A 478,968-nucleotide genomic window follows, 5' to 3' on the forward strand; every position below is an offset into this window, starting at 1 on the left:
GAAAAATGCCACTGGTATTTGGGATTGCACTGAATCTGTAGATTGCTTTGGGTAGTAGAGTCACTTTCACAATGTTGATTCTTCCAATCCAAGAACATGGTATATCTCTCCATCTATTTGTATCATCTTTAATTTCTTTCATCAGTGTCTTATAATTTTCTGCATACAGGTCTTCTGTCTCCTTAGGTAGGTTTATTCCTAGATATTTTATTCTTTTTGTTGCAATGGTAAATGGGAGTGTTTTCTTGATTTCATTTTCAGATTTTTCATCATTAGTGTATAGGAATGCCAGAGATTTCTGTGCATTAATTTTGTATCCTGCTACTTTACCAAATTCTTTGATTAGCTCTGGTAGTTTTCTGGTAGCATCTTTAGGATTCTTTATGTATAGTATCATGTCATGTGCAAACAGTGACAGCTTTACTTCTTCTTTTCCGATTTGGATTCCTTTTATTTCCCTTTCTTCTCTGATTGCTGTGGCTAAAACTGCCAAAACTATGTTGAATAAGAGTGGTGAGAATGGGCAACCTTGTCTTGTTCCTGATCTCAGTGGAAATGCTTTCAGTTTTTCACCATTGAGGATGATGTTGGCTGTGGGTTTGTCATATATGGCCTTTATTATGTTGAGGAAAGTTCCCTCTGTGCCTACGTTCTGCAGGGTTTTTATCACAAATGGGTGTTGAATTTTGTCGAAAGCTTTCTCTGTATCTATTGAGATAATCATATGGTTTTTCTCCTTCAGTTTGTTAATATGGTGTATCACGTTGATTGATTTGCGTATATTGAAGAATCCTTGCATTCCTGTAAGGCCAGAAACTATCAAACTCTTAGAGTAAAACATAGGCAGAACACTCTATAACATAAATCACAGCAAGATCCTTTTTGACCCACCTCCTAGAGAAATGGAAATAAAAACAAAAATAAACAAATGGGACCTAATGAAACCTCAAAGCTTTTGCACAGCAAAGGAAACCATAAACAAGACCAAAAGACAACCCTCAGAATGGGAGAAAATATTTGCAAATGAAGCAACTGACAAAGGATTAATCTCCAAAATTTATAAGCAGCTCATGCAGCTCAATAACAAAAAAACAAACAACCCAATCCAAAAACGGGCAGAAGACCTAAATAGACATTTCTCCAAAGAAGATATACAGACTGCCAACAAACACATGAAAGAACGCTCAACATCATTAATCATGAGAGAAATGCAAATCAAAACTACAATGAGATATCATCTCACACCAGTCAGAACGGCCATCATCAAAAAATCTAGAAACGATAAATGCTGGAGAGGGTGTGGAGAAAAGGGAACCCTCTTGCACTGCTGGTGGGAGTGTGAATTGGTACAGCCACTATGGAGAACAGTACGGAGGTTCCTTAAAAAACTACAAATAGAACTACCATATGACCCAGCAATCCCACTACTGGGCATATACCCTGAGAAAACCATAATTCAAAAAGACTCATGTACCAAAATGTTCATTGCAGCTCTATTTACAATAGCCCGGAGATGGAAACAACCTAAGTGTCCATCATCGGATGAATGGATAAAGAAGATGTGGCACATATATACAGTGGAATATTACTCAGCCATAAAAAGAAACGAAATTGAGCTATTTGTAATGAGGTGGATGGACCTAGAGTCTGTCATACAGAGTGAAGTAAGTCAGAAAGAGAAAGACAAATACCGTATGCTAACACATATATATGGAATGTAAAAAAAAAAAAAAATGGTTCTGAAGATCCTAGGGGTAAGATAGCAATAAAGACACAGACCTACTAGAGAATGGACTTGAGGATATGGGGAGGAGGAAGGGTGAGCTGTGACAAAGCGAGAGAGAGGCATGGACATATATACACTACAAAACGTAAGGTAGATAGCTAGTGGGAAGCAGCCGCATAGCACAGGGAGATCAGCTCGGTGCTTTGTGACCACCTAGAAGGGTGGGATAGGGAGGGTGGGAGGGAGGGAGATGCAAGAGGGAAGAGATATGGGGATATATGTATATGTATGACTGATTCACTTTGTTATAAAGCAGAAACTAACACACCATTGTAAAGTAATTATACTCCAATAAAGAATTTAAAAAAAAAAAAAAAAGAAAGAAAGAAGCTTTGGGTCTTAGGTCTGCCTCAAGTCATGTTCTGGCTGAAAAGTAAGGTCCAGAGCTTAAGCAAAAATGTGTCCTATGTCAAAGGATCTGAAAATAGGCTCTTCAAGGAAAGGTTAAAAGGATTGAACCCTTTAACTTAAAGGAAGAAAAGATTAAGTGGCTACTTAATTACTACAGTCAAATCCATGAAGATTCTCTTAAAGAGAGTATTCAGTGGTTTTCTGCTTTCTATATAAGATAGAAAGGGTGAAATGCAATCCACTTAAAACAATGGAAAGATTAAGGAGTTTCTCAGCCCTCAGATTTGTACAACATAGAACAGTCTGCAGGGAAAGATTATAGAATTCCCAGCCCCAGTGATCTTTGAAGAGAAATAAATAGCCCTCCAGAATGCAGGGGCCATGAACTACTGGAAACCAGCACAACCTCTGGGCCAGGCAGACCTGGGCTAGAATTCCAGCTCTGCACAACCTCCTAAAGATTACCAACCTCTTTACTCTTAGCTTCCTCATCTGTAAAATGGGCATAGTGACAACTGTGACACAGATTTCTGTTGGATTAAATCAAATGACAACCTATATAAATCTCCCAGCCCAGTACCTGGTATATAGCAGGTACCCAATAAAGGTTAGTTTCCTTCCCCTTTCAACTGTCTTTTGATGAGCAGTTAATCTTGTACATCCTTTGACCACTAAAGAGAACCCTACCTCAATTCCATTCACTAAATATTTACTGAGCACCTCCTTTATATAAGGCACTAGCGTCGACCCTAGGCCTCCCAGCACCCACTCACCTACCTTTGGTAAGCCTCCAAGTTTTGGGTGTGACCCCACCCACTCACCCTCTCAGTCGGTATGGTTTGGCTGGAGCTTACTGGGTGACATGTGACCCAGGCATTGCCAATCAGAACATCTGATCGTTCTGTCAAGAGGAATTGGTTCAGGAAGGGGAATGTGACCCAGTCAGAGACAGTGACACCCAAGGGGCTTTGCTTGAGCTTGCTGGACAGCAGACACTCACTTCTCCCAAAGCCCGGGAAGCCCGGGAGGCTGAAGCAAGTACACCCATCTAATCTCCTCAAGAGCCTGAGAATCACAGTACACAGAGGAGAGCAGAGCTGCGTTTAGAAACAGGGAGAAGCCAGCCCAATCCCCGGACTTTTCAGTTACGTGACCCAATAAATTCCACTTTTTGTTGAAGCCAGTTGAGTTGGGGTTTTATGTTGCCAAATGCATCCACACTGATATAGGCTGTGTAGAACATACAAAAATAAATAAGACCGAAAAGCTTATAAATAAGATGTTTACAAAAGTAATAATAGTACAAGCAAAGTATTTATTATATACCATTTATCTAGGGCTTACTACAGGCCAGACATCATGCTAGTGCTAAATGTTTTGCACACATTGTTGTATTTAATCCTCATGACAGCTACTTTTACGGAACGAGCAGCATTTGACTTTGAACTTGAGAGATGGGTAGAAACTGGACAGGTGTGAGAGGAGAGTAAAAAGGGTAAGTGGGGCTTCCCTGCTGGCGCAGTGGTTGAGAGTCCGCCTGCCGATGCAGGGCACGCGGGTTCGTGCCCCGGTCCGGGAAGATCCCACATGCCGCGGAGGGGCTGGGCCCGTGAGCCATGGCCGCTGAACCTGCGTGTCCGGAGCCTGTGCTCCGCAGCGGGAGAGGCCACAACAGTGAGAGGCCCGCGTACCACAAAAAAAAAAAAAAAGAGGGTAAGTGGAAGAGGGAACAAATGGCGACAGGAAAACGCAGAGACAGTTTGGGAAACAACCGGCAATCCTATTCACTGGGACTTGGAGGGCACAAAGGACAGTAATGGGAAATAGAAGTGAAAAGGCAGACTGAGGTCAATTCATTGGGAATTCAGGAACACCAAGGCAAGGAATCTGTGTTATTAACATGAGGTTTTTCAAGCAAAGAAGGAAGAGGCCCCAGATTTACTCTCACATAACTTAGATTTTATCTGGGGAAAATATTCTTATGAAGGAAATAAAGATTGTCTCCAAGGTGAGTACAGAAGAGAGGAAATAATTGATGTGTAAGTATTCACAACTTTTGCCCGATCCCTAATTTTGATAGAGACTGACTCTTCCTTTTGGGTCAGCAGTCAGGTGTTCTCAACTGTGCAGAGTCTAGGTAACGAGGAAAACACAGCAAAGACTTTCAAAATCTGAGAGGGTAGGTTGGTCTGTAGAAAGAAGGGTTTAGGTGATGGGCAAGGGAGAGGGATTGGCAAGCCTGAGTTGGAGCTTGCAGGATTGGAACTTGAGGAGGAAAAAACGAGAGATTCTTAGGGAGCTGTTGCCATCCACGTGAAGGAAACTGAGAGAGATGGGAAAGAGGGTTTTAGAATGTGGTGCTGTGAGGTTTCTTGAGAGAAAAAGCAAAGATCTGAGGCACGTCCTCGGAATTACTTTCTCACGCCCAGGCTGCAGATGCTGCATTTGTTATCATAGGGAAGAAGAGCTAGTTTTGACCCTTATTGAAGAGTATGACTGGCTGACGATGGGGAAGAGGAAAAGCATTCTGTGCTCAGCTTGAGGAAAGACACTGGATGGATCTGCCCAGGGAATGTGCTGGGAAGCAGCCTACCTTGAGAAAGAGGCACCAAAAAACAAAAGTGAGAATGTGCGAGTATGTCAAACCTATGTGAGGGGCTCCTCCCAAAGGTAAACCAAGAATTGCCATATGATCCAGCAATTCCACTTCTGGGTAGAGACCCAAGAGCATTGAAAGCAGGGGCTCTAACACGCACCTGCACACCGGCGTTCACAGTAGCACTATTCACTGAAGGCGAAAAGTGGAAACAATCCAAGTGTCCGTCAACGGATAAACGGATCAACAAAACGTGGTATATACAGTGGAATAGTACTCAGCCACAACAAGGAAGGAAATTCTGCTACATGCTGCAACATGAATGAACCTGAAAAACACTATGCTAAGTGAAATAAGCCAGATACAAAAGGACAAATAGTGTAAGATGCCACTTATATGAGGTACCTAATATAGGCAAATTCATAGAAAGTAGAGTAGAGGTGACCAGAGCCTGGTGAGGCGGGAGGTGAGGAGTTAGTGTTTGATGGGTACAGAGTTTCTGTTTGAGATGATGAAACGTTCTGAAAATGGAATAGTGGTGATGGTTGCACAATACTGTGAATATACTTAATACGGCTGAATTGTACACTTAAAAAAATGTTAAAATGGTAACGTGTGTTATGTATGTTTTATCACAGTTTATTTTTTAACATCTTTACTGGGGTATAATTGCTTTACAGTGGTGTGTTAGTTTCTGCTGTATAACAAAGTGCATCAGCTGTACATATACATATATCCCCATATCTCCTCCCTATTGCGTCTCCCTCCCACCCTCCCTATCCCACCCCTCTAGGTGGACACAAAGCACCGAGCTGATCTCCCTGTGCTATGCAGCTGCTTCCCATTAGCTATCTATTTTACATTTTACCACAGTTCTTTTAAAGCCACATGTGATGTAAAGTTATCGATGCTAGACTAGGACCTGGGGGTTGTCTACTCTCCCCAGACACAAGTCTCGATCAGAAGGGAGAGCTGTCAAAAGTTGTTCTAAGAAAATGAATCAATAGCCATGAGGGAGAGAAGCTTGGACCAACGCCAACCACTGGCCCAAGGTGTGAACTTTCAAACCAATGAGGACATGGTAATTCTAAGAGCCAGACAAAGGGAGAATTGAAGGGATTTTTAATTGCTGGATGGGGAGAGAGGCATTGGGGAAGCCAGGCAGTTTTCATGGTTTAAGCATGTTTTTTTTCCTCACAAAATATTTGCTACAGTGGTTGATTTCCATTTTTTAACAAACCAAGTATTTCCTTCTGAATATTACCTAACTTTACCTTTCTCAACTGCTGCCATAAATAGAACTCATCAACCACAAAGTCTCTAGAAAATTGTCAACCTCAGCCAATAAATAGCACTCAACCATATGGAAAAAAGTGGACAGTCATGACTCAGGCAAAGTGACTCTGCTTTTCTGAATGGAAAAAACATTCCACGTTTTGATCTTGACCAAGAATGTTACTGAATGCAGCTCTGAGGTCTGTAAATAAACCTTTTTTTTTTTTCTTTTTCTTTTCGGTACTGCAATGTTTCTTATTGCGTAACCATATGCTTTGACAAAGAGACAAATGTCACATTCTCATCTGACCAACATAAAAGCCATATCACAACCTATTTTTCAGGATCTCCTCTTTTACTTATGTTTTTATCACCTTACTATTCCTATAATATATCTGAAATCTTTACACAGAATCCAAAGCAAAGTACACACTGAAGTAAAAACCTGAATTCCTAACGGTTCAAAAACGGTGTGTTGCCCCCTTAGATACAGCTTAGATTTGTTCTATTATCAAAGGGGCCCTGGAGTCTCTTAACCACAAATGAAGTAAAAGCAGTTAATCTGTTTAGCCCACTTACCACCCATCGTCACACAGTAGCAGAGCAGAGTCTTCAGAGACTGGGAAAGGGGGAAATATGTTTTGATAATGAGGAGAAAGGTTTGACACTGAACCAGGTCAGTGCTAAAGAGACGGGCCAGACTGAGGGCCACAGTGAGAGGCTCTGGGCAGCTCACAGAAGCAGAAAGACAGAGAGAAGAGAGGATGAGAGTGCTTGCAGCTGATAGGATACCTTTGCCTCCTTCAGCCCACGTGTTACACGCAAAAGGAAACTAGCTGGGCTATACCAAACTAGATCACTTCGACAGCTGGACATGGGTGATATTCTTCTCCAAGGTATCTATTGGCATCCACTGATCATTGTGGAACTTTGGGGGCCTTATAGGAAAAATACCTGAACCACGTCCACTTCAGGAAGGTGCAGATATATTCACTCCACAAATATTTACTGAGTTCTTCCTACTAAGCCGGACACTGTGCAAAGTCCTGAGGATAAAGCTGTGAACACAAGAGCCCTGTCCTTCAAGAGCTTACAATCTTAGTGGAGGAGAGCACAATAAATAAGATAATAAATGAACAAGATAAGTAATGACCATGAGAACTACAATGAAGGGAAAGAACAAGAGTGAGAAAGTAAACAGAAACTGCAGAAGGCCACCTGAGGTAGGATGTTCAGGAATGTCCTTAGAAATGTGTAACATCTCAGCTTGATCATCAAGGATGAGAAGGAACCAGCCAGCCTCCCCATGGGGAAACTTCTCAGAGCAACGCAAGTGCCGGGCCTGAGAACACGTGATCGAGAGAGAGAACGGAAGCTGGAGTGGCTGTGACTATGATATAAGATGGTTTGCAGAACTGGCAGAAGCCAGATCTTGAGGACCTTGTAGACCACGTAGGGGTGGTCAGAAGCCACTGAAGAGTTTTAAGCAGGAGACTAACATGATTTTATTTACATTTTTAGATGATCACTCAGACTGCTGTAAGGAAATGGAGGTAAAAGTGGAAGTGGATTACTCAGGAAGCGACAATGATAATCCAGGTAAGTGATGATGGCAGCTTAGACTAGGGAAGTGGTTCTCAAAGTGGGGTCCCTGGACCAGCAGCAGCAGCAGCACCTGACAACTTGTCAGCAATGCAAATTCTTAGGCCCTACCCTCGCCCCACTGAATCAGAGACTCTGGGGTGGGACCCAGCCATACATGTATTAACAACTCCTCCAGGTGATTCTAATGCACACTGAAATTTGAGAACCTCTAGATTAGGGGTATGGAAATAGAGAAGGTGTTATGGGTCGAGTTTTTGTGTCTCCCTGAAGTTCATATGTTGAAGTTCTAACCCCCACACTGTGGTTGTATTTGGAGATGGGGCCCCTAAGGAAGTAATTTTAAGGTGAAGCAAGGTTATAAGGATGGGGTGCTGATCCAATAGGATTAGTGGCATTATAATCACAGACCTTTCTCTCTCTCTCTCTCCCCCTTTCTTTCTCTTTCTCTCTCTCTCCCCCCAATCTCTCCCTTTCTCTCTTTCTACATGCATGCACAAGGAAGAGGTCATGTGATCACAGAGGGAGACAGCAGCTGCCTACAAGCCCAGAGAAGAGGCCTCAGAATGAAACCTATCTTGCCAACACTTTGATCTTGGACTTCTCAGCCTCTAGAACTGTGAGAAAATAAATTTCTGTTGTTTAAGTCACCCAGTCTGTGGTATTTTGTTGTGGCAGCCAGAGCAGACTAGACAGAAGAGAAGAAGTGAACTGCAGTGGGAATAAATTTTGAAAGCAGAACTTGGCAATGCATTGAATGTAAAGAGTGAGCTCACAGGGTTGCTATAAAAGGCATAGCTGTGAAATCTTTCTTAACCAGGAGAGGAAGGAGTTAATTCAGAGTAACAGTGAGTACATCCCCCCCATACTGAGACTCTTCGAAATATGAGGAAGAAGCATGATTTGGCAGCCCAGCATCTGAACCCCCTTCCTAATTCAGAATATCACCTTGTATGTGGGTCCTAGTGGAAGACACAGCCCTGTATCCCCCTATAGACATTGAAGGAGGAGTGGTTTCCCTCTCATAACTCATTGTCATCCAGGGCTTGGGAACATGACCTAGGCTCAGACAACCAGAAGCCCTCTAGGGACTTGCCTCTGGAAGGAGCATATTCATGGCTTTGGCAGTGGAGTCAAGGTTCATTGGAAAGGATGGTGAGGATCCAGTGACAGCATCCCAACCCATGACATGACCTTGGCCAAATTATTTCCCCAGATGGTTTTCCCACCCTTCCCATCTATTTATGAGCAGTAAGATGCTTCCAATAAACTCTTTTTCTGCCTAAGTTAACTAGAGTTTTCAGCCAAGTTCCCTGACTGGCCAAGAGAGGAACTCTATAAAGACTGGTCTTCTTATGTGTACATGGGGGCTGAGAGCCCTTAATATCTGGTTACTAATTTAATTATTTGTACTCACAGGCTGCAGCCAGAGACATCTGGGTTACAGGGAGCCAAAGGCAATAGCTTCAGTCAGTGGCTGCCCCAAACTGTGTCTCTTCATCTAAGTGCACAATCAACAGGTAACTGAGACTTTAAATAAAAGAATTTCCATTTTTTTTCTAATATCTGACCCCATGCCTCACCTTCGAGCCAACTGCCCCCATCTCGCTGACGACTTTGTAAGGGCCTCCCGATTATCCCTGGCCTCTGGCCTTCTCCACTGCAGTGGGTCATCCCAGAGCACTGCCGTGACCATGCCATGCCCACTCAAACATCATTAATAAACTGTTCAGAATAAACTCCAGACTATTAGGTTGATATTCGAGGTCCCACACAATTTTGTTTCTCCCTATTTTTCTAACTTACCTTCTAGTACTTTCCAATATATACCTTATACTTAAAAAAGGTTGGCCTATTTATTGTGCCCTGGGCATGCATCATGTATTCCCATCCTGGCCTCCTCTGCCCCAATCTAGAATGCCTCTCCTCTCCACCTTCTCTCCAAATCTTTCTCACCCTTCCAGACCCACTTCTGTTCCTCTTGGGAAATCCTCCTTGAACTTCCTTACCCACAATGATCTCTCCCTTCTCTAAAATTTTAAACTCCTACTGTCCGTGTCAGTCATCTGTTGCTCTTCACACACTGCCTGGTATGATTTGTTTCCTTTTCGTGAGCTTGTGCCTTACTGCATCAGATTATACTGCACCAGATTATAACCCCATTTAGAGCAAACGCCACTTTCTACACAGTGATTCACTGCTATGATTACGTGACCTCACGTCTCCTAGACTAGATCATGGAGCATGATGGAGAACATGATGGAAACATAGATAAGCAAGGATATAATAAACAGGTCCCATTGTCTGCCCAATCCATAGCCCCTTCTAGAGAATCTTCTGCATCCCTCTATACTGCATGACCCTCCTCCAACCCATTGTAAGAAAAGCACGATATGGCCTGATAAGGCACCTCCAGATGAGGATTTGCCTGAAGAGACACAGAGACTGTTGTCAGCTGGTGGTTGTTACTGGAGCTTGGAGAGCGTGATGGAGAGCTGGACTGGCAGCTGTGTTGGATGAAGTAAGCAAGATGATTATGCAGAGGAAGCTGCCTTAGATGAGAGGTCAAAAGAGGAGATTTTCAGAGACAGGATTGTGCAGCTCCTGGAAATGGAGAGAAGGGCTCAGCTCCTGGTGGCCTCCTGGTTCTTAGGTCCCATCTTTCACTCAGCAGGGTCTGGCTGTATTTCCTATCCATGAGATCCCCCTTTAACACTTCAGGAGACTGGAGCTAGGTGGAGCAGGTTTCTGGTTTTTGCTTTCAAAGGAACTTTGGCTAGAAAAGAGGCAGCACAGGCTGATAATAATTCTTACCCTCCACCGTTTTTTTTTTTGCAGTACGCGGGCCTCTCACTGCTGTGGCCTCTCCCGTTGTGGAGCACAGGCTCCGGACGCGTAGGCTCAGTGGCCATGGCTCACGGGCCCAGCCGCTCCGTGGCATGTGGGATCTTTCTGGACCGGGGCACGAACCCACGTCCCCTGCATCGGCAGGCGGACTCTCAACCACTGCGCCACCAGGGAAGCCCACCCTCCACTCTTGATATTACTCCCAGGCAGGGGTCCTTGGGTCCTGCCCCTTCCCTTCTCCTAGGACTGTCACAGCAAAGCGTGACTACTAAATTCCTAGCATGGAAAACCAAGAGGCAATTGCTCAAATGCTGTCAAAAGTGACATTCAGGTTTGAGTGACAATGATGGCTTTGGTCCTGTCCCCATCCACTTCCCTATTTTTAGTTCTGCCCCTGCTCTCTGCAATTACAATGCCTAGTGCTGAAGCAGTTGCCAGGAGTTATTTAACAAGTACCTTGCCCTTCTTTGAAGATGGTGCTTTGATCCTGAGCTTACATTCTCCTCTCGGTGACAGAGACTTCAAAATGTGCCGTTTCACGAAACACCGAGCCTCTTCTGGTATTTTCTTTGAATGATGGGCTTGAGCCCATGGATTGATCATAGAAATCGGAGCTTATCATAAAGAAATTTCCCCAAATCCCAGTGTCTTCAGCAAGTCACTCTCCATCTCTAAAATGGGACTAACATCCCCAAGCTTTCTCTAAGATGCCAGGAAATAAATCAATATAACAGATGGAAAGTGCTTTGTAAATTAACCCAAATAGTTTTATTATTCTAATTAGCAGTGCCCATTCATCTTCAGGTAGATCATTCAAAGTGTAAATGTCATGTACAAAGAACTACGCGACACTCAGAGCTGTGTTGGGATGCAGGGGGCTACTTGGGCTCTCCTACTAAATGATGCTGATGGGCATGCCAGTGGACATGCTGTAGTGGCAACTCACACGTATTTCTCTAATATTTGAATTTTTTACATTAAACACAAATGACTTGTCCCATGGGAAGACCCTATGAGTGAATTAGGATCAATCAAGGGTAGGAAAATTGGGGACGGAAGGGATTAGGGAAAGAGTTTATGCAAATAAGAAAAATGTCACCCTGATCCGAAGAATGACAGTTTGTCTGATTCTTACTCCAACGTGGATCTCCATCCTTCAGCATCAAGAATACATCACCAAGAGTTACAGATCAGGTCCCCCAGAAACCTACTGGAATGCAGCAAGTTTACTGGGGAGTCCTTTGGGGAACCATACCTGTGGGAGAGTGAAGCAAGCTGTACTTGGGCTTCATTCTGTCACAACAAAAGCCTCATTGGACCCCCAGGACACTCTTAAGCTGGGATGACCCTGTAGACTTGTCCAAAACGAAGCCAAGAGGCAGGACTCTGTCCCCACCCTGTCAGTCACCAGGTGCAGACTGCCCCCAGGAAGCGTTAAGATGGCTCTCTTCATCTGAGGGCAATTTCTGGGAGGTCTTACTAAGCCATGAGCTGGGGAATGGGCTTGAAGCAGGGGCTGAAGCAGGGGCTGCAAGGATCTGGGCACAATGCAGCGTCCATCACAATGGGCCAGAGCCACCCTTGTGTTTCATGTGTCAATGAAATAAGCAACTAATAAGGAATTCCCTGAAGAAAAGGTGGTCTTCACAACAGTATTCTTGTCCTTCCAAGGACACACTGTAGGGGATGGAACATATCTCAGACTAACTGGTATCTGGCCCACAGGGCTAACAGGAGAATCTGTGGCAGAGACGCAGAAAGCTCCAGGCACTACCCTGTGCCTACACCCCAGACAACAACACACACACACCGCTGTCTCTTTAACCCATGGACTTGCCTCTCTCGTCACTGTTATTTCACTCTGAGTGAGGTCTTGGACTTAGCCCAGCTGAAAGGATTATTTTTCCTTTTCAAGTTTGCTAGTTCCTTTAGTACATACACCTAAGAGCTGACAGTATTATTATTTCAAAAAGACTTATGGCTATTAGCCTCAAATTAAAAGGTTATTATCAGAAACAGCTTGGAGAATTAGAAGATCAAAAATAACACCTGAAACCCTTGCAATTCCCCCATTAAATGATAGGACGTGCTAAAGCTTACCTACACATCACTCTGCAGGAGGAAATCCTTCCAGGCTTTCTGAAACTTTTACACATGTTTATTCCTTGCAACATGTTTATAAAACGCACTGGAATACATTGCAAAGAAAAACACCCTTGATTTTTATCAAAACTATATTTTTTCTTTAATTTCTGAGGAAGGGCATTCTCTCTCACCTAATGAAATTCTAAAGTGGAAGCTCTAATGGCATCTTTGTCCCGTCTTGCTGATTACCTTAGCACAGAAATTTATCAGTTCAAGAAGATGCATTAACTTCCGGGTTAATTCAAAAATTGTATTCTATGATTTTCGTTCACCTATAATGGACAATGTGTCTGGTTATGATCTGCTAAGAGGATCACCATTTAAGCCTTTCCTGGATGCTCAATTCTTCTTTGTACATCTGCTAGGATTTTTATCTTCAGCCAGGAAAAAATGTATGTTGTCCCTACATGAATGGTTTCGCAGATTATACACAACCATTGTTCCTTTCTCTTTTTGATGGTCTTCAGATTTTTTTAAGTGACTTTAACAAGCTTTTTGGGTCTCCCCGGTCCTTTCCAACTTATCACAATCAGATTGTTGATGTACCTCATTGATAGACGAATAACCATTTATCTTTTCTGCCTGAGTATGAAACCAGTCCCTGCCTGCACTTGTTGGTATGAGCGGGTTCTCACCAGTGTGTGAAGCTATATAAATGACAGATACCAGTCATACCCAGCACATCTGAGTACTGGACCAGTGAGGCTTCCGGCAGTTCCTGTGTGAGGAGAGACTGCAGCCTCTGACATCAAAATTCACACCTTTGTGCAACCTATATATACCTGAACCCAGTTAGTTAATCTGGTATAGGAAGAAAGAGAAATCCACTTACTTTGGTATTTTCCCAGCTTTCCTAAATTAAACTTGATTCTATATTTATCTACCCATTCATTCATTCATTCATTCGTCCATTCATTCATTTAACAGGCTCATAGCATTCACTAAGGGCAGGGCACTGCTCTAAGTACTTTAGGGATTAAGGCATTTAGTCCTTACGATACCGTATCAATGGTGCAGCTCCGCGCACGCACGCACACACACACACACACACACACAGACACACACACACAGACAAACACACACACAAAACGTCCCTTGCCCCTGATGTGTGTCTACTTCTTTGTCTATGCCTTGTATGTGATCACGAGTTATACATTTATTTATGTGTTTGTATCATCCCAAGCTGGATTATTGGCTCCTAACAGGCAAGAACTCTCTGCAGACATTTATCCAAATGCTGTGACTTGCAGGGACTTCAACAGTTATATTCCCTGCCTGGCAAACTGTTGAAAAGGGTGCGACTTGCTGATGCTGGAGCTTCCTGACAATAAACTAGCTGGCTCCCCCTTCCTCTTTTCCGGGGTGTCTGTCTAAACAATCAGCACTGCCGCATGTACTGTTGCTTCTACACAACACACACCTGCCCCCACTCAGATAACCCAGCATGGCTGGGGATACCTGGAAAGACAGCATTTTTCCTGCCAAATTGCAGGACTGTGGATGAAGGCTAGAGCCACAGAATTTGCTCCTGTGCCTGGGCCTGGCTCCATCATAGCCGGCTCTACCACAGCAGGGAAACTCTGTGGAGTTCTTAGTGCAACACTCTGGAAATTAGGGGCTTGACAAATGGTTTTTCATGATGCTGAAGCTGAGGATCAGGGAACAAAATATTCCCTGGAACAAAGGGGCACATTGTGAGTGAATTCACCTTTTATTACAGGCTGTCTGGCCATCAGATCCCTCTGTGCCCAGCACGTAGGGAAACGAGACCACAAACACGAACACAGGACTGGACACGTACAGACTGGGACCACGGCACCAGGCGCTTCAACACCAAAATGTCTCTACCGCGCAAAAAAAGGTCCTTAATTTAATAACCAAGTTGGGGAACTATGAACAGACACAAAGGATTAGGAACTCACAAACCAGCCTGAGCAAAAAACCCCGACAGATTCGAAGCTCAATAGCAAGTGTTTATTCAAAAACACTAATTAGCAGGCAAAATGTGGGTTCATGAAACAGTACTCTTCAGAAAGTGAGGAAGGATGGAGAAGGTAGGGGGGAAATAGTAAGACAATTTCCCTAGTGAGAATGATGAGAGAATTTCTTGCTCAAGGGCAAGTTTTATAGAAAATCATGATCCAGTGCTAACAGAGGAGAAAACTTTCCAAGGAGTTAATGGAGCAGTTAGAGAAATTCAGGTTCAGTAAATCATGAGGACTGGTAGTATTGATCCAAACATTCTGGTGGATAAAAATATGGAGCTGAGCTGCTGACCAAACTATATAATAGAACAGCTCTTCCAGAGAGGCTGGGGATTTCAGTTGCTGAGTCGATGCTGGAGTCTTGCCCACCCAGCTCTCCCTCCCAAGCCGGTTCCCTTAAGAAATACTTCCCTCTCTATCCTGGAAGTTACTCGACGAACCTCCCACTCACATAACTGCCCTTCTCATCTCTGATGATTCCCAAATCCACAGCCTCCAGCTCAACCTCTCGTCTCATCTCCAGGGGGATATTTTCAAGTATCTCAACGAATCGGGCAACTCACTATCACAGCTAATTAGACGCTCATCCTGCCCAGTGGTCTCACCACCGTCACCAATGAGAAAACAAAACAAAGCAAGCGAACAAACAATAAATCCATCCCAATTGTGTCCCCTGTCTGCCAGCCTCAAAAACATGGATTTACCTGTGATCCCTCCCACTTTTTCAGCTCCTCTACCCAAGTTGCCAATAATATCAGCATTTAACCTTGGCCAGTTATTCCAGTTATTTCTCTAATTCTGTTACATCATCTGGAGAGTGCGAATAATAAGAGATTGCGGTGAGGACTGACCAAGGCCATGTGTGTGGGGCACTCAGAACGATACCTGGAGTTTCATTATACACACAAGCCATCATTTTGACCAGCACTGGCATTGCATGAAAATATTTCTTCGCTTCTCTCCCCTATACACTCCACCAGCATCATATCAATGACTCCATCGCCTGAACCATTAGAGTTTGAGACATCAATGTCCCAAACCTTTAGAGCCAGGAGACTCCTAAGAGAAATCAAGACCAGTCCTTGCTGCGTGCCACAATCTGCTGAGAGCTTTAAAAAAAAAAAAATACAGGGCTTCCCTGGTGATGCAGTGGTTGAGAGTCCGCCTGCCGATGCAGGGTCATGTGTTCGTGCCCCGGTCCGGGAAGATCCCACATGCCACAGAGCGGCTGGGCCCGTGAGCCATGGCCGCTGAGCCTGTGCGTCCAGAGTGTGTGCTCCGCAACGGGAGAGGCCACAATGGTGAGAGGCCGCGTACCGCAAAAAAAAAAAAAAAAATACAGGGGACTTCCCTGGTGATGCAGTGGTTAAGAATCAGCCTGACAATGCACAGGACACAGGTTCAATCCCTGGTCCAGGAAGATCCCACGTGCCATGGAGCAACTAAGCCCGTGCGCCACAACTACTGAGCCTGTGCTCTAGAGCCCATGAGCCACAACTACTGAGCCCACGTGCCACAACTACTGAAGTCCACTCGCCTAGAGCCCGTGCTCCACAACAAGAGAAGCCACCACAGTGAGAAGCCCTCGCACCGCAACAAAGAGTAGCCCCTGCTCGCTGCAACTAGAGAAAGCCCGCATGCAGCAACGAAGACCCAACACAGCCAAAAAATAAATAAATAAAAATAAAATAATAAAATAAAATAAAATTTTAAAAAATAATTAAAAAAATACAGATCCCAAGTCCCACCCCCAGACTTCCTGAAACTTGGAGGAAGATGTACTTAGAAGCAGGGTTTTTTTTTTTCCCAACAGCTTCTCTGTGTCTTCTGCTGCAAAGTCACGTGTGGGAATCACTATCTAAGATAATCCTCTTGAATGCTCTCATTCTATAGATGAGGAAACTGAAGCAGAGAGAGATTTAGAGACTGGATCAAGGACACAGAGCTGGGAAGTAGCAGAGCCAGGAGGAGCACAGATCCCGTGATTCTCAATCCAAGTACTTTCAGGTCAACCACCATGGCTGCTTTTAGCCTTGTGGATGCCATAGCTCTCTCCCTGCTCTTCTCCACCTCCAGTGTCTCCCCTTCTAAATACTTGGTCTACCTCAGCCTCGGTTCAAGAACCTATAGTTGTTCCCCAGGGCAGGGCTACTACCCCTGGGGAGTGTGAGCTGTAGGCAAATATATCTTGCAGGGTCATGTATATATAAATGTTTTGTTAGAAAATTAACCCATGTAAGGCATAGTGATTTACTGGTGAAGATTTAGAACAATGGGTACTTATTTATTGCTCAACGTGAAAATTCTCATCTTCTTCATCTCTTGTGAATGACAGTTACCCCAAATCAGCAAGTCAGCACCATTCTACCCGTCCAATGTCATGCAATCTTGCAAAAGAAATAACTTGCTAGTCAGTGTTAGTGGGAACCTATGCTGACGAAGCTGATCTCCTGAGTTAGGCCTGACCTTTGCTCTAGGATCCCATAGATATGAATGTTAGAGCTCCTCTGGATATCTGGTCAACCTTACAGGCTGGCTAAAGAGTAGGATAGTGCCCTGAAGGGGAGAAATAGGTTCTGGCTTGGACACCCTGTCCAAATAGCCCTGCAGGCTGGGGACTTCCTTCATGGAAAGCCATCCAAGTCGTGGGGATCTCTGAGATGTGGGGACCCAAGATGGGGGTCCTGCCCATGGGTAAGAGCAGTACTGTCTCATCAGCTGGTTAACAGATGGAGATCTATGGAAGAGTACTTCAGAGACACTTTTCATAGCTTTATATAGATGTCTGGCCAATTGCATTATATGTTAAAAAAGTAGGGACTTGGAGGCATTAAAAATTAATAGAAAATTGTATGAATAATGAATCTGTGGCGATGTATAAAATGATCATACATTACCTCCAGGTTAGACAATGCATCCTTGAAATGGTATGAGCTATGTGACCTTATAGTATTCTCACTGGTGGCCAGAGGAGAAGAGGAACAAAGGAGAAAGTAAATAAAATCTGGGCTGGGTGAAGGACAACGTTCAGCTGCACAAGTTACTTATTCCTTGAAGCAATGTGCCTAAGGGTCTCTCCACACCCCCTCCCTGTGAGAGACATGCCCCACAGCCTTGAGCCTCTGAGCCCAAACTGCAGATGATGAGGCTGATCTCAGCCTCCTAGGATAGAGAGACCCCTTAGGATACAAGCAGAGCAGGTTAGGTCAGCCATCTTGCAGCCATGTCAGCCAGGGATGTGGTATGAGGAATTGCATGGATCTGGTCTGGCCCACAGAGGATCAGGCAGGGGGAGAACCAAATTTAAGGCCATGTTCACCAAACTCCCACCTCCACCCCTTGCTCCTCCCCTCCCCAAGCCTGCTTTGGGGTTTCCCAAGAAAAGTACCATGTCTGTCTCCAGCCACCCGAGGTCATTTTCCAAAGGTTTGGTAGTCTCCCATGCTTCTTTCTCATCCTGCCAGGATCCAATTACTTGGTCATCACACACACAGTGCTGGAACATTTTGGCTTAGAGAGTTTTGGATAATATGTTGGCTCAACAAGAAACAAAAAATAACAAAACAAAACAAAACAAAACAAGGAGCACTTCCTGGCAAATTAGAGACAGGCAGAGCCTGGTAACGCAGGTGATGGGGTGAACATTTACAAAGTCTGCCTCCCAACACTGTTTCTTTGATGCAATTCTTTTTTGCCCTAAAGGAATTTCATGGTAATGAAATCTGTACTCAAAAATCAAGCCTTCCTAACTAGAGATACCTTGGGACTGTTTGCTCTGTGCTGTGTAGCTGTGTGTGGCATGACCCTGTTTCTGAGTACGTGTTGGGGGGATGGGGGATGTTGCTATCAATGTATGATCTAAGGCTGCTTTGACAGCTGATCCCAAGGGGTAAAATAAGATAGGGATCTAATTTGATGAGACATTAGAATCTTCTGACCTGTCTTATCTAACAGAATTCTGGTGCTTGTTTTTCATTAGAAAGATCTGGGGTAATAATTTTATTAAGTGCTTTCATTCCCCCCCTCCCCCCGGATTTCTAGCGGAAAGTCAAAGACCCTGATTTACAAACAGAGGTTTCTTAAGTACTATTTTTAGAACAATGCTGTACCAGATTTGTAAGGGTCTTGGGGGGAGAAACTACAGTCACTTTCGAGCAAAGTAGCATTTCACTGCATAATAATGAAGTACTAATTGCTCTTTGTCATCACTTTTTATGCAAATTGCCCTGGAGCATTTGCCCAATATGCATTTTACATTTCAACAAAGAAAGTGGAGTCTTGACAAACAAGAATCGTATACCCAAGCAAAAATAAAAATATCAGCTATAAAATAAAACTGCTTAAGGTGCATTCTCTATGGATATAAATTTTTCTATTATATCATCCCCATTATTAGATCTATTTGACCAGTAAGATTCCTTTGAATCTAAAATAATGGTTTACGTGTCAGGCAGAAAATAAGTTTGTGTGCAAAACCTGCATATTTTGCTCATCGTACAATTTGCAATGGAAGTTTGATGTGAAAATTATGTTCCCAGCAGAATTTAAATAGACCAAGTCAAATCAAAATCTAGATTGTCAAAGGAATCAAATTGTATCAAAGCGCTTGTTACAGGCACAAATCTCACTATTTTAGAGGTTTCAGTTATTCTAATGGTTCCCATTTTCATAGAGACAGTCATCAGGGTTATCAAAAAAGAAACATGATTTTGCATGTCACAAATAGGTAGAGAGTTGAAAACATATCTCAAGGATGTGTGTATTCAAATTCCAGTCTGGAGATGGTTACTAGTCACTATCACGGTGACACCAGACAATAGAGGAAGAAAAAGAGAAATGTGATTTATAAGTTTTCTGGGACCTTCAGAGAAATCTAAAATTCAAACCTGGCCTTCTAGGTCATTATGAAGATATATTTATCAAGGTAAGAGGATAGAACATATTTTATTTAACAGTCTGTTAGTTTGATCTATACCATTTAAATATTTCAACATATGGCACGTGGGCCTCCATGTGCACTGTTGCCCCAAGCCCCACAAATGCTAGAGGCAGCCCTACTTCTTAGAACCACTCCTCCACTTCCAATTCCCCAGCTTCCATCAAATCTGTACATGCTTATTCTAAAAATAGAATACAATTGACTTTAAAGGCAGCTGACTTCAAGGGCCATCACCTATGCTATTCAGTAAATCCACACTTTGCAAATCGAAAAATACATTACGTGACCAGGTACTGTTTACAAAGCAAAAGAGGATTTCTTCCCAGATGTACAGAAATGAACAGTTGCCTTATTAAATGACCATTGTAGAGTCTAATTTCCAAAGTAGGATAATTCCCAGAATAATAATTAATAACAGAAAGCCTGCTTAATTCCACACTTCTAAGCCATTTACAGCCCTAAAGTCATTAATCCACAGTCACTTCTTCTGAGCTGGATCCACAAGTTATCCACTCACTTTTACAAGCGCCCAACCCCAGGCTCAGAAAAGTATTGCCTAAAGTCACTGAAAGAGTCAGGGGACAAGTGAAGCACGGAGCCACTCATGGGCCCAGACACCCTCCATTAGGCAACCTGATTATGAGATGAAACGCTAGTAAACATAAGCTTCTGTACGCAGGAAATGCACTGTGAAGGGCATAATGAATTTCTTATACTGTGTAGTTTATGTATAAATCATATTAAAGCATGCTGAATAGTACATTATCATACTTCTACTTTGCATTACAAAAGTAACTAATGTAAGCTGCAAAGTGTACTTTTAATCCATTATTCATTTCTAAAAGTAGTCAGACCAGTATTCAAATACCATAAAAGACTACCAGGATAAGCAAATCTGCTTTTCAATGGATGAAGATGAAACAGCAAGATTTAAAAATCAATTTTAAATTAGTCAAGCTGTATTTATCAAAATGTACATCAAATCTATGCATTCCTAGTTCAGTTGGAGGAATTATGACAAACCATAACTTCTTCCCCCCAAAAGATTATATTTCTCCAGTCTAGAATCAATATAATTACTTTCATTATGTGTGATTCTCTGATATTGTCTGTTTTACCTCATTTTTAATGTTAACATTGGGTCAAAACATATTTTTAGTTTCCTTGCTCATTTGCGTTCAGCTCTGTACATTCTCGTTTTCCACAGGGACTGCCTCAAGTACTTAGCACTTTTACAAATGTTTCCCCAGCACACAAGCAAGGAGTTGGGGTGTCTCTATCAAGCCCTGAGCACCCCATCTAAAGTACCCCTCAAAGGTATTTCTAGTCAGAGTTCAAAATCCAGAAGTCATAAAAGAAAAGATTGAGGGCTTCCGTGGTGGCGCAGTGGTTGAGAGTCTGCCTGCCGATGCAGGGGACACGGGTTCGAGCCCCAGTCTGGGAAGATCCCACATGCTGCGGAGCAACTGGGCCCGTGAGCCACAACTACTGAGCCTGCGCGTCTGGAGCCTGTGCTCCGCAACAAGAGGCCGCAACAGTGAGAGGCCCACGTACCGCGATGAAGAGTGGCCCCCGCTCGCCACAACTGGAGAAAGCCCTCGCACAGAAACGAAGACCCAACACAGCCAAAAATAAATAAATAGATAAATAAATTTATTTTAAAAAAAAGAAAAGATTGATACAAATTGATACAAAAGCAACATAAGCACAAAACACAAGTGACAGACTAAGAAAATGTTTGCAACCTAAATCACAAAAGGCCAAGCCCCTTAATGTTTAGTGAGTCTTAGAAATTGAGAAAAGTCCAACAGTCCAACTGAACAAAGAACATGAGCAAAAAATGTACAGAGGGAGAAATATAAATGGTCCTTAAACATGGGAAAAGATGTGCAACTTCACTCATAAAGTGCAATTCCAATTAAAGCTCCATATCAATTCAACGGTATTGAAATGATACCATTTCAAAATGGCAAAAATTTCCCAAAGTTTGATAATATAACTGTTGACAGGGCTGTAGTGAAACAAACACATATGCTGGTGGGACTGCAAATCAGAGTAAACCTAGGGGATGGCAATAGGGCAATCGCTAACAAAGTTACTTGCTTTGACCCAGGAATCCCTCTTCTGGAATTTATCCTACATATAGATTCACCTGCACACTTATGAAACGCTATATATGCAAGGTTATTCATTACAGTATTGTCTGTAGTAGCAAAACTCGGTCCATTAATAGATGTGATGGTTAATTTTATATGTCAGCTTGACTGGGCCACAGGGTGCAGATACTTGGCCAAATGTTATTCTGGGTATATCTGTGATGGAGTTTCTGATTTTTGTGGGTTTTTTTATGTGCTCATTTATTTATTTTTTTTGTTCTTTTGGGTTTTTTTTTTTTTTTTTGCGGTATGTGGGCCTCTCACTGCTGTGGCCTCTCCCGCTGCGGAGCACAGGCTCCGGACGCGCAGGCCCAGCAGCCATGGCTCATGGGCCCAGCTGCTCCGCGGCACGTGGGATCCTCCCAGACCGGGTCACGAACCCCTGTCCCCTGCATCGGCAGGCGGACTCTCAACCACTGTGCCACCAGGGAAGCTCTATTTATTTAAAAAAAATTTTTATTGCAGTATAGTTGATTTCCAATGCTGTGTTAGTTTCTGCTGTACAGCAAAGTGAATCAGTTATACATATATCCACTCTTTTTTAGATTCTATTCCCATATAGGTCATTAAAGAGTATTGAATAGAGTTTCCTGTGCTATACAGTAGGCCCTTATTAATTATCTATTTTATATATAGTGGTGTGTATATGTCAATCCCAATCTCCCAATTTATCCCGCCCCCACCCACACTTTCCCCCCTAGTAACCTTAAGTTTGTTTTCTATATCTGTGACTCTATTTCTGTTTTGTAAATAAGTCCATAAAAAAGAACAAAGTAATGCTATTTGCAGCAAAATGGATGGACCTAGAGATTGTCATACTGAGTGAAGTCAGTCAGACAGAGAAAGACAAATATCATATGACATCACTTTTATGTGGAATCAAAAAATGGCACCTGTGAGCGTGTTTTTGGATGAGACTAACATTTAAATCTGAATAAAGCAGATTGCCCTCCCTAAATGCTGTAGAGCGGCTTGGTATAAAAAACTCTCTTCCCTTTGTTCCCTTCTCTAATAAGAGGTCCTCACCACCAGCTTAGACAGTATCTAATGGAAGTTGTTTCCTAACTACCTGTCTTGTCTAGGAGTGGCTGACCAGCAGCTAGTTCCATTTCCCTTACTCTCCTATCATGATCACCATGCATCACCATCAACACAAAGGAAGCTGAAAAAGAAATCAAATAGAACCTAGAACATTTTCATCCACTTGGGAGATTACAACCACATGGCCATGATTTCCAATCACAGATTGGTAATTTTCACAGTTTTCCAGGAGATGAAATACTTTCCATCCCAAACTTAAGTTTTTATCCTTTGAATCTAGAGAGTCTATAATTCTCATTGTAAAACAATGGTTCCCATGGGAACAAAGTATCAGTTTCTCTTAGCAACCACTGCAGCTTCTATAGCATCCATAAACTTGGTATCAACATGAAACTACTTTTACTAAGTGCTTATTATTACTGTAAAATCAAGATTACCATAGTATAACTGAAAAAAAAAATCTAAGCAGGATACAAAATTACATATAAATTGTGGTAAGTATGTACAAAATAACATGTATAAAACGCAAAAAGGCCTCAAAGAAATAAACTAAAATATTAACTTTCTTTCTTCGTGTCCATGTTTTCTAAATTTTTGTTTTGCGCACAAAATAACTATCACGCCAAAAAAAGAGATAACTCTAAACACAATACAATTGAATTTTAACTTAGAGATGGAGGATGTAAGTATCGTATAAGCTCTACGCTGTGTGTCACAGCATTTTCTTCTCTCTCTGGCTTCATGACTATATCGCTGGATGTCAGTGCCAATCACTTAACCACTGGCCTGCAGATTCTTTCCATGAAAATTGATATCTAAGTTTCTTTTGAACTCTAAAAGTCAAGGACTTCATAATTTTACTTTTCCACAATAATTTAATGTAGGGGATTGCCCCAATTTTGGAGCAGGTTTTGGAGGGTATAAAAATCACCAGGAGAATAAGAAATAAAAAGTGCTGACGAGGATGTAGAGAGAAGGGAACCCTTGTACACTTACGGTGGAAATGTAAATTGGTGCAGCCACTATGGAAAACAGTATGGAGGTTCCTCAAAAAATTAAAAATAAAACTACCATACAATCCAGCAATTCCACTTCTGGGTATACATCTGAAAGAAACAAAATCACTATCTGGAAGAGATACCTGCACTCTACTGTTCATTGCAACATTATTTACAATAGCCAAGACATGGAAACCACCTAGGACCAACCAATGTTAACATGGATAGACCTGAAGGCCTCATGTTAAGTGAAACAAGTCAGACAGGGAAAGACAAATGCTGTATGATCTCACATGTGGAATCTAGGAAGACTGAACTCATAGATACAGAAAACAGATTGGTGGTTACAAGAAGTGGGGAGTGACAGGTGGGCAAAATGAGTAAACGTGGTCCAAAGGTAGACTTACAGTTATAAAATAAATAAGTTCTGGGGATGTAATATACAACATGGTGACTATAGTTAACAATACTATTTTGTATATTTGAAAGTTGCTAAGAGAGTAGATCTTAAAAGTTCTCATCAAAAGAAAAAAATGTATAACTATGTGAGGTAAGAGATTTTAACCAAACTTATTGAGGCAATCATTTTTCAATATATACCTATATAAATCATTATGTTGCACACCTTAAACTAATACCATATTATATGTCAATTATATCTCAATAAAACTGGGAAATATAAAATAAAATAAAGTAAAATAAATAAAAAATAAAATCACCAGGGGAGCTTCTTATAAACTGGTGGCTGGGCTGCAACCTCATAGATTCCCCATGAGTAGGTTAGACTAGGGGCCAAGCATCTGCATTTTTATCATGGCTTCCAGGAGATTCTAATGTAGACCACATTTGGACACTAATCTACATTCTACGCACAAGTCTTGAGACATAAACATTATCTAAGAAAAGAAACCATTTGGCACAAGAGAATGAGTCTTCCTTGAGATCATCCAAAACTAAGTGGTACAATTGGAACTTGGGCAGTTTTTGTCCTAAAATATTTAACTCAGACTCATCTATTCTCCCCTGTCACCTTGTTATATTAATCCTTGATCTCGGCTCCATCAGTATTTTTTTCACCTTTTGAAGCATCACTCTGCACCACCTGCAACATCCTCTGTGACTCATCACTGAAACATAACAGACTCCCTTCACATGTGGGGCCTGGCACTTGGAAACGCGCGTGTTCTTCCCTCTGCAAGGAGGCCTGCCTCACGTTCTCGAATAGAAACGATGCTTGCTTTGTCAAATGAGACAGCAGCAGACCTGCCACTGGTGGCCACTGGTGGAAAGCTAACAATAAATGATGGAGACAATGTAAAACAGATTGTGTGTTATATATAATCCTCCGTATTCAGAAGATGTTGACAAACTAAACCACAGAACCAGCAGGCTTTTACCGGGAACTTTTCTTGTCCCGGGAATGTGAAACTAGGACCCACCTGTGAGCAGAAAGGAAAAGTCCTCCTTAAAGGGGTTGCTTCTTAAAGATAAGCAAATTTTTAGAATTCACAACAGAAATGTCTGTTCTAGATGTTTATTGTAGAAAGACAGTTTTTAATTTAATAACCAGGAGAAAACACTCTAAGGACTACACGGTGTTGCATTCTGATGTGAGGCTGGGAAAGGTGTTCATGTCTTGTTGCTTGTTATTGTTCTACATAAGTTCTATTTACTTAAAAAAATTTTTTTGCCCACTCCTAAGTTTTTTTACCAAATTACATAACCATCAGTCATAGATGAATGTCCCCGGGGCTGCACATCACTGCCCGTCTCTGATGATGTTGAAGTTTTAAAGTACGTGCCAAACATTGGATGGGAAAACATTGTTGCTTCTCTCTGTCTTTACATGATTACTAATAAAGTTGATCAGCTTTCTCAAGTCACAGGTCACTTGTTGCCTCTTTTGTGAAATGCCATTTAATTGCTTTGCTTATCTTTCTACTGGATGTTTTCTGATTTTATTTGCATGTAGACGTGCTTTGTATACTCTGATGTTGGTGCTTGGCCATAGGTTCTCTTTAAACACATCATGGGTTTAACAAAACACAAGGTGTGAAAATTGGTGCATAAAACACGGTGGGACATAATGAAACACATTTCAAATGCATCCTTACCTTTACAAAAAGATTATTTACATATGCTTTGAAATAAGAATATTCCCTTCAGCATTTAAAATATCATTAGTTTGCCTGGTAATATTTTATTTCTCTATCTGGGTGCTGGTTATATGTATGGGTGGTTCACTTTTTGAAAATTTGTGGAGCTGTAAACGCATGGTTCATGCCCTTTACAATAAGTATACTTTAGTAACAAGTTTACCTAAAAATTCATTAGATTTATATTCTAATGTGCATATAACTTTTTATGGATGGAAGTCTGCTATACCCTTTGAGGATGGCATGTTAGAAAACTCAGCGAGGGAGGGAAAAGGGAACTAGATAGAATGAGTTCTATGAGTTCCAGTGAGGCCACAGGAGGTAAGAAGGGAGATGCAAGACAAGGTAAAGTGTAACCCAATGTCAACAGGATGGCATGGCCATCTAATATGGCCTTTTTTAGGGTAAAGTCAAATGTCAGAGCTGACCATTTTTATTAGTCTCTCTCATTAAAGAAAACTAATAAATCAAGATACAAATTGGGCCCACAAAGGTAAAATTAAGTCTTGCCAAATGACTGGAACTCCATTCCCAAGCGATGCAGTGTGAAATCACAGAAGATGGGATTTGAATATGGAACTGGCCACCCCTGCCCGTCTGAGCCCTCGTTTACTCATCTGTAAAAGGGAGATAATAGAAACGACTGTGGGGTTGTTGTGAAGATTAAGAAAAGAACACATATGAAGTACTGGTCTGGGGTCTGCCTCAAATAAGAGTAATTGTTATTGCTCCTGTCCCAAGATGTGAAAATTTTGAGGAAAAAATTGTACTTCTGTTTGGAATTACTTAAATTTTTTTAAAGGCAAAATTGAATTTTCTTTTTCCATGGAGAACTAAAAATACTTTCAGGACCAATATATTATTTCTATGTGATGAAAGAATGTGATGTGGTGTTTTTCTCTTCCATTTCTTGAGGAAGTTGTGGAACATGCAGGCTTCTAAGTAGGTACTGACTATTGGTGCTTAAGCTCTTAGCAGTTAATATAAGCCCTGGATTTACATGGCTTTCAATTTCCCTTACAACAGTTGCCTGAGTCGGGTTTATCACCCTTGTCCCGGTGCACCTGGGAGAACAGACAAGGTGAACAAAACAATCAAGCTGGTGAGACTGTCTTAATGTGAAAATGTTGGAGCAAAGCACGAGCTTTAATTTTTCCGCCCAAATCAAAATCTGATGAAGCTGTGTTTAGACAGGGCTTGGTTCTAGACCTCAAATTTACTCGTGTATACTCATCTAAGTACCTAAGGATTCAGGTGGGGTGGGTTTTTTTTCCTATAAATTACTTTTATAGTAATCATATGCTGCTTGGCTAGCATCAGATAGATCTCTATCTACAAAAAGCTTTCTTAATATAAGCAGGAATCTGTGACCATAAAAACCCTTGAAAATAATACTGGAGCCCAGATTAAACCCACAAATGCAAGAAGGTCCTGGGGTCGAGGGACAGCCTCTCCTCCTCTGCCCTGCTTGCTGTGATTATTGAGACTTGGTGAACTGGAACAAAATTGACAAGGGGCAAGCTTGTCATTTCAAGTCTCCCAGATTAAATTGACATCTTGTTTTTAATTTCATTTCCTTTTTTATTTAAAAAAAGAACTTGTTATTCACGTCTTGAAATTACGCTAAAGTGTAACTTAACTGTCCTAGCACTGCCTCTCTGCCTGGTTGCTCACTGGACAAAACACAAATGTATTATCAAAAATAGCCTCTCAGCCATAAAACAAGAATGAAATAATGCTATTTGCAGTAACGTGGGTGGACCTAGAGATTATCATACTAAGTGAAGTAAGTCAGACAGAGAAAGACAAGTATCGTATAATATCACTTATACGTGGAAACTAAAAAAAAATGATACAGATGAGCTTGTTACAAAACAGAAATAGACTCACAGACACAGAAAGCAAACTTATGGTTACCAAAAGGGAAAAGATGGGGGTAAGGAACAAATTAGCAGTTTGGGATTAACACATACATACTGCTATACATAAAACAGATAAACAACAAGGTCCTACTGTATAGCACAGGGAACTATATTCAGTATCTTGTAATAACCTATAATGGAAACGAATCTGAATATATATAACTGAATCATTTTGCTGTACACCTGAAACTAACACAACATTGTAAATCAACTATACTTTAATTTTTTAAAAGAAGTTAAAAATAAAAAATAGTCTCAATGCAGGCAGCCCAACACAAACATAAGCGTCGGCTGAGGAGTGGCCTAAGGAACGAAGTAACCATCATCTGGGAATCCCCTGCCCAGTGCTATACAAAATATCACCAAGATCTTTACACTCAAGTCCACTGCAGGTATTGGAAAACAAAGGCAGGAATTTAGTCTATATTTTAAGAGGAAATTATTGGGGAAATGGAATTAGTCTTTGATATCAGCAAAGATTCCATGCTAACAGTTCTCTGGTTGCTAAACCTTGACTCTATCATTTAGTCTTTGTCATTCACGGCAAGACTTTGTGACTCAATCTTACTGTCTATGACACAGGAATAACACAAGCATCTTCTGCAATTGTTGTATGCTTGAAAACTGTGTGAATTGAATGGTGGAAAATAAAATTACAATCTCTGATTATATTAGGAGGAAAAAAATCAATATTTTAGGAAACCTCAAGATGAATCCTTTTGTTAAGTGAAGAATCCTTTTATACCTTATCTTAAAAAATAATTTCCATGTTTAGTATTATATTCTTTAAAACTGGAACGTATTTTAAAAGGGAAAGTATGATGATTTTTATGGGCTTTATGCTATCGGTCAGACCCGGGTTCCCTACCCCTTGGCCTCTAGGGACTGCAGCGACTTCATGCTGCAGCGCTGGAGTGAGAATGGGGGTGGCCACGGAGGGATCTGTTGTGGAAGATGATACTTTAGGGAATAAAAAATAACTCTGTGCTCCTGGGAGGATTAAAGGAATGGGAAGTAGAAGCGGAAGCTGGAGAGAAGGGATGAAAAAGAAGAGGTAGGGCTAGGGCTGGTGAAGGAGTTTAGAGCAGAACTGGTAGACAGCTTGACATGTTGGGAAACCTAAAGATGACAGTGATTAAAAGGTGGTGAAGGAAGGGGACAAGGACAGAAAGTTGGAGAGAGAGGCAAGGACCCAGTTTTGCAAAGTCTTGTGTACCGTAATATGATGCTTGGATTCTATTCTAACCTCAGTGGGAAGCCATTAAGGGCTCAAAGCCCTAAGGGTGACATGCCACAGCTGATTGGAGGCAGGCAAGAGTGGAAGCAAAGAGACCATTTAGAAGCGACTCAACCTGCAGTGGTCCAGGCAGGAGAGTCTTCACTAAGGGAAGGGAGTGGCAAAGGATGGAAGTGGACAGACGCAGGATAAAATCTGAAGACAGAATTGTCAGGTGTGACTGAAAGACTGAATATAGGACATGAGGGGATGGAGGAATCAAGGATGACTCCCAGGTTTCTGGAATGAGGGACTGAGTGCTATTTGCTTTCCCCGTATTTCTCTGTAGTTTTTGGACACAATCGCGTGATTCCCATTATTTCAGCTCTAACTATATTCAGGATTCTCTCTCTCCTGCCCCAACCCCTCTCCTGAATTCCAGATCCATACTGCCAACTGCCTGCTGTACATCGAATGCCAATCCTCTTCCTCTTTTTCCTCAATTCCAAAACTTGAGAACTTAGGTTGTTTTAAAAATTTTACTTCCTTCTCTGTTGCTCCCCAACATCAAGTCAGTTTCCAAGAACTGAGAGACTTTGCCTCTGAAAGAGCCATCCGTTCTACCCCTGCTCTTTTCCTCCCACCCCTTCTTCAACCAGGCCTCCTCTGCTCCTGGCCAGAGTCCTGTGCGAGCCTCCTTCCTGCCTCCTCACTGCCTCTCCTGCTCTCTCAATCCATCCTGCACTCCGCTTCCAGACTGAGCTCCCTAAAGTGAGAAATTCAGTCATTTCGTGCCCAGGCTCAAACGTCATAAATGGATTGCTATTGATGGAGGAATTAGGTGCAAACACCTTTGTCTGGCGTCCAAGACCCTCTGCCATATAAACACCAGCACATTTTAAGGGTATTGTCCACAGAGGTGGCACGACAATGTGAAAACATTGGGAGAGGACAGACAGAAGGGGTGGGTATTGGGGGGTGGATGAGAGAAATTGAATATGAGGTTGTGCCTGGACTGTCCATACAAACTGAGTCGCCCCTCTTCAAGAAGGCCTTTCACAAAAACTTAGTTCATGTCAGAATTAGACCGACCCCGGCTGAAAATAAGCGCTTCAAGGAAACTGCGGTTCACAGGGGCTACTTTTGTCTACCTGGCACCTCTTTCTCTTTCAAGATGGGACCGTGCCAGTCATGGTTTTTATTTCCCTTTCTAAAATGATGGGCCCATGGCATGGGCACGTGACCCAGTAGGGCCGATCAGAAACTTGATATACGGACCCCGGAAGAGAAGGTGTTGTCGCCCCTGCCCAGAGATGTTGAGCAGGGAGGTCCACGTGATCTTGGAGCTGCTGGGGACTACCTTTTCCGTGGTTTCACATAGCAAGCACTCGCCGGAGTGCGAGACCAACAAAGAGGAGAAACGGAGCTGAGGGAGAACTGGAGACCATGTGACTGTGTCCTGGACTTCCCAGTTACACGAGCCACACAGATGTTATAAGAATGGTGACAGAAGAGGGGAATGTAAAACATTCCAACCCCCTGTCCTTATCATAGTGAGTCAAGGTTTCATTTCACTTAAACCTGTCCTTTGCCCTTGGGGTGCTCCTTGTCTAATGCCATCCATCTCAGCCCTGTGTCTCTACTCAAGCCAGGGAGGGCCCGCCCTGGTTTCCCTTTACCTCCCACCTTGCGGGGGACATCTGTGCAGGCAACACTCCTGGTTCCTCTCCGCCCAGCCCAAGCATCCCTGCTGCACTGGAGCTCTGGGAAGTGCACGTGGTGAGTTTGCTGGCTCTATTCTCTGTCATCAAACTGCCGCCCACCCACTGTTCCTCAGTGGAGTATCCCAACCCTAAATAGAATGGTCTCTACAATATATGGAGCCTTGTTCAAGGTAAAGTATGGTACTATTCCACCAGAGCTGGCTACAAAATGTAACCTCAGTTATTTGAGACTAAAAGCAGGAGCGTTGTGTGACATGTCCACACATACAAACATCACTCCACAAAACTTTTGAGTTAGTAAGGTTTGGATTATCCGAGATTTTCACAATGGAATCACAGTATGTGTCTATTTCAGGTGAAGACCAGCAATCGCTTTGAGTTACTCGTGGTTTTAAATAAACTAATAATAGATTGGAGCAATTTTATTGCATTCCATTATACACTTGGGCCAGGTTGTCTCTGTATCTTCCTCTTTAGGTGAACAAAGCATGAAGCATGCTATTCCATCACGACTGACTCTTTCATAAGCCACGACAGTTACTGTTGTGGAATACTAAACGTGACCCTAGTGGCCCGGTGGCATTAGTGCGTCTTCCAAAAGTGCCCAGTTTTCTCCTGGGAAGTAATTTCATCAGTGATAGGCTACAACTGAGGAATTTCTGATAAGCAATGAGCACATATCAAATCCAGGCATATCATTCAAGGTTTTACGCTGTTAGCAGAGCTATAGCAGGGGCTGCCTGCTAAAAAGCATCTGTGAAAAGCAGATTATGGAAGCAGGAGGCTATATTCAAGTGGAGGCAGCTCAGCCTTTAAATAAATGTGTTTTTAATCATAAACTGTCACTGTTCTACAGGCCTGTTTTTCCTATTAGCGTGTTGGAGATAATGTTAATGAGATTTAGTGTTTTAAGGGCAGTTAAAGTCTTATTATGAAAGGCAGCATAAAAGGACACAGCAGGGTTCTTCTGAAGCTGTGAATCATTATTAATCTGTGTGAAATCTGACGGCACTTAAATCTATATACGAATCATCTAAGCAACAAAAACTCAGGCTTAGGTGACGACACAAGATGTGTCCCCAAACACTTCTCCTCTTTGTTACTTTTCATACTCCTGAGAAGAAAAACAAAAACACCAAGGTTGGAAGTTTGAATATCAGGGGGAAGGCGTCACAAGTCAGTATTTCAGAAGACAGCTCACTTTTGTCGTATGAATGTAACTGAGGTATTGATTACTGCGTTTATCCACCAGTAGCCCCCCTAAAAAGAGAATGAACTACACACAGGGGCAGCTGAAGGGGAAGGATTGGATGACCTTGTTCCCTGTGACACCCTTCCCCTCTCCCCAGCCCCCTGTCCAATTTGGTAATGGCTGATTGTATCAGAGGTGGGCTTCTAACCCACCCAAGGCAGCCAGTCTGGCCATCTGATGTCTGGCCGTCAACCAGACCGATCAGATTTCTTCTCTCACAATGTTGAAATAAGAAAGACCTAGTAAATAAGATAACATGCGACAGGAGTTTAAGCTGAAAAGATGTACGTAAAGGTGTCGAAAGAAGAGTCAGGGCCTTAAAAGGGAACAAATTTCATTTGTTCCTGACATTTTTAGGAAACAGAAATTATGGGCATAAGCGGGTGTCTTGGTTGGGCCCCTCTCTGAGACTCAGCTCGGCTTGGAGGTGAGAGGGCAGATCTCATCTCTCCCACAGATCCTCTGCACTCAGCTGCATTGCCTAGTTTTCCTGGGGTTGCACATACCCGTGTCTGACAAGACAGAGGAGAAGAGAGGAGAGTAACAGAGGCTACATCACAGGGAGCAACCTCAGAACCCCTGAGAGGAAAACAAAACAAAACCTCCTGAGCAATGAAGAAATCCATTGGGCTAGAAGGGTGGGCTGGGTGACGCTACGAGGGCTGGGTATCAGGAGAGAATTGTGGTTTGGGTACAGTCTGAGGGTCTACCTGAAAGCTACAAGCTCTCCTTCCTAATCTCCCCTCCCTCCTCCAGCCCCTCCCAGGAGGGTGTGTGTGTAGGCATCTCCCCAGGACAGAGAAGCACATGAGTGAATGAGCAGAAGCCCTGGCGTGTATTAGAGGGCAGGGCTGGTCCATGCCACCATGGGGCAGCGTGGACTGTGCTGGCAGGAAACCTCAGTGAGGGCTAGACTGGCAGCCAGCACAGCAGAGGGCAGAGCCCCAGAAGCTGTGATGCCTAATTTTAAGTGTCAACTTGATTGGGCTAAAAGATGCCCAGGTAACCTGTAAAACATTATTTCTGGGTGTGCCTGTAAGAGGTTAGCATTTGAATCAGTAAACTGAGTAAAGAAGACCATCCTCCCCAATGTGTGTGGGCACCATCCAATCCATTGAAGGTCTGAATAGAACAAAAAGGCAGAGGAAGGGTGAATTTGCTCCTTCTCCTAGAGCTGGGATGCCCATCTTCTGCCCTTGGACGTCAGAGCTCCTGGTTCTTGGGTCTTTAGACTCCAACTCAATTATTCCACCGGCTTTCCTGCTTTACCAGCTTGCAGATGGCAGATTGTGGGACTTCTCAGCTTCCACAGCCGCATGAGTCGATTCCTATAATAAATCTCTCCTAACTCTCTACCTATCTATCTATCTATCATCTATCATCTATCTATCTATCATTTATCATCTATCTATCATCTATCTATCATTTGTCATATATTATCTTCTATCATCTATCTATCTACTATGATCTATTATCTATCTATCTTATCCATCTATCATCTATCTATCCACTATGATCTATTATCTATCTATCTTATCCATCTATCATCTATCTATCCATCTATCATCTTTCTATCATCTATCTATCATTTATCATCTATCTATCATCTATCATTTATCATCTATTTATCTATCATCTATCATCTATCATCTATCACTATCATCTATCATCTATCACTTATCAACTATCATTTATCATCTATCTATCTTCTATCTATCATCTATCTATCTAAAATTATCTATCATCTATCATCTATCTATCATCTATCACTATTATCTATCTATCAAGTATCAATCATCTATCATCTATCTGTCTTATATGTATCTATCTATCATCTATCATTTGTCATCTATCTATCTATCTATCATCTATCTATCACTATCATCTATCTCTCTATCATCTATCACTTATCATCTATCATTTATCATCTATCTATCTTCTATCTTCTATCTATCACCTGTCTATCTACAATTATCTATCATCTATCATCTATCTATGTATCTATCATCTATCACTATCATCTATCAACTATCAATCATCTATCTATCTATCTGTCTTCTATCTATCTATCATTTATCATCTATCTATCATCTATCTATCTATCACTATCATCTATCTCTCTATCATCTATCTATCATCATTTATCATCTATCTTCTACCTATCTATTATATATCTATCATTTATCATCTATCTATCTACAATCTATCTATCATCTATCATCTATCACCATCATCTATCTATCAACTATCAATCATCTATCATCTATCTATCTGTCTTCTATGTATCTATCTATCATCTATCTATCATTTATCATCTATCATCTATCTGTCTTCTATGTACCTATCTATCTATCTATCATTTATCATCTATCTATCATCTATCTATCACTATCATCTCTCTATCATCTATCACTTATCATCTATCATTTATCATCTATCTATCTTCCATCTATCTATCATCTATCATCTTTCTATCTATCTATCATCTATCTAACTATCCTCTATCTACCTAACTAGCTATCTTGTTCTTTCTGTTCCTCTCATGAATCCTGACTAATACAGAAGCTAAATGAGCTGCCTCCCTACGCACACTCTGAGCCGGAGCAGAGCTAATGTTTTGCCACCTGGCGAAAGAAGACTAGGACTAAGGCAGCAGCTGAGTGGGTGATGTTCCACAGAGACGACAGAGGAAGTAGAGGAGATGAAAGCCCGTCACAGAGAACTGGAATCTCACCTTGCTCCTCCCTGCCTTAAAGTGACTCCCCCCACCCCCCCGACAATGCAGGTCTGGTCCCCATGTTCACTCTCACCGAAGTAAAAGGCACAACCAAAAGCAGAATAAACCAAATCTGAGAGCCAGGGAGTCTAGAAAGCAATCTTTGGCATTTTCTCAGCAATAAAGTATGAGTCTCCGTTTTTAATTTTGGGAAATTTCATATTGCACAATTTACTATTTTTCCTAGAGCTGCCAGTACTATTTGCCATCCATTTGGCATCTGGACCAAACCCAAGCATTTACTTGCAGAGGCTACTTCCACTGGTTTGGGCAGCATTGTGTATTGGTTAGGAGAACAAGCTCTGGAGCTAGACTTCACGAGTTCAAATCCTACCTCGGACACTTTTTTTTTTTTAAGTTTTCTAAGACAGTTTATTGTAAAATTTTCATCCTAATTTGATTTTTTTAAACATCTTTATTGGAGTATAATTGCTTTACAATGGTGTGTTCGTTTCTGCTGTATAACAAAGTGAATCAGCTATACGTATACATATGTTCCCATATCTCTTCCCTCTTGCGTCTCCCTCCCTCCCACCCTCCTTATCCCACGCCTCTAGGTGGTCACAGAGCACCAAGCTGATCTCCCTGTGCTATGCAGCTGCTTCCCACTAGCTATCTATTTTACATTTGGTCATTTGGTAGTATGTATATGTCCATGTCACTCTCTCACTTCATCCCAGCTTACCCTTCCCCTCCCCGTGTCCTCAAATCCATTCTCTAGTAGGTCAGTGTCTTTATTGCCGTCTTGCCCCTAGGTTCTTCATGAGCTTTTTTTTTTTTTTTTTTTTAGATTCCATATATATGTGTTAACATGCGGTATTTGTCTTTCTCTTTCTGACTTACTTCACTCTGTATGACAGACTCTAGGTCCATCTACCTCACTACAATAACTCAATTTCGTTTCTTTTTATCTGCCTCGGATACCTGATGGGGGTTTAGGAAAGCACTCCACTCCTCTGTGACAAGATTCCTGCTTCCCCAGGTGGTGGTGAAGATAAAACAAAGTGACCAGCCCTCCTGGTCTGCCCTGGACGGAAGGGCTTTCCAGGATGCTGGACTTTCATTGCAAAAACTGGGAAAGTCCTGGGAAAACTAGGATGTGTCGGTCACCCAAGGATAAAATAAGCTATTGCAGGTAAAGCACTAAGAACAATGGGTGCTCAAGAAATGTTAGCCATTGATATTAGTGAACCCACTGCAAATGTGACTATTGCAATGGTCATTGCTTCCCCTGAACTTGGAGGTCTGGGACGAGTGTCCTGGTCTTTTCTAAAGGGGAAGATGTTTCTCCAGAGCCCTGGAATCGCTGGAAACAGGGTAAAGACGAGGGTGGTGTGCCTGCGCTGAAAGCAAAGTCTGAGCACAGAGGGAGGGGGAGCCAGACTCTAGCCTCCGCTTCTGGCCTGAGATAATGCTGGAAGTGCCCTTCACGCTCCCCTAATGCCCTCCCCACTTGGCGATGGGTCCACCTGAGCCATGCTGGCTGTCTGGCTGGTCTGCACTGGAGATCTACAGACAGAGCTTGATCTACTGAGTGAAGGCTTCTAGTCTGTAGAGTCAGATTTCTCCTCAGGGCACCCCGAGTCTCCCCAGGAGTTCCTAGTGAATTTCTGAAAAATGAAAGGGCCTCCTGCGACGTTCCATTTCTCCCAGACCCTTCATACGTTTTATCCTTGAGGGGCTTGTAAGTTTCCTCACTGTCTGGTCTCAAATATAGGGGAGAATGGTGTACATTGGGGGGCACTTTAGTGCAGGGCTTAGGTACTTAGGGATTCTAGGCTGCCTGGGAGTGACCACGGGCAGCTTTTCCTCTTTAAACCTCGGCTCCCATATTTACCAAGTTGAGATAATAATTGCTAAGATTTACGAAGCACTTACTATGTGCTGAGAAATTGACATACAATATCTTAATTAATCCTCAGGACAAATCAAGGGGTGTGCAATTTAGGAATCCCATATTATTAAAATCTGAGGCACAAAGAGATGAAGTAACTTGTACAAGAGCACACAGTTTGCGAGTGCAAGAACCAGGTTCAAATTCGGGAAGTCTGGCTCCAGAACACTAGCTTTCAACAAGGTATATTCTGACTCTATGCCCACCTCACTGGGTTGTTGTGAGAAATGAAGTAAAACGTACAAAGATGCTTAGCAACTGACAAAGGATTAATCTCCAAAATATACAAGCAGCTCAGTATCCAAAAAACAAAAAACCCAATCCAAAAAATGGGCAGAAGACCTACACATTTCTCCAAAGAAGACACACAGATGGCCAACAAACACATGAAAAGATGCTCAACATCACTATTAGAGAAATGCAAATCAAAACTACAGCAAGGTATCACCTCACACCGGTCAGAAGAGGGTGTGGAGAAAAGGGAACCCTCTTTCACTGCTGGTGGGAATGTAAATTGATACAGCCACTATGGAGAACAGTACGGAGGTTCCCTAAAAAACTAAAAATAGAATTACCATATGACCCAGCAATCCCACTACTGGGCATATACCTGAGAAAACCATAATTCAAAAAGAGTCATGTACCACAATGTTCATTGCAGCTCTATTTACAATAGCCAGGACATGGAAGCAACCTAAATGCCCATCAAGAGAGGAACGGATAAAGAAGATGTGGTACATATATACAATTGAATATTACTCAGCCATAAAAAGGAACAAAATTGGATCATTTGTAGAGACGCAGATGGACGTAGAGACTGTTGTACAGAGTGAGGTAAGTCAGAAAGCGAAAAGCAAATATTGTATATTAATGCATATATATGAAGTCTGAAAAAACTGGTATGGATAATCTTATTTACAAAGCAGAAATAGAGACACAGATGTAGAGAACAAACATATGGATACCAAGGGGGAAAAGGGGAGGGTGGGATGAATTGGGATTGACATATATACACTATTGATACTATGTATAAAATAGATAACTAATGAGAACCTACTGTATAGCACAGGGAACTCTATTCAGTGCTCTATGGTGACCTAAATGAGAAGGAAATCCAAAAAAGAGGGGATATATGTATACGTATAGCTGATTCACTTTTCTGTACAGCATAAACTAACACAATATTGTAAAGCAACTATACTCCAATTAAAAAAAAATAATAAAAGAATTTATCAAATTAAAAAAAATACAAAGATGCTTAGCATATAGTAAGCACTGAATAAATATTGGTTTTATTTATTTTTTAAGGGTGGAGGACTGAAAAGATAGTCAAGATAAATGGTTCAGCATCAGCACAATCTTCATTCACACACAATAATAGACAGTGAGTCTACTAAGCCAGCCTGACAGTGTTAGAAAAATTTAACCAGTATTTATTGATCATGAATTCAGTGACTATCACTATACAAAGAACTAGGGGTGGAGCTGTGAGTGAAACCAGACACTGTTTCTACACTCCTGAAGTTTACAGCCTAAAGAAAGAGATTAAAATTGAACAAATCATTCCACTCTGAAAAGAGGAAACAAACAAACAATCCAAAAACTAAGTTAAGAAAACAATTCCATTTACAATAGCATCAAAAGAATAAAGTACTTAGGAATAACTTAACCAAAAATGCAAAGACTTGTACCCTTGAAAACTGCAAAATGTGGCTGAAAGAAATTTTAAAAGACATAAATGAATGGAAAAGCATCCCATGTTCATGGATTGGAAGACTCAATACTGTTAAGATGTCAATAAAGTGATCTACAGATTTAATGCAATTCCTATTAAAATCTCAATGGCGTTTTTTGCAAAAAATAGAAAAATCCATTCTAAAATTCATATGAAATCTCAAAAGACCCTGAAGAGACACAAGAATCTTGAAAAAGAAGAAGAAAGTTGGAGGTGTCACATTTCCTGATTTCAAAACTTACCACTGAGTTGGCCAAAAAGTTTCCAAAGATGTTACAGAAAAGCCCGAACAAACTTTTTGGCCAACCCAATACAAAGCTACAGTAATCAAAGCAACGCTGTACTGTCATAAAGACAGACACAGAGACCAATCGAATAAAATAGAGTATTCAGAAATAAACCCTTGCATACATGGGCAAATGATTTTTGACAAGGGTACCAACATCATTCAATGGGGAAAAGATAGCCTTTTTAACAGATAGCATTAGGAAAACTGGATATCTATATGCAAAAGAATGAAGTTGAATCCTTAACTTACACAATATACAAAAATTAATCCAAAATGGATCAAATACCTAAACATAAGAGCTAAAACTCTAAAAACTCTTAGAAGAAAACATAGGGGAAAACTCCTTGACATTGGATTTGGCAATAATTTCTTGGATATGACACCAGAAGCACAGGCAACATAATTGAAAATAGATAAATTGAACTACATGAATTAAAAACTTATGTTCATCAAAGGACACAATCAACAGAGTGAAAAAGCAACCTAGAGAATGGGAGAAAATATTTGCAATTTATATATCTGATAAAGAATAAATACCCTGAACATATAAAGAACTCCTACATCTCAACAACAAGGAAACAAATAACCTGATCAAAAAATTGGCAGAGAACTTGAAAAGACATTTCCCCAAAAAAGATATACAAATGGCCAACAAGCACATGAAAAAGTGCTCAAGGTCACTAATCATAAGGGAAATGCAAATCAAAACCGCAGTGAGATACCACCTCACACTCATCAGGTGGCAGCTATCAAAACACAAAAACAAAAACAACAAGTGTTGGCAAGGATGTGGATAAACTGGTACCTAGAGTAGTCAAATTCATAGAGAAAAAAGGGAGAAGAGAGGGTGCAAAGGGCTGAGAGGAGGGAAGAAAAGGGAGTTGATTCTGGATACAGAGTTTCCATTTTGCAAGATGCAAAGAGTTCTGGAGCTGGATGACGGTGATGGTTGCACAACAATGGGAATGTACCCAACATTACTAAACACTACACTTAAAAATATTTAAGATGGTAAATGTTATGTGCATTTTACCACAATTTAAAAAATACATTTAAAAAGAGGAGTGGAATATAAATGTAATGAATGCTGCAAAGGATTGGGTCCAAGGTACACGTAAAGCAGCTCTGACCTGGGGGGGTGGGGAAAAGTTTCACTAAGTGCAGAGCGGGATGAATAGGAGTTTGCTGGAGAAGAAAAGAGGCAAAGAGAACAGCATATGCAAAGTCCTTGTGAGGTGAGGGATCTTCATTCACTTGGGATGCTTTATTAATTATCCATGAAGTACAAACATTTGTTTTCACCTGGTTATTTCTCCCTTTTTTAAAAAAAAACTGAGTCATAACTTACAAAGATTGCACAAATCTTAAATGAACAGCTCAATAAATTTAGTACCAACACTTTGAATCAAATAACAGTCAAAAGGAGTATTGTCACGCTTCCTTTCCCCCCTCCTGGCCCTTTCCCTGGAGGCAGTGGTGGGGCAGGGGCTGAGGAGACATCACCAGGGAGCTGGTCCAGATGGAAGGAGAACAAAGAAATGCGGCAACTAAATGCAACCAGGGATCCTGAATTGGATCTTGGACCAGAAAGGGAAAAGACGTTGTTGGGACAGCTGGTGAAATTTGAATAGGATCTCTGGATTGGCTGGCAGCAATGCTGACTTCCTGACTTGGATGTTGCATTGTGTGTAGGACAGAGTTGTTACCTTTTGAAAATACCCTCTGGTGTATTTAGGGGTTGATGGGCATCATGCTGAAACTTGCTTTCAAATATTCAGAAAAAGAATAATAATAATGGGTGTGTATGTGGATATCTATAGATAGAAGGGGTGGGGGAGAAAGAGAGCGAGAACACACAAGTGTGTCAAAATATGAACAACCGGGATATCTTGGGGGAGGTGATATGGGAGTTCTGTGTATTAATCTTACACGCTTCCCAAAAGTTTGAAATTATTTCCAAATAAGCTATTTTTCAAAGACATTCTCTATGATTGAAAGGAACCCACAGGTGAGGCTGAGGTCAAAAAGGAAGAGAAACATGCTGTCTATCACTGAATTTGAAACAGGAAAGTTTGAGAGAAAAGAATTTTTAGTGTTTCGTTTCTGCTCTCTCCAGAGTGAACTAGGCTATCCTGAAAATAACCCACTGGAGATTATAATACACTAATAAGCAAACATTCTGATTCAGTATCTGCTCTGGATCGCACGAATCGGTCATCAGATCTGGGAATCTGGGTCCCCTTCTCTGGATCACGGCCCAGCAGGATCCCGAGACACTCCTAGACCAACCTTCACACCGCCCTTTCCAGCCTCAGAAAATGAAGGATGGAGGAAACTCACCAACAGGATTTGGCTGGCGATGACAGACCTGGGCAAAGCCGTAAATCCAGAGGGTGCTGAAGTGAAACTGGAACAAACACAGGGCCTCAGCGTTTTCATCCATCTGCAAAATCACGCAACACCCCATTTAAGCCTGGGCACGAGTCACCGGGTTTCCACACACACCTACCCTCTGAAGTGCAGTGAGGTGAGCCTGGGTGTGCGGTGCTGAAGGAGACTGCTTGTAGGAAGCATCTCCGGAAAATGGAGAGACAGACGAGGCCCAGAGTTCGGTCATCCACACAGGTACCGTGCCTGACGCGTCCATGTGGGCGCAGGACAGCAGTGCTGACCAGCTCTCCGCTGTCACCAGCGTTCAGGTTGGATGCCCTTGTGTAGTTATATCACATAAACAGGTTTGTTTTTAAAAACACATTAGAAACTATAAGTATAGTCATATATTTTTTGGGGAAACTGCTATAGAATTAGCGAACTCAGCTCTGTGCCCCTCAAAAACTCAGAAGCTGGATTGAGGAAAAAAATTTCAAGTTCGAGTACATTTGTATTAGAATAAAATCATCAAGGCTTTCTTTTCATAGTCATCCAAAAATAGTCAGATTACTTCTGTCTACAGCCAGACTTTTTCAAGGTTCTTAAGCAAAGATGTAATGATTGGTGAAAATAATCAGTTTATTGACCACAAACATCTTTTTGAGGTGGGCAAAATGAAGAGATGGATATTTAAATTTTATTTACTCATTTATCTATTTAAGAAAAAGCTAGGCATCACAACAAGCTCTGAGGGGGGAAAAGAGAACATTGTTAGAATTACGTTTTTTAGAAAGGGGAAAGGAAAGCAATAGTATTATTATTACTCTGATTATTACTATATTTTGCTTATTTGAGTGTTGAACTCATCACCTCCTTCCCTGTTTCCCAGGTGAAAAAATAATCCAGCTCTCAACCTCAGTTTTCTTACTTCTTATCCCCAGCTCTCATCCTGAAGCTTCAAAATCTTACCATTGTCTTTTCTTTGGTGACAATCGAGTTAGGTTTCAGGTTCCACTTTTCAGAGTAGATATCTGATAACCCTCCTTCTGTCCCCAAATTATGTTTAATGCTCAAAATGAGCACAAGTGTCTGCCTTTCTCCTGTCCACCCACAGCCACTCCTCCCTGCCTGGAGTTCTGGATTCTCGCCGTGTTTCCTCCTTCATATCCAGTGCTTCTGCCTTTATCTGCTCCATCCTTTCCAGCCTCTGAGAACAGCTGTGTTGGGGATGGGTGTGGGCAGGACAGGAATGGAGCAATCAGGAGGGGAGTTGGTCCAGAGACTGGACCGCCCAGCCTCTTTCTTCACACAGGTTCCTACCTCCCTGTCTCTCCAGGGACCCACTTTTCCCACTCATTCTCCCCTCCCCCTGAAGTGGGTCTAGAACCTCCCTGCTGTCTCCCTGGACCTTTCCTTGTCATGGGATGCTGTTCTCAGACCCCTTCTTGAAGAGTCCTCCTTGCTTTCCTTGATGTGGCAGTCTCTGGACCATCTCCCCTCCTAATCGCTCCATTCCTGTCCTGCCCACACCCATCCTCAACACAGCTGTTCTCAGAGTTCCAGCCCTGGCCCTCCTTCCTTTTCACTCCACCACTTTCCAGAGTGATTTTTCCCTCTCCATACATCCCAGGATTGGTTCTTCCCTCTGGTCATTCCTCTCTCTGCCTCAAGTCCCTCATGCAAATGACCCCTACGTCTTGAATATCTTTCAATCCACCCCCTCCTCCTGGACTCAGCCCCACTCGCTGCCTTGGTTTGGGCTCCCATCATCATCCCATCCCATCTCCCTGGATTTCTGCTATTGTCTCCACCTCCTCAGGCCCCTTCATGCTGCCAGTGCTGTGTTCTTTCTAAAACCCAAACTGATTATGCCTCTTTGACAGCTGGAAACTGGTCATTGAAAGCCATCCAGCCAGACTTTCCAGTAACTCTGAAGGCACAAGATAAACTCAGAGGATTTTCCTGCAGTGCATTAATTTTTTTTAAAACATCTTTATTGGAGTATAATTGCTTTACAATGGTGTGTTAGTTTCTGCTTTATAACAAAGTGCATCAGTTATACATATACATATGTCCCCATATCTCTTCCCTCTTGTGTAATTTTAATCAAAGATTTTGAGTGTTGGAGAAGAATTTTTAAAATTTATTTATTTTATTTATTCTTGGCTGCATTGGGTCTTTGTTGCTGTGCACGGGCTTTCTCTAGTTGCCGTGAGCGGGGGCAACTCTTCATTGCGGTGGGCGGGCTTCTCATTGCGGTGACTTCTCTTCCTGAGGAGCACAGGCTTCAGTAGTTGTGGCTCACGGGCTTAGTTGCTCCGTGGCATGTGGGATCTTCCCAGACCAGGGCTCAAACCCGTGTCCCCTGCATTGGCAGGCGGATTCTTAACCACTGCACCACCAGGGAAGTCCCTGGGAGAGGAATTTTTAATCCTGATGGTCACAAATTACTTTAAAAAGAGTTTATAGTAGAATCAACTCATATTCACCATAGAGAACAACAGAAGTTCAGTTTAATTTTTAACATATAACAGGAGACGTCAAAGACACTTTGCGCTTGGAGAAGGCCATTTGGGGCCATGTTCCGGGATCCCTAGCTATTAGCATCCTATTTCCTCTGTCATTACAAGCATTTCCCTGGAAAAGTTGAAGAGGCATTATGCCCTATGGATAAAATCAAATCTTCATGCTTCTGGTCCACGTCTACCTCTCTAGTCTCATACTCTGCTACTGACTATTATCAATACTTCTCACATTCTACAATTCCTGGACTTTCATTACTCCAATTTTCCTACCAGGAATGACCTTCCAACCTCTGTGTCTGACAAAATCTCCTTGTCCTTCAGAATCAAGGAATCAAGGAATGTCTGCAAGAAGTGAAGGCAGGCAGGTAAGTGATTGCTTGCTAACAGATACAAGGCTTTGGCCAATGAGAGGGGAAAGGAAGGAAAAAACCTGTGTCTTGAAAAACTTGTCACCACAACAATGGCCCTTCCTCACTGCAGTACCTGAGGGCTCCTTGCTGGCTGTCACAGCAGGCAGTTTCTCCCATAACTTTCTTTTTTTTTTTTTTTTTTTGGTGGTACGCGGGCCTCTCACTGTTGTGGCCTCTCCCGTTGCGGAGCACAGGTTCCGGACGTGCAGGCTCAGCGGCCATGGCTCACGGGCCCAGCCACTCCGCGGCATGTGGGATCTTCCCAGACGGGGGCACGAATCCGTGTCCCCTGCATCGGCAGGCGGACTCTCAACCACTGCGCCACCAGGGAAGCCCTCCCATAACTTTCTGATCTCCTTTCTTGACGTCATAACGTCTCACTCCTTCCTAACACTCCAATACATGGAAGCTTTGGTCAGACCAAAGTCCAGCCTCTGGGGATCCTTTTGTGTTGAATGTCCAGCCACTTTCCCTCCTCTCTGAATCCTTCCCAGCCTTGACGCTCAACTCAAAATTCCACCTTCTAGGTGAAAACCTTCCTCGCTGTTTCAGCCCTCATAAATTTTTTTCCTCTTAACACCTACAACACTTAAGTTCTTATTAGAATTTAATTACACACATCTTGAATTTTATAACTTTTATTGGCTTTCTTTATTACAGAAGTAATACATTTATATTAGAGAAAAAATTAAAAACCAGTTAAGCAAAAAGAAAAACCACTCCTAAGCTCTTCATCTTGAGGGAACTACTTTAGCACTGTCTGTATATCCTTCCACACTTTTTTCTATGGCTGCTTAGACAATTTTTCCACTTTGGGGATAATACTGCTTTGCAATTAAAAAAAATGTACTAATAAAGCTTTGAAATACCAGTATACGTACTTCTTCAACATCATTTTTGATGAATCCATGATATTCAATTTTATATATGAGCCACCACTTATTCAGCTAATTCTCTGCTGTAAGGCATTTAGATTTTTCTATTTTCTTTTTGCTTTTATACCAAAAAAATCTTTCTGAATAGTCAATATTTTCAATAGTATAAATTCCAATAAATACAATTTCTGTGAATAATTTTAAATATTAATTATGAGCAATAGATGAAATAATTAATAAAAGTAATTAACTATAAAATCACTGCATTTGTTAATTGTTTAACTTATGTTAGCTTTGACTCCCCACCTAAATTTAAGTTCCTTAAGGATAAGATCCAGGGTTTTCTAATTTTTCTCTCATCGGCATAAGAGATATTCAATTGTGCATAAAGAAGAATTAGTCTATTTCACTTAAATTTCATGTGGCATCAATTCTTCATTGCAGTAGAAGATCTTGGGCTATGTTACCATAGATAATGATGTAAGAACATTTTTTCTTCTTAAGGACTATTTCCAAAGTCCTTCTTAGGAACTGAGGTGATTTTGGGGAAGATAAAGATGGGATAAATAAGAAGGATGTGTCATTAAAAAGCAAAAAGGGGGCTTTCCTGGTGGTGCAGTGGTTAAGAATCCACCTGCCAATGCAGGGGACACTGGTTCGAGCCCTGGTCCAGGAAGATCCCACATGCCGCGGAGCAACTAAGCCCATGCACCACAACTACAGAGCCTGCGCTCTAGAGCCCGCGAGTCACAACTACTGAGCCCACGTGCTGGAACTACTGAAGCCCACGTGCCTAGAGCCCGTGCTCCACAACAAGAGAAGCCACCACAATGAGAAGCCTGCGCACCGCAACGAAGAGCAGCCCCTGCTCTCTGCAACTAGAGAAAGGCTACGCAGCAACGAAGACCCAAGGCAGCCAAAAAAAAGGCTGCCAGCCAAATTTAACAATAGCTAGAAGTAAAATTTCTGCATGATCCTAGTTACTCCGGAAAATTACAGTGCTCTGTAGTCTGGAATACACTGATTATTTTTCAAAACTTGTATGAGATTTTATACAATGAGAAATAACTCTTCCTGGCAGTGGCATGTCCACAAAGACTCTAGCAGCAACCCTCAAACTTTGTCTGTGCTGCCCAGCAGTCCTGCTACCTCGCCCTGCACTGGTCCACTTTTTCTCTTCCTCCAACTCCAGCACCCATCCCTCCTCCACCATCAGCTGATCTCCTCGCTTCTGAGTCCCCTAAGAAAACAGAATCATTCAGACAAGGACTCTCAGCATCTCCTACCACCCCATACAAGCATCCCCGAGCATCCCCACCTGAGCTGCCTTCCCTCCTCTTGTGGGGATGAACTGGCCCCACCTGACTCAAGTACGTCACTCCAAAAGTTAACCCCTCTCTCTTGGCTTCAACAGTTTCCCCTCTTGACTGGATTATTCCCACCAACAAGCTCTAATTTCTCTCATCGCCCTCTAACCATGCCCCCATTTTGTCTTTCACAGCAAAGCTCCTCTAGAGAGTGGTCCGTATCCATTGCCTCTACTTCCTCTCCTCCCAGTCTCTCTCAAATCCACTCCAGCCAGGGTGAGTCCCTACCACTCCCCTCCATCAAAGACACCAATGCCCTCAGATCATTAAAAATCAATGGCATGTTCTCATCAGCAACACCCACCAGCAGCACTGACACAGCGGATTACCCCCTGCTTTTCGAAACATCCTACGTTACTTGGCTTCTAGCATGCTACACTCCCCTCTCCCCTTCTCTCTCACTGGTGCTGTTTCTCAGCTACTTTGGCCAGATCTTCATTTTCTTCATCTTCTGACCTATAAATGTTGGCATGCCCCAGGTCTCGTCCTCAGACCTCTTCTTTTCTTCACCCATGTTAACAGGTTCTCTATGTTGATGACACACAGATATCCATCTCTAGTCTGGACCTCTCTCTTGAAGTCTCAATTCCCACGCTTAATTGTCTGCTCGACGTTTTCACTTAGATGTCGACAGGCATCTGAAGTTTACTTTATCCAGATGCAAACACTTCAACTTCCCCCCATACCTGCTCCTCCTGTAGCCTTCCCCATCTCATGAAATGGAATCTCTGTTAATCAGCTATTTAGGCCAGTCTAGGGTTTCCTTTGACTCTGCTTTCTCTCACATCCCACAGTCTAATTGTCAATAAATCTTGTCTAGTTTACTTTGAATATATATCTAGATTCCATTTATAGCTATCATTACAGTCCAAATTACCATCCCCTCCCTCTTGGTCTATCTCAATAGCCTCCTAAGTGGTCTCTGTGCTCCCTCTCTTGTCCTCCCCTCGACTTAGCAAACGAAATGATCTTTTAGGAGTTGAGGCCAGGTCATGTTCTCTCTCTGCAGAAACCCCTGTAAATTTCCCCTGAACTAGAACCTACTGGCTAGCCCTCTGGCATCATCCCCTGCTACGCTCCTTCTTGCTCTTCTGCATCAGGCACTGTGGCCCCTTTGGTGTCCCTGGAGCATGCCAAGTCCACTCTACCTCAGTCCACTCTACCTCTGCACCTGATCTTCTCCGTATCTGAAAAGCTTTTCCCTAGGATAGCTGCAGAGCTCATCCCCTCACTTCATTCGTATCTCTGCTCAAATGCCCCCTCATCAGGGACAACTTCTCTGACCCAATCACCCTATATAAGCGTGGCCCCACCCCTGGCACTCCTGAGCTCCTATTTTATTTGATTTCATAGCACACTCTTGACCTCCAGATATTACAACATACAACTTGACATATATATACATATATATACATATATATATAGTCAGTTCATTTTCTGTCTCCCTCCCCCATCCCATCTCATCACTAGAATGAGAATTCTGCATGCCAGCTTGTAGAACAGTGCCTGCCACATATAGGTGGCTCAATAATTTTTGAACAAAACACCACTCAAAGCTCTCCAGATTTCACCAGTTTCCCCAGGTGTCACCTGTGCAGTACTGAGCTGGGGTATTATGGTTTAGATACCCTTGAAAACATCTGGTTTTGAAATCATAATCCTCAGTCATAATTCTGAGGAATTTGCCCAATGAGTAGAACTCAGTTTCTTCTTAACAGAACTTCCTTCAGTGCACTGGCTCCTCCTGACTTTGGTACCCTCCCTCTAAACATCTCACTCCATTCTCTCTCATCTGATGTTAACTCTGTCCTGCTGTGTCTCGTTTATGCTTTGTCCTGCTACCTCGTTGAAGGTACCACATTTCAAATTCTGCCTAAGAAAACCCATTATATCTTCTCAACATCCTCAAATCCTATAAGAGGGTGCTGGAGAGCAAAAACATCAAAGACTTGGGAACTGCTCACTTCTTTCTTCTGTCTTCCTTTGCTCATCTTTTTGTTTCCGGCATATTTTAATCTTTCCTATCTTATTTGATAAAATCAAGGAGATTTATAGGGATAAAGTTTACTGACTTCAATGTTATGGTACAAATTATTGTCCCTGGAAATCATATCCTGCCTTAGAAATGCATCACAGATGAAGCCCGTATTCTGGATCAGCACACACATCTCATTATGTAGGAAAAAAAAAGTCTATCAGGAAATGTTGAATGTTGCAAGCACGGGAAATAAATTGACCTCTACACAAGTTACCGCCATGAATATACAGAGGGAAGGACCTGCATCTGTTTCACATTGTAAAAGCCTGAAGTGCCCAGAGAAGCACTGCAAACCCAGGGAATGGCTGGCAAATGTTCACGACGAGAGTGCTAAGGCCATCCACAGCCTAACCTCTGCAGCGGTTCTGGTAAAAGAGTGTCCAGTTCTTGATTTCCCATCCAAATGTCATGTAATTCTGAATATGCTTTGGAGGCTGTAATTCAAATTACCCACTTCTAACTTTGAAAATGCAATAATTAACTCCCTACCAGACTTCAGCTCCTCAAAGGCAGAGATTTTTTCTTACTGACAGCCACAGAGGCACATGACTGCACTACTGGACGTGACCTCAGAGATCAGCCTGGCCTAGTTCAACCTCCTTGAATGACTAAATAATACAACCTATCATAGTTGCATTTGTTTTTTTCACCTCTAATTGCTATCCCATTCCATACTTGAGAACTTCAAACTAAGAAAGCTCCAGTCTGAGTCTTTGGCAAATAGACTAACTGAAATGACCTAATAGCCTTTGTTGTATCCATCTGGGACCAGAAGCAAGGTGGCAAAATGGCCTTGTGGTACCCGCTTCCACCCCCTCTCCACACCCCATGCTGATGCACCCAACTCCATTCACAGCTGGGCGGCCACGGCCAGTTTGAAGAGAAATGAATTTACTGGACCCTCATAGGGATCTTCTCAAGCCTGGATCTTGTGAGAAAAACATTTCTTGGCCCTACAAAAACGCAAAAGTTAACGCACTGACACTCACATGCTTACAAGAATGAGGAATGCAGAAACATCACTGTTCATAAGACTATAAGAAATGGTCCCGTCAAGGCAGATCGGGGGTCATCAGGATCCTCTGCCCTTGCCCTGAGGCCAGGCAGGGACCTCACAAGCAGGGCGATTTGTCAAAGGGGGCACCAGACCCACAGTCAGGAGACTGAGGACCCCTCCTACCTCAGAGACCTCTGTTCATCTGAAAACTGGAGATGCTAGCAAAGGAAAACTCCCAGTGTGGGTCTCGACCTACCCACTGAATCTCTGCAATGCTGTTAGAAAAATTACCTTGGCCTCTTCCGCTTCCTTTCCGCCATTGCTTAGCTTTCCACGCAGACGTTCAAAGTGGGGCCTTTTAAAACTCTGCCCTCAAACGAAGGTGGTTCAGAGCAACACTTTGGCTGATATCACGAGACTCCCAGGGCAGCGCTTCACTGCTTCCTCAGCATAGGCCAGTGCCCATCTTATAGGGAGGGGAGGGGAATTTATGATCCTTCTCTCAGTTGAGCGAGCCAAAGTTTTATAATATTCATTAAAGATCAGCACCACATGTAAGAATACGGTACTGCCTGTACACAAGGGGCCCAAGTTATAGGTGTTCAGGGAACGTGGCCTCGACAGGCGTAAAGTGGCAGGCACCAGCACTACGCTAACACAACCTTCTTTTATTGCAAATGTTCGTTCAGTCGAAGTCCTAATTACTTTCTGTAAAACCCTTACTACCATCAAGTTTTCTTCCGACAGGGCAGCCACACAATGGCCTTAAAGTGCAGCAGCAACACCCTGGCGACCTCCCGAGTGGGCGGCAGGCGGGAGGTTGGAACCCGTCAGGAGCTGAGGATTTGCAGCTGGGAGGTAGGCTTTTTAGTGAGCTTCGCGATTGCTCGCGCCCCTTCTAAAACCCTGGCGTGGGGACTTAGAGGCTCCCTCGGTGGGACAGGCCGAGGCCCTCCTGGAAAGGATTCAAACGTCAATATCAGTGTTAGGTCAGAAGCTGCTCTTCCTCGCCCCACTCCCTCCCAAGAGGGGGACCGGTCAGCTTCGAGGGGCCCGTGGAGCATCTTTTCCTGCCCCTCCTGGGAAACACTAGACAACCCCGGAATCCCAGGTCTCGAGGTCTGGCTCCCGTTCCTGGGTCTAGTGCCCTGGGCTCTGCCGCCCCTCCCCAGGTGCCACACCAGCCCTCACCTCTCCTCCCACCCCACTAGCCCCCAGCCCTGACCTTTCAAGGCTCCTGCGAGTCGCGGGCAAGGCCGGACCGAGCCAGGCGGCCGGCGGGCCCTGAGCAAGGGGCTCTCCAGGCCGCGCGGCCGCACAAAGCGGGGAGTGCGGCGGCGGCAGCGTGAGGCGCGCCCCCTCCCGCGAGCGGGCCGAGCGCGCGCCCGCCCCCTGTCCCCCGCCCCAGCCGCCGGAGCGCCATTCGCGGAGCGGTTTACGCTAGTCGCCGGGCGTACGGCGCCCCAGCGGCCGGGGAGGTGCGCTGCCCGGCTCCCGTAAAGTTATTGTGAATGGGGAGCGGGTGACGTCAGCGCCGAATGTCAACAATGTAGCGATTGAGAGTGTGGGCGTTCCGGGGAGAGCGGGAGCCGAGCGGCCCGGAGCAAACAGCGCCGAGCAGCCGCCGCCTCAGCAGCAGCAGCAGCAGCAGCAGCGGCAGCAGCGGCAGCAGCGACCGTGCACGCCCGGGCTGCGGTCGCAGCAGCGCTAACGCGAGCGCCCGCCGCCGCCCTAGCCACCCCGCCTGCCCACTCCCGCTGCCGCCGGGCTCTCGCTTTCTCCCCGGCCTCCCCTCGACCCTTCCCCTCCCCCTTCCCGGCACACTCGGGGGACTGGGAACGTGCTGCCATGTGATGCGCGTCCTCTCCGCGAGCTTTCGGTGACCCCCCTCCCAGGCTGCGGACCGGGAGGACGCGGGGAAGAGGAGGCGGAAAAGGACGCAAAGTTCTCTGGCGAGGTGAGTCCCCGGCCGCGGGTCCCGGGCCCCGGCGGCGGGCGGGGCGGCGGCGGGGCAAGTTGGCGGGGGGAGCGGGCGCGCGGGGCAGGAGGGGAAGCGTGGGGAAGCGACGCGGGAAGGGAGCCGCGGCCGCCGGGCGCGCAGCCGCCCGCCGAGCGCCCTGCCCGCTTTTATGGCATTTTCTAGGAACGGTAAGGGGGTGGAAGCCGAGACGGCGGACGCGCTGCGAAGACTGTGCGCTCTCTCGCCTGGCTGTTTACGGCGGGCGAGGCGGCATTGTATTTTGCTCGCGTCGACGGGTGTTTTGGAACAGCAGGGGGAGGAGGAGCAGAGGGTAATAAGTCAGGCGTGGGGAGGGCGGGCTGGAGGGAGGCGCGCGTCCGCGCGAGCTGAAGCAGCTGTCAGACCCACGGCTCGCTCCCGGCCCCGCGAGGCCCGGGCGCCCCGGCCCCCAGCGCGCGACCGCGGTGCCAGGCCGGGCGGCCTCCTCCCTGCCCGCGGCGTCCGCGCCCGCGGCTGCTCCGCGAAGCTTTGCGCTCGGCTGTCAGTCGCCGCCGGGTAGCTGGGACCACAGCGACTGGCGGGGCATCAAAGCCCAAGTTTAGGGTCCCGGGAAGAGGCAGGCTGCTGGCTCGCAGCGCAGACCTTGGACTGCGCGCTGGGTGGAATCACTACTACCAATGACCGGGTTATTGAAATGCGTCCCAGGGAGCTCAAGCCGAGGGGCTTGTGCCTTCAGAGAGGGAAATCTTGCACCTTCCTCCTCCAAGATTCTGCATGAAATCAAAGTGCAACACACACCCTCCTCTCCCTGCCCACACTTCAGTCAGCAAGCCCCAGAAGCTCCTTCTAGGAGAGGAGTTTATCCAGGGGACACCTCTCCACCTACCCCACGCCGAGGTGCCCTGTGGGGTCTCGCACTTTTCCTCCTCTCACTGGGTGGGTGTTCAGGAGCCGAGCGCCGATGGAGAGGGAGGCGGGCGGCGCTCCTGGGCTACCCCAGCTGCGAGAGGGGACTCGAGTGAGCATCTCAGCGACCTCGGTTTGGCCCCTCTTGCAGGAACTCGGACCGTGAGAGGAAGCCTGCAGGGCCGGGTGTACGCGTGTGAAAGGGGTCGCGCACCCCTGGCTTCGGGGGTCGTGGGCGCTCAGGGTATCCCCAGCATCCTCTCGCGTGTAGGGGAGTTTGATAACTTGGGGGAAGTTCCTGCACAACCGCTGTCCGATGGTTTTGTCTGTGGCCCGAGAAGGAGCGTCTCGCAATTTGCCTGTCCGGTCACCGTCGTCGCCGCAACCCTTGGGCCCTAGGAAACGAGGGACGAGGGCGCCTCACCCCCGACTGAGCGGCACACTCCCGGCTGTCGGGCGGGCGACGGGACGCGGCGTTCCTCGGTTTTCACCTTCACTGTCTAGTGCTGCAGTCTCTGACTCCCTGTGTAAATTTCATCTGTTGAGTGTGTTTAACTAAAAAGGGTAATTACTTTAGATAAAAATCCTTTCCTGCCTAGTGCGAACCTTGGCGGAGATGATGCCTAATGAGATATTTTGCTTTTGTCTGTTTAGAGTAAAATTAGAGTTGTTAACTCTGATAACGGTTTTCTCAGATCATTTAAATGTAACATGTAGGAAAGTCATGTCGAGCTGCGAAGGCTCCGGCTGACATGAAAGAAGCTGAGCGGGAAGGGCTGCCCCTCCCTCGGTGGAGAGGCTCTTTTGGTAAGGCGGCGGCGTCTTGTTTAAAATGTGCGATTGCCTCCACCCTGGTGCTCCGGCAGCTCGCAGCTCGCGAGTAAACGGCGTTTTTCCTTCTTCCAGGTAATAGTAAACATGAGTCAAAATGACATCTTGTTAGAATTAGTCTTTAGCCTGTAAGAGAGATTGCTAAATAAGTGTTGCACTCAAACTGCTCCCGTGAAAGGTCTGTCAGCATTTCCATTATAAATTCAGGTTTTCAGGAGTTTATCATTTCACCCCAAAACTTTGAGTGGCTGAAATGTTTCTCCCTCCTAGTGTTCTGCCTTAAAACATGCATTGATTGTCCACTTCCATCCTATTTGCTATTCCTGAAACTTGAATATCATTCAAATGGGGGTCCCAGAAATGGAAAACACAACCATGGAATAAAGTACTTTTGTTAGAACATACTTTATTTGTGCTGAATAATATTTTCATTTTGCATTTTGGAAGACATTACGTTTGCCACTTGGTAATCATAAATGTGTTCATTCTTCTGGTGTCCGTCAGTTCTGCAGGTGGATTGAAATGTCAGTTCGTGTTGTATATGCCAGGATTACGTGGAAGAACATTCTCCTCATATATGTGTGTGTCTGAGCTCATAGCTAAATTATATGCATGCCTGTTAGCTACCTGTCAGTTCTTTGTATGTTGCATGTGAGGATCTTCCATAGAGGAGAAGAGGTAAGGCAGAAAGGGAGGGAGGGAGTCAGGGACACCCGCACCCCGCAAGTCACTTTTCAGTATTATCAGTGCCTGGAAGAGAGCCATTCTTTTGAGTTATGCCTTTGACTCAGTGCCCTCAGGCAGGTCCCTTCCAGTCACTCACCTCTGGCTGCAGTGTGAGGGGCTTAATTATTTGCAAACTACTCTGACATCCCTGGATGAAAGGCGCTGCATAAATGCAAAGTATTGTTCTGATATGGAATTTAATGATCCATTACAGTTCATCAGGAAAATGCACTTTGCAGTGGTAGTCAGAAACGTTTCCACCTGATGGAGGGTAATGGTAACTGCCTAAAAGTAGGTTCAGATTACAGATGAGACAATTAACTCTAGCCATGTGCTCTTCAATTTGTTGCAATTCATTTTGTGATCAAAGTGAGTCGCAGAGAGCCAGATGGTCAGGTTCACGTTCACATCTCTCCTAGGCCAGCGCTTCACTTCTGAGCCCACTGTCTGCACAGCCAATGGGGACTTACTCATTAGCGCTTGTGAGCTGTTCCTCAGAATTTGTGATCGAGGCTCCTGTGATGCCAACAAAAGGGCTCAGGCCAATCTGTATTGTTGGGAGCGGTTTAATTTTACTTGGATTAACTCATGCCTAGTGTCTCTGGTATGGATCCAGCCTTAACAAGGGAGGAGAGAGATCCTAGTGGCTGTCTAGCTCAGCAGGGCTGGGCTCCACCGCTCTACTTTTTGTATACCTCAGATTTCAGGGGGTACGTTGTCTGGCTTCTTGTAAATGTTGGCTTATACTCAGTTAAATAAATACCCTCCCTGTCTGGCTGAGCAGCAGGGCCAGTTTCGTGGGCATGTGACCTGCACTGTTGCACAGGGCCCCTTCCCCCTCTCAGAAGGACCTCACACGTGGTTAATCTTCTGCTGTTGTCTTCTTGAGAGCCTTAATAATCCTTGAACATGGGGCCCTTCATTTTCATTTCTCGCTGGTCTCCCTGAGGAGGGGGCACAACGCGGAGTGGCAGGCAACCACTGCTGTGTCTCAGTTCCTTGTCGTCGACTGTTGCCAGGCAGGAATGGGTGGGAATACCGGCTTTGTGTTGCCACATCTTCTGATTTTTCCGAGGGAAGCTGGATATCAGGGTGTTTAATGTGGAATCCCCTAATTTTTAAATAGTCACTCAAACATTTTCTAAACACTGGGTGGGAACACTGAAAGCTCCAGAGCTGGCCTGCAGGCTCCCTGGCTCCCACTGCTGAGTGAGCTAAAACATCTTATTGTTTAATATTTCTGTATTTGGCGATTTTCTAAAGGCCTGGCACGTAGGAAGACGGTTTGTGAATCTCCACCAAGTGAATGGTTAACAGCGTCAGGAAAATTGAAAAATGCAAGAAAAACAGAACTCTAAATCAAATGAAATCAACACCGAGTCCCACTCAGGGATCGATAGCTTTCTTTTTAACAGAGGATACAACGTGAAAGTCCAAATAATTAATATCGAGGGCACCGTATAATCCTCTGCAGGTAAATAATCCATTGCTTTTGGGTCTCCTGCCGTCTGTGTAGTTGTTATTGACCACATGGTGTAACATGCCTGTTTAACGCCTAAGGACTCCTCCATGAGAATTTGACATTTGCGAACACCAACTAAAACAATAGCTGTGATTTCTTGAATGTTCACCACGTGCCAGAAACAGTGCTAACTGCTTTCCCTGCACATAATCTTGATAACTCTTCAAGGCAACCCTATGAAGCAGGCATTGTGCCCATTCTACAGAAGAGGAGGGTTCTCGTTGGAAAGAATTTCATCAGAATGCAGTGTGTGTTGTCCTGACCGTCTAAAGGTTATTTCCCTGTCCTATATACACAATCCAGCCCTGAGTCAATGACTGGGCGTGGGGTAGGGGTCATAGCATACAGAGAACCCAGTTCTTACCCTCACGTACAAGGAACAGGGAACGATGCAATATGCAACGTATCTGTCAAAACCTGCGATTCAGACGGCAAACGCTGCATCTGCTCCCCTGTCTCCTCCTTTCCTTTTCGGGATGTTGAAGAGGCTCCAGTGACATATGACCCTATCAGAGGCACTAGCAGTTCAGAAGTCAGGGCTGCTTGCAAAAACTGGCATTACTCTGGAAAAGAAAATAAGAAGCTTCTGGCAGAGCTGAAGCCGAGTTAGGGAAAGCAGCACGAAGGCCTTGGGAGTGACAGAAAATCACTCCTGTATTGTTGATGACAGCGTATAACCCATGCCTATTCCATTTTTAAATTTTATGTAAATATTTACAAATTGCTCAAGTCCAAACTGAAACCTGCTGTGAATTAAACATTTTGTAAACTCAGATTGCCCAGAATGTTACTCATCTTTTTTGGTCTGGGATGATATTTAATAGAAAAGTGGTTCTTTCTTTGTCAATTCCAGGTTTTTACTTTTTTCCCCCTTTTTTTTCTTTTCGTTAATTTCAAATGTCAGTTTCCCTAAAACTGAAACTTACTCTTACCATCAGTATGCTACTCAGCTTCCCTAAAGGTCTCCTTAAAACCACCGGGATGTCCTTTTCAAGGACCCTTTCTTTTCTAAAGAATATGGAAATTGAACCTTGTCCTACTAATGGCACTACTTCAAAAATCAGGCAGGAATGTTGCCTTTGTTTTTCCTTGAGCTATTTTTTTCCAAAATAATAAGTCTCCCCAATCTGAAAGCATTTCACGTGCTTGTTCATTCTGGTCATTGGAATTACAGCCAAAATGTCTCTCAGTCTTCCCCAGTGACCTCATAATCACCACTTCTCCAGCATATTCCCCTGGTTAACTTCTCTTTTGTTCCTCAGCCTGATAATAAATTGGCCTTTGGTTCTGAGATGTGTCATTTGCTTCCCTGACCTCTTCGTTCCTCTCCTGGTGGCAGTAGGACACGGCGCTGATGCCCCTGCAGGCGGCTGCCTGGTTGCCGGTTCCCTCTCCTGCTTGTGTCAGCTTTTATCTTCTCCTTTCCCAAGCGTTTAAATCCTCCCCTTTCCAGTCCTCCCATACTTCCCGTGATTATCTCCATTTGTTTCTGAGCCTGCAGCTGGCATGTGGACAAACTCCAGGTTAGTCGCAGAGGAAAACTTTTTGAGTTTCCAAGTCTGTTGTCAAGGTTAGTCTTGCGCCATCCTTTTGTCTCTCCCCTGCGATTGCTTCAGGAGTTTCCTCCGGACTCTTCACAAGTCTACTCCATAGAAGGCTTAGCTTGGACTTTCACTTTGGAGTTTAAAGCTGGGAGAGCCCAGCGTGTTTACTCCCGTTCTTTTAAGTAGAGAAACAAAGTGAAGGTGCTGCTCAGGAAGTTTGCTTCGTCTCCTAGTACCAACAGATTATCGGCAGGTTTTATTTTCCTGTATTCTCCTGAGCGACAGGAGCTCATGGATGCCATAAAATGGGCCGAGTGTCCAGAAATGCCATCCTTTAGAGGCAAGTGCCTCATTCATTCACTAAACAAACGTATACTGAGTATCTCTTAACGTGGCAAGCGCAGTGCTAGGTGATCATGGTGCTAGCGGAGAGCAAAGTCAGTCCTGGCCCTGCCCCCATGAAGCACCCCATCTGGTAGGAGGGATGGCATTTATCAGACAGCCACAGATAACTTCTTGCAAGTTCTGTGAAGGAAAGCCATTTTATGCACTGGAGGATGTACTGGGGAATGTGACCTGGTTGGGAGGTTGGAGCTGTCCTCCTCGAGGAATTGTGGAGTGAGCTACCATTAGGGCCTGTCTGAAACTGGAGGCTAGCTCTCCCCAACCTATTAATTTACTCCTGTCTGTGGCCCTTTGGAGTATTGCGTAAACCATGCTATAACCCGTGGAGTCATTTTGGCAAATAACTGTTCCTGTATACAGAGTCCAGAATTGATTTATTTACCTGTGTCTTTAGAACCTGATAAAAACAGAACTGTTAATTGCCAAGCATACTGTTCGCTTCTATACTTGGAAAAAAATGCAAGTTAGCATTCTTATTTTGGACATATTGAGGGTCGTTTTGACAATATTTCAATGATTAGAAGCTACACAGCCATGCCCTCCCAGTTGGCTGATGTGTGTGGGCCCCGGGCGAGGGTCTCTAGTGAAAATGTGAGTCCAGCTTATCGGAAGCCCCTGCCCACCCGAGAGTGGGAGGGTCTCCAGCCTCTGCAGACCGAGGATGATTATATAGACCATTCTTAGCACAATTTAGGAGTGCGGACAGTGTCTATGTAAAACAAATTGACTTTAGTGTATGCTAAAACTCCTCTATTTCTTTTTCTCTGATGGTAGCTAACCTGTGTTGGGAGCCTCCTATGTGTGTTACTGATATTAACTCATTTAATCCATATAACCACCTAGAGGCAGGTGTGACCATTAGAAGGTGAGGCACAGATGTCATCCAGCTAATGAGTAGCTGAGCTGGGATTGGACACTAGGTGTCTGATGCTAGAACTTGTTCTCTTAACCACTGTGCTATTCTGCACGCCCTTTTCCTTTTTGCTCTCTACCAGGTCTCAGAAGTGGAAATATAGGCCATCTCACTCTGAAATCCTGGATATTTTATTGACATCTATCTGAAAGATAAAATTGAAAAATAATTTCTCAGTGAACCTGAGTGAATGTATCTGTTGTCTTTCATCTGACTCACTTTCTAAGAATTGCATTCCTCACTTCTAAGTGTCCATCTGGGGATCAGAGCATGGAAGTGATGACGTGTAAAGACAAAGGAAGAACTAGACACAAAACATGAATCCCATGACTCTGGTCCCAGGGTTTTCCTGTAACCCATGCTCCTACCCTCTTGTTATGTGAATAATTTGTTTATAGCTTTCTTCCTTCCTTCCTTCCTTCCTTCCTCCCTCCCTCCCTCCCTCCCTCCCTCCCTTCCTTCCTTCCTTTCTTTTTGGATGAGAAAGGAAAAGGTGTAGGAAACCATTCCTATAATAGGTAGATTATTCTACTGAGGAGGAAGAATTTCATTCAGAACCAATTCCATTAGAGTTCCTAATTAGAAATATTAGCTGCTAGTAACAGATAAAAGCAGGTAACCTTTGCTCTCATTCTAGTCAATTTCAGGAAGAGATTATCTTGCCAGATTAGCATGTTGCAACCTTCAACAGGAGATTTGAATGGTTTTAAAGGACTCCGCTAGGCAGCTGGTTTGGCAGTGACCCTGATTACCCCGGGTTTGCAGGGTCACTGTTTAGAACGCTGACTCAGCTCTGTCCTGGGCTGGACGTCCAAGTTGTCATCTTTAGTCAAGCGGCATTATCCTTGGAGCTGCTGGAACATGAAGCAGGCGCTTGAAGCTTAATTTGGGAAATGATCAAGCGTATGAATGTACTGTGCTTATTTTTCAGTATTTAGTTCAAATTTTGGAGATGGCTAAATGGGGAGATGCTTAGTGTGTCACTGTTGGAGGTTTTAAGTGATTAAAAAAATCAAGCAGATGAGTGCATAAAGATTTCTATGCAAACAATGATGAGCTTAAATTAAAGCTGCTGATTTAGTATGAGAATTACTTGCATTGATTTGTAGAACATCTATATAGGTTCAAGCTTCTACATTATGCAAATGAATGAGCCCTGAAGAGTCAAACTGTGAAAAAAAAATGAAATTAACTATAAAAGACATTATTACCCATTCAGCAAGAGGAAAATGTAGACATACTTAGCATTAACCCTTACTTTTCACATATCTCCTTGGGAAGATCTGCATCAGGGTGACGGTCCTTGCTGCAATCGTAAAGAAACCAGCAAGGCTCCCTCTCAGTTCTCCCAGTGGCCGCTTTCTGCCCTGACTTCTTCTGTGCTTTGCTGCCTTTAGGCCATCCAATGTCCTTAACCAGTCCCCTCCTTCCCTTGCAAAACCAATCTCAGAAAAGGATTTTTATGAAAACCATATTACTGGGGTATAAATAACTGAGCATACCTAGTGCATTAATTCTTTCTGAAGCATCAGCTTATTAATAGGAGACAAAGCCAAAGAAGTAAAACCCTAGAGATGGGACTAGTAGAATTTCATACAGTGGTAGGTACCCTAGTGATGGGAGGGAATTTCTGAGTGAAGACCGGGCTCTTTATAAACCCAACCCTGGAGACAGAGACTATAGACAAGCAGATTAGAGCATATAAACCACTGTAATATTGAAAATACGAAGGGCAAACCTAAGTGTCCATTGACAGATGAATGGATAAAGAAGATGTGGCACATATATACAATGGAATCTTAATCAGCCATAAGCAGAAACGAAATTGAGTTATTTGTAGTGAGGTGGATGGACCTAGAGTCTGTCATACAGAGTGAAGTAAGTCAGAAAGAGAAAAACAAATACCGTATGCTAACACACACACACACACACACATATATATTGAATCTAAAAATAAAAAATAAAAAAAAAAAGGTTTTGAAGAACATAGGGGCCTGTCAGGAATAAAGACACAGACATAGAGAATGGACTTGAGGACACGGGGAGGAGGAAGGGTAAGCTAGGATGAAGTGAGAGAGTGGCATGGGCATATACCCACTACCAAATGTAAAATAGATAGCTAGTGGGAAGCAGCTGCATTGCACAGGGAGATCAGCTCGGTGCTCTGTGACCACCTAGAGGGGTGGGATAGGGAGGGTGGGAGGGAGACGCAAGAGGGAGGAGATGTGGGGATATATGTATACATATAGCTGATTCACTTTGTTATGCAGCAGAAACTAACACACCACTGTAAAGCAATTATACTCCAAAAGATGTTAAAAAATATAGAAGGGCAGATAATTTTTAATGTGATAATATGTTTGTCAGCGAGCATCACCTTTCTCTTGCCAGATACTTGATCTGATCGCATAAACCCGGGTAATGAGATGGTATGTTATTTGACATTTAAACGGAGCTTCAGGGGAAAACCACTTGGTCTATGATTAGGAATTTTTGTCAGTTAGTCAGTAGCAGCGAACCCGAAATAGTCTATTATCCTTAAATGTTGAATTTTAAAAGAAAAAAAAAAGCAGGGGATTTCACTCATCTGCCTCCCCAGCCCACAGTTTTATTATAAAAATTGAGTTAAGTCTATTTCAAAATTGGCATGCCCCGTGCGTTTATTAGCACGGTTGGTGGTGACATCTGGACATTTGGAGAAATTGATTGATTAATGAAGCCATGCTTCTTTTAGCCAGAAGTGTTTCAGGTTGAATACCCAGCTGTGAAGAGTCTGAACTGCCCTCCATTCTACCCCTCCCCGACGCAGACGCCTCCAGCAACCATGCTATGTTGAGTTGATGGCGCCATCTAGCGCCAGTCTGTGGAAATGTCCTGCTGGACTCTCACCTTTCATTCTTCCTTTGAGGTCGGATCTCTGAGCAGCTGGGTGACGAGTTCCGCCCCTTCTCTCGGAGTACACTGTCTAGTGGAGCGCCTCTCCCTAATTCCTACTTTTCCTCTGCCTTCTGTTTAGTTATGCCTCTGTGCCTTCCTCTCTCCCTGACTCCATTGCTTTCTGTTCTCCTCTCCCTGGTATCCCCTCTTTGTAGCCCTTCTTCCTTTCTTTTTTTTTTCTTCCAACTCTTGATCAACTTTTTGGAGCATACAAAACAAACAGTACTCACAACTGTAAAGGTTTTTCTAATGGTCTGTTATGCCAAAGTAAGAGAACGTCATGCATTTTAAAGTGAAATTAACCATGTAAATCATGCTTAGAGAACCAGGGTGAAACTAAACAGAGTCCAAAAGTCTCATCTAGAAGACTGTCCGCCATCTTCCTCTAATTAGACGTTTCCTCACACAGTCAATCAAGAATTTTTAATTGGCTTTGGAAGAACTACTGTTATAGTATTATTTTCTCTTTTTAAACTATAAATGTAACCTCTCACTCATATTTTAAATTTGAGACAGCCTTCATGGAATATTCTGAACATAGCGTTGTTTCTGTGGGAAAATGTGTCCCGAGTTCCAGACAACCCATTTTCCTCTTAGATTTTTGGCTCTGGTATTAAGTGAGAGAAGGGAGATGAAAGATGTATAGGACTCAGTCTGAGATGTGATTACACCAGAACGTTTGTGGGATCTGAGTTTGTGTTCAGGTTTAAGCTCCCACATCAAACAATAAATTTTAAGTTTCCACTTATGTTAAGCATCTCGATATTGTGGGTTTGAAAGTAAGTCCCCTCTGAAAAACAGGAACTGTGCTTGTCTGTTACCAGTTTTTGTGGTCGACAGGGTAACTATTTTGATTTTTTTCAGAAGGGAGGAAAAGCAGTTAAATCCAGTTAAAATTAAAACCGGTTAAAATTAACTGGCTCGTGAGATTTGAACGCAGCTGTTCCACACATCACAACACGGAGAGTGAGTTGTTTATTACCAGTCTTCATTATTATTAGTTGTGACTACTATTTTTGAGTGGCGGCATAGATTGTGTCTATTTGGGGTTTAACCTTGGAAAATAGGAACTGCGAGGGAAGAGAGGTTCCTGTTGGCCGATTTGCATGTACCTTGTTTTTGTTTTGGCCGGGTAGGTGTGTGCACCTTCTGCCTGCGCGAGTCATTCAGCATGTCAGCAGTTTCCTACGAGCAGCGAGTGCTGACTCACGCAGCTGTTACAGCCCTCAGCTGGCCCCTCTGTAATCTGCCCACAGCACCAGCGCTGCCTTGGAGAGCACCTCAGCCATTTAGCTGCTGGGAGGCTATTTTCAGATCTGTGGTCACTGCCGACCTCGGTTCCCAGGTAGAAAACTGGGCATATTTCTGCCTTGGCCGAGACTGCATAAGCATCGCAGCATTTCTGGGAAGCCCCCAAGAAAACCGATTTTTACTTCCTTTTAATTTTTCTGGGACTCTTCTGGGGCCAGGGGAAGGGGGATGAGAGTAAAGGGAAGGGACTATACTGTTATTTCCTCCGAAGCACCAGAAGGAACCTTCCTGAACCATTAACTTAGGCTTTCCTGGTGTAACCTGGACCTGACCCACTTCTCCCTGCACGAGTAAGGAACGTGTGCCCGGAGCAGGGCAGCGGGCAGGGGGGTGCTCAGCGGCCAGCCCCACTTTGTTTTGTGTGGTTCAAGTCCTTAAGTAATGACAGATTTTGTTTATATCTGTTGCATGTTATTAAGGTTAAAAAAAACAAAACCCCAAACCCCAAACCTGACCTTGGGTCATTTTAAAGCTGGCATGTGTTTTCAGAAATGGTTTCGTTGTTTGTTTTTGGAGTTCAGTTCTGCTTATTTTCATCGGAAAGTGAAAATGTTACTTTTTTGAGGTTTATAAATAAACTTCCTTTTGCAGATACAAGTTGATCAGAGCATCCTAAGCTATCTTGAGAAGAATGATTAAAGTGAGATCAGCTGGGGAAAGGAACGCTTTGCACTCCCTTGTGGAGTTCGCCTCCTTTTTTTTTTTTTTTTTTTTTGGGCTTCAGTAAGCATGCTGAAGCTGGTTTGACCAGTAATAAAGAAAAAGCTAAGCCACAGTGACTGTGTGTAACATGATGTTGATGGAAGTTCTTGGTTTCCGCCGATACAAATGACTCATCAGTATCAATAGAATTGTGACTTCTAATAATAACACAGTGCAAGACCTTCAAAACATGTGGTTTTAGCCCTAGGTGTTAGTGAAAGGTTGGAAAATATTAGTTTGAGCTTTTTTTTCCTGATCTCTTGATTTCACCCAAGTATAAAGTTGTTTTTTGTAGGTGTGATGATCACACTATTGTTTTTTCATCTTACTGTTTTTAGTTTCGTTATGACCAAGTCGCCAAACTCAGATCATTTCATCGTTTAGAAATCTGTGCAGTAAGCATCTCCTGTCGGGGCTGTGTTTTGAGGGAAATGTGGCTGAAAAGCAAATCCTCCCTGAACAGAGAAAGGAAAAAACTGGTCCAGACTCTGGTCCGCCAAGCTGCCCGCCTCCTACACAGCGTCTATTGTGGTGGGCTGTGGGACCGCTGACTAGACTATTGCCATGTGAGTCATTGTCAGAGGATTCCAAGAGGAAGGGTCACAGAAAATGCGAGTCAGAGGAAACAGCCGAGTGGAGAAGGAACAGTTATCACAGGAAGGAGCGTGCTACCCTGTTTCCACGGCTGCAGGGCTGCCCAGAGACCCTTGCGCATCACAGGGAATTTAGGTGTGTGCTTGTATGTTGCAGCCTATCTATCTACTCGCATCTCTGTGTGGGAGCATTCTTGTTTTGTTGTTTTGTTTTGGTTTGTTTTGCCTGCAGTTTGGTCAGACCAACAGCGATCACTGTCTTAGCTCTGTACTGCAGAGGTCTTACCCAAGAGCCTTTCCTTTTTACATGCTGTAGTGAAAGCAACTGAATTTCCAGACTATGAGGCCAGCATCTGCATTTATATTTATAGTTATTTTCATTCTAAACACTTCATCTTTAGAAATGTTCCATCCCTTGTCTCCTAGCTACTGGAGCCAGTGGCCTTTGTGCCTTGCTTGCTACATCAGCCTTGATCTGGGATATAAATGCTTTATAAAGAGAAGTGCAAAATGAGAACGTTATTCGTTGAAATTTTGTGTCGGTCTTGCCTCTTTCACACTTCCTTTCAGATGGATCTTTTTGTTGTTGCTTCCTGCCATCTTCTCAGCATTTTTGATTTTTAATACTTATACTTCCCTGTTACTCTTTTTACCCTGGTGTCTTGCTACCTGGTAGAGTTTCCTTTCTGGGCCTCTAGTTCTTTCTCTCTCTTGGCAAGTTTTGCATTTCTTTCTCTGTGTGAACACTCCCCTCTTCTCATTTGCTCTCGTAGATTCTTTTTGCTCCTGCCTACATGCCCACACCCTTTCTCACATCGTTCTTGGACAGACCCAGGCATGTTGCACACATATGCACGCACTCTGTATACATATATGTAACACCCATGTGAACACACGTGCACCGACATGGTTCCCCTCCCTGACCCTGGCCTCTTGCTCATGGAGGCCCTGCAGTGGCCTCGGGTCCTCCTGTTGCCATCCCTGCCTGCAGCTGGTTTCTGAGAGGGGTCTTTCAGGTGAGAAGAAAATTGGAAGGGGAGCCTGAACTGGCTTCCCACCTGTGTCTAAGAATGCATCCTGGGAAGGAGGCTGGATTCTGAGGAAGCAGGAAAAAACCCAAGGGAGGGCCCAGCTTCGGAAGCCAGGGAGGAAGTAGGCCTGGACTCAGGGAAATCTGCAAAGGAGGACAAGACGTTGAGATGGCTCTGCCACCAGCCTGGAGTTGGAGAATCCCCACGGGGTCAGAAATGCATCAGGATGGGGTGGGGTGACTGGGGAGACTTAGGGTGGGTAGGACGCTCAGAACTCAGGGTGTGAAAGAGGATAGGGATCTTCGAATTGCCTTCTTGCTGTTAAAATGCTCTTACAGCCTGGTAGGTCTGGGGGAATGGGAAGGAGATCCCGGGGGACACACAGTCTTCCCTTGTGGCCTTGAGCTGTCTCCTGCCCCCATCAGAGAGGCCTTCCCTGACCCTGTGGAGTCGGGGGAACCATCCTCCTTCCCAGGCACCCCAAGCCCACTCCTCTCCTTCCTTTTCTCCATAGCTTTTATCACCCTCTGGCCTACTGTATGTATTGCTTGCTTGTCCATCTGTCTCCCTCCCTATGAAATCAGCTCCGGGACTCAGGGACCCTTGTCTCCTTTGGTCACTGTGGAAGTCCAAGGGCCTGGAAAAGTGTCTGGCCCTAAGGGGCTGCTCATTAAACACGTATTTGTTGAATGAATGAATGGACTTACTGACTGTCCCTGAAAAATCACCTGTGGCTTCTTGCCCACTGAACACGTCCAAAGTCCTCAGCAGAGCCTTATAACCTTTTCCCATGCTACCATTTCAGATATATTTTTCATCAATGTTTTCTTCTCACTCAACTCGTGTTAAATATCTTTCGAACTGATTTATGTTTTTATTTTGTACAGTTTCCTGATATGTTGGCTCTGAAGTTCTCTTAATTTGTCCTAAACTTGCTTCTTGCACAAGTCAAGAATTACTTATCGAGGGGCTTGCTCTTTGCAGCGAAGCGAACTCTGTGAGACCCAGGATGTGGTGTGTGAAATACAGTCCCAGTCTGTAGGGAAGTTATGTTTCATCTTGGAGGTGACATATATAAGCATGAAGCATTTGAAGTACAGTGCACGGCAGGATGTGATCAAGGGCCAGGATGAATAGTAGAGGTAAGTGTGGTAGGTGTTGGGGAGAAAAGAGAAGATTGGACGACAGGAAAGCCTTCAAAGGAGGAGTTGGATCTGTATATGTCCTCAAAATCTTGTGGGATTTGCTGAAATGATCCAGATTCCCAAGTTGATATCCTTCGAGATTTTATAGATGTCAGGTTCATCAGCTCTATTGTTCCATATCAGTCATTGTCAGTATACTGTCCTTTTCTTGACCACTCCCCAATTAGACTTTCTTAAGATATAATTAATGAAGAGCTATGAAGGATTCTAAGTGCAGCCCTAGGAAATTCTTCTATAATAGTACAAAAAGTTTAAAATGTGTGAGGAGGCCTTCACTTCTGTTGTTTGAAAAAATTGTGAATAGAACTTCCGTTCATTAAACCATGAAGAGTGAGAAAACAAGCCCAAAGTGATTGATTGATATTTGTGGGACATTTATGGTACTGGTCCAACATATGTAAAGAACACATGAATCAATAAGAAAAAGCCAGACAACCCAATAGAAAAATGATGCTGTACATTCATATGCTTAAATAAGCATGTCACAAAAAAAACCCAGACAGCTAGTTTAATAATCAAACATATACAAGTTAAAATCGTAGTAATATACCATACCCTCTGGATTGGCAGACATTTACATATCTGACATACCATGTGTTGGTAAGGATGTGGAGGAATGGGAGTTCTTATAGATAGTTGGTAGAAGTATAACTTGATACAATTACATTGGAAAACAGTTTCTTACCTAACCAGGTTCAACCTGTTACTAACTTACAATCTAGCAATCTTACTCCTAGATATACATTTAGGAAGATGTCTGAACTCATGTGCTTCAAGAAACACTGACAAGAATGTTCAAAGAAACATTGCTTATAAGAGCAAAAATTGGAAACAACCCAAATACTCATCAACATCATATTGAATCAACTGGGGTTGCTGTACTTAGGCACTGGGATACTATTTGGCCATGAAAAAAAAGAGCCAATAACACCACATACAGGAGGGTGTGGAGATGTGCTGAAGAGCAAGGATTCTGCCTGGGTTCAGAATCCAGGTCTGCCACTTATTTTGTGACCTTGGGCAAGTTTCTTAACCTCACAGCAAGTCAGTTTCCTCATCTGTATGCTGGGGAAAATGATAGTGTCTACCTGATAGTGTTGTTAGGAAGATTAAATGAGTTAATATTTTTGACATGCTTAGGAGAATGACTGGCATGTAGCAAGTTCTCTGTAAGTGTCTGTTAAACAAAAATGCATGAACCAACATGGATGAATCTTAAAAACATAATGTCCAATGAAAGAAGCAAGACACAGAAGAATATGTACAGAATGATTCCGTTTATGTAAAGTTCAGAAGCATGCAAAACTAAGTAGATTGTTTAGGGATGTATATATAGATGTTAAAACTATAAAGAAAATTAAGGGAATGATTGCCACCCAAAAAGATCAGTGTAGTGGTTACCTCTAGAGGTTATGGAGTGGGATAGGGTGGGGAAGGAACTCTTTGGGGGCTTCCAAGTTCCTCAAAATGTTTCATTTTCCAGCCTGAAAAGTGGTCCCAATGATGTGCTTTTTTATAATAATTTTTTTAACAGTGTGTGGGTTTTTTGCATATGTGTATACGTATTACATATTAGGTAATAAATTTGAAATGGATTTTGTGAGTTGTTATTTTCTGAAAATATTTCTCATTTGATTTGTTATTTTTAAATTACCTCAGAAAATGCCAAGCCCAAAGTAGCAAGATGACATTTAACAGGAATAAATGTAAATTCCTACATTTGGGTTAAAAAAAAAAATAACCTATTCAAGAACAGAATTTGCACACCTGCTTGGTACCAGTTTCTCTACAAGATTGTGAGCTGCCAGTGCAGTGTGGTCTTTGGTGCTGACAGAAGGTGAGACTTGCATAGAGTCAGGTTAGGTGAACCGTGGCATTTAGATGGGGCCATGCAGGGGTCCTGCTCAACTGTTCCCAGGCCTGGCTGTCCCATGTAGGGAATACTGTGCCCCGTCCCAAGGGACTATTTTAAGGCAGATGTTGACCATGGAGGGAGCATCCTCTGTGATCAGGATGTTTTAGGGATCTGGAAACTGATCACTTCTAAGAGTAGCCAAGGAAGTGGGGAAGTTTACCTTGCAAAAAAGGAGATGCAGGGAGAGAAAGGGTGTCTCTCTTCCATCATTAGAAGAGGAAGCCAACTTTCTTTGTGGCTCCACAAGTCAGATCCCTGCAGTGTCTACTGGTGTAGGCAGTTTTCAGGTCCTGGTGGCTGGAGATGCGCAAGCAAAAGCTGTGGGGTCTCCTTTAGGCTTGACTGGAGCCTCGGTACCCGACGTGTGGTTCCTGGACCAGCATCATCGGCGTCACCCAGAGCTTGTTAGAATGCAGAATCTCAGGCCCCCTCCACATCTATGGACTCACAGTCAGCATCTTATCAGAATCTCTCTGGGGACTCACTTACACATTAAAGTTTGAGAGGCACTGGGCTCATTGTTTCTAAGGTCCTTCTTCATAATTCTTAAGATTAAGTGATTTTATTTAGTAAACTGTAAACTCAACTGAAAATTACCAGTTCCTAGGTGACATTATCAATTTAAAACGCCTGACTATAGTTAATAATACCGTATTCTATATTTGAAAGTTACTAAGAGAGTAGATTTTAAAACTACTCGTCGTAAGAAAAAGTAAATTTGTAATTATGTGTGGTGAAGGATGTTAACTGGACTTACTTGGGTGATCGTTTCACAAAATATTGTCACTGTGTTGTAGACCTGAAACAAATGTAATGTTATGTGTCAATTATATCTCAATTTTTAAAAAGTAAAAAAAAAAAATCTTAGTGTGTTATGTATACATAAAGCAAAACAAATTTTTGTTGCTGAATTCGTTTGAAACTGATTTGTCCATTTTTCCCCTAAAGTAAAAGTTAGCTTGCTTATGTACTGGGGCAGCTTATAGCAATTAAAACGTAATATAATAGTGATTTTTTTCTTTTTAATATATAGGATGAGATTCTTATTTTAAAATTATGTTAATTTCTTCAATTTTTTTTTTCTTCTGTATTCTTTAAAATTTCCAGAGTGGATTAAGGTTTTGAGTACCTGTTAAGAATACTCAAAAGAGACATTTAAATAATAAAAGCATCTCATAATAGATTGATTTTATATTTAGCCTTTTCTTTTTTTTTGCTTGTACATATTCCATATTTTGACCTTATAGGAACCTTTGAAGTCTGAGTATTTTACAGTGATTCTCCACAGTGCCCCTTATCTTTTAGATTCTAGATCTGATATCAGGCAAGTAAAATAGTTTTACCTTTTCCCCCTCAAAAGACCATGACTAATTTAAGCTCATCTCTTTTTTTCCTTAAAGATTTTGCTACTCATCCTTTTAACTGATGAAGTTCAGGTGGAACCCATGATTCATTTCATCCTTTTCCCTTTATGTAATTAGTCATTTATTCTTTTGATGTCCATAGTAAAACTAATACTTAACATGATAGTCATAAGATTCCAAAATAAAGAAGTCAATGTAAATGACTTACAATCAGATATAAAGTATGCTTCACTGTATGGCAAAAATGAATAGGGAAAACTTTTCATGAATAAAAGATGTTTTTAAGGCCGTGTAACCATGAGTTACGTGGTTTATGCACATATTTCCAGATCTATTTTCTTTTGGCATATAGGATAAAGAGACTGCACTTTGATGGTTGGCTCAGATAATATGTGGTGTATATATGTCATCTAGATGAGATAATGTATGACAGATGGCTTTATAAAACGTAAAGTACTATAGACATTTTAATGACTTTAGTGCATTATGATTCTGTTTGAATTTTAATTTAGCGGGGTTTCCCCTCCGTTTATAGGATTGACTTAACATCTAAATTCCATCTTAGTGAGATTCTTCAAGTTTTGATTTCTTTATCTATAAATGACTGTGAATAAATGTCACCACACGTTATCATATTAGTAATTGTGAGGTGGAAAGCTAGACTTTTTGCTACCAGCTTGCTTGCTTGTTTTGTTCGTTCTTTCATTCATTCATTCATCATGAATATATACTGAGCACTTCCTGTGTTCAAAGCTCTGGGAAGACATAAAATGAATAAGACAGTCCCAGGTCCAAACTTTTTTATAATTTATAAATTTATTTTTATTAATTTTAGCAACTTACTGAATTTTAGATTGATCACCATTTTAAATACTGAGTAGATAACGAGATTGTTGTCGAACTTAATAGCTGTTAAAAATACAATTGCATTTCTCTAATGATTAGTGATGTTGAGCATCCTTTCATGTGTTTGTTGGCAGTCTGTATACCTTTTGTGGAGAAATGTCCTTAGGTCTTCTGCCCATTTTTGGATTGGGTTGTTTGTTTTTTTGACATTGAGCTGCATGAGCTGCTTGTATATTTTGGAGATTAATCCTTTATCAGTTGCTTCATTTGCAAATATTTTCACACTGGTCAGAATGGCCATCATCAAAAAATCTACCAACAATAAATGCTGGAGAGAGTGTGGAGAAAAGGGAACCCTCTTGCACTGTTAGTGGGAATGTAAATTGATACAGCCACTATGGAGAACAGTATGGAGGTTCCTTTAAAAACTAAAAATAAAACTACCATATGACCCAGCAATCCCACTACTGGGCATATACCCTGAGAAAACCATAACTCAAAAAGAGTCATGTACCACAATGTTCATTGCAGCTCTATTTACAATAGCCCAGAGATGGAAACGACCTAGGTGTCCATCAACAGATGAATGGATAAAGAAGATGTGGCACATATATACAATGGAATAGTACTCAGCCATAAAAAGAAATGAAATTGAGTTATTTGTAGTGAGGTGGATGGACCTAGAGACTGTCATACAGAGTGAAGTAAGTCAGAAAGAAAAACAAATACTGTATGCTAACACATATATATGGAATCTAAAAAAAAAAACAGTGGTTCTGATGAACCTAGGGGCTGGACAGGAATAAAGACACAGACTTAGAGCATGGACTTGAGAACATGGGGAGGGGTAAGGGTAAGCTGGGATGAAGTGAGAGAGTGGCATGGACATATATACACTACCAAATGTAAAATAGATAGGTAGTGGGAAGCAGCTGCATAGCACAGGGAGATCAGCTCAGTGCTTTGTGACCCCCTAGAGGGGTAGGATAGGGAGGGTGGCAGGGAGATGCAAGAGGGAGGGGATATGGGGATGTATGTATATGTATAGCTGATTCACTTTGTTATACAGCAGAAACTAACACACCATTGTAAAGCAATTATACTTCAATAAGGATGTTAAAAAATAAATACAATTGCCTGAAGTATACTCTTCAATTTTTAAGAGCAAGGTTTAGGAAGATTACTGTATATTTCTATAAGGTTTACCTGATCTTAGATTTTTTTCAGAATGCTTTGAAATCACGTATTCCAGTCTAGCCTGTGCTGTTCAGTTTGGTAGCCACTAGCTACTTGTGGCTTTTGAGCACTTGAATTGTGGCTAGTCCAAATCGAGGTGTGCCGTGAGTATAAAATATACACTGGATCTCAAAGATTTAGTATACCCAAAAGGATAAAATGTCTCTTTAATAATTTTTTATGCTGTTTCCATGTTGAAATGATAATATATAAGTTTAAGTAAAAAATGTTTTAAATTTTACCTGTTTGTTTTTACTTCTTTTTTTAATGCAGGCTACTAGAAAATTTTAAATTACATACATGGCTCACATTATATTTCTATTTGAAAGTGCTAGTCTGCATTCCAAAGTGTAGCGTGATTGAGAGCTCTCAGAGCAAAGAATATCAGAGCTTAACACAGAGAGTTGTAGAGATGAGATGCCACCGACTGAATCCACTTACTCGAAGAAGAAACCCCAGACTGTGCCTTTATCCTACTTTCAGAGATGCCTGCTTTCCTGAACACACCAAAAGAGCATCGGTATAGCAAGCATTTATTTAGTGTCTGCAACATACAGAGCATTGAGGGCGATTAAAATAAATATCACACAGGTTCCTGCCTTTAGGGGAAAATACAGCCTAGGGAGACCAGATATGAGCATATGACTTGTTATGTAAATACTAGGGAGACCAGATATGAGCATATGACTTGTTAGATGATGATATGGGAGATAAATAGCTAATGATGATAATGGGAGATAAATAGCTATTCAACGCTCTGATCCAAGAACTGTTGCTAACACTTGGTAGAGGCACTCAATCAAAAAAGAAAGTTCACCATGGCCTGGAGGGGTGCCCCACAGAAGGAGTGCCTTGACCAGGCACTCAAGAGTGGGTGGGATTCCACCAGGCAGAGGGAAGAGGGCATGGCGGGGTAGGAAGGGAGTAGCGTGGGAACAAGAGAGAAAAGATGGGAAGGCACGAGGCAGTTGAGAGGTCAGCTGAGTCTGAGGATGAAGGAGTGTAAGGTCTAAGTAGTATAAATGTTGCATATCTTTAATTGTTAGGAAGTCCTTTAAATAACAAAATTTGTAATACTGTATTTCCAGTTACACTTATACTAACATTAGTATACAACCTTATAACTTAAAGAATTCTCGGTAAGTACAATATCATTTAATATTTCAGGCAACAGTGATAAGCATTTGCATATCTTTTTCTTTTTTTTTTTTTTGCTAAAAGTATACTGTTATGTCATTCAGTCTTGCTGTTGGTTCTATTTTATAGAAGTAGAAGGCAGAGAAGCCAAGATTGCATGATGAATGATAAAATCTTGAATTTGAATCCAGCTCTTCAGCTCAATTTTGCTATGCTGAGCCACTCGAATTTTCACACCTGTTACTCTATTTGCTTTGCCTGTTTTTGAACTTTATATACATGGAATCATGTAGCGTGTACTGTTTTGTGTCTGGCTTCTTTTCATTCAGTGTTTGTGAAATCCATTCATGCATCTAATGGTCGAGTTTTTATGCTTGGTGCTATATAGTATTCCATTGTGTGAATATACCACTGTTGTCTCTGTGTGTAGTTTTCAGTCTTCTGGCCATTATGAATAGCACTGAGGTTGAACATTCTAGTATGTATCTTTGGGTGAACACACAATGCATTTCTGTTGGGCATATATGTAGAAGTAGAATTACAAAGGCAGCTTAGTTATTAAATTATCTTGGGGATGAGGCTGAAACTTGGCTTTGTGAAGCCAAAACTGCAGTTAAAAACTGCAAACTTTTTAAAAATGGAAATACAGTTGATTTACAATGTTGTGTTAGTTTCTGGTATCCAGCAAAGCGATTCATACATGTATTCTTTTCCATGATGGTTTATTATAAGATACTGAATATAGATACCTGTGCTATACAGTAGGACCTTGTTGTTTATATATAGTATTAGTATTTTACTATTTTATATATAGTAAAAAACTGCAGACTTTTGTTACCTCAAATACTATATCAAAATAAATATTAAGGCAGCCTTTACAAAAGGATCTAAGGTGGAAGAATTTTTCTACCTTAACACATTTTCTGAAGGAAGAATGAAAATAGCAAACTCTTTCATCTAGATAGAGTTTGAAAGGGGTAAGATATTAAAAGGCTGAATTTGTATTACTAAGGTTTCTCTTACAGTTACACTTTTCTTTCTCCAAGAGAAGTTCTGGCACATGAATAGTGGATAATTAAGATGAGATGGTTACCAGGATGGCATTATCCTAGGGTATAATGAGGAATGAGTACCTGGGGTTATGTTTATTGGGGGATGAGGAATTAGAGGTGGGGATAAATGGTAGGAAATTAAATCTCCAAATCTATAATGAAAGCTACAGTTCCCAAAACTTTATTGAACTTTCCCCCAATCCTCCCTCTTTTTATTAGGGGACTCTGCAGGCAATCGCATTTGCATTCTTGCAAAGAAGGCAATTACAAATTCCCTAACCTGTTTTTAGAAAAAAAAAAAAATATGAAGGCAGACATTTATCCATAGGCATCCTGTGTGAAGGAAGGGTAGTTCTAGGATTTGCCAACACAGAAGACTTCAGTGTCTTCCTTTGCAGGTTCTTAACGTTAATGCTGATCATTTAAAGATGAGTATTTTATATTTAGACTGACAAGAGTTGCCAACCGTAAGCAGACTGGGCAGAGGAAGAAATCCTCCTTTTTCCTCTGTACTCTGACTCAGGGTGGCCCTAGGCAAGTTACATGGCAAATGGAAATGTGGCCCAGTGGACACAGACCGTTGTTGCTATTATCGGTGGTTTTAGAGTGGAGAATAGGACATGAACTTATGACATAGTGCTTAGGGACTGAAAATTTCATACCTGTATTGCTGTGATGGACATCTCTTGCGTTTTCTAGAAAGTCCCTCCTTGTTACTGTGATGTCAGTGAAGTGTGTATTTTGGATTATGGGTATATGTTTAAAAGTCACATTTTTCTCTAATGTCCACTGATGATTTCTTTAGGGATTACATGTCAGGATTAGGGTCAGAATTTGAGCTTATTCAAATTTTCCTCTCGCTTTCCAAATTAAATATCAAATGAGAGCATGATGGGGGAATCAAGTTGTTTTCAAGTCGTATTGGAAGAGCAGGTGTGTTCTCTCCTGATTTACAGTGCAGGTGCATTTTAATTTAACTCCTTAAAATGGTGATTAAAGAATTATTCAAGTGGAACAGAGCAAAGTTTTAAAAATGACTTGTGAACAGTTGCTCTTACTTTTTCCCTGTTTTCTCTCCACTTGACTTATATGACGTGAATTTCTGAAGCGACCCCCTCCAAGAATACTGCTCCAAACGGGTGAATTACTCTCCTTCACTAAGATCCAGCCCTTTCATTGGTAGGACAATGTGGAGGTCACAGGGCCCTGGGTCTTTTCTTTGTCAAGCCTGATTGTAAGGCAGGGAACAGTCCTCCCTCCTTTTGAACCCAGTGACATATTTCCATTGGTCCTTGAACACCAGGGGGAGCAGAGCTACAGACCCCAAAGTACCCCCCCCCCACACACACACCGTGGGCTCCCACCGTCCACTAGAGGATTTGCTGCTTTGGTCTTTTAAGTGCCCCGAATATTTGATGGTGAGATCGTGCTCTCGGGTAGCCAGTTATCAGGCTTGTGTGGGTGTGTGTAGAGGGGTCTCCCCTTAAGCTTAGCATTAGGTCTTGGTGACAGAATCTAAATAACACAGGTTACTCATCACGAGTTGAAGATTTTCCCCGTTTCACAGTGATGCTGCTGATATAATTTTGTACGTTGGCTGGTGATGTGTGCGTACTTTGTGGCTGCCGAGATGCAGCTGGAAAGTGTATGGGGGTTGTCTGCTTCCTCTGAGGCTGCTCGGGGTGGTCAGGTGGGGGGCGGCCGTGAAGATGGTACAGCACCACTTCCGGCAGCGTGTCTTGTGAGCGCTGTAACCCACTCCCTGAACCCAGGTCCCACTTCAACCCTGGTTCTCCCCTGCGTACTTTATCTTTCGCTGCTTCTGATTTGCCTGTTGTGGGTTTATGACTAAGGTTGTGGTTCAAAATTCCCTGTTTAGCTATGAAAAATCTTTCAGGTTACTTTGTGTTGCCGTTTCTCTTTCTTCTTTTGCCGTGGACTTTCTGGATTTTGTCAAAATGAGTCCTACAAAAAGGTCTTAATATCATATAAGAGTTAGGTAAAGGTGAGGTGGATCATATAATCCCTCGTTAGAGCAAACATAAGATCAGCGTATGTTCTTGGCATATTGAGTATGTGAAAATGCGTTTTATGTTGGAAGTTGTCAGTTATTTAGCACAGTTATGGAAAAGCCCATTTCGGAATATTGACAGAGAATCTCTAGGCTTGGAAGGGGTTCGGTTATATCGGTCTTCCCTTCACCTACGGGTCTTTTGAATTTCTGCATCGTACTGTCCTTTGGAGCTGGGAGAAACGTGAGCTGCCCTTGAGGGGTTTACAGTCTCACTGGCAGGGAACCAGTGTTTATTAATATGCCTGACAAAGTATGATCTTATTTCTTTACATGATCTTATTGTCTTTGAGAAAACTTTATCAGTGAGGTAATAGTACAACTTTTTCAGAGAAAGAAGCTGAGGGGCAGAGACCTTGAGAACTCAGGGGAACTCGTAGCAAAGAGTCAGGCCTCTGGCTCTAGAACAAATGCTCTCTGCAGTGTGTGGGCTGCCTCTCACACTTGGTCATTTAAAGAACAACTTGATTTAGGGACATCCAGAAAGTATTATGGGAGTTCAGGGACAGGAGCCACAGGTGCAGCTGGAGTAATTGGAGAAGAGCCACCGGCTGGGTGGGAATTATCCCTGAGCCTTGACGATCGGTGGAATTTGTATCAAGCAGCCGGGAGGAGAAAGGGTCTCCCGCCCAGTATAAGCTGGATGGGGGCAGGGATGACAACAGAGAGAGAAGAACACACCGGATAGGCCAGTCTAGCTGGGAGCCATCAGAGGTTAGCACCGAACCCGTGCTCACTGCGCAAGGCACTATTCCAAGTTCTTTACGTCTATTAACTAATCCTATCTTCGCAGCAGCCTTCTCAGGAAGATATTATCAACTTTGTTTAAGGGTTTAGGAGACGGAGGGCAATGAAGTGGTGGCACTGGGATTCAAAGCCCGGCTGTCAGGCTCCAGAGCCTGAGCTCTGGGCAACTGCGCTCTACTTACCCCTCATTACTAGGCGATGCAGGTGATGGGGAGGGTTCTTGAATCGCTGGGGACAGTGATGGAAAGATCAAAATGACAGGGGTGGTGATTGGAAGATCAAAATGACAGCAGCGAGTTGGCCAATTTGGGAAGAAGAGGAGAAGCTCAGAAGTTACTCTGAGCTGAACGGGGTCTGGTCAGTACCAGTGGGTAGCAAGAGACAGAGGTGAGATTTAACGAATCAGCAGGCCTTGGATGATGGGAATTGAAGATGTAAAGAAGGCTCTATGATTAGGGGACTGGGTGGCATTTCTGCTGTTGAAGAAGTGAGTGAGTCACAAGAGAGGCTCTTTTGTATGAGGCAATCACACAAGGGGAAGAAATGAAGGCTTTCGAATGGGTTCAACATGCAGTAGAGGCACCACGTGCTAGAAAAATGGTTCACTGGAGAGCGGAAAATAAGGGAGGGGAGTCCAAGGCAGGGGATAGGGGTGGTTTGGGGATTATCTGTGAGGAGAGAATTGATGCCCTGCAAACAGATGATTTATCAGCGCGAGAAACCCAGGGCCTTGGGAAGCACCCGCGGTCAAGCAGAGGAAGGAAAGAGAGGAGCAGTAGCCAGGGAGGAAACAGCAGAGGCAGCTAAGCCGGGGGAGAGAGGATAATTGAAAGAGAAAATAAAAAGCCGCGGAGCAGTGTCAGCTGTCACAAAGAGGTCAGGGGGACAAAGGGTGGAAAGGGGGCATAAGGTTTGACAGAGGGGACAGCCATGTGTACCCTGCTCAGTAGGCTTGGTGGGAATCCAGGGGAGGTGAAATCCAGCTGGACTAAGGATTTTGGAGTTCTTCCTCAGCGGACCATTTCTAAGCGCTAAATTTACAGGTAATTCAGCATCACTGCAGACTGAGAGCTTCATAAATACCACGCGGAGGCCTGAGACTGCATTTTGTTAACACTGATCTGTCTGTCTGGCCTAACATACTTTGTCTTTCAGTTGCATTCATTCACATAGCTCCCGGGTGCTGACAGAGGAGGTGTTTAACTGATCACTGCCCACTGAAGACATCATTTGGGGGCCAATGTGATGTGCCCTTGAAGCAGAGCAGGTGGGGCAGAAGACTGTCTCTTGGGAACCACGCTTTAAAAGGTCACCCAGCTGCCCACCACCTGCCCCACTTCCCAGGGCCATAGACTCATTTATTTCTCAGCCTCTTTTGAATACAGTGTTTGTTACAAGGACTCCATATAGTATCATAGCACCGCCATACCCAGGGCTTCTTTTCATTTTAGGGTGCCCTTGTCATATAAAGTCCAACTGATAGGAAAATAACCCGATTTTTTCTAACTTCTCAGAAATCCTCAAAATACCAAACTGTGTCATAGATCTTCCAATGCCTGTGTCCCCTTTGGTGAGAATCCAGGATTTCCCTATTTCAGCGCTACAGCTGTGAATTGTAAAGCATTTCATCCACCACCGTGGCATTCACAGTTATTTTTATTTAAGCTGCCAGATTTGGAAGTGCACCTCACTTTAGCATTAGTTTAAAAATTTTAGGGAGGAGAGAAGAAATTTGCATTTACAAATGATCATGGTTTTTATTTTAGCTTTTGGCTGGGAGCCTATTTGGTTCTTTCTTCTTCCAGCCAGTTTTTCTTGGTAACGATAACTTGGTACATTCTGATTTTAGAAAATATGTCTCGGTGTGGAAAACTCACAAGACTTAGGAGGATGTAAACGCTTTCTCTCCCATCCCCTCCCCACCTCCAGTGTAGATTACTGGTAAGTGAAACTTAAAAGAGAGTCAACTCAGGAAAGTCAGACCCCGCCTCCCACCCCTTCGGGCCCCTGGCTTCTCTTTCTTACTGCCTTTCTCTGTCATCATTAGCATCTTGACTCAGAAGTATGAGAGGGGAGAAAAATGAAAGTCAGGTCAACTTTGTTTCATATCCACAGTTTTGGCAAAAGTTTAATTGTCTTTGGTTGAACTCTTGGTAGTTGGTTTTTGGAGTTATCTGGGGTTTCATTTATTCTCCAGTTCTCTTAGTTTTCATGTATAAATATAATCTAGAGTTCATTGTTCTTAATGAGAGAAACTGCTTAATCATTTACTTAGGTTAGAAATCTGTTCTGATTACCCGAAAGTTTTCTTCTCATCTATTTGGTATCTTTTCATAAGAGTTTGATTATATTAGCATAGTCCTAATATGTTTACTAAGATTTAATCTTTCATTATTAAAGTTCCTAAATATATTACTATGTTTTATCATTATGAACATCAACTCTCACTGTTTAGAACTGTGCTCCATTAACCGTTTTGTTTGAGTCGTGGACTGATAATTTTATAAAATACAATAAAAATGAATTACTAGAAAAATGAAATTAAAAAGACATAAAAACATAAGCCTGATTAAGATTTTTTTTTAATTGTTACATTCAACAGACATGAAATTACTCCGGCAAACTGCTATAAAGTCTCTGAACTCTACTCCCAGTTTCTGGGTCTGGGGGTGGTCTGCAGGTCCCACTTTGAGTCCCACTGTCTGGATGGAATACAGACAGTTAGGAAGGCTGAAGATGAATCCCTCAACTTCAGGACATACCCTCACAGTAGGTTTTGGTGGGATCGTCATCTCCATATTTCTTGGATTTATATTTATCACTCATAAAAGTCAAGTTCAGGAAAAAAAATCCTGTTTATTTAGAGCTTTTCTACTTAAAAAACAGTCACAGGACAACACATGATTGTTAAAATGTTTCAAAAACATAAAGGTGAATATTGAAAAGTTCATTGTCCTTCTCCCCACTTCTCAGATTATTTTTTTTCCTTTCTCTAACTGCAATACATACACCAACATATATATGTATGTATACATATATAAGATAATTTTTCTCTCTCTCTAAAAATGAAATCATAAATAGTACTCTGCAACTTATTTTTTTTACTTAATATTATGTCACAGCACTTTTCCTTATCGACAATCTTAAATCTAATGCGTCTTTTTAATATACATTGAATGTCTCTTATGTTATAGCTGTACCATAGTTTCTTTAAATATTCCTCAGTTGATGGGCATTCAGGAACATCCTAGGTTTTTACCATTCCCCAAAACACCACAGTTAAAATTCTTGTACATAGATTCTTACTTCCTCACTTTGATATTTGAAGGATAGATTCCTAAGAGCTGAGTCAAAGATAATGCCATTCCAAAGATGGCATTCCAAAAAAGTTGCATCAATGGAGTCTCCCCAGCAAAATGTGAAGTACCTGGTTACCTCACCACAGCTACAGAATTGGAATCTTTTACAGTTTTCCCACTCTGATGGATGGAAAGTGATTCCCTGGTTGTTTTTGTTTGAATATCCCCGATCACCAGCAAGATTGTGCCTCTTTTCATATGTTTAAGGGCCTGTTGGATCTTTCTAGTTAATTTGGGGGATAACCTACAACAGATTTCATTTCATTGGGTCTTTTAAGTACCAGTTTTTCTGTGTGTGGTATACTCAGTGATTGGACTTTATGTTTGGTTTAGTGGGGTAGAGGAGATAGAAAGATGAAAAACATATAGTGTTGAGTCTTGTTTTGTTGAGCCGGCTTAGGTCTCATTTTCTTTCTCTAACATTTTTTTTTCTACAAGATCAGCTTACTTACAGGAAATCCGTCCCTGTCTATTTGTGTGTAATGTAAAAAGAGCCCAGGGTGGGGCATCTTTATGGCTTGGCATACTGTACGTCGTTATTCAAGACTGCCCAGGGAGTGTGCATTCACATGTGTGCATTCTTTTATTGAAGTAAATTTACATAACATGAAATTAACCCTCTTAAAGTACACAATTTAGTGTGCCGTCGTCACCTCTATTTAGTTCCAAAACATTTTCATCACCCCCAAGGAATCCCCATACCTATTAAGAAATCACTCCCGTTCCCCTCATTTTTCATCCCCTGGAGACCATTAATCTGCTTTCTGCTTCAATGGATTTACCTCTTCTGGGTGCTTCGTATCAATGGGATCATATAATATGTGACTTCTGGGGTCTGGCCTCTTTCACTTAGCGTAATGTTTTTGAGGTTCATCCACATTGTAGCATGTATCAGATATTTCAGTCCTGCTTATGACTGGATAATATTCCATTGTATGCCACAAATATACCACAATTTGTTTACCCATTCATCAGTTGATAGACATTTGGGTAGTTTCCACCTTCAGCTATTGTGAATAATTACACATGTAAATCTAGACCCCAAGTTAGTCATACAGAGGGAGGCATGAGGGACAAGCAGGCAGGCAGCTGAAAAGAGCCTTCCAGTGGGTCTTCTAGCGCTTTCCCGTCTCTCGGTGATGGGTCACTTACAGGACCTTGAGAAGGCTGAGTCAGTCTTGATGTCAGATTGGCAATTGGTGTACATTCAGCTTTAAACTCTGGGTTAAACCGGAACACAAGGACTCCCAGTAGATCACATCCTCTGGATTTAAAGAGAAACTTGCTTTCCCCGCTAGGGCATGGTTGCGTATTTCCCCCCCTTCCAGGCGCCGGGTTTCTGTAGCCTTAGTGGATGACCAGAAGGTGATATTTGTAGTAGTCCCCTCCATGGCCATTACCTCTGCCCCCAGCTTGGAGCTTGTGGCGTAGGGTGGCCAGAGGGAGGAGTGGTGCCCATGATACATAAGGGGGTTCAGTCCCCAGCTCAGCAATCTTGGTTGAGTTATTTACCTCCCCGTTTTCTCCTCTGCAAAATGGGGTTACCGTTACTTAACGTCCTAGGGTTGTAGAGAAGAGTTAAGTGGGATAACGTATAAAGAGCACTGTTAACAGTGCCACGTGGTAGTGCTTGCTGCATGTTCATTTCCCCTTCTCAGAGCTTCCTTGTTCTCTCCTGTCCAGCGCCTCTAACGTTACCTCCCAGTGTGTACTGAGAACAAAATGAGCTCATCGTATGCATGGCATGGTTCCTAGCACCGTGCCTGCCACATAAGTAAACAAACACTCAGTGTAGATAGGTCAAAGGATACCTTACCTTGCAATCTGTATTTCTTATTGAGAAAACACCATCTAGTTGATTACAAGCCATCTAAACTGCTTTAGGTGGTAAAGATTTCATCCGGGTTTATTGAGTTCTTCTTCTGAAGCTTTGTATTTATTACCCCAGACGTATCAGGCTAATGACAAGACAACGGTGTTCAGGAGAGATAGACTGTAGCCAAGATCCTGGTGTGTGAGTTAGAAATGTAGCATCCTATTAGCACAGACACATTAAAGAAAGTTATGTTTATATCAACTTGTTACATCCCGAAGAACATATCATGTGGACAGAGTCAAATCATCTCTCTGAAGCTGACACTTCTGTCTGGCGTTTGAAAACAGTCGTTTAGGGCCCTGTTTTGAGTACAGTTTGGGTGCCTTCATTTAGAAATCCTGTCTTAGGGCAAACGGATAGTGATTTAAAAAAAAATAGTTGCAAGGAGAAGAAACTGTCTTCTGCCACCTTCCCTCTCAACAAGCATGCTCTGTAAGGATGAAGTCGACCACCCCAACATGCCTGCTGAAAGGAAATGTTTAAAAGGTCCTCTTGGGACTTCCCTGGTGGTCCAGTGGTTAGGACTCCATGCTTTCACTGCCGAGGGCTCGGGTTTGATCCCTGATAGGGGAACTAAGATCCCGCAAGCCATGCAGTGTGGCCAGAAAAAATGTCTTCTTGTCATCGGTGCCAGTGTAACTGAAGGAGAAAGAGAATTCGCGTTTTGTCAGAAATGAAGCAAACCTTTAGTTCCAGTCTTCTGTTTCTCTGACCAGATCTGTACTGATTAGAATAGCAAATCACTTGCGTAAGATTTGCACATAAATATCTGAAGAAGCATTTTAGACTCAGCTGAAATTTTGAAAGCATTTAAGAATATTTATAACACTTATATTTTAAAATTAAGAGGTCTAACACGCAGCTGTTTATTTGGCAAATTCATCCCATGTGTGTGCTTTGAATCTAACCCCCAAACCCTTACTGAACTTCCGGACATTTCCCAGGAGCTACGGGTAGATGCTGGAGAGAGGGCAAGTAATCAGGAGCTCACTGGGAGGTAGAGACCAGGAGACCCCTAGGCCCCAGCTTTCTGGGGACTTCTGGAGGGAAGTGCCTAGACTGTGGATGTGTTCATCCAGCCCTCCACCTTCATCCCAGACTCCAGCCTCAGCTGCCTCCAGGACGTGCAAACTGAATCAAGGTTGTGCCTCTTGCAAGACAATCAAAGGTGTCTTTTGTTGGTCCTGACATCTCTTTAGTACAAGATGCCCCAAATTTTAGCTTTGTGATACCAAAAAAAAATGCATTTATGATATGAAAAGCTCGCACTCATTAAGTAGAGTAATTCTTTTAAACTTTATTCCTCTGTTTTGAAAAAGTCAAACTAGAGGAAAGATGGAAGAATATAAGGAACACTTCTATACCCTAACTTTACACTCAGTGATTATTAACATTTGTTACTGTCTCTCTCTATGTATACTTTTGTGTATCTGTATTGGGGAAAGGGGCTTTTTTTTTTAGAATCATTTGAAAGTACGTTGCAGACCCCATGACGTGTTACCCCTAAACGCTTCAGCATCATCTCTGAAGAATAAGAACACTTCCCTCCATAACCACAACAGTATTGTAGAGTAACTCTTAGTTGAAAACTTCAGACAAAGGGCAAAGAATATAAAGGGCAGAGATGGAACAGTACCGAGATTGAACTTGAAAAGTATAAGGAGAAGAAAGAGAGGGAAATCATTCAAATTCCTATTTGGTTTGTAAAGGATAAATGTTGTACGTACCAATGAACCACCCAATTGATACAGATTTTCCCTGAGTATTTCTTTAGTTTAAGGAGTTTCTCCCGGTGCTCTGAAGCGTTTAAGCTCTTCAGCCTGCAAATGCATTTCTTTAGCATCATTAGTCTAAAACCTGAGAGGTCACATCTACTTAGACTTAGGTGGTTATGAGCAAACTTCCAAGGGGATTTGCTGGTGCCATTGCATTGAGAACATGGGACCTTCAGTCATTACAGTCAGAGATGGTTATTAATGGGCCAGAGGAGTAAACGTGGAAGTCCTTTCCTGACGTTTCATTTAGGTGTGTCTAAAAGCTGATACACTAGCACACTATTTTGAGAAATAATTTTACTGGCCTGGCAAAAATGTTAAGCTTGATGTCATCCCAGACTTTTTGCAGATTTAAGCCTCAGGTTTCAGTTCCAGGAAAACAACTACTCTTTTAAAGCTAACAGCAGGGACTGAGTCAAGTGGATGGTGTATATAAGCATCACTGATTTGTGTATTCTGTAACGAAGATACACATCTTCTTGATACCATTAGCTCATAGAACATTAAATAAATTAAAAGCTTTCTTTGGACTGTGTCCCTGAAAGCATCCGTCTTTGGCAGGATTTAATATTTTACGAGAACTATGTTTGGGATTTATTTTTTAAAAAAGCTATTTTAAAAAAGCTTTTTAAATTTTAAAAAATTTTAAAATTTTAAAAAAGCTATTCTGACTAAGCTTTGGGATGGGAACCATATTAAGCTGTATCTCTGGATAAGCACATCGTGCATCATCATGTCAGGTATGAGAAAAAGTGTGTTTCCTTTAACAGCAGATATGTCATAGAGATGTTTGACCCCTGATTTTTCATAAAAAGTTCCATTTTCCATAAACCCTTGTGTTTACCCGGTACATTGAATGTGATAACTGGCCTCCCACCGATCAGGCAGAAGGGTCGATGCATCCCAGAGAGTTTGAAACTGTATATTTTATCTTTCATTTCCTTTTTCTTTTTACTCTTTTAGTATTCAGTGGCCATGGAGATTTCTAATTTTAAATTCCTATTTACATATTAAATTTACAAGCTATGACTTTTAGGATAATTTTTGTACTACATTCTGTGAGCACACTACAACAGTGTTTAATGTAAAATGCATATGTAGTTCCTTGTGTTTCAGAGCCACACTTTTCTTTGCCGAGTTTAACCGTCTCCTGTTTCCAATTTGTGTTAGAAAGTCCCGTGTGAAACGTGAACCCTGGTTTATACAGTTACTGAGGATGAATGCACGTCCCTTGGGATAATAGCCCTTGAGCTATCTTTACGGTGATCTTATGTAGAATATTTGAATCTTTCTCCTCTGATGCCAAGTGCTCACTTTTCACATGTAAATTGAAGATAGCACTACTTGAACTTGGCCATCAGCCCGTGCCTGTAATGTTGATCAGCGTCATCATGGTTTTTGGCCGCTCTGAGAATTTTGTTTTTAAGAGGCAAGTTTTATCAGGACGAACTCAAGAGGGAGGACTGGATTTATTCATCATTCATTCTTTCCATCAGTAAACATTCAGTAAGTGCCTACTTTGTGTCAATGCTGTTCAGAAAGGAACAGGATAAAACTGCTGTCCTGGAATCATGTGGCGGGTGCTGTGAACTGGTACTAGCTGTACAAGGGCCACTTGAATGGTCTGGGATGGGGGTGTAGAGATGGGAAGGGGCCCCACAGAAGGGTGAGTTAGTGAGTAAAGACATCTCTGAACAAAAGAATCCCACGCTGAATGTTGAAAGAATTTGTAATAAGTTCTCTCAGTGGGACAAGGGTAGTGGAAGGAGCATTCAAGGCAAAAGGAGTGTACAAAGCTGTGGAAGCACAGAACACATCCCACACTGTGTGAATTTCAGTTAGTTCAGTATGATTAGAGCTTGGGAATGTGGAGGAAGATAGGCTGAAACATAAACAGGAGCCTGAGCATGAAGGATCTTCCATACTATTCTAAGGAGATTGGCCTTTGTCCTGTAGGCAGTGAGGAACCACTTCTGGAATTTCAATGAAGAATTTTCACGATCCAGTTTGTGCTTTAGAACTATTGTCTTACAGCCATGTAAAGATGTGACTAAGGGAATGGAATCAGGGGATCAGTTCCTATGCTCCTACAGCAGTCCACGGGCAAAGCGACGGGGCAATGGCAGTAGGGTTGGCGTTGAGGAGCTGATGGTGCTGAGAGCCAGTTTAGAAATAGAATCCTCAGCACTTGGTGACTGATTGGATATAGGTGTTGAGAGGGAAGAATGAACTGCGGACAACTCCCAGGTTTCAGGTTTGGGTGACTGCGTGGGTGATGTCATTGGTGTATGGTGTTCAATTAAGTCATGACGCTGGTGCTGGGGGTGGGTGAGATTAATGTGAGAGATGGAGAACAGAGAGAACCAAGAGTAGAAGCCCTGGGAAGTGGACATTTCAGGAGGAGGCCAATAAAAAGAAGCCTTAGAAGGAATGATCTACAGGAGGAGGAAAACCTAAGGATAGGGTGTCCCAGGACTCAAAGCAGGAGTTTCCAGAAGGAAGGAGTGGTCAAGAATGCTAAACATTTCAGAGAGGTTGGCACAGGTTCCAGGATATGTCAACTTGTAGGTTTGTGTAATCCTAATGAGAGCACTTGGTGAGCAATAAAACATAAGAAATGAGACAGTCCACTCACACTGCTCTTGCAAAAAGCTGAGATGGGAAGGGAAGGAAGGAAAGAGGGTCCATGAACATTTTTAAATCTTAACTTTTAATAGCCAAGACATAGAAGCAACCTGTGTCCATTGACAGATGAATGGATAAAGAAGATGTGGTGTGTATATATACAATAGAATACTATTCAGCCATAAAAAAGAATGAAATAATGCCATTTACAGCAACATGGATGGACCTAGAGATTATCATAGTAAGTGAAGTAAGTCAGAAAGAGAAATACAAACGTCATATGATATCACTTATATGTGGAATCCAAAAAAATGATACAAGTGAACTTATTTACAAAACAGAAACAGACTCACAGACATAACTAACTTATGGTTACCAAAAGGGAAAGGGGCGGGAGGGGTAAATTTGGAATTTGGGATTAACAGATATACACTTTATATATAAAACAGATGAGGAGCAAGGTCCTACTATATAGCACAGGGAACTGTATTCAATATCTTGTAATAACCTGTAATGGAAAAGAATCTAAAAAAGAATAGATGTATATACATAGCTGAATCACTTTGCTGTACACCTGAAACATTGTAAATCAACTATACTTCAGTAAAAAAATTTTTTAGTTTTTACGTTTGAAAATCTCGAGCATGTTTGCATACTAGAGGATAGATAGGATCCAGAAGAGAGGAAGAGGAAGGAGACGATTAATGGAATGATGTCTCTAAGAAGATCTGAGGACCTATTAGCTGGAATACATGGAGAGATTAGCTTTGGACTAGAGAAAGAATAACTCTTCTTAAAAGACAGGAGCAAAGGAGGAAAGGGTAAGTGTGCATTTGGGTCAATGGAAGGAGGAAAGGGAAGGTAGGACTTGAAATTTGAAAGTTTGAGGAGTGCGGTATCCATGACAATGAGCTGCTCACATCTGCAGCTGGAGCGTAGTTGACTGATGGCCCAGTTGGTGCCCCTCTGGAGCTACCTCTGCATTGATACTAAGACCACGCTGAGCCCCTGGGCTCCTCCCCATGAGTGAAATGCGGGTTCCCATTGCAGCCTCATTTCTGTGGGATGCAGGATTTTCCTAGTGGGCCATGTTGGCTTGAGAACTCCCACTGGCTTGACCAGAACTTTCTTGGAACTGTGTTGCAGTCTGAGATTTCCTGTTCACTCTCCTCCCTTCCCTTTCTCTGTCCACATTGTAGTCTGATGGACCTCTCATCTTCCCAGTCAATCATTTGTATTTCTAATCCTGTCTTGGTGCCTACTTCTCAGTAGACCCAAGCTAATGCAAAGAACATTGTCAGAATTTGTGTATTATAAAGATAATGTTAGCTGCTTGTAAAGATAACCCCTCAAGTCTCAAGGTCCAAAATGGGTGTTAATGAACAATAAGTGACATTCCTCCTGGTTGTCCTTCAGAAATCCAGATTACTTCCATTTTGTAGTTTCTCCATTTCCAATGCATGGCTTCCACAGCTACTGGGCTTTTTGCATCACATCAAGAGAGGAGGAAAGAACATGGAGGATCACACTTGGAAGGTTTTTACGGACCAGGCCTGGAAATTAGCGTAATCCCTTTTGTTCACATTTCATTGGTAGAACTCAGTCACACATCACAAACTAACTGCAAGGGAGGCCGGGAAATGTGATATAACCTAGCTATGTGCTAGGAGAGGAGGCTGTAAGTCTGATGAAGTAGCCCCTCTAGGAAACAGGAGGACCAGCTGAGTCAGGGGACCTAATGCTGTGCAGCCTGGATGTACCAAATCCCACAATTAGATGATTTTTTTTTCCAAGCAGCTTCAGTGTTCAGTGACCTGTGAAGGAACAGAGAAAGCAGGTGGCTGGGTTAATTCAGAGTTTAGAGGTTCTCCTCTTATTTCAAAACCAAACAGTTTTAAAAGGAAGAATAAGGCAAGTTTCGACTGGTAACTGTCTTTTCGGAGTCTCAGTACCTTTTGGATTGATGGAAGAAAGTCTTAGTCACAAGACATGTCGCTCTGTGGCTTCCTGGGTTTAGTCTGGGACCTGGACATCTGGCCAGGATTTGCCTCTTCTTTCTTGCTTCCTGCTGGGCCCTTCTGAGGCTGAGCACTCAGTCAGAGAGTATAACTTACAGAGAGAGGAGGACGATTTTTCAGACCCTGTGAGTCCAGCGTGGATGCGTGAACCCTGCTTCTCGCTAGCACCCTCCCTTACCTGGTCTTCTGGTGCACCCAATACTTCTTGCCATTTTTGCTTTTGCAGATTCTGCTCATTGTGTTTTCTCTGCTTGAAGTCTTCTCTCTTCTCCTTCCCTTTAATCTTTGCCAAGCAAATTCCATGACATCCTGTCTTCTCAGGGCCAATTCACGTGACACCTCCTCCACTATCTCTCCCCATTTACCTCTTTTCTCTTTGGCTACCCTTGGGTCTTGGTTTCATCATTCAGGTGCCATTGGGATGCCTTGGAGAGTAGACACTTGTGTATGAGTCTTTCATCCACTAGATTGAAAACTCACTGATGATGGGACTGTGAATTTCTAGTACCACCTGCCCCAGCACTTTGTCTTGCACAGAGTAAAAGTTTAATAATTAATTGTTGAATGGAAATGAATAAATCTGGCTGATGGTGGAGAGGCAATAGCAGACACATAATGAGGTTCAGTTGGGAAAATCAGTCTTGTGTGGCCACAAATCAGTTGAAGAATATAAAGTATTTTAAAAAGGAAAACTCCAAACACCTCAGATAATGTGTTTGAAGAGAGGGGATGGTCTATATTGACTTCTTACATCTCCAAGGATGATAGAGATGTTGTTTGTATTATTTATAGGCGCTACACAAGGGAATATATTATCGTTCTGAAATCTGTGAAGGCTATTTCCACCCATCTGTTGTTGAAAAAGTCAGTCGATTGGGAACCCACTATTTTTAACAATCTTGACTTACTTCGGAGGGTTCATGGAGGCAAATTGAGATTTTGCCTGGCTGTAGGGAGTCTAAGGTATATGAACCCTCGGGATGATAGTTTTGAGTTTGAAACATTACAATAGCTCCTTCAGGCCTTTTAAAATGTAGTAAAATTCTTGTAAGTGGAAGATAATGAGTTGACAGGAGACCTCTTTATACAGCCAGAAAATATTAAGCTCTTGTTCCTTTGCTATAAATCCCCTAGCACATTAGTTTTTGTTGGTACTGGTTTTTATTGCTTTTGCAGTTGTAGTTGGTTTATTGTAGGATAAAAGTCCAAGAAAAAAATAGTTTTTAAATATAAGATACATACTTTAAATATAAGATACAGACACTCAGTATACGTTAATATACCTTTTTTTGGCTGTAGGTCCTTTTTTTTTTTTTTCTTAAAGCGGAACATATTGTGAATTCAAAGTGGTGGAGAGCAAGCAATTAAAAACTGCCCTGAAATCTCCCTTCGTCAACTAAGTTTGCAGGGCGTTACACCATTGGGTGATTCAGGCCTTATACACAGCAGGTTGTTTTATCACCACTTCCTTAGAGCAACAGGTCCGGCTGCTTCATTTTATTAGCATGATTTAATATATCAGTTTTCTTTATGTTTGGTAAATATTGTCAAGAAGTTTTGAAAAGATCTAGGAAGACACACACACACACAGTTATTTTTTTACGAATCAGTTATGCTCTATACCTAACTGAGCCATTCTGTAGGGAGCATTCATTTCTATTCACCAAGTATTTGCCAAACTCTGTGCTCAATATTGAGATTATAGTCTATTGATTGGCTTCTCCCTATATATTTTTCTAATATGTCTTATCTTTTGGGTTTTATTTCTGGCCCTAGAGTCTTTTACTCAAGTGCTTTTAGCTGGTTGTGATTTGTTGCTAAAGTACCTGCATTTAAATTTTTATAAATGGATGTAGATACTTTGAAAACTATTTTTTTAGGATTCCAAAGAGTAAGACAAAAATAAATATGTATTGCACTACTGTGTACAAATGGTCTTTCTGAATAAGAATTATTTGTATGTTGAAAGCAACTTGTGCAATGATAGCTTTTAAAGAATAGTTCAGCAGTGATGTTTTCATTTATTTCTATGTACATATTCTGTTTGACCACAGAAGTTCTTTATGATGACTAAGGCTTCTGTGTGGCCAATTTTCGGTCAAATATGAAATATATGGTGTAGCTACTGCTGTGTTTTCTCTTTCTAATGCACTTGGACTTGTCTGTGAGATGTATTAAAAATCGTTATTTCAGTTTGGGTTGCCCTTCCATTCACTAGCTTGGCTAGAAAAGAAGAACTCTGCAATCCATGATGAAGAAAATCTGTTGGTACAGCCCCAGGCCAATTCTTGGTGTTTGATTCATGAAGAGTGTGGCACTTTCCCCCGTGTAATTACCAGTTGTGTGAGTGGGCAGGGCATTAAACATCTTCAAGTTCAATACCATCTGATGCAGATGCCTCCTCTAGGGATCCTAGTTTCGTTTTTTTAAATTGAAATGTAGTTGATTTACAATGTTGTGCCCAACTTTGCTGTACAGCAAAGTGACTCAGTTTTACACATACATACATTCTTTTTTTAATATTCTTTTTCATTATGGTTTATCCCAGGAGATTGGATATAGTTCCCTGTGCTATACAGTAGGACCTTGTTGTTTATCCATTCTAAACGTAATAGTTTGCATCTACCAACCCCAAATTCCCAGGAAGGGATCCTAATTTCTGTGTAGCAAATAAATCTAACAATTCTCACAGCAGATCCTCAGTTATTTGAATAAAGACAGCACCACGGTCTCTGTAAGTCGTCTCTTTCCAAGCTGTTTATGCTAGATTCCCTTTAGTATTCCTCAAGTGGAGTTCCTCATCCTGGTCCTTCCTCCTCTTTAGAGTCTCCAGTTTATGAGAAGGTGCCTTAAAATGTAGTGGGCAGGGGCTTCCCTGGTGGCGCAGTGGTTGGGAGTCCGCCTGCCGATGCAGGGGACACGGGTTCGTGCCCCGGTCCGGGAGGATCCCACATGCCATGGAGTGGCTGGGCCCATGAGCCATGGCCGCTGAGCCTGCGAGTCCGGAACCTGTGCTCTGCAACGGGAAAGGCCGCAACAATGAGAGGCCCAAGTACCAAAAAAAAAAAAAAAAAAAAATGTAGTGGGCAAAATTTAAAGCCATTCTCCATGAGTAGTTTGACTGGAGCCAAGTATGGTGGGGCTTGGACTTCTCTGGTCTGAGAACAGTGTCTTTATTCATGCAGCCAAAAGGGCATTTTGGCAGCCCTGTCACACTGCCTCTGTTGAATCAGGAAGCTGCTACCTCTATGGACCAACTGGGCAGAACTTCACGTTGGAGCCTCATCAACTCGACCGTATTCATTTGAGGGCCCATTTCTAACCTTGCAGGAACTTTTGAAATTCTGTTTCTGGCATCCCTAGTGTTCCATTTTCATACCAGTAGGTCTTCTGTATCTTTGTGATTCATCAGTCTTTGGTGAAATGAGCCAAACTGGTGACAACGAGTCATTCTCTGTCCAGGATGATATATCCATTGACTTTTGCTTTGGTTAGAATCTTACTGTCAATCATCTGTGCCCGGGGAAGTTGAATGATAAAGCTGGAAGAAGGCATGCTTTTTAATCATTCCAAATTTTACTCTTTTATTATAGTATTTATTTATTAAATTTTTTTTTTAATTTTATTTTTGGCTGCATCAGGTCTTAGTTGCAGCATGCAAGATCTCTCGTTGTGGTGCATGGGCTTCTCTCTAGTTGTGGCGCTTGGGCTCCAGAGTGCGTGGGCTCAGTAGTTGCAATGCACAGCCTCTCTAGTTGTGGCATGCAGGCTCAGTAGTTGCGGTGCGTGGGCTTAGTTGCCCTGCAGCATGTGGGATCTTAGTTCCCCGACCAGGGATCAAACACGTGTCCCCGGCATTGGAAGGCGGATTCTTAACCACTGGACCACCAGGGAAGTCCCCAAATTTTACTCTTAAGGAAAGAGATTTTTTAAAATATTAAGCTAAGTAGAAAATTTAGATTTTATTAGCATGGTCTCGTACATCTTAGGAGACCTAAAACTGTCAGAGGAAACAAAATGGTTTACACCAAAGCCTGGTTTTGACTTTCCCCTTGAGGGCCCATAGGTGTGGGATGTGGGATACTGGTGGTTTGCCCAGGACTGTCCCAGTTCACACCTGTGTTCTGGATTAATTAACAACATCCCCTTTCACTCTTGAAAATGTCCCTTTTAGACAATACATTATGTATTCACCCTAAAGCTCTGCCTCCGCTGAATTTTTTTTTTTTTTTTAACACGTGATGTTTTTTAACTACCTCTCTTTGGTTTGGGCCAGAGACCTTCTCATGTTCCAAGGAATTTTGATTATGGAAGGTGATGTTATAAAGTCTTCAACCAGTTCGGCTGGAGGGAGAAAGCTGTCTGGCACCAAGTTGTGTTAATCTTTGTGTTATTAAAGAAGGATAACTGTCAATCTGAAAACCAGTGCCTCACATTATTTGGGCTTTAAAATACTGTGGTGTAGATGTTTGTCTAGGCCGGCTACTCCTGTTTCATTACAACATACTGTTGCTTACACCATAGTGGGAAATTTGACGCTAAGCACTAAGTATTTGAACAGAGTAGAGTCTAAATAAATTATTTCCTTTCTTTCTTCCTTCCCCCTTTCTTTCTTCTTTCTGTCCTGAAATCTATGGATCGTACTTTCCCACCCCTGGAAAAACAGGTCAGAGAGTGCATCTCCTGTCACTACTGTTGTCTTCCTATATTAGTAGATTTACACTGTGTGTCCTCAGATCAACCTGAATAACGTCTATAAATTGTAGAACAAAATTACTTTCCATTAAGATCCTAACAATTGTTATAAAGGCTACTGCCTGGAGAGGTTTTTCTCACATGCTGTGAGGTGTGTTGCGCCGAGGGGAAAGTTGCATCTTCATTAGTTACCCATGACTTACTCCAGGTGTCACCTCCTAAGTTAGGAAGAGAGGGGGCAACCTCACACAAAGTGCCCGGGTGACACATTTGGTTTTTAAGGGAGAAAAATTCTGAAACCGAAAGAGTTTTCTTTTTTTATATGACTAGCAAAATCATTGCAAGACAAGTCAAGCAGGTGCTGGGTATGTGCTAAACTATTGAATGGTTTTCAGAGTACTGAAGGGCTATTTTTAAGTGTTTCTATATTATTCTCAGCCAAGCTGCTGGATGAAAAGTACAAAGGGCTAAAAATATTTACAGTTTCAGTACTGTCTGTTTTAAAAGAAACCATCCCGTGTGATTTCTTTTTCCATTGGTAGGAAAAGCGTATTATGGCTTAGAGAGAAATGGTCACAAGCAGTTTGTCCAACACTTAGCTTTTTAGGCAAAATAACCATCAAAAGGGCAGTAAGTTGGGCTGTAAATCGTTAAGAATTTAAAAAGCAAATTGAAGAATGAAAACAGAGGTGATTACAGCTACTTTTACTATTATAGTACTGTTACTACTCTTTTCCTACTGTTAACTGTAGTTCCAATTGAAAATAGTATTGCTTATTTTCAAAACTTTGTGTATGTAAGGAAACATTTTAACTTGTTAGGAGACAAGTTGGGCTTGCATCTCAACTCCATCCCTTGGATATGTGATCTTGGGTAAGTTGCTTTTCCCCTCTGTGTCTCAGTGTACCCATCTGTAAAATGGGGATAATAGCAGTGCTTGCCTCCTAAGGTTATTGTGAGGATTAAGTGAGAGGACACTCTGCTGAGGGTAGAACCTAGTATGTAGTAAGTGCGCAGTAAATATTGGCTACGTGTATATTTGACCTTTTTAGAATTTATTTTAGTTTTTTCATTGTGGTAAGAAGAAACACATAATATCAAGTGTACCCTCTTAACCATTTTTTAAGTGTATAGTTCAGTGGTGTTAACTATGTTTACATTGGTGTGTAAAAGCTCTCTAGAACTTTTTCATCTTGTAAAACTGAAATGTTTATTATTTTTTAAAAGCTCATTTTCCTTCACAATCAATTCTATAGGTCTGTGGGCATAACATGAGAATTCAGGCTCCACTGGGGTAGGCGTTTAGGCTGTTCTGTTCACTTCTGTATCCCAAGTGCTATATCCCAGTGCCTGGCCCAGAGCAGGGGCTCAATTAATATTTGCCAAATAAATGAATAGATGAATGGATGGATGGATGGATGGGCATGGAACAGTGCCCTGGGAACAGGGAACAGGGCAGGGAACACATCATTCAACGTACTAGGTGTGTTTTTGAAAAATTATCTCTTAAACAGTAAACCCATTATTATAAGTGATCTTCAATACACATGGAAAACTGACTCCTTAGGAAATGATTTTTAAAACAAATAACTATTTCTAAATTGTTTATAAATTCTGATTTGGGTAGGTCAGCTTTTCTTAAACTGGAAAAAAAAAACACAGTGTACTGAATGGTGACATGGTAAAAGAGAAAAGGATATGTTAAATGATTTGTCTAAAATTTGAGAAGGATTCACTTTAAGTGCAAGCCTTTTTTTTTTTTTTTTTTTTTTTTTTTTAAGTGCAAGCCTTTTTTACTTTCATTCACATCTGGCCGCCAGACCTGCTTTTTCCTTAAGGCATATGTGAATCATCTTGTTCTTTCTTTTAGAAAGCAAAACTTCAGGTCTCAATCAGTATTTACCAAAACTGGTGGAACACTACCTTTCCACTGAGAGTGTGCATCACCTCTTTTGGCATCTTTTGAAAGAATGTCAGCTGAACATCCTCTAGAAATGGCCCAAACTCTGTGGGTGGGAAGAAAGGAAGGGAGAACATGTCTGTCACTTAGAACCTACCACCCATGGAATAAATTGTAGTCTCCTTCTGTGAAGTTTGTACTTAAGTTATCTACTCTGCTGGGAAAAAAGTTAATTTTTGATAGAGTTTATTTCCTCCTGGGTAAAACAGTGTTACTTTTTATTGCCCAACCTTAGATTTTGTTTTTATAACACATTAAAATGTTCCAATGAACATTTTATTTTGTATCTAAGGATTACTCTTAGGTATTAGGCACAAAATGTGGCTTACACAGAGGTTCACTACCGTCTCCCAGGGAGAGGGGACCCGCATTGCCACAGACTTTGCAGTCCTGGGAGGAAGATGATGGGAAGCTGTGTCACCTGCCCAGATTTTGGGGGGGGGTACCGTCTCAACACAGCGCCTGGCTGTACCCAGGAGCAAAAGTACATCTCTCCTTTCAGCTGACGGTTGGCAAACCCTCACCCTGTTCCCGTGGCAGAGACTGTCTTCCAAAAGGTGCCATCTTGAGTCATTTCCATTATGATTCTGACCTGTTTTCTGAAAAGTGACACAGGAAAATGATCTTACCTAGTCACTCTTTCCCAGCCCACAAGGCAGAGCTTGCCTCTGAATCAGAGACTGTAAGTAAACCTTCTGAAAGTTCTCCATTATTTCTCTGAGTTGTTAATATTTTTGTGTTTGAATTCTCTGATAGCAGGAAAGTGTATAAAATCTTGCCCGTTTTTTCAGTTCCCTTTTGATTCCATACCTAAAGAGGAACAGAAACCAAATCAAAGGCAGTTCCATGGTCTGGACTCTGAGGACAGGATAATAGTGAAGCAGTCAGCTCATCCTACCCCTCATCTGCCCTCCCACGGCTTCCTACTGCCCAGAGAATCCAGCCTCCTCCCCTACGCAGTTCTGCTGACCTGGCCCCAGCCAGGCACTCCAGTCATCAAGCCGTTTTCCCTTCATTGACCTCTCATCAGCCACTCCGACCAGGGGCCAAGCTCTTCCTTGAGGCTGCTGATTCTCCTGAAAATACCCACCCACCCCCCACTTTTCATTTTTCGAACTCTTGCTCATCCTTCAATCTCATCTTAATATCACTTCCTCCGAGAAGCCTTCCCTGATTTCTACCAACCTTAATGAGCACCCCCCTCTCAGTTGTTCATACTTTCCCTCCTTCTATCTTTCTTAGCCCTTATTAGAATTTTAATTACATATTTACCTCTGGGTTTGTTTATTTGATGGCTTTCTCTCCCATTTGACAAAAAGCGCCATCGGGGATCGTGGCCGTTTGTCTGCTCTTTGTAACATCCAGTTAGCCCCCTTTGAAGCATAAGGTAGGAGACAGTGACTAGGAAAATCTCAGAATGAAAAAGTAGGTAGAAGCTATACTTTAGAGGAATGAAAAATTCCTCTAAGATCAGAAAAAGGATAATTTTAATTACCTTAATGCACTGATGATGTCAACATTGCTGTTTGAGAGCCCTTAATAAATTAGTACTTGCCCACATACATGTCTGATGTGCTGTAGAAGTCCTCTATAAATGAGACTAAAAAAAGAGTCTCTTACTTTTTAAACTGTATCCATGTTCTTGTTATAGTAGTAGCATGCAGGCTAACCATTTGTACGTGGTCTTTAGTCTTTTATCATAAAAATAAAAACGGTAAAAACATTTTTATAGTAACTGACATTTGAAGTCCTTTTCCCATTTGTAATATCAAAAACTTGACTCTCAAACGGGTATCCTAAATTGAAAAATACACTTTTCATGTGTATTGAAAGGACATTTTCATACAACTTTAATGTTACGTTTCTTTTGAATACTTCCACGTGCTATACCTAACAATATCAGTGTAAATCCTCGTTTTCCTCATCAAATTCAGTTTAACTACCACACTGGTGTTTGAGCAGAGATACCCTGGAGTATCTGTGTTCTCAGAAAGTTTGTTATGAAGTATGATTTTCTGAATCAGATTGTACTGTAATCGACTTGGCCATTAAATATAAATCCATTTATATCATCTAGTTTATCTTTCCTAAATCTGAATTTTAATAAGTACCCATTTTTCTTGAATTGGGGTTAACCCTGCAAAGAATAAACCAAGTAAATGATTTTTTTTTTCAATCTGTATTTTTTTTCAATCTGTATTTTTTAAGAGAATGTGTTATTTTGTTTCAGTGAGCATACGTTAGTTAATTCACTTCCCTGCATCCTACAGCCAATAGGGAGGGGTCGGGGGAGACAGAGGGAGCTCAACACCAACATAACTGATTTTCTCTTTTGCCTGGAAACCTGTTGGAACCTGTCTTAAAGAATTCTGAACAGACGTTGAAGGATGAACATGAGGTTTTCACTTTAGCTGGAGAAAATTGGTTTTAGTGGATAACAATAATAATAAAAGTGGGACAATTATATTTCAAGTAGATATTTTATAACTTTTGGAAATTGATCGTTTCCACTGTACACAATACACTTATAAAAGCACAGTAATTTCCTTTAATTTTTACCTACTTTGTGCCGATTATTTAAACGGCAAGAGAGTATAGTAGAGGCACCCTAGGTTTACGTACGTTTAAGATTAATTGTAAGCTAGTGGTTCCTAGCTTTCACCTTTCTAGTTCAGGTAAAGGACCCTCTGTTCATTCTGTTCCAGCAATAATCACTCAGACTCAACCTACCAATTTATCACTCCAGCTTAACTTCTGTCACTTCTTTCCCACTCCTCTTCCCTTGATAGCTTCTTGAGCTGTCACGCTTTCTACTTCCTTGTGCCTTGTTATTCTGTCACTGCCAGTCTCCTGTCATGGAATGAGGATCTAGTCCTGAAGACCTTTGAAACAGATTCCTGGAGAGCAAGGCTTTGGAGATTTTCGTCAACTCTATTTCCGCCTCCTTAAAAAAAGTTTTTTAATCTAAAATACTAAAAATTTTTTAAACTCAGACTTCTCTTATTTCAAATTCAGATTATTTCTAGTCCCCTCATAGCTAAGGCTGAAGTTCACCTGTGTAGGAATGGAGCTAACTAAACTAGTGAATGTAAATGAACGTGTAAAGATGTACTTACCTACTTAAGAGAACAAATTACTTTCAGCCACGTAGAAATGTCTACTTATTTTTCCAAATGGATTATATGTAAAGGAAGAGTTTGCAGTGCTTAAACGATTGTTTTTACCAGTTTATTAAAAAGTCACTAGAATCTGTTTTCAAAGCAAAATTTTTATTAGCATTGTTTATCCTTCATGGTTCTTGCTGGGTTATAATTTCAGCAGATTAAGGAAGATTAGCTGCAGCTGGAAGGACCTGTGAGCGTAGGTGAGGGCCCAAGGGAGGTAGGAACAGCTTCTGTGGAGGAGTCAAGTCCAGAGGGTGAGCATGCCATGTGTCCGATATGCTACCAGACCATGGTCCCTAGAGCATGGCAGCATCTCTGAGGCACAGTCCAGAGAACACACAAGGGCAGGTTTATGTGTTTGTATGCACCTGAGTGTGGGGTGAGAGGAGGGTCCTACTAGGTGGGCAGTAGACACACATGGAGACCTCAGAAGCCATTGATATTGCTCTGTCCAAGTAGGCAGCAGTATTCACAAGAATTTTGAATCTAGCCATCATCCAGGGGCTCTGGGGCAGAGCTGCAAGTCCTAAGAGGGAGGCTGGAGAGATCACAGAGCCACTGCTTGACTTTCCTGACCTTCAATTCCTGATTCCGTAAAATGGAGATGATAATAGTAATTATCTCATGGGGTTATTTTGAAGGCAAATTGAAAGAATATATGTGAAGACCCTAGAGTAGCATCTGGTGCACAGTAAGTATTTAAATGTTCGTTATTATTATATTTACATGAAAATAATAAAACTGTATTTCTTTTTAAATGTCCCATAACTGAGCTTTATTATTCCTCAATTCGGTTATTGCAGTCAATGAAATTTTACTACATTATATGTAGGTGATTTCTAGAGGTATTGGGGAGGCAGTAGGGTAGGGAACTGTTTCAGTAGTAAATCTGTGCATGACAAAGGAAAGTATTTAAATGCTGAGAAAAGAAATTTTCATTTTTTGGACAAATCCTTATTTTTGCTAAGTTCATATAGTTGGTACCCAGTGGTACCAAACAGTGGTACCAAAGTTCATGGAAAGAAGGTGCAAAATTTACTTTATAATGTTAGGGTAGGTGTAGAAATAAGGGATAAACATTATGTAAAGACCATAACACTAGTCAGAAGGTGTCTCCAATGAGAAGATGTTTTCTTCTGTTAGCAGGACAAAACTTTCATGACCTAAAAGCAGAACAGTAACAAAAACAACAACTCAACAGTTCAAGTGGTTTTCACTATCTTGATCATTAAACATGTTCCCCAGAGTCTAAACTACAGTTTGTTAAGGGTTCATTGAAATTATACCAAAACAAATTAGTTTAAAAGTCAAATGGAATTATTGACATCACAGAAATCATAATTTCCCTCTTAAGAATTGCATAAGCTGGGCTTCCCTGGTGGTGCAGTGGTTGAGAGTCTGCCTGCTGTTGCAGGGGACACGGGTTCGTGCCCCGGTCTGGGAAGATCCCACATGCCGCGGAGCGGCTGGGCCCGTGAGCCATGGCCGCTGAGCCTGCGCGTCCGGAGCCTGTGCTCCGCAACGGGAGAGGCCACAACAGTGAGAGGCCCGTGTACCGCAAAAAAAAAAAAAAAAAAAGCACAAGCTTTCATAACTATAAGGGATTTAAAAGATGATCTTCACGACTAGTTACATTTTTTGAGGCTGTAGAAGTCAGGTATTTGCCCAGAGTCATCCGTCAGGATTCCTGAATTTTTCAGTCTTATAAGTTTGGTCATACTCTGAAAGTTAACTGTCCTTCACTTAGATAGATCACAGATAATGTACTAGGAGGTTTCCTAGTCACACTGTATAGATAGATAAGATGCACTTTGGTAGATGGAGTTTTCAGTATTACAGAAGATAGATTGATGCGGCCACTCTGGAAGACAGTTTGGCAGTTTCTTACAAAGCTCATCATAGGCTTATCGTATAATTCAGCAATTGTGATTATAGACATTTGCCCAAATGAGTGGAAAACTTATGTCTACACAAAACCCGCACAGGAATATTTATAGCAGCCTTATTCATAATTGCCCCAAACTAGAGGCTACCAAGGTATCCTTCAATAGATGAATGGATGAATTGTGATACATCCATACAGTGGAATATTATTCAGCACTAAAAAGAAATGAGCTATCCAGACATGGAGGAACCTTAAATGCATATTGTCAATGAAAACAGCCAATCTGAAAAGGCCATGTACTATATGATTCCAGCTACAGGAAAGGCCAAACTACAGAGACAGTAAAAAGAGCAGTGGTTGTCAGAGCCTTGCGGAGAGTAGAGGCAGGCTGAATGGGTGAAGCACAGTGGATTTTTAAAGCAGTGACACTATTCTGTATGATATTGTAATGGTGATAGATGACACTGAGCATGTGTCAAACCCATAGAGCAATGTAACACAAAGAGTGAAACCTAATGTAAAACTGGGGATTTGGGTTGGTAATAATATATCAATATTGATGCACTAATTGTAACAATGGCACCATACTAAAGTAAGATGTTACTAACAGGAGACACTGGGAGGAGGGAGACCTTTTTGCTCTATAATTTTTCTATAAACCTAAATCTGCTCTTAAAAATAAAGTCTACTAATAAAAATACCTTAAAAGTAACTTTTAAAAAATAGACCATAGTCAACTACCACAGACTAATATCCCAACAGAAAACAAACCAACCAACCCTGGATATAACTTCTGTTATATAATTTGCCCCTACCTTGTATCTCTGGTCCCTTTTTAAAATTTCTTTTCATTTAGCTCGCATTGTATCTCATTAACCTTTAGCTAGTAACGAATGGGCAGTTGAAAAAGTAAAAGGTAGTTTTATTGTTTATTTATAGCTCCCCGTGGCAAACACGTCAGGTTGTAGGGGGCAGGTCGGGGCAGGAGAGCTGCCGCCAACGTGGCTCACATCCCACCCCTGTTTCCTCTCTTTAGCTGGGTCCCACCTGACTGTTGGCTGCAGACAGGAGCTAAGGGTGAAAATGGGGTAGTAGTTATTGTGCTTTTAGCATTGTGCTACTGTGTTTCATTTTTACAGTATCTCCTTTAAACCTCACATCTTGTAGTTGAGGAAATGAGACCACTGGCGGAGGGAAGGTCCATATGCACGCAGTCTAACTGCGTAACTGCCAGGCGAACGTGAATGTGTGTGACTCTGTCCCAACCTGCCCCCCCAACTGCCGTGGGAGTAGGTGAGAAAGGGAGCCATTTGGAGAAGCTGGTCCCGGCCCAGGTGCCGTTGAAGTGATCAGATAGCAGGACAAGGTTGGTTCTAGCCGGGGTGGGTACCACCACCCTACATACCAGCAGCTGCCATTGAGAAGTCTTACCTCAGCACTTTTAATCCATGATTAAGTGATACGTGATTATCACTTATACGTATGTATTATTATGTAGTATGAGAACCGTATGTGCATTTAGTCAATTCTTAATCTCTAGTCTCATAGAAGAGAGCGATAGAGTTCAGATGTTGTGTCTGTTTGACTCTGGAAATGGCAATATATTATTTTGGTGGGAGTTAGCAGCTTTAACTTCTTAAGTTTGTTTGGCTGGAGGTGATACTAACATTTGGGTGTCTTTTGCAGCCTGCGCACGTTTATGATGCGGAAAGAGGGACTTGATCCCTAGCAAGGTAGAGCTAAATGTGGTAATCAGTATGTACCCCCAGCTAATCCACAGAGCTGGTAATCTACATGCTGAGGATTAGTAGCTGATTTTATGGAAACCATGGTTTTGAAAGTCAGTTTGCTTTCTCATTTTGTGATGAATATTTAAGAATTTGGAACCGTGTCTCCGCTTATTTAATTTAAGAATTTTGAACTATATCCCCTCTTACTTAATTTGGGATTCTTGTAAGGTTCCATTATAGTGGGGGATGGGAAATAACGCTTTTTCTTGTGTTCTTTTTTCTTAACATAAGAATTTTGTAAAGCAGACAGTCGCAGAGTATTTTACAAATCACGACTAAATATTATGGATTTGATCCTTGACCAAAGCACAATATTTTCAAAATGTTTGAAAAATTCGTCATCACATAAATAATATTTTAAAATAGTATCATTTAAATTAAAATTTTTGAATACAGTTTTCCTCCTTGAAACAAAACATTCCTCATTGATCTTAGAATTACTTTGCAACCTACTTTACATTTTTTATGAGGCAAAATAAACTTTCCAACTTTTTAATAATTAATAAAAATTATACATTAAAACATAGCATTTTTTATTTACTCTAAAATGTTTCAAATTAGGGACTTCCCTGGTGGCGCAGCAGTTAAGAATCTGCCTGCCAATACAGGGGACATGGGTTCAAGCCCTGGTCTGGGAAGATCCCACATGCCGCGGAGCAACTAAGCCCGTGAGCCACACCTGCTGAGCCCATGCGCCACAACTACTGAGGCCTGCGCGCCTAGAGCCCATGCTCCGCAGTAAGAGAAGCCACCGCAATGAGAAGCCCGTGCACCGCAACGAAGAGTAGCCCCTGCTCGCCGCATCTAGAGAAAGCCCACATGCAGCAATGAAGACCCAACGCAGCCAAAAATAAATAAATAAATAATTTTATTTTTAAAAAATATATTATTTAAAACATAAACAAATAAAATGTTTCTCATTAATCTTTTTTTAACTAGTACATAACTAGTGCAAATAGAACTTTTTAAGGTTACAACATACCTGTGACCTATAAGATTAATTTCTATGTCTTTATTTTACTTAGCAAGTCTTCAGTGGTAGTAGAGGTTTGTTCTGGGGTTGCTCCATGTATTTGTTTTTCTAATCATCCCACTAATTGAGCCTTATATGGTGTTTTTTTTTTAATTTTTAGAAATAGTCAGAATATACTGTATAATATATGTATGTGCTTATATATTTATGATAGAAAAACAAACATGACCTTTGATCCTACTGGAGATAGCCATCATCTCTCAGTCATACAGAAGATAAGGTCCATCTCTTAGTTATATAGGTAAGATTTACATCTTAGTCATATGTAGGTACAGATATAAATATGTGCTTATTGCCAGAGATTATTGAAATATGTACATCCACGCATATAGACTTTTGGAAGCAAAAAGAGAATCATAATGTTTTATAGAGTGGCTGTATCTCTTTAATGTCTCTCCAGGATCTTGCTGTAATTCTAGAGGCAGCACCTGGTTCAGGTTCACCCATGACATTTTCAGTTGATCTTTCTCTTGTTTTCTTTTCTACTTGACCTTCAAACAGAAAGTTCATAGCCTCTTCTCAGCTGTTAATGTGATTTACTTCTTCTGTCTGGAAGTCAGGATTGTTGCTGAATTCATTGTTTGAAGGGGATTGAGGTTCTTGGCTTAAAGCCAGACTGTTCCCTGCCAGCAGAAAACTCAATCCACCAACCCTAATTTCAAAGATTCCTGGGTGTGTGGCCCGTGGACATCTTAGACCCTGGGTCCAGCGATTGTTAGGCTGTTCCTGGCACACCTCATCTGTCCTGGGTTGTCTACTGATTATAATCCAAGTATCATTATAGTGCTGATCAGTGAACACCCCAGTCAGTGGCTTTCAGTCGGAAAAATTTAGTGCAGCAACTAACATGCTGTTCCTTATGCTTTAAAGATAGTATTTGAGTTAGTCCTTGTTTAACTTTGCAATTTTGATCTTTGCATTAAGATGTGTAATTTTCCTTAATTTTCAAAATAAGGAGTGCCAGTGTGGGTTTTGTAGAGCCCTAAGGCCACAGGAAGTACACTATTAAACGTAAGTGAAAAGGAGACATCTGATGAGCCCCACATCTGGCAATGTTACAACTCTTACGCCATCAGGGAGGAAATAGGTCATTGTTTCTCACGTTGTGAGAGAGAGCTGTCTTGCCATGGAAAACGGAGATTAAGTATTAGTTTAATTAAAAGCAATTTGCCTGACCCCCAGATGTAGAGAAAAAACTAGTGTTTGCAGTGGGGAGGGGGAATGTGGTGGAGGGCAAGAGAAGGCAGGGGATTAAGAGGTACAAACTACTGTGAGGAAAATAAATAAGCTACAAGGATATTTCTTAAAAAGCAGTTTACCAGAGTTGTTGTCTAATGAGTTGACCTGGAGAACATTAGCACCAATGGTTTGAAAGCCATCAGGAGCCTCCCCCCAGCAAGACCACACTGGTTTCCTTAGATTCCTGTCTTTGTGCCTTTACCACTCTCACTTCAGTATGAAACAGTGGGAAGGCAGAGAAAGACTTTTTAGAATCAGCTTATTAAGAATGCATTTTTCTTTATAGATATTAGTAGCCTAGAAGGAGAACTACTTTAAATAATCTTTAAAACATATAATTTCAGGTGGATGCCAGCAGTTGTGCTGTTGAATGGCTATGCAAATACTCTAAGAAATTTAATATTTTATCAAAAGGCACAACTGCAAAACTGAAACCCACCGACTTGTTTCTATGGTAACCACTGTTGAAATGTCTGTAGCCAGTATGTGTCTTTCCATAATTTTTCTCTGAGACTTTCAGGGAGTTCATTCATTTTACTTTCCTAACACTGACCAGATCGATAGATACAGAGATACAAATATGCATATGTTTTTCAATGGGGATGTGAGACTATTACAAAATTCCCTTAGATTCATATAGAATATGACTTCATCCTAATGCATAAATATTTTTGGCTGAAAGATAAGTCCACTGTTTTATAAATTTAATTAAACTAATGATGAAACCAGGTAAGTACTGATTTCTAAAAGACAGATGGTTCCGGCTTCCTAAATGTTCTCTGGTATTTATAGGTGGAACTGTGGGCTTCAGCACGTGTCCCTTAAAAGTAAAATTCATTTGGGTGTCTCTACAAGACCCACCAGGCCATCAGGCTCCACTGGATGGAGTTTTGGCTCAGATCTAATTAACCCTCATTGTGGCCCTTCTTCCTTGTCAGAGGTTGTATGTGGTAAATACAACGGAAGTCACAACTTATTTCTGCAGCGATCTCAATATTTCCCAACAGGGTCATTCAGAAAAGCTGACTACGACGTAACCAAGGGATTCCATTGAACTTTATACTTAAGATAAAATGTACTACTGACTTGTTTTGAGAACTTCCCCACCTTTCTCTCAAAGCCTGAGTGTCACAAAACAAACAGATGCGGCCAGGTATTCTTGTGATGTGAAATGTATGCTCACTGAGAGTGTTAACATTACAGCAGGGCTCATGGCATTTATCTAGTCAAGTGGCAAGAAAGAGATACTGAGGAAATGAAACTACACTGGGCCCCATAGTAGGGGAATCTCACTTAGTTCGCAAGGATGATGGAGAAGCCAGGGTGTTTCCGAGCCTGTTAGACATGGTTGCTCATGGTAATATTTAATTGCTTGCTGAGGAGGAATGAGTATTTAACTTAAGGCCCTCTGTCTATATTTTCAAGTTCCCCCAGGCTCCTCAAATAAGGGCATTGCCGCTCCTGGGTCATGGGGAATGGCTTTGCAGTTTCACAGATCCCATTGCTGTAGCATAAACACACGTAGTCTTCAGTTTTCTTTTAATTGAAGTATAGTTGATCTACAGTGTTTTGTTCGTTTCTTGTGTACAGCAAAATGATTCCGTTTATATATATTCTTTTTTAGATTCTTTTCCATTATAGATTATTACAAGATGTTGAATGTAGTTCTCTGTGCTATATAGTAAGTCCTTGTTTATCTATTTTATATATAGTAGTGTGTATCTGTTAATCCCAAACTCCTAATTTATCCTTCCCTTTCCCCTTTGGTAACCATAAGCTTCTTTTCTATGTCTGTGAGTCTATTTCTGTTTTGTAAATAAGTTCATTTGTATCATTTTTTAGATCTCACATATGTGATATCATATGATATTTGTCTTTCTCTGACTTACTTCACTTAGTATGATAATCTCTAGGTCCATCCGTGTTGCTGCAATGGCGTTATATCATTCTTTTTTATGGCTGAGTAATATTCCATCGTATATATGTTCCACATCTTCTTCATTCATTCATCTGTCGATGGACATTTAGGTTGCTTCCATGTCCTGGCTATTGTAAATAGTGCTGCAGTGAACATTGGGGTGCATGTACATTTTCAGGTTAGAGTTTTCTATGGATATATGCCCAGGAGTGGGATTGCTGGATCATATGGTAGCTCTATTTTTAGTTTTTTGAGGAATCTGTATACTGTTTTCCATAGGGGCTGTACCAATTTATATTCCCACCAACAGCGTAGGAGGGTTCCCTTTTCTCCACACCCCCTCCAGGATTTACTGTTTTAGGCTTTTTGATGATGGCCATTCTGACCGGTGTGAGATGATACCTTGTTGTAGTTTTGACTTGCATTTCTCTAATAATTAGCAGCAGCATCTTTTCATGTACCTTCTTGAAGTAGCCGAACAGTGACAGGTCCACAGTGTCCAGTGAGCTGAAGAAGCATAGCTTCACAGAATCCAGTTCTCCCGTTTTCTGGAATCCCAGAGTCTTCCTTTTTTGCTTCATCCTTTATTCCCCCTGTATTCAGGCTTTACCACTTCTTTTCTGGGTAAACACAGTAACCTCTTTACTTTACTCCTCCCGGTTTCCACATATGCCCCCTTCATTTATCTTCCATACTGCCAGTCAGAATGATCTTTCTAAAGGCAAAACCGAGTCTTGTGGTGACTTTCTTACAGTCTTCCTTAGCTTAGCTGAGCACATTTCCTTCCCAGGGGACCTAACATCCCAGAGTGTCTAAGACCTACATACCTTTCCTGTCAGCATCCTTTTCCCCCTCCGCCCCTTCTGTGCTCTGGACAAACCTTTGCTTTCCCAAAAGTTTTGTGCTGAATGCCTGAATTCTGCAGGCCTGAGCTCTCCTCTGGCCTCAGGTATACTTCTGTCCTAGCACTCTGTTTTCTAGTGGACTTACTTTCCTCACTAGACTCTAAGCACCTTGCTTGTGTTTTATCCAGCACCTAGCCCAGCACCTGACACATAGTGCTCAATATACGTTTATTATATGAATGAATGAGTGAGCGATTAGATCACACACAAAGCAGAGAGGAAGGAGAAGCTGTATTTAATTAGTATATGAAATAGGCTTGAGTTGCAGTTAATACAGATTTCAACAAGAATGAGGCTGGCTGGTTGATTCGGGTGGTCACCCTAAGGACACAGCCCTGGGGGATAGCCACAGGACCAAAATCAGTTTTATTAGTTCTAGAGAGATGTGACTTGCAAGAATTGACTTATGATTAAATTGATGACAGATTAATTCATAACTGAGATCTTTTGACAGTGAGAAAGAGAGAGCTCAGGCAGCACAATTGATGGGGGTCATTTGCTCAGACCATATCCTCTTGGTCAGTAAATTCTCAGGGGACCAAATATTAGAGCTGGCTAAGTTCTAATATGAGGAATTGAATTCTTTCTAATTGTCCTTCAAGGATTTTCCATCAAGCTGGATTATCTGGAAGAATGATTCTTTTCTTTTTTAATTTTTATTGGAGTATAGTTGATCCACAATGTTGTGTCAGTTTCTGCTGTACGGCAAAGTAAGTCAGCCACACACATACATATAGCCACTGTTTTTTTCTTTGTTTGTTTGTTTTTTTGCTGTACGCGGGCCTCTCACTGTTGTGGCCTCTCCTGTTGCAGAGCACAGGCTCCGGACGCGCAGGCTCAGCGGCCATGGCTCACGGGCCCAGCCGCTCCGCGGCATGTGGGATCTTCCCAGACCGGGGCACGAACCCGTGTCCCCTGCATCGGCAGGCGGACTCTCAACCACTGCGCCACCAGGGAAGCCCTTCACTGTTTTTTAGATTCTCTTCCCATATAGGTCATCACAGAGTATTGAGTAGAGTTCTCTGAGAATGATTCTTTTCTTATGGAAGATAAGCAAGTCTAGATCAGTGACTTTCACACAGTTCAGAGCTGCTCTTTCTTTGTAATCATGATAGCTAATATTTATGGAATGTTTACTGCTGCATGTCAGGCACCGTTCTAAAGGCTTTATCTACGTTGGCTCAATTCTCAAAACCCTATGATGAAGTTTCTGTTATTAGCTCCATTTTTACAGACTGGGAAACTGAGACGGAGATGTTAAGTGATTTATCTAAAGTTACCTTGTGATGGGAGCTGGGATTTGAACCCATGCAGTCAGACTCCAGCACCTGTGCTGACCAACCTTTGGAAAAATGCAGCCAGCCTGTCTTGTGGTTGCTTTATAGTACTTCATTTAATTCTCATAGCAACTCTTGCAAATGAGGTGTGTTAACCAAGACCTTTTTGGTTGCGAGTAGCAGACTAACTTGAGTGAAAAAGATTTAACTGTATTTTGTAACTAAGCTGTCTTTGTGTCATGTGACCAGCTGTGACACTGGGTATCCCAGTGGGTATGGAGAGGCAGTTCTTCACAGAGGAAGACGAGCCCGTGATGGACAAACAAAAACCACACTAGGAATCGGAAGTTGAGGGAGGTTAAGTAGCTTGGCCAGGGTCACTCAGCTAGGGAGCGGCAAACGCAGAATTTGGAACTAGGCTCCCGCCTCCAGAGCCAGTCTGTGTTTGCTCTGATTTGTATGAACCCTGTGCATTCCACACATCCTTCTTCCGTCATCGTCTTCCGTCTCCAGCAGGTTATGGTATCATTGGCCAAGATATCTTTTTCTCTGCTTCATTTTAGTTCTAAGGACACATTGTGGTCACCTCCGGTGAGCCTGGCTGTTTCCCAAATGTAGTGTGCATTGCTTTATTTAATCCTGAACTGTCTTTTAGGATAGTTATGTAAACAGTTAAGTTCATCTAATCATTTTACTACTTTCCACTTCAGAGAGTGAATTTTTTCTGACCAGGCCCCAAATTCTAGAGAACTCTTTACTGAAGCCCTGTGACCAGACCAGAGCTTTTTCAGGCGAAGGTTTATGCAAAACATTGGCCTTCATGGAAACTTGGTTCTTGCTCACTTGGGTCTCAGTTCATGAGAAGGTTCATCAACTCAAGCAGCAGGTCACGGATACACGTACAGGTGTGGAAGCTTAGCTTGTGTTCTTCCTGTCGCCTCACAGCCCTACTGTACAGATTTTTAGCAGGGAGCGTGCTCTTTGGAAGATGCTCTGTACTTTGCACTTCTGAATCTGTTTCTGAGAACATGACAGTATTTTTCAGTGTTTGCACCGCCTCTGACTGACGCTCTGATCCTTGATGTGTTTAGTTTTTTACGTGTGCTCATCTCTACATCAAAAACAGAGGAAGCCACAGGAAGTTGCTGCCTGTATTTCCAGGAAATGTAACTACCTCCCCTGCTCCCCGATCCGCACAGCCCAGAAGACCCCACTGTGGGCACTGGCATCGCTGATGAAGGTGGTGATTAGGAGCTGGGGAGTGTTCTCATTCTGCTGCTCTGCCACCAAAAGCCCCAAGAAGACAGGTCTTCAGGCTCCTGGGTTAACGCTAAATCTGGTTCTCTAAACACTCCTCTGACCAGGTAAATGCAGGCATGAAGTGAGGTATAATTCCAGACCAGAGGGCTGGTGGGCCTCACTCTTGCTGCTCAGGTGTGGCACCTCCTGCCTGGTCCACAGGGCTGGGGCTGGCGCTCTCGCTGATCACACAGAAATGAAATAATCCTGGGAGAGAGCCTGTTGATGGACTCGGGAGATCTGAAGAGCATGAGGTGATGGACTCAGAGGGCGTTATGCTAAGTGAAATAAGTCAGAGAAAGACAAATACTGTATGATATCACTTATATGTGGAATCTGAAAAAGACAACAAACTCCTGAATATAACAAGAAAGAAGCAGACTCACTGATACAGAGAACAAACTAGTGGTTACCCGTGGGGAGAGGGAAGGGGGGAGGGGCAATAGAGGGTTAGGGAAATAAGAGGTACAAACTGCTATGTATAAAATAAATTAGCTACAAAGATATATTGTACAACACGGGAAATATAGCCAATATTTTATAATGACTATGAATGGAGTATAACCTTTAAAAATTGTGAATCGCTATATTGTACACCTGTAACTTATATAATATTATACATCGACTATACGTCAATAAAAAAACCAGAAAGACCAAGAGGTTACACTGAACACCAGCCATTCTTTAAAGAATTATGATAATATATACACACTACTATATATAAAATAGATAACTAATAAGAACCTACTGTATAGCACAGGGAACTCTATTTGATACTCTGTAATGACCTATATGGGAATAGAATCTTAAAAAGAGTGGATATATGTATGTATAACTGGTTCACTTTGCTGTACAGCAGAAACTAACACAACATTGTAAATCAACTGTACTCCAATAAAAATTTTGAAAAAAGAATGATGATAATGGTAATGATAATAGCTAATATTTATTGAGTGTTGACTGTGGTATGCCAGACATGTAACTTAGGACCTATGTGTGTTATTTAATTCAATCCTCACATAAATCCCTCCAGGGACTTTCTATATTATCCCAACTTTCAGATGAGGCACCTGAGACTCAAGAGAGCGTTTAATATCTTGTCCAAGATCACGCAGCCAGTAAATTCAAACCCAGACGTCTGTAATGCCACGCCAGCACTGTAAATAGTTGAGTAGATATTACTGGGAGCACAGCTGGGCTGGCAGTCTGTATGCACAGGCAGATGGGAGCAGACAGGGTCCATCCAGGCAGGCTGAAGGCTTGTACCAAGGGCAGGCTTTGCTGTAGATCTGCCGTAGTGACACTCACATGGAAGAAAGGAGGGGCCGGTAGTCCAAGAAATCCTTTACCCCAGGGAATTTGTGTGTCTTCTGGGTGCCGGCTAACGTCCTGAGTGCAAGCAACCGAATACAAAAGGGTGACCTCTCACTGCATCATGGTCCCAGCTTCTTAGCATAGCTCTCTTCTCTATTTTAGCTTATAAATTTATATTGTGATTAAAACAAGTATGAGAAATTGATGTTGTTTCAGCTTCTCCATGAGCTGAAACAAATTTTCATTTAAGCATGAAATCTGCCATCTCACGGATCAAAAAGAGGCTCTGGAAGAGAAACATCCATAAATATTTGAGGCTTAATGAAGGCTATCTAGTTAATAATACCCCACATTATTACAAAAAGGTAACATTTGACTCCAAAGATACACCCCGTTAAAGCCGGTAACAAAAAGTTGGAAAATGAGGCTAGGAATTAATAAAAGGTATCAGGAAGCCCATTTGTGGACTTGCTAGAGACAGGCCGTAAGTGTGGTTTTGAACTTTCTGGCAGCTGTCATGAAGATGGAGAGACGTGTAGTAGACATTGATTTTCAAAACTTAAAAGGGGAAAAGGTCTCTTAGAATTTTAGCAGAAAAAGAGTTTGCACCTCTACACAGGTGGTGGTTAGTGTTGGTTTAAAGCTGTTAGCATGCAGCCCCCTGTACACCTCTCTGCATTCCGCTTATTTTTTGGATTGAAAGCCCATGTAGTGTGATTTGTCACATGTCTACTTCTGGAGTATTTCAAGAGTGATAATCTGGTTTGTGTATCATCCACGTCTTCCTTTCTCTTTCTTTCTGGGCCTGTTGTTCATCTCCTGGACATTTCTTTTCTCATTAGCATTTCTGCTAAATGATAAGCAGAGAAAATAAAACTAAACACACAACTCTAGCAATCAACTTTGCTATTTACAGAGGTGGTTTTAATGCTTTTTTAGCAAATGGGAATTTCAAGAGAGATCTTTCCCGATTGTCTTAGAGCTCAGCCCGCCCCTGTGTGTGCTTGGTGAACCCCACCTGAGCTCCAGGTGGAGGGCAGGCAGGGAGAGAGACCTACAGGGGGAAGTTTGACCCCATCATACTCGAGATAAAGCCACTCTTGGTGAATTGACATTGAGCAGAAGAGGTGGAAACTTGTGTTCGTTTGCTAGGGCTGCCATAACAAAGTACCAGAGACTGCGTGGCTTAAACAATAGAATTTTCTATTTCTGTTTCTAGGCTGGAAGTCCTAGATCATGATGTCAGCAGGGTGCATTTCTTCTCAGGGCTTCTCTCTTTGGCTTGTAGATGGCCAAAGATCACATGATCTTCCCTCTGCCTGTGTCTGTGTCCTAATCTCCTTTTCTTATAAGAACACCAGTCAGATTGGATTAGGGTTCCCCCTGGTAACCTCATTTAACCTTAAATACCTCTTTAAAGGCTCTGTCTCCAAATACAGTCACATTCTGACTTAACTGGGGGTTAGGATTTCAAAAATTCAGCCCAAAACAAAACTGCTGATTAAAACAAGATGTTGCATTACCTAGATTTCAAGAACGCGAATTTCTCTCTTCTCCAGTTATAAAGAATTGAAGGTCTTGCAGGGCACCCTTGTTGTAGATTTGTGCCCTTGAAAGGCTTGGATCACAGTCAGGGTTTTTGTATGTGTGTGTTTTTTCTTTTGGATCAAATATACTGTGTCTATTGAAAGTTTGAAGATCAGTGCATTTCCTCCTGTTCAGAAAATAATAATGCCAGGCTTTCACCAGAGTTCTTTTCATCTCCAAGGCTCTCTTAAATATTGACTAATTAAGTAAAAATGGAGGAAGTCTGGCTAAATAGCCTCTCTTTGAGGACCAGTCCAGTGGACTTAGAATACACAGTGATTTGCTGTATCTTTGAAAACAGAAGCAACTAGAAATCTTTTATTATTGGCTGTAATAGCAAATGGCATCTCTTATTATGTTTAGCAGCTGACATATCCAATTGCATTTTAGTTGGTTGTTACACATGAAATAGTAGGATATAAGTAGACTGAAAATGAGAATTTACAGCCCTGGGACATGGGATATCTGACATCTAGGTGTTGCCATGACAACTCATCAGGATGTTGCTTTGTAATCTTTTAGATTAGGTTCCAGCCCAGGGTCACTGGATTGGAATTGGAGGGGGGATTGGTAAGTGGACGTGAATGTTGTACTTTTACTAAGTGGTATTTGAATTTGCAGTTTGGTCATCTTGCTAAGATCAAGTAGAAATGACATTGAGGGAATATTTAAATTCTTCAGGACCGAGACAAGGTCACATTTGTCAGCAAGAATATTTGGATGGAGTGGTCTGAGACTCAGCAGCTGGAAGACAGGATTTCCTGTCCTTGGTCAGTGGATAAAAACTATGCAAGCATCCCTTAATATATGTACACCCCTGAACAGTTCTGTGTAAATGAAACACTGGGAAATTTAATCTTTTTTATAATTGTCTTATGTTATAAAATTGGAACTGAACATCTCCGAGAAAGCAATTTGGCCGCAAAGCAAAGCACGGCTGCTTTCTAGTGTCCCATATCCTCCATCTCAACCGGAAATGGCCTGGAGGGCGTGGAATTTGGATCAGGCAAGGGAACTGGGCAGAGTGAGGAAGGAAGCGGTTGGAAAACAGGGCACCACATTCCTCACCCCTCACGTTGGCCTTGACCACGGGTACCACATCTCCCCTCTGACAGGGGGCCGGCCAGACATGCTCGTCACCTGGGAGGGTCAGTGCAAGGGCTCTGGGCTGAAGTCAGATCCCAGTTCTGCCACGAGCAGTGTGATCTTGGACAAAACACGTTTCCACTCTGGGTTCCCCCTAGGAAATGAGGAGATTGCGTTTCCTCTGGCTGTCAAGTTCTGCAGCTCCTCATCATGTGGGGAGGGGCAGGTCGCCACATTTCTCTTCTTTGCCGTTAAACCCACATTTCCATCATCTCTTTGCAGCAGAATTAGCCCTCCCCGGTTAGTGGACCTCTGGATAATTAAGAGAGAGCAGAAAGGTACCTCCCCCTCCCCCCCTCCAATCCTCATATATTTTAGGTTTTATTTCCGAAGCAAAGGCTGCCATGCAGTGAGGAGAAGATGAAATCCCAAACAGAAGACAGCCAGTTCCAGTAAGTTTTTCCACTACCGCTGTTGTCAGCATCAGCTTCAGCTTAGCCAGTATTTACTGAGCACTTCTATATATAGGAGACGGTGCTAAGCAGTTTATATACATATGCCATTTAATCGCATGACAAATACACGTGTGTGTCTGTATGTGAAAATGTAAAATCCAGCATTTGCTGTGTAGCAGGTATTACGTCGAATCCTCACAACAATCCAGTGGGGGAGATCAGTTAAGCCTCACAACAGAGGTGGTGTCATCAATTAGCTCTGTTTTTACAGTTAGGGAAGCTGAACCAAAGCTAGCAACTGGTGGAGCAGGGATTTGAATGCAAGTGGTATGGCCTCAGAGCCCTTTCTCATAATCTCTCTGCTGTGGTTCTCCACACTCACGTGACACAGCCGTTGCCTGGGGAGCTTTTGAAATCTGTGGATCCCCGGACCCCATTCCAGACCAGTCAGAATGTGTGGGGTTGCCGCCTGCACCTGCGTATGCTGGTAAGCAGCCCAGGCTGAGAACCACTGCCCCAGATGGACCACTAGGGTCACAGGACGGGGAGGTGGTGGGCAGCCCCACATCTAACAGATGACTGGCCGAGGGCTTGCATCCAGGCTGCTAACTCTAAAGCCGGGTCCCTCGATGGTACAGTGGGCAGCATTCCAATTATTATTGTTGCTCTTAGGACCTGTACCTACCATCATGCCTGGTTTCCCTTTCCTAGTCTAAATCTCAAGGCCTCAAGTTCATTTAGGGCCTTTTAAAAACTGTGTAATTGGAACTTCTCGGGCGATCCAGTGGTTGGGACTCTGCGCTTCCACTGTAGGGGGCACAGGTTCGAGGTCTGGTCGGGGCACTAAGACCCTGCAGGCTGCACGGCACGGCCAAAAAATAAGTAAATATAAATAAAAATTTGTATTAGGCCCCATTATGATAATCAAAGAAGATGAACCACAGGAGTGATTTCCCACTTAACAGTGTCGGCTAACCTGGACTGATCAGCGTCACCATCTTTAACGTCAGTTGTTGTGCTCTATGGGTAGCGTCTGCGACAATGGTTCCAAAACCTTGATGCACATTGGAATCACCTGGGGATCTTTAAATACCACAGATGCCCAGCTCCCACCCCAGACATTTGATTTTATTAGTGTGGAATGTCACCTGCACGATGGGCTTTTTAAAAGCCCTCCAAAGTGATTCTGATGAGCAGCAGTTTGAACCAGTGGTTTAAGAACTTGGTCTGTAAGTTCACAGGGGTGCTGACTATGGCATCACCTTGAGGCCTGAACTCACTTTTTACCTCTGACAGTGTCTCACCACCGTCCTCCTTTGCATTTTAGCCAGCATGATTAATTTGCATTTAATTCCGCTCAGTTCACTACCTGACTTCCAATTCTACCTCGCTGTCAAATGATGGTTTCTCCCCAAAGGTGATCCTTATGCTTAGGCTCCTGGAGTAATACCGGTGACATGTCTGTGGGGTATCTTTGTAAGGTTCTCTCTTATTTTCACTATGAGATGTATTTCTTTTGAAATTGTTTTACCATTTTAAAACATTTTTGTGATTTTTATACACATTGCTTTTTCCTTCCAAGAGTAAAATAAACAACTTTTCTGCATAATGCTTTATAATAATAAACCACTTACAAGTCTTTTCCCAAAATAGTTGACCATCAGATTCACTCATGGGAGATGGCTGCCATGCCCGCAGTGCTTAACAGTTGATAAAATCTTACAGATAGAAATATGGTGCAAAGTTTCTCCTTCGGAAGTTTAGAAAAGTCCGATTAACTTATCCACTGGCAAATAGAGTGGGATTATAAAGACGTATTAAAGCAGAAGCGTACATTTGTTGACAAGTTTGCAAATGTACTGGCTTGATCTGGAAATTCATTTCTCAGTAAGTACTAAGTCTCAAACTGAGATTTTTTTAAGGCAACAGAGGTGGTGTTTGGTGGGTAAGAGGAGACAGGTATTGATAATTTGCAAGTGGAACAGCTATTGGCAAAGGCTGGCAGATGGAGAATTGAGCTAGGCTGGTGGGAAAGGTATAAACTGGGTGTGATGAGGAAGGACTGCTGAGATGGGGCTGGCTGTTGTATGAGATTTCATAGCAAGAATACTTGGGAAGAGCTAAAAAATACATGGTATCGCGGTAGGAGTTTCCGTTTTCCTTTGTGTGGTGGTTGAAGTCCAGTTGGTCTGTAATCGTGTTGGTGTTCTGGATCACTGAACAAAAAGGCTGGTAGTTTGGGTTGGTTATTATGCTTTTCTTGAGGGTAAAGCTTTTGAAATGAACTCTGCTTCTTTAGGTTGAAAATTCCTCATTCTGGTGTCTTGTCTACGTCTTGCTGCTGTAATCCCTGAGAAGAGAAGAGGGGTTTAGGACGCCTCTCTTTTGAAATGAGCAGGGTCAGAGCAGGCAGGGGGGCTATCACGGTTGTTTCTCTTTGTTCCAGACTTAGAACATGTGAGCAAGTGGTTCCACCCCTCACTTTGTGAGCTGTTTTCCTCCGATATTTCCTAATTTTTCCCATGACGTTCCAGCCTGTTTCTTCACCAGATTGTAAGGCCTGAAAGACCCCATTGTTCTACAGGAGTCTGAGCTGGTGCACATTTGCTGAGCTGACCGGGTGGGGTCTGCGTGTGGGTGGGACGTGGCTGGGGGATAATGCAGATTAGAGGATGTGCGGAGTGTATTCTTGACAGTGGCAAACACTTTCTGCTTAGCAGGCATTTAGAGAGGGGCTTTTTCTTCATAGAAGGTGCTGTACTTTTAAAATATTTTTCACAAACTATGTCCTTCACTGTGCTGATTGAGAGAAATGGGGACATTCCATTAAGCTAAGGAAAGTTTCTTAATGGTAAATCAAATGAATGAAAGCCTTATCCAAACTTCACTTCATCTTCAGATAGATGCAAACTTTTGTTCTTGTAACACACACACACGCGCAGACACCCTCCACACACACTCCTGATGGCCTGCCCAAGATTTCTGTGAGCCCTTGATCCATTTTCACTTTCTCACCCACCCTGAACATCTATTTAGAATTGCAGCCTTCTCTTCCACCCCACTCCCAATTCCTCTGAGCTCATTTTTTTTTATTGCACCTATCACCTTATAACAAAAGTAATTTATTATGTTTCTTATTTGTGTTTATTATCTGTCTCCCCCCATTAGACTCTAGATCCCACTAAGGTAGGGGATTTTGTCTGTTTTCTTCACGGATTATCCCAACTCCCAGAACAGTGCCTGACACGTAGTAGGTGCTCAGTAAAAATTGTTGAGTGAATTAGTGAATGAACAGCGTTAAGAAGTGAATGATGTGTCTCAGATTTGGGTCCTAGTCTTTTTAATTCTAATTTACTAGTGGATCTTAAAACATTTTCTGTGGCTTTGTTTTCCAGCTTCCCTACTTTTTAGGATAATGAAGGATGGTATCTTCTCCCAGCTTAAGTTTGGGAATGACTTGATGATCATTAAGTAGTAGAGGCAGCAGAGTATTGCTCTTAGATTTACATTTTGACCTCAAAGGCCCTACACTAACCATCTTCAAACTCTGGTCTGCAGAAGTTCCCTGGAGATATTTAAGGGGCTGTGCAAGCATTTAATTTGCATTTTATTTTTAATATATTTAGAGCAATTTTTTATAATCATGCACTTAAATGTGTTACATACCAAATTTTCACACATTGGGACCACCGACGCATTGAATTGGACTGTCAAATTAACCTTGAAATTAAGTGTTTTCTGCTGTTTTGGCTTCTATATTTGAACGTGTTATAAATGAGTTGTCGATAAGGAAGTCTGTACCAGTATTTTTCAGATTCCAGCCCGATTACAAATTGAACAAGTGAATGGCTCCTGTTAGATAAATACAGCATGCTCAGTTACATGCCGGGCAGGGCTAGGGAGCCTCCGCGGGGTGTACGCTTCCGTGTGGGTGAATGGCCGGTTGCACAAGAAGTGAACATTCTGTTTTACGGTCCTGTATCCCCAGTGTACATTTTGGATTCTCCTTGATTGATTATTAAAGAAATCAAGTAATTGTCGGGTCATCGTTAGTAATTAAAATTTGAAATTAAAAAAGTCTTTTATTTTCCTTTTTAAATTTTTTTTTTATTGGAGTATAGTTGCTTTACAATGTTGCGTTAGTTTATATTGTACAGCAAATGAATCAGCTGTACGTATACATATATCCCCTCTTTTTTGGATTTCCTTCCCATTTAGGTCACCACAGAGCATTGAGTAAAGTTCCCTGTAATATACAGTAGGTCTCATTAGTTATCTATTTCATACATAGTATCAATAGTGTATATATGTCAATCCCAATCTCCCAGTTCATCCCACCCCACCCCTTTCCCCCTTGGTATACATACATTTGTTCTGTACGTCTGTGTCTCTATTTCTGCTTTGTAAATAAGATCGTCTATACCAGTTTTTTCAGATTCCACATATATGCATTAACATACAATATTTGTTTTTCTCTTTCTGACTTACTTCACTCTGTATGACAGTCTCTAGGTCCATCCACATCTCTACAAATGACCCAATTTCATTCCTTTTTATGGCTGAGTAATATTCCATTGTATATATATACCACATCTTCTTTATCCATTCCTCTGTTGATGGACATTTAGGTTGCTTCCATGTCTTGGTTATTGTAAATAGTGCTGCTGTGAACATGGGGTGCACTCATCTTTGCAAATTAGAGTTCTCTCTGGGAAATGGGGTTAATGTCTGCATTTTTTCAAGGTTTTGGGTTCGTTTGAGGCATATCACGAGATTACAAAGCGAATTGCTAAAGAACTGTTATGATTTCCAATTTAACTGTTCCTTGCTGTTCCAATCCACTCATTTCCAAAATTTGGATATGGAAATTTCCCAGAGTGAGTTCTAGTGGCAAAGGATACAATGTTATTCATGTCAATTTCGTTTCCCAGTTTCAAATGGTACGCAATAAGAATAGCAGATAGCAAGAGATTCACCTGAAAACTTGTCTGAATCTGTTTGGTCTCTGAGTTTAGAGAGCAGGATTCAGACAGGGACTCATACCTGTAGTGACCTGGGAATATCAGGATTCTCTTAATACAGTGCAACCAGATACAAACACAGCAGTAAAACATATGCTGCATCAGTTTTAAAAGTCAGTTCAGGGCTTCCCTGGTGGCGCAGTGGTTGAGAGTCCGCCTGCCGATGCAGGGGACACGGGTTCGTGCCCTGGTCCGGGAGGATCCCACATGCCGCGGAACGGCTGCGCCCGTGAGCCTGGCCGCTGAGCCTGCGCGTCCGGAGCCTGTGCTCCGCAACGGGAGAGGCCGCGGCAATGAGAGGCCTGAGTACCGCAAACAAACAAACAAACAAAAGTCAGTTCATAAGGCAACTACTATCTGAAAGCTCCACTCCCTGCCATCTCAAAAGTGCCACTGAATACATTATGGGAAATAGTTATGTTGTATTTTATGGAACATTTTAGAGACCTCCTTTCGCAGCCTTCAATTGGGTTGGCCAAAAAGTTTGTTCGGCTTTTTCCGTAAGATGGTCAGTGCAATATTAATGCACTCAACACTGTTGTCATTTGCTGTTCTGTCTCCCACACTGTACTTGAGCCCCTTGAAAGGAAGAATTGTGTCTCCTTCCTGTCAGTGCCTGGCATTGCCTACCACGTGGGGAGTCCTTCGTACCTGTTCATTAAACGGCATTGGATTCGACCGCAGAGGGAAGTGAGCTTGGAAGGAGCAGTACAGCCTCGTACTAAATACACAGTCAGTAACTTTTCACACGAAGCACAAATTTTAGCATTAAAAACATATCGGGGGGCTTCCCTGGTGGCACAGTGGTTGAGAGTCCGCCTGCCCATGCAGGGGACACGGGTTCGTCCCCCGGTCCGGGAAGATCCCACGTGCCGCAGAGCGGCTGGGTCCGTGAGCCATGGCCGCTGAGTCTGCGCGTCCGGAGCCTATGCTCCGCAACGGGAGAGTCCACAACAGTGAGAGGCCCGCGTACCACCAAAAAAAAAAAAAAAAAAAAACCCATATTGGATGCTTCCATGGTTCCTTCACCGTCATCCCTCATAGACAGTTATTTACAGTTTTCTGAATTCTTTCATGAGATGTCTTTTGACTCGGACCCTTCCATGCCATCCCACTGCCACGCCAGGTCGGCTGTCCTGATTCCAAGCCTTATCCTTCTCTTCTTCCCTGACCTGGACTAGAAGCAGCCTCGCCAGCTTCTCCCAGACCCAGTGCTCCCTCTGGTTCTCCACATTGTTGCCGCATTTGCCTCCTCATAAGACACATCCCAGCAAGTCCATTAGCCTACACTGCCTGCAGGATCAGATGCAAACCCGAGCCGTCCAGGACAGTGTCCACGGGCCACACGTGGCTCTTGAGCCCTTAAAATGTGGCCAGTCCACACTGAGATGTGTTACAGGTATAAAACCCATGCCCTATTCTAAAAAAACTTAGTATGTGGCTGGAAACTAGAGATGATCATACTAAGTGAAGTAAGTCAGAAAGAGAAAGACAGCTACCACATGATAGCACTTATGTGTGGAATCTAAAATATAACACAAACGAACTTATCTATGAAACAGAAACAGACTCACAGACATAGAGAACAGACTTGTGGTTGCCTACCAAGGGAGAGGGGAGGTGGGGGAGGGATGGATTGGGAGTTTGGGATTAGCAGATGCAAACTATTACATATAGGATGGATAAACAACGAGGTCCTACTGTAGAGCACAGGGAACTATCATCAATATCCTGTGATAAACCAGAATGGAAAAGAATATAAGAAAAAAAGAATGTTTATATATAATATGTATAACCGAATCACTTTGCTGTACAGCAGAAATTAACACAACACTGTAAATCAACTATACTTCAATAAAAAATAAATTTAAAAAGATAAAACTAAAGAGTATAAAAAATGTAATATATCTCATTAATAATTTTCATATTGATTACATGTCAAAATGGTAATATTTTAGATCTGTTGGGTTAAATACATATCATTAAAATTAATTCCTCCTGTTTCTTTTTACTTTTTTAATGTGACTACTAGAAAATTTGAAGTTATGTGTGTGGTTCACCTTAGGTTTCTGTTGCTCAGTGCTGATCTAAGCTGTATCATGACATTTAAAGTTTCTTACAACTTGGCCTCAGTTCCCTTTTCAGCCTCAAATCCCAGCCCTTCCTGCTCTCCTCAGAATTTCTCATAACCCCCAGAACTCACCAAACCTATTTATACTTATGGGTTGTTGCTGTTGGTTTTTTATTTTTTTTTCCCCACATTCTGTTCCTTCATTCTGAGCTGTCATTCCCTTTCTTTGTTAGCTGTAAAATTCCTACTCAGATTTTTAGGACCTGACTTAACTGTGCCATGCTGCTGCTGAAGTTATGCCCCATCTCCCCACAGCAAGCTCTTGGTTGGTACCTCCATTGTTGTGCTGGCCTTGCTGTGCTGCCATTAGGTGTCTTCTTAACTAGGCTTCTCCAGGGAAAAGGCTGCAATTTATTCCTCCAGTGACCCCTGAGGGTGTGTACTAGACATTTAATTGACATTTATTAAATTAATGTATGAATTAATTTCATCCTACTGCACAAACTGCTATTATCGCATGCATCCACCCTTGATCGTCTGAACCATTAGCCATGCAAAAAATTGGATGCTGAGGCCGACAGCACTGGGCCTCTCAGCCATAACCCCAATTTCAGACTTTTGTGTTCAGTAAAATGGCCTCTTTGTTCTCACTGGTTGACTTATGGCAATTTAAAATATTATACATTTGAATTTATGAAATCTATAGATATTGTATAGACTGAGAACATAAAATGACATAAACATGACCACTTTTACTCTTTTGTTTATAGGGATTTCATATAAGATTTCATTTGATTGAAGATTTCACTTCTAAACAAGTTTGAAAGCCACTGTTCTAATCTTAAATTTCATTTACATTTCCATTCCAGAGGTTTCTTTCTGGTTTTGATGATGTGGTTTCTAGTATCACAGAAGTTTACACAGAGCAAGACTTTTCAACTCTGGCTGCCCAATAGCTACAGCTGGGAAGCTGTCAAAAATTCTGATGCCCAGGGTCCCCGCACCCCCAGGGATCCTGGTAGAATGGGGCCGAGGGCACCGGTAATTATGTAATAAATTGATTCCTGGCTCCGAAGAGCCAGGTAAACTATGAAAATGTTGAAGCTGTGAATTGATCATTTTTCTTTATTTTTATTAGTGATATTGTAATCATGGTAATTCATCTTAATTTGTACTATGATTTGGGGGTTAAAACAGCATTTAATGGAACACATCTTCTGTAGACAATTTAAGCCTTCTGAAATTGAAAGTTTTTTTCTGTCATTCTCTAAAACCTATATACAGCAGAACTTTAATGTCCCTTATTCGTAGAAATAGCAAACAAAAGACCTATCTCAGATTATGAAACTAGGGCTGACAAAGACAGTGGGTGTAAGACGTCCGCCCAGGCAGTGGCCTCCTGGCACCCTTGTTACCCTGAATAAACGGTGCTGCCCTGACAGAACCTCTGTAGCTCTGCCACGTTGATAAAATCTGACATTCTGCTTAATCACCTTTTAGTGATATTCTTCCTTTTGTTCTTGGTATGTGAGAAATCAGCTTTTTTTTTTTTTTTTTTTAAGGTGTGGGAAGGAATTATCTTTAAGTTCCTAATTCAGTAAAATGGGCTGGTAATGCACATATAATTCTTGTAGGGACGGGAAACTGATCTAATTTCTGTTTATGAAATGTCTCTTCTTAAATTTTTAAAAACTTATAAAGTACCTGAAATCACGTGAAGGAGAAAATCTGGGATAAATACTTTGGAGGCCTTGCCAGAAAAGCATCTGAATTCCAGTAGTCTGTTCCATGTCATGACTGTATACTATTAAAATGCCAATGTAAATAAGCCTAAGTTTTGCAAATTATCAGTTTGTTGAAAAAGGCTGTGTGCTCTTATTCTTCTGAAGCATCATCTCTTTCAGTTTGGGCTCTGGAGGGAAAGAAGAAAGAAAGAAAAATACACACTTGGGATCGAATCCTTTAGGGCAGAGAAAGGAACAGAATCCTTTCGTTGACTTGGTTATTTGCAGCCGGTATGTCATCTGGGTGAGACTGATGTAATGCGGATTGAATGTTGAGGCAAATTTAGGGATGTGTGTGTGTGTGTGTGTGTGTGTGTGTGTGTGTGTGTGCGCGCGCATGTGTGTGTGTGTGTGTGTGTGTGTGTTTTAAAGCCCCACTCCCAGAATTTGGAGTGAGTGTGAAGGGCACCACAACAACCCCTGGATCTGTCAAGAATGTACCTATTTTTAACATCCTGGATCAAGTGTCAGCTCTCAGTAGGAGATGTGGAAGGGGGTAGGGACCGCGTTCGACGGGTGCGGATGGGAACCGGCCCTCTGGCGTGTTTACAATACAGCTGTGCATTCTTAATGGCTCTGCCGCTGCCGCCAGGTAAAGTTTTCTTTGCACGTGATGAATGGCAGAGAATTCTTTAGCCGAGGGAACCGAAGGAGCTGGGAGGCGGAAAGGGGAAGGGCAGAACGGAAAAGAGAGAAAAAGAAACACACGGCTCCAGAGGGAGATGGTCTGTGCTTTGCAGTTGCTTGTGTGGATAGAAACCAGATGGTGAGCTGGAACCGCACTTGCTAGGCTAGCTGGGGAGCCAAACATATGGTTAATGGTCGGGAGAAACAGCTCCCGGAGCCAGGGCTTTGCTGACTGCTTCATATTACAGATTGTTACAGTGTGTCATTACATTGCCAACCTAAGTGCTTAATACCCACTGCGGGTGGGCGGGCGCTGGGCATCCACTCACAAGAAAGATTTGAGCTCTTTGCTGGCTCCGAATGCAAAAGTGACATCATAGGGAGGCTTAGAAATGTCTGGTGTTGGGAGGTAGGGAGAAGGGTAATTTTGTAGTGGAAACAACATTTTTTTCTTCCTTTTTATCCTTAATGAGCCAAGCCTCCACTCCACTAAATTCTAGTGTGTTTACGAGGACCTTTTTATATGAGTATCTCTCTCTGTCTCTCCGTCTCTGTCTCTCTCATACATAACACACACACATGCGCACATGCACACAAAGTCCTCAGGCAGAATTCTAAGCCCCAGGCCCTGTCCCACCCCCTCCACTTTCACTTGGACGCCCCATCCCTGCCCTCCCAAGCCCCGCATTTGAAGTTTCTGTTTGGGGAGCTTTGGGGCCACAGCAGGCCCATGTTATCTAAGGAACTGCTGAGCCCATTCATCTGCTTTTCACGGCCCGCTTCCTTTTATTTTTAGCCAAATCCGTCAGGCCTGACAGGCGGGTAATTCGAGCCAGAGAAAGGGCAATGCTCCAGGTCCTTTCCACAAAGCAATTCTTCTCCTCCCTCCTGGGAGGGCTCCAGACTTGGCCTGCTTCAGGCAGATGGATTTGTTGAGTCATGTGAGATCATTTACACAAAAACACAGTGAGGCAGTGGAAATTGGGAAAAAAAAAAAAAAAAAGGAGGGTGGGGACAGAGGAAAGAGGAGGGGAAGGCAGAGGAGTGTGCAGGGAAGCAGCTAGACTGAGGAATGCGGAGATTCATTTGTGTATAAGGTAATGTCTAGCTTACACGGCGGGGTAGAGCCAGGCTGCAGAGGTGCCGGAGCCACTGCCTGTATTTAAACGAGGAAGGAGGTATGGGGGGACTTCCTTTTTTTTTTTTTTTTTTTTCTTAATTTTTCAAGCAACACCCACCAAACAAAGACCACACTGTTGACAGCCTTGGGTTCCAGTAGTGGTAAACTACCACCAAGATGGTTTACAGATAAAAGAGTTGGCTCTGTGATGTAATACAAGTTGGCTTTGTCCCGACTCCAGCATGACTGAGGCAGCAGGGCAGGGAGGAGAGGAAAACTGCAACAGGACTCTTGGTTAATGGTTTCCAGAGATGATGTAGCAGGGCTGGAGTGGAGGAAGGAAAGTGGGATATGGGGGAGAATGACTCCGAAGTGGCCCATAGTTGCGGTAGGTAAAATAAAGTCATTACGGTGGCTTCCCTTGTCCAAGAGGCATTGAGCAATGGTTCTGAAATGCCAAGGAAGGTATCATTTTTCCCTACCAAGGTATTGACTTTCCTCTTGCTTCTGGAACATGGGGGGAAGAAAAAAAAGCCCAGCTCTTACATCATGGTAAACAGTATAAACATTTAGTGAATCCGTTTTGTTTATTGTTTATACCACAAGCCTTTAAAACATTCCATTAAAAAACTGTCTCCTGCTCATTCATGAAATTCTTTTCCTCCTGCTTCTTCAGATTTGCTTACATGCATGCACCGTGCTTGGATGGGGATTTTTTCCTTCTTTTGCGGGAATAAAAGAGTTCATGAGAGAATGATGAGTGGATTATTGAAATATACATTCTTACATCAGATATGATGAAAGTATGCTATGTAGAGAAAGGGAATATTTTGAAACAGGTACAGAAAATTAGAAATGGGAGAATTCCAAAATACGCACCATGATGGTTTTCATTACGGTACCTTTCTGCGATTCTGCATTTATTTAGTGTCCCACTATGCAGCTGTTTTTTGAACCTCCCCAGAATGTAGGTCAACATCACCACGGTTCCTCATATATGTTGGTATTTTGAGAGTTGAGATATCTTGCCATTTTCTTCCCCAGACCTAGGTCTACTCAGGTTACATGTATGGTTTTAGTAATCGTGGAACTGAGCTCATGAATTCTTTCTGTTAGCACTCACCCCGGAATTATGACGGTAAGCGCGCAGATCACACCTTTACCTGGAATAAACAGAGCGCTCGTGACGGTGCTGGTCATATGGTCTAAAACTGAAGCTGCCCCACTGTTTTCTAGGCAGCCCTAATGATCTGACTGCGTAGTTACAAGGCAGTTTTCATTTATTTTACTCGAAGAGAGAACTGGTAAGTTTTTGTGGTGGTGAATTGTACACATTTTGACTGCGTGATATCCACATTATCGTAATGAGGTTAAGAGTTGTCATTATTTTAAACCTACACACATCCTTGAGTGTTCCTTCTACAACAGAATTTCTCAGTTTCAGCACTGTTGACATTTTAGAGCAGATAATTCTTATTGTGGGGGCCGTTTTGTGCCTGGTGGGATATTTAGCAACATCCCTGGCCTCTACCCACTAGATGCCGGTAGCACCCTCCTCCAGTCGTGACAACCAAAAATGTCTCCATGCACTGCAGGTGTCCCCTGGTGGGTAGAATCACCCCGACTCAGAACCACCTGTCTGTTCGTATTTTGGTTTGGAGGTTCACCCTCTGCCTCCTAGTCTAGGTGCTCAGTTACGTCTGAGATGGACTTAAAGGGTATAAAATAACATTTTTCCTCCTGCCATTTATTCTAAAAGTGGGAACCCCAAGTTAGGTAAAGTTTTCGAAGGCTCAAGCAAGGGTATTTTAGGGAAGAAATTTTCCCACAGGACAACCTGGCGTTTTGTTGCACAGGACAGCCTCTCTCTTGGGCTTCTGGCCTTAGCAGGTGGAACCCTTCAAGGCTGCGCTTTCCCAGGGCTATTCAAGAGCAGATGACTCCACTGGCTGCGCCTGGGGGTGTTGACCTGCGGAGAAGGGGGACTTCTCTTCCCGGACCGAGCAGAGCCCCAGGCCACCAGTTCAGTGGCTCTCGCCAGGCTCACCTCCTTCCTCTCCAGCCCCAGAAAGAGGGGAAGAGGCAGGACCACAGTTCTTTCTTTGGAGCAAAGCAGACATCCTCCCCAATCCCAGTGGCTGTGGTCTCCGAAGCTGGAACTCTCGTTAAGCAAGGAATGTGGAGCTCTCCACAGGCTAAGGCAGCCATAAATTTCCTCTGTTTGTTTTGTGAGGACTAGTGTCGACTGCAGTAATGAGATCAGAGGATCCCCTGGGGACCAGGCCTCCAGGTCAGCGGCTGGAGCCGTTTTCTGTGGCTGTTCTCTTGGCTGCTGTGGGAGGATGAGGCCCCTCTCCAGACCACGGGTGTGATGTGGGGATGTGGTTGCATCCTAGTCTTACTTCTCATCCTCTTTGCCTCTCTCGTGCTACCAAAACGTCAGTGTGCGGTCATCCAGCTCTAGATCGTTGAAGAGTTGACGTCAGGCACATTCCTTTCCTCAGAACCCAGGACAGACTTAGCTAGCTGGGTACAGAGAGTGCAGGGCGGTGACGGCTTCCTTGGGGTAACTTCCTGCGCAGCTGATGCTGGCTGAGGGCACATGTCTCAATGCCTGGCCTGACCCTTAAGCGCTTCTTCACCCAGCATCACTCTGCTAGGAGGAAAAGTCAGGGTGTGAGTCACGACAATACGGCGTATGCTACAAAGAACATATTTCTAGCTCTTGCCTGAATTACAGCCAAATGGCCACAGAGGGGACGGCTGGATATGCCAGAATTGCGTTTAGGGAACCCCCAAACTGGAATTTGTGACAGAACAGTATCCTGAGCTGGTGCAGCCTGGCCCCCGTCCAACCCCCAGCCCCACTCCACCCACCCCCAAAATCCTTAGGTATGTTGGATGAAATAGAAAATAATAAGTGCATCGTGAGCTCGAAGGCAGGAAAGGGAGATAGCAGGTGCCAGAAGACGCTGATGCCACAGACCGGGCCATAGGTTCTAGGGGCTGTGGTGTTTATACTCCCACAGGAGCTGTTGGCCCACAGCAGCAAGATGAATTCCCTGCAGAGTCTCTCTGTGGGGTTCTGAGTGTGAGTGTTTGGGGCACAGGGCTGGGGAGATGGGCATCCGGTGTTCCGTTGTTTGAATGGCTGTGGGCTCCCTAGTTACACTACCTGCAAGGTGTGGGAACTTCAGTTATTTTGACGCTAAACTCATTTGAGAGCACTGAGAGCCCCAGCGCCCTGGCAGAAGCAAACTTTAGGACACAGGGTGCCCTCACAAAGAACAAGCCACACTGTGGAGAAGCTGGTGTTGGAAAGGACGAATGTGAGCCTCAGGGAAGCAGAGGTCAACAGAGAATCCCTGAGATTGCTTTCGACAGGGGCCCATCGTGGCAAATTGAGCTGGAGAATCAATGAATGTTTCTTCCCAGAGGAACAAGGCATCACACCCAGTCTGACTTGCTAAACACATGAGTTTCGCTGTAAGCACTCTGCTCCCAATAAGGCGATTGCCTCTCACTACGACCTATCTATCCTCAAGGTATTATTGAGAATATTTAAATTCCTTAATTAGAAACCTTTTATTGGAGAGATAGCTGGTCCCCTTGAGCTTCTGGAAAGAGATAGCTTCATAGTGATTTCCATCGTCTTCCTTTTCAGTGGGTCATTCTGAAGTCCCCCGCTGACTAGGCTGTCTGTTGAGTTATTTTAGCTTCTCACCAAATCACAGGAAATGTGTTTGCCTGAATTGTTCAGCAAACCCCCCAAGGGAGAAGGAAGCTGAGATTGTTTGAAGGTCTCTGGGATTCTTTCAGCATAACATCAAAGAAACCTGGGCAAGTCAGTCATGGTTAGTAAACCTTTGTCCTAGAGGAATACAAGTCAGCCGTCTCAATCCAAAGTGGACAAATGGACTGGGGATTTGCCTCCACCTGTGGCCAGACACCAGGTACACTGCTGGCAGTGACATGCACTGTTGGCAAACGTGAGTTGAGGATGCTAAAATTAAGGCATGATTCTTTATTTATTAGTAGGGTGATGAAATTGCTTACGTTTAATTTTTTTCTTCTGAAGCATGCAAAGAGTGCCCAAATAGTACCCTGTTGACCTAAAAGTGATGCCACACTTCTTAAGAGAAAACTCCTCAGTATTTTATTCTTAATTTGAACCTGTTTTTTCATTTAGTCTCAAAATATTCTGGCCAAGTGAGGAGTAGATATAGATATTGTCATTAAAGCATCAGAAGAACATAAAATGAGAAGAAAAGGCTCAGTTGGTGCCCGATTTAAGGAAGATCTTCCTAAATGTTTGTCACCAGCAATTTAGCCTGCTATAACAGAATACCATAGACTGGGAAGCTAAACAGCAGTTTATTTGTCACAGTTCTGGAGGCTGGTAAGTCCAAGATCAAGGTGCCAGCCCATTTGGTTCCTAGTGAGGGCTCTCTTCCAGACAGCTGACTTCCTAATATATCCTCACATGGCGAGGAGAGGGAGAAAGAGAGAGAGAGACAGAGAGAGAGAGAGAATGCATGCACACACGTGAGCTCGCTGGCATCTCTTCTTATAATGGCACTAATCCCATAATGGGGGCTCCACCCTCGTGACCTCATCCAAACCTAATTACCTCCCAGAAGCCCTGCCTCTAAATATCATCACACTGGGAATTAGGCAACATATGAATTTTGGGGGGACACAAACATTCAGTCCATAACAACATTATAATTAAATTTTGCATATATTGAGTGCCTACTGCATGTAAGGCAGTGGGATAAGTGCTGGTTATTTGGGCATAAAACAGACAAAATCTCTTCCCTTGAAATACTTATAATCCAGTAGGGTAATTGAGAGGTGAACACCTACGTACAATTACAAGCAGAATGAGGTGGTGCTGAATGGTGATGGGAAACAGGAAGAGGAGAAGAGCCTCATCTTTTTTAACATCATGCATACAGTACTTTCTTCATGTTTTCATTTAATCCTCAAAATAATCTTAGGAGGTATAAAGAATTTCCCCAGATTTTACAGATGAAGGAATAGAGACTCGGAGAAGGTTAGTGCCAAGAGGCAGCGTTGACATTCACACTGGTGTGGTTCCAGGGAAGCCACAGCAGTACAACCCTAGAGGGTCAGGAGACAGGCTGGGAGCCACCAGCCCTGGAGATTTAAAGGGACAGAGAATCCCCCGACCGACATGAAAGGTGTACAAATAACAGATACAACCTGACCGACCAAATCCAACCCGTACGGGATTTCCAAAGTATTAACCTCAATTGCCAACATTGAAAAAGCATGTGATTTTACGTAATCTCTCAACATTTTTGTCTTTCTTGAATGTCAGCTCTGGGGCCGCGTACCTTGTTCTTACTTTCTTGGAGCTACACCTGAGTGGCAGACTCTCCAGTCTCCCTACCCCGCATTGTCTTCTCTGGCCTATTCCCTCATGTCATTCTTTCTTGACCCCTTAGGCATCTGAATTTGTGTCCTCTGGTTTAAATTGCCACCCAGGCAAGAGAAGTAGGCTGAACCAGGCCCCCTCTTGGGAGCTCTTCTGTACTGTGCCTTTAATTAAGATACTCCTAAATCACTGAAATTGATCTTTCATAGCGTGATAGCGCTAAACTTAGATATCCTGACTTAGGATTTGACTACGTACGGGGAACCCCCAGCATGCATGCCAGAAGCGGTCATCTGAACGCAGCTGACACTCTACCCCTTGGCACTGTGCTGCTGACACTCTGCTACTCCCCGTCTGGCTCTCAAGGCAATTTTTGTGTGTTAACCAGGAGTGTCTCTCTCCTTTGTAATCCTTTCATTTCCTCTTCCTTATCACAGTTTCCTGTTGAAATATAGCTCATAGGCTAGTTAGTATTTCAGAATATTAATTTTCAAATTGCCAGGAAGAAGACTTCTGATGATGCTCGGTGGCCAGATGCTCTCACCCTTCTGGCTAGGGTCATGTGTTTTCTGTGACACGCCGTGAAGGCAGGGTGGCCAGCGTTGTCCTGTCTCTTGGGGCAGAACCATGGTATGGCATGTTTGCTGCCTAAAGCTGGGGGTGACAAGGGCACAGAGGTCCTGAAGAACCAGAGCCACGTGTCTGCTGGAACCCTGAGGATGGAGAAGGACTTCAAGAAGTTCCTCAGGGAGCATTGCTCTGGTCCCTCTGCTCCTTATTCAGGAAGAGTGGAAGGAGACAGCCACTTGGGATGTGTGTGCACATTCAGGGTAGGGGACAGGGGTCTGTTTGCTATTTCACCTTTGGATCCTTTAATCCCCGCACCACACCCCTTATTGTGGAAGGGAGGGATTGGACTGTCTGTAATTAAATGGTCTTACATTTTCCAGTTTTGCACGAGGAGATTCCACTTGAAGGTGGTCAGGACTTGGCTTCAGAGACGTGTGAACTACTGCAGCCCATGAAATTTACTCCCCCGAGGTGGAAGGTATTAGGGCTCTTCCTCTCATCTGTTCATGCGGTTTCCCAAGCTCCTAAGTCCTAGATTTTGAGAATTTCTTCTAGACTCTTATCATCTTGCCTGCTCTCCCTTTCTTTCCAAAATCTGTTCATCTTTTTATTCCCTTATTCCTTCCCCACAAGCTCTTGGGTCCTCATGCTGCAGCCCTAAGTTTAGGATGCTGGATTCAGTGGTGGGAGGGAAGGGACTGGAGGCCATTCCACAGGCTGACCTCAGGGTGTGTTATATGTAAAAGCCAGAAGGAACTTGGACACTGTGAGGTATAAACGGCTGGTTCCTGTTGATGTGTTCCCATAGAAGTGCCTGAGCTACCCGGCTTTGAGTTGTATCACAAAAGGCTTCTAGAATGAGCATCTTGGTAGGGGGTGCGGGTGTTGGAGTGGGGAAAAAAGCCCAGTTCATCATATTCCATTGATGGGTAGTAAGTATTAGTTGTATTTTCAAGGGCCAAGAAATAGCGCAGTACACACACACACACACACACACACACACACACACACACAGCCCTTTGACATGTTTAAGCTTCTCTTTAGAGTAAGGAGAAGAGAATAAAGTTGGCTTATGCTGTTCTCACCATATACCTCTCTACTCCATTATCAGTGATCCAGGCGACATACGCTTTTCTCTGTGGTAGGTGGAGACTGGTGGTAAATAAATAGTGGTGAAACAGGTAGGCCCAGGCTTAACTTTACTCCAACTCCCACTTGCTGACACTCGGGCCCTGAGAGTGTATAATCCCAGAGAAGCCATAGGATGCGGCATTGTCATCAGAAGCCTGAGTCTCTGGGTCCCTTCCGCAGTGAGGACCAGCTGGCGAGGGGCACTCGGCCACATCGCTGAATCTGTCTCCAGGGCTCTGTTGGTTCGCCTGCCCTTTGCTTTTCTCCTTTCTTTGTAGCCTTCACCTTTTCTTTTCATTCTCTCTTTGCTCTCTTCTTCTTACACGTCCCCAGTCACCACCTCCCTGCTTACCCACACTTCTTTACCCGCCTGGAAAGACGAATTGCATTTCATTAACCTTTTAGATGCCTCAGCTTGACCTTGGGCTTTATTGAACCAACCCTGTTAGGAGCAACTGAGTGGAAGAAGTCACGCCTTGGTCTCTGGGATGGGCTTTCTCCAGCCACCCTTGAAAGGCATCTGTGCTTTCCTTTCGCTTAGTATCAGGAGAATCCAGCTTCATGAACCATTAAAAAAAAAAACACTGAGGGCTTCCCTGGTGGCGCAGTGGTTGAGAGTCCGCCTGCCGATGCAGGGGACGCGGGTTCGTGCCCCGGTCCGGGAGGATCCCACATGCCGCGGAGCGGCTGGGCCCGTGAGCCATGGCCGCTGAGCCTGCGTGTCCAGAGCCTGTGCTCCGCAACGGGAGAGGCCACAACGGTGAGGGGCCCGCGTACCGCAAAAAAAAAAAAAAAAAAAGAAAAGAAAAAAACACCGAAAAATAGAATAAAGAAGAAAACTCCCTTGATTCCACTATGGTAACTCTGGTATCTTTTCCTCCAAGGCTTTATACATAAGAGGCAGCCTCATTGTTTAAGCTGTGGATTTTTCTAAGCTTCTTCATAAGCTGAATTGGCTATAAAACAACGAGGTTCTCTGTGTTTCAAAGGAGATCAAAAGAACTTCATGGAATAAGGTCGGTCTTCTCTGTTGCTGTCCAGAAGCAAACTGACCCAATTTCTAATTCTGTCGTCCATTTGCTGAGGTGTTTTGTGTTAATGGTGGTCTTTGAGTGTGTGTATGTGTGTTTTATTGGGGGAGGTTTTTTTTTTGCGGTACGCGGGCCTCTCACTGCTGTGGTCTCTCCCGTTACGGAGCACAGGCTCCGGCCGCGCAGGCTCAGCGGCCATGGCTCACGGGCCCAGCCGCTCCGCGGCATGTGGGATCTTCCCGGACCGGGGCACAAACCCGCGTCCCCTGCATCGGCAGGCGGATTCTCAACCACTGCGCCACCAGGGAAGCCCTGGGGGAGGTTTTTTATTGGTGGTCTTTGAACATATTTTAATTCTGTAGTATCTTTAAGGGAAGTCACTTCCAGCCCAGGGTCTACTGCCTACTATAGCATGACTAAGAAGAATTCTTTTTCCTCTCTGCATCTGGTGTCCTAATTAGGAAAACTACCACTCAGATTGATCTCAGTACTAAATAAGAGTATTAATATAAAAGTGCATTGTACAGTTTCGTGCGCTGCATAGCTGTATTCAGTTTTTTTTTAAGATCTATGATCCTGGACATGAAAAGATTTTCCTCTTTTTAAGAAAACCCTGAAGTCAATTTGCAACAATTATCAACATTGTTTTTAAGGTCCTGCATTAAGAGTCATGACATCATCCTAGGCTTTATGAGTGAGAGCAAAGAAAAAAAATCTATTCATAATATTTATTAAGAACTTTCTAGGTGACTAATATTTCCTTTGAAGAGTTTTTATTCTGACTTTGTTATAGAACCAACATACATGAAAATGAGACAGGAACACTTGGTGAGGGTGGGGAACATGAGAGGATCCAAAATTAGTTGAGTGCAAACTATATATAAGCAAGTTCTGAGGGAGTGGGGATGGTGGAATGATTGGAGCTGGGTGGGATTCCCTTGGGGAAATTATGTTCAAGAATCCTTGTCTGTTTGTTATTATTTCCTTGTGCCCACCTTTCCTGTGTTGATACCACTGTGTCCATTTGAATGGAATTGTGACATCAGGCATCTCTGCCAGGCTTTTGGACAAACTTCCCAGTTAAGTGTTGGGCTGTAGTTTTTAAACAGATCAGATACATATGTCAAAAAAAGGAATTAACATGTATAGAATTCTACTTTAAAACCCAGAAATTCACTAGCATCTGTTTCTGGAAATTCGAAGGTAAAAGTTACATGGAGAATTTTCTTTCAGTCGCTTTAAGGTTGGTTAGAATTAGATGTTGGATTTTCTTGGCTTTGAAACAGTGATTACTCAGGCCTCATGTACAGATGAGGGGGTTTGGATGTAGTTTAGGCTACAGAATCAGAATTCCAGGGTCTCTCCATGTGGTACATCATTGTTAAAATACATCATTGCTATGACTGAATGTGGTATTTTCTTTGGAATCTGTGTCTCAAATAGCCAGGGAGTGATCTTCCGTTTCCTCTCCCTATCTTCTGATTTATAATAATAGTGTATTCAAAGAATAGTAATGTGTGCGAAGTAGGAGTTTATCTTTCGAAAATGTATATTGCAAAATCACTTTCTTAATGGTGCAAGTTGTTAATATGGAGAATACAGCCTTGGACTTCTGTGCCCTCGACTCAGTTAGCAGACATGCGTCTTGTTCTCCGACAGACCAAGGCTGGCTGCTAAGAGCCAGAGGTGATGGTAGGCTAGTGGGATTCTGAGTACTTCTTCCTTTTTCTATTGAACATTTTCTAGATTGTTAATATAGTTAAAAACAATATATTTTTTAAAGCACTGCGGTTCCGCTTAAACCTCAAATTCCAGTCTTTATGGAAAGGTTCAGATATATAAATCCTTCCTAGATGCAACCTGAAAAAAATAATACAGAAATAAGGTGATTATAAGGCACCTTACATGTTTTGTTCTCCTCTCAAATCCACCCAGAAACATCTTTCAAAGGAAAAGGCTACAAATCCAATTATGTGGTTGAAGATATTTTCTTTCTGTATTTTTTCGTAATATCTGACAAATTAGGAATCCTGGAAGTGAACAATGACTGTTCAATTCTAAAATGTAATTCAAATGAATCAAAAAACCTACCTAAAGAACCAATAGTGTGGATAAAAACGTGGACCCTTATTTCCTTAAGGGTCCTTTCCTTATTGAGGAGACGTTGGGTCATCTGCTTCATTAGGCCCACAGTACAGAACTCCTGAATTCTTTTATGGTACACTTCCTCCCAAAAAGCTCTGTGAAAGCTTCTAGCTCGTAAGCCCTGACAGTGGTACAATCAGGCTCTAGCAAATGCTGGTCTGTTCCTTTTTTTTTTTGGCCATGCCATGAGGCATGCAAGGTCTTAGGTCCCTGACCAGGGATCGAACCCGTGCCCCCTGCAGTGGAAGCATGGAGACCTAACCATTGGACCACCAGGGAAGTCCCAGCTGGTCTGTTCCTTTATTCCTGTGGGCAGCACGGAAGGCATTTAGGTTTGGCATACATGCTACTCACATGCTAGATCCTTTCCCTTCCTCAGGAGGCCAAAGCCTGCACTAGAAACCCTTACATAACTGACCTCTCTGGCTTACTGGTCACTATATCCTCAGTACTCAGCACCTAGTAAGTACTCAAAAAATAGTTATCGAATGAATGAGTGTTCTTGTCCCTGTGTATCTGCAGTCACTCTGAGCATATAATATCCAGCTTTTCCTCGGACACTGGCGTGCCCAGTGTCTGTGGCCTCAAGACTCTTGATTGGACTCTTCTAGACCTGCACTGTCCAGTACAGTAGCCACTAACCGTTACATGTGGCTATTTACATTGAACTTTAATTAAAATTACATAAAATTTAAAATTCAGCCCTCAGTTGCACTAGCCACATTGCAAGCGCTCAGTAGCCACATGTGGCTAGTGGCTGCCATATTGAATAACACAGCCGTGGAGCCTTGCTATCGTGGCAGAAAGTTCCACTGGACATGGGACTGCTCTGGGCCTTCCTGAACGCCGGCTGATGGATATCCTCTTTGTCTTTGCAGTGCAGCTGTCTGCTGCAGGAAGTGAGGTCTGCGGGACCAAGGTGAATCTTTAAGAGCTGCCTTGCATTGTGACATGTCTGATCCCTTGCTGCAGTCCCTACGGCATGAACAAGGTAAGAGGTACTTTGGAGGCTCATCCTTTGTGTCTTTATGGTACCATGATTTATTACCCTGGGTATGGGATAACTTTCTGTGGCGTGAGGAGGTTGCATGTCCTGCCAGAAGCATTCCAGAGGTTGGCAAGCAGTGTTGACAGGCAGGGTCACAGGGACTGGTGGTGGTGTAGTCTTCCAAAGGTGTCAGCTGTGTTTATCAGAGGCCTCTGAGCAGCTGAAATATTGGTTGTTAGTGTAATGGCCCTGGCATGAATATTGGAAGATTGAGGCTCTGGAGCCAAACTACCTGGGTTTAAATATCAGCTCTTACAGATACTAGCTTTGAGGACCTTGGGAAAGTGGCTTAAGTGTTCTGTGCCTCAGTTTCCCCATCTGTAAAATGTTGATGATAATGGTACCCGCCTCACAGGGTTGTTATAAGGATGAAGTGAATTAATATGTGTACCAGTGTTTAATATAGTCCATGTCTACATTATAAGCATTTGATCAATGTTTGCTGTTGTTCTTTTTGGTGTTGGGGACACTCTTGTCCCTTAGACATTGTTGCCAGAGAGTCCTGGGTGCATCTGCAACATTTCCACTTTATTCCCCGATTGATTCAGCAGGCAGCAGTTGATTACCAGATGGGCACTCTGGGGATAAACGATGAATGGGGCTTAGGTCTTACCTTCAGCAGGTGACAGACGATTTGGGGGCACTGTGGCTAGTGTGAGGCATGTACCAGAAGCTGTGGAAGCACAGAAGGGACACCCAGCTTTGGGGGATCTGGATAGGAGAGTATAGAGGAGGTGACATCTTGAGTTGGATTCTGTACCATACATGATCATTTCTTGGACACAGAAGTAAGGCAGGGCATTCCAGGTAAAGGAAACAACCTATGTAGAGGCACAAAAGCATATGAGAAAGTCTGACGTGTGTAGAGAAGTCCTGGAGCAGGATTTCTCAATCTTGACACTATTGACGTTTGGACCAAGTGATCCTTTGTAGTGAGAGGCTGTCTTCTGTATTGGAAGTGTTTAGTAGCATCCCTCTCCCCCAACCTCAGTTGTGACAACCAAAAATGTCCCCACACATTGGCCAGTGTCCCTCGAGGGGATGAACATGCCCTGGTTGAGAACACCTGCACTGGGAGAAGATGCCAGATGTGAGCCCAGAGAAGGAGGGAAGGGTTGCATTCTGAGAGCCACTGAAGGATTTAAAACAGGGGAGAGACATTTCCAGAGACTGCAGGAAGAGGTAACCGCAGGTTGTGATGGAGTTGGACAGCGCTTTTAGATGATTTGGTCTTAAAAACGGATTATGGAATTCCTAGCCTTTAGAAAGCCCATGTAACTTGTTGAGATTGTTTTACTAACATCCCCTTTCCGGGGGTAATTTTTCTCATGGCCCTTTGTTTGGCCTTCTCACGGGCACGGCTGCTTTACCCCATCAGAAGAAACCAGAAAAAAGTAAGCAATTGTTTTTTGAGAGATTTTCATTTGGCTGAGACAAGCCACAGAAGAGGAAAACTTTGCTGACCTTTTCCCCCCTCTGGCTTCAATACTTACCCTCTTTTAAAAATCTATCTATCTCTCTATATTTTTATTGAAGTATAGTTGCTAGACAATATTATGTAAGTTACAGGTGTACGATATAGTAATTCACAACTTTTAAAGGTTATACTCCATTTATAGTTATTATAAAATATTGGCTGTATTCCCCATCTTGTACAATATATCCTTGTAGCTTATTTTATACCTAATAGTTTGTACCTCTTACTCCCCTCCCCCTCCCCCCTTCCTTCTCCCCACTGGTAACTGCTAGTTTGTTCTCTATATTTGTGAGTCTGCTTCTTTTTTTGTTATATTTATTAGTTGTATTTTTTAGATTCCACATGTAAGTGAAATCATACAGTATTTGTCTTTCTCTGACTTATTTCACTTAGCATAATGCCCTCCAACAGTCTTTGAGGAGTGAGCTTTTGGAATCCTAGTTGGGCAGGTATTGTTCCCCAAAGTCATAATTGGAGGGCAAGGAGGAGAGGAGATCTATCACGGCAGTTACTGCAAATCTTGGCTTCTATCACTGACAGTTTGGTGTAGTGAAAAGCTAAGACAGCTCTTGGGAAATCTCAGATTGGCAGGCTCAGTATGCTGTTTCAGCCCTGCCCGAAGTTTCTCCGGGGCAACGCAAGACCTGATGTCATGGTTTGGCTCTTGACACACAGCTGGGAACCAGACTCCTTAGAAATTTCAAGTGTGTCTCAGTAGGTGTGTCTGTTGCTTGGGAGGTTATGTTCTGCCCGAGTGACCCAGTGAATGCTCTATTTTATGTTATTTTAATTTAAAGTGGTGATTAAGCATGATGTGTAACCTTCATAGGTCAGCATTTTTCTTACGGTTTTCTTGGCATAAGACCAAAAAAAAAAAAAATAGGTCACCCTCTGGGGAGGAAACAGATCTCAGCACAAATAAAACTAGATAGTCATCTCATCAATTAGGATATGTAAGTCAGAACGTTGGAAATATTTTTGTGGGTGTGATTGATTTTCTAAGTAGAAGTGTTCCCAGAAAGCTGGAGACATTTGAATTGTACACTTTCCACTTCCTTGGACATACACGGTAATCACGCTCTTTCCTTCCCAAACTCCACCTAGTTATGGGACACTTTAACCAGGGAGGTGTCCAGATGGGGAGGGGGCTGGAGCATCCTGGGGTCCAGTGTTGTTCCTCTGATGCACCAGGGCAATTCTGACCACAGTTAGGCATTGACAGCTCTCTTTTGGGTCAGTTGGAGACGATACCCTCTAGAAAACATGGGAATGGCCACAGGGCACCAGGAATTGGCAGTTTGTCTAACTATTTTAATGGGATAACCTGTCAGTGAACTGCTGGCAGCCAGGTAGAGCCTTCATTCCTCACATTCTGGAACTTCAGTCTGTGCCTGGATCTGGGAACACACCAAGAAGGGGTGCAGTTCCAGTCCTCAGACAGCCAGCACGCTGTCTGTCTGAGCACAATGCTCATCGTGAACCTGGGGCCCTTTCTGGAGGCTGGTGTACATGGGATATGTCAGGTTGATACCCAACCTGTAGGTTTATACAGAGTGGATACCCTCACGTCTATTCACCTTTTGAATATTGTAAACAGACTTTAGTGGTTGTACATTCTGGGCTTTATGCGCTAGCCTTACACGTTAAAGAAATTGTGGGTGCACAGATTTCCCCAGGGTGCTGTTTCTGCCCGGCCCTATGCAGACTTGAAGACCATCTTTCCAACTTTCACACTCTCCTTGGATCTTTTTCCAAGAGCTGATTTTCCAATCTTTAATATTGATCAAAAACTTTAAAATTAGAATTTAACTTTGAATTTTGTCCAAATTCTTTACCCTTTCTACTTTCTTGGCTATTCTCTTGTTAATAGGTACAAATATTTATTATATATGATATAAATATTGTTAACAAGAAGGATTGGTGTTTCGTATGTATGTGTGTTATCTATATGTTAACATGCTGTAAAGAGAGGGTTTTAGTGTGTTACTTGGAAAATCATAGCCAAATGGGAGGCAAGTTAAACAGGATGGGATTTGGGGGAGGCAAATTGGGCAGAATGGCGTACGTTCAGTACATGCCACTATATACACAAAAGCACACTTACAGGAACAACATTCTGCTCTTGAAAGCAACCTTGGAATTACAATCCTAAACTCTTTCCCTCATGGCCATCGTTCTCATGAAGGCACATCGCATGCTGTTCTCTGCCTTGAATTTGTGAGAACACTCCATCTGATTGAAAAATAATTGATTTTTCCGTTGTTGCACAGAACGCTCTCCACCCTGCCCCCACAGTGAAAGTGAATCTTCTTGAGAACTGTTTCTTCCTTGTCATGTTCAAATAAAGCCAAATCTGATTGTTACTGCTTTGGACACGCGCCATAGCAGCAAATGAAGGAGGGTAGTGTCTTTTATCTCTCTTGGTGGGTGGATGCCGCTGTTTTGCTTACTATATGCCCGACAGAATTTTTTCGCTGAATGTTTTCCAGTCTTCAACACCATATCTTACTGTGCCAGGTTTGAGGCAGTTTTACCTTTACACTCAGATCAAAATCTCTACAGTCGACAGAAGAGTAACACTGAAATTTAGTTTCTGCCTTCATTTAGAGTTTTTCTTCCTTTGCAGCTCTTTAATATGAAGCAGGGAAGTCCAGAACTCACCACCGTTGGTTCTCCCACCTAACACCCAGCAGACACATAACTCAACACTAGGTCCTTCAACACATTTGTCATGTACCCACTGCGTACCATGCACCATGCTTGCAATTCACCGGTGAACAAAACAAAGGTCTTTGCCGTCCAAAGCTTCTGTTCTGGCCAAGACGAGGAGTCGTCTCATCCCAGAGTTTAATATTTAAACATACACCTAATGTTAAAACTTTCTCCATTTGAAACTTTTTCTATTTGAAGAGCAAGTTAACAGAGTTACTGGACACAGGATAGGATTTGGTAGATAGTAAACATGTAAGATCTCTCTCTTCCCCTTTCTAGGACACTCTGGGTGGTTTCACCCAATGACCAATCTATATTTAACGAGTCTCCCCATTTTTTTTTCTGAAGGCAAATGGCCAAGTTCCCCTCCTGGCAGATTTCGGAGAAATACCACACCCTTCGAAAACCAGTGACAGGGAAGAAAATACAGATAAAACTTAAATGATCTCGGAATAAGGAGAGCCTTATTAATTTCTAGTGGCAGAAGTGATAAAGGAAGAAAATGTATTTGTTTAAAACCTAAAGATTTCTTTCCATCAGAAGACATTCTGAACTATCCTGAAAGACAAGAGACTAGCCAGGCAATATTTATAACATATATGACAGAGAGTTAACTTAGCTGATGTATGTAAAATTCTTGAAAATTAGTAAGATAAGAGTGATTCCTCTAATAAAAATGAGCAAAGAACAGAAGGATAAAACCAATAAAGGAAGAAATATGATCAGCAAATAACATATAAGAAAATATCCAATCTCAACAGTTATCAAAGAAAGACAAATTAAAATGATGAGATGGCATTTTCTACAATTGATGAAGATTCATAAAAGTTACTCATCAAAGGTACGAATAGGACTGGCAGGCTCTCTCATTGACGGTTAATGAAAGAACACGTTTCTCAAAGGGACCTAATGTGTATCAAAGCCTCAAATAGACACACACCTATTGACTCAGAAACTCCTATTTCTAGAACTCAGTAAGAATTAACATAGATGTGTATAAAAATGTAGCTGATATTCATCGCATATTGTTGTAATAGTAATTTTTAAAAAATAATAACCATGGTACATCCATATAATAAAAATGACAGGGAGGGATGGAGTAATATTTGATAATATAGAAAGGTGTTCTCAGTAAATTGTGAAGAAGGCAAGTTACATGATAATATGTACAGTTTGATCATTATTTTGTTTTTTAAAAAAGATACATGGCTACCCACAGGAAAAAGATTGCAGGTACACATCAAAGTATTAAGAGCATTATCTTCTTTTTGCTTGTATGTTCTAAATTTTCTTTAGCAATATGCATTCTTTCATACTAAAAATAGTGTTTTGAAATAAGACGTGAAATTATCTTTAAGATATGAACGTCACTGTATTTTTAAAATATACATGATAAAACAGACTGTGAGATATTGCCCAGAATTCTGGCAATGGTTTTCTCAGAGGACAGGTACATGGTATTCATGTTTCTTATTTAAGAAAATATTTTTCTGTGAGAAGAGACACCTGAGAGCTCTTTCCATTCCCCCACCCATCTGGAGAACACACTGAGGAAAGGCCGGATGAGGACAGAGTGAGAAGGTGACCAGGAAGAGAGCTGTCACCAGGAACCAACCCTACTGGACCTTGATCAGGGACTTCCAGCATCCATAACTGTAGAAAATAAATGTCTGTTGTTTAACAAATTTTTCTGTATATTTTCAACTTTCTTATAGTAAGTGTTTGTGTATATGACTGACAGTCAGAAAAAAGCAAGCATTTTAAAATAAATACTATTTTAGCTGTTTCGCATTTGAGGTACAACTGGGTGGAGATATTTAGTGAGTGGATAAAAAAGAGACAGAGCCATTGGTCAAACAGAGATTTGAATTTGGGAGTCATTCTCTTTGACATATTGCCAGGAAAGAGCATTTTAATGTACTGATGTTTTGGAAGCAGTAGTAAGTAGAGAAATGCTCTAGAAAAAGACACTGCCCTTTAATTCAATGGCTCAAATTTTTTTAAATGGCTGTTACATCCTCTTACTCACTACATCCTCTTATTCAAGATATTGCTGATGTGCCCAAGTTTAGACCAGTGGTTTTCAAACTGTGGTTTGGGGACCCCTGGGGGGGTCCGTTCATGGGCCACCTGCAAGATCAAAACTATTTTCATAATAATACTGAGATGTTTTTTGCCCTTTCCACTCTCTCTCAAGTATACAATACAGTTTAGGAGGCTACATGCTATGACGTCATGCTATGATGTCATCCCTCTGACGGCTGTTGGAATGTGTGGTTGTGTCTTCATGTTCCAAAAATGTCTCAGCTTTAATTTTTAATACGGTGAAACATCAATAGAAATAACTGACGTGAACAAAAGCTCTTTAGGGTCTGCAGTAATTTTTAAGCATATCCTCAGATAGGAGTCTAGACTGTGCCTGTGTCCTGTGTTCAGCAGTCGAAGCAGCTGGGCCCTGGGTCCTGAGAAGGAGTGCCCTGGACATTGTAGCACATCTGTGCTGACCTCCCACATCGTTAAGGAAACATTACCCTTATTCCTTATTTTTAAAACTTTATTTTTATAGAATTTGTGTGGCTAAATGAAACATGGTTGGCACAAGGCTGGTGTAGCACCTGGGTTACATGTAAGTCAAATTCTGCTGAATGTGGGGTGTATGGAAATGAGAAAATTAGACCTCCAGTCTCTTCCTTGTGCATCTCACTGGGCAAGTCAGTGAATTTTTAGGATAAAAACGGGAATGCAGTTCCCTTCTAAGAGGTGAGGGAGGGCAAGATTAAGATAATCGTAACCTAGAGGATGGTCAGTTTGGCATGAAATAGGGAGAAGACAAACTTAAAAGAATTAACTGAGTATGTTTATGCTCATTTGTCTTTGAAACGTGTGCATGTATAGAACCTGTGTGTGTGAATGTATGTAAAACACATACCTGCTATTTGAGAATTGCTTCCTGAGTTAACATAGAATTCGTCCTTTATACAGTAGTTGCTACTGCAGGAGCGACATCAGTGCTTCTGTTTCATTCCTTCTGCTTTACCAGGAACGCATTTCAGTGGGTCCTCGAGCGTGGGACTTACCTCTGCATCGCAGAACAGCACACAGTGGGGCAGTGGTCAGTGCCTGCCTCTCTGAGAAGGCATCTTCACGGCCTGGGGTGTAAGTTGAGAATCTGAACCCTTCTGTACAGAGAATTTGGCTTTAGAGGAACGATTCTGGGGAGCCAGGAGACCGGGGGCCCCGCTGCAGGATTCACATGGGCGTGGCAGTGCCTTGACGTGAGGGGCAGGACTCCGTAGCCTCACTTACCAGCTCCGCATCATGTCGGAAAAGATGAAGGAGAATCCGAACAGGTTGGGGGGGGGGGGAAATTAAGGCTTCTAAACAGAAAGGCTGGACTTTTGGTTTAAGACCATCATGGCCCAGAGCAGGAGAAGGAATATGTTTGACATGACTGTAATCTAATTTGAAGTCTGAGAGGCCGAGCTGTGAATCATGATAAGCTCTTTGAAATATGGCTGCAGCTACTGACCGTAAAACAGTTTTCACGTGGCAGAAAGGATGCTCGGTCCCACTTGGTTGTTTTTAGTGGCACTTCACACACGTTGTGATTGTCAGTGTGGGAATCTTGGTCATCCTTATTTCTTGAGGGTTTAAAGAGGCGTACCTAGGATTTTCTTGATTAAAACAAGTTTTCCTTTTTAAATTTTTTTAAATTTTTAACTGACAAACTGCCCTACCAGCCTTCATGTTGAGCTGTAATTAAATGCTGACGGAACTGGCACGGTCTCGTTCTGCAGCACCACGTTGAACTAAGCCCACACCAGCTCACAGCATCATTAGACAGGTCCTTTGGACACATGATGTGGGCGGTGACCTCTTTCTTTGATGCTGGTAGTGGCTGGGTCCCCTTGTAACAAAGAGGCCAGTGGATCCTGGCCTTGTGCATCAGGCAGAGGAATGCGCTGACAGCCTTCTTAAGTCCTCAGCTGTGCCCCTTTCCTCTCAATTAGTCAGTCTTCATGGAGACAATTAAGTTACATCCTATTGAGTTAATCGGTGATTGGAAACATGACTAGTTGCTCAGTTAATCTGTGGCTTGTCCATCTTTAGAATATTAACAGTCCACTCAATTTGCCTGATTTTGTGAACATATCACCTCCACTGGTGCAGTTGCTGTGTATGAGGGGAAATTCATAATAGAGAGATGCCTATCAGTCCCAGCTTATTAATTTGAGTACGTAATGCTTTGAGTTGCCTTTTTTCCCTCTCTTTTTGTGATATTGAGGCCTTATAACATGGAGCTGTTTTGCTGGCATTTTTTCCTGCTTCTTGTTATCTTTTATCTCTGTAAAACTAAGCCCAGCATTATTGTTTTCTATAAGATGTTTGCAGAGAATGTTGTGCTTTTGAATATATGTACATCCTTGGCTTTATGTTTTAAAAACCTCCTACTGTTCAATAAAATTAATAAACGTACTAGAGGAGAGATGCCTATTTAGAGCATGTAAAACTACATAATTTGCAGGAATCCCTCAGTAAATGCTCAGAAGACATGTATTTCTCGTCTCTCATAAATGACAATGTTTAGGCTTAAATGAAAACACTGAGATTTGATCAGTCACAGTTTATATGTTCTTCTGGTTTATTTGGTTTTCTTTTTTTTTTTTATGGAATAATTCCATAACGTTTTACCACCCTCAGACTTTAAGAAAGGGATATTATCTTGAGAGGCTAGTCTCAATTAGATATAAATATGAGCAACCATTAAGATAGCCAGCTCTAGCCACAGAGGTAAGGCGTCATAGTGATCAAGGAGCTCCTGTTAATTAGAACAGTAGGAAAACTGCAACAAGTTATCGGGGAAAAAAAACAACAATTAAAACGATGGCTGAAATTAGCAATATCTGCATCTCTTGTTATTTCTTAAATCCAACCCACAAACAATTTGTTGTGACAGCTCTAGGCTGGGATTACGGCATTTTGCAGGAGGTCTGATTATAGCTAAAAATAGACACGTGTATTGAAGATCCGAAGAAGAATATTAAACAATTGAAATTTTGTGAAAGACTGATGCTGTTTCATTGTAGTAATGTCCCCAAAGGCACATTAGTAATGCTGCTAAATACAGACTTTAATAGACTTTAATAATGTGTACTTCAGAGGCCTGATACACAAAGGAATAATGTATAAAACATTCATTATGGAAAATTGCAACCTTTTTTATTTAATAAGAAATCTGTTGAAACAAAACCGTTGCACTGCCTATGGCATTGTGTTCCTGAGGCTAGCAGGCTGAAGAGTAATTGCTACCTTCTCTTACATTTTTTTCACCTATTCTAATTAAGTTACAATCATATTTACTTATTTGTTGCATGAATGAAAATGAGGATTAGAAAAAGAGGACTTGGCATTGGATGGCCCCTTGTTCACGTGTGGTCCAGCCTCTCACTACCTGTGTAATCTTGGGCAGGTACCTTAATATCAAACTCCACTTCTTCATTTGCAAACTGGGGGTTGTTCTGCTTACGTTACAAGGTCAAGGTAGGAGATGTGAAATGTTGGCAGGGTGAAGGCTCCACGGAATAGGCACTCAATAAATGCTTCCTATCATGATTACTTTCTACATCTGTTTCTCTTTGTATTGCTTATTTCTGTGGGTGACTGGTAGGGGGAGGGGGGAGCAGCTAGGGGGTCGAGAGTAGGAAAAGGCAATAAAAAAGAAGCCTCCGTAAGCAGCTCTGTCGCCAAGCCTTGCATTGGATTTCAATTTGATTTTAATGTGCTGCTGCTGAGAGCCATGTTGCTGAAGAAGAGAGAAGAGTAAGAAGCAGATGCTATTGGAAGAACAGTGGGGCATTTATCTCTTTTAATGAGATAACATCATTAGAGTGACAAAGTGCAGCGAATCGATACAAAATGGACTGGTGCTATCTTCCCAAAGTGCACCGATGGTTACCCTTCACAGCCTTAGAATCTGCTGAATCACGAATTCTGTCTTATCTGTTATTAGAGCCACTGACTTTGATATCACAGAATAGATCCACACCTTCGGGATCTGCCCAGGAGCAGGACAACAGACTAATTGGATAAATGAGAAAAATCCGAGGTGATTTATAGCTGCCCTGTAATCAAGGAACCTCAGAGGAAGGCGGTTGGGCTTTTTTTCCCTTTGACTTCTTTAAATGGCTGCGCCCCCTAGCCTACTCTTCTCGCTCTCATTCTGCTTCTTGGTGTAGTGTCAGGAACACTAATCATGTCAGGCTGTGACACTGACAGCCCTGACATTCACAGCAAAGAGACAAGAAGGAGAGAGAGACCTTGGAGGGGGAAGGTGTGGAAAAGCAACGGGGGAAGGGTTTTTTCTTGCACATAAAATCCATCGCTGCAACATCACCAACGTTCTGGATAGATTATATCCAAGGAAAACTAAGGAAGGAGCAAGATGAATTCTAATGGAGATAAAATTGGCCAGGGGAGATGTTTTGCTACTATTTTTTCCCCTCTTCTTTTAGATTTCAGTATGTAGTCTATATTAGAGAGTGACTGAGGCTATGATTTCTTCTCACCAAGAAAAAAAAGGCATTGAAAAAATTTCCCTCTTATCAGTTAGGAGTTTGGGATTAACGAATACACACTACCATATATAAAATAGGTAAACAGCAAGGACCTAGTGTGTAGCACAGGGAAGTATACTTAATATCTTGTAATAACCCATAATGGAAAAGAATCTGGAAAAGGAACATATATATGTATATATGTGTGTGTGTGTGTGTGTGTGTATAACTGAATCACTTTGCTGTACACTTGAAACTAATACAACATTGTAAATTAACTATACTTCAATACAATTTTTAAAATAAAATTAAAAATACTTTCTCTCTTCCACTATCCCAGTTTTCCTCTTTGAAACAAAGCAAAGTTGAGCACGAATCTCAGCAGGAAGTGTGTGCTCTCTAAGATTTTTCATTTTATTGCCAGATTCCCGTCGTTTAATCTGAACAATGACCGCCTCAGGAAAGGAGTCATTGGTGAGGGATGTTTTCTGACCGTGACAGAGCTGACCAGGGGACTCTTTATTCAATGTCATCCTCTCGCCACCTTACCCTTAGCCTCCCCAGCACCTGCCCGCTGAGGAAATGATGGTGCACCTGGCAGTTCGAAGCAGGCTGCCTGTGGCCAGTTCTTCCAAACACCTTTGAGGATTCTCTCTCCCTCGAGCACTTTCTGCATTTGGAATCCTTGTGGCAAGTGGTCTCTGGTCTCCATCTCGGATCAGGCAGGACCTGGAGACCTGCGGCTGCATCTCACACATCTGTCTGGAATCCAGATGCTATGATCTAAACTGAGCTCTGAGCTCAGGCTGAACCATCCTAGCTTTTCTATACACAGGAGAACCCAGATGCCAGCTCAGCATTTGAGGTATTTTGAATTACAGCTCTGTGTCTTAACACAGATATCTGTCCTTTTACTATTTCATCATGCAAGGAAAAAAAGTAAACAAAAAATGGTGTATTGATTCCATGTTAGTTATCCTACCACAAAGGAAGTACATTTTTGGGGTCTATATTTGAGGGCAGAAGGTTTTACATGGTGACATCTCTTCAGATTAATTAAATACAATATGAATTGAGAACTTTGGAAAGAACTGAGACCTCATTTTGCGATATTCTTGTCTTTAGTACCCAAGTAAAATTTTACACACTTGGGCCACTTGGGAGAAATGCTCCTCTGAATTTGCAAAATAATTGTTTTAAGTGAATTATAGCATAATTTAAACTATGTTTAGCAACATTTACATTGTGGCTTATTTAAAGTTTCTTGAGGAAATTGTTCTTCTACTGGCAGAGGAGAGTACATTTGTACCCTGGGGAGGATTTGGGGGAATTACCCCCGAATATCTTCCTGTAAATTCAGATTTTCTTTGAAGTTCCTTTTTATCCTAAACATTTACATGGATGTTACATTGTTCTCTGTGATGTGCCTGTGGGTTTTTTTTTTTTAATGTAAAAGAACTTTAAAAATTACTTGCCAGTTCAATTACTTCATTAAGTCTTATATTAGGTCATTTAGCTGTTAATAACAAATAAGCCCTCAATATTCAGTGGTTTGACACAATGAAAGTTGCCTTTCTTGCTGAATTTTGATCCAGTGTAAGTATTTCTGATAGGTGAAGTGCTTTTATTAAGCAGTTATTCAGGAATCCTGCACTCAGCCTCCTGCCGTATTCTGGCCTTACCGTCTGTATTAGGTTTCTAGGCCGCTGTAACAAAGTGCCGCAACCTGGATGCCTTATATAACAGAAAGGCGTCTCGCAGTTCTGGAGGCTAGAAATCCAAGATCAAAGTGTCAGCAGTGTTGGTGTCTTCTGAGGCTGTGAGGGAGGGATCTGTGCCAGGGCTCTCTTCTTGGCTTGTCAGTGGCCGTCTTCTCCCTGTGACTCTTCACAGCATCTTCCCTCTATTCCTGTCTGTGTCCAAATTTCCCCTTTTTATAAGGACACCAGTCATACTGGGTTCAGGCCCACCCTCTTTCAGTGTGACCTCATCTTAACTAATCACATCTGTAATTATCCTATTTCTAAATAAGGTCATTTTCTGAGAGGTGGGGGGGGGGGGTTAGGATTTCAACATGTGACTTTCCCGGGGGAGGAGACAGTTCAACCCATAATCCCATCTTTAAGGCTTATGATGATTGCATCTAGCTGGTGGAAGGGGAAGAGAGCATGAAGAAGGAACACTCCTTAATCCCCATAGCCCTGAAAGGAGTCCACATTTTCTCTTCATATTCCAGTGGTAAGAACTAGTTACATGGTTCTTCTGCCTGAGTGTAACGGACCTAGGAAATGTAGTCCCTGGATGAGTAGTGACTGTGCTAGGTGGCTCCCAGCAGGCATGTGCACAAGAGCTACCCATCTTTCTAGGAAAAAGTGTCACGTGTATGCTGTACTTCCACTGCTCTTGAGAGCGTGCTCGTCAGAGGGCACTGAAAGAGATCCTATCAGAGTTTGAGAATCCCATTCTAGCATGCTTTCCAATGAACACTCCAAGTATTTATATGTAAATGAGGTTGCTTACTATTTTGTTTTGTTAAGAATCTAATATATTCTCAAGGGAATTTTATTTACACTATTAATGGGCACTTTTTCCTCTTACGAAACTAGTGAAATCCCAAATAATGAGGTTTTACTCTTTGCCAGAAGTATAACGTGGTTAGAATGGTTTCCTACAGTACAGTAACTTTTTTTTGTTACATGTTCTATTATTACTGAAAAATGATATGCATCCAAGAGGGGAACAGGGTATTGTGAGTGCAGGGGACAATTATATAACCTGCTGTGCTTATCTCAAATGGCTAGACTTTAGTATTTAATTATAAAAGTCTTGTCTCTCCTATCAGGGTAGTCATTATTTCGAAAGTTGAACGTGGGTTTTATAAGTGACTAAGTAATTGCTTTGTATGTTCCTTTGCAATTACGGTAAGAAGTCATGAATTCTCTACATTTAGAACTGCTAAAAATTATTTAGATTTGCCTGTTGAATAGGTTTATCTAAAAAAGGACTTGGGAAGAAATTTCCATTGTGAATTTTTGGCTTCTCAAAGGAATTTGTAAGAAATTTTCCATGAAAAGGGTAGTGATAGTAATTTGAAAAGGATTAAGTAGGTACAGTCTGAGAACTTGGTAGGTAGTGTGGAAACACATGAATACTGAACCGTAATATTTAAGATTTTAGTCGTGAAGTCCCATGTCAAGAAACGATTCTCTTTCTGTTTTATTGTTCTGTGATTTTAAAACACGGACGTTATCTAATGATTTAAAACCCATCAGTGCTACTATAGATTTCCCTTTGGTCAAAAAACCTGACAGTGGTATTTCAGGCAAGATAGTCATTTAAACAGTAACCTTTAAATTTTTAGTGGTTTTAGCTTTAATATGTCAAAATAAACTAACACAAATATTTGAATCATTTTAAAAATGAACTAAGTCCTCATTCATTTAGATGTTATGAATTCAGATTTTGGAGTAGGGTCTAGGATGAAGTTTATCCTTTGTAGACATTTGATAAATAATTATTATTTTAACTGTTAAACCAATATTACCTGTCCAGATATAGAAGATCCAGTATTTGAATTTGGATTTTATTGATTTCAAAACCCATGCACATTTTCATCCTGTCACATTGCCTGATAGGAGAATATTTGTTGGATTGAATTCAAAATACGTTACGTGGATTTGCTAGGCTAAGAGTAAATGCAACATCCCATGATGAATGTTTTAGTTCTTGAAAGAACAAGCCCTTTGCAAATGAACAAACTAATGTAGTGGCTGGAAATTAGTTTCATCTCATCATGAAAGCAAGTCTGTAGAACTTTTACTTGCTAACACTTTAGTAGACTACCACTTCCTAAATAAAGGAGCAGCCTCTGATGCAGAAAATTTCTTAAACATCCATTATGTGACGAACTTAGAGTTCTTTAGAACTCATGTTAGTTTCCTTAAAACTGGTTTCTGATTCAAACTCTCACACTTGCCCCCCTTTTGAATGTGCTTGGGTTATGCAGGCTATATTGATTGGTTGAGACCAACACAGAAAAGGCAACCTTGAACCATAGGTGGGCCTGGCCTGAGGGCAAGATAAAGAAAACCTATCTATTTTCTAGTGAAAAGCTCAGCTAGAACCCTAAGATAAAAGAAAGGTGTATTCCTCTAAAAGCATTTCACCTTTTCACCTTTTCCAGCAACATGATAAGCCTGACTTCTGTGAAAAGGATGATTTAAGAGTTTTGAGGGGTGATTACATCATTTTCAGTTTTATTCCATTTACTCCATTCGTGGCCTCTGCTATGTGACTGTGGCCAAGTCACATCCTCTGTTTGAAACTTGGGGTCTCCACGTAAAAGATGAAGCCATGGGAGTAGATTAGGAACTGTTAGCCTGGTGTCTTAGCTGAGGTTGGCTTCAGGGGCTGTCTGTAAAATGCTAGGAATTGAGTCCAGTATGTGGTGTGCATATGCATTTTTCTGGAGAGAATGGTCCATAGGTTATGACATCAGATTCTCCAAAGCTTCAGCACACAAAGAAATCAATAGGCCAGATGATCGTAGAAGTCTGTAGAGACTCTAGCTTTCTAGTTTTCTGTAAATTATACTAAGCACAGGCTATCGTGGGCAGGGTAGATGAGAAAATTAATGCATTCTATCTCCTTTCTGCAGTGTGACCTGGAAGGGAAATTTGGAGTGTTTTTATTGTAGACAACTGCTTCTCTCTTCTCTAGGATGAGTGTTCTGTGTGCAGTAAATGTTCAGTAAATGTTTGTGGAGGATGACAAAATTCTGTTATTAGCAGAAGAGCAGAAGTAGTCTCTCAGTTTGAAGTGAGTCACTTTTTGGTGATCAATGAACATTTTTTTCAGGCCTGAGAATTTCTTGTAGTTATCTGCAATGGGTGTTTAAAGAATCATTTGAAATAGCACTTAACTTATTTAGACTCTCAGACACTTGGAGAGTTAGTGCCTAAAGGATGTTCAGAGTTAGGAGATCGATTCCCAGCAGTGAGGAAGCAGAGGCCCAGAGGTGCGGTGACGTACAGCAGTGCTCCAGCTTCATTTCTCTGGCTGGTGCACCTACAGTATGGTAAGCATGTTGTCCTGACAGAGAGCCTTCTCGTACATGTCGTGGCTCAGCAGATCAGCGAGCCTGAAGCAAGAGCCCTATTGCTCAGCAGATAAACAGATGAGAGAATCAGGAGAGCACTCTGGCACCTCCCTTCTTTGGGTAAGGAGGAAAAAGAATTAAGCGGCATCCCCTGGCCTGCTGTGCAGTTTGAATCTAATGGAAGTCCGCTCTTGAATATGACTCATGCAGTTCACTGTATTAAAACAACATACTGTTCTCCAGAAAATCCGATTAAAACAAAGTTTGATTAAAACAAACAAACAAAAACACCATCTCTTGACTGCTTGGATATGCCTTTCAAAAAAATCGGGGGTGTTTACTTACGTTATTACTTCTTTCCAAAAATTGTATTTCTTTTTTATCCTGTTGGTGGATTTTAAAAATTGGCTATTGACTCCTTAATATAAATGTCTACATGTGTGTTTTACAACCATTTACTCTCTCAGCTTTTGTTTAAAATGTAAGCATCTTGGCTGTTTTCCTTGGGAACTTTGTAAAAAGAGAATAATCATAGTAGGCCACAGTTATATTATTTGTCTTCAAAGTTGCTATGAACAGTCACTATTAGGATTTACTCTCCAGGTCAAGTCCACAATTCAAAGTCAAGAGCAGGCCAAATGTTCAGAGCTAGACTTTGGAAACTGATTTCATTTTATTTATTTTTTAATGCTAAAGACATACTCAGAGGGCCTCCTTTTGTTGCATTAGTTTTTCATTTTTTAGGACCACCAGTCCTTATTATAGCTATATAACATGAAACTTTCATGATTGTAATCACTTTTCAGAGTTGTTTGAGCTGGATTGGTAGTATGAAGTAACCATACACATTTTTCAGTAGGAACAGAAAAAGTAGTATAAAATATTATTACCTGTATTCTTTGACTTAGTTTCCTAGGATAGGTTTTTATAAATCATCGGTGTCTCTTTTAGTCATGAATGAGTAGACAGTATGGCACGTGGTTTTGTACCATGTGTATTTATGTATTTTTGATAGATATAAATAAATTAGCGCCCAGGTACCAAATAATGAACACCCTCAAAATTTGAATTTCAAGGAACAGTGGCAGAAAATATCATCACTTGAAACTGAAACTTTCAGACATCAACAGAAAAATGGCTGAGATTAGCTATGTGTGAAATTCCCAGAAGGTAATCCACACTCAGACAGACCCATGGTTTTTCTACCCATTTTTTGATATCCCATCAACAAAAATCAAAATAAATGTAGATACTTAAACAAGTGAACAAACAGCGTTGCTTGGGGTGGAATAATCTGATATCTGGTGCCTTCTGAGGTGACACAGTATGAAGGACACAACACCTGGAAGGTATTATTGCCAAAAAAGTATAATCAAGCCTCTAGACCTCATTCCAGTTTAAAGGAAGTACAGGGGGATTGAGAAGGAAGTTAAATACCACTGCAGGAAAAGAAGGAAATCAATTTTGTGGAAAATTATAAATGATAACTGTTCTTGACTCCTCCAAAAGTCAATGTCATTTTTTTGGAAAAAAAAAAAGGTGGAACTGGGACTTCCCCTGGTGGTCCAGTGGTTAAGACTCCACGCTTCCACTGCAGGGGCATGGGTTTGATCCCCGGTGGGGGAACTAAGATCCCTCAAGCCACTCGGTTAAGCCAAATACATAAATAAAGGTTAAATTTTAAATTTTAAAAAAAGAAGGTGAAACTATTCTAGATTAAAAGAAACTAAAGAGGGCTTCCCTGGCTGCACAGTGGTTGAGAGTCCGCCTGCCGATGCTGGGGACACGGGTTCGTGCCCGGGTCCGGGAAGATCCTACATGCCGCGGAGCGGCTGGGCCCGTGAGCCATGGCCGCTGAGCCTGCGCGTCCGGAGCCTGTGCTCCACAACGGGAGAGGCCACAACAGTGAGAGGCCCGCGTACCGCAAAAAAAAAAAAAAAAGAAACTAAAGAACCATAAAGCCAAAAACAGAAAACAAAAAAATGTAGATAATGTTAATTGAGTAATTAACATTAATGTTTAATGTTAATTAAACAACATGTTAGAAATTATAGCGTGTTCACATCAAAAGCAAACAGCCGGCTGCTGGTCCCTGTGTCAGCCACCAATAGGAGTTGGGGAGCTTGAAAATTGTAGAAATGTCCCTGAATATTATAGATCAGTTGGCAGTTATATGTTGCCAGTATATTTCAAGTCCAAAGGCTTAAAAACACCAACCCAGGATGACTTGGGTCTCTTGCCAGCACCTTTTGAACTTAATATTATTTCCCAACAGGGAGACCTTTGGCTTCAGCATTGGAGACTGGCCTCTGCTGTCAGCTCTGCTGCTCCATCTGTGTGACCTCAGCTGAGGCCCTTAGCCTCTCCAGGCCACAGCATCCTCAGCTCCAACATGTACACAAAAGATACTTCAGAACATTGTTGTGAGGGTAAAATGAGACCACTCGTGTGAAAGGGCCTAGGACAGAACTTGACCCATGGTAGTAGGTTTTCAGTGAAAGTTGCAATTTAAAAAATAGTAATCATCTGGTAATAGTATTATGCTCTTCTGGGAAATTTATTTCTCAGTGTAAGTCGATAAGTAAAAACTCCAAGTTATCTGTCCGTCTAGCTTTTAGGACTTTGGGTGGAACCAGTCATCTCTATGTGAGATACAAACGATTTCTCTTTCGTGCAAAGCTGAGTCCTCAGTGGGCCTGGCCTCCTGGTCACCCATGAGTTGATGGGAGTTAACCACCCCCCCAGAAAAGGCCTCCTCCGCTTCACTCCTGCAAAATGGATGTTAGTCCATGTCAGAGCTTTGTAGATTGGGTTGAAAAGCTAAGTTTTGTTTCTGTTTTTTTAACAGGACCAGAGAGCTAAATACATGCATGTACTGTAGCAAATGATAGAGATGTGAATCCCACTCACAGTATATTTTTTAGATGCTGTTAACTGGGTTTATTTTTACTTTGACAGATACTTCCGTTTAGGGGGTGCTTTCCACAGTCAGAGTCTATTGTGCAATCGAAAATTCGGTAAATTTTGCCTCTAGATTTCCTCCAGATCTCTCAGGTGACCACACCCAAGCCTCAGCATGGCCATGTTTTCAATTAGAGACTTGAGTTATTACTTTAGAAAATGATCTTAGTTTCCCTCAAGAGGTTTTTGCTGGCTGAGTTTGTCATCTTTTTTTATAAGGACATCGTCCTTAATATAGGGGAGGACCAACCATGTATATGCAACAGACTTAAATTAAAAGTGGCGTAACTGTGTCTGTCTATTACTTTTGATCTCACACTTCATTAGCTCCCTAAAGCCAACATGTCCTTAATGGTTACACGTTTGTACCCTGGGTGTCATCCAACCTGGGTTCAAATCCCAGCTCTGCCACAGAAGAGCCTTGAGACCTTGGGCAATCTCCCTAACCTCTTTCTAAACCTATCATCTCTAAAATACTGATGGCAACACCTACCTCCCTGGGCTCCTTTGAGGATTATGTTAGGTCATGCCCATATACACTTAAGGCTCATTTGTCTGGTGAGCACTTGGTAAATGTTAGCCCTTGTGATGGCTGTAGGGGAGGGGCAGTGACAGGGTTCTCAAAAGTGACTTCTCTGTTTCAATTTAATAAACTCTTGGGATTTCATATTTGCCTGCCTGTCTACTTCATGGTAACCTTGAAAGGAACTGACTTATTTGGGCCAAGTTTGATACACTGTATTTTAAATTTCTAGTACGAATACCAGCTCCAAATACTGACAGTCATTTGTATCATCTTGCAGCTATTGCACTAAAAAAATAAAAAGCTACTGTTTATAGACACCAAGGTACATCTGGAGGGTGACTTCAAATGTTACAGTAACCTTGCTGATATTCAGGGGAATCACTGAGAAGCGCTTTGAGAAGGTCTAGAAAACACTGTGAATGGAAGCTGCTCTCTTGGTTTCAGCTCCAGAGTTATGTGAGTGGTTTGACTTAAGGCTGTTTGGGTTTGGTTTTGTTTCTTAAGTGGAAAAACTCTTTTGTGTCTCTCTTTTATATTAATTCCAGAGGCTGAGTCAGTGGTGAGTCCAGCAGTTGAATTAATATGGAAATCATACTCTAAACTAATCCTTAGGATTACATCCATTATGTAACACTGAAGTGGGCTAGAACAGAGAAAATTATAGTACTGTCTCTCTCTTCACTTGAAATATGGTAGAGGGCCAGTCTTCTCTGTGAAAGTACATGCTGCGTAAAAAAGTGGTTTTTAATAGGGGTTTTAAAAGAGGAGAAAGGATGTATGTTCTTATTCTGTGTCCCTGTCCAGGCATCAGTAACACTGAGGAATTTTCCAAGCTAGCTCCCAGAGTGAACAAGAACCAGGTGCATTTGCATAATCATCATAAAAATTATGTTCTATCTGCATTGTTAACTGAGCCAAACATTGCACAGAATTAGACACAGCCTTTGCTCTCTAGGAGTTGAAATGTAAGACGGAAGATACCAATGTGTGTAGATATTAAGACAAATTTATGTTCACATTTTATAAGCCTTATGGATGCTTCTATTTTGTGCTTTTACAGACTTCCTCAACCCAGGTAACCCATGCATGGGTATCGTGTTATGTTGGTTCACCCATAGGATAATGGTTTTCTTAAATTAGAGAACTTGTGTTTTTCTTGACTACAAAACTAATGCGGGTTCATTTTAGAAAACCGGGAAAATAAAATATAAAGAAATCAACAAAATAACATGTAATTCCATCACCAGGAGAAAACTATCCAGTGTTATAGCATAGTGACATTTTTAATGTATCTTTTGAAATGTATCTATATATTTTACAAAATTGAGATCCAGATATGCAGTTTTGCTTTGTGCTGTTTTCACTTGACATATCTTTGCATGTTTTTGTATTAAGTATTTTTTAAAACTTACTTTTAGTTTTGTTATAAATATTAGGATAATGTAAAAGTTAAGAATCCAGCTTCTGGTCCTCTGAAACAGTCATTTAATGGATAAAAAGTCAAAGGATCATTCTAATTGTTCAACGAGCCCATCCAGACCTGTTTCCGAAACAGAGCTATTGTTCACCTAAAGTGGAAACTCAGCGGGCTCTGCATGTTTCCTCAGGCTGGGTTGCTGTTCCATGTCTATCTTTCCTCACTGACTTATCAGCCTCCATGCACACATGCACATTTGTTTATAGCAGCCTTCCTGATATGCAGCCACGGCGTGGGGTTTGGAAAACTGCCCAGTTACATACCATTCATACCGGCTGACGTTCAGCTTCTGGTAGCAAATTGGGGACTGTGAACTCCTTCCATCCCTGGAGAGCTCAACATAAAGTGCCGCTGACCACAGAGCGAACACAGTCACGAACTCTCTGAGTGTTTATAGTCAGGCACGCCAACGAAAAGAGGCGTCTTGGCCAAAGCATTGTGACAGGATTGGGGTCACTTGTAAAAATCATCAACTCTCTGTGTGCCACCCCCTTAGCTGTACCATAAACAACTGCTTGTATTCATACTCCTTCAAGCTTAAGATGATGTTTCTTGAAGCCCCTTGGAAGCAGGTGGAGTCTGAAGGGGTTTGCAAGGAGTGACAGAAACCAGTCCCCACCTCCTGCAGGATGGATGTGCCCCCTGGAATGGGGCTCACCCCTTGTGTTAGGAAGCATTGCCTCGTCAGCCCTGAAGGCATCCCTTTCTGAAAACTCCCTCTGGTCCTCCCACTTTCCCCCAGGAACCTGCTCTTCTCCATGCCCTGCCTGTTTCTTGTGGAGAATCAGAATAGAAAGCCTCGAGGGGCTAAGTGGTAGGGAGGGAATGCAAAGGGCAGATGAAGGGAAGTTATGCAAAGTGGAAAGATCGCGCTATGTTGGATGAGATTCAGAATCTTTCCATTAGCTCCGCGAACACTTACCTTTTATTTTCTCCAAAAAAGATTTGTTGCTCCTTTACATCAAACAACCTTCCTTATATGCAGGACCCTAAAGAGGAAATATTCACAGTAACAGCATACCAGGAAGGGGGAGCCTTGATAAAGAAAAGATGTTAAAGGGACATTCATTCTGTTTACAAATATCTCCAATGAGCATGTTTCAGTGGTTAATCAGAGCTTTCTTGCTTGGCACTTTCTAAAATGATATCATTATCTTGCTTGCTATTTCAGCAGTTCCAGGAATACCTTGCCTGTGGGTCAGGGTACTTGGTTTCCTATAAACAACTCATAAAAGTCTTTTATAATTTCAGAAAGACAGGCAAAAAAAGAAGAAATAGCTACACGAGTTATGCAGACAACAATTAAACTGGCAAGATTTCTCTCTTAACACAGATGCTGAGAGAAGGCATCCTCTGCTACCTCTCAGGGTTAAATGTGGTTTATTTGTTTCCCCTCAAACCTTGCTGAATTTAGTCTCTTAGTAGACTGAGGCACCTTTGGAACTCCCATGGGAGACCCGGAGGTACATGCTTAATTGCTTCATGGATGATGTGAGGTCTTGGAATGAAATCTAGCTGTCACTCATTAACTAGCTTGGCTTATTAAACCTTGACAGCTAACAGAACTCAGCCAAACATTCTTGATTATAGGCAGCTCAAGAGCCCTGGGAGTTGGTCCGGTTGAATTGTACAGCAGAGTGAGTTACCATAGTACATCCGTTTCATCTGTTTGAACTTATCCTTCTGAAATGTCAGGATGACAGAAGACGATTTGCCAAATACTTTCCTGCTTTCACTGATGGCAATAGGAACAAATAAGTGACCATTTTCTTAATTGGGATACTCTTCACTATTATTGACTAGAATTATGAGTTTTTGTTCAAACTTTTTGGCTTGCTTAAATCTATTTATGGTAGACAATAAGGGATACGCATGTTATCAAGTACATTGGAATTTAACAGATCTTGCTTCTCGCAGCAGGGACCTACAGTCGGTCAGCATTTTCAGGCATGGACATGTAAAGAAGACACAAACTCAACAAAGGATGTTCTACCGCAAAATCAGTGTCAACATAAACATACATCAGGTTGATTGATTTGCTGTTTGCTCCATACCACAGATCAGATAATGTCTCTGAAAGTAAATACGTTCAAAGTGTTATACAACATTAGCCATTCTTATTTCTCTGAATAATCTCGCCCTGAGGAGGTAAAGGTAGGTCTGAATTAGTGAAGAGCATTCTGTATGTGAATACATACACGTGCATACACACACTCCATGCTCTGGGTGTGATTTCACATCTAAAGCCAACATTTGGAAGGGTAGTAGCTTGCCCTGCTGTTGCTGAGTTGGGAAGAGGCAAAAATGAAGCTACACCTGTTTGAGTTGTATCATGTTTCCTGGTAAAGATTTAGTTAGAGATTATTTAAAGCCAAGGAATTCTTAGCCCCGTTTGTAGAAGATGGAATGTTGATTTGCCTGCCTAATGGACCCAATTACTAATTCACCTTGTGAATTCATAAGGTCACAGTCCCATGAAACTGATATTTTGTTGAAGACCTGTGATGTGCCGAGCACCACGCTGGCTCCCGGGACAAGGTGAGGGTGAGAAGTGGTACAGAGATAAATAAGGCATCACCATCCCAGGCGTCCCCTGGGACGGTCAGCACCTAAACCCATCATCAAAGGCAAGGTGAGAACTGCCAGGAGATGCCTGCCCTAAGCGGTGTGGGCATGCAGAGGGCGAAGCAGTTCTGCCCGGAAGAGGCAGGAAAACCTTGATGGAGAAGATGACATTTGAGCTGCATCTTAAAGAATGCAGAGGAGTCTCCCAGGCAGAGAAAAAGAGGAAGGGGATTCCAGATAGAGGGCACAGTATGTGACAAGCCTGGAGGAAGGAAGAGAATTGCTTATTTAGAGATTGCCAAGATGTTTCCACTTCTAGTTTACTTGGTGGGTGGGGGGGAAGGTGTCTTTGATTCAGAGATGAACCGATCAATAAGAATTTCATTGCAGTGGTGATTAAAATTATATGTCTACGAAACAGAGGGCTGCTATCAGCGTCAACCAAAAGGCTGAGCTCTGGCTACACCATCAACCGGGCTGTACTGTTCCAGCCTGAAATGAGAGATTCGAAGGACAATTGGTAGTTTTTATTTTTTTTTGTTTTTTTTGCTTTTTTGCGGTACGCGGGCCCCTCACTGCCGTGACCTCTCCCGTTGCAGAGCACAGGCTCCGGACGTGCAGGCCCAGCGGCCATGGCTCACGGGCCCAGCCGCTCCGCGGCACGCGGGACCCTCCCGGACCGGGGTACGAACCTGCGTCCCCTGCATCGGCAGGCAGACTCTCAACCACCGCGCCACCAGGGAAGCCTGCACACACACTTTTTAGACGACCCCTTTTTTAAAATTTTCCTATTTGCACCAGATCACTCACTTCCTTATTCCCTCTTTACCACTTTTAACTGCCCAAGTAGTCTTTCCTATTTCTCTGTGTTAATATAATCAGTTACATAAATGCACAATCATACAAACACACACATACACACACACACACACACACACACACCAGCACACAAGTTGGAGTGAGGGGTGAGGGTTGTCATTTTGTTTTACAGAAGTAAAAACATATTATATGGAGTATGCTCAAAGAATTAGTACAGCTTTAAGTTAATAACTTCAGGGTTATAATTGCTATACACTTACAAAAGAAACATTTGAACATTTAATTATTTGCATTTATTTTACTTTGTGAATTTTGAATGAAAAATTTTGCTTTCAATTTTTTGTGTGCAGTGGTTTCTGTTACATTGAATTTTAATAAGAAACAGTATTTTAAAATATTAAAAGATGAATCTTTCATGTTTTTGTAAGTATGTAGCATTTATACTTACGAAATTATTAAAGTTTGAAAGTACTACATGACTTTTGAGACTCCTCATTACATTTTTTTACATCCTGCTTTTCTGAAAAAGCCATGTTGAAATCTCTTCTTTCAACTGATAAAGCTCTATTTCACTCTTTTTAGTGGCTGCATATTATGCTATAGTATAATTATAATTTATTCCACCATTACTCTACTGATGGACATTTATCTTGGTCCTGCCCACCCCCCCTTTTGGCTGCTATCAACATTGTAGTCATAAACATCTCGGTACATAACCTTGCAAAGAAGTATTGGTATTTCTATGGCATTGCTTCCCAGGAATGGGACTGCAGCGTTGAAGAGTAGATGTACATCTGACCCTTGAACAACGTGACTTTGAACTGTGTGGGTCCACTTATACTCAGTTTTTTTTCAGTTGTAAATACTGCAATATTACATAACCTGCAGTTGGTTGAATCCACGGATGGGGAACCACGGATCTGAAGGAACCGCACATACAGAGGACCGACTATAAGTTATTTTTGGGTTTTCAGCTGCATGAAGGGTTGGTACCCCTACCCCCAAGTTGTTCAAGGGTCCACTGTAATTTTAATTTTAATGGATATTGCTGTGAATGGCTCTAGTAGATTAATGAGAATGCCTTCAGTTTTAGAGTATTTGAAAAGAACATTCATACACATTATCTTTGACCTTCACAGTAACCTTTGAAGTAGGCAAATACTATTATTCCCATTTTACTGATGAAAAAATGGAGGCACAGAGAAGCTAAGTGGTTTCTCATAGTTACCCAGGTGGAAAGTACTTGACTTCAGTCTAGAACCAAGTCTCATCCTCAGGAAGCCCCATACAGTCTTTCCTTACCTACATGTTTGGACTTAATAGATCAGTTAGATGAAAAGCTTCTAAATTGATTGAATTAAGCAAAGGCCACATAACCTTGGGTTACGCCACCAGGAGAGAGCAGTAGTTGAAATACATTTATTTTGCTAAAATTCGCACCGCCAACCTCTTTTTTTTTTTTAAGAATCAGTTTTACTTATTTATTTATTTTTGGTTGTGTTGGGTCTTCGTTGCTGCACGCGGGCTTTCTCTAGTTGTGGTGCATGGCGGCTACTCTTCAATGCTGTGCGCGGGCTTCTCATTGCAGTGGCTTCTCTTGTTGCGGAGCACAGGCTCTAGGCACTGGGCTTCAGTAGTTGTGGCACGCGGGCTCAGTAGTTGTGGCTCGCTGGCTCTAGAACGCGGGTTCAGTAGTTGTGGCGCATGGGCTTAGTTGCTCTGCAGCATGTGGGATCCTTCTGGACCAGGGCTCGAACCTGTGTCCCCTTCATTGGCAGGTGGATTCTTAACCACTGTGCTGCCAGGGAAGTCCCCCCAGCCTCTTTTAAGACCCATATTTTATTTCTTTTGATGTTTATAATGTCTTAATTACAGTTAATAAACTTAAAGTTTGGGTTTATTTGTTTGATCATTGAAATCTTTATTAAGGTTTGATGGTTACATTTCATCAATGATCAATTTCCTCTGATATTTAAGAAAAAAAATTAAAAACACACAATAGCGTGTATTCCAAGGGTTGTAAAAGAATGAATATTGTTTCCTTGGTTCCCTGAAAGGACTTCTGTGTTACATATTCTGGGTCTGATTGACTGTTCAAATTCCAGTTTTGCAAATTTACTGACTGTGTGATTTGGGGCAGTTCATGTAGCACTCAAGTTTCCTCACCTGTAAAATGAAGGAGCAAATACCTACCGCCTAAGGCTATTTTAGGGAGTCACAAATGTAGACCATTTAGCACACCATGTAGCTCACAGCAAGGGCTCAGTACACGCACGTGCATGTGTGGTCCCCATGGAGCTAGGCTGACTCTACTTATTAGGAACATGTTACAATCTAGCAATATCTCCCAGAAATACAAGGGGTGGGATGTATTTTTTAAATAGTTTTCATCTACACCATTGCCGAAATGCCATTCAGCTGCTCTGCGTTTTGTGCCCAAAGCAAGTATTGAGGCAGCTCCTTAAGTAGAAGTCAAATTATAGGAAGGCTCGGGCTTCCCTGGTGGCGCAGTGGTTGAGAATTTGCCTGCTAATGCAGGGGACACGGGTTCGAGCCCTGGTCTGGGAGGATCCTGTGTCCCGCGGAGCAACTGGTCCCACGAGCCACAACTACTGAGCCTGCGCGACTGGAGCCTGTGCTCCGCAACAAGAGAGGCTGCGACAGTGAGAGGCCCGTGCACCGTGATGAAGAGTGGCCCCCGCTCCCCGCAACTAGAGAAAGCCCTCGCACAGAGGAAGACCCAACACAGCCAAAAATAAATAAATAAACAAATGTGGGTTTTAAAAAAAAAAAATTATAGGAAGGCTCATGGCATTTCTAAGTACCATGTTTTTGAGTGACAAGTGTATAAACCACAGTGAATACTTTTGCCCCTGCAAGGGTCTGATTGAGAGGAACAGCAAGAAGAATTTTAGTTTCTCTTCCTCCAAGCGAACTTTTTTTTTTTTAAGCTGTCTTTTTTGGGAGATGGGAAGGAGTGGTTACTTAAAACCAGTAGTGTGTGTAAATAGGAGTGACAAGTATAGTTAGCATTGACTCGCTACAGCTAATGGACAAGCCCCCATAAACGTGGCTGGGGAGACATCTGTGAACAAACAGATTTTTTTCCCTTCAAAAATGTTAAGAATCTTTCTGTTTCTGGCAGGAACAGCTGTAGAATTCAGCTGTTTGTAACATGATGTCTGAGCGAGGGCTGATGTTTAGATGTGGTATATTAATATCCAAAATGTCATTGTAGATAATAGTAAGGTGGTGAGGTACGTGGAATGAAGCCAGGAAATTCAGTTACAGCTGACATTTCATCCTCTCCGAGGTTTGTGAAAAGGCCACAGCTAACTTTGCATTTCCCCAGGAAGAAGGGTGGAGGTTTGGTTGGTATAACACCCTGCACATTATTTAAACACAATGTTGTTCATTTTCTCCTCTGTGGAGAGTGGTTATAGAAAGTGCATCTGTGGCTGACTTCATGCTGGTGCGCTGCTCCTCTATCTCCAGCCCTTGGGGGAAGGGGGAGGCCAGGTGCCTGCTCTGGGCTGAGAACCACAGTGAACACTTCCCTGACCCTGCCCAAAAGTGGCTTCTGGAATCTTTTCTTCAGAAACAGTTTTTCAGTAAAAGAAGAGCTGTTTCAGGGCCAATAACTGGAAGGACTACCCACATTTTCGATCCACAAGACTTTCTTATCAGCTTTAGAAGAGAGCATGTGATGTGGAATCTGTTAAGTGTGGAATCCTTCCTAGTGAGGAAAGGGAGGCCCAAAGACAGCCTGGGACAGCCCTGAGTCACAGCCGACACGTGGCAGAACCGGAGGTCCTGACACCTCCTCCGTGGCGCTCCATAAACTTCACAGGGCACGAGTTGCGTGAGAGTTCACAGGACGTGTTTTACTTTTGAGTGCATTACATTTCACCAGAGGTGCAAGATGCTGACCTAAGCAATGGAGTTCCAGAGACCCAAGTTCTCATCCGAATTCCACTTACTACCTGGAGGATCCTGGGGGTGTTAATCCCTAGATCTCAGTTTCCTTGTTTGAAAAAAAAAAAGGGGGGGGCTCATAATAGTTCATTGAGTTGTCATGAGAGTTCAGTGTGATAAATGGGTGAAAAGCTGGTTGCAAGGCCTGGTATACAGTAGATGCTCAATAGATGATAGCTTCTGGGGGGCTAGTGCTGTGCTACACACTGGAGAGATAAAGAAAAATAAGATACCATTCCTGCACTCAATAGAGTGCAGTGCAGTTGGGAGGGCAGACAGATTTAAAAAGCAGCACGTGTTCAGTGGATTGATAGCAAACGAGGCCCATGAGGAGTGCGAACTGGAGTGCTTTGGGAAGCCTTCAGCATGGAGCTGTTTCACAGATCTTCTGAAGGTTAATAATAATTTTTTAAATTTTATTGAAGTATAGTTGATTGACAATGTTGTGTTTAATTTCTGCTATACAGGCTCAGTTATACATATATATTCTTTTTCATATTCTTTTCATAGGGTTTATCACAGGATATTGAATATAGTTCCCTGTGCTATACAGTTGGACCTTGTTTATGCATTCTATATGTGATGGTTTGAAGATGAATAATAATTCTGAGACAGGCAAGGATTTTTCAAGAAGAGCGAAGAGCATACAGTATGCTAATGTATGGACCCATGAGATAATATTTTAATATCAGCATGTTAAATTAACATATTACTGTTACCATAGAGCTGCAGTTGGTTTACAATGCTGTGATCTGAAGCGTACACACAGAGCAGCCAGAAAGGACAGTAGAAAGGGGGCCGTATTCTGATATGGCTTAGATGCTATTCTGTGTAGGGATGGGTCAATACTGAAATATTTTAAAGCTGGGAAGTGAGTGGCATGGACGTATATACACTACCAAACGTAAAATAGATAGCTAGTGGGAAGCAGCCGCATAGCACAGGGAGATCAGCTTGGTGCTTTGTGGCCACCTAGAGGGGTGGGATAGGGAGGGTGGGAGGGAGAGAGATGCAAGAGGGAAGAGATATGAGAACTTATGTATATGTGTAACTGATTCACTTTGTTATAAAGCAGAAACTAACACACCATTGTAAAGCAATTATACTCCAATAAAGATGTTTAAAAAAAAAAAAGCTGGGAAGTAATATGGTGATGTTTACGTTCTGTAAATATTGCTCTGGGGGCAGGTGGAGGACGAATTGGAGGAGGGGGAAGCATGCAGGCTGTTGGGAGATACTGAGGCTTTGGGTCTGGCTTGGGTGAATGGACCCTGTCAAAACTTAGATATAGAAAAATGAGTTCCTAAATGCCTGTGTTTACCCACTTGAAATAATAGTATAGTACTTTCTTTTCTTTTTTTCTTTTTTTCTTTTTGGCCACCCCATGCTGCATGCGGGATTTTAGTTCCCTAACCAGGGATCGAACCCACGCCCCCTGCAGTGGAAGCGCGGAGTCTTAACCACCCGACCGCCAGGGAAGTCCCTACGGTACTTTAAAATGCACTTTCTGGGCTTCCCTGGTGGCGCAGTGGTTGAGAGTCCGCCTGCCGATGCAGGGGACACGGGTTTGTGCCCCGGTCCGGGAGGATCCCACACGCTGCGGAGCGGCTGGGCCCGTGAGCCATGGCCACTGAGCCTGCGCGTCCGGAGCCTGTGCTCCGCAATGGGAGAGGCCACAACAGTGAGAGGCCCGTGTACCGCAAAAAAAGAAAAAGCTCTTTCTGACCAAGTTCACTTGGGTTCACTTACTTCTTTGAATTAGGAAGTATACCACACATATAGAAGGGAATGTATTAGCATGTTGGTACATTTTTAAAGAATAAAATGTAGGAGACATCCACATTTATAACACTTACCTCGAGAATATTATCACTACTGTTGATATCAATATGTACCTTTCTCCTATCACATTCTGCTCTCCCTAGCTACTTTCCTGGATTTGGAGTTAATCACCCTCCTGCTTTTCTTTAGCTTTATCACATATGTATGTATCCCTAAACAATGTACTATATTATTTTAACCTTATGTAAATGAAATCATACAGGTTATTTTGTGACTTGGTCCTGCCAAAACAATATGTTCTGAGATTCATCTGTATTGATGTGTGTAACTTCTTTAGTTCATTCATTTTCATTGCTGTATCATATTTTATTGTGTTTATTATAAAACAATATTTAGCCATTTCACTGTTGAAGGGCCCTACATTTTATCATATATATGGTAACATTATTGGTCTCCTTATTAATAAAAATAATTTATAGATTCTTTAGGTTTTTCTATTTAGATTATTATATCATCTATCAGAAATAATAGCTTTGATTTTTTTCCTTTCTGTTCTATATAATGTTAATTCCCTTTTCTCACTTTATTGAGCTGGCTAGAATCTCCAGAGTTAAACAGAAGTGATAATAAATAGCAGACTTTATCTTTTCATTAACTTTACAGGCAATGATTTAAAGTTTCACCCTTGAGTATGATGTTTGCTAGATGATGTAAGATTATTTTGTGATACCCTTTACCCAACTGAGGAAGTTTCCTTCTGTTCCTTGTTTACTCAGAGTTTTAATCATGAATGGTTTTTATATTTTATTGAATGCTTTTCTGCATCCTTTGAGATGATCATACTTTTTTTCTTCTTTAATCTGCTAATGTGATAAATAACATTAATTGATATTGAAGTAACTTTGTATTATGGAACTAACTCAAACTTAGGCATGTTTTTTTTTTATAAATTACTGTATTTGAACTGCTAATATTTTGTTCAAGATTTTTGCATTTATGTTCACAAATAAAATTGTCCTATGGTCAGTTTTTCCTTGAGGTTATGTAAATTTTGTTTTTATACATTTTGAAGATGTCGTTAGGCATATGTCTTTCTGATGGGTTAAATGTTTCTATTACTATGTCATGACCCTTTTCATCTCTTTGCCTAATATTAATTTTGTATGGGTTTAATTCAGTTAAACCAGATTTCTGGGTATTTGTGTGCAAATACCTTTCTCCAGCTTCCTTTTTTTCAAGGACGCAAAAGGTTTTAGACTTGTCTTTTGTAAATCACATAACTAGATTTTGTCTTTCTTATTAGCTGTATTAAGGTATAATTTATATACAATAAAACACAAACATTTTAAGTGTACAGTTTGATGAATTTTGACAAGCGTATAAGGCATGTGACCAACACCACAATAAAGATATAGATCATTTCCATCACACCAGAAAGTTCCTCATGCCCTTTTGCTGTCAGTTTCTTTCCTTCACCTCTAGCCCCAAGAAACCACTGATCTGCTTTTTTATCACTGTATTGTGGTCTTCTCTAGAATGTCATATAAATGGGATCATACAGTATGTAGGCTTCATAGTGTTTGACTTCTCCCATTTAGCATAATGCTTTTGAGATTCATGTTGCAAAATTTATCAGTATTTCATTCATTTTCACCTTTGAGTATCATTCCGTTGTATGGGTATACCACAATTTGTTTAACCATTTATCACTTGATGGACATTTGTATTGTTTCCAGTTTGGGGCTATTATGAATAAAGCTGCTATGAACATTCACATTCAAGTCTTTGGGTGGACATGTTTTCTGGTTTGTTTTTTTTTTAATCATCTTTATTGGAGTATAATTGCTTTACAATGGTGTGTTAGTTTCTGCTGTATAACAAAGTGAGTCAGCTATACGTATACATATATCCCCGTATCCCCTCCCTCTTGCATCTCCCTCCCACCTTCCCTATCCCACTCCTCTAGGTGGTCACAGAGCACCGAGCTGATCTCCCTGTGCTATGCGGCTGCTTCCCACTAGCTATCTATTTTACGTTTGGTAGTGTATATATGTCCATGCCACTCTCTCACTTCGTCCCAGCTTACCCTTCCCCCTCTCCGCGTCCTCAAGTCCATTCTCTACATCTTCGTCTTTATTCCTGTCCGGCCCCTACGTTCTTCAGAACGGTTTTCTTTTATTTTAAATTCCATATATATGTGTTAGCATACGGTATTTGTTTTTCTCTTTATGACTTAACTTCACTCTGTACGACAGACTCTAGGTCCATCCACCTCACTACAAATAACTCAATTTCATTTCTTTTTATGGCTGAGTAATATTCCATTGGATATATGTGCCACATCTTCTTTATCCATTCATCTGTCAATGGACACTTAGGTTGCTTCCATATCCTGACTATGGTAAATAGTGCTGCAATTAACATTGAGGTACATGACTCCTTTTTTTTTTAACATCTTTATTGGAGTATAATTGCTTTACAATGGTGTGTTAGTTTCTGCTGTATAACAAAGTGAATCAGCTATACACATACATACATCCCCATATCTCCTCCCTCTTGTGACATGACTCTTTTTGAATTATGGTGTTCTCAGGGTGCATGCCCAGTAGTGGGATTGCTGGATCATGTGGTAGTTCTATTTTTAGTTTTTTAAGGAAACTCCATACTGTTCTCCATAGTGGCTGTACCCATTTACATTCCCACCAACAGTGCAAGAGGGTGCCCTTTTCTCCACACCCTCTCCAGCATTTATTGTTTGTAGAGTTTTTGATGATGGCCATTCTGACTGGTGTGATATGATACCTCATTGTAGTTCTGATTTGCATTTCTCTAATGATTAATGATGTTGAGCATTCTTTCATGTGTTTTGTTGGCAATCTGTATATCTTCGTTGGAGAAATGTCTGTTTAGGTCTTCTGCCCATTTTTGGATTGGGCTGTTTGTTTTTTTTGATATTGAGCTGCATGAGCTGCTTGTATATTTTGCAGATTAATCCTTTGTCAGTTGCTTAGTTTGAAAATATTTTCTCCCATTCGGAGGATTGTCTTTTCGTCTTGTTTATGGTTTCCTTTGCTGTGCAAAAGCTTTTAGGTTTCATTAGGTCCCATTTGTTTATTTTTGTTTTTATTTCCATTTCTGTAGGAGGTGGGTCAAAAAGGATCTTGCTGTGATTTATGTCAGAGTGTTCTGCCTATGTTTTCCTCTAAGAGTTTTATAGTGTTGGCCTTACACTTAGATTTTTAATCCATTTTGAGTTTATTTTTGTATACAGTGTTAGGGAGTGTTCTAACTTCATTCTTTTACATGTAGCTGTCCAGTTTTCCCAACACCACTTATTGAAGAGGCTGTCTTTTCTCCACTGTATATTATTGCCTCCTTTATCAAACATAAGGTGACCATATGTGTGTGGGTTTATCTCTGGGCTTCCTATCCTGTTCCATTGATCTATATTTCTGTTTTTGTGCCAATACTATACTGTTTTGACTACTGTAGCTTTGTAGTATAGTCTGAAGTCAGGAAGCCTGATTCCTCCAGCTCTGTTTTCCTCTCTCAAGATTGCTTTAGCTATTTGGGGTCTTTTGTATTTCCATACAAATTGTGAAATTTTTTGTTCTAGTTCTGTGCAAAATGCCACTGGTAGTTTGGTAGGGATTGCATTGAATCTGTAGATTGCTTTGGGTAGTATAGTGATTTTCACAATGTTGATTCTTCCAATCCAAAAAAATGGTATATCTCTCCATCTATTTGTATCATCTTTAATTTCTTTCATCAGTGTCTTACAGTTTTCTGCATACAGGTCTTTTGTCTCCTTAGGTAGTTTTATTCCTAGGTATTCTTTTTGTTGCAGTGGTAAATGGGATTGTTACTTAATTTCTCTTTTAGAATTTTCATCATTAGTGTATAGGAATGCAAGGGATTTCTGTACATTAATTTTTTATCCTGCTACTTTACCAAATTCATTGATTAGCTCTAGTACTTTTCTGGTAGTGTCTTTAGGATTCTCTATGTATAGTATCATGTCATCTGCAAACAATGACAGTTTTACTTCTTCTTTTCTGATTTGGATCCTTTTATTTCTTTTTCTTCTCTGATTGCTGTGGCTAAAACTTCCAAAACTATGCTGATTTATAGTGGTGAGAGTGGGCAGCCTTGTCTTGTTCCTGATCTTAGTGGAAATGGTTTCAGTTTTTCACCATTGAGGACAATGTTGGCTGTGGGCTTGTCATATATGGCCTTTATTATGTTGAGGTAAGTTCCCACTATGCCTACTTTCTCGAGGGTTTTTATCATAAATGGGTGCTGAATTGTGTCAAAAGCTTTTTCTGCATCTATTGAGATAATCATATGGTTTTTCCCCTTCAGTTTGTTAATATGGTGTATCACATTCATTGATTTGCATATATTGAAGAATCCTTGCATTCCTGGGATCAACCCCACTTGATCATGGTGTATGATCCTTTTAATGTGCTGTTGGATTCTGTTTGCTAGTATTTTGTTGAGGATTTTTACATCTATGTTCTATGTTCATCAGTGATATTGGCCTGAAGTTTTCTTTTTTTGTGACATCTTTGGTTTTGGTATCAGGGTGATGATTGCCTCATAGAATGAGTTTGGGAATGTTCCTCCCTCTGCTATATTTTGGAAGAGTTTGAGAAGATAGGTGTTAGCTCTTCTCTAAATGTATGATAGAATTCACTTGTGAAGCCATCTGGTCCTGGACTTTTGTTTGTTGGAAGATTTTTAATCACAGTTTCAATTTCAGTGCTTGTGATTGGTGTGTTTATATTTTCTATTTCTTCCTGGTTCAGTCTTGGAAGGTTGTGCATTTCTAAGAATTTGTCCATTTCTTCCAGGTTGTCCATTTTATTGGCATATAGTTGCTTGTAGTCATCTCTCATGATCCTTTGTATTTCTGCAGTGTCAGTAGTTACTTCTCCTTTTTCATTTCTAATTCTATTGATTTGAGTCTTTTCCCTTTTTTCTTGATGAGTCTGGCTAATGGTTTATCAATTTAGTTTATCTTCTCAAGGAACTAGCTTTTAGTTTTATTGATCTTTGCTATTGTTTCCTTCATTTCTTTTTCATCTATTTCTGATCTAATCTTTATGATTTCTTTCCTTCTGCTAACTTTGGGGTTTTTTGGTTCTTCTTTCTCTATTGCTGTAAGAGGAATTGCTCTAATTTCTGTAATAGGTGTAAGGTTCGGTTGTTTATCTGAGATGTTTCTTGTTCCTTGAGGTAGGATTGTATTGCTATAAATTTCCCTCTTAGAACTGCTTTTGCTGCATCCCATAGGTTTTGGGACGTCATGTTTTCATTGTCATTTTTTTTCTAGGTATTTTTTTGATTTCCTCTTTGATTTCTTCAGTGTTCTCTTGCTTATTAGTACTGTATTGTTTAGCCTCCATGTGTTTGTATTTTCTACAGTTTTTTTCCTGTAATTGATATCTAGTCTCATAGCGTGGTCAGAAAAGTTACTTGATATGATTTCAATTTTCTTTAATTTACCAAGGCTTGCTTTGTGACCCAAGATATGATCTATCCTGGAGAATGTTCCATGAGCACTTGAGAAGAAAGTGTATTCTGTTTATTTTGGATGGAATGTCCAAGAAATATCAATTAAGTCCATCTTGTTTAATGTATCACTTAAAGCTTGTTTTTCCTTATTTATTTTCATTTTGGATGATCTGTCCCATTGGTGAAAGTGGGGTGTTAAAGTCCCCTACTATGAATGTGTTACTGTCGATTTCCCTTTTTATGGCTGTTAGCATTTGCCTTATGTATTGAGGTGCTCCTATGTTGGGTGCATAAATGTTTACAATTGTTATATCTTCTTGGATCTATCCCTTGTTCGTTATGTAGTGTCCTTCCTTGTCTCTTGTAATAATCTTTAAAGTCTATTTTGTCTGATATGAGAATTGCTACTCCAGCTTTCTTTTGATTTCCATTTGCACGGAATATCTTTTTCCATCTCTGCACTTTCAGTCTGTATGTGTCGCTAGGTCTGAAGTGGGTCTCTTGTAGACAGCATATATATGGGTCTTGTTTTTGTATCCATTCAGCCAGTCTGTGTCTTTTGGTTGGAGCATTTAATCCATTTACATTTAAGGTAGTTATTGATATGTATGCTCCTATTACCATTTTCTTAATTGTTTTGGGTTTGTTATTGTAGGTCTTTTCCTTCTCTTGTGTTTCCTGCCTAGAGAAGCTCCTTTAGCATTTCTAGTAAAGCTGGTTTGGTGGTGCTGAATTCTGTTAGCTTTTGCTTGTCTGTAATATTTTAATGTCTCCGTTGAATCTGAATGAGATCCTGGCCAGGTAGAGTGATGTTGGTTGTAGGTTTTTCCCTTTCATCACTTTAAATATGTCCTGCTACTCCCTTCTGGCTTGCAGAGTTTCTGCTGAAAGATCAGCTGTTAACCTTATGGGGATTCCCTTGTATGTTATTTGTTGTTTTTTCCCTTGCTGCTTTTAATATTTTTTCTTTGTATTTAACTTTTGATAGTTTGATTAATATGTGTCTTGGCATGCTTCCCCTTGGATTTATCTTGTATGGGACTCTCTGCACTTCCTGGACTTGATTGACTATTTCCTTTCCCATATTAGGAAGTTTTCACCTATAATCTCTTCAAATATTTTCTCAATCCCTTTCCTTTTCTCTTCTTCTTCTGGGACCCTTATAATTTGAATGTTGTTACGTTTAATGTTGTCCTAGAGGTCTCTGAGACTGTCTTCAATTCTTTTCATTCTTTTTTCTTTATTCTGCTCTGCGGTAGTGATTTCCACTATTTTATCTTCCAGGTCACTTATCCGTTCTTCTGCCTCAGTTATTCTGCTATTGATTCCTTCTAGAGAATTTTAAATTTCATTTATTGTGTTGTTCATCTTTGTCTGTTTGCTCTTTAGTTCTCCTAGGTCCTTGTTAAACGTTTCTTGTATTTTCTCCATTCTATTTCCAAGATTTTGGAGCATCTTTACTATCATTACTCTGAGTTCTTTTTCAGGTAGACTGCCTATTTCCTCTTCATTTGTTTGGTTGGGTGGGTTTTTACCTTACTCCTTCATCTGCTGTGTATTTCTCTGTCTTCTCATTTTGCTTAACTTACTGTGTTTGGGGTCTCCTTTTTGCAGGCTGCACGTTCGTAGTTCCCGTTGTTTTCGGTGTCTGCCCCCAGTGGTAAGGTTGGTTCAGTGGGTTGTGTAGGCTTCCTGGTGGAGGGGACTGCTGCCTGTGTTCTAGTGGATGAGGCTGGATCTTGTCTTTCTGGTGGGCAGGACCATGTCCGGTGGTGTGTTTTGGGCTGTCTGTGAACTTATTATGATTTTAGGCAGCCTCTCTGCTAATGGGTGGGGTTGTGTTCCTGTCTTGCTAGTTGTTTGGTATGAGGTGTCCAGCACTGGAGCTTGCTGGTCGTCGAGTGGAGCTGGTCTTATCATTGAGATGGAGATCTCTGGGAGAGCTCTAGCCAATTGATACTACGAGGGCCCAGGAGGCCTCCGGTGGGCCAATATCCTGAACTCGGCTCTCCCACCTCAGAGGCTCAAGCCTGACACCCGGCTGGAGCAGCAAGAGCCCCTCAGCCCCATGGCTCCACAGAAAAGGGAGAAAAGAAAAGAAAGAAAGAAAGAAAGAAAGAAAAATAATAAAATAAATAGTTATTAAAATTAATTTTTTTAATTATTAAAATAAAAATATAAAAAAGTAATTAAAAAAAGAAAAGAGAGCAACCAAACCAATAAACCCACCAACGATAACAAGCACTAAAAACTATACTTAAAAAAAAAAATACGGACAGACAGAACCTTAGGACAAGTGGTAAAAATAAACCTATACAGACAAAATCACACAAAAAATCATACACATACACACTCACAAAAAGAGAAAAAGGAAAAAATATATATATGTAAGAGGAAGAGAGCAACCAAATCAATAAACAAATCTACCAACAAACAAATCTACCAATGATAGTAAGCTCTAAATACTAAACTAAGATAAACATAAGACTAGAAACCAATTAGATGCAGAAAGCAAACCCCAAGTCTACAGTTGCTCCCAGAGTCCACTGCCTCAATTTTGGATGGTTCGTTGTCTATTCAGGTATTCCACAGATGCAGGGTACATCAAGTTGATTGTGGGGATTTAATCTGCTGCTCCTGAGGCTGCTGGCAGAGATTTCCCTTTCTCTTCTTTGTTCGCACAGCTCCCGGGGTTCAGCTTTGGATGTCGCCCCGCCTCTGCATATAGGTCACCTGAGGGCGTCTGTTCTTCACTCAGACAGGACGGGGTTAAAGGAGCAGCTGATTCGGGGGCTCTGGTTCACACAGGCCGGGCGGAGGGAGGGGTACGGAATGCGGGGCGAGCCTGCAGCAGCAGAGGCCAACATGACATTGCAACAGCCTGAGGCGCACCGAGCATTCTCCCAGGGAAGTTGTCCCTGGATCACAGGACCTGGCAGTGGCGGGCTGCACAGGCTCCTGGGAGGGGAGGTGTGGATAGTGACCTGTGCTCGCACACAGGCTTCTTGGTGGCAGCAGCAGCCTTAGCATCTCATGCCCGTCTCCGGGGTCTGCGCTGACAGTCACGGCTCGCGCCCGTCTCTGGAACTCGTTTAGGCAGTGCTCTGAGTCCCCTCTCCTAACGCACCCCGAAACAGTGGTCTCGTGCCTCTTTGACAGGTCCAGACCTTTCCCCGGACTCCTTCCCGGCTAGCTGTGGCGAACTAGCCCCCTTCAGGCTGTGTTCACGCAGCCAACCCCAGTCCTCTCCCTGGCGTCTGACCTTGAAGCCTGAGCCTCAGCTCCCAGCCCCCACTCGACCCGGCGGGTGAGCAGACAAGCCTGTCGCGCTGGTGAGTGCTGGTCGGCACCAATCCTCCATGCGGGAATCTCTCTGCTTTGCCCTCTGCACCCCTGTTGCTGTGCTCTCCTCTGTGGCTCCGAAGCTTACCCCAACTGCCCACGCCCCATCTCTGCCAGTGAAGGGGCTTCCTAGTGTGTGGAAACTGTTCCTCCTTCACAGCTCCCTCCCAGAGGTGCTGGTCCTGTGCCTATTTTTTTGTCTCTGTTTTTTCCTTTTTATTTTTCTCTACCCAGGGACGTGGGGATTTTCTTGCCTTTTGGGAAGTCTGAAGTCTTCTGCCAGCGTTCAGTAGGTGTTCTGTAGGAGTTGTTCCACATGTAGATGTATTTCTGATGTATTTGTGGGGAGGAAGGCTATCTCCACGTCTTACTCCTCCACCATCTTGAAGGTCCTCTCTGTTTTCTGTTTTTTAATTCAATCAGACAGTCCATCTTTTAACCAGAATATGTAGTGAATTTCTATTGTTTACTAGATTGCATTGATTACGTTTGCATTTTTAGTCGAACAAAAAATAATAATGCGTTTGTATTCATTTCAGTTGTCTCATTTTTGCTTTCTATTTCTCCTACATTTTCTGTGCTTAATTTTTTTCATTATTGCCTATGTCTGGGTTGAATGAGTTTTGCTTTGTTTTTGTTTTTATAGTTCCATGTTTTTTCTTCTACTAGTTTGGCAGTTGTACACACTATTCTCTTTCAGTGCTTACCCTAGAGATGTTAGCATTCTGTTTAACTTAATGAAGTCTCACTCTACATAGTGTCTTCCCTCTTCTCCCAAACAGTTCAGGAATCTTAGAATTCTTTAATTCTGATCATACTTTTTCAACCTAGTATGCCATTGTCGCCCAGCTTTCAGTTTTATCTTAGTTTTTTATATTAGACATTAGTACAGTTTGTATATAGTCAGCTTTTTTTTTTTTTTTTTTTTTTGCAGTACGCAGGTCTCTCACTGTTGTGGCCTCTCCCGTTGCGGAGTACAGGCTCCGGACACGTAGGCCCAGCGGCCACGGCTCACGGGCCTAGCCGCTCCGCAGCATGTGGGATCCTCCCAGACCAGGGCACAAACCCGTGTCCCCTGCATTGGCAGGCGGACTCTCAACCACTGCGCCACCAGTGAAGCCCAGCATTTGTTTTATATAGTCTGTGTTTATTTAAATTTAGACATATGTTTACTGTTTCCTTGGCTCACCATTCCCTTTCATCTCAGATCACTTTGCTTTTTTCTGAAGTATGTCCTTTAGAAGTTCTTTTAATAAATGTTTTTGAAAATAAGCTTTCTTATTTTTTTGACTGCAAATACCTTTAGTTACTCTTGCTTGTGAAAGGTACTTTTGCTGAGTATACAGTTCCATGTTTAATATTATTTTCTCTTAATGTTTTAAATATATCTTCCCCAGATTTCTCTTCTTCTCTCGAGAAATCAACTATCAATCTAGTTATCACTTACTTGTAGATAATCTGCTTTTTTCCTCAGGCTGTCCTGAAGGTCTTTTTTTTTTGCAGTACGAGGGCCTCTCACTGTTGTGGCCTCTCCCGTTGCGGAGCACAGGCTCCGGACGCGCAGGCTCAGCGGCCATGGCTCACGGGCCCAGCCGCTCTGCGGCATGTGTATCCTCCCGGACTGGGGCACGAACCCGTGTCCCCTGCATTGGCAGGCGGACTCTCAACCACTGCGTCACCAGGGAAGCCCTGAAGGTCTTTTTTGATGATGGTGTTCTGCAGTTTTGCCAGGTTTTATCTGGGTGAAGACTTCTATTTAGCATCCTTGGCGTTCGTTTGGCTTTCTGAATTTTATGATTGATAGTTCTGGAAGATCTCAAGTATAATCACTTCGAACGCTGCCTTTCCCTTCATTCTCTGTGTTTTCCCTTCATTCTCTGTGTTTTCCCTTCATTCTCTGTGTTTTCCTCCACCCTCCGTAACTTTTCATCTTTCTTTCATATTTTAATGTTTTTTTCACATCTCTGTACAAGATTATGTGTAATTTCTTTATATCTAGCGACCAAATCACTAATTCCCTTTTCAACTGTGTCTACTTTGGTATTGGACTCACCCATTGAATCTCTAATTATAGTTATTTTCATTTTTAGAAGTTATTTTTGGCTCTTTATCAAATCTGCCTAGTCATTTTTCATATCTTATTCTTTTTCCAAATTTTAAGACCCTGTTTTCTTTCCTTAAACACATTAAACATATCTGTTTTATACTCTGTATCTGATATATACAGAATCTCCATCCTCTGAGGGTTTGATTCTGCAGTTTGTTTTTTCTCTCTCTTGTCCTTGGAAGCTTCTTTTTGTGCTTTGAGATTTTTGATTGTGAATTCAATTACTTGGAACAATATGTATGAAAACCCTTTGAAACTCAGATTTAACGTTCATTATTCTAGAGAGGCCTTGAATTTGTTTCTGGTGTATGTTTGGGGGCACTGCCACCCTAGGACTTTTTTTACCCTAAATGTTTGTGTTTGGGAGAGGATATGTAATTTCTGATCCCAAACAGTGCAAGAGTGGGCTTGGAATCTTCTGAAGAAACTTTTTCTTTTATTCCCTCCTCTCCCATCACTATTGATTATCATTTCTTTCTTCTGTTCCTGGGGAGATTTTTTTAAAATTTACCCACCAAGGATTTGACCTTTCAAGGGTATGGGCTTCAACCCTCACACCCTGTGCATGCATTAGGCTTGTCTCCTGTGCCACAAACACCCTGGGATTAGCTTGTCTCCAGGGTACATGCCAACTCAGGGATTACTTACCTCCCTGGTTTCTGTCTCCTTGTCATTTCCAACCTTTAACGATTGCTGTTACTTTCTTGCAGTTTAGCCATGAATTTTTAAAAGCGTTTTTAATGCTCACCCCAGCATTTTAAGGTGTTCTACATGGATTTGCCAACTTTGACAATCAGAAGTCCTCTTAACTTGAAAGTTGAAATGTTTCCCAGAAGGGGAGCAATACTAAATTAGTTAGATCCTGAAATCTGTGAATTTTACTGAAATCAAAAGTTGACTTTGATTTTTATTTTCAAAAAAGTAATAGTTGGTTTGTATAAACGTTAATGTTCATTTTTTTTAAATTTCCCTCTGAAATGGAATTATAAAAGATTTTAAGAATCTGTCACTCATTCATTTACCTTTCAGCAAATATTTGTCGAGCTCCTACATTTTGCTGGGCTGTTTTCTGTGCTGGGGCTACGTCAATGATTAAAATAGACAAAAAGCATGCCCCCATTGAGCTTACATTCCAATTGGAGGAGACAGACAATTAACAAGATAAATAGGTAAAGTATATACAGTTGACCCCTGAACAACTCAGGTGTTAAGGGCTCCCCCCACCACAGTTGAAAATCTGTGTACTGCTATCTCTGCCTCGAAAACAAAGGAATTGATAAGTAGCTGACTCAAAGGCAGGAAACTGAAACAGTTTGGATAGAATCAGAACTCAAACCCTACTTCTTTTGATTCCACATACTGTGCTCGCTAATTAAACACAAACTTTTCCCCACACTTAGTTAATGCAAAGATCTATAAAGTGAAAATATGTACTCTATTTATGGGGGAAAATCTGTGTATAAGTGGACCCACGCAGTTGAAACCCGTGTTGTTCAAAGATCAACTGTAGTATGTTACAGTGTGATAAGTGCTGTAGGGAACAATCAGGCAGGTAAAGGAGGACTCGGAAATGTTACTATTCTTCTTCGTTTTTAAAAGAATATATTAAAGATCGTTAAAGAGGGGCCATTTCAATTAAAGTTTATGCAAGAAGTTGCTTGAAACATTCCACTACTGAAGCATTGTTAATTCTAACTTACATTTGTAAATGTTAAGTTGAAAATGATGTATACATTTGTAGATGTTCCCATATTGGAAAAATAAGTTGTTTTTTATAATTCCTAGGGCACTTCTTGAGTAAGAAAGGAAATGATCAGAAAATATTACCCGCAAGAAAACTTCAACACCAAAACTTTTTAAATCCTCAGGTTTTAAAAATAGCTTTAAACTGGAAAATGATCATTTCTACCCATTAACCCCTACAAGGGATAAAACAAACAAAATACTCACCAACAACTAAATACCAAAGGAGGCTAAATATCTGTTGTACTTAACTCACTCTGGTTGGTTCTGAAAGCCCCAGTTGGTGAAGTTATAAAAGGCCATTCATTTCTTTAGTGTGAAAACTGACAAACAGGGCAGAAGTAACCAGAAGGGAACAAAGAGAGCAGTGGAGACCTTTGAAGACAGCAGCGGTGGACACCAGGGTGAGAAGCAGCAGGCATTGTTTGAAAAGAGACCAAGAGCAGAGGACCAGTTGTAGCTCAGTTCCCAAGAGGGCATGACCATGCTCTGCTACAAGCACATCAGCTGAGAGACAGAGTCTATTGTCAAACAATTGTAGTGGCTACCCGCAGGAAGTAGGATGAATGTCTGGGTTAGTGTCCTGACACCAGTAACTTCATCCGTCCTATCTGTGCAAGTAATCAAGGAAGGGTTCAAAATAGTAAGAGTTATCGCAGAACATTATTCAGGACTGAGCTTTCTATCATTAGGGCATCATCTGAGACTTTCAGTTTTTTATTTATTGAAGTATAGTTGATTTACAATGTTGTGTTAGTTTCTGGTGTACAACAAAGTGATTCAGTTATATATGTGTTCTTTTTCATATTCTTTTCCATTATAGTTTATCACAGGATATTGAATATCGTTCTTTGTGCAATACAGTAGGACCTGGTTGTTTATTTTATGTATAGTAATGTGTATCTTGTAATCCCAAACTCCTAATTTATCCCTCCCCCGACCCTTTTCCCCTTTGGTAAACAAAAGTTTGTTTTCTATGTCTGTGAGTCTGCTTCTATTTCATAGATGAGTTTGTTTGTGTCGTATTTTATATTCCACATATAAGTGATATCACATGGTATTTGTCTTTTTCTGACTTACTTCACTTCGTGTGATAATCTCTGGGTCCATCCATGTTGCTGCAAATGGCATTATTTCATTCTTTTTTATGGCTGAGTAATATTCCATTGTGTATATGTACCACATCTTCTTTATTCATTCATCTGTTGATGGACATTTAGTAAGACTTTAAATTTTTAGTGTTTATGCTGAGTATAAAATTGAGGACAGCAGAATATCTGTCTTCTTTTAAGAACAAAAAACTTTTCACAGGGAGAAAAGAGCCATCTATGAACCAGGAGGAAGTCCTCACCAGACATCTAATTGGCTGGGGCTTTGAACTTGGACTTATCAGCCTTGAGATCAGTGAGAAATCAATGTTTGTTGTTAAAGCTAAAGGAAAAAAAAACTTTTGAAGACATGTAAATCAGTTTAATGGTTTTTCTCATTGTAAAAAGTAACAGATGTTTATTGGGAAGAGAGTCAGAAAATCTTTTTTTTTCTTTAAATCACCCATACCAGAGAGAAAACAACTTTTTTTTTTTTTTGATGTGGACCATTTTTAAAGTCTTTTTGAATTTGTTGCAGTATTGCTTCTGTTTTATGTTTTGGTTTTTTGGCCGTGAGACATGTGGGTTCTTAGCTCCCAGATCAGGGATCAAACACACGCCCCCTGCACTGGAAGGTGAAGTCTTAACCACTGGACCGCAAGGGAAGTCCCAGAAAGCAGCTGTTAATACTGTTGAAGATGTGCAGTTCCCAAGCTGTGTGCCAGGGTGCACTGGGACAGCACAGCGAATTCACGAGGGTGCCACAGGATATTTTCCATCATCAAGGGAAACACATCTGTCCAACACTGTGTTGAAGGTAGTTCACAGTTTCAAAATTAGATTATACTACATTCCTTCTGATGACATCATACCTTTGCAAAAGTAGATTTTCAGAGATTGCTGAGTTTTTAATGACAAAAAGTGAAAACCAGCATGGAATAGGAAATGAGGATAGTCGTATCCAATCTGATTCCAAGATTTTAAGTTTTGTTTGACCAACAGGTGCATACATTCTATTAATAAGTTATTAGGAAGTTATTTAAGAAAGAAAAAATAGTTCTTTTCATTTATGTGTGTTTTTTCCGAATAGCTACTAAGTCATTAGCGTATAAACACTGAATTGTTTGGATCTAGCTACTGAACAAATAGCACTGCTAGATATCTGTTTGGGCCTGGAGGCATTGTTAAAAAATTACTGAGACTCTTAAGAGCTTCCAGAATCATTTGGGAACCTCTAATATATGTCCTTCCAGACTTTTTCCTATGTATACCATACATATTTTAGAAACCTTTTTTTTTTCACTTAACAATATCTAGTGGAAATCTTTGCATTTCAGTTAATATGGGTCTATATCATTATTTTCAAAATTTAATGGCATAATAGTTTTCCATTGTTTGACTACATTATTTTATTAAGCAATCCCCTAAGGTTAGAAGTTAAACAGAACTTTTGTTTTATCATCAGTGGTGTGGTCAACCCCTTTGCACATCTTCTTTGTTTACATATCCAATGATTTCCTTAGGCTAGGTTCCTAGAAAGGAATTTGCTGGGCAAAGAATATGTACTTTCTTATGCTTTTGATATCCAGAGAGAGAGAGAGAGAGAGAAAGCCCAATTGCCCTTTCAACGAGATTGTGCCAGTTTCTTTCTACCAACAGTTTATAAGAATACCTCAGTTTAAAGAAGTGAAGCATTGGAGAACTCCTAACCATCGGAACTCAGATTTGTGAATCGTTCAAAGGTGTTCCTCTTCCCCAACTGTTAAATAAACTTAGTGCCAGTGAAAAAGCTGGGTAAGTGCATTCTGGTCCAGAGCTTTTGGGAGCCTCTGCAGGCTGAAGTTCCAGCTAAAGTCAGAGGTAGCTGATCGCAACATCCAAGCAGATACCCACTTAGAGAACAGAAAAACCATTTGTCCAGAAACTTCTTTAGCTTTAGGTTCACTAACTAGTTTTTCAAAACGACACTGTAGTCCCCAGAAAGTCATACTGCACTGCATAGCTTTCACCCTACCTCTGGGGGGGGGGCGGGGAGGCAAAATGGCCAAAAGAGAAGTTGACATCAGGAATTTTTTTTTTTTGAGAGGATGGATTTCAGAGTATTTTGAGGGTCACATGGGATGCTTCCTGTTCCGTGGATCATAGCACATATATTTTCATCTACAGCCACATGTGTATCACATTTTGAACTACATTCAGTTTAGACAAATGAGCTAGTATTTTCAATTGTAAGTTACCAAGGAAAAACGTGTATTATGTATGTAGGCTCTGATCATGAGGTACAAAAATATGTGGTACATTTTGGAAGTATTTCTCTTTTAAGTAAACCCTGGAGTCCTTCAGCTTTCTGGGAAACTGTGTTGTATAGAAACACTCATTCCGCAAGCACCATGAATGGCTAAGAGTTTTGTAATTTCACATGATGGTCATGTGTATTACTTTTTTAAAAATAAAGACATTGTCCACCTTTGATCTTGATTTATAAAAGTTTTAAACAATTCAATTTGATAATTTTATAAACTCCTATAAAAATAACATTCTAGGGCTTCCCTGGTGGCACAGTGGTTGAGAGTCCACCTGCCGATGCGGGGGACACGGGTTCGTACCCCGGTCCGGGAAGATCCCACATGCCACAGAGTGGCTGGGCCCGTGATCCATGGCCGCTGAGCCTGCACGTCCGGAGCCTGTGCTCCACAATGGGAGAGGCCACAACAGTGAGAGGCCCGCGTACCTCAAAAAATAAATAAATAAATAAATAAAATAACATTCTAGATTAAAGCTGTTTGAAAGATTAGTGCTTAGATTGCTGATTCTAAAAAGGTGAGTGGATTCTTTTAGGCATTCACACTTTACTCTTCAACTTGAAGTAAAAATTAGTGGGACAAGATGTTAAGTAGGATGATCCTACTTAAAGCAGAAATGTTGATAGAGAAAAATTAAATCTGTATTATAAATACTTATCACTTCATTGCCTTTACCTGATGCCTTCACTACATACCAAAAAGAAGCTATTTCCACTCATATCAGAAAAAGTAAAAAGCCCACTGTGGCATGTTTATCAAACAGTTACAACATGGAGGACCTTTCCCTCTTTGTGTAGATGGCAAATATCTGAACTGTTGGAAGCCTTCATGTGACTCCACTGCCACAAGATATTTCCTTTTAAATCCCCACTGGAGAATTCTCCCAAAGTCTGGTGTGTATGTATGTCAGCTTTAGGGAAGTTGATTGTATTGAGAGAGAGGTGAATTTCTGCATTTGTGACTGGTATGGTTAGGAAAAATAAGCAACTAATTGCTGTTCTGCTTCCAGAGCACTGGACGTGTGTACAGACTTAAGAGCCACATGTCCAAGAGTGTACTGTAATTATGTAAAGCTCATCTGTCATTCCCAGAGCAGGCTTCCTTCAAGATAAAAGAATGGGCAACACCAGTGATGTGTGGATAGTTCCTTAACACTCCAGGTTTCTAGTACAGAATATCATGATCATTCTTTGCTTTCTTGTCCATAGGAAGTGAAAATCCATGTTAAGGGACAGATCTCTGGTCTGTGAATTTTTTGAGATAACCAGGAACATTATTTCTTTTAACCCTGCACCATTTTTATCAGATCTTTACCAGTTTAATAAATTATCTGATAGATAAGAGCATTAGTAACTTAAATAAATCCAGTCCTTAACACTCATTCATTCATTCAGCAAACATTTATTGAGCTCCACCGATTCTGGGCTCCAGAAGTGAGCAAGATAGATATGGTCACTGCCCTTAAGAAGTTTGTGATTGAATCAGAAGCTTTTGAGAAAGCCAGTGGCTGAATATCAATGAAGAAGTGCTACAGAGATTCAGGAAATCTTTTGGAGTAGAGTCCCTGGCCTCAGAGAAGCTTCCCCCTAAGGAGCTCTTGGTTGGTCTGAATCTTAAAGGGCGAGTAGAAGTCAGAGTACTACTACTGTGAAATCCGAATAGAGTACATTTGTCTGGCCAGATGCTCCACTTTTTCCAATGCACATTTTCAGACCTATAACTGACACCCAGATGCTAGTTGGTACCACTGCCCTGTAGTCCACTAACCACTATTGGATATTCATCTGTTACACTTAGAAATAGAAAGGTGAGATTTTAAACATTCTGGTTTTTCTTTTTTTTAAGAATATTGCCAACTGATGATACTAGGGCCATGTTACCTACATGTAACCTGATCGGTTTTTGAGTCAGCCCTTGAATGACTTTTTTTTTTTTTTTTTTTTTGCGATACGTGGGCCTCTCACTGTTGTGGCCTCTCCCGTTACGGAGCACAGGCTCCGGACGCGCAGGCTCAGCGGCCATAGCTCACGGACCCAGCCGCTCCGCGGCATGTGGGATCTTCCCGGACCGGGGCACGAACCCGTGTCCCCTGCATCGGCAGGCGGACTCTCAACCCCTGCGCCACCAGGGAAGCCCTTGAATGACTTTTTAATCAGTTGTGTAACTATGCCTAATCATGATACTTTGTTTATTCACATATGTAAATAAGCACATGTGTACTTTATTGTTTATATTTATTGAAATGAATTCAGAAGTTAGTCATCTGTGATTTGGGGCAGATATGAGTGGTGGTATCAGTTCTCCCATTTGTTAGATTTGGTTAACAGTAGCTGTATTTACCTAACAGATTAAATACTTAATGTTTATGGAATGCTTGTGTTTCATTAGAAATATCATGATTATGGTCGATCATACGATTTGCAAATCATTAGTACCAATCATACATGAATACAGCCGCGGAAAAATCACATTTTCAGACAAATCATGACTCAGATGGCTTTAAGTATTTTGAATCCCAAACTTTCATTACAGGGTTTTTGGGTCACAGCCCCTCAGAAATATCTCTTTTAATTCCTCCCAGTTGAGATCATCCCATCGTCAAAGGGCTGTGTGATAATTTGACCGCTTCTGGTGAAAGCCTGAGAGGAGTAATCCTTCTCTAAGGACCAGTAAGTGGTTTGATTCAGGACTCCAACTTAGATGTTTGCTCCATGGGGATCCTTTGTCTCCAGAAATACCAAGTCTGAAGAACTGTACTCTGGCTAAAAGGTGGCTTTTTTGGAATGCTGCACAGAAGTTTCTAGTGAAGAGGGGGTGTTTGTCTTAGGTATACTGACACTATGCTTTTGAAAAGTCTGCAGTACCAAATTTTCATTTGGTTTATTTTTAGCTTGAGTCTACTCTGCTAGTAAAAATAAAGCTATTTTTGTAAGTGCTGCTTGTAGTACTTTCATCCACATTTTAAAAGAATTCACAGAAGACAGTCCAGAACTATGTGCAAGGCGCAGATTGTTGCAGAATCGTGCTTTGAATAAATCTTTTTATGATGGCTGCATTTCAGCTGTACCAAAGGGTTCAGCTCACATGATTCCACCCCCACTACACACACACACACACACAAAGGGCTCATGGCCCCTTACTTAAAGTACTTAACTTATTTCATTTGTGTATTTGTCCAGCGTGTCTGTGCTGACTGTCCTTTATGCATTGTCTGCAGCCTCACGTGCACACAGACAATGAACAAATCTCTATGATGACAGGTCCCCTTAAGAGACAACGGATTGCTCTTTTAGGGAGTTGTGTGTTTCTATGGCAACTCCCTCTCTAAAACTTTGAATTTTATCCACATATATTTTGCAGATACCAAAAACAAGCTTATGTTTAATTTAGAGACGCTTTGAGTTTTGAAGAAGAGGAAACTATAGCTCATCAGCAGATGTCAAGAGCACGCACACTTTGTTTGAAAGCTTGTTGAAAAAAATTATGATTCTTTTTGTGCTTGACACTTAACCAAAGGCCAACGTTCCATTCGGATAACCTTTTATTGTCAATTTTTCATGCTTCTTAGGGGTAACAGTCACAAAGAGATACGAAATTTGATGAAACTAAAATGGAGCCAAGTAGGCGCTGTGTGTGTTTATTGGGTCTGTCCCTGCCTCTCTCCCCTTCCCAGTTTTGTACATTATAATGTACATTGAATTAAATTTGCTTTCATCATCCATTTCCTTTTCTCCGTGTTGCTACGGTATCTATGGGTTCTCAGTCACCGGCTACATCTGATCTAGAGAAAATAGGTTATGTCCCTCTTTTGAGAGGAGGACCGTCTCCATGGTTCAGTGCTTTGTGTTTGTTAGCAGTTGGGATTCTGGAAGAGACGTGGACTGTTTTCCTGAGTGATAAAAACCTATATAACGACCATTTCCTAATTCTGTAGGATAATTCAGACAACGTAATTTGTGAAGTCTGTGAGTTCTGTGTATACGAGCTTTAGTTTGCCTTTAGTTGTCTTACTTCGCTTTCAGGGTGTTTTGTTTCTTTTTTTATACTGTTGTGTGTTTTCACTCTTTTGCCTTTCTTTCTGAAACACAGATTCAGTTTGTTAAAATCAAATCAGCTCTGTGGCTGGTGGTGTTTGGCTTTTCTGCATGTGCTAATTGTTCTGTGGCTTGTTTTGTTTACTGTTTTTGCAGACCTGATTTGCCATTGTCCTTGCCTTTCATTCTGCTAGACCATGTAGTTGATTTCCCAATGGGGAAAAGACTGCCTTTTCACCGGGTAATTAGTTATCTCATTTCAAAAGGACCCAGCTTCTCTGAGATGACTTTGTCACACTTTAAATATCTGCTTGGGAGGATGAGAGCCCATTTAGCTCCATGCTCATCCATGTGGTAGAAGAAACGCAGAGTTAGGCACCGTGGAAATTCTGAAGTATTTGAAGGGCAGAAGATGGTTAATCAGACCATTTGTATTGAGGGATTATGAGTTAGTTTATAGTGATAAGAAACCAACGTAAGAGATAATATTTTTCAGCCCCATGAGGAAGTGGTAGCGCTGTTTATTCCTAAAGCGTATTTGCGTATTTTCATTTGCTGAAAGAGGACTCCCTGGCACTTTACCTTGAATAATTTTCTCATCATGTCTTGCTAAGTAAGCAAGCACACCCCCCAAAAGCACAGAGGTAAATTGAATGCCACAGTCTCGCTGTTGTTACCTCCCTAGGATATGGAAAGAGAGTAGACGCTAGACTCTTCGCTGAAGGTGGGGCATGGAGGTGAGATTGCCCCTCAGCAGGGTCCCTCCGTTCACTGTGCTTCTGGGTCTTCCCACATCCCCAGACCAACCACCCATCTCCATGAACCCCTCTTCAGGCCCCTGATCTTATGCAGCCCTGTCTCAAGGCCACCGTCCTTTGCCTATCTTGGCCTGTTTAATTATTTCCTTCCGTTCTCAATGAGTTACTACCATGTGGCTTCACCTTTCAACCCAGGCTCCAGGTCAGCCCAGGCCGTGCCCCCTTACCCGCTACACCCGGCTCTTTTCCTAGGGGCCACTCTAAGCAAAGCGACCAGAAAATATTCACCTGGAAAGGACAGGGAATGGTCATCTAATATTATCAGAGCATCTGTGCACTAAGGCATTTTAGAGCCCTGTTTTGTATCAAACTTGATGTGAACAAAAGGTCTAAGATTTTAAGTTTTAAAAAATGTACGGGGCTTCCCTGGTGGCGCAGTGGTTGAGAGTCCACCTACCGATGCAGGGGACACGGGTTCGTGCCCCGGTCCAGGAGGATCCCACATGCCGCGGAACGGCTGGGCCTGTGAGCCATGGCCGCTGAGCCTGTGCGTCCAGAGCCTGTGCTCCGCAACGGGAGAGGCTACAACAGTGAGAGGCCCGCGTACCCTCCCCCCGCAAAAAATGTACGTGTTCATATTTTCTTCTATTGCATACAACTCAGATGGTCTGGCTCCTGGGTTACCTCCTCAGCTTCATCTTGCTCCAGGCTCACCCTCCTGGTCTGTTCTCCATCAGGGGACGGTTCTGAATGTGTCATATTCCAGCCTTCCACCTTGTCATCCATATGTTCCCTCTGTCTGAAAGGTTTCTCCATCCTTTATCCCCAGAGCTCAGCGTCCCTTCTTCAGGGAGGCTTCACCTCCTCCTTTTCTAACCTAGGTCCCCTGTTATGGTATCTAAGTACCATGGACCTTTCCAACAGAGCACTTATTACAGTTGCAACTTTATCTTTATTTACATGGTTATTTCATTAATGTCTGTCTCCGCCATTATCTCTAAGCTCCTCCAGGGTGGCCATTCCTTGTCTCCATGACAGCACAGGAGTGGACACATGGTAGGCACTCAGTGACTACTGCTGAGTGACCATCTACACATATCTCTGGGGACTCACCCAGTGGCCAGTGGCCCCTTTTTTTGATAGTATAACCCTGAGTTGGGTGAAGTGTTTACTCTGCTTCCAGCTGCTTTAAGGCACCTGGCCCCCGCCCCAGCCCCAGTCCCGGATCCAGGGTAAGGGGGAAAATTTGGAGTTAATCTAAGCAAATCAAAATAGAAAGATGGAAAGAACCTAGAACCTTGATGACGTTGGAGAGCTGCTAAATAAACCAGTCCTGGGACAGCTCCACCCTACCCAGGCAACTCTGCGGTGCAGGATCCTTGTATTTGTTTAGGTCAGTTCAGAGTTTTCTGTATCTGAAAATATCCTGATACAGAATGTCATGAGTGAATGAACCCATGAATAATGAACAGCTTCATCTCACGTCCTCACAAGCCCCTTTGTAATGCAGTTTTCTCTCTCTTCGTTTCTATGAAGTGTTAGGCTGCTATAGTGAAGAAGTCGACCAGTACTGAACCCCAACCAACTCCTCTATGTTTAGAAAGCTGTTTCCTTCCACTAAATGCCCCATACCCTGAACTTGAACTCATGTTCTCCTTCACCTTTCACCTTCTGCCTCCACACTTTGTTCATCACTCTTCAGGGCAAGCTCTTCTCTAAGGAGGGAGAGAGTCAGGTTAAGTCATACCCAGCGATTTCCTGTTTGTGAGCCTTGAAGCTCTTGAAGAGTGCGGACAGGTTTGACGGAACCTGTAGATGTTTTCAGACGCTGAGCTGATTCATCCCCTTTGGTAGTTAATTCTTCCCAGCTACTGTACCAGCTCTTCTCTCTGGATACTGCCCAGTTTCTCTTTGTGTGGGGATGAGGCTCTCAAGATCTGCCCATTCTGTACATGCTGTGTCTTTTCTGGGTTTGGGCAAGTTGCATTTTAGCTGCCAGCCCCTGCCCTCCCCCGCTCCCGCCCACCGACACACGCACACACTTCTCCATTGTTATGGAACGTTTCTACACAGGAGAGGAATTCTGTCTGTTTCTTAGCATTTTTGGTGGTGGTGGTAAGGCAGAGCTTTAAATGATCCCTGTAAGTCTGCTGCCTTTCTTGTTCGCAGACCTCCGCCGTAACCTAAGAAATGCAGGGTCTTAAATAAATACCACCTGTAGTGCCTCCTTGATCTCCTAGCACTGTGGCAACGGAGACGAGACAATCATCCACTTTTGTAAAATGCGTTCCTGGTAATAAACCACGAGAGGTGGACAGCTAGGTAACCAATCTTTCAGAGTATTACTTTTGGCCATGCCATGTGAAAAAAATACTGAATTTGTACTTGCTTTCTTTTTTTTAATTGAAGTATAGTTGATTTACAGTGTTGTGTTAGTTTCAGGTGCACAGCAAAACAATTCAGTTATATATATATATATGCACACACACACACACACACATACATACATGGCTATTCTTTTCAGGTTCTTTTCCATTATAGGTTATTACAAGATATGGAATATAGTTCCCTGTGCCATACAATAGGTCCTTGTTGTTTATCTATTTTGTATATTGTACTTGCTTTCTTAAACCAAGATAGGAATGATCCACTTTGGCCCACCACCCTGGGCAAGTAACACACTCTCCAAGATTCAGAAAATAAGCGTAACCACTTCAAAAGGCTGTTATGAGTGCAGAGCAAGGTGTACGGTGAGAGCGTTTCTTATGCCTGGGGAGGTACCATACAAAAGTATTCATATTATAAGGCTATAAAGACAAACCCTTGTGAAATATCTTTTCACACTGCCCAGTACCTACCTCAGTTTCCCTCCCTACCCCCAGAGATGTACAGAAGCAGGTCATCATCGTGGCTTCACGTACAAGGGGAGTTAGTCACCCTGGGACCATTAGCCTTAGTCACCTGCTTCTTCTGATAGCAGAATGTCCCTGCTGACCTCTGAATTTGATTTTTTAACCTCGGTGATTTATGCTGAAAATATAAAAAGGGCAACTGAATTGGCTCTTATGAATTGAGTTAAGTGGTACATAAGGTTCCCAATTCAGGAATATTATATAACATCTTGTATTTTATAAGATAATGAAGTGAAAGGAGGATACGGTTAAGAAATTCTGGTTTATAATTCCATCTGACTTTATATAATACCAGCTATTCTTCTCCTTTTTTCTGGGTATTTTTGCCACCTCCTACTTCCTACCACTGCACTTTGCTTAGCCATCATAACTCTCTTCCAGTAATATCTATTGATCTATCATTGTTCCTTTAATGGAATTATGCATTAAAAAGTGAGACCCAAAGCAACAAAAATTTCTCTACACACAAAAAAAAAAGAAAAAAAAATCCTCGTAGTTAGTGATGAGGCAACTTCCTTGTTATCTGAGAAAAAGGCTTTATACAATATTGACAGTTCATCCACGTCTTGTTCTGATTCGGTCAGCCGGCATTTTTGCACACCTGCTGTGTGCCACTCATGGATCTAGATGTGAATAAAACAAACATTCCTGCCCTCTTGGAGCTTATATTCTACTGGGGGAAAACAGAAAATAATCAGTAAACAAATAAACAAATTCTAGTATGTTTGGAGATGATAATTGCTATAAAAAAAAGAAAAAAGTAAGAGCAGTGTAAGAGTATCAGTTTGGGGACAGGGTGAGGTTGCAGTTTTAAATTAGGTAGTCAAAGCAGACCTCCTGTGTTTTTGGTCTTTTGCTGTTGTAGTTTTTACAGAATGTTGTAATGATTTAATATTGCAAATGAATCATCTGCATGAATTACATATTGCCTGAAATGAAAGCCTTTCAGCTGAAGACTAAATCTGGTTGCTAAATGCTTGAGAAAGCATGGGAAGCTGCACTGGCCCTTGTCTGGAATTCTCAGGTTCTCTGAGTTTAGTGTCCTTTGCCAAAAGCAGTATTTATTTTATATCGTCTTCTAGTGGAGCATATCTCTGACACCTACTGCCATGTGTTTATAGTTAAACATAACTATCCATCTTTCCTGCAAGACCAAAAGGCTCATCCACAATGTTTTCCTTTAAAAGTTCTAAGAAGGCTCCCCTGGTTGGCTTTCCAGCCTGTAACAATGATGGATTTTGTAACCCGCTCCTGGATCAGACATGTAGGAAAAAAAAAAAAAAAAACCCTAATGTCGTGGATAATTCTCCCCTTTAAACATGTGTTTTGTGTTTTGGTGGTGGTGGTTTGGGGCTGTTGTGTCTTAGGCATGGTGCTTATTATATCCACACAAGTTACAGATCACAGACAACCCCGCCCGGAATGGCACTGTATATATGATCTCCTTGCTCAGAGCTGCTTCTCCCCACGTGACCTGCTGTGTGACCTGAAGCGCAGATGAGCCTCCTTCCATTCCGGAGTTTAGTGTATGTGCACCCTCTCCCTTGTGTGGCCTCTCCTTGGCTCCATGCTGCCTTCGTTTGCTCCTGGAGGCAGCTGAGCGTTGGGAGGGGCCGGCATGTGGCTCCTCCATCGTCTGAGTCTCTCCAGGGCAGGACCATGTCAGGATAACACTTGTTTTGCCTCCTGTCCAGTACCAACTAGGACAGTGCTCTTCACAAGGTAAACTGGAGCTCGGGCCATCAGAGTGAATGCATTCTGAGCGTTGGCAGATGTGCTTCCATCCCTCGCCTGTCGTTCCCGGTCACTCACCAGATTCAGAGGGGCTGGTGATGCGTGGAAGCAAGGCTGGAACACTAAGAGAGCGCGTCCTCCAGAGGGGCTGGCGGCTACCCTGGCTCATGGCAAGGTCTGAATCTGCCACTCATATTCGGAATTGTGCAGTGCTTTTCTGTCATCTCCTAGGACAGAGTGACCTTGAGAAGGTCGCATACTCTCTCTGAGCCTCAGTTTCCTCATCTGTGAAAGGGGAAGATTCGTTCCCAAATGACTTCAAGATTGCCTCCACTTCTCATGCTCTCAAGGACACTGTTGACTGCCCTTCTCCTGAAAGCTGGCCTTTTTGACATACTCCACTTCTTCACTCTTTATCCTTCTCTAATTCTCCCCATGCATGCATTTTACTCATGATTCACCTGAAATACTATGTTTGCATTGGTGTCTCTGAGTAGGGAGTTGGACTATTGAGAAAAACATGTTGTAGCCCAAAGTCTCTATTTCAAAAGAGACAAGAGAATGGAATTACATGTTCCATGCTCCACAATGGAGGCTGTACAGCCTCCATTGACCACAATCAAAATAGATACACATCCAAGCAATAGAAAGGTAGTAAGTATGAATTCTCTCATAAAGTGAATCCTAACACAAAAGCAGTTACAGCACTTAAACATACATTGCATAGTCTACTCCCTGAGTTTTTCAAAGTTTGTCATACGAACCTTGATGAGGAAAATGTACTCTAGTGGTTAAGAAAGCATTTTTTTCCTCTAAATCCCATACCGTAGAGGGAGCGTGTTTCATTTTCTCAGTGCCTCGTGCCTGGGAATTTTGAAGTGATAGATTCATGGTCTAATAATGAAGCTCCACAGTAAGAATATCGACATGGGGAGAGATTGGCATACATACGTTAAATCACCTGATTTTAAAGATGAATCCTGTGTCAGATTGCTATTCACATAATTACCACACTCTAAAATTTATCTATATTAGTATTTCTTTTCTAACTGTTACCAGTGTGATAAACTTTCTTCTTTATATATATAGTATAATTTAGTATATATATTTATAGTATAGTAGAATTTACTTTATAATATAATTATATGTATACTACATGTATATATTCTAATTTACAATAAATGAGGGTGTAGTATTGAAATAACTTTAAATAATAGGAATCAGATATTCCTACTGCTTCTTTATTCAGAATAAGTTACCCAACAAGGTCTTATATAATTTATTTTGAAGAATACATACTTAGAAATAGGATTATTCCTATTTAATTAGAAAAGAATCTTTATCTTAGAGGTAAAATGGTCCAAAGCCACATAACATATGAGAGACTAGAACTAGAAGTCACTTCTTTAGTATATGATTCATGTCCTTAAATTTATGTCCTTATGATTCATGTTATAAATTGATACCAGTCATCTTATGTGAAATGCTGATACTCCGGAAAATTATATTATTATAGATATACATTTCATATACCTGCCTCTCAAAGAAGAGTGGAACTAATTCCTCTGTCTTTTATATAGGGGCATACTTAATAATGTATATATTGATGAGAGTCCATCTTATTTTAAAGATTTTATAAGCTCTCTCATTAATCAACTCTACTGTTTAATTAGATCTGATGCCAGAACACTCTTGTCTAACTTAAATCTCTCATGCTGTAGCTTAAGTCTATTTTCTCTCACTCTCCCTAGGATATTAAAAGCAACTAATCACCATTATCCATAATAACATTCATAAAGTCCTCCATATATTTGAAATGTTAGCACTATAACTGACAGTAAGCATAACTCCCAAGTATCGGTAAATTTTAAAATAGAGACGAGAGACCAGCTCGTAATAAGTGTAGATGACATAGTATTATTTAATTTTGATGAATGAACAATACTGTTAACTAATGTGACTTAGACTAAATGAAAAGCATTCATCTATTAACTCATTCACTTAAATGTTTTATTAGGCACCTACTTCATGATATTGTGCTATGTTCAGAAGTACCCAAGCAAAGATAAATCATAGAGTTGAGATGATTTCAAGGCAAGGGATTTTTTAAAAGTAGAACTTATGAGGTATATTTCTCAGAAATGTGAAGCTAAAATAATCCAGTCTTTAGAGGATAACTCTGTCCTATCTAATGAGCCTGTGATAGCTACAGCCATATCTGGAGGCATGGCTGAAAAAAAAATAGATTAGAGCATTTCTGTTTATTTTTACAGCCACCCACTTATTAAAATCTGTAGTAGGCATCAAACTTCTGCTCTCCATGGTCAGCCCCTTCATTTCAGTATTAATGTGGAAGAGGTCCCTGTGTCTTCCTGTGCATTTTTGGACACATGTGAGCATCCGTCAGTGTAGGACTACAAGAGGTTTATCACTAGACATAAATTGCAGAGCCATGCAGCATGAAAATGATGTGCCCGGGAATGCAGAATACGGGGTTACCTTCTGCCGTCTTCTTTTATCATAGACAGCAGAAGCACAAAGGAGAAAGAGGTTTATTCTGAAGCCATTTGACGCTGACCAAGCAATTTATAACAGATGAAATGCTGATTTATTGCTGCAAAGAAAATAATGGGTGTTCTTGCTCAAATGCCATTAACAGCTTTATTGTTTCAAGTGCAAATTATATTCAGCAATTTGTTAGTCCCCTTTGGAGGCGAAGTTGAAGTAATTCAGTGTAGGCTTTCAGCAGAAAAAGGACAAAGTAATTAGCAAATTGTAAAAGAATTCATTCACCAAGGTTGGCTGATATTTGAATTCTCTGTCTGAACTGTAAAGACATAGAAAACATTGCATTTACGAAATACAAGGTGATGCAAGTATTTGTTTAAGACAGAAAAGCCATAGGAGGGCTCTACGGAGTGAGGAGTACAGCCTTCTGTAGGCGTTACTGTTGGTGCCTACTACATGGTGACATTGTGCTTGTGCTAGTCATCAAAGGGAGCACAAAACTGAAAAAAAAAATTGTCCCTGCCCTTGGGGACTTACTGACTGATGGCAGGAAGAAGATAATTCAGAATTAATTAAAATATATTACGGAAGAGGATCAGTATTTCAAGAAAGATACACGTGAAGTGATTCCAATAAGGAAAAGATGACATTCAGAAGGTGAAATCTGAGGTCAGTTTTAACAGATGCCTAAGATTTCTGTAGCGACAGTTCGGGTTATAAAGCAGTCCCAGACTGAAGGAATGCCAGCAAGTGGAAAGACCTGATGAACGTTGCTAGGCTCTTTGCTGCCTAAGTTGTTACAGGGTGACCATACATTCCAGTTTGCTTAGGGTGGTCCCTGGGTCCGTCTGTTGCCTAGTGTAATGCTTAATAGTGCCCTCTTTCACTCTTAAGAGTATCCCAGTAAAATGGTAAATTATACAGTGACCGGGGTGGCCATAAGAATGTCCACTCTGCTTTCCTGCTTTAAGGGAGCACAACTGACTAACATCCCTAGCTGTGGCCCCTCTGGACCCACCACACTTTGGTCCCTCGACCATGCTTCCTGGGGACTGCTCCCAGCCAGGACTGCGCAGAGTTGGAGCACTAAGCATGCCCATTCCAGCAAGACAGGGGGGCGTCCTCCACCGAGCATCTTGGCTCAGGACTCCCCATTGGCATGGTTAAACCTTTCTTGGAACCTTGCTGCACTCTAAGACGCCTTCCATGCAGTTCCCCTCCCTTCTCCTCTCCTGCACAGGGGCCACACTGACATCTCAGTCTGCAAGCTTTCTGTACCTACTCCTGTTCCCCTCTCTTGCATGTCTTATCCCATGTTAGTGTCTGCTCCTCAGCAGACCTGAACTCATGCAGCAGCCCTAGTTATTGATAAGAACTAGCTACTGCATGAGGATAAGATGACAAAGAAAAATTAGGACCATGTTGTAGGTAACTTTGAAAAGCGCTTTGACCTGAATTCAGTGGACTGTGAGGCTTAATTATTACGTATTTGGTGCGGTGAATGAAGAGAAAGATCACTGAAATAAGGAGATCCATTAGGAAGGTCCAGCAATCATCCAACAAGAGCCTAAATAAGAATAGTGCCTGTGATGACAAACACTGGCATGGCTACGAGAGACACTGCAGAGGCAAGGGCTGTGGGTTCGGAGACAGTGGCAGAGAGAGGAATCAGATTATTTAATCACTCTGTACCTCAGTTTCCTGATCTGTGAAATGGGAACAGTACCAAGCCCTACATCACTCATAGAGTCATATTGAGAATGGAAGGAGGGAATTCCCTGGTGGTCCAGTGGTTAGGACTCCGAGCTTTCACTGCCGAGGGCCCAGGTTCAATCCCTGGTCGGGGAACTAAGATCCCACAAGCCGTGCGGCATGGCCAAAAAAAAAAAAAAAAAAAGAAATGAGTTAATACATTCAAAAAATTTAGAACAGTGCTGGCACTTAGGAGTTCAGTAAGTGTTCCTGTGTTTGCGCATGGCGCTACGGCAGCACTGTCCCGTAGAACTTTCTGCCGTCGTGGAAATGTTTTCGGTCTGTTCTGACCAGTACAATAGCCACTAACCACATGCAGCTGTTTTGAGCACACGAAATGTGACTAGTGTGACTGAGGAACTGAATTTTTAACTTCATTCAATTTAAATTTGAATAGTCACGTGTGGTGAGTGGCTACCATTTAGAAGTATTACCTGCATCTCAAAGTACTAAGTAACTAATAGTAATTGCGAAATGAGAGTTGACTCTTTTATTCACAAATGCCCGTTGTACTGCTATGACTTACTTGTGAGTAAGCTGGTAGGCTTGGCTGCTGATCGCCGTAGTCAGGGATAACCACAGAGAGGGCTGTGATCCTAATCAGACCCCGGTGAGGTGATCAGAGCAGTGAGAAAGGAAAGAGGAAGAGACGGAATGTTTACACTAACCCTGCAATGGGAAAAGCACTGTAGGCTTGAAGGAGAGCGATCGTGTCGTGGTTTCTGCAAGTAGCTAATAGGTGGTTAAGACCTCCCATTAAACGGGATCTGGACTGTCAGCTGTCCCTTTCCCAGGCCAAAAGAGAGGAGGTATTGCACTGCCTGCTATTATGCTTGCCTACAAGTAATAGCCAGGATAGCGCTGTTACTATATAAGGTCACAGCTGAGGACTCCTGGTAGTTCAAGGACAGCACTAATTGGAACTCTGAGGGTCATATTAGAAGGAAAGGCGGGGCTTCCCTGGTGGCGCAGTGGTTGAGAGTCCGCCTGCCGATGCAGGGCCCACGGGTTCGTGCCCCGGTCTGGGAAGATCCAACATGCCGCGAAGCGGCTGGGCCCGTGAGCCATGGCCGCTGAGCCTGCGCGTCTGGAGCCTGTGCTCCGCAACGGGAGAGGCTACAAGAGTGAGAGGCCCGCGTACCGCAAAAAAAAAAGAAGGAAAGGCACACAGATTTCTTGATATTTGTAAGGGCAGGATAAAAAGACATTAGTGTGCCTCTAGATCCAGAAAACAGACTTTTGAAATACCACTGTTGCCCTCCTCCGCGTCCCCTTGCCCTGCTTGGGGAGAGCCGGCCTTTCCAGTTCCAGGAATACATCACTGGATGGATGGGGAGTTTGTGCCGGGCTCACTGTGGGCTGCGCCAACGTCGTTGGCTCACCAGTTGAGATCTTTGATGCCATCAAAACCCCAGATGCCTTGGTTGGTAAGTAACCTGTATGAATCGAGGTCTTTCTTTCGCTCAGGAGACAAAACGAAGGAGGCAAACGTGTAGCACGGTAGAAGGAGGAAGGACTTGGAGGCCATCCAGAGGGCAGGTCAGAGCTCTTGTTCCTGGCTAGACCCGTGACCAATGCTAGTTATTTTAACCTCAGTGTCCTTATCTGTAAAATGGGAATGCTGGTATTTTCTGAGTTACTTAGAAGATTACGTGAGTTTACATGAGCCTTTTACATGGAGGTGCTGGAAAAATGTTCATTCTGTGCCCCCTACCATATCTCTAGTCTCCTAATTTTCCCAAGTTCCCGTTCGTTATTGTTCCAAAACCCAACATCACGTGGGACTCTCAACTCTGTTGAACCCCGACTCCCAAATCGTACGTACTCATCATTCCCACGCGCTCAGCCTTGAGGGAGCGACCTTTAGCAGCCTCTCCTCCCTCTTGCTGTGACTGCTGTAACTCCTTTCCTGAGTGTTTCTGAAGTCAGAGCCTTCCTGTTCTAAACCCTTTGGGCTCCTCGTCTATTAAATGAAGAGGGTGACTCGGGGAGCTGAAGGCCCCTCAGCCCCAGCATTTGATAGGTTTCTGTACACAAGACCACCACCTGATTTTATTCCTTTTAAAAAACATTTACTTGTTTTTCTCTTTATCAAAAAATACTACATCTTTAAAAAGATATTTTCAAAAAGAAGCAAGTAAGGGAGAAATTAAAGCACTCATGATATTATCATCCCTGGAAACTCCTGTGTGCGTCCTGACTGTATCTTACAGTCCTGAGTGTGTGTGTGTGTGTGTGTGAGACAAAAACCTAATCATTCCCACTTTTTGGTAACATCCTTCCTAAATATCCTAATTTCTTGAATATTTTTTTCCACGTCATTAAATATTCCTCTACAGCATCACTTCAGATGTCTGTCTAGAATGCCATGTATGAATGTATTCTGACTTATTCCTGGACATTAAGGTTGTTTCTGCTTTTTTCGCCACTATTATAAACAAGGCAGAACGTTATAGAAAGAGCAGCAAATAGCATCCTCATGCATATAACTTTTCACATATCCTTGAAATGGAATTACCAGATCAAAAGGCTTGCACATTTTTAAGGGTTTTGGTACCATACTGTCAAGTTACCCTGCTGAAAGGATGGATCTATTGTCTCCTCCCATCAGGGCTCATGAGGCTTGGACCACTTGGTTCCTGATGGAACCAGTAGTCCTACTTGGGGGAAAAAAATGAGAGGAAGAGAGAAAGAAAAATAATGCTTTTCCCTCCTCAAGTCACCTATGTTTTTAAACTCTCCTTGAATAGGGCGTCTCCCTGGCTCACGTGGGATTCTTATTTATCACCCACTAGCTTCCTCTGGTTCCTCTAAGTTGTCACCTTTAAATCAACGCGCTGTTCCTTTGAAGCACCGACCCTCTGGGAAAAGCCTTTCTTTCTTCTTCACCTCCGTCTGGTCAAACTGGAGAATCTCATCGGAGTCTCTTTCTTTCATCTCATCTCATTTTGCAACAATATTTTCCCTTTTCTCTGTTATTGGCCTTTTGCTTTACTGCTTTAATTTGATGTGTAGGTTCTTTGTATTACCATTCTGGTTAATTCATGCCAGTCTAGGTTGAATATTCTGTAAAAATGTTTCTGAAATATTGTTTTGTGAAACATGTCTTACAGACTCAAAGGATGAACCGAAGAGAAAAAGCTGAGTGCTTGTGGTAACTACACAACTTGAGTCTTGTGATTCCAAGGGCTCAGGAGGAAACTGTCAGTTCTCTTCTCCAACAGCATAAGATTGAGCACAATTTTTATTTTTTTCTTAAAAAAAAAATCATCTTGGGCTTCCCTGGTGGCGCAGTGGTTGAGAGTCCGCCTGCCGATGCAGGGGACACGGGTTCGTGCCCCAGTCCGGGAAGATCCCACATGCCGTGGAGCGGCTGGGCCCGTGAGCCATGGCTGCTGAGCCTGCGCGTTCGGAGCCTGTGCTCTGCAACGGGAGAGGCCACGGCGGTGGGAGGCCCGCGTACCGCAAAAAAAAAAAAAAAAAAAAAAGATCTTTTTCTAAAAAACAAAAAATGTCTCTCTGGGACATAGGTTGTGGCTTAAGTAGGTTGATCATACCACGTTTCAAAATTTTTTAAAGCTGTGAATACGTAGGTTCCTTAGAAGAAGACTCTGCGGGTGAGCCTTGCAGTTAGAGAACGCACCCGCCTCCTGCCCGGGATCCGGGGCACTGGGGAGCAGCTAGAGAGAGAAACAGCGGCTCTCTTAGTGTGATGTTTCAGCAGCTTGTGGGAAGGCTTATGGTGGAGTGATGTGACAAGCTGTGAACAGCAGATCAGAGAAAAACGTGAGATAATTTAATTGAGGAGCTTGGGAAGAGGACAGCTGAAGAGCAGAGAGCAGGGACGTGGCAGAAAAAGGGCATCCGAGGAAGGGATAAATTAGGAAATAGCGTTCTGAACACAGCATGAAAAGAGTGCTTCCTCATTTCTCTGGCAGTTTGGGTCAATTTCCTACCCTCACATACTTTGCAAAAAATGAAATAATTTATTTTTATTACTGCCCCATTCTTGTTGTGGCAATTTTTAATATCACATATAGCAAGCCACCCATTTCTTCTAACGTCCTCATTTTTCTGGGTTTGGTATTTACTATTTCTGCCATATTCTACCCTTTGGGGAAAAATTCCTTTTTGGTCATTTTCTTTTCTTTTTTTTTTTTCAAAGTAGCGGTAGAAATGTGAGACTGAGGGCAAGCTATGGTGTGTTCTCTTTGACTTATATCTTTTGGTGGCTTTTGAAGGTCTTTTTATTTCTTCTACTGTCATTGGCTCTGAATTCTGAAATCTTCATTCCCAAACCACTTTTTTGAGCTAATTTTATACGTCATTTCTTATTGTTCACTCTCTGATTCACATTATTTAACATGATCCAGTCTTTTAGTAAATCTCAACACTAATGTCCTTCCTGGGTGCTTAAAAAACAACAAACAGAACTCCAAAATGGTTTACCTGGAAATATTAAGGTATTTGATTATTCACATTGAAATAATTCATCTACTAATTTTTTCAGTTTTCCATTTCTTTCTATGTTGAGACCAGTTGTCTATTTAAGTATGCCTGGCCATCTAGTTTAGAACGAGGTTTTGCACGTGTTGCCCATCAGCTTTGGATCATGGAGCAGTTAAAGCCATTTTAGACACTTCTGTCTTTATATTTTATCTAGCAAATTTTACACCCTGTCAGTGACAGAATCAGTGCCTCAGTATAAAATCAACTTCAGTTCTTGAGGGAAGATAGTGCTGGAAAACAAGGATTATCATACACACACACACACACACACACACACACACACACACACACGCTCACAGTCATACACACACAGTCATACACACACACACAGTCATACACACACACACTCACAGTCATACACACACACACTCACAGTCATACACACACACACACACACACACTCACAGTCATACACACACACACACAGAGTCATGACCGGGTCAATACACCATGACTTACAGTTAAACACGGTGTTATTGCATCACTTCTGTGTTTCTGTGGAATCTTCTTTGGTCACACATGGTAATATGAGAATATTGCTTTCAGCATAGCAGAATTTAACCCCAAATTCAGTACCCCTAAATGTATCTTTTTTAAAAAATCCTTCATCTTTCAACTTTTTGGAATTCTCCTTCTGTGCACTTAAGTCTATACATAGAATTTTTTTTTCAGTTTCTTTTTTTTAATTTTTATTGGAGTATAGTTGATTTAAAATGTGTCAGTTTCTGCTGCACAGCAAAGTGAATCAGTTTTGCATATACATATATCCCCTCTTTTTTAGATTCTTATCCTATATAGGTCATTGCAGAGTATTGAGAAGAGTTCCCTGTGCTGTACAGTAGCTCCTTATTAGTTACCTATTTTATGTATAGTACTGTGTATATGTCAGTTCCAATCTCCCAATTTATCCCTCCCCCCACCCACCCCTGGTAACCATAAGTTTGTTTTCTACATCTGTGACTCTATTTCTGTTTTGTAAATAAGTTCATTTGTACCATTTTTTTAGATTCCACGTATAAGCGATATCATATGATATACATAGAATTTAATGTAAAAATGTTAAAGCAAATTTTTGTTATTTTTTTTTTTTTTTGCTGTACGCGGGCCTCTCACTGCTGTGGCCCCTCCCGTCGCGGAGCGCAGACTCAGCGGCCATGGCTCACGGGTGCAGCCGCTCCGCGGCATGTGGGATCTTCCCGGACCGGGGCACGAATCCGTGTCGCCTGCATCGGCAGGCGGACTCCCAACCACTGCGCCACCAGGGAAGCCCTAAAGCAAAGTTTTAATGTCAAACTCTTATTTAAGTTTCATTTGTTCCTGATTCCATGATTGAAATTCCACAGTTGAAAATTTGTTGGAAGTCAAAGAGAAAAGGTCACAAAATGGCTCAGCCAGTCACTGAAGAACATTGTCAGTTTCCATCCATTTCTCCCCAGCTGCCTTCTACACACACCCTATTTTCTTGCTTAAGCCTAGGTGTTTTCCCTCTATATGCAAATCCATTCATGTCCTTTTGGAAGATTACATTCTTTTTTCTTGGGGTTATCATTCCTTGTAACTTGGTGGGTCCCAGTTAGTCAAAGGGAGACTTAATGATGAATTCATATATTTCAATATGAATTTGATTTCAAGTCCTGGCGCATCAGTCATATTTAGGAGAATGTCACTCCCTGCACTTCTGAGAGGATATACTTGCAGAAGGAGACCCTCTAGGGACCTTCTGGGAACCTTGTCAGGCATTTCCCATCATTCTGAGGGAGCTTGGATTGTATTTTAAGTGTCTTGCACTTAAAAGTTTTCTGTGTGAACCAGTTTTATAAAAAGCTGACAGCATGCTGCTTTTGTAAACCCCTTTTCTCCCTATCCCTCACATCCTCCTAAGTTTATCTCTAAATGCTTCATATCACCCAAGCACTTAAACAAGATTGCAGACATTTTCATCTAAGCTAGTAGCAGTTAATTACCTATCTTTGTCTGCATTTCAGCACTTAATACTATTTTGACAGGGGTTGCATGCGCTCTGTCTTCCTGGAATTTTTTTAAGTGCTCTTATGAGTAATTTGAGAAATTCCAAGTATAGATTAGATGAGCTGTTCTTTCCTTTGTTGGTTTTTTTAAACATTTAAAGAGGACCCACTGTGTGTCAGGCAGCATGGTCTCATCACTTCCACAAACATTATCTAACTTAATTTCTTCTTCCCTTGGATCTGTACCTAGAATCTCCACTGTAAGAGATTTAAGGTACAGATGGGAGGGGCAGTTTGCAGGAGGAAGGAAGAGAGGTCATGATCCCCGGGTGGTACATCCATTTTTATTGGTGATTCGGTGTGCAGGGGGCATTTGCTTCTTCCATCTTTATGTGTCTGGTTGGTAAAAATCCTGGTTGGTTACTGACAGAAGTGCTTTGTAATCAAGGATGATAGCGCTCTGGGAAGTTTCAACATGAGTTTGTTTCTGCTTCTTTTACAAAATCTGTGTTTGTTCACCTGCACTGTAGGTGAATGGGAGAGTCAACTGGCCAAATGGAGTGTGTCAGGAAGGATTACTGACTTATTTATGGTTGCGTCTCGAATATTTGTAAGAAATTGGTTTTATTGCTCTCCTCAGTGGGGCTTACTCACCCAGTCAGCGTTTAAATATCTCAGGCCTGTCATTCCAGAACAAGGGTGTTCCCAGAGGTGCTTTCCCTAACTCGAGAAGTTAAACCTGCCCAGTTGCAGCAGGCCTAGCTCGATGTCCCTCTCCTGGCCTGACACCACCTTCCAGTCCTTTGGGGGCAGGCCCTGTTTGCTGTGCCTCACTTAACCTCAGGGGTCATGGTCTTATTTCCACTCCTCTCTTGGCACGAAACTTTCATTGTTCTCTCCTTTCTTCTTCCCTTCCTTTCTCCCTCCCTTCCTTCTTCCTTCCATTCCTCCAGTAAACATTTGTTGAGTGCCTACTGAATACCTAGCGCTGTACAAAGTCCCAGAAATCCAGAGCTAAATAGATAGACCTTTCTTTGTATTGTTCACAGGTGACAAACAGGGGCAAACCATAGGTATCAGTTTTCTTAGATGAAGGGGAAAATATTATCTTTAGCTGAATCAGCTCCGTATTTCTAGGTAGGGTTGCCCACAAAGTAGTTATTGGGGAGTATGGTCTAGCATGTAGATTTTTCAGAACAACATTCATCCATCAAATATTTGTGAAGTGCTAAGTGTGCTGAGTTCTGTGCCAGACACAAGAAATATAATGCTAGGTGAGACGTGATCCCTTTCTCCAAAGACTCATGTTGTAACCGAGGAGAGAGCTCTATAGAGTGTATGTTAGTGGCATAGCGGACCACCAGGGCACGCTGCGGGGTGAGATTAGGAGCATAGAGCCAGGTGGGGACAGAGGTTTCATTCACGGCCATATTCAGAGTGCCTGAGGCAGTGCCTGACAACCAGTAGACTCTTTGTAAGTGTTTGTTGACCAAACAATGGGTGAGGCCTCAGTCAGGGCCTATTACAGGGGGCGACGTTTCGGCTGTTCCAGAAAAGATGAGGAAAACATTGTGTAGCAGAAGGAGCACATTCTAGAGAGAGGGTGAGCAAAGGTGGAAGGTGTGGAGGTGCCTGGGGGGGCTCACAGGAGCCGCAGGGTGCCCCGGAGGGTGGAGTTGGAGAGATGATTCCAGAAAGGGTGAGTGGATTTGAAAGCTTTGGCCATTTTCCTTTTGGTCAGCAAGACAGGGAGACTTCGATGGTTTTTGAGCAGTGAAGTTACATCAGTTCTGGGTTTAGAAACACCCCCCTGGGGCCTCCTGCCCTGCCCAGGATGTTCTCTTAAGTAGGAAGAAACTGGGGAGAGGAAGCCTGTGGGAGGGTTGAGGAGGGGTCCAGCCATGCAGTTGGCATAGAAAAAAGGGAAGCAAACTTGGGAGGAACTGCAGGCACGTTCCATGTCAAAGAGGGGGCAAGGGTGACTGTGGCTTTTAAAGGACCCCATCTCCTCTGCTAACTAGCTGTACAGACTCCCGCAAGTCCCTTTATCCCCCGGTGCCTCAGTGTCTGCATCTGTAAAATGGGCACCGTTGTATGTACCTGGTAGCATTGTTGTGAGAATTAACTGAGAGAATGGTGGTCTAAGCACTTAGTATGGTCCCAGCCTGCAGTCATAACCAGCATTTACTGAACTCAGACCAAGGCTTTACATGTACTTACTTAGGCCTCACAAAACCTCATGAAGAAGAGAGTGTTATCATCCTTATCCCGCAGAGGAGGAAGCTGAGGCGCAGAGAGGGTAAGTAACTTGCCCAAGGTAGCTTGCCTCGTCATGGACAGAGGTAGGATGTGAAGCCGGCAGGCAGGCTCCAGAGGCTGGACGCTTCAATGCAGGCTTTGCTGCCTCTAGATGTTATCAGTTATTAGTAGCCTTTATTTAACCGTCGCAGTCCTATTCCCCAGCTCCCTGGCTGCCGAGATTTTGTGGGGAAGAGAGATGGGGTGTCCGGTGCCTTATCTTTCTAATCATCGCTTTTCGCATGCCACTGACCTGTCCCTATCCTGTCCCTGACTGGCTCCCTCAGGACTCTTGTCCAGGCACGGAAAGGAATCTGATAAATGAATCTGCTATAAATGTGGGTAGGGGGAGAGATGAATGAGTTACCTTTCTAGAAAACACATCTACATTTTAACTAACTTGCAAGTAGCCGAGTGACCAATTTCAATAGGGAATAGCCAATAGGGAATTGTTTTTGAGCTGAGGTCACACTCTTTGGCTGACTTTATCGCCTGCCTCTGCTCATGCCCCAAGTGTTACTTATAAAAATATCTCTTCTGGGACTTCCCTGGAGGTCCAGTGGTTAAGACTGCATGCTTCCACTGCAGGGGGCGCCGGTTCCATCCCTGGTCGGAGATAAGATCCTGCATGCCGTGCGTCGTGGCCAATAAATAAATAAATAAATAAAATGCCTCTTCTTTGCTTCCTTTTTATTCTTAACACTATTTTTCTACTTATGACAGTCATTGTAGTTCATTGAAGAAACTTTAGAAAATAAAGAGAAGCAAACAGAAAGAAGCTTAAATCTCTCAGAATAATCTCCCTACCCAGCAGTAACCACTGAAGACTTTATAGAAACTGTCATTCTCACCTTTTACTCTCTATATGTACATGAGCTGTATCGGAATATAAGGGGTTTTGTTTGGCCAAGTATTATCCTTTATAAAAGTGGGTGTCATCTTATGTTCAAGTTCATACAAAAAGATAATGGGCATTCTCTCTATAATTTTATTTTGAACAACAAAGTACTATTTGGGCAAAGACTTATCCCGAAATCACCTCAGTCAGTGCCAGTCTTAGGTCTTTGTAGAAGTCACCTGATGGAATTGCTCTAAAAGTAAGTGATGAAATTCAACAGAAATTTAGCCATCCTACCTGAAAGCATGACCTCACAGCCTGGGTTGGATGCCATTAAAAACAAGTCTTTTTAAAGAGCACTTTTAAGAGCAATACAATAAGTGGTTATGTAGTGGAAATCACCTACAGATGAAATGATAACACCAGCTTTCTTAATAGGATGCAGATGGGTATTTCTCACTCAGGATCAGATTTTCAGAGACAGCATCACCTACTCAGTCAAAGATTCTCTCTCTGACAATGAGAGGTGTTCAATGATTAGAAAGGAATTCTACCAATGATGGAGACATTGAAGATGAGTGTAAAACATTTGGATAACATTTTTGTATAAAATATGATTCCAAAAATATTTACAAACCAATTATTCTGTTTGTAATACGAATATGAAGTATCATAAGAAGATCATTATTTCATCACATTCCTAAAAGTTTATAAACTCAAGTTAGCAAAACTGTTTTGTTTACTGTTTTTGTATTCTCAATGATAAAATGGGAGATCTTTTTTTTTTTCAATATTTATTTATTTATTTTGGCTGCACTGGGTCTTAGTTGCGGCACGTGGGGTTGCAGACTTCTTAGTTGTGGCATGCATGTGGGATCTAGTTCCCTGACCAGGGATCGAACCTGGGTCCCCTGCATTAGGAGTGCAGAGTCTTACCCACTGGAACTCCAGGGAAGTCCTGCAGATCTTTTATTTGAGGCTACCTTATATTCAGGTATATATGGTAATGTGTGTACTTCCATTTTTAAACAAAAAAATAGGGTCACATGTTTTGTTTCATAATTATTTTTTATGCTTTATATAATTATGACCTTTTTCCATGACTTAATTTTCTTAACCAGCTCATTTGTAATGGTTACATTAGAATAGCTGGATCAGCATTTATTCAACCAATCTCGTCTTGCTAGATATGGAAGGGGTTTTTCCCATTTATTTACTGGTATAAATAATCTTGATGAATATCTGCATAGATAAGTCTCTAAATATCCATGGCTATTTTTCTGAAGTTAAATTTCTAGAAATAGAATTGCTGGGTCAGGGCCTTGCAAATTTTTAAGGTATTTAATATAAATTGCTGAGTTGCACCCACCAGTAATACTTTTGTTATATCTTAGAGAATTATTCAATTATTGTCCCCTTGTGACAGTGCCTTAATTAATTCTTAGTAACTCTTTAGCAAGATCTTTTTTTTTTTTGCTGTCCAAAATGTTTGTTCTGTCTCCCTCCTTCCGTCCTCATGCTTCATGCCACTGGATTAGTATTAAATACAGATTAGAGGATTTCATGTCTATTTCATTGTCCAAAGCTATTGATTGAAAATGTTTGCTACCCCTGGGCTCAGTGAGGTGTCTCAGGCAGCACCGTGTGATATATTACCTCTTTCCTGTGAATGACGTTAAATCATTAAAAAACGTCACTGAGTCTTATGAGATAGAGGACCCATATGATTTTTCTTAAATTCTGTAGAATACTATTACAGTGCTTCACCATAATGGTGCTCTATTTGTTTCCATTTGCATGTGTTGCTAATCTTTATATTATACAGCTTCAGAAAATAAGGAAGCTTGCGAAAAAGCCTTCATTATATCAGAGAGAGACTGCTAGTTGGCCACCAGGGAGTCTTCTTCTCCTTGCTCACCAGTTCACTGATTCCCTTTTGTAGTTGAGCTGCTGGCCAGAAAACCACATTGCTGCTAGCTAAAAGGCATGTTCCCCAGCCTCCCTGACCATGTGGCTAGGTTATGTCCAATGATACATAAGAAGTGTGTGTTTGAGTTTTAGGAAGTCTTAAAGGGGATGGGCCACACCCTTCTTCACTCCTTCCTCCATCTTCTTCCTTGGAACATAAGTGTGATGGCTGGAGCACCGGCACCATTTTGGGCTTAGAGGAGGAGGACCACATCATAGGACTGATGGAAAGGAAAGCTGGAAAGAGCGTGACTCCTGAAGAATGAGGAACCTCCGTACAGTCCTTTCTGCCCCTGGCTTCTTTTCTATGAAAGAGAAATAAACTTCTCTGTTATTTAAACCCCTGTTTGGGGGGGGTCTCTGTTACCTGGAGTCTGGCTTAATCCTGTCTGAAACAATGATCTTATCAATTTGATGGCCTTCTGTCTTCCTATTCTCTTTCCTATGTTCATTTCCTTTTTCTTGTCTCATTAAAAGGGATTCCTTAGCAGACGTAGAGGCCCTTCACCCATGGGGAAGTACAATGGGTATTGTTCACATGGCAAATAAGGGCGGCATCATAACACTGCATTACACGATCATGTTTCCTGTGTTCATTTACATGTGCAGTTTGAGGCTGGCTGGTTTGTTGAATGTCCCCTCCCTTCCTCCCCTTTTCCCCAAGAAAAGAAGGGAGAGAAGTCCATATGCAGAACTCACCAGAACTCTGCTCTATCAGAAAATAGGAGGGGCGGCGGCCACCTGGATTATGAAGCAGCAGTTTGCTGAAACTGACAGCCCCGAGCTGTGAGCCTGTGTCTTCACGGGACGTGTCACCGTGGCTGTGAACCAGCTGCGAGAAGCATTTGTCTACCTCTGCCCTCACCTTTCTTACTAACATCATCTGTGAGTATTTGTTAGGTTTATGCAGCTGTTTCACCCAACAGCTCAGGGCACACAGTGTTTTACACAGAACATAACTATTATAAAGCTGAATCATGAGAATCGTGGCAAGGAATAAATAAAAGAAGATAGAAAGGGTGGAGAAAAGAGAGAAGATCAGAAAAATTCCAGATTTCAGCCACGGACGTACATTAGCACGGTAAACAGACTTTTTTAAATCTGGTGACGTAGCAAGAAAGGCCTTTGATGCCTCTTTTTCAGTGAAGTCACCTTGAAAGCAAGCAAGGAAGCCAAGTAGGCATATCCTGTTTATGCATCTTCTTAATTGTGTGTGCAGGGGAAGCTGACGGAGCCGATGGAGTGTTCCTTCAAAAATGCAAACCCACTGCTGTTCTGGTGCCTCCTCCTCAAAGTCGGCAGGATTAACTTCACCCCACCCGTCTTCCCACCCTTGCTTTCTTATTACTAGATCATGCAGTGGGTGAATTAATACAGGCATTGAAGTGGGTTACGGGCACCATGTTTATGTCCTGCTTCGGTGTGTGTTTCATTTCCTGATAGCACTGTTGAGGGTTATTATTTAGTAGCAAGGGGTTGGTGGAGCTGGACAGGTGAGCCTAGAAAAGGATTCCTTAGATTAAGCTCCTAGGGAGTGTCCTCTGGTGCGTTTAATGAGTTCATCTCAATTATTCATGTTAGCATGTAGTCTCCAAGAGATGGTAGTGATTTTTCAAGGATTGTTCAAGAGAAAGGCTTAAGTAGATCCTTGGTCTCTACCCATTATTATCCTTGCTTGTATGTCCCTGGTGATTTAAACTGACTTTCACTGCCCAGTTCATGTCTGTGTTTCTCCCACTTGTCTCTCCAATTAAATCTAGAACGAGCCTTTGGTTCTGTAGATGTGTGTCCTGGGCTTCATGGCATCTGTACATGGGCAGTTAGAGCAGAAGTCATAACATCATAGACTGTCAGGCTCAGAGAATCTCAGAAGACATCACCACCTCTTACGTTTCGTAGTCACCTCCTGGAGAGGTGGGATCGTTTGTGCCCATGACACGGAGTAGATTTAAGCCTCGAGCCCCTTGTCCTTCCCACCGTCCCACCTGGCTCTGCAAGACAGTAGCCAAAGCTTATTAGAAGTCTGGGCATCAGGTCCTTCCTGGTTTAGAATTGTCTTGGCATATATCATTCTGATGGGAAAGAACACCAGAGAATTATAGAACCCCACAGGCTTCTCCAAGATAATTCACTTTCAACTGTTCTCAGTAAAAGCCGCATAAAAATGTCCAACAAATCATCGAAAAAATGAGCTCAAGGAGTAGCGTTTAACCACAAACTGGACTAAAACTCTGTAGGTCCAGAGAGAGAACTATGTAGAAGGTATTTTCAAAAGTGTGCCAAGTAGTAAAAATGAGAAGAAAGAGATGAGGTGTCCCGTTTGGTTCCCATTGTCTTTCTGGGAAGGAGCCTAGAAATGGTGTGGATCCTGTTCTCCTGGGCCCACCCTTATCTTCAGTTTTCTCAGAATTTGTTCCTTTGAAGTTCAAGCTAGTAGATTTATGACATCTTTAGACAGTTGAAAGCCATCCCGTTTCACTCAGACACACATGCTTCGCCTCAGTCCAGCAGGAACATCTGAATGGTCTGCTTGGGCATTTGCAGAGAGAGAGCTGCTTTACCTCTCTGACAGCACCTAAGTGTGGAGAACACGACCCCTGTGTGATTTACTTCACTCTCCTGGCAGCCGAGGAGGAGTTGAATAAAACGTTAGTGTACGTATTCCTTAGGTCATAGTGTGTCTTGGGTTTGGAACGGCATGTGGCAGCCAGACCAGCCTGGTCCTCTGTCTGTCTGTGGCACGTTGCTCTCCTCGTGGCTTCACTCAAGCAGGCATTGTTTGTGTGTCACGGTCTGGGGTCACAAGATGACTTGGCGTACAAGAACTGCCTCATTTTCAGAAGGGGTCCAGTTACTCTGCAAGTTCCTGTTTAAAATGGGAATCTGGTCTAGGTTTCTGCATATGTGTCAGCTCTGTGCATAAGGCCAAGTCTTTCTCACACGCTAGTTTCCTTATATCCTGTTTCTTTGTAGGACGCTTAAAAAAAATAACATGACTTAGGGCTCATTTTGTTGTAGGGCCTGGCGACCTCTTTCTTCTGCTTTTTGCTGCTTCTGTAGAACTAATTTAGTTACTTTTCTTTTTAATCTTCTTAATCTTTAGATTTTTATAATAGAACAGTCCTGGTAATATTAAGTGTCGTTTGCAGTTACTCTGTTCATTACTATCAGCTTTTAATTTTGCCAGCCGTGTCTCCTTTCCTTCCTGTTTACTGTGGCCATCTTCTGTTATCACCTGTGTAGGAGGGAGCGAAAGGGGATGGGGGGGTGTCAGTGAAGGAACATTTACTTCTAGGGTGCCTTCTATGTGTAAGGCATTTTATAGATTGAACCCTTGTCAAAAGAAACATATGAGGTAAGAATTGCCATCCCCATTTTGCAGACGTGGCAGTAGAGGCCAGGAAGAGTTAAATGATTTGCCAAAGGCTTTTCATCTCCTACTGCAAATGATCAGGATTTGAAACCAGGTCTCTCTGACTCCAAAGCCAGGCGTTTCCTGCACGGCCACATTCACGTGACAGTTGCCTATCTTAACAGTCCTATTTATCTATAGGAGAACTGATCCTGAAAGTGTCAAAAATAAAAGAAAAAAAAAAGCATGATACATACCTCTGGAGGTGAAGAAACACAGCTTGAGCAACAGCGACAGCAAAATGTAGTGAGACTTACAGCCTGGGACTGTGTCTGTGGGACTGGCTGATTACAGGAAAGGAGGGCCTTCTTTACAGGTGGTGTCTGTGGAAGAGTAACTAGTCTTAAAGGGATGCAGGAAGCTTGGGCGAAGTGATGAGAGAGAAGAGAGAAGGGGCAGATCACTGGAAAGCAAGCAGCAGCTAAGATGAAAAGTAGGGGTGATCAGCTGGCTGTAGCCAAGACAAGAAGCCCCAGAGGAGGGGGCCACAGGCCCACTGGCAGCAGAATAGGTGGGAGCGCATCATGGCGACTCTGCATCATCAGTGCCCCATCGGCCAAGAGACCTGAGTCAGTGTATAGATGTTTGGTGAATGAGGGAACTGACAGGAGGAGGGTTAATGTAAGAGAATACGAGCCTTCTTAGTAATCTTGATCATAGCATTTCACCCTCTATTCTAAAGGTTGTTTGTGACCAGAATTCTCATCAACATCAAACATTCAGTAGAACTTGGAGGAAAATTGTAGCCTGAGGTCATGGGTGCAGAAGCTGCACCATTTTCTGAACTCCTGGTGCAGATTCTCAAGATCTGATGTGAGAGAGAGATGAGGGGATGGGGAGGGAACAGAGCTTCACTGTGTTGATGATGAACAAGCCAGAGATACTGTTTTGGTTGGCTGTGTTGCGTTGGAAGACAATGACAGCAACAATACGGAAACTTTTTGTACAATGAGAAAACTTCTTTGAAGGAAGGCAGGGCTGCTTCCGTAGCCGTCATTCCTTAATTTCAGTCTCATTTTTACAAAAAGGTGGCCACAGCATGCTGCCTGAGAGGTGATGGTATTACAAGGGCATCACTCCGCTGGGAGAGGAGACGAATGATTCAGAAGTAAGGGTGCTGTTAAAATTATTGTACAAGTGTCAATCTCAGGACCTATTTATTCCACATTTCATACTATCTGTTCTGTGTCTGCATCTGTCATATATCCCAACAATTGACTGTTAGAAACCCAAGGCCCCAGATCTTCACATAGCCCTCCTAACTAAGTTGATAGGAAGGAACTGACCCAGCTTTTTCCCTCTCCCTCAAAGGCCTTGACCAGTACTTTGCACAAGGCTTCCATTCAGCCAGAGCACACACTTTCAATTTAGACGTAAACACATCTAGCAACCCCCCTGCGCCGCCGCCTTGCCTTTCAGTTAAGCAGATCTGAGCTCTGTAATATCAGAAGCTTCACTTTGGAGGCCACCATTCTGGAGATGGTTGCCACTCAGATTATCCTCCTGTGCACTGCCTGTCCTGCTGCATAATTATTGCTCTCCCAGCGAAACGTGACCTCGGACCCCCGACCACCTGAACTGTGAGCCCAGCTCCACCGTTCATTCCAGGTAAACTCCTGCCTCCTAGAAGCCCATCCACCAGGAAGGACTCCTGCCTGTCCATCCTTTTGTAACAAAAGAACTACCCTTGGGCTTCTCTGGTGGCGCAGTGGTTGAGAGTCTGCCTGCCGATGCAGGGGACACGGGTTCGTGTCCTGGTCCGGGAAGATCCCACATGCCGCGGAGCGGCTGGGCCCGTGAGCCATGGCCACTGAGCCTGCGCGTCCGGAGCCTGTGCTCCACAACGGGAGAGGCCACAACGGTGAGAGGCCTGTGTACCGCAAAAAAAAAAAAAAAAAAAAGAACTACCCTTGTCTCTCTCCATGCCCAGATTGATACTCTCCCCAAACAGGGCAGTGATGCGCATCATCAGAAAAAAGAAAATTGTATAAAAAATGCAAGTGTTTAAAGCGTTTAGGGAAAAATGCATATTTGTAGAGGAATTCTTTTATTTCCTCCCATCCCTCTACCTTACATACTGAATTGTATCTTAACCCGAGTTGTTTCTAGACTTAACATTGGTGAGGGTGTTTGGCAGTGTTGCAGATTTGCTGACAGCAGTAGTACTTGATTCTGGGTTCACTGAATTCTGTTGTGTCATCCGTCCCGAGCAGGCCAGTTACGTCTCTCCTGAGTTTACTCTTGCATTGCATTTAGATTCCCTTCCTGATTTCCCCTAAGGACATAAATAAAGACAAGTCCTTATGTATTGCAGTGGCCACATTGGTCATGAAGGAGGAAAAGGGCCAAGGACGGGGTAGGCAGAGATGATACAAAGAAGTAGAAAATAGAGTCTTCTGGGAGCCATGAGAAATCCAGCTGAAGAGATAAGAAATTAACGGATTTGCATTTGAATAGCAATACAAGCAATAAATATTATAAAAGGGGTCATGAGGAGGTATACTGCTTATCACCAAGTGACTGATCAGGGTTGCACTTTTTCCTGGAGTGGCCAGAGCTGTCATCCTGGAGGAAGCGTGCCTGAACTGGGCCTTGGTGGGTAGCCAGGTAGAAGGGGGCATTTGGGTGGGAAAAGGCATGGATGTGAGCAGGGGAGGAGATTGGTGCAGAGCCAAAGTGAGAAACAAGGTTGGAGGGGCAGGTTGGTTACCAGGTTGTTGAGAGCCACGAATACAAGCTGAGTCTTGAGTTGCCCCTGGAAGCCCATTGCAATGACTTGCTGGTGGTGCCCCTGACACATGGGTGGGGCAGAAGCAAAGCTCAAGACCAGTCAGGAAGTTCTTATGATGGTGTAGCCACGGGTGGAGGAACCAGAGGAGGGGGAAGGACCTTGCACAAAAATGGTGACGGTAGGAGTAGAAAGATGGAGATAAACTCTAGGCACATATCAAAGAGTAATCAGTGGGACTTTGGTGAATACTGGCTACGAATATTGACGAAGTCAGGACGGAACAAGAGAGAGAGAAATCAGAGAAGACCCAGGGGCTCTAAGTCTGGATTCCTGAAAGAACGGTTGGTGAACATAGGCAGGTAAGATGGGTGGCCTGTAGATAATGCAGGCTTGTTCTGATCCTTCCATTAGACTTGTTGAAAACCGTGTCGGGGCTATGACCAGCTTTATTGCATTCTATGAGAACAGTATTCTGCCTTAGGAAGGAAGACATGAACACCACGTCAGGTTAACCTCCGTAACAGTGCACGTACCTGTTCACCCGTCGCTTGTAGCTGGAACCCACAGGCACGTGGAGAGGAGTGTGCTTTACCCTCTCTGACTGGGTGAGGTGTCTAGGATGTAGATAACTTCCTCCCTTAACCACTGACCCCTCTGTCATATCATTCTTGCCGCTCCGTCGTAGTAGCACGTTTTCATTTACTTTTTAGTAGCCAGCAGTGTGCCTAGTTGTCAGTCAAGCCTGGATGTGACCGTGTCCGTCATCAGCAAGGGTAACATCCCTGTTGACCTCCTGGGGTGACGGTAATGCCCCCAGAAGCAGTCTCTGAAGCTCTGTTTCCATTTAATTTAGGAAAGCAGTCCCTTTCGTTGGCTGGCATCACACTCATGCCAGCTTCATTTTTTAGTTGCTAGTGAAGGCGGCTTGCTCTGCGTGCGTGGACTTCGCGTTCTCTTTGGCGTGGCAGCTGGCCCACTGACCTCATCATCTGGGTTCCCTGTTCCTGTAGCGCAACCAACACCACAAAAGTGAAATGCTGTATTTTCCACAGAGTAACCTACGTGGGATTGTTTGTTAACAGTGACATAATGCTTCACACGTTAGTTCATCCCTCCCAAAGTGGCCACAAATGTGGTGGTTTGGAGGGTGAGCTCATGGGTGGAAAAAGTTTGGAGACTCTCCATACTAAAGGGTTAGATGAATCACCACAGACTGTCCTTTTGGAGTTCACCTATCTATTCAGAAGTATTTGCTGAGATTTGGGCCATTAGAAGCGAAGGTTTAGTACCCTGATGGCTGCCCCTGGGTCTCAGCAGGTTCATGTCTTTGAACTGCTTTGGGAGAAGCTACTGCATTTTGGAATTGTTATAAAATAAGGAGTCGACTGCACAAAGGTGACCCTTTCTTTTGAACCCAGTCTGCAGTGTTCAAAGGCGTGAGTGTAATCACCAAGAAGAAAATAACGCCTCAGGGACTTCCCTGGTGACACAGCAGTTAAGAATCCGCCTGCCAATGCAGGGGACATGGGTTCGAGCCCTGGTCCGGGAAGATCCCACATGCCACGGAGCAACTAAGCCCGTGCGCCACACCTCCTGAACCCGCATGCTCCGACTGCTGAAGCCCACGTGCCCTAGAGCCTGAGTGCTACAACTACTGAGCCCACACACCAGAACTACTGAAGCCCGCACACCTAGAGCCCACGTTCCGCAACAGGAGAAGCCACCGCAGTGAGAAACCTGTGCACCGCAACAAAGAGTAGCCCCTGCTCGCCGCAGCTAGAGAAAGCCTGCTCACAACAACGAAGACCCAGTGCAGCTAAAAAAAAAAAAAAAGGAAAGAAAGAAAATGATGCCTCACACTCATCTAGTTCAGCAGCTGACACGTGGGTCTCCAAGCAGCCTGTGAATGTGAAAAGGATCACCTACTCTGAATTCATCTAACATTCATGTCTGTCATCCACGTATCACAGAATCCATCTTCATGTGTTGGCTTTCAGGTTCAAATGTCATTATTACTGGTAAATGCAAGTATAATCAGCTGCTTCTACTCCCTTCTCCCCAGTGGTCATCCTGAGAACCTACTCCTGGATTTTCTCAGGTTGGGCTAGTTGGTATCTACATGAAGGTCAGTCTTCTGCTCGAAGGGACAGCTCTTCCCATCAAAAGACTCTATTAACAGTAATAATAACATCTAGCAGTATGTGTGTCTGTAAACATTTGTCATGTGTATTACCTTATTCAACATTCACAAACAACTCCATGAACCAGGAAGTATCAGATGAACTCTACAGGTGAGAAAACAAAAGTTCAGAGATTTACCCCAGGTCATAAAGCTAGCCAGCTGGAGGGCCAGGATTCTAACCAGATCTGTCTGCATTCAAATTCCGTGTCCTTACACCTTCGCGTTCACGTGAGAAAAGCCTTTTGTGTCTGGGGTAGGGCCTCTGGGTGTTCCATTGTGGTAAATCAGGGTGCTGGATGGAGCTGGTTGTTCACAGTAGATGGTTTACACTGGGATGAAATCACTGGAGGCAATAGAAGGGCACTGCTTCCAGACTCAGTTGCTGTCAATTCCAATTCTGCCATTTTTGTTAGCTGTTGTAGCCTTAAGCAGGTTACCTAACCTCTCTGAGTCTCGGTATCCACCTTGGGAAATGGGAATAACAGAAGCACACGCTCTCAAGGTTGTACAGGCAGACCACAGAGATATTATGGGTTCGGTTCCAGACCACGACAACAAAGGGAATAGCACACCATAAAGCAAGTCACACAAATTTTTTGGTTTCCCAGTGCTTATAAGTTATGTTTACACTATAATGTAGCCTGTTAAGTGTGCAATAGCATTATGTCTAATAAAACCATGTATGTACTTTAATTAAAAACTCTGTTTCTGAAAAATGCTAACCATCATCTGACAACACAGCGTTGCCACAAACCTTCAATTTGTAAAAAAAAAGCAATATTTGCCAAGTATGAGAAAGTGAAGTGCAGTAAAACAAGGCGTGCCCGTATTGAATGAGACCACATACGTACAAGCACACAGCGCAATGCCCGGCACAGAGGAAATGCTCTGGCAGGGTTAGTGCTGGGTCAGCATCCACTTCATTGGTGGGACCAGTGCTTCTGACACATGGCTTTCATGGTCAGTTTGACCCTCCTGCTGGCTACGGATTTAAACACCTGAATACTGGGCTGGGCTATTCGGGTAAAGCAGACCTGCTTTATACTAGATTTCCAGGCACCCTGCCATCCCTTCTGTACTCAGTGTTTTAAGACTTCTCACTGTATCTCGTCCACCAGCAGGAATTCCACCAACTCAAGGTGCATTCTAAGAAACCTCCCCCCCAAGACTTAGGGGGATGACTGCCTTATACCACCAGTCATTTGTGTACTAATATGGACTCTCTCCTCGGCCTTCCTCCTGGCACCAAACGAAAGGGGAGTTTGGTGATGACGAAGAATGAGAGGGAGGGAGAAGGATGGGCCAGGGAGGGGGTGAGGAACAAAACCAGAAGAGCTCTCTGGGCACCTGTGGACTGTGGCTGGAGCAGTAGAGATGGGTGAGCTGGGTGAAAAAAGTCCGTGGGGAGTCAGAGGATTTTCCTGGTTCACAGTTTTGATTTGGGTCAGCTCCATACAAACTTTATTTTCAATAGCTACGTAAATGTAGCCTACCTAAAGACAGCTCCTGCACCGCTCAGTTTTGATGTGAATGGCGACTTCTTAACCCGGGAAGCACGGTTACCGTTGTCCCTCGGTATCCGCAGGGGGTTGGTTCCAGGACTCCCTCAGAGTCCCTTAGAGAAAGTGGCATAGTATTTGCATCTAACCTACGCACTGAGTACTTTAAATCGTCTCTAGATTACTTATAATACCTAGTACAATGTCAGTTCTATGTAAGTGGTTGCCAGCGCATGGCAAATTCAAGTTTTGTGTTTTGTGGAAGTTTCTGGAATTTTTTTTCCAAATATATTCAATCCGCGGTTGGTGGACCCTACAGGTGGTGAACCCGCAGACCCAGAGTGCCTATTGTAGTAGCCTTCATTTTCCAAGGCGTGTGACTCCACAGAGAGGACATTCTGCCGGACCAAAAGAATCTTCCAACACAGCACCTTGACCACACAGCACGGCACTGAGCCGAGCCAGGGTCTGTGAAACGTCAGGGAGAGAAGGCCACATATTTGCTATCCCACCCGTCTTCATTTTTTACTCTAATAATCTCAAGTGGCTGGAGCTCATTGAATAACACTGCATTCTTTATGACTTTTGAATGTAAATCACCCAGATACCATGAATGGTATCTCCCCAGCCTCCCCAAAGCCCTAGTAAGTAACGGAGTGTGGTTTTAATTGTATGGTTACCAAAGGGGAAGGGGGGTGGATAACTTAGGAATTTGGGATTAGCAGATACACGCTAACTGTATATAAAAGAGATAAACAACAAGGACTTACTGTATAGCACAGGGAACTGTATTCAATATCTTGCAATAACCTATAATGGAAAAGAATCTGAAAAAGAAAAGATATATATGTGTGTGTATAACTGAATCACTTTGCTGTATACCTGAATCTAACACAACATGGTAAATCAATTATTTGTGTCTTGTGAAACCTGAGTAGGTACAGGAACAGCCCTGGCCTGCTTCTCACCCTGGCACCTGAGGCTGGCCCTAAAGGGACGTGCTCTTGAAGGGAAAACAACCACCATGACCAGTTGTAACTGAGGCTGGGTGAGAGGCTCACCACCCCACTTCCCCTCAAAAGCAGGGTCCACCTTCTTCTCACACCTGAGGCCGTCACCCCTAGAACCGTTCATCCTCACCTGCAGAATGGCATTCAGCGTCTCAGACACAGTTCGTGTTTTCTCTTGGAAGCGGCTTTGGTTGTTGTATGGGCTGGAAAAGAGGGAAAGTGTGTTACTTTTTTTATCTAACAACTTATAGCTGTGTCAACACGTAAGACAGTCTGTCAAAGCTTTCTGCTTGGTGTTGCCTCTGTGAATTAATTTTGAGCGGCACTTGTGAGCAGTAAACACTTTTGCAGCGTGAACAACTCTTTGTGTGGGAGGAGTTGTCAACAGCTCGCTGCCCCCACTGTCAGCGGGGAAGGGAACAGAAGAAGATGCCTCCCCCCTGGCCAGTCAGGTTGGCTGCGGCTGGAGGAGCAGAAATGTGATCCACACCCACCTTGTGATTTTTCTCTCTTTTGACCAGTAGGCTGTTAGCTATTCAGACTGGAGGACAGCCTTGACGTATGAGTTGAGAATCTGCAGAAGGAAGCCTGGTCTAAACGTTCTGTTCCAGGCAGTGCACGACTTCTGACCCCCCCCCCCCACTTTTTTTTTCATTTGGTTCTTAGCAGGGAACCGGTTTTACCCTCAGTGAGGTGGATGCAGCTCTTCTCTTTCCTCAAAAGTGAGCAGCAGGAGAGCAGCGTTCCTTTTCGGACACAAACTTGCAATTTCTCCTAAACCAGGCATCTGGCCACCTGTTACTATTTTAGAATTGGTTCTAGAATGTATGGGCCACATCACTTTCGCCCCTAAATTGTTCAAAAGAAGATACCACCGTTTAAGAGCAGGACATAAAGCACACAGCACGTGTGCCAAACACCGAGAGATACTTCTCAGCTTCTACATTGTATTACTGTGAACTTAAGTATTCTAAGGAACCTTATTCACACAGGTCGAACAGCCACTCACTTCACTCAGGTCAATACATCCACACACACGCGCACACACACACACACACACACACGTATATATATTTATGAAATGTTCATTTTTACTCTTTTGTTTCTCTTTGTTTAAAGATCTTCATTCTTTCTGCTCTTCGCATCCCCTATCCAAATAGTCAAGTCTGCGTCGGGCAGCCCCCAGGCCTCCCCTCCTGCTGCCCTGTCTCTCTGACAGGGGCGCTGGGCTCGCTCTGACCCACGTTTTTGAGATGGGTTCCAGAGTTCCCCATCCCTTTAAAACCTGGAAGACTCTGTTGTGCGTAACACTCTCATTCTAGCAGCTACTGAAATCTATTTCAGGTTGCACAGCCCCGGGGGGTTGTGTGCTTCATATGTTTACATAGGACCTGCTGTAGAAGGTCAGGCTTCGTTTTTTTATCCGAAAATGCCTTTCTTCAGGCTTTAGAGTGGGACCCGCTTGCTCTCACATCCTGAACTGTGTTGACCAAGACCTCCATCAGCCCCCGTTCACATTCCTCAGATTGCAGAGTGGGGTCTGGACGCTTGCTCTCCCCTCCGCTTCCCTGCGTTCCTGCCTCCCCAGAGCCCGGCCCGCTGCTCTTGCGATTAGTGGAAAATGCTCAGTAAACGAAGGTGGCTGATTTGTCTCCTTTCATTCCACAAGTGAAGCTGTGGCCAGCAGAGGGTGGTAGGGGCGAATGAGATGGGTTTTCACCAGTTTGGCATCATCAGGTTGAAAGAGATTTCCGGGGGCCCTGTGAGAAGACTCCTGCCATTTGTAGGGCAAGAGGGTCGACGTATAAGGCACAGAGCCCTCGGTGGACACCTCTGTGACAAAGCAGGCCTGAGGTCACCCAGGGAGCGTGAAGGCTGCGTGTGTCCTGCAGGTGAAGCCTGGTCTGTGCGTCCTGCCCACATCCAGCCATTCACCACCTCTGACCCCCATTTTTTTTCACTTGGTGCTGAGCTAGGAACTTGCACCCAGTGATGTGGATACAACTGTTCTCTTTCTTAAAAAATGACCATTTGGGGAGGAGTGTTCTTTTTCAGAGGCAAACACCCTGTTTCTCCTGCCTGTCCAGGGGGAGGGGGGAAGGTTTGCTCTCCATTCCTGACTGTAAGAGAGATATTAGAGAGAAGTCTATATCATGCCAGCCTCCAAAGGGTTAACTAATGATGTTTTTAAAATGGGAATCATCATGAAATGTATGTAACATAAAAGGCAAATGCAAAATACTTAAGTGACAGGTGGCATCGTTTGAAAAGGATGCGGGAGCTGATCCCAGAACTGCCATCATACACAGCTGCCTTAATTTGCCTAATCACTGGATGCTGTAACCAGTGTCTATAAATAAACACACAAACTAATCTTTTGATTATCCTTTTTTATGGCACGTTTTCTGCTCCCTTCCTTCTTTTTTCTCCTCTTCGTGTCTTTTCATTGTGATTAAACCGTATTTCGCAACTCTATAATTCCGCAGATTCTTCTATAACTGCTATTTTAAATAACCAAAATTACTCTGGCCGGTTCACAAAGGGAGTAATACAGCTGGCCAATAAATGTATGAAAAGATATTCAGCTTTTTGATAGTTTTTAGAAAAATGCAGGAAAAAATATCCATGAACTGTCATGTTTAAGTATCAGATAGGCAGAGGTCAAAATTATTATGAGAACTCCTGTGTTGCTGGTGTATGCAGCCTGTGGACTGGTGTAGTATTTGGGGGAAGGCATCTGGCATGACGTATCCAAATGAGAAGTGTGCCCATCATTTGACTTATCAAACACACTTCTAGGGATTTGCCCAAAAATAATATTGGCAAGACAGGAAGATGTATTCTCAAGGATTCTTATATCAGTGCTGTTTGCAGTTGTACAAAAAAAAAAAATGTGAAAATAGAACTCATCAAAAGGGGACAGATGAAATAAATTCTGGTACATAAAGGAATACCATGTATCCATTAAGAAAGATCATATAGGTCTGTATTTATTGCTGAGGACAGAGGGTAACACCTTGATGTGTGAAAAAAACAAGTTACAGAACAAGAAACATAGTATGTTTTAGTTATCTGAAACCAGCGCTTCTCAAATACTTATATGCAAATGCAGATTCCGATTCAGAAGGACTGGATTCTGAATTCTGGAATCTGAGTTTCTGAGCCTTTTAACAATTTCCCCGCTGTCGCCAGTGCTGCTGGCCTGTGGACCACACTTGGAGTCACAAGGTTAAACTGTACAGATACATCTGTGTGCCACTAAATGCTGGGAATAAATGCGTGGAAGATTCCACAAGATGGTGAATCTGGGTGATTTTTACTTTCACCTTTGTGCTTCCCTGTATTGCTTAATACTTTATAATGCATCTCTATTGGCTTTACATAAACAATAGGAGTGATTTTTAAAATAAGAACTAGTCTGTTGCTTCCATGTCCTGGCTATTGTAAATAGTGCTGCAGTGAACACTGAGGTACATGTGGTACAGGTAAACCTATTTGCAGGGCAGGAATGGAGATGCAGATGTAGAGAATGGACGTGTGGACACAGTGGGAGAAGGGGAGGGTGGGGTGAATTGGGAGATTAGGTTTGACATAAAAACACTACCATGTGTAAAACAGATAGCTAGTGGGAATTTGCTGCATGGCACAGGGAGCTCAGCTCGGTGCTCTGTGATGACCTAGATGGGCGGGATGGGGGGGGGGTGATGGGAGGGAGGCCCAAGAGGGAGGGGATATATGTATACATAGAGCTGATTCACGTCATTATACAGCAGAAACTAAGCCAACATTGTAAAGCAATTATACTCCAATTAAAAAAAAAATTAGCCTGTTAAAGACATGTCTATTTAAAAGAAGTTGACTTCAGATTTACCTCTCAAACATTTAAGGGAGGGGCAGACCATCTAGGCCAGTCATTCTTAAGAAGGCTGGATTATCAGAATCACATGGGAAACTTTTCAGAAACACAGTTTCTCAAACCTGACCCCCAGAAATTCTGAATCAACCATCCTTAAGTGGAGAAATCAACATTTTTTAAAGTTCTCCAGGTGATTCTGACACAGACCAGGTTTGGCCACTGATCCAGCCTTCAGATTCTCTTTTTTATGATTTTTTTCCCTTTTAATTAATTAATTTATTTGTTTTTATTTTTGGCTGTGTTGGGTCTTCGTTGTTGTGCGCGGGCTTTCTCTAGTTGAGGCGAGCAGGGGCTACTCTTCGTTGCGGTGCTCGGGCTTCTCATTGTGGTGGCTTCTCTTGTTGCGGAGCACGGGCTCTAGGCGTGCGGGGTCAGTAGTTGTGGCACGTGGGCTTCAGTAGTTGTGGCTCATGGACACTAGAGCACAGGCTCAGTAGTTGTGGCACACGGGCTTAGTTGCTCTGCAGCATGTGGGATCTTCCCGGGCTGGGGATCGAACCCGTGTCCCCTGCACTGGCAGGCAGATTCTTAACCACTGTGCCACCAGGGAAGCCCCAGCCTTCAGATTCTTAAACATCAGATCTGGGGCTCAAGCATGCATTTAGAGGAGGTTTCCACCCTCGGTCCTGCTTGCTTCTCCCTTCAGAATCGTGCTTTGGGCGTAGGGGGATGATATTGACACATAGACTTCTATTTCAGGAGCTGTTTCTTGAAGTTTTCCCACCAGTCTCCTGATAGGCTATCTTACTAGCCTTCTGTATTACTTTCCTAGGGCTACTGTAACAAACTGTCACAAACTGGGTGGCTTCAAACAATAGAACTGTATTCTCTCACAGTTCTGAATGCCAGAAGTCCGAAATCAAGGTGTCCCACTTTTGTCCCAAGGCCTTGGGGAGAATCCTTCCTTTCCTCATCCAGCTTCTGGGGAACCTCTGGAGGCTGCAAGGCAAGTGACTGCATACCTCCAGCCTTGGCCTCCATCTTCACATGGCCTTCTCCTCCGTGTCTTCTCTTGTCTCTTATGAGGACACTTGTCTTGGATTTAGGGCTCACCCAATGAATCTGGAATGATTTCATCTCAAGACCCTCAACTTAATTCTATCTGCAAAGACCCTTTTTCCAAATAAGGTCACATTCATAGTTCCAGGAGTTAGGACATGGATGTGTCTTCGTGGGGAGGCCACAGTTCCACCCACTGTGTCTTCTGTGCGGATCAACAGCAGTTTTGAAATTAAGCAAAACATTCAAGGTTTACCACTTTATTTTTCTCTGAGGTTGAGTTTTTGGTTTTATTTCCCTTTTTCAGGTATAGCTATAGGAAGTTCTTCCATGAAAACAATTGAACAGTTGCCGTGGTCAGTGTCTACACTAGCGACGCAGCTGCCTGTAGAGCTCAGGGTTGGGTCCTGGTGGTTCCCTTTCTTGTCCAGCAGTCCCCCAGCCATCAAAGGGCCTAGGAGAGCCAGACTCATCCACAGTCTCTCTAAGCACATCCACACTGCTTGCCTGCTCTGTGGTGGAGACATGATCCAGCCTTCATCCTGGCATGTGGAAGTTAGAGATATGTTTACTGAGGAATAACCATAAGTCTGTTGGTTGTTGAACTGGACTTTGAACAGGTTCAGGGCCAGTTTTCCCCACCCCCACCCACAGGGAGAAAGATAAAAGTAAAGGCTGAAACGAGTCTTAGCTGGACATCCCATCTTACTGCTTTCAAGTGGTCGTTTCCTATAAACGTTTTTTTGGTTGTTATCGTTCTGGTAAAGGAGGATGACCTGTGTTTGATACTGAGACTGAGACAGACCTGTCTTTTTTGGTGTTTCACTAACTTGATTTCTTTGTTCAGTACAAGCTACAGCTTTCTCATAGTGGATTTCTCAGTTGAGGAGGAGGTTTCTCAAAAATGCTTTGCCAGTGTCTGGTCATGCACGACCCCTGGGCATCCCCAACGAAGTGCTTTGAGTCACAGTCCCTTTAAGGCCCAGACAGAGATGTGCATTTTGCCCATGATGTGCTACTCCTGGACTTGTGTCATTTCCCAAAATATACAGGAGGAGAACCAGATTAGTAAAAGGAAACCTTGTTCACACATGCGAGAGTTCCGCTGCCCCAGAATCAACCTTTACACTGGAAAGGTCCAGCTTTCGTTACTGGGAGGTTCATGTTCATTGAACCCCAATTAAACCAATTTTACAGATAAGTAGGTGTCCTCACACCAGAAATAGAGATGCAAAAGGCAAAATTAAAATTGCTAACTAAATAAACAACACATGAGTGAATATATTTGACCTTCTTTTCTGTTTGCTCCAGGATACCTGAAATTTATATGTATAGTTTTTCCATTAAAAAATCATATTTTTAATTAAATAAGCAATGAATGACCATTGATAAATGTCAGACAATAAAAAAAAAAAAAGAGAAAGAGCAAAAAGAAGAAACTCCATGTTCCTGGAGATTCCTAGGGATGGTTGTACAGTCATAGCCCTGTTAGCTAACCTGATTGGGACCACAAGTTTTCTAGTGAGTTGAAAAATCAGTTAAAGGGTGAATCATTTAAACAAAGATACTACATAGCCTAAGGAATGTATTTCACTTAAAGCTACACATGAACAGTTATTTGCCAATCTGATGTGAGCCCAAGGCCTTTTCTTGGAGAGTGGCTCTACTGATTGGAATTCTGTGTCATCTCCCATGCATGTTATTGCAAGATTTTCATGTTCAGTCTCTTTAACGTGGAAGAATTTTTAAAGACACTCGTCATGCAATCTGAGTGCAAAATCATTGTAAAGTTTTACTGTTTCTCCAGTCTTCAAGTTGTCTTGCTCATATCTAATTCAGGAGCAGGTTTCCTTCAGCAACTTGCTTCTTTCATTTGATTTCACTAAACTTTCAGAAAAATAACTTTATTTTCACATTCATATTTCATTAGTCAACATGATACTTAAACATATATATTACATATACATACTATATCTGTACGTATATATTCCATAATTACAATAACAAGTACAGTGGCATTAACAGTTTAAGCCCGAAGTTCCGAGGAGGGAGCTGAATGCTCCAGGGTGCCGGAGGGCAGCTTTCAGCCTTCATTTGACCACACAGTGTCCGTCAGTATATTTTATAGAGGAGATGGAGAAGTCCAATTAATCCATTCAGTCAGTTAAGGGCCATCTGTTAAGAGACTTTCTACTGGATACATTCTGACTCACTCCAGGAAACTCATAGGTAAAAACCTATTTAAAAAGCAAGTAGTCTTAAAATGGTTTGAAGAGTTCTCTGCCAAATATAGGGACCCACTTAGGGATATTAAGATCTGTACCAGGACTTAAGATATTTGAAGAAGGCTCATAGTTATGCAAATATTTGGCTCCTTCTGAAGGGCCAAGAAATGTATCAATGAAGGCATTGTGAAGTAGGCAAGCTTTGTTCTGAGAACCTTGAACTGAAGAGAATTGGTTTGCCTAATGGTTTATTCTGATAAGGTAGTATTTTTTTCTTTTAATTTCAAATGTGTACACCATAACAAGTGCTCACAGAGTTTGATCCTTACTGAGGTAGAGAAAGCAGGTGTTTCTATTGTGTTCTGTGGACAAAGAAATAGACCCAGAGGCTGTCTGTTCCATGAAAATGGTAATCATCATGGACTTTCTATTGTGATGCCTGGTTTAAATTCCTTGCTGTCTTTGTGGTCCTCCCCATTTTTAGGTTGCTAGTAAATAAGCCTTATTGAGTGAGCTCTCCAAGGGGCATATCTGTCTTGTCCATTGATATCAGCGATATCTGGAGTAGGTGAATGAATGAATGACACAGGTCACACAGTTAGCAAAAGGTCAAATTATGCTTACAGCAGCATCTTCTGACTCTTCACCCTGTTCTGTTACATCGGAATTTCCTAGTGCTGTGCTGGCTTTTCTGGGTTTTTAATGTTCCCACGACCTGAGCAAGACCCATTTCGCTGGACACAGACAGACTGTAACAAATAATACAAAGCAAGATAAGCAACTACCAATTTTGACCGACGCAGTGTTTCAATAACAGGCAAATCATATATGTTTTCACACACATGTCTGGGAGCTTTAAACTGCGGCTTCATGATTATCTAGAAATGTCCAAGTTAGTAGTTTTCTCTTCAAGGCGAATGAGCATCATATTTTAAGAGATTGTTTTTGCCAGTAACTAAAACGACTAAACATTTGTTATTTAAAACATTTTAACCCACTAAGAATCTTCAGTAAATGTTAATGATATCTTTCTAGCAACTTTTGCAGTTATTGGGTAATATCAAATTCTGAATATTTTCAATAAATAATTGGTTTTCCAGCTGCTGGATAATGTTATATGGTTTCAGAAGGTTGTTTCTGCAGCTGTTGGTCTATTCTGTGTACTCCAATTTGAGGCTTTATTAGTTTAAGTTGATAGCTCAGTAAACATCACAAATCAAGTGATAGGTTGACCTATCATTAAGCATTTCTCTATAGTGTGTATAATATTTTAAATAATGAATTTTGGACATTATATTAATGTATTTAAGTTTATTTTGGGTGTGTGTGAATTAATCATATGTATGCTCTTCATTAAGTCATCACATTTTAGTTGTTGATTGAAACTAACCTAATTAAGTAAGGGCACTAAGGACTGGGCCCACAGGAGACCCTGGAAGGATCATGACTTAATCACCATCACTAGACGTAGCTACGTGTACATGACAGGTAAAAATTCAAACAGTTCCTACAGCATGTAGATAAAATTTACTAAATGTCATATGCACATAGAGGCTTATAAGTATCACAGAAAGCCTTACATGTAAATAACGTTTTTACACGTCACATGTTTGTACAAAGGGTAGTTAGTGTAAGATAAAAGATAAAAGAAAATAGTTAATTTAGGTAAAATGTTCTGAACATTTGCTATGTACCTGGGACTGGGCTCGAATTTTACTTTATATGTATTATCTCCTTTAATCTTCACAAAAACCCTATTTGGTAAGTACTGTCATCCCCAGTTTATAGTATTGGATTTAGAGGAGTTAAGTAACTTTTTCTGGATACCTTATAGGCAGTAAATGGCAAAGCTTGGAACCAAACCCAGGCCTGCTTAGGACCCGGAGCCCACACGCTCAATCACTGTACTATGCTGCTACCTGTTTGGATACCTGCAAAGAAGAACAAATGATCCATTGTTTGTTCCACTTTTATTTTAGATACTTACAGTGACCCTCTTGCCTTAACACTGTCAGCTTTTCTTAAGAGTACATATTGGTCTTTCCGTGACGAATCAATGAAATGCATATCTTTTGAATTAATGAGAATGTATTAACATTAATGGGTTCATTATAGCTCTTGTGTACTGATCATTGATAATGCCTGTACTAACAGAAGTCAAATACAGATACAATGAAATTATTTATCAAAACTCTTATCAGCTCTGTGGCTCAATCCTTGAAAGGAATAAACTCCCCCACTAGGATTAGGGATGTACTTGGATACAATAACATGGGCTCCTAGAAAGCTGTTTTAATCACTGGAGAGTAATTTTTTTCTAACTTGCAATTCAGGTACTTAAAAGAGTAATTTATTCATGGAATATCATGGCCCTTTCGTCTTATCTGTATTCTTCACGGAGCAGAAAAAGCCAGTCAGTAACAAAGAAAAATCAGCTGTGTGAAGGCACTGCCCCTCTTCCCTTTAAATGATAGTTGCTTCTCCTTCAGATTTCTTGGTTAGCATTATACTCCTGGAAAATGTCATAGAATGTCTTTGAAAATACTTGAAAAGCTATTAGCCTGAATTTTAATTGTTCTAAGGAACTTTGTCTACTAGACTTAACTATGCTTAAACATAGCCATATAATAAATGAAACTGTAAGAATCATAAAAGAAAACTATTATAGTCAATAATAAACACTGCAGAGTACTTTAATGTATAAATGTAGATGCTTGTAAACATGGGATGGACTAGGAGAAAGTGAAGGTGAAAAAGACTTTAGAAGAAAGGGCCTAAACTTAGGTAAGACAAAGAACAATTGTTTGGTAGACCAATCACAAATAATGAAATTGAAACTGTGATTAAAAGTCTTCCAACAAGCAGCCGCACAGCACAGGGAGATCAGCTCGGTGCTTTGTGACCACCTAGAGGGGTGGGATAGGGAGGGTGGGAGGGAGACGCAAGAGGGAGGAGATACGGAGATATATGTATACGTATACTGATTCACTTTGTTATATAGCAGAAACTAACACAACACTGTAAAGCAATTATACTCCAATAAAGACGTTAAAAAAAAAATCTTCCAACAAACAAAAGTCCAGGTCCAGATGGCTTCACAGGTGAATTCTATCAAACATTTAGAGAAGAGCTAATACCCATCCTTCTCAAACTCTTCCAAAAAATTGTGGAGGAGGGAACACTCCCAAACTCATTCTACGAGGCCACCATCACGCTGATGCCAAAACCAGACAAAGATACTACAAAAAAAGAAAATTACAGACCAATATCACTGATGGGTATAGATGCAAGAATCCTCAACAAAATACTAGCAAACAGAATCCAACAGCACATTAAAAGGATCATACACCATGATCAAGTGGGGTTGATCCCAGGGATGCAAGGATTCTTCAATATATGCAAATCAATCAGTGTGATACACCATATTAACAAATTGAAGAAGAAAAACCATATGATCATCTCAATAGATGCAGGAAAAGCTTTTGACAAAATTCAACACCCATTTATGATAAAAACTCTCCAGAAAGTGGACATAGAGGGAACCTACCTCAACATAATAAAGGCCATATATGACAGACCCACAGCCAACATCGTTCTCAATGGTGAAAAACTGAAAGCGTTTCCTCTAAGATCAGGAACAAGACAAGGATGTCCACTCTTGCCGCTATTATTCAACATAGTTTTGGAAGTCCTAGCCATGGCAGTCAGAGAAGAAAAAGAAATAAAAGGAATATAAATTGGAAAAGAAGAAGTAAAACTGTCACTGTTTGCAGATGACATGACACTATACACAGATAATCCTAAAGATGACACCAGAAAACTACCAAGGCTAATCAATGAATTTGGTAAAGTTGCAGGATACAAAATAAATGCACAGAAATCTCTTGCATTCCTAGACACTAACAACGAAAGGTCAGAAAGAGAAATTAAGGAAACAATCCCATTCACCATTGCAAACAAAAGAATAAAATACCTAGGAATAAACCTACCTAAGGAGGTAAAAGACCTGTACTCAGAGAAGTAAAAGACACTGATGAAAGAAATCAAAGATAACACAAACAGATGGAGAGATATACCATGTTCTTGGATTGGAAGAATCAATATTGTGAAAATGACTACACTACCGAAAGCAATCTACAGATTCAATGCAATCCCTATCAAATTACCAGTGGCATTTTTTACAGAACTAGAACAAAAAATCTTAAAATTTGTATGGAAACACAAAAGACCCCGAATAGCCAAAGCAATCCTGAGGGGAAAAAATGGAGCTGGAGGAATCAAACTCCTTGACTTCAGACTATACTACAGAGCTACAGTAATCAAGACAATATGGTACTGGCACAAAAACAGAAATATAGATCAATGGAACAGGATAGAAAGCCCAGAGATAAACCCACACACCTGTGGTCAACTAATCTATGACAAAGGAGGCAAGGATATACAATGGAGAAAAGACAGTCTCTTCAATAAGTTGTGCTGGGAAAACTGGACAGCTACATGTAAAAGAATGAAATTAGAACACTCCCTAAGACCATACACAAAAATAAACTCTAAATATAAGAGCAGACACTATAAAAGTCTTAGAGGAAAATATAGGAAGAACACTCTTTGACATAAATCACATAAATCACAGCAAGATCTTTTTTGACCCACCTCCTAGAGTAATGGAAATAAAACCAAAAATAAACAAATGGGACCTAATGAAGCTTAAAAGCTTTTGCACAGCAAAGGAAACTATGAACAAGATGAAAAGACAACCCTCAGAATGGGAGAAAATATTTGCAAACAAATCAACGGACAAAGGATTAACCTCCAAAATATATAAACAGCTCATGCAGCTCAATACTAAAAAAACAAACAACCCAATCAAAAAATGGGCAGAAGACCTAAATAGACATTTCTCCAAAGAAGACATACAGATGGCCAAGAGGCACATGAAAAGCTGCTCAAAATCTAATTATTAGAGAAATGCAAATCAAAACTACAAGGAGGTATCACCTCACACCATTTGGAATGGGCATCATCAGAAAATCTACAAACAACAAATGCTGGAGAGGGTGTGGAGAAAAGGGAACCCTCTTGCACTGTTGGTGGGAATGTAAATTGATACAGCCACTATGGAGAACAGTATGGAGGTTCCTTAAAAAACTAAAAATAGAATTACCATATGACCCAGCAATCCCACTACTGGGCATATACCCAGAAAAAACCATAATTCAAAAAGACACATGCACTCCAGTGTTCATTGCAGCAGTATTTACAACAGCCAGGTCATGGAAGCAACCTAAATGCCCATCGACAGATGAATGGATAAAGAAGATGTAGTACATATATACAATGGAGTATTACTCAGCCATAAAAAGGAACAAAACTGGGTCATTTGTAGAGACGTGGATGGACCTAGAGACTGTCATACAGAGTGAAGTAAGTCAGAAAGAGAAAAACAAATATCATATGTTAACGCATATATGTGGAATCTAGAAAAATGGTACAGATGAACCGGTTTGCAGGGCAGAAATAGAGACACAGATGTAGAGAACAAGCATATGGACACCAAGGGGGGAAAGCGGGGTGACGGGGGTGGGGAGGTGGGATGAATTGGGAGATTGGGATTGACATGTATATACCAACATGTATAAAATAGACAACCAATAAGAACTTGCTGTATAAAAAAATAAATAAAATACAAAAAAAAAAGAACAATTGTTTGGGACTTCCCTGGCGGTCCAGTGGTTGAGACTTCACCTTCCAGTGCGGGTGGTGCGGGTTCAATCCCTGGTCGTGGAGGTAGGATCCCACATGCCTTGCGGCCAAAAAACTGAAACATAAAACAGAAGCAATACTGTACCAAACTCAATAAAGACTTTTTAAAAAAAGGTCCACATCAAAAAAAAATCTGTAAAAAAAAAAGAACAATTGTTTATTTCTGCTTGGTATGAAAAACACAAAATAAGGGAGAAGTGTATGGTGATTCAAAATACAAGTAAAGACTAGAACGCTAAAAGCAAGAATGTTGAAGTGCAAGAATTAGGAAGAATCAAAGAGATTAAAGACAATAGAAAAAGCTAACCACATACACACCCTCTAGAATTACCTCTTTTGTCTTTGGTGGGATTCACACATTAGTCCATTTGTTCATTAATTCCGTAATTATTCTTGAGCACCTCTTGCTAGGGCTCAGAGACGGACAGGAGAGCATAGTCCTTGCCCTCAAGGAACTTACAAAGGAGTTGGGGAGACATTTAAGTGAGTGATCATCACGGGAATGACACAGGCTCTTACTGCAGAAGTGCGGGATGCTGTAAATTACAAAAGAAGCAAACCTAACCGGGACAGGGAGGGTCCAAAAAAGTTCCCAGAGGAAATGCTGTCCAATCTGACACCTGAAGGATGAGTTAGCCAGGTCAGGGGGAGGGGAATGAATGACTATGTGCATCCTGAGGTGACAACACCTGGTGCTTTCAAAGAACTGAATTTCAGGACAGCTGGGACGTAGAGCAGGGTAGGAGCAGTGGCTAAAGGGTCTCTGGCTTAAGGGTCTGCTCTTTCTTAAGCCTCATCCTGAACAACCTTGGAAGCCATATTCGAGCTTCATTCTAAAATCAGTGGGATGCAGGGAAGTGGTATGACGAGGTTTCCATGTTGAAAGATGACTCCCTACATTGTAGAAGATGACCTGGAGAAGAAAAAGATGGGCAGCAAGGAGACCAGTTTAGGGACTGGCGAGAGGCAGTGAGAGCTTGGACTCTTTGTCTTGTTTAACCTGCTGAAATGGAATCAAGATGGCAGATGTTCATAGAGTGATGATGTCTGAGAAGACAGAGTCTGGACTTGTTGTAACACGTTACTTCTCTTACCTTACTTGTACGTGATTATTTTGCAATATGCAGAGGTCTTTCCTGAGGGGTATCATACCACCCATTGTTACACATACTTGCATCCAGTCAGCAAGTATTAATCACCTGCTGTATTCCAAGTACTGTTCTAGATGGTAGGAATACAGCATAGCACAAGAAACAAGATTCCTTTTTATTTTTTAACATCTTTATTAGAGTATAATTGCTTTACAATGGTGTGTTAGTTTCTGCTTTATGACAAAGTGAATCAGTTATACGTATACATATCTCCTCCACATCTCCTCCCTCTTGCGTCTCCCTCCCACCCTCCCTATCCCACCCCTCTAGGTGGTCACAAAGCACCGAGCTGATCTCCCTGTGCAATGCAGCTGCTTCCCACTAGCTATCTATTTTACATTTGGTAGTGGGTATATGTCCACGCCACTCTCTCACTTCATCCTAGCTTACCCTTCCCTCCTCCCTGTGTCCTCAAGTCCATTCTCTATGTCTGTGTCTTTATTCCTGACAGGCCCCTATGTTCTTCAAAACCTTCTTTTTTTAATTTTTTTTTTTTAGATTCTATATATATGTGTGTGTGTGTGTGTGTGTGTGTGTGTGTGTGTGTGTGTGTGTGTGTGTTAGCATACGGTATTTGTTTTTCTCTTTCTGACTTACTTCACTCTGTATGACAGACTGTAGGTCCATCCACCTCACTACAAATAACTCAGTTTCGTAAGAAACAAGACTTCTGCTCTAGTGGAGATTGACATTCTGTTTCAGGAATACAAACTATAAACCAGCAATCCTATTCGTCAACAAGGTAATTTCAGAGAGTGACGAGTGCTAGAAAGGTCATAAAATGGAGCAATGTGATCAGGAGGAGGGCAGTTGTAGGGATGTGTGTATAGGAAGGTCAGGTAATGCCTGCCATGGGAGAGAAGGCCCTTACCATGCTAAGGGAAGGGCCTTCCAGGCCAAGGCAGAAGAAGATGCAAAAAGCGCTGGAGCAGACAGGACAGGGGTGGTGGAATGGCCCTCAGGCGGAAGTAACTGGAGGAGGGGGAAGAAGAGGAGGACGGGTATGAATGAGAAGAGAGGGCCAAGCAGGGCTTTGCAGGCCTTGGATTCTATTGTAAGAGCAGTGCAAAGTCTAAAGGAAAGGTGTCAAGCAGGAGAGTGATAGTGGGGAGAGTGGTAACAAGAATTCCATTTCAGCCATGTAATATTTGAGATGCATGTTTTGGATATACAGTTCAGATGCTGAGTGGGTAATTGGATATGGAAATCGGGGAGGAGCTCAGGGCAACATATAACAGATTTGGGAACCCTCAGCCTATGGGAAATAGAAGCCATAGACCCGAGAGTGAGTGTAGTTAGAGAAGAGAAAAATTTCAAGGTTGGAGCTCTGGAACACGCTAACGTTTAGAAGGGGAGCCAGCCAAGGAGCTGTGGGGGGAGGGGTCACAGGTGAGGTGAGAAGGCCAGGTGAGAAGCCAGGACAATGTGATGCCATTAAAGCCATGGGAAGAAGTCGTTTCATGGAGGAAGTGGACCACTGAGTCAAGTGATGCTAAAACGTCATGGAAGAGGAAAAGAGAAAGTGAAGCATGGAATGGGGAAGGTAGAATCCTTGGGGACCTTGATAAAAGCAGTTGCTCTGAAAGGACACAAAACCTACTTACAACAGGCTAAGGAGAGAATGAGAAATCTGAAAACAAGCAAGTCTAGACAACTCTTTTGAGGGTCTGCCTTCGAAACCAGGGCAGAGAAAGGGAGTGGTACCTGGAGAAGTTATGGAATCAAGAAGGGATTTTAAGATGAGAGATAGTAAACGTGCTTAGATGCCAGCGGTCCTGGAGAGAGAGACATTGATGTCACAGGAAGAGTAAGGATAAATGCAGGGACAAATTCCTTAAGTGAGAGCACGGGCATAGGATCCAGCACTCAGGAATGGTCATTGAATCCTGGTAGGAGGAGGAAGAGCCTACAGGAAGCCCAAGGATGGGACACATCACCTCTGTGTCCTCAATAAAAAGGTGGACAGTAGAAAACAGCCAAGACTGAAGACATTTCTTGGGGGTCCCTGAGACAAGAAGGGTCTAGGTTCTACATTTGTTTTGGGTTTTTTTCTACTTGTCTGGAGAGATGGTGGACATTCTCCACTGCCCCAGCCTTTGGTTCTCTCCCTCCAGGCTACGGGAAGGGAAGAGCCCACCTGATGACCAGGTTGTGTGTCGCACTGGCCTCCTCTCTCTGATCTCCGGTAGTCAGACTGCCTCCCGAAAGCCAGGGGCAGAGGAGAGATTGGGCAAAGAGTGTGATTTCTTGGTAGTTCATGTTCAGTAAATAAACCATGGAGGTGTAGCCCCCCGTCCACTTATCTGATTGGACACTTGTTGACGTCTCTTTCTTATGCCAATTATAAGAGAAAACAGCTCTGGAGTTGAAATGTCTCCTCTCTCCTTCTGGGGTTCTGGGATCATCTTTGGAAGCAGGTCAGCTTAGCCAGGACTATATTCTATCCCAAGCAAGTGCTGTCTGTCTTCCCAGGAGGATATTTTAAATAGTATTATTGTCACTGATAATGAGTACCAATCATTCCCTTCATTATCTCGGGTTAGTGACACTTGACTAACTCTGTGTCATCTCAAGACATCCCCCAGGTGAGGGGGTGGTTTCAGAAAAAAAGGAAGTGAACTGTGTCTGGTTTCATTATGAAGCTGGGACCTGTATCTGTCCTCACGGCCCATGGGCAGGACACAGCGCAGAGCAGAGATCTTGAAATGTCTTTCATCATTAAACACCCTCTTGTCTTACCTAGTTCTCAGTAGGAGAACTAAAGAAATATGGTAAATATTTATTCCGAGCTTCCTCTCGGAATTGACCAAGCAGAATTCAACGCAGCATACACGCGGAACCAGCTCCTAAAGGGTGTTGTGTATTGAGTTACTTTTCACCCTGACTGCCCACTGCATTGTAAGCCTACTGCAATTTCAGGATTAAAAAAAAAATCTCTCGAGTGCAGAGTTCTCTTTCATGTGTTCCTTTGCCGCTGAGCGGATAAACAGAAGAAAGAAGAAAAAACCAGGGGACTCAACCTGAGCGGGCTGACATTTAATAATAGAAATCAGTGTCAAGACCTACAGTTGTATCCAAAAGAAGAAATCACAAATAGGGAATGTGGGAAATAACATGCAATAGCAGTATATGAAAAATCCTCAGAGGAATTACTTTCCACAAGCTCAGTCCCAGTCAGTGAGGTGAAGGCATTGCCCAAAACATTAACGAAACTGTGATTGCATTGTAGGACTAGGAAGGGGACAGATAGTTCTGTCTGTTCCTCACTGTTAAAATGATGCTGAATTTGGGATTTCATTTTGATGGACATATTGGCAAAGGTGTCGTTGGCTATTGCATGGTATTAAATTTAAATGGTTATTTTTTTTTAACTTAGAGCTTTTTTTATTTCAAAAGACAATGGCCCAGGACAAGGGTAGTGAGAAAACTTGAAACCGTGTCCTAAGTGACATTTGAAGGAACTGGAAACAATTACCTGGAGAAAAAAAAAATGGGGTGAAAAAAGATGGAGCCGTGACTGTTCCCCTAACACGTGTGTAGGTGTTATCCTTGCTCTGGTTACCCTGGAGGGCAGACCAGTGTTTTTAGGTTGCAGGGAGGCAGGTTCGTCTGAGAGAGAACTCTCTAAATATATATGCAGTGATGTTGTGCATGTAATTGCCCAGAATGGACTTGGCTTTTTAGGAGATAGTACCTTTTTTCTCATTGGAGGTGTTTAATCAGAATCAACCACTTGGTGGTCAAGCCTTTGCAGGTGAGTTGTGCCACCCAACCCTGAAAATGCCGCTCACCCCGCTATAGTGTTGATGGGTGGTTATTTCATGGCGTGTGTAGGTTTGCTTTTCATTAGCCGTCTACTGGATTAAAATAATGAGCTATTCAGGCCAAATAAGAAGAGGTGACCACTTCTCCAGAGAGGTACCTGAGGATAATTTGATGGAATAAATATCTATGAAATATTCTCATGTTTCTGAAACTTTGGCTTCAAAATATGAAAAAGGTCTTTTTCTGGTCAGTCCTTACCTCAAGGAAGAAGGGAGAAATGTATTGATGATAGACGGAGGCCGATGAGCTGCCACCCTGTTTTCTGCTCCCTCTTCTGAGGATTGGGTGCTTTAGTAGGAAGCTTTGGAGAGAGCAGGAAGCCCAAAGTTGACGGAAGTTCGTGAAGCGAAAATGTTGGTGCAATCTATGGTCATAATACAGGATAAATCTTAGACTTTGAAGCTTACAGCCCCAAATTTGGAAATTTAAAATCTAAAACTGAGGTCTTTTAAAGCAGATTTTGATGACTAAAATAGGAAACTTGCCCCATCCTTCACTTTTCTTCTCGGTTCAGTTGGTAACAGTAGAATTGCCACCCCCATCAACAGATAAAAGGACTGAAAAACAGGAAGCAACATCAAATAGTTTTAAATTACTTTGGGAAACTCCTGAAAGTGGGTGAAACATGTATGGGCCTTTAAAAATGAATCATATTTATGCATTTGATGTACAGCTACTGAATTCTTTCTCACAGTGCAGCCTAACATTCATTGGTATTTTTCTTTGCCTGGCTACACTTGGTCCTTCCTTGGTGTGTCTAACTGCTGTTGGGTTGGTTCCCACTGGTACCATCAAGTTGATAAACTAGCTGCTGGTAAATGTATGCAAAGTATGGAAAAAAGAAACCACAAGAGATGAAAGAATTGGGTGATTTTTTTAAAAAAATGAAATTTTTCTCAGCCCGTAGCAAGACGCTCATGTGTTTGTCTGCAGAGCAGCTAGATGGGCAGAGATTTAGCTACCCACTTTGCACATAGTCCCCCCAAAACAACAGTGAAGGAAACCTTTGTTGTGTAAGCACCTTGATATTCTGAAAGCCCCTTACAGCCACGTCCGCTTCCTCATCCAGAGGGTCAGGGTCTGCAGCATCAGAGCGCAGAATCCCCAAGTGCCCATCGACAGGCTGCACAGCCCTGATCTTGATGACCCCCCCGGGAGGCCTGGCCCTAACCTTTGTACGGCTGGGACAAGGGCACAACTGAAACTCACGTGCCATATGTTTAAATATTAAAATGTTGTAAATCAAGCTAACAGACTGGCTGTATGAAATATGTTCTATCCTCTACCATGACTCAGTGACCTTTCAGAAGGCTGGCTTTGAGTTTAGAATTCACAGGCTCCTTGGAGCTCCCGGCTGGAGCATGGTGCTTCAGGGAAAGCCGGCGGACACCCTGCCCTTCTTTGCTGCCCCTTGTCCTCCCACCCCCCAATTCCTCCCACTCTGCAGGGACCTGGATGCATGCACAGGGCCCCTCCCCGCCCCAGGCCATGCAGCCAAGGTACAGCCACATCTCCTTAAACAACTGCCACTTGGCTGTTTAGTCACCATACAGGACTCTAAAGAGGACAGATGGAGGTAAAAGTCCTGCAGTGACGCTGGGAGCTCACTTGGGTGGGAACCTCTGAGACACTGAAGGGGCGGAGGGGGTCATGAGTTCGAGGCAGGGTCAAGGGCAGGGGTTCCTTGGCCTGGCTTTTGGGGTTGTGCTGCCCACGGGGCAGCACTGTGGAACCTGCTGCGTCTCTGTTCCCTCGTGATGGCAGTAATTTCCCTCCACATGGAGGCGGCTCCCGCCTAGGGCCAGAGCAAGTTGGTGTACCTCCGAGAGGGGCACCGTGCTTCCGGCCGTGGCAGGCACAGGCTCAGTACTGAGGTTTCAGTAAAGATTTTGCCTGAAGTCTTGTGTGTCCAGCTTCTCCTCTGAGCTTTGTTCCTGTTCCCTTCTGCATGCCCCTCCTCTCCACACACACCTAGATCTCTAACTCGGGACCCAGATTTGAAAACTACTCTTGTTAACAGACTCACAGACATAGAGAACAGACTTGTGGTTGCCAGGGGGAGGGGGCAGGGGGAGGGACGGATTGGGAATTTGGGATTAGCAGATGCAAACTATTATATATAGGATGGATAAACAGCAAGGTCCTACTGTAGAGCACAGCGAACTATATTCAATATCCTGTGATAAACCAGAATGGAAAAGAATATGAAAAAGAATGGATATATATGTATAACTGAATCACTTTGCTGTACAGCAGAAATTAACACAACATTGTAAATCAACTATACATCAATAAAATAAATTTTTTAAAAAACCGCCTTTGGGGCTTCCCTGGTGGCGCAGTGGTTGGGAGTCCGCCTGCCGATGCAGGGGACACGGGTTCGTGCCCCGGTCCGGGAGGATCCCACATGCCACGGAGCGGCTGGGCCCGTGAGCCATGGCCGCTGAGCTGCGCGACCGGAGCCTGTGCTCCGCAACGGGAGAGGCCACAGCAGTCAGAGGCCCGCGTACCGCAAAAAAACAAAAACAAAAACTGCCTTTGTTTAGAGTCCATCACTCAGACCCTCCTCTTGCCCTCTCCAGAATAAGTGACTTAAGTAAAATTGCAAGGAATCGGAACACTTTGTGGAAATAAAATCGCAGGCCCCTTGATACCTGAAGATCGTAAATGTAAATCAAAAGCCCTGCGGGGTGTGTGGTTCCCCCTTTGGCCGCTTTCTCAGTCACTGACCAAAAGCCACGTAACCTCTCCGTAGCTCCTTGTCCCCGTCTACAACCACAGAATAATAATTAATACCTGTTTCGAACGATTCCAAATGGTTGTTTTCAGGACAAATTTCTGAGTACATATACGAAGAGCAGTCAAAATATTCCATAACACCCCCTTCCCGTAAACTTCATTTAACTCTCCAAGAGCTTTTTTATATTACCAAGAAACATGATTCGGATTTCCCTGAGTTGACAGAAAAGCGTGAAATCTGTTTCTAACAGATGTTCTCCATGATCCCCCAAATGTAAACATGTTTGCAAGATGATTGTAAGACAACCTGTTTACACAAGGAAGTACTTAAAAAAGCAAACACAAAAGCATCACCCAGAGCAGTCATTGTGATCAAAGTGCCGTCAATTATTAGGGTGTAAAGGGAACTGATGACTCAACTTAGCACCACCGCGGTCTCCAGATTTCAGTTTCGTAACAGAGTTTCTTTTCAGGAATATTCTTCATTTACACACAAATCCGATTTTCTTTCTAAAATGTTTCTCGATTTTTGTCAAACCGAAATAACCAGGATCCCTTCAAAAGGTGATACCCGTATCGTGCTCAGATGAGCGTCGCGCGGATACACTTTGCCACGGAGAACCGGTTCACTCCCTGGGATCTTGGTGCCCAGAAAAAGAAACAAGGTCTTCTGCACAGTGGCTCCTGGCTCTCAGCTCCTAAACCTCCCCAATTAGTCAGACACAGCATAGAAACTCTCAGACTGTGTGATGGTAGGAAATAACTTTCTGAATCAATCAAAGTGTGATATTTTGATCCTTTCACATGCCTGGGTATTCTTGGCAAATGCATGCTTAAATCAGTGACTCACAGATCAAGATGCAAAGTAGTTCTCTGACTGCTGGCTGGCTGGAAATCAGTTTTTAAACCTGAAGCAAAATATAGTCTAGTAAAGAATAAAATGATAATTTGTGTCAAGTTTAGCAGTTTTTTGTGAAAACAACCACCACTGTCCCTCAAAGTAATGTACGTTGGGAATCTGTCCTGAAGTGGAAAGGTGTAGATAGAAGTGTCTGTGTGAAAACCCGTAAGAAGTCTCTGCTGATAGGAAGGTTCTTTTGTAAAGGTTCATTCAGAACTCCTTCAGGATGTGGCTTCCTGTAGAAACGAAACTTTAAATTCTGTTACTCTGGGAATGGTGAAGTCAGACCCGGTGGCTTCCTTACCTAGTGATGCCCACTTAAATAGACCCCAGAGGATAGGCTGAGGACTTGACTTGTCTTTATAACACCACTTCTGTGGGAAATAGGTTTATGTTTCACCGTGCATCCTGGAGTCCCAGAAACATATCTCTCCGAATCACTATATGGCTGTCAGCAAGAGCAGGAATGCCACTAAGACTGTGCCCCCAAAGCAGGAGCATCACCCGGTGCCTAGGGAGGAGAGACGAGTAGTGTGGGCTCTTGGTGTTTGCAGTGCAATTTCAGTGCTGGGTTTATGTGCCGCGGTCTACCTGTGCTTTGGAATGCTTTAAAATACTTAAGACTAGCATCCACACACACACACCAAAACGCACAAACAATTATTAGAACTAACAAACAAGTTTAGGATTGTAGGATAAAAGGTTATAGAATAAAAGATCAATGTACAAAAATCAATTTTATTTCTACACGCTAGCCATGAAACACTCTGAAAATAAAATGAAGAAAACAACTCTATTTACAACAGCATCAAAGAGAATGAAATACTCAAACTTAACAAAAGAAGTGCAAGACTTATACACTGAAAACTACAGAACACTATAGAAAGAAATTAAGAAGACCTTAAATGAAATGGAAAGACAGCCAATGTTCATAGATCAGAAGGCTTACTATTGTTAAGATGGGAATACCACCAAACTGGTACACATACATATTCAACACAAGCCCTGTCAAAATCCCAGCTAGTTTTTTGTAAAAATTGACAGGCTAAGTTTTAAAAATTTTTATTGGAGTATATTGATTTACAATGTTGTATTAGTTTCAGGTGTACGGCAAAGTGAATCAGTTATACATATACATATATCCACTCTTCCTTTTTTTTAGATTCTTTTCCCATATAGGCCATTACGGAGTATTGAGTAGAGTTTCCTGTGCTATACAGCGGGTTCTTACTAGTTATCTCTTTTATATATAGTAGTGTGTATATGTCAGTCCCAGTCTCCCAGTTTATCCCTCCCCCCTCCTTATCCCCTGGTAACCATAAGTTTGTTTTCTACATCTGTGACTATACTTCTGTTTTGTAAATAAGTTCATTTGTACCCCCTTTTTTTTAGATTCCACGTATAAGTGATATCATATGATATTTGTCTTTCTCTGTCTGACTTACTTCACTCAGTATAACAATCTCTAGGTCCATCCATGTTGCTACCATTGGCATTATTTTGGTCTCTTTTATGGCTGAGTAATATTGCATTTTATATATGTACCACATCTTCTTTATCCATTCCTCTGTAGATGGACATTTAGGTTGCTTCCATGCTAGCAATCCACTCCTGGGCATATACCCGGAGAAAACCATAATTCAAAAAGATACATGCACCCCAATGTTCATTGCAGCACTATTTACAATAGACAGGGTAATTTTTAAAATTGAAGTATAGTTGATTTACAGTGTTGGGCAGATTAATCCCAAGGGGCAAAGGGATGAAAGGTAGAAGGGTGCTTTTGGAGGGAAAGCAAAGAAATTAAATACAAAATAGAGGTTGTTACGTTTATGGTAAAGAAAGAAAATCAAGTTTAATTTTTTAAATTATGAGTGCACAAAGGGCCAAGAAGGAAAGTGACAGGGATAGAGAGGGGGCAGCAGGATCCATGACAGCAAATCAAAGAGCAGAACCCAAGACCATCTGGGTAAGGCAAGTACGAGAGAGACTGGGGAGAGTTCGAGTATTCCCAGAGTGGCCAGCTGGCTTGGGAGAAGCACAGCCATGTTCACAGCAACTCTGACCAGAAGTCAGGTGGGGATGTTCCTGAAGCTAAAACAAGAAAGGTCATTCCTCATCCAGAGACTAAAGTGTCACCAGAGGAAGTCACCTTGGGATGCTCCAGGGACCAGGATCCAGTACAGAAACCCATGCGCAGAGGGAACTCTTGTTGGAGTTCATTTACAGCAGAGGATTTTAACCTGGGGTCCCCCCACAGAGTCTTAGGCTTCAAACGGCCCCTGAACCCTTCCCGTTATGTGGAAAGGCTTTGTGTTTATTTGTGCCTCTTTTTCTGAGGAGAGAGTTATTAGGTTGTTAAAGAGCCTATGATGGAGAAAGGTTTAAAAAAATTAATTTAGATGTTTCTCTTAAAGTGCCAGGCTCATTTTCTGGCTGTGTGATAGGCTGTGTTGAATGGTCTGGCGCTCCTAGTTTTTGGAATAAAAATGAATTCTTAGCAAATGATCTTAGTGCCTGCAGTGCTGTGTGATTCTGTCCTGGCATTTGATGGAACTTGTTAGGGGATTAGGTAAGACAGGATATTGGTATATTTGAGGTCATTAAACCAAGAAGGGACGGCGGAAAAAAAAAAAGAAATCTTGGTAAATACGTGGTGGAGTTAAACTAAATGCTGAATAGCTAAGGGACATTCTTTGTGCTTTGTGCCAACACTTTTGAACCCTTAGAAGCAGACCCCAGTGGCAGAGACAGCTCCATCTAGATACAGTGCATTGGTAAATGCCTATGTTTCCAAGAAATACTGTTTTATTTGTCTTTTTAGGGAGGAGGCGTGGAAGGCCTTGATGTCGTGGGTTGTGTAACATTTTTGTAACCGCATACAACTAGTGTAGATCCTAGAGAAGCGACAGAAGCTGCCTTTTCACCTGGTGACCAGTATTCTCACAGTTCTGATTTCAAGACTAGGAGAATAATGAAAAATATGTCACGGGAGACCTCGTGTATGAAAGGTTTTGTTGGGTGAAGTGTAACCCCCAAAAGTTTATTTTCCACTTGTCTTTTCCTTCAAACTTTTTTTTTTTGGTGTCCTTCAATGTTACTTTGAATTTACGATTCAGAAAATACTCACTTAAGAATGTATTGGAAAAGCCACTCTACTAGGATAAAAAAATTTTTTTTAAAGAACATATAAAAAAAATAAAATTTTATTAACAAAAAAATGTATTGGATGGGTAGTGATGATGGTTGCACAAGATGAATGTGCTTAATTCCACTGAACTGTACCCTTAAAGGTGCTTAAAATGGTCCGTTTTGTGTTTTGATTATTTTACCACAATAAAAAACTGTATTGGATAATACAGAGGGAAAAACCATTTGTCTTTTGAGATGGGAATTCCAAGTATCTTTATATGTTAAATGTCAAGCCCTTTCCTGCGTACGATATGAATATGTAAGTAACAGGCAAAACTTGTGTGGGTTGAAATGCTCAGTCAAGTGCTGTGTGGTCCCAACTCTGCCGCTCGCTGTGTGACCTGCGACCGTGTGTCCAGAGCCGATGATGAGACCTCAGTAAATGCTGCCTTCTCCTCCTTTCCTTCCTCTCCTCACACCTCGGTTTCCTAATCAGTAACATGAAGAGGTTGGATTCGGTGATCTCCAAGGTCCCTTGCAGTTCGGCTGATCTGTGGTTTCTGAAAAAAAAAAAAATTGTTTTTTAAGGTCTGCAGAAGAGTATAAAATCCCTATGGACAAATGTAGTCCCCTTGTGTACACACAGCAGCTTCCGCCGCTTCTGACTTTCACTCTCCTCCGCTCCCCATTCTTTCTCTTCCTCATCCTGCCAAGAATCTGCCCTGAGCTGCGAAGTGGGCAGAGAAGGGGGAAGGACTGAGGTGGCCCGAGTCAGAGGGCTGGGACGGGGAGCTGGGCGGTGGATGTCAGGCTGGGCTGGGGACTGAACAAGGCTGGAGTCGGCCCGGACGGTGCCACGTGGTTGTCGGCACAGTGGGATTCAGGACCACGGCCCAGGAGCCTCCAAAGGGTATGTGACCACAGCAGGATTAAGCCCAATTGATTTTTATACAAGGCAGATGGTGGCAGGAATAGGAGCCTGTAAATCCAGAGAGAGAAGTTGAGTTTGTCATGTAAGGAAGCAAGGGCAGGAAGCAGAGCCTGGGGGAGAAGGAGAGTCTTGTGGGGAGAGGGCGGCTGTGTGGCCAGAGCCCAGTCAGGGTTCGAGCTGGGAGCAGACGACTGTCATAAACCATTGCCATGGGAACGACTCTATGCTGAGTCCTGTGAGTCTCCTAGCGAAGCACCCGACCTGGGATTGTCTTGGGGACCCTCGATTCCCGGGAGGGTGGGGGGGTGGACTGAACACAGAGAGGCCAGTTACCATGGTAGTAGCAGTGGGCCAGGTGAGAAGTGATGCTGATGGCGGCAGAGACGGAGAGGAGTTGACAGATTTGAGATATAGTTTGAAGTTAGAGTCAAAGCACTTGCCGATAGAATAGTTGCTAGAAATGAGGGGAGAGAGGAAAATCAAAGGTTTTGGGCTGGAACAGGTGGGTCAAGGGTAGTGGCTTTTCCTGAGAGGGTGCATCACTCTTCTTAGACACCACGTGCATGTCCTGTCTTCAGGGTCCTCGGCCAGACTTGCAGCCCTCTCCCCTGAGGCGGCGATCAGCTCTGTGTGGACCCCGCCAGCCTTGCGTGGGGCTGACCCAGCGGCACCTTGCCTGGCGCGAGACCCGCCTGGCACCCATACCTGTGTGACCTGTAAGTCAAGGGCCACCTGCTCCTGCAGATGAGGCTGGCAGGCGTGCACAGCTCCCCACACGGCTAGGAATTTGCAGGTTTTGCTAGCTGATAGATGAAGCACAGGCAGAAGCAAAGCTCTCAGATGGGGTGAAAGAGGCAGAGATCCCTCCAAAGCCCAGACCAAGTGTTGAACCTGGGAAGAGTCAAGGCATTATTCTTTTTTCTTTTTTAAAAAATTTTTATTTTATATTGGAGTATAGTGGATTAACAATGTTGTGTTAGTTTCAGCTGTACAGCAAAATGCTTCAGTTATACATATACATGTATCTATTCTTTTTCAAATTCTTTTCCCATTTAGGTTATTACTGAATATTGAGCAGAGTTTCCTGTGCTCTACAGTAGGTCCTTATTGGTTATCTGCTTTAAATATAGTAGTGTGTACATGTCAATCCCAGACTCCCAATTTATCCCTCCCCCCCAACCTTTCCCCTTTGGTAACCGTAAGTTTGTTTTCAATATCTGTAAGTCTGCTTCTGTTCTGTAAAGAGTTCATTTGTATCATTTTTTTTTAGATTCCACATATAAGTGATAGCATATGACATTTGTCTTTGTCTGACTTACTTCACTTAGGAGATTATCATAATCTCCAGGTCCATCCATGTTGCTGGAAATGGCATTATTTCATTCTTTTTAATGGCTGAGTAATATTCCATTGTATATATGTACCACATCTTCTTTATCCATTTCTTTGTCGATGGACATTTAGGTTGCTTCCATGTCTTGGCTATTGTAAACAGCTCTGCAGTGAACATTGTGGTGCATGTATCCTTTCGAACCATGGTTTTCTCTGGATACATGCCCAGGAGTGGGATTGCTGGATCATATGGTAGCTCTATTTTTAGTTTTTTAAGGAACCTCCATACTGTTCTCCATAGTGGCTGCACCAATTTACATTCCCACCAACAGTGTAGGAGGGTTCCCTTTTCTCCACACCCTCTCCAGCATTTATTGTTTGTAGACTTTTTGTTGATGGCCATTCTGACTGGTGTGAGGTGATATCTCATTGTAGCTTTGATTTGCATTTCTCTAATAATTAGCGATGTTGAGCATCTTTTCGTGTGCCTCTTGACCATCTGCATATCTTCTTTGGAAAAATGTCTGTTTAGGTCTTCTGCCCATTTTTGGATTGGGTTGTTAGTTTTTTTGATATTGAGCTGCATGAGCTGTTTGTAAATTTTGGATATTAACCCCATGTCAGTCACATCATTTGCAAATATTTTCTCCCATTCTGTGAGTTGTCTTTTCGTTTTGTTTGTGGTTTCCTTGGTGCCCATCCGAGTTCTCAAGAAACTGCCCTTTACTAATTGACGGGCAGCCCCTACACACACACCCATCTCCACTCCTGCAGATGAACTTAGTCACTGACTGCCTGATTTCATAGATGGTCTTTGACCTAAGAATGGAAAATATGGTACATGAGCCCTAAATGCCACATCAACATCTGCTTTGGGTATTTTCTATTTGGGCATTGCCAGCGTGGTGCTGCTCATCAAAGACTGGAACCCAGAGTGAGATACCAGATACAGTGTTTTCACTGCTGTGTCTCATGACAGAGGACAGGTATCCTATGCTTATAATTCACCTGGAGAGAATGATCTGGGTCATTTTTAAATAAGATACCTGATAGCATTTTTAAGAAACTGCAATAGAAAAAAAATTTTTAATTCTAATATGCTTCATGAAATATAACCATTTTAGTGCTAACAAGCTAGTCAGCCTTATGCACAAATGATTAAATTGCTAAAGGACCTGCAGCTTTGTCACTTTACTTTGACATTTTACTGGTAGCACATGGAAAAGCGATCATGTTTCCTTTGGGGAGAGGGATGTAGTCTCCCCAAAGTGTAGTGGATGGCAGTGTTGCATAGGATAGGGGTGGCCTTTGGGGTCAGATGGGTGTGGATAAAGATTACATATCATCCCCTCTCATCTCCTCCAATGTGACCTTGGGCAAGGCACGTTGCCTCTCTGAGCCATGGTTCTCTCATCCACCAGGTGTGCTAATGATACCCAAAAATTTCCTAGCACAGTTCCTGGCACATGGAAGTTTTGAGTCAGTGGAAAGTATTATTATTACTATGCATAAATACAGGCCAGTATTCCATTTTTTACCTTATAAAACCTACAGAAACCCCCAAATTATTTCAGGTTGTGTATTTTCTTTTTTATTGAAGTATAGTCGATTTATAATGTTGTGTTAGTTTCAAGTGTACAGCAAAGTGATTCAGCGATATTCTTTTCAGATTCTTTTCCCTTATAGGTTATTACAGAATATGGAGTATAGTTCCCTGTGCTATAGTAGGTCCTGGTTGGTTATCTATTTTATATATAGTAGTGTGTATCTGTTAATCCCAAACTCCTCATTTATCCCTCCCTCCCTTTCCCCTTTGGTAGCAGGTTGTGTGTTTTCAACACTTGTTTCTTTCTTGCTTCTTTTCAGAATTGTCAATGGCAAGTTGCTCTGATTGCATCATCCTCTTAGGGAGGGATAGGAATCTGAACGAGCTCTCCACTATATTTTGGGAACGTAAATACCTTGAGTATCAAAGAAGTGAATTTTCTAGCTGGGGTTCTCCAACTAGAGTAACTTGGTCCCAGCATCTGAAATGTGTAAGTGGAAACTTTCAGAAATGTTTTATCTTAATTAATTTTCTCCATCCTTTCTGAAATGACTGCTCCCCAGTTCTTTCTCTGTTGCAGCAAAAAGAAAAGCACATTTCCTCACATCACCTTCCCATGCTAGTAGAACAAAACAGAAAAGCCACAAGATCTATGATTCAAAGGTCTTCTGCCTCATACAACTGACTGTTGAAATTCTGTTTGAAATGTAGATTAAAAAAAAAAAAAACCTCATCTCTGTAGTTTCCAAAAAATTAACGTCAATGGACCCTTTTCTTTTTAAAGCCCTTCTGGTCATAAAATGGTGTGTGACTACTCAATTTAGTGCTTCTGAATATGAATAAGGACTCCAAGGCCACTTACAAGTTAGCATGTTTATTGCTAAAGCTGTCACCAAGTTTTTAGTAATATTTTTATACAGCGTGAGACCAGCAGAACATTTGAGATTTGACCTTTTCCAGCAGATGGTAGTCTCGAAATGCAATTTGTAAGTTTAGAACTAAGTTTTGAACTCTTGTTTTCTGACCACTGTAATTTCTCTTTCTACTCAATCCAGAGGGAAAAATTGATGGAATGTGTGTATGTCTGTGTATATGTACAAGAGTTATTTGTTAACCCTAAAAACCAGTAGTGTGGCTTTGCACAGAGAGACCAGAGTGGCATTTTAAAGCTCAAAAGTCAGATTGGCCCAATGGTGTCATCCAAGTACAACCCCGTTGAGATGCTGAGAAAATCAGGTTATTTTGCTTGGTGATACTTTCACCTCAAGGGAAATAATACAAATACAATGGAGCGAATTAGCTTAAAAACACTGTTTCCCGGCGCGTGATATTCCTGTCCTCTTAAATTTTGGCAAACCTGGATTCAGGTTCAAACAAAAGCATAAAACAATTCTGAATATTCTGTCTTTTCTTATTATCAGTCCAAATCCAAGTAAGGTAGGAAAAGGTGATCAGGACAGGAGAGAATGGACAACAGGATACAGGAAGCAATACTGGAAATCGGAAAACCAATAAACCAAACCACTTTTCTGTTTCTTAGAAATAATGTTGCTGGTATTCGATTTGTGACGTAGATAAAAATACCTCCACCTGTAGTTTCCTGGGGAAAAGCAAAGGGGGCTTTGCTCATCAAATCCCATTCAAGCCACTGTGAAAATCTTAGCTAAGAGTTGGGTTGTAGGGATAAAGAATGCAATCAGCCTTACTTATACACGAAGTGAATAAGTAAGGCTGATGATCTGGAAAACCTGATCATTTCACAGCTAATTGGTCTAAACGTCCCTTGCCCACTGCTTGCAGATGGAGACCCACCTGTATTTTTTATGACTGTTGCTGTAATTAAATACCATTTACTTTTTCTTAGCTTAAGAATGCAGGCCCCACTGACTTTTTCTTTTAAGTAAATTTAAGTTTGTGCAAGAGGGAATTACTTACAGATGATTTCCCTCATCTGGGATGTGTTACTTTACTTGTAAGTGAATGAATAGTAACCATTCAGATATCTCTTTTTTAAACTTTCCCCCAGTTTTCCTAACAGTAAATATGAAGAAACGAAAAAGCAGTGCTTTCATGCTTAGTGTAGCATTACCATATCTCCTCACCCACCTTTTTCCTAAGCGCAGTCTGGTGAACTACTTCAAGATTTTGTGAGGTCTTCGGAAATCAGTGTAGCTGAGAAACACCATGAAAGCAGAAGTGTCCAAGGCAGTCTTATTCACCATTGTTTTGAGATACCTGAATGGTGCCCAGCACCCAGGAGGTCAGTAAATGCTTGTTGAAGGGATGATTAGGTATTGTCCTCTGAGCTTCTGGGGTCCAAAATACAGCCAAGAGAACTAGTATGTGAAGCAGCCTACAGCTGCACCGTTCAATAAGGTACCCACTAACCACGTGTGCCTATTTAAATGTACATTAATTTAAATTGATTAAAATTAAAAATTCAGTTCTTCAGTCTCACTAGGAACATTTTAAGTTCTCCATAGCCCATGTGGCTGATAGCTACCATTTTGGACAGCACAAATATTGAACGTTTTCTGCATTACAGGAAGTTGTATTAGACAGCCTGGTAGAGTATCATTAGTAGAAGCAGAAGTTAGTGGCCCCAGTCCTTTTGAAGTGAGATTCCCACGTGACATGATGCGCACTCATACGACCAAAAGTAACCCTTTTAGATCTCTCCTCCAACACTGTAGGAACTCAGTCAGGAAAGGTGGGTGGCCCACAGAGGTGGCCATCTCTTTGGAACTGGTAGCCCGACAACAGTGGGACTGTTAGCCAGACTGACATTCCAGTGGTCTACACTTATTTGGCTACACTAGTTGTTAGAATTGTGAAATATTTGTACCAGTTACTAAAGAGCTGCTGTTTCAAGCTCTTCCGGGACCTCCTTCCTATGCCCCAGAGGCCCTGGCTATTGGCCTAGGATGCCCCCAACCTCCCCTTAATCCAGCAAAATGAGTTGGTTAATGCATGGCCCATTCACAGGGATGGGAGGATGCTCAAGGACCCTGCCCCAGCACTGCAGATTGGTTAAGTGCTGACCTTGGCCTCCAGGAGAGACTGCTTCCTAACAGTTGTTGTTAAAGCTGCCCCGTCACTACCGTGGCCAAGTTGCAGATCACAGAACCGTTAGTCTCAAGAAGCCTTTTAAAAGCGTCTCACCCAATTCCCTCATTTTACTTAAGAAATCAAGTCCAGAGAGTCACTCAGCTAGTTTGTGGCCATTTCAGATATAAAACTCTCCTAACTCAGTATTTTTTTTTTTTTTTTTGCTCTGTCTTCCTGTTGTCAGTTTCCTTAACTGTGAAATGGGGATTTGTATCTTTATGCCCCACAAAGCTGTTAGTAAAAAGAATAATGATACCCATCATGTTATGTATGTCTTAAGAGTTTGCAAAATCTCTCTTGATTGCATTCACATTTGATCCTCACAGGAACCTGTGAAAGGTGTCGAGCTCAGAGGCAGTGAATGACCTGACCTTGATAGCAAAGCTCCTGTGAGTGGTCGTGGTCTGAGTCTCTTAGGGCTTAGGAAACTATAAACTCTCTTGTAAATGTAAGATAACATAACCACATGGCATTACTAGTTTTTAGCTTGTGGTATTTTGCAGTTCAAGTTTTAGTGACATTGAAAGTGTAATTTTGTTCAAGCAACGCTTTTTTTTTTTTTTTTTTACTTTGATAATGTGCCAATTGCACAGACTTTGGTTCAGCGTTAAAACAGAAGTGGGCTGCTTTAAAGTATATTTTTTAAATGAGAGAATCCAAATTTGTAATTAGCTTTAAAAATGCGAGTTTTGCAGTTTGAGTCGCTAAAGAGCTTCTGGTAATCATTTCTGTCATTAGGGGTGGTTTATTTTGTTTTTTTATTCCCCCCCTCCCCAAGTAATTAGGCCCTTTGGAAAATACAGAGTAAGTTCTTTCTTTGAGGGTGAGTGGTCATTTCCTCTATCACCACCTTATTTTTCACACCCTATAGGCCTGGTGTACTGAAAAAATTAACCATATATCCAATTGTGGCAAAGAAAAATCACTTAGAAGCCATTCCACCCACTTGACACCTAATTATCAGGAGAATGCTATTTTAAGTATAAAGAGAAGCCACAGTGGAGGAAATGGTCCACTTCTTGGTCTTTTGATAGATTTGATAGCAACACCCCTTAGTTTTAGAGAAGATTGTTGAGAAGATAAATTTAATTCACTCCCCAAATAAAAATAATTTTCCCCCTCTCTTTTTCTCTCTGTAAACTGCTGCCATCTTATAGTATATACCAAACTATGCAGAAACTGAGTATCTAGATAAGGGAAAGAGGGGGGTTATTTCATTCCCTATAACAAAAAAATCTCTCTTCGATTTTCTTTTATTAGTGTATGAAAATTGTGACCTTCTCTACATCAACTATCCTGTAAGGTTAAATATGTAAAGGGAAGAGAGAAAGAAAATTTATTAGAAAAAGCTATAAATGGAAAGGAACTTGGGCTTGTTAAACCTTGATTTAGCATTACTAATTTGTAGTCACATTTGGGAAGAATGTGTTCGTACGTTTGGTTGTTTTTAAAGTATATATTATGTATGTGTCCTCATTCTTCTCCATGTATACCCTGTTTTGTGTTAGATATAAGACTCTCAACTCTCCATTGTATTCTGAGATACAACCTCCCTCCTGTCCATATAGGACCTTCGAAGTGTTTACGATTATCTAGAATTTTCTTGGATTTTACTTATGCCATTTTCCCTGCTTCATGAAGATACTGTTGGAGGCGCTGACAAAAAAAAAAAAAAAAAAAAAAACGTAAGGGTAACATTTGTGATTTATAGCCAAACTTAGAGTCACTGAATCTTAGGATTATCTTGGAGTCGTTCAAGACACTAGGCTTGAAGAGATCTTTGAGATTGCAAACCTTTAATTCCTCCAGACTTACTAGGGTAGAAAGAGGATTGATGAGCAAGCACGTACTTTCGAACTTCAGCGCCACCAGTTTCTGTACCCATGCACTCAGCATTACATGAGATAATGCACGCAGGGCACCGGCACCAGAGTTGACACATCGTAATAAGCACTCGGGAGGGTTAGCCATTATTATGGGCTTGTCTGATTTGGTCTTCACATCTCTTTCTGCTCTCTGATGGCCATGCTGAGGAGCAGCCTAATGTCCAAAAAATAGGAAAACACCAAATGGAAGGGAAACACAAGGCCTCAGTCTTCCAGAAACAGAATTTATCAGCGCACAAATAAAAATGATTGTTTCTCTTCTCACGATGATGTGCGGATTACTTCCATACTCTCCCTCACCCTTTTCCAAGTGAGGACCCTACGGACAAGGGGCAACTCCTCCCTTGCCCAGATCTGACTCAGTCTGGCCTAATGAGGGCAACTTGATGGTACACTTACCTTATTCCCGTTTCTCTTTTATGTGAAAACAGTGAGCTCTTCACTGTCTTCTGCGTAAGAAGAACAAAAATACAATCTATGTTTGGTTGTCCCTGATTAGAACTTTGTTAAGATGTGTGATGGGCAAGTGTATTTTTTCTGTGTCTACGATAAAGTAGGTAGTTAAATAAATTAACCAAACACTCATGCTGTGGCAGGAGTGTAAATTGGTACAGCTTTTCTGAAAAGTCATCAAGACCCTTAAAGCTCATTTGACCCCGTAATTCCTTTTCTAGGAATCTACCTAGGAAAATACTCAGAAATTCAAACAATCTGATATTCAGATATGTCTTTCAAAGTGTTATTTGCAATAACAAAAAAAAAAAGGAAACAATACGTAATTCCAAAAATGAGAGAAATAATGAAATAAAACCCTTTTCTACAGCGTGTAATATTACATAGGCATTGAAAAGCATGTCTCTGAAGAATTTTTAATAATTTGGGAAAATGCTCACATTCATAAAATATTGAATTAAAAAGTAGAAACAAAACTCTGACTGTTTTTGTGTATCTGAAAAGAATACTGATCCACAACCCCTTATCCCCAATTCTGAATCCTTTTGGTTCAAAATCACGAAGGTCTCTTGGTGACTTCTTTGGTAGAAAAGTCTGATCTGAACTAATGTGAGGCTCTATTTTATCTGACTAAATAAGAATATGCATCTATTTTGCTGCAGAGATTTTTAATAGGTTTGATTATGGGGTGCTGCTCCAGATTCCGATGGGACATCATGTAATAAATGGTAGTTTAGCATTGTAATACTCTTTAATATCCAAGCAGTTCTGAACTCTGAAGTGTATCTGGCCCAGGAGTTTCATTTAAGGGGTCGTGGACCTATACAACAAAATATCATGAATGATTTATCAGTGTCAAGGTTACAGTTGATGTTTATTTTTTCTTTATTTTTTTCTGTAAATTTTTCAGATGTTCTATAATAAGCATGGATTAATTTATCCTCAGGAAAAAATAAGTACTATTAATTTCTTTAAAAACATGTTAAAGGCATCAGAGAATCATCTCATTTCAATCAGAATTCTCAAATTTATCATTTGCTTCCTGTATCTTCTTGTTAATACAACCATGTGTTTTTTTTTAATATATAAATTTATTTATTTATTTTTGGCAGTGTTGGGTCTTCGTTGATGCACGGGGGGCTTTCTCTAGTTGTGGTGAGAGGGGCTACTCTTCGTTGTGGTGCGCAGGCTTCTCATCGTGGTGGCTTCTATTGTTGCGGAGCACGGACTCTAGGTGCACGGGCTTCAGTAGTTGCAGTGCGTGAGCTCGGTAGTTGCAGCACTCGGGCTCTAGGGCACGTGGGCTTCAGTAGTTGTGGCACGCGGGCTCAGTAGTTGTGGTGCATGGGCTTAGTTGCTCCACGGCATGTGGGATCTTCCCGGACCAGGGCTCAGACCCGTGTCTCCTGCATTGGCAGGCAGATTCTTAACCACTGCGCCACCAGGCAAGTCCCGCACGTGTGTCTTTTGAATCAAGGTGTTGTGATTTGTTGAAAGAAAACGTTCATGAGATGAAATAGAGAGATAACTGATTGGACATTGACCTATGTCCAAGCTGCCTTGGGGTTCAGGAGAGCACCCGGTGAGGGATGTGCTTCCCCCTGGCGTGAGCCCCAGCATTGATACCTGGATTATTTTATCGTATTCTGTTTAGGTGGACCGGTCCAGAGGCGCACAGTAAGTTAGAGGTCATGGAAGCCGGGGAAGGGATGGGGTATAGCGGGATAGCAGGGGAAAGGGGATAACGTTAACATGCAAGGTTTCCTCTGCTAATGGACTGTCTTCTTCCCCAATCAGGTGGACACTCGCTGACCTGTCACAAGGTTGCCCCACAGAGCTTTGGGGTCCATGTCTGAATGGATTGCCGTAGCCTTCTCTTCTCTCCCTTCGCCCAGTTCCCTGCATCCTAAGACTTGAAGCCAGCACGGGACCTGGAAAAATTACATGTAAGTTTTGACTAAGGTTTCTTTCCTCCAACCAAAGAAGGCTAAGAATTTTCTGAGATGATAATAACAAGGTGTCTTGAGAATTATAATTGAGGAAGGGAACGGGGTTAGAATCTGCATATTGGTGGTTCTCTAACTCAGTGGATCTTACACATAAGCTTGCTTCAGAGTCACCTGGAGGGCTTGTTAAAGTCCAGCGTGCTGGGCCTCGTGCCCAGACTACCGGATTCAGGAGACGTGGGGTTGGGGCGTAGATCTGGAAATTGGCTTTTCTAACAAGTTTCCAGGCAATGCTGATGCAGTTGGTCCAGGAACCTCACTTTGAGAATCACTGCTTTAACTCAAGTGTGACTGAAAGGAGGAATGATAAAGGTAGAAAAGTGTATGAAACTTCACTAAATTAAGATACTTGTGCTTTACTTAATACATGGACTCATCTCTCAGAAGAGAGAATGTTAAGGTCTTCTCAGCACTGTCATCTTTGAAAGTCCAGCCAAGTAGATGTCATTATTCTGTGCCAGCTCGACTCCAGAGGCGCGAGTACCAGCCACTCTTTGCCCTTGGCTTTCAACAGGGTTGACTAACAGTGCCGTTAACAGGCTAAAATGACAACTACAGTCCTTCTGCAGGTGTCCTCATCATGCTTTTAGATACACTCAAAAGAGAAAATCCTTTTCCCCCTAGACTGGGAAATATATTGCTCCCTTTCAAAGTGAATCATCCCAGTGTGATCCTTCCTCTCATACACTTAAATGTGACTTGTTTTACAAATCACATATGGGAAGGAAGGTGCACCTCTAATAAACAATCCAAGCCAGCAAGTCCAGGGTTTTGTGGGGTTTTAGGTTCTTAGGACTGACATATTTGGAAGATCAGCATGTTACTGCGTTAGCTTTGGAACAAGCCGGTCACCTCTCTGCCGAGGACAAGAACAATTTATTCCATGTTAATAGAATAAAGTAGAAGAGCTTGGCTCAACAAATGCACACTAGGGTATATGGGAGTGTACATGCAAATGTACAGGTGTGCCTGTGAACCTATATGCATTTTGTATATTTCTAAGCTTTCAATGTAGGAGTTTTACACAACATGTTTTCCTTTGTTTCATTGAGTCAATGTGAGTGTAAAAATAGTCTGAGTGATGCTGTCCAGGAAATGTTTGAGAAATTTCTGGGCATTTTGAATCTGTGGTTAAGCATTGTGATTTATAACATTATATTTCAATGTGGTAAATGTTATCATTCAAAGTAGCACTAAGGGCTTACAGTTCTTTTATTATAACTCTCTGAAGTTGAGAATAATCACCTTTAATAAAACAACTCCCAAGCAGATATGTAATGAAGGAGCATTATCTAGTGCCTAAACGTTAACAGAGCCCCAAATCCCGGAGATAGATTTAAGTGCATGTGTTTAAAATAAAAATCACAACATCAGACAAATAAGACCCAAAAAGCAAGAGGTGATGAAAGAGTTCTAAAAGGAATTAATCCGGAGCTGTCTTCTGAGAGCTGCCCAAAGGACGGGTAACAGGGTTGGTATTAGGGCTGACAGAGTTGTGAGCGATGTAATTACCTATTATCACTCTACCCTTACCAACTGTAACATCTCCTTCAAGCGCTAATTGGCTATTCCGTACAGCATTCTGGGAAGTTTCAGTTTATGAAGCATCTTCACCAAGAAGTAAAAGAAATGGGTTGGATCGAAGGCTCCTTCATCTCCCCCCTGCTCTCCTGCTTTGGCGTCTGTGAGTGTCCACGTTTACACTGCAGGTTCTCCTGATAGATGACCTTTGATGTCAGTCAGTTTAATAACTACGAGCCAGTACGGGTAGAAGGCTGCTGTGACACCTCAGGCAACTTGGAGCTGCAGACTCCTGCCAGCCCTGGCGCCACCTGCCTGAAGCTCTCCCTGCAGCCTTGGGTGAAACACTCAAGGCACCAGGTGCCTAGCGCAGCTCTATAAAAACATCGTGCATGTGGAGGCGAGGGGTGTGTGGGACCCCACGGTGCTTTCCCTGCAGTTTTGCAGTCAACCTGAAACTGCACTAAAACATGAAGTTTATTAATTTAAAAAAACCGAATACCAAACGGTATGATGATTCCTCAAAAATTTAAACACAGAACGACCATGTGATCCAGCAGTTCCACTTCTGGGTATAAAAGAAGTGAAAGCAGGGTCTTGAACAGGTGTTTGTACACTCATGTTCATACAGCATTATTCACAATAGCCCAAAGGTGGAAGCAACTCAAGTTTCTATCAGCAGTGAATGAATAAAGAAAATGTGGTATATACATACAATGGAATATTATTCCGTCTTAAAACTATGAAATTCTGACACATGCTCCAACATGGATGAAACATGGAGATACCAAGTGAAATAAGCCAGACACAAAATGACAAATATTATATGATCCCACTTACATGAGGTCCCTAGACTAGTCAAAGTCATAGTCAGAAAGTATTTAGAAGGGTGGTTGCCAGGCGCTGGGAATAAAGGGGAAAGGGAAGTTAGTATTTAATGGGTACAGAGTTTCACTTTGGGAAGATGGAAAATTTCTGGAGATGGATGGTGATGATAGTTACACAGTAATGGGAATGTACTTAATGCAACTGACCTGTACTCTTAAAAATGATTTACGTGGTAAATGTTATGTTATGTGTATTTTACCACACACACAAAACCCCCCCTGAATACCAGAGCTTACTTTCCATCTAAGAATACTGGGCAGAATACTAAGTAGTGCTTGACAGGGATGCTGTAGTTTGGGAGGACGGAAGAAGCACAGATGGCTGTGTCCCTCACACCTCCATCAGCCCTGACGCTACCCTGGCCCTCTTTGGGCAAATGTAAGGGACCTGCAGAATGTTAGACTTAAGTCTTAGGAATAGGTTTCCTACCGGGACAAGGACATATTTGTCAGAAACCACTAGGGAAATTTGCCATCAATGACCATCCTCTCTTTCAAAATGCCATTTACACACGCAGGAAAGCTGCTTCACTGTGATGGAGGGGACGTGTACCCTCCTGTGCTCCTGTCATGGGGCTGCTGCGGTTCGTGTGAATTGTGTCATCATAAATGAGTCCGTGTACTGTGCCCCGGGATGTGTGCCTCGTGGCGGCAGGTGACAGGTCTTAGCAGTGGAGGCGGATGTGGAAGCAGGAACCAGGGAATATAGACTTGCCACAGACTGAAGCCTAGTAGAAAATGGAAACTTGGAAAGAAAATTAGTAGCAAATAGTTCTCCTGCAACAGGGCTTCTAATTATAATGCCTGTTTGACATTCTCCCAATGAAGCACAGTTCATCCCCCATCACCAAATCTCTGTAATGTTGGGCATTATGGTACCCATAAATCACAAAACAATTGTATGAGTGACCTGCAGGCCTGTGAGAAACATGCAGGATTGAACCCACTAAGTCCACTTGGGTCCTATTTGGTGGCAGGGAGGTGGATTTTGCTTCTTATTCTAGGTTTCTAGAAAGCTGGCCTTGCAGAATGATCAGTGAATTCTCACGGGGCTAGTAGCCATGTTTCCCTCAGGTTACCTTTACTTTACTACTTTACTATTTTACTTTACTCCTTTCAGGCCTTGCCCTTAGGTCTGACCAGGGATTGTAATTCCTGAAGAGCGGTGCGTAAGGATCCATAGTTTCAAAGAGCTCAGAAACCTCTGTCCTAAATTATCCCAGTTCCTCCTTAAGACATCAGAATCACTTAGATGTGTGAACGTGCTTGTGTGTGCGTATACATATTGTATACATATATGTACGTACATACATGCGTGTGTATGCGCTTGGCTCGAGGAAAAGGTATAACCAAAAAAGCAGTGAAATAAAGTCATCAAAGTTGAAGTACAATACATAGAGATCAGTCGCTCATTCCCACCCCCGACTTCCCAGACCTGCTTAGAAATAAACTCTCCATGCTTTTCACTTAGGTGATGGACAACAGGGCGTAGCAGCAAAGGTTTTGGAGTCACTTGCCATAGGGAGCTGCTAAAATATCAAAAAACTGGAATTAAAGGTTTTTATAGAAAAGAAAATCCAGGTGAGCAAGGTCTAAGAGAGAGGAGAAGTAGGTGCTTATTCATCTTTGGCATCACACGTAGCTGCCGGCACCCTGAGCGTGAGTTGAAACGACATGGATGTAGACTCTGATCAAAACAAATTCGGCCCCAGGAGTTTGGAGACCATGATTTTTGGATGGACACCCTGACACAGATTCCCCGCAACAGTCACCCAGAGGAAAAGACATGAGGTGGAGAAAACCAACCAAGACTGACCCTCGGGGGCTCTCCTGGTCAGCTCTCATGGCCCCAAGAATCAGATGCGCCTGGTTACAGGCACTGACTTCGTATTTAGCGATGGCTCAGCTACCTGGGACCCGAGTAACCAGAACCCTGAATTAACTAGCCTTCATACTTCCTACCCACCCCCTCCCATACCCCACCCTACCGCTCACATCCCACTTCCCTTTTTCAGTGATAAAGATTCAGAAAACAAGGTAGCTTTGGTTTAGTAAAGGTAGAGAATATACCCTGGAGGATATTTGTAGTTGGTGACACTGACCTGCTGAATCACTGCGAATGGTTAAATCCTTTATAATTAGGAAAAGAAACTGCTTTCGAAACGTTTTCAACAAAAAGCATTTTCTGTCTGTCAGTTCACCAAAAAACTGAAACAAACCAAAAACTCATCTTGTCTTCAAATAGTCTAATCAACTGAGGTTTTATTTTTCCTATTTTTGTGTCTTAATAATAATCTAAAAATGTTGACTTAGAATAGAAAAATATAAAATTCATTTTTATTCTTGAGAAACCATGCAAGTTTTGGCTTTTACCACCTTTCCAGTGCCAGAGTTTAAATCTCAGATATTCTGTTTACATTTATTCTGTTTATTATGTTTGGAAGCGCTCTAAAAGTTGTGATGTTAACGATAAGATTGGTAATAAAATAATTTCATGAACATATGTATTTAGTTCTTATTGTCGTTGGGGAACCATTGGCATACTTTTGAAGCCATTCTGTTTTTTTTTTAAAGAATGTACGTGATTATTTATAACATATTGTTTCACAATTGTGTTCTGCTGAAGGCATCATCGAAATTAATTTTCATTCTCTGCATATACACTCATGGTACAGAGAGGGGTGATGTGACCAGCATAGTAATAGACAGGTCCAGATTTCAAAAGGTATTATTCCCTGCGAATCTCCAAATAAACTCAGCCATGCATATGACAGAGCTGGTCACCAAGTGATGTCAGTTGTAGTACGAATAGTTTGTCACCTTATTCTAATTAATTTCCAATCTGTTGCTTTTTCGAAATTATTTGTGTGCTCTTTTTTGGATGTGCCTGTACTAAGGAAATGACAACTCTCTCTCTGAGCCGTAATTTAGCCCAAGGGATAGCTACCCTCTTCCAAGGACACCCCCATTAAACTGATCACTGGAGGGCCCTGGCGGGTGAAGCTCTGGTACAGCTGGAGGGTGCCCAGGCCATGGTCATGGTGAGGAAAAAAAGTATTGGCAAAGCTCTGTAGTGTAGCGGGATTCTTAAGCGTCCTTGTCATGCTTAACTAGAAGCTATAATCTATTGTTTCTAGCAGATTTTCCCTGTGTTTCATGTCTGCTTTGTCACCAGCCCAGATTACTCTACTAGATCCAATGTATTAAGTGTCCTTGGTGACTAGAACGATCAGAATCAGAGAATTGTTTCCTTTTATCAGAACAGAAGTAGCTTTATTTTCCTGATTATAAAAGTAATACATGTTTATTGTACAAAATTTATAAAATAACAGAAGATGATAAAGAAAATAAGTTACCTTTCATCCAGCTACCCAGATACAACCTACCTGTTAACTCCTACTTTTGTGTATTTTTCCAGACTTTTTTCATTTTATCAACTAATTCCCAATTTACAAGCAGTACTCTGGCCTGCTGACATCCCACAAATTGCTGGAGTTCAGGAATGATGCCTTTGCTATCATTTTCTAGGACAGTGATCGCCTAGTCGTTTATTTTTCTCCCTTCAAATTACAGTCATCAGCTCTTGCAAGGACAGATACCTCTGTAGACTCACCAGTGTCTTTATGGTGTGAAAATCACTATTAACTGGGGTTTTTTTCATTTCTGTATTCTGTCAATAAAAATGATTTTTGAGTGGACCTGCGAGATCCTAGTGGGCCTCTGGAATCATAAAAGAAAGATTTAATGAGGACCAAGATGGTTTTAGTGTTAGATCAACTGATTGTGCTCTAGGTATTTAAAAATTCACAGTTGATACACTCTAAGACAATTTGGCAGAAGTGGGGAAAGGTTGATGACCCAAATCCTCCCCATCCCCCAACCATACTCCAAACAACGTGGACTCCAGTAAAATTCCAATTTGACGTTCAGATATAGCCCTTCTTGTGCTATGAACCAGAGAGTTTTCCTTCAACTCTTCATGCTTTATCCCCCTTCGAAGAAGCTTCTCTTCAGATTCCCCTGGTATGGTGTCCGGGCTGTGGCGTGGGTTGTGCTGCATATCTCTGTGCTTCCCTTTGGAGAGAGCGCGACTTTGGATCGGGATGAATCCTGACTCTTAGCCAAAGTGAGGAAGGGCTTTGAACACTGAAAGAAAACCCAGATTAAAATTAAGGGGATTGTTAAAGGAGTCATCTGAGAAAGGTTGAAGGAGTGCCACCCACAAACCTTACGTCAGTAGAATAGAAAGTGTTTAGTAAACAGCTGCTAGAAGAGATTTTGTGTTTTGAGAATGATCCCTATTAGGCACTGGGTGTGGCGAGGTCTTAGCATCCTGTGTACGAGACTTAGGTTCTTTAAAAGCAGGTCCTTCTAAGTTCTTCCCTCTGCATCCCTTCTCATCCTTCGTGTCCTTGTATATAATAGGGACACAGTGGTTACTGATTTGAATTAAAATTTCTGTAGCTCTTGAGTGACAGATGAACGAATGTGCTCAGTCCAGGTATCTGTCTTGCCTTGTTCAGACAGTAATCGAAACATGCTCTGGTAAATGCCCGCAATTGTATCGAATGCCCCGATCGGGTACTGGTGTGGGAAGTGGTCTGCAGCGCTTTGATCCTCCCTTGGAGACGGAGATGCTCATGTGGATAGTGAGAACTCGGTTCCTTGCCTTCAGTTTTGGTTTGACCTCCTTGCTTCCCTGAGTCATGGCGTTCACTCGTGGCGACGGGCCTGTCACAGAAACCTAAGACCGTCCCTTGGACTGTTTGTGACACTGACTCTGAATTTCCCGTGACACGAGCAGCCAGCATTTGTTGCAAGACTTCAAAAACTCACTAAGAAGTTTAGTTGGTTTGCAGTTGACATAGAGATTAACTTTCTCTAACCTAAACCAGTGAAAACTAAAACACTCCTCACCACATAAAAGTTTTGCTTTCGCTGTGTTCAGACCCCTCCCACCCTGTCACAGCACAGTCATTTGGAGTCTAGCGTGGGGAGGTGTGGCTCTGCCTCAGTCGTGGATGACCCACTTTTTCGTAACACTTAATTACCCGTGTTTTTACAACACTAGTCAGAGGTTCTGACGCTAGTGGACTCTGATGCATCTCATCAGCGCTACTCTTCAGGAGGAGGTGTGAGCTCTGCAGGGCGTGTAGCTACCGGGGATGACAGCATTTCCTCTGGTTTCTGGATAATGAGCGAGCACACAGGTAAAGCTGCCTTTCTCAGTGTTGACTCTTTTCGTGTCTTCATTACTTTGTGGAACTGACTTTTAAATATTAATCCTTACCTGCATGTGTTTGCTGCTGCGCTTTGCAGAGGGCTCAGAGGAACATGCATGCGGATGGGTACCCAGGGACCTTAATGACTTAACTTTTCATGAAAAGTCTAAAGAGAGGATAATAAAAAACAGACTCTCATCTCTATCCTGTCTATGCCCCCAGAAAACATCCTCTTCCTCAATTTTTTTTTAATGTGCTCTCAAGGTGGGTGTTTCTCAACAGCAGCGGCTCCGCTTGGCAGGGAGAGCGTGTATGCATTCGTGCTTGGTGAGCTGCAGGCTTGGGGAGTGACTGGATGGCACAGACAGAGATGAAAATGCAGAGAAGGGAAGGGAGACAGCAAGGGGGTGTTGTGCCTTGGAGAGCGTTGGCCCACGGCACCCTGAGAGCAGATTTAGGACAAGAGCTATTGCCCTAACTTTGGCAAAATCATTCTTGACAGCCTGCTCTGTTCTAGAGATGTTGATGTTTCTGATGTCACTTTTGTTCATTAGAGGAACTTTGAAAACACCGAGCTTGTTGCAAAATGAAACGTTGTAGGTATCATCTGCCCGAATTTACAGAAACGTGTTTGCGGTGCGTTTCTTTGCTAGAAGCCGGTTGACAGGCGGCTCACAACAGGGCGGTGGCGGTGCCTGGCGGATCGCACATGCCACTGCGCTGCCTGCTCACCACCGTGGAGTCTTTGAAAATGCCCAGAGATAAGTCAACGTTGTTTTTTTTCCCTGAAAGTCCTGATACAGAAAAAGGATGAAAGTACAAACACTAACTGGAAAAAATGTCACACATTTTAGCTGCTTTGCATCCCTTGTTAGGACGAACCCTGGCTTGGGTTTTTTGTGTGTGTGTGTGTGTGTGTGTGTGTGTGTGTGTGTGTGTGTGTGTTTCACATTTGTGGACTTGTACGGTAGGTGGAGCAGTGTGGGTGGCCCAGAAAGAGTAGCGGTTAGAATAAGATTTTCCATTTATTGCCCTTTATGCGTGGCTAAAAATAAGATTCATACAAATCAGAATGTGTAAGGCAAGCACAATCACTCTGTTAACTCTGATGACTGGTTTGCCCACATCTTTGCATCTGTCTGGTAAGTGGTGCATTGGGGAAATAAATGTGTCTCCGTTTCAGCAGCAGCAAGGCGGCCAGGTTTGGGCGCTGTGTGTCTACCTGCGATAGTTTATCCGCATTTTCCCCTTCTGAAGGAAGAAAGGCACAACTCATACATAAACAAGGTGTGTCGCAAGAAATAGTGATGGGATCCTTGAATCTTTTGTTGAAGAGTAATTGCCTTGTTTGAAATGCGTCTTACAGCATCCATCTTCTTGGCTCATTGTTAGAAAGTTGTGTCTTGTCAACTCATAGAACAGCAAGGGAGGGATTTCTTAGCGGTGTTGTGGAGAGATGGGAACCCTTTTGTTCGCGCAGGGACGGGGTGGGGGGTGGACAGCGGCGGGGAAAGGCCTGCTGTGGACACAGACGTCGGAGGGGCAGTTAACCGAGTAAAAACTCCCTTCATCTGACGGCCGAGTCTCCTGCAACCACAGTAAGTGGTAACGTGTCGGTTTGTGGCTACAAGAAACACCAAAGAGAGGTGGTGTTGGTGTTCACAGGGAAATTTGCACCTCCGTGATCCCAACGATGGTGCTGTCCCTGTTCTACTGGCTGAGTGGCTGTGACATTTTCAAAGAACGAGAATGTCTGCGAGCGTGCTAAAGCCTTGCAGTTTGATGTCATCTGGGAAATAAGATGAGTCAAGAGAGCAGTCATTCCAGAAGCTTCTGGAAACTGATGACTGCAGATCACATTCCCCACTGGTGTCTCCAACCTCAGCAGATGGTGAGGCAGGGTAGTTAAAGTGAGACAAGAGCTTTGGGAGAAGGAGGACCCAGCCTCAAATATTGGCTTAGCTACCTGTTGACCTTGATCTAGTTACGGAACCTCTCCTAGGCCTGGATGTCTTTCATTAAAAACTGCAGCAGGGGTAGTGCCTACCTCATAGGGTGCTGGTGGGGAGTCAGTAAGATCACGCACGTGAAGCACAAAGCGAGCCTTCAGTGAAAGGCTGATGGTGATGCTTGTTCGTGCTGTTGCGTCGTACAAATGTGGTGGAGAATTTCAGGGCATTTGTGGGGTTCCCCGCTCTGCTCAGAGTACGGATTTTGGAATTAAATGGACACAAGATCAGCCTCTTGTTCATCGTTTCTCAATCAGAAGGCTACAGGTCATTTCGCAAGTAGTGTGGCTCTTCATCAGCTGCTGATGCTCTCCAGGGGCTCAGTTTTTTATTTTGCCATTAAATTAGCACCACGGAAGCCTCTCTTTCCTCTGAAGGTGAGCGCTGTCTTGTGCATAATCAGTTGTTTTTACCTTTTCACTGTTTTTTATTTAAACGTGGATATTTCAGTTCTGACATCTGTGCATGTTAATTGTAATACCTGCTGATGTACATCATGAAAGAGAGAGCGCTAATGTTATAATCAAGGAAGGTTTTAAATATTTCAGGTGGGAATGGGCAAAACTTGAGGAGCAATTAGCTTCCATGGTGGTCTAATTCCCTATAGACAATAGCACATCTGTTATCACATCTGATCGATCCTATAGATAACCAGATGCTGACAAGAAGAAAACAATTACTGTTTCTTCTCCTTTTTATTATTTTTTGCAAGTTATTTTGTTTAATGTAATGTACACCTGCCCTTCTAGGAGTCTTTTTCTGCCCACCAAAGTTTTCCATTAAATAAATACATTGTATATTCCATAATAAGGTCATCATCGTAGGTATCACTTTTTTGGTTAACCTTTAGTATTAGATGCTCAGGAGGTCACATCAGACTCTTCAGCCTCCTCCGTGACCTTCCTGGGATGCAGTTTCTTCATTTATCAAATTAATAAAGAAATTATGACTGTACCCTGACCTGGCCTCACTTGGGACCTGGCCAGAAGTGATAAATGAGACCAATAAGCTAAGGAATTAAAACGTGGTGCAGGTATAAAGCAGTGATGGCTTGCTTTTATCAATGGATGTATTTTGCTAGTTTAAAATTTTTTCTCTCCAAATTTTTCTTTTCATGGTCTGTCCTACCACCCCAATCACAGATACAATCTCTGAGTTGTAATGTATATGTTAACAGCATCATTGGATTTTCTGGATCTTTCACGTTAGGACCCATCAGTCTGGTGGGGTGCAGATATTCCTCAGGTTAACTACACCAGTAAAACCTTTCTTTCACTGGAATGGTACCCAGGTTCTTTCAGTGCATCCAGACAGTGCTGTTTTTTCCTTTTTTCCTTTTTTTTTTTTTTTTCCTGTTGAAAGAAATGGAAGAATGCTTTTCAGGCAGAGCAAATCATTCTAGGTGACTAACAAGTTCCTAGCATTGCAGATACAGCCTCAGTCCCCTCCATGAACACACTTACTCCCTATTATCTTTGCCTGTCTTATTGCACTTTGCCACAGACTGAAGTTTCTGTAAAAATCATAGGCAAGGGCTTTCCTGGTGGCGCAGTGGTTGGGAGTCCACCTGCCGATGCGGGGGACGCGGGTTCGTGCCCCAGTCCGGGAGGATCCCGCGTGCCGCGGAGCCGCTGGCCCGTGAGCCGTGGCTGCTGAGCCTGCGCGTCCGGAGCCTGTACTCCTCAACGGGAGAGGCCACAACAGTGAGAGAGGCCCGTGTACCGCAAAAAAAAAAAAAAAACATAGGCAAAAGAAGGTGATAAATTAGGCTCTGACTGTGACTTCCTACCACACCTTCCTAAGGAATGACACAGATTCTGAAATTCATCTCGTTGGTGTACCGCCTACTTCTTCCTGCATAACCGCCAGTTTTAACCTATCCTTCATGTGCAGTTTGAGGGTACTGGCCAGGCTGGGCTCATTATTCCTTTGGTTGAATGACGTAAAGCATTTGCAATGGAGATTTACTCTAATGATGTATTTTAAGTGCATGTCCTCATTGCCGGTTTAATGCATTCAGTCATGGAATGCTTTAGAGTTTATTGCTAATGGATGAATCCTCGGGAAAATTGGCATTTTCAATAAGATTGACATCTGGAGTGAGAAATAGAAATCTAATGAGAGCATTTCAGCCGAGGTTTGTAATTAGGGCTGAATGGAGTAAATTTGTCCGCGCACACCCCAGAAGGGTACCGTGGAAGGTGGAATTACACACTCTGCTATGAATGAGGCGTGAAGGCCAAGGGATGAGTGTCAGGCCACGACACTGTGCAGTATAAATGATACTGTCACCAAGTGCTGCACCAGGGTATCAAGGGAATTCCACTCCAGTAAATTACATTACTTAGACAGACCTGAAGGCATTGTGTCGGAATGAGAGGAGGGAAGAGAAGGCTGTCAGCTCCAAGCGGAAGGTATTACATCACAGCTGGCTGCAGGGGTGGACGTCACCTGTTTCCATTATACCTGGCGGTTTTATATTCTCCTTTGTTAATTCGTTTTCAGAGGTTACAAATGTGTACATGTGAAAGCACCTCGTGTCTCCTGGGGTATAGGTTTCTGTTGACCACAAGGGAATAAATATAAGTTGACTTGTATAAACGGGTTAGTGCTGGATTCCCTTTCTTGTCATTTGTAGCTGGTGATATTAGATGTTCATTTCTAACCTAGCCCTTGTCTTATTTTCTTTTGGTGACAGTCCTACATACATTATGAGGATGTAATCATCCTTCTCTCTGTGACATTGTTTCTTTTCCAACACCCTGCCTTCATAAGAACATTCGTTTCTCTCATCCTGTCCTAACATTTTTTCCCTCTCATCACCTTCCATCCTGAAGGGGCAACAAATTGATCGGCGCCTAACATTTCATTTCCTGAAAGAATTCCAAGTTAAGAACAGTTGATTCCTAGAGTGCCGTTTGTGGAGAAAAACTGTTTTTTCGCTTCTTCTATTTTCTTTTATCCCCCCCGCAGTGAAGTCAGGCCACCTTTTGGGGGGAAATATTAGGAGGAGAAAATAAGAGCATCACTTGGACCCCTGCCTCCTTGGCCACTGGAGGTGTTCTGGGCACTTTGTCCACTTTGACCTCCAATGCTAGTTCTTGAAAAAGCCATACCAACTACTCCGGGGTTAGTCACAGCCACTTCTTAACCAGAAAGCAGATGTCCTCTCTGAATGGATAGAGAGTTGAAACTGCAACATTTGGACTTTCTCAAATACCTGTTACACTTTGTCCTTAGTGAAACAAACCTGATAAGCGTCTCTGATAATCTGTTAAGGAGGAGAATGCATGGTATTCTGCAGAATGTCTCTATAAGGCTTCCAAACCGCAGATTTTGAGCAACCGTTCTGAAACAGGGGACACAGATAGCAGTGACAATAATATCTTGGATTTGACTTTTTATTCTTTCCAAAAGAATACTTGATCCATATCAGGGTACTGTAATTTAGTCTTTATTTTGTAGCCATAGTTACAATCTTATTTTATTCACCCAAACATAAAACTTAGTAAAACCAAGATACTTGGGAAACTACTGTTGAGGGTGGATAGGAGAAACCTTGGTTCACAATAAGGTGGGTGATATTTCGGTATTATGTTAGGTACCATCACCTTAATGACATTTTAAAACATGCTGTTAGTTGATGATTCTAAAGTGATAACTAAGTGTAAGAGGCGTGATGCGAAATGTCTGAGTATCACGTGCCATCCGCAGCATACAAGGACTGTGCTTATAGTCATTGCCTTATTTACCAAAGCGACACAAAAAGTCTGGGGCCCTTAGTTTGTATGTGAAATGAGAGCCCCTCCCTAAATAAACTTACTAGAATTTTTTGCCTTCGTATTATGTTATTTTGATGGTAGTATGTGCCTTATATCTTATATTTTCATTTCATGCATGACATCGATTGGGAGATCCCATGTGTTTTGCCATTGGCCCTAATAATACACATGTGACATATTTCTTTGTCCCGGCAGCATGCTATCAAGCTACATCTTTTGAGTTTTTCTGAGTTGAATCCTGATGGAAGGTGTTTAACAGCATCTAAAATGGAGCTGGGTTAGATGCTCCTCCAGTCTGTAGAGGTTCCTTTGTTCCTGCCTACCTACCCATGTTTGACTACATTCTCTCGTTTTTTTTTGTTTTTTTTTTTTTAACATTAAAATTGGAAAGGGAGAAAGGGGGAGCTCCTTAGGAGAAATAGGTCTATGGAGAATTGTGAGTATTCATTCAGAAGCTATTCTTAGTTCTGAGAAATATAATGAACTTGAGCTTTGAGTCCTGCTGAATCTCCCATTAACGATCCCACCATCACCACCACCTCTCCTCTTGAATATGCTTTCCCCAAAGACTACTGGTATTTTTCCTCTAATATTCTGAATGGAGTATCTTCCAAGGAAGACTCATCTTGGAAGGCATTGAGTCCTGTTGCCCAGCAGGGCAAGCATCTAAATTTACTGGATGATTCTTAATTGTCCTATGAAATGCTTCTATGTTGCATTACCTAGAAGTCTGCGGTGTAGAAGAAACTTTTCCGTAGATCTTGATTTACTTGTCAGGAGTCAGCCCATTAATGTTAGCACTTCACTTACATGATCATTATGGTGTTTCCAACTGAAAACAGCTGCCACACGCTCCGTGTTCCCGAGTTCCCAGTGCTGCAGAAAAAGGGACTTTTGTTCTGACTTGATGAGGGAAAAAATGCAAACAACAACATCAGCCCTACCACCAGAGATCCTATGAAGACACGTTCAAATGAACAATAAAGCCGTTTGTTCACAGATGACATAAGGATATAAGAATTTAAACAATAAGACCTCTTGTGAAGTGTGGCCGAATAGGCACCACAAACGTTGTGAAGTGCTCTGTCTCAGGGAAGCCAGTTTTTACACGGGCTTCAAAAAACCCATTAACGTATAAAGCACCTTTTAAAAAAGAAAAGAAAATCACTTGTCTCGCTATAACATTAAAGCAATTTCTGTTCTAAAGAAAGCTAAAATGCATTCATTTAGATAAAGTACATGCACTATAATTTATAAAAAATACAGTACTCTATTAGGGAATATAGTGCCTCTTCCCTCCTCTGCCTGAAATGGGAAATCCATCATTTGGTCAAGACCCTTCTTCCTCTGAATGATATTTATTTCTTTGAATGAAAAAAAAAATCCTTTAAATCACTTAGATTCAAGATGAAATTTTAAGGCTTGACAGTACTTCTGTAAATCCTCTGACACTGGTGGAACACGGGGAGGGAATAATCCTGCTTTAAAGGAAATTTTTTATTAAAGTTACTTTTATTTAAACCCTATCCCTTTTTTGCCTTGCACCTGTGAGGAAGGCTTGGTATATTTGTAAACCCCAGCAAGGCAACGGCAGGAAAATGCAGAGATTTCCTTGTCAGCTTGGATCAGGTCTCTGATGATGCCCCCAGATTATTTGTTTTGAAGATTCTGATGCTTAAAATGTGACCCTCCTACTTCAATAAAGCAAAAAACAATGTTACCTTCCAGGAAAAGTAGGGGGGGGGAGAAAAAAACACAATTTAACTGGCCAGAGGTGCTTGTTGAGCTGACTTAGTATTAAACCCTAAAGATTTTCAAGTACTTGCAGACGGATATATGTACAGCATCCTTTCAGAATCCTCTTAATTGAAGAAATGTTTCATCTCTGTCTCTGTTGACAGAGAAGATTGCCTACTGATAATTGCTTTGCTTAAGTGTCTGATAATATGCCAGGAATGAGAGCATTCTGTGTTAGGTCATCTTTAATTATGTATGTGCCACCTGTCAGCTCTAAATCAGTACCAGATTAAATCCTCGTGGAGTCAGTTTGGGGAGGGTTGGAGGCAGGCTGGGGTGATCTCTTTTAGAAACAACAAAAATACAGAGTAGTAAACATGGCTTATAACCTGCAGCTTTTTTAAGGAGCCTCGTCTTCATTGTTCTTGGGCAGGAATAAACTCTTGGTACAACTGAAAGACGTTTGAAATCTCGCCCAAGCTACCTCAAGTGGCGATAAATTGCTGCGAGAGAGGATGGTAGTCCCATCTGTTGCATTTCCTTTTCGCTCCCTCTCATCATTGTAAATGAGCCAGGGAAAAGCTCAGAAACATTTTTTATAAGCTGTGTGAGGACAGGAAATATGTTAATGATGTTAGATTTCCTACATTCCAGGGTTGTTTTTTTTTTCTGTAGTTGGTTGGCTTTTTTAGAAGGACAAATGTGGGTTGGAAATAATGCTTGTTACTTTCTGTCAGCTTTTGGTAGTTTTATTCTCACTTTTCAGGGTTGTTTGGGACTTTCTGGTGGGATGTTTAGTGTTCTTTACTGAAGGTTCTGTTCTCTCTTCTATCCTTCGATAGCATGGATTTGTGAAAGGTGTTTCTCTTTGTTCCCCTGTCAGAGGTTACAGGGAAGCCTTGAGATATTGTGCGCTTTTTACAGGGAAGGAGGTTGGATTGACCAAGGGGCTGAAGGCCGAGAAGCGATACACGGAAGGGAACAGCAGGTGTGTGAGTGATCACGTGGTGAGTTTCCCAGTCTCCCCAGCAAAGGTGAGGCTCCTAGCCTGACTGCTCTCCAAACTGAGAAAATTGCCTCTGTAAGAACTTGTGAATAATAACCTTAGAAACAAGAATTTGGAGATCCTGAAATGCCTCATTCCAAACACTACTGGCTAGAGACATTGAAGAGAAAAACAGGTCAGCTGAAAAAGGGGTAAAGACCTCCACCTCTGTGATGTTCTATCTAGCACCATGGTCCAGCTCATGGCTCTGAAGGACACTTGGCTGCCTTCTGATACTGGAGGAACCAAATTTTTGACAGTAAATTTGATGAGGTACATAGACTCCATGAACAGGGATCGGCATTGAAGAGGCCATCAGAGAGTATGTCTTAAAAGCAGTGGTTGAAGGAACTAAGGAAGGTGAGCCTGGAGAAGATAAAAAGAAGGAGACACACAGTAGCTATACTTCGATGCATGAAAGACTTGGTTATTCCAGAAAAAGCAGAACCGGAAGGTACAAGAGAAAGCGATTTGGGCTCAGAACAAGAATTTTCTTGCAGCTAGCTCTAGCCCACCATAGAACCGGTGGTCCCATTTGGAACAATTAACCCCCTTCCACCCCCCATCACTAGAATGAGGATCGTTATCTTTTAGGGCCATGCTTGGGAGCTGTTATAGACAAGACTGCAGCACTGCGCGGCAGCACAAACCAGATAACCCTAGTGTTATTTTGAAGGATGAGAGTCCCCATTCCATGCAGCGTCATAGTCAGGATGACCATGCGACATTAGCCCCAATCTCTGTGCGGTTCCTGGTTGGTCTGGTACTCAGCCTTCATCTGCCCACAAGTTACAGGTTGAAAGCGGGGATGGGGTCGGGGGAAGGGAGCTGGCTACTTCCGCCAGGAGTCCATACAGTGAAACAGAAGGAGCCCTGGATCACATCCCAGTTCCCGCGCATCCTGGCCCCTTGCTAGCTGTGTGACTGTGTGAGTGGCTCCCTCAAAGCTTGGAAGCCTCTATTTCTTGCCATGCAAGATGGAAATAATAATGTTCACTTCACGGAGTTGCCGTGAGGCTTAAGCAATGTGCTGTCCATAGGTGGGTGCTTGCCCAGAGCCCCTGCTCCACCACTGATGATCTCTGACCTCAGAGTTGTCACCGGTACAAGGGACAGAACTGCCTTCCTTGCAGGGTAGTTGTGAGCTGGACGACTGAGTAAAATGTCACATACAAAAATAAAATGCTGCATATAAAAGTCCCCAGCACGCTGCCTGCTACAGAGCGGATGCTGGTCTTGTCAGCTTAATTTCACCCTCTGGACCTGGGGAGACTTGGGAGAAGGTGTCCTCTCTCACGCATCTCTGCTGGTCAGGTGCTCTCTGACCTTCCCCAGAGACCTGGCCTGATACTCACCGGTCTCCTGTCACCTTGCCATCTCACCATCGAGCCACCTTCTCTGCTTCTTCTTTTTTCTTCCTCCTCTATTTCCTTCTCTCCTAATCCTCTTATCATCTTTTTCTCCAGCTAACTTCGCTCTGTGCATTCTGGGTAGGATTATTTTGATGAGCACAAGCTCTAAAGTACTATTTTCAGTAATTTTTTGTTACTGAAAACAAGAGGTGTCAGGTAGCTTTGCAGGGGACGGGGGGAGGCCTTTCTCATTTTCTTCTGAATTCACTTAAATTTATTTTTTTTCATGTTATCATTTTCCCGTTCTCCCCTCCCTTGGGCTTACAGTCGTTAACTTGCCAGACACACAGCAGCTGAGTGTCTCTGTGACGTGGCTGGAGTTGGGAAAGTGTCCTTCACGGGGAACCTCACCCATATATTAACTCAGACAGAGCAAACTGCTGAATAAAGAGCCCCGGCGTGCCACCTTGATCTTCTTGGTCCCATCCTTTCCCATGGAAAGGGGGTTGCTGAAACAGAAAAAGCGACAGGCAGGGGTCGGGGTGAGGGGGTAGTTTCAGCCATTTTACTGACTCAGAAATTGGAACCCTGCCATCCAGATTGAGGCATCTCATCCATCTAGCCATCCATCCATCCATCCCTCCATCCATCCATCCCTCCACCCACTAAATATTCAGGAAACAGGTCCTTATCTAAGACCCAGCATAAGGTCCTGGGCAAACATGAGGCGAGCGCTAGAATCCCTGCCCTCAGCCTTCCTCCTTTCTCCTCTGCTATTTGAGCAGGTGGAACAGTGGCTCGTTTCATCTGTATTTCTGTATTCCTGCAGTCCTCACAGGTCTAGTTCAGTAAATGCAGGAGTGACGGTAAAAGCTGTGCGATGGAGGGAGGGAAAGAATGAAGGAAGGAAAATCATCAGAGGAAGAAAGGAAGTCTCTTTGTATTATGTGTAGTGCCAGACATGTAAATTGGTGCACACTCTAAGTGCAGTTTAATGATAGCAACGAGAATCCAGGGAAGCATCGCTGCATATGGAAATTTGAATAAAATTTCCAGGGAAGTGATGCTAATTTCCTCAGCTACATAGAAGTCAAAATGAAAGCCATGCATTCTCCAAGTACATCCCCTAGAACACGCATTTCTCCTGATTTTTCTCCCACTAAGCGATGTAGCTTTTTATTTAGCAGAAGGCTGCAACTTTACCCCTCCAGTCATTTCTGGGTTTTCAATCAGAAAACTGAATTCTTTCCCTTCCAAGGAAAGTAAAGAACAATCTATTTCTCCCCCATCGCACCCAGCCACCTTTTACCTGTAGTGTTTCTTTGGGGCCATTGACCTGGTGGGAAGAGGGTGGCTCTTAGTTCTGGGATCAGCCTATGACCCAGCGGCTGCCAAAGGACGTGCCCATTTCCCTGCATCTCAGCGCCGCCGTGGGAGGGACGGGAGGAGACTGCCTGTGTGCACCCCTGGGTTGTCCCGCGACAGTCCCGCAAAGAGAGATTTATACAAAAGCACCTTGAAAATGCAGGTGTTAAATATGTAAAGAATTTTATTGCGAAACAGATGTCAGCTTGATTTTTCACAGGACATTTATGTCTTTCTAAAATCTTAGCACAGCCCCTGAGGTCATTTGCTGTCTGCAATTTTGTCAACTGACAAATTCCATTTCAAAGAAGCTTGCAGTGCCCTAAAAGAGAAGTCAGTTTTTTCCTTTTTTCCAGAAAATTCTCTGGACCTTTGTGTTATTCGCAACTATGCACGTGATATTTTTTTCATCAGCCAGTGCAAAGATATTGGAGCTTTAACCTTCCACTCCCCTGGTTTTCCACACCACCTGGTTTCTGTTTTCAGTGCCCACCATGCTATGCAGCGTCGTGTAGAAGCTCAGTCCCCACCCTCAGAGTTCACCGTCAGGCAGAGGATGTACGACATACACAAATAGCTGTGACATAGGTAGCAGGTAACGGGTGCCAATCTATCTGATAGGTAGAGTTGGGAATAAGGGCCTCTCTGGGAGAGGTAAACTAGCCTTTTAAGCAGGATAAAGAGAAAAAGAAAAAGCAAGACAAATTCGAGTGTCCTTAGTACTGTCTTACCATATAATATCTTACGTTTGTCTTATCCCTCTTATTATACATCACAGGACCCTGAGGACAGGAACTCTGTGATTCATCGCTACTATATTTGGTGATGCCTGCTGTGAGCTTACAAATAGTAGGTCTTAGGGAATGGTCACTTGAGCAAATATTTTCTGTATCATCTCATACAAAATTTCAAGCTCAAAATCAATACCCCTATTTTAAAAAAAACCTCAGTAACTTAATTCTGTACATATATATGGCATTTTGGGCCTTTCCAGAATAAGTATTTTTTAACTACTGGGGAAAAAAAGCAAACAAATGCTGACTTCAGGAGGAATTCTAGAACACAGTCAGAATAAGGAAAGTGATTTTGTTTACACTTGAAATATAAACCAAGTGCAGAGAGATTTCCAAAAACTCCCTGCAGCAGGAAAAGTGGCTGCTAGAGGACCTGTTTCCAGGTATAATCGGGTTTCCCTTTTGTCAGGTTTAATTAGGTAACAGAAGCTCCTTTTACCCAGCCATCTATACAGTACGGTGATTTAGCCACTAACGTTATACTTATTGGAGATGTCCCCACTCTTTACTAAAATTCATAAGCTCTGTTAGTGCAGAAATATTTGTCAAATCCTTTGACGTATCTCCAGGTACTATAACTATCCTTGGCATGTAGTAGGTGCTTAATAAGTATTGGCCAAATGAATGAATGAATGTGTCAAGTCCTATGGTAAACTCTGGGGCTAGAATGATGAGTAAGGTATAGTCTTTGCCCCAGGAACCCCATCATCTAACAAGGAGGACAAACATATGAAGACAGCAATTATTGTAGACTGTGGAAAAGTAATGACAAAGCTAGGCAAAAAATTATTCTCTGTGATTTGTATTATCGTTGTTGTTATTACCTTGAAACAAGAAGTATCAAAGAACAGTCAGTTTTTATCACTTGTTCTGTCCGTTTGTTTTACTAACCTTCGTCCTAAATTGTCAAGTTTCCTGGGTGATGGAGGGTCATGATAAGCTCCAAATGCAATCCGTGCTAAAGGTTGCATACAGAATCCACGTGAACATCAGACTTCCAAGGTCAAATCCAGTGGCCTCGTAAGAACAGACATTGCTGGTTTGCAATTGTTTTTTCCAGAACCCTTGCCAGTCCACTTTCCTTTGCAATCCCTCTTCCTCTCTCTTCCCTCTTACAGGTTAGTGTTCCATAGCTACCTGAAGAATTTCACCTACCACCTAAGTACTGAGAACTTGACTATAGCTTATCTGCAGGCCCAACTTCTCTCCAGTGCTTTATAGCAAACTGCCTACTGGATTTCATATGCCCTCTGTCCAGACCGGAACTCGTTATTTCACCCTCCCATTCCCTCTGACAAGAATAATCCCTTCACTTCCACCCATCAGACAAGTCCATGAGTCATGCTTCCCCTTTGTGCTCTCCATCCAAGGAGTGTCCAGATCCATTAACACAACTTGCAACCTCTCTGGTCCAGGCATCTCTTCAGTCCTCACCCACTGACCATCCTATCTGCAGCCTTTCCCCCCTCCTCTCCTCTGTTGTCCACAACGAAGTGATCTTTCTAAAACACAACTGTGAACCCATGCATTCAAAACCCTTCGATGCAGCCTGTAACCTCTTATAACCTCCTGCATGTCTGGCCCCTGGAAATTTCTCTAGTTTCATCTCCTGCCACTCCATCTTTATTTCTAAATCCCCAGGCTTTTACCACATTGCCTGGGTTCAGTGTGTATTTACTGAATGAACCAATAAACCCAGAGCTGAGCACTTACATAGGAAACCTAACAAGTAAAAGCAGAGGCAGGAATCTGTGTGATGTGTCCAAGAGAGGTGACCAGTAGCTCAGAGCTGGGGAGCAGGAGATATAGCTGGACACACACACACACAAGCCACTCTTGCCCTTTGGCCACACTAAACCATTTGTGGTTTCTCTATTACCCTGTGGTTTCACAGCTTCACACCCTTGCCGTTCTCTTGGACCCTCTCCCCATCACCCACCTGTCACACCTGGCAGGCCACCTTCTCTGTGAAGTGGCCTCTAACCTAACCTTCCTCCAGATAGTCTTTCAAGACTGCAAGTGCAGCGGTTTAACTACCACCCTTACACTTATTCTAGTCTTGGTAGGTCCCTTCATTCCTCAGGCTCACTCTTCTCACTGACTCCTGGGCTAGTCTGTTTTCTCACTCCTGGGTTACTAAGTTGTCCTAACTGTGCCTGGAATCCACCCTACCCTCTGCCACCAAACTAATCTTCATAAATATCAACTTAGCCCTTTGCTCCAATAACATTTGGTTTAAACGCTCAGGCCTGACTTTCCGGGTCCTTCACGCTGCCTTCTCACCCGTCCTCCCAGATCCAGAATCATGTGCCCAGCTGTGTCTCTACCTCCCCTGAGTCTAAATCCCTTTAGTTGTGAGGTTTGGTTTTTCCACAGACATGCCCTTCCTTCTCTCCACTCTGGGTTTATTGTTTTGTTCAGTAAGTGTACATCGAGCCTGGCTGTGAGCTGAGCACTGTGCTAGGCTCTTGGAACACAGAAAATAGAAAATAAAGCATCCTCTGCCCTCCGGGGGCTCTCAGTCTATGGAAGTAGATAGTCACAAAAGCCAACAGCATAAAAATTCAGTGAAGGAGAGACAGAATTGTTTGGGTAGCTGTCACATTCTACCCATCCATTAAGATCTATCCGAGTCGATTTTTTGTCCAAATTAATATTTCTCTTTTATACACCTTTATTTTGACATTTAATCACATACAGACTCATATTGTTGTATAAGCGTCTCCTGCACATGTGTCCTACTTCCACAGGTGGATTTTAAGTGTCTTGAAACAAGGCCTATGTTGTCTATGTTTTTTACCAGCTTTATCAGTTTGAACTTGCTGTGTAACAAAATATCCCAAACATAGTGGCTTAACAAACATTATTTCTCACAATTTTGTCAGTTGGCTGGGCAGTTCTCCTGGTTTGGACTGGCTTGATAGGGGCTAAATGACCCAGGATAGCAGTAGGCAAACTGCAGCCCATAGGCTTGCCACCTGTTTTTTAAAAGAAGGTTTTATAGGAACACAGCCCTGCTCATGTCGTCTGTAGCTGCTTCCACACTACAACAGAAGAGTTGAGTAGTTGTGACGGAGATCATATGACCCACAGCTTTAAATATTTACTCTCTGGTCCTTTGAGAAAATGTTTGCTGAGCCCTGCTCTAAGACAGCCTCACTTATTTATATGTCCAACAGTTGGCGGGCTGGTTGGTCCAGGGAGGCCTCACCTGGGATGACTCAGCTCTATTCTCTGTGGTCTCTTGTTTTCCAGGAGGCTATCCTGGAATCCTTTATATGGTGGTGTCAGGATTCCAAAAAGTGGCAAGAGAGGGCAAGCCCCAATATGCAAACGTTTCTCAAGTCTCTGGTAGCATCACATTTTTCTGTTGTCCCTTTGGTAAAAGTAAGTCCCAAGACCACACCCAGAGTCTACTGGGGGGACTACCCAGGAGGCTGTATTCAAGAAGGGGATGACTGCAGCCAGTTTGGAAAGCAATCCACCCAACAGCCCATCCTCTCCCAGCCACCATTCCCCTCGCCTCCAGCCCCAGTGCTCAGCACTGAGCATATGGTGGGTCCTCAATACGTGCTTGCAGAATTGAATTAAAAGCACAAATTGACTTTTTGGTGGAGGAGAGTAGGACAAATAGTTACTGTGACCCTCTCATAGGCCCTGGGATTTAGTGATGAACAAAACATACAGTTCCTGTGCTCGGGGAGCAGGTAGCCATATTCAGTTCTGTGTGTCCTTCCTGTCTAGCTGTGAAGTGGACTTCACTCTTAAGATTCCTGCTAAGGATCTTTGGTGTTTAACTATGACTCTTCCATCCATTTGTTATCTCCTTTCTGCCCCCTCTACCTACCCATTATCAGGACTTCTCCAGCCTACACACGGCTTGCTTTAGGATGCCCTGCTTCTAGCCTCTTCCTCCCCCTTCCCTCTGAGCATCAGATCCTCCCAAGGCCTCATTTTCATGAGTCTACTCCTTGCTCAAAAGCCTTATCTATCCACCAACTAGAGCTCAGACTCTTTAATATCCTTAGCAAGCACCTCAACACAGTCCCAAACTCCTCCTTGTCTAGATTCCTTGCCCTTCTGTGAATACACACTGTGTATCTGTACGTCCATTTCCAAATGTGCCTTTTGAGATGCTACCCATCTGCCAAGGCCAGGCCTAGGTGTCGTCTCCTCCATGCTGTCTTCCGGATTGCTCCTATTGAAAACTATCTCCTCTTCTGCACTCACAGGGTGCCAAGTTTGGAATGTAACTCAAATGGCGTACGTCACATATGTTCGGCATTTGATCCTGCCTCATCCGTCTCGTGCATTGCACCCTCCTTGAGATTAGGGGTCAGGTCTTCTGGATTTTCATTTCTTTCTGAATGCCTTGCACAAGGGAGACTTTTAGTGAAAGCTTGTTTTATGAATAAATGAGTAACTGACATTTTACCATTTCCAAACACCTTATCTGCCATATTTCTAAGAGGCCATTGATTTAAATATAATATTTTGTGTACCACCAAGAAAGAAAAAACATACCAGAGAAATGCAAATCAAAACCACAATGAGATATCACCTTACACCTGTCAGAATGGCTATCATCAAAAAGACAAATAACAAGTGTTGGCAAAGATATGGAGAAAAGGGAACCCTGTGCACTGCTGGTGGGAATGTAAATTGATGCAGTCACTGTGGAAAACACTATGGAGATTCCTCAGAGAATTAAAAATAAAACTACCATACAATCCAGCAATTCTACTTCTGGCCATTTACCTGAAGAAAACAAAACACTAATTCAAATAAATATATGCATCCCTACCTTCACTGCAGCATTAGTCACAATAGTCAAGGTGTGGAAGCAACCTGAATGTTCATCAATAGATGAATGGATAAAGATACACACACACACACACACACACACACACACACATGCACACTGGATATTACTCAACCATAAAAAAGAATGAAATAGTGCCATTTGTGACAACATGGATGAACCTAGGGAGTATTATGCTAAAGGAAATAAGTCAGAGAAAGACAAATACTCTATGATCTCTCTTATATGTGGAGTGTAAAACACCAAAGAAGCAAAACAAAACAGAGACGGACTTACAGATGCAGAGAGCAAATAGGTGGTTTGGCGGGGGGGGGCAGTGGTGTAGGCAAAAGAGGTGAAGGGGATTAAGAGATACAAACTTCCAATTATAAAATAAATAAGTCAAGAGGATCTAATATATAGCATAAGGAATATAGTCAGTAATACTGTAATAATGCTGTATAGTGACAGATGTGTGGTGATCATTTAATAATGTCTTTGATTGTTGGATCACTATGTTGTACACCTGAAACTAACATCATATTGTGTGTGAACTATACTTCAACTTTTAAAAAAGGAAGAAAGACCAAAGTATAATAAGCTATCGATTTTAAGGTATATCCTAATTTTTGAAATATCAATATTATTATGTGGGAAGATGTACATCCTAGAATCAGTAAAATACATAATAGTAAATCCAGTTCAGATAGATACAAGTATCCAATTAGATATTTATAAAACACCTAAATGTGTTGGGCGTTAGAATCTCACATAGCCATGTAAGAAAGGTAGGGTGGGTAGTATTATTCCCATTTTACAGAGGAAAAAGTTAAAGTTCAAAGAGACTGCAATACATATTCAGAGTAAAACAAATACTGTAAACAAGGGAGCTAAGTCTGATGGCCGAGATACAGCTACCTTCCTAAAATCACCTGCGGATATCAAAACCCTTAAGCCAGCTCTAGGTCTCATTATCAACATGTGCCATTTTCTTTCTTTTCAAATTATATGCACGTCAGTTGGCCTTTCTGTTTGTTGCCTTTCCGTTTGTTTTTCCCAGCTGTATTGTCTTGTCATGTTACCCCAGGAACATCCTGTTACTTGACGTAACGTAATGCAATGGTATGTGATATTTCGTGCTGCTTAGCAAAAATTAGAATGATTGTTGGATGCTTAGATTTTCTTCGGTAGTAATTAGCAGGCAGAATCTCTCTCACACCCACCCATAGGAGTTTCTCAACCATCCATTAGCCTCAAAATAGTAGAAGGCTTTCCAAACCCAACACTTCACTTAATTAATTACTTCATCTGACAACCTCCTTTTGGATTTTAGAAGCACTCTCCTGAATTTACATCTAAGAGACAGCATTTTTTATTAGTAAGTTTAAATATTTGCGGCACTTCAGAAGGAGTTGGTATGTGCGGATTTTGACTTACGTAGACATCAAACTGATTTTCCGAATAGGGACGTTAAAAACTCTTTCCTACGTATGTCTGGTTGTATTTTCATTTTACTCAGATTGCTAGGCGAAATAAGGAAAATGCAAGAGGAAGCGTCTCCCCAGATCAGCAGGAACTGGAGAGTGTTCAGGTCTTGGCAGAGTCAATTCAGCCTTTCATCCGTCCAAGGGAGATGTGTTGAAATCCCCGCACTGTTCTCAGGATTACTCAGACTTTGAGTAGCTTGTCGATTTCTTGTCACTGCATTTTTTTTAAAAAAAGCAGTTGGAGAGAGGGAAAAAAGTCCAGAAGACTAGCCAAATGATAAAAAATAAGATCTGTGCAAGAAAATTAAAAGAGGTTGTTCAGCTTGGAGAAGAAATAGTGAAGTTAATTTCTACCTTCAAATACGTAAGGTGTTTTGTTGTTGTTGTTTTGGTGAAGAAAATAGCAGTTTAGCTATACCTTATGACCACTAAGCACAAAATAAGAGGAAGTGGACTTCAATTTGTGTTGGACACGTTACATGGTGACAAAGTTCTAAAAGTGGTTCCCAAGGAATACCACAGTGAAGGAGGTGTCTATTCTAAGACGTTTAGGATTCACTTGCCTAAGTGGATAGGAGACCAAATTAGAAAATCTCTTATGGCCCCTTCAGCACTGTGATTGAGTTAATCTCCTATTTTCATAACTGTGCCAAACAACTTCTGGGTGATGATTATCAGATATGTCCTATAGCTTCTATCACTGGCACATGGGTAAAGTTGAAGATAGGATGCAGCACACCCTCATGAAAAGTTAAGATCACACAGTCCCCAAGTCCTTATAGAATATATATGAGGACTAGACTTTCTGTCCTGTAGGTCATGTGTGTGACTCATGTTCCATGTCACACACATGTTCCACGTCACATCTTAAAAGACGTTTGGGCACTTGGCCTTTTCAAGAATGTTGCTCCTGAAAATATCCCCTTTCTTTTCTGTATGATTAGTTTCTCCCTTTGTGCTCAGTCTTTCCCATGGACATATAAAATCTTTAATATTGCCCAGTGGGAGGGAAAAAAATTTCTTATGCCACACCCTCTTCTAGCTTCTACCTGACTTTACTGCTCTCTTTCACACAAAATGTCTTGAACTTTTTGTCTAGAGGTGTTATTTCTACTCCCTCATCTGACTCTACTATTCCACCAAAACTGTTCCTATCAAGGACCTCCTAGTTGCCTCATCTTCTTCACCCTCTCAACAGCATCCAACACAGTCAACCATTCCCTTCTTTCTAAAATCCACTGTTCTCTGGACCTGCATGACAGCACGTTTTTCTGGATTTTGTTCTTCCCAGTCACTACTGCTGTCTTCTCCTCTGCTCCGTATCTGAATTGGTGTGTCCTGGGGCACAGTCCTAACTTTCACTGATATCTCATCTGATCCCCAAACTTCATGGTACTAAATCCCCAATTTATATCTCCAGCCCTGATCTCTCCCCTGAATATCAGGCTCATATATCCAGTGATGTACTTGACATATCCACTTGGATGTTTCATAATCATTTCAAACTTACATATCCAAAACAGAACTTAGGCTTCCAGTTTTTTCACGTATTAAGATCTTATGAATTCTCAAACAAAGATTGTCAAAGAAGGAAACAAACCACCATGAGTGAAAATCAGCACAAACAACAAATAATACTTTGATTACCCCTTCCCCACCAAGGACTTTGGATGTTTAAATTATCAGATTAAAAAAACAAAAGGACTGCCTCTATATATTTTAATTATTTATTTATTTACTTATTTGGCTGCATCAGGTCTTAGTTGCGGCACGCGGGATCTTCATTGCGGCATGTGGGATCTTTCGTTGCAGCACACAGGCTTCTCTCTAGTTGTGGCACGCGCCACTCCAGAGCACATGGGCTCAGTAGTTGCATCACGCAGGCTTAGTTGCCCTGCGGCATGTGTGATCCTAGTTCCCTGACTGGGGATTGAACCTGCGTCCCTTGCATTGGAGGGCGGATTCTTAACCACTGGACCACCAGGGAAGTCCCTATTTCAAAAATGTTTAAGTTAAAGATACAAAAATTAGCAAGCAGCAATGGGCTATCGAAATCACCAAGCAGTTCTTAAAAAGAAACAAAGAGAACTTTTAAAAATGAAAAAAGTAATTCACTGACAAAAACATAAGTGGACATGCTCATTTGTAATCGATGAATTCATGAACTGGAAAATAGAACTAAAGTAGTTTCATATAATAGGGCACAAATAGATGAGGAGATGGAAATATAAGCAAGAGAGGCTAAGAGTATGGAGGGCAGAATAAGAAGGACTAACGGGCTTCCCTGGTGGCACAATGGTTGAGAGTCCACCTGCCAATGCAGGGGACACGGGTTCGTGCCCTGGTCCGGGAGGATCCCACATGCCGCGGAGCGGCTGGGTCTGTGAGCCATGGCCACTGAGCCTGCGCGTCCGGAGCCTGTGGTCCGCAACGGGAGAGGCCACAAGGGTGAGAGGCCCGCATACCACAAAAAAAAAAAAAGAAGGACTAACATAAGACAATTAAGAGTCACAAAAGGAAAGAGTATGCAGGATGGAGATGAGACAGTGGAGAATTTATGGCTTAGAATTTTCCAAATAAGGTGAGAAATATGGATCCACAGATATAGGAAGCAATGTATACTGGGCATACAAGTAAAAAGGCATACATAACTTTTACAATGTAGTAAGACTGAGGATCAGTGAAGACAAAGTTTTACTCATAAAAGGAGAAAACACAGATCACACCTACCAAAGAACAATACTTATACTGACCGCAGACTTCTCAACAGCAATAATTGAAGCTCAGAGACAGTGAAATAATGTTTTCAAGGTTCTGAGAAAATAACTTTCAACCTAAAATTGTGTACTCAGCAAAAGTAACTTTCAGAAACGAGAGTTGAAATACTGTTTCCATAAGAGGAAAACCTACAAGAGTTTACCAGTCGCAGACGTATATTGAAGGAATTTCAAAGATATACCTCAGAAAGAAGGACAGGGATAGCAAAAGAAAAGTCTGAGATACAGGAAGAAATGATAAGCAAAGAAATTGGTTAACATGTAGGTAAACCTCAACAAATATTGTTGGTTTGAAATAATAATGTCTAATATAGGGGAAAAGATAAACTAAAATACTGGGTAAAACTCCACATATACAAGAAAGAGCTATCAGAGTTAGCATTATATGGTCCTTTTATTGTTCTGAAGGAGATTACGATATTAATTTTAGATTTCAAGGGTAACTGTTAAAAGAATAGAAATGGTATATCGCTTCCAAGGCAGTTTTTTTAAAAGTCAAGCAAGGATAAAGACAAAAATGAAGCATAGAAAAAGTAGGACAAATAGAAAGCAAAAGTATATCAGCTATCACAGTGTATGTAAACTTTCTGGCTAAAAGACAGATATAGTAAAATTAAGATTCTTTAAAATAATAATAATTCAGCTCTACAGTGTTAGAAAATACACACCTAACATGGAAGGACAAAATAAATGGATGAAAAAATATATTCCAGCAAATGCTACTCAAAAGGAAGCTAGGGTAGCTTTATTGATACCAGTCAAAATAGACTTTAAAAGAAAAAGACTTTAAGACAACGTTATTTGCACAGGGAACTATATTCAGTATCTTGTAATGGCATATAATGAAAAAGAATATATATATGTAACTGAATCACTTTGCTCTATACCAGAAACTAACACAACATGGTAAATCAACTACACTTCAATTTTCAAAAAGTAAAAGAAAGTAAGAAAAGGCAACATTATTAAGGATAGAGAGTTTTAATTCATTGGAAAAGATATAACATTTCTAAAATAGCCTCAAAATTTAAAGAACAAAAATTGATAAAACTGTAGAGAAATTTCTCATGTTTCTCTAAGTTATTGTTCGGTGAAGCAGACAACAAATAATGAGTAAAGGTGTAAAATTTAGGCAGCACAATTAAATAGCTTGACTCATGGACATAAGGACTTTGTACCAAACAATTAGAATACATGTATTCTTCACAAGGAAGAGCTATAAAAATTGACCTCATACTAAGCCACAAAACAAGTCTCACCAAATTTCCAAGGATCACTATAATAATGACCATATTCTCTGATCATAATACAATTAAATTAGAAGTCAGTAACTAAAAGACACCCACACACACACAAAATCCCCCCCTATATTTGGAAATTTTAAAACATTTCTAAATAACTCATTGCTCAAAGATATCATAATGGAAATTTTTGAATACTTAGAATTGAATGATAATGAAAATATTACATATCAAAACTTGTGGGATGCAGTGAGACTTGTACTTAGAGGAAAATTTATAGCCTCAAGTGCTTTTAGCAGAAAAGAAAAAGTAAAATTTAATAAGGTAACTTTGAGAAGGTAGAAAAAAGATAGAGAAAACAAGGGAGGATGAATAAAGATGGGAACAAAAGTTAATTAAATTGAAAATAAAAATACCACATAAGGGATCAACAGAGCCGAAGTTGCTTCTTTGAATGAGTTTCATAGTACAGAGTTTTATAAAAACGCAGATAGTAAGTATTTTTGACTCTGTTGGCAATACAGTCTCTATCACTCAACTCTGCCATTGTAGTGAAAGCAGTTACAGATATGGAAATGAGTACTGTGGTTCTGTTTCAATGAAATCTTATTTACAAAAACTGGTGACACAGTTTTGGCCTGCAGATCATAATTTACCAACCACTGGACTAATGTAATGGTATGACAAAGTTTACATTAAAAATAATGACAGGGGCTTCCCTGGTGGCGCAGTAGTTGGGAGTCCGCCTGCCGATGCAGGGGCCACGGGTTCGTGCCCCGGTCCGGGAAGATCCCACATGCCGTGGAGCGGCTGGGCCCGTGAGCCATGGCCACTGAGCCTGCGCATCTGGAGCCTGTGTTCCGCAACGGGAGAGGCCACAACAGTGAGAGGCCCGCGTACCGCAAAAAAAAAAAATTAAAAAAATAATAATAATAATGACAAAGTTTGGCAAAGTGGCTGGATATAAGATCAATATACGAAAATTAGTTGCATTTTTATACACTAGTAACACAGAAAAGTAACTTTAAAAAAAGTTATAGTTTACAGTAACAACAAAATTTTTAAGTACCTAAGAATAAATCTAACCAAATTTGTGCAATACTTAAATAAATTTAAACTTTATTGTTTAATCTGCCTTATTCTGAGACCAGTGGTTTTCAAATTTTTGGCCTCAGGACCCCTTTACACTTCTTTTTTTTTTTTTAATTTTTATTGGAGTATAGTTGATTTACAATGTTGTGTTACTTTCTACTGTACGGCAAAGTAAATCAGTTATACATATACCAACTTTTTATTAAGATTATTTTCCCATATAGGTCATTACAGAGTATTGAGTAGAGTTTCCTGTGCTATACAGTCCCCTTTATTTATACTCTTAAAAATTGCTAAGAACCCCGAAGAGCTTTTGTTTATTTGGGTTTTATCCATATATACTTACCTGATTAAAAATTAAGACTGAACATTTAAAGTATTTATTAGTTAAGTTAAAAATAAAAATAATAAGCCCACTTACATGTTAACATAAATAACATATCTATGAAAAAACGAAATCTTTCAAGACGAAAACAATAGTGAGAAGAATGGCATTGCTTTATATTTTTCCAAATCTCTTAAATGTCTGGCATAATAGAAGACACTGCTATAAGACAGTTGGATTCTAATATATGTTTCAGTATTCAGTGTGTTGTTATATGGTGTTTTGGTTAAATTAGATGAAATTACACTTCACACAGACGCATAGTTGGGAAAGGATGGAGCCTTTTAGTAGTCTTTTCAAACAGTTGTGGATACTCTTCTTTGATACTGCATCAAAAGTTGACAAATGGTAACTTCCTAAAGGTTAGTTGCCATGCAGAATCTAAAACCATATCAATGAACTTTTCATACTCCGTTACATTAAAATGCATTGGTCTGCTTTGCATATTGAATGGATCTATTACCAAAGCATGATTTTTTAAGTCCATGACTGGATAGTTGGAAAATATTGATTTACTGAGTTATACAGATCTTCAGAACGGTGACGGATTTCATTTTACAATGTCCAGAAAGTTCACATGTTAAAATGACCACCAATCGCATCAGAAAAGTTTTTAAGTTTGGGGAAGCTGTCAAGCTCATAGTAGTAGATACACATTTTCAAAAAATCTGCTTTGTAGAAGCTTGAATTTTATCATTGGCAACAAATTCTGCCAGTTGTTTTCCTTGAAGTAACAGCTTACCTTTTTCGTTTTCAAGAAAATATCAGCCAGATACCTACATCTGAATAACCATTGTTCATCAGGCATTCTTTCAAGTAAAAATGTTGTTCCACGAAAGTTGTCATTCAACTTGCAACTCAGACAACACCACAGGTATTTTTCCTTGAGACAACAATCGTGCCTCAGTGTGCAACAAAACTTCTTTATGTATATTTGTCACACAGAATGTTACAATGACGTGTACTCAAATGTTGAGATTTAATATAAATTTAATACAAATAATAATTCTTACTGCTTGATCAAGTACATTCTTAAGTGAAACTAGCGTTTTGTTTTACTGTGCATGTCTGGTGGTGAAGAACTAATACAGTCAGGGCCACTGCCTGTGTCATGCTGAGGCACCAGCAGTTTTACCCACTGTTACATTTGCACCATCAATGCAAATGTCAATGTGTGAAAGAAACAAACAGCATCTTAGTATTATGAAAACAGTAGTGACTTCACTGACTTTCTGAAACGGTCTCAGGATCCCCAGGGGTTCCCGCAGACCACCGTGGAATCAGTTGCCGTAGACCTTCATGTGGCTCTCTCCTTCATATCACTCAGACCTCTGTTTAAATGTCATGACCTCAGAGAGCCCTGTTCTACGTGGCCCCCAGTGGCTCCCTAACATATCACCCAGTTTTGCTTTTATCATAGCACTTATCACTATTTGATAATGTACTGTTTATTTATTTATGTGTTTAGTATCTGCCTCCCCTGACTGGAATATAAGACCTGAGAATGTAGGGACCTTGTCTGTCATGTTCAATGTAATAACGGTGTCTCCAAGACCTAAAATAGTATTTGGCACGGACGGAGTCGATAGATGTTTGAGGAGTGATTGAATCCCATTGAGACGGGGCACGGGGAGTTGGGATTCTCATCATTTCTCACTCAGATGGCCTCACAGCTGTAAGTAGCTCTTTTGCGCTCACTCTGGATCCTGTGGATAATAACAGAAGGAACTTCTGAGTTCTGCAGTTTTACATGTATTAACTCAGTCCTCACAAGAACCCTGAAAGCTAGGTATTATTTACCACCTTTTACAGAAAAAGCATTTGAAGGTCAACAAGAACTGTTTTAAATATAAACATCTGATAAGCATTAGAGCCAAAACTTGAACTCGTATCCTTCAGCTTCCTCCCAGGTGAAACAGTAGCTCAGTGGATGCCCATTAAGATATACTCATAAGAATCGCTCAGAGGACCAAGGTTTCAAGAAGTGGCTGCTAATGATGAGGCCGTAGTCATTCAGAAAGTGTGTTTGTTAGAGGGAATTTTCTAAATAATTAAAATTGAAACTCTGAAGTTATAACAAATGAGCAGCAAATTTTCAAAATTAACTTCTTTGCACATTTTAGAAATGTTTACCTCAACCTTTAATTCCCAAGAAACCATTGTTTCTTCAGTCTTGGACCCCCAGGTTCATGATCTTTCATAGGAACTGTAGCAATGGCAGATGAGCATGGAGTTCTTGTGTTACGTTCGTACCAAAGATCTTTCCTTTGTCCTGCTTCCTGGCTGGAGCAAATGTACAGTAACACGTGATAACATGCATGTCAGCATGAAGACTTAAGCCTGAACCTAATCTCAGCTATTACATCTTTACTTCCTAGATTATGCCACAGAGAAGCTATGACTGAATATTTAGGGGCCACACAGAAGTCAGCAATGAACATGGAATATGAGTCCAGCCTCCTGTTGACTAGAGAGATGCTCTGTTTGCTTCAGGTTTTATGTGTAATCTTTAATACCAAGGAGAGACTTACCAAGAATCTTTCAAGGGAGCTCCTAGACTAGCCCATTAGATACCAAGAGATACGGAACCTTTGACAGTCAGTTCCCTAAGATTGTGTTTGCTAGCCCAGAGAGGTATAACTTTTTAAAAATAAAGTGGAGTGCTAGCATTCTATCCGAGTTCTGTTTCAAAGGCTGCTTGTGAGAACTCAGGGCCGCTCACCTGCAGGGGTTAGTGGTGTGAATATAGTAGGCACTGGTGGCAGGGCCTTTCTTTTCCACCCATGTGAAAGTCCACAATTATCTATTAACTTAAGGTCACCCTCAATTAGAATATAAATACTCCTGGGAACATCAGGAGAGGTTCTAAGTCAGTTACAACTTTCTGAAAACGAATGTGAGCTCTAAACGCACAAAGGCGCTCAGCTTTACCAAGGAAACTGGAGGGTGAGAAGAATAGAAGGGAAGGGAGAAATGATGTGTGAAAATGAGGTGCAACGTAAGAGATTCTGTCCAGCAGAAGAGCACTGATATCCGGAAGACAGAAGGAGGGAAGGGGGACTTCTCTGGAAGAGCCTTTGCTTGCTTCAGGCATTCCTAGGGTAGACCACAGATGTGCCACTATAGTTCTAGCTGACGCTGGATTCTCACCAGCACTGGGAGAGGAACCTGTCTGTCTATACTGCAGGCCCTTCCCACTACCCCAGCCCCAGTAACTTCCTCAAAGCACCCAAAGAATAAAGATTTGTAAAAACAACAAGACCAGTTTGTTAGGGCCTGGGCTTGGCCTCATGCTAATGACTTGCTCGGTCTTGAGGTCACCCTTCCCTGCATTCTTGTAATTATCGTGTAAAAACCAATCACCTTGTCACCCCCAAAGCGCAGTAGGTGAAATATTTGCAAAGTGTACAAAGGGATGTTCTGATGTGTTGTTTTCTAGAGTTTTTTAATCCAAATCCCGAGAGGGATGACTCACTCTTCTTGTGTACATCCCCAGCAGCAGCACAATAGCTGTAGTTTGTGATATAAGATTAACGTAGGTCAGGAAGCCTCTTTCAGACATGTGTCTCCCACTCCCAGCACATGCCTGCCATGGAGTCACTACTCTAGTGTGTTTAACATAAATTTCTCCTTTCCATACTGTCTACTTATCTTAGGACTGTTTTAGTTTTTGTTCTTTTTCTTTTGCACAGGCCTCTCACCGTCGTGGCCTCTCCCTCTGCGGAGCACAGGCTCCAGACGCACAGGCTCAGCAGCCGTGGCCCACGGGCCCAGCCGCTCCGTGGCATGTGGGATCTTCCCGGACCGGGGCACGAACCCGCGTCCCCTGCATTGGCAGGCAGATTCCCAACCACTGCTCCACCAGGGAAGTCCTTGGGACTGTTTTTGATCCATGATACGGTTCTTATTAACCTTTTTCTCTTTTTTTGGTCTTCAGTATCTGTTGAGTTCCTGGCAGGGTTTAAGGAGTCTCTAGCTTCTGAAGTAGAAGCAGCAAGCCATAAAAATGTAGGGCTGCTGGAGGGACCTAGAGATTATCATACTAAATGAAGTAAGTCAGACAGAGAAAGACAAATATCACATGATATCACTTATACGTGGGATCTAAAAAATAATACAGATGAATCTATTTACAAAACGGAAACAGACTCACAGACATGGAAAACAAATTTATGCTTACCAAAAGGGAAAGAGAGGGGGGAGGGGGATAAATTAGGAGTATGGGATTAACAGATACACAGGACTATATATAAAATAGGTAAGCAACAAGAATCTACTGTGTAGCACAGGGAACAATGTTCAATATCTTGTAATAACCTATACTGGAAAATAATGTTTTATATAAAAAACATTTCCTGGATTCGTGAATGACTGAATCTTCCCATCTTTCCAAAGTTCCACGTAACGTGGCTCTTCTTTGAGTCTGTTTCAAGGCACCCAGAAATCAACACAGTGATTGATGTAGTTTGAGCAGCTAAGTGTAGAGCATATATATATAACTGGATCACTTTGCTGTGATTCACCTGAAACTAACATACTATTGTATCAATAAATCAACTGTACTCCAATTGTTTAAATGTAAAAAATAATTCTAAAAATTAAATAAAAATGTAAATGTAGGGCTGCCCCCAGGCTGGCAGAATATAGGTGATGGCACAGACCATCTTTGCTTGGAGATGCTAATGGTCAGGGTCATATTTTCATGTTAATATTAAAAGGCTCAGTTACCTGATACCCACATTCTCTTGACTGCCATTAAAAATCATGCCTAAAAAAAATTTTTTTAAAAAATCATGCCTAAGCTCACTTGTAGCCCTAATTGGGAAGATTCTAGTATTTCTGATCAGTCCATTTCTGAATGTCCATAAAGTAGATCAAGGGCATCTCTCCAGGTCAGTGGAGAAAATATTTGAAAGAGCCTATTGAATCTACTCTCCAGCAGCCTCCTCTACAGTACCTTCTCTGTTGATATCATTCATAGGGCCACCCAGTAAAGTCTGGTGTTTCTCTACTTTGCTCCTTAGAAATTTGAAAATAGCTACTATGTCTTCTTATTGGAAGGAAATACACCAGATTCATCTTTGTATACCTAGCATCAGGCTTAAGAAAGAAAACATAGTTAGGGATCTACAAATATTAGTTGACTCTTCCTTGCAAATTTTAGTTGATCTTCCTCTCGCCATTGTCTTAAATAACTTCTACTTTGTCATTTAGAATTCAATTCTGGCATTGTCATTGCTGGGAAGGGTCCCATCTGTGCTTGATGGCATGCTGAAGTACCCCCTGCAACAGCCTTTTGGCATGGTATCTATCTGCCTGATCATCCACTATATTATATGTTCAAAGGCTTTCCTTTGTCCTGCAAAGTCAGCAATGAACATGGAATATGAGTCCAGCACCTAGCTGAGTGGCTGGTATTGGTTAGACTCACTAACCATTTCCTGGATGAATGAATGACTGAATCTTTCCGTCTTTCCAAAGTTCAAAGTAACTTGGCTCTTCTTTGAGTCCATTTCAAGGCACCCAGAAATCAACACAGTGATTTACGTAGTTTGAGCAGCTAAGAGTAGAGGAGACTGGCTCTCACCAGCAGTTAACAATAATTCTAGAACAAAGCTTTATCTCTTTGGGACCTAGATAGGACACTTGAGAAAGCACAAGATAATGAGATTTTATTTTGGGTCTTTATTTCCTATTTTGAGGATTACACAGAGATACGAAGAATATTTGTGATCACAGTGGGGCAGGGGAGCAGATATAAACAAGGTGTTGATGAGTTTTAAGTGCAAAAAGCCTGGAACAGGATGGAATGAATGGAGATCAAGAAAGTCGAAAGAAGCTGCAGACTTCAAATGCCTCATGATTAAAAAGCAAAATAACAAGAGATAGACAAAACTCTGCATACTTAAAAAGAAATATTAGAAAGTATGCAAAAGAAGTTTTCACAGTGGATATCTCTTACATCACCATCCTTTTTCGTATTTTCAAATGTGATTATACTCCTATGAGCCTGAGAAGCTGTTGGTTTGGGGTAATATATTTGAAGTAACCGAAAGAGTTTGGTGGACCCACTGACCTGTTTTTGACTTCTGAGAAATACAGCTTCACTATCTCAAATTCTACAAAACTTATCCTGGGTTTATGGCCAAGATGACTGTATCTTAGTTGTGGAAGGTTGCCTGCCTGTTTCTTCAGTAGAGACATGTTGCACATAAAGGGTGTCTACAGATGTTGGATTTGTGATCTTTTCTCCCCTTTCTAATTTGAAATACATTTTGTACATCTGTTAAATCTCTTTTCTTTCCAGAAGGACTCACTCTTATTGATTCTAGCCTGTACCTCATGCTATGACAGGGTGCTCACCCACAGAGGTGCTTAGTTCCCAAGCAGCCTGTAGAAGGTTGACACACCTTACCCACCTGCTGAGCAATGGAAACTTGTTCCAGAGAGTTCTATGATCCACTTTGTCCCCAAGTAATTTGGGATACAGGCTGTATTTCCTTGAGAGTGCAAGGAAGAAAATCCGAATTGGCCACCTAGACAGGGAGGAAATTTCACCTGTGCACTCTCGTCCCTCTGTGTATTATTTCTTCGTCCAATTTCTGTAGAGTCAGATTAGATGACCCTATTAACAGGTGCCTTCCTGCACACAAACTTACTTATTCATTCATTCAACCCATATGAGCTTACCCCCTGGGTGATGTCACCCGGTACTGCGGCTTTTAAATACCATCTCCACCCTAACGCCTCTCAAATGTATATCTCTAAAATCAACCCTGCCCTGAATCTCAACCTCCGTGTTCAGCTGCTTCTATAATATCTCCGTAGGGCTGTCTAATAGTGCTGTCCTCATACTTAGCACATCCAAAAGCAACCCTTGTTCTCCACTCACCCGCCACACCTGATCCTCCCCTGAGGTTTCCCATTTCAGTAAATGACACCCCCCATTCATCTGGTCACTTAAGCTGAAATCCTTGAAAGCATCCTTAACTCATTCTCTCACATCCCACATCAATCCACTAGCAAGTCCCATCACCTCTACCTTCCAAATATATGCCAGGTCCAGCCACTTGTCACTGCTTCTCTTGCTCCCTCTCTAGACTGATCCATCATCCTTGCTCACCTCGGTTGCTGCAAGAGCCCCCCAGCATGCTTCCAGTCTGACGGCACAACAACCCACTTCCCACAGAGAAGCCCAAGGCATCTTTTAAAACTAAAAATCAGGGCTTCCCTGGTGGCGCAGTGGTTGGGAGTCCGCCTGCCGATGCAGGGGACACGGGTTCGTGCCCCGGTCCGGGAAGATCCCACATGCCGCGGAGCAGCTGGGCCCGTGAGCCATGGCCGCTGAGCCTGCGCGTCCGGAGCCTGTGCTCCGCAACGGGAGAGGCCACAACAGTGAGAGGCCCGTGTACCGCAAAAATAAATAAATAAATAAATAAATAATAAAAATCAGATTCTCTCACCTGCCTGCTTTGGCTTCCCATAGCACTTCGAATAAAACCCAGACTCCTGCCCTGAATGCACACCTTTCACTGCCCTGACTACCTCGGCAGCCTTCCGGCCACATCTTCCAGGCTCTGGGTAGCTGTTTACTCTGTCAGGCAGGATCTTCTCCCAGATACCTGCATAGTTTACTCTCTCACTTCATTTAGAATCTGCTTCAGTGAGACCTTCCGTGACCGCACTGTCTAAAGCAGGACCTCTGTTCTCAGCCTTCGGTTCTCTTGCCTTATTTTTTTCTCTTTAGCACATTTGATCAGGAATCTATTTATCTGTCTGTATACTGCCGTCTCCCCCAATAGAACATAAGCTTCTTGGCAGCACGACTTTGCTGGGCTCCTGGCTGTCTCCTCAGGCACCTAGAACAACGCATGACATCATGTACTGTACGTGGGGGGTGGGGGGGGATATACGGTCAGTATTGATTGAACGAGTGAAAACATGTACTGAGTAGCCAGCTCTGTTTCAGGCATTATGCCACGGGAAAGAAAAAAGCATGGTTTCTGCCCTTGAGGGACTTGCTCTGCGTGGCAGACAGACACATGAGCGATTCTGGGTTAGTGATACGACTGGGGAGCTGGGGAAGCTTGAGCAAGAATCTCTCAACTGTGCCTGCAGGAGTCGGGAAGTAACCGGAGGAACTGACATTTGAGATTATTCTTGAAGGATGAGCAGGTGTTTGCCAGAGAAGAGTGGGAAGGGCACGTGTTGTGTGGACGCTGCACATACAACAGTGTAAAGCTACGATAGGACAAAGATCTTGAATATGACCAACTGATGGGAGAGTTGTATGAGATGAGTTTAGATCATGAGCCTCCAGGGAGCAATAATTTATTTCAATCCCAGCCCCCAATTTATCATATTAATAGAACTTTATAAAAACTCATTTGATCATCTTCATAGATGCTGCAAAGATATTGATGTAATTCGACATCCATTTTTCATTTAAAAAACACTTTATAGGGACTTCTCTGGTGGTTCAGTGGATAAGAATCCGCCTGCCAATGCAGGGGACACGGGTTCGAGTCCTGGTCTGGGAAGATCCCACATGCCACGGAGCAACTAAGCCCGTGCGCCACAACTACTGAGCCCACGCTCCACAACTGCTGAAACCCGCACGCCTAGAGCCCGTGCTCTGCAACAAGAGAAGCCAGCGCAATGAGAAGCACATGCGCCACAATGAAGAGTAGCCCCCACTCGCCGCCACTAGGGAAAGCCCGCTTGCAGCAACAAAGACCCAGCGCAGCCAAAAATAAATAAAATATAAAAAAAACACTTTATAAAATAAGAAATGATGGTATCTCCTTAACATGATAAAATATATGTATCACATCAAAAGTTGAGCATCGTGCTTGAGAAGGAAACACTAGAAGCCATGTCATGTCAGAAAGAATGAAGACAAGGGTGCTTAACATCAGACATTGTCCTGAATGTACTAGCCAATGCAGTACTAGAGAAAGAAATTAAAAACATAGAAAGTCAAAAGGAAGAGGTCAAACTGTATTTGTAATTTGCAGGTGATATGCCTGTATACTTGGATTGTATGCTTGTTTCTACGAATCAACTGGAAAATTGTTACAAACAATAACAGAACTCAGTAAAGGTGGCTGAGTACCAATTTATTATGTAAAAGTGACATTCTTCATATACAAGATCAACAGCTAGTTAGAAGATATAATGGTAGAAAAAAAAGAAAAATCCAAATGTAAATATACACATAAATACATTATGCACATAAACACAAGTATTGAGCTTCACAAAGAATCTGTAAGATATAAATCTTTATCCATATTAATAGGTGAAACTTTTTGAATTCCCCCAAGATGCAGAGGAATAAAAGAAAAGATGTAAATAAGTGGAAAGGCAATCCATGTTCTTGTATAGAAAATCTAAACATCACAGATTTAACACAATCCAAGTAAAAATAACAACAGAACTGTTTGTAACCAAACAAGCTGATGCTGAAGTTCATGTGGGGAAAAAAATGTGTTAAATTAGGAATAGTGTAGAATAAAAAAAAAAAGAAAACAATGAGAGAAAATTGCTTTTTAGATGTTAAAATATATTTATATATTTAAGTTAGGGCATTAATTAGATAGGTCCATGGTGGAATATGGAGTCCAGGAATAATCTCAAATACATATGAAAATTTAGTTTACATTAAAGAAACCATCTCAGATCAGTGCAGTTAAACTGTACCATCCAATAAATGGTGCTGGGATGACAATAATAGCTGTCTGGAAAAAATGAAGTTTATTGATAGCTAATATTTTATACCAAGATGAATTCTAAATGAATCAAGACTTACATTAAGAAAAACACCTAGAGGACTTCCCTGGTAGCGCAGTGGTTAAGAATCCATCTGCCAATGCGGGGGACATGGGTTTGATCCCTGGTCTGGGAAGATCCCACATGCCACGGAGCACCTAAGCCCGTGCACCACAACTACTGAGCCTGTGCTCTAGAGCCTGTGAGCCACAAGTACTGAGCCTGCGTGACTGAAGCCCACACGCCTAGAGCCTGTGCTCCGCAACAAGAGAAGCCACCACAATGAGAAGCCCACACACCACAACAAAGAGTAGCCCCTGCAAGCCGCCACTAGAGAAAGCCCGTGCACAGCAACGAAGACCCAACACAGCCAAAAATAAATAAATTTATTTAAAAAAAAACCTAAAAATACTAAAAGAATTTAGGGGGAAATCGTTTATATTCACAAGTGGACAAAGCCTTTCATTGTATGATATAAAAGCTAAAAGCCATAAAAAGAAAACCATAAAGTTAATCCAATTACATTAAAATGAAAAATTTCTGAGGGGCAAACACCACTGTATACAAAGGCGAACGACAAGTGACAAACCAGGAAAAATATTTTGCAACTCATATAAGAGAAAGGGCAGATTTTTCTAATATGTAAAGAGCCTCTACAAGACACTAAGAAAAAAAGACCATCAATGCAATAGGAAAAAAATAGGTTAACAGAGAATTTATGGAACAAGACATATAAGTAGCTGCTTATAAACATATTAAATATATCCAGCTTTGTTTATAAAAAATGAATGCAAAGTAAAACTATAATGAGATACTATTTTTACCTACCAAATAGGCAGATTTTTTTTTTTTTTTTACAGTTTGATAACACAATCTATTAGCAAGACTATGGAGAAAGAGGTACTCTTGCACATTGCTGGCAGGAGTTTAAATTGGTACAATCTAAATGGAGAACAATTTGGCAATATCAAAACTACAAAAGCTGGGACTTCTCTGATGGTCCAGTTGTAAAGAATCCACCTTGCAATGCAGGGGACACGGGTTTGATCCCTGGTCAGGGAAATAAGATCCCACATGCCACGGGGCACCTAAGCCTGCCAGCCACAACTACTGAACTCAGCGCTTCAGCTAGAGCTCACGTGCCACAAACTACAGAGCCCATGCACCCTGGAGCCCACACACCACAACTAGAGAAGAGAAAAGCCCACACGCCACAACTAGAGCGAAGTCCGCACGCCTCAACGAAGAGCCCACGCACCGCAATGAAAGATCTCGCATGCCTCAACAACAACAACAAAAAGATCCCGCGTGCTGCAACTAAGACCCCACGCAGCCAAAAATAAATTAAATAAATAAATAAATAATAAGTAAAGCTTAAAAAAAAAAAACTACAAAAGCTTATATCCTTTTAATGCTTATATTCCCATCAGCCATAGGGAAAATATATGGATGTGCAAAATTACAAGGTTACACATTGCAGCCTTGTTTATAATAACACAAGACTGACACCAAGCCAAATGACTATGAATAGAGAACTGGTTATATACATTATACTGTATTCTTATAGTTGAATTCTATGTAAGCAAAAAGCGAGGATGAGGAAGCTTTTCGTATGGGATGAAGTCCAAGATATATTTTTAAGTGAAAGAGCAAGGTAACTAATAGTGGTATAATGCGTTAGGTTTTGTGTAAAAAAGGAGAAAGAGTGTATCTATAAATGTATATATCTTTGCTTAAATAGGCATAAAAGTCTTCTAGAAGGATCTACAGTTAACATGAGTTGCCTCTAAGAAATGGAACTGTGTGATTGGGAAACAGGGAAGGGGAGATTTTGAAAACTTGCACTGTATACCATTTGTACCTTTTGAAATTTGAACCAACCAAAACGAACCAAAAATAATTTAATGCTATTTTAAAACTCGTCTTCAGAAGAAACCAGTGTTACATACAACATAGATGAATCCCACAAACATAAGAAGCAAAAGAAGCCAGACACACACACCCCAAAAAAAGTAGTATATTTTCCCAAATATTTAAAGTTAAAAAGGAGGCAAAACTAATCTATGGTGGAGGAAGTTAAAATGGCAGTCATCTTGGTGGAGATAGCGAATGGGACGAGGCATGAAGGAGACTTCTGGGTGTGGTCATGTTCTTGATCTGGGTGGTGTTTACACGGGTCTGTTCACTTGAAAAAAATTCATTGGCGTGTCCTCTTATGGTTGATACACTTTTCCGCATGTGAATTATGCTTCCGTTTTTAAAAAATTACCGAAAAGGAAAAAAAAAATCTTTAGAATTGTATTAGTTTCTGAAGGCTGCTGTAACAAAATAACACAAACTGGTTGGCTTAAAACAACAGAAATTTATTGTCTCGCAGGTCCGGTTGCTAGAAGTTCAAAATCAAGGTGTCTGCAGGGCCATGTTCCCTCTGAAACCTGTAGAGCAGGATCCCCCCTTGCCCCTTCCTAGTTTCTGTTGGTGGCCAGCAATCCTTGACATTCCTTGACTTGTGGAAGCACCACTGTAATCTCTGCCTCCATCTTCACGTGGTGTTCTCTTCTACCTTCCCATGGAGTTCCTTTTATAAAAACACCAGTCATATTAACTTATGGGCCCACCCTACCCCAGTGTGACCTCTCTTAACTATTTACATCTGCAATGACTCTATTTTCAAGTAAGGTTACATTTTCAGGTATTGGAGGTTAGGGCATCAACTTTTTTTTTTTTGAGGGGACACAATCAATCCGTAACAAGAGTTAATGAAGAATTTTTAAAGAGCATTGGAGTTTCTATAAAATATTATCATTCCACTTTAGTGACTGACTTGTGAAGTGTGCCATTGTTGAGCTCTTGCAGAAAGAAGTGCGCGAATGCTTTGTCTGCTAAGGGTGTCTCTCCTTGGCAATCATTCAGCTGCTGAAGGGAAAAAAGAAAAAAGGCCTAATCCACTCACTACCCACAGTTAGGTGAAAAGAAAATAAACAAGGAGATTTGGGGCTCCTTTGGCAGCCTCCTTCCTGGTTTTACAGTTCTATAAAACGAGGGGCTATGTCCTTATAGGTTAGGGCTTGGCACACGGTGACCATCCATCTTCATCACAGAGCAGGAACATCGGTCTGGATGGGCATTTTATTTATTTATTTATTTATTTTAACATCTTTATTGGAGTATAATTGCTTTACAATGGTGTGTTAGTTTCTGCTGTATAACAAAGTGAATCAGCTATACATATACATATGTCCCCATATCTCCTCCCTCTTGCGTCTCCCTCCCACCCTCCTATCCCACCCCTCCAGGTGGACACAAAGCACCGAGCTGATGGAGATGGGCATTTTTAAGAAGCCTCCTCCTTTTTCAGATTTACTCCAAGGATCCTACAGAGCCCTCGTTTTTCGCTGGGCATGGGTATGGGTTTTCAAGTTGCCAAATGAGTAACAGACCCGGGGTGTGGTGTGTGGCTTCCCTTTTGGCTGTAAGTCCAAATCGCCCTTCAGATATAATTAATCCCACAGTTCTCACCACCATTGAAGTTATTTTCCAGATTTAACGAAATGATTATTTTGTTGTTCCTGGCTTCCAGTGTGTGTGGCTTGTTGTAAGTGCTCAAGAAGTGTTTGTTGACCGAAAGAAGGAAAACAGAACAACATTTAGCCGCTTAACTGTCAAAGGAGGCCTTTAATAGTTTCAAAATCCAACCGTTCTAGGACAGGCAAAATTAGTCTATGTTAGAAAAGCATTAGAGCTGTGGTTGCCTTTGGCAGACGTGGCGGAGGATTAACTGGGATGCGGAATCTTTCTGGGGTGATGATTATGTTCTGGAGCTTGATAAGGTTCAGATTACACAGTTATCTACATTTATCAAAACTCAGTGAGTGTGAAAGGATTTGTACATTTCGTTGTATGTAAATTATACCTCAGAAGAGAAAAACTGTAAGCAAATCTTGAACTCCGGCAAATGATATGCCTGTTAAAGTATTTAGGGGAAGGTGTGCCGATGTTTGCAATTTACTTCGATATGCACTCAGGTGGATTGATAGACGGATAGAGGAATGGGTATAGATGGGTAGATATGTAATGCAATGAGCATAATAAAATGTTAACTGTCACATCTGGATGTGGGTATATAGGTGTTCAGTGTAAAATTCTTTATACTCTTAACACTCTTCCTCTACCCACCCCCAATCTTATACTTCTCACCCTTGTGGAAATTAACTGTAAAGAAAAGGGCTGAGGGCTTCCCTGGTGGTGCAGGGGTTGGGAGTCCGCCTGCTGATGCAGGGGATACGGATTCGTGCCTCAGTCCAGGAAGATCCCACATACCGCGGAGCGGCTGGGCCCGTGAGCCATGGCCGCTGAGCCTGTGCGTCTGGAGCCTGTGCTTCGCAACGGGAGAGGCCACAACAGTGAGAGGCCTGCGTACCGTCAAAAAAAAAGAAAAAAAAAAAAAGAAAAGGGCTGAGTTTTGGAACAAAAAAAATTGTCTCCATATTCCTCCCCATGGCCCTCCTTCTCCTCAATTTTCTTTAATACAATACAGTAGAAACCTGGGAGTCAGAAACACGTGGGTTCTCCTGTGTCTGTTCCTGAATTGTTCTGTGGTCTGGAGTAAATCGCTTTGATTTACTCAACACTTACTAGATTTCCACAATTGTAAAAGGAGCAAATTCAATCAAAGGATCTACAAGTCCCTTCTAGCACTAGAATGAAACTTTCCTTTTTTTTTTTTTTACCGTGTCTCCTTGTAGCATCTTTTGCGGTGGTCAGCTGTAATGAAATCTTGAATCCAGACCCTGGCATACTCTAGAAGGAGGAACTCCCTTTCCCAACAAGACACACAAAAGACTCTGCTAGGAGCTCATTTAAATGATGCTTAAGATTTTAGTCCCAGCGAATTTTCCATCTATTCCTCCGGATGAGCCACACTTGAAATTAGTCGAATATTTAAGGCATTCAGGAGAGGAAAGCCACAATGTCTTACGGTACATCTCTTCCAAAAATATCAGTGAAAGCAGAGAAGAAAGTGATTTTTATGTGTAGATCTGTATGTTTTGTTTACTTGGGCTTCTCCCCAGGTGAAAATTTCATTTAAATATTGTGTATGGGAAGAGGCTATCAATTACTAGCCAGGTATTTTCCTCAAAGACTGGAAGCAGAACAGAGTAAGTATTCCGAGTGGGATGTGTCTATTTTCATTCTCAGGGTATAATAGAACTACAAGGCAAGAGCAGTCTGGTGTGTCACGATATATAAACAACCCAGAGAGGATAATTTGATAAACTTTGTATGTCTTCTTGTGCTACTTACTCAACTATATTACCAAAGACAGAGACTCAGCTTTCATTATGTGGGTTCCTTGGCAGGTCTAACTACCTGAGCGGTCATTATACAGACATTTTTTTCATAGTCATGCCAGATGTAAATTATATACCAAATGTAGTTGTCTCCATGTTGTATCTTTTCTATAGCTTACGTTTCTGTGTTTGCGTATTTTGGCACATATACCTACGTATTTTCTCTCTTCAGTTAACTATAAACCGAATGAGTAGTGGGACTACTTAAATAATGAAAGAGGCTAATTATCAAGGACTTGACTTTACTAATGTACTCAGGTTGGAGATGTTTTGGCGAGGAGAGCATGGGCAAGCCATCTGATTTGGTCCATTATTATATTTTCAATTATCTTTGGCGCTCAAAGAGAGACATTAATATAGCTGAGGATGACACAGCAAATTACCACAGCTCTCTAACCTTTTAAATTGCTAACACTGTTATAATCTGTAATTATAGAAATCAGTGTGAGGATTGTGGCACTGCATAATTATCTTTCCTGATACTTTATTGCTGAATGAATTATTAATCAGAATCAGTCTTGTATAGTATTTGCAGCAACTTTGAAGAATAATGTATAATTAAATTTCATTATTCCTATTTTTGTGCTAATGTTTTATGATGTTGTAATTGATAATTAATTGGCAAAAAATTCACCCAATACTTGGGGGTTTCAGGTGGCTGGAAAATGTTCAGTGTGCTGAGTTCATTAACTAAGTAATGATCGTTCTGTAAAGACCACAGAGTCTAGTCCAATCTGTATGAAAAATCTTTTGAAATAGTTATATTAATCCTTAAGCGTTTCATGTTTCCTTAAAATAAAGCAATAACTGGGAGCACATACTAATAGATAAGAAACCTTAATAGATTTCAGATCTGGTCGATTTTGAGTAATCAGATGTTGACTATGAATATCAGGCTAATACTCAAGATTCAGTTGGTGTGCTTTTCTGTGTATCAATTTCCACTCTAATTAAACAACCAGCAGACTTCGTATAACCACAATTTCAAAAAGAATAGCGCTGTAGCCTAAAAAGCCATTTCCCTCTGTCTTTGAAGAGTAGAACCCACATCTTTATAGACAAAGTCCGGTCTAATCTTTTCCAGTTGTCCAAACTACTAAATGGTTTTCCTCCGCACAGACACAGAGAATTTAAAATCTGAAAGGATTATGAACTTTTCCTTGACTGGCGTTCTAAGTGAGAATTCCCAGTGTGAGTCTCTTTCGGTATCCTTTGCAACCTAGGTAACCAGCCAAAGCTCAGAATCCAAGAATGTCTTTCACTCAGCCTGAGTTCTATTGAAAAGAAACATCTTTGGGCATTTTATGTGAACTTCTGCTGTGCCATTTTATTTGATTTTTTTAAAAAAGAAGGTGATGCTTTTTCCTGGTTTTCAAGTGTCTCCTTTAGAAACATGCAAGTTTTTTTTTTTTTTAAACGGGTGAACATCTTTTTCCTTTTCAAAGAATTTTGAAGGCATTGTGGTAGGGAACTTTACAATGTGTATGCTATTTTTTTTTAAAGGAATTAATCCCCATCTTTTTTTTAAATTAATTTATTTATTTATCTTTGGCTGCATTGGGTCTTCGTTGATGCGTGCAGGCTTTTCTCTAGTTGCGGCGAATGGGGGCTACTCTTCGTTGCGGTGCGCAGGCTTCTCATTGCGGTGGCTTCTCTTGTTGTGGATCATGGGCTCTAGGCGCGCGGGCTTCGGTAGTTGTGGTACACGGACTTAGCTGCTCGTGGCATGTGGGATCTTCCCGGACCAGGGCTCGAACACGTGTCCTCTGTATTGGCAGGCGGATTCTTAACCACCGCGCCACCAAGGAAGTCCGACAATGCGTATGCTATTTTTTAATCAATTCTTTTCTGAACTGATCAGAAGAGTATCCACTGGGGCTTGTTCCTGGGGATTGCTGGGCAAGTACATTTCCACCTTCCCAGAAAGATCATGAATGGTTTATTATCAGCGTCGGGTGTGTTGGCTCCAGTGTCTTACAATTAATTCCAAATTATAAATTATTAAAGAAGAGTTTGTCATCAGACTGCTATGAGTGGTACTAAGGCGCATTCCTGTAGCATCTGGGAGAAAGTTGCTCAGTGGCCTTTGTCTGATGTTGGAGTGAACATCAGAAACCTTCCTCTCACGGTCTTCTCTCAGTTCCGGGTGCCCCAGAGCCGTGTATGAGCCCAGAGCAGCTGATGCCCAGGCAATGGCCTTCTTAGCTCAGTCACACTCTGAAAACATAGTCCTGGGGATGCAGTTGAGGGTCCTGTGTGCCCATCATCTCTTGAGGGTTTGGAGACCCACGTGCTGCTGAAAGGGAGGGTGTAATTGGTCCTCTGTTTGGCAGTTTAAGATTAAAGGCTATGAACTTAGGGAGAAAGAATCAGAGCCATCATGCTTTTACCAGGATAGAAGAGCTAAATTATACTCTGTGGGGACCCATGTTGTATAGAACCAGCAGACAAAGAATGTGTTTCACTGTTAGTGAATAGTTGGGCCCAGAAAGCTTGGAAATAAAACACACTTCAGACCCTTCTGCTGAGAAACTCTGCAAATGTTAGCGTTTCCTTTACTGTGTCAGCCTAGCCTTTTCCTATAGCTTCTGTACCTTCCCATTTCTCTTGGTGTGTATCTTGGAGGTTCTACCATTAGTTTCCTCTAACATTCTCATTGCTCAGAAGGGACGGGGTTCCCTGTGGATAAATAGATCCGCAAGGCGGCCTGGTGGACCAGAGAAGACAGACAGCTCCAGAGAGCATAGGAGGATCTGAGAAGAAGCAGGTTTGAAGGTGGCCTTGCCAGAAACAAAAGCAACAGCAAGTGGGGAAGGAGGACGGAGGCGCAGGCAGGAGGTGGGGGATTGGCTTTAAGTAGGGTGGTCAAGAAGGCCTTCCTGAGAAGGTGCCATCTGAGCAAAGGCTTGAAGGACGCCAGGGAGTGAGGCAACACATTCACATCTCAAAGCAGTCTCCTAGGAGGCAGATCCTATCCTCCTTTTACATACAAGGAGGCCAAGAACTTACGTGAACTGCGCATGCCCTCCAGCTCTAGGAAGTAGCAGGTGGGTCTCCCTGGTTGGTAGGGCTGCCTTGGATCAGCTTCCCTGGGGGGTAAAATGCAGATACCCAGCCTTACTCCACTTACCCTAAATCCATACGACGAAAGAACTGTTGTAATTCCAGGCGATAGGGTGGCAGCTGGGCAAGTCTGAGTTATGGTGGCGGGACTGAAAGTAGGAGATGCCAGTGTGAAAAAAGGACAAGCGAGATACACACTACAGTATATATGATAGGTAAACAACAAGGACCTACTGTATAGCACAGGGAACTATATTCAGTATCTTGTAATAGCCTAAGATGGAAAAGAGTCAGGAAAAGAATAGGTGTATATATATATATATATATATATATATATATATATATATATATGTATAACTGAATCACTTTGCTGTACATCTGAAACATCGTAAATCAATAATTTTTTTAAAAAAAGGACAAGCTGTCATCAGTCTGGGAATGAAAAGTGAATGGAAACCGTTGGCTTGTTGACAGAGAAGAGCTAATTTTATTGATCACGTAGTGCATACTGAATGAGTGAATTAATGAACAAGCCAACATGTGAAATGTTTTAATCCTTATGACCCTATAGGGTAGGTGCTCTTTATCTTACCCTTCTTGCAGAAATCAGAAGACTGAGGCACAGAAAAGTTGTGTCTTGCTGAAGGTTTGGCCAGAAATGAGGGGCAGAGTCAGGATTCCAAGCCCAGCAGCCTGGCTGTAGAGGCCGTGTCCTCAACCATTACACGGTCCTGCCTCTATGAACCCTGCTGATACAGTGCTTGGTGCCTGCTTACTACACTCCGGGAATTGGTCCAGGCGCTTCACATGTCTGTGCTTTAGGTTACTTACTCCTCATGACAACTGGATTGCAGATGAGGGATCCTCACAGAGAGCTTGAGGTCAGTACGCAGATGCTGGCAGGCTGGCTCCAGAGCCTGGCTGGTCACCGCTACACCCGCTGTCTCTCAAGATGAAGGAAGGTTCTGATTTGTATGAAACATGCAAAAGATAGCAGAGAGAGAAAACAGGGAAAGCCTGTTATAGAAGGCGGGCTCTTCAAGGCACATCCTTCTAGCAAATATAAGGGGATAGAATCTTCCAGAAACGTTGTTAGATGAGAATCAGTACAAGCCCCCCATCCGCCAGGTTCTTTCTCTTGGCATGAAAGAGAAATATATTAGGGTTAAGTGCCCATCAGAGCAGACATTCTTGATATAATCGTGTGTAGAAGTAGTCAGACAGAGGTGAGGATAGTTCCTGATGCAGACAGAGTACTTTATACTTCTCAGACAGCTCTCATATCTACTGCCTGATTTGACCTTCTTGGTCATCCTGCAGTGTGAGAGAGGGAAGCCTGCAGTGGTGTCGTGGTTGAAATTACCAGAAAGCACCAGATCCCACACATTGTCCCATCATTTTCTCACAGGCCGTGGATGGAGATCAAGCAAATTGGGCTTTCCCCAGGTTTAAGCTGGAGAATTTGGCAAACAAAGACACACCTCACTCTTCATGCAGTTCAGGTTTGCCTCAATGTAAGAAACTCTCAATATGTATAGAATTACACATCTTATATAGTATACAAAGAAATTAATTTTCTTTTCATCATCATAGCTTCCATTTGTGGGGTGTTTACTGTAAAACAAAGACCATCCTAAATACTTTATTGCTTCGTCTCATTTAGTCTTCACATAGCCACTTTGCAGATGGAAAAACAAAGGATTACAGAGACTAATTAACGTACCCAGCTAGGAGGTGGGAGAGCAGGGACTCAAATGGAGGGCCCTCTGTCTAGGGATGGAAGGCGAAATAGGAATCAGGTCCATTGTAGAATCAAGAAAGTACTGGAACAGAGAAAGACAAATACTGTCTGCTATCACTTATATGTGGAATCTACAAAATACAACAACCTAGTGACTGTAACAAAAAAGAAGCAGACTCACAGATACATAGAACATACTAGTGGTTAACAGTGGGGAGAGGGAAGGGGCAATATAAGGGTAGGTACAAACTATTAGGTATAAAATAAGCTACAAGGATATATTATACAACACAGGGAATATAGCCAATGTTTTATAATACTATGAATGGAGTATAACCTTTAAAAATTATGAATCACTGTATTGTACACCCGTAATTTATATAACACCATACATCAACTATGCTTTAATTTAAAAAAAAGAACTTGGGACTTCCCTGGCAATCCAGTGGTTAAGACTCCGCCCTCCCAATGCAGGGGGCACGGGTTCGATCCCTGGTCGGGGAACTAAGATCCCGCATGCTGTGCAGCACAGCCAAAAATAAAAATTTAAAAAAATAATAAAATTTAAACAAAAATTTAAAAAAAGAACTTACCCAGAACCCAAAACAAAAAAGAAAGAAAGAAAAGAAAGTACTGAGAGGTCTGTTCCTGCCTGGTACTTCTGGGTGCTTTGGGGTGATTCCCTGGTACCACCTGGTCATACCCCTTCCTGACCATTTGAAAAGAGGGTATTTTCTCCTCCATGGCAGTGCATACTTCACTTTTTACAATCAGTGAGTTAGAAAAGAATCTCTTCTTAATATACTTTGCTTTATCTGAAGCATATCCTTCTCATCACCCTGAGAAGTTGCCAAGGACAGGACAGGGACTTGGAAGGCTCCAGGCACATCCTTTTCCCCCAACTCTCTTCACTGACCTCCTGCCTTTTCGCCATCCTCCCAGGAGAGCACTTCACCTGTGTGTTAATATGCCAGCTCCATTTGATCTCCTTGGTGACAGATGGTCCACGTGCTTTTGTTACCTGATGTGGGATTGAACAGACTGCCAAGCAATGGTCTTAGCTTCACGGTTTTAATCATTTTGAAAGGGAAAAACAGGAGTGAGGGTGCTCAGGCTTCAGTGGAAAATCCACAGACCTTTCCCAGAGCATTTCCCGAAGTGACCCTTGAGCCAGATGACTCCTCTCCCTTGACGCCCTGATTGGACGCTGCCTACGTGGGCGCTGAGTTTTGTTTTAGTTACCAGCTGAACCGTCTTGCAATCTAAACTTCATCCATCCCAGCTTGCAACCCCGCAGAGAAGATGATATTTCAGAACAGAGTCGTGTTGTCCAGAAGACCCCAGTGCATGAAAGAAGCAAGTTTCCTTTTATTCAGAACCTTTTCTGTGAAAGCTGTATTTCTGCCAAGCCACAGAAACTCACTTCTGTTTTCCTTCCCACCTGTAAGCAGCGCACCCTCAAAGGAGGTGGAACAGCCATTGCTAGAGATCACAGGGATGAACGGCCACATAACTGTAGCTATTCTCTATGTACAGGCAGACCTTTCTGTCAAAAGTGCGTCTGCAGGTGGCCCCTGCCCCCACTCCCCGAGAAGGAGTTAGGTTTGATAATCCAGTCTCTAGCTAGCACCATACTTCCTGATCAGATGAATCTACCTTTGGCAAGTTACACATATTAGCACCTACAAGCAGTAACTAGCCCAGAAAACGATGGCTTTGCTAATATGGCTTCTTCACATCGACACCCAAGCCCAGCATTGTCACTGACCTGGTGAGTAAACTCCTGAAATTAATGACACAGTATCTTTTGAAACGAATTCAAGGAGCAATGTTTTTAAATTATAACACTTAAATATTCTCTCTCTTTCTCTCTCTCCTCCCTCTCCCTCTTCTTTCCCCCACCCCCTTAATCAGATTTGAAGTCCACTAATTAACTGTGTTCAGTTTTTGACAGTCTTAGGTTTGACAGTAATGCTAAAGTTGGAATCAGACAGGCTTGCAGGCTCCCCTTTTTTCTGCATTTGACTATCGGTTGTCTTTTCTTAGTCTGTGATTCTCTGCTGTGAGTTTTGACTTGGTTCTTCACTAAGACAGAATAATTTCTGTCAGGTTCTGGGAACTCCCCTCCCACCTGACGGAGAAGTTTTGGGGAGGGAATGCACGCCCCACGTTGAACCGTGCACTGGGTACAGATCTGCAGTGCCTTCTATTAAAACGTAAAACGATCGGTTGAGTCATCCTCCCTCTGGTTTGACTCAGATGCTTTATGGTGCACTTTGCATGTCATTTCTCTGTAACGATTTCCCCATGGAGAAGGGTGTCTGATAGAATCCAGGCAGACTGAAGATTGCTCTGAGTCAAATGGATCTTTTATTCTTTTAGTATTAACCCTTAACTCTCAGTTTCCCGTTCTTGCATTTTCCCTGAAGGAACCTTAATGAAGTAAATAGGTTCCACCCCCCTCATTTAGCCTCTTAATCGCCGTTCATAATTCCTTCTCACATTAGCATCATGAAGCTCTAGGGTCATATTTCTCTGGCTGAAAGGGAACAAACACCCGGAGAGAACATTTCACACAGATGCCCTGATAAAGAAAAATGGAGAAAAGAAATGACTTCTCTCTGTCCTCTCACTCCTAATGTGCAAGAAGCGAATGCTAATAGGAAGCAGAGACTGGTGTATGAGAAATTAATATAAACAGAGAACACAGATACAAAGAAGCAGTACCGGAGGCAAACCGGAAGTGACAAGACAGAAGACTTGCCAAGGATGGGAAAGGAACCACCCCAGCGGAATAAATGGGGGCTTCGGCTACACCCTTAGCTGGGGGGTTACCGCAAAAGAACCAAGACGAGCAGGGGAGATCATGGCAAAGCTGCATATCCAAATCTACCCATCCCCAATTCCACACTTCCCCCCTGTGCACCCTCCTCCCTCCCCCACACGCCCTCCCCATCATCCTCCAACCTCCGCTGACTAATCGTGTATCTTGGACAGCCTGATGTGGAGTCCCTTTCCCCCAATGATTTCAAAGCATGTAATTCTTTCATCTGCTTTTTGAGATGACAGTGTATGTACTATGTGATTGTTAAATCCAAGCCATAGCATCCCTGGGGCCCCTGAACAGTGTTGGATCACCTGACATCACTGGGTGGAGACTCGGACAGGAGGGGGTGATGGACACCCTGCTCGACTCCAGAACCACATATCCAAGACGGCTTCTGAGAACCCATCCTGCACACCAGAGCCCTCTTTGGGAGGAGCGGGGTGGGAAAAGAGCAAGGTGTTGAACTATTGTTCAGTCCCAATGGACACTGTGTTCCACTGATATGAGCCAATTGGCCCTTGATTCATCCTTCCTTTGGGTTGACTTGTGTTTAAGGGGAAAAAGTTCAGATTGTTTTTGGGCAAGTCTTCCTCTCTTCTTCATCTTTACCAAAAGTTAAGGGATGGCATTTCTCCCTTCCAGCCAGCTATGTTATTTTGAGCGTCTCTAACTTCCAAAAAAAAAAAAAAGCCTTCTCAAGACTGTAATTAGAAAAGCTCATGTTTCAAGTTTTTCCTAAAGTTTCTGTACTTTCACAGAACCATCGAAAGTAGAACTAGAAATACCTTGCTGGTCACCTAGTCCATTTCCTCATTTTATAGATAAGGAAGTGGAAGTGCACTGAAGTGATTTGGTTTTCACAGGAGAGAAGATGAAACATGAGATCTCTGAAAAGAGTTTTGTTCAGAAACAGCAGCCTGGGCCCAGATGTCTCACCACCTCCTGAGGGGCCTCGTCCCTATACTCTGCCCATTCTTGCAGATCCTTATTTAAAAGGTCCAACTAGATTTGATTATCTCTAAGGACCCTTCAGACCTTAAATTGTAGGTTGTAAGATGTGGGTGTGTGTTTTCCTTTAAAACCCAAAGTCCACGCCAGGACCTTTGTAATTAAGTCATTGAACTGGAGCCAGGTAACTTGAGTTGTAAATCCTGTCCTAAAATCTTCAATTTGGAGTGAGATGGGATTTTTTATTGGTAAAATACAATGCAGAAAAAGAAAAGTGCATAAGCAAATGTATAATTCAATGAAAAGCAAACACACATCTGCCTATCACCAATGTCGAGAGATAGAACTTAGTGACAGCACCCCTGAGACCTCCCCAGTGCCACTTACAAATAACTCCCTCCTCACAGCCAGAACCTCTACTCTGAGTCTTTTCTTTATAGTTTCACCATCTACGTATGTCTCTATAGATACTGAAGTTTTGCGCATTTTTGAACTCGATGTACATGGAATCCGATTGTGCTGCACTTTTGTGCCTTGCTTCTCTGGCTCAGCCCTCGACGTTAGTTTTAGGTCTGTGAGATTCGTCCATGTTGCATGCGGTTCTAATTTGCTTTGTATTCTTCCATTAAATGAATAGATGAATATACCTCAGTGTATTTGTTCATTGTGCTACCGGCCGACATTGCGTGGTTTCCAGCTGGGAGTTGAACGATGCTGCTGTGAGCACTCTTGTCCCAAGTTCTGCTACAGATACGCAGGAGCATCGCTTGTGTGAAACCTCAGAATGGAATTGATGGGTGATAATCTTCAGCTTCACTAGATAATGCTAAACGGTTTCCCAAAGAATATGAACCAACCATCAGCGTATGAGAGTCCCTGATGCTTTGATCTCCACAAACACTTGATATTGCTTAACTTTCCAATTTGGTGGATAAGTAGTAAATTTTTTTTTTAATTTATTTTTGGCTGTGTTGGGTCTTCGTTGCTGTGTGCAGGCTTTCTCTGGTTGAGGTGAGCAGGGGCTACTCTTCGTTGCGGTGCGCGGGCTTCTCGTTGAGGTGACTTCTCTTGTTGTGGAGCATGGGCTCTAGGCACGCCGTCTTCAGTGGTTGCAGCATGTGGGCTCAGTAGTTGTGGCTCACAGGCTCTAGAGCGCAAGCTCAGTAGTTGTGGTGCACGGGCTTAGTTGCTCTGCTGCATGTGGGATCTTCCTTGACCAGGGCTCGAATCCATGTCCGCTGCATTGGCAGACGGATTCTTAACCACTGCGGCACCAGGGAAGTCCAATAAATCTTTAATTCTTTATTACCTTTAGATTATTACATATCACCTGTTACCAACATTCTAATATTTCTTCTAACTCAGTCTCTGTATCATACTCTGCCTCTCCAAACAGTTTACTTTTAAATATGGAAATGCTAGTCGTTGTCACTAATATTTTATCACTGGGTATTTTGGAAGTTTGGATTCTTTTTTATTTGGGTCTGTTTATAAGTCAAACAAAAATATCAACATTAAAAATTGCCCCAAAACCTGGGGCCTATTATGACAGTTCCTAATTTTTTTTTTTCAACTGTGCAGTAAAAACCATTGTCACAAACTGTATCGGTAAATTGAACTTCCTCCTGAAAGGTCAAAGAAAATGGAAGTTTATATTGAAGTACAAGAACCACTCAGAGCTATTAAGGATTTGATGATACAATTGTAAATGCTTCCTCCTAACAACAGCCTTAAATTTCAGTTCCTTAGCCACTAACTAGTACACACACAGATGGAGTCTTTGAGTGAATAAAGAACATGGAACGTTTTAGTGCCCCATGTCAGGCCGTCACTTTAGCTACCTAAAGGCATTAGAGGCATTAAGTGACAGGCACTGCAGTTTTCCATTAGAAAATACCAAAATTGGATTGCTTTCCACTTTAAGAAGTTTGAGTCCTGATGCGATTGAAAAGTGTTTCCAAGCCAAAAGTAATAACTTCGTAATTTTAATGACACTGTGCACGCTAAAATTTCCATAGTCTTTTTTTTTTTAAATTTATTTACTTATTTTATTTTTGGCTGCACTGGGTCTTTGTTGCTGCGCGCGCGGGCTTTCTCTAGTTGCGGTGAGCGGGGGCTACTATTTGTTGCGGTGCCCGGGCTTCTCATTGCGGTGGCTTCTCTTGTGGCGGAGCACGGGCTCTAGGTGCGCGGGCTCCAGTAGTTGTGGCATGCAGGCTCAGTAGTTGTGGTGCACGGACTTAGTTGCTCCACGGCATGTAGGATCCTCCCCGACCAGGGCTCGAACCTGTGTCCCCTGCATTGGAAGGCGGATTCTTAACCACTGCGCCACCGGGGAAGTCCCCAAATTTCTATGGTCTTGATAACTTTCTTTTATAAAAAACTAACCCTTATGGTTTCATAGCAAATAACTATTTTTAAAAAAGAGCATGCTTGATAAGAGCAGAAATATACTCAGCAATTACTAAATAATTTAGTGTTTGAGTCACAGAAGTGTTTACTTAATGCACTGTTTCTAAGAGAAGTGTGGTTGGAATTTCAAGTGAAATGGTTTATAATTTGGTCTTTTTCATTACCTCCAAGGCGTATTCATTTCTTCTCTTCTGAAACATTCTAGACATGACAGGTTGTCTGGAAAACTTAACATTCTACTTTTTTGTGAATTGCAGCTTTTCAGATTTCCCAGTGTAGATTTTTTTTTCTTTTTTTTGGCTTTTTGATTTATACTTTTGCTTTCAGAACTAAGTGTTAGACATTTTAATTTCTGAATATGACCCAATAATGAACAAAGAGTGAATGAGTGAGTTAATAAGTGAGTCTGTATTCAGTAATACTACATCTTTGACTGATAAGAGTTGTGGTCTGTGTAGCTTTTTGAGGGGATGAGCATACTATGATAAAATGATAGTAATTAACTTTTACTGCCAAACCATATGATAAGATGATTGGGGTATATGTGTGTGTACATGTGCAGCTGGGGTTTTTTTGGCCTACAAAAAGAAGAATGAGATCCAGCCAAAACCCAAATCAGAACCTTTGGAAAGCTTCCTTACAATCTGATTTCAGCTAATGTCTGCACACTTTAACACATTGTCTAATGCTTAGCGTAAAGACTGGCTGTCAGACTCCTCCATGCTATTCTGGGCTGTTACTCACTACAAGGTATTTCATTCTTAGATCCCATGGGTCCTGCTACAGATTTCAGGATTTGCTGCATTGGGAGGTGGGGAATTTTTTTTGATATTAGTAAAGCCAATGAAAAAAGGAAAACTTAATAGGACATAATGCAATGATAGGAGAACCAGAATTCAGGTTGGCATTGGTTAGTCAAAAACAGACAAATTAGAGTTCCTAGAAGAGCACTAATGATAACTGGAGCATGGGAAGGGCTGACTGATTTCTCAAAGAAGGAAAACAGTAACTTCCATTATGCTTGAAGAGGGGCCAACAGGGAGGGGTGTGATAAGCTCCAGTAAGAATGTAAAAGCCAAGAGACACAGAGTGGGGTTGGCATGGCATAGGAAGGATTATCCAGGAATAAGGTAACAAAATCAAGAAAATCCTCAGACAGATTAAAGTCTAACAACTGCTTCATGGGATTGATAGATTATTTTTTCCTTATTGTTATATTCACTAGTTTGTTGTACTGTTTTAGATTCCACATGTAAGTGATATCATACAGTATTTGTCTTTCCCTGACTTATCTCACTTAGCCTAATACCTTGCAAGTCCATCCATGGTACTGCAAATAACAAAATTTCATTCTTTTTACAGCTGAGTAATATTCCATTGTGTGTGTGTGTGTGTGTGTGTGTGTGTGTGTGTGTGTGTGTACGTGTGTATGTATACACACCGCACCTTCTTTATCCATTCCTCTGTTGATGGACGTTTAGGTTGCTTCCATGTCTTGGCTATTGTAAATAGTGCTGCTGTGAACATTGGATTGCATGTATCTTTTCAAATTAGTTTCCTCCGGGAAATGGGATTACTGGATCATACGGTAAGTCTATTTTTAATTTTTAAGGAACCTCCATACTGTTCGCCATAGTGGCTGCACCAATTTATGTTCCCACCAACAGTGTAGAAGGGTTCCCTTTTCTCTACACCCTCTCCAGTATCTATTATTTGTAGACTTTTTGATGATGGCCATTCCGACCAGTGTGAGTTGATACCTCATTGTAGTTTTATTTTGCATTTCTCTAATAATTAGTGATGTTGAGCATCTATTCATGTGCCTGATGGGTATCAGTATGTCTTCTTTGGAGAAATGTCTATTTAGATCTGCCTACTTCATGATTGGGTTGTTTGTTTTTCTGTTATTGAGCTGTATGAGCTGTTTATATATTTTAGATATTAACCCCTTGTCAGTTACATCACTTGGAAATATTTTCTCCCATTCTGTAGGTTGTCTTTTCGTTTTTGTCAATGGTATCCTTTGCTGTGCAAAAGCTTTTAAGTCTAATTAGGTCCCATTTGTTTATTTTTGCTTTTATTTCCTTTGCTTTAGGAGTCAGATCCAAAAAAACTATTGCTATGGTTTATGTCAGAGAGTGTTCTGCCTATGTTTTCTTCTAGGAATTTTATGGTTTCCAGTCTTACATTTAGATCCCTAATCCATTTTGAGTTTATTTTTATATATGATGTGAGAAAATGTTCTAATTTAATTCTTTTACATGTAACTGTCCAGTTTTCCCAGAACCACTTATTGAAGAGACTGTCTCTTCTCTATTGTATATTCTTGCCTCCTTTGTCATAGAATAATTGACCATAAGTGTGTGGGTTTGTTTCTGGGCTTTCTATTCTGTTCCATTGATCTATGTGTCTGTTTTTGTGCCAGCATCATACTGTTTTGATTACTGTAGCATTGTAGTATAGTCTGAAGCTAGGGAGCCTGATTCCTCCAGCTCCGTTTTTCATCTCAAGATTGTTTTGGCCATTCAGGGTCTCTTGTGTTTCCATACAAGTTTTAAATTTATTTGTTCTAGTTCTGTGAAAAATGCCCTTTGTATTTTGATAGGGATTGCATTGAATCTGTAGATTGCCTTGCGTAGTATTGTCACTTTAACAATATAAATTCTTCCAATCCTAGAACACAGCATATGTTTCTAGCTGTTTGTACCATCTTCAATTTCTTTCATCAGTGTCTTATAGTTTTCCCAGTATAGGTCTTTTACCTCCTTAGGTAGGTTTATTCCTAGGTATTTTATTCTTTTGATGCAATGGTAAATGGGATTGTTTCTTTAATTTCTCTTTCTGATATTTCATTGTTAGTGTATAGAAATGCAACAGATTTCTGTATGCTGTAACTTTACCATATTCATTGATGACCCCTAATAGTTTTCTGATGGCGTCTTTAGGATTTTCTATGTATAGTATCATGCCATCTGCAAACAGTGACAGTTTTGCTTCTTCCTTTCCAATTTGGATTCCTTTTATTTCTTTTTCTTCTCTGATTGCTGTGACTAGGACTTCCAAAACTATGTTGAATAATAAAAGTGGTGAGAGTGGGCATCCTTGTCTTGTTCCTGATCTAAGAGGAAATGCTTTCAGCTTTTTACCGTTGAGTATGATGTAATATGTGGGTTCATCATATATGGCCTTTATTATGTAGGCATGTTCCCTCTATGCCCACTTTCTGGAGAGTTTTTATCATAAATGGGTACTGAGGAAATGATACATTTTAGATTATACCATTTGATGAACAGATCTAATATGTTTCAAATGTCTTCTAGAACTCTCTGGAAGGTTTAGCCCAAAAAGCAAGTGTCCATGTTCGTGTGACTATCATAGCCTGCTTCATCAACTCAGGGTGCATATATTGCCACATGTCCTTTATTTTCCCAAACCTGCCCCATTAGCGGGATATGGAGTCTTTCCTTGAGCCTCCCAGCTGTCCTAGAGCCAGAAAGAGACCATCTTACTTGTGAACTGGAATCTGAGAATCCACCCACTGCCTTGGCTTCACTACTATTAGTGCCTGGACTATTGTCCAGTGCTGCTATATAGCAGTCAGCCCCCACTCAGACCTCAGTGGAACTCCACACTGGTTTCCCAGATGACATATTCTTTTACTTTATACTCCCTTGCTCAGCCATGGTTCCCAGAACAAACCTCTGGGCTAAGATATCCAGGACTGAAGGAGCTAATGGCATCAGTTCCACGTATTGTGCCAAAATGTCCTCCTAGGTTTGGATTCCCCATTTCCTACAGATAACTTCACTTCAAGGGACTTGTGCCCTTCTCTTTACTTAGGGACACCATGATCTATCCTGACAGATCTTCCTAACTTGAAACCTGTGGGATCAGGGGTTGGGGTCCTGGTTCCTTCTCTTCCAGAAGGCTTTGGTTTCTTCCTGTATATTGTCCACCCCATTCCCTGTAACCAGGTCTACAGAGGCAGTTTTTAAGCCATAGAAAACAGTGAAAAGAGGGCACATAAATGGTCTTTATAAGGTCAAAGAAAGCTAGCTTCTGTCAGCTCAAATGACAGTACCCCATTCTCTGTGACCAAGTAGGTATTTCTTTTATAGACTTAGACTCATACAATTATAGATCTGTTAACAACTTTGCTAGTCTTCTAGTCCAGGCTTCTCATTTTACCAACATGGAAGCAGGTCCAGAGAAAGTTAGGCAATTTATCCAAAATCCACAAAGCCAGTCAGTGCCAGAGCTGGACTGAAAGCCCTAGAGCCCTGGTTCATTCCTCTTTCCACTGCACCTCACTTCATTTCTCTTTTGATTTTCTTTCATTTCATGTTTCACTAAAGAATTTATGGCTTTGTATCCATTATAGCAAGCTCCTCTCGTCTTGATGTAGGTACATTAATATGAATTACTCATAAATGGATTGGAAAAATGAGATGTCTCTTATAAATCTCCTGCTTTTTATGATTTTTTTTTTTTTTTTACATCCTGGAACCTTAATTGTCCCACCCAGTTTTGAGTGCTGTCAGCTATATGCAAGCTATCGTGATTCAAAAACAAAACAAAACAAATTTTCACAGACTGAGAAAATTAAATGTGTTAGGAGAAAGAGTAATAATTTGAGAACTAAGAATGGAGAAAATAAATCAGACAGGAGACCCTGTATGGGAGATAAGAAAATCCTGAAAACATTCCATGGAAAAGAAACCAGAATAGAAAAAGATTTGTATTCTTACTAGATAGTAAAGAATTTAACAACAATTAACTAGTCATAGATAGTAGTCATGTAAACTCAATCTTACCCCATGGCTTATGGTCATTATAACTGAATTGTGTCATTTATAACTCTATTTTTATTGCATTAAAAATGATTCCAGTTAATAAGGCTCACAGATATTTTATCTTTCATTAGAATACCAAAGAACTGAAAATTCTTCTTGGCAGATACATTTTTGTAATTAGGTATTAAAAACCATCATTTATGGTAGAGCAAAATTTATACTATATGGTAGCAGTGTGATAAATTAGTGTTTGTAAAGTGTATACAGTAACTATAATATGAAGAATAAATCCAAGATTTTTGCTTCCAGCCAAGATGGAGTAACAGGTACTAGATTTATCCTCTCACTTGAAACAACTATAAAAATAGATAAAACATGTGAAACAGTGGTTTTCAAGACTTTGGATACCAAGCAACAAAAGACATTGATCCTCAAGAGAAGGAAAACAAGCTGAGCCCAGCTTACTGTTTTGAGAGTGTTTCCAGGCCATGGCACAGGAAGGAGGAACCAAAGAGGGCCTGGCTGACTCTTGAGTTGTGGAGACAGAGCTGATAGTCTGGAGAGACTATGGTGGCTGGAGTTCAGAATGCAGGGTAGCAGAGAAGGGAGAGCTGAACAGAGAGAAAACTCCAGACATCTGAAGAAGATTCCCCTTCAGTGTCTTGCAGAGTACTCATTAGCACATGTGTGTTAGGAGACTACAAAAAAACATGGGGGAAGAGCTATCCAAAACAATTAGAAGGAGCAGTACTCAGAGCTCACAGAGGGCCAGGAATAACACCTGTTCCTACCAGCCAGACTAGAAAACCCATAATTCAAGGACATTGGGTAAAATACTTAGAAGTAGTGGGAAATAAGGAGCCCTAGATTAAATGTTGCTGTTCCCACTTAAAAGATCTCAAAGGTGAAACCTGAAGGATTGAACTGTTTCCATATAACTCAACTGAGTCCTAGTACAAAGCTTAATAATATTTATAGGAACACAAAAATATCAAGCATCCAACAAGGTAAAATTCACAGTATCTGGCATCCAATCAAAAATTTCCAGGCATGCACAGAAGCAGGAATAAAGAGAAATATCAATCCATTGAAACTGAACCAGAACTGATACAGATGTTAGAATTAACAGACAGAAATAGTTACTATAACTGTATTCCAAATGTTCAAGAAGTTAGAGGAATGATTGAATATCTTAAGTAGAGTCATGGAAGATACAAAAAAGACCCAAATTGAACTTTTAGAGGTGAGAGCCACAATTTGTGTGTTGAAAATTAACTGTGAGAGGAATTAATGGCAGATTAGATATTGCATAAGAAAAGATGAGTGAACTTAAAGTCCTAGCAATAGAAACTGTCCAAAATGCAACACAGAGAGAAAAATAAAAAAGACTAGCAAAAATAGAAAATGTACAGAGTATTTGTGAGCTGTGCGACAATTTCAGGTGGTCTAATACATATGTAACTGAGCTCCCCAAAAGAGAAGAGGAGGGGAGACAGGAAAAACATTTGGCAAAAAATATTTGAAGAAATAATGGCTAAAATATTTCCAAATTTGATGAAAACTATAAACCCACCCATTAAGAAGCTCAAGAATCATGAAAAAACTATACCAAGCCACATCATAATCAAATTGCTCAAAACAAGTGATAAAGATAAAATCTGAAAAGTAGCTAGAGCGGGGAAGATGTATTATGTAGAGAGAAACAAAGTAAGGATGAGGCAGATTTTTCATTGGAAACCATGCACATGAAAAGACAGTGCAATGACATCTTTCAAAGTGCGGAAAGGAAAAAAAAAATCTGTCAATGTAGAAACTATAGGCCACAAAAATAACTTCAAAAATGAAGTCAATAGACTTCTTAAGAGAAACAAACACTGAAAGAATTCATTACCAGCTGTTATGGACTGAATGTTTATGTCTGCCCAAAAGTCATATGAAGCCCTAACCCCTAATGTGACGGTATTTGAAGGAGGGGCCTTTGGGAGGCAATTAGGTTTATATGAGATCATGAGGAAGGAGCCCCTGTAGTGAGATCAGTGTCTTCATAAGAAGAGGAAGAGAGACCAGAGCTCTCTCTCTTTACCATGCAGGGGCGCAGTGGCAAGGTAGCCATCTGCAGGCCAGGAATAGAGTCCTCACCAGGGAACCAAATCAGCCAGCACCTTGATCTTGGACTTTCCAGCCTCCAGAACTGTAAAAAAATAAGTTCCTGTTGTTGAAGCCACCCAATCTCTGATATTTTATTATGACAGCCACAAGCCATATTAAAAGAAGTCTTTCAGGCAGAAGGAAAATGTATTTATATACATACATATATATACATATATATATATATATATATATATATATAAACCTTTTTCTCTTATCTGAATCTCTTTAAAAGATAATTGACTGTTTAAACAAAAATAATAACAATGTGATATGGCATTTATAACATTTGTAGAAGTAAATTATATGACAACAATAGCACAAAGGCCAGGAAGGGAGAAATGGAAGCATACTATTGTAAGATTCTTATACTCTACATGAAGTAGTATAATATCAATTGAAGGTAGATTGTGATAACTTAAAGAATCATATTATAAATATAAAGCCTGAGGCAACCAGTAAAATACCAAAGAACATGCCAATGAAGGAGATAAGATTGAATTATAAAAATACTCAGTTAATACAAAAGGAGTCAGAGAATGAGGAGAAACGGAACAAAGAATAGATGAGACAAATACAAAACAAGTAGCCAAATGGCAGATTTAAACCCAACCAAATCAATAATCACATTAAGTGTAAATGGTATAAGTACCAGAATCAAAAGTCAGAGATTGTCATATTGGGTTAAAAAAAAAAAAGCAGGACCCAACTGTATGCTGCCTATAAGAAACATACTTTAAATGTAAAGACACAAATAGGTTAAAAGGATAAGAGGAAAAAAAGGTATACTGTGCTAACCCTAATGAAAAAAGAGCTGGAGTGGCAATATGAATATCAGACAAAGTAGATTTCAAAGCAAAGGATATTTCCAAGAATTAAAAGATCATTTCATAGTGATAGAGGTATAAATACATCAAGAGAAAATTAAAATGCTAATGATGTATGCATTTAATAACAGGATTTCAGTGAATGAAGCAAAAACTGATAGACAAATCTACAATTATAGTCCGAGATTTCAGTGCCCCTTCTCAATACTTTTTTTTTTAAACATCTTTATTGGAGTATAACTGCTTTACAATGGTGTGTTAGTTTCCGCTTTATAACAAAGTGAATCAGCTATACATATACATATATCCCCATATCTCCTCCCTCTTGTGTCTCCCTCCCACCCTCCCTATCCCACCCCTCTAGGTGGTCACAAAGCACTGAGCTGATCTCCCTGTGCTATGCGCCTGCTTCCCACTAGCTATCTATTTTACATTTGGTAGTACATATAAGTCCATGCCACTCTCTCACTTCGTCCCAGCTTACTCTTTACCCTCCCTGTGTCCTGAAGTACATTCTCAACGTCTGCGTCTTTATTCCTGTCCTGCCCCTAGGTTCTTCATAACCTTTTTTTTTTTAGATTCTATATATATATATGTGTTAGCATATGATATTTGATAGAACCTATAGACAGAAAAATAGTAAAGATATAGAAGACTTGAAAAACACTTATCGTATAACTTGACATAACTGACATTTCAGAACACTCCACCCAACAATAGAACGTACATTCTTTTCAAGTGCATATGGAATATTTACCAACAGACCATATTCTGGAATATAAAATAAGTCCCCATAAATTAAAAGGATTGAAATCATATAAAGTTTATTCTCTGACCACAATGAAATTAAATCAGAAAACAATATCAGATAGATGTCTAGAAACTCCTTCAAATATTTGGAAACTATATAATGTTTTTCCAGATAATTTATGCATCAAGGAAGAAATCAAAATGCAAATTAGAAAGTATTTTGAACTGAATGAAAATAAAAACTCAACATTTCAAAATTTGTGAGACACTGCTAAAATAATATCTAGAGTGAAATGTATAGCATTAAAGCCTTTATTTAATAAAAGAAAAGATGAAAGATCTCAGGTCAATGAGTTCAACTTCCACCTTAGGAAATTGGAAAAAGAAGAGCAAATTAAACCCAAAGTAAGCAGAAGAAAGGATATAACAGGACTTCCCTGGTGGCACAGTGGTTAAGAATCCTCCTGCCAATGCAGGGGACATGGGTTCGAGCCCTGGTCTGGGAAGATCCCACATGCCACAAGCAACTAAGCCTGTATGCCACAACTAGTGAACCTGTGCTCTAGAGCCCACAAGCCACAACTACTGACCCTGTGCACCACAACTACTGAAGCCCACGTGCCTAGAGCCCATGCTCTGCAACGAGAGAAGCCACCGCAATGAGAAGCCCACACACCACAATGAAGAGTAGGCCCCACTGGCTGCAGCTAGAGAAAGCCCGCACGCAGCAACAAAGACCCAATGCAGCCAAAAATAAATGAATTTAAAAAAAAAAAAAAAAAATCTCTCACAAATTTGTTGAAAGGCATAAACAAGTTAATAAATGCAAAATGTTCAGCAATGTGAGTGCCCAGCACAAAGTAAGCACAAATAAATATTTGTTAAATAAATTTTTTAAAAAGGATATAACAATGAGAGCAGAAATAAACATAATAGAAAACAGAACAATAAAGATAATCAATTTAACCAAAAGCTAGTTCTTTAAGAATATAAATAAAATTGATAAACCTCTAGCCAAACTGATCAGGAAAAAAAGAGACATGACACAAATTCCCAATATCTGGAATGTGAGAGGTGACATCAGTACAGATTCTACTAATATTAAAGGAAAGTAAGGAAATACTATGTACAACTTTACGCCAATAAATTTGACAACTGTTTTAAAAACTGAATTTGTAGTTACAGCTCCAGCCCAGAAGACTTCATAGGTAAATTCTACCAAATATTTAAGGAAATAAAGAAACCAGTTCTACTCAAACTCTTCTAGAAAATTGAAAAGGAAGAAATCCTTCCAAACTCATTTTGTGAGACCAGCATTACCCTAATACTAAAACCAGTTTTAAAATCTATAAGAAAAGAAAACTACAGACTAATCTCCCTCATGAGCATAGACGTAAAAATTCTTAACAAAATGCTAGCAAACTGAGTCCAGCAATGTATAACAGGGCAAATATATCATGAACAAGTGGATTTTATCCTAGAAATGCAAGGTTGGTTTAACATTCAAAAATCAATCAATGTTATTTACATTATTGACATACTAAAAAAGAAAAACTATGTGACTATCTCAATAGATGCAGAAAAAGCACTTGGCAAAATTCAACATCCATTCCTGATTTGAAAAACAAATTTAAAAACCTCCCAGAAAAATAGGAATACAAAGAAACCTCCTCAACTAGATAGGGGCTTCTATGAAACACCAAGTTACCATCATAAATAACAGTGAAAAGCTCAATATGTTCCCCATAACTCTGGGAACAAGGGGAGAATGTTTGCTCTTACCATTTATACTCAACATTGTACTGGAGGTTCTAGACAATGCAGTAAGGCAAGAAAAAGACATTGAAATCATCCAGATTGGAAAAGAAGTAAAATGTCTTCATTTACAAGACAATATTATCTTCAATATAGAAAATCTGTGGAATCTACCTCCCACCCCACCCAAAATAAAAAAAAGGCTATGGGAACGAATAAGCAAGTTAGGCAAAGTTGCAGGATACAAGATCAATACAAAAATCAGTTATATTTCTATATGCTAGCAATGAAAAATCAGAAATTTAAGTTAAAAACAAAACCATTTATAATTGCATTAAAAATACTTATATCTAGTTATAAATCTGACAAAAGATGTGACCTTGGTTTGTACAAAGATTTTTTAGATATGACACCAAAAGCATGATCCATTAAAGAAAAAATTGCTCAACTGGACTTCCTCAAATGAAGACTTTCTGCTTTTTGAAAAACACTGCTAAGAGAATAAAATGACAAGCTACAGACTTGGAGAAAACAGTTGCAAATCACACATCTGATAAAGGACTTTAATTAAGTATATTAAGGAACTTCCAAAACTCAATAGTAAGGAAAAAAACCCAGTATAAAATGGGCAAAGAATCTACCTCTCCAGAGAAGATAAATAGGTAGCAAATAAGCACGTGAAAGATTCTCAGTATCTTCAGTCACTAGAGAAAAGCAAGTTGAAAACACAAAGAGATTCCACAGTGTACCTATTAGAATGGCCAAAATTAGAAAGATTGACCATACCACGTGGTGACAAGGATGGGCAGGAACCGGACTCTCATAACTGCCATTGAAAATGTGAAATGGCACAACTGCTTTAGAAAACAGGGCCATTTCTTTAAAAGTTAGACTTACACATACCAAATGATCCATCCATTCTATATCTAGGTGTTTACACAAGACAAGTGAAAGCATATGTTCATACAGAGATTTATACACTAATCCGTAGCAGCTTTATTTATAATAACCAAAAACTGGGAAATACCCAAATATCCATCAATAGGTGAATGGAGAGGTGCACGGGAGAGATTGTTAAGGGACATAAAGAGACTTTTGGTGGTGAAGGATATGTTCATTGTCTTGCTTGTGATGATGGTTTCACTGTTGCATGTATGTGCCAGAACATATCAAGTTGCACAGTGTAAGTATATGCAGTTTATTGTATGTTAAAACTCTAAAAAAATAAACAATAATAAAGCAAAAAGAAAGTAAGACTCACTATTGGAATTCATACTAGTGTAAATATTACTGGAAAATTGTTGTGTAAGTTAGAATTTTTTTTTAAATATCAGTACATCAATGGACACTTTTTAAAGCAAAGAACCCTTTCGTAAAAGTAATCTTCACTACTGAATGCATCTGTTTTCTTGACTCCTGATGCAATATATTGTGTTTCCTTAAAGAGGATGTATATCCAGTCTGCTGGGATAACAGCAGCACATTTGCACTTCTTTTCAAGAGCCTTTCATGACAACAGTAGCATCATGGTGGCCATGCTTTGTCTTGAAGTGGCGGAGGGCAGTTGCGATAGATAGCTGGCTACATCCACCCCTTCATACACATTCCGTTTAGTTCCCGTGTTAAATTACGTACTGTGATTAGATATTTACTCTGCTTGGCATCTTAGCCAAATTTCAGCTTAGGAACTTACACGTGCTTCATCCAGGCAGCACTGCCAATACTTCAGAATGAGTCATTTCCTCTTAACACAAAGCTCAGTTAATACTTGCACTGCGACTCTGTATGTGTGAAAGTTCGCTTTCAGTCCACTAACAAAATTAAAACTACCAAGTTTTAAAGTAGGTATGCATTTTGAATGTTTTGGGTGTTCCGTTAAAGGACCTGGCTTTGTTTCCGCGTGGTAAAAGGACTCAGTAAGAGGAAAGGAGAGAAGTCAGCCACAGAACACAACCTTCCAGATGTTTTCTGAACTCACAGTGCTAACTGCGCGTAAGAAGCTAATGGACAGTTCTGCTTCTTTCGCCCTGGCTCAGGGCGGTGACTCCCAGGCGCTCAGCATCCTTTCTCACTGTGTCTCTCTGACTCAGGGAGCCGTGATGACCCAGGCTTGCTTGCTTTCTTTCAGGGTGTGAACGGCATGTCTGTGGATGAGAAGCCTGACTCCCCCATGTATGTGTATGAGTCCACAGTCCACTGCACCAACATCCTCCTGGGCCTCAATGACCAGCGCAAAAAGGATATTCTCTGTGACGTGACTCTGATCGTGGAGAGGAAGGAGTTCCGGGCCCACCGAGCTGTGCTGGCCGCATGCAGTGAATACTTCTGGCAGGCGCTGGTTGGACAGACGAGAAATGACTTGGTGGTCAGCTTGCCTGAGGAGGTACAGTAGTTTGGTTTGTTCGTGCAGTTGCTAACGGAGGTTTGTTGACTTGGAGACAGTTGGCTGAGGAGGACCTGGAAGGTAGGACCTGTGCCACATCCCTGCTTGGGGGCTGATGATCAAGTCGCCCACACGTTAGGTTTGCGGCAGAGCCAGTTTCTATTGGATGCATTTCACGTCTCAGAGGCAAGAATCTGAACCGCACCTGTGCCTCACAGTCCTTTCTAGTTTCTAGTTCACTTACTCTTCGGGTTTTGAGTAGTTTGCCCAAAGTTTAGTACAGTCCTACATGTGGGATCTCAATCATTGGGACTGTTGCTATGATTTTTCTCTTTCAAATGGTTGAAGGAACACTTGATTTCCCTTGAGAGTAAAAGAATGAAAGTATTCACAGCACCTTCCTTGCCCAGGGGGAAGAGTAAAAGCAGGCAGTCATTTTCACAGTTAATATAGTAAGATTCTAAGAAGTGTAAACTTGCTTTTCTCACCATCGTTGAAAATACCCTACTCAGGTTTCTTAATTACTTCAGGGAGTCTAGTCACTTCTGTACTTTGGGGACACTAGTAGCTGGACTTGTTCTGTCCAGAGATGACATACAGTTGGATGGTTTGAGCTGCCAGAACTCAAAGGATGGGCTTCATGCCGACAAACCATTAAATTGGCCACCCCTTTGAACTGTCTATACAGTTACTCTTTTTCCATCATCCTGATTCCCCTTCATTTTTGTGGGACTAAGGGTAACACTGAGCAGCTTTAGGCTTTGTGTTCAAGGCCAGAATCATTCCCTGTGCACCAGCACGGTCTACAACACCAGGGCTGCCACTGACAGTTGTGCAGGCTGTGCACTGCACAACTCTCAGGGGTACAACTCATGTTCATAGTCTGTGTGAAGAGAGACCCAGAGTTGTGCCCTGATCCACAGAGCAGCTCTTCACAGCACCCCTAGGAGAAACCAAAGACTGGGTCACCCTGAGGGAGGTGCTAATGGGCACAACTAGCATTAAGTCTCAGGGGTCACAGATCCAGTGTCTCCAGAGGCCTGGCAACTCATATAAATGAGTAAAGCAGGTTGTGTATAAGAAGTAGGACATTGGGGATTCCCTGGTGGCGCAGTGGTTGAGAGTCCGCCTGCCGATGCAGGGGACACGGGTTCGTGCCCCGGTCCGGGAAGATCCCACATGCCGTGGAGCGGCTGGGCCGGTGAGCCATGGCCGCTGAGCCTGAGCGTCTGGAGCCTGTGCTCCGCAACAGGAAAGGCCAAAACACTGAGAGGCCTGCGTACCGCAAAAAAAAAAAAAATTAGGACGTGGTGGGGCAAGCAGCTGCTCCACAGAAAGACATTCAAGTTCAACATAAAAAACAAATAGACATACACGCTACTGTGTATAAAATAACCAACAAGGAAGCTAGCGTAGCTTTATTGATACCAGTCAAAATAGACTTTAAGACAACGTTATTTGCACAGGGAACTAGATTCAATATCTTGTATTGAACCTATAATGGAAAAAAATCTGAAAAACAATATATATATATCAATATATATTCATAAATATAACTGAATCACTTTGCTATTCACCTGCAACATTGTAAATCAACTATTCTTCAATTTTAAAAAATCCATCTGTACCCCCCCAAAAAAACAAAAATAGACAGGGGGTCAGGGGGGTCACCAGATCCAGTCCCCTGTTAAGAAATGTCTGCTGTTACCCCTGCAGAGCAGGAAAGTGACAAAGTGAGAACTACATAGGCAGTTTCACATGAATATTCTTTGTTATGTACCTAAGTGAAGGGCTCCATTACTACTCCTCACACCACTGTCAAGTAGAAAGATCCTAATACTAGAAACAAAAGGACAAATCAGTTGAAGATAATGTAATTGGGGCTGGAGGAGGGAAGGATGCTTATGTACCAAGTGATGTGGGAAGGCCAAGAAATGGCAGCTGTGGTGTGACTGGTGATCCTGAGCTGCATTAATGGGCAAATACTTAACCCGTCATTAGGTGAGAGGATAAATATAAAAGACTATGTTTAAACTGGTTGGCGTTCGTCAAATTTAAGACTCTTCTTCTCTTGAGGGGCAGCAAGTGTGCCTTTGAATTTACTTCAACTCTAGAATTCTCTGAAAATATCTGACAAACTTCCAATTATCCCGAATGGTTTTAGGAAGGGGGTGGAGTTTACAGTTAATTTATTATCTGTATCTGTTTGAGAGTCACCTCATATATGTTTTCTACTAATTTCCAAAAAAAATAGATTACATTAAAATATATTTACAAATGAAAACCATAATTTATGTAATTTAGTCTCTCTACCATGACTGCGGGCCCCATCTGGAGACGCCCTGGACCTTGTGCTGTAAACCCTGGCCTGCCCCCCAGTTAGCTCTGTGATCCTGATCTAGTCACTTAACCTCTCTGAGCCCCAGTTCTTACCTGTAAAAACCTCTAAAATGCTGAAGCCCTTAAATTATTTATCATAATACAATACCAAGGCAGTAAAACCTAACCTAAACATTTCTTTTTAGGTCAAATCCCTGATAATCACTTATTTCCTTGGCACTGGGCACTCTTTGAAGTAAGAGTGTGTAGATGCCACACAGAAGTCTGCTGTTTGACCTTTTGATTGTTCGTGTTCCAGTTAAGTGAGAGTTTGCTAAGTGTTGATTTTCTTTCTAGTTGTGTAAAATGATTTCTGTTCCTACATCATCTGCATTTCCAAATAATTAAAACATTCTGGTTCTTCATGTACCTGAAACCTTCAGATATAACGAGACACTTTTTTTTTTCCTATGAAACGTGAATTCGTATTGTCAGTAACCCAGCTCGAGTCATCCTGCTGATGGGCGTGCAGGCCAGCCCCCACGTGGCATTTTCCTTTGTGGGTCTGTAATTGTTTCTGAGGCCTCCTTCCAGGAGCCTCTGCCTCTGCTCAGAGGCCCCTCCTGGGGCCCCAGGCGCTGGGCATTGTTTTCTCTCCTTGCTGTGTGCACGCTGAAAGGTCCTTGCAGGCTCTCAGAAGCTGTCCCACTTAGCTCAGTGAATGACTTCATAGAATCTGAATTAAGTGGTGAATAAACAAACATCCCAAACACTACCTTGGAAAGTAGCTGCATGGAACTCACTGGCATTTGGTTCATATGATGTAAGAAAAAGCATTTGACTCGCTCCTTGGAAATCTTTAAACTTCATCATAATCCATCACGAATTCAAATCACCTTCCGGCCCGGTCCCAGCCTTGATCACGCTTGGCTTACCTCTGCGCTCCCTGCCCGGCCAACTGCTGAGCTTCACAGGGGCCGGCATGGCTGAGTCTGAAGGGTCCGTGGGTTATGTTTCTTTTTTTTTCATATTTATTTATTAATTTGGCTGTGCTGAGTCTTAGTTGCGCGTGCGGGATCTTCGTTGCAGCACACGGGCTCCTCAGTTGCAGCATGCGAACTCTTAGTTGCGGCACACATGTGGGATCTAGTACCCTGACTAGGGATCGAACCCGGGCCCCCTGCATTGGGAGCACGGAGCCTTAGCCACTGGACCCTCAGGAAAGTCCCTGAAAGCTCTGTCTTTGGACTAGGAAACTTCCAGATACAAACCGCTGCCCTTCTCACTCCCCTGCTCTGTCAGTTTAGGCCAAACCCGGCTCCAGCCTGCAGCCGCTGTCCACTTGTGCAGTTCTAGCCCCATGCCCTGACTCCCGGTGGGCAACGCCGTTACCCACAAAGTAGAGCCGACCAGAGTCCCGGTGTGGCCTCTCAGCCGAAAACGGGAGAGACAAAAATAGAGGCCTCCTCCTGGAAGTCAAGGAGTCATGGAGTTGTCTTGCTTTTTTTTTCTTTTCCTAAACTGGCATGACAGATTGTCCCTAGGATTTCTGTGACTTGAGTGTTGGTTCCTCATGGAAAAGCACATCCAGGGATGTGTGTCAGCAAAACGCAGGAGATAAGGCATTGTCCTTGGTACTTCTGTTCGTGATGAAACAGGTCATTTGGTTTGTAATAGCAGGTGTATTCCGTGTTAAGAGATGAAGAGAAAGTGGGTCGTGTACCAAGCGTGGCAAGGCCCTTCTTACACTGCTCCTTCGGATTCAAGCTGCCTCAATGAACACCTCCTCAGCTATGGTCATAGAGACCACTTAGGCTGGATGCCGGCCATGCTGGAAGTGGCATCGCAAGCATGATGTTAAGGTTATGGTGTGTCAAGTACAGAGGGCAGGAAAGGGGTGCAGCTTTGCCCATCAACCCCATTCTGATGGGCTGCTCGACTCCCACCCAGAATGCTAGGGAAGAGCGGCTGAAAGGAGGTTATTGCCAAGGTCTATTATCAGAAAGTCAAAAGATAACAAGTGTTGGCCAGGATGTGGAGAAAAGGGAACCCTTGTGCACTGTGGTAGGAACGTAAATCAGTAGAGCCACTGTGGAAAACAATATGGAGGTTCCTCAAAACATTAAAAATAGAGCTACCATACGATCCAGCAATCCAGCTTCTGAGTCTATATCCAAAGGAAACAAAATCACTATCTCAAAGAGACGCCTGCACTCCCATATTCATTGCGGCATTATTCACAATTGCCAAGACATGGAAACAACCTGAGTGTCTGTCAGCAGATGAATGGATAAAGAAGCCGTGGTCTGTGTATAAACACACACATACATACACACAAGTAAATATTATTCAGCCTTTAAAAAAAGAAGGAAATCCTGCCATTTGCAACACGGATAAACCTGGAGGAAATTATGCTAAAGTCAAATAAACCAGACAGAGAAAGACAGATATTGCATATTCTCGCTTATATGTGGCATCTAAGGAAAAAAAGTCAAACTCATAGTAACAGAATTGAATGGTGGTTACCAGAAGCTGGAGGGTAGTGCAAAAGGAGAAAGGTTGATCAAAGGGTACAAACTTTCGGTTATAAGATGAATAAGTTCTGGAGACCTGATGTACAGCATGGTGAGTGTAGTTAATAATAACGTATTATGGGAACTTCCCTGGTGGTGCAGTGGTTAAGAATCCGCCTGCCAATGCAGGGGACACGGGTTCGAGTCCTGGTCCGGGAAGATCCCACATGCCGTGGAGCAACTAAGCCTGTGCGCCACAACTACTGAGCCTGCGCTCTAGAGCCCGCAAGCCACAACTACTGAGCCCGTGCTCCACAGCTACTGAAGCCCGCATGCCTAGAGCCCATGCTCTGCAACAAGAGAAGCCACCGCAATGAGAAGCCCGCGCACCGCAACAAAGAGCAACCCCCGCTCGCTACAACTAGAGAAAGTCCTGCGCGGCAACGAAGACGCATGCAGCCAAAAATAAATAAATTTATATTTTAAAAAATAATAATAATGTAATATATACTCGAAATTCTCTAAGAGAGTAGATCTCAAGAGTTCTCACCACACACACAAAGGATAACTATGGGATGTGACGGCTATGCTATTTAGTTTATAATGGTAATAACTTCACAGTGTACACATATGTCAAAATGTCGCACTGTATACCTTAAATACATACAATTTTTATTTGTCATAAATAAAGAAACGAGAGGGGGAGCTTATTGCCAAGCCTCTGGCACCTTTCTTTGGGCTTGTTTCCCGGGTCCTCTCACTCTATAGAGAAGGGGAAGGGTTCACGCAGGGAATGGCTGTAGGGTAGAGGTATGTATGGCCCCTTAGGCGGAACTTATGCTTTCAGAGGTAAAAATATATTTCAGACTTCTGCTCTCTCACTGTCTCTATCTTTTGCTTCCCCTCTATCTTTCTCTTTCTCGCTCTCTCCCAACATTTTGTGACAAACCTTGTTTTTGCAGTGCCAAACAAAAGGGAAAACTGACCCAGAGGGACTTTGGAAACACAGCATTTGTTGTGAAGTCTCCACCACAGGGTATAGTAAAGAATGTTCCTGCCGTAGTGCTGCGGAGCACAGAGGCCAGCAAGGAAATTATGGAATCTTCTTGTCTGGAAGTTTTTAGAGGCTATGAAAGCTGTTAATGTCTCTGGAATGGCTTAGGCCCAGTTCTTGAAAGAAGCAATAAGACAGTTGTGACTGTCTTTGGACAGTCCTTTCAGGATGTCATACTACAGAAAGTACTCAACGCTACAGCACAGGATGCCCCGAGCGTTCTGAGCCTGTGTGTGACTCTAGGGGGAGGGAAGGTTTGGTGGGAAGCAGGGGGTGAGGTCTCTGGGAAGTGGCATGACCAGGGATAAGAAGTACAAAGCACTCCCCCACCCCAAAGCACAGAGCCCACCCTTTAGCATCCCCTCATTTATCACCTAGACAAAACTCAGAGGAACAGGTCAATTTTAGGAACTGAGGAACGTCAGCCATGAGAGGCTGGGAAAACCATAATCAGGACCTTGCCACTAACTGCATATGGGGTCTTGAGCAAGCCGGTCGACCTCTTTGAGCTTCTGTTTCTTCATTCATTCAGCAAATATTTATCAAAGGCTGTACCAGGGGGCGCTGTTCTAGGTGCTGGGTGAACGTAGTGAACAAAACAGACCCTACCTTCCAGAGGAGGAGAAGGAGAGACAGAAAATAAATAAATATAACATGGACTTTGTTAGATGCCATTGAGGAAAATAAAACAGGGAAGGGGGTTAAGGAACGTCAGGGTTCAGGTATGGCAGTTTTAACTAGGGTGGTCAAGAAAGGCCTGTTTGGGGGATGACTTTTGTAGAAAGACCTGAAGAAGGTGAGGGAGACAGCCATGGAAAAGGAAGGAAAAGGCCCTGGGGATGGAGTGGACCTGGCCTGTTTGGCACACGGTAGCAGCATGAGCGAAAGGTCGATAGGAGGAAGCACGTCAGAGAGTTACTGGGGCAAGGCTGTGCACCTTTTGGATACATTACCTTTCCTTGGAATGAGCTAGGAGGCCATTGGAGGTTTTCCCAGGAGAAGATAATTTTGACTGTGTGAAAATAGATTGAAAGAGGACAGGGGCAGAAGCAGGAAAAACAGTTAAGATGCTGAGGCAACAAACCAGGCATGATCTGATGGCCTGGACCAGGGTGACAGCAGTGCAGTGGTGATCAGTGTCAGATTCTGGTAACATTTTTTTTTAAGTTTGCAAACTTCTGTTTGTTTGGCTGTGAGGCTTGCGGGATCTTAATTCCCCAACCAGAGGTCGACCCCGGGCCCCCTGCAGTGGGAGCGTCGGGTCCTAACCACTGGACCGCCAGGGAAGTCCCTCTGGTAATATTTTGAAGGTAGAGCTTATGGGATTATCTTATAGATTGGATGTAGGATGGAAGAGAAAGATAAGAGTTAAGGATAACTCCAAGGTTTAGGGCCTAAGCTGTTGGAAGGATGGAGTTGCCATTACCTGGGATTGGTGAAGAGAGAGGGAAATAGGTTTCAGGTGGTGGGAGTGGGGCAGGATTAGGAGTTCTATTTTGTACATGTTAAGTTTGAGAAGCGTGTTAGCATCTAAGTAGAGATGTCTACTACACAGTAGGATATACATGGCTAAAATTCATGGGAGAAATCTAGCTTGGAGATAGAAGTTTTAATACCAGAGTACTGGGGATATTGAAAACCCCACGACCAGATACAAATACCAAGTGAATACGTGTAGACAGAACGAACAAAAGGAGAGAGAGGTCTTAGGATTGATCCTTGGGTCTTTTCAGAACTAAGGGGTCAGGGAGAAAAAGATGAGGCAGCAGGGTAAACCAAGAAAGAGTAACTATTGAAGTAGAAGGAAAAGCAAAAAAAAGTTTGGTGTGTTGGAAGCCAGGTAAAGAAAGGTGGAGAGAGTAATCAGCAATGTCAAATGATGCTGATAGGCAGCTAAGGTGAAGGCTGAAAATTGACCATCCAGCAATTTGGAAGCCATTCGTGATTTCATTGAGCGCTTTGGGAAAGCAATAGGAGCAAAAACCAATTGGGCTGTGTTCTAGAGAGAAGGGAAAGGGAAGGATTTGAAGAAGCTCATGTAGGCTACATTTTTGAGGCCTTTTGAGTTAAAGGGAGCAAAGAGGTGAGCCAGTAACTGGAGGGAAATAGAGTCAAAAGAGTTTTCCTTTGGGCTTCTTTTCTAAGTAGGAAGAAATTCCAGCACACTTGCCCTCGATGGTAAAGGTGATCAATATTCACTCATATCCAATTTTCCTCTCTTTCCTGCACACACAGGAAGACCACATTTACAATCAGGTTTGCTGGGTAACTAGATCTAACCAATAAAACGTGAGTGGGAGTCATGTGTCACTTCTAGCCCGAGGCAGTTAAAAGTAAGTGTGAGGGGCTTCCCTGGTGGCGCAGTGATTGGGAGTCCGCCTGCCGATGCAGGGGACATGGGTTCGTGCCCCGGTCTGGGAAGATCCCACATGCCATGGAGCGGCTAGGCCCGTGAGCCATGGCCGCTGGGCCTGACGCATCGGGAGCCTGTGTTCCGCAATGGGAGAGGCCGCATCAGTGAGAGGCCCGTGTACCGCAAAAAAAAAAAAAAAAAAGTGTGAGTTCTTGGTGTTCTTTCACATCCATTGAACTGGTGTCAGAGAACTCCTAGGTGGTGGAACCAAAACCCAGATTCTTTTTTAGAGATTTATGTTTTATTTTATTTTATATCTTACTTTCCAAAAATAAATTTTAAAAAAACCAATCAATTAAAAAAAACTTAAACACTAATCCAGCTGAAACACAATTAATTCCATTTTTGCCTGTTTCCTTCCAATATTCTCTTTATGTATACACATTTTAAATGGCTGCAGTCATAGAATTGCAAGATTATATATTGCTTTTTATTAGTTAACATCAGAATATCATATAATCTTCCCGTGTCAACTCATATTCCATTCCATGCATAATCTTTGCAATTGCAGTTTTAATAACCAGACTATTCAATTGCATAATCATACCATAATTTACCTTATTCTCTTTGTCGAACATTTATTTTTTAAACATAGCTAGTGAACATATTTTAGCATTTAGGGTTATTTAGTGTTTTTAGCTTCTGTTTTATCCTTTATTTAAGAAATAATGTGGGAAATAGTTTAAGATCATTGAGTTCAAGTGTGAATATCATTATTGCTCTTATATACTTCTGTATTAATATCAAAAGGGTTTGTAGAAACTTACAGTGCCTACATGAATAAAAAAGGAGGAGTCAGTTTATCATACAGCCCAGATTCTTGAGTCACTGTTGGAAGAGAGCCATCTGACTCGCATCAGGCTATGACATGAATGAGGACTTAACCTTTATGTTAGGCCATTAAGACTTGGTGTTTATTTGTTTGCACAGCAAAGCCCATCCTGACTCATACTTGGGCGGATGGGAAAGTTCCAAAAGAGACAGAAAACTTGCTGACATGGCAGACAGAAGGCCGGTCGCTAAAAGAATGCTCTTGAGGACTTGAGAGAGGATAGGATCTCCTGAGCAAGTAGTAGGCCAACTCAACTCAGCAAGGCTCATCCTTCTGGACGTTGATGGAGTTGACCTGGATGATCTCTGGAGACCTAGCCTGTGCTACAGGTTGATGGTCTTGGAATTTTTCTAGGTTCCTGCTGGAGGGAGAGAAGAAAAATCCTGCAGGTCAGAACGAGAGGAGAGATGTTTGGATTGAGAGGTAGGGAAAGACCAGGGAGATGGGAGGCAGATTGATCTGGAAAGGAGAGAATCATCTGACTTCAGAAGAGGCGTGAGCTCACTTGTCTTATTTTTGTTTGTAAATCCACCCTGACTTTTCCCATATGGTCTTAGAGTTCATCGGAGATGACAGTTCAAGAGCTGTGGAACCACTGTGCTATTTGATAACCTAGGACATAGACAGATTGTAGAAAATGCAGATCATTGCTCTGTAACGATTTCAGGAGGATCTTGAAAAAAATTATTATTATTTAATGACCTCAATTTCCACATGAGTATGCAGGGAATAACAATACAGGGCACCAGTTTGCCTTTCAGGGCTGCTCTTCAGATTAATGAAATGTGATAAGTTAAACTTCTTGGAAGGATGGTACCACATAAACAGTAGGTGTTATTATTCCCGTGAAAGGAAAGCACAGTCGTCTCTGATGAAATGGCTCTTACCTCAGACTCTTCATTAAAAGCTGTGGTGCAAGTTTCCAAGTTGCATTGGTGAGACATGGTAGCAGATGAAAAAAAAAAGAAAGCAAAAGAAGTCAAAATATCCCAGGTAACGACTTGCCGGCAAGTAAGAAGTTTTCAAGTCCTAGAATCGTGCTGATAAGTCTGAACTGCCTAAAGGCAGAACTTATTTATAGTAACACAAAGGTGACTTCCAGCCCTGAAATCTGGGCCTCCGCCTCGGATGGGGGTGCAGTAAAGCAAAGCCGTGAAAAGGGGAGCTAATACTATTGTGATTCCATCTCTGAAGGCTGCTCAGTGGTGCTGCTACACAGGGAGGGAAATCTGGTGTGAAAATAGCCACAGCAATAGCTGATTTTAAAACTGAAATATATAAGCTATTTCCAAACCTCTTACATTTCTAAATCCTGAGGCCAGTAAGTCCTATTTAAAGAGCTTTATGCAGAGGTGCATCCCTCTTTTGGAATAGTAGAGGAGTTGAGTGGACAAAAACTTAGACCTTTCGAAGAATTATTTTTAAGTGACCTGATTTCAAAGGCAGTTTTAAGGCTTTCTTTCACTTTACCTGTTTCACCCTGTATAGTGTAGGATGACCACAGTAATCAACATTTTTAAATGTATTCATAACAAAGCCTTTGACAGTAAAGTTGTTTGCATTAAATTTTATAAAAGTAGGCACCAGTGTATCTATTCATTTCAAGACCCTTCTCTATATATGAATTAAATGTCCCTTACGCTTCTTAGTTTGCTCTGTTATGGAATCGCTTAGCTATTTCAGTCGAAATCAGCAATAGATTTAAAGACAGAGTTCAGAGCTGTAAAGTTCCTCACTTGATCAGGAATCGTACATATTATTTTTGTCATATTTAATCATGGAACCCAGGCCTTTAACAGGGTCCTTAATTAAACTTTTAATTCATGATGTTAAATAGCACTTGGGAGGGTTTTTTAAAAATTATTTCCACGTCCCATCCAGATTACCAAAAATATAAAAATAAATAAAGGTATGATGGACATAATGGCTGTTAGCCAAGGGTACTGTAGGTCATGCCCACATGAGCTGGCAGCAAGCTATTGTCCAATTAGCATGACTTTATCGATGCAGAGTAATCACTCCGTTCATGACTGAGTCACTAGTGATGGAGTGGTACTTCCCTTGAGCCAGTACTTCTTAGAGTAGGTTTCTTGTTCACTATTACCTGCCCTACTTTGCCAATAAAAGAGCAGGACCATTTAGGCTGGAAGCCGAACAGAAGAGAAACAGTGATTATAGATCTCATTTCTCTTTGCTTCCTGAAAACTGAGATTGCAATTACACAGTGAAAGCATGGGGTGTTTTTTAAAATGAGTTACAAGAAAATACAGTTTCCGCACCAAAATACTCAAGAGCTGGAATCCAAGAGTCGGTTTTGATTCTGTCTTTTCTTTGGCAGCTCTCACACTGAGCTCAAATGGGAGGATATCAGTAGAGTTACCTAATCATCGTAATGGATTCGCATTCCATTGAAAAACTTGGAACGTCCCCAAACTGCTTCAGGTTTCAGCTCTATTGTTGGGGTGTCCGTGACATTTCTGGTAGGTGTGCAGTTCTACACAAGCAGACAGCTTTTGAAAGGGACCCTTCTTCTGGTGAGAACACCTGGAATCTTGGTTGAACAAGCTGTAAACCAGGAAACTGATTCAGGAATTCCTTAATCAAAGGGATCATATCCAGGCGTTGGGGTGACGTGTGGTTGTCTGTAGGAAAGGCTGTTCTTAGAAGCACAAAGAAAGTAAAATAGTTGTTGGCACTCGTCAGTTAATACCTTTCTGTTTATTTTCTTGTTTGTTTTCTTAATCAAATCACGGGCTAGACAAAGGGTTGGGTTGGTTTTGCTTTCAGGAGTGGGGCAGTTAAACAGCCGCACTTTTGGTTTCCTGATATTTCAGAAGTGTTCCTTTTCCCATTAACTTGGTGCACATAGTAAGATATTTCACTTTGCCCTAGACCCCTCAGATACGTTGACAGTCTCTCTCACTGACAGTGGCGCCTCTTCCGGGCTCGCTGGTGATGCAGTGAGCTGTACTGTCTGAGCTGGACTTCTGTGTGCAGCCTGGCAAAGGCTGTGTGTGAAAAAGTGAGTGCATTCAGCACCCTGGGTGGGATGGAGCCAGGCCTTCCATGTGAGCACATTTTTGGACTGATTGGCAGCAGGGAGAAATACTGGCAGCTGTTCCCAAGCAAGCCAAAAAGTTGGCCCGGGGATGGAAAAAAAAAATGCTGGGATTTAGCCAACGGAAGATTCCTGCGTTTAGAAGAAAATCAAAGGAGGGATACAGAAGGTCACAATGACAGACCTCCAGCTGGTTAAGTCACAACTATTTCATTTTGTCTTCTGCTGTATAAAGGATAGTATTACTTGTCATTGCCACTCATTTTTTCCCGATTCTTTATTTCTGAGTCTTCATTTTTGTTCTCTTGATTTCTTTATTTTTTTAATTCTCTAGATACAAAATCAAATGACAGATTATTCCTCCTAAAAGTAGTGCATGGGCGATGTTATTTGCAGAGTGATGCGGGTTGGAGTGGAACCCGACCACATTCTGTGTGAAGATCACCTCAAAGATCTGTCCAGAGAGACCCTCTGACACCTCACAACTTATCTATTATTCTTGTTTTATTAGTTACTAAAAGAGAAGGGTGGGAAAAACGGGAAAGTTCCTAAAAGGCCAGGAAAATGTCTGCTGAAAGATAGGATCCTCAGCGGTCTTGCCATGTAAAGATGAGCACTCTCGTACCACGGGAGACATTTTCATATTTGATGTCATTCTTCCTTCCAATGAACACCTTAGACTATGTGCGAATATTCTTTCTGCCAAGTAGAGCTGTTGTAGCCCAGGAATTAAATTGTACCCTACAAATAGGAAGGTGGAAAGATTAAAAATGTGGACCACCAAAATTTGGGGGTAAGAGAGATGCAGGATTCTAAGAGAAGACGTTTGAAGCACACCTTTTGTAACTCTGAGGATTTTGGGGGGGCGGTGAGTTAAATCCGTCAGATTTGCAAAATACTCACGGAAATGTGATGACCTTTCAAAGTTCTGTTTAACAAAGTCTCTCCATGCCTCCTGTTTGAGGCTGTTACAGTAGATGTCAACCAGATATGCTCACTTGCTAACAGAAGAAATAGTATACTGGCTACGTGGGGGTGGATTTCAGCTCTATTAAAGGAGAATTTGATAACAGTGCAAGATGCTAGACACTGCGGTAGGGTAGAAACAAACACACAATTACCTTCAGAGGAGGGGTGTGTGTGTGTGTTTAAAAGACAAAGGGGTCAAGGGACTTCCCTGGCGGTCCAGTGGTTAGAACTTCGCCTTCCAATGCAGGGGGTACGGGATCAATCCCTGGTTAGGGAGCTAAGATCCCACATGCCTCACAGACAAAAAAACCAAGCAGAAGCAATATTGTAAAACAGAAGCAATATTGTAACAAATTCAATAAAGACTTTAAAAATGGTCCACATCAAAAAAATCTTAAAAAAAAAAAAAGGACAAAGGGGTCTAAAGGACAAGATGGCTTAAGTACAGCACTTCATAGAAGCAGAGGAATGGAACACACGACCCTTTTCTAGATCATTTCTTTTGGGGGGTTAACTTAGAAATATAAGACAAAACCATCTCCTCCAACGAGCTTACAAGATAGTTGAAGAATCAAGACAAACCATAGACGTCAAAGGTGTAAACAATTCAAGAGCATTTGCTGTAGATGCCATGTTACGTGTTAGCCGTCGTTTGTGCCGCAGAGCTTCTGATCTGGGGGAGGACAGGATTTTCCTTCCATCTCCTACAATCACCTAAAACTAACACTCACAGGATTGATCAGACTTTCTTAGGGAACAAGTGGGGAGAGAGCCTCCAGGAAAAGACACTGGCACGACAGAGGCCCCAAAAGAAGCAGTCACAGGGCCTTGAGGAGCCAGCTCTGATTAGCACAAAGAGTAGATTTGGGGAAATAATTCAAAATATGGTCAGATTACATGGAGCCTTCCTAGGAAAACATAAGGTTTAGACCAAAGAATTTAGTCTTGATGGAGTAAGCAATAGGAATTCACTGAAACGTTGTGAGCCAAAAAGTGACAGGATGAAAAAGAATTTAAGGAATAACTGTCTAGCAATGGAATGTTGGACGGATGGGACGACAAACGACTCCAGACGGAGGGCACAGCCAGGAAGCTCACCCTGCGCCCAGCATGAGCTGATGAAGGTATGCGCCTGGTGAAGAGCTGGGAGATGCCAAAGACCGAGTGTGGGACTCATCAGTGGGAAAAGAGGCCATCCAGCCTTGATATATATCTGTAGTGTTTTATAAGTTCCCAAGGCACCATGAGTGCAAAGCTGAAGATACAGATGTGAGGAACACAGGCCCATAGGTGGTGGCTGAGACCACCAGGAATTGCCGATCCCTTTCAGAAAAGAGAAGAGAAAAATGGTCGGGGGCTAGATTGAGCTCCTATACTTAAACTCCCATTGCTGGTTCCTCTAAGAATGAAGTCTACTCTGGATGTCTGGTTTTAAGGTTACTTTCATTTATTTGGGAAATATTTAAGCCCCCAAAATTTATCAGACTGAGGATACATATAGAGGTGCTCCCTAAATTACCTTTTAAGGAGTATGCCTTCCAGGTGATATTGTGAGCATCGTGCCTTACTTAGCACACATGGATACAAGGACCTTCAAGGAGATACTAAATTTCTGGAGGACAAAGCCTCTAAAAATACCTCAAGGGGGGCTTCCCTGGTGGCGCAGTGGTTGAGAGTCCACCTGCCGATGCAGGGGACGCGGGTTCGTGCCCCGGTCCGGGAAGATCCCACATGCTGCGGAGCGGCTGGGCCCGTGAGCCATGGCTGCTGAGCCTGCGCGTCCAGAGCCTGTGCTCCGTGATGGGAGAGGCCATAACAGTGAGAGGCCCGCGTACCACAAAAGAAAAAAAAAAATACCTCAAGGGTATTTGTAATCCAGTGCCACATACTTTAAAGTGTCAGGAACAGATTCAGGCAAAGGTGATCACTTCTGGTTAAAACCATTATGATGAATGTTTGCTGGACATTGCTATAGTAGCTAAGCAACACACACGGACACAAAGTAACAACACACACACACGCTCTACCCACAAACCCAGGCAGGGGTCAGTCTGAGCGTCACTCCTGGTGAGTCACCTAGGTGTTAGATATCTTCTGATGATATTCATGAAATAGACACTCTCCGCAGTGATGTGTTCCGTGTGTAACTTGACCTCATAAAGCCTTTAGATATAACTTCCAGTTAGAGGAAAACCAATGATTACAAAACCAAGCCTAACAACACCATGAGGGAGCAACGGGGCAAATCCAGAAGGTGGGTTGTTCTTCAGGACAAATGGCCTGATTTCTTCAATAAGTCAGTGTCATAAAAATGGGACTATGCTAAATTAAACAAGAGTTAAGGGATTTAAAAACTAGATGCACTATGTGGTCCTGGAGTGGTTACTCGTTTGGATAACCAGTTAGAAAGGACTTTGGGGGGGAAATTGGAAAAATCCAAATGTGGTCTGGGTATTAGGAGAAATTTTCCTGAAATGGAAAGGTGGTAATAATTGGAAAAGGAAGACTGAGAAACAATAGATCCTGTATGATCTCGGTTTGGTTAAAAAATACAAATTGGGGCTTCCTTGGTGGTGCAGTGGTTGAGAGTCCGCCTGCCAATGCAGGGGACGCGGGTTCGTGCCCCGGTCCGGGAAGATCCCACATGCCGCAGAGCGGCTGGTCCCGTGAGCCATGGCCGCTGAGCCTGTGTGTCCGGAGCCTGTGCTCTGCAACGGGAGAGGCCACAACAGTGAGAGGCCTGTGTACCAAAAAAACAAACAAACAAACAAAAAACAAATTGGAGTATGTGTGTGTGTGTTTGTGTGGTGTGTGTGTGTGTATGTAAAGGAGCCAAAGGACCTGTGCTAAAGTGTTAAGAGTGGTGACCTGTGAATGGTGGAAATGTGATGGGTTTTGTTTTGCTTGTCTGCATTTTCCAATTTCCTACCGTGTACATTATTACATTTCTGTAGTAATAAAAAGGTTATTTGGGGGCTTCCCTGGTGGCGCAGTGGTTGAGAGTCTGCCTGCCGATGCAGGGGACACGGGTTCGTGCCCCGGGCCGGGAAGATCCCACATGCCGCGGAGCAGCTGGGCCCGTGAGCCATGGCCGCTGAGCCTGCACGTCCGGAGCCTGTGCTCTGCAACGGGAGAGGCCACAGCAGTGAGAGGCCCGTGTACCGCAAAAAAAAAAAAAAACAAGATTTCAGAAGAGTGAGTCAAAATAGAAAGTGATGCTCTAGTGGACCTGCACCTGTAAGTCTCACACTGGTGTTTAAAACAACTTAATGCAGACTGCTTCCTACTCTGTGGTCAACAGAATGCTGGTTCTTCCTTACTTCCTCCTCAGGAGCCTCCAGAAATATCTTTTTTTTTAAGTTTTTTTATAAGTGATTTTCTCTTAAATCAATCTTTAGCTTGTTTTCATGGGAAATCTATAGTATTTAACTCTTCTAATATCCATGTATTAGTCTGCTCAGGCTGTCATAACAAAATACCACAAAATGGGTGGAATAAGCAACAGAAATTTATTTTCTCACAGTTCTAGAGGCTAGAAGTCCAAGACCAAGGTGTCTGCAGGTTTGGTTTCTCCTAAGGCCCCTCTCCCTGGTTTGCTGATGGCCTCCTTCTCGCTGCGTCTTCACATGGCCTTTCCTCTGTGCACAGAGAAAGAGAACACTGGTGTCTTTTCCTCTTCTTATAAGGACACCAGTTCTGTCAGCTCAAGGCCTCACCCTTATGACCACATTTAACCTTAATTACCTCCTTAAAGGCCCTGTCTCCAAATATGGGGAGATGCGGATGAGGATTACAATATACAAATTTGGGGAGACACAATTCAGTCCATAATGACCCACTAAAAAATAATGGGTTTATACAAATAACTGAGCAACATAGGTGCAAGATTATACACATATGTACAACTACACAACTGCTTACTATGTAACCGTATGGAAGAAAAAAGATCTCCATGGACTGATATGGAGTAATTTCCTAGATATATTTTAGAAGGCAAAAACAAGATGCAGAAGAGTACATACACTAGGTATGGTATGCTTCCTTTTGTTTAAGAAACAAGAGAAAATATGAGTATGTATTTGTAATGCATATGTATAATTTATAAGTATACACGCACATTTGCATATTTTATTAAAAGAAACACAGAAAAGACAAAAAATTATGAAAAGGTGACCTATGGGAAGTGGGTGAAAACAGAATGAAAAGATTTGAGATGGGAGTGACTTTCTATCATTTTAATTGGTATTGACTTTTGAACCATTTAAATGTTTTTTTTTTCATTTAAAGGTTTTACATAGTCAAGAAATTAAAATTTAATAAAAAAAGATGAGAAGCAGCAAGCCCTAAAATTTAAAACAAATAGAAAAAAATGAACTCACCGTATATTAAATTGGTTAATTAACCACACAGAATAAAAGAATAAATTAGATTAACTTTTGAACATGGTTCTATGGCTAGACATCCTCTGTGGGATATTCTTCAATACAGCTGGCCTGAACTTTTCAAAAGTGTTGTTGCCATGAAAGACAAAATGATGAGGGACTCTCCTAGGTCAAAGGAAATTAAGTGGGACCAAATACAGTAAGTGATCTTGATTGGCTCCCAGATTAAAAAAAAAAATCTATGAAGGACATCCTTGGAGCAATTTAGAGACTCAATATAGACTGTATATTAGTTTACAACATTATGCCAACATGAGTTTTCTTAGGTAGGAAATTGTTATTTTGGTTATATAGAATGTTCTTGTTCTCAAGATATATATGCTGAAGTATTTAGGAATGAAATGTCATGATTTACTTTCAAGTGGTTTTGGGAAGAAATGTATATATGGAGGGGGTGGGGTGTGTGTGTTTATCTATAGATAGATAAAGATATACAGAAGACAGCATACTTTTTTTTTTGCTTAAAACACTAGAAGGTATTTATTGGGACAGCTTCAGGCACAGTTTGATCAAGCGGAGCATACAAATTTAGCAAAATTTAACGGTTGATGTATTGAGATTGAAGGTATATGGATGTACCTTTCTTTCATCTTTTCTGTAGGTTGGAATTTTCAAGATAAAAAATTGGGAAAAAATAATAGATATGGATTGATTTTGTCATGAAGGTGCTCCATTCACAAGAAGCATTTACTAAGTACCTACTCTGTGCCAAGCCCTGTTCTAAGTGCTGGGGATGTAGCCGTGAGCAAAGACAAAGAATGTTGGAGCTCTCATGGGCCTATATTTTAGTGCAAAAGACAAATAAGAAAACAGATAACTTTAGATTGTGATGAGTGCTAAAAGTAAAATAAAACGAGGTGATGTGATATAGTCATCAAGGGAGAAGCAACATTAGATAGAGTGGCCAGGGAAGGGTTCTCCAAGGAGGAGACTTTGGGGCTGAGACCTGAATGACCAGAAGGAGCCATTTATTCATTGACCAGATTTGCACTGAGCACCAACTGTGTGTGCTCTTCTAGGTACTGGATGTAGCGGGGAACAAAATGCATACACCCTCTGCCTTCCCAGAGCTTACATTCCCATTAGGGGCAACATACAGTAAACAAGAATACGTAAGCTGGTGATCAATGTTACAGGCGAAAATAAAATAGGAAGGGGAGTAGTTAGTGAGGACTGGAGTTGAAATTTTGTTTCGTTTTGGCATTGTAGGTTTTTTTAAATTTTTTTGAAGTATACTTGATTTACAGTGCTTCAGGTATACAGCAGTGATTCAGTTATACGTGTGTGTATGTGTATACATATGCACATTCTTTTACAGATTCTTTTCCATTATAGATTATTACAAGATATTGAATATAGTTCCCTGTGCTATACAATAGGTTCTTGTTGTTTATCTATTTTATATATAGTAGTATGTGTCTGTTAATCTCAAATTCCCAGTTTAACCCTCCCAACCCCTTTCCCCTTTGGTAACCATAAGTTTGTTTTCTATGTCTGTGAGTCTATTTCTGTTTTGTAAATAAGTTCATTTGTATCATTTTTTAGATTCCACCTATAAATGATATCATATGATGTTTGTCTTTCTCTGACTTACTTCACTTAGTATGATAATCTCTAGGTCCACCCATGTTGCTACAAATGGCATTATTTCATTCATTTGAATGGCTGAGTAATATTCCATTCATCTTCTCTATCTTCTTTATCCATTCATCCATCGATGGACATTTCAGTTGCAAGTTGAAATTTTAGACAGGGCAGTTCGGAAAGGGCTCATGGAGAAGACAACATACAGAGACCGGGTCTAGAGCTGGGGTGTTGGGAGGAGACAGATAGTGAAGGGCCTGATGGGCCATATTAATGATGTTGGCTTGTACTCAGTGAAAAGGGATCTTCTGGATGGTTCTGGATAGAGCAGTGACATCATCCAACCTATCTTTCTACAAGATGGCTCTGGATGCTGGGTTGAGAGTAGGCTACAAAGGGATGAGGGCAGCAGTAGGGATACCAGCTAAGCATCTCCTGCAATAATTCAAGCAAGAGGTAGTTTGTAGGAGGGTGGTGGCAGGGAAGAAATGCAAAGGCTTGGAACCTGACTTTATTTTGAGTGCAGAACTGCCAGGACTTCCCACTAGCTGATTGGAAGTAGGATATGAGAAAAAGAAAAGGATCCAAGATGACTGAGGTTTTGGCCCTAAAAACGGGAAGGATGGGAGTTGCCCTGAACTGAGGTGGGAAAGAAAAACTGCCCAAGGAGCAGGTTTGAGAAAGGACGCGAGGGATGGGGTGGGTGGATAGCAGGATCTGGGGGCCGTCAGCAGTCAGGCAGAGGGATAGCAAAAGCTTGAAGATCTACTGAGAGTTTCACCGCAGGCTTGTGCAAGGATAGTTAGGAATGCCTTGGGATAAATCTTTTCATAGAAGTTTTTTCATTTACAAATTAACCTTTTGGTAATTCGAGCTCCATCCACTCAGATGAAAAAGTTAACTCCCAGTTTGCACTGTCAGCTGCCTCTAGGAGTCTGGCTCCCACGTGGAGATGCTATAGGAGGTCTCCCTTGTTCTGGGCGTTGGTGAGAAAGGGGGATTTGTGCTGAAGATGTGGCTCTATTCACAGTGACATGTGAGGTGGCGTTGGTGGGAGTGACCCTGCAAGGTTCAGCCGGAGTGTCATAGTGGTTCCCAGACATTTTTTGCCGATGATCCCTTTGACATGCGACTGAATTTCACAGGCTGCCTTTCAGTTTTGAACCCAAATTTCCCTTCCCTCTGTGCCCCTCGCCTGCGTCCGCGAGGGACGCACATTCTAAGCATATTTCGTTCCTGAAGAGCAGGCTCTGGCAGCTCAGAGACTATTCATTCACATTCCAGCGCCTCTTCTGTGCTCCCTCCAGGATTCCAACAGAGGCTGTGCTTAAAATAATGAGGCTTTATTTATGCAGATTCTTCCCCCCCCCCCCCAGAAAGATGCTGAGAGCTTTTCATGAGAATTCTTGAAGAATTGCTGAGGTTCCGTGGACTTCAGAAAGTGTGCTTGAAATGGGGACTCTGACAGTTAGGGCCCCCAGTAGGGCTTATTGATGGAGAGAATGGACCTTGAACCCACACTGTCGCGAGGACCCTCTCTCTGCAGCTGTAACAACATCCTGCCAACCGCAGTCCAGCCCAAGACAACACTCCGGGGACCTCCCTTTCTAGCCAACACCAGAAAAAGAAGCGGGGTGGACTTGCCCTCTCCCTCTCCTTCTTTATACCTTCTCTTCTTACCTCCCTGTGTTTGTTTAAAAGCCATATCAGTCACAAAAAGCCAAATACTACATGATTCCACTTAAATGAAGTATCTAAAGTAGTCAGATTCATAGAAATGGAAGTAGAATGATGGGTACCAGAATGATGGGTGCTAGGCGGTAAAAGGGAGTGGTTTAATGGTTACAAAATTTCAGATTTTTTTTAATGTTTATTTTATTTATTTATTTGGCTGCACCGGGTCTTAGAGTATCTAGTTCCCTGACCAGGGATCGAACATCGGGCCCCCTGCATTGGGAGCACGGAGTCTTAACTGCTGCACCACCAGGGAAGTCCTAGAATTTCAGATTTTTAAGAAGAAAAAGTTCTGGAGGTCTGTTTCACAGCAATGTGAATATACTTAACACTGCTGAACTATACCCTTAAAAATGGTTGAGATGGTAGATTTTATGTTACATGTTTTTTACTACAACTTTTTAAAAGCCACATTAACAGCATTACTTCCGTGAAAGGAAAAATATACAAGTTCTAAAAAGTGGAATGCTTTCAGACAGAGAGAACAAGCAGAGGCCATGGGGTAAGGTTTTTATGTTGTAACTGTAGGTGTTTCATCCATCTCCCCATGATTTTTCTGGATATGCATATGTGTTGTGTATGTGTTTGTGTGTAAGCACTCCAGCATTTTGTACACTTGTATGGGTCTTCCAGACGTGGGTATTATCATCATTACAGGATAAGAAAAAGGCTTCAGAATCACCCCCCAGGTCACCCAGAGCATCCACTGGTTAGTCCTCTGCTAGGTTTAATATCAAAGTAGTTAGTAGTCTAGTTCGGCTCCACTTGGGGGCAAATTTCTACTCTAGTTTATATTGTTATTAGTTTTGGTTCAGAAGTTCCTGAAATTCAGTTTCCTTTGTGCTTCCTACGCACGTGAGCCCCTTTTCTGATCAGTTGTTGAATTGTATAATTCCCTGGGTCCTATGGAGTCTGGCCTCCACTGGCTGCTCTGTCTGTATTAGAAGGTTATTTCTGAATCTTAGGATTCACTTCAATCCTTTTTTGGAAATAAAATACATGACATTATTTGTAATTGTAACTTGCTTTGAAGTTACAGATGTTTCAGAAGAAGAATTCTGAAAGAGCATGATTGTCTTACCATCCGAGGAATTCTTCCTTGCTCCATCTTGTAGAACTGGAGAGGCAGCCTCTGCACCAACATGGCCATCTATGATCAGAGGCCAGTGTCAAGAGAAGGTCCCTCCAATGCCAACTTCACAACATGAGACCCAGTTCAATTGTTCACCTCGACTTTGTGTCTAGAATTTGAGTTAGAATCACTAATTAGATGGTCACAGACCTGGGAGGGCCATCCAAGAAATTCCAACCCAGAGTCAGGTCCTAACCATGAGAACAGGAAACAGATATCTAAACAGGAGCTAGAAGGGTGACCTCCAGGAATCTATGTGGTATCATCATTGCAGGAACATCTCTTTTGCCTTGGCCTCAGGTTGCTGGTACAGAACTATGTACTCTCCTAAGTTGTGACCATTCTTGATAAATTATAGATGCTTCTTGAATATCAACCATGAGTAAATCACAGTACATGTTGCCATGTTTTAGAGGTATCCTTCACCTCATCTCACTTATTTCATTGCCTTTTGTCTTCCACCTCTTCTACTTAGAGTCATTTCTTCTTGTTTCTTTTCTACTCACGTTGAGATTACCTGGTTCAGTCCTAAAACCTGTCCAAGAGATTATTAAGGAGGAGAGGCTTTGGGCTATTTTCTCCTGCCATTTTAGAGTGTGCAGAATGGCAGGGTGTGTACAACTTTCATGATATTTTTTAATGGCTGTTACTGTGTCAAGCCCAGGAAAAATACGAGATGGGGCACGCTGCTGTCCATTCAAACAAAACTGGTTCCATGTGACCGACTACACTTGCTCTCCTGACAGGTCTAAATAGAAAGGGCTTACTTGTTCAGCAGGGGAAATCACGTCTGGAAATAATGCCTGTGTAAATGTCTTGAAACTCAGACTGCTGAGTTTGCATTTGTTTAATTTCTAGGTTCTGCAACTACACAGTTGAATTTTTGTTGAGTAGATACGATGGCCTTTGAAAATGTACATACTTAGGAAATCACTGACTTCTTTATTTTTTTAATACTGCCTTTCATTACATTCTATCAAGGCTGCCTGTGTTCTCTGCAAATTGTTCGTGATCTCAGCAGACTGGTTGGACTAGGTCAGGATTCCAAACTAAAGTAGCTTGAAGCATGTGTCGTTCACAGGCTTATAGGAGACTTGGGGAAGTTTAAGAAAGCTCTGTTTGTTTTGCCAATTCACGAGTCCATATATTTTGCCAGCAGTATCCAGAGTCAATGAAAGTACTATGCACCTTGTCTTTCTTCCTTGTCGATTTTTGTATGAAGTGTTTAAGGAATACTAAGACCCATAACTCCTCTCAATTATTGTGGTAGAAAGTGAGGAATATAAAGGATTGAAAGTTAAAAGATAAGGCATGTTAAGTCATTTAGTCCAATCTCCCATCAAATTTGGAATCCTTTTGTGATAATGACCTAGGTAGCTCTCCAGCCTCTGCTGGAACACCTCCAGCAGTGGGGAGCACACCACCGCTTAAGAACCCCTTTCATTTTGTACAACTGTGATTACTAAAAAATTCTTCATTTTTCATCGAAATCTACCTCCCTGAAATTTTCGTCTGTGGTCCTGTTTATGCCCTCTGGAATGGAAGAGAACAAAGCTCATCTCATCTTTCCATGATAGCACATTAACTCTCCAAAGACAACAGTTGTGTGGGCCCCATATGTCTCCCTTTCTCTGGGTTGAACATCCCTGGTTCCATCGCCACCTGGGACATGGGTTCAGTGTTCATCATGGTGCTTTTTGCCTGGCCTGTTCTTAACATACAGCACCAGGACTAAATACAAGAGTCTCAGAGTGATCTAAACAGTAAAGAATCTAGGGAAGCTATAACCCCATCTCTGCGTTATACATCTCTTGATATAGCCCAGGTTGTGTTAAGTTTCCTGGCAACTGTGTCACAGTCCTGACACACCTCATTAAGCCAGAACTCTCCCATCCTGTTTTAACAAAGTTGACCTTTTTTTAAAAAGTATAGTTGATTTACAATTTTGTGCAGAGTTGACTTTTTAAATTCCAGTACGGGAATTGACACCTCTTTGTTAAATTGCATCCTTACACGTTTACACCATAATATCAGCCCATGGTCATCATTAAGGGTCTTGATTCTGTCTCCTAGCGTATCTTACCAGCTTGCCGCCCAAATCTTTTCCAAGTCAGAGACAGAAGTTAAGCATGACAGAGTAAGCAGAAAGCTGGGTCTTATCACCAGACAATTTTCCTCAGGTTGAAGCTGACAGTAATCCATCGCCCAGCCACTGATTGCTTAATTTTACTATCTTCTAGACCCCATTCTTTCATATGACTTAAAGAGTGAGCTAAGAGATGTCAGCTGCCTTGCTGAAATCCTGGGATGCTATTTCTACTGCATTCTCTGAGCAGTGATCCCATCAAAACCAGAAATGAAGTTTTGTTGGCATGACTTGGTCCTAATGAAGCTTGAATCACCTGCCACTTTCCTGTCTACATTCTGAGTGGGTGACGGTTTGTTTGCCAGACCCAGAAAGATCAAGTATACAATTCGTGTGGAATTCCAAGACTTAGTTTTACTCCCTAAGAGCATCAGAACTTTCAGAGGGTAGGTGGGAAGATTTAAAAGTGCCTCATGGAAAAAAAAAAAGTGCCTCATGCACATCTGGATTGAGTGACAGGGAAAATGTCAGGAGAAAAACAATCCTCCCTTATGTGTATACGTTATAAAAATGAAAAGAGGGCTTCCCTGGTGGCGCAGTGGTTGAGAGTCCGCCTGCCGATGCAGGGGACGCGGGTTCGTGCCCCAGTCCGGGAGGATCCCACGTGCCGCGGAGCGGCTGGGCCCGTGAACTATGGCCGCTGAGCCTGCGCGTCCGGAGCCTGTGCTCCGCAACGGGAGAGGCCATAGCAGTGAGAGGCCCGCGTACCACAAAAAAAAAAAGCGTAAGTCACCGTAATTCTTGGGGAGATGGCTGATAAAATTGGGATATGATTTAAAAACAGAAATGGAGGCTGGATATTATTTAAAAAACAAACAAAACATACACTTTGAGTCGCTGAAGCCCATGGTGTTACACATCTCTATTAGAGAGAAAGTGAGATGAACAGAAATATGGTAGAAGGCAACCCCATCAGGCAAGGCTAGGCGTCAATGGGAGGGGTTCCTTAGGAGAAAGATGCCTAAGCCGGTTCCTTGACCGTGGAATGGGCTTGTAAATCCCACAGAATGAAATGCAGATTAAAAACACACACCAAAGTGGACAAAACGGAACCCTCCTGCACTGTTGGTGGGACTACAAATTGGTGCAGCCACTATGGAGAACAGTATGAGGTTCCTTAAGAAACTAAAACTAGAGTTGCTATATGATCCAGCAATCCCACTCCTGGGCATATATCCTGACAAAACTATAATTCAAAAAGATAAATGCACCCCAATGCTCGTAGCAGCTCTGTTCACAATAGCCAAGACATGGAAACAACTTAAATGTCCATCAACAGATGAATGGAGAAAGAAGATGTGGTACATATATACAATGGAATAGTACGCAGCCATTAAAAAGAATGAAATAATGCTGTTTGCAGTAACATGGATGCACCTAGAGATTATCGCACTAAGGGTAGTAAGTCAGAGAAAGACAAATACCACATGATATCACTTATATGTGGAATCTAAAATATGACACAAATGAACTTATCTATGAAATAGAAACAGACTCACAGACATAGAAAACAGACTTGTGGTTGCCAAGAGGGATGAATTGGGAGTTTGCCAGATGCAAACTATTATGTATAGAATGGATAAACAAGGGCGTACAGTATAGCACAGGGAACTACAGTCAATATTCTGTGATAAACCATAATGGAAAAGAATATGAAAAAGAATGTATATATATGGATAACTGAATCACTTTGCCGTACAGCAGAAATTAATGCAACATTATAAATCAACTATACTTCAATAAAATAAATTTTAAAAAATAAAATTGAAAAGACATACACACCAAAAAGAAGCATCATCACAGAGCTCCCCCAATGCACAGCCCCAGCACTAGGAGCCCACCCGCCATGCAGGAGGCTGAGTTCAGTTCACCTCCAACATCAGCCTCTCTTCCTGTCTTTCCGTTTTCCTGTTTGAGTCTCCCTCAGATACCCCGTTTGTGAGAAAGGTCTTACAAGTCCTGCTGTAAGAGAACTGGGGTGTGCAGGCAGCAGCCCAGGACCCTCCATCTTCCAACCCCTGCCCTGTTTTCCTAGAGCTGTGCTTCAGTTCCTCACGCCCCTCCTTTCCAGCATCAACAATGACTGAATCCTGAAAAACGCTGCTGCGGAGTTATTTTTGGCTCCCTTCCCTCCAGCCCCAGAGTCTGCCGCTCATCGACAACCATTAACAGCTGTTAGAAGGGGCTTTCAAATCCCTGGCTTCTTGCTGAAGTGCTTTAACACCAGTTTTCTATGAGCTCAGCCACACTGGAGAGGTGAAAGAAACATGCCAGAAGAGTTACATAAAATGCCCTTCGTTTGGGGAGTCTGGTTTTTCTCCCTTTTCTGCAGGAAAACTAAGCCTCTGACAGAAGCTGTGAAGGCACCGCCCAGCTGAGTCCCTGTACAGGCTGATGAATCCAGATGATCTCATGTGACGGCCCCAGCGGCGGCCCTGGGTCATTCTCAGGGTCACAAGTCTGTGCATCCTTGGTATGAGAATTTCAGCATCCTGCCCTCACAGAGCTGTAGCCACCCCACTGCAGCATCTGGAGTTCTGGACTGGACACCAGGGAGGTGGCCTGTCACCACGGAAGCTGGAAGCTGCCTCCAGGGCCCCCTGAGGCCACCCGAAAACCCAAACCCAGGAGCCCATGGCTGCCAGTGAGGCTCCCATGTGGCTCCTTCCCTACAAAGGATTGAGAACTCAGTAGATGTTTGGAAAGTTCTGCGCTCCTTGTCAATGTTAATCCATTAATTCACACTAGCTCCAGAAAGGATACCGATGATGTTGCTGGTCAGGGATTAATGCTTCATGGCTACCTATACTTTGCCGCTTTTTACCCCTTCACTTTTTAGGGCAGTCACCCCCTACCGCAGGGGAGTGACACATCCTCTGACCCTGTTCCAGACTGGAAAATACGAGAGACCATGTCCAGATGTCTCCCACCTCAGCACTTAGCCAGAATAATTATTCAGCCTCCTAATCCCAGTATTTCCCATCATATGAATATTTGTAGCACAACTTGGAAGTGAAATGATTTTAAGTGTTATATGAAGAACTTGTTTTCAGAATCACTGTGCTTATCTTAATATGTATTCGAAAAAGTGTAGCTCACATGTTAAACCTGAGATTTCAGATAGTGTTTCTTAGGAGGAGGTTCTAAGCTAAATTTAATTTGTAAACAAAGTGAGTTGCATTAGAGAATATATTAAAAATTGTGACATTTGGTCATAAGTGTCTGTAGTTTGGGAGACACTCCATAATTCAGTAATTTTTCTCTCCACTAGTCCTGTCTGTTTTGTGCGATCCCTCCCCAAAGAAAGCCACAATGGCAGCTTATTGAGAACACAGGTCATGCCTATTTTCATAAGTTTTGTAATAAAGCGTAAGGAAATATAAGGCTTTTTGCATTAAGTACATTTTTAAAATTTATTTATTTATTTGGCTGCACTGGGTCTTAGTTGCGGCACATGGGATCTCCGTTGCGTCGTGAGGGATCTTTAGTTGCGGCACGTGGGATCTAGTTCTCTGACCAGGGATCGAATCTGGACCCCCTACATTGGGAGCACAGAGTCTTAGCCACTGGACCACCAAGGAAGTCCCACATTAAGTATATTTAGACGAAAATAATTTTTATGTGTGTTTCTTGGTTATCTGATTTGGTTTTTTCTTCCAAAATAGTCTAGCTCTCCTGCTTGGGTCCCTAAGCGTCTATACCACCTCCTCACCTGCTTCTATACACTTCCTCATGGTGAGGGTAGAGAATGATGCTCTCTTTGATGATGACTACCCTGTGCTGAGAATTTCTTCGGGACTCGCTTAGATGATTTACACTTACCCTAACTCAGTTCTTTGGAACCCACCTCTGCCTCTCTCCCTCCTTCTCTTCTCATGTTTTAACTCAGTGATGTTCTAAAGAAGGTCTATTTGTTTGGCTATTGTGGACATCCTCATAACTTAAATATAACTTCCCAAGAATGGATACAGAGGGCGGTGGATTTAATATCAATAACCCCGTTTTTTATTGCCAAAATGTAGGGTAGGGAGAAGACATGGCAAGAGTTGAGGCAGGACAGGTCATTGGAGCCCAATTATAAAGAGCCTTGAATGCCATGCTTGAGGGGCTTGGGTTTTATTCTACAGGAAGCAGGTTGACAAAATGATTATCGTTAGGAAGATGAACCAGGCAGCAGTACAGCGGAAGGATTCAGGGAGAAAGAGACAATGGCCAGGTTGTTGCAGTGGCCTAAGCAAGAAGTAATGAGGCCGTGAAATTAGGCATGTTCGTTGGAAAAGAAAGAGATAGATGACTTTTAAAGAGCAAAGGGAGGGGCTTCTCTGGTGGCACAGTGGTTAAGAATCTGCTTGCCAATGCAGGGGACACGGGTTCAAGCCCTGGTCCAGGAAGATCCCACGTCATGGAGCAACTAAGCCCGTGTGCCACAACTACTGAGCCTGCAATCTAGAGCCTGTGAGCACAAATACTGAGCCCTCATGCAACAACTAGTGAAACCTGCCCACCTAGAGCCCGTGCTCCACAACAAGAGAAGCCACCGCAATGAGAAGCCCACACGCCGCAATGAAGAGTAGCCCCCGCGCACCGCAACTAGAGAAAGCCCGCGCGCAGCAACGAAGACCCAACGCAGCCAATAAATAAATAAATTTATAAAGACCAAAGGGAAACAGAAAAGACCCAAAATTGTATCATAGTTTTCAATGATACATTCGTCGACTTACTTGTTTATTATCTGTTTCTTTCTCTAGATCAGTGTTGTCCAATAGCATTTTCTATGATGATGGAAATGTTCTTCTGCACTGACCAGTATGGTAACCGCTAGTTGCATGTGACTATCAAGCACTTGAAACGTAGCTAGAGGAGCTAAGGAACTGAATTTTAAATTTTAATTAATTTTAATATAAAGAGTCACACATGGCTTAGTGACCACCATTTGGACAGTGCAGGACAAGAGTCCAAGTTCCAAGCATCATGCCTGCCTTGTTTGTCATTATGTCCCTGGAGCCTAGCACAGTGTCTGGCACATAGTAGGCACTCAATAAATATTTGATGAGTGAATGAAAAGAAACCCTATAAAACAGAAGTAAGGATTATGTCCTATTCAAACCAGTAGACTTCTTTATGGGGAATTTTGGCTCCCACTTAAAGAAGGAGGAGGAAGATGGAGAGTTCCCTTAGACATTGAGGATATTTCCCAAAGGTTTAAACCGAAGCTCCCAGCATGTGCAGGTGAAGCCACATCATAGGTGAATGTCCAACAGTGGTGGGAACATCCAGGGTCAGGGTCTATTCGGTCCCTGCCTTCTTGGCCTTCATTTCTGGCTCTTACAGTGCACAGCACCCAAGCGTTTTCCTGAAATATGTAAAGGGTAGTGATCAAAATCAAAACAAATTTTAGGAGGAATGAGAAAAAGAAAATGTGTTAGAGCTGCTTTGTTAGAATGGCTGTAGAGGTGGGGGAGGTCACACATGATCTGGAGTGAGGCGCTCAGGACTCGAGTCCCACGACTGTGGGCAGGTTGCTTAAACTCTCCGCACCACAGTTTTATAGAAAATGAGAATAAGAATCATCACACTTCACTTCCCAAGCTGTTGGGAGGAAGAAGTGACATAAAAATATATAATGACAATATAGTCCATAAATTTCCATTCAGTTGTTTCTTATAATTCACACGCACTGGGCTCATAGCTGAATGCATGTCTGAAAGGCACAGTTATATTAAAATACAATCCTGATACGTGCCTTTCGGAAAAAGAGAAATAAGAAGTCATCAGATTCTAGACGACTGTATTCAAAAAAGGAACTGAACAATCCAAAAAAAAAGACTTTTATCTCTCAATATTAATATTAAAAAAAACTCCAGGAAAGTTGATACCGCAACTTCCTTCTAGTAGCTTATGATTCAATAGTGCTTGTTGCCAGGAAGTTCCTGATCCAGGAACTTGCCCAGGACCACCTCGCGTTTCCCTCTGTAGCCCTTCATACCCTTCCCTCATCTTCCCTGCTCTGTACTTTTATCCCCTGCCTTTGGCCCCCTGTCCTAGCAATGAATTTAGGCTCTTTTCTCCATGAACTGATCTCCCCAAACTCACAACTTCGGCAGCACCTGTAGCCTTCTATTAAGAAATATCTCCAGCCACCTGAGTCCCACAGAACCACCGCTTTCCCTCCTGCCCCGCCCCCATCTGCCTTTCTTCACTCTCCGTGATTATAGCAAAAGTTGTTATCATTCCACTTGTACTCACCAACCACAGACATGGAGCTCTGTCTAACCCTGTCAAATCACATCACATTGACTGAGGTGGACCAAATCACATGCTTCCTGTAGGTGACAGCTACTTAGAGGAAAGACTCAAGATTTGGCCCGTGTGTCAGATTCTCAGTGCTGTGCCCCAGATGCAATATTTTTAAAAGAATTCCTGTTGAAAATGGTTATTACACTGCCACTAGAATCATTTTCTCATAGTACGTCATCCCATTTCTTCAAAGACTTTCTTAAATATGACCTCTCTCTGGTCTCTTTTTCATTTTCTCAGTTTAATATACTTATATTAAATAATAATAAGGGGCCATAACAATAAACAATTTAAATAAAATGCTCATCAATTCAGGGAACCTGAACATCAGTTTTCAGTTTTCACCATCATGTTCCCCAATATTCTTCCTCATTGAGAACCTATTCTCTTTCTAATTGGATTTAAAGACAGGAATCACTATAAATCTTACTGGCTTTCATCATATATAAGCTTGAATAATTATTTTCTGTCTTGCATTTGGGTTTTAATCTTTTTTCTTCCCAAAATATTACCATCTAATTGAGCCTAATCAGAATTTATACCATTTGTCATCTTTAAATTTTAATTCTAATTCAGGCATCTCCTTAGGCTTAACACATAAAGAATAAGGCCCCTCTAACCCCTGTCATTGGTAAAAATACTGAAAATCAGTGGACCTACAGCCAGTCCATAGTATACCTGATTGTATTAACAAAAGGGTAAAATTGTAGATATGCTAAAATTATACAAAAGATACACAGAATGAAAATAATATATTTTAAAATCCTATGATGTAAAGAAAGAAAAGTTACACAGACTTTACAAAAAAAGAGAAAGCAGCAGAAGGTTCAACACCTTGCAGCGGAGGCCAGTGGGGTTCTGCAGATGCGCTGTTAGGTGATTTACCTACCTAAGGTCTGGGTTCTCAGCAAGTGTCCTCAGGGCTGAAAGGCATTAAAGAAAACCCACACCTGGCACTTCTGCTCCCTCTGAAGGGTGGCCACTCAGGCGTGGTACCTGATAGTAAGGGTTAGCCCCAGTGGTCTAGCTCTGTTCCCAGATCTGCCACTGTAAACAGTCTCACCTGGATTCTAATCATAGTCATAAATCAACCTAGTATAAGTGTATTATAAAGCATTTTTCTATACAGTACTGCATACAGCCAAACTTAGTCCCATCTTCATATGGAAAGCCAGGTGTGTTTTTCACTTTTCATTTTACCAAGGCTGATACGAGGCAGGAGTCCTCCCTTGAAACGGATTTTTTTTTTCCTAATATGCAAGTTACATAACTGTGAGAAGAATCTTTAGTTCACATTTGCACTACTTGAAACATTTCCATTGTTTCATGGATTGGTCCATGCAAATGCAGGTTACATTTTTTTAAATTCTCAATCATTATCTTTTTATTTATTTTTATGTTTTTGGCCACGCCGCACGGTATGCGGGATCTTAGTTCCCCAACCAGGGATTGAACCCGTGCCCCCTGCAATGGAAGCACGGAGTCCTAACCACTGGACCACCAGGTAATTCCCCAGGGGATTTTTTTTTTTTTTTTTTGTGGTACATGGGCCTCTCACTGTTGTGGCCTTTCCCGCTGTGGAGCACAGGCTCCGGACGCGCAGGCTCAGCGGCCATGGCTCACGGGCCCAGCCACTCCACAGCATGTGGGATCCTCCCAGACCGGTGCACGAACCCATGTCCCCTCCATCGGCAGGCAGACTCTCAACCACTGCGCCACCAGGGAAACCCCCCAGGTGACATTTTTGGTGGCCCAGTGGCTAGGGAACAAAGGCTAGGATAGGCAATTTAGCTACATTACATTCCAAAAGTTTGTTGAGAAATTAGTTGTCTGAACTGCTGAGAGTGTCTTTTATCCTGGAAACAGGTTATGAATAGTGGCTACTTTCTTAAATCAGCTCCCAAATCTCCTATCTGTATCGCCTTTCATTTTTTGAAATTTATTCAGGGAACAGATGTTTATCATCATGCAAAGCAAGAAGGAAGTTAATTCTGTAGTCTAGGAATAAGCGAAGGGCTATGACATTACAAAGGAGGAATAGATAATTCTAATGAGAGAATAAGAGAAGTTCTCGTGGAGGAGAGGAGGTGAGAGTGGGATTTCAGTAGGTGTGGGGGGGAAAGGCCCTCTCAAGTTGAGTGTCCCTCCATTATATGCCTGTCACAACTTTCTATATCTCTGTCATTGCAACTTGTACACTGCACTGTAATTGAAGTATTGCTTGTCCGTCTCCTCATTTGGACAGTAAGATCCGTATGCAAGATTTCTGAGTGGTGGTAGTGGTGATGTTAGTTTTTTTTTTTTTTTTGCGGTACGCGGGCCTCTCACTGCTGTGGCCTCTCCCGTTGCGGAGCACAGGCTCCGGACGCGCAGGCTCAGCGGCCATGGCTCAGGGGCCCAGCCGCTCCACGTTATGTGGGATCTTCCCGGACCGGGGCACGAACCCGTGTCCCCTGCATCGGCAGGCGGACTCTCAGCCACTGCGCCACCAGGGAAGCCCTGGTGATGTTAATTTTGATCTGTACATCCATCATCTAGGACGGTGCCAACATGGTAGCCATTTGGTTAACGTCCGTCAAATAAATGAAGGGTCTCCTTTAGGAAAGTTCTAGAGGTGTGAACATGTGTAGTGTATATTAGGTGAGAATGAGAGGAAAGACTTGGAACAGAATCACTGAGAGCCAGAGGCCTGAATGCCAGCAAAGACGATCTCATAGGATTCTAGTTCTGATGCATTTTTTTTTAAGCCACACCTAACTTCTATTCATACTGTCATTTTTTTTTAATGGGACAATTCTTTGGAGTTCCAGCTAAGGGACCCAGTGCCAAGGATGCAGGAGCTTCCTCTGGAGGGATGGAGATCTTAGCACAGCCGTCACTTACCCCTATGGATGGGTATAAACGAACCAGTGGACCTACCCACACCGGCCGCGCTGGGAGTTCACAGTTGGAAAACAAAGGGCAGTTGCTTCGCTGAGCCTTCCTGAGGTCTTGCCTGCCATTCACTTTTAAGTCCAGCTTATTCATAAAGTGAGGGCTGTTTGTAAGTCAGGGACAGCATGTGTTTCATAAAAAATGCTTTCAGTATCAGATTCTCTGTCTCTCTGCCACTCGCACAAACATACGTGAACATTTTGGCTTTTCTTTGCATTAGCAATTTATGTCTCTCCCTCCTCCCTTTTAAAGTTATAAGTTAATGTTTGTATGTTTATTTCGTATCTTTTAAGGCTAACCCAACCCAGGCAGTAAATTTAGGCTGGAGCAGCAGTCACCCCGGCTGCTGGCAAACAGCCTGGAATCAGGGCCTGGACAGCCTCCTCTGGCTAACTGCAGAGTTCACTCTCTAGGCTTCGGTTTCATCACTATCATTATGAACGAGAAGTCTAGAGTTAATTACAGTGCATGAATGGGAGATATTCCTGGACTTATTTGCATTAATTACTTGCTGGTAGTTCCTCTGCTGAGGTCTCCATCCTTGTTTTTACAGAGCTTTTGGCAGTGTTTCTGCAGTTGGTGTGTGAATTTTTATGATCTGTTGCGTGTTATTCGTGCAATTTCCTGCTCTGTAATGGTATCAGTTTTCCAGACACAGAGGAATACAGACTAAAACCCAGGAGCCTGCATTAGCATAAAATGTCCCAGTTCTGTCAGTTTGATTAATTTGTCTCTTTGTCTCCACTCTATATGATAAGTGCTATTAATGGTTGCAGCACTTCATATGTCAAAGTCTTTCTTCCTAATGACTTGAAAATGCGGTTTATTTCCCCTTTTTGTGTTATTTTTCTCATTTAGCATTCCACTCAAGTATAGATTTATGCCATGCTCTTTCATTATCTTACTGGTCGCAGCACTGGAGTGATTACATATGGTGTAGAGTATGCGTAAAGATGTGATCCCAGGGGCAGCAGCTGCTGATGCAAGCTGAAAATAGATCCAGCCTACGCTCAGCACTTTTCCCAGAGGCCTTTTATTTATTAGTAGCAGTCTCGGTACAGGACAGCTTGGATCCTCATTTAGCAAGATGACTTTTTGCCTTTCCCAACAGTGCAATGACTTTGCTCTATTTACTGACACTGCTGTGTAATTTTTTTTTAACTGCCTTGTATCTCAGCAATGACTGAACCTAACATAAATTGTAATATAATCTCGGTATATAATGAACTCAAGAAACGACAGGCTCCATTTGAAGTAATGGAGCTTGACAGATCTAAGGTTTAAATTAAATAATCCTATTTGTAAGACAGCATTTGTACACGGTGCACTGCTTTAAAATGAATTTCTATTCTTCTCTAGTGTTTCCTACACCGTTTTCAGTATTCTCCTTTTCAAAGGGACTTTTTTCCAGAAAGAAATGCATTGCCAAGCCAACAGCTCTTTCATAAGGAAAGAATAAAATGAATTTTTTTTTTACCCATTTCAATCACTGAACTGGAACCAGCATCATTAATGATTAGAGATGGGTAGTTATTAATCCAAGCTGGCAAATCCAAATAGCTTAGACTTTCCATCAGCACAGAGCATCTGTGATAGAAATATAATAGCGGAATTTAGGATTAAGATAATAGCTAACCTTCTGCGCATGTTTTAGGTTCAAGTAGGTATTTTTCAGTAAATCTGAAGAGTCCTAATAATGAATATATGTATGCATTTTCTGAATACACCCAAGAAGAACTATTTTGTAATGTCATTCTTCTCATTGAAAGAGGTACGTTAGACAGGATGAGGAAGTTCGTTGTACATACTAACAGCATCAAGCTAGGCATTCCTCTCTGCATGATACATTTTTCCAAATTGCAAAAATAAAAAATACCATTTAACAGTTTATAGGCAGATGACAATTTGAGAGTATCACTTATTGGCAGGACCTAGTCATCTGATGAGGAAGCCTTAGGAAAAATGAATTTATAGATAGAGAGCGGACCTCCTCCTGATGAAATAGTAAATGTAGGAGGCAACTTAGTAAATTTGCTTTTTGCTATTTTGTGTGTGATTTTACCTGCTGCAGGACCAAGCAGCCATTAGAGAAGGCAGTTCCCTCTTTTAATTTGTCATTGCCCTGAAAGAGTCCCATGGGTTCTTCTGTTAGGTAACAGAGATTTTATTAATTCCATGATCGAATGAAAGTTACATGGGGTAAACACATGGTTTCCTGCTGGGTTGGGTTAAAAATTAAAACAATGATTCATGATAAAGAAGTACAGCGCAATAGATTCATTTTAGTGGATACATGACCCATAATGTTGTTGAAAGAGCAGTAATTCAAACCATTCCTTGGAATGGGTTTCCTTATCCCTTGGAAATAAGCAAACCAAGGGGCATTTCAGCTGAGTAAGAGAAGCCTCCTTTATCCTGCTCACATGCACAGTTGCAGGAGAAAGCGTAAGACCACAGCGTTCCATCAGCTGTGATGTCTGTTGTTGCGTCTGTTCTTTCAAGTTCCTTTGGGAGCTTAGACTGCTAATAGGCTGCGTTGCTGTAACTAGGGCAGCCGTCCGTACCCTGCCTTTTAAGATGCCCTCTGTCGGCATAGGTGGAAGGCAAGCAGGAGCTTGCCTGCGGCTACGGTGCCTGCTTTTTCTACTCTTTTTATTTTGTCTTCCTTTCTTTCCCTCCCATCCTGCTTCCCACTCTCATACAAAGAGCACCCAAACTTGTTCTCCAGGCTCATCCCTAATTCCCTCCATCGTGACACAGTAATGTTACAGCTGATTTCATTCTCTGTCTAGTGGCCTCAGAACAGGGGGTGGTGATCTTGCTTGCTATGGGAAGAGTGATACTCAGACATGACAGAATTAATTAAGGATGGGGTTTAAGTATTAACTCTTAATTTCCTAGTTCTTGTGGTTCTAAATTAGATAAAGTGTTGTTAAAACTGGGAGAGCGTGAGCATTTATGTGTGTGTGTGTCTGTCGCCAAAACTGACAATTCAGTTGTTGGATCAATTGAATTGACCTTGTTTTTCTCGTGAAACACATCGACTGTATTATGAAACAAGCAGCCCAAATGAAGAGAAACATTTCACATATCTTGTCGAATATTTCATGGGGACCTCTGAAAGCTGATACTTCCCTTGTGCCACCAGATCTGAAATGAGAACAAAAGCACTTCATTTTTGATAAGTGGGACGTTGTTTTTTTCTGAACCTTTTTACTTCCAAGATGTCTTACGAGAGTTATCTCAGTTTGGGCTAAGCTTCCCAATAAATGATGGAGAGTCTGAAGGAGGCTCTTGGAGTCAATGATATAGCAAGTGGTTTGTAAACCGAAGACTAAAGGAAGAAATGGGTTACCAAATAGGGACCAAGGAGAGAAAGAAGGAAAAAACCAACTTTATTGAGCACCTGTTGTGTGCCTAGTGAATGTGATGATAACTTGAGCAAAATAACAAAGATTTTAGTATCAGAGGAACAAAAGAAGAAGTTCAATGGACTTACAGGGTTGGCTTTCTTTTTTTCTTGTTTGTTTTTTTTTTTGCGGTACGCGGGCCTCTCACTGGCCTCTCCCGTTGCGGAGCACAGGCTCCGGATGCACAGGCTCAGCGGCCATGGCTCACGGGCCCAGCCACTTCGTGGCATGTGGGATCCTCCCGGACCGGGGCACGAACCCATGTCCCTTGCATCAGCAGGCGGACTCTCAACCACCGCGCCACTAGGGAAGCCCTTGGCTTTCTTTTAATGGAACACTATGTTTTGTAGAAGTGTTTGAATAGAAGAAAGAAAAGGAGGAGAGACAGAGAAGGAATAAATGAAGTTGTTCAAGTCTCTTTAAAGAGGTAATAATAAGATGGAAGAATTTCAGCCACTAGGACAGAACTACATCAGCCAATTTTAATACCAAGGTAGCTGCTAGCCAAGTAGAAATGTAATATTCATTTTCATTCCTGTATTCCATTAGCAAAATTTCTGGCTCTTCAGATCCTTTTGAAAATAGAGAAGTCTGCATCTGAAGCTTTGCCTGGTCGAGGGTCTGCCTCACCCAGAAAACATCCTCAGGAGGCCAAACTCAATGGGATGTTTTCAGTGGATAACACCAGCCAATTCTGAGTCTGATTTAAAACTCACTGTATAAACTCCTCCTAGCTGACTACAGCTGTAAGTGTCCTCTATTTTTTATTGCCGACTCTTTCTGTAGAACATACATCCACTCCACTTTCCACACTTCAGATTTCAAGTGGAGGAGAGCTATTTGAAGGCCTACTCTCAAAAATAACTTGTTGAACCTTGCAGAACCTGCTTTAAAAGCTGCCACGAGTATAGATGTGTATGTGCTTATGTTGGTTTTTTTTTTAGCTTCCAACTGTAGATTTTTTAATTGAAGTATATTTGATTTACAATATTGTGTTAGTTTCAGGTGTCCAGCACAGTGATTCAGATATATATATATAGATATATAGATATATTCTTTTTCAGATTCTTTTCCTTCATAGGTTATTATAAAATATTGAATATAGTTCCCTGTGCTATATAGTAGGTCCTTGTTAGTTATCTATTTTATATAAAGCAGTATGTGTCTGTTAATCCCGAACTCCTGACTTATCCCTCCCCCACCCTTTTCCCCTTTGGTACCATAAGTTTGTTTTCTATGTTTGTGAGTCTCTTTCTGTTTTGGAAATACGTTCATTTGTATCTTTCTTTTTAAAGGTTCCACTATATGTGCTTACTTTTTGAAAATGATCTTTGACCCAAGAAAATTATAGCATTTGTATATATGGGCATGCAGTTATGCAGTGAGGTTTGTTTTTTTTTTTTTTTTTGCGGTACGCAGGCCTCTCACTGTTGTGGCCTCTCCCGTTGCGGAGCACAGGCTCCGGACGCGCAGGCTCAGCGGCCATGGCTCACGGGCCCAGCTGCTTCGCGGCATGTGGGATCTTCCCGGACTGGGGCATGAACCCGTGTCCCCTGCATCGGCAGGCGGACTCTCAACCACTGCGCCACCAGGGAAGCCCCTGCAGTGAGCTTTTTTAAGGTACTGTTTTAAACAAGCTAGAGCCCATATCCCTCTAGTTTGGGTTATGTCCTGTTCTTCTGAAAGGATACATATGCTTCATTAAGCTAAGATTTATTAGCAAGGCCAGCAGGTGATAATGGGACAGTAATTTTTACATATCAATTTTGACTTGATGCCCTTACTTCTCAGCAAGGAGAAATATTAAAAGATCTTGCTAGTGCAGCATGATGCATGGGAAGTGAGAAAGTCAAAGGAGTGCTTTTCTTCCATGATATACTGGGAATCATAAAACCTTGGTCTTAAAAGTCATCTGACCCAGCACTAAGGAAAAGGGCTATATTTTCTCTTTGGTACATCCCTTGGGTCTAATCTAGGGATGATGATGATTAAAAATAACCTTTATTGAGGGCTTCCCTGGTGGCGCAGTGGTTGAGAGTCCGCCTGCCGATGCAGGGGACACGGGTTCGTGTCCCAGTCCGGGAAGATCCCACGTGCCGCGGAGCGGCTGGGCCCGTGAGCCATGGCCGCTGAGCCTGCGCGTCCGGAGCCTGTGCTCCACAACGGGAGAGGCCACAACAATGAGAGGCCCGCATACTGCAAAAAAAAAAAAAAACCTTTATTGAGCATTCACTATGTGCCAGGCACTGCTCCATGCACTTTACATGTTTAACTCATTGTCACTATAGGATTGCTACTGTTATTACTCCCATAGGCCAGATGAGGAAACTGAGGCAAGAGAGATTAATTAACTTGCCCGAAGGTCAGCTCCTAAATTAAGGAGCCAAATTATGAGCCTAGGCAACCTGACTCCAGAGCCCATGTTCTTAACCCTTGGCCTCAGTGATGACAATAGGAATGCTCATTAAAGATGTAAGTGCTGGGTTTTTAACAGGTGGAAAATAAGGCCTGGGGTCACAAACATGTCAGCTGTAGGAGTGGAGACAGCAAGTCTCTCCAGCCTTTGTTCAAGGTTTCCCTCTGCCACACAGAAGTCCCTGTGAGCCCAGCACTAGAAATTTGCCTTTACACAAGAAATAATGAAAAAGATGCTGAAAAAATCTTAATGTAAAATGAAAGCAAAGAGAAAATACCTGAGATCTGAAATTTTCGTGCTTTTTCTTCACTTTACCCATTGATGACTCCTCAATTCACTCCACTTGATCACATAAAGACCTGAATATCTAGGTCACCTTGGCTTACATAAGGACTTGCCTTTGTCTGCAGCCTCAGTTTTGAAGCACTGAAAGCATAAGACACATCTGAGGACTTCCCTGGTGGTGCAGTGGTTAAGAATCTGCCTGCCAATGCAGGGGACATGGGTTTGAGCCCTGGTCCGGGAAGATCCCACATGCCACGGAGCAGCTAAGCCCGTGCGTCACAACTACTGAGCCTGCACTCTAGAGCCCACGTGCCACAACTACTGAAGCCCGCGTGCCCTAGTGCCTGTGCTCCGCAACAAGAGAAGCCACCACAACGAGGAGTAGCTCCCGCTCACTGCAACTAGAGAAAGCCCGCGCGCAGCAACAAAGACCCAACACAGCCAAAAATAAATAAATTAATTAAAAAAAAAAGACACATCTGAGAAACGAGCTCTGTAGATTTTATAATAACCCAGTGTGGGGAATTCCCTGGTGGTCCAGTGGTTAGGATTCGGCACTTTTACTGCCATGGTCCAGGGTTCAATCCCTGGTTGGGGAACTAAGACATCCCGCAAGACGTGCGGCGCGGCCAAAAAAAAAAAAACAGTGTGGTAGGTAGAGTAATGGTCCCTCAAAGATGTCTACATCTTTTTGTTGTTGTTGTTGTTTGTTGGATTTGGGGGGGGGGGTTGAGTTTTATTTTATTTATTTTTTTATACAGCAGGTTCTTATTCGTTATCCATTTTATACACATCCGTGTATATATGTCACTCCCAATCTCCCAGTTCATCCCATCACCACCCCACCCTCCCGCTGCTTTCCCCCCTTGGTGTCCATACGTTTGTTCTCTACAAAAGATGTCTACATCTTAATCCCCAAAGCCTGGGATTAAGTTAAGGATCTCGAGATAGGGAGATGATCCTGGATTATCCAGTTGGGTTCAGTGTAATCACAAGAGTTCTTACAAGAGGGAGGCAGGAGGGTCAGAGTCAGAAAGTCCCCTTTGCAGTTTGAAGTCCACTCAAGTGATGATGGAAGAAACTGTATGGACCATGGCCATGGAACTGGTCAGCTGCTCCCCAGTTAACACCAGACTCAGTGGACAGGAGGAAGGTTGCCTTTCTCCATCTGTGACCGTTGCTATTTTCAACAAGCCATCTCATGTTATGCTAGTTCGTCTCTCTTCCATTCATCTTTATTTAAATTTTTAAAAAAATGGACTCCTCACATTCTGTAAGAACTTTCAGCTCTTTCTCATTGCCAGACCAGAATGATTTATTGGGCAAGTTGGCTGTTTTTAAAAGTCCTACATCATGGGCTTCCCTGGTGGCACAGTGGTTGAGAGTCCGCCTGCTGATGCAGGGGACACGGGTTTGTGCCCCGGTCCGGGAGGATCCCACATGCCGCGGAGCAGCTGGGCCCGTGAACCATGGCCGCTGAGCCTGCGCGTCTGGAGCCTGTGCTCCGCAACGGGAGAGGCCACGACAGTGAGAGGCCCACGTGCCGCAAAAAAAAACAAAAAACAAAAAACAAATCCTACATCATGCAGTAGCTAAAATAACTGGCATCAATGGTTGTCTTCCCTTAAAGAAAGCTCTAGGCTACAGAATTCTGAGCCTCATCCCCCTCAGTAATTTATGACTCTGAATCCTAAAGTACCTTGGTTGCTCCTGTGAACGTTAATTCCTGCTGAAACCGTCACACAGGGAAATATGAGGCATGTCCCAAATGGCTTCCGACTGGAACCTTACTGTCACTGATGTGGTGTCCAGGTTATGGCTTTGGTTAGTGAGTTAGAAGCACTGTGACCCTCTTTTAATTCTCAGTCTTGAATTGGGTCCTCACACACCGCCCGCTCTTCCTCCTTATGGCCTCTCTAATCTGTTCACATCTCTCTTCCACACCCCCCGTCCCCCCATCCCCCCATCCTCGCGCCCACCACAGCTGTACTTCTGCCGTCCCTCGCTGTGGGCCGGGTTCTCTCCTGTGTCTTTGCACATTCCTTTTCTTCCACAGGATCCACCAGTTCCCTCCCAATACCTAGCTGATCCTCACCCAGGCTTCAGCCTGGGTGCCACTTCCTCAGAGCCAGACCCCCTTCTGCCAGCACTTGGACCCCACCCATTCCAGCTCTTATCAGCTGCTGACTTGTCTCTGTCTCATCAGCCTAGAACCTCTCAGACCAGGCACCCTTTCTTCCTTATTCATTATTTAACCCCCCAGCACCTGAGACTCTATGGAACTATGGGAGGTGGTCAGTATTCATTTGGTAAAGGAATAAGGGGGTCTGTGCCCTACATTGCCAAGGTGGTCACCAGAAGCTTCCCATATCATGAACCCCTGTGGGGAGACCTGCCTTGTCTCACTGCCTCGTCTTGTGACACAATCCTCAGCTCACACACCTATTCCTGCTAAGACTGTGGTGGAACTGGGACCCACTGGTCTCCACGTGAGGCTGCACGCTGGCCAGATTGACGCAGGTGCTCCCGTATCACTGAGTGGCGAAGGTGAACTAAAACGACCGGGGAGATGCCAGCTCTAAAGTGTTATTAACACTATACAAGTAAAAGTGCACCAAATCACTTAGACTGTTTACTCCACTCTTCCTCTTAAAGCTGAAGGAAATTCAGCATGCAGGAGGAAAAGCCTAATCAGAGTGAATCCTCCCTGTGCACAGACTTAGTGATGGGCTAGCAATCAGATTGAGGAGTTGCATAAAGTCATGTTATCATCCAGGATGAACGAAGAACAAATTCAATGGCCTTTTTTAGGTTTCTTTCATTATGATCAGCTAAGAATGTTTTCTGTGTGATGAACAAATGACAGGTTCCAAATTCCCTTTTTCCCCCCAAAAGTACACCATTCAGATGCCACGTACGTTTTCTGAGGCAACTGGCTTCCCCTTGTTTCGTTCTCTTTCTCTGACTTGCCCTGCGACCCAAATCTGTACATCTCTTGTGTCCTTGTGCTACCTCTCCTGGTATTCTCTATTTTTCAGCAAGACCACATTCCTAAACAGTGCTTCCCCCGACACCACCGCCCCGACCCGAAGGTGGGCGCCTGGCAGGGAGAAAGGAGCCAGCCCGTGCTTCAGGGCTTGTTGTAAGATCCATGGGGGATTAGAAACAGCTTCGCTTCTTCTCTGTTTGCAGTCCAGCTTGACAGAGCGAAAAAGGGCCATACTGGCGTGGAGAGGAAACGTGGCTGGCATCCTTTTTGAGAAATGAAATGCTCTCCAGGAAAAAAAAAAAAATTATAATAAAAAGCACTTGATAGTACATGTTTGAAAATATGCCTCCCTAGCGATATACAGATGCATGTAGATGTACCCTATCAGTCAACAGTGCTAATTACCTAATTATCTGGTCAGGTGCAGTAAAAGCCCCTTTGACATTCTTTTCCTTCCAAATGCCAGATAAAGTGTTCTGGTGTCCACTCTGTGACTGTGGTGAGGGGCAAACTGGATTCTCTTCCCACCAAGAGTAAGGATGTAGAACTGTCTTTGGAGCTGGCTGGGGGCAGTGCTTTGCTTCAGGGGCACAGCTGGGAACAGGGCAGCGCGAGACCCCATCCCAGAGCTGGCAGGACAGCACGCCCTCAAGGGGGACACTGGACTTCACATGGCCTCCGTGGCTCTCAGTGTCCCCTGGAGCTACCTGTGAACTCTGACCCCGCCCAGCTTCTTTTTCTTCTTGCAGTTGCTTCTTAGACATTTCACCATTCTGCTTCGTTACCTTATATTCTTTTTTTCCTGTTTAACTTTCTGAAATATCTTCCCTGCTATGTCGTTTTTCCTGCTTTAGTATAAAAGTGGATTTTGCTTTTGCTTTTTCTCAGGCTGATCTAGAAGTGTCCCCATGCTGCAGTTGTAAAATCCTGTGAGTCTCACTTAGCATGTGCTAAGGAAGAGACAGTTTTGCTCGTCCACTTAACTCTCCCAGCCTTCACTTTCAAACCAACTTCCAGCTCCTGCAGCTTCTACGGCGATGGTTACGGGTGCCCTTCTGAAACCCCAACTGTTGTACTCTGTGGCTTTCTAAGCACGATTAGCCTCTCCCAACAGATCGTTTCTGTTTCTACCTTGGCGTCCCTTTTACGAGATCCAGTTGAAGTTTCATTCAAATGGATCGGAGGACACTGGTTTCTCTCAAACAGACAAGGGTGTTAAATCCTAGATTCTTTCCTAGACAGCCATGAGGCTGTTTTTGACATTGGCCAAGGTCAGGGTCACAGTATCTGAGGGTATGGGTTGTGTGCTCTCCTGTCCTCCGCCAGCTCGCATTCAAGCTTAGTGCTGTCAGACAGCCCATACCCATGCCTCTTCTCGCACTTTCTGTTGTACCAGGAGTCTCAACAATGTATCGTTTAACATTTAATTATTCTCTGCAACTATGGGATAGTTGTATTCTCTGGAATACATCCTGAGTTCCTCCAGGGTAAGACTATTTTTTGCTTCTTTCAAATTCACCTCAGCACCCAACACAGCAAATGCTTGAGTAAATATTTTTGGATTGATTATTGACTCACATCTTGTTTGTGTGAGACACATAGGATGTGCACAGAAATCCTCATGGCCCCAGCACTGCTCTGTGGTCTAATGATTTCCTATCATTTAGCCTTTTGTGAATACTGTATCATCTAATTGACATGAAAATGTGACCTTTTGTTAATTCTTCTGAAATGTGTAATGCTAATGCCTTCTGAGAAGAAGTAACAAACTCTTCCTGACAACGCAGGAAGACTTGTGAGACTTTATTGGAATACACACAGGTGGCACATGAAAAGTAGACCTCCAGGAATTTCTCATCAAGACAGGCACAACACATTAGCAGCGACATAGATGGACCTAGAGATTATCATACTAAGCAGAGAAAGTCAGAAAGAGAAAGACAAATACCATATGATATCACTTATATATGGAATCTAAAATATGACACAAATGACCTTATCTACAAAACAGAAACAGACTCACAGACATAAAGAACAGACTTGTGGGTGCCAAGAGGGAGGAAGTGGGAGTGAGGAAGGAGTGGGAGTTTGGGATTAGCAGATGCAAACTATTATATATAGAGTGGATAAACAACAAGGTCCTACTCTATAGCACAGGGAACAATATTCAATATCTTATGATAAACCATAATGGAAAAGAATATGAAAAAGAATATATGTATGTATAACTGAATCACTTTTCTGTACAGCAGAAATTAACACAACATTGTAAATAAAATAAAATTGTTTTAAAAGGCACCACATTCAGATAACAATGCAAAACAGCACTCATGTGATTGAATTCACTCATGTGAATGAAGGTCTGGGGGTCTATAGGCAGTAGCTGTTGTCCAGGTGGGTGGGTGGGAGGTGTCCAGTTTAATTGCCACCTCCTTGGCAAGGGTTTCCCCTGGCCTTGCATTCCATACTGATGGACACCCCCTCCCCTGTCCTCCACAGATGTCACAGGTACAGTTGGAATCAGTAAAGCAAAGTGAAGAATGCTTCCAGGCAGTGAGCACAGCTTGAGCGAATGCTAGAAGGCCAGAGAAAGGCTGGCGGTCTGGCTCAAGAGGATAACTGGAGATGAGACTGAAAGGGGGGTCAGTTGGGGGGCAATCTGGAAGATCAGATGGAAGAGAATTAAGTTTGCTCTGTAGGGACTTCACTGGTGGTCCAGTGGTTAAAACTCCGTGCTTCCAATGCAGGGGGTGCAAATTCAATCCCTGGTTGGGGAACTAAGATACCACATGCCACGTGGCCAAAAAAAAAAAAAAAAATAGTTTGCTTTCTAAAGCAGGGCGTTGCTGCTGGAAACACAGTCCATGTCGGGAGCATTTACCCAAAGACTTTCCAGCCTCCCTGGGATTGAGGATCCAGAAAGGTCATCAAGGTGCAGGAGAGAGGAAAGATGGTATCAACAGAGAAGAGAGAGGTCATGAGTGGAGAAGTGGTATTAGTTTTCCCTTTTGCTTTGAGTATCAGTATTTTTACCACAATGATGACTCTACCTAGAGATTCTTAAGCCCTGGGATCCTATGCTTGTTAAAGAAATGACAGTGCTAGTGGTTAAGAATCCTCCTGCCAACGCAGGGGACACGGGTTCGAGCCCTGGTCCGGAAGACCCCACATGCCGTAGAGCAACTAAGCCCGTGGCCACAACTACTGAGCCTGCGCTCTAGAGCCCGTGAGCCACAACTGCTGAGCCCACGTTCCACAGCTACTGCAGTCCGTGCACCTAGAGCCCATGCTCTGCAAGAAGAGAAGCCACCGGCATAAGAAGCCTGCACACCGCAACGAAGAGTATAGCCCCCGCTCGTTGCAACTAGAAAAAGCCCGCACGTAGCAATGAAGACCCAATGCAGCCAAAAATAAATAAATTAAATAAATTTAAAAAAGAAAAATAAATAGAAATGACAGTGCTGTCCAGACACCTGCCAGCTTAGGTGAGGTTTTCAAAGCTCCGCTGCTCTGGAAGGCTGCTGATAATCTGCTGTGGAGGGTCCTCCCTGCCAGGAGCCAAGTATTTCCTACTATAATAGTGCGAGGAAACTGGAGGGCTTGTTTTGCACTATGGTTTGTTAGGTTTCTGATTTCCAACTTCGATGACTAAAATTCCATCAAAATACTGGAACACCCCCAAGTATTGTTGGTGCCTTAACCTGCATCCTTTTTTTTTTTTTTTTGCGGTACGCGGGCCTCTCACTGTTGTGGCCTCTCCCGTTGCGGAGCACAGGCTCCAGACGCGCAGGCTCAGCGGCCATGGCTCACGGGCCCAGCCGCTCCGCGGCACGTGGGATCTTCCCGGACCGGGGCGCGAACCCGTGTCCCCTGCATCGGCAGGCGGACTCTCAACCACTGCGCCACCAGGGACGCTCCAACTCGCATCCTTAAAGGTATATTCAGAAATATTTTGATTCACCCAAAACAAAACACGTTGTTTTGTTCTTGAGAGTTGGTGTTTGTCAAAAAACAAAAGTTTGTTTTCAGGATGCTTGGTTATCTTTATTAATAGCAGAAAAGGTGTTTCCCTAGTTAGGAGCTGTAAGTAAAGAGATCTTTCGTAACAGTTCCAAGCCACATTCAAAATAGGTGGCCCAGAACAGCCTCCAAGGTGCATTTTGGATGCACCTGTGACTTATTTCCTTTTCTCACCATCCCCTGAGTTAGCATAAAAAGTGTGTTTCAGCCCCACAGAAACTGGATACAGCCACCGAGTCATTGGTGGAAATTCTGTCTCACCTGCATCAGCAGTGCTACCAGAGATGACACCACTGTCCAAAACAGGCCCCTGCCTTCATGCCCCAGAAGTCTCAAGTCCCGGCACACTGCCCTTCTCAGCAAAGCTTGCTCCCTGTCCCCTTGATGTCATTTGCAAGTCTGGCGCCCTAGTGTCCCAGGGAAGGCTGTGGAAGGCTACAGGGCCAGAGCCCAGCAGATCCAGGCAAAAATGGCAGCCCTGGGCTTCCCTGGTGGCGCAGAGGTTGAGAGTCCACCTGCCGATGCAGGGGACACGGGTTCGTGCCCCGGTCCGGGAAGATCCCACATGCCGCGGAGCGGCTGAGCCCATGAGCCGTGGCCGCTGAGCCTGCGCGTCCGGAGCCTGTGCGGCAGCCCTGGCCACGCTGATGGATGGAATCGGCTTGCTCTTCATTCCCTCCCTTGACGTCGGGAATCACACATAGAAAAGATGAGAAATAGGGGGAAAGGAGAGGAAGTGGCTGAGTGACAAACTTGACTTCATGCTCCCATCCAGGAGCGTGGGTATTGTGTCCTAACGATTCCTGCAGCCCTGATTTCTACAGAGCTGTGTGTTCCGTCTGCGAGTCCTTCGGCTCCAGGGCAGCCGTTGTCCAGCTCACATAGGGAAGCTTTGTGTTGATGGCCGCTGTTTAAGTCCTCACAGAGCACAGATGGTGCCTGCATTGCATCAGCATTGACTCTTCCCCATTGGCAGAGCCCACTGTGGAAACAGGAGAGGGGAGTGGAAATCAGAAGTATACAGTCCCTTTGGCAAAACGTCTGGTTTCCATATATGCATTTACCCCGGCTTACCGTACAGCCTTGGATAACCCAGTCAGCACGCCTTGACTTCTGTTTTAGGGTGGTTAGTAAAGGACTGAGATGAAGGAAACTAAAGACGGTAGAAATACTTCTCTTGCTGTTGGATACCATACCCATAAGGCAAAATTTGTAGCTTTGTTCCTTCTGTGAGCCACAGTAACACCCACTTCCATCGCAAATGGAAAAGCTCTGCTTGAAAAGACGATACACATCTTTTTAGAATTTTTAGTGTTTGTGTCTCAAAAGCCGTTCAAGTGTATTATCTGAATTTCTTCAGCATGTCCCTATTTATTTATTCCTGTTTTGCAAATGAAAGGGGAAATGGCAGCAGAGTTGCCCAAGTTGTCAGGGTCAGATTACTTTCCCCACTAAAGACCAGCGATCCTCCCTTGGTGGCACAGAGTCCTCATGGCGATTGGGGTATTAGTGGAATGTAGACCCACTTGCTGGACTTCCCTGGTGGCACAGTGGTTGAGAATCTGCCTGCCAACGCAGGGGACACGGGTTCAAGCCCTGGTCTGGGAAGATCCCACATGCCGCAGAGCAACTAAGCCTGTGCGCCACAACTACTGAGCCTGCGCTCTAGAGCCTGCAAGCCACAACTAGTGAAGCCTGCGCACCTAGAGCCCGTGCTCCACAGCAAGAGAAGCCACCACAGTGAGAAGCCACCGCACCTCAAGAAGATGAGCCCCCGGTCTCTGCAACTAGAGAAAGCCCTCATGCAGCAATGAAGACCCAATGCAGCCAAAAATAAATTTTAAATAAATAAATAACTAATAAATAAAATAAAAAAATAAACCCACTTGCTTCCAGAGGTCAAGAAGAAACTAACATTTTCCATAAGAGATGTGTGATCTGTCAGTTCTTCAGTTTTCATTTCAGATGGAAAATATGACTTCAGTTCTTGAAGGAAAAAAAGATTCCCTAACCAGGCACGACAGACGTCTTCGAATATGTGATGGATTGTCATGTGAAAGAAGGACTCAAATCCTCTGCTTGCCCCGGCAGGCATTACTAGAGTTAGCTCAATTCAGTTCAACCAATAGTTATTGAGAACCCACAGCGCATAAGTCTCGTGCTTTAAACTGAAAGGGGGGAGGGGGAGGGAAACGAATATCCTGCTAAACTCATGACACCAGTTATCACAGAAGCAAGCAGGTTTGACATTGATGTGAAAGTGAGAAGTATTTGGTGAATCATTGGATAACCCAAGGAGAAGGGGAAGACAGAAGCAATATTTACAGTTTCCAATGTCTGTCTATCAGTGAGTGAAGCAGGAGTAATTAAATTGAATTGGAGATTGTTGCCAGGGTGATACATAGAATTTCTTAGGTAACCCACGTAACCTGGTGAGCAAAAGGGCATCACATCGAGACATGGCTGAGAAGGAATTCCATATTCAAATTAAAAATGTCACCAACTGGGAAGAAAAGCAGGGCAGCACCGTATATCCAGAAGCTCTGTAAGCAAGTCAAGAAACATGAAGGCAGGAGCCTTCAAAAGAGCACTAGGAAGAGATTAGAAAAGAGAGACACAAAACTGATAGTATAGTAGGAGTTCTTTATGGGTTATAGAGTCAGAGCAATTACCAGCTCCATGTTCCAATTCCCATTTACAAGACTAGGGCAAAGGAGAGGCATGATACAGAACTTCAACTATATAAATAGCTATCAGAATTCTCTCCAACGAATAGAAAGAATACCTGAGTGATCATTGATGTGCCTTATCGGCAGTTTCACCTTTAAGAGGGTAGAGAGTTTGAGAATAGAATTGCTCTTCTGGTCCTAATACTGACTAACTAAAAGGAACTGACAAGAGTATACATGAGAGAAACCTTAGAAGAGACCATATCATTTTAGAGAACATGATCATCAAAGAGGAGATTTTGCACAGTCCAAAATATTTCAAGACCTTTTTATTGTGATTTTAAAAAGCACAACATGAATTTACCATCTTAACCATTTTTAAGTGTCCTATACTAATGTCCATCAAGCATTCATCTTACTTTTAAAATAGTCACATTGTTATGAAACAGATCTCCAGAGCTCATAACCCTGCAAATCGGAAACTCTATAACCCATTAAAGGACCACCTCCCTTCCCCTCTGACCCCGGCCCCTGGTCACCACCATTCTACTTTCTGTATCTATGAATTTGACTACTTTAGGTACCTCATATAAGTGGAATCATGCAGTATTTGTCTTTTTGTGACTGACTTACTTCACTTAGTATAATGACCTCAAGGTTTATCCATATTGTAGCATGTGACAGGATTTCCTTCCTTTTTAAGGCTGCACAGTATTCCATTGTATATATACACCACATTTTGTTTATCCATTCATCCACTAATGGACATGTGGGTTGCTCCCATTTCTTGGCTACTGTAAACAGTGCTGCTGTGAACATGGGTGTGTATAGTACCTCCTGCTTTTGATTCTTTTGGATATATACCCAGAAGTGGGATTGCTGGATCAAATGGTAGTTCTATTTTTAATCTTTTGAGGAATGTTCGTACTCTTCTTCCATAGCGATTGCACCATTTTACAGTCCCACCAACTCCGCACAAGGCTTCCAGATTTCTCCACATCTTGGGAATACTTGGCAATACTTATTTTCTCCTTTCTTGATAATAGCCATCCTAGTGGGTATGAGGTGACATCTTATTGTGGTTTTGATTTGTATCTCTCTGATGATTAGTCATGTTGAGCATCTTTCATAAGCTTGTTGGCAATTTATATATCACCTTTGGAAAAATACCTATTCAAGTCTTTTGCCTTTTTTAAAAATCTGATTATTTGATTATTTTGTTGTTGTTGAATTATAGGAGTTCTTTATATATTATGGATATTAACCCCTTATTAAATATAGGATTCATAAATATTTTCTCCCATTCCATAAGTTGCATTTTCACTCTGTTGTGTCCTTTGATGCACAAAAGTTTTTAAACTTGGCGTAGTCCCATTTGTCTGTATTTGCTTTTGTTGCCTGTGCTTTTGGTGTCATATCCAGGAAATCATTGCCAAATCCAGTGTTATGAAGCTTTTCCCCTATGTTTTCTTTTAGGAGTTTTCTAGTTTGGGGTTCATGACCATTTGAGAGATTTTTTTAAATAAGAGAAATGTAGAAATTACGCATATGTAGGGAAAGATGACTCAGGAGGTCTATGAATGCCCAAAACAAAGTTCAGACAAGGCCCTTTTTTGTTTCAACAAAGGAGGGTAATTGTGCCAGCAGTTCTCTGTTTAGCTAAATTTTCTTTTTTTTTAAATGGTAGAAAAACATGAATGACTATGAAAAGGTATATGGACCCACAAAAACAGTATCAAGAAAACCCAAGCCCAAAATGAGTGGAGACCTTTCAAAGAGGGACAGATAAGGAAAACAAATATATTGTTCTCTGTGGAGCAAGAAGACGAGGAAACCCAACAGCTGCTCCTTGGGGCTGAGCATTTAGTATTGAGGATGACAAAGAGCCCTGAGTTACCTCTGTATTGTATGCCATGGAGAACCTTCATTAGATGGAAAACTGAGAAAAACTCGGAGAAAGAAATGGAAACCCCAGGTAGAAGAAAATGCCTAAGCCCCCAGTCTGGAGGAATTGAAGATCCCAAAGTACAGAAAAAAAAATAGACATAATGATGGTACAACTTGTTAAGGTCAAAATCTTTGAGAAACTGTGGAGCCCAGCAAAGCATCAATGGCATTATAGTTTTCAAAAAAAGGAAGAAAGTGGATCTTAAAAAGTTTGCCTAGAGGGACTTCCCTGGCGGTCCAGTGGTTAAGACTCCACACTTCCACTGCGGGGGGTGCGGGTTTGATCCCTGGTAGGGGAACTAAGATCCCACATGCCATGTGGCACAGCCAAAAAAATGAAAAGGAGAACAGTTTATAAAAAAACAGTTTCTGAATATCTAGACAAGTATACACTCTTGGGTCAAGAAATCAATTTTGCAAGATTAAAATCGACACGTGGCTTGCCAGTAGCATGTGCTAGAAACAAAAAGCTCAGAGATGGTAACTGGTAGCACCATAAGTAACAAGGGGCAATGAAATAAATCATTGCATTCATAGAAAACAGGCTCTAGACGGAGGGAGGTGACCGTTCTGTCCTCTGCTTCGGTGACTAGAGCATTTACTCAGTCCAGGTATCTGCTGGGGACGTAGTCAAACTCAAGATGTTTCAGAGGGGGGCAATGAGGAGGGGAGAGGGGTCATAACTGGTTAGGTTTCAGGGATGGGAATTTTGGCTTAATAGGAAGAAGCATTAGAAGGTTCTGATGAGGAACTGAACTTCTCAAGACTAGAAGCGCTTTAAAAAATGTTTTCTGTTTTCTGGTTGAACATCAAACGGTTGCTGGTTGGTTTGAAAGGACTAGAGGGGTCTAGGAGGTAAAACCAAACCTTGACTCAAGAAAATTCTTGCCTACGAAGATCATTGGTTTCCTGAAAGAGGGGAGAGGGTCATTCAGATGGAAAATAGGTAATTTTTTTAAATCGTTTTGAAAATAATTTTCTGTTGGAGGTGGTTTTTCAAATGAAACTGTAAACCTAGATGCAGGTTTTACCACATTACCAGTGAGTGGGTTGCTTTTCACTTTCATTTTACACTGAAAAACGTAAAAAGTTACTACTATCTTATACCTATTTTAAGATCTACAGTTATACTGAAATTGAATTTTTAAAAATTACTCCATGAGCTTCATTATATAATCTTTCAGAAGAGAGACTTTCTGTTTTCACTGTATGCTTTTAGAGTAAATATGAATACAGTACCTTACATTTGAATCACATAGGACTTTTGCCCATCGCTTACCTGGAAATATAACCATCTGTAGCTGAATGAGAAAATAATTAAGGCCACACATGAAGGAGTGAGATGAGGGGCAAAATCACCCGGGTGAAATGAAGGTTCCACGGGGCCAAGGTGTTGCCAGTTCCCAGGAAAGACGATAATGAATGCTTGCTTCCCCTTCCCTTTTCTCATCAACCTGAGACAACCAAATACCTCAGGGGCAGTTCCGGCTGTTACGTAGCCTCATGATAATTCTGAGCCAGCTGACACAGGCAGGGGCCACGTGACTTGCCCCCTAAACATCAGCTTTATCAGGCTGCCTTTCTCATTTGGAACAAAGCTTTGGTCCCACGTGGCTTCCCGCCAGAAAGGCGTTTCTGCTTTGATGCCTCCCAGATTCCAAGAAATGAAGCTGCTGATTTATCAAATTCCTATGCGATAGAAGAGCTCCCTAGATTTACGAGGTTTTACCAGGCAGGAAAGGGACTTAGCACTTTTAGCTTCATTCTTTGGGAGAAATCTAGACGCTGAATCTGAATCATGTAAATAACGATAGAACCAAATGTGAGATTCACCCTTCTTCCTACCCGGGAAGTACCACATTCAGTTGGCCAGACTTCTTTGGATAGAGCTGTATAAAAGTGAATGTTTTAGAGAGTGCAATAAAACTTGAAATATGAAATATCATTCCTTTTCTGGTTTACTTCAGAGAGACAGCGACTGGTATGAAAGGAGCAGGAGAGTTGAACTCTGCAGTCAGAAGGCTTGAGTTGAAGCCCTGGCTGACCAGACACGTGACTTTGGGACGATCCCTTCACCTTTCTGAGCTTTCTGGGCTTCACCTCATTTGGCTTCGTTGTCTGTAAAATGGATGAGGACTGAGTCAGGGAAACAGAAACCATGACAGGTGTTTCAAATAGAGGGGGTGTAAGACAGCGAATTGGTTACACAGGTGCTGGGAAACTGAAAGAACAGGAAGTGGAAGGAGACTTAACCCAGTGATTAATGATGGACAGAAGCAGCTCTCATTCCCCGGGGCTGGAGGGATAAAAGGGACCTCTGAGCATGCAGGAGGGGCTGCACCTGGGGAGAAGACCACCACTTCCAGACACCCCACCAGGGAAGGACAGAGAAAGAGAACAAGAAATGGGAACCACAGCTTCCTTCCTCCTACCTCTGATCTCCCACCAGTGCCCCCTATTGGCAGAGTAAATCACCTGACAAAGGAGGCTGGGAAACAAAGTTTAAAAACTCCCAGGCTTGGGGCTTCCCTGGTGGCGCAGTGGTTGAGAGTCCGCCTGCCGATGCAGGGGACACGGGTTCGTGCCCCGGTCCGGGAAGATCCCACATGCCGCGGAGCGGCTGGGCCCGTGAGCCATGGCCACTGAGCCTGTGCGTCCGGAGCCTTTGCTCCGCAATGGGAGAGGCCACAACAGTGAGAGGCCCGCGTACCGCAAAAAAAAAAAAAAAAAAAAAAAAAAAACAAAAAAAAACCACTCCCAGCCTCAGGGGCTTCCCTGGTGGTCCAGGGGATAAGACTCTGAGCTCCCAGTTCAGGGGACCTGGGTTCGATCCCTCGTCAGGGAACTAGATCCTGCATGCATGCCACAACTAAGAAGTCTGCGTGCTACAACTAAAAGATCCTGCATGCCACGATGAAGATCCCACATGCTGCAACTAAGGCCTGGCATAGCCTAAATAAATAAATAAATATTAAATATTTTTTTTAATTTAATAAATAAAAAAATAAAAACTCCCAGCTTCAGCATTAGAAAGGGGAACATTAGGAGAGTGGGTATGACATATAGGAGAGTTGCTGAGAAAGTAAATCCTAGGGGTTCTTATCCCAAGGGGAATTTTTTTCTTTTTACTGTATCTATATGAGAAGATGGATGTTAGCTGAACCTGTTGTGGTAATCATATGTAAATCAAACCATCATGCGGTACACCTTAAACATATACAGGAATGTACGTCAATTATTTCTCAATAGAAGTGGGGAGGAAACAAAAGAAGAGTGGGGCATGAGGCTAAGAGACAAAACTGTCCTGTTACATTTGTATTAAACTAGTGCTACTTTAGTTCATAGATAGGCAGAGAAGGATATATAGATAGATTTGGTTCTGATCTAACAGTTTTTGAATAATTTTTTGTTAAAGTTTTTTTAGTTAAAAAAGTTTGTATTAGTTCATGATTTAGGAAAACTACCAGATGTATGTTTCTGCAAACCCTTGTGACAGAAGAAATCATAGCGGCAACGTGGATTATTATAGGATCCTTCCTCAGGAGTTCCTGGATCTGTGAACTGACTCGAGTGTGGGATGATGACTCTATCACAGAGACTCAAGCAGGGCTTTGTCCACTTAACCTACATGATTTTCTTTTTTTTTTCACCAACCAAAAAGTACCTTCGTGGCCTGACTATGTATTTCAGTCCAAGATACTCATGGTCTTGCCAGTCACCGCTGACGTACACTGCTGATCCCAGTAGCTGTGCCAGCTAGCCTGTGGAGTTTCACTCAATTGGAGTTCACTGGCTCTACCCTAGGATGCCATCACCCCACTGAGATCAGGGAGCAGAGCCCATTTCAACTGCAGGGCATAGGTAGCAAATGTGTGTCGACAAGGCCAGATTCAAGGGCTTACGACCTATGCAATTGCCTACGGTCCCCTGCTCAGAAGGACCCTGTCATCATCTTCAAGTTCTGAATCTCCAAGCAAGAGGACCACCTTTCCACTTTCCACTGGATCCTGCAAATCATGTAGCCAGTCCTGGTGCTGGGAGTTGTGATTAGAGGCCCAGGAAGGGCCTCACTGAGAAAGTAGCGTTTGAGGAAGAGCCTGAAGGAGATGAGGGAGTGAGCCAGGCCCTTCTTTGACTTATTCTAATGAACTTCAACTCAGCCTTCAATACTTGGGGCAAAGGTCACCACTTCCAGGAAGGCTACGCTGACACTCTTAGGAGTTACTACCCCCAGCTTGGTCCTGCCTTAGCACCCTGCAAATACCTGTTACATACTTCGATTACCTTGTAGACCTTTGTGTTGAACATCTGTCTCTCTGGTCACCCTCTTAGTTCCTTGGAGAAGGAGACTATATATTATTCATTTTTGTAATAACAGCAATAATAATAGCTCTTACTCAATGCTAGAAGCTATTCCATAGGTTTTACTACAAGGCAGGCACTGTTGGTCTTACAGTTGGAGAAACTGAAGCACAGAAAGATTAAGTAAGAAGCCCAAGTTACCCAGCTGGTACATCATAGAGCTGGAATTGGAATCCAAGAAAGCTGGTGCCCTCAGATGTCACACAGTGCACCAGTGCCCAGTCAGTGCCCAGAACATGGTTGGTGAAGGAATGAGTAAACAAAAAATAGTAATGACTGAATGATCACATAGAGAATCTCGGGGACATATTTACAAAAAAGAGAGGAACTTTGTATTGTGGCTGCAAACCCAAATTCAAGCCTGCACTGGGGAGAAAAGACACTTAAGTTCATGCTTTTAAGCCACATTCACTAACACAAATTTTTTTTAAACCCACTGCATGAAATTATATACTTGTACATATAATCAACTTGCTTTAGGTTTTGTATTGTTACTTTAGGAATGGAAACAGGTTGTTTGGTCTGGCTCTATCATTGACTAAAACTAGTACCAAAATAACCAGGAGCTTTGTTGAAATAGTGAGATTAACTTAACAAATACGTCCCGAATATAGTATGCTTATAGAGCATGCTGCTTTGGGGAGAAACAAGTGATAATATGGATATTAATTATAGAAAATTAAGATTGGAAGCGATGCCTCATCGCTAAGTCAGTCTTCAGCCTGCAGAATGGGATGCAGTGCACTGTGGAGGTGGAAGGGAGGAGTGAGTTGTCACTGGTGCTGTTTTCTTTATTTGACAAGTGCCTTGCTGTGCAAATACGACCCAAGTCAGTGTTTTCAAAAGCCCTTCGGCATAGCTTTGTTGCCTCCTCTCGCCTGCTCCAGCAGTGTAGGAGAGATCCAGCTCCATTAGGACATGATGTTGCTAAAAATAAAAGATTCCGTGTTTTGTAAGGCTGTGATTATGGGACCTTGAGCAGCGTGCCACCCCTCTCCTGGGGCGCAGTCCCCAGATCTCCTGACCCATCACATCAGGCTCGGGTAGATGGGCTCAGTGCTGCAGCCATGAATATACACTGCCAGAACCAGCAGAGAAGACCTTCATCACATGCCTTGAGTAGAAAATGCTGTTCCAAGTCTTAGAAATATTCCCAAACGCTGTTTTCAGTTTATGCCTGAAGCCCAGATGCCTGAGCCCTGTAATAATCCAGAGTGACAAACCTGTTAGAAGTTTCCTTTCACAAGCTCTGTCCAGCAGCACACGGACCACGTCCTGAGGGAGTGAGCTCCCCGGCTCTACAAACAGCACCCAAGCGTGCCCTCTGCCAGCTGCGTTTTCATCATTTCATCTTCCTTTCTTCCACAGCAGAGAGATGATACATCAGAACCCAAGAGAACAAAGGGTGGAGGGTCATAGTTTCAGTGGGTCAGATTTTCAACCCATGAGTGGCACGTGGACTCACACCACAGTGCACGAGTCTGGTAGTCTGACCTTGTTTCTTTCAGGCCCTAAACCCAAAGGTCAGAGCCACTCGCCTTGTGTGTGCCGAATGCTGGATGAGGCCACCGCCTCCTTGGGAGCAGCCAGAGAGCAAGGTGGGATTACTTCCTGACCTCTCACGGGTCTTAGTCCCCCAGGGCACCCTCCATTCTGCCCAGGACATGAGCCAGTCTCATCTGTAGCACAATGTATACTGCACATTATGGAACCATAATGTGATGAAAAAAACACTCTTCAGAATGATTCAACCAAAAGATTCCATTCAAAATGCAAGACTATTATCCCAGGTGCCCCTAATACTGTATTTTGCATTTGTTTATCATTCCTTTAGGCCATTCCTGACGGGTGATTTTTAGCCTAGGTATGTCTGCTTCCCTGAGAGCAGTGGAACACAGCTCCATTAATACCAGTGAGCTGGGACTGGCTTGCTATTTCTCATCACTTCATTCCACTGTAACTTGATGATCATTACCTTTTTTTTTTAATTATTATTTTTATTTTTGCTGTGTTGGGTCTTCGTTTTTGTGCAAGGGCTTTCTCTAGTTGTGGCAAGCGGGGGCCACTCTTCATCGCGGTGCGCAGGCCTCTCACTATCGCGGCCTCTTTTGTTGCAGAGCACAGGCTCCAGACGCACAGGCTCAGCAGTTGTGGCTCACGGACCTAGTTGCTCCGCGGCATGTGGGATCCTCCCAGACCAGGGCTCGAACCCGTGTCCCCTGCATCGGCAGGCAGATTCTCAACCACTGCACCACCAGGGAAGCCCCGATCATTACCTTCTTAAATAACATTGTTATGGGTCATTAGTTTTGTGGGTGATTCTCCATCTCCTACCCCCTCTTATTTTTCCCATTATCAGAGCCTTACTTGTTACAAACAGAAAGTAAATAACCACGGAGGCTTGTGGACCCAGTTTCATACACATGCAGGTTCACGCCGGTACCTGGATATTTGCTTTCTGAGTACGTGAGCTTAAATGATTCCGCAAAATGGAAAGACAGTGCAAGCTACTCAAGATGGAGGCTAAACCAATATTTAGAAAGCCACTGCCTATTTTAACACTGGCCTGCATGTGTGATGGGCACCCACTTTCTGTTTTGTGTATTTGGAGCTATTGCAACTGGGCTGAAATGCACCAGAGATGGGTTCCTGGAAGGGACAGTAGTGGCAGTTCAGAAGGTATCCATTGTATCAAAGCAACCCTTGACCCCGATCGGACCCAGTCGGGGGCAATTCAGTACACTCCAGGTGTCCTGCTTACAAGTCCCTGCTTCAAGGGATCCCACAGACTTCAGCAGTCTCTTCTCCTGAACTGGTCAGGATTTCTTAGTTGACAACTGATCATGTCATCTTGCCTTTCCATTGTTGATTTACGTGGTTCCTGAAAATTAACTTATTGTTCTTATCTCCTCTTCAAAGCTAAATTGTAGGTTTCTTGAGCACAAGGCTGAGTCTTGTACTTAACCATTTTCCATAGCACTTAGGTTGAAATCCCAACTCTCTACTTACTAGCTCTAGGACCTTGGACGCACTCCTTCACCTCCTTGCTTCTCAGTTTCCTTGTCTACAAAATAGCGGCAATGATGCCTGCCTTCCAGTGCGTTAGGAGAACCAGCTAGCACGGTGCTGGGCGCTAGCGGGAGCTTGGTGAATAGTAACTGACTCTCTAGACAAAGCCCTGCGCGCAGAAGCTGAGCAAAATTTAGCAGAATTAAATGTGATGAAGCATGGTTTAAACTCGCAGGAGGGAAGAGCTAATTATGGACTCTTGAAATTCCATGGTGAGGACACCGTTTTCTCTGACCTGGGATTGAATGACATTTTACGACCCTGTTTTTATTCATGACTCGTTCATGACCATGTGACGATCATTTCAAGCTCATCATGTCTCCTGAGCCCCCAGAGGATCAATGAACTGATTTGGGATGTGGAGACTGTGCTTATTGGCATCCTTGGACCCACTCATACATTTAAGTATTAGCTTGGCCCTGAGCGGAGAAGCTTTCTGCAGCTCCTTGCTGCCATGAGGCAGGTGGTGATGCCCAGGACTGCTCTAGTGATCCTCAAGCGTGTCCCTTAGCTTCTTTAGCAATTTTCTTTAAAAGCAGCCATAGCGGGGGATAGTGGTACAGCTTACTGAGACCACATCAAAATAAAAAAGAAATGGGGATGAGAGTATGAGGAGGACTGTATAAAAAAAACATAAATAGCATCAAGATGAGTTTCCCCGATTTCCCGTATAACGAGCGCATCTGCCAAAACTCAAGATGTGGGACTTCCCTGGTGGCGCAGTGGTTGAGAGTCCGCCTGCCGATGCAGGGGACACGGGTTCGTGCCCCGGTCCGGGAGGATCCCACATGCCGCGGAGCGGCTGGGCCCGTGAGCCATGGGCGCTGAGCCTGCGCGTCCGGAGCCTGTGCTCCGCAACGGGAGAGGCCGCAACAGTGAGAGGCTCGTGTACCGCAAAAAAAAAACAGCAACAACAACACAAACTCAAGATGTGTATTATCCACTCTACAATTGGCAGATTGCCTAGGAGCGGAGCAGAAGATGCTTACTGCTGGAGGGGTCAGCTCTGCCTTGATTCTGCCATTTTCTCTTTGTGGTGGAGCCATGCTACAGTGAAGAAATGGGTCCTGTGACATTGTCATCAACCTTCTTTGGTTACTTATCAATATGCACTTCCTTACCTTACACTCCCTTTTATAGGTTCCTGGGAGAAAAGTACATTAAAAAGACATTTGCTGAATCTATTGCCATGTCAGCTTAGTAAAACGAAAGTGTAGGTCAGGTGAACTCCCTTTCAATATAGGTGCTAGGGGACGTGACAGATAAGCGCCCCTGCCTGCCATTGATTAATTGGTGTAGTTTGTTGGTTTACACAGCGCCTTGCTTCAAAAGTAATTTGAGACAGCACTCACCGAGCAGAGTGTGTTGTCACCTTCTGGACACTATAGTTGTATGTTAGGGACACAGTTAGACTTCAGACATATTCAGTAATATACAAGCTTTTATCAGATGTTTAGAGACCCTCCTTAGGTGCAGGGTTACAAAGAGAAGTGAAACAATCCCTCATCTGAAGAAGCTTTGCTGTCTACTGGTAGAAACGGACACAATTAAGTACAATAAAAGGGGATGGCAAAGATTGCCCTTGTAGAACTACAATGTGGGTCTTGCAGTCATGGGTTCTTGTTGTGGGTTTTTTTTTTTAAACCAAACATCTCAGGACTCAGTATCTGATGGAGAATTTTTTTTTTGAATTGTATTTAAAGTACTTCAAAAATATTAACAATTAAAATTCCATTCAGCTATGTATCTAAGAAATTTCCCTTACTAGGCATTCCCTTAGAATGCAGTGATATAAAATGAGCACTGCCCTTGGGGAAGGCATATGGGGGCTGAGAGGATGGTGTCATTCGCTCTCTAAGCAGTTTGCAGAGGGCTCCCAGAAGAGTTGATGTCTGCGTTGAATCTTGAATAGCAGATATAGGTCCTCACAAGAGTTTGGGCTCTGTGTGCTGTCCTGAATTCAATCCACGTGGCAGTCAGCTCCAAAGCCTGCGGGTTCGTCTCGCTCTGCACTTATTCCCCTAGCAGATATTTTTTAGTCACTGCTACTGTAGCTTCCAGCAAGGACCCCATGACCTCTGCTTTCATTTGTTTTGTACACATGATTCATGGACCTGCCTCCCCTCCCTTCCTTATAGGGTCAGCAGGGCTTGCAAGAACGTAGAGGATGCGTGGGTTTTGTGTATAGGGTAAGGAAGCCTGCCCTGAACACCGGCAAGTTTAATCCATTTTCATTCGAAAGAACAACTGGCCTTGGGCAACATATTTCTAATGGTCTAAGTCATTCAGCGTGTGTGTGCGTGCAGGCATGCGCGTGTACACAAGCTGTGCATAAATACCACGTTTCCAATCTGCGGAAAATGTGTAATGGACAAGCGGCACATGACAGTAGGCTCAGCCCCTGAAGATTTACCAGGAAAGAAGACAGCTGCGTGGCAAAGCTGCTGCTTATAATTAGGGAAGGAGTTGCCCATGTCCTGTGCCATTCAACAACTTCAGCCATTTAAATGACAGCCGGCTTGTTTAACTCTAACCACCCTCCACCCTTTTTAGGGGCCAGGAGTTAATTTCTTTTTGAGAACGCTGCTTTGGACTGTCATCTCTAGTATCATTGTAAGATGGGATATGACGTGATGACTGGAACATCTCAACTAGCAACCATGATTGAGCAAAAACCAGGAGTTGCTTTCAACGTCTCTTTTTAACTTTGTGAGGGAAAAACTATTTTCAAAACCCCGTGGACTTTCCGGTTTCTAACAGGGCCATATTGCTAGTTCTGCAGTTGACGAGAAAACTATAATGCTTTCTTTGGCTCGAGTGAGCTGTGAGAAGTATCACAGCACTCCTGACGTACAGTGGCTCTCAACAGGATGGATGGAGAGGGAAATTAATAGGCTTCCCATTGTTACCGTGCATTTTTGCCAGGATATTTCATTAGTGTAAACACTGAACCCACTGTCATCTTGTTTAGCCACTTGACCCTGATGATTTTCAATTCTGTGTGTCGTGATGAGTAGAGCACTGGCATGCACGAGACAGGCCCTAATTACTGGAAGCAGAATCACTGCTGACCCAGGACGAGATTAATTGCTCCTTTGCAGTCTTTATCCTGGGACATTAGCGCTGTCTGGTTATCTTGCTTCAGCTGAGGGATTCGGGACAATAGCAGTGCTGATGGTAACGGTCGGCAATTCCCCTGTTTGTTTTGCAGGTCACGGCCAGGGGGTTTGGGCCGCTGTTGCAGTTCGCCTACACCGCCAAGCTGTTACTCAGCAGAGAAAACATCCGCGAGGTCATCCGCTGTGCCGAGTTCCTGCGCATGCACAACCTGGAGGACTCCTGCTTCAGCTTCCTGCAGACCCAGCTCCTGAACAGCGAGGATGGCCTGTTTGTGTGCCGAAAGGACGGTGCGTGCCAGCGCCCGCACGAGGATCGTGAGAACAGCGCCGGAGAAGAAGAGGAGGAGGAGACGATGGATTCGGAGACGGCCAAGATGGCTTGCCCCAGGGACCAGATGCTTCCAGACCCCATCAGCTTTGAGGCCACTGCCATCCCAGTAGCAGAGAAGGAAGAAGTTTTGCTGCCGGAGTCCGACGTGCCCGCGGACACCAAGGAGAGCGCGGCAAAGGACGCATTAACGCAGTACCCCAGATACAAGAAATACCAGCTTGCATGTACCAAGAATGTCTATAACGCATCATCACACAGTACCTCAGGTTTTGCAAGCACATTCGGTGAAGAGAACTCTGGCAACAGCCTCAAGCCGGGGCTTGCCATGGGGCAGATTAAAAGCGAGCCGCCCAGCGAAGAGAACGAAGAAGAGAGCATCACGCTCTGCCTGTCTGGAGATGAGCCTGACGTCAGAGACAGAGCCGGGGACGTGGAAATGGACCGGAAACAGCCCCGCCCCGCCCCCGCGCCCGCCCCCGCCCCCTCTGCCGGGGCCGCCTGCCTGGAGAGGTCCAGGGGCGCGTCCTCCCCCTCCTGCTTAAGGTCTCTGTTCAGCCTAACAAAAAGTGTGGAGTTGTCCGGCCTGCCCGGTACCTCTCAGCAGCACTTTGCCAGGAGTTCCGCGTGCCCTTTTGACAAGGGGATCACTCAGGGTGACCTTAAAAGTGACTACGCCCCTTTCCCAGGGAATTACGGACAGCCCCACATGGGCCAGAAGGACGCGTCCAGCTTCACAGTGGGGTCGCCCCTCAAGGGGCCTGGGTTGGAGGCGCTCTGTAAACAGGAAGGAGAGCTGGACCGGAGAAGTGTGATCTTCTCCTCCAGCGCTTGTGACCAAGTGAGCACCGCGGCGCACTCGTACTCTGGGGTAAGCGGTTTGGACAAAGACCTCTCCGAGCCGGTGCCAAAGGGCCTGTGGGTGGGGACTGGCCAGTCCCTCCCCAGCTCACAGGCCTACCCTCACGGTGGGCTGATGGCTGAACACTTGCCAGGAAGGATGCGGCCCAACACCAGCTGCCCGGTGCCAATCAAAGTCTGCCCTCGCTCGCCCCCGTTGGAGGCCAGGACTCGGACTTCGAGTTCGTGTTCCTCCTACTCGTACGCCGAGGACGGGAGCGGGGGCTCACCCTGCAGCCTGCCTCTCTGCGAGTTCTCCTCCTCGCCCTGTTCCCAGGGAGCCAGATTCCTGGCCACAGAACATCAGGAACCAGGCCTGATGGGAGATGGAATGTACAACCAAGTCCGACCCCAGATTAAATGTGAGCAGTCTTACGGCACCAACTCCAGCGACGAATCCGGATCGTTCTCCGAAGCAGACAGTGAGTCGTGTCCTGTGCAGGACAGGGGCCAGGAGGTAGGGAACCCGACTAAATTCAAGCATGTGATCCACCCTCAGTCCTTTATCTGGACTCTCCCTGCCCCCCACCACTGCCAGGTTGTTCTTGTTTGTCAAGATTAAAGGTTACAGTAAAGGGACTGTCTCCCTCATCCGCAGAGGCAGGAGGCTTCCAGGCGATTCCAAATTAACCACTTTGTCCTAGAAAGCACTTGAAATTTGATCGAGATTTCAGTACTCAACAAGCAGAGGCAAAGTGCCTAGTGAAAACAGTCAGTCTAATGCCTGAAAGCGTGCGCAGGCGCTCCCGATCCCCGCCCCCCTCTCCTTCCCGTCCGTCTGCTTTGAAAGGATGCCATACCCCTCACCCTCATCCTTGCCCCTGGCCTCTTCAGTGTGAAGGAAAACATAGAATCGCTTTCAAAACTGACTGGTTGAAACTAGAGAGATCCACACTAAACAGGTGCTTTCCCAGCACTTTTAAGTTTCCTTGTCAGATGGGACTCTGGAGCCATCCCTTGTCCATTCATTTCGAAGCAGGTGATGGACAGCTCATCATCTGTCCCAGTCCCAGTGTCACTGAAGAAGCACCCTTGTCAGTCACTCATAGCTGTATAATGTATCATTTCCCAAGCTCCCCACAGATGGTGAGAGTCATTTTTAGGAACAGTGGGGTTGAGTAGCGGTTTCTGTCCACCCTGAAAGCAAAGTACTTTCTAGATAAAAATTCCCAAAGGCTCCATCTACGTCTTCCCAATGCTGGGAGAGGAAGCAGGAGCAACGCCAGCCACATCGTGAGGAAGACTCACGTGGCCAAGGAGAGAAAGAATAGACGCCCTCAGATGTTCCCCCTTCCCCTGTAACATGAGAGGCCCCCGGAAAGATCTGAGGGTGTCTGTCACTGGCATAGTCTTTCTGATCGACAAGGAACCAACCTGAGACTGCCACCTGTGTCTCAGACCTGCCTCCGGAGCAGGACAGAGCAAGCCCAGTGAGAAGTCCTTCCCGAGGGCTGCTTCCCCGAAAAACACAGGAGGAAATGAAGCGTGGCCCTCATCATGCCAGTGCCCTCCACCCGCGTCTGCACTCCCTGGTTATTAGCCTCTAGTGAAGCAGGGATGTTAACCCAACCAGACAGCAGAAATGCCACCCAGGGTGAGGTGGGTTTTCACAGAGCCACGTGCGGTTTATTCAGCCTCTGCGAGGTTGGCGAGAAGCACATGAAGATTTTAGATCGGGCATGTTTTGAAAATAGATTCCAAAACTTCCTGTGCCAACTACAGAAGTGCCCTGTGGTCACTTCCTCGTTTTCTGGCTAGCCCGGTCCCCGCTCTTCTGTTACTGCCTGGCAAAGATGGAAAAAGAAACATACTGAAAGGATTTAATTTAGCTAAAAGTCATTAAAAAGGAAATTTGAATGGGAAACTATTGCTATTTGAATACACTGTATCCCCTCAGGTTTGGGATGGAGGGTTGGGCTCAGTGCCCCGAGCCAGACTCACATCTATGTCATCACATCTGTGTCCCTGACCTGAGAGGACTGAGGTTTCGTGAGAACAGTGAAAGGCTGTGCGTTCTCTTTCCTCACTCATTTCTTTCCGTCTGATCACAACATTTAGGAGGTTTTCTTTTTTCCCTGAAATTACTCATAGGCACCCCTGATGCAGAAGCCCAGTCGCTGGGTCCATCGGCATAACGATTTCCCTTGCCAAGGATGTCATCAGAAAAGGATAAATGCCTTTGAGTCTTTGTTTTCTTTATATCTCTCCCTTAAGAGAAGCCTCACCATTAACTAAAGGGAGTGTGTGTTTATGACATTTGCATGTTTAAGGACCTGTCAGTTTCAGATAAATCTCCTTTTGTCTCTCTGATGTCCCCAAAGAGAACTTAAAGTCACCTCTTGGAACTAAATGCTGCCAACAAGAGCACATGTGTCTTTCCTGTGTTCGGGCCTTATCACTTGTCTACCTTAGACCTTTTCAGTTTTAAATGAATCGATGAAAAGGAAAAATCGGGGCTTCCTTGGCGGTCCAGTGTTTAGGGCTCTGCGCGTCCACTGCAGGGGGCGCAGGTTCAATCCCTGGTTGGGGTGGGTGGGGAGGGAAAAAAAAGAACAGGAAGAACCATTCAACCTATAAAATAGTCATGAACAGGACTAGTCTCCCCTCAAAAAATACCGCTGTTTTCAAAAATATTTTTATTTTCACTTTTAAAAAATACATCTGTTCTTTGCATTTCTAAACAGTCTCGAAAGAAGAGACATTTTCCAAATTTCTGTGTCATTTCGGGAATCACATTTAGCCCCTCTCGGTAGTACATTTTGGGTAGGATTGTTATAGTGAAGCTAAGGTTTTTTCCCAATTTGACCTTTTAGTTTTCCTAAAGTAGAGATTAGGTTTTGCAAGAACTATCTCAGGGACTTAGCATGACTGTTCCTCTTTGAGTTAATACTTTGCTTTGGGGAGTTTCTTTGACCCAGTGAAGTGTGGTCTCCAGTAATAACACTGAAGGCAAACCCTTCACAAAGTGAATCATAACTGATCCAGAAGCCAACATCTCCTGGGCTGATTCTTCCCCGATCTGCTCTTGTGTAAGGTTCCAGGTGACTTCTCTTCCAAGTGAACCCCAAAGAGATGCCAGAGCCAGAAACCAAAATAAGAGTTTCCAGGGGACTTCCCTGGCGGTCCAGTGGTTAAGATTCTGCGCTTCCACTGCAGGGGGCTCGGGTTCGATCCCTGGTCAGGGAACTAAGATCCCGCATGCCGTGCGGCATGGCCAAAAAATAAATAAAATTCAAAAAAGAAGAGTTTCCACCTCCAGCCAGCCACCTGTTCAGTACTTCAGACTGACGGGTCCTGGCTTCCTCCCAGTCTCCCTTCCTCTGTAAAGACCCAAAATGTTAGATCAAAAGAAAAGTGTTAACCTACCTTATATTCTGATTTCTAGTTACACCCTCTTAACTCTCCTATCTCGCCAGCATTGACTTCTCATCCTAACTATTCGCCAGCTTTGAGGAAAGTTTAAATAAGCACAATATTGTCCTTTATCAACAATCAGCTTTTTTAAGTTCCTTTTTAAAAATAATCAATCACAGCATACCCAGCCCCTAACATACCAAATTTAGCAGGCTTTCTCTGTGCCTACAGCAATATACAAACACACATTTGCATCTCCAGGGGTTTGGGTTTTATTTTAATACCATTTGCCATGTAATTACTAAGCAGCTTGCTTTTTGCACATAGCTGTCTACTGTGTACATGCCTCTAGGTCAATCGTGTAGGGTTGACACATGCTTCTTTAATATCCCTGGTTCCCATAAATCACAATTGACTCATAAATCACCTATCAACAGACATTCCGGTTTCCAGTTTTTTCCCTCTTACAAACATTGGTGCAATAAACATTCTTGTGAACATGTTTAGTGGTGGTGCTTTTATTTTTGTGGGTTAGAGTCCCATAAATGGGTTAAAGGTTATACTCATTTGTTAAATACTACCTACCTACTTTCCCAAAAGGTTGTAGCAATTCACATATCCTTCAGCAACTTATGAGTGTCCATTGCCCCCTGTTCTTGCCAGTAGGAGTGGTCACCAGTCCTTTTGTTTTTTGCCAATCTGATGGGCAAAACACGACTTCTCGTGAAGTTGATAACTTTCTTGTGTGTATTCGCCATTTTGTATTTCCTTTCCTGGACTTGCCATCTGTCCACTTTTTGGGTATGTTGTTTGACTTTAGTCAGTTTACAGGATCCTTAATCCTTAATATAGGAATATTAGTCCTTTCTTATATTAATCCTATATCTTCTCCTTGTCTACTTTTTATAGTGTCTTTTTCCATTTAAAAAAAATTTAAGTTTTATGTAATCGAATTATCAATCTTTTTCTTTATGACTTCTGGGTTTGCTATTTTACTTAAAAAGTCAACTTGGGAATTTTTATTTATTTATTTATTTTTGGCTGCACAGCACGGCATGCGGGATCTTAGTTGCCCAACCAGGGATCAAACCCGTGCCCTCTGCAGTGGAAGCATGAAGTCCTAACCACTAGACCGCCAGGGAAGTCCCCAACTTGGGAATTTTTTTCTTCCAATGATGAAAAAATGGACAGGTCATATTAAGTGAAAAAGGTAACATAAACAGTATATATAACAAGGTCCCAGTTTACTTTGTAAAGAAACATAAATAATAAAAGCAGTATAGAGAATAAGACAAAATGGGAGGCAAAGTTGGCAAGAGGGAATACAGGGAAAGGTTAATTTCTATGTATTTCTGTAATGTTTGAATTCTGTATTCAAACAGATTCTTTATTCTGTATTCTTTATTCTGTATTCTCACACAGATTCTTTCCTTAAGTGAGATATAATTCATATACCATAAAATTCACTCTGTTAAAATGAACAGTTCAGTGGTTTTCAATGATTCACAAAGTTGTATGACCATCACCAGTGTCTAATCCCAGAATATTTTCATAACCCCCCCAAAAAACATAATATCCAGCAGCAATCACTTCTCATTGCCCTCTTCCCTTACCCCATGGCGTTACTAAACTATCTTCTGTCTCTATAGATTGCCTAGTCTAGACATTTCATTTCAAAGGAATCTTACAATATTGGCCATTTGTGTGTGGCTTCTTTCATTTAGCACGTTTTCAAAGTTCCTCCTTGCCCTTGATGTACCCACCAGGTACATTATCATGTATCAGTTCTTCACTCCTTTTTATTGCTGAGTAATATTCCACTGTGTAGATATACCATTTTTGTTGATCCGTTCATCAGTTGAGGGACATTTAGGTTATTTCCACTTTGGGGCCATTATCAATTATTTGCTATGAGCATTTGTGTACAAGTTTCTTGTAGACATGTGTTTCAGTTCTCTTCGTTATATACCAAGGAGTGGAATTGCTAAATCCTATGATAACTCTATGTTTAGCATTCTGAGGAACTACTAGACTGTTTTCCAAGGTAACTGAACTATTTTACATTCCTACCAACAATGTATGAGGGATCCAATTTCTCTGCATCCTCATCAACATTTGTTACTGTCCATCTTTTTTATTGTAGCCATTCTAGTGGTGTAAAGTGATAGCTCATTGTGGTTTACAGGTTCGTTTTTAAATTTTGAAAATTATAGAAGAGTCATGAGCATTTGCCAAGTAGTAAGCATCTTAGTGACATAGTTTTGTACCACAAGCATTAACTGTAGGTTTTAATAAAGAAGCACTAGGAAGACAGTTTATTTGCATAGTCAAAAGCATTGATTAATTGGACATGCTTTATTTATTTTATTTTTTTGGCTGTGTTGGGTCTTTGTTGCTGCGCATGGGCTTTCTCTAGTTGCAGTGAGCGGGGGCTACTCTTTTGTTGCAGTGCACGGGCTCAGTAGTTGTGGCGCATGGGCTTAGTTGCTCCGCGGCACGTGGCATCTTCCCAGGCCAGGGCTTGAACCCGTATTCCCTGCATTGGCAGGTGGATTCTTAACCACGGTGCCACCAGGGAAGTCCTGGACTTGCTTGATTAACATGGTTCATGTCAAGAGGGATGAAAGTGTATGAGGGTGATGTGCGTATGTATACGTTAGTGTATGTGTCGGGGCAGGGAGAAATAATGTCCAGAGCAAACACAGAAATGTTTCAGAAGAGCCGTGTCTGACTCTATGTCTTCCACCCAAATGTTGGCTTCCAGACATATGTTGGATGTAAAATGTTTACAGTCGTTTTTGTGGTTTGTTGAATCAGGCATCTTTTTACAAGTAACTGTAGTTGGTCTGCTTAATATTTAGAAAGAAAACCTTGCTGGGCAGCATAGAAGTCAGCCATATTTCTAATTAAAACAATGTTTTCACGTTGTCTAGAAAGACTCTTAGCATCTGCAACTGCAAAGCATATCGTATGACTGAAAGAAGAAACTATGTGACAAAGAAAGATAGGGCTGATAAACAGAAATACTAATACTCCACAACGACTACTAGTACTATTACTAATAATAATGGGACTTCCCTGGTGGTGCAGTGGATAGGACTCCACACTCCCAATGCAGGGGGCCTGGGTTCAATCCCTGGTCAGGGAACTAGATCCCACTTGCATGCCACAACTAAGAGTTTGCATGCCACAACTAAGGAGCCAGCGCAACCAAATAAATAAATAAATATTATAAATAAATAAATAAAAAGAATTCTCCCTTAAAAAAAAAATAATACTTCATAGTCATAAGACAATTCAAACTTTTCAAAGCACTTTCTCCATCTATTATCCAGTTTTATTCTTCATAGCAATCCTCTCAGCTAAGTAGGGCAGATATTATCTCCCTCTGACTCCCAGATCCTCAAAGAACTTCAGGATAGAGAAGGAAAGACTTGCCTGAGATCACATAGCTAGGTAATTGCAGCATCACAACTAAATTCCAGGTGTCCTGTGTTTGTTTCAGAAACTGGATCATAAGAACAGAGGTTAGACGGACAGTTGTGCAGGAAGTGTGTCTTTGGCAGGGGAGATTTTGTCACTGGCATCTGCCCGGCACAGAGCTGGCCGTCGCCATTCCAACAGCACTAGAATTGTCAGCCCAATGGGCATCTTGCTTTGTCCCCAAGACAACTCACAGGGATCTGAGGGGCTTGTAAGAGCATAAATGTTAAAGGCTTTGGAGAGGTGACTGCACCATCCGGTCCTCAGGGTACTTGCTAAGGGATCCAACTTCTGTAGCTTCTACTCAACATCTAATAGTGAAACCAAGAAAGGAGATAGGAAAGAAGATTGACCACCAAGCTTCCGCTGGGATTTCTAGAGGAAAGAGGTGCTTTTTTTCGCCTTTTTCTACAACACCTGCGTCTCTGTCCTGCTTCACCAATAGCCCCCATCCAGCACACCAAAGACACCAGGTGAGTGAGATGTGTGTTGAGAGGCACGGTGAGGTGAGGTAGCCATTGTGCTGTCTGATTCCAACCCTGTAAAAAGGATACAGAGGAAACAAAGATCACGGGGAAGTTCACCAGAGCAGGAGAGTCATTGTTTGGGTGTGGAAATTTTATTCTCCTCTATTGTCTCATAATTGAATTTTCTGCTAGAAGTTATATATTTCTTGTACAATTTGTAAATGGTATTTTTGTTTTACTGGGAGAGAGGGGATGTGGTTTTGGCGGCAGCAACAGGGTAGTTGTTGGCAGGAGAGAGAAAGGGAGCAGCTGATTTCTGTCTGGTGAGAAAGAAGCACAAGCACCTGGGGTCCAGCCAGCAGCAGCCCCTGCTCGGGCCCCCAAGGAGGAATATTTAGGTTTCTTTCACTGTCCAGATGCCACAGCATCTTACCTTTCGTCAGCCCCTAGGGCCAGAGACCCCTCGGCACTGCAGGGACCACTCATTTCAGGGAGCTCCCAGGAGGTCTCATCCCCTTCTCTGGTCACTACCGAGCCAGCCAGGACGGGTACCGGCTGAAAACAGCTTCTGCCCTGTTCCTCCTGCTGTGCCCCAGAGAGAGGAGAGTGAGTACCGTGCTGGGGCCAGGATGACAGCAACAGAGCAGATTAGACAGGCTGAGGCTGCCCGACTCTCGGAGTGAGTCTCCACTGAGAACCCAAGCGGCGGCAAGCACCTGTCTAGAGAGACATCGGCGCCCCGGACCCCTCGGGCCTTTGCCCTTCTAAGCAGCCTGGCCAGCCTTCTGTGTCTCTACGCTGAGCCTCACTCGCGTGTGATTGCCGAATGGTGGTGGTGGTGATTGGCTGGACTCCCCATCTTCTCACCTCACTGTTTACAAGGGTCCCGGGAATGAAAACTAAGCTACCTCCGAGAAGTAAAGTCCTGGAGGAATCATTGGTTCTAAGAATTTGCCAGAAGAAAGGCAGGAGGGCCTCAGCCTTCTCAAGGTCCAAGGCCAAGTCACATTAGCTGACTTTTGAGCCCATCTGGGGACTATGTGGGTGCCTGCCAGCCTGGGGAAGGAATGTTCTCCCAGCTCCATAATGGGTCTGCGGCTGCCGTTCATCTCCGGGGAAGATGCCCATCAGCTTGGAACTTACTACCCTGAAATCAACAAATAGGTGTGGTGAGTTTCCCACTGTGCCTTTCCAAGAACAGTCAGGGGCTTCCCTTTGGTAGTTGGGGTAAGTTCTCCCTAGCTAGAAGGGTAGCAGCACCTTTTCGAAAGAAACAAGAGTAGCTGGGGTTTGGGCTTTTTTTTTTTTTCTTCATGTGGAAGAAAGTGTATAGCTGACGATTTTCCTTTGACCTCTTTGCAAAGCAGCTTGAGTTGCAACAGCTCTGCTGAAATGTTATATGGCCTTTTGCTTCAAGGACTTTGAAACCAGCATTGTTGATTTTTCCTCTTTCCTGTCAACCTCGGTCCTGTTTCCGTAGTGTTTTATGTTTGCTGTCTGGAGGATTTAAAATACAGTAGCTCTTGGTATAGAAGGCCTTTTGACTTTCCCTGTGGCCTGAGCTATAGGTATATATTCTGTCTGAAAATAAGTAAACACACTGTAGAGCAGAAGCAGAATTGCTTTGTTGTCAGCAGAGGGGGAGACGCCACGAAGCCCGAAGTGCTGTAACCCCTGCTGTGCAAACAAGCCTCCTGCCTGGTGTGGAAACATCCGTGTCCCCAACAGACAGACCTCTGTGTTATTTAGGTACCATCCAGGATCTGAGTGTCTGTTTGTTATCCAAAGGGTATAAAAGGGAAATCAAACATTCTTTCATATCATTATAAGCCCTGTGCAAACACAGCCTGTGGACAAAGCCCTTTCCCGGGTCCATAAACAAGGAGCTGTTTGTCCTGACTGCCCATCATTAGCGGCCAAAGTAGGGCTGAGCCGAGCATGGTGTCATGTGCACTGTTGCGATTCTGCTCTCTTGGGCCAGAATTTGACAGGTGTCAGGGGACAGAGTTCGCCCTATGGAAGTTCAGTCAGAGCACCCACTGGGATCCTTCAGCAAATGCCATGTCTAACAGGCTCAGAGCTATGAAGTAACCTGACTAAGCCATTGCACCCAGCCGCAGGAAGGCAGATCTTTAGTAGGATTGCCTTTGTGCCTGGGGATTAACGAGCCACAAATGCCAGGCTCCAGACCCATGTCTGCCTGCATCTGATGCAACCAAAGCAAAAGCCTGAGCTTACGATAAAATATCTCCCTCTCACTCCCCTGAACAACCCAGACATAACGCTGCAGCTTCTGAATAGTAACGAGGACCTGGTTTCTTCACCCCAAAATATTTTGATCAGTTAAGCCCAGACCTGCCAGTCTGATTCTCTGGTTACTGAAGTTCACTCGAGTCCACTTGTTCCGTCTTCTAGAGCTGTGTTGTCCAGTACAGGAGGCATACGTCACACGTGGCTACTGAGCCCTGGAAACGAGGCTCATCTGAATTGTAATGAACCCCCGAGTGTAAAATACACTTCGGATTTTGAAAATTTATTACCCCCCAAAAGGTGAAATATCTCAATAATTTTTAATGTTAATTACATGTTGAAAATATTTTAGCTCCATTGAGTTCAATTAAATATATTATTAAAATTAATTTCACCTGTTTCTTTTCACTTCCTTTAACGTGGCTAGTAGAAGATGTAAAAATCACACACGCAGCTCACGTTGTTTGCATTGGACAGCGCTGGCCTGGCTCCTGAAGGAAGTTTAGGTTTATAGTGCCATCTGCTGGTCCACCTAAAGCAGACGCTAGTGTAAGCGGGAGTTCAGCCGTCCAGCAGGGAAACACTGTCTCTTGGCCAAGCAACATGCAATCTTCCTCTTCCAGAAGCTTCTGAGCAGGACCAGAACTGACCCCTCAAGTCTCTGCCTTGTCAGGAGTCTTTTTTTTTACTTTTTTATTTTATACTGGAGTATAGTTGATTAACTAACAATGTTGTGTTAGTTTCAGGTATACAACAAAGTGATTCAGTTATACATATACATGTATCTATTCTTTTTCAAATTCTTTTCTCAATTAGGTTGTTACAGAATATTGATCAGCGTTCCCCGTGCTATACAGTAGGTCCTTGTTAGTTATCCATTTTAAATATAGCAGTGTGTAGGGATTTCCCTGGTGGTCCAGTGAGTAAGGCTCTGCGCTCCCAGTGCAGAGGGCCTGGGTTTGATCCCTGGTCAGGGAACTAGATCCCACATGCGTGCCACAACTAAGAGACCTGGCGCAGCCAAAGTAAATAAAATTCTTTTTTTTAAAAAAAAATAAATATATAAATAGAGCAGAGTGTATATGTCAATCCCAAACTCCATAACTATCCCTCCCCTCCACCCTTCCCCACTGGTAACCATAAGTTCAGTCTCTAAGTCCTCGTCAGTAGTCCTGAAGAGGGCGATAGCAGACTGATGGAAGGTGCAGGCCTGTGTTCTCTACCTTGTGGGTGCTGAGGAAGCCCACAAGAACAGCAGTTCTTTTCCTAAGAAAGATTTCAAACTGCCACAGGGTTGTAAAGAAGCATGTGACAGAATATAAGGAGAACATAGATCCATCTCTTAAAAGACTAGTGTCCTCTCTTTGGATGACGCTTACCTGCCTTGATTTGTCAAGAGCTTGAAAGTAGGACTCTTTCTGATAGTACCTGCATCGGTTATCTGTTGCTGCATAACAAATCACCCCAAAACTTCGTGGCTTCAAACAATGATGATCATTTAACATCTCTCACTGCTTCTATGGGTCTGGAATTCAGGAGTGGCCCATCTGAGCACTCCTGGCTCAGAATATCTCATGGGGTTGAAGTCAGATGTTGTCTGGGGCCAATCCCTGAAGGTTTGCCTGGGCCCAGAGGACCCATGTCCAAGGTGGCTCATTCATGTGACTGGTGAGGTGATGCTGGTTGTTGGCTGGAGGCCTCAGTTCTTCTCCACGTGGGGCTCTCCACAGGGCTGCTTGAGTGTCCTTGAGGCTCAGCAGCTGGTGTCCTCCAGAGACCACAATCCAAGAGGCCTAAGGGGAGGCTGCCCAGCTTTTATGATATAGCTTCAGAAGTTACACACCATTACTCCCACTGCATTGTATGGGTCAAGAGGCAGGAACACACATCCCACCTCTTGACTGAGGAAGGTCAACATCACGTTGTAAAAGAAAACGTGAGAAGGGTTGGCCATTGTATTTTCCAAAACTACAAAGTCCCTAATGGGTGTATAGCACCGTGCAACTAAAAAGCGTGCCCCAGTTTTGCAGATGAGGAAATTGAGGCTCAGAGAAGTAGAGTAACCAACCTGCAGTCTCATGTCTGGCAGGAAGGACTAAAGCCCAGTTCTAACTCCTAGGTCATACTGGTATAGCCCCTCCAGGTTCTTGCCCTATGTCTCCCTTATGCTGTTGTAACTACAGATTACACTGACTGTTTCATCTTTCCAGCATCTTCACGGTGTGCAGTGCTCTCTTCATTCAAGTGTTTTAGATGATTCTTCAGTTGATGTCTGTCTACAAATTGTCATTTTACTGAGTTGAGACTCAATGGGAGTAGGTTTCAACTAACTATAGAGCCCTTCTTACAAAAGTGCTGTAGCAACGGCAATGTATACATTTTCCAATATTTTCCATGCTGTTTGCTTCAAAGATCTCAGGAATAATAACCACATTATAATGTGTGTACTCACATTCTGTTTGATTATCTGCATATTACATCTTATTTATTTTTGAAACAGGAAAGAATAATCACTGCCTGCTTCAGTCGTTTTCAGAGTAGTTGGTCATTGTAAAAAGGAGGTTTTTCCAATTTTTGATGTTCCACCTGCCAGAATGAAAACAAAAATCCAGCTGCCATAATCATGTTCTGTTATTCTTGGTTCCAGGTCAAACTTCCCTTTCCTGTAGATCAAATCACAGATCTCCCAAGGAATGACTTCCAGATGATGATTAAGATGCACAAGCTAACCTCAGAGCAGTTAGAGTTCATTCACGACGTCCGCCGGCGCAGCAAGAACCGCATCGCGGCCCAGCGCTGCCGCAAGAGGAAGCTGGACTGTATTCAGAACTTAGAATGTGAAATCCGCAAACTGGTGAGTTGACCCGCCCTTTGCTGTCAGTAACCTGGAGTGACCGGGGCTGATGCAAAGTTACAGTAGCGAAGGCCAGAGAGGTAGAGAGAAGGCCACCGTTCAGGGAAGTTCGAGTTGATTTTTAAACGAGTTCTCAACAAAAATAATAGCTTTATATCTGTAATGCGTGTGTCTGTGCAGGTGAGTGATTGTTTGTCAGTATTTTATATCTTTTAGCCATTCGTATATTTTTTTAAATTTATTGACGTATAGTTGATTTACAATGTTGTGTTAATTTCTCTGTACAGCAAAGCGACTCAGTTATACATATATATACTCTTTTTCATATTCTTTTCCATTATGGTTTGTCACAGCATATTGAATATAGTTCCCTGTGCTCTACAGTAGGACCTTGTTGTTTATCCATTCTATATATAATAGTTTGCCTCTGCTAATCCCAAACTCCCATTCCTTCCCTCCCCAGAGGTGCTTCTTTTTTATTTTCCATTCAACATGTGCTGAGAGCTAACATTTACTGCATGCATATGTGGACCAGATATTATTCTAATCTCTTTCTGTAGGTGATCACATGTAATCCTCACATCAACCCTATGATTTAGGCTCTACTTTATCTCCATTTACAAAGGAGGAAACCAGAGTGCAGAGAGGTTAGGTAACTCCCCGCTATGTGGCAGAGCTTGAACGCAAACCCAGCTGCCTGATTCCAAATCTTATTTGCACTGCTTTCTCCCACCTCCCATGGAGGAGCGTAGGTTAGAAGCAGGACACCAGCCTACCACCAGGGGTCGCTCAGCCACGTGATCTCTTGAAGCCCTTCACAGCCCCAGGATCCTGAATTCTGCCTCAGAGTGGCCGTCACCTCCTCCCTGTGCCTGAGAGTATTTTGTCTCGGGGAATAATCTCCCATCTCCCACGCCTCCCCCTCACAAAGAGCTCTGCACTCCCTTCTCCTTGATAAGCAACCTTAAGCTGCAGGAAGTAAATCCAGGTGGCCTCTGGCTCCTGACTGTACCCTTGAAGGCAATTAACGCAACTTCATTCAGCTCAGCCTTTCTGCCGGCCAAATCCTGGAAACTCATCCCACATGCCCTGTCTGTGTCAGGCTGAAGAAGAGGGAGCCCATGGACTGTGGTCATGATCTAAGTTTGGGTCCTCAGGCTATACGTGGCGGTCCTTTGCCTCCTGGTAAGCCGTTGTCCTAACGAGAACCTAAGAGCAAAATAAGACATTTGAGAAGCCGAAGTAAATGTTACCTGTTATCAAGATAGTCCTGGACCTCGGGGTCTTTTTTTTTTTTCTCGCTTAATTTAATTAACACCAACCAAGCAGGGGAAATGTGCCCATGTTCAGCGGCTGCCATCACCTACAAAATAAAGGCCAAGCTCCTTAGCAAGTTGCACTGTGTTCTCTGTGATTCGGTCTACCCTCCAGCATCACCTTCCTCTCCCTTCTTGGAACTGGACCCCCAATAAAATCAAACTGGATGCACTTCCCCTCAGCCCCATCTCCTGCTGTTTCTACCTCTGTGCTCATGCCTCTGCTATTTCTCCTCTACCTCGGACAGTCCTCGACCGGTTTTTTCTCTGACGACATCCTTTGTTCCTTAAGAGTCAGGTTACTTTCACCTCTCCAAAAAGCCCCTTTCCTGAGTCCCTGGTGAAGCTGAACACCTGTCTTCAGGGCCCTGATCTGACCTCTGGCTTCATACTTACCACATTAGTCTTGCATTATCTGTGTATGTGTCTGTCTCCTCAGCCCTGGCCCTAGACTGTAGGTTCCTCACAACAAGTGAGGAGCCTCTCAGGAAATGTCTGTTGCCCTAAAATGTATTAGAAATTGTGACTGAGTCATAAGATTACAAATTCCTTCTTTCCTTCAAATTTTTCTTTAATGTTGTTTTAACAACAACAAAAATGTTTAATTTAAGCCAACATAAGGAAGCAAGTTATTGCTGCTGATGCGTGTGGGTCTTTGGAAAGCCTGCCGGGCTTAAGTGGGGACCCAAGCAAGGCTGAGCCTGCTGGGTATAAGGTTTCCGGGCCTTAAGCACATGTCTATAGTAAAATTCGGCCCTACACTCTTTTTCAGGTACGAGAATAACTGTTATCATCCATATTTGAGAAACGCCTGATTTTTTGTAATTAGCACTCTTCCCTGTGTAATTTTGTAATACTGAGCAAATAGGAAAGTCTAAGCCATACCCCTGGCAGATACCTAAAGCCCTTTGCTAATATTGTTCGGTTGAGAAACCAAGAAGGCGTCTCCTATTTCTCCCCCTGCTTTTTTGGAAACCCCTTGAGTAATGTGCTGCATTTCCCTGCTGAACGAGAGTGTCGCGTGCTCATCGATGTGCACCTGTGACTTAGAGCATCCTGTTCTTAACCGAGGCCTTGATTTATACTGCCTTTCCTGCAGAGAACCAAAACCCTGTCACGTGCAGCATTTCATCTTCTTCCCCCTAGAAGGTGGCCCAGGACCTTTCGTAGATCAGTGGACGTGGAGGGGTGGGTGGCTTGGCCAGGATGATGTGGCAGAATGGCGACCGCGATCCCTCCTGGGGCTGGTGTTGCCTCCCATTTTGCAGACTTGCAGGTCCAGGTAAGGAGGTCCAAGCTGCACAGCCACGAGTGTAAGATTTCTTCTCTTCGCCAGCCCTCCGGATGTGTTTTACTCCACACCCGCCCCCGCTCTGGGGAGTGGCGCCCTTTCCCGGTGGGCGGGGGCAGTCTGGTCCCGCCCCGCGAGGCCCGTCTCCCGCGCCCACTGGCTCCCGCCCGCACCCACGCGGTCTCCAGCACGCCACTCACTCTGCTTTTGCAAACTTGCGAAATGTATTCCTCTCGAGTTGCACTTGTACATCTGTTTATTTTTCATTTTTAAAACATGTTTTCTTGATAAATTTATAAATATTTTAGCAGGTGCCCTTTCCCCGTGTAAATCTCTGTCTCCGACACACATGTCCACACTGTCTGCCAGATTGCATTCGTCTTTCGGCACGTGCACCTCCCATGTAGGAGACCCACTGGTATGTTTGCTTCTCTCTCTCTCTCTCTCTCCCTCTCCCCGCCTCTTTTTCCCATCGTCTTGCATCCTCTCATCTCTCCTGCGCACCCTTGCAAAGGGTGAGGACTCACTTACTTCACAGCGCTTCAGATGTCCCGTTTCTCCATCCATTTCACTGCGTGCACCTCACGGAGCGTCCTCTTCTTCTCTCCTCACAGCTAGTTATGGGAAAACCTCCATCAGTCTCCTCTGTGGTGGCTAAATTCACCTCTCTGATGGGATGATGAATTTTAGTAACACAAGAGCTTATGTGGGGTTTCCTCTAAGGAGAATATCTCAGAACCCTGGGCTGGTACTCTAGGGCTCAGCCTTCTCACCTCTGTCCCTGCTTCCTGTGTCCAGAGAGAACTGCTCTTGGGACTCACTGCACAGTCCCCAGCCATCTGTGCCGTTGTGTTCAGTCCATCAGCTACAGAGGCCAGAGAGCCTACTGATATAGGATTTTTTTTTAAATAAATTTATTTATTTTTATTTTTGCCTGCATTGGGTCTTCGTTGCTGCGCGCGGGCTTTCTCTAGTTGCGGCGAGCGGGAGCTACTCTTCGTTGCGGTGCGTGGGCTTCTCGTTGCGGTGGCTTCTCTTGTGGAGCACGGGCTCTAGGCGCGTGGGCTTCAGTGGTTGTGGTGCACGGGCTCTAGAGAATAGGCTCAGTAGTTGCGGTGCACGGGCTTAGTTGCTCCGCAGCAGGTGGGATCTTCCTGGACCAGGGCTCGAACTCGTGTCCTCTGCATTGGCAGGTGGATGGATTCTTAACAACTGCGCCATCAGGGAAGTATAGGATTGAATCATGTGAAACTGCTGATGGTTGATTTTTTTTTTGCAATTTTCATTGTCTTTTTTCTAAATAGACTTGCTTTTTTCAGAGAAGTTTTAGGTTCACAGCAGAATTGAAGGGAAAATACAGAGTTCCCACCTGCCCTCTACCTCTGCACACTCACAGCCTCCCCAGAGTGGTACGTTTGTTACAACTGATGAAGTTATAATGACACATCGTAATCACTCCAAGTCCATAATTTACCTTAGGGTTCACTCTTGGTGTTGTATGTTCTATGGGTTTGGACAAATGTATAATGAATGGCATGTATCCACCATGACAGTGACATAGAGTAGCTTCATCTAAAAATCCTCTGTGCTTCAGCTCTTCATCCCTCCCTCCCCCACCCCACTCCTTAGCAAACACTGATCTTTTTACTATCGCTATGGGTTTGCCCTTTTACAGAATGTCATATAGTTGGAACTGATGGACTGTTTTTTGACCTTCAGAAGTCGCAACCTAATGCATTTGGGGGAGATTTTCAACTACAAGGTTTGGGACTGAGAGTTTTCCAATGGATTCTCTGCAAACCCCAAATTCCAGGAAACTGGAACCTTGATTCTCTGCAGTTTTCTGGTTGGTGGTGATTTTGCTGGTCACTCGGCTGGGCCTCAGAGAGGCATGAAAAGAAGCTACCACGGGGAAGGTGTCAGGGTCAGTGGCACATCTGGATGGGCTGCTCAGATGGGAGACTTGGCAGAAGTATGTGTCCAGGCTCTCATCTTTTAAGTTTCTAGATCCTGACCTAGTCATTTATGAGTTACACTATAATGTAGGATGCAAAAACCAACGCTGGAAAAGCCCTGGAACCTACTGTATAGCACAGGGAACTCTGCTCAATATTCTGTAATAACCTAAATGAGAAAAGAATTTGAAAAAGAATAGAAAAGAAATAATGAAGTGGGCTTGTATGATTCCATTTATATGAAATTCCAGAGAAGGTAGATCTATAGAGATAGAATGCAGGTGAGTGGTTGCCTGAGGCGGGGGGTAAGCATGGGGAGTGACTGCAGTGGAAGTGAAAGAGATTCTTGGGGTGATGGGACTGTTCTAAAATTGTATCATGGGATGGTTACACAACTTTATAAATTGACTACAAATCATTGATTGTTTCATACTTGAAATTAATGAATTTTATGGCATGTAAATTAAACCTCAATAAACCTGTTAAAATTTTTTTAAAAAGAAAAGAAAAGAAAAGCTCCAGAAAACAGGATGCTGGGTCCTCCCATTCAGGCTGGATCAGGCCTTTTCTCTTTCTTCTGTTCAGGTGTGTGAGAAAGAGAAGCTGTTGTCAGAGAGGAATCAGCTGAAAGCATGCATGGGGGAACTGCTGGACAACTTCTCCTGCCTTTCCCAGGAAGTCTGCAGAGATATCCAGAGCCCCGAGCAGATCCAGGCCCTGCATCGGTACTGCCCTGTCCTCAGACCCATGGGTCTCCCCACAGCCTCCGGTATGAACCCCGTGCCCTTGGGCGTGGAGCAGAACCTTGCCGCCCCCCAGTGTGCGGTGGAGGAAAGCGTGCCCTGCTGCTTGGAGCAGGGCACAGCGGCCCCCGGGCCCCCATGGGCGCCCAGCAGCGCCTCAGAGAACTGTACTTCTGCTCGGAGGCTGGAAGGCACTGACCCAGGAACCTTCTCAGACAGAGGACCTCCTCTGGAACCCAGGAGCCAAACGGTGACCGTGGACTTCTGCCAGGAAATGACTGATAAGTGTACAACCGATGAACAGCCCAGGAAAGATTACACCTAGTGACGGCCTGCCTCCTAATTCTCAACCCTCTCCCACCCAGGTGTCCATGGGTCAGCCTGCGGTGCCATTTGTCTGTCGTCTGGAAGAACCAAGAAGGAATTTGGTGCACACTACAGCAGTCTTAGCAGCAATACTGTTTCCAAGTATTCTCTCCTCCCTTCAAGCAGGAGCGATATATAGTTACCTTCACGATGGTGCTACCCCTTGCTCAGGCAAGGAAAGACGACAGTGCTGATGCTGTCTGTCTGTGGGTTCATTTCAGTCTTAACAGGGATAGACTATAACACCTCTAGGACCCAACCACGGATTTTTTTTCTCAGTGGCCCATGTCACAAACCCTATCTCAGGAATTTCTTCTGAATGTTCAATTTTTTTCATTGAAGACAGCTTCTATACACATCAAAGTTTTATAGCTAGACTGTACATATTATATATAATATATATATAAAATATATATCTCTCTCCATATGCAAAAGTCCTGCATGCCTCAATTTTCTCATCCTAAAACTGGAAACTTCGTTTCTCGTTTATAAACAGGTTCCAACATTCCTCTTCTTTTGTCTCTGACGCTAGAACTAGTTTGTAATTGTTAAGATGGTCGTTTTTCTTGCTTCACAGTTCACTTTCAAGTTGTGCTTATTTATGGACAGAATTCAATGTTGGAAGCTTTCTTTGAGGTTTTATTTCAGACCTTTTTTTGTTTGTTTGGTTTGGTTTGGGCACCATCAGATGGTGCCAGTTGAGTATCGTGGGTTTGGTTTTTTCTTGCAGATACTGTACAGTCAAGGTCAACTTTGCCACTTGCACTGAGTTTTGGGTCAAACCTATTTTCTTAAATGAAGTTGTCACTTCAGTATAACTCAAGTAAACTGTATATTCTTTGCTTTTAGTTAAAAAAGTAAAACAGTTAGCTAATTAAAAAAAGCACTCAGGTGATAATTATGTAGGAAAAAAACAATCTTGCCAAATAATGAATTCATCCTAGGATGTAGACAATAATCTGCTTGAATATTTTTATATTTCACCTCCTCCCCACCTTTTCCTAAGCAAAGTTTAAACGCAGAGAGTTCAGAGTTGATGCTGGATGTTCAGATTCCTAAGTGGGGAAAGAGTTTGGACGTCTCACTCAAAAGCGCATCGAAACAGCAGGAATCGTGATTTTGTACCAGAACTCAGCAGGCATTGGCTCCTAAATAGCAAGTTAGAACTGTTTTCTCAGCCCGGGAGTAAGTCCCATTCATTTCAACACTTCCCCGGGCCTCTGCTTGCTCTCGGAAGCATAGGATAGTAGGAACTTCTCCGTCGAACGACTTGGCTGCTCAGCAAGCCAGCTTCCCAGCCCAGGACCTGCCTCCTGCCAGGGACTCACCTGAGGGGGTCTGAATCACAGCCCTGGGGGTGCCGCCCTGAGGTGGCCGTCCTGGGGTTAACGCAGCTGGCCCAGAGTAGGAGAGAGCAGGACAGATGTTAGCCTGAGGTCTGTCCCTGACGCAGGCAAAAGCATTTCTTTCTCCCTTCTTTCTCCAAATGCTTTGAGTTGAATTCTGAGATTTTTCCACCCTTCTCTAGTCCGAAGGCAGATTTCTTTCTGAGGCTTTGGACACGACGTGGCCAGGAGCCCTCCCCGCCCCCCACTCACCAGGCACACACCTTACCCTCACCTGATGATCATTTCCTTCTCTTGCTGCAAAACTAGTTGGCTTGCAACCCACAGAGAGCAGCTTCCCTTGGCTCAGGGGGCACGTTGGCCCCTGGCCACGTTTACAGGAAGGTGTGCCGGACGCCACAGCCGGCGCAGGGGAGAGATCAGCTCCCTCCCTCCTCCGGGCCGGCTGCAGGAAAAGTCCTGAACAGTCTGATGTGGGGATGGGGTGGTGGGCAGTGGGGACTAGGTGGTTGATTTTGTTTCTTTATTTGTGCCATTCTTTGGAAGATATTAAAGCTGCATGTAAAAGGGGAAATTAGTATATGACGTAGGCGAAAAGTGAAATCATAGTAACATATGTTTTAGTATTAACTTTTTTCTGTACAAATATTAGTGCTAAATGTTTAAATATGTATGAATGCCAGAAATTTGTTGGTTCATGCGGTAGGATTAAAAAAAAAAAAAGGCTTTTCTTTGAAAATAGTTCCACTTTTAAAACCTGCCTCTGGGTTTTTGTTTCTTCTCACGTGTGTATGTATGGTGCGTGCTCGTCTGAGACAGACTGTGATCCAGCTCTGAGTTGGAGGTACCGTTTTTCTTGTGGCTGTTGGGATTTCTTGGCCTAGTAGAAGAGTTCTGTGCTTCACCGTGAGGTTTGCCTTTGGGAAATACTGGTGACAGCTCGAATTTAAACTCGTTGTGAATCATGTGATCCGTCACAGGCGTGTGTTCTGGTAGAAGAGTCGGCCAACAGTATTTTTTTGGTTTTTTAACTCTCTTGTTGCCTTTTTTAAGTGACCTCCTCTTCTTTGGAAAAAGGAATGTTTTCTGCTCATATTGTAACAAGGTCTAAACCAGCCCGTTGGCGTGACTGACCCTGGTACCAACACATGTGCATCTGGTAGTCATGGTCCCATTCGTGCCGTCCCCGTTCTGTTGTCCTGTGCGGCAGGCCTCCCGCTGGGGGGGGGAGGGGTGTCCTCTATTCCCCTCCCTGCTAACTCAGCCCACAGTCTCCTCCCACCAGCCCCTGCCTCGCCTTTCTTCCTCTGCCCCAGTCACACCCCTGCCACTCTGGCCGTGGGAACTGGTTAAAAACACTGCTGGAGAAACTGTCTTTCGATTTCTTAGAGATGTGAACAAGTTATTGGGATTTGGTTCACTATCGACCAGGAACAAGCGACTGGCTTTGTGCAATTGTTGACGTGACGCGTCTGTGTCTCTTACGGCTCCGAACCATGTGCTTGTCAAGATTATTTCCGGGTTGATTCAAAGGGAGGACTAGCTGGGGACCAGAGTCCAAGTTGCCTCAAGTGGAATTTTAAAAACCAGCCTGTCTCCTTTCCCTGGGATCCCTTAGTGCAACTCATGTCTTTTCTGAAATAGAAAAGCAAGTTAACAGCAAGGAATAGCATCTGCACGGCATGGTGACATTGAGTGGTATCTTTAAGGGTCCATCCTTACAGATATAAAGGACTCTTCCAGCTACAGAATGTTCAGGAGGGTCCCTGCGACAGGCGAGTTGTGTCTCCAGGTGGCTGGGCCAGGCATGGGCTGTTGGAACGGGGACAGTGGAGGTGGCCCTGTGGCTAGTTAACATCCGCCTGAAACTAGTCCTCCCGTCGGATCTGCCTTTGTTCTACTTGTGTCTCCGGACAACCTCACTTCGTTCAGGTTGGTCAGGCTTGGGCAGGTGCATGCTTTGCCGTATGTGTCTGTTTCTCTTCGTTATCTGGGGGTGCCTTGAATAAAAGAACTTCATGACATACTGATTCTGGAACAAAACTGTTGCAAAAACGAACAAAGAAAGAGCTGGCAAAGTTACTAGCCCACCTGCTCCTTCTCTTCTGGGTTCCCTAACAATGACTCAGGCGTCAGAGGTGATGCTGCACTAGGAAATGTTATTTTGTATAGTGTACAAGTAATTTATTAACTGTCTTTCTAAAGGTATGCTGCTTTTAAGATGCACTATGATTTTGGATTTAATCCTTGTGTTGCTTTCCCAAGGAAGTAAAAAAAAAAAAAAAAAAAAAAAAAAAAGGCTGGTTAGTATGTCAACTGCCACTTCTCCTTGAAAAGGAAGGCAGGGACCAGCAACAGGACTTGTATGAGGGGACTGCTAAAAGCCAGGTGGGCACACTGTGAAGTCCAGTGTACCATCAAGAGGTCTAAACCTACACTTTCTCTTTTAATGCTTTATGATTGCCATTAAAGAAGAAGAAACAAACAAAGGTGTGAAAATGTTACGCCTTTTAAGAAACCACTGAATCCTGCCCCTTCAAGCTGATCTACATGCTATGTTGAGCATAATCCTCCCCAAATGTGTAAAAGCCTGCAGAGCTCTTTCAAAACCCTATTAGCTACCTAGTTCTATACATTATACCCCATTTCAACTAGGAGCTGCTTAATACGTGACTTCAAACGGTGCCACTAGTGCTTAGCAATGGTTGGAGGAGTTGCCGATCAAGAAGGCAGCCAGAATCAAGTTTTGTCCTCAAATCACTATAAATAGGCAAAGAAACATACTTTTTTTTTTTTTTTTTTTTTAAGAATAAAGCTGGGACTCCCCTGGCGGTCCAGTGGTTAAGACTCTGCACTGTCAATGCAGGGGGCACGGGTTCAATCTCTGGTCAGGGAACTAAGATCCCACATGCCACACAGCACGGCCAAAAGATTAAAAAGAAAAAGAATAAAGCTGCTCACTGGACCATGAGTTGGTCTTTCGTCCCCAAATTGAGGATTTTGTAGGTTCAGTTCCTGGCGAGTCAGTCCTCAGATCAACGCCTGTGTGGAGTTGGCATTCGTGCGGGCAGTCTGTGTGCATGGGGGCCTTGTGTTCAAGCTGTGTGTGCCAAATACAGCCCGAGCCATCTCCTGACCCAGGCATCCAAGACGGATGCTGTAGAATAGAATATATTTGTACACAAAACTGCGCGCAAATAGTCTTTGTACATAGAAAAGACCTATTGTGGCAGATGGAGGATAAATTATTCAACCGACGGTGCAAAAACATTTCTTGCAAAGAAAAGTGTATAGTATTTTCCTACACTCCACCCTGGGAGATAATATTTATATCACGTGGATATCAGTGCATTTTCATTGTAATAGGAAAAGGATGCTGCCGTTTTGTGAAGAAAACCCACTTGGTTGCAGAGGCCCACTTTCGTAGCTTTGATTGCCTGTTGTGACGTGGTGTGTGCATTGCACTCTCAAGCAATGGACAAACAGCTCTGACTTTCCTTTCCATTCCAGTGGACTGACCTCAGATAACACAGTGGCCTCCTTAGACACAGAAGTGCACCCAGAGCCTTCATTTCAGGTAGACTCCCCTGCGGTGCCAAACGTTCCCATGGGGACAGGAAAGAGTGAAGGGACTTGGACAAAAAGGGTTTTTCCTACAGTTTGATGCTAAGTCTTCTACCAAAACATGTCTGGAGACAGAGGGGTGTCCTCCACATGAGTCCTAACAATGCATTTCGCGCGTGTAAATGCTGGGATGCCCGTTCATGCGCCGAGGTAAAAGACCTGCCACTTCTAGTGCGATCGGGAAGCTTCCACAGGCATGCAGGAGCTTCGGGCGCTGGTTAGACACGGTGAGCCATTCAAGGCAAGCACCACCTTTGCTTGTGAGGCCCGAAGGGCCCGTGAGAATTTGTTCCAGAACCAGTCTGATGCAAGTGCACCTCTAATCTATGCCTTACAAACTCCAGAGGCCATATTCAAAACAGGGTCTTCTCAGTGTATGCAAGGGGCTGCAGCCCCTCTCCTCTTCCTCCCCAGGTCAAACAATACGGACAGTTTTCACACATATCTACCTGTATAACCCTCTGTACCTCTCATAACTGGTCAACGACTGTAACAGGTTACATCAGGTGTTTTTCTACATACTTTTTACACAGATTCTATGCGATTAATGTAACTTAATTCAATGCATCATTTTATTGTACTAGTTCTTAGGCTTGTCTTTATTTTCTAAGTGATTGTGGTTTTTCTTGTGGTTTTTAATTGTAAAAAATGAAATGGCTGTTGATGCTTATTCTCTGTAACTAAGAATTTTTACTTTTTTGGGGAAAAAAAAAAGCATTGCTATGAACTAATGAATTGAAACTTCATTTACTCATTGTAAATATACTATTGTGCAAAAAAAAAAACTCAGTTGAATTGCTAGTGTTAACTGAATTTTGTCTAGACACCATTTCTGTTGATGAAATAAAGACATATCATTACACATTGTAAACTGATTTTCTCTGATCCCTATGTTAGAGATTACAGAGCTGGAGGCCTTAGGAACTCTTTCCTCCCAGAGAAGCCACGTCTCTTCCTCTTGTTTGGTTATCTGCTACCTGATTAATCTGATTAGAAATCTTAAAAATGTGATAACTAATGGGATTCCTCAACTCCCAATTTTAAAAATCCCTAGTGCCGGGACTTCCCTGGTGGTCCAGTGGTTAAGACTCCATGCTCCCAGTGCAAGGGGCATGGGTTCAATCTCTGGTTGGGGAAGTAAGACCCCGCATGCCACACAGCACAGCCAAAAACACCCCACAAAAATCCCTAGTGCCTGAGAGTAAACAAAAGGCATTAAGCCCAGTTTCCTGATTTTGATATTGTGTTATAGCTATGCAAAACGTCACCATTGGGGGAAGCTGGGTGAAGAATATTGTTTCTTCAGGGCATGTGAATCTACAATTATCTGAAAATAATAGGTTTAATTGAAAATAAAAAGGTAATGAAAGTAAATGGGGAAGAGGAAAAACCAATGCCAAGATGCAGTGAATTGCACGGCAAGGATTTTAGAATTGTGATTAGGGTGTACATACATCTAAGCCAGAAAAGAATATTGATCATTTGAGTCTTGGATTTTGACGTAAAGGGAAAACAAGCTATTGAATGGTGGGCAGGCCAGACAACTTGAGTACACGGGACTCATAAGTGGTCTGGCCAAGCTGGCAGTGAGGATGGATTCACGTGATGGCAGGAGAATGCAGTGCTGCCGGGATCTGAGCTTCCAGAATGCATGGCCTTACCCCACCGACCAGGTGGGAAAACTGAAATTACCAGTTGCTGAACTCCACTCCCTCCACGGGCTCCCCACTGAGGCGAGGGCTTCAGGGACCATATAACGGGGTTAGCAGACGTGCACTGTTGTGAAACATCTTAGGTGTCAGAGGTAAAACAGAGTCCTTTGCCTGAAGACATGAAGTTATTCAATCCATTCTAGGAAAACGGTGTGTCATGGTCCCAAAGTTTTCTGTAGGAAAACCTGGTCACTTCGAACTGATGGTCATATGCACCTTCGACCCCAACATTTGTGCTTGTGGCAGGAATGGCAATTGTGGTTTGATACAGAAGAAGGCCCTTATATCCTGCAGAAGGGAAGCATTCAAACACCACCCAGCCCCAAATGGGCGGCAGCCATTCTCTTTCCTACTTTGAATGTGCACCTTAGGTGTGACTTGTATCTACTTCCAGAGCACAGTGAGGAATCTCAGTCTGCCTACTCCCTGCCAGCAGGTCTGTTGTATGCTGTATGGAAAAAAGAATTGAGCTCTTCTTTGAAATAGTTCTAGAACTTTCCACCTTTCTCCAATTCATCACCCTCGCCTCCTCAGTTAGGATGCATCGGCAGGACCATACTCCACGTCTAATGCCAGCTTCTGATGGTGCCCAGAGTGGGATGGGCTTCCAATTCTCCCCACTGAGCACCTCTGCCTTCCTGGTATAAATGAATACGATACTTCCTGTTATCAGAGAATCCAGGTCCAGAGATATGGAGAAAGCCGCGCATCCCACATCACCTTATGAAATTTCCTTTCATTTGACTCAAGAGCATGATCCCTTCTGTCCCTACACCCACCCCCTGGCTCCTACAGATCCCAACATCTACTTGCTACTGGCTGCTTTGTCAACCAGAAAGAGGCATGACTGGTTCTCCGTGGCTAGTTTTCACTCCCTCTCCTTGAAGACAAATGTACCCGAGGCAGTGACCCTCATCCTAAAGCAATGGACGGAAACCTTCAGAGATACAGCAACATTTACTAGAAGCATTACATTTTACACTGCATCCTTTTAACTTCTTTTTTTAACCTCTATTTGTGCTGTACCGTTGATGACCCTATAAAGGCTTTTGAGAGTGAAGGAAATTTAAGTTACAATAAAAGCTATGGGGGAGGTGGGGAACGCTGCCATATGGGCTCTTGAAAGAGTCTCTCATAATAAACCTGCGGACAAGGCAGGACAAGACACCAGGGAATAAGGATTAGACTGGAGGGTTGCAAGTGATGGGTAACGTCTGGTCTTTGGCATCTATACATAAACATGCATGCACTCAGCCAGCACTGGGCTACATACTGGGCATCCAAGATTTAAAATGCACAGCCTTATCCTGAAAGCTTTCACAGGCTAGTCGGGTAGACAGATGTACAAACAAATCATTGTGCAGGGGGCTCATGATGGTCACAGACAAGAGAGAGGGCAGGGCTTCCTGGGAGGAGCATGGGCCTCAAAGCAACTAGATTTGGGTTTGAGTTCCAGCTGCAAAACAGGCACTTCAGTTGGAATTTCGCTGTGGGGCGAGTCACTTGATCTCTCTGAGCCTTCTCTGATCTATAACATGAGGACAGACAACAACTTTACGCAGTTGCACGCGGTATAGATCATGTGGCCTAAGCACCTGGAATATTGTATGCCCCTTCAAATGGCACTCATCTGGGCTTGGCCCCAGCATCGTTTTCACCCACCTGGTCTTCACAGGCTCTTCTACCAATTCATTGTGGAAAAGATCACACCCCTCTTCACATCTCCACACCTCACTTCCTCCTCTGCAAATTGGAACAGAGAAGACTCAGGAGCCATTTGGGCTAGAAGCACAGACCAGCCCCAGCCAGCACTGGGCTCCCTTCTGCAAAATCCTGGGCAGTTACCCAGGGTATTAGGGTTCTCCAGAGAGACGGAACCAATAGGAGATTTTATAGAGAGACAGATATAGATACAGGTTGACTGATTGGTTGATTTGTTTGTATTGGCCCACACAATTATGGAGGCTAAGAAATTCCACAATCTATCTTTTGCAAGCTGGAGGCCCAGGAAAGCCAGTGGCATAGTTCTGAGAACTATAGAGCCAATGATATAAGTCCCAGTCCAAGGGAGAAGGCAGATGTTCCAGCTCCAATAGAAAGCAAATTCTGTTTGCTTTCTCCAAATAATTTGCAGGCATCTTTATTTACCACAACTAGATGCACTTTTTGAAATTTCTAACAAATTTCCAGAGCACTTTCATCTAAATTATTTGAGTAAGAGAATTTTTTAAAACTGTAAAAAATACTATCACTGGAAATGTTAAGCCTGCCTAGCCACTTACCCATATTCAGGATACTGAGTCTCTTGCACTTGTTCCTTTTGATAGACTCCCCCTCCTTCTTCATCCTGCTCTCTGCCCTTAGGAGCTAACCTGTTCAGGCGATGAGGATTCTCAGCAGATCTCCCTTCCAGTGGAAAATAGTATTTAGAAATCCTGATCTGGGTCTCAGGTGTGTTAATGACATATTGCTACAGGGTATCATTGCTTCCAGACCCTTTAAGGAACAGAAATAAGGGATATGTATTTTAAAAACTCATGAGTTCATGCTGACATTTCCACTTCACACAAAATAGTATAGGATTTCACCCCTAATTTTTTTTTATTTCATGCTTGGATCTCTTTTCTCTTTCACTAAATATCTTAATTCCTAAAAATATTAACATATTACATATTTCTTTATCCTACAATATACATAAAATAGTTTTAAAATTACAATGTTAATACTAACAGTAAAACTGCTGCGTGAGGTATAAGATTTCTTTGCAGTTCTTTTAGTCCTTAGAGTATATCCCACTCATGATGTACAGTCAGAGTGCTGTGTTCAAATGTCACTTAAAATAATGATTTCGCTACAATGAGGTATCACCTCACACCAGTCAGAATGGCCATCATCAAAAAATCTGCAAACAATAAATGCTGGAGAGGGTGTGGAGAAAAGGGAACCCTCTTGCACTGTTGGTGGGAATGTAAATTGACACAGCCACTATGGAGAACAGTATGGAGGTTCCTTAAAAAACTAAAAATAGAATTACCATATGACCCAGCAATCCCACTACTGGGCATATACCCTGAGAAGACCATAATTCAAAAAGAGACATGTACCACAATGTTCACTGCAGCTCTATTTACAAAAGTCAGGACATGGAAGCAACCTAAGTGTCCATTGACAGATGAATGGATAAAGAAGATGTGGCACATATATACAATTGAATATTACTCAGCCATAAAAAGAAACGAAATTGAGTTATTTGTAGTGAGGTGGATGGACATAGAGTCTGTCATACAGAGTGAAGTAAGTCACAAAGAGAAAAACAAATACCGTATGCTAACACATATATATGGAATCTAAAAAAAAAAAAATGGTCATGAAGAACCTAGGGGCAGGATGGGAATAAAGACACAGACCTACTAGAGAATGGACTTGAGGACATGGGGAAGGGGAAGGGGAAGCTGGGACAAAGTGAGAATCCCACGCGGAGAGTGACATGGACATATATACACTACCAAATGTAAAATAGATAGCTAGTGGGAAGCAGCCGCATAGCACAGGGAGATCAGCTCGGTGCTTTGTGATCCCCTAGAGGGGTGGGATAGGGAGGGTGGGAGGGAGATGCAAGAGGGAGGAGATATGGGGATATATGTATATGCATAACTGATTCACTTTGTTATAAAGCAGAAACTAACACACCATTGTAAAGCAATTATACTCCAATAAAGATGTTAAAAAAATAATGATTTTGTCTATGTGGTTATATTTCTCTTGTTTACACAGTTTCATGTATTGAGATTTATTTTCCATTTCTGCATTTTTTCTTTCTGATTTAATTCAATCTTTTAATATATGAAACACTTCCATAGTTCAAAAGTAAAAGGTTATAAAAAGGCAAACAACACTTTAAATAGGTAAAATATATGGTATGTGAATTATATCTAAATATCTAAATAAAATATCTAAAGAAAAGCCATGCATATTTCCATGTAAAAATACTTAAGTGGTGGTTTCAAGATACCATACAGTACCCTTTTTATGAGGTTCTAATGTATCATTATGCAAAAACAAGCAAATATATGTATATTATTTTCCTCATTCTTTCATTGTACTTTTTTCCCCTTAACACTATATCTCATAGATTACATGAAGATCTTCTTCAGAAATTGCTTTTACGTTAGCAACATTTGCAATTGTGAGTTCAGACTCCATAAAGCAAATCTACTACTTTGTTTCCTTAAGAAAAATACTGATTCCTTCAGTTGGCTTCTGTAAGTATGCCAAATTGGCAATGAGGTCTTTCCAAGCAAATATTTTTATACCCAGCTTCCCCCCTCCCCCATTAAAGAGAGTACCAGTAAAAATGAGAGACTTTGTAAGGGCTTAAATTATAAGGTCATTCTTTTCTGGAAGATAATTTTGCTGGAAATCTTAAGTTATTTTTGAGGCACATATGCTATTTTCTCAATAAATATTTTTTGATGAATGCTATCATTAAGCACTCATGGTGAAAACCAGTATTCAACCAATTGCTAAGTTTTGTCACTTTCATCTCCTACATATTCTAAAATCAATCCCCTAGCCTACCTGCCATCTCCCTCAGGTCCTCATCTTCTCTAGCCTGGATCACAGCAACAGCATCTCAAAATCCTGCTTCTCAAGGCCGACAGATCTTACTAATGCAAATGAGATCACCAGCACCCCAAGCTTAAAATCCTTCAGTGGCGCTCCCCAACCCCGCCCTAAGACGAGCCCTTATGGCGGCTTCAAAGTCTCACCCCTTCCTCCCTCTCCAGCCTCACCTCGCGCTTTATGCTCCAGCAACACCGAATGCCTTGTGATTGCACACCGTCTACTCTTTCCCTTTCCACTACCTGGAATGCTGGCTGACTAACTTCTCTTCAGAAGCGAAGGTAGGTGGTTGGGGGAGAATCTAGGAAACCAGTATTCTTCCAGAGAACATTTTCTCCCAAATGGGGCCTTTTTGAAAACTTTAAAAATATGCAATAAATTGTTATGACAGTTGCAAATTGTTAAAGTGGACAAAACAGGAGGAAAGGACTAGGGATCAAGATCAAATCCCTCGTTGAGGCAGCAGCGGAAGTTGGCTTTATTTCCCCACCAATCAATGGCGCAGGCCCAGCCTCCGGAGGCTAGACCCTACAGGCACCTCAGATTCCTGCAGGTTCTAAGAGTCGACGCCGGTAGTCTACCTCTAAAAAGCACTCCTCTCTCTCCTACCCCACTGGCCTGGTATCCCCTCCTTGAAGCTCCAAACTCCCTGAGGTAAATTGCTTATCATTCAGTAAAGTGTCTGAGGGAAAACAGTGCTTACTCGGTTAACAATCAATCGAATTAATAGAATAAAGAACTAAATAGGGCTTCCCTGGTGGCGCAGTGGTTGCGAATCCGCCTGCCAACACGGGGACACGGGTTCAAGCTCTGGTTCGGGAAGATCCCACATGCCGCGGAGCAACTAAGCCCGTGCGCCGCAACTACTGAGCCTGCCCTCTAGAGTCCGGGACACAACTACTGAGTCCGAGTGCCGCAACTACTGAAGCCCACGCGCCTAGAGCCCGTGCTCCGCAACAAGAGAAGCCACCGCAGTGAGAATCCCACGCGCCACAACGAAGAGTGGCCCCCGCGCGCAGCAGCAAAGACCCAACACAGCCAAAAATAAATAAATAAAAATTTATTTTAAAAAGAATAACTAAATAAATGACAGGGCCTTCTCAGATGTTACTTTCCCTTTCATTAAAGATCTTCTCCCAGACACCGCCCCTACATCGGCCAACGTTCTGCCCCTGCGGTAGCGGAGCCGCGCCCCTCCTTCCCCGTCAGCTCAGACCCCGCCCCTTTTCCTGAAGCCCCTAGAAGACTACGGGAGTTTGGCGCCAACCGTGTTTTTTTAATCCCTCCCAAAGGCGGGAACTAGGAATGTGCGCCGGGGACGTGCTTTGCGTCTGACTTGATTGGCCGTGGGCGCTCAGTCCCGCCTCCACGTGCTGATAGCGCTCTGGCATTGGTGGAGACTCCAGCGAGACCTCGGTGTCCAGAAAGGACCCCAGGTTGCCTTGGGCCAGGCGGGGCGGGTAAGTTGCTGTGGGGTTCTGGTCTGCGCGGGGCTGCTGGGGAAGAGGTTGCACTGCGCGGTAGTACTCTGAGCGGAGGCCGGCGGCGTCCGGGGAGCCAGGGAGTTGAAGGCAGCGGCGGAGTCTGTGGCGGGGGGATGGCGCGTCTGATGTCCGGGGCTCCCAGGAAGCCGCGTTCCCGCCGCCCTCGGATGCAGCTTCTGGGCTTTCACCCCCAATCCCTCTGTGGTCCCTCGAGAGTATCCGGGCGCGGGCGGGGACGAGGGTGAGCGCAGGTAGGAAGTGTCCTTTCGACCGCTCTTCCTGCCCCTCCCCCCCAAAACCAATCTTCCCTTGGAATGTACTCTTAAACCTTTCGGATGGGGTTTTCTGGAGGAATGGGTTTTTCCTGTGTCTGGTGATCGTTGATGTTGGTTGTTTCCTCTCTTATTACGCCCAGAGAAGTTGTTTATCTTAATCTCTACAGCGAAGAGAGTCATGCCTAACACATAGTAGGCCCTAAATCAGATGTGAATGTGTAATTCGTAGAATCTCAGGATTTGCGCTTCAGGCATCAAGTTGGCATTGATTCTGATTCTTCTCTGGTCTTTACCGTTCACCACAGCTCCAGTTCCAAACCTTGCCTCTCTTCGGGGCCCCTCCCCCATCTCACTCAGGGCTCCCCCATCTCACTCAGGGCTCCTTTGATTGGAGGCGGACAGAGGCCTTCAGGGCCAGAATCCCCATACTCCAGTTATCTCCTGGCGTTTCTTGCCATTTTACAAGAGCTCGCCCGTTAAAAAAGTTGTTATACTCTTCTGTCTAATGAATATTCTTGATTTTGTCATCTGGCTTTAGAGACAGCTGGGATCTAAGCCCAGATATGCTTTTTACCAGCTGTTTGACCTTGGGGCAAGTTTCTCTTATCTGTTTCCTCATCTGTAAATTGGGAAGAAGAATAGTCTGTACCCCATAGAACTTTTGGGAGTATTTAAAGTAAATTGATAATGTATTTAGAGCATTTAGGACAGTGTTTGGCACATAGTGTACAGTATATGTGGCGTTTGTTATTCTTTTCCCCTTAACATCTTTTTAGGGTTCTCGCTGTATTAAATGTTTCCCATGAGCCTAAAAATACACTCCCCTCTCCCCTGACTCTTTCTCTACACATTTTTGTTTTTCACTACAAATGTTTATTTCATTCCCTCGATTTTTTTCTTAAAGGAAACTGTCTCTTAAAGACGTTGTCCTTTCACAAAAGTCTCGGTGATCCTTCTCATCTGCTTCGACTTCACATCTGAATCCATTGGGATTGTTCCTCAAAAGATTATGAGTGAGCTTGCAACTCTTTTCTTGGTTCTCAACTTTGAAAATTTTGCCTCTTCACTTAGGTGCAACTCTCCTATCACAAGCAACTCTCATTGTATATTGAGATCCTCATTTGAGGAAAAGTGAGAGCAAGTGTGAAAAATCGTTCTTTGCAAGAGATTCTGATACATAAGTTTTCCTCCTCTCCTTCCTCTTTTCCTTTTCAAGAGACTCACTGGCCTTTATAATTTCAAGAGTAATCCCAGCTACAGCAATTATGTCTTTTTTTTTTCATTGGTGAAGTATAGTTGATTTACAATGTTGTGCTAGTTTCTGGTGTACAGCAAAGTGATTTAGTATATATTTATGTATATGTATATATATATTCTTTTTCATATTATTTTCCATTATGCTTTATTATAGGATATCGAATATAATTCCCTGTGCTACAGGACCTTGTTGTTTATTTTATATATAGTAGTGTGTATCTGCTAATCCCGAACTCCTAATTTATCCCTTCCCCATCCCCTTTCCCCTTTGATAACCATAAATTTGTTTTCTATGTCTGTGAGTCTGTTTCTATTTCGTAAATAAGTTCATTTGCATCATATTTTAGATTCCACGTATAAGTGCTAGCATATGGTATTTGGCTTTCTCTTTCTGATTTCACTCAGTATGACAATCTCCGGGTCCATCCATGTTGCTGCAGATGGCAATATTTCATTCTTTTTTATGGGCTGAGTAGTATTCCATTGTATATATGTACCACATCTTTTTTATCCATTCATCTCTCGATGGACTTTTAGGTTGCTTCCATGTCTTGGCTATTGCAAATAGTAGCAATTATGTCTTGTCTTCTGTGCTATATACTCCATTTTCCAACTGTCTATTTAGACATTTTCTGCTGGATGTTCGATAGATAATTCAACATGGCTTCTTTGGTTCTCCATTTCAGTTAAAAGCATGACTACCTTGTTATTAAAGCTAGGAACTGCAGAGTTGTCTGTAACAAATTGGGATTTTGATTAATTCAGCAAATATTTTTTTTATTACCTACCAACTTGTCAGGCTCTGTGCTGAGAGGTGGGGGTACAATGGTGAACAGAACAGAGCCAGGCCTGTTCTTAGTGGAGCTTATAGCCTAGCGCGTGAGGTGGATATTTCTCTAGGAATCCCACAAAAAAATGTAATCATAAACTGAAAAGAGGCCATGTAGAGAAAGGACAAAGTGGTAGAAGAATATTTAACAGAGGACCTGACCTAGTGGAGAGAAAGGGTAGCCAGGGAAGGCTCAAACATTACTTAAGCCACAGTAACACACATAGATGAGTTGAGTGAAGGAGAGCAGTGAGGAAAAAACACTCCCTGCAGAGGCGCTGTGGTGGGAGGGGCAAACTGTGTTCTAGGAGCTGAAGGAAGGCCAATATGATCAGGGCAGAGAATGGGGGAGAATGCCACAGACTAACCCTAGAGGAGTGGGGAGAGGCCGGGTCACTCAGGGCTTGGTAAGAAGACTTGTGACAAAATTTGTTTTTTAACCTAAGATCAGCTGGAAGCACTGAAGGGTTTTAAGCAGAGGAGGAAACATGATCAGATTTGCATTTTGAAAAGACAGCTCAGGCTGTGATTTTGAAACGGGCAAGATTGGATATTTGAATACCCATTCCCTTAAAATCTTTTTGATTCTGCTACAGAAATCTTTCAGGTCTGGTCCTAGTCTTTATTTCCACTAATAACTTAGTCATCCCTCATTGTCTCCTGCATTTTTTTTTTTGGCTGTGTTGGGTCTTCGTTGCTACGCGCAGGCTTTCTCTAGTTGCGGCAAGCGGGGGCTACTCTTTTTTTTTTTTTTTTTTTTTTCCCCCGGTATGCGGGCCTCTCACTGTTGTGGCCTCTCCCGTTGCGGAGTACAGACTCCGGACGCGCAGGCTCAGCGGCCACGGCTCACAGGCGCAGCCGCTCCGCGGCATGTGGGATCCTCCCGGACCGGGGCACGAACCCATGTCCCCTGCATCGGCAGGCGGACTCTCAACCACTGCGCCACCAGGGAAGCCCTTGGGGAGTGGGGGCTACTCTTAAGTTGCGGTGCGTGGGCTTCTCATTGCTGTGGCTTCTCTTGTTGTGGAGCACAGACTCTAGGCGTGCAGGCTTCAGTAGCTGTGGCTCGCGGGCTCTAGAGCACAGGCTCAATAGTTGTGGCGCACAGGCTTAGTTGCTCTGCGGCATGTGAGATCTTCCCGGACCAGGGCTCGTACCCATGTCCCCTGCATTGGCAGGCGAATTCTCAACTACTGCCGCACCAGGCAAACCCCTCTCCTGCATGTTTTAATAGCATTTTCTATCTCCCTTGCCACTAATATTTTCTATACTCTTCTTGCTAGAGTTGACCGTCTGAAAAGCGGATTTGATCATGATATTTCTCTGCTTTAAAAGCCTTCAGTGGTTCCCTCATTCCGTAGTGGATGAAGTCCAAGTATCGTAATTATATCACTGGACTTTTCTACAATCTCAATTCTCACATTCTAACCTCTGGGTATTGAAACCCAGGCTTGCTTGTGGACTCTTAGATAGATGCAGGGAGATGGTGTCAGGAAGTGTGTTTGCGAACACAAACCCAGTTTCACTGAACCTTGGGGTTTTGGAAACCTTGAGATAGTGAGTGATAGGGCTAGAAAGGTAGGTGCCTTTCTTGACTTTATTCAGTAGACATTGGGAAGTAATACAAAGTTTTTGAGCAGGAAGTGAGAGGAGCAGGATTGCTTTGGAAGAACTAACCGAACTGTTGTGTGTAACATGTGTTTGGAGAGGGGAGATAGCTAGATAGCTATAGTGGGGGGTCTGAAACAAATTTCGATAGCAAGAATGAGGAAAAGTGGGAGAAGCGTTGTAGGGTAGCATCAGTAGGGACTGATTAACTTTAAATTAATTAAAATTAATTACAGTTTAAACATCCAACTCGGGGCTTCCCTGGTGGCGCAGTGGTTGAGAATCTGCCTTCCAGTGCAGGGGACATGGGTTCGAGCCCTGGTCTGGGAAGATCCCACATGTCGCGGAGCAACTGGACCCGTGAGCCACAGCTACTGAGCCTCCGCATCTGGAGGCTGTGCTCCGCAACAGGCGAGGCCGTGACAGTGAGAGGCCCGCGCACCGCGATGAAGAGTGGCCCCCACTCGCCGCAACTAGAGAAAGCCCTCGCACAGAAACGAAGACCCAACACAGCCAAATAAATAAATAAAATTTATAAACATCATCCTTAGTGTGTTAGGCCAAATAATGGATTCCCCAATATGTCCATGTTCTAATCCCAGGAACCTATGAATATGTTGCTTTACGTGGCAAAAGAAACTTTGGAGGGAATTCCTTGGAGGTCCAGTGGTTAGGACTCTGCTTCCACTGCAGGGGGCATGGGTTCAATCCCTGGTTGGGGAACTGGGATCCCGCAAGTCACGTGATGTGGGCTCCCCTCCAAAAAAAAGAAACTTTGCAGATGTGATTAGGATTTTGAAATGGGTAGAGTATCCTGGATTATCCAGTTGGCCAGTATTATCATAAGGGTCCTTAAGAGGGAAGCAGGGGAGTAAGTGACAGGAAAGGCCATGTGATGACGGAAGCATGAGGAAGGTGGAGAGGGGAGCAAGTCTGACCATGGAAGCAGAGGTCAAGAGGTGAGATGTCACACTATTGGCTTTGAAGGTGGAAGAAGGAGCCACCAGCAAAGGAACATAAGCAGCTTCTAGAAGCTGGAAAGAGCAAAGAACAGTTTCTCCCCTACAGCCTCCAGGAGGAATGCAGCCCTCCTGAACCTTGATTTTTAGACCAGTGAGACTTCTGACCTCCAGAATGTAAGGTCATAAATTTGTGTTAAGCCATGAAGTTTGGTAGAGCAGCAATAGGAAACTAACGGTCATTCACACTGTGCATATTTCATGTACTCAATAGCTACATGTGGCTAGTAGCTACCATACTGGACAGCTCAGATATAGAACATTTTTTATCATCATAGAAAGCTCTGTTGGGCAGCACTGGTCTAAAATAATAGTTCTCAGAGTGTGATCCCCAGCAGCATTACCTGCGAACTTTTTAGAAATTCAGTTCTCAAGCCTCATCTCAGACCTACTGAATCAGAAACTTTGGAAATGGGCCCGTCAAATCTTGTGTTTTAAGTTCCCCAGGTTTTTCTTTTCTTTTTTTTTAAATAGACTTTATTTTTTTAGAGCATTTTTAAGTTCACAGCAAAGTTGAGCAAAAATGCAGAGTGTTTGCATATGCTTCCTGCGCCAACACACAACTTCCTCCCTCTATCAACATCTAACAACAGAGTGTTGCATTTGTTACAATTAGTGAACATTGTACACCATTGATACACAATCATTGGTACTTTGATACCTGATTATCACCCAAAGTCCAAAATTTACATTTGATAAGCCTTAGTTTTTAACCACTCTGCCAATCTCCTACCCTAATTGAAGGCCACTTTCCTGAGCGGGGGTTCAACTGAGACTTTGAAGGGTATGTAGAATTTCCAAAGCAGGGGGTTGGAAGGACATTTCAGGCAGGAGAGTTGTATAGAGAAAGAAGTAGAGGGATTTTTCAGGGTACTTGGCAAGTTTGACTTGAGCAAGAGGCCCCAAGCTTTAGTTAGTCAGTTGAGTATCAACCACATGAAGTTTGTCCTAAGCAATAATAGTCATGAAATCATGGGTTTAGAATGGAAGTTTTATTTTTGAATCCCCATTGAAATAAATATGTTCATCTTTGAAAAATATTTGGTTATATGCCACTAAAATTATCCCTAGAGCCCCCAGTGATAGTCATGCCCCATTCTGGAAAACACTACCATAGGGAATTACTGGAGGTGCCCTGGGGAGGTAGGATGAGGCCAGTGTTTTGTTGAGCAAAAGTCATCTGTGTCCCAAGTAAGCTGCCTGCTGCTGTTCATAATTCTCTAGCCCCAGACCTACCAGCATATTTGATCCTGTCTTTCCTGGCTGGCAACACTTTGGTGGCTCCCTGTTCTCTTCTAGATAGAAGAGGAAATGCCTTAACATAACCTACAAGGTCCTTGGGGATCCTGGGATAGGCCTACCATGGCCCCATCAGGCTGGTGAAGAGAGGGAGACGGGAGACACGGAGGATCTCCTGGAAGAAGTGACAACTGAGCTGAAGTCTAGCTGATTTAGGGGAGAGAACTAGGTGATGGAGGTGAAGAGCTTTTTTAGGTAGAAGGAACAGCATCTGCAAATTTCCTGAGGCAGGAAGGAACAATGTGCATGTGAGCACCTGAAAGAGGCACTAGAGGAAGAGTCAGGGAGAGGAGTTTGCAGGGGCCAGACCCTGCCTGCAGTCCCTGGAGGCATCACGAGCATTGTGATCTTAATGCCGTGCCTTACGAAACTTCTCCAGGATTTTCTGTTGCATGTTAAAGTTTAAGGAACACTTTAGAAGGCAGATGATTCCAGTAGAGATTGGTAAATGCAATAATGACATGTTCAGCATGTTGATAGAATAAGGGATTGGGAATTAACTATGCCTCTAAAAAGTTTTTTTTTTTTTTGGCTGCATTGGGTCTTCGTCGCTACGTGTGGGCTTTCTCTACTTGCGGTGAGCGGGGGCTACTTTTAAGTTGCGGTGCGTGGGCTTCTCATTGCATTGGCTTCTCTTGTTGCGGAGCACAGGCTCTAGGCGTGCGAGCTTCAGTAGTTGTGGCTCGCGGGCTCAGTAGTTGTGGCACGCAGGCTCTAGAGCGCAGGCTCAGTAGTTGTGGTGCACGGGCTTAGTTGCTCCGCAGCATGTGGGATCTTCCCGGACCAGGACTCAAACCCGTGTCCCCTGCATTGGCAGGTGGACTCTCAACCACTGCGCCACCAGGGAAGTCCCTAATTTATTTATTTTTTGTATGGGAGCTGGGCTTGGGAAGGGAATGAGCAGTCCAGGTGAGGAAACAGAACGAGCAAGATATTGTGGAGCTGAAGTACATGGCATATTTCAGGAACTGCAAGTACAGGTATTTCTGCTCTAATGTTATATGTAGTCTTGAAAAACCTTTACTTCTGCAAAATCACTCACTAAGACAGGGTTTATGGGAAAAATAGGAGCAGAATAGTCAAAGCCTATCTACTCATATTACTGGAGCAGCAACAGGAACAATATCAATTGTAATTAAAATATCGGCACAGTTAAAAGACATGTTAAATTCCTAGTAAATAAGTATCTCAGTAAATATAGGTATTTTCCTCAAGAAAAAATAAGGATGAAGATAGCTTGATGGAAGGAGGAATAAGGAAGGATTGCGGCAACAAGCAGAGGGACATAAACATCAGAGGTTGTGGGTACAGAGGCAGATGCGGGCTTCATGTGAAATCTTGTGACGGTGGACTGAATGGCTCTGGCTCATTGCCCTGTGTTTGGCTTTGTCCCCCATCCTGCCTCCCACAAAGATTGAGGGAAACCAAGCTTAAGCCCATGCAAGACAGAGCCTGCGGCTGTACTGAGACTAGAGGAAGAAAGGGGAGTGATGGGTATCTAGGGTAAGGGTGGCAGGTACAGGACTAGATTCCTTCTTGCTTGCTGTGTTTAGCTGCTGTTCATTAATGGTGCAAAACTTTAACATCCTGGGAAAGAACTCCATCTGAACCAACATAATTTCTGGGTTATACTGACATCATTTCTCTATTTCTCAATAATGTATGTGCTAACTTGCATTACAGAAACGTGCTGTGGTGGCTGTGGCTAGAGTGTGTGAGGGAAACAGTGAGAAATAGAAAAGCACTGATAGACATTTCTAGAAAGGCCTTGGGTTCTGCACTAGGGAAGCTCAACTTGATAATTTTATTTGGGGTAGCTGTTGAAGGTTTCTGACCTGGGAGAGAAACACAGACTAGACATAAACAGGGTTAATTTTGGCCTCAGTGTGGAAAATGGTAAGAGGAAAAAGATATTGGTAGTGTAGAAACTAGCTAGGAGACTTTTATAATAATTTAAGTGAGAAATAATTGTATCTGAAACTGGAACAGTGACAGTGCAAAGGAGACACTAATTTGAGAGATTTAAAGATCACTAAGAATTTGTGACTGCTTGAAAGTGAGTGTGGTGCTAAGAAAGAGTCCAAGATAACGGCAGCTTTTAGCTTGAGAGTGAATTGAGGCAGGAGATGATAGTTTATATTTTCCATATCCAGGCACTTACGTAATTTACTTTCTTCCATTATTATGCCTCATGTAATCACTCTTTTCATTCTGACTGTCTCCGTCTTGGGTTAAGTCTTATCATGTGGACCTTTATAGTAGCCTCCCTCCCAGTTTCTTTTCCTACACTTTTGTCTTTCCAGTTCATTCCACAAGTTAGTCTTCCTCTTTCCTTTCTTTATATCAGTGTACTAACTCACAAACCTTCAGTGCTCTTATCTTCTGGAAGTTCAGGACCGGATATGTTGGTTTGACATTTAGTATCTTCTGTTTGACACCATTGAAATTTAGTTTTGTCTCCCAATCCTGTTCTGAGGTCTGTTTCAACTAGGCTGTTTTACTGCAGTTCTCCATATCTGCCTTTCCTCCAAGGTTAATATTCTCATTTGGAATCTACAGAGATCTCCACAGATACCTCCCTCTCCTCCATTGACATGCAAGTCCTTCCCCTCCTACCAAGCAAGTCCTTGGCAATGTGTATGCTTTTATTCTCCACACATTTTTGCCAACATTTTGGAGGGGATAGTGGCTTTAAGGGGGCCCAAGGAGTACTTCTAGGGTGCTGGTAATGGTCTGTTTCTTGATCTGAGTGGTAATTCCATGGATGTGTTCAGTATGTGAAAAATATAGGACTGTCTACTTATGATTTGGGCTTTTTTCTATTTTTATGTTATGCTTCAATAAAAAATTTACTCTCTCCCCATCAAAATAAAATATGTCCTGACTCTCCTAGGCCCTTTGCACTTCAATTTGAATTTTATGGTCAGCTTGTTAAGTTTGGGATTGCATTGAGTTTATAGATAAAGTTAGGGAGAATTGCCAACCTTGATGTTGAGTTTTCCTAAAAATGATTGAGACATATTTTGTCATTTATTTAGAGCAGAGGTAGGCTGCCTGTTCTTGTAAATAAAGTTTTATTGGAACACAGCTGCCTCTATTCATTTACGAGTTGTCTATGGTTGTTTTGGAGCTACAGCAGCAGTTAAGTAAGTCCTTGTGACAGACCAGATGGTCTACAAGCATAAAATGCCTACTTCCTGACCCTTTAAGAAGAAAAGGTTTTCAGGGGATGTCCCTGGAGGTCCAGTGGTTAGGACTCTGCACTTCCACTGTAGGGGGCAGGTCCAATCCCTGGTCGGGGACCTAGGATCCCGCATGCCTCACGGCATGCCCAGAAAAAAAAAAAAGAAGAAGAAGAAAAGGTTTTCAAATTCCTGATTTAGATCTTTTATTATTTTCTCCATAAAGATCTTGTATTAGATTAATTCCTATGTACCTTATAGTTTTGTTGTTGTGAATAATATCTTCTTATCAGTTATGTTTAAAAACTGTTTGCTGTCATATAGGAAACCTGTTGCTTTTGTGTATAATCTTACATTCAGCAACTTTGAGAAACTCTTACCAGTTCTAATAATTTGTAGATTTTCTGTATAGGTGATCATAGTGTGAATAATGGCAGCTTTGTTTCTTCCTTTCCAGTTCTGTCTCATTTCATGTTTTACTCTTTTTGCTAATAGAAGCAAGCTTGACTTTGAAGGAGATGCTTTTATGGTTTTAACATCATGCATGATGATTAACGTGAGGGTTTTGGTTTTTTTTAATAAATTTATTTATTTATTTTTGGCTGCATTGGGTCTTCGTTGATGCACACGGGCTTTCTCTAGTTGTGGCGAGCGGGGGCTACTCTTCATTGCGGTGCACGGGCTTCTCATTGCGGTGGCTTCTCTTGTTCTGGAGCATGGGCTCTAGGCACGTGGGCTTCAGTAGTTGTGGCACACAGGCTCAGTAGTTGTGGCGCATGGGCTTAGCTGCTCAGCGGCATGTGGGATCTTTCCAGACCAGGGTTCGAACCCATGTACCCTGCATTGGCAGGTGGACTCTTAACCTCTGCGCCACCAGGGAAGTCCCAATGTGAGGGGTTTTGGGTTTTTTTAGTAGAAATATGTCTTCTATCAGTTTATGAAAGTTCCCATCTTTTTCTTCTTGGCTGCACTGCCCAGCATGTGGGATCTTAGTTCTCGAACCCGTGCCCCCTGCGATGGAAGCATAGAGTCGGAGTCCTAACCACTGGGCCACAAAGGAATTCCTGTAAGGTCCCATCTTAAACTTTCATAAACTCCAACTTTGCTGAAAACTAGTGTTGAACTTTACCATATGCCCTTCCTATGCAGAGGTTGAGATGATCATATTTTTTCTTTTCTAATCTAGCATGAAATATACTAATTTTTAGTTAGTAGACTATTGTTGGATCAGTTTTAGATTTACAGAAAAATTAGGAAGTACAGAGAACCCCCATATGTCACCCTACACCCCCAGTTTTCGCTGCTATTAATATCTTACGATAATTTCTTATAATTAATGAAAAAATTGATACATTATTTTTTAATTTTTTATTTTTTTTGCGGTACGCGGTCCTCTCACTGTTGTGGCCTCTCCCGTTGCAGAGCACAGGCTCAGCGGCTATGGCTCACGGGCCCAGCCGCTCCGCGGCATGTGGGATCTTCCCGGACCGGGGCACGAACCCGTGTCCCCTGCATCGGCAGGCGGACTCTCAACCACTGCACCACCAGGGAAGCCCTGATACATTATTATTAATTGAAGTCCATAGTTTATTCAGATTTCCTTTATTTTTACCCAATATCTGTCCTTTTTTTTGTTTCAGGACACCATATTACATTTAGTTGTCATGTCTTCTTGGGCTCTTCTCGACTATGGCATTTTCTCTCATTCCTTGTTTTTGGTGTCCTTAGCAGTTTTGAGGAGTACTAGACAGGTATATTGTAGGATAATCCTCTAATTAGAATTTGATGTTTATCTCATCATTAGACTGAGGTTATGGGTTTTGGGAAGATCAAAGGTAAAATGCCATTTTCATCATATATCAAGAGTACATATTATCAGCATGATTTATGACTGTTGATGTTGGCTTGATCCTTTGACTGAAGTAATGTTTGTCAGGTTTCTTCACCATAAAGTTAGCCCCCCACCCAATTCCATACTCTACTCTTTGGAAATAAGTCACAGTGCAGAGCCCTCATTTAAGGAGTGGGAAATTAGGCCCTGCCTGCTTTAGAGTGGAGTATCAACATAATTTATTTGGAATTCTGCATGGAAGATGTTTCTTCTCCATTTACTAATTTACTTATATCAGTGTGGACCATGTATGTTTATTTTATGCTTTGGGTTATAATCCAGTACTACTTTAATTTGTTGCTCAAATTGTTCCAGCTTTGGCTATTGAAAACTCTTTCAGTTGGTTCCAGTGCCTCTTTGACATACCTCTGTTAGTTTCTTTTTTGACACTTCCTTACTTTCTTGCACTGTAAGATGCTCCATGTTCATCTTGTGCATTTTCTGCCCTTGTCTTAGAATCAGCCATTTCTTCAAGAAGCCCTGGTCCATCTTAATGGAGAATAGTATTAGAAGCCAAGATATGGATACTCGTTGTGCTTATTGCTACTTTGCTGGTGGAGCAAAGAAATAGTACATATGTGTCTACTAACTGATGTATATACATATACCTGAAAATATTTCTGTATATAATCATCTGTATCTATGTTAAGTTAAATGTGAATTCTTACTGATGTCTTCAACTATAATCCATTACCACAGGGATCATTTTTAGTGTGTTCTCTTGCTTTTCTGTAACCTTCCACTTCAGTAGCAAGAAACCTGGCTCCCACCATCTACCACCCATCTATTTAAATTGTTCAATTCCAATATACACATATAACAGTATCAGAACTAACAACTCATACCCTGCTGGGAAGCAACTTTATCAACTAGAAGACAGTGCTTGTATGAATTGAGTTTTTAATGCTATACTATCCTAGCATTTTTGGGGATAAATCTTACTTGTCAGTAGTGTATTTTTGTTTTTGTTCTTTGTTTAATATCTTGCTGGCTGCAGCTGGCTAATTTTTTTAAAGGCTATTTCTATGTTCATAAGAAAGATTGACTTATAGTTTTCCTGTCTTGTAATTTTCCTGTTTTGCCCTGTCTTTGCCCAGTTTTGATGTCTAGACTATACTAACCTAATAAACATATTTGTCTCTCAGCCTTCTTTTTTTCCTATATGTTGTCTGGAATAGATTATGGTTTATCTGTTCTTTGAAGGTATGATAGGATTCACCTGTAAAACTTTCTGGGTTTAGTAGTTTCTTTATGAGTATATTAATTACTGTATCAAATAATTTAATCCTCCTAGATGTGTACATATTTTCTGTTTCTTCTTCAGTCAGTTTTGGCAAGTTACATTTTTCTAAAAAACTATCCATTTCATTGAACTTTCAAATATATTTTGTTAATAACTTAATCTCTGCTATATGTGAAGCTGTCACTCCTTTTTTATTCCTAATGTTTGTGCCTTCTTTCTTTTTCTTTATTAGTTTTGCCAGGCATATGCCTATTTGATTTGTCTTTTCAAACAGCCAGTGTTTATTTTTATTCATCTTTATAGTGTTAGTTTCTTTTTATTAATTTCTCTTTTTTATGTGTTTCTTTCTTTCAGTTTACTTTGTTCTTTTTCTTGAGTTGGATGTTGACCTCAATATTTTGTATTCTTTTCCTATAAATTTATTTAATGCTATAACTTTTCCTCTAAAAGTACTATTTTGTTTTGTGGTGTATTCATTGTTATTTAGTTCTATGTATTTCCCAGTTTCCATTAATGTTTGTTCTTTGACCTATGTTTGTAAATTTCCAAAGGAATTGAGAAATTTGAAAATGCACTGTTAATTTCAAATTTTATTGATAAAAGCACTTTATGAAATTTGTTGAAACTAACTATTATGATATATTGTCAGTTTTTATAAATATGCTTGAAAGTAATATAAGTTCTTTTACTGTAGGTAATATATCAATAAAAATCATCAGATCAAACCTGTCAATTTTGTGTTGAGAGCTGTATCTTTAAATCTCTTTAACTGCTTTATTAGCAGAGAAGGGTGTGTTAAAACCTCTATTGTGACTGCTTACCTGTATCAGACAAGGTCCAATCAGGAGACAAAAACCACATGGTAATTTGAAAAGAGAAAGCTTAGTATAAAGAATTATTAACAGAGGTTGGAATAACTGGGAATTGGTTAGTAGAGTTAAAGATAACCCTAAGGAATGTAGGAATAGCAGATATAAGGATCAGCCACCACCTTTAGGGCTGAGATAGCTCATCTGAAGAAGAGCTGTCTCCCCCTCATTGGAAAGAGTGTGGCCAGGGCTAATTGGATGGTGGAGAAGTTGCTAAGTGCCTTTCTAGTGACCTTCCTTTGTGTGCATGGGGAAGCTCCTGGATGTTGCTGGCTGTCAGGTGCTGTGGGATCCAAGAGTTGGAGAAGCTGCCCTCTCCATGAGCCTAGCAGGAGAAAGCTGTGTCCTGCAGGAGCCCATTGTAATAGCAGCCTTACGTATAGGAGGCAAGCATGCAGAAAAATTGTGCCCTTGCAGGAACCTAGTGCTGGAGAAACTATCTGCTGCTGGAACTGAATGCTGGAGAAAGCTCGCCCCGCAGGAGCCTGGCTAGCCAGGCACACTGAAACTAGGAGGAGAAACTGGCTTCCTTTCCAGGCTCCCTCCAGCACTCTCTAGTGACAAGGCTGTACGTAGCACCAGCTAGCAAAAGAGAAATCTTTGCAAGGCCTACCTCCATCATCACACAGGGTAGATATGGAATAAAGAGACATCATAATTGCCACAGTTCCTTTAACTTTATGTATAGGACATAGTGAGAAACCACATATATTCTTTTGACAACTTCTTTATGTTGCTATGTATATATATTATTCTCAGAAACAATTTTGAAGATCTCATAATGCTACATCTGGTGTGACTAAGAAATGGTCACTTTCTCTTAAATTTATAAGTAATTTTTATATCTATATATATATATTTATTTATTTATTTATTTGGTGATAGGGGCCTAGAAGTTAAGGTTTGGAGACAAAGATCCCGTGAACAGTTGGAGAAAATTTAAGACAGATGAGGAACAAAAGATCCAGGATTTGTTAGATCTTTTGTATTTCCCAGTTTTAATTTACCAAGACAAGTAGAATCTTTTTTTAGTAGTAAAAACTAAAACTGTGTGAAATGGTATGCAATGAAAGCTTTGATCTATTTGATCAGTTTTACCAAATCATCTTTTTAACCAAATCTTTAGATTTATTGATCTCCATTTTGTAAAAAACCCATTGACTGATGCCCCCCCCCCTCTCCATGTGACACTTCACAGCTAGGAGTTGATTACCGTCAGGAAGCCTACGAGTTTCTGCTCCATCAGTTGAGTTTTGCTTTACCAAGAGTCAGTTGTGTTATTTGCCAAATGTGATTATGCCATTTGTGCCTTTTGTAATTATTGCACAAGCTATATTATAACAGTTGATTAATCAGCTCAGCTATTTGGAAAAAATGGGGAATGTGGGGAATGAAGAAAAAAAGATATACATACACCTTAATTTTATTTAAAGGAATTATATAAATTGTATTTGTTGTGGTAGAACCACGACCTTTTCTTTGAGTATACATCCAATGGTTAGAGTTCTGACTTCTTTCTTGCACACCCGTAAGACGTTGCTTATGATTTCCAGCACTTTCTTCATTAGAGTAAGAAATTCGATACTTCTGAGTCAGTCGGAGTACAGACTAGATTTTCTTTTCCAGTATTTTGGATTATCTCACCCTTACTTGATTTGGCAGCAACTGTAAGTGTCTTGCTACTCGCCTTTTAGTCTTTCCAGAACGCTCAGCCTAGTTTTCACTGGAAAATAACTCCCTTTGGTAATGTAATCTTTCATCATACTACTACTTAGAAAAATAAGGAAATAAACATAATTGGGTTTGATAATAAATGCACCTGGTTGTTGGTAAGTGAATATCTCAGTTGGTGGGAGCAGAAGTGTGCAGGCACAGGTAGCCTTAGTGACCCCAAGGAGCCACAGTGGCCATAGTTCTTTGACCATAGGCAACATTCATGTATTTTACGGGCAGAATGGAGAATGTCAGATAAGTCAGATTTTTTTTTTTTTTTTTTTTTTACTGCTTTGGATTCTTACATGGCTACTAGTCTTGCTGCTACAAACAGTGCTACACTGAATATTCTGGTATACACATTTTTGTAATCATGTGCTTGTATATCTGTAGAGCAAATTACTAGATATGAAATTGTTGGATCAAAGAGTGTTTGCATTTAGAAACTTGATAGCTATTGCCATATTGCCTCCATAAAGCTTGTACCAGTATACACTTGATGTATTAGAGTATATACATCACTCTTTTCCCACACCTTTACCAACCTAGTATAGTATCGAACTCTTTGCTTTTTGCCCATCTTACTCCTTTATTGGTGAAAACACATGTGTCTAGAGTCCCCAAGATCACCACCAGATTTGATGATTTGCTAAGAGGACTCAGAACTCACCATATAGTTGCACTTTTATGATAGTTGGCTTATTTAAGTATACAAGTTAATTTATATTTTGTTCTACTTTATAAAATTAACATCATTTACTTTGTGGCATGGGTTAACCATACCAGCAAGTTTAAGATTTTTGTTTTCTAGTTTTAGCTTTTGGAAAATGTTAGATATTTAAAAAAAAAAATCAGAATAGAGTGAACATTGTCAGTGTGTCCAAATTTGAAAGTTGTCTTTTAACTTAAAGCTAAGTTTAGTCTCTGAATTGTGAGGTTGATTTTAACAGTGGAGAATATTTATATTTAATACTTTAGATGGCGACTATCAAAAAGAAATAGGATCATGGCAGCAGATGATGACAATGGTGATGGAACAAGTTTATTTGATGTCTTTTCTGGTAAGAGCTCATTTTAATTGTCTTTCTAAGTTTACTTATTTATTACTTTTTTCTTTAAACACACACACACACACACAATTTTTTCCTGACCCATTTGATACTAAGTTGTATACATTATGGTCCTTTACCTCCAAATACTTCAGTGGGTATGTCACAAGAAAAAGTTGGTTTTCTTACATAAGAACAGCATAATTATCAATTTCAGTAAATTTAACAAGAATACTGTAATTTTATTTAATCTACCATCTTTATACCAGTTTTACCAGTTAACCCAATAATGTCCTTTATTATTGTGATTGGATTTAGATCTATCATTTTATTTTATTTTTACAAATTAATTATTTTTTGGTTGTGTTCAGTCTTTGTTGCTGCATGTGGGCTTCCTCTAGTTGAGGCGGGGGGGGGCTACTCTTTGTTGCAGTGCTCAGGCTTCCCGCTGCGGTGGCTTCTCTTGTTGCAGAGCGTGGGCTCTAGGTGTGTGGACTTCAGTAGTTGTGGTACGCGGGCTCAGTAGTTGTGGCTCATAGGCTCTAGAATGCAGGCTCAGTAGTTGTGGCTCATGGGCTTAGTTGCTCTGCGACATGTGGGATCTTCCCAGACCAGGGCTTGAACCCATGTCCCCTGCATGAGCAGGTGGATTCTTAACTACTGTGCCACCAGGCAAGTCCCTCTATCATTTTAAATTTTTAGTTTGTCTCATCAGTTTTTGTTCTCTCTGATTTTCTTGCCTTCTTTGAAATATTATTTGAATATATTTTAGAATTCGATTCTAATTTATATATTAGCTTTTTGGCTACACCTCTGCATTATTTTTTACAATTGGTTTCTGAAGGGATTGCAATATACATCTTTAACATTTTGCAGTCTACTTATTTAAATGTAAGAATCTTTTTATGTAAGTTGTATAATCTTGTACATATTGTCGTGTTTAACCTCCATCCATCCCTTTATGTTAAAGATGTCGTGAACCCTTGATACAGTGCTGTAATTTTTATTTTAAACTGTTGTATGTATCTTAAAGAAATTAAGAGGAGTTAAAAGCAATTAAGTTGAAATATTAGTCTTTTATATTTACTCAGTTATTTACCATTTTTGTCCTTCTAGGATCTAGTATCATTTTCCTCCCCATTGTCTCTTTTCTTCTGGGACTCCGGATATATAGTATGTGAGAACTTTTGATATACTATAAGTTAGTAAGATTGTTCTCTCTCTCTTTTTTTAATCTTTTTCTCTCTGTTTTTCCATTTGAATAATTTATTGATCTATCTTCAAGCTTACTGGCTCTTCTGTTGAAATTTTTACATTAGATATTGTAAACTGAAAGTATTAGATACTTTCAGTTTTAGAATTTTCATTTGGTTCTTGTAGTTGTTTTTATTTCTCTACCAAGATTTCCAATGAGTAATTTTGCATTGCATTCTGGACATTGTAAATGTTATAGAGACATTGGATTCTGTTATATTCCTCTGAAAAGTGCTGGTGTTTTTAATTTTAGCAGGTATTTATCTTGACTGAACTTAATCTTCTGTCTTCCCTGTGGTGAACAGCAGCTGAAATCTCTGTTCAGCTTTCTTTAGCTTTAGCTGGACTTTTGGGAGTTCTAACCTTTACATGTGTAATTTGGGGGTCATTCAGGTTTGGGTACAATTTGAGGAGTCCTCTCTGTGGCACTCCGGATTTCCTCTTTGTGGTTGCTGTTATCACCCCTAAAGTTTTTTCTCTGTTTCTTTAAGCTATCAGGACTAGAAGTTTCCATCTGAGTTTTCACTGCCAAGTGTGGCTCCAGCTAGAGCCTATCGTTCCACAAAAACTTGTAATTAAAGGGGGATAGGGTATTCATGCAGTGCTGTTCTTTCAGGTGTCTTCTTCTCTCCAGTTTTTGCCTGCTTTAGATTGCTCTTTAGTTCTTCAGATTACTTTTTTTTTCTTTTTTTAATTTAGGTACAATTTATATATAACATTATAGTAGTTTCAGTTGTACAATGTAATAATTCCATGTTTGTATATATTACGAAATCACCACAATAAGTCTAGTGGTAGAGCGTTGACTGCAGATAGCTTTTAATATTTTGTTTAGAGTTTATAGTTTTTGCAGGAAGATTGTTCTGATAGAAACTATTCTGCTATTATTGGAGTTGTAACCTTCTTACTAGTGTGGGGGTTTTTTCTTCTTTTTTTATATTTGAATTTTATTTTATATTTTTATACAGCAGGTTCTTATTAGTTACCAATTTTATACATACTGGTGTATATATGTTAATCCCAATCTCCCAGTTCATCCCACCACCCCCACCCCCACCCCCGCCCCTACTAGCTTGTTTTTGAAAGTGAGTTTTTAAGTCTAAACCTGTGTACTAAGATGTGTGTGTTTATAAGGATGTACAAAAGCTTCTAAACAACTTTCTTTTTTGACACTGGACTAATAAAGTCTTTCTTTTTCTGGTCCTTCAGAGTCAGAATAGAAAAACTCCACTAAGTGCATAGAGTCAGTTTTAACTAGTCTTTGATTTTTTTTTTGCAGCTTCTCCTCTTAAAAATAATGATGAAGGTTCTTTGGACATATATGCTGGGTTGGACAGTGCTGTTTCTGGTATGTAAATTCTATAATAAAATACTTTCGTTTTGTTTGGTCAGTCTGTTGGAAGTGTTATTTTGTTGTTAACAATTCCTGGAGTAACTCATAGCTCCTCAACAATCTGCCTTTTCTTTGAAATCATTATACTCAGGTAATTATTTTTTTGCCCAAAGCTTGATCAATAAAATAAACTAGCCTTTAGGTTTGTTTTTCATCTAGGTGTCAGATTTTTTTTTTTTTTTTTTTTTTTGCGGTACGCAGGCCTCTCACTATTGTGGCCTCTCCCGTTGCGGAGCACAGGCTCCGGATGCGCAGGCTCAGCAGCCATGGCTCACGGGCCCAGCCCGCTCCGCGGCATGTGGGATCCTCCCGGACCAGGGCACGAACCCATGTCCCCTGCATCGGCAGGCGGACTCTCAACCACTGCGCCACCAGGGAAGCCCCTAGGTCTCAGATTTAATTGGACCTTGTACAAAAATATTTTGTACCATTGAAAACGAAACTGATGGTGATTTCTACCTATATTACCACACATACTGTCACAGGCTACATGATATTAGAACTTTTGAAAAGGGTAGTTACTATAAATATTTTCAAATGTATCAGTAGGAGTATGATATGCCGAGAGTCTAATGACCTATCCAAATGAGAAAACCTTTCTGTAATCAAATCTTCTAAAGCTTCGAACAAATGTGATCCTTACACCTGATTTGTTGACAGATTTGTTTTAGGTAAATTGGTTTTCCAATTCTAATCTGTGAAATCAGTATAGATTTGGATGAAATGCAAGAGATGGAGAATTGTAGAGCCCTTTGGGTAGAGGTAGACAGTACATCAAAAAGCCTAACACATGTATTTTTCTTTTTACCCCAGCTTTATTGAGCTATAATTGACATATAACATTAAGTAAGTTTAAGATGTACAGTATATTGATTTTATACACTTAAATATTGCAAAATGATTACCACCATAGCATTAGCTAATACCTGCATAGCGTCACATGATTACCATCTATTTAAGATCTAGTCTCTTAGCAACTTTTGATCATATAATATAGTCTTATTAACTGTAATCACTATGCTGTATATTAGATCCCCAGAATTTATTTGTCTTATAGCTGGAAGTTTGTACTCTTTGATCAACATCTCCTCTTTTCCCCCACCCCCAGCCCTTGGTAACTAGCGTTTTAGTGTCTGTTTCTATGCATTTGGATTTTTTAGATTCCACATGTGATATTGTGTAGTATTTGTCTTTCTCTCTCTGACTTATTTCACTTAGCATAATGCCCTCAAGGTTCATCCTTGCTGTCGCAAATAGCAGGGTGTCCTTTTTCATGGCTGAATAATATTCCGTTATATATTTATATATGCACATATATTTACACACACGCACATGTATACATACATATATGCACCCACATATACCACATCTTTATTCCTTTTTCTGTTGGTGGACGCCTAGGTTGTTTCCATATCTTAGCTATTGTGAATAATACTGCAGTGAACAGAGGAGTGCAGATATCTGCGATTCAGTTTTTATTTCCTTTGAATATATACCCAGAACTGGGGTTGCTGGATCATATGATAGTTCTATTTTTAATTTTTTGAGGAACTTCTATACTGTTTTTGATGGTAGCTATACCAATTTAGATTCCCACCAACAGTGTACAAGGGTTCCCTTTTTTCCACATCTTCGCTAATACTTATCTGTTGGTTTTGTTTTTTTTTTTTGGCGGTACGTGGGCCTCTCACTGTTGTGGCCTCTCCCACTGCGGAGCACAGGCTCCGGATGCACAGGCTCAGCAGCCATGGCTCACTTCCCGGATTGGGGCACAAACCTGTGTCCCCTGCATCGGCAGGCAGACTCTCAACCACTGTGCCATCAGGGAAGCTCTGTTGTTTTTCTTTTTTTTTTTTTTGCGGTATGCCGGCCTCTCACTGTGCTCCGTTGCGGAGCACAAGCTCTGGACCCACAGGCTCAGCGGCCATGGCTCACGGGCCCAGCCGCTCCGCAGCATGTGGGATCCTCCTGGACTGGGGCACGAACCCATGTCCCCTGCATCGGCAGGCGGACTCTCAATCACTGCGCCACCAGGGAAGCCCCCTGTTGTATTTTTGATGATAGCCATTCCGATAAGTGTGAGATGATACCTCATTGTGGTTTTGATTTGCATTTCCCTGATGATTTGTGATGTTAAATACCTTTTCATGTTCCTGTTTGCCATTTATGTCTTCTTTGGAAAAATGTCTATTCAGTTCCTCTGCCCATTTTTTAGTTTTTTCTGTTGAGTTGTGTGAATTCTTTATATATTTTTGGGTATTAACTTCTAATCAGATACATATGTATATAAAAATTGCAAGCATTTTCTCCCGTTCCGTAAGTTATCTTTTTATTTTGTTAATGATTTCCTTTGCTGTGCAGAAAGAAGCCTTTTAATTTGATGTAGTCCCACTTCTTTATTTTTTGCTTTTGCCTTTGCTCTTGGTGTCAAATTCAGAAAATTATTGCCAAGACCGATGTCCAGAAGCTTACCCCCATATATATTTTTTTTCTAGGCATTTTATGGTTTCTGGTTTTTAAAAAAAATTTTTATTGAAATATAGTTGATTTATAATGTTGTGTTAGTTTCAAGTGTACAGTAAAGTGGTTCAGTTATACATGTATATATATTCTTTTTTTATATTATTTATTTATTTTGGTCACGCCACGCTGCTTGCAGGATCTTAGTTCCATGACCAGGGATTCAACCCATGTCTCCTGCAGTGGAAGTGCAAAGTTCTAACCACTGGACCGCCAGGGCATTTCCAACATTCTTTACCATTATAGGTTATTACAAGATATTAAGTATAGTTGCAGGTTTTAAATTCACATCTTTAGTTCATTTCGAGTTGATTCTTGTGTGTGCTGTAAGATAAGGGTCCAGTTTCATTCTTTTGCTTGTGGCTGTCCAGTTTTCCCAACATCATTTATTGAAGAGACTACCCTTTCCCCATTGTATATTCTTGGCTCCTTTGTCATAAATTATGACCATATATACCTGGGTTTATTTCTGGGCTTTCTGTTCTGTTCCATTGATCCATATGTCTGTTTTTATGCCAATAAAATACAGTTTTGATTACTATAGTGTTATATCTTGAAATCAGGAAGTGTCGTGCCTCCAGCTTTGATCTTCTTTCTCAAGGTTGCTGTGGTCATTCACAGTCTTGTGGTTCCATACACATTTTAGGATTGTTTTTCCTATTTCTGTGAAAAATGCCATTGGAGATTTGACAGGGATTTCATTGAATCTGGAAATACATATTTTAATGTAAGGTTTTTTTGTTTGTTTGTTTTAGACAGTGCTACCAAATCCTCTGTACCATCCAGAAATTGTTTGGATTTATATGAAGAAATCCTGACTGAAGAAGGAACTGCAAAGGAGGCAACATATAATGATGTATGGATTACCAGAATTTTGAAGGACAGTTACTTTGCTCTTTTGTGGCTCCTGAAATACAGACATCAGCTTACTATTGAATAGACATTCTGTGTTTGGGAAGCAGCTCTTAGACTAAAAGAATATTTAAGTCAGTTTCTGCCTTCAGATCTGCTTTTTAAAATAATGTTTTCTGGATGCTTGCCTAAATTTAGTTATAATTTTGTTTGATTGAATTTAAGTGTCTGACCATATACAATCTCAAGAGGCAATCAGTGTGATAAAATATTTTATTTTTTCATGATTTATACAAAGTTATAATTTGTCCCAAGACTTCATGCAGACACATTTCTTTCTACCTTATTTGAATTTTAAACTTTGGAGATTGAATGTGAAACTACAGAAAATACATTATTGCTAGGCCCAACTTTAAAAACCAGTAATTAAATATCTGTTAGTAGAAATGGACCTCATATACCCTTATTTATGGGTCGATTTGCAAAGTTTGAAATATTTTGAAATGTCATTTAAGCTAAGAAAATAATTTAGAATGATGCTTGATCTTTTTATATCTTACAGTTGCAGGTAGAATATGGAAAATGTCAGCTGCAAATGAAAGAGCTGATGAAAAAGTTTAAGGAAATACAGACACAGGTAGAATTATGATGAATATTTTATTTTTGCCTTGTTAGATTTTTTTTAATTAATTTGTTTAATTAATTTATTTTTGGCTGTGTTGGGTCTTCGTTGCTGCGCGGGCTTTCTCTAGTTACAACGAGCAGGGGCTACTCTTTGCTGTGGTGCGCGGGCTTCTCATTGCGGCAGCTTCTCTTGTTGTGGAGCACGGGCTCTAGGTGTGCAGGCTCAGTAGTTGTGGCTTGCGGGCTCTAGAGCGCAGACTCATTAGTTATGGTGCACGGGCTTAGTTGCTCTGTGGCATGTGGGATCTTCCCGGACCAGGGCTCGAACCCGTGTTCCCTGCATTCGCAGGCAGATTCTTAACCACTGTGCCACCAGGGAAGTCTCCGCCTTAATCAGGTTTTAAAATTAAAATTTAATAAATTTTTTTGTTAAAATTAAAATGCTGAAGTGTTGGCAGGTTGTAAGGAAACTTTTTAAAAAAATATTAAATGAAAGAGCAAGTCTGGCAAAACATGCATTATTTCCAGTGTCAATGAAACTGATAAAGGAAAACTGCTTGATTTGTTAAATGATATTGACAAATGATCTACTAGGCTAACTAACAGTTAAATAATAGAGAATTCTTAGAGACTGTATCAGGTGGTTTAAAAGAGAATGGTTTGAGGCGTGATCCTTTAGAATGGCTGATGAGGAAAAATGGTGATGCTTTAACAATTTTTGCCAGAGAGACATTTTTTGTGATCATGCTGCAAAGTCAGGAATGTACTGTCTTGTTCTGATTTTTATTTCTTGGTAAAGTTGTTTCTCTTCCTTCACCGCCTCTCCCAAAGAGCCAGTCAATCCTCAATTCATTCTTTGTTCACCTGAGAATTAGTACATTGTTGCAAGTTAAAGCTCCTGTTGTTAAATATAATAAAAATTTTATCATCTTCAAAATAATGACCCATTTTCAAAATAATGACTTTTTTTCTTATTTATTGGTTTTTCATTTTGTTCCCTCTTTTAAGTAGTTTCACTTTAAATAGCTTTTCTTTGGCGCCAGTTTTCTTCTTTGAATCTCAGCTTCCCCTTTTGTATAATGAGCATCACTGTACTCCTCCTAAGACTATTTTGAGAATTGCATAAGATAAAATATGTGATGCGTGGCATGTAGTTAGCATTCAGTAATCAATAACTATTATAAATAGTTTAATAATCCTGTCGATACATACTTTATTAAATGTATTTTATGATGTTTAGAATTTCAGCTTAAAAAATGAAAACCAGTCTCTTAAGAAAAATATCTCAGCACTTATCAAAACTGCCAGAGTGGAAATAAACCGCAAAGATGAAGAAATAAATAATCTTCACCAAAGGTATGATTGAGGGATATGGATCTGTTTGTAAATTACATGGGTATTGATAGGTGGAATATTTTTAACTTTGGAAAGCTAATGAAAATCATGCATTTTATTAAATATTTAAGGTTTTACTGAAAGTAAGTGACTAATATTCGAATGGTATATTATCGTAATGATACCTATATGATTATTAATAGAATATTGCCACATACCTCTCTGAATATATTCAGTTTTGTAATACACTGGGATCTTGCTCTGATATCCTTTGGTCCTGAGAGGATGGTGGTGTATGTCATGGGTTCTTCTAGACGCCCATCAAATTACTAAAATATCAGGAGGATGTCTGTGTCATATACTGTTAACAGACAACCCTTAAAAATCTGTCATTATTTATTTATTTTGGTTGCACCGGGTCTTAGTTGCGGCACATGGGATCTTTTTAGTTGCGGCCTGCGGACTTCTTAGTTGTGGCATGTGGGCTTCTTAGTTGAGGCATGTGGACTCTTAGTTGTGGCATGCATGTGGGATCTAGTTCCCTGACCAGGGATCGAACCTGGGCTCCCTGCGTTGGGAGGGTGGAGTCTTACCCACTGGGCCACCAGTGAAGTCCCTCAATTATATGTTCTTTTCCCTCTTAAATGGATTTTCTACTTAATTTCTCTCTCTCCCTCTTTTGGTTAGGGGCAATATTTGGCTCCAGAGAATTTCATATCTCTCCTCCCCTTGGTAGTCAAACCTCCAAAACAGTTATCTAAACATGCTGTCTCTATTTCTCCACTTCCCATTTCTCCACATTCTTGAACCCATTCTACTCTGACCTCTTCCTCCAAAACAGCTGTGACTACCACTAAATTCATCAAATAGTTTGACTTCTCATTTTAACTTGTCTTTATACACTATTTGACATAGTTGACCCTCTTTTCTTGAAATAGTTTCTCCCTTGGGGTTTCATGATTCTTAGTTTTCTTCCTAACTTGAGATTTATTTTTCTGTACTTGGCTAAGTTGCAATTCCTTAAAGCTCAAAACTATGTCCTTTCCTTTCTCTATCAATATTTTCTTATGATGTGATCTTACTTATACTAGTCAGTTCCATTTATATGTAGATACTACCTCACATCTGTACAAAATTTTCAAAATTACCTCATCCACAACAGAATTTAAGACTGAACCCCTTCCATTGTCCCTAGCTCAGTGGATTCCCCATCATTTATTCAGCCGTGCAAGCTAGAGTGACTGAGGGGTGGAATGACCATTTAATGTATTGCCCAAACCAGGGTACTTTTGAGAGTAGAAGGAGGGGCTGTTAATAATTACACTGACATTGCTTGGCAAACTGGGACATATAGTCACCCTGCATAGGGGTCATCATTGACACTTAGCTTTTGGTCATCCTTCAGATCCAAATTCATTACCATGTCCTTTCGATTTTTATGTCTTTATGATCTCTCAAGTTGTTCACTTCTCTTCCATTTCTACCGTTGTTGCTGCCCATCACCTCTCATCTGAACTGGCAGTAGTCTTTGTGCTCAGAACTCTGCATCCGCTCTTGCTCTTTCCAGCCTGTGATTTCTCATTTCTCGACATTAAAGCCACGGGATGCTTTGTAAAGCACAACTCTGGACGTCTGTCACAGAACCACCCCATCCTACCCCCCTTTTTTTTTAAATGATCTATTTATCTATTTATTCTTGGCTGCGCCGAGCAGCTTGCAGGATCTTAGTTCCCCCACCAGGGATTGAACCCAGACCCCAGGAATGAAATGAGAAGCTGGGGAAAGCTTCTCATCCTAACCACTGGACCGTCAGGGAATTCCCCCACCCATTTTCTTTGTTTTTTTTTGTTTTTTTGTTTTTTTTTTTTGCGGTACACGGGCCTCTTACTGTCGTGGCCTCTCCCGTTGCGGAGCACAGGCTCCGGACACGCAGGCTCAGCGGCCATGGCTCACAGGCCCAGCCGCTCCGCGGCATGTGGGATCCTCCCGGACCGGGGCACAAACCCGTGTACCCTGCATCGGCAGGTGGACTCCCAACCACTGCGCCACCAGGAAGCCCTCCTACCCCTTTTCTTGATTAAAACACATCAGTGGCTTCTCATCGATCGTAGGATAAAAGATCATAAATCTTAACTTGATCCGCAGAGCTCTTCACAATATGGTCCCAAACTACTTTTCAGGCCTTGTCTTCAGTGTCTGCCTTTGCCTAGGTATCATAGCTCTAGTGTATCTCCTGCATTCTTTCAGTTTGTTGGGTGTACCATGAGCTCTGAGTTGCATGAACTGTTTCCACTCCCTGAAATGCTCCTCTCCTCCACCTGCTAAATACCTACTTATCTTCAGGTCTCGGCATAAGCATCCTTTTCATGTGGGACATTTGTTCTCACTGACTAGGTCAGATCTCGTTTTTGTAGCTTCATTTACACTTGCAGTTTAAAAAATCATGAATGGGATCACTTAATTAGTGTTCTCTTCCACTAAACTGTAAACTTCATGGGAGCAGGAACCATGTCTTTGTGTCCTCACCATTTATTGAGTATCTACCATGTGCAATAAATGTTTAAAGAGTGAAAGAAGATAATCCTATGTGTGGACCATATGATATGCAATTTAGGCCTTTTGAAAATAAAGATGGTTGCGTATGTTTACTAATCTAAATCCCACAAGGTGCAACAAGTATAAGATTGATTCCTGAAGTGTTGGGGAAATTTTATATATATTTGAATCTTTTAGGGGAGGGATATAATGTTTGAATAGAGTGAAAATTCAGAGAAACTCGGTGAATAAATGATGTGTTATTTCATTAGATTGTTATACGTGGTTATATTGATACATTATCTAATAAACATTCTGTCAAATATTTGCGCTTTTTATTTGTGAGCTTCACCTAGTACTCTAATGGTAAATGTTTATCATTTTGCTGAAAGTTCATTTTTAATAGAAAAAATGGAAATATTGATATAAGATAAAAATTTTAAAGTGTAAATTCTGGAAAGTGTTTAATGTGGAGGTTTTTTTTTAAATAAAACCTTTGGGACTTCCCTGGCGATCCCGTGGTTAAGACTCCATGCTTCCACTGCAGGGGCACGGGTTCCATCCCTGGTTGGGGAACTAGAATCCCGCATGTTACATGGTGCGGCCAAATAGCAACAACAAAAAATAAAACAAAACTTTTGATAATATTTTATTTGGTGTGGAGTTACGTTAAATGTGTATTACGAGCTCTGTGGGCTAGAACTATCTTTTAGGACCTTACATTTTAATAAGTATGGCGTATGTTACACGTGTGCGTGCTTTGTTGAATGTGAGTCCTTTGTTGGATAAATTTATTGCAGACATCTTCTCCCATTCTGTGACTTATCTGTCACTCTCTTTATTGTCTTGTGAGGAATAAAAGTTCTAAATTTTAGTGAAATTCAATCAGTTTTTTTTTTTTTTATGGTTAATGCTTTTTGTGTTCACATTTTCCGAGTTGTCTCAAAGGTATTTCCTCATGTTTATTTTTTTGAGTTTATTTATTAGTTTACTAGGACTGCCATACAGAGTGCCACAAACTGGGTGGCCTAAATAACAGAAATTTATTTTCTCACAGTTCTGGAGGCCAGAAGTCCAAGATCAAGGTGTCAGTATGATTGATGCCTTCTGCGGGCTGTGTGATGGGTCTGTTCCAGGCCTCTCCTTGGCTTGTAGCTGGTTGCCTTCTTCTGTGTCTCTTCATAAAGTCTTTGCTTTGTACATATCTCTGTCCAAATTTCCCTTTTTTATAAGGACACTAGTCATATTGGATAAGGGTCCACCCTAATGACCTCACTTTAACTTGATTATCTCCAAAGACTCTGTCTCCAAATAAGGTCACTAGTTTGAGGTACTGGGGATTAAATTTTGAGGAGACGCAGTTCAGCCCGTAACAAGATCCACATAAGGTCTACACATTGCCTTAAGTGGTATGTATCCTGTGTCCTCTTGTTTTATAAAAATCTTCCCTTATTCCTGAGACGATGTTCTCTACACATTTAGTACTGATTAGGCGTAGATTTATGGAAACTCAGGGAAGTTATAAAAGTTCAGGAAGATGGCTATATTATTACAAAAAGCTAAAATGAGCTATTTACGTTTTATTTTTAGGAAAACTGCCAGTTTTCTGAAAACCTTAGGAGTTATTTTAAACAATAAATACATACCATTCCTCTAGGAAAGGATCACAATTCTCTATTCCTTTTGCTTTTTGCACAGTATGTAACACTTTAAGATGGCTATTGACGCTTTGGCTTTTACTGTGGGGTTGTAGGTGAAACAGAAAACTAGGACAGGGAGCTACATAGAGTTGTATTTTGATCGTCTCTGTTCTCCAGCAAGATTTCACTTTCCCTTATGTTTCAGTTGGGCTAGAGTGAAGGCAAGAAGATAATGTCACTCGTTCTAAAAGAAGTGAATTTGTGGTTAGTTTGAGAGTTGTGCACCTGTAGTGAAGGAAATCTGAAAGACATTGGCAAATGCTGGGATAGAACTGAGAGGTCCTCCAGGCTTTGAGCAAAGCAAATGAAAGAGTTCCTTGTTTTAAAAACTGGCTCATTTAGTTGGAAGCTGGTAAATTCTTACTACTCATTCTTTTATACAAAGTAAAATTAGTTTTGCCAGTATGTGGGCCCCCCAGTTTTAAAATGTATCACATGTGATTAAACCTTGGGTTATTAAAAAGGAATTAACTTTGTTTTTTTGGTGTTAATTTCTATTTCTCAATAGATTGTCTGAGTTTCCACATCTTCGAAATGCTCATAAAACTTCAAGGACACCAGATATAGTTAAAACAAAAGGTCTTAAATCCAGATCTCTCCATTTGGATGATTGTTCAAAGACTGATCACAGAGTGAAAAGTGATGTTTCTAAAGATGTACATTATAGCACTTCACTGCCATACCTCGAAAAGGAAGGAAAATCACATTCTGAAAAAAAGGGCGCTTCACATTTGCCTACATCTGTTGAAAAACACTCCACCAATGGCATTTGGTCACGTTCCCATTATCAGATTGGTGAGGGTAGTTCCAGTGAGGATCACAGAAGAGGAAGGAAAGATAGTAGACATAGCCAGTACTGCAGAGGGACTGACAGAATACGAAAAGACTTGAACACTAGCTGTGGTGATGGTGAACCGAGGAACATAGAGGCCAGTCAGAGGCTACAAGGACGTCCTGAGAAATATAGTAAAGGTGAACCAAAGGCTGAAAGCAAAAATTCAAAGTTTAAAAGTAACACAGATTTGGATTATAAAAATGAACGCAGTAGCTCTTCTTGGGAGAAAGAAAGCTCTAGAGACAGGTCACACACTCGACTAGAATCTCAAAGTGACAAAAAACTCGAAAGACAAAGTGAAAGATCACAAAATATAAATAGAAAAGAACTTAAATCACAAGACAAAGAAGAAAGGAAAGTTGATCAAAAACCTAAGTCAGTAGTAAAAGACCAGGATCATTGGAAAAGATCTGAACGAGCATTGCTTCCTTATTCCAAGAAGGAACTAGCAAAATCTTCTCATAATTCAAGTAAATACCATCCAGAAGAGAGAAGAGGCCGGGAAGATTGTAAAAGAGACAGGGCTGTGAGTAATCATAGTTTTCAAGAAGGAAGATGTCCGTCCTCTCTTTCAACCAATAGAACTCACAAACATGTTGACTCTAAGGAAGTTGATGCTGTGCACCAATGGGAAAATGCACCTTTAAAGGTAGAAAGGCATAGAACTGAAGATAAGCGGAAAAGAGAACAAGAGGGCAAAGAAGAAAATAAGCATATGAGAAATGAAAAGAGAGTACCTGCAGAACATCTGCAGAAGACAAACAGAGAGACTAAGAAAACCGCTACAGATTTAAAGAGACAGAATGAGCCAAAAAATGATAACGGTGAAGTCTCTAATAATGATGTTTCTGAAGGAGTGGATGATAAAGAGCCAGCAGTTAAAGCTGAGAATGGTTCAAATGAAACACAAAACAAAGACTTAAAGTTAAGCTTTATGGAAAAATTGAACTTAACTCTTTCTCCTGCTAAAAAGCAGCCTGTTTCTCAGGAAAATCAGCATAAAATAACCGATACTCCCAAATCTAGTGACATATGTGATTTGGAGTCCTTGGTGCAGGCTAAAACTGTGACATGTATTCCCTCTGTCAGTGAACAGATCACAGAGGAAACCAAATCAGAGTTATTGGAACCAAAGGATGCTCTTACAGCAGCATCTGAACCCAGGACCAGTGTTTCAGAAAGGAAAATAGAAGAAGAAAATAGTTTGTTCATTAAATCTGTTGCGGATACTGTGCATTGTGATATGTCCATCTGTGGCACAGAGATTTCCTTCTCAGCATCTGTGGAAATGCAACAAACAGAATCCTTGTTTCCATCATCAACAGAAATGGAACAGACCATTAATGGTGCCAGGGCAGCAGTTCCTGTGGTAATGGACACAGTACAAACAAATGTTTCTCAAAACTTTGGTTTGGAATTGGATACCAAAAGAAAGGATGACTTAAATTCTTGTAGTATTTCCGAAGATACAGAAATGAAGGAGCCTTTTTCAACCAAAGTGACCGAATCCAATGAAAGCATTTTGCAGCCTTCAATTGAAGAAGCTGTCATTTTGCCAACAGTCCTTTCAGAAGATGGTAAACCAAACCTTGAGCCTTCTCTTGTAGATGCACCACTGGTTGAGAGTAAGTCTTGTCACTTGGAGCCTTGCTTACCTAAAGAGACTCCAGAATCTTCACTTCAGCAGACTGAGTTAACGGACCACAGAATGGAAATTGGTGAAGCAAACTCAGTATATCACGACGATGAGAACTCGGTTCTGAGCATTGACCTTAATCAGCTGAGACCTATTCCAGAAGCCATCAGTCCTCTGAATAGTCCCGTGAGACCTGTAGCAAAAGTTCTTAGACTGGAAAGCCCATCTCAAGTTCCATTGTATAATAACAGTCATAAAGGTAATAGTTTATATTATCTCCTATAACTTATATTTTTGTGAGAGTGTAGCATATGTCAGCAAGATGAATCAGTGCTTTTAATTTATTTATTGATATTTATTTACTTTTTAAATTTTTATGGGCATATAGTCGATTTACAGTGTTGTGTTAGTTTTAGGTGTGCAGCAAAGTGAATCAGTTATACATATACATATATCCATTCTTTTTTTTAGATTTTTTTCCTGTATAGGCCATTACAGAGTACTGAGTAGAGTTCCCTGTGCTGTACAGCAGGTTCTTATTTGTTATCTATTTTATATATAGTAGTGTGTATATGTCAATCCCAGCCTTCCAATTTATTCCTCCCTGCCCTATCCCCTGGTAACCATAAGTTTGTTTTCTACATCTGTGACTCTACTTTTCTTTTGTAAAGAAATTCATTTGTACCCTTTTTTTTAGAGTCCACATATAAGTGATATCGTATGATATTTGTCTTTCTGTGTCTGACTTAACTTCACTCGGTATGACAATCTCTAGGTCCATCCATGGTGCTGCAAATGACATTATTTTGTTAGTGCTTTTTATTTGATAATTATTATTCAGACCTTTGTTGTTACCTAGAAATGTACATTGAGCCTTTAGTCTAGATTTAGGTAATTCTTAATTATACAACAAAAGGGAATGGTAGAACAGATTGTCTCAAATACTCCTTGCTTGCTTTCAGGTATATTTTTGTTGTCCAAAAGCCATCATCAAATGGCATAGAGTAGGTGATGCTGCTAACATCAAGTAAAGAAACCTGAACAGTTGGTTGCTGTTTATCCAAATGACCAAACTCTATACTATCACTATTGTCAAGCACTTTCTGAGACTCATGACATGAGTACGTGTTAGGGTAATATAGTGTAAATAGTGTAAAAGCTGTTAAAATAATAAATTGCCTCAACATTTAATTTTTTGTTATATTTAGTATGGAAATGTTAAATGACAAAGACTCGGTAGTCATGTGACTATAATATGCTTTTTTCTTCCACAGATGTGTTTCCACCAAATTTAGCTCATTCTGCCTCCAAGAGTCAGTCTGATCTCAATAAGGAAAATCAAAAGCCAATTTGCAAATCTGACAAATTTACAGAAGCAGACTCCCACAAGAATTCATCTTCAGATGAATTAGAAGAAGGAGAAATTATAAGCGACAGTGAAAAATCTGAACCACAAAAACGTTTTGACAAAAGTACCAACCCAAGAGCTTCTGCTGAAGTGCAGAACACAAGAACTAACCCAGGAAGTAGGAAAAGCACTGTGCATTTGGATAAAGACAGTAGGAAGATATCTTCTATAAAAATCCATCAGACCAAAAGCAAATGGAATAAAAGACGAACTGAATCTAGCAGATCTTCAAAAACAGAGAAGAAAGATAGGTTAGTGGGCACTTCCAGCCTGGAAAAAATAGTGCCAATTATTGCTGCACCCTCTTCTGTCCGAGAGGTTGTGCACATGTTACGAATGATAAGAAAACATGTAAGGAAAAATTATATGAAATTCAAGGTAAAATTTTCATTAATACAATTTCATAGAATTATTGAGTCAGCAATTTTGAGTTTTACATCACTAATTAAACACCTTGACTTATCCAAAATCTCTAAGTCAGTGACTACTTTACAGAAGAATCTCTGTGATGTTATAGAATCCAAACTTAAGCAAGTTAAAAAGAATGGCATCGTGGATCGTTTATTTGAACAGCAGCTACCAGATATGAAAAAAAAATTGTGGAAGTTTGTAGATGAACAACTTGATCACTTGTTTACAACGCTTAAGAAAATCTTAGCAAAGTTTTGTGACTCCATAAACATTGGCAGTGACAGTGACGAAGGAAAACTTGAAAAGAGAAATAAAGAGAAAGCACAATATTCAAATTGTCAGAAGGGGAATGTAGGCAGCTCCAGCAAAGAAATGTTGAAGGAGAAACCCCCCAAATCAGAAGATTCTGGTTACTCTAAGTCTTTAGTAGGTTGTAAAAAATCGGAGGAAAAACATCAAGAGCAAAATAATTCCAGTATTAACAGAGTAAAGCACAACATTAAAAAAAGTACTAACACTTGCTTTGGTAATATTAAGAACCCTCAATTTGAAGAGGCGTCCTTGGAACCAAACTGCCCGAAGGCAGGAAAAATGGAAGGCAGTACCATAGAGGACTCACAGGCATCCCAGCACGCTGCTTTGAAGCCAGAACGCAGTTTTGAGATTCTTACTGAGCAGCAAGCATCTAGCCTTACTTTTAATTTAGTGAGTGATGCACAGATGGGAGAAATATTTAAAAGTTTGTTGCAAGGTTCTGATCTTTTGGACAACAGTGTTAACTGTAACGAAAAAAGTGAGTGGGAGTTAAAGACACCAGCGAAACAGATGCTAGAGACTCTTAAATGTGAATCTCTACCAGTTTGTACAACGGAAGAGCTCGTTTCAGGGGTGGTTTCTCCCTGTCCTAAGGTGATTAGTGATGATAATTGGTCATTATTGTCATCTGAGAAAGGTCCGTCTCTGTCTTCAGGGCTTTCATTGCCAGTTCATCCTGATGTGTTGGATGAAAGTTGTATGTTTGAAGTGTCCACTAACATATCTTTAAGTAAAGATAATGTATGTAGTTCAGAAAAGAGTAAGCCCTGTGTTTCCTCCATACTTCTTGAAGATCTAGCAGTCTCTTTAACAGTACCATCACCTCTGAAGTCAGATGGTCATCTCAGTTTCTTAAAGTCAGATGTTTCGTCTAATTCAACGCCCGAAGAAGTTATTAGTGCCCATTTTAGTGAAGATGCCTTACTTGAGGAAGAGGATGCATCTGAACAGGACATTCATTTAGCCCTGGAGTCTGATAATTCAAGCAGTAAATCAAGTTGTTCTTCATCATGGACAAGCCGGTCTATTGCTCCAGGCTTTCAGTACCACCCTAATCTACCCATGCACGCTGTCATAATGGAAAAGTCCAATGATCATTTCATTGTGAAAATACGCCGTGCGGCACCATCTACCTCCCCTAGTCATAAACAGAATATGGTGGCTGATGAATCTTTGCCAAGAGTGGAAAAGGAAGCTGATGAAACAGTGGAGAAAAAATATATTTCATGTCAGTACAGAGTTTTTAAATCTGTGGAGGAATTGAAAATTTCCAGTAAAAATGTTGATAGCAGTAAATCAGTTCATGAAGAGCAGGACTGTACGATACAAACAGAGGTTCCCGATATATATGAATTTCTTAAAGATGCTTCAGGTAAAGTGGTTCATAGTACTGAAGTGGTTGAAGAATGTTTCAAGTTGCATCAAGTATGGGAGCCAAAAGTACCTGAAAGCGTTGAAGAATTGCCTCCAATGGAAGCAATTCCACATTCTGTCGAGGATCATCTTCCAAACGCATATATAGACCTCACAAAAGATCCAGTCACCGAGACCAAAAAGTTGGGGGAATTCGTAGAAGTAACAGTTTTAAATATTGAGCAGTTGGGATGTTCTGGAAGCAGTGTGGATCAAAATGCTCCAGTATTGGACAATATGCAGCCTGATACTGTAGATGCTTTTATTGATTTGACACAAGATGTTTCAAGTGACAGTAAAAATGAAGGTAACTGTCCTGCTTTGGCTGTTGAAGACTTGGGGTGTCAGGTGATATGTGTAGATGAAGATAACTCAAAGGAAGAAAAGGTGCAAGTGGCAAACAGGCCTTTGGAATGCATTGTTGAGGAAGCCTGTATCGATTTAACCTCGGCATTTCCCAGTTCGGGTGAAGTGAAAAAGGTTGATTTAAAATCAGAGCTGGCATCAAATTCTGGTAGTTCAGAGTTGCCTGGGGCTTTGGATAATGCTCACAAAAAGAGGAAAAATCTTTCTGATCTAAATGCTTCTCAGAAAAAACAGAGGAAGGAAGCAGACTTAACCGGCAGGGAAAAGACTAAGAAAATTACCCAAGATTCTGGTGAGAATGGTGATGCTCACCGAAAGAAAGCCAGTAAGAAAAAGGCCCCTGTAGTAACTAAAGATCCCTCGTCATTAAAGGAAAGCCCAGGGACTAAGGATGCCTCAGCAGCATCTGCCACTTCTCTTACAGGCCTTTCTGCAAAGAATGTTATTAAAAAGAAGGGAGAAATTATAGTTTCGTGGACAAGGTAAGAATCTAATGAGACTATTAAATCACCAGGAAATTTTAAGATACCAGCAATCTGTTCTGTCATGTCATCATAGTTTTGTCCCATCTTAAAATAGGGAGTGATGACTTACTTCAAAAGTGGCCAAAGTTGGTAGAAGATACGTTCTAGGATACAACCCAGCTGTACTGTAGAACAGTCTAGAGCAGTGGCTCTTAACCAGCAATGTGTACTAGCACCGTGGACAGAACTTTTCATTATGTTTTTAACTTCACTTTTCAATGAAAAAGAAAAATTCTTTCGTTTGTAATGTGTGTGTATACGCACATTTTAGAAAGGAGGAATGACAGGTAGTGAATAGGACAAAAAGTGTGGGTGTTTGTAATTTGAGTTTTCCCCCCGAAATTAGAAGCTTCAAAAACAGGTTGTACTTTTGACTTCTTTGTGAGATTTTTAAGAAATGCAGATTTAAAGACCCCATTTCGGATGTCAAGGTGACCACAGTTGGGAACCATTGAACCAGAGGTGCATGATCTCTAGACCGGCTAGAGTGCATAATGAGAGAGAATGAATTTTGTTGAAATTGGTGATCAATTTTGTTTAAGACCTCAGTCCTCTATGCCTTCATTTCGGGCAACCTGCAGATGGTAAAATCTCAGAGACTATAATAACGCACATTGGTTCAGACCGTGTAGAAGAAGCAGAGGTCTGGGGATTAGAAGGTCTGGCTTCTGTGTTACTTTTTGGTTCTTCTCACTTATCAGGTCTGTGATCACGTTTGGGCCCTAATTTTTAAAGTACTATACACACTACAAGTAGAATTTTAAAAAATCTTTTATTTTGTCATTAGAAACATACATTAGTATTTGTTTTAGAAAATTTGGGAAATACGTATGAAGTCAAAGATTAAAATCATCCATAATCTTATGTCTCAGAGATAACCATTGTCCGTATTTTAGTATACACACTTGTTCTTTTTTTATGGGTTTTAATAAAAATGTCAACTCTTATTGGTAGATAGTAAGGCAATGGAATTTTTGTTACCTTTCTGTTCGAACCTACAAAAGCTAAATAACATTTTTCCCCCTTCAGAAATGATGACCGGGAAATTTTATTGGAGTGTCAGAAAAAAGGGCCGTCGTTGAAAACATTTTCTCAGTTAGCTGCCAAGTTGAATAAAAATCCGTATCAGGTAACTACCCCAGTTTTACATCTCTATAGTTTCACAGATGTTACTACTCTAAATATTTAGGTTTGATTTTTAATGTGTTTAAAATATATAGCTATTTGTTAGCCAACTTCTTTAAAAGTATGGCTCTTTGGAGAATTCCCCAGTGTTCCAGTAGTTAGGACTCCATGCTTTCACTGCCGAGAGCCTGAGTTCAGTCCCTGGTCGGGGAACTAAGATCCCTGAAGCTGCGTGGTGCAGCCAAAAAAAAAAAAAAGACTGTTAAAAACTTGGTGATCGTGGAAGAAGTCTGAAACAATCCGAATTCTTTATTCTGTTGTTTTGCCATTTACTTATTTGATCTTGAGCAATTTTGTAATGATATTTGCCTGTTTAAGAAAGTTTGATATTGAAAAGTTAAACTAGCAATTGCCTTTATTATGAAGATATTTTGTTTTTCTAACTATTACTTTACCTTTATAATTAAGGGTAACTTACTCTGTCTTTAGATGGTTTGTGAAAATATTCATCAAAGATAAAAAAATATATATTGAGATGTTTATAATTAACCCTCATTTAAAATTTTTCAGGTCTCAGAAAGATTCCAGCAGCTAATGAAGCTCTTTGAAAAGTCAAAATGCAGGTAGTTAATGGTTACACTACGGTAGGCTAGTAAAGTAAATGTTTGACACTGTACCTGTGCAGTTAATGGCCTGTTAGTCATTGAAGATGTGAGTGGTGGGTGAGAGACATCCAGCTGAGTTCCTGTTTCAGTCACAGGTTGGAGAATGCTTGCTCGTGCAGGCTTCTGAGGCTCCTCATCCACAGGGACGTGGTCAGTGAGACCTGCTGCAGTGCAGATCAGCATCTCTCCTTAGCCTTCTGAGTGTTGATGAGTCTAAAGTGGCGGGAAATCCATTTGATGATTGATGATAAATTTTTATCGATGAAGAAAAACAAAACATTCTTGAGGGAATTCCCTGGTGGCCCAGCGGTTAGGACTCTGTGTTTCCACTGCCAGGGGCCTGGGTTCTGTCCCTGGTCGGGGAACTAAGATCTTGTGTGCCGCATGGCTCAGCCAAAAAAAGAAAAAAAAGGCAAGAAAACATTCTTGAATAGCATTATATTTCATAGCCAGTGAAATCTGTGCAGTCGTAATTTAACATAGTTTACATTTTTAATTAGGAGTGCTAAAATACAAAACATACATTTATAAACGTGAAGTCCATTGGCATCTGAAGAGGTGACATGATTTACCATGTTACATTATTAATAATGTTCACAGACATGTTTCTTTAAGCCATTCTTACACGGGTTTATTAAGGCAATAATGTTTATCAGGTATTTCCTATAAGACCTGAGCCAATTGCTTAGATATTTTGGACTTTTATGTAAGGAAGATTGTAAAGATATTTAACATATCACTATTTTTCAGTTGATTTGTAGTCATAATTATTTGAATCCAGAATGCCCAACTTTAAATAAAACTAACTCTGAAGAAGAACCATATTTGGACATTGATCTCATTGTGAAGGGTTCTGAATACTTTTGAGTTATAAAAATCTGTTTCTAAACCCAGTGTAAATTACTGTCTTTAGATAATCTGTTAATTTCAGTATCCTCTCAAAGTAACTAGTTTGTTAATGAAATCTTCAAAAGATATTTAGTAGTGTACTCTGACATTAAAATTCTGTTTATATAATTCAGAATGTAAGATTGCATAATGAGGAATTTGAAGAAAAAGCTTATTCTAAAGAACCTTTAAAAAATAGTTTGATGCAAAATGGCCTGTTTTTTTTTCAGATTCACTATGCTGTAAATTTTTCACTGCCTTTAGAAAATTAAACTGAGGTTTTTTTTGTTTTATTTGAACGTTATCTTAAAATATGACTTCCATTCTCTTGTTGAAGATAATGTTCCCTTCATGAACGAACTAACTTGTATCTGGAAATGACACTTATTAGTTTGAAATTTCCAAATTCCATTACAAATCTACAATCTTTTAATGGATTTGGTACTTGAGATTTTATTTGCTTGCATGATAGCACAAATAGTGAGTTATTTCATTCCTAGTTTGTTTTTTTTAAATTTTATTTTATTTATTTATTTTTTATACAGCAGGTTCTTATTATCTGTTTTATACATATTAGTGTATATATGTCAATCCCAATCCCTAGTTTGTTTCTTAACTGATTTTTTTTTCCTTCAGGTACTATAGTCTCATTACATTCTTATCAAAATCAGAGTGTAAGGATAAAGTTATCAAACTGAGTCTATAAAAAGCTAGTTCTTTAACCACCAATATTTATTATCTAAGAGAACTCATTTAAAAGAACAACACTTTATGAGATGGTCATATCAGAAAAATAGAATCATAACTTTAGCATTTTCTTACATTACAGATAAGTTGCTGAATTCCTTGGAGTCTTAATTGATATTGCAAACTACACAGAAGCTTGGAATTCTTCATGTTTTTAATGGGGAAGGAGAGGGCAGTTTTATGACATTTGATTACCAGATAATAATCTGCATTTGTCATAACTTGCTGACTCTTAATCTCAAGCCAGCATGTGCACCTTGTTCCTGACATCAGTCTGATTTGCTTATCTGTTATTGGTCATGATATTTATTTTTAAACAGGTTAGAACTTGTTATTAAGATAAAAGCAACAACAAAACAGTATTGAAACCTTAGTTTTGATATTTCAAAGAAATGACTTTCTTTCTAGATTTTTTAAAATAGTTTTGTAGAATTTTAAGCTTAACCATTATTTAGTTCATTTCATCCATTTTTATTTGCTTTTCTAATTGCCTGTCCTCAATTTGGTAAATTGTAAAATAATTTAAATAGTGTATCTGTAAATATGTATAATTATAATGATGTAAAATACTTTGTGTTTGTATGTTTGGGTGTATACACACACATAAATGGCTGTACCTAGCCAAGGACTTTTCTATTTGTATAAAACTTTTTATATAAAGTTTGCTTTCTTTACCAGTAATGTATAAATAAAACCATGTAAAGTTCTGTTATATTTTGATTAGAATGTTCTTTTAATGTGCTTAGATAACAATTGAAACAAAAAAAAAAGGTAAAACTCCCAGAGGACATGGGGGCTCTTTTGAAGTGGTTCTTGGTAAGGGTGTGGCTGACTGAATGCGTGGCTGGCTGAATGTGTTGGAGCAGATTAATTGGAGAAAACCAGTTGCCTTTGCCTGCTTTCTCGCAGCAGGTAATGGTACAGCGAACAGTGCTGCAGGTGTCCTCACAGACAAAATCAGGGCAGCACAAAAACTCCTTTGGGGTGAAGATCTGGGAAAAACAGGTAAGGATTAACTAGCTATGCATTATTTATTCATCCCTCCCCCCTTCAGACTGGTGGTACTGATGGGTTACAATCTAGGCTTTGGACTCTATGAAGTTACTTGAGGAAATTGCCATTTCTCCCACAGTGTCCAGTATCTGCAGGAGAAGCCCTGACCTGAAGGATTACTTGGTAGATAAGGAACTGAAATAATGAACTGTGGTTTTGTAGTGCTGAGGCTGCCTAGAGGGCTGGCCCTCAGCCCTTCCCCAGTGCATTCTATCACTCAGAACCCTTACCACCAGGTGAATGAGTTCCCAAGCCAAAACAAAGTAGCAGCTAAGAGATACCACTGGTTTAAAAGAAAATAAACAGGATTACATAAGACCATAACAATCTAAGATAAAGCCAATAAACGTTAAAAGGAAAAAGAGAAGATTTTGACAGTGTGGTACAAGAATCAGAACTAACCACGTAGAAATATTAAAAATATAATATTTAAAATAAATGTAATAAAATGGAATGAAAATAGAGTGGATACAGCTGATGCATGAATTAGTGAGTTGAAAAGTTGGATTGAGAAACTCTTCCAGAAGGCAGCAAAAAAAAGGATAAATAGAAAATAAATGCAGATGTAAGTGGGATGAGGGACAGAAGTAGGATGTGCCAACATTCAAGTAACAAATGAGGTCAGAAGAAGAAAAAATTTGAAGATTGAGAGGGCCATAGAGTGCCAAACAGGAAAGAAGAAAGTACCCACATCTAGACATATACTGAAATTAGGAGTATCAAGGATAACGAGAAAAATCTAAAGGTTTTTAAACAGTCAATCCTTGTATAAAGGAACAAGAATCATTGACCTTACTCTTCAGAAGAGCAATGCTGGCTGTGAGGAAACAGTATTTTTAAGGTACTGGACCTAAAATTTTATATCCATTTAAATTGTTATTCAAATGTGAGGGTTTAATAAAAAACATTAATATTCATCACTCAAAGATCCGCAGTGTAAACATTTTTGGAGAGAATACTCAAAAAACAAGTGCAGGGAATATTTCAAGAACTAGGGGTGAGTGATCAGATACCTTGGTAAAGTGTGTACAGGCTGACCTCAGCGATACTGCAGGTTTGGTTCCAGACCACTGCAATAAGGCAAATACTGCAATAAAGCAAGTCACGAAGTGTTTGGTTTCCACTTCTGCCCATAGGAGTTTATATCACTAGGTGTGAACAAGGTGGCATGGTGAATACGGGCACCATTGACGAGCCTTAAAGGCAGTGGCTAGTGAAGCTCTCACCCTGTGTGCATCTTTCTCTGTCCTGAGACATTTATTCTCTCTAGGCTTTCTGTTCCCTTCTGTTTCTCTGAGTGTGTTTTGGGTCTCCTAGTGACTCCATAGATTCAGCATAACTTTCGGTGAGAGTTAAAGTAGGAACTTAAAAAAAAAAAAAAACTTGTCTATGGAGTAGTTCTCAGCCTTTAGTGTGCAGATATTTGCTCAGCCTTCGGGCCGGTTGGAAGGAGGCAGTGGGTGTCTTTCCCACAGCTGTGTAGTGCTAATATTACTTACCTCATCAATAACTTCCAATTATTACTGTGAGGTTATGGAGAGTTGCCCACTGTGTGCCTCTGTCTTAAAGATATTCACCTACTTGCTAAAAGTCTTCAAGAGTGAAGTGATAAGATTGATTCACCTCCTGAAGACTTTAAAAAATCAGATATATGGTTCCATTTATTGTTTATATTCTATTTTACACATTTATTTTCTTGAATAGGTAATACATTCACTGTTCAGTGAACCATATAAAAGTATCCATCTCACCTCTTCTCCAGTCACTGGGTTACCTTTCCTTGAGGCAACTAATATTAGGGGTTATTCCATGTACGCTTCTGAGTTGTTCTTTTCATAAATGTATGATTTTTTTTTTTGGCAGTACGCGGGCCACTCACTGTTGTGGCCTCTCCCGCCGCGGAGCACAGGCTCCGGACGCGCAGGCCCAGCGGCCACGGCTCACGGGCCCAGCCGCTCCGCAGCACGTGGGATCCTCCCAGACCGGGGCACGAACCCATGTCCCCTGCAACGGCAGGCAGACTCCCAACCACTGCGCCACCAGCGAAGCCCTAAATGTATGATTTTAATGTTTTGGCTCTGGTAAAATGCATTAAAGGTATTAATTACTTTGCAGCTGACTTTTAGGATTAAATGTCAAGGGCTTTCTTGGACAATGTACCCTATACTACACAGATACACATTAATACATCGTGTGTTTTCACCTCTAGTTAATTCTGACAGTCAGTTTGTATTTGAGGCTAGTGTGCTGGGGTAGTGGAAATTTAACCTCTTTACCTGTCTACCTTTCATTATCATCCATTTTTTAAAATTAAATATATGAAAATAGAATAGGCAGATGATACTTATGAAGTGTCAATAACTTTATGCACTTTCTGTATTTTATATGGAAAAGAGCAGGTTTAGAAATGTGCCTTGGAGCTGTGTTCTAGGGACACCCTTGCTGTCAACTCCTCTAAGGTGGCAGTTAGATTGCGTACTTGACATGTGACTAATGTAAGATGCTACAAGGCTGGGAGTTAGGAGATCTGGTCTCTGCGTTGGGCAAATCATTTGACCTCTCGGAATTAAAACACTTTACGAAAATTTGATATAGGTTTCTAAGGTTCTCACATTCTCTACTGGAAAAGAAAATTTTCCTGAGCCGCCTGTTTCAGCCTAATAGAATATTGCTAGAACACATAACCTACAGACCAGGCACAGCCCCCTCTTGGTGGTCTAAAAATGCTTAATTTCTTTTTGAGCTATTTCTCCTTTCAGCCTGGCATGATTTGCAAGAGCACTTTGGGTTTGACTGTCACTTATTATTTGTTCCCATTTGGTGAGGCCAGACTCAACCCAGGCAGCTGTTGATGAAATTGGACATGACCCATTGATCTGTGACATCAATTCCCAGAGCAATCAATTGACTGAAAGAAATGCACCCAAAGTCAAATCACCATTATCATCCACAAACAAAAAAGGAAAATTCTCATTTGTTTCACCTTTCATTTCCAAATATGATATACTAGGAGGGTCTCCAGCTTCGTGCCAATTAGAAAAAAATATGACAAGAGAATTAAAAAGCACCAAAGGACACCGTGACCTCAGGGGAGGACTAGGTTAGACTCCATTGATCAAAGTTACTGCGCTTATTCCGCATTGGTCCCCACAGCCAGTGGGTGAGAGCTTTTACATCTGCAACCAGCAGTATTTCCACTAATTAGCCACACATGGTCCAACTTGAAGGTTCTTTGAGCCCAGTCATTAATTTTTTATCCACTCCTAAGGTAAGTTGTAAATACATGGTATCTCTTGTTTATAAGAAATATAGGAAATCCCTGTGGGGATACAAAGATAATATTTGAAATAAAATTCAGGAAAGGAGCACTGACTTTTTACACAGGAGAGGCTAAATTAGTATTTGATAATAAAAGAAAATTCAAGAATATTTCTTGGACCTGTAGTTATTTAATAGTAAAAAACAGGTTTTTTTTAGGAAACATAGGAATGCTTGTCTAAAGGATCTTGCTCTTGCATGCTCATATGCATGATTGTATTTCTGTTTCATGTATTTCTGTTTTTCGGTGTTCCTTTTCTTGCTATTTAAAAATTATAATTTACTAGTTTTAAAGCAAGAGTGGCAAAAAGAAGCATTAAATAGTTTAGGATTTCTAAACAGAGAATAAGTTGATAAAATGAGCTAGCTTTTTCACCTTGGGGTTTTTACAGAAAATAGAACCTCTAGCTTTTTTTTAAGTGCTAATAAAGGAGTTCTTTCTTTAAATAAAGAATAATGGCCAGACAATTTTAAAGGAATAATTATGGGAAAGGACCTAAACTCTTTAAGAGAGGATAGAGCTTAGTAAATTATTGCTTCTGTTAATGAGGCAGAAGTCCACAATTTTTAAATCTGATTTTTTATTTGCATGTGCTAGAGATGACTACATTTTTAATTTTTGAATTACAAACAATTCACAAGTATATAGAGTAAAAATAGCCTCCTTAATACCTCTTCCAAACTCTGACAAGTACCTACTACTTTAAAATTTTAATTTAAAATATTGTTTATACATATGCATGTACATACCGCTATAAATTTACATAAATGTATATATTAGATAAAAATCAGTCATGCTTTCTTAGAAGAGTCTTTTTCCTTTTCCTTTTTCTTTTTTGCCTCTCCCTTTAAGCTCCACCCTCCACCCTCATGTTCTCCTACAGACCTCCAGTAACCTATATGAACTTCCTCATGTGTGCCCTTCTGTATTTTTTCTCCATACTTCTATAGCCACATACACATGCATTTCCTATACATATGCATACACATATATGTATATTTATAGGATTTCATTTTACTCAGTGATCTATGGATGAATTAGTTAGGGGAGAATTGTTGTCTTTATAAATTTTGAGTTTTCTAATCACTGAGCATGGTATATCCCACCATTAAATTTATTTATTTAAATAGTGCTACGTGTATGTGTATTTAGCATTGTCAGCAATTCTCTTCTTGAAACTGTCCTGCTTTGGTTTCAGTGACATTGCCCTTAATGGTTTTCCCCCTCTTTCTCTTTGGCCATTTCTCATTTTCACCTGTAGACTTTTTTTTTTTTTTTTTTTGCAGTACGCGGGCCTCTCACTGTTGTGGCCTCTCCCGTTGCGGAGCACAGGCTCCGGACGTGCAGGCCCAGCGGCCATGGCTCACGGGCGCAGCCGCTCCGTGGCATGTGGGATCTTCCTGGACCGGGGCACGAACCCGTGTCCCCTGCATCGGCAAGCGGACTCTCAACCGCTGCGCCACCAGGGAAGCCCCAATCTGTAGACTTTTTTTCCCCTGTGCTATTTTTCAAGGTTTTGTCATTGGCTTACTTTTTCTTCTTGTCCCTAAGTGGTTTCTACCTATTCAATGATTATTCACAAATGTTTATTTATCTCTAATTTGTAACTTTTGTTGTTGTTGTCTTCTGGACATCTCGACTTTTGCCATTCAGTTTTGTTGAGTAAAATCTGTAAGTTTTTTCCAATTATAATTTCTGGCATTAATGGGCTTCAAAAGCCACCTTCTACTTCAAGATATAAAATATGTTTTTACATTTTACTTTAATACTTTTATAGTTTAGTTTTTACATTTAATATTTGTATCCCATCTGGAATTTATTTTTGTGTTTGGAGATAAGTAGGGAAAATATAACAGTTCCATGTTTTTTTCTCTTATATTTTTGAGTTGATATTCATTTGTTTTTTTTCACTGTCCATTTTATACGTCACTGGGCATCCTTGGTGACTAAGTACTGTGAGGGCTGGACGAGGTATACATTGTTGAATTCCCTGGCATCTAGCACAATGCCTATGTGATAGTAACATTTTAGTAAACATTGTTGAATGAATGAATTATGGACGGAGAGAATTGTTTCATTATCTGTTTTAACTTAATAGCACTTATCCTGTTTTTTTTCTATGTCTTTCATACATGGAAGTCTTCCACATCTTAGAAGCCTTTAAGCTCTCAAATATTTTAACCTCATTGAACCTTGAAAAACATTTGGTTTTTTCAGGGTAAACCGAGTAACCTATTCATATCAGCTATGCCTTGATTCTTTCCCAGCACCCAAGCTTGCTAGAGAAGCAGTTTATATTTACTTTTCTTCTTTTTTTGTTGTTAGTTTGTTTTTGTTTGAATTTTATTTATTTTTTATACAGCAGGTCCTTATTAGTTACCTATTTTATACATATTAGTGTATACATGTCAATCCCAATCTCCCAGTTCATCCCACCACCACCACCACCCATTTTTCTTCTAAGGAAGCAGAGCTTCTGTGAAAACCTGCTGTTGCAGATGTGGCTTTGTAGATGTAATCATATGTCATTGCTGGTACTGTTTCTGAGCCTGCTTAATCTTTACTGCTACCCTGTGCCAGTTCCTGAGGGTTTATTTGGCTGAGTTCTGTTTTCTTTACTCGTACTTTCAGTCTTGCGGTGGGAACCATCGATGATACATAATGAGGATCTATTTTGTTTTTCTGTTGATGATTTTTCCAGTGATAGAGTCAAGGAACTGAGTTTTAAAAAGAGAAGACAATTCAATCCACTATTATTTATTGATACCTTAGTGTGCCAGACCAAAATGAAATAGAAAGTGTCCCTATCTGCAAAAAGAGTACCTTTTCAGGAAAGGTAACATAAGACAACTGTCACAAAACTCATTTTAGGCACAGTACCAAGTGAGTGGGATAAACACTAGTGTTGTGTGAATTTAGGAATGGGAAAAATCACTCTGACTTGGGATGGCTGGGGAAAACTTCCTGGAGGAGTTGAGGCTTATTTAAGATCATGTAGGATGTATGGTAAATATGGCTTCTCATATGTTAGAAAAATGAGCAAAATTGTGGAATGGAATGCATTGTACAAATATGATGGCCAATGAGTATACCAGAATGACAGTCAACTTTGTGTAGGAGAGAAGATGACAGGAAGGGAATCGGGTCAGATTGGGGAGGGTCGTTAGTGTTTTTCCCAAAACATATTCCTTAGAAATACCCTGTTTCAGCAAGCACAGGCCATAAATATTAGAGCTGGAAAATCCTTTGTAGTTTTGTTGACACGAAGAGAGGACCTGCTGTACTGATGAGCTCGTCTTTATATATTACATCCATGGATGCTATTAACCTCAGTGTTTTCTGTATATTTCAGACATTAGTCCCTTACCATGGGGGATTGGAATTTATTGGGTGGCATCCTAGAGGAAGCTCACTCCCACTCAACCATGGTGGGGAAAATCTGGCTGACCATCCTTTTCGTTTTCCGGATGCTGATACTAGGTGTAGCTGCTGAAGATGTCTGGGATGATGAACAGTCAGCATTTGCCTGCAACACCCAGCAGCCAGGTTGCAACACTGTCTGTTACGATGATGCTTTCCCTATCTCTTTGGTCAGGTTCTGGGTTTTACAGATCATCTTTGTGTCTTCTCCCTCTCTGGTATATATGGGCCATGCACTTTATAGCCTCAGGGCCTTTGAAAAAGAGACGAGGAGGAAAAAGTCACAGCTTACAGCCCAGATGGAGAATCCAGAGCTTGAATTGGAGGAGCAGCAAAACATAAATAGAGAACTGAGGAAGTTGGAGGAGCAGAAGAAGATCCAAAAAGTCCCTCTGAAAGGATGTCTTCTGCGTACTTATGTCTTACACATCCTGACCAGATCTGTGCTGGAAGTAGGGTTCATGATAGGCCAATATATGCTCTATGGGTTTCAAATGCACCCCCTTTACAAATGTACTCAACCTCCTTGCCCCAATGCAGTGGATTGCTTTGTGTCCAGGCCCACAGAGAAGACCATTTTCATGCTCTTTATGCACAGCATTGCAGCCATCTCTTTGTTCCTCAACGTACTGGAAATATTTCATCTGGGGGTCAGGAAAATCATGAGGGCACTTTATGACAAATCCGGCGGTGAGGGCATTGAGGACAAAAGGGGACCTCCATTTCATTTGAAAAAATATTCAGCGGCCCAGCAGTGTATGAATTGCTCTCCCTTCCCTGAAGGAGTCTCTCTACTTCAAGCCAGCAATCAACAGCAAGTCTTCCGAGTCAATGTGCCGAATTCTAAAACCACGTGGCAAATCCCACAGCCCAGGCAACTTGAGGTAGACCCTTGCTGTAGTAAGAAAGACTGGGCTAAGGCGGATCAGCACAGGGGACAGCTCCATGTCCACAGCCCGTGTCCCTGGGATGATGGTGCTAGAATTCAGCACTCGGCACAGCAACCAGACCGTTCTCCCTTTGGCTTGCAGACTACAACGCCCCAGTCCTGGCTAGATACCACGATGGCTCCTAGACATTGTCCATCACGTACAACAGGACCCTGGGAGCAGTCCCAGGACCTGCAACCCTCAGGGGAGGCTCTCACAGGTTTACACAGCCACTGCAGACACAGCGATGGCAGCATGAGAGAGAGCAGAGCCCAGACAGACAGATCTTGCATGGGCAGTCGCGAGGCCAGATTGCTGTCTGAAAAGGGACAGCTGTACAGTGACTCAGTAAGCTCCAGTTCTCAAAATAGCTCTTACCTGGACTTTCCGCACCGGGAAAACAGCCCCTCACTTCTGCCTTCAGCCACTGGGCACAGAACATCAATGGTAAGTAAAGACAGACAGCCTGACTGATCATGGGACTTTCACAAGAGGTGTTCCACTTTGGTTACTTCTTAGCCTTCTGTTTCCTCCTTTGTGTATATATGTGTGTGTTGAGAGAGAGGGAAAGGAGGAGAGAGAGGATAATTTATGGAGAGTTAAATTCATCCATTTAACACATTCAGTTGAATTTAATTCGTAAAATAAACTTATTGAAAACTTTTTATCAATTAGTCTTATAAGTGCTGGGTATATAAATGAATAAAATATCATGTGTACCATCAAAGGGCTCAGAGTCTGGATGGGAAATTAGGTAAACATATAAATGATCAAGTGTAAGGTGCCATGTTAGAGGGAGTGGTGTGCAAAGGAGGGAGAAGTCAATTCTTTCTGGATGGGTCAGGAAAAGCTTTATAGTTGAAGCTACTTTTGAACTGAGTCTTGAAAGATGTGCTGAGTTTCTCCAGACCTGGGAGGACTCGGGTACATGGAAGGAGGCTGTCCCAGTACAAGGAGAACACAGACAAAGGCTGAGAGGTGTGACATAGCAGGGCTGTCTGGGGAGCCACGTGTGTCTGGAGCACAGACTAGTAGGAGGGCGTTGGAGAAGGGGGCATGGAGGCCTTGCAGGGAGGCAGTGGAGAACCCATAGAGGATGTACAGCAGAGGAGTGACTGGATCAGAGGTGCACTTTGGACAGCTCTTTGTATCAGAGTGTGGAAAACGGATGGAGGAGGGATCATTTGTAACCTTGAGTTGCCCTTGTCTCACTAAGGAAGGAGGGTGTGCTCCATTGTTTTAATAGCTCTGGCATTTAAAAGTCATACACAAATATTTGTTGATACATTTCACAAAGAGGAAGATCAATATTGTATTGATAATTCTGTTCTCTGAAAAGCCACTGTGGAATAAACATTCCCTGGCCATTGTAAGGCATAATGGATATTTACTGTGGATTCTTCTCAATTCTGAAAAAAAACAAAAAAAAAAGGGAGAGAATGACACATGTTTTACGTACTGCTCCTAACAACTTTTTTCCATTAAAAGGAAAAAATCCCCCAAGTTAATAGGGGAACTTCCCAATTGAGTTCACTTGGTTGAACTCACACTCTTGCTTTTTCCTTTGCTTCATTCTTTGTGTTAATAATGATTGAATCCTTCTACCCTAGTTTCGTATCTCCCATGAGATATTTTGTGACTGCGCTAACGCCATACCTTGAGGAGGAATCATCCTACCTAGATTTTTCCTAAAATGCTTTTTTTCAAACTTATACTCATTTCTTGTCAGTGACCAGCTGTCTTCTCAGGAGATTACGTGTAAGATTATTAGATGGCTGCTTGGAACCCTATGCCAAACTGTAGCAGGGTTCTCAACTCTGGCTTGAGTTAGCGTCACCTGGAGCTTTAAAAACATCTCCATGCCCAGGACCCATCCACTTCCAATCAAACCAGAATCTCTGGATCTGGGATGGAGGATTGGTATTATTAAAATTCCCATGGCGATTGTAATGTACAGCCAGGGTTGAGATCCACTATTTTATTTTATTTTTTATTTTTTTTTACTTTTTGGACATGCCCTGCATCTTGAAGAATCATAGTTCCCTGACCAGAGATTGAACCTGGGCCACAGCAGTGAAAGTGCCAAGTCCTAACCGCTGGACCACCAGGGAACTCCCGAGATCCACCATTTTAGAGTAACCTTGCCAGTGGCCACTGCTTCTTGTCTGCATTTGTGAAGTCAGCATGACAACTTTCATCATTTTCTCTCTCCTGTACCTCACTCCATGTGAGAGGAGCCTTTGTATTAACAGAAAGTTGAGGAAGAAAAAGCAGTGTTTAGTTGAAGCAGATTTTCTTAATCTCAGATTATCTTTTGGGAGAGACCAGCCTCGCTGAGGAGCTTGGAGAAAAGATGATGAAGGTGACAGGCCCTCTTTCTTTTTCATCTTCCTCTTCCCTGTTTATGTTTCTAAGAATTATAAATAATGCCTTTGGCCACAGAGATTTCCTACTTATGGTCACTTTCCCCCAAGCCTCTTGACAGGGGAAAGGCTTGAAAGGGGGTTGACAGGCCACTTCACTCCCCAAATGGTAGAAGTCTTGGGGATTGAGGCCACAGCCGTCAGCTTCAGAGCACTGTAGCTGACACATCATACTTAACTGCAAACAGAGGGATCTTTCATTGGAAATTAGCGCAGCAAGCAAAGGATTGTTCGCATCCACTTTCAATACATGGACTGTAAACAGCTTCTTACACTGTATCAGGTCCCAGAGGGCCAAAGTTTTAGGGCTCAATCAGATGTATTCTGATTGCAGCAGTTGGTGTTTCAGAGTGAAATGACTTCTGGTAGGTACCACAGTTGCTTTGCCACTTGTTCCCCTTAGAGAGAACTGTCCTGCAAAAGAAATCCACGCTATTATAGGTCAGAAAAAACACCTGGAAGAGCTGTGATTTATACTCCAAGACATTTCCCTTGCCATCACCCAAACCCCGCAATTTTTTCAAGTCTAAGCTTGTTGATTACTAAATAAGTTTCTGTCAAGGTTGGTTGTTTGTGGAAAGACTTAATTGGGCATGGAGAGCAGACTTTTAGTCTGGCCGAGTGAGCATGGGGAAGAATGCTGGTTGAGTTTTAGGAACCCATGCTACCCTCTGTGATGAAGACTTTCCTCATCGTTGAATGCCTTCACCTGTCAGAGATGCTGTGGAGTAGTAATCCTCATGCCCAATTCTACTTTAAATCACCAGGGAAGCTTTGAAAAATGCCCTAATAAGAATCTCTGCAGATAGAGCCTGGGTACCAATACTATTTTTTAAATTTATTTATTATTTTTGGCTGCGTTGGGTCTTCGTTGCTGCACGCAGGCTTTCTCTCTAGTTGCGGCAAGCGGGGGCTACTCTTCGTTGTGGTGCGAGGGCTTCTCATTGCGATGGCTTCTCTTGTTGTGGAGCACGGGCTCTAGAGCACGAGGGCTTCAGTAGATGCGGTGCATGGGCTCAGTAGTTGTGGCTCACGGGCTCTAGAGAGCAGGCTCAGTAGTTGTGGCACACGGGCTTAGTTGCTCCTCAGCCTGTGGGATCTTCCTGGACCAGGGCTCGAACCCGTGTCCCCTGCACTGGCAGGCAGATTCTTAACCACTGCACCACCAGGGAAGCCCCCAATACTATTTTTTAAAACTCCCAGGTGATTCCAATGTGCAACCAGAGCTCAGAACCACCACTGTAGAGGAGGAAGGTTTTGGCATTAGGAAGAAGGTTGCCCTGCGACCTCTTCCAGTCTTTTGTGACATTAAAGTGCTAACAAAGAGAGTTCTCCTGTAGCTCCACAGAGCTGAGGACCTTTGCACTTACTGGTCCCTCTGCCTGTGATGCCCCACCCTCCAGGACCTTGGCATGGCTGATGGTGCCAGCTGTGCCAAGGTCCTGGGGAGCACTCTTGGGCCATGATCATGGAGGGGAGAGCTAGGAACGAGGTTGGAATGGGCAAGGGCTGATCTGTTGGGCGTTATAGGCCATGGAAAGGAATTTGAGGTGGATGGTGCAGGAGTGATGGTGGTCTGCTACGTATATTTTTAAAATCACTGTTTCTGATGAGTCTCTTGTAGAGATGCTATGGTCTGAATGTTTGTCCCCCCTCCCCCAGATTCATATGTGAAACCTTAATCCCCAGTGTGATGGTATTTGGAAGTGGGGCCTTTTGGAGGTGATTAGGTCATGCGGGTGGAGCCCTTATGAATGGGATCAGTGCCCTTATAAAAGGGGCATCAGAGAGCTCCTTTTCCCATCCACCATGTGAGGACACAGTGAAAAGATGACTGTCTGTGAACCAGGAACTGAGCTCTCACCGGACACTGGATTTGCCAGTGCATTTGTCTTGGAATTCCCAGCCTCCAGAAATATAAGCAATAAATTTCTGTTCTTTATAATCCACCCAGTCTATGGTATTTTTTTATAACAGCCCAAATAGACCAAGACAATGGGTAAGAGTGCAGTCAGGGAGACCAGCTAGGAGGCTTGCACAGTGTCCAGGTGAGAGGGGAGTGTGGCTCAGACCAGGGGTACCACTATTAATCGTTTGAAAGAAGAGTCTTTTTCTTATTTCTTGTTTTTCAAATTAAAGTCGTACATGCTCATTGAAAGACATTCAAGCAGTATAAAAGAACATAAGAGTAAAATGTGAACCTGACCATGTGAGGGTTCATCTCTCACTCTCACCTGGACTCAATTCCCACTTCCCTCACCAAAGACAATCACTGTGAACAGAATGGGGTGTGTTCCCCACCTTCCTCACTGCATTCACAGTCTGTCTTTGAGGACAAATATATGTCTGCACATATTTTTTATTTTTTTCAAAAATATAAATGTGATCCTGCTGTAGAGATGTCTCTGCAATTTGCTTTTGCTTAATTAATGATATGTCTCAGGGACTCTCCATGTCAGCACCCACGGAGATGCCTCGGTTTTATGTGCCTCACGTTTTTCCATGAAATTGATGCACCACAAGATACTTGACGGCCATGTAGCCGTTCTAAGTTTTTCCTGCCGCAGACAATGTTGCAGTGAATGTTTCATACGTATATCTTTGATAGGTACCTAGAAGTGGAATTATTGGTTTTAATGGGCATGCACGTTTTACATTTTGATAGATGCTGCCAATTTTTGCTCAGGAAGGGCTGTACCAATTGACCCTCTTTACCAGTGCATTAGCACTCTTTCCCCACACTCTTGCCAATATTAGGCGTTATCTCCCCCCACCTCCAATTTGACAAACTAGAAATGTTTCATAACATTTCCCAATATTTCCAAAATGTTTGTCTTAATTTACATTTCCATGATTACTAGTAAGGTTGTTCATATGTTTATTAGCCATCTGTATTTCTACCATGAATTATCCTTGTCTGTTTTTCTGTCATTTGTTTTTCTTCTGATTTCTAGGAGCTCTTTTATGATATTGTATAAACTCCTTGTCTATATATGTATTGAAAGATATTCTCTCAGTCCGCTTCCTTCTTATCCCTGTGTATGGTGTCTTTAAAATTTTAATATTATATTAAATCTAAAATCTCTGTGACTTCTAGGTTCTTTGCCTCATTTGGGAAGGTTTTTTTGACTCAACATTATTAACAGGGGTTATTAGATGGGTGTTTGAAGAGTTGATTGTTATAATTTATTGAACTTTTTGGCAGAGGAGCTTTACATAATATATCAATTACCAAAGAGTCTAAAGAAGAGGAGGAAAGACTCCCACTTTACTGAGTCCCTGATTGTGGTCTAGACACTGCCATGGGCTTCTTCACTGTGACTCTGTGATTATTCCCATTTAAGGATAAGGAAATAGATGACTTGTCCAAAGTCATGCAATTAGGATGTGGTAAAGCACAGTCTTTGGGACATAGCAGGGACATGAATTAATATTTACTGAGTGAGTGGATGGGCTGGAATTGTATCTCAAGCTTGTCTGACTCGACCCAAGTCCTTCTCCCATATCCCATTGCTGTTTCCTGCTCTCCCTACACAAGGCAACCTAAGTGTAGCATATTTTTAAGATAGATTATTACAAAATGGAACATCCACATTTGGTTCAGTTTTCCCTTTCTACATTACTGCAAAGTCAAAAATTCTGGTTAATTGTGGAGGGGACAAAGATGGAGCTTTGGAAAAGGTTGGCCTTTTAGTATTAGACCTGGATCTTGGACAAAACAACCACAACTGGATAATGAGGAGGAGATGGCAGGTGGGATTCAGATCTTCTGCCACAGCGCTGTTGGGGAACAGAACCTCTTACATGCACGTTCATCTCTGGGGCAAGGTCGGGGGATTGTCTTCTGTAGGAGGTTTTTGTTTGGATTTGGGATATTTGTGACACACAAAGAGTCTCAGGTGGGTAGGCAGGACTGGCTTTTACAAGCCCTTTGAGTCTATTTTGTTTTGTTTCAGAACATGCTTCTAGAACTTTCATCCATTATGAAAAAATAATGCATCCTGGGACCAGAAAAAACAGACTCAGGAGCACCTGGCATCTGCGAGATAAAAGTTGTATGTTTGTCAGCTCAAACTGCAGGAGGAACTCTGAGAACCATCCCCTCCAGAACCATGAATCAGGCAATGTCTGTGTATCGGGGGCTCCCAGCTGGGCTCCCTGACTGCTGGGCTCAGCCTCTCACTGCTCCGCTTGGCCATGCTGCCTGAGGCCGATCCAATGCTCTCCACACACCAGGGAGGGCACTCTACCCCATCAGAGAAAATCTAGGGGCAAGAGCCGCCATCCGAGGGGAGGAGAAGTGGAATGTGCTACCATCCCTACCAGTAGCTGACTCTGCAGCAGCAGCAGTTTGGACCCTTGAACGTGGTTCCAGAGCAGGCTGGGAGCTCTGCCTGCAGCCTGGGCTCAACACGCTTCCTGTCTGTACACCAGAGGCTGGAGGGAAGCTTTCTGTTTTCTTCCTCTCATCAGCTCATTTCTTGGGGATGAAGCAGCTGGATGTTCGTCCCTAGATGCCATTACATAAAATATTGGTTACAGCACTGGCAAACACTCGCATCACATGACTTTATCCTTCTGCTGGGATCGTGGTCAGTAGTGATGCCATCACTGTGGGCCAGCAGGTGCTGGGGAATCTCATTCCCAACTTCCAGGGGAGTGACTGAAGCCAGCACCACTTCCTCACCCTTCCCACCCTCCCAGTGGTCCCGAGCCATCCAGGAGAGGTGCATCAAAACACTGAACACTTCTTATAGAGCACAGAGGCATGGATGGCTGTGTGATGTCCACTAACTATCCAGTCGGTGAGGCTGGTTGGCTGGTCATTACTGTCTGAGTTCTGAGAATCAGGAAGGTGGACTCAATTCCCATGGAAGGAGCCACTTAGCCCTGTCCTCTGTCCCGTGGCCAGACTCTCCTATCCCTGGCCACACACCTTGTAACAAAGGCTTCAAGTTATTGGGAGAACCAGTTTGTTCCAAAGACACAAAGGTCTGCATTATCTATATCCTGCTGAGATAAAATCCATACTCCTTAGCCTGGCACATAAAGCCTTCGTGGGCTGACTCCTGCCTCATGTTCATTCCCTACCTCCTGTGCCCTAGCCCGGCTGCACTATGAGTAAAGCAGATTGCCTTCCCATTGTGGGTGACCAGCAGCCAATCTGTTGAGGGCCTGCATAGAATAAAAAGGTGGAAGAAGAGTGAATTTGCTTTCTCCATTTGAGAAGTGGAGTCTAATTTCCAGCCCCTTCAATCTGGGCTGGCTTTAGTGACTTGCTTGACCATAGGATTCAAGGACAGTGATGTTCTAGGACTTCTAGGATCTTGCAGTTTCTATCCAGGCTCCTTCTTGGAGATCTCTCTCTCTCTCTTCTCAACCCCAAGTTGCCATGTAAGCATCCCAGCTTACAGTTCCAGTTGAGCCCAGCCTTCCAGCCATCCCTGCCAAGACACAAGACATGTGAGTGAACCCATCTTGAACCCTCCAGACCAGGCCATCTACTAACTCAATACTACTGAATGCCCTCAATCAACATCTCATGGAAGAGAAGAATTGCCATCTGAGCCCTGCCCAAATTCCTGAACTCCCCAACTGTGAAATATTATTAATGGTTGATGTTTTTAAGTCACTGTGTTTTAAGGTAATAATTTGTTACAAAGTTTTAGATTACTGGAACAGTAATGGTAATGACAGAACAAAATAATGCAGAGTTTTATTAAAATTGTTACATGAAATATGAGAATGGAAGGCCAAAGGAGGACTTTTTTTCTTTTAGAAATTCATCTCAAGTAGTCATCACTTCACTACTCTTTTCATTCTTTTTTTTTTTAAATTAGTTTATTTATTTTTGGCAGCTTTGGGTCTTTGTTGCTGTGCACGGGCTTTCTCTAGTTGCAGCGAAGGGGCTACTCTTCGTTGAGGTATGCAGCTTCTCATTGCAGTGGCTTCTCTTGTTGCAGAGCACGGGCTCTAGGCGCATGGGCTTCAGCAGTTGTGGCTCGTGGGCTTCAGCAGTTGTGGCTCCCGGGCTCTAGAGCGCAGGCTCAGTTGCTCACGAGCTTAGTTGCTCCACGGCATGTGGGATCTTCCCGGACCGGGGCTTGAACCTGTGTCCCCTGCATTGGCAGGCGGATTCTTAAGCACTGAGCCACCGGGGAAGGCCTGGAGGACTTTAATGTTTGAGGAACTTAAATTAATAATCACTCCCATTTATAGAGTATAGTAATTAAATTCCCTTCAATATTTTAAACTCCATTTATAAATGTAATGCATTTAATCTGTTTTTTAAACACTTCATACTTGTAGGACAAACACAAAATCCCTGACAAGTAAAACATTCCTGAGTGTTACCGAGTCTAAGCTCATACTGCTCACCACACGACAGGCCAATAATTGAGAGATGAGTTGTTGGGACAAGGAGTAACAACTTTATTCGGAAAGCCAACAGACCGAGAAGAAGGTGGGCTCGTGCCCCAAAGAACCATCTTGCCTGAGTTAGAATTCAGGCTCCTTTTATACTAGAAGGGGAGGCAGCAAAGTCAAACATCTAGTTCCCATCAGCCTCGGGAGGGAATGTGTTAATTTCTTCCTCTCTGCAGTCATTCACAGGTGGGCCTGGTCAGGATGTTTCCTGTGATGGAAACAAAGGTATTCTAGCTTAACGCTCATTACCTGGGAAGCAGGGTTCCCAGAGATGGGCCATTATGTATAATTTAAGCTTATAGGCAACAGCCCTTTAGTGATTAACTTGTAATAGAATACAAAAGGTTCTTCCCTATTACATTAGTACCTAAACATGTAGGAATCCTCAAGTTCTCTCAAACATTCTAATACTTTTAACAACATTGGTCAACTTCTCTTACTTTTCAACTTGAAATCAAAGGCCTATGAATATGGTGAACTTATCTGCATTTCAAAGTAATATATCCACCTAGAACAGGAAAAAAAAAGATCTAATCCAGGGAAACTTGGAACACAGTACTTGAACTATATATCTTTAGTTTAAAACAAAAAAGCAAAGAAACAAACAAATTTAAAAAACCTGCAAACAAATTGTAATCTCCATTTAGTAAGTTTGCTGTTTACAGTGATATGAAGGTAGCAATTCTGAAATTATACTGTGTATATTGTAAAGCTGAGAAATATATTGATTATTGTGGGAAACAGTTCTCACTGTGGAAAAAGGATGATACAAATATGGAAAGGAGGAAGACAAGGAGGGATCCTGTGTTTTGGGGTTGGATTAGAGATATCAGTATGAACTTATGATTTGAATATGTATGTCTATATACATGTGTATATGATATATATTCATATTTACTTTCTCTCTTCTCTGATAGGGCCTAGAAGAAGTGACACAGCAATAACAATGAGCACTCATACCATACAGATCTTGGTCTCTAAATACTATTCCTCAGTAAAAACTCTTTAGAAATATGGATGATCCAGGAGTGGGGCAAGAGGGAAAAAAGATGATCCTGAAATACCTTGCTGTACCAGAAAGTAAAGAAGTGTTCACAGTATGATGGGGGATATGTGCAAGAGCAACTGCTTATGGGTGAACCTGAACAATGGAACACTCTGAAACTGTTTGCAAAAAATTATGAATTGGTACATTGTTCTGGGGAAAAAGTCCCTAGCTTTCAATGGGCTATTGAAATTGGCCATTGGGCATTACCTTCCTTGTTGATGATTTAATTCTAAAGAAATGGCTCCCAGGTCCTTGAGGAAAAATTCCTCATTTGTGAAACTGGCAAGAAACTTATTTTAAAAGACTTACATATATTTGAAAAGGAGAGTGAAAGAAATTCTGAAAGAAAAGGGAGGGGTGGGACTCCCCTGGCGGTCCAGTGGTTAAGACTCCGCACTTCCACTGCAGGAGGCATGGGTTTGATCCCTGGTCGGGGAACTAAGATCCCACAAGCTGCCCCACAGCCAAAAAAAAAAAAAAAAAAAAAAGCGAAAAGGAAGGGGTGAATGCGGGGAGAGGAGGAGTTTCTTCCCTTATTTTTCAACAGGGAGAATAAGCCTCTTAATTTGCATTTGTTCCTACACAGTTTATAAGTAGATAGGGAAATCAGATAGTATATCAGTTTCTAAACAAATATATTTATTTTATAATTCACATAAGTGGTATAATTAAGTAAATTGCTCCTAGTTTTCTCAGTCACCTAAATACCTGGAAGGATTGACTATTTATTAATTGCCTATTATATGTGGGACAAAGTAAGTTGAGATACAAAGATGAATAAGGCAGATCCTGTGTTCCAGAGTTTTTATTCACCCTGGGAGATAGACATAGAATCAGAACTTTTAGAGAAAAACCAAGGCCTAGGAAGGTTAAGTCATTTAACCCAGGTCACAGCGAGTTAATGGAAAAAAGTGCATCCTTAATGACTCAGGTCTTTAGATGCTGGTTCAGCACTCTCTGAACTTAACATAATACTTCTAATGATATCCTAATGAGGTGCCAGTAATTTTTTTCTTAACTTTTTAAAAAATTTATTTTATTTATTTTTTATTTTTGGCTGCATTGGGTCTTTGTTGTTGCTGCGCGCAGGCTTTCTCGTTGTGCTGAGTGGGGGCTACTCTCTGTTGCGGTGCGTGGGCTTCTCACTGCGTTGGCTTCTCTTGTTGCGGAGCACGGGCTCTACGCATGTGCGCTTCAGCAGTTGTGGCTCGCGGGCTCTAGAGTGCAGGCTCAGTCATTGTGGCACACAGGCTTAGTTGCTCGGCGGCACGTGGGATCTTCCCGGACCAGGGCTTGAACCCGTGTCCCGCATTGGCAGGCGGATTCTTAACCACTGCACCACCAGGGAAGTCCTGGTAGTTCTATATTTAGTTTTTCAAGGAACCGCCATATTGTTCTCCATAGTGGCTGTATCAATTTACATTTCCACCAACAGTGCAGTTTTAGTAAGGTTTGTAATAGTTTCCTCTGATGTTGTCTCCGGGCTGATAAGGGTCTAAAGTGTTATCTAGTGATTAGCTTCTGTCTTTCCTGGTAGAGGTAGAAGAGGGGACACTTTTATAAATTAATGGCAAATAGGGGGAGGGCAGAGAGCTTTTGTATAGGCATACCTTGTTTTATTGTGCTTCGCTTTATTGCATTTCACAGATACTGTGATTTTTACAAATTAAAGGTTTGTGGCAACCCTGCATTGAACAAGTCTATGAGCACCATTTTTCCAACAGCATTTGCTCACTTAGTGTCCCTGCGTCACATTTTGGTAATTCTCACAACATTTCAAACTATTTCATTATTACTAGATTGTTACTATATTATGGATACCTGCGATCAGTGATCTTTGATGTTACTATTGCAAAAATATTACGACTTGCTGAAGGCTCAGATGATGGTTAGCAGTATTTGGCAATAAAGTATTTTTAAATTAAGGTATGTAATTTTTTTAGATATGTTATTAATAGCACACTTAATAGACTATAGTATAATGCAAACATACTTTTAAATGCACTGGGAAACCAAAAAAATTATGTGACTCACTTAATTTTGATGTTTGCTTTATTGTGGTGATCTGGAAGCAAACCTGCAGTGTCTCCAAGGTATGCCTGTATCTGTTTCTCTCAATTGCCTTCAGTTCAAGAAAGCTTATATACCTTTTAGACAAAGAAGCAATAAATTTGTGAAGAAATTACACGACAAAAGGGGTTTGGGCTAGGGGCAGTAAGTTGTAGGAAAGAGACTAGGAGATATAGGGAAGATAAGGATTGTTTCAGTAAGTTTGTTTCTACAAACCCATTTGAATGTTGATTACCAGTGTCAGGTGACAATGATGTTCTTTTATTGCTGGTTCAGGGAGGGCACATTTCTCATGGGAAATTTGATGGCCTGTTTTTAGGTGGAAACATCTGCATCTGTTGTTTCCAGAGTACCTTTAGCTCAAAATAGTCAGTATGCCAAAGTGGCATATTTTGGGGTGGCATGTCTTGAAATCCTTCCTGCCAAAGTGGCATGTTTTGGGGGTGACATATTCTGCTACCCTTTTGTACCTGAGTCCTTTTGACATGACCCTAGTAGTCTTTTAAAAATATATATTATTTTACCTTTTATTATTGAAATTTCCAAACATATACAGTAGTAGAGAGGCAAGTCTATGGACTCCCACTACCCCGACATCCAGTTTCAATAATTATCAATATATTGCCAGTCTTGTTTCATCAATACCTACACTTCTTATCCTTGTTGATTCTCATTAGCATTACTTTTAGAGCTTTCTTGAGGCATAATTCACCCATTGGAAGTGTGCAATTCAACGATTTTAGTAAATTTATAGAGTTGTGCCACCATCACCACAATCCAATGTTAGACATTTCCATCACCCCAAAATGTTGCCTCTCAGCTGTTTGCAGTCAATCCTTCTTCCACTCCTATATCCAGGCAACCACTGACCTGATCTATCAGTTTAGTTACTTTAGAGCTGTTGATTTGCCTGCTGCTGCCCAATAGAAGTCTTGGGGTTTCTCTTAACAGTCATCCTAAGTATTCTTTTCACATTTTTCTTTCTTTGTTGAATCTCTCACTTCCTAGATCCCATATCTTCCTCTTTCTTGGTTTATGCCCTCATACAGAGGAGCAACTTTTTCAACATATTCCTGAGAAAGGGTATATAGGGGAGGAAAAATAATTTTCCTCTATCCTTCTGAGTCCTTGGCTGAGAGCCCTGTAATAAAAGATTAACAAGAGAAAAACAAACATGTTAATTAACATGTATACTTCAGGTATACATGGGAGATACCCAGGGAAAAAATTGAGTCACTCCACAAGTGTGGGTAATTTTTCATCTATTGTGCTATGAACTCTCAGGGAACCCTCTCAATTTTCTTGGAATTTTTTTTTATTATTTATTTATTTATTTATTTTTGGCTGTGTTGGGTCTTCGTCGCTGTGCGTGGGCTTTCTCTAGTTGCGGTGAGCAGGGGCTACTCTTCGTTGTGGTGTGTGGGCTTCTCATTGCGGTGGTTTCTCTTGTTGCGGAGCACGGGCTCTAGGCACACAGGCTTCAGTAGCTGTGGCTCGCGGGATCTAGAGCACAGGCTCAGTAGTTGTGGCGCACGGGCTTAGTTGCTCTGTGGCATGTGGGATCTTCCTGGACCAGGGCTCGAACCCGTGTCCCCTGCATTGGCAGGCGGATTCCCAACCACTGTGCCACCAGGGAAGTGCCTCTTCTTGGAAATTTAAAAATATTATTTATTTGGAAATGTATTCTGTCCCATTTTCATAGTTCACTTGTTCTGAAACTTCTGCTGTTGAGTTTGAGTTCCCCAAGGAGCAAACATTCAAATCCTGGACAAAAATTCAAATTGAAATACATTTTTAAAAGGTTTAAACTTCCTTTGGAGAGCTACCCATGTCAGTAAAGAAATATCTACTCCCTTTTAAAACACTTGTTAGAAGTAGAATTTACAAAAGTGCACAAATCTTAAATGTACCGTTGATTTTTTTTCTT

At 42.1% G+C, this 478,968-nt stretch overlaps 3 protein-coding genes, 1 long non-coding RNA gene and 2 other non-coding genes across 8 annotated transcripts in view; 5 read left to right on the forward strand and 1 right to left on the reverse strand.

Moving 5' to 3' along the window:
• LOC132437382 (uncharacterized) overlaps positions 1-8,216 on the forward strand; it is a 20,311-nt gene extending 12,095 nt beyond the window's left edge. The window contains exons 2-3 of the long non-coding RNA XR_009522019.1: positions 7,530-7,607; positions 8,112-8,216. This is a non-coding gene — a long non-coding RNA (uncharacterized lncRNA). The remainder of the gene's footprint in view (positions 1-7,529; positions 7,608-8,111) is intronic.
• A 42,762-nt stretch (positions 8,217-50,978) lies between these two features.
• Positions 50,979-404,892, forward strand: BACH2 (BTB domain and CNC homolog 2). The gene is made up of 7 exons (XM_060030226.1): positions 50,979-51,224; positions 135,261-135,373; positions 253,293-253,441; positions 323,510-323,764; positions 385,570-387,162; positions 398,907-399,113; positions 404,261-404,892. Exons 4-7 carry the CDS (start codon positions 323,522-323,524, stop codon positions 404,741-404,743), a joined length of 2,526 nt encoding a protein of 841 aa, XP_059886209.1. The 5' UTR covers positions 50,979-51,224; positions 135,261-135,373; positions 253,293-253,441; positions 323,510-323,521; the 3' UTR covers positions 404,744-404,892.
• On the reverse strand, positions 205,668-205,740 carry TRNAR-CCU (transfer RNA arginine (anticodon CCU)). The gene has a single exon. It is a non-coding gene; the product is annotated as a tRNA-Arg (tRNA).
• TRNAK-UUU (transfer RNA lysine (anticodon UUU)) lies at positions 363,829-363,901 on the forward strand. The gene has a single exon. It is a non-coding gene; the product is annotated as a tRNA-Lys (tRNA).
• Positions 404,893-417,490: 12,598 nt separating the features above from the next.
• Positions 417,491-458,709, forward strand: CASP8AP2 (caspase 8 associated protein 2). Of its 3 annotated transcripts, XM_060030230.1 has the most exons (11): positions 417,491-417,549; positions 433,737-433,819; positions 436,341-436,409; positions 439,730-439,830; positions 440,389-440,463; positions 441,691-441,806; positions 446,529-448,750; positions 449,766-452,886; positions 453,958-454,057; positions 454,624-454,676; positions 456,436-458,709. In XM_060030230.1, the coding sequence occupies exons 2-11, from the start codon at positions 433,765-433,767 to the stop codon at positions 456,437-456,439; spliced, it is 5,916 nt and encodes a 1,971-aa protein (XP_059886213.1). In that variant the 5' UTR covers positions 417,491-417,549; positions 433,737-433,764; the 3' UTR covers positions 456,440-458,709. The 3 variants fall into 3 exon arrangements, with proteins under 3 accessions (XP_059886213.1, XP_059886212.1, XP_059886210.1); XM_060030229.1 differs by lacking the exon at positions 456,436-458,709 and having other exon boundaries at positions 454,624-454,735; XM_060030227.1 differs by lacking the exons at positions 454,624-454,676; positions 456,436-458,709 and having other exon boundaries at positions 453,958-454,301.
• Positions 458,710-459,347: 638 nt separating this feature from the next.
• Positions 459,348-472,036, forward strand: GJA10 (gap junction protein alpha 10). Its single transcript, XM_060030231.1, has 3 exons — positions 459,348-459,462; positions 464,078-465,521; positions 471,454-472,036. Exons 2-3 carry the CDS (start codon positions 464,094-464,096, stop codon positions 471,490-471,492), a joined length of 1,467 nt encoding a protein of 488 aa, XP_059886214.1. The 5' UTR covers positions 459,348-459,462; positions 464,078-464,093; the 3' UTR covers positions 471,493-472,036.
• Positions 472,037-478,968: the final 6,932 nt, after the last annotated feature.

The sequence above is a fragment of the Delphinus delphis genome, chromosome 14, assembly GCF_949987515.2.
Source record: "Delphinus delphis chromosome 14, mDelDel1.2, whole genome shotgun sequence".
NCBI lineage: Eukaryota > Metazoa > Chordata > Mammalia > Artiodactyla > Delphinidae > Delphinus > Delphinus delphis.

Coding starts and splice junctions, on each gene's coding strand:
- BACH2 (XM_060030226.1), top strand. CDS start 323,522: ATGTCTGTGGATGAGAAGCCTGACTCCCCCATGTATGTGTATGAGTCC. Junction 387,163..398,906: donor TGCAGGACAGGGGCCAGGAG/GTAGGGAACCCG, acceptor TCTTGGTTCCAG/GTCAAACTTCCCTTTCCTGT. Junction 399,114..404,260: donor AATGTGAAATCCGCAAACTG/GTGAGTTGACCC, acceptor TCTTCTGTTCAG/GTGTGTGAGAAAGAGAAGCT.
- CASP8AP2 (XM_060030227.1), top strand. CDS start 433,765: ATGGCAGCAGATGATGACAATGGTGATGGAACAAGTTTATTTGATGTC. Junction 441,807..446,528: donor ATAAATAATCTTCACCAAAG/GTATGATTGAGG, acceptor ATTTCTCAATAG/ATTGTCTGAGTTTCCACATC. Junction 452,887..453,957: donor ATTATAGTTTCGTGGACAAG/GTAAGAATCTAA, acceptor TTCCCCCTTCAG/AAATGATGACCGGGAAATTT.
- GJA10 (XM_060030231.1), top strand. CDS start 464,094: ATGGGGGATTGGAATTTATTGGGTGGCATCCTAGAGGAAGCTCACTCC. Junction 465,522..471,453: donor CTGGGCACAGAACATCAATG/GTAAGTAAAGAC, acceptor GTTTTGTTTCAG/AACATGCTTCTAGAACTTTC.